This window comes from Erythrolamprus reginae, chromosome 9, assembly GCF_031021105.1.
Source record: "Erythrolamprus reginae isolate rEryReg1 chromosome 9, rEryReg1.hap1, whole genome shotgun sequence".
Lineage (NCBI taxonomy): Eukaryota > Metazoa > Chordata > Lepidosauria > Squamata > Dipsadidae > Erythrolamprus > Erythrolamprus reginae.
In genome coordinates this window covers 31,330,313-31,907,028 of record NC_091958.1, presented here as the reverse complement: position 1 = coordinate 31,907,028, position 576,716 = coordinate 31,330,313, and the positions used below count along the sequence as shown (strand labels likewise).

At 42.8% G+C, this 576,716-nt stretch overlaps 3 protein-coding genes across 25 annotated transcripts; 2 read left to right on the top strand and 1 right to left on the bottom strand.

Moving 5' to 3' along the window:
* Positions 1-38,052: 38,052 nt before the first annotated feature.
* Positions 38,053-111,894, bottom strand: MSS51 (MSS51 mitochondrial translational activator). The gene is made up of 7 exons (XM_070761695.1): positions 111,760-111,894; positions 72,957-73,180; positions 71,231-71,386; positions 63,620-63,744; positions 57,005-57,568; positions 40,901-40,994; positions 38,053-38,290 (listed from the first exon to the last, which is right to left on the bottom strand). The coding sequence occupies exons 2-7, from the start codon at positions 73,139-73,141 to the stop codon at positions 38,053-38,055; spliced, it is 1,362 nt and encodes a 453-aa protein (XP_070617796.1). The 5' UTR covers positions 73,142-73,180; positions 111,760-111,894.
* Positions 111,895-121,653: 9,759 nt separating this feature from the next.
* On the top strand, positions 121,654-367,863 carry CFAP70 (cilia and flagella associated protein 70). Of its 10 annotated transcripts, XM_070760784.1 has the most exons (29): positions 121,832-121,919; positions 124,481-124,537; positions 168,115-168,235; positions 169,046-169,232; positions 175,149-175,247; positions 176,367-176,446; positions 198,721-198,897; positions 200,072-200,254; positions 201,876-201,970; positions 206,426-206,525; positions 210,860-211,012; positions 225,560-225,709; positions 226,538-226,618; positions 228,846-228,937; positions 232,205-232,265; positions 237,388-237,579; positions 239,570-239,701; positions 242,340-242,465; positions 243,478-243,611; positions 251,461-251,576; positions 292,117-292,308; positions 293,843-293,989; positions 296,457-296,575; positions 323,321-323,473; positions 324,130-324,291; positions 363,455-363,544; positions 364,640-364,741; positions 365,469-365,516; positions 367,074-367,863. In XM_070760784.1, the coding sequence occupies exons 3-29, from the start codon at positions 168,155-168,157 to the stop codon at positions 367,152-367,154; spliced, it is 3,333 nt and encodes a 1,110-aa protein (XP_070616885.1). In that variant the 5' UTR covers positions 121,832-121,919; positions 124,481-124,537; positions 168,115-168,154; the 3' UTR covers positions 367,155-367,863. The 10 variants fall into 10 exon arrangements, with proteins under 10 accessions (XP_070616883.1, XP_070616886.1, XP_070616887.1 ...); XM_070760782.1 differs by lacking the exon at positions 124,481-124,537 and having other exon boundaries at positions 121,654-121,919; XM_070760785.1 differs by lacking the exons at positions 124,481-124,537; positions 363,455-363,544 and having other exon boundaries at positions 121,654-121,919.
* A 10,795-nt stretch (positions 367,864-378,658) lies between these two features.
* RHOT2 (ras homolog family member T2) lies at positions 378,659-573,385 on the top strand. 14 transcript variants are annotated; one of them, XM_070760769.1, is made up of 20 exons: positions 378,667-378,774; positions 416,547-416,605; positions 421,192-421,273; positions 428,994-429,037; positions 433,010-433,063; positions 433,732-433,784; positions 433,999-434,107; positions 435,440-435,541; positions 435,727-435,825; positions 459,219-459,350; positions 461,661-461,769; positions 462,696-462,816; positions 464,664-464,748; positions 467,188-467,333; positions 467,445-467,545; positions 476,455-476,585; positions 500,044-500,124; positions 500,235-500,357; positions 505,072-505,274; positions 563,730-563,936. In XM_070760769.1, the coding sequence occupies exons 1-20, from the start codon at positions 378,738-378,740 to the stop codon at positions 563,845-563,847; spliced, it is 1,989 nt and encodes a 662-aa protein (XP_070616870.1). In that variant the 5' UTR covers positions 378,667-378,737; the 3' UTR covers positions 563,848-563,936. The 14 variants fall into 14 exon arrangements, with proteins under 14 accessions (XP_070616880.1, XP_070616879.1, XP_070616876.1 ...); XM_070760771.1 differs by lacking the exon at positions 378,667-378,774 and adding an exon at positions 412,990-413,008 and having other exon boundaries at positions 416,552-416,605; XM_070760770.1 differs by lacking the exons at positions 378,667-378,774; positions 563,730-563,936 and adding exons at positions 416,281-416,423; positions 530,791-530,874 and having other exon boundaries at positions 416,552-416,605.
* The last annotated feature ends 3,331 nt before the right edge of the window (positions 573,386-576,716 follow it).

Here is a 576,716-nt window from a genome sequence, read left to right as displayed (position 1 = left end):
AAAATGCACAGGTACATTGCTTAACAGTAGTAACCATAGTAGAACTCACCAGCCGAGTTAAAGGAAGACAAGCTTCATTACAACAATACAAGACAAGCAACATTACAACAATACAAGTAAGAAGAAGCATGGAACCAACCACGATGACATTCTATATGGAGCTACTCTGAATGAGGCAGCCAATCATATTCAGTCCTAGGTATGGCTAACGAATGGGAGCCAAGATTGCCTAATTGTTCACACACTGGGACATTACAATAACTGTGAGAGGGATCTTGGAGTCCCAGTGAACAACCACTTAAATTCAGTTCCTGTGGATTTACCAACCACGTCTGCTGTTCCAAACATCTACTACTCGTTCAGTAAAATAATATTTTCTCACATTGCTTCTGATCTTTCCCCCAACTAACCTCAGATTGTGCCCTCTTGTTCTTGTGTTCACTTTCCTATTAAAAACACTTCCCTACTGAACCTTATTTAACCCTTTAACGTATTTAAATGTTTCAATCATGTCCCCACTTTCTCTTCTGCCCTTGAGACTATACAGATTGAGTTCATTAAGTCTTTCCTGATAAGTTTTATGCTTAAGACCTTCCACCATTTTTGTAGCCCGTCTTTGGACCCATTCAATTTTATCAATATCTTTTTGTAGGTGAGGTCTCCAGAATTGAACACAGTATTCCAAATGTGGTCCCACCAGTGCTCTATACAGCGGGATCACAATCTCCCTCTTCCTGCTTGTTATACCTCTAGCTATGCAGCCTTCTACTCGCTTTCCCTACCACCTGATCACACTGTTCACCCATTTTGAGAATGTCAGAAATCACTACCCTTAAATCCTTCTCCTCTGAAGTTTTTGCTAACACAGAACTGCCAATACAATACTCAGATTGAGGATTCTTTTTCCCCAAGTGCATTATTTTACATTTGGAAACATTAAACTGTAGTTTCCATTGCTTTGACCACTTATCTAGTAAAACTAAATCATTTCCCATATTACAAACACTTCCAGGAACATCAACCCTATTGCACACTTGAGAGTCATCGGCAAATAGGCAAACCTTCCCTACCAAACCTTCCCCTAATCATCAGCATCATCATCATCAGTCTTCAGAGAGGGGCGGCATACAAATCTAATAAATAAATAATAAATAAATAATCATCATTATCATTGTGTTCCCAGAAAAAGATGGGCAGGGGTCCAGTGACTGAGAATATCTAGTATGTCGATTCACACAGCCACCCATTAAGCAGATGGCTTTGAGTAGGAATAATGAAATGAACCATTTTCAGATGTGCTTTTTAAATTTTTATTTAATTTTTACATTGGCCAGGTGTCAGGCCCAAAGTAATTATGTGAACTCAAAGGTTGGCCTGACACAGTTTGCTAGTGATAGAGGAATGGGGGGAGTGAGAGAGAGAGAGAGATGCCACCACACATTCCTTTTTTGCAGATGCAGAGTAACGAACACAGGAAGGAATCAGGAATCCTGCATGGTCCTCATGACTGCACTTGTGGGTGTGGGGATGTGATATGGGGTTTTGACCCAGATGTAATCTAAGGGACTCAGTTGGAATGATCCAAGTCGAATCCAGACTTTGCTGTTAATAAATCGTACGCTGAGAGAAGCACAGGTGTGGAAATGATTTATTTCTCAGAATGCTATTTGATTCGCTAACATCAATTCCAACTCTCCCCGATCCAAAGAATGGAACAACCAAGAATCTGGAGGTGGAAGGGCTTGGAATTTTCTACCCCCCTCTGCAGTAGGAGCCAGATCAGCGTTAAACATTACGAAGGTAAAGAGGGGAGGTAAAGGCTTGGGGCTGAGATGAACAAGCCAGAAACAACCTATCTTCCTGAGTGGGGGTGGCTGAGATGCCCATGGGTTTCTGAAGATCCCCATCCACATGGACCCCTGAAGTTACCTCTCTACACAGCAACAATGAATAATGTAGCCTTCCCTTCCACCCCAGTCACTGACTCCCTAAGTGAATTTATTTATTTATTTATTTGATTTTTATGCAAGATAGAGGCAAGCCGCTGTTATATCAAAGGGATTCCTTTGTGGGGGGATTTCAAAACCTGCTCGGCCCCCTTCTCCTGCTCCTCTGATTGCAAATGGTAGACTGCTTACTAAATTGCATAAAGAGAGGGCTCCTGAGCCAAATAGTGTAGCAAAACAGTTAGAAGCTGAGACTCTGATTTTCCAATTGAAACAGGCAGGCAAGCCTGTGAAGAATTTTATGGAAGAATTTCAAGATTGCCTATAACCTGAAGGGGTGGCCAGAAAACTGTTTGGTCCATATTTTCAAAAGTGCCCTTGATCCAAAGTTGAGAGAGGCATATGAACTGCAGGTGGGAGGCAGCTGGGCCATTCAAGACTGGTATGCCATGGCAGTTGCTTTGGGTGATGTAATTCCTGCTGACAAGGGACCTCCCCTGCCCCATGCAACAAAGGATCTTTTAAGAAGCCGCCTTTTCCCTTTTTAGCTGGGCTCCCTATGCTCAGGGGTTATGAGGGGAACAAATTGCTACAGATGTGGCCAGACTGGCCATAAGGGGACAGACTCCTTGATGCCCCTCTCTCCCCCAAACCCCGAGCCATGCCCGGTAGCAGAAAGAGGATCTGTAAAAGCCCCTCTACAGGGTCTCTGGGCCTTCCAGAGCTGTGCCCTCCTGAGGATTTTGCTAAAGGTGAAAACCCTATTCCTTCAGGAACCGGCCCCAGCTGGAATGAGGAGCCCGGTAAAGAGGACGACCCAATGGTGAGTGAGCCCATCCATCTGTTCATCATTAAAGCAAGGATTAAAGTAATGACCACAGGAGAGGAGGAAGAAATACAGGCTCTGATAGATACAGGGTGCTTGAGATGCCTTATTAGCAAAACCATAGTGGAGAAGTTAAACATCCAGACCAGGCCTGTAGCGAAACCCATCCGGTTCCAGCAGGTGAACGGCTCTCTAGTGAGTGAAGTTCCCGCTATGCTCCTGAGTTAGTGGAGCTGCGGATAGGCTGGCACCATGAACTCTTGAGATTCATAGTTGCCCCCAAGATGTCAGAAACAGTTATATTGGGTCTGGCCTAGGATGGACAAATGGACTCCCACCTTTCGTTGGGAGGGTGGGCATCGTAAGCTTTTCATCCCCTTGGGCTCTAACCCTTTTCTGGAGACTGACAGGGGAAAGCCTCCTCCCCAGGAGAAGCCAGATGGGTCCTTAGCAGCAGTTGCAATGAAAGAAGGAACACTTCCAGATCTCCTGAAGGTGCCCTTGGAATACAGAGACTTGGCAAAAGTTTTCAGTGAGGAAGATTGCAATGAACTACCCCCTCACAGACCTACAGACTGTGTGATAGAATTTGAACCAGGGGGAACTTTCCCAAAACCTAGGATGTACGCAATGTCACCGAAAGAATTGGGAGAGCTGAGAAATTACATAGACACCAATTTAACGCCTGAAAACACCGAGGCACTTGGGGTGGTGGCCAGTGGGAGTGGTTGCTGTCTTATTTATTATTTATTTATTTATTTATTATTTGGATTTGTATGCCGCCCCTCTCCGAAGACTCGGGGCGGCTTGGGGGGGTGCCCAGCAGAAGCTTTAAGAACATGCTGGAGGGAGCCTGCTGGTGTCAGCTGCAAAGCCAAAGGACGCCCGAAACACCCAAAAACACCGAGGCACTTGAGGCGGTGGCCAGTGGGAGTGGTTGCTGTCTTGGGGGGGCACCCGGCAGAAGCTTTAAGAACATGCTGGAGGGAGCCTGCTGGTGTCAGCTGCAAAGCCAAAGGACGCCCGAAACACCCAAAAACACCGAGGCACTTGGGGTGGTGGCCAGTGGGAGTGGCTGCTGTCTTGGGGGGGGGGCGCCCAGCAGAAGCTTTAAGAACATGCTGGAGGGAGCCTGCTGGTGTCAGCTGCAAAGCCAAAGGACGCCCAAAATGCCTGAAAACACCGAGGCACTTGGGGCGGTGGCCAGTGGGAGTGACTGCTGTCTTGGGGGGGGGGGGCGCCCAGCAGAAGCTTTAAGAACGTGGAGCTTGGAACTTGTTTTAGTATTTTTACTTCTTTTCCTTTATGTTGTAGTTTTCCAGTTCTTGCCCAGTGTAGTATGTCATCTCTCAGAGTTTTTCTCACAAATTTGATTGAATTTCTCTCGGAAGATTGTGGCGACGTATGTAGCTATTTGAAATTCTGAAAACTTCATTGATTTCTTTCTTTATTTCTATGGGATCCGCCTGAAGGATTCCTCCAATAGTTTCAGCCATAGCTGTCTGTAAATCTTCATCTTTTTCTTCTATGATGTTTTGAAATCTTAGCCCATACGAAGCATGTTGCATTTCGAGATGTGTGATTGATTCATCATATCTTCTGTATTGTGAGTCAGATCTACCTTCAAAGTAATCCATTCTCTTCTCCATTTTGTCAGTCTTTTCCTCTACTGCTTTCACTCTGTCTTCACTTTCTTTCAAAGTTTGCTGGATTTCCTTCATCTGATCCTTCATCTCTCCTGTGTCTACCTTTAATTCAGCCACTTCAGATTTTATAGCTTCTCTTTGTTGATTTGAATCTTCTTGTGATTTAAGCATAAAGTCTTTCATTGCACTTAAAGTCTCTTGTATTATTACAAGGGTAGGCTGCTGTGGTTTCTCTTTCTCCTTCTCCTTAGTGAACATAGTTACAGTGAGAGTTTGTTGTGCAGGAGAGGGATGAGGTGACCCTTGGGGCGATGGAACAGGAGTTGCCATTTGTTTTTTGAGCGTTTTAGTGTGGGTTGATGTGCTCGACATTCTTGGCTCTCTGATTATTTATTTTATTTATTTACGTTTTGTGTTAGTGAAAAGAAAAGAATAACTATAAATTCCAAACCTGTTCAATTGATTTTAACCAATTTTTCACTAGAATATCTCATAAAAAGGAAAAAAGAAAAAATCACTGTTAATATGGCAAGAATGTCAATAAATTTAGAACCAAATATCACGATATAATTTGTCTTAATACTCTAAATTCAATATATAATATACTGTTTCAATATTATTTAAGCAAAATTTCTATTGCAACTATTTTTCAGAGTGAGAGAAAAAAAGAAATAAGAAAGGGGAAAAGAAAAAAAGAATGCAGAAGTAACAATATAAAAGAAAAGGAGAAGGGAAGGAGGAAGAAAGTATAGAAAGCAATCTCAAACGGAAAAGAGGGAGTGTCACTAGAGGAGAGCAGGGAACCAAGGATTATTAGCAATGCATTTGTTATAAACTATTTTTCTTTTACAAAAAAGATTTAATACAGTGGAAATTAGAGAACAAAATACAAATGTAATATACTTATATTGGTCTTTCAAGAAAAACAGTCCTTGTTGATTGAAGGTCTAATCGGTTTTCAAAGTAATTTTGTTAAGGGTTTGACAAAGTCTCGTTAATCCAACAGTACCAGTAAAATTTAAGTCTTGTTATAATTTGTACCATCACAGTTTATTCCATCAAAGTCCAGTCTAAATTGTAGTTTTAAAATGGAGTAGATCTTATTTCACAGCCCAAGACGATGCAAACTGTCTCTCCACTGCAAATCCGACAAAACAGCAAGTAATCCAAATATAACGATCCAAACACAAACAGTCCAGAAAAAAAGGGTTCTTCTTTGCTTTGATCTGTCAGTTCAATTCACTTTTCATTTGTTTTAAAATTGCTGATTTATTTCATTTCGTTCTTAAAAATTAAGAATTAGGGCAGAAACATTCTTAATCCCTCCGCTGTTAAAAGTAGAGCCCGGGATTCGATGTTTGAAGTTTGCCAAGGGTTCAGGAATTCCAAAATTTATTAGGTTTTATTTCACTTTGCAAGTTAGATCATTCATAATCTCATATCGAATGTTTTATGGTTGATTTTCTCTGATTTTAAACGTTCAAAAGTTCAAGTTCAAATTTAATACGGGAAGTGAAAGTGAAAAAAAATTAGATCCGGCTGCCAATTCGCGGTTGGATACAAGTTTTCAAATGACTTTCTCCTTCGCCTTGTTAGAAATACTTTTACTTTCAACTTTCTTTTTACTCCGATCTTCTATTTTAGCATGGAACAAATAGGAAAAGTTTTTTACCTTGATTTTTTCTTTTTCTTTGTATTCTTCTTTCACACTGTAACGATTTGAAAATCTTTACTTTCGCTGCTCTTTTCTTGCTTCCCGTTGGTTTGGGGGGATCGCAATGGCCGTATCCTCTTAGAAGCAGAGGATCGGTTCTCCCTGATCCAGAGCTGTAGGGCAGACCGCTGTCTCCGAAGGTTCGGCGAGAGCTCCTCGGACAGAGGGAAGCCCCCTGTTCTAGGATCGCGCCATCCGGACTCGATCCAATTGCAATCAGCAACCTCTGGAGGGGTGAAAGGAGTCTCGGGGCAGAGCCCTGCCTGAGAGACTCTGCTGCGGTCCCGAGTCAGACCGGAAGCCAGAAGTGTCAGAGAAACTAGAAGAGACTATCATTTCCTGACTAGAATCTTGATTAAAGAAAACATAACTTTCCGTTGGCTAATTCCACAAGGACTATCATTAACTTGGCAATCTCAAAGATACAAATTAGAAAACTTGGATCAAGCAAGAGACTTTTTTGAAAATAGTGGAATACGCCAACCAGAACAACCAACAAAGGAACTGACAGAAACACAGGAAGAAGCCATGGGAGCTGTCGCCCAAGGAGCAAAGCAGGACCAAGGTGCTAAAAGAAAACAACCCCAGCGCGAAACTAAAGAGACCAAAAAATACTACAAATGACAACGTGGAAAGATCTGAAAATCTTTTCAGTAAACGTAAATGGTTTAAATGAACCGAAAAAAGGAAAACAAATGTTCTCTAAAATCAAAAACCAAAAGGCTCAAATTGTAATATTACAAGAAGTACATATAAAAAAGAATAATCGGAAATTATTATCAAATTCTAAAATTGGAAATATGTATGCTGCATTGGCAGACCAAAAAAAAAGAGGAGTAGTGTTGCATGTTGAGAATTCTATAAATTCCAAACAATTATTTGCAGATGATGAAGGTAGAATCTTGATAGTACAAGTTAATATTGATTTGAAACCTCTTGTTATTGTTTCTATTTATGCCCCAAATGACATCAAAAAATAATGGAATTAAATATTGAAAATATGTTGATAATTGGAGATTTTAACGCCATTGCAAATGGACAATTAGATCATTCCGGGGGAAAGAAGAATAGTAAAAAGAAAAAGAATAATTTATTACCTACTACCTTTCAAAAAATGAAAACAGAATTATTATTAAATGACATTTGGAGGGAAAGATATCCTCAAAAGAGACAGTATACCTTTTATTCTAACCCCCATAAAATCTGGACAAGAATAGACATGGTATGGGCTCCAAAAATAACTTCAGAACAAATAAAAGAAGTAGAAATCGATGTAAACACATGGGCAGATCATAACCCTGTAGTAGTTTATATGAGAAATAACCAAAAAAATTTAAATTGGCAGATGAATAGAAATATTTTGAAAGAAAAAAAAATACAAGGATTGGATCGAGAAAGAATTAAAGATATTTTTTGAAATTAATAAAAATTCAGACACTACCCCACAAAATTTGTGGGTTACAACAAAAGCATACATAAGAGAACTAACGATTTCTTACACTGCAAAACAAAATAAGGAGAAAAAAATTAAATACGAACAATTAATAAATGAATTAAAACAATTAGAAATCTTATCACAACAAAATACAAAGAATAGAGAATTAAAAAGGAAAACTGATGTAGTTAAACATAAAATCAGATTAATAGAACAGAATCAAATAGTGGAGAAAATAAAAAGAGCCAAACAAAATTATTTTGAACATGCTAATAAGCCAGGAAGATGGCTCTCATATAAACTTAGGAAACAGCGACAATCAAAAATAATTTAAAAACTAGAAGATAAAGATGGAAAAATAAAACATGATATAGAAGGAAAAGCAGATATAGTACAAAATTTCTTTAAAGAATTATATAAAAAAGAAAATATTAGTGAGGACGAAGTCTTTAAATATTTAGAACATACTGAATTACCACAACTAACGGAAGAGCAACAGGCAAGTATGGAAGGACCAATAACAGCTGAGGAACTCCTTACAACTATTAAAAAGCAAAAAAATAATAAAGCAACTGGACCAGATGCCATACCGGCAGAATGGTACAAAATAGAAAGTGAAACAATAATAAACAACATGTTAGAAATTTTTAATAAATGTAGGCTAGATGGTAGAATTTCTAAATCATGGTTAGAATCTTTAATAACGTTAATTCATAAACCAGGAACACCAAAAGAAAAAATTAAAAATTACAGACCTATATCATTATTGAATGTTGATTATAAAATATTTACTGCAATATATGCAGATAGATTAAAAAGGATTTTAAATGGGATAATCCATCAAGACCAAAATGGCTTTCTACCAGGCAGACAGATTAAAAATAATCTTAGAATGATTATTAATACATTAGAATATTATGAACAACATCCTGAAAAAACATTATCATTAATGTTCTTAGATGCACAAAAAGCCTTCGACAACGTTAATTGGATATTCATAAAAATGCAATTGAATAAAATGAGATTTGGTCCTAAATTTGTAAATTTAATAGACGCTATTTATGCAAAACAAACAACTAAAATTATATTAAACAATGAAAAATTGGAACCATTTGAAATAAACAAAGGAGTTCGACAAGGTTGTCCTATTTCCCCTTTACTATTTATTTTATCTTTAGAAACCCTACTGATAAAAATAAGAACAGATCCAAAAATAAAAGGTTTGACTGTAGGAAAGGAGGCATATAAAGTCCAAGCTTTTGCAGATGATCTGACATTTATAACTGAAGATCCGATAACAACAGTTCCAGTATTAATTCAGACAATAGAACAATATGGAAAAGTAGCAGGTTTACAAATAAATAAGAGTAAAACACTATTTATAACAAAAATATGAGTAAAATACAAGAAAGAAAATTGGAATACATTTCCGGAATACAAATAGTTAAAAAGGCTAAATACCTAGGAATATGGATAACATCTAAAACTATAACACTACAAAATGACAACTACACAAAATTAATGATGGAAATTAAAAAAGATTTAGAAATTTGGAATAGTTTAAAAATATCCTTTTTGGGAAGAGTTGCCACAATCAAGATGAATATTTTACCTAAAATTTTATTTTTGTTTCAGGTGATCCCAATAAATCCAGGGGGAAATTTTTTAAAAAAATGTAACTACGACAGTTAAAAAATTCTTATGGCAGGGAAAAAAGGCAAGAATAAAGATAAATATTTTGGAAGATATTAAAGAAAGGGGAGGATTTGCACTCCCTAATTGGAAATTGCATTATCAGGCAGCCGCCCTAATATGGATTAGAGATTGGATAACGTTAGAGAATAAAAGAATATTGAAATTAAAAGGACATGATCTTATGCTTGGTTGGCATGCCTTTATATGGTATGATAAGGATAAAAATCATTCATATTTTAAAAAACACACACTAAGAAAATATTTATTAGAAATCTGGAAGGATATAAGGAAAAATCATTTTTTGACTGTCCCCAAATGGCTTGCCCCCTTAGAAGCAATAGTACACCCAAATTCTACAAAGGAAAAAAGAATAATAAGATATAAGGACTTACTAAATGATCAAATGAAACTAAAATCTAGGGCTGAATTACAAGAAGTAGGGATAACAATTGATTGGTGGCACTACGCACAGATTCGATCTAGATACCAGAAAGATAGTATGCTGTATATTTTTAGCAAGAACAAAAATTTATTAAGTAATTGAATAACTATCAATCAAACCAAAACAATAGGGAAAATTTATAAATATTTGATCGCCCATAAGAATATAGATTTGACTTTAAAGGACAACATGATAAGTTGGTGCAAAATTATTGGAAAAGAAATAGATATAGATGTTGGATCAGAAAATCTTACCAAGCAGAGTACTCAGTTCTCTAGAACTGAAGTAAGGCTTTCCGGAGGTAGATGGATATTAAAGCACAAGCATACATGTTAAAATGAACCAAACTTTTATTATAAAAAGTAGAAAAATAAAGTTAGCCTGGAGAGGCTGAAAATACGTCTACATCTATAAAAGACAAAGACCAGATTAATATGGCGTGAGTTTCTCTTCCTGCAAGAAGGAGGAAGTGATCAAAGCACTGTTACATCATAGAGAGGGAGGAGCTACATTAATAAACAGAGTTAACTATCTAACTACTGGATGTTTCTTAATGTCTTTGGAGGCTGTCAATCCTCAGCGTGACACCCCTTCTTTGGCAGTCATCAGAGACATAAGGGACATCAAGACATCAAGGCATCAATTCACTTAAGGCACATTTTGGTGGAGAGGTATTCATGTTGATCAACTGGCAACGGCTTATTCAGCGTCAGCGATCTGCTCAGTAGTAGGCACATACTGGATTTTCACGAATCCTGCTTTCACACACTCTCTGGTATTTCTATACCGGATGTCAATGTGCCGTGAACGAGCTCCAGCACATTCAGCTTCAGCAATATATGTGACTGAAATATTATCTTCCATGGTAACAATTGGTTTCTTTGGACATTCCCAAATACTATCAATGAGAGCAGAAACACAGGTTAATGCATTACAACAATCAGAAATACATGCATATTCAGCCTCAGTTGAAGAGCAAGAAATAAACTTCTGTTTCCTAACTTTCCAAAGGATAGGATAACCATTTAAGAACAGTATGTAACCAGAAGTACTTTTTCGTGTTTCTACATCACCTGCCCAGTCAGCATCTGCATAACAAATCACTTCAGGGTATTTATCATGTTTCGGATCAAGGAACAACTTCATGTCCTTAGTAAGCTTCATGTATCTCAACAGTCTCTTTATGCAAGACCAATGGAACGTAGTTGCTTTTCCAACGTATCTGGACAGTAGATTCACACTCAGTGAAATGTCAGGTCTTGTCCAACTGCTGATGTACAATAGCGATTCAATCACTGACCGATACAGCGTTTGGTTGTCAAACTCAGGATGTTCTTCTCGGGTTAACCTGTAAAAATCAGTCTGCATAGGGGAACGACAAGTGTTCGCATCAGACATGTTACAATTCTGCAAAAGCTGGTCAACCTTACTTTCTTTTGAAAGAGTGAACCCCTTCTCAGTTTTTTCAAACTGAACACCTAGATAATCATTAATATGCCCTAGGCTTTTTAAGGTGAAATGTTTCTCAAGACCCTTAGCAAAAGTTTCACTCATGCGTTCATTGGGACCAATGTAAACAATATCATCAACATAAACAAGAACAATTTCATAAGTCTTACCTTGCCCTTTTGTGAACACGCATTCATCTGAGACGGACTTAATAAAGCCCATTGAATTTAGCTTTTGGGTTAAGAGACCGTACCACATAAGGGCACTCTGTTTCAGGCCGTATAAAGACTTGCTCAGAGACCAGACCTCACCTTCTCGGTCCTGGAACCCGGGAGCACCCTTGACGTAGATCTCTTCATTCAGATCAGCATTCAAATACGCAGTCTCTACATCGAACTGAAAAACCTCTAAGTTCAAAGCAGTAGCAGTGATCAGAGCAATCTTGACACTCTCATTTCTGACTGTGGGTGAAAATGTGTCAGTGTAGTCATCTGGATAAATTTGAGAGAATCCTTGAGCTACAAGTCTAGCTTTGTACAGCTTTTCTTCATTAGGTTTTTGTTTGACCTTATACACCCTGCGTGTGCCAATGACTTTCTTGTTTTTAGGAGGCTCCACCTGTTGGAACACTTTCAGTTTCTTTAAACAGTCCAGCTCACATTCCATAGCCTCATACCATTTTTCTTGTTCAGATTCAGGTAAAAGTTTGATCTGATGAAAATGATCAGGTGGAAGTGTAAGATTGTTACACAAGAAAGGAAAAGGAGATTGAGATACTTGCTGTGCAAATCTCTTTGGAGGAGTTCCTTTGGTGGTTCTCTTTGAATGCCTTGGAACGCTGGTCCATTGTTCATCATCATCTCTGCCTTCAAGTTCATCGTCAGGGATTTCCTCTGCGACTGTCGAAGACTGTTCATCATCTGGAACATCAGGATCATCTGGAACAGCTGCCTGAGAATCAAGTTCCGCCATACCATCCTTAGGAAAATAAACTGAAGTATCATTAATATGTATACTGGACCAATTTGTGTCTTCCTCAAATTTGGCTGAATTGGAAATATATGCTCTATGGTGAGAGTCAGCAAATTTGTAGTACTTAGAGCTTTCATCAAACCCAATGAATCTCAATCTTTCTGACACAGGACCTCCTTTTCTTCTTTGATCAAGTGGAATGTTAACAGTGGCATAACAACCAAAAATGTAGATGTTTTGAACATCAGGCTTCTTAGCATGAAGCAAGTAATAAGGAGTCTCTTGTATTGCGCTACTCCATGTTCTGTTAACAATGTAATTAGCAAACCTTAATGCTTCGCCCCAGTATGAAAAGTCCAATCCTGCATCCTCAAGGAGACAACGAAACATTGTCTGCAGGACCCCGTTACGTCGTTCACAAATCCCGTTATGCGAAGGCGTTGAGGGTGCTGAGGTCTGCTGACGGATTCCATTCCTGGCCATCCATCCTTGGAACTGTTGCGACATGAATTCGCCTCCACGGTCACTTTGAATTCACTTGATCCAGACATCGTATTGGGTAAGTACCTCTGCAGCAAAGTCTTTAAAGACCTGAAACGCCTCAGATTTCTGCTTCATTAGAAAAACAAAGCCAAAACGTGAGTAACTGTCAACTACAGTTAAGAAATACTTACGGTTACCTTTAGTAGGCCAAAATGGACCGACAACGTCGGTGTGGACCAATTCAAAAATGCGTGTCGACAATCTAAGAGCAAACTTATGTATGGAAGCTGCCCTAGATTTTGCTGTGTTACAAACTTTACAGTCAAGATGAACTTTGCAAGCCCCATCAATTTTGAAACCATCAACAAACTCAGGCATCTTTGCTAAAACGGGGTAAGAAGCATGCCCCAAGCGACGGTGCCATCTGTGAATACACCTGGAATGAAAAGATTTGTTTGTTAATACATGTTTAACATTTGTAACAGCATTAGGAACCTCGGAGATTTCATTGGCTTTAGGAGCCTCTGAACCTATGGTTGCACCAGGTTGTCTCTCTGGACCTGTGCTTTCGCCCACTGGAACTTTTATACTTACATCACCCTTGGTTGGAGGTTTAGGTTTTAAATAAAAAACACCTCTAATGGGAATGGCAGTAGCAAGAATTTTGCCATTCTTGGTAATGTAAGTCTCTGAAAGGTCATGGGTTACTACAGTCCCTAATTCTTCTCTCAGGCGATACACGCTAAGAATGTTGTTCTTGGCAGTTGGAACGTAGAAAACACTTGAGATATGGCAGTCCAGTCCAATGGAGGGTTTTCCACCTCTTGAAAGGGTGGAAACATGGGGACACATGGAGAGCAAACTGGGAAGAGGAGAGGTGGAAAACCCTCCGTGAAAGGTTGGGGACACATGGAGAGCAAACTGGGAAGAGGAGAGGTGGAAAACCCTCCGTGAAAGATTGGGGACACATGGAGAGCAAACTGGGAAGAGGAGAGGTGGAAAACCCTCTGTGAAAGGTTGGGGACACATGGAGAGCAAACTGGTAAGAGGAGAGATGGAAAACCCTCCGTGAAAGTTTGAGGACACATGGAGAGCAAACTGGGAAGAGGAGAGGTGGAAAACCCTCCGTGAAAGTTTGAGGACACATGGAGAGCAAACTGGGAAGAGGAGAGGTGGAAAACCCTCCGTGAAAGGTTGGGGACACATGGAGAGCAAACTGGGAAGAGGAGAGGTGGAAAACCCTCCGTGAAAGGTTGAGGACACATGGAGAGGAAACTGGGAAGAGGAGAGGTGGAAAACCCTGTGAAAGGTTGAGGACACATGGAGAGCAAACTGGGAAGAGGAGAGGTGGAAAACCCTCCGTGAAAGGTTGAGGACACATGGAGAGCAAACTGGGAAGAGGAGAGGTGGAAAACCCTCCGTGAAAGGTTGGGGACACATGGAGAGCAAACTGGGAAGAGGAGAGGTGGAAAACCCTCCGTGAAAGGTTGGGGACACATGGAGAGCAAACTGGGAAGAGGAGAGGTGGAAAACCCTCCGTGAAAGGTTGAGGACACATGGAGAGCAAACTGGGAAGAGGAGAGGTGGAAAACCCTCCTTGAAAGGTTGGGGACACATGGAGAGCAAACTGGGAAGAGGAGAGGTGGAAAACCCTCCGTGAAAGGTTGGGGACACATGGAGAGCAAACTGGGAAGAGGAGAGGTGGAAAACCCTCAGTGAAAGGTTGGGGACACATGGAGAGCAAACTGGGAAGAGGAGAGGTGGAAAACCCTCCGTGAAAGGTTGGGGACACATGGAGAGCAAACTGGGAAGAGGAGAGGTGGAAAACCCTCCGTGAAAGGTTGGGGACACATGGAGAGCAAACTGGGAAGAGGAGAGGTGGAAAACCCTCCGTGAAAGGTTGGGGACACATGGAGAGCAAACTGGGAAGAGGAGAGGTGGAAAACCCTCCGTGAAAGGTTGGGGACACATGGAGAGCAAACTGGGAAGAGGAGAGGTGGAAAACCCTCCGTGAAAGGTTGAGGACACATGGAGAGGAAACTGGGAAGAGGAGAGGTGGAAAACCCTGTGAAAGGTTGAGGACACATGGAGAGCAAACTGGGAAGAGGAGAGGTGGAAAACCCTCCGTGAAAGGTTGAGGACACATGGAGAGCAAACTGGGAAGAGGAGAGGTGGAAAACCCTCCGTGAAAGGTTGGGGACACATGGAGAGCAAACTGGGAAGAGGAGAGGTGGAAAACCCTCCGTGAAAGGTTGGGGACACATGGAGAGCAAACTGGGAAGAGGAGAGGTGGAAAACCCTCAGTGAAAGGTTGGGGACACATGGAGAGCAAACTGGGAAGAGGAGAGGTGGAAAACCCTCCGTGAAAGGTTGGGGACACATGGAGAGCAAACTGGGAAGAGGAGAGGTGGAAAACCCTCCGTGAAAGGTTGGGGACACATGGAGAGCAAACTGGGAAGAGGAGAGGTGGAAAACCCTCCGTGAAAGGTTGGGGACACATGGAGAGCAAACTGGGAAGAGGAGAGGTGGAAAACCCTCCGTGAAAGGTTGGGGACACATGGAGAGCAAACTGGGAAGAGGAGAGGTGGAAAACCCTCCGTGAAAGGTTGGGGACACATGGAGAGGAAACTGGGAAGAGGAGAGATGGAAAACCCTCCGTGAAAGTTTGAGGACACATGGAGAGCAAACTGGGAAGAGGAGAGGTGGAAAACCCTCCGTGAAAGGTTGGGGACACATGGAGAGCAAACTGGGAAGAGGAGAGGTGGAAAACCCTCCGTGAAAGGTTGGGGACACGTGGAGAGCAAACTGGGAAGAGGAGAGGTTCAGGGGGGGTGCTGGGAAGCCCCCCAGGCCGGCTGTCACCTTTTAAAACACCCGCGGGGCCCGCCGAAAGCCGTTTTTTTTGCGGGGGGGTTTTTTGGTTGCACGGATTAATTGACTTTACATTGTTTCCTATGGGAAACAATGTTTCGTCTTATGAACCTTTCGTCTTACGAACCTCCTCCTTGCACCAATTAAGTTCGTATCATGAGGTATTACTGTACTATGAAATTTGGATAGCAGAATGAAGTTGCCTTCTTCTGAAATTGGCCTGAACATACCATCTAGTGTCTCTAACAGCTCAGCAGAAGTAAAACCTGGTGAAAACCTGGTGATATCAGGTGAAAACCTGGTTGATAATTGTGAGTCTACACTCATAAGAATGAGAAGTGTTGCTTTAATGTCAGCTTCTCTTTCTTCTTCAGTCCAGCGCCTTACTGGAGGATTCAGAGCAATTTGATCGATCTGATGAGCCAGTAGGAACAATCTTATCCTGTGAAGCCAAATCTTATAGTTCTGCCCGTTCGCTTTCAACATGAACTCACCTTTCAGTACTGATGAGGTGATAGCTTGCCTTATAGATGCAGCTGCCAGAGCTGCTTGCGGCTGTTGTGGTTGAGCCACAACACCCACTGGCAAAGCTGAAGGTTGATGAAGCTGGGGAAGCTGTGTTGGCATCTGTGGAGTCAGGACTGGAGGTCTCTGTTGTGAAGCAGAGGTTCCTGGAATTTGAGAAGGTAGGTCCCTTTGCATTTGTGCAGCCTGAAAAGCTTGTGAGAAACTTGGTTTAGCATCAAAAGGATGAAAAAACTCACTTGTTCTAGTTTCAGGAAATGCCTTTGCTTTGTGGGCATACCATCCACTAGTGGCCGCTGTTGCGTAACTTGCTGCGGTGGGTAAAATGCCCCCCTTTGTCTTGCAACTGCTATGGGGGGATCCTCCCTCCTTTCTCTTGCAACTTCTGTGGGGAATCCAACCCCCCTTTCTCTTTTAGCTTGTAAAGGAAAGGTTTCTATTTGTGACGCGGCAGCAGGGTAGAAATGGGAGATTATTGAGGCGTGCCCAGTGTTAAGTGGGTCATCCATTGAAATTGAGTGGGTGGTTTGACTCTGTTGCGCATTACTGCCATCGGCTGGATAGGACAAAGACATTCCATCGCTATCAGCTTGTTTGGATTGGGCATGCGTAGGATTTGCCAAAGAAACACACTCCATCTTGTCAGTTATTAATTTTAAGTGCAATTTCTTTAATTCCCTTAACTCTTTTCTTGACTCAGTTACTTGTTGCAGGTAACAGAAATAAGAGTCTTGCTGCTCAATATTTTTGCCACAAGGTAGATTATCAAGGTGAATACAGAATAACTCTAAACTCCGAATTTCATTCTCAAGCTTTCCAATTATTTCCTCAATTCTTTCTAGATTCAAGGCGATTCCCTTAATTCGAGTAGAAGTCAGAGAAACCTGATCATCAATGTGCTTTGTCTTAGCAGAAGCCTTAAAAGGCAAAGTTGATGACTGGAGGCTTTGAGTTTGGGAGGGAGTTAGGGTTTCCTCCTCCAACTCTTCATCACTCGGCTGAGTAGAAGTAGTGTCTATGGGGACCCCAAGGACAGTTTTAACTTCATCTCCGTTTCCCTTCTCAATCATGTAAGAGTGACTTACGGTTTGTTGAGGATTGTCAGCATCAGAGGGTTCCAGCATACGCTGCTGAGACATGATGAAATTCCTTTTCTCTTCCGTAGTACGAATGAGGTCTTTGAGGTCAGCTAATTGCCCCTCGGAAATTCCATCGAGTTAAAGGATTTCTCTTCCTTTTAGCTGGTATCGGGAAAACAGCCAGTGTGCTTACGGTATGTAAGTGCTTGTTGCTTTAATAAGGAACCATCCTCTCAGTACCATGTTGGATCAGAAAATCTTACCAAGCAGAGTACTCAGTTCGCTAGAACTGAAGTAAGGCTTTCCGGAGGTAGATGGATATTAAAGCACAAGCATACATGTTAAAATGAACCAAACTTTTATTATAAAAAGTAGAAAAATAAAGTTAGCCTGGAGAGGCTGAAAATACGTCTACATCTCTAAAAGACAAAGACCAGATTAATATGGCGTGAGCTTCTCTTCCTGCAAGAAGGAGGAAGTGAGCAAAGCACTGTTACATCATAGAGAGGGAGGAGCTACATTAATAAACAGAGTTAACTAACTACTGGATGTTTCTTAATGTCTTTGGAGGCTGTCAATCCTCAGCGTGACAATAGATACATGGGAGAAAGTCTGGATCGGGAATTGGAAAATGACAAAATCGGTGTCCCTAAAAGAGAACCAAATTAAAATGTTTTATAGATGGCACCTCCCACCAAATAGGATAGCAAAAATGTTTCCTAAAACTTCACCGTTGTGTTGGAAATGTAAAAAGGAAATAGGGACTTACTACCATCAATGGTGGATGTGTAGCAAAGCTTGACTCTATTGGAAAATGATAGAAAAAATGATAAAAGAAATAGTGAAGCAGGATATATAAGCAACCCCGGAACTCTATTTATTAGGAATCACAAATCAAATTTACAAGAAAGAAATTTTATATTTAGTTATACATATCTTAACTGTGGCTAGGATTATATATGCGCAAAACTGGAAAGGGGAGGATATCCCCAAAGAAGAAGAAATTATTATAAAAATATTAGACTGCGCCGAAATGGATATGATGACAAGACGCTTAAATGATCAAGAAGATACGGAATTTTATGAAACATGGAACAAAGTTTATATATGGATAAATAAGAAGAAACAGTAATATGATAAATAAATAATTGAATGTGTAAATTATTTTGGTAAAAGCATGATTTATGAGTTATAATAGTATTAGATAGAATAAGTTTGTTTTTAGAAATATATCAGTATTAGTTTATATATGAAGAATTATTATGAGAAGAATTTTGAATTTATATTAGTATTAGTCTAAGTGTGAAAAATTTTAATGTGAAATTTAACAAATTATTTTTTTAACATCTATAACAATGAATTGTATTTGAATATGTATTCTTTTTTCTATATTCAAATTTATACTTTTTGAGATAAGCGGGGAAATTATGACCCCATTTTTTTAATGTTAAATGTTGGTATGTCTGTTTGTCTATTTTATGAAAACTAATAAAATTTATTTAAAAAAAAAAGAACGTGGAGCTACGAAGGGGCGATGGAGATAGAGATGTTATCGAGTGGGACTGAGGACTACTGGAAATTGCCCAGGGCACCTGATGGAAATTGGAGCCCCCAGAGAGGAAGAACTTGGGACATTCTCAATCAAGGCAAAGAGACAGAATTTTTACAGTACTGGTCACTGATCTTGACCAGTCCTAGAAAAACCAAACTGTATTTAGACCCTGAGACCCAGATACTGATCCGAGGCTTTCAGAACTTTTACAACTTTGAGAACTAATCAGTCAAATCAACTTGGCGTCTGGCGTCCTCTTGCTGCTGCCTTTTGCCCTTTATTTTTGCTATTTCCCCTTTTTAAGAACTATTAGCAAATTACTTCTATACTATTCCTGTCTATGTGTTATATGTTTTTATATTTACTGTTTTTTAATTAACTGATTTTAAGGGATGAATTATTGATGCTATTAGTGTTTTTAAGTAATCTATTTTTTTAAATTAATTATTAGGATTTTTAGCAATGGATTTTTATGGGAATGAAATTAATGGGGGTGGGTGGGAGGGGGATAGTGAATGGAATGGGTTTGGTGGGTGGGATTACAGTATGTATGAATTGAATGGTTATGATTTAAATGATACCCTTGGCACACCTGACGCTGGAGAGGCAGGAGGGGAGGGGGCACCTATCTCTGGGGTGGCGGAGGGTCAAAATATTCCAGTCTTGCTGGGGAGAGGCAGATATGGTGGGAGCCTTGGAGCTAGCCGTTCCAGGGGAAGGAGAGATCACTGCTTAGTAGCGATCCCTTCTTCCGGCTCCTTGAGCTCAACCCAAGATACTGGTGATGAGTGTAATTCTGGCCCTGGGTTGAAGTTGCTGCTGCTCAATGCCAGGTCGGTGGTAAATAAAGCTCTCCTCATCCGGGATTTGATCCTGGATGAGGAGGCCGACCTGGCTTGTGTGACCGAAACCTGGCTGGGCCCGGAGGGAGAAGTTCCTCTCTCGGAAATCTGTTCAGCTGGGTTTCGGGTATGGCACCAACCTCGACCCCAGGGAAGGGGAGGAGGAGTGGCTATTATAGCCAGGGAGAGTCTTTGCCTGCGTAGGCTCATTGCTCCAGAGGTTGCGGGTTGCGAGTCCCTTCTGGTGAAGTTGGACTTAGGGGTTCAGGTGGGCTTGTTACTCACGTACCTGCCTCCCAGCTGCGTGTCAACAGCCCTGCCTGTGCTGCTCGAGGAGGTGGCCGGGTTGGTGGTGGAGTTCCCCGGACTTATTGTCCTGGGGGACTTCAATCTGCCATCACTCGGCGGTTCCTCTGGACTGGCACAGGAGTTCATGACCACCATGACAGCCATGGACCTGACTCAAGTAGTTCAAGGTCCGACTCACGAGGGTGGGCACGCGCCCAATATGATATTCCTCTCTGAGCAATTGAGTAATGGTCTGAGAATAAGGGGCTTAGAAGTGTTGCCTTTGTCATGGTCAGATCATTTCCTACTGCGGCTTAACTTCCTGGCTCCAATCCTTCCCCGTAGGGAGTCGGAACCGATTAAGTTGTTCCGCCCCAGACGCCTGATGGATCCAGAACGTTTTCAGAGGGCACTTGGGGTTATTCCAGATACACTCGTTCACAGTTCGGCAGAGTCTCTTGCTGAGGTCTGGAACAAGGCTGCAGTAGGGGCTCTTGACCGAATTGCGCCGTTGTGACTTCTCTGCGGCACTAGACCCCGTAGAGCTCCGTGGTACAACGAGGAGCTCCGGGAGTTGAAGCGCCAGAAGAGATGTCTAGAGAAGCGATGGAGGAAGAGTAAGTCTGAATCCAATCGAACACTTGTAAGAGCTCATATTAAGACTTACAAAGTGGCGCTCAAGGCGGCAAGATGTGCGCATCATGCCGCTTTGATTGCATCAGCGGAATCCCACCTGGCCACTCTCTTTAGGGTAACCCGCTCCCTTCTTAATCAGGGGGGAGTTGGGGAGCCCTTGCAGAGCAGTGCTGAGGATTTTAACATGTCTTTCGCTGATAAAATCGCTCGGATCCGGGCGGACCTCGACTACAATTGTAAAACAGAGTCGACTGACAACGAGTCAGTCGAGGTGACTGGGGCTAAAAGTCTTTGTCCATCTGTCTGGGCGGAGTTTGACTTTGTGTCACCTGATGAAGTGGACAAGGCCATTGGAGCTGTGAGTTCCGCCACCTGTTTACTGGATCTGTGTCCCTCTTGGCTGGTTTCGGCCAGTCGGGAGGTGACACGGAGCTGGGTCCAGGAGATTGTCAATGCCTCCTTGGGGAGGGGGTCCTTTCCGGCCCTTATAAGGAGGCACATGTGCGCCCCCTCCTCAAGAAGCCTTCCCTGGACCCAGCCGTACTTAATAACTAACGCCCAGTCTCCAACCTTCCCTTTATGGGGAAGGTTGTTGAGAAGGTGGTGGCTCTTCAACTCCAGTGGTCCTTGGAAGAAGCCGATTATCTAGGTCCTCAACAGTCTGGATTCAGGCCCGGCTACAGCACGGAAACATCTTTGGTCGCGTTGATGGATGATCTCTGGTGTGCCCGGGACAGGGGCTTGTCCTCTGTCCTGGTGCTCCTTGACCTCTCAGCGGCTTTCAATACCATTGACCATGGTATCCTTCTGCACCGGCTGGAGGGGTTGGGAGTGGGAGGCACTGTTCTCCAGTGGTTCTCCTCCTACCTCTCCGGTCGGTCGCAGTTGGTGTTAGTGGGGGGTCAGAGGTCGACCTCGATGTCTCTCCCTTGTGGTGTGCCTCAGTGGTCAGTCCTCTCCCCCCTGCTATTTAATATCTACATGAAACCGCTGGGCGAGATCATCCAAGGACATTGGGTGAAGTATCATCAATACGCCGATGATACCCAGTTATACATCTCCACCCCATGTCCAGTCAACGAAGCAGTGGAAGTGATGTGCCAGTGCCTGGAGGCTGTTGGGGCCTGGATGGGTGTCAACAAACTCAAACTCAATCCAGACAAGACGGAGTGGCTGTGGGTCTTGCCTCCCAAGGACAATTCTATCTGTCTATCCATTACCCTGGGGGGGAAATTATTGACCCCCTCAGAGAGGGTCCGCAACTTGGGCATCCTCCTCGACCCACAGCTCACATTAGAGAAACATCTTTCAGCTATGGCGAGGGGGGCGTTTGCCCAGGTTCGCCTGGTGCGCCAGTTGCGGCTCTATTTGGACCGGGAGTCATTGCTCACAGTCACTCATGCCCTCATCACCTCGAGGATCGACTACTGTAACACTCTCTACATGGGGCTACCTTTGAAAAGTGTTCGGAAACTTCAGATCGTGCAAAATGCAGCTGCGAGAGCAATCATGGGTTTCCCCAGGTATGGCCATATCACTCCAACACTCCGCAGTCTGCATTGGTTGCCGATCAGTTTCCGGTCACAATTCAAAGTGTTGGTTATGACCTATAAAGCCCTTCATGGCACCGGACCAGAATATCTCCGGGACCGCCTTCTGCCGCACAAATCCCAGCGATCGGTTCGGTCCCACAGAGTTGGCCTTCTCCCGGTCCCGTCGACTAAACAATACCGTCTGGCGGGACCCAGGGGAAGAGTCTTCTCTGTGGCAGCTCCGACCCTCTGGAACCAGCTCCCCCCTGAGATTAGGATTGCCCCCACCCTCCTTGCCTTTCGCAAACTCCTTAAAACCCACCTCTGCCGTCAGGCATGGGGGAACTGAAACATCTCCCCCTTGCCCATATTGTTTTGGTGTTATATTGATTGTGTGCTTGTTTTTTAATATTCTGGGGTTGTTTTTTTATGAATTTTTTAGCTTAAATTGTAATTGGATTGGTGGGTATTGGATTTGTTATTATGTATTGTTTTTACCTTGTTGTGAGCTGCCCTGAGTTTGCGGAGAGGGGCGGCATATAAATCCAATAAATCAAATCAAATCAAATCAAAGAGGAGATTCATCCAGCCTGTAAGTTCCAGGACAGCAGCTCCCATTCTCTTTAAGGAGAAGGACGGAGGTGTTCGCTTAGTTGTAGACTACCGGAACCTAAAGGCAGTGTGTGCGCAGAACACTTATCCCCTCCCCCTCATGAAGGACGTAGTAAATCATCTAGCCAAAGGGAAATACTCAGCGTTCCCCGTAAGCTGCATGCGTGCGCACACGCGCGCCCCAAAATAGCCCCCCGTGCACCCTTTTCCACAGCCGCGCGCTCCCTATCCCCCTGCCAGCCCGTGGGGGGGGGGAGAGGTGCCGGCAGTAGAAGGGAAGGGAGCCGCAGCCGCCCCTGCCTCCCCACGGTGCCTCTGGCCCCCTCGCTCCCCTGGCCTCTTGGCCCTGCCCCCTGCCCGCCCTATCCGCCCTCTGCTCCTCTGCCGCCTCCTGCCTTGGGGGCGTGACTTCTCCCACAGTGGGGGCTGCGGCTTCTCCTTCTCCACTTCTGCGCTCCCAGCCAGGGAGCTGCGAGAGAGGGTTTTCTCTGTGCACTTCAGGAATGCCCGCCTCTCCCCTCTTGCAGTCCCTTCACTGGGAGCGCTTTCATCCAGAGCTTTCAGCAAGGGGGCTGCAGTAGAGGCAGGGCAGGCGTTCCCGAAGCACTCGGAGAAAGCACTCTCGCAGCCCCCTTGCTGACAGAGAGAGAGAAAGTAAGTGAGAAAGAGAGAGAGAGAGAAAGGGGGAAGAGAGATAGCAAGAGAGAGAAGAGAAAGAAAGCAAGAGATAGAAAGAGTGAAAGAGAAAGAAAAGAAGAGAGAAAGCAAGAGGGGGAGAGAGATAGAAAGAGAGGGAGAAAGTGAGAAAAAGAAAGAGAGAGCAAGAGGGGGAGAGAGAAATGACTCTTGATTTAAAGATATGGTAAAAAGCACTCAAATAATAACAGAGAAAAAAACCCCAGCCGATTGTGTGTGTGTAAACTCTTGAACCATTTCCAATAGCTCACCTGTTATTGGAAATGGTTCAAGAGTTCACACACACATACACACACACGCATGCAAGGGGGGGAGGAGACAAGGATGGAAAAAGAGAAGATAGTAATAATAGTAATAGATTTTGGTTTTGTTTTATTATTAATTTCTTTTAATAAAAAGGGTTTTTTTCTTATTTATTTATTTGTTTGTTTGTTTATTTATACTTCTATGCCGCCCAGTCCCAAAGGGACTGCTGCTCAGATACTATACTTTTCTGCCCACACCAGAAAAAAATTAGAGGGAACATTGGAAATACTTTACTAAGTTGGACTTAAGGGAGGCTTATTACCGCATCAGAATAAAGGAAGGGGATGAGTGGAAAACCGCTTTCAACTGCTCATTAGGAAGTTTCCAATTTCGAGTGATGCCATTTGGTCTGAAAGGGGCCCCTGCCATGTTCATGCAGTACATAAATGAAGTTCTACACGCCCACCTCTACAACGGAGTTCTTGTGCTTCCAGGTTCTTATGGTCAGTCCATACTTCGAAAGGAATGGCTCCGCCTTCCAGAAAATGCCTCCATGTTGCCAGAATTTCCCTGACCACATCAAGTTGGCGAGGCAAGTCTTGAAGAAGCTTTTGTCTGCTAAGCTCTATGTGAAACTTTCCAAGTGTGAATTTCACCAGATGTCAGTAGACTATTTGGGATACCGCATATCTAGTGAAGGCATAGAAATGGACCCAACCAAGGTGAAGGCAGTACTTGATTGGCAAGCTCCCCGCACACGCAAGCAATTACAGAGTTTCTTAGGATTTGCAAATTTCTATCGGCAGTTCATTCCAGCTTTCGCAGAAGTTGCCTTGCCCTTAACCGAGTTACTAAAGCTACTAAGCCCAGACCCTCTCAGCCAAGCAGGTGGATGATGGAATGACAAAAGGCTTTCTAGAGGCTCAAAAGACTTTTTGCAAAGGAGCCCATCCTGCAACATCCTGACCCCGAGCGTAAGTTTGTGATCCAGTCCGACGCCAGCGATGTGGCAATAGCTACAGTGCTATTACAAGACAATGGAAGGGGACAGTTGCTGCCTTGTGCACACCTTTCCAAGAAGCTGACCCCCACTGAGAGGAGGTGGGCTATTTGGGAGAAGGAACCATTTGCTGTACGTGTAGCACTGGCAACATGGAGGCATTTTCTGGAAGGCGGAGCCATTCCTTTCGAAGTATGGACTGACCATAAGAACCTGGAAGCATTAAAGACCCCTCGGAGGCTTTCCCCTAAGCAAGTACGATGGGCCCAATATTTCAGATGGTTCAATTTTACACTGAAACATATCCCAGTTGGGAAGAACCTCATTGCTGATGCTCTGTCACGAAAACCATAGTACCAAAGCAAGAGAGAGGAACAAGTACATCCGATCATCGCATGTCATTCCCCGCATCCTGAAAGTAAGGAGAAAGCTGCACCTGTTCTCACCCGAGACCAGACCAGAAGAGGTTCCACCAGAGAAGGGGGAATGGGAAAACAAATTGAAGTCAGCTTTGCCCACTGACCCATGGTTCAATGATCATAAGGAAATTCTAAGATTGAGGGAAGGGTTGGCTTGGAAGGGAACCAAGCTGTATGTGCCTGCAAGCCTGTGACTAGATATTCTCCAACGGAGTCATGACTCCAGACTAGGGCGCCACTTCGGGTTTCTGAAAACATTGCATCTGGTGCGGAGACAGTTCTGGTGGCCCAGAATGAGAGTGGAAGTCGAAGATTGTGTGAAAAGTTGGACCACCTGTGCCACCAGAAAGTATAGGCCCGGGGGCTTCCGGTTTGGTCCGGGATCACAGCGGAGGCTCCAGGGCAGGGCTCTGTCCCGAGACTTCTTCAACCTCTCTAGAGGTCGCGTTTGTGATCGGTTCGGGTCTGGATGGCCCGTTCCTGGAACAGGGGGCTTCCCTGAACCCGAGGAGCTGGTGCCTGAGCTCCGAAGGCAAGGGATCGCCCCGCATCTCTGGTGAAGGAGAACCAGTCCTCGTATTCCCAGAGGGCTCGGCCATTTGTGATCCGTCCAGATCAGTGGGAAGCAAGAAAGAAGGAAAAAGAAGAACACAAGAACTTTGAAAAGCACAGTGAAAGCAGAAGAATACAGAAATGAAAATAAGATTTAAGGTAAAATTCCATCATTAAATAAAAACTTGGAAGACTTGATTAAATTGAACTCTTGAGTAAATAAGGTGAAAAAAGAAAGTTTTTAAAGAAAATTCGTATCCAGGGGCCGAAAAAGAACAAACGGCCGGATCTACTTTTTCCCTCTTTGTTTGATTTGGACTGGATTAAAATTTTTAGATTTGAGACTGTTTATTAAAATATACCATATCTACAATTTGGAAGAGAAAATCATGTGTTATGAATAAATATAAACTTTATTAGCTCTAAGGAAGAATTATACTATATTGATAATCCCAGAACTTCTTTCTACCGGCGGAGGGATTATTTTTTCTTGTTGCTGATACTCAAAATAAAGTGGAATTAAACTACTAAATCTCTCAAACTTAAATGGATTATGCTGTAATATCAAGGATTTAAAATAAGAAGATAGACAAGGTTGGTGTGATTTCGATTTGATTGCTGTTTTTTGGATCTTCGGTGTTGTTGTTGGAACCGGCTGAAAAAGAGGAATATTTTTTTGGTTTTCGCTTTACTGGCCTTGAGGATATATTTTAACTTTTATATTTGGAATTGGACTGAATTATTTCTATTAAAACCTTGGATTTAAGGACTGGATTTGGACTTTGACTTTGAAATTTGGCTTTGCATCGAACCAGAATTGGATTAATTAAAGCTGTTTTGAACTATATAAAATTGGATTAATTTCACCTTTGGAACTATTTGGCACCTCGGAGCTTAGAAGATAACTACTAAAGAGGACTTCAATCAATTTTAATTTATCAAGGAATTTTGTATTTGGCTAAAAAAATATAAGTATATTAATTTTGCTTACAGTATCTTTCCATTCCTTTCTTTTTCTTTTTCCTTTTCTCTTTCTTTCTTCTTCTTTAAGATATAGGGAATATTAATATTAAAATTGTATACGATTTTTAAATTGAATTAACTGACATAATGAATTGCTGAACTGCCCCTGGTTTCCCTCTCCCTCCCCTGGCTTGGTGTGTTTATTTTTTATTTTTTATTTCTTACTGATGTTTAAAATAATAATAATACATTTTACTAGGTTATAAAGTGTTAATAAAAAGGAATATTTTTATAAAAGAATAATCATTGGATTTAGAAAATTATCTTCCTTTCTCCCGTTTCTTTTTTCTGCCTCCATTAAATAATTTCTTTTTTCTTTCCTTACCTTTACTTGAAATTTGGTGATTTCAACATTGTAAATTTTATATTAAGAAATAATTTTCTTTTTCTCTTATGAAATTAATGAATTAATATTATTATTTTAAAATAGATTGAAAGTTTTGTTACATGATTTTTTAGGATTGATAGATTATAAAAAGTATTGTGGGTAATTATTAAACATATTTTACCAGATTTAGCCTTTTTTATAATTTTGACAACTTAGATATAGTATTAAATTTGTGTTATTAAGAAATTACAGTAAAAGTTTATAGAATATAAGTAGTAATATAAGCTATAAAGTAAGAGTGTTTTGAAGTTTATTGGAGTTTTCCCCCTCTCTAAAAACAAACAAATAAATAAATAAATAAATAAAATAAAAAGGAAAAGGAAAGAATATATTTTTAGCCAACAAAAATAAAACATTAGAAGGACAAGAGAGCCCATTCAGGAGTATCTTTTAAGAATAAAGTAGGATGTCTAGTACATCCACATATACAAAGACTATTAAAAAACAAACTGTAACTGCATCCCCTCAAGTATCACCTCAACCATCTCCAGTACATCAAAGTGTTTCTGCAACCATGTCTGCGAAGGATAAAGAGAAAGAAAAAGCACAGGCGCAACCTACTCTTCAAACAATACAAGAGACACTGAATGCAATGAAAGATTTTATGTTTAAATCCCAAGATGACGCAACCCAACAACGTGAAGGTTTAAAGGCTGAAATGGTGGAATTAAGAGCTGATACGGGAGAGATGAAGGAGAAGATGAAAGAAATACAAGAGACTTTGAAAGAGAATGAACAAAGAATAAAGGCAGAAGAAAAAACCAAAAAAGTAGAACGGAGAATGGACTATTTTGAAGATAGAGCTGACTCTAGAAATAGAAGATATGATGAATCAATTACACATCTTGAAGTTCAACGTGCATCCTATGGCTTGAGATTCCAGAATATAATAGAACAAAAAGATGAAGATTTACAAACAAAAATGGCAGAAATAATTGGAGGAATTCTTCAAGTGGATCCAGCGGAACTGACAAAAGAAATTGATGAAGTCTTTCGCATCCAAACCAGCTATGTTCGCAGACATAATTTGCCAAGAGAAGTCCATATTAAATTGGCCAGGAGAAATACAAGAGATAATATTTTGAAATGGACAGGAAGCCATAAACTACAAGATAAAGGAAGAGAGATTACAATATTGAAACAAGTTCCAAGAAGAGTAAGAGAATGCAGAAGGGATTATTATTTTTTGACCAAAATTTTGATTAAGGAAAATATAACCTTCCGCTGGCTTATTCCAGAAGGACTTTCACTATACTGGAATTCACAAAGGTTTAAGATTGATAATACTGAACAGGCACGAGAGTTCTATGAAACCAGTGGAATGCGCAAGTTTGAACAACCAATGAAAGAACTGCCAGAAAGAAAGGAGGATGAGACAGGTGACACTGCCCAGGGGAGGGAAGAGGAAACAGGTGCGAGAAGAAAACAACCTCAGCGTGAATCGAAAGACCCAAAGCAATACTATAAATAATTATGTTGAAAGACTTTAAAAAATTTTCTGTCAATGTTAATGGACTGAATGAACCGAGAAAAAGGAAACAAATATTTGCTAAACTTAAAAAACAAGCACAGATAGTAATATTACAAGAGGTTCATATTAAAAAGACAAATCGGAAATTATTATTGAATCCAAAAATTGGAAATATGTACGTCGCGTTGGCAGACCAAAGAAAAAGAGGGATAGCTATGTATATTGAAAACTCCATAAACTCCAAACAATTATATGCTGATAAAGAAGGTAGAATATTAATTGTTCAGATAAATATAGAGCCGAAACCGATTGTCATCATCTCTATTTATGCTCCAAATGATAACCAAATGGTATTTTATAAGCAGTTGCACCAAAAAATAAACAAGTTAAATATTGAAAATATTATTTTAATTGGAGATTTAAATGCAATTTCGAATAGATTATTAGATCATTCAGGGGGGAAGAAAAAAAATAAAAATAAAAATATATTACCAACTACCTTTCAAAAAATGAAAACTGAACTATTGTTAAATGATATTTGGAGGGAAAGACATCCACAAATTAGACAATATACGTTTTATTCAAATCCCCACAATATTTAGACAAGAATAGATATGGCTTGGGCTTCAAAGGATACTTTAGAACAAATTAAAGAGATAGAGATAGACACAAATATTTGGGCAGATCACAATCCGATAGTGATATATTTGAAAAGTAATAAGAAATACTTAAATTGGCAAATGAACAGGAATGTCATAAGAGACCAACAATATAAGGAGTGGATAGAAAAAGAATTAAAGATTTTTTTTGAGATAAATAGAAATTCAGAAACTTTCCCTCAAAACTTATGAGATACAGCGAAGGCGTACATCAAAGGATTAATAATTTCTTATACAGCGAAGGTAAATTTAAAAAAAAGCTACAATATGAACAATTAATGACAGAGTTAAAACAATTAGAGGTGCTCTTGCAACAAAATGGTAAAAATAAAGAAATTAAGGGAAAGATAGAATTGCAAAGGCATAAAATTAAACTTATAGAACAAAAACAGTTAGCAGAAAAGATTAAAAAGGCCAAACAACATTACTTTGAACATGCGAATAAACCAGGAAGATGGCTTGCATATAAGTTAAGGAAATATAGACAATCAAAAATAATCAAAGAGTTAGTAGATGAAAATGGAATGGTTAAACATAATATAGAGGATAAGGCAAAAATAGTACAAGAATTTTATAAAGAATTATATAAAAAAGAGGATACCAATGAAGATGAGACTTTTAATTGCTTAGAATCCCTAGAATTACCACAATTAACCAAAGAACAACAAGAAAATCTAGATAGTCCAATAACAATTGAAGAATTGCAATTAATTATCAAAAAGCAAAAAAACAATAAAGCAACTGGGCCTGATGCAATACCGACAGAATGGTATAAAATAGATACGTAATAATAAATAATATGTTGGAAACTTTCAATGAAAGCAGAATGAGTGGTAAAATTCCTAAATCATGGCTAGAATCTTTAATGACTTTAATTCACAAATCAGGAACAGATAAAGAAAATATAAAAAATTATAGGCCTATATCACTATTAAATGTAGATTATAAAATATTTACCTCTATTTATGCAGATAGACTTAAAAAGATTTTAAATGGTAAGATCCACCAAGATCAAAACGGTTTCCTTCCAGGTAGACAAATTAAAAATAATCTTAGAACGATTATTAATATGTTAGAATATTATGGACAACATCTTGGAAAGCCAGTATCATTAATGTTTCTTGATGCTAAAAAAGCCTTTGACAACGTGAACTGGACTTTTATAAAAATGCAATTAAATAAAATGAGATTTGGCACAGAATTTGTTTATTTGATTGATGCAATATATTCAAAACAAACGACAAAAATTATATTAAACAATGAGCAACAAGAAGAACTTGAAATATTTAAAGGTGTTCGACAAGGTTGCCCGATTTCACCCTTATTGTTTATTTTATCATTGGAAGTTTTATTGATAAAAATTAGAGCTGATTCAAAAATAAAAGGGTTGACTATTGGGAAAGAAATATATAAAGTGCAAGCTTTTGCAGATGATTTGACATTTATAATGGAAGATCCGATTACAGCAGTTCCAACATTAATACAGACAATAGAACAGTATGGTAAATTTGCAGGGTTAAAGATAAATAAGAGTAAAATGCAATTTATAGTTAAAAACATGACGGAATTACAAGAAAGAAAACTTGAGAATATAACAGGTATGAAAATTATTAAGAAAGTTAAGTATCTAGGAATATGGTTAACATCTAAAACTATATCTTTAAAAAATGATAATTATATGAAATTAATTGAAGAAATTAAAAGAGATTTAGAAATATGGAACAATTTAAAAATATCTTTTATGGGAATAATTGCCACAATAAAGATGAATATTTTACCTAAGATACTATTCCTGTTCCAGGTGATACCAATAAATCCAGGAGGGAAATTTTTCAAAAATTTAACGACAATAGTCAGAAAGTTTTTATGGCAAGGGAAAAAAGCAAGAATAAAGATAAACATTCTAGAGGATATTAACGAAAGAGGAGGGTTTGCTTTACCAAATTGGAAATTATATTATCAGGCAGCTGCCCTAACATGGATGAGAGATTGGATAGTGTTGGAGAATAAAAGAATATTAACCTTGGAGGGTCACGATTTAATGCTCGGGTGGCATGCCTTTATATGGTATGATAAAGATAAAATACATACATATTTTAAAAGACATACAATAAGAAAGTATTTATTAGAAGTTTGAAAAGATGTAAAAAAAAATCATTTTTTAACTATCCCAGACTGGGTTTCACCACTAGAAGCAATAACTCACCTTAAATCGATACAGGAAATGAATATATTAAGGTATAAAGACTTATTAGACGATCAAATGAAATTAAAATCAAGGAATAAACTACAGGAAGAAGGGATTAAAATGGATTGGTGGCAATTTATTCAAATTCAGACTAAATTTCAGAAGGACAGTAAGGTTTATGTCTTCAATAAGAGTAAAAACTATTTAAGTAATTTATTAATTACAAACCAGACTAAACTAATTGGGAAAGCATATAAATATATGATTGGTCATAAAAATATAGACTTAACCTTAAAGGACAATATGATAAGTTGGTGTAGAAATATTGGCAGAGAAATTGATCTAGACACATGGGAAAGAGTCTGGACTTTTAATTGGAAAATGACAAAGTCGGTATCGCTAAAGGAAAATCAAATGAAGATGTTTTATAGGTGGCATCTTCCACCAAGTAGAATTGCAAAAATGTTCCCTAATATGTCCCCATTGTGCTGGAAGTGTAAAAAAGAAATAGGTTCATATTATCATCAATGGTGGAGCTGTAGCAAAGTTAAGACATATTGGAAAATGATAAAAAGAATAATAAAAGAAATAATAAAGCAAGAGATAGAAAAAACTCTGGTATTTTACTTACTAGGTATAAACAAACAGAAATATAAGAAAGATATTTTACATCTAGTTATTCATATAACGACAGCGGCCAGGATAGTATATGCGCAAAATTGGAAGGGGGAAGATATTCCCAAAGAGGAGGAGGTTGTTAAGAAAATATTAGACTGCGCTGAAATGGATATGATGACAAAACGGTTAAATAACCAAGAAGAATCTGAATTTTATGTGATTTGGAATAAAGTGTATACATGGATAGACAAAAAGAAGAATTAAAAATGCACAATAGTAGTATGGTTAGGATTTAATTTTTGTGTTTGTACTTTGCTTAGATATGAAGTTTATGGGGGTTTTTTCATAATAAGGTAACATAAAATCTCTTCTTTTCACTTAAAGTAATAGGTTGATTTAACATATTAATAATGTATTCTTTTTTCTGTAATGCAATTTGACTTCTTGAACAAGCTGGGTATCTGCAACCCCAATTTTATGTTAAATGTGTGTTTGTATGTTTGTCAATTTTAAGAAAATCAATAAAGTTTTAAAAAAAAAAGTATAGGCCCGGAAAAAACCCCAGATTGCTGCAGCAAGTAGCCAACCATACTAGGCCTTGGAAGAAATAGCAATGGATTTCATAGTGGAGCTCCCTGAGAGCAAGGGTAACACTGTTATTTGGACTGTCATCAATTTGTTCTCTAAACAAGCCCATTTCACCCTAACCACAGCCAGACACTTGGCTATGTTATTCTTAAAACACATTTACAGATTGCATGGAGTCCCCCGCAGAATCATATCAGATTGGGGGGGGGGGATCCAATTCACAGCCAGATTCTGGAGAGAATTTGTCCACACCATTGGTTCCACCCAAGGACTCAGTTCTGCATTCCATCCTTCCACAAATGGAGCAGCAGAAAGAGCTAACACCCTAGTGGAATGGGCTAAGGGCTAGCACCCTTAGATGTTATGTGAGTTACCAGCAGAATGATTGGTCTGAATTGCTGCCTTTTGCAGAAGTAGTGTACAATAATTCTATACACAGCAGCACGGGACTAACCCCTTTCCAGGTTACCAGTGGTCAAGATTTTGTTCCCATGCTGGAACTACCTACAGAACCTCCCTCGTCTATCACGTTGGTGGAGTGGATGGAGAAGCTGAAGAGAGGATGGGAGGATACCAAGGAGGCACTGACGGAGGCAGCGCAAGCCTACAAAAAACAAGCAGAGAAGCACCGATCTCCCCAACCCCCTTTTCGAGTGGGAGATAAAGTTTTCCTGTCTACCAAATACATTTGGTTAAGGCTGCCTTGCAAAAAGCTAGGCCCAAAATTCCTGGGCCCTTTCCCAATAGTGAAAGTAATCAACCCGGTCACAGTGCAGCTTGCGCTGCCTAGAATCCTAGGGAAGATCCACTCTGTATTTCACTACAGCCTGCTTAAGCTGGTGATCGGGTCCAACATTAGGCCACATGCACAGCCACGCCCTTCACCTGTAGTAATTCAGGGGGAACCCTACTAAAAAGTGAAAAAAAAAATTGGATTCCCGCATTTTCCAGGGAAATTTGCAGTACCTAATTCATTGGAAGGGGTACCCTCTGTCGGAGACTACCTGGGTAAAGAGTTGGGATGTCAGTGCTGATAGGATAGTCAAGCAATTCCATGAGAATTATCCGAACAAGCCAAAGGGTCCCGGAGGGGGAAGGTAGGATGGTCTGGAATGGTACTAACCCCTATACCTATTCTATTGTTCTAGGAGACGGGTTTTGCGGAAAGGGAGGCCACCTGTCAAATGCAAACTCATTATGTGAAGTCAAAGGTTGGCCTGACATATTTTGCTAATTAGAGGAACGGGTGGGTGGGTGTGAGATATAGTAACGAACACAGGAAGGAATCAGGAATCCTGTATATTGCACTTGTGGGTGTGGGGTGTGTGATATGAGGTTTTGACCGGATGTAATCTAAGGGACTCAGAGTTGGAATGATCCAAGTCGAATCCAGACATGGCTGTTAATAAATTGTACCCTGAGAGAATCACAGGCATGGAAATGATTTATTTCTCAGAATGCTATTTGGTTCGCTAACACCAGGTTTGCCATTCAATCCAATCTAGGAGTTGGATCAAAATGTTGACTCGGAAGGGTTGCCACAAAGAAGCAGGATGTCAACCTATTCTCCCATACATCTGAGGGCAGGATGAGAAGCAATGGGTGGAAACTAATCAAGGAGAGAAGCAATTTAGAACTAAGGACAAATTTTCTGACAGTGAGAACAATAAACCAGTGGAACAACTTGCCTCCAGACATTGTGGGTGCTCCCATCACTAAGGGCTGTTAACCCCTGCTGTTCTGTTCGGGTCGTATGTGACCCGAAGCCAAGTTTGAGTCCCTGTAAAAAATTTTCCCTGCATATCTGAAACTTGAAATTTCATGTAGTTTCATCATTTCAGGGGTTCTCTCTATGAGAATTTTTTTGGGGGGGTGGGGGGCTTAGTTTTTGCTGGGCAAAAAAAGTTACAAATCTTATGTTCCTGGGTCACCCTGACCCGGACCGAAAACTCTTCATTTGCAGTGCTTATGTTTGGTCTTTTTGAAAGCTTTTTTCACTTGGAAAGTAGTCTGAACATTTCTGCACACAATGATATGAAAATTGAAATGAAAAAAGTAAATCTTATTGGTTTATTTTGCGGATATAATGCACGCCCCCCCCCCGTTTTTGTGAATTTTTTTTCAATTTATGGATAGTTTTGCTTGCAAAATGCATTCTATTTTACTAAAGTTGGTGTGGGATTGGTAGCTTGAACATTTCTGAATATAAGAAAAATATAAAGGAACTGAAAAAAATGATTCTTATTGGTTTTTTAACATCAGAAATAAGGCCTCCCCCCCCCCCCCCTTGGCTGCTTGCAACCATTTTCACTTTTTATTTTTTTATGCTCCAAATCCGAAATATTCTTTAAAATCTTAGGCATTCATTTACTCAATTTAACAATGCTGATCATCAAAAAATATTTTTGGGGTGGTGGCTAATTGTTTTCTGGGCAAAAAAAAATCATAACTTTGAATCTGTTTCTGTTCGTATGTGACCGGACCAAAAATAATTTTTTTAGGTACTTGAATTTAATCTTTTTGAAAACTTTTTCAACTGGAAAACTAGTTTGAACATTTATGAACATAATGATATGAAAATTGAACTGGAAAAATTGAGACTTATATTTTTATTTTGATCAAAAAGCCCCTCCCCCCATCCTTTTTTAATTTCGTGTCAATTTCTATTTTTTAAGGCTACAAATCCCTAAGGAATTTTCCCCCAAAAGGTTTGATATACTAAATTGAACATTTCTGAATATAAGAAAAATATAAATGAACTGAAAAAAATGGTTCTTATTGGTTTATTTTTGCCACAAAAGGGCCACCCCCCCTCGGCCTTGCTGTGTGCCATTATTGTCACTGTTTATACATATTTGTCTAGAAATATTTGGAATATCCTTTTGAAAATCAACCACATTGTAGCCAGAGAACTAATTTTATGAAACAAATCCATTTTACTAAAAAAAAGTATGTAAGTTTGAAATTAACAGCATAATTTTTATATAAATTGAAATAATTGAGGCATACTTTATGTGCAAAATAAACCAATATGCATCAATTTTTCCAGTTCAATTTTCATATCATTATGTTCAGAAATGGTCAAGCTACCAATCCCACACCAACTTTAGTAAAATAGAATGTATTTTGCTAGCAAAACTATCCATAAAGTGAAGACTATTTAAAAAAAACGGGGGGGCGTGCATTTCATCAACAAAATAAACCAATATGCATCAATTTTTCCAGTTCAATTTTCATATCATTATGTTCAGAAATGTTCAAGCTACCAATCCCATACCAACTTTAGTAAAATAGAATGCATTTTGCAAGCAAAACTATCCATAAATTGAAAAAAATTTCACAAAAACAGGGGGGGCGTGCATTATATCCGCAAAATAAACCAATAAGATTTACTTTTTTCATTTCAATTTTCATATCATTGTGTGCAGAAATGTTCAGACTACTTTCCAAGTGAAAAAAGCTTTCAAAAAGACCAAACATAAGCACTGCAAATGAAGAGTTTTCGGTCCGGGTCAGGGTGACCCGGGAACAGATTTGTTACTTTTCTTAAACAGAACAGCAGGGTTAAGAAGAGACCAGACAAACATTGTCTAATGGTATAGGATCTGATGTTTGAGCAGGGGATTGGACTAGTAGACATTTAATAATTCCATCAACACTGTCAGACTTTTTATTAAATCTGCACTTCTATTTCTACTAGTTTTTCTTAAAGAATAGAATAGAATTCTATTGGCCAAGTGTGATTGGACACACAAGGAATTTGTTTTGGTGCATATGCTCTCAGCGTACATAAAATAAAATATACATTTGTCAAGAATCATGTGGTACGACACTTAATGATTGTCAAAGGGGTCAAATAAGCAATGAAGAAGCAATATTAATAAAAATCTTAGGATATAAGCAACACGTTACAGTCATACAGTCAACATGGGAGGAAATGGGTGATAGGAATGATGAGAAAAACTAGTAGAAGTGCAGATTTAGTAGAAAGTCTGACAGTGTTGAGTGAATTATTTGTTTAGTAGAGTGATGGCGTTAGGAAAAAAACTGTTCTTGTGTCTAGTTGTCTTGGTGTGCAGTGCTCTGTAGCGATGTTTTGAGGGTAGGAGTTGAAACAGTTTGTGTCCAGGATGTGAGGGGTCAGTAAATATTTTCCCCGCCCTCTTTTTGACTCATGCAGTATACAGGTCCTCAATGGAAGGCAGGTTGGCAGCAATTGCTTTTTCTGCAGTTCTGGTTGTCCTCTGAAGTCTGTGTCGGTCCTGTTGGGTTGCAGCACCAAACCAGACAGTTATAGAGGTGCAGATGACAGACTCAATGATTCCTCTGTAGAACTGTATCAGCAGCTCCTTGGGCAGTTTGAGCTTCCTGAGCTGGCGCAGAAAGAACATTCTTTGTTGTGCTTTTTTGATGATGTTTTTGAGGTTAGGTGACCATTTTAGGTCTTGAGATATGATAGAACCTAGAAATTTGAAGGTCTCTACTGTTGATACTGTGTTGTCTAGTATTGTGAGAGGTGGAAGGGTGGAAGGGTTTCTCCTAAAGTCTACCACCATTTCTATGGTTTTGAGTGTGTTCAGTTATAGATTGATCTGGTCACACCACAAGGATAATTGTTCAACTTCCCGTCTGTATGCGGATTCATCATTGTCTCGAATGAGTCCAATCACTGATGTATCATCTGCAAACTTCAGTACTTTAACAGATGGATCGTTTGAGATGCAGTCATTAGTGCATAGAGAGAAGTGGTGAGAGTACACAGCCTTGGTGGGCACCTGTGGTAATTGTACATGTATCTGATGTGATTTTTCCTAGCTTCACCTGCTGCTTCCTTTCTGTTAGGAAGCTTGTGATCCACTTACAAGTGTGTTCAGGTACCACTAGCTGATTTAGTTTGGTTAAGAGAATGTCCGGTACGATGGTATTGAATGCTCATTATTCCTATCATCCTTTTCCTCCCACCTAGAACTGTATGACTGTAACTTGTTGCTTGTATCCTAAGATTTTTATTAATATTAATTGTTTCTTCATTGCTTAGTTGACCCCTATGACAATCATTAAGTGTTGTACCACATGATTCTTTACAAATGTATCTTTTTCTTTTATGTACTCTGATTTCATATGCACCAAGACAAATTCCTTGTGTGTCCAATCACACTTGGCCAATAAAATTCTATTCTTCTATTCTATTCTAAGGACTCCTCCAACTCTCTTATTCTAACTTTCATGCCTAAAATAGGACTAAAATTCAGTCCCCTGGCTTCCAATCCCTGCCTTTAACCATCACACCAAAGTGGCCCTCATCTCCAATCCTCCAACCATGTTGGAGATAGCAGCTCCCAGAACTCTAAGCTGGCATTGCCTGTGGCTGGGAATGTTGGAAATCCTAGTATCAACATATCCGGAAGGTCGCAAGTTAGCTGATTTACGTATTCTAAATTGGGAGACATTTCCACAGAAGATAAAGGTGAGTCAATGTGCTTTGTCTACAAACTGATAGGACCTAGTCTAGACAGCTGCTAATAATAGCCTGGGATCTTTAGCTGCAAGCAGAAAGGACAACCTTTGCTATCGTCTGGATTCTTGCATTCCTGAGCTCTTAGCTTGTTGTGTGACAAACCAGATGTGAAGGTACCACTGCCAGCTAGGTCGTTCAATTCTAAGCTTGCTGAGATCTGTCTTCCTCTTCCCCCTCCAGTTCTCCTATGTCATGTTCTTCTGGAGGACCACCAAGATCATGGAAGGTGAGGTAGTGGGAGTTGGCATAGACAGGTGGCTTGTTGGGGTTTGAATGGGCTTGCTCTGGTTTGAGGGAGGCAAAGGGGTTGGCTCCATAGCTTATGATCTGAGTCTCCAGCTCCATCAAGATTCTGAGGGAATGTTTCAGCTCCTGTTCACTAAAAGAAAGAAACAAGGGAAGTGTTAGTTATTGGTCTAGCAAACAAAAATTGCTCCAGTTCTACTTGAAATTATGGCCTGATACTGTTATGTAAGTGTTAGTTATTGGTCTAGCAAACAAAAATTGTTCCAGTTCTACTTGAAATTATGGCCTGATACTGTTATGTTATGTATCCCGTTCCAGGACCCCTCGCAATGATCGGTTTTTCGCGAAGTAGCGCTGCGGAAGTAAAAACACCATCTGCGCATGCGCAGATGGTGTTTTTACTTCCGCCGCAGCAGCGAGGAGCCGAAGATTGGGGTTTCCTCGCCGCCCACGCAAACTCCTCACTGCTGCCGCGCTCGCCGCTTGTCTTGTCCACCCGCCGCTTGTCCGCCGCCTGCCTGCCCGCGCGCCCGCCGCGCGCCCACCCTTCGCCCGCCCACGCCGTTCGCTCGCGCCGCTTCCCAGCTGAGTCCTGAAGCCAGAAGGCAAAGGCGAACTTCCGCGTTTGGCTTCGGGACTCAGCTGAGAAGCGGCGCTGGGGTTTCCCCACCACCCACGCAAACTCCTCGCTGCCGCTCGCCCGCCCTTTGCCCGCCCACGGCGTTCGCTCGCGCCGCTTCCCAGCTGAGTCCTGAAGCGAACTTCCGCGTTTGGCTTCAGGACTCAGCTGGGAAGCGGCGCTGGGGTTTCCCCACCGCCCACGCAAACTCCTCGCTGCCGCTCGCCCGCCCTTCGCCCGCCCACGCCGTTCGCTCGCGCCGCTTCCCAGCTGAGTCCTGAAGCGAACGTCCGCGTTTGGCTTCAGGACTCAGCTGGGAAGCGGCGCTGGGGTTTCCCTGCCGCCCACGCAAACTCCTCGCTGATGCCCGCCGCTCGCCCTCCCGCCAGCAAGAGGGGGAAGACCCAGGGAAGCCGCCCAGCAGCTGATCTGCCCGGCGCCATCTACGCATGCGTGCCCATAGAAAAAAGGGCACGCATGCGCAGATGGTGTTTTTACTTCCGGGTTGAAAAATTGCCATATAGCCGTTTCGCAATGATCGGGATCGCAATACCCGGGGGATCACTGTATATATAGTTGTGTTAAGCCCAGCTAAAGTGAAACTGACCTTTAGATGACCCCATTAACTCCCAACTGTTTTGAAGGGAAATTTGAAACATTCATATTTGGGCGGGCTTTTTCAAGCATTATGGTTTAGGCCAGGGGTGGGTTCCAACTTAGCTTGCTACTGGTGTGCTCCCTCCCACACCAAATGGGCAGGCCTCGTGGGTGCATGCATGGATGTGCAGTAATGAAAAATCCCCCAAAGGCCCAAAGCCCGAAAAAAGGAAAGAAAAAAATAAATTAAAATTATTTTTAAAAAAAAAAAAATTAAAAGATGGCGGCATCCATGGACCAGCACCAACAGATCTGGTTCAGTGAAATCATCTGGATGTAACCAGTAGGTCACTACCAGTTTGGGTGAACTGGTTCAAACTGGGAGGAATTCAACTCTGGTTTAGGCCCTCAGAATTCCTGCCTCAGCAGGGCCTCCAAAGATGCCCCCAACACATGTGACATTGAGCTTGCCACCCCCATCCCAGCCCCCTGAGATCAAACACAATGCTGATACGGCCCTCAATGAAGTTGAGTTTGACACCCCTGCTCTGCAGTCCTTGTTGTTCTTCTGCCTGCCATCCTGTAACCCAAAACATCGTTATCATGCAGGGTAGACCTCTGGTGGGACAAAAGAACCACAACCAGGGAGCAGATAAAGGCAAAGACTCTATGCCCCATGGATTCCATGGCAGTCTGGGAAGTCATCTCTTTAGATCGCGAATGTCCAGCCTCTGGACTTCGATACTCAGAATTCCCACTGGGTTGGGGCTTTCTGAGAGCTGAAATCCACAAGTCTTAAAGTTGCCAAGACTGGACATGCTTTTCTTAGATCCGTGATTCTCAAACTGGAGGTCAGGACCCCTTTGGGGGTCGAAGGACCATTTCACAAGGGTTGCCTAAGACCACTCTTCTCTCCTTCATCGAAAGGATAAACTTCCATGCCCAAAGGCAAGAACACTGGCAATTTAACAGCAGCCCCATTAGCCTAATTACTCCCAGCCACAGGTGATTTCCCTTATTTCCTGTAGTATTTCCGCAGTTGCTCTTTTCTTGACATTGCCCTGCATCTGTGCACATCAATGAATGTCTCCCCTTCTGAATCCACTGATGATAATGATGATGAATCACTCACGGGACAACTCTCTAATGGGCTGCCTGTAATTACCTCTTCTGGGGATCCCATTTCACTTTCACTATCTTCTACAGAAGCTTCGCTGTCGGAAGCTGTCGGCAACAAAACTGGCCTCTGACATTGGGAGGATTCACCCACATCCACCCCCATAGTCCTTGGAGCAGAAGCTGGCCCAGAGCCAACCACAACAGTTATGGTTGGGGGTCACTGTATTAAGGCTGAGAACCACTGTCTTAGATGAACCCTATACTCTGACTGCTGGCTTCAGAAGCTCATGGATTCTGCAGCTGCAGCTTAGGCAAAGAAGGAAGCTGTCCCCACATTTCTCCAATAGTGGATCAAGGTCTGAGTTTCTTCTGGTCACCACCGATCCCGACCAGAAAAGAGAGCTTTACCTGTACATAGTGAATAAAGAAGGGATCTTGTAATCTCGCAGAAGTAGCAACGTGGGAAGCCAACTTGCCATCAGATCAGGACAAGCATGAAACCCTGTAAAATAAGAGGAGACAAAGCATGGGCTTCTTCCGTTAAACCCCCTAGATGGATGAGCTCAGAATTATGGGCATTGAGGTCCTACACACCTAAAGGTTACCAGGTCAGGAAAGTTTTTTGTTTCTGGATTTGTGTACTTACTCTCTGTTCACCATGATAATGGTTATCTCTTATCTCCGCCAAAGTTGTCCTCATCATTTACTTACTGTATTTTTTTTGAATATAAGATGCACTTTAGTGTTTGGAGACAAAAATGGGTGGGGCTACATTCAGTGTATAAGATGCACCCAAATTCTCACCCTTTTAGGTGGTAAAAAGGTGCATCTTATACAATGAAAATCTGATATTTATTTTTATTTACATTTTCTCATATCTTATTTTTTTAAGGCCCCCTATTCCTTTCTTACTATTTTTCTTGCTTTTTTGCCCTTACTTTATTTTGACCCTTTCTCTTTTAGATACCTACTAACTCCTTACTCTTCTACATATATTCAGGATTTCTCTTCAATCCTTCCAAATGTCCTCCCAGTGCAGCTTAATTCTCTTTTCCTTGTCCAATGAAGGCATGACAAGCTCTCCTTCTCTACTTTCATAGAACAGGGTGGGAAGCAGGTTATCCCAGTGGTGAAATCAATTGTTTTTTACTACTGGTTCTGAGAGTGTGGCTTGGTAGGCGTGGCAGGGGAAGGATACTGCAAAATCCCCATTCCTTCCCCCCTCCAGGGGGAGGATATTGAAAATCTCCATTCCTACCCCACTCCAGGGGAAGGATATTGAAAATCTCCATTCCCTCCCCACTCCAGGGGAAGGATACTGCAAAATCTCCATTCCCTCCCCACTCCAGGGGAAGGATAGTGCAAACTCCCCATTCCCTCCCCACTCCAGGGGAAGGATACTGCAAACTCCCCATTCCTACCCCACTCCAGGGGAAGGATATTGAAAATCTCCATTCCCTCCCCACTCCAGGGGAAGGATACTGCAAAATCTCCATTCCCTCCCCACTCCAGGGGAAGGATAGTGCAAAATCCCCATTCCCTCCCCACTCCAGGGGAAGGATACTGCAAAATCCCCATTCCCTCCCCACTCCAAAGGAAGGATACTGCAAAATCCCCATTCCCTTCCCACTCCAGGGGAAGGATACTGCAAAATCCCTATTCCCTTCCCACTCCAGGGGAAGGAAACTGCAAAATCCCCATTCCTTCCCCACTCCAGGGCAAAGATACTGCAAAATCCCCATTCCCTCCCCACTCCAGGGGAAGGATACTGCAAAATCTCCATTCCCTCCCCACTCCAGGAGAAGGATACTGCAAAATCTCCATTCCCTCCACACTCCAGGGGAATGATACTGCAAAATCCCCATTCCCTCCCCATTCCAGGGGAAGGATACTGCAAAATCCCCATTCCCTCCCCACTCCAGGAGAAGGATTCTGCAAAATCCCCATTCCCTCCCCACACCAAGGGAAGGATACTGCAAAATCCCCATCCCCTCCCACTCCAGGGGAAGGATACTGCAAAATCCCCATTCCCTCCCCACTCCAGGGGAAGGATACTGCAAAATCCCCATTCCCTTCCCACTCCAGGGGAAGGATACTGCAAAATCCCCATTCCCTCCCCACTCCAGGGAAAGGATACTGCAAAATCCCCATTCCCTTCCCACTCCAGGGGAGGGATACTGCAAAATCCCCATTCCTTCCCCACTCCAGGGCAAAGATACTGCAAAATCCCCATTCCCTCCCCACTCCAGGGGAAGGATACCGCAAAATCCCCATTCCCTCCACACTCTAGGGGAATGATACTGCAAAATCCCCATTCCCTCCCCACTCCAGGGGAAGGATACTGCAAAATCCCCATTCCCTCCCCACTCCAGGGGAAGGATACTGCAAAATCCCCATTTCCCCCCCCCCACTCCAGGGGAAGGATACTGCAAAATCCCCATTCCCTCCCCACTCCAGGGGAAGGATACTGCAAAATCCCCATTCCCTTCCCACTCCAGGGGAAGGATACTGCAAAATCCCCATTCCTTCCCCACTCCAGGGCAAAGATACTGCAAAATCCCCATTCCCTTCCCACTCCAGGGGAAGGATACTGCAAAATCTCCATTCCCTCCACACTCCAGGGAAGGATACTTCGCCCCGAGTCTGCGGAGAGGGGCGGCATACAAATCTAAATAAATAAATAAATAAATAAATAAAATCCCCATTCCCTCCCCACTCCAGGGGAATGATACTGCAAAATCCCCATTCCCTCCCCACTCCAGGGGAAGGATACTGCAAAATTCCCATCCCCTCCCCACTCCAGGGGAGGGATACTGCAAAATCCCCATTCCCCCCCCCCACTCCAGGGGAAGGATACTGCAAAATCCCCATTCCCTCCCCACTCCAGGGGAAGGATACTGCAAAATCTCCATTCCCTTCCCACTCCAGGGGAAGGATACTGCAAAATCCCCATTCCCTCCCCACTCCAGGGGAAGGATACTGCAAAATCCCCATTCCCTCCCCACACCAGGGGAAGGATACTGCAAAATCCCCATCCCCCCCACTCCAGGGGAAGGATACTGCAAAATCCCCATTCCCTGCCCACTCCAGGGGAAAGATACTGCAAAATCCCCATTCCCTCCCCACTCCAGGGGAAGGATACTGCAAAATCCCCATTCCCTCCCCACTCCAGGGGAAGGATACTGCAAAATCCCCATCCCCCCCTTCAGGGGAAGGATATTGCAAAATCTCCATTCCCTCCTCACTCTGGGGCCAGCCAAAGATGGTATTTGCCGGTTCTCCAAAATACTCCAAATTTCCACTACCGGTTCTCCAGAACCTGTTAGAACCTGCTGGATTTCACTCCTCCGTTATCCTTTCTATCAGCTCAGCTTTGCCTTCGCATCCCTCTTCAACCACATTTTGTGGCATGGCAAGCACAAACTGTTAAGGTCTTGACTCAATTATAAAGGCAACATATTTTCTCAAAGCTGAACTACTCAAGACTGGCTTGATCAGAAAAGAAGTATATCCAGTTAATTAACCCCTTATATCAATGTGGAAAATTTATTTATTTACTTATTTATTCATTCATTCATTCATTCATTCATTCATTCATTCATTCATTCCAATACACAATAATACACAATGAAGGTTATAGAGGATATAGTAGAGAAGAAATACAAGATATAGGCAAGACTATAGGATAAGGGACGGAAGGCACTCTAGTGCGCTTATGTCTGCCTTCACCTAAAAGACTAAAACATCAAGAGAAATGTTTCTTCATAAGATACTCATTGTCTGGGTGGGATTGATCTGTCAGAAAATGTTCAAACAGACCAGTGTTTTCCAAACTTGGCAATTATACAATGGGTGGAGTTCAACTCTCACAATTCTCCAACCAATCTGGACCTTCAGCTCCCAGAATTGTCTTAAAGTTGCCTTAACTGCGGAATATTGTGTGACATGAAAGGTTTTATCATCTTATTGAATGATTGAGTGAGTGAGTGAGTTGGAAGAGACCTTTGAGGTCTTCTAGTCCAGTCTCTTCTTAAAAACCTCTAGTGATGGAGCACCCATGATTTCTGGAGGCAAGCTGTTCCACTGGCTAATTGTCCTCACTGTTAAAATGTTTCTGTTTCATTCCAAGTTGCTTCTCTCCTTGATTAGTTTCCATCCATTGTTACTTGTCCTGCCCTTCAGGTGCTTTGGAGAATAATTTGAGCCCGTCTTCTTTGCGGCAGCCCTCAGATACTGGGATGCTGCTATCATGTCTCTCCTAATTCTTCTTTTCTTTAGACTTTTCTTTTCTTGTTGGCTGCAAAGTCAGGTCTGACCCATTGCAACCCCAGGGACAACGTTCCTCCAGGCCTTCCTGTCCTCTTCCATCCCCCAGAGTCCATTTAAGCTCATGCCGACTGCTTCAGGGGACTCCATCCAGCCACCTCGTTCTCTGTTGTCCCCTCCTTCTTTTGCCCTCAATCTTTCCCAGCATCAGGCTCTTCTCCAGTGAGTCCGTCCTTCTCATTAGGTGGCCAAAGTCTTTGAGATTCCTCTGCAGGATCTGGCCTTCTAAAGAGCAGTCAGGGTGAATCTCCTCAAGGACTAGCTGGTTGGATCGCCTTGCAGTCCAAGGGACTCGCAGGAGTCTTCTCCAGCACCAGAGTTCATCGTTTTTTAGGCTAGCCAGGCCCAAATCTTGCAGCTGTCCTTCATGTGTGAAGTCTCCTGCTTTTGATCATCTTAGTTGCTCTTCTATGAACTTTTGGTTCTTTGACAGTCTGAACTTGAGACAAGGGCACAGGTGAACATTGTACTGGGTTCTCCGTATATGTTCTCCCCTGACATTCAGCCTGGGGACATGATAGGAAAAGATTTCTCCCTTTTGCCAGAGGAAAAGGCCAGCCTCGTAAGATAGGAGGGGAACATGAGGCTGGAATCCCTTCCTTGCTAACTGGGAAAGGTGGCAGGAGTTTCTATCCTTTGCACATTCAAATAGGAGCTTGGCTCTTGAGGCGACAATGTCTGGAACACACCCAGGAGAATCACAAGAATCTAGATTTCTGCAGCTGTCAGAAACACCCTTGCACATTAGAACTGCGGGACATGCCCAGGGGTGGGTTCTGGACTCAGCTTAGGAGAGTCCTTCTCAAATAGTGGGGCAGGGCCCGCCAGGGGGTGCAGACCAATGTTGGGGGGCAGGTGTGACCCCGGGGAATATGCATGGTCCCTCTCGATCAATTCCCCTGACAGGGAATGTTTTCCCAGTTGTACGGTGCTCCGAACCCAGAAGAGAAGGCAGCCAGAAGGGGTAAGGAGGGGCTGCATGGGTTCTCGTTGTTCTTGGCAGGCACTAGGGTAGCCATGAATGGTGTGGCAAACCTGCTGCTGGAAGAGGAGAAGCATGCTCTGCAACTGGGCAAAAGCTTCGAACGGCACCCTAAAGCCTCCTTCCACACCATTCGCTGGGAGTGCCTAGCAGAAGTGGCGCTTATGGGGCAGGCCAGTAACTCCAAAACACCGGCTTGATTATGCTGGCCTGGCCCTGTGTCAAAAGAGGGCCCTAATCATGGGAGCCTATGCCTGCCTAACTGAAAACAGGCTCCACTGAGTTGAGAGGTAAGTGGGCAGAGCAGCCTTCCCCAGCCAATAGTTTGCTTGCAGCCTATAATAAGTAATATACCGTAATAAATATTAACACTAAAATTCCATTGGGGCCCAGATTGGAGAGTTGGTGTGTGTGTGTGTGAAATGTTTACTTCTTCCTAAAGGTGGCGTAACAAAATAATTGAGAAGCACTGATTCAGAGACATCGCTAGGCTAGCCAGGTAGGAAAGTTTTAGCAGTTTGCTAAAACTTCTCTGGCATTCTAGACGTTTGAGGGATGCAACACAGCAGTTGTATATTTAGAAAAGCCTTCTGTGGCCCAGAGGGCTTCATGGCAGTGGAATGTTACAGAAAGAGACGATCAAAAGTACACCTTGTTCCTGCAAAGAAACCACTTCGCTATGCCAGAGAATTCAAGAAAGATAGAGACGCTCTGCAGAATGACTAAAGAACTGAGGTTGTACAGGTTGTCTTTCAGAGCTCGGGAAAAGAATCTTAGTGATTATTTATGGTGTGGCTCATGGGCCGATTGAGCAAGGGAGACTCAAAGAATGCGTCACCATCACCCCTGAGAAATCAAGGCTCCAAAGGAGAATATCTTGAAAGAAGAGTCATCCCTGATCAGTTTTCCTAGCTTTATATAGCCTGATTTGGATCTCGGGGTTCAACATTTGTGTTTTGAACCACTGAAGTATGGAAGCTGAACTTTCCTTCACACTCATTGTGAACCCAACCAGAGATTTATTTATTTATTTATTTATTTATTATTTAGATTTGTATGCCGCCCCTCTCCGCAGACTCGATGCCTGTCTGTGGCGCCCAGCCGCAGCACAACTCTACAAGGCATGAAGTGAAGGTGCCCAGGTCTCAGTATCAGTTAAATGCATATAATCTCCCCCTGCTTCTGTTCTGCAGAGGTACGATGTTCCCATAAAGCCATCTTTGTCACACCATCTAATTTTCCAATACAGTGGTACCTCTGCCTAAGAACGGCTACTTAAGAACTTTTCTAGATAAGAACCGGGTGTTCAAGATTTTTTTGCCTCTACTTAAGAACCATTTTCTACTTAAGAACCCGCAAAGGCCCCCCCTCGCTACAGCCGAAAGATGATGGCCCAAAGTTAGCTGTGGATCGAGGAGGATGCCCAAGTTGCGTACCCTCTCTGAGGGGGTCAGAATCCCCCCCAAGTAATGGACGGACAGATGGAAGTGTCCTTGGGAGGCAGAATCCACAACTCCATCTTGTCAGGGTTGTGTCTGAGTCTGTTAACACTCATACAGACTCTAACAGCCTCCAGACACCAGCACATCATTTCCACTGCTTCACTGAATGGACACAGTGTGGAAATGTATAGCTTAATATCATTACTCATGTTACATCATGTTAGTCTATTCTATCATCCTTTTCCAAGAGGTTTAAGTGAGAGGCCAATCTTATAGTCAGCCGGCTGTTGCTTTTCTTTGCTCCTAATGGGTGGACCAGGATTAGAGCCAAGGTGGAGCAGCAGGTAGAGTGCATTACTGCAGGCCACTAAACCTGACTGCTAGATCAGCAGGTCAGTGGTTCAAATCTCATCACCAGCTCAAGGTTGACTCACACTTCCATCTTTCTGAGGTGGGTAAAATGAGGAACCGGATTGTGGGGGCAATAGGCTGGCTCTGTTAAAAAGTGCTATTGCTAACATGTCGTAAGCCACCCTGAGCCTAAGGAGAAGGGCGGCATAAAAACCAAATAAATGAATGAATGAATGAATGAATGAATGAATAAATGAATAAATAAATAAATAATAAATAAATTAGAATAAGAATCCTCTCTCTCTAGGTGCCCACTTACTTTCCACCAGGCCATTGATTCCTATAGTTGCCTATTTCAAATACATGATTCTGGGCAATACTAATTATCCTCATTTAGCATAGCCATTGTACCAAATGTCATGGATTGTAACTCAACACATTGGTGATGCAAGCTGGGTCCAGCTGTCTGGACACCTGTAAGGAGAAGTGATGTCATGCGCATTATGATATCATCATCTAAGCAGTGGTTGCACTTGGCATCATAATGGTTTCTCTCAAGACATCCATGAGCAATTCTATCTGATGCCTACCATAGTTGGAATATCCCTATTTTAAAGAGCACTAAGGTTAAAAAAGCAACTCTACAACTAACATTTGTAACAGCATCCTCACAACCAAACACCCTTCATGGACTGGAGTTTGGCTGAAGAACGAGGAAGCAACCAGGAACAAAATTAGGTCAAAAAACAATGGATCAGTGGTGAAATCCATTTTTTTTACTACTGGTTCTGTGGGTGTGGCTTTTTTGGGTGTGGCAGGGGAAGGAAACTGCAAAATCCCCATTCCCCCCCCCCCACTCTTCACCCCTGCAATGGAAAGAAACTAAAAAAGGAGGCAAGCAACCTGGAACTAAGGAACAGTGGGGACAATCGCTGGGAGAATACCTTGCCATCACAAGTTGTGAGTGCTCCATCACTGGAGGTTTTTAAGAAGAGAGACTGGGCAGTCGTTTGTCTGGACAAATGTCACAGGGCAGGGATGGTGAACCTTTTTTGGTTCATGTGCCCAAATGGGTGTGGGTGTGCTAGCATGTGCACACACACACACCCCACACACACACATGCACAGGCCTTATTAAATATTAAAAAATGACCCAACTGACAAACTGGAAATTTGGGACACAACAGTAAAGTGGAAGTGCATTTCCCCAAACTTCCAGTTTGTCTGTTGGGTCATTTTTTTTGCCTCTGGGGCTTCAGGGAAGCTTTCCTGAAGCATCGATTTGTTACGATTTGTTTAGGCCTTGTTGTGAGCCGCCCCGAGTCCGCGGAGAGGGGCGGCATACAAATCTAAATAATAAATAAATAAATAAATCTGGAGGGAGAAACGGCCCTTCCCAAGGCCCCAAATCAGCTGGCCAGTGCATGCATGCACACTGGAGCTGACGCAGGGCAAAGTCTCACATGCCCTCCAGTATGGCTCCATGTGCCACCTGTGGCATGCGTGCCATAGGTTCGCCACCACTGGTATAGGGTCTGCTTAAGCAGGGGATTGGACCAGAAGATCTCCAAGATGCCTTCCAGCTCTATTCTCTATTCTGGTTGAAATACACTGCTCACAATATAACTCAAAGTAAATCAAACTTCTATGAAGTCACACTGTCCACTTAGGAAGCAACACTGATTGACAATCAAATTCACATGCTGTCAGCACATTCAACTATGTAAAGAACAAAGTATTCAAGGAGAATATTTCATTCATTCAGATCTAGGATGTGTTCTTTGAGGGTTCCCTTTATTTTTCTGAGCAGTGTATATTTGAACATTTGTAAGACTCCTGTTACTTGAGACACCAAGAACCACCTGAGCTTCAAGGGCTTTGTATCATCTTGCAGCTGCCTCTGGCTTCAGTAGTTAGTGAAAGCTGATTAGCCTCATTGTATGTAAAAAGATTTGTAGCATAGCTCTTAATCCTGTGACCCTTTGGGTCTTAATCCTACCATGCTGATGGATGGCCAACAGCTGTCTGGCAACAGCTCGGCCTCCAATAAGGCAGGAGAGGAGAGCAAATTTCACCCTTCAGGTTGAGTTGAGGTCCACTAAATATTCTGCTGAAATATTCCATATGACAGCTGTGGTGGCACAGTGGTTAGAGTGCAGCATGGCAGATTAATTCTGTCCAAAGTCTACCAATTGAGCTGGAAGGGACCTTTCAAGCAGAGGTGGGCTCCTGCCGGTTCTAACCAGTTATTTACAACTGTTAGTAATTTGGCGATGATATCACAGAGCCCGTTCTGTCGGTGTCTCCATGGGCAACACCATCTTGGATTTTGCTTCTGCGCATGCGTGCCCGGCACAACCCTGAGCGAGCCGGTAACAAAAGGATCTGCAACCCACCCCTGCTTTTAAGCCATCTAGTCCAGGGGTTTCCAACCTTAGCAACTTTTAAGACTTGTGATCTTCAAGTCCCAGAACTCCTCAGCCAATGCTGAGGGCCCAAGGAAGTCTTAAAGTTTTCAAGGCTGGAGACCCCTGCACTAGCCCAACCCACCCACCCCCCGCTCAAGCAGGAGACCCTACACCAGAGATGGTGCACCTATGACACACGGGGCATGCGGAGCCATAGCTGCGAGCATGTGAGCCGTTGCCCTCGCTCAGCTCCACCGTGCATGTGCTCACCGGCCAGCTGATGTTTAGCTCATGTAGAGGCTCTGGGAGGACATTTTTTGCTTCCAAAGGACCTCCAGGGGGATGGGAGAAGGCATTTTAGCCTCTAGAGCCTGAGGTGGGTGAAAAATGGGCCTACTAGGCCACCAGAAGTTGGGAAATGGGCTGTTTCTGGCTTCCATAGGGCCTTCGGGGGGGGGGGGGGCAGTGGAGGCAATTTTCACCCTCCCCAGGCATTTAATTATGGGTGTGGGCACTCCCGCAGGCGCAATACTGTGTGCACACCCACTTTTGGCACCCGAGGGAAAAAAGGTTTCCCATCACTGCCCTACACCATTTCCGACCAATGGCAGTCCAATCTCTTCTCGAAAGCCTCCAGGGATGAAACTCCTACCACTTGGAGATTCCCTGTCCTCCAGATCATGGTTGTCCCAAGGGTGCTTTTTCTTTGAAGAGGTTTTGCTTCTCATCCAAGAAACTTCTTCAATTCTAACTGGATGGTGGGGAACTCCTTAGTCTGGAGTTCGATCCTGACCAGCTCATGTTGGACTCAACCTTCCATCCTTCCGAGATGGGTAAAATGAGGACTCAGATTATTTGGGGGCAATAGACTGTAAAACTACTTAGAGAGGGCTGTAAAGCACTGTGAAGGGGTATAAGTCTCAATGCTATTGCTACTGCTCTTCCTTGTATCCTTCCTTTCTTCCTCCTCCCTCCCTCCCTCCCTCCTTCCTTCCTTCCTTCCTTCCTTCTTTCATAGTGGTTAGAACACTATATTGCAGGCCAACTCTGCCAATTGTTCAATCCTGACTGGCCCAAGTTTGACTCAGCTGTCCAAGGTGGGTAAAATGAGGACCCAAATTTTGGGTGGCAAATAGGCTGACTCTAAACCACTGGGAGAGGGCTGTAAAGCATGATGGGGCAGCATACTGCTATTCTGGAATCGGGAGTTCCTCTTGGTGAGAGTAGCGGTGGCATTTCACGTTATTGGCTGGGACTATATAACAATAACGTGAAATGCCACCGCTACATGTTTTTGCAAAAAGGCTCAGAGGCCGCCTGGTGGGAAATGTTGCTGACAAGCCGCATCTCCTTTTAGGTGTCTGTCAGTGCAGAAATCAGTGGTATCACAAGAACCTGATGAGAAATTCCAGACTGCTAAATATGCTGGCTAAATATATCTGCAAGCCGAGCTACTTTGGCAAGAGAATCGGACCAATTAACAGATGGTATCGCTGCAAAGGACCACAAATCCCAGTAAGCATGTTGTCTAGGTTTGCGCCTTCTGTTAAGTCCTAGCTTGCTTCATCCTGAATAGCTAAGCTGTGACTGGCTTGGCTCATCTACTGCACTGAGTCCAAATCAAACCCAGCTCATAAATATGGCTTTGGGAGATGGGTTCAATGTAGCCAATATATCTGCCGGTAGCTGGCTTCCGAGGCTCTGCAAGGGCTCATTTGATTCCCAGGGCTGGGTGAGTGAGGCTTCGCAGATGAAGGCTGCAGCCTGAATGCATCCTGTCCTTTAAGAGCTGGTCTTCCCTCAAAAGACACGGTCCACTTCTGAGCAAAATGTCTGGCCTTCAATGCGATGGGTTCTCTGCCCAGTTGCTGGGTGGGTGTGGCCATGGTAGGTGTGTCCTAATCACTGAAGGGCTGCAAAAAATTTTTACTACCACACTGTGGCGGTAGCTTATTTTGTGGGTGTGGCTTTCTGGCCACGTGACCAAGTGGAAGCAGCTTGATGATCATGTGACTGGAGGGGTGGCTTAAAGGTCATGTGACTGGCTTTAAGGTGGCCAACTTGACATCACTCATATTAAGGATTAGGATGCCTGGCCTCTCCTCGCCTCAAAGAGATACAATTTCCCTCTCTATTTACTATTACTGCACATCCAAAATATACTCTTTAATTCTATGTATATATGCCATATGTGTACATACATATTACACGCAGGCACGCAAAAGTATACATTATCCACTCTATAAACGGTATGTGTATGTTAAAGTGACCAGACGTCCCGCTTTCAGTGGGACAGTCATGCCTTTTCATCATTTGTCCTGCGTCTTTTGAAATATGTCCTGCTTTTTTTCCTCCTAACCAGCCCCTGGACTTTCTGCTGCTGCCTTGCCCTCCTCACTCCTAACCCAGCTTGGCCGGAGGTCTCTGTGCTTACTTCCAGCCAGATGTGCAGGGTCTTTGCTCACCCGTTTCTCCCATCCCGCCCCCAGCCTGGCCCAGTCGTGTTCCAGCGCTGCAGCCCTGCGACCCAGGGGGAGCTTAAGGGCCGTCCAGGTCCCTGCTGGCTGCTTTTCCTTCGCAGCCACCCTGCTCCAAAGAGGAAGGCCAGCTCCATGGGTGAGTAATGGGGCAGTGAAACTGGGGGTGGGGTCATCCTTCCATTTCACACCCACACCCACAGCTGACCTATGTTGGTCTTGAGCCAGGCAGTGTGTGTGAAAGAGCAGCGGAGGAACTTGGAGGGTGGGTCAGGGGGCTGTTGGGGTCTGCTGGGCAGAGACTCTGTGGAAGAAGGGAAACATCTATTGAGCCTTCGGACTCGCTTCACCCCTCCGCCTCCTCTCCCACCTTCGCCTCCACTCTGGAACCATTGGGCAGGGAAGAGAGATAAAGAGAGAGGAAAAAGAGAGGAAGAGAGAGAACAAAAGGGAGTGACAGAGAAAGAGAAATAGAATGGGAGGAAGAGAGAGAGAAAAAGAAAGGGAGGGAAGGAGGGGGAGAGAAAGACAGATGGAGGAAGGAAGAGGGAGAAAAAGAGAGCAAAAGAAAGAGGAAGGAAGGGGGAGAGAAAGAAAGAGGAATGAAGGAAGGAAGAGAAATAGAGAAAGGGGGATGGAGGAAGAGAGAGCGAGAGATTTTTTTTTTTTGCTAATTTTTTTTGGCTAAACTTTTTTTAGGTTCTCTCCCTCCTGCTCAATGGTGTTCCTCTTTTCCAATCTTAAAATCTGGTCACTTTAGTGTATGTACATACACAAACACAAAAGCACAGCTCTTCTAAAATTATACACATTCAACCTCATTTACTGCGATAGGAAAAATATACCCAGAGCCCAGAAGGGAAAAAAAGAAAAAAAATTCAAAATTTTTCTACTGGTTCTGCATACCTGACCGGACCCGTAGGAGCCCATCACTGGGCCTAGGTGACCTTCTGCACCACATTTTTGCCCTCCCTGGGCTCTGGAGGATTTTTTTGAGCCTCTGGGAAGGCAAAAATGGCCTTCCCATACTCCAGAGGCCCTCTGAGGGCCAGAAACACCTGTTTCTGGTCTTCACGAACTTCCAGTAGACCCATTTTTTGCCCTCCCTGAGCTTTTGAGCACACCCTCCCTGAACTCACCTGCATCCAAAACAAGCCATGTGGGGACTCCCTGGGAGGGGAGCAGAGGGGGCCGCTGCCGATGTAAGCCATGCTACCAAGTGGTAGTAAATTTGAGGATATGCGCACAACTGTGCATGACCGGCGCACACATGTGCACCCTGGGCGAGATTTTACTTCTATGCATGCGCAGGAAGCCAAATCTCATGCAAGGCTGCTCACCCGTGTGAGATTGTGATGATTTTTGCCCTTTTTTTTTGCTTCCGTGCATTCCCAGGAGCGAAGAAATTGGAGAAAATCACCCAAAGCGTGTGAGCATCCTCATGCGAGATTTCGCTTCTGCTCCTGCACGGGGAGCCGAATCTCTCACCCAGATGAGCACACTCCAGCGCTGGACACAGCGTGCCCACGCCCACCACCAGGAGCGCACCAGCAGCAGGCCTTCTCCACTGGAGGGGAGGGGAGGGGAGGAGTGGTTGGGCCAGCCAGTAGTGGGATTTGGGAGGTTCTCTGAACTGCACAGAATCTTACCAGAAGTTCTCCCGAGCCCCTGCGAGCCCCCAGCAGCCCACCCCTGCTTTTGAGCAGCTTTCGGTTTTTCCATCGAGATTTAGGAAAAAGAGAAACCTTTGGGGTAGACTCTGGTGAGGCCGTTTCACAAAAGGTCTCTTTCCTTATTATTACTCACACATTCAGTCAGGCATTAAGATTGGATCTGACTTTCCCCCCCACCTGTTGAGTCCTTCCCAAGGGCCTGGGGTAGGCAGAGTTCCCAACAGAAAGAACAATTAATCAGTGGAACAACATTATGAATGTGCCAATACATTTCCTGTTTTTCCCACGACAACAATGCTGGTAGATCGTTTGGACGGAGAGAAAGTGATTGGCTCACCCAGCCAACATTTGAGGGTAGAACTAGAATTCCCAGTCATTGGCCTAAAGTCACTCTGCTGGTTTTTGTGGCTAAGGTGGGACTAGAGCTCACAGACCCCTGGTGCCTTTCATGCCTAAAGCAGGACCAGAATGCACAGTCTCCTGGTGATTGGCCCCAAGTCACCCAACTGTCTAAAGTGGGACTAGAACGCACAATCTCCTGGTAATTGGTTCCAAGTCACTCAGCTGGCTTTCATGGCTAAAGTGGGACTAGAGCTCACAATCTCCTGGTGATTAACCCATGAGCCGATGTGAAGCGTCCTGCAGTACTGCACTCTAATGCAGTACTGCAGGACACTCCACCTGACTGCTAGCTGCAGTTCGGTGATTCAAATCTCACCATGCTCAAGGTTGACCCAGCCTTCCATCCTTCCGAGGTGGGTAAAATGAGGCGCCAGATTGTTGGGGGAAAGAGGCTGACTCTGTAAACTGCATGGCTCTTGAACTCACAAGTCTTAACTACTAGTGCAAACTGACTCTCATTAGAAAATTAGGTGGGGCTGGTTCCAACTTCAAACAACTTTCCTGTTGCCGGATCAAAATAACAACTGCTGACATGTTGACCCATAGATGCCCCATCTGAGGAATGTGGCAGACCTGGTGCCTGGTGCATTAAGTTTCCTCCCTTTTCTCTCCATCTCTCTCACGTGTCATCTTTGCCTTTGTTCTGAGTTCTTTAAGGAAGCTTTCCAGGCAGGGAGCAAAAATGCAGGAGGCATCTGGTGGCAATGGTCACTTAGCAACCATTTGGAATTAAAACAGACCATCGGAACTCAATTTGAAGCTCCAATGGTCAGGATGCCCCCTGCTTCCCACCCCCTGAACTGGGAAATCTTTGGAGTTGAAATCCGCCAGGCTTCAAGTTGCCAAGGTGGGAGACCCCCGATTAAAAGCATTCTGTAGTCAACATATATTTTTTTTTGCCAAAAACTGGCATCTATTTATGGTTTCCAGCAAAACCGCAGCTTCTTTTAATGACCCCTTTGTTTGTTTGTTGGCTTGTTTGATTGATTTCTATGCCGCCCCTCTCCAAAGACTCGGGGTGGCTTACAACATATAAAAATAACAGGTTACAATAAGATTAGATCCAAGTAAATTAAAATTACATAACTATCTAAAATCCCTAGTTATATTAAAATGAATCACCCCCATTTGTACAGCAACCATATAATTGTTTGTTGACCAGGGTCTAAGTTCTAATCAACCCAATCCTAGCGACATAAATGAATCTTAAGACTCTTGCGGAAGGCAAGGAGAGTGGGGCAGTACGAATCTCTGGGGGAGCTGATTCCAGAGGGCCGGGCCCCCACAGAGAAGACCCTGCAAAATTATTTATTTATTTATTTATTGTTAGCGTTGAAAGGGACCATGAAGGCCATCGAATTCAACCCCTTGCCTAAGCAGGTTGACCGGATATTGTCTATTTGACCGGACCTAGAGAAGGCCGACTCTGTGGGACCTGACTGGCCACTGGGATTTATGCAGCAGGAGGCAGTCCCACGAGTAATCTGGTCCGATCCCATGTAGGGCTTTCTAGGTCATAACCAACACTTTGAATTGAGTCTGGAAACCGATCGGCAGCCAGTGCAGACCGCGGAGTGTTGGGGAGACACGGGCATGTCTGGGCAGGCCCATGTCCGTTCACGTGGCTGCATTCTGCACAATTTGCAGTTTCCACACACTCTTCAGATGGGCCCCCCATGTAGAGAGCGTTGCAGCGGTCGAACCTCTAGGCGATCAGGCCGTGAGTGACCGTGAGCAGAGACCTCCTCGTGGGGTGGAGTCTTGGCAACTGAATGGAGCTCAATCAGCGAAGGACTGGTGCACCTTTTGAGGCCGTTGCAGGTGCGCATCCAATGGGTGCACCTGCAACAGTTGGCAGAAGATTTGGCTTCTGCGCATGTGCAGCAAGCAAAATCTCATGTGAGGACGCACAAGTGAGCGAGATTTTGGCATTTTCCGCCAATATTTTTGCTTGCACGGAAGCAAAAAATCAGCAAAAATCACTGAAATATCTCTCACACGTGTGTCTTCACAGGATGTCACTTGCTGCGCATGCGCAGAAGCCAAATCTTGCACCGGAGCAATCTGGCAAGTAGCCTGCAGTACTGCACTCTAGCCACTGTGCCACTATGGCTCTTTATCGTGATATTTACACTGAGTAAATATCAGCTGCGAACTCTGCATTGGCGACAGGAAAGTCACCTGGCCAGCAAACACTCAGCCCCATTCAGTTGCACCAAGTCCACCCCAGTGACAAGGGGTTACAGGGTCACTAGAAGGCCCATACAAAGTTGCATTTATGAACTCCAACCTTATGCTTCCCGATGGTGCAGAGCTCTACGGATCTGAGGCTTCACCTAAATCAGCTTCTCCCATCATACTGAGCTCTGGGTCCTCCCTGGTTTCACTGCATTGAATCTCATGGGGCTAGGCAATCCAGGAACACAAGAAGAACACCACAAACCTTCATACCTGCATGGAAAGCAACCACAAGATCTGGTTGCGCTGCTTGATGAGTTTCCACCTGTGATTCCCAGAAGTTATGGTAAAGGTCCTTGTAGCTGCTGAGGTAGACCCTTTGCCGAGGCCCAAAAGCCACCAGTGGAGGTCTCATGATGGGTCCATCTACCACATCCACCCCCACCATGACCACCTCGATTCCTTGATGCTTCGGGAACATCTGGGAGAGCTCATTGTAATCCGTCACCCGAGTGTTGAGAGTCTCAACGTGGGAAGCTCCAACCACATGCACCGTGATGGGCTTGACATAAGGATCCAGATGGAACATGCTCAGTCCAAGGCCAATGGTGACCGGCCGGGAGACAAAATCTGTGGTCACCCTCTTGATGGATTCCGTCAGCGCCACCTCGTTGGGTTTTGGTTTGCCTGCATTGGCCCAGAGAATGTTCATATAATGTCCGGCTTTGATAGCGCTAAGCTTTTCATCCAGATGTTCCTGCATGAAGAACCAGTCTTCCCAGCCTTGCAGATCCTGGATACTTTTTGTCCACGCACTTGTGGGAAAAGGGATGTCACCTACAGGGAGACAACAAGGATTCAGAAAAATCTTAAGACTCCCAAAATGGTCATGATGACCATTATATCTAATCTCTAGATCAGTGCATGAAGCATCTATAGCAGTGGTTCTCAACTTGAGGGTCGGGACCCCTTTGGGGGTTGAAGGACCGTTTCACAGGGGTCGCCTAAGACCATGAAAAAAGACAAATTTCCCATGGTGTTAGGAACTAAAGCTTCTATTCTGGCACCTCAGAACATATTTTTACAATCTGAACAATCAGGTGTTGACAGTGGGGTTGTCCCTCTGACCTTCCTGCCAATCAGCTTAAAGCTCTGTTGGGAGAATTGGCGCTAGACGTATGGTTGGGGGTCACCACAACACGAGGAACTGTATTAAGGGGTTGTGGCATTAGAAAGGTTGGGAACCACTGATCTATAGGGAGGCTAAAAAAGGGATTGCAAGCATATGATGTGAAGGCCTGACTAGAACTTCAACTACAAATTAATTTGGATTTGGATTTGGATTTGGATTTGGATTTGGATGTCACTCAACTCCCTAGAGGCTCTGGGTGGTTCACAACCAGAAAGTAAAACATTATATAAATTATAGAAAACCCCTAAAAATAAATTTAAAACTATTTAAAACCAACAATTAAAAACAATTAAAACAGTTTAAAAAACCATGCCTGTCACTAATGGCTGAATCTAAACATGTACCATCAGATCAATGGCCCTAGGCCTGCTGGAAAAACAGGTTTTTACTGCTTTACGGATGGCCAGTAGAGATGGGGTAGTCCAGATCTCAGGGGGTAGCTGGTTCCAGGGAGCTGTGGCAGCCACAGAGATGGCCCTCCCCCATGGGTCTGCCAGCCAACATTGTTTAGCTGACGAGACCCAGAGAAGACCACTCTGTGGGCCCTTATCAGTCACTGGAAGCTGTGTGGAAGAAGGTGGTCTTGAAGATAGTCTGGCACTATCCATGTAGGGCTTTAAAGCTGATGGCCACCACCTTCACTTCCCCCATCTCCAAGGATTCTGCTGGTGACCCTTTCTAAAGGAGAAGTCCTCCAAACAGAACAGTCTTCAGAGAGGGGGCGGCATACAAATCTAATAAATTGAATTGATTTGAATAAAACATTCCACCAATTAATGGCTCTCACTGCCAAGAAGTTTCTCCTAAGTTCTAGGTTGGATCTCTTCTTATAATGATCTTCCGTCTACCTGTTACTTCTTGTCCTGCCCTCTGCTTTTGAGAATGGGTCGAGGAAGTGGGAGGAAGGGAGAAAAGAAAAGGGAGGAGAGTTACAAGAACAGGAGTAGGATTAATATGGGATAATAACTTGCAATAATTATGTTAGGCATCATAAGGAAAGACAGATGAAACAACAAAGAGTTAAAATCAATAGACTAGGGAAGATTATCACTGAGTTTGATAGTGGAAGATATTTAGAATTAGGGATAATATATAGATTAGGGAAATAGATAAATTAGGGAAGATTATGGCACTGCACCTAGTAGTGAAATTAATTAGAATAGGGAAGATTATTGCACTGATATGACAGTGACACACAGATTAGGAAAGATCATTACGCTGGGATTGGCAGCAGGATTTATAGATTAGGGAAGATTATCATACTAAGAACGGCAGAGGAAAATATTTAGATTAGGGAAGAATATTAATACTTTGGGGGGGGTTACTGGAAGATACTTTTCGCACAAAATAATGGAATAATAATGATTTATATTTATTTTGATCTGTTAAAGTAGAAATGATATATTGATATAATGAAAGAAGTGAAATAAATGAGTTGAGTAGGAAATATATTTTAAAATTTCTAACAACAACCCTTCCTCCTATGTATAGATTAAGATATGATATGAATAGTGCTTTTTCTTTTCCGCTTTTCTTTTTTCTTTCCTTTTTTCTTCTATTCTTTTCTTTTCTTTCCTTCCTGGGCTTTTAAGGAGATATAAATTTGGATATTTTCTATTGTTAAGGGCAATTAATGAGGGTTTTTCCAAATGAAAGTAGGAATGTGTTTTCTAAGAACACTAGAAAGGGACTGAAGCACAATTGCACAGTTAGGAAAAACAGCAAAAAGCCAATTTAGATAGCTATAGCACTTTAAATATAAATGAAAGCGAAAAACATTATCTAAAATCCAGATGATAGCATTTGGAAAGGAGGTAGCACAGGATGAATGACATATACCAGAAATAGATAAATAATTAGAAAATTTTGAATAATTTGACTAAGAATTTGGTATTTGATATTGTATTGTATTATATTTTAATTTGAGGTATGTAAATTGGAATCTCTGTAAGGTGTGAAAAATAAAATAAAAAATTATACCCAGAGAATATGTCGACCCTCACTTCTTTGTGGTAGCTCCTTAGTTATTGGAAGACTGCTATCCCAAGGCTTAAAATTAAAAGGTATGAAAAATAATAACTATTTTGGAAAATTAAGGCACACCAGTTAACTTGGAATCAAAATTGAAATTAATTGGTGGTAGATCCAGGAGATAAAAGTAGGTTAAATTGTTAACACATACTTAGACCAAAGAGCTATTTATATAGAAATGATATAAATATTATAATTTTAGAAAAGCACCGTTCGTCTCAGAGTTTGGAATATATTATCCATCTGGTAACATGAGATGACTTAGGATAAGAACCCAGGGGAAGGTGAAGAGGACGTTTATTTATTTATTTATATGTTTAGTTAGTTAGTTAGTTAGTTAGTTAGTTAGTTAGTTAGTTAGTTAGTTAGTTAGTTAATTTGTTTTGTCAAGTACTTATTGGTGGTATGCAAAGATGTAATAATATTTATATACATGATCCTAATAAGATAGAAACATTAGAACAGGGGATGGAAGGCACTGGTGTACTTATGCACGCCCCTCACTGACCTCTAAGGAATCGGGAGAGGTCAACAGTGGATAGTCTAAGGCTGAAGTTTTGGGCATTAGGTGATGATACTACAGAGTCAGGTAATGAGTTCCATGCATCAACTACTTGGTTACTAAAGTCATATTTCCCACAGTCAAATTTAGAGCAGTTTACTTTAAGTTGGTATCTGTTGTGTGCTTTTATGTTGCTGTGGTTGAAAATGAAGTAGTAATTGACAGGAAGGGCGTTGCAGCAGATGATTTTACGGGCTGTGCTTAGGTCATGTTTAAGGTGATGCAGTTCTAAGCTTTCTAAACCCAGGATTGTTTAGGAAGGTGTAGGGAGAGGAGAAGGAGCAGAAAGGAGTGGCCAACACCCCAGAGGATAGACACAGAATTCAAAAAGATCTAGACAGACTTGTACAGTGGGCTGAAACGAACAAAATGAAGTTCAATGTAGAGAAGAGTAAAATCCTGCACCTAGGCAAAAAACCCCCAAAACATTCATACAAATTAGGCAAAACCACACTCAACATGAGTGACTGTGAAAGGGATCTTGGAGTCTTAGTGGATAACCAGCTAAACATGGGCCAGCAATGTGCAGCAGCGGCTAAAAAAGCCAACACAATCCTAAGCTGCATGAACAGGGGGATACGCTCCAAGACCAGAGAGGTAATAATACCACTCTATAAGGCCCTGGTCAGACCGCACCTGGAGTATTGCATCCAGTTCTGGTCACCACACTTCAAAAAAGAAAAGAGCAACTAAAATGACCAGGTCATACGAGGAAAGGTTGCTGGAACTGGGCGTGGATAGTCGAGTAAAAAGAAGGGCTAGGGGGGACATGATAGCTGTATACAGGTACTTGAGGGGTTGCCACAGAGAGGAGGGGGACACACTGTTTTCCAGGGCACCAGAGGGCCGGACGAGGAACAACGGTTGGAAACTGACCAAGGAAAGATTCAACCTGGAGATAAGAAAGAATTTCCTGACAGTGAGAGCGATCAACCAGTGGAACGGCCTGCCAGCGGAGGTTGTGGACTCCCCAACTTTGGACACTTTCAAGAGGAGATTGGACTGCCATTTGGCTGGGGTGATGTAGGATTTCCTGCTCAGGCAGGGGGTTGAACTCGATGACCTGTAAGGTCCCTTTCAACTCTAATAATAAATAAAGGAGAAGTGGGAGAGACGGAGTAGGAAGGTAGAAGAGATGGAGATGGAGGGTGGGGAGTGTAAAGGAAAAAAGAAAAACAGACTGATGAACAAGAGTTGAAAATAGGTGCAAAATAAGATATTGACTTTTGACTGAATCGAAATATATAAATATGTATGCTATCAATATATTTTAACATATATGTGTACAGTATTGATATACAAATGGAATTGGGGAGAAATAATAAAAAATAAAAAAGAAGACTGCTATCCCTCGTCCTTTGTTAGATCAGACATACCTAGTTCCCTCCATCATTCATCTTATGATCATTTCATTTCTCTTGCGCTCTTTCTAGGGTTTCAACATCTTTTCAGCATTGTGGTGACCAGAACTAGATGCAGTTATTCCAAGTGTGGAAGTTGGAATACCAGGTCCTTCAGTACTGGAAGTTTTTAATAGCAATAGCAATAGCATTTAGACTTATATACCACTTCACAGCTTCACAGTGCTTTTACAGCCCTCTATAAGCAGTTTACAGAATCAGCCTCTTGCCCCCAACAATCTGGGTCCCCATTTTACCCTCCTCGGTGTTGTACATACTCCTGGTCAGTTGGAGGATGATGATGAACTTGAGGACTCTGATACAGATAGTGTTTATGAATTAGTGGTAGGCCCGGGGTTACAGGTAGTAGAACAGGTGGGAGGCCAGCCACAGGATGTTGCTATGAGTCCAGAATCTAGCGAGGAAGAAACAGATGTTTGCTGAGTCAATCCTAAATTCAGAAGGGTCCAAAAATGTAAGGAACAGATATTAAGAAGATATTAAGGGGAGGAATGAGTTAAATACTGGAGTGATGTATTTGGTAGTCAGGGGGCCAGTGAGGAAGAAGGGTGGAGTTTCAATGTTGTAGTGCTAAAATGAAAGGTGTTCCCATTCAGCTCCCAAGCGAACGAATTCATTCTGTGTTATTTTACAGTCATTTCTGCTGTTTTTGAATCATGCTGTGAGTACATAAATCTTGGTAAACGGAGGAGGCTGGGAGGAATGTATGAGGAATGTAATTAAGAGAGATAACAGGAGAAAAAGGAATGTGCTAGTATGAACTGCATTTTAAATACAAAAGAGAAGAAAATAAAGATGGAGTTTCTTTGTTTATGAAATACTGTACTGCATTTAGTAAGAGTTATTTGTAATAGCTAAAGTTCTACCAGAAATCAGAACACTCGGAAGGATGGAAGCCTGAGTCAACTTTGAGTTGGTGGTGAGATTCGAACTGCTGAACTATAGCTAGCAATCAGCTGAAGTAACCAGCAGTGCTGCACTCTACCCACTGCGCCACCCAGCTCTTAATAGAAGAGACTGGACAGCCATTTGTCTGCAATGCTAGAGGGCAGCGATAGGGAACCTTTTTTCCCTCGGGTGCCGAAATCATGCGTGCATGTGCCAATACCCATAATGCAATGCTCCCCATGTGCCACGCCCCCTGCACATGCGTGTGTGATCCCCCTGAGCTGCCCTGCTCCCGCAAACGATCCCCATTTCTCAACTTTCAGTGGGCCCAGCAGGCCCATTTTTCACCCTCCCCAGACTCCAGAGGCTTTCCTGGAGCCCGGGGAGGATGAAAGCGCTCTCACCTGCCACTCAGGAGGCCGAAAATGCCCTCCGAGGGCCTAAAATCAGCGGGCTGGTGCACCCATGCATGCAGGAGCTGAGCTAGGGCAAGAGCTCACCTGCTGGTAGATATGGCCACATCTGCCACAGGTTCGCCATCACGGGTATAGGATGATCTGCTTGAGCATGGGATTGGGCTAGAAGACCTCCAGGGTCCCTTCCAGCCTTATTCTTCTACGTTCTTTGAAATATTCCTGATTAACACACTAACCCCTGGTATGTCTAACCACCATTTTTTTAACTAAACCTCAATTGGTTGGATTGACACAATCCACTACAATGGGATCTATCCCTATTGTTCTATGTTCTAAACCTCCTCAGGTGGGCAACGGCCAGTTGAATTTCAGAACTACCTGTGAACACAAGCCATTCTGCAAGTCGGTCAAGGGCTGTCAGCTTCAGTTTCTTGCAGAATTTTTTGTGGCTGGGCCAGTTCAACCGTTGACAATCAGAACCGCAATAATAGACATTCTGGCATCTAGAAACAAAAAGGACAACAATTTATCAATCCTAGATTTGTGAGTTAGGTGCATTAATTTCACTTTTAATGACTGAAGTAGTGATGAGCATGGACTATTGTGATTTCCCAATCTTCCAAGAACATCTTGCCAATCTCTTTAATTGCACCCATCTCCTTTATCTGTTGCCTTTCTATTTTTTATGGGTGTGCCCAGATACACCCATATAACTCCATCACTCCGCAAGCTGCACTGGCTTCCGATCGTTTTCTGAACATAATTTCAGGTGTCGGTTATCACCTTTAAAACCTTATATGGCTTAGGACCAGATTATTTATGGGACTGTCTTCTGCCTCACATGTCTCAGTGACCAATTAGATTGCACAGTTTATTTATTATTTATTTATTTATTGGATTTGTATGCTGCCCCTCTCCGAGGACTCGGGGCGCCTCACAACATATCAAAACAATATACAATATACATATCTAAAAAAAAATCCAATTAATATACCGTATATACTCGAGTATAAGCCGAGTTTTTCAGCCCCAAAAATGGGCTGAAAAACCCGACCTCGGCTTATTTATTTATTTATTTATTTATTTATTTATTTATTTATTTATTTATTTAGATTTGTATGCCGCCCCTCTCCGCAGACTCGGGGCGACTCACAGCATAACATAACAGTTTGTAACAAATCCAAATATAATTTAAAACATTTAAAAGAACCCCATTTTGTTAACAAGCATACACTCAAACATCCCATACATAAAATGTGCATGCCCGGGGGAGGTGTTTCAGTTCCCCCATGCCTGACGACAGAGGTGGGTTTTAAGAAGTTTACGGAAGGCAGGGAGAGTAGGGGCAGTTCTAATCTCTGGGGGAAGTTGGTTCCAGAGGGTCGGGGCCGCCACAGAGAAGGCTCTTTCCCTGGGGCCCGCCAACCGACATTGTTTAGTTGACGGGACCCGGAGAAGGCCCACTCTGTGGGACCTAATTGGTCGCTGGGATTCGTGCGGTAGAAGGCGGTCTCGGAGATATTCTGGTCCAGTGCCATGAAGGGCTTTAAAGGTCATGACCAACACTTTGAATTGTGACCGGAAATTGATCGGCAGCCAATGCAAGCTGCGGAGTGATGTTGAAACATGGGCATACCTAGGTAGGCCCATGACTGCTCTCGCAGCTGCATTCTGCACGATCTGAAGTTTCCGAACACTTTTCAAAGGTAGCCCCATGTAGAGAGCATTACAGTAGTCGAACCTCGAGGTGATGAGGGCATGAGTGACTGTGAGCAATGAGTCCCGGTCCAGATTGGGCCGCAACTGGTGCACCAGGTGAACCTGGGCAAACGCCCCCCTCGCCACAGCTGAAAGATGGTTCTCTAATGTGAGCTGTGGATCGAGGAGGACGCCCAAGTTGCGGACCCTCTCCGAGGGGGTCAATGATTCCCCCCCCAGGGTAATGGACGGACAGATGGAATTGTCCTTGGGAGGCAAAACCCACAGCCACTCCGTCTTATCCGGGTTGAGTTTGAGTCTGTTGACACCCATCCAGGCCCCAACAGCCTCCAGACACCGGCACATCACTTCCACTGCTTCATTGACTGGACATGGGGTGGAGATGTAAAGCTGGGTATCATCAGCGTACTGATGATACCTCACCCCATGCCCTTGGATGATCTCACCCAGCGGTTTCATGTAGATATTAAATAGCAGGGGGGAGAGGACCGACCCCTGAGGCACCCCACAAGGGAGAAACCTCAGAGTCGACCTCTGACCTCCCACTAACACCGACTGCGACCGACCGGAGAGGTAGGAGGAGAACCACTGGAGAACAGTGCCTCCCACCCCCAACCCCTCCAGCCGGTGCAGAAGGATACCATGGTCGATGGTATCGAAAGCCGCTGAGAGGTCAAGAAGCACCAGGACAGAGGATAAACCCCTGTCCCGGGCCCGCCAGAGATCATCCATCAACGCGACCAAAGCAGTTTCCGTGCTGTAACCGGGCCTGAAACCTGACTGCTGGGGACCTAGATAATCAGCTTCTTCCAAGGACCGTTGGAGCTGGAGTGCCACCACCTTCTCGACAACCTTCCCCATGAAGGGAAGGTTGGAGACTGGACGATAGTTGTTAAGTACGGCTGGGTCCAGGGAAGGCTTCTTGAGGAGGGGGCGCACGAGCGCTTCTTTATAGAGTGATGGAAAAACTCCCCTCCCCAAGGAAGCGTTGGTAATCTCCTGGACCCAGCTCCGTGTCACCTCCCTGCTGGCCGAGATCAGCCAGGAGGGACACGGATCCAGTAAGCAGGTGGCGGAACTCACAGCTCCAATGGCCTTGTCCACTTCATCAGGTGTCACCAGATCAAACTCTTCCCAGACAGGTGGACAAGTACGTGCCCCAGTCACCTCGACTGACTCGTTGTCAGTCAACTCTGTTTTCCAATTGGAGTCGAGGTCAGCCCGGATCTGGGCGATTTTATCAGCGAAAAACGTGTTAAAATCCTCGGCACTGCTCTGCAAGGGCTCCCCAACTCCCCCCTGGTTAAGAAGGGAGCGGGTCACCCTAAACAGAGCGGCCGGGCGGGATTCCGCTGATGCAATCAAGGCGGCATGGTACGCGCATCTTGCCGCCTTGAGCGCCACTTTGTAAGTCTTAATAAAAGCTCTTACAAGTGTTCGATCAGATTCAGACCTACTCTTCCTCCATCGCTTCTCTAGACGTCTCTTCTGGCGTTTCAACTCCCGGAGCTCCTCGTTGAACCATGGAGCTCTACGGGGTCTAGCGCCACGGAGAGGTCGCAAAGGCGCAATCCGGTCAAGAGCCTCCGCTGCAGCCTTGTTCCAGGCCTCCGCAAGAGACTCCGCCGAACTGTGGACGAGTGCCTCTGGAATAACCCCAAGCGCCGTCTGAAAGCCCTCTGGGTCCATCAGGCGTCTGGGGCGGAACATCTTAATTGGTTCCGCCTCCCTGCGGGGAAGGATTGGAGCCAGGAAGTCAAGCCGTAGTAGGAAATGGTCTGACCATGACAAAGGCAACACTTCTAAGCCCCTTAGTCTCAGACCATTACTCAATTGCTCGGAAAGGAATACCATGTCAGGTGCGTGCCCTCCCTCGTGAGTCGGACCCTGTACTACTTGAGTCAGGTCCATGGCTGTCATGGTGGCCATGAACTCCTGTGCCAACCCAGAGGTTTCGCCGAGCGACGGCAGGTTGAAGTCCCCCAGAACAATAAGTCTGGGGAACTCCACCGCCAGCCCGGCTACTTCCTCGAGCAGTACAGGCAGGGCTTTTGACACGCAGCTGGGAGGCAGGTACGTGAGAAACAAGCCCACCTGAACCCCTAAGTCCAACTACTCGGGTCACCACAAGAGGGCGCCGGATCACCACAAGAGGGCGCACCGCGGGAGCCTGTCAGACATTGCTGGCTTGGACGGGTGTGGGAAAGGGCAAAGGGCGGCGGCAAAGGGCGCTCCAACCGAAGCGGCTGTGGCAAGAGTGGGGCAGTTGCCTCCTCCCCAGCTCTAGCAAAGATGCCAGCCCTTTGCCTTTGCTCTTAGAGCTGGAGCTTCTGTCTTCTTGCAGGTGCCTTCCCTTCCCTGGCTCCAGCAAAGGCGCCAGCCAACTGCTCCGATGGCGTGTGAGAGGGGGAAAAGGCGATGGTGAGGTCGGGGGGTGGATTCCTGCTTCACGAGTCCCCCCCCACCTTGCCGGCTTCCCCTCGCCTTTTTCCCCTCGCACGCCATCGGGGCAGTCGTGGGGAAGAAGAGAGAGAGGGTGCCTGCATGCGCCCTTTCTCTCTCCCCCCCTCCACCTTGCCGGCTTCCCCTCGCCTTTTTCCCCTCGCACGCCATCGGGGCAGTCGCGGGGAAGAAGAGAGAGAGGGTGCCTGCATGCGCCCTTTCTCTCTCCCCCCCCTCCACCTTGCCGGCTTCCCCTCGCCTTTTCCCCCTTGCATGCCATCGGGGCAGTCGCGGGGAAGAAAAGAGAGAGGCTGCCTGCATGCGCCCTTTCTCTCTCTCCCCCCCCCTCCACCTTGCCGGCTTCCCCTCGCCTTTTCCCCCTTGCACGCCATCGGGGCAGTCGCGGGGAAGAAGAGAGAGAGGCTGCCTGCATGCGCCCTTTCTCTCTCTCTCCCCCCTCCTGTCGGCATCTTGCAGCTGCCTTCCCTTCTCCGGGTCCAGCAAAGTTGCCAGCCAACTGCTCCGACGGCGTGCGAGAGGGGAAAAGACGATGCGAAGCTGGTGAGGTCAGGGGGGGGGGACTCATGAAGCAGGAATCCCCCCCCCGACTTCCCATCGTCTTTTCCCCTCTCGCACGCCGTCGGAGCAGTTGGCTGGCAACTTTGCTGGACCCGGAGAAGGGAAGGCAGCTGCAAGATGCCGACAGGAGCTCCAAGAGGGATTTAAAAGGGGGCTCCGAGTGACGCGGCTGTGGGAAGGGTAGGGCAGCTGCCTTCCCCGGGTCCAGCAAAGTTGCCAGGCGTGCGAGAGGGGAAAAGACAATGGGAAGTCGGGGGGGGGGGGATTCCTGCTTCATGAGTCCCCCCCCCCCTGACCTCACCAGCTTCGCATCGTCTGTTCCTCTCTCGCACGCCGTCGGAGCAGTTGGCTGGCAACTTTGCCCTACCCTTCCCACAGCCGCGTCACTCGGAGCCCCCTTTTACTTCCCTCTTGGAGCTCCTGTCGGCATCTTGCAGCTGCCTTCCCTTCCCCGGGTCCAGCAAAGTTGCCAGCTTGTACAATTACTGCACCAATTCCCTGATTAGATTTTGAGGTAAGTTCTCTCTCTGCTTTTTTTCAAAGTCTCCTTTCTATAGAACTTTGATAAAGTTCTCCCCTCCCTCCCCCCTCTCTCTCAAGAGACACAGAGAGCGAGACAGAGAGAGAGAGAGAGAGAGAAGGAAGAAGGGTAGAAGAAAAAGAAAAAGGAATTGAGTACTTTTTAAGGGCTTTGTTGGATTCATTCTGTAGATTTGTTATGGTACAAGCAATATACAATCGTACTAATTTTAGCCTGCCAGTAGATTGTAAAAATAAGATACATTATGCTGCTTTCTTCTACCCCATAGAGATTCATGAATACTTAAGATGTTTAGCATTTCTGTACTCACTTAGCATTAAGTTTTAGTGTTAAAATAATATTAATATTTACCTCTTGGATTTAAATCTATTGTTATTTCTGTGTGGATTTACCTCAGAATAAGTCTCAGTTTTTTGGGAACTTGCTGATAGATATGCTTAAAACTGAAGTCCATCTGTGCAGTTGCCTGTAAGTAAGTCCTATTGAAATCTGTAAGGCTTAACTCAGAATAAAGAGTTGATTTAATATGCAATCCTGTACATAAATTTACTCAGTAATTAACTTGGCTGCATGGCTTGGGGTAGTTTGGTAGAATGTTATGCAATTTTTATGTCTCTGAAAATCTTTTATTCTTAGATGGGAAAAAGAATTTTGTGAAATTATTGTGCAATTTGAATTTGAAAAAATATTGTTTTGTTCTTCTTTCTACTTTATCATTGGATTATAGAGAGAAAAATTAAGTCTCTAAAATCCTGTTTTGAGGGATTTTGACTCATAGGTTTTAGCTTGGTTGCTGATTGAACTACTTTTTTTACTTTTTAATTTATTTAATTTTATTTAATTTATTGTAAATATCAGATTGCTTTTATTTACCCACTTTGAAATAAATATTGTTTACCCTCTTTAAAATAAATATTCTAAAACATTTAATCTACTGATGTCTCATTTAATGTAATTTTATTGGTTTCCATTTTTATAAGTTACCAGTAACCACTGCATTTTCTAACCTCGGCTTATACTCGGGTCAATAAGTTTTCCCAGTTTTTGTGCCAAAAATTGGTGCCTCGGCTTATACTCGGGTCGGCTTATACTCGAGTATATACGGTAGCTAAAAAGGTTTAAAAACTCTAATAACATTTAAAATCATTCATCATTCCCATTCACAGCAAGACATACTACACTCGTCGGCCAGGGGGTGAGGGTCTAATGGCCCCAAGTCTGGCGGCACAGATAGGTCTTTAAACTTTTATGGAAGGCAAGGAGGGTGGGGGCAGTGCAAATATCTGGGGGGAACTAATTCCAGAGGGCTGGGCCCCCCGCAGAAAAGGCTCTTCCCTTAGGTCCTACAAAATGGCAATGTCTAGTTGACAGGACCTGGAGAAGGCCGACTCTCTGGGACTCATGTGGCAGAAGGCGGTCCCAGAGGTAATCTGGTCCAATGCCATGTAGGGCTTTATAGGTCATAACCAACACTTTGAATTGCGTCCAGAAACCAATCGGCAGCCAATGCAGTTCGTGGAGTGCTGGAGAAATATAGGTATGCCTTGGAAGGCCCATAACCACTTGTGCGGCTGCATTCTGGATGATTTGAATTTTCCGAGCACCCTTCAAAGGTAGCCCCATGTAGAGAGCATTGCAGTAATCAAACCTTGAATTGATAAGGGCATGAGTGATTGTCAGTAGAGACTCCCTGTCCAGATAGGGCCGCAACTGGTGCACCAGGTGAACCTGGGCAAAGTTGGTCTTCTCTGGGTCCTGTCAGCCAAGCAATGCCAACTTGCGGGACCATGGGGAAGGGCCTTCTATGTAGTGGCTCTGGTACTCTGGAATCAACTCCCCCCGAATATTTACACCACCCCCACCCTCCTGGCCTTCTGAAAGCTTTAAAAACATGAATGTGCTGGCAGGCATGTTGAGCGACGACATTCTGCCCCGGCCAGTAGTATGAATGATGGAATGTTTTTTTTTAATATTGGGGTTTTATATTGTATTTGATTTTACAGTGTTCCCTCGATTTTCGCGGGGGATGCGTTCTGAGACCGCCCGCGAAAGTCGAATTTCCACGAATTAGAGATGCGGAAGTAAATATACCATTTTTGGCTATGGACAATTCACAAGTCATCCCTTAACACTGTAAACCCCTAAATTACCATTTCCCATTCCCTTAACAACCATTTACTCATCATTATTACTGGTACTCCCCGTTGAATAAGACACTTAGTGATCCTGATATTTATAAACATAATTATTTATTAACAATTATTTTTATTTATTTATTTGCAAAAATTATTAGTTTGGCGATGACATATGATGTCATCAGGCAGGAAAAACCATGGTATAGAAAAAAACCCGCAAAGTATTTTTTAATTAATATTTTTTGAAAAACCATGGTATAGGCCAGTGTTTCCCAAACTTGGCAACTTGAAGCTATCTGGACTTCAACTCCCAGAATTCCCCAGCCAGCATTCGCTGGCTGGGGAATTCTGGGAGTTGAAGTCCAAATAACTTCAAGTTGCCAAGGTTGGGAAATACTGGTATAGGCTATTCATGAAGTTCGAACCCGCGAAAATCGAGGGAACACTGTATTGTTGTACGCCACCCTTAGTTTTTTTTAAGCTCTTGCTGCAATTTTGCATGAATTAATTTAATTGTTGATTCTGGTGGAGGTATTTCTTAAGTATTGAAGGAGGGGGAGGTTTAATTTTTACCTTTTGCAACGTCGTAAGCTTCTTGGGTCAGGTAGCAAATCAGGAAGTTTCTTGCATTCGACACAAAATTTGAACGTGTCTTCCATTTTCTGAAACATCTCAAAATAGGATCGGATGCCAAAATCTGTGCAGGGGGTTTTGCCCTCCAGCGCAGATCTAGAAGGAAGAAGGCCATGCCAAAGAAAGGTTGAGAAAGAAATTGTTCTTGTCTAGACCACCCACCGATCAGAATAAAAAGTCCACAAACTCACGGGATAATACTTAAAAGGTATATTGATTACAAAACATTCAGTTAAAAAACTGCTTAAATAGTTCCAACTCTAATTTAGTCCATTCCGGCAGTATTCCCAGCTTAATTGTCTTTAAGATAAAAACAGATCCAGGGCCGGAAGCCAAAGCTCAATTAGGGGAATTCCTTTGAAGTTATTCTATCAACCAAACAGATTTATAGTTTTCCATGGTTTTTTTCAGAGGATGAGATTACAGGACAATGAGCTTACATGAGTTAAAGCGATCTGCAAGCAAAGTGTTTCTTGAACTCCGAAGCTCCCACACGGCCATGATTTTTACAAACGTTTTTCGCCATGCCCACTTATCCCCAGACTGTCCCTTATATAGTGACCAGGCATAGTCAAGAATTCCTTAGAGCTGCTAACACCAAGGCCTCCTTTTCAGATACTCTTATCTGGACATTGTTCTCCTCACTCTGGGGTCTAACATGGGCTCATCCTCTAAATCATTTTCCTGCTCTGACTCAGTCCACACCCTAACTGGGGGTACTACAGTTTCTAGTTGATCCTCAGACTCTGACTCCACATACTCTCAGACTCAGGTGACAAGAACACTGGCCTAGGATACCAATACGCATCCGCCTCCTGGTCCTCAAAATCCATGACCAGCTGAGCCAGATGTGGACCAGTCACAACAGAAACTATCCTATGCTAAGCCAGAGAGCCATTCCCAAGCTTAACATCTGGAAGCGAATCAGGTAAACACCTCCCTGATTCACTGAAGTATAAGGAGGAGAAGGATCTGCACAATCAGATTTGGAAGATTATCTTATAACCAATCACAATAAAGGTAATTTTAGCCTTGCTGCAGAGTTGCTCACCTGGCCTGGTCTACCTTATGAAGCTGATGGTTTAGTAGCAGGTCAAATATTGGTCATTTTAGACCTCCTGTGTCTAAGCACACCTCCCCATGTAGGTTTATTATCAATATCTGCCAAATAATGTGGAATGCCTGTCTCTGGCTAATATGACTAAGCAAACCTACTTATTTAATCTGTTTAGGGAAATGATTATTTACTCTGCTTCTGTTTATCTAAGTTAATTAAAACTCTGTCTAAAGTTAAAAGAAAGTTAATTAGACACTTCTGTTTAGTTAGCAATCATACCTTGATGTGATTTGTCTGCATACTAATTATATTAACCATTTAGTATTGTAATTAAATCAGTAAAATTTAATCTTTTATACTTGCATACACAAGAATGTTGTTATAAAAATAAATAGCAAGTCTTGAGCAAGACAGATCTCTGAACACACCCAGAGAGAAAGATCTCTGAATTTACCTAGAGAGAATAGGTCTCTGAATAACAGACGCTTCATGCCGAGAGAGAAGAGCTTCCTAGCTCAGAATTGCTTTGCTTGGAAAACCATGTCTCTGTGTCTGATTCCTACACCACACCCCAATATTTCCCTCATTCTGTTTGCTAATCCAGCTCACCTATATTCATCGTAATTCTTCATGTTGAGTTTCTGAAGGATAACTTGGGACAGACCAGGAACGTTACTCTCCATTGCTTGGAAACCCAACGAATCCATTTTTGTCCCGGTGAGAACTGGGCCCTCTGTTGAGTTCTTCTTAGAAACTCCACTTTTGGAACTCTTCTTTTTGCTCCGCTGAGACATGTTTTTAACTGACGTGGGAAGATCTGGATTGCAATCCACCTATCAAAAGAGAAAGCAGCCTATATTATTTTCAACCTCCTTCACCTTGAGACATGATAGGCATTAATGAACGGAATAAATTTATTAGATAAACATAAACATTATATTATATTTAATGTTATATAATTGATATTCCTCGACTCCCAATGGAGCCCAAAATTTCTGTTGCTAAGGGAGACCACTGTTAAGTGAGTTTTGTCCCATTTTACAACTTTTCTTGCCACAGTTGTTCAGTGAATCATTGCAGAAAGAGTAGAGAAGAGCAACAAAGATGATTAGGGGATTAAAGCATAAGAAGAACGGTTGCAGGAATTGGGCATGGCTAGTTTAATGAAAAGAAGGACCAGGGGAGACATGATAGTAGTCTTCCAATATCTCAGGGGTTGCCACAAAGAAGAGGGAGTCAATCTATCCTCCGAAGCACCTGAGCATAGAACAAGAAGCAACAGATGGAAACTAATCAAGGAGAGAAGCAACATTAGAACTAAGGAGAAATTTCCTGACAGTTAGAACAATTAATCTGTGGAACAGGTTGTCTCCAGAAGCTGTGAATGCAGCGACACTGGAAGTTTTTAAGATGTTGGATAACCATTTCTCTGAAGTTGTGTAGGGTTTCCTGCCTAAGCAAGGAGTTGGTCTAGAAGACCTCCCAGATCCCTTCCAACTCTTTTATTCCAAGTTGTTAACTTAATAACACAATTGTTTTTATTTATTTATTTTGTCCAATACAGAATACTACACAATGAAGGCTATAGAGGATATAGTAGAGAAGAAATATGAGATATAGGAGAGACTATAGGACAGGGGACGGAAGGCACTCTAGTGCACTTATGTACGCCCCTTACTGACCTCTTAGGAATCTGGAGAGGTCAACCATGGATAGTCTAAGGGTAAAATGTTGGGGGTTAGGGGATGATACTATAGAGTTCCACGCTTCAACAACCCGATTACTAAAGTCATATATTTTACAGTCAAGTTTGGAGCGGTGAATATTAAGCTTGAATCTGTTGTGTGCTCTTGTGTTGTTGTGGTTGAAGCTGAAGTAGTCTTTGGCAGGCAGAACATTGAAGCATATGATCTTGTGGGCAATACTTAGATCACGTTCAAGGCGTCGTAGTTCTAATCTTTCAAGACCCAGGATTGTAAGTCTAGTTTCGTAGGGTATTCTGTTTCAAGTGGAGGAATGAAGGGCTCTTCTTGTGAAGTATCTTTGAACATTTTCAAGGGTGTTAATGTCTGAGATGCAATATGGGTTCCAAACAGATGAGCTGTATTTGAGGATGGGTCTGGCGAAAGTTTTGTAAGCTCTGGTAAGTAGTGTGAGATTTCCAGAGCAGAAGCTACGTAGGATTTGATTAACAACTCTTGAGGCCTTCTTAGCAATGTTGTTGCAGTGGGCTTTGGCACTTAGATCTTTAGTTATTAGTATCCCGAGGTCCTTGACCGAGTGGGGATTATCTGTGATAATTTGTTTATTAAGTTTGTATTTGAAGTTCTGATTCTTTTTGCCAATGTGTAGGACAGAGCATTTGCTGGTTGAGATTTGGAGTTGCCATGTGTTGGACCAGTCAGTAACTGAGTCTAGTCCTTTTGTAGAGTAGTGGTGTTGAAGAGTTTTACATCATCTGCAAAAAGAACACAGTTGCTTGTGATGAGATCGCAAAGGTCGTTGATGTAGAGAATGAAGAGTGTAAGTCCCAGTACGCTACCTTGAGGGACACTGCTATTAACAGCTTGTTGCCTGTTAGACAGAAATGCAGTAATCCAGCTGTGGAGGGATCCTGAGATGCCATAGGATTTGAATTTTTGAAGTAGTTTGTCATGGACCACTGAATCAAAGGCTTTGGAGAAGTCAATATAAATTGCATCTATAGATTTTCCTTCATCAAGATTTGTCCATATGTTTTTGCAGTGAAGGAGCTGTAGATTACAGGATAGTTTTTTCTGAATCCAAATTGTTTGTTAGAGAGCAGATTATTAGTTTCTAGGTGGAGAGTAATTGATTGGTTTATAATTGATTCCATAATTTTACATGGGACACAGCATAGTGATATTGGTCTGTAGTTATCGACAAGAGGGGGGTCTCCTTTTTTGAAGACGAGGATGACCATTGCTTTTGACCATATCTTAGGAAGTGTGCTGGTACTGAAGGATTTTTCAAAAAGTATGCTTAGTGGTCTAGCTATAGCAGAAGAGAGCTTTTTTAGGAAGTATGCACATAGACCATCTGGTCCAACTGATAGGGAAGGTTTAAGGTCACGTAATGCTTTTTCGACTTGGTCTTCAGTGAAGTCTATTTGGGTTAGGTCATTGAGAGAGTTTGAGGTGCGAGTGATGAATTTGGAGGTTGAGCCGCTGCTGTTGACAAAGACAGAGCCAAAGAATTAATTGAGAAGGTTAGCTTTGGATGAATCATTGTGGTATTCTTTGTTGTTGGGTCCTTTGGGAGGTGGGATAGGTCTAAAGTCCTTGAGTTTGTTGTTGACAAAGTTGTAGAAGGGACGATTGGATTTGGTGCGTAGAAGGTTTTCCTCTTGTATGCTGTGGTAGTTGAGACATTCTGCTTTTATTTGTTTGCATATGCTTTTATAATGGCTTTTGAAGTTTACTACTTGTCCTTTTTTGTTTTTATGCCAGAGAGATTTTTTTTTAAATTGTAATTTTCTTATTGAGATGGGGAAGTTATGTTTCTTGGTTGAGGCAGATGCAAATGGTACATAAAGTCTGATTATTATTTTCATCTCAAACAAGAATGTGTTGTAGAGGTCATCCATAGAGTTGCAGTTAGAGAATAAAGTTTGCCAGGTTAATGTTAAAAGATGGGCATCAATGAGTTCATAGTTCGCTTTTTTGAAGTTGAATTTCGGAGTTGCATTATTTGGGTGGATTTTAGTGTGGCTTAGGTTGAGACTGAAGTTTATCATGCTGTGGTCACTGTCAGAAAAAGGTTCTTTTATTTGTAAGCCATATATTGTACAGTTGCTGTTGCAGAAGATGAGATCCAGACAGTTATCTAATCTAGTATTGCCACTTACTAGTTGGTCAAGTCCCAGACTGGTGACTGTGTTATATATAGTAGAGTGGATAGATTCCGTGCTACATTCATTTAATGTCCAGTTAATATGTGGTAGGTTGAGGTCACCAAGGAAGATGATGGGGTATGGGCAGTGGGTAGCCCATGTTGGTAGTGCTGATAATTTGTTTGCATGTGCGATGTCATAGTCAGGAGCTCTGTAGCAGAGTAAGAAGTGAATTGTGGCATTTAGGGATAGATCACAGACAATAGTTTCAGGGAGTAATAGATCCTGCGCAACTTTGGTGTTTTTAACGTTTAGAGATTTTTTGTAAAATATAGCTACCCTGCCTCCTCTGCGGGATTCACGGTCATAACGAGAGACAAGATAGTTCCTTGTTGTAATAATGGAGTCTGGGTAGGATTCATGTTTCACAGACAAAGATAGTATCAAAGACTGAGGAGTCAAGAAGGAGGAGGAATTCTGACATCTTATTGACTATACTTCTAGCATTTAATAATTTGCATTTGAGATTGGTTTTGTGTCGGGAGTAGGTTTTGGGTTGCTTAGAGGTAGTAAGAGGCGCGCTTTCCTAGTCTTTGTTTATTAAGTTGTTATCTTAGTTGCTCTTCTCTGCACTCTTTCTAGCGTCTCCATATGTTTTTTACATTGTGGCAACCAAAACTGAATGCAGTATTCCAAGTGTGGCTTTACCAAGGCATAATCAGTGGAACGGCTTGCCTCCAATAGTTATGGATGCTCCATCACTGAAATATTTTAATATTTGAGCGGCTGCCATGAGGAAGAGGAATAGAATAAAATAACAGAGTTGGAAGGTACCGTGGAGCAGTGATGGGCTCCGAGAGGTACAATCAGGTATGCAAAACCAGTAGAAAAATGTTGATCAAGTATGCAACAACGGTATAAAAATTTTGAATTTTTTTTCTTTTTCCCCCCCTTCTGGGCTTTGGGTATGTTTTTCCTATTGCAGTAAATGAGGTTGAATGTGCATAATTTTAGAAGAGCTCTGTATGTGTGTGTGTGTGTGTGTGTGTGTACATACACATACAGTTTATATAGTAGATAATGTATATTTTGGTGTGCCTGCGTGTAATATGTATGTCCATATATGGCATATATACCTAGAATTAAATAGTATATTTTGGATGTGCAGTAATAGTAAATACAGAAGGAAGTTGTATCTCTCTGAGGCGAGGAGAGGCCAGGCGCCCTAACCTTAACCCAAACCCTTGATGTGAGTGATGTCAAGTTGGCCACCTTTAAGTCAGTCACATGACCTTTAAGGCACCCCCTGGTCACAGAGTGGTAGTAAATTTTTTTGCAGCCGTTCATCTGCCTTGGAGGTCTTCTAGTCCAGCTCTCTTCTTAGTCTGGAAACCCTTCATCACTTCAGACAAATGGTTATCCAACATCTTCTTAAAAGCTTCCAGGGTTGGATCATTCACAACTTCATGATTCATTTAATAACTGCAGCATTCTACTAACGAACCCGACACAAAAGTTTATAAAATTGATCTGAGTTATGTAACAATCACCTTGCTTAGCAGCAGAGATTCTGGTTTCAATGTTGGTCATAAGTCGAGGACTACCTACACCACCCTTCACAAAAACCCTTCCCATGCCAGTCAGATTGCTCTTGTCACAGCCAATCTATTTTCAGCTCCAGGATCCTCACCCAATTGTTCTCCCAGCTAACAGCCTTCCTCATCTCTCTTGCCTTGCACCTGCTCCCTTAAATCAATCCTTCCTAGGAGAGACGATGGGTCTACAATAAGGCCTGTGGTCGGCTGCCAGCCGAAGATGCAGTGCAGCCAATCTTCATTTGACAGCGTGCCTGTCCAAGCAACTATGGTGCCAAAGATCTATCAGCTTGTTTTGCAAGTCGCTCTCGGCTGAACAGCTCCAGCCTGCGTCGGAATCAAGCCCAGCCATAGAATTCATGCTGGGTCCTGTGTTCACTTTTGGAATATGCTACCCAAGTACGGTAAATCCAGGAAGTCCTTGACTTACAGAGGGTGAGGCCAGAGGTGGGCAGCTAAGGTGGAACGGTGATACGTGCTCACCCCCGTGGGTCTGAGTGCTAGCGGAATCTAGCGCAATTACACTGCTGCACCTGGGCAGGTAGCAAAATTGTGCATGGACACGCAAGGCTGCCCACGATTTTGCTACCTGCCCAGGTGCAGCAGCATAATTGCGCTGGACTCCGCAAGCACTCAGACCCACAGGGGCGAGCACATGTCACTCTTCCACCTTAGCAGCCCACCTCTTGGTGAGGCCATTAGAAGATGGAAGGGTGATTCAGAATTGGGATCCAAATTTGCAACGTGGTTGATTGGAGTGTCAGACCTGCTCTGATTTGATCCCTTAGAAAAGAAAGATCCTCAATTCCATTTGGTTGAAGCGAAAGGTTCTTTTACAAAGAGATGTTGACCGTAGTAACGTCAGGAGAATTTACTGGGTTCCCCACACTCAAAAGATACACAAAGGTTTCCCCTCTTCCCAGTTTTGTCTCTGTGACCCACCCATCTTCAGCCAATCGGAATTTGCCAAAGTATTTCGCCAATGCTGAGATATGTATTTATTTATTTGTTTGTCTGTCTGTCTGTTTGTTTATTTATTTAACTCGACTTCTATTCCGCCCAATCCCGAAGGACTCAGGGCAGTTTACAATATAAAATACAAAAACAATAAAAAGATGTCAAAGATACAATCTAAACTATAAAACCCTAATTAAAACCCACAATAAAGTAACTAGTCAGCATGCATACATACCATTCATATAATTTGGCATGATGGTTGTTAGTTTATGGCCGACAGGCCTGCCAGCAAAGCCAGGTCTTTATGGTCTTACAGAAAGCCAATAGGGTGGGAGCAGTACGGACATCAGGGGGGAGTTGATTCCATAGAGCTGAGGCGGCAACAGAGAAGGCTCTCCCCTGTGGTCCCGCCAACCTGCATTGCTTCATCGATGGGACCTGGTGGAAGCCAATTCTGTGTGCTCTTATTGGTCTCTGGGAGGTATGCGGCAAGAGATGGTCCTGCAAATAGTCTGGCCCTGAGCCATGTAGGGCTTTATAGGTAATAACCAACACCTTGAATTGTGCCTGGAGACTAATAGGAAGCTAGTGCAGCTCACGGAAGTGTAGGTGTTATATGGGTGTACTGAGGTACACCCATGACAGCTCACGTGGCTACATTCTAGACAATTTGAAGTCTCCGAACACTCTTCACAGATAGCCCCATGTAGAGTTTGTATTGCAATAATCAAGACAGGAGGTGATGTGGGCCTGAGTGACTGTGGGTACAGCCTCCTGGTCCAGATAGGGGCGCAAGCTGCTGCTACTCAATGCCAGGTCGGCGGTAAATAAAGAGAGGTCGACCTCGAGGTTACTCCCTTGTGGGGTGCCTCAGGGGGCGGTCCTCTCCCCCCTGCTATTTAATATCTACATGAAACCGCTGGGTGAGATCATCCAGGGGCATGGGGTGAGGTATCATCAGTATGCGGATGATACCCAGTTAAACATCTCCACCCCATGTCCAGTCAACGAAGCAGTGGAAGTGATGTGCCGGTGCCTGGAGGCTGTTGGGATCTGGATGGGTGTCAACAGACTCAACCGCAACCCGGATAAGACGGAGTGGATGTGGGTTCTGCCTTCCAAGGACAATTCCATCTGTCCATCCATAACCTGGAGGGGGAATTACTGATCCCCTCAGAGATAGTCCGCACCTTGGGCGTCCTCCTCGACCCACAGCTCACATTAGAGAAACATCTTTCAGCTGTGGCGACGGGGGCATTTGCCCAGGTTCGCCTGGTACACCAGTTGCGGCCCTATCTGGACCGGGACTCACTGCTCACAGTCACTCATGCCCTCATCACCTCGAGGTTCGACTACTGTAATGCTCTCTACATGGGGCTACCTTTGAAAAGTGTTCGGAAACTTCAGATCGTGCAAAATGCAGCTGCGAGAGCAATCATGGGCTTCCCAAGGTATGCCCATGTTACACCAACACTCCGCAGTCTGCATTGATTGCTGATCAATTTCCGGTCACAATTCAAAGTGTTGGTTATGACCTATAAAGCCCTTCATGGCATCGGATCAGAATATCTCCGGGACCGCCTTCTGCCGCACGAATCCCAGCGACCGGTTAGGTCCCACAGAGTTGGCCTTCTCCGGGTCCCGTCGACTAAACAATGTTATTTGGCGGTACCCAGGAGAAGAGCCTTCTCTGGAACCAGCTCCCCCCAGATATCAGAGTTGCCCCCACCCTCCTTGCCTTTCGCAAGCTCCTTAAAACCCACCTCTGTCGTCAGGCATGGGGGAATTGAAATTTTTTCCCTTCCCCCTAAGCTTATAGAATTTATACATGGTATGCTTGTTTGTATTGGTCTTTTAAATTGGGGGTCTTTTAGATTATTTTTTAATATTAGATTTGTTACATTGTTTACTTTGTTGTTGTTAGCCGCCCCGAGTCTTCGGAGAGGGGCGGCATACAAATCTAATAAATAAAATAAATAAAAATAAAACTGGTAAATCAAGTGAACCTGGGCAAAATGTGGATTTGGGGGTAATCCACATACTTACTCAGGGTGCCTGGCCTTGAATGCTGCTACAAACTGGTTCTGAGCCTATCATCCGGGGTGTTGGCCACTCCTGTCAGCTTGGTGACATCTGCGAATTTAATTAATTCCCCCTCTATTTCCTCGTCTAGGTTGTTGATAAATATGTTAGAGTACTGGGTCTAGGACTGATACCTGTGGTACTCCACTGCCTACCTCTTTCCATGTGGACTTAGTCCCATTCAGGACTACTCATTGGGTGCAATTGGTCAGCCAGTTTTCTATCCATCTTGTTCTGTTACTGTCGATCCCAATCTTCTTTACTTTGGAGAGTAGTAGGTTGTGGTCCACCTTGTTGAATGCTTTGCTAAAATCTAGATATATTAAGTCCACTGCGTTTCTCTGGTCAATTGATTTGGTCACAGTGTCGAAGAATGAAATGAGGTTGGTTTGGCATTACAGTGATACCTTGTCTTATGAACCCCTCATCATACAAACTTTTCGAGATACGAACCCAGGGTTTAAGATTTCTTTGCCTCATCTTCTTTTTTTTATAAATCTTTTTATTAATTTTCATAAAAGGACACACAAACTTACAAACATTAAACATATAGTTTGGGGAGGTATCCTCCCCACTTATCTCAAAAGTGTAAATGCAGATATAGAAAAAAGAATACAAAATTGAATACATAGTTGAATACTAATACATAAAAAATAGCTAATATATATATATAAAAAAACTAATAACAAGTAATTTAAACTAGGATAAAATCAAGCATTGTTCTCATCTTATTACTATTGTATATGTAAACTAATTCTAGTACCATTCTTTAAAAAAGGTAAATCTCAACCATTACATATATATTTGCTTCTTTACATATTTTGACTTTAATTTTATTTTATTTTTTTCTTGTCTATCCATATATAGACTTTGTTCCATGTTTCATAAAATTTTGTTTCTTCTTGGTCATTTAAGCGTCTTGTCATCATATCCATTTCGGTGCAGTCTAATATTTTTATAATGACTTCTTCCTCTTTGGGGATACTTTCCCCTTTCCAATTTTGCGCGTATATAATTCTTGCCGCGGTTAAAATATGTATAATTAAATATAAAATTTCTTGCTTATAAACCTGGTTAGTAATTCCTAACAAACAAAACTCCGGGGTAATTTCTATATTTTGCATAACTATTTCTTTTATCATTTTCTCTATCATTTTCCAATACGTTTTAGCTTTACCACATGTCCACCATTGGTGGTAGTAGGTCCCTATTTCTTTCTTGCACTTCCAACATAACGGGGAGGTCTTGGGAAACATTTTTGCTATTCTATATGGTGGGAGATGCCATCTATAAAACATTTTAATTTGGTTTTCTTTCAAAGACACTGATTTTGTCATTTTCCAATTATGTATCCAAACTTTCTCCCATGTATCTATATCTATATCTTTACCTATATTTTTGCACCAAGCTATCATGTTATCTTTTAAAGTTAATTCAATGTTCTTATGGGCAATCAAATATTTATATATTTTCCCAATTGTTCTATTTTGATTGATAGTAATTAAATTACTCAATAAATTTTTATTTTTATTAAAAATATAAAGCGTGGTATCCTTCTGGTATCTAGATCTAATCTGTGCGTAGTGCCACCAATCAATTATTGTTCCTTGTTCTTGAAATTTAATTCTAGATTTTAACTTCATTTGATCATCTAACAAATCTTTATATCTTATTATTTTTGTATCCTTAATAGAATTTGGATGTATAATTGCTTCTAGAGGGGCCACCCAATCAGGGATGGTTAAAAAATGGGTTTTCCTTATATGTTTCCATACCTCCAATAGGTATTTTCTTAATGTGTGTCTTTTGAAATATGAATGATTTTTATCTTTATCATACCAAACAAAGGCATGCCAGCCAAGCATAAGATCATGACCTTCTAATTTTAATGTTCTTTTATCTTCCAGAGTTATCCAGTCTTTAATCCATGTTAAGGCGGCTGCCTGATAATATAATTTCCAGTTTGGGAGGGCAAAGCCTCCTCTCTCTTTTATTTCCTCTAGCATATTTATTTTTAATCTTGCCTTTTTACCTTGCCATAAGAATTTTTTAACCATATTTGTTAAATTTTTGAAAAAAATTCCCCCTGGATTTATTGGGATTACCTGAAACAAGAACAAGATTTTGGATAGAATGTTCATCTTGATTCTGGCAATTCTTCCCAGAAAAGATATTTTTAAATTGTTCCATATTTCTAAATCTTTTTTAATTTCCTTAATTAATTTTATATAATTATCATTTTTTAATGTTATTGTTTTGGAAGTTAGCGAGATTCCCAGGTATTTAACTTTTTTAACTATCTTAATTCCAGAAATGCATTCCAAATTACTTTCTTGAGTTTTATTCATATTTTTTGTTATAAATTGTGTTTTATTTTTATTTATTTTTAGACCTGCTACCTTGCCATATTGTTCTATTATCCAGATTAATCTTGGAGCTGTTACAATCGGATCTTTAATAATAAAAGTCAAGTCATCTGCAAAGGCTTGAACTTTATATGTCTCTTTTCCAACAGTTAAGCCTTTTATCCTTGAATCTGCTCTAATCTTTATTAGTAGGGTTTCTAAAGACAAAATAAACAGTAAAGGTGAAATGGGACATCCTTGTCGAACTCCTTTATTTATTTTAAAAGCTTCTAATTGATCATTATTTAATATAATTTTAGTTGTTTGCTCTAAGTAGATGGCATCTATTAAGTTAACAAATTTGGGACCAAATCTCATTTTGTTTAGTTGCATTTTTATAAATATCCAATTAACGTTGTCAAAAGCTTTTTGAGCATCTAAGAACATTAATGCTAATGTTTTTTCTGGATGTTGTTCATAATATTCTAATACATTAATAATTGTTCTAAGATTATTTCTAATCTGTCTACCTGGCAAAAAACCATTTTGGTCTTGATGAATTTTACTGTTTATAATTGTTTTTAACCTATCTGCATATATTGCAGTAAATATTTTATAATCGACATTTAATAACGATATTGGTCTATAGTTTTTAATTTTTTCCATTGCTGTACCTGGTTTATGGATTAGGGTTATCAAAGATTCAGACCATGTTTTAGGGATTTTACAGTCTTGCCTGCATTCATTAAAAATTTGTAACATATTCTTTCTTATTGTCTCATTTTCTATTTTATACCACTCTGCTGGAATGGCATCTGGTCCAGTAGCCTTATTATTTTTCTGCCTTTTAATAATTGTAAGGAGTTCTTCCATTGTTATAGGACTTTCCATCCTCTCCTGTTGTTCTTCTGTTAGTTGAGGTAACTCCGAGCTTTCTAAATATTTAAATACTTCATCTTCCTCAATATTATCATTTTTATATAATTCTTTAAAAAAGTTTTGTACTATATTTGCTTTCCCGTCTGTATCGTATTTTATTGTTCCATCTTTATCTTCTAATTTTTTAATTAGTTTAGATTGCCTCTGTTTCCTTAATTTGTATGCTAGCCACCTACCTGGTTTATTAGCATGTTCAAAATAGTATTGTTTAGTTCTTTTTATTTTTTCTACCATTTGATTCTGATCTTCCAATCTAATTTTATGTTTAATATTTATTTTTTTCCTAAGTCTTTGTCTTTTATATTTTGTTGTGATATTAATTCTAGCTGTTTTAATTCTTTTATTAATTGTTCATATTTACTTTTCTTTCCCTTATTATATTTTGCTGTATAAGATATTGTTAATCCTCTTATGTATGCTTTAGTTGCATCCCATAAATTTTGGGGAGTAGTGTCTGTGGTTTTATTGATTTCAAAAAATATTTTTAATTCTTTCTCAATCCAATCTTTATACTCTTTCTCTTTCAGAATATTTCTATTCATTTGCCAATTATAACGCTTTTTGCTGTTTCTCATATAAACTATTACTGGATTATGATCCGCCCATGTATTGACGTCTATCTCAACCTCTTTTATATATTCTGCTGTTATTTTCGAAGCCCATACCATGTCTATTCTCGTCCATATTTTATGGGGATTTGAATAAAAAGTATACTGCCTTTTTGGGGGATATCTTTCCCTCCAAATATCATTCAATAATAATTCTGTTTTCATTTTTTGGAAAGTAGAGGGTAATAGGTTCTTTTTTTTCTTTTTATTGTTTTTTTCCCCTCCCGAGTGGTCCAATTGTCTATTTGAAATAGCATTAAAATCTCCAATAATTAGCATATTTTCCACATTTAATTCAATAATTTTTTGGTGCAATTTTTTGTAAAATGTCATTTGGTCTTCATTTGGAGCATATATAGAAACAATAGTAAGAGGTCTAGGTTCAATACTAACTTGGACAATCAGAATTCTGCCTTCATCATCACTAAATAATTGTTTAGAATTTATAGAGTTCTCCACATACATCGCTACTCCTCTTTTTCTTTGGTCTGCTAATGCAGCATACATGTTTCCAATTTTAGTATTTAATAATAAGTTCCGATTGCTTTTTTTTATATGTACTTCTTGTAGTATCACAATTTGAGCCTTTTGGTTCTCGATTTTAGAAAACATTTCCTTTCCTTTTTTTGGTTCATTTAGTCCATTAACATTTACAGAGAAGATTTTTAAATCACTCAATGTAGTCATTTATTGTATTTTTTGGTTTCGCGCTGCGGTTGCTTTCTTCTCGCGCTTTGGTCTTGTTCTTGCTCTTGTGATACAGCCCCCATAGCTTCCGCCTGCAGTGCTGTCAGTTCTTTTGTTATCTGCTCCATTTGGCTTATTCCACTATTTTCATAAAAGTCTCTTGCTTGATCTAGATTTTCCAATATGTATCTTGTAGATTTCCATGTCAATGACAGTCCTTGTGGAATAAGCCAACGAAAAGTTATATTCTCTTTAATCAAAATTTTGGTCAAGAAGTGGTAGTCTCTTCTGTTCTGACACTTCTTGGAACCTGTTTCAATATTTTTATATCTTTGCCCTTAAATTGCGGTTGTCCAGATCTTGACCAATGTAGAATGTCATCTCTCAGCGTTCTTCTTACAAATTTGATATGAATCTCTCTTGGAAGATTATGGCGACGAATGTAGCTATTAGAAACTCTGTAAACTTCATTGATTTCTTTTATTATTTCTGCAGAATCCATTTGTAGAATTCCTCCAATAATTTCGGCCATAGTAGCCTTTAAGTCTTCATCCTTCTCTTCTATAATATTTTGAAACCGTAGCCCATATGAAGTACGTTGCATTTCCAAGTGTGTAATCGATTCATCATATCTTCTATAACGCAGGTTCGCTCTGTCATCAAGATGATCCATTCTTTTCTCAATTTTCTCTGTTTTTTCTTCAACTGCTTTCATTCGATCTTCACTCTCCTTCAAAGTTTGTTTAATCTCCTTCATCTGGTCCTTCATCTCTGCTGTATCTGCCTTCATCTCAACCATTTCTGCTTTTATGGCTTCTCTCTGCTGGGATGCATCGTTTTGTGATTGGAGCATGAAGTCTTTCAAAGCATTCAATGTATCTTGTATTGCAGTAAGTGTGGATTGTTGTGGCTTTTCTTTCTCCTTCTCCTTGGTAGACATAGTTACAGACAAGACCTGGTGTGCCAGGGAAGAATGGGGTGATCCTTGGGGCGTTTGTTTCTTAATTGTTTTAGTAAAAGTAGAATTACTCGACATTCTTAAATTTACCGTTGGTGTTATTTTATGTTAGCAATATGTAGAAAATCACTACAAATTTTAAACGTATTCAGTCAATTTCTAAAACAAATTCCCTTAAAAAAAACAACACTTAAATTGCAAGTATAGTCAGTACAGTGATCCCTCGATTAGCGCGGGGGTTACGTTCCAAGACCTCCCGCACTAATCGATTTCTGCGTTATACTGGTGTGGAAGTAAAAACACCATCTGCGCATGCGTGCCATTTTTTTCATGGCCGCACATGCACAGATGGTGGAGTTTGCGTGTGGGCGGCGGGGAAGACCAAGGGAAGGTTCCTTCGGCCGCCCAACAGCTGATCTGCTCCGCAGCGCAGAAGCAGCGAGGAGCCGAAGATGGGGTTTCCCCGTTGCCCAGGCAAAGGGGAAACCCCATCTTCGGCTCCTCGCTGCTGCCGCGCTGCGGAGCAGATCAGGTGTTGGGCGGCTGAAGGAACCTTCCCTTGGTCTTCCCGCCGCCCAGGCAAAGGGGAAACCCCAAGATCGCTTGCCGCTTGCCGTATTGCAGCTTGGAGCCTTGCTTCGCCTCCTTCGCTGCAATACGGCAAGTGGCAAGCGATCTTGGGGTTTCCCCTTTGCCTGGGCAGCGCTGGGGCCATGCGGAGCCGCTCATCTAGGGGGGCGTGGACCGGCAAGGTGCCCTCCGCTCTCTCTCTTTCTCTCCCTGTTACCAGTGTGGTATAAGAGAGAGAAAGAGAGAGAAAGGAGGGCGACTTGCCAGTCCACGCCCCCCTGGATGAGCGGCCCCGCATGGCCCCAGCGCCGGACTCCGCCACCGGCAACAGGGAGAGAAAGAGAGAGAGAAATGATAGAAAAAAGGGGAGAAAAAAAGAGAAATGAGAAAATGATTGAAGCAGAGAATGACAGGAAAGAAAGAGAAAGAGACAGAGAAGTGACTCTTGGTGATGACGTATGACGTCATCGGGTGGGAAAAACCGTGGTATAGCAAAAAAAACCATGGAGTATTTTTTAATTAATATTTTTTGAAAAACCGTGTTGTAGCATTTCGCACTAATCGAGACCATGCTAATCGAGGGATCACTGTATTATAATTTTAAACAAATATCACCTTATATTGTCTTATCACTCTAAATTGAATTCTTATGAAGAAAAAAGTAAAATAATAAAATAAAATAACCTTCAGTACAATTTAACGTAAACCAAGAAATATAGAAAAAGAAAAAAAATAGGATTTGGCACAACAGAAAAAGGAGAATAAAAGTATAGGAGACAGGAAGGGAATAAGAAAAATATATATAAGATTTATATAGGATAAGAATAAGAAAGAAAGAAAGAAAGAAATAGAGAAAAGAATGAAGAAAAAATAAAGGGAGGAAAACAATCTAAAAGGGGGGGGAGGTTTTAATTTAGTTAAAATAGAACAAAGGACCAAGGATTATTAGCAGTGCATATATTAATCTAAATGTAGGTATAGAAAAGAAAAGGAAATTTTAAAAAAAATTAAAAAAATTTAGGATATAAAAAAGAAACAAGGAGCGAAATTCAACTATTTAATATTCTAAGTGATTATGTTGATTGAAGATCTCTTCTGTTTATAAAAAAGAGTTAATTTGAAGAAGTTCCAATTATTTCAGCAGTGATGGGAATAAAGTTTAGCCTTTTCAAAGTTTATAAAGTCTCGATTTTCAAAATAGTTTTAGTATATTTACCTGGTGTTAAAATGTAGTCAATCCGTCTCTCGCAGCTCAGAACAGAATAAACAGCCTCTCTGCTACGAATCCGACGAAACAGCCAGTAATCCAAACGAAGTAATCCAGATGTGAACGATCAAGTAATCCCCAAAAAAACCTTATAATCCAAAGAGGAAAAGAGAAGAAAATCCTTCTTGTGTATTTATCTCAATTTATTTAATCTTCTTTTATTAAAAGTTTATTAAAAATTTGCAATAAGTTTTGTGCAGTTAAATCCTTCCGCTGCGTAAATCAGAGCCCAGGATTCCTTTTCTGGTATTTTAGTAACAAGTTATCTCACGGAGAAAAGAGGAAACACATTTAGCCAAATAATTTCAGTTTGTTGCTATTCAATCTTTTAAAGTCTCATTTTAATTCTTTTGCAAGTTTTCTCTGTTTTTTCAAACGTTTAACAGTCGAAGTTCAAAGTCAAAACAATAAGTGAAAGTAATGAAAATAAGATCCGGCTGTTGATTCGCGCCTGGATACAATGTTTTAGACAACTTTCACTTTCGCCTTGCTTCAGAAAATTCTTTAACTTTTCACTTTCTTTTACTCCAGTCTTGTTACTTGAACATGAAACATAGAAGATTTTTTTTTACCTTAGTTGTATTCCTTTTTCAATTAAAAAAACGCTGTAAACTGCTTTCACTTTTCCAGTTCTTTCTTGCTTCCCCGGTGGTTAGGTGGGATCGCAATGGCCGTGTCCTCTGTGCTGGAGGGCCGTTTCTCCCTGCACCCGAGCTGCGGGACAGACCGCTGCCTCCGGAGCTTCGGCGAGAGCTCCTCGGACAGGGGGAAGTCCCCTGTTCTAGGATCGAGCCATCCGGACTCGATCCGATCGCAATTGAGCGACCTCGGGAGGGGTGAAAGGAGTCTCCAGGCAGAGACCTGCCAAGAGACTCCGCTGCGGTCCTCAGCCAGACCGTAAGGCTCAGCCAGACCGGAAGTCAGATTTCTTTGCCTCATCTTAAAAACCCTTTCCGTCTTACGAACCTCAGCCCAGGTCCATGGGATCTCTTACTGTGCCTTCGCTCTTTGACTGCCGAAGGGATTCCCCTGCCTTGTGACTGTCACCGCATTTGAATTTGCTTGCATGGGAATTCCCTGCTGGAATTCCCTGCCCCCTTTAGCTTGCACCTGAGGCGGGGAATGCCGGAGCTGCTCCATTTCCCTGCCACTTTCCCCTGTAGCCCTCTGCTTCCTCTGCTCCCCGCAGCTGCCCCATCCTGCTGCAAAAATCCCCCCTAGCCTGCCGCTTCCATCTCGCTGCCATCTCTCACCCCTCCAAAAACTTCCTACACTGCTCCAAATTGCCAAATCGCTCCCCCAAAAGCTTCCTATCTTACCCCAAATTCCCCCAAAAATCGCCCCTCCAGCCGCTTCCTATCTTGCCCCAAATTCCCCTAAAAATTGCCCCTCCAAAATCGTCCTAACTTGCCCCATATTCCCCCAGAAATCGCCCCTCCAAAAGCTTCCTAACTTGCCCCAAATTCCCCCAGAAATCGCCACTCCAAAAGTTTCCTATCTTGCCCCAAATTCCTCCAAATATCACCATTCCAAAAGCTTCCTATCTTGCACCATGTGCAGGATGCAAAATATGATGCATGGACGCTCACGCCCGCAAGATTTTGCCGATTTTCAGCGTTCTTTGCTTCTGCCTGTGCACAGAAATTGGCAAAATCTCACACAAGCGAGCGTCCATGCACCATATTTTGCATCCTGCACATGCACAGAAGCCGAATCTTGCGCCGCTGCCGCACTCATGTGCACATGGCAGATACCCGTGCACCCACGCTGGTCACCAGGAGCGCCGGCAAAAGGCAGCCTTTCAATGCGTGGGGCATACAATAAAGCAGCTGAAATGACCAGAGAATGAATGTGGGGAGGGGAAAACGCTTTGCTTCATGAAAGAAAGCGGCAGGATTTCTGAAGATGCCTAACCAGACAATTCCCAGGCTTCATCCCGGCTTTCAGGCCCTCCGCTACTCTGCAGACATCCTCAGAATGCAAAAGGACTGCTTTCCTGTCAACAGAGAAACCGGGACTGTCAAATTAAGGATGCCAGCCCTTGTTAGCAGTGCCTAATGGCACAGAGTGCCTGGGATGTCTCTTGTTTATCCCAGGCATAGAGAGAAATTCTTTCAATTAATATCCAATTAGCCACGGCGGAGTGATGGACAGGGATGTTCCTGGGTGCAGCTTCAGATGCAAGAATTTTTCTAAACCCTCTTTAACAAGTGATATCCCATCTGGCTTGTGACACTTCCAAGACTGGCTCTAATTTTAGATGTCTTTAGATTAGAGCTAAAGCCCATCAGGAAAAGATATTCCCCTGCTCTGGTTTCACATGTTCTACTGTGCCAGGGGTTGGTGCAGCGGTGAAATTTATTTATTTATTTATTTACTTGACTTCTGTGCCGCCCAATCCCAAAGGACTCAGGGTGGCTTACAACAGTATAAAAATTACAAAGGCAATAAAAAGAAGTCAAATATAACAACTAAACTATAAAATCTTAATTAAAAACCATAGTCCCATTAACATGCATACGTAACATTCATACAAATGGCCATGAAAGTTGTTAAATTCATAGGCCCCAGGCCTGCCGGCAAAGCCAGGTCTTCATGGCCTTATGAAAAAGCAACAGGGTGGAAGCAGTTTAGACCTCGGGGGGGAGTTGGTTCCATAGAGCTGGGGCAACAACAGAGATGGCCCTCCCTCATGGCCCCCCAGCCTGCATTGCTTGGTCGACGGGACCTGGAGGAGGCCAACTCTGTATGCTCTTATAGGTTTCTGGGAGGTATGTGGCAGGAGATGGTCCCGTAAAGAGTAAATCAGTAATGGACTGCTGGTTATGCGGTCTGGTGCGCCATCCCGATAGACTGACTATCTATCTATCTATCTATCTATCTATCTATCTATCTATCTATCTATCTATCTATCTACCCACCCACCCACCCATCCATCCATCCATTTGTTGGATTGGGCTAGCTGTTCCAGGGGAACGAGAGGTCGCTGCTTAATAACGATCCCCCATTCTGGCCCCCTGAGCTCAACCCTGGACACTGGTGATGAGTGTAAGTCTGGCCCTGGGCTCAGGCTGCTGCTACTCAATGCCAGCTTGGTGGTAAATAAAGCTCTCCTCATCCGGGATTTGATCCTGGATGAGGAGGCCGACCTGGCATGTGTGACTGAAACCTGGCTGGGCCCGAAGGGAGGAGTTCCTCTCTGAAATTTGCCCAGCCGGGTTTCAGATTTGGCATCAGCCTCGACCCCAGGGAAGTGGGGGAGAAGTGGCTATTATAGCCAGGGAGAGCCTTTGCCTACGTAGACTCGTTGCTCCAGTTATTGTGGGTTGTGAGTCCCTCCTAGTGAAGTTGGACTTAGGGGTTCAGGTGGGCTTGTTACTCATGTACCTGCCTTCCATCTGCATGTCAACAGCCCTGCCTGTGCTGCTCAAGGAGGTAGCCGGGCTGGCGGTGGCGTTCCCCAGACTCATTGTCTTGGGGGACTTTAACCTACCATCGCTCAGCAAAACCTCTAGGCTAGCACAGGAGTTCATGGCCACCATGACAGCCATGGACCTGACTCAAGTAGTGCAGGGTCCGACTCAAGGGAGGGGGGCACGCACCCGACATGGTATTCCTCTCTGAGCAATTGAGTAATGGTCTGAGACTAAGGGGCTTAGAAGTGTTGCCTTTGTCATGGTCAGACCATTTTCTATTGTGGCTTGACATCCTGGCTCCAATCTTTCCCCACAGGGAGGCGGAATCGACTAGGTGGTTCCGCCCCAGATGCCTGATGGACCCAGTGGGCTTTCAGAGGGCGTTTGGGGTTATTCCAGATGCACTCGTCCACAGTTCGGCAGACTCTCTTGCTGAGGCCTGGAACAAGATTGCGCCGTTGCGACCAGATTGCGCCGTTGCGACCTCTCCACGGCACTAGATCCCGTCGAGCTCCATGGTTCAACGAGGAGCTCCGGGAGTTGAAACACCAGAAGAGACGTCTAGAGAAGCGATGGAGGAAGAGTAAATCTGAATACGATTGAACACTTGTAAGAGCTCATATTAAAACTTACAAAGTGGTGCTCAAGGCGGCAAGATGTGCATATCATGCTGCCTTGATTGCATCAGCGGAATGCCGCCCGGCCACTCTGTTTAGGGTGAACCGCTCCATTCTTAACCAGGGGGGAGTTGGGGAGCCCTTACAGAGTAGTGCCGAGGATTTTAATACGTTTTTCGCTGATAAAATCGCTCGGATCCGGACGGACGTCGACTCCTCAGGGACCGCCTTCTGCTGCACGAATCCCAGTGACCAGTTAGGTCCCACAGAGTGGATCTTCTCCGGGTCTCATCAACTAAGCAGTGTCGCCTGGCGGGACCCAGGGAAGAGCCTTCTCTGTGGCGGCCCCGGCCCTCTGGAACCAACTCCCCCCAGAGTTTAGAACTGCCCCCACCCTCCTTGCCTTTCGTAAACAACTTAAAACCCACCTCTGCCGTCAAGCATGGGGGAATTGAGATTCTCTTCCCCCCTAGGCCTTTACAATTCTATGCATGGTATGTAGGTATATATGTTTGGTTTTTATATTAATGGATTTTTAATGATTTCTAATACCAAATTACTATTGTACACTGTTTTATTGTCGCTGTTAGCCGCCCCGAGTCTCCGGAGAGGGGAGGCATACAAATTCAATAAATAAATAATTAAATAACAGAGTCGACAGACAATGAGTCAGTCGAGGTGACTGAGGCCCGTACTTGTCCATCTGTCTGGGAAGAATTTTATCTGGTGACATATGATGAAGTGGACAAAGCCATTGGAGCTGTGAGTTCCGCCACCTGCTTACTGGATCCGTGTCCTTCCTGGCTGGTCTTGGCCAGCAGGGAGGTGACACGGAGCTGGGTCCAGGAGATTGTCAATGCTTCTTTGTGCGCCCCTTCCTCAAGAAGCCTTCCCTAGACCCAGTCATTCTTAACCACTACTGTCCAGTCTCCAACCTTCCCTTTGTGGGGAAGGTTGTTGAGAAGGTGGTGGGACTCCAGCGGTTCTTGGAAGAAGCCGATTATCTAGGCTTTGGTCGCGTTGATGGATGATCTCTGGCGGGCCCAGGACCGGGGTTTATTCTCTGTCCTGGTGCTTCTTGACCTCTCAGCGGCTTTCGATACCATCGACCATGGTATCCTTCTGCGCCAACTGGAGGGGTTGGTGGTTCTTCTCCTACCTCTCCGGTCGGCCGCAGTCGGTGTTAGTGGGGGGTCAGAGGTCGACCTGTAGGCTTCTCCCTTGTGGGGTGCCTCAGGGGTCGGTCCTCTCCCCCCTGCTATTTAATATCTACATGAAACCGCTGGGCGAGATCATCCAAGGGCATGGGGTGAGGTATCATCAGTATGCAGATGATACCCAGTTGTACATCTCCACCCCATGTCCAGTCAACGAAGCAGTGGAAGTGATGTGCCGGTGCCTGAGGCTCTTGGGGTCTGGATGGGTGTCAACAGACTCAAACTCAACCCTGATAAGACGGAGTGGCTGTGGGTTTTGCTTCCCAGGGACAATTCTATCTGTCCGTCCATCACCCTGTGGGGGGGGGGAGTCATTGAACCCCTCAGCGAGAGTCCGCAACTTTGGCGTCCTCCTCGATCCACAGCTCACATTAGAGAAACATCTTTCAGCTGTGGTGAGAGGGGCGTTTGCCCACGTTCGCTTGGTGCACCAGTTGCGGCCTTATCTGGACCGGGAGTCGCTGCTCACAGTCACTCATGCCCTCATCACCTCGAGGCTCAACTACTGTAATGCTCTGTACATGGGGCTACCTTTGAAAAGGGTTCACAAACTTCAGATCGTGCAGAATGCAGCTGCGAGAGCAATCATGGGCTTCCCCAAATATGCCCATGTTACATCAACACTCCGCAGTCTGCATTAGTTGCCGATCAGTTTCCGGTCACAATTCAAAGTTTTGGTTATGACCTATAAAGCCCTTCATGGTACCGGACCGGATTATCTCGGGGACCGCCTTCTGCCGCACGAATCCCAGTGACCAGTTAGATCTCATGGGAGGATGCTTGCATGAGCAATATTTTGGTGATTTTCTCCAATTTTTTTGTTTCTGCACATGCGTGGAAGCAAAAATATTGGCGAAAATAACCAAAATCTCACTTTTGTGTGCATCCTTGCATAAGATTTTCCTTGCTGCGCATGTGCAGAAGTCAAATTTTGTGCCGATGGGTAATGTTCCCTCTAATTTTTTTTGGGTGTGGGCGGATAAGTATAGTGTCTGAGCAACAGTCCCTTTGGGACTGGGCGGCATAGAAAAATAAATAAATAAACAAATAAATAAATAAGAAAAAATTCCTTTTTTATTAAAAGAAATTAATAATAAAACAAAACCAAAATCTATTACTGTTATTATCTTCTCTTTTTCCATCCCTGTCTCCTCCCCCCTTGTGTGTGTGTGGGTGGGTGTGAACTCTTGAACCATTTCCAATTAGAGGTGAGCTATTGGAAATGATTCAAGAGTTCACACACACACACAGACACAAACGGCTGGGGTTTTTTTTCTCTTATTTTTTGGGTGCTTTTTACCATATGCTTTAAATCAAGAGTCATTTCTCTCTCTTTCTCTCTCCCCCTCTTGCTCTCTCTCTCTCTCTCTCTTGCTTTCTTTCTCTCTCACTCTTTCTATCTCTCTCTCTTGCTCTCTTTCTCTTCTCTCTCTTGCTATCTCTCTCTCCCCCCTTTCTCTCTCTCTCTTAGCAGCGGCATTGGGCAGTAGCCGTGGGGCGGCGGCAGGGTGATCAGCTGTGAGGCGGAGCTCCGGAACTGAGGCACCGACGGCGAGGGGGCTGCGAGAGCGCTTTCTCCCAGCCCCCTCGCCGTCGGTGCCTCAGTTCCGGAGCTCCGCCTCACAGCTGATCACCCTGCCCTTCGGGAATGCCTGCCCTGTCTCTACTGCAGCCCCCTTGCTGGAAGTCTGGGATGAAAGCGCTCCCAGCGAAGGGGCTGCGAGAGGGGTGGGGCGGGCATTCCCGAAGCCCGCGGAGAAAGCCCTCTCTCGCAGAAGAAGTTGCGCGCCAGGAGAAGTCGCGCGCCAAGGCGGGAGGCGGCGGAGGAGAGGGGGGCGGATCGGGCAGGCGGGGGGCAGGGCCGAGAAGCCAAGGGCGCGTTTGGTGGGGAGGCAGGGGCACGCGCGGGGGTATTTGGGGGTGTGCGCCTGCTCACGGGCACAGCTTATGGGGAACGGTGCCGATGGGCACATGTGCGCCTTCCAGGCACTGTATATCCTCTAAGGTGCACGGCCGCGCAGCCATGTACCCAAAAACACCTCCCGCGCAACCTTTTCCAAGCCCACACAAGGAGCTGCACCCCCCACTCCCCCAGCGCCTCCAGCCCCCTCATGCCCCCGGCTTCTCGCCGCTATCCCCCGCCTGCTCACCCATCTGCCTCTCTTTCTCCTCCTCCGCTTCCTGCCTTGGGGCGCAACTCCTCCCGCAGCGGTGGTGGCGGCTGCGGCTTCTCGTTTTCATCCAGCTGCTAGCCACTCCGAGCGATTTGGGAACACCTGCCTCGCCCCTCCCTTCACTGAGAGCGCTTTCGTCCTGGGCTATCAGCGAGTGGGCTGCAGGAGAGGCAGGGCAGGCATTCTTCTCACAGCGGAGGCCGGCGAAGGTGATTTGGAATGTCGGGCGCGTCAGCGCGCGCTTCCCATCCCTCTGCTAGCCTGCCCGGCACATTCAAAATAAGAAAAACCTTCGCTGGCCTCCGCAGAGAAGAAAGGAACAGAGAGAAAGAGAGAACAAGAGAGAGAGAGCAACAGACAGAGCGAGATAGAGAGCAACAGACAGAGAGAGAGAGAGAGAAAGAGGCGGAGAGAGAAAGAGAGAGATATCAAGAGAGAGAGAACAAGAGAGAAAGTGTGTGTGAGAGAAAGAAAGCAAGAGAGAGAGGGAGAAAGAAAACAAGAGAGAGAGAAAGAAAACAAGAGAGAAAGAGTGAGACATAGCAAGGGGGAGAGAAAGAAAACGAGAGAGAAAGAGAACAAGAGAGAAAGAAAGAGAGAGCAACAGACAGAGTAAGATAGAAAGGAGAGAGGGAGAGAGAATGTGAGAAAAAGAGAGAGAGAGCAAGGGGGGAGAGAGAAATTGAAAGAAAGAAAGAGAAAGAAAGAGAGAGATAGAGGAGAGAGGAAGGAAGAGAGTGAGAGAGTGGGAGAGGAAGAAAGCAAGAGAGAGAGAGAAAGCAAGAGAGAGGGAGAAGTGTGGAAGGAAGAGAGAGAGAGAAATGATAGAAAAAAGGGGAGAAAAAAGAGAAATGAGAAAATGATTGAGGCAGAGAATGACAGGAAAGAGAGGGCAACAGAGAAAGAAGTGACTCTTGATTTAAAGCATATGGTAAAAGCACTTAAATAATAACAGGTGTTGTTTAATATTAGGATGTATTAATTTAAAAAAATTGGATTAGAATTTTAGAACTATATAGAATTACATAGGTAAAATTAATGGAAGATACATATGATAAATAAGGGGCTTATGATATGTATTGTATGATTTTATGAGTTTGCATTATGAATTTAAAATATACTTGGAAATGTAGAAGATTAAGTTAATAATAGTAAATGCCAAGTGCCTGAAAATTAATTGAGCTTAGAAATATTGAATGAAATTACAGAAAACTATAATTTATGGAAATATATTAATTGATGCATTGGTGTTCAAGTAGATTTTCATAGTATTACTAGATTACTATAATACTGTACTATGATAAATATTTAAGAAATGAAGATTTTAAAGCATGGATTTATTAATAGTTATGTTTTTGGTTTTGCTCGTTGTTTTGGTTTTAATAGTAATAGATTTTGGCTTTGTTTTATTATTAATTTCTTTTAATAAAATAGATTCTTTTCTTGTTTATTTGTTTATTTGTTTTGTTTATTTGTTTTGTTTATTTATTTATACTTCTATGCCGCCCAGTCCCAAGGGGACTGCCACTCAGACACTATACTTTTCCGCCCATCCTGAAAAAAAATTAGAGGGAACATTGCTGCCAGACACACATGTGCGACGACCTTGGAGGGAATACCGGTAGTGCTGAAAACGAGTGGCCCTTCAGTGGGTGAAATATACTTATCTTCCCTACTGGTTCAGAAGTATGCATGCCACTGTCGCCCACATTTTTTCATTCTCTGCACATGCGCAGGCGGCTTTGTGCATGCAATTTTTTTTGTAATGGCGATGTCCAGGAAGGTGGGTGGAGCCTCATGTTGCTGACACTACCAGTACACCCAAACCATCCTCTGAACCACCAACAGACGTCTGGAGAAGCGATGGAGGAAGAGTAAGTCCGAATCCGATCGAACACTTGTAAGAGCTCATATTAAGACTTACAAAGTGGCGCTCAAGGCGGCAAGATGCGCGTATCATGCCGCCTTGATTGCATCAGCGGAATCCCGCCCGGCCGCTCTGTTTAGGGTAACCCGCTCCCTTCTTAATCAGAGGGGAGTTGGGGAGCCCTTGCAGAGTAGTGCCGAGGATTTTAACACGTTTTTCGCTGATAAAATCGCCCGGATCCGAGCGGACCTCGACTCCAATTGTGAAACAGAGTCGACTGACAATGAGTCAGTCGAGGTGACTGGGGCTAAACGTCTTTGTCCATCTGTCTGGGAGGAGTTTGACTTGGTGACACCTGATGAAGTGGACAAGGCCATTGGAGCTGTGAGTTCCGCCACCTGTTTACTGGATCCGTGTCCCTCTTGGCTGGTTTCGCCCAGTCAAGGGGTGACACGGAGCTGGGTCCAGGAGATTGTCAACGCCTCCTTGGGGAGGGGGTCCTTTCCGCCCCTTTATAAGGAGGCGGTTGTGCGCCCCCTCCTCAAGAAGCCTTCCCTGGACCCAGCCGTGCTTAATAACTACCGTCCAGTCTCCAACCTTCCCTTCATGGGGAAGGTTGTCGAGAAGGTGGTGGCACTTCAACTCCAGCGGTCCTTGGATGAAGCCGATTATCTAGGTCCTCAGCAGTCTGGATTCAGGCCCGGCTACAGCACGGAAACTGCTTTGGTCGCGTTGATGGATGATCTCTGGCGGGCCCGGGACAGGGGCTTGTCCTCTGTCCTGGTGCTCCTTGACCTCTCAGCGGCTTTCGATACCATCGACCATGGTATCCTTCTGCGCCGGCTGGAGGGGTTGGGAGTGGGAGGCACTGTTCTTCAGTGGTTCTCCTCCTTTTTTTTTTTTTTTTTTTTTCCAATTTTTTTATTATTTTTCATAAAACAGACATACAGACATACAAACATTAAACATAAAATGGGGATGTATTTCCCCGCTTCTTTTGAAAGTATACATTCAAATAGAAAAAAGAATACATAATCAAACATTTGTTAAATGTTAAAAAGTCTAGTAAAAAATTTTCAAATCTTAAATGCAATATTAGTACGGTATAAGTAAAAATGCTTAATATGTTATTTATGTGTAATATATTCATCTAATCAAACATTCAAACAAATCTCAATTACTAAACATACATAAAACAAAATTTTTAATATATCGCTTGTGAGTAAACTACTATATCAAAATCATCAACAGATACATCTAATATTGTTATTACCTAAATAAAAACAGATCTATCTCTTATTTTTTCTTATCTAACCATTTATATATGTTGTTCCATGTTTCATAAAATTTTGTATCTTCTTGATCGTTTAATCGTCTTGTCATCATATCCATTTCGGCGCAATCTAATATTTTAGCTATAACTTCTTCTTTCTTGGGGATTTCCTCCCCCTTCCAGTTTTGCGCATATATTATTCTAGCCGCAGTTAATATGTGTATGATTAAGTAAAGAGTTTCCTTCTTATAAGTCTGATTAGTAATTCCTAATAAGTAAAATTCCGGGGTGTTATCTATGTCATATTTTAATTTTAATATTTCTTTTAATATCTTCTCAATCATCTTCCAATAAGTTTTAGCTTTGCTACATGTCCACCATTGATGGTAATAAGTTCCTATATCTTTCTTGCATTTCCAACACAGTGGGGATGTTTTAGGAAACATTTTAGCTATCCTGTTTGGTGGAAGGTGCCATCTATAAAACATTTTAATTTGGTTTTCTTTTAATGAAACTGACTTGGTCATTTTCCAATTATTAATCCAGACTTTTTCCCAAGTATCTATATCTATTTCCTTACCTATATTTCTGCACCATCTTATCATGGTATCTTTTAGAGTCAACTCTATATTTTTGTGAGCGATAAGAAATTTATATATTTTCCCTATCATTTTTACTGAATTATTAATAATTAAATGACTTAGCAAATTCTTACTTTTATTAAAAGTGTAAAGAGTTATATCCTTCTGGTATCTGGATCGAATCTGGGCATAATGCCACCAATCTATTATTATCCCTTCTTCTTGTAGTTTATTCCTAGGCTTTAGCTTCATCTGATCATTTAATAATTCTTTATATCTATAAAATATTTTCGTGTCTTTTATAGATTTTGGATGTGTTATTGCTTCTAGGGGGGCTATCCATTCTGGAACATTTAAGAAGTGATTTTTCTTTATGTCCTTCCAAACCTCTAGTAAATACTTCCTTAATGTGTGTCTTTTAAAATATGAGTGATTTTTTTCCTTGTCATACCATATAAATGCATGCCAACCCAGCATAAGATCATGTCCTTCTAAATTTAATATTCTTTTATTCTCTAAGGTTATCCAATCTTTAATCCATGTTAAGGCGGCGGCCTGATAATATAATTTCCAGTTTGGAAGGCCAAATCCTCCTCTTTCTTTAATGTCTTCCAAACAGTTTATTTTTATCCTTGCTTTTTTCCCTTGCCATATAAATTTTTTAACTAAGTTTGTCAAAGTTTTAAAAAAAGTTCCCCCTGGGTTTATTGGAATTACCTGAAAGAGAAATAAAACCTTAGGCAGAATATTCATCTTGATTGTGGCAATTCTTCCTAAAAATGATATTTTCAGGTTATTCCATGTTTCTAAATCTTTTTTAATTTCTGATAATAATTTTATGTAATTATCATTTTTTAAAGTTATTGTTTTCGCTGTTAAATTTATTCCTAAATATTTTACTTTCTTTACGGTTTTTATTCCAGAAATATTTTCTAATTTAGTTTCTTGTATTTTATTCATATTTTTAGTTAAGAAAGAAGTTTTGCTTTTATTTATCTTTAAACCTGCTACCTTTCCGTATTGTTCAATAGTTTGCAATAAAGAAGGAACAGTTGTTATCGGTTCTTCAATTATAAACGTTAAGTCATCTGCAAAAGCTTGGAGTTTGTAAGTTTCGTCTCCTATAGTTAAACCTTTTATTTCGGAATCCGCTCTTATTTTAATTAATAAAGTTTCAAGTGTCATAATAAATAACAATGGTGATATAGGACATCCTTGACGAACTCCCTTGTTTATATCAAGTGCTTGTAATTGGTTATTATTTAATATTATCTTAGTCGTTTGTTTTGAGTATATAGTATCTATTAAATTAACAAATTTTGAGCCAAATCTCATTTTGTTTAATTGCATTTTTGTAAATGTCCAGTTAACGTTGTCAAAGGCCTTTTGAGCATCTAAGAACATTAAGGATGCTGTCTTATCTGGGTGTTGTTCATAGTATTCTAATGTGTTTATTACTGTTCTAAGGTTATTTTTAATTTGTCGCCCTGGTAGAAATCCATTTTGGTCTTGATGTATTATTCCATTTATAATTCTTTTAAGTCTATCTGCATAAATGGCAATAAATATTTTATAATCTACATTTAATAAAGATATGGGTCTATAATTTTTGATTTTTACTGGGTCAGTGCCGGATTTGTGTATTAAAGTTGTCAGCGATTCTGACCAAGATTTCGGAATTTTACCCTCAAGTCTACATAAATTAAAAATTTCTAACATATAGTTTCTTACTATTTCATTGTCTATCTTATACCATTCTGCCGGTATAGCATCCGGACCAGTGGCCTTATTGTTTTTCTGTTTTTTAATTATAGTTAGGAGTTCTTCCATTGTTATTGGACCATCCAGCATAGTCTGTTGATCTTCTGTTATTTGTGGTAATTTTGAAGCCTGTAAGTAATTAAAAACCTCATCTTCACTAACATTGTCTTTGGCATAAAGATCTTTATAAAAATTATAAACAATGTCCGCCTTTCCTTCTGTATCATATTTTATTGTACCATCTTTGTCTTCTAATTTTTTTATCAATTTGGATTGACTCTGCTTTCTAAGTTTATATGCTAACCATCTGCCTGGTTTATTTGCATGTTCAAAATAATGTTGTTTTGCTCTTTTAATTTTTTCAGTTATTTGATTTTGTTCTACAATTCTAATTTTATGTTTAATTACATTTATTTCTGTTTTAAAGTCTCTGTTCTTGGTGTGTTGCTGCGATGCAAATTCCAATTGTTTTAATTCATTTATTAATTGTACGTACTTTAATTTATTTTCCTTATTGTATTTTGCTGTATAAGATATTGTTAACCCTCTTATATAAGCTTTGAGTGTATCCCATATATTCTGTGGAGTGGTGTCTGGGGTTTTATTAATTTCAAGAAATATTTTTAATTCCTTTTCGATCCAATCTTTATATTTCTTATCATTTAGTATATTTCTATTCATCCGCCAAATATTCTGTTTGTTGTTCTTTCTTATATAAACCACTATTGGGTTGTGGTCAGCCCATGTATTAACATCTATCTCTACTTCCCTTATTTCTTCTGCAACCATTTTTGATGTCCATACCATGTCTATTCTTGTCCAGATTTTGTGGGGATTAGAATAAAACGTAAATTGTCTTTTATGGGGGTGTCTTTCCCTCCATATATCATTTAGCAATAATTCTGTTTTCATTTTTTGGAAAGTACTGGGTAGTAGATTTCTTTTTGTTTTTTTCCTTTTATTATGACTCCCTCCCCCTGAATGGTCTAATTGCCTATTCACAATAGCATTAAAATCACCTATTATTAATACATTCTCAATAGCTAAATCTATTATTATTTGATGTAAATTTTTATAAAATGTCATTTGGTCTTCATTAGGAGCATAAATAGAAACAACCACTATAGGTCTAGGTTCAATATCAACTTGTACAATCAGTATTCTACCATCATTATCCTTATATATCTGTTTGGAATTTATAGAATTCTCTACATACATCACCACACCTCTTTTTTTTTGATCTGCTAATGCAGCATACATTTTTCCAATTTTGGGATTCAACAATAATTTTTGGTTATCTTTTTTGATATGTACTTCTTGTAATATTGCAATTTGAGCATTTTGATTTCTGATTTTAGAGAAAATTTGTTTCCTTTTCCTTGGTTCATTAAGTCCGTTAACATTTACCGAAAAGATCTTTAGATCTTTAGTTGTTGTCATTTAGTGGGTTTTTTGGTTTCTCGCTGAGGCTGAACTCTTCTTATAGCACCTTGGTCCTGCTCTATTACTTGAGCAGTGGCCCCCAATAGTTCTTCTTGTTGGATTGCTAGTATCTCCCCTGGTTGCTGTTGTGCTGGTTGTTGTTGAGCCTCTTGTTGTTTATCTGAAAAGTCCATGTGGCTAATGCCACTATTTTCAAAGAAATACCTAGCTTGTTCTACATTTTCCAGCTTGTATCTTGTAGAACGCCATGTCAGAGAAAGACCTTGTGGGATTAACCAACGATAGGTTATATTTTCTTTGATCAAAATTCTGGTAAGAAACTGGTAATCTCTTCTGCTCTCTCTGACACTTCTTGGAACTTGTTTTAATATTTTTATTTCCACTCCTTGATGTTGAAGTTTGGAGTTTCTTGCCCAATGGAGTATGTCATCTCGCAAAGTTTTCCTGGTGAATTTGATATGAATCTCTCTTGGAAGATTGTGGCGACGGATGTAACTATTCGAAGTCCTGTAAACTTCATCGATTTCTTTCACTAGCGCAGCAGGATCCTCCTGGAGTATTCCTCCAATCGTTTCCGCCATAGTCATTTTTAAATCTTCATCTTTTTCCTCTTTCATGTTCTGAAATCGTAGTCCATACGAAGCACGTTGCATCTCCAGCTGAATAATTGATTCATCATGTCTTCTGTGTCTTACATCAGCTCTCCCTTCAAGATAATCAATTCTTTTTGCGTTTTTGTCGGATTTCTCTTCAACCTTTTTCACTCGATCATCACTTTCTTGTAGTGTTTGTTGGATCACCTTTATCTGGTCTTTCACCTCGCCCATATCAGCTTTCAGTTGGGCCATCTCCTTTTTAAATTCTGCCAAGTCTGCTTTTATAGCTTCCCTTTGTTGTGTTGCATCCTCTTTTATAACCTCTCTTTGTTGGGTGGCATTCTCTAGAGATTTAAAGATAAAGTCCTGCATATTGTTTAAAGTTTCTTGTAATGTTGCAAAGTTGGGCTGCGTTGTTTTGTCTTTTTCTTTATCCTTGGAAGACATAGCTGAGGCCTGGTGCGTCGGGGAAGGACGGGGGGACACTTGTGGAGAAGAGATTGTTGCTGTGGTTTGTTTTTTAACCGTTTTAACAACCGTTGAAGAAGTTGACATTGTCAAATTTGAATCCACTGTTTAAAATTCGAATTAATTTAAATCAATCTAAATTTGTATGTGGTGAAAGGGAGAAAATTTCTGTAAATTCCAAATCTATTCAATCTGTTTTATTAACAATTACCCTTAAATTATAACTATTCAGTTGTCAAAAGAAAAATAAAAAAATCAAAATTCAAAATCCAATATATGTTGTTATTACTATTGCTGTTATTATTATAGAGACTAAAAAAAAATTTAAAAATATAATAACACAGAGAACAAAAGTAAAACCTTTAAAAATAAGAGACAAGTAAAAATTAAAAATAAGTGGTCTAATAAGAAAACAAATTAGATAACAGCGAAGAAAGAATAATAACTATTTTAAAAAGGGAGATTCTAGGAAGGTAAAGAAAAAGGAGGAGAGGAGAAAAGACTTAATAAAGCAGTAAAAGGAGAGAGAAAAAAGGAAAAAAAAGGGGGGGGAATATTTCAATTCAAATAATTAGAATAGAGCAGGGAACCAAGGTTTGCTAACAATGCATAGTCTTCAGTTCAAACTTCTTTTACAGATAGAAATAAAAAAAAGAAAAAATCAGAAGGGGATCAAAAAAGGATTAATTAATCAAAGAAAAAACACAATATATATAGTTATAGTCTTCTTATAAATCAAGAAATTATAAATGAAGAATATGAATCCAGATGTCAGAAAATACAATTATATTTAATCCCGATTGCAGGTCTCAAGAAGAAAGTCAAATTAATAGTTTTCTTGTGGTTAAAATGGAGTCTGTGTTCTTTTCCAAATCCAAGACAAAGGCAAAAAAAAATAGATCTCAAAATGGAGTCAGGTTAGAAGTCAGAAATTCATATGTCCAGACAGATGTGAAAAAGTTTTCAAAAAAATAATCCCAAGAAAAAGGCAATCAGCAAGTAATCCAAAGTAATCCAAAAGCAATCAGCAAGTAATCCAGTTAGGTTAAACCAAGGGTGAATATTCCAAAGGAAAGGTATCAGATCCTTCTATTTCACTTTTATTTTCAAGTTGTTATATGTTATATGATGTTATTATGTTGCAGAGACAACAGGGTGAAAAAAAGAAAAGGCAACAAAGTTATATTCCTCCGCTGTTGAGATGTCAGCCCGGAACACAATGTTTTTAACAGACTATAGTAAAGAAATTTTTCTCTTCATTACTAATTTCTTTTAAGCATTGAAGTCTTCTAAATAGTCATTTCCAATTTAAGCTCTTTTATTGAAGCATAAGGTAGAAAAAATGTTTTATAGATTTCAAAGTCCAAATACAAAATGGAAATTAGTCTCGGCTGTTATTTGCGGATGAAACTCAAAGAAAAAAAAACTTTCACTTTCGCCTCGTTAAAGAAAGCTTTCCCTTGAGGCTTTCGAACGATCAAATCTTCAAATTTTAATCTTGAAACAAAGAGGAAATTTTTTACCTTAAGTCCTTTATCGAATGTATTCTTTTTCAGTAGGTTAAATGTAGAACTTTCACTTCAAAAATTTTTCTCGGCTTCCCGCTGGGCGAGGGAAGAAAGCGCTGGCCGGTCCTCTTAAACAAAGAGGATCGGTTCTCCCGTCTTCGAAGCTGCGGGGCGAACCGCTGCCTCCGGAGTCTCAGCGATGGCTCCTCGGGCAGAGGAGAGCCCCCTGTTCTGGGATCGGGCCATCCGAGCCCGATCCGATCGCAAATGCGACCTTCGGAGGGGGTAGAAGGGATCGCCTGGCAGAGCCCTGCCAAAGATGTCCCGCCGCGATCTCCACCAAACCGGAAGCCCAGTGGTTCTCCTCCTACCTCTCTGGTCGGTCGCAGTCGGTGTTAGTGGGGGGTCAAAGGTCGACCCCGAGGTTTCTCCCTTGTGGGGTGCCTCAGGGGTCGGTCCTCTCCCCCCTGCTACTTAATATCTACATGAAACCGCTGGGTGAGATCATCCAAGGGCATGGGGTGAGGTATCATCAATATGCCGATGATACCCAGTTGTACATCTCCACCCCATGTCCAGTCAACGAAGCAGTGGAAGTGATGTGCCGGTGCCTGGAGGCTGTTGGGGCCTGGATGGGTGTCAACAAACTCAAACTCAACCCAGACAAGACGGAGTGGCTGTGGGTTTTGCCTCCCAAGGACAATTCTATCTGTCCGTCCATTACCCTGGGGGGGGAAATTGTTGACTCCCTCAGAGAGGGTCCGCAACTTGGGCGTCCTCCTCGATCCACAGCTCACGTTAGAAAAACACCTTTCAGCTGTGGCGAGGGGGGCGTTTGCCCAGGTTCGCCTGGTGCGCCAGTTGCGGCCCTATTTGGACTGGGAGTCATTGCTCACAGTCACTCATGCCCTCATCACCTCGAGGCTCGACTTCTGTAACGCTCTCTACATGGGGCTACCTTTGAAAAGTGTTCGGAAACTTCAGATCGTGCAGAATGCAGCTGCGAGAGCAATCATGGGCTTCTCCAAGTATGCCCATATCACTCCAACACTCCGCAGTCTGCATTGGCTGCCGATCAGTTTCCGGTCACAATTCAAAGTGTTGGTTATGACCTATAAAGCCCTTCAGGGCACCGGACCAGAATATCTTCGGGACCGCCTCCTGCCGCACGAATCCCAGCGACCGGTTAGGTCCCACAGAGTTGGCCTTCTCTGGGTCCCGTCGACTAAACAATGTCGTCTGGCGGGACCCAGGGGAAGAGCCTTCTCTGTGGGGGCCCCGACCCTCTGGAACCAGCTCCCCCCTGAGATTAGGATTGCCCCCACCCTCCCTGCCTTTTGTAAACTCCTTAAGACCCACCTTTTCCGTCAGACATGGGGGAACTAAAACACCTCCCCCTTGCCCATGTTGTTTTGTTGATTGATTGACTGTGTGCCTGTTTTTTATATATACTGTTTTTATGAGATTATTAATTTTAAATTGTAACTAGATGGGTGGGCATTGGATTTGGTATTATGTACTGTACTGTTTTTTATTATTGTTGTGAGCCGCCCCGAGTTTGCGGAGAGGGGCGGCATATAAATCCAATAAACCTAAACCTAAACATCCACTAGTACCGGTAATTTTTACTGCCACACTGTGGGTGTGGCTTATTTTGTGGGTTGGGCTTAATGGTCATGTGACTGGGTAGGAGTGGCTTGCTGGCCATGTGACCAGGTGGGAGTGACTTACAACCTTATCAGTGTCACTCACTGGAGTGACAATTTGCTTCGCGTTTCCCGCATTCTTCTTCCTGGGTCACCCCCCCCGACTCAGGCTGGGTAGTTAGGCAAAAGGGTACTGCCAGAAGCATAAATGCTGCCAGTGCCGCTTCTACCCACACCTTCTGTTTGCACCTCAGGTGGGAGGTGGCCACGTGAGGCTGGAGGAGAGCTGGGCAAGAGAGAGGAAAGCTCGTCCGAGGCCAGGAAGGAGGAAAGAGGAAAAAAGCAAGGAGTACAGACGCAGCAGCAGCAAGGAAAAAAGGGAGAGCCAAACTGAGATCAGTAATCCAGGAAATTACAGCTGCTGATCAGCTGGAGCTGTCAATGCATCTTCATTTATTATTATTATTATTATGGCCGCACATGCACAGATGGTGGAGTTTGCGTGTGGGCGGCGGGGAAGACCAAGGGAAGGTTCCTTCGGCCGCCCAACAGCTGATCTGCTCCGCAGCGCGGAAGCAGTGAGGAGCCGAAGATGGGGTTTCCCCGTTGCCCAGGCAAAGGGGAAACCCCATCTTCGGCTCCTCGCTGCTGCCGCGCTGCGGAGCGGATCAGGTGTTGGACGGCTGAAGGAACCTTCCCTTGGTCTTCCCGCCGCCCAGGCAAAGGGGAAACCCCAAGATCGCTTGCCGCTTGCCGTATTGCAGCTTGGAGCCTTGCTTCGCCTCCTTTGCTGCAATACGGCAAGCGGCAAGCGATCTTGGGGTTTCCCCTTTGCCTGGGCAGCGCTGGGGCCATGCGGAGCCGCTCATCTAGGGGGGCGTGGACCGGCAAGGTGCCCTCCGCTCTCTCTCTTTCTCTCCCTGTTACCGGTGTGGTATAAGAGAGAGAAAGGAGGGCGACTTGCCAGTCCACGCCCCCCTGGATGAGCGGCCCCGCATGGCCCCAGCGCCGGACTCCGCCACCGGCAACAGGGAGAGAAAGAGAAAGAGAAATGATAGAAAAAAGGGGAGAAAAAAAGAGAAATGAGAAAATGATTGAAGCAGAGAATGACAGGAAAGAAAGAGAAAGAGACAGAGAAGTGACTCTTGGTGATGACGTATGACGTCATCGGGTGGGAAAAACCGTGGTATAGCAAAAAAAACCGTGGAGTATTTTTTAATTAATATTTTTTGAAAAACCGTGTTGTAGCGTTTCGCACTAATCGAGACCGTGCTAATCGAGGGATCACTGTATTGGAAAATCTGGCATTCCCTCCCCATTCCGGGGCTAGGTATTTGCTGGTTCTCCAAATTACTCAGGTTCTCTGAACTATTGAAAATTTCTGCTACTGGTTCTCCAGAACCTTAGCAGAACCTGCTGGATTTTATTCATGGTTGTCTTTCCAGCCGTTACTTGTAGTCCTGCCTTCAGGTGCTTTGGAGAAAGGAGGATCCATTTGATTGTTTTCTTAGCTGTTCATACTTTATTTTATTTTATTGTTAGTTGAAAGGGACCATGCAGGTCATCAAGTCCAACCCCCTGCCTGAGCAGGAATCCTAAAGCACCCCAGCCAAGTGGCAGTCCAATCTCCTCTTGATAGTGTCCAGAGCTGGGGAGTTCACAACCTTGGTCAGTTTCCAACCATTGTTCCTCATCTGTCCCTCTGGTGCTCTGGAGAATAGAGTGGCCCCCTCCTCTCTGTGGCAACCCCTCATATACCTGTATACAGCTATCATGTCCCCTCTGGCCCTCCTTTTCTGTAGGCTATCCATGCCCAGTTCCCGCAATCTCTCCTCGTAAGTCTTGGTTTCAAGTCCCCTAATCATTTTGGTTGCTCTTTTCTGCACCTTCTCCAGAGTTTCAATGTCTCTTTTGAAGTGTGGTGACTAGAACTGGATGCAATACACCAGATGTGGTCTGACCAGGGCATAGTAGAGTGGTAGTAATACTTCCCTGGTCTTGGAGTGTAGCCCCATTGATGTAACTTACTCCTGTCAAGGGTTTTCTCCAACACCAAAATTCAGTTGTATCAGTTTGTTTCTACTTTGCTTCTTCCAAACGTCTTCTGTTTAACTTGGGCAAAACCCAAAAAGGTTGCAGAAGGATGGGAAACCATGTTCAACTGCCAGGAAACTTTACAGTTAAAAAAAGAAAAAAGCCAAACTCAGCCAACATGGATGAGACAGATGCTATTCCAGTCTGGTACCACCCGCAAATCAACCAATCAGCTTAAATGAACCGATTGGAGCTGAGGAACAGAGCCAGGGAAAAAGAAAGAGACTCCCATGAAACTTCTGGAGAACTTCAAAGCTTCCAAGCTCCTCAGAATGTCCCTCTGGCTCTTGCTATACAACAGGTAGTCCTTGACTCACCATCTTTTTTTTGTTAGTTGCGAAGATGTGTCTAACCCATCACAAACCCATGGACAACGTGCTTACAGGCCTTCCTGTCCTCTACCATCCCCCCGCATCCATTTAAGCTCATGCTGACTGCTTCAGTAACCACTCATTCACCTCGTTCTCTGCCGGCCTCTTTTTCTTCTTTTGCCCTCAATCATCCCCAGCACTAGGCTCTTCTCCAGTGAGTCCTTCCTTCTCATTAGGTGAACTTTCTTCATTTCAACGAAACACCACCACCCCCATTTTTGAATCTACCCTCCCCACATTGCTGAAGGATCACAGAAGATCACACTAGGATTACAGATTGCCGAGGTTCAGTCTGCTCTCAGGAGAAATAGGGAAATGGAGCTACCAGAGAACCAGACTGATTGTGCAAAGGTTGCCCTAGCTATTAATTTTCTGATAAAGTTGTTGTTAGTTGCAAAATCATATCCAACCCATCATGATCCCATGGACGTTCCTCCAGGCCTGCCTGTCCTCTTCCATCCTCCAATTAAGCTCATCCCGACTGCTTCAGTGACTCCATCCAGCCACCTCTTTCTCAATTATCCCCTTCTTCTTTTGCCCTCCATCGTTCCCAGCATTGAGCTCTTCTCTAGTGAGCCCTTCATTCTCATTAGGTGGCCAAAGCATTTGAGTTTCATCTTCGGGATCTGGCCTTCTAAAGATCAATCAGGATCTCCTCTAGGATTATAATAAGGTTTTTTTAAAATATGGTTTATATTGGATTTGTATTTTATTGTATCTACTGTTGTGAGCCGCTCTGAGTCCTCGGAGAGGGGCAGCATACAAATCTAATAAATAATAATAAAAAATAATAATTCACCAGTTGGATTGCCTTGCAGTCCAAGGGACTCGCAGCAGTCTTCTCCAGCACCAGAGTTCAAAGATCTCCATTCTTTGGTGGTCAGCCTTCCTTATGGTCCAACTTTCACAGCCACACATTGCAACTGGGAAAACCATCGTCTTGACTATACAAACTTTTGTTGGACAGGGTGATGTCTCTGCTTTTCAGTATGCTGTCTAGATTTGCCTTCTTTTGTCTAGCAACAGTCCAAGCATTGAAAAAAGTGACTTACAACTGGTAACTCACACTTAAAAACATATCACGCATCCCCAAAATTCAAGTGTTTTGCCAATTGGCGTGTATTTATGATGGTTGTAATGGCATCCTGGCACCCATTGTGACATCCACAATCATGGCATCGTGACCTTTTGCGACCTTTCCATTTGGCTTCCAACAAGTGTACGCAATGTGGAAATCCAGATTCGTTTAAGGAATGTGCAGTTCACTTAACAGCCGTGGCAAAAAGGTTGAAGAATCAGGCACAATTCATTGAACTCAGTATTGGGCTGCCCCTGGAACACCTGGGATCATCGATCCAGTAGTGGAAATGGCAATGCATGCACATCTGCATGTCCCTGTCACACCCCTGCATGCCCCCGCACACCAAAATCTCGCTCGAGAACACTCGCGTGTGTGAGATTTCATGAGAGTAGATGCTTGGGACAAACTTCCAGCAGACGTGGTTGGTAAATCCACAGGAACTGAATTGAAACATGCCTGGGATGAACATATATCCATCCTAAGATAAAATACAGGAAATAGCAGACTAGATGGACCAGGTGGTCTTTTTCTGCCATCAATCTTCTATGTTTCTATGATTTTCAGCCTTTATTTGCCTCCACGCATGCCCAGAAGCAAAGAAATCTGCGCATGCGCAGAAGCAAATTCTCATGTGAGGCTGCATCCACCCACTTCCGCCCACACTGGCCTCCGGGGCTGACTGGGTAGGAAAAGATAAGTGCGGTCCTTCAGTGACTGAACTGCTTTGCTGAACAATGGGAATTTGGCTGCTGTTTGGAGTGGTAAGTCGAGGACTATCTATCCAGTCAAAATATAACAGTTTTGAGATGAAATCAGCTGTATTCACGACATGCACCGATCCAGGGTTAAGGAAGCATGGTTGACAGGATGCAGGATAAACCCCAGGGGTTCAGCTCAAACAACCCAGCAGAGAAGCCAACTCCATCACGCGCTTGTCTGCCTCCCACATCCAGGCATGTTAGCTCGTGTTTACAAAACTATGCGAGCTTTGCAAAACCTCTACAAAATGTGGGGCACATGCATAAATAGCACATAAATGCATTGAGGAATATTGTTCTTTCTTGTTTTGAAAGCGGGCAGCGTTTCTCGAAAGGGAGACAGAGTATCCTGCCTGTTTCTCAGAACAAAATTAATTTTACTGAAAATTAAACAGGCCTATTTTTAAGGCAACTCAAAACCCACTAGTTACTTTTCCTAGCAAACTCAAGTAGTGGTGGGGAAAATTGACCCGTGCAGACAGCAGGCAAATTTTTGTTGCTTTTGCTGTTATTAGAAGAATTTTTGCTACAGTGACTTGAAATAAAGTACTGTGTGAGCTAGTAAATCCATAAATAAAAGATAAATAAAATTATCTTTGTCTAACTGGATTTATGAAAATGCTAGTGAAACAAGGCACAACCTTAAAAGTTAGATTTAAAGCTCAGTAGAGAAAACTTACCAACTTTCCTTGGATTGTCCCACAGAGGGCAAGAAAGTATCCTGTTGTCCCCACCTTCCCAATGCAGAAATGCCACAGGAGTTCTCTCGTTTGTGAGGATCCAGCCAGCCCCCAATCTGACAGAGGAAGATTTAGATTATTTGGGCAAAGGAACTGTTGAATGCAGAATTTATCTCCCCTGCCAATACTCTCAACTTCCTCTTTGGGCTGCATCTGCCCCCTACAGGAAGAAAGGGCACATTACAAGAGCCTCTAAACCAGTGTGTGCTATACAGGTCGTCCTCGACTACTACCGAGCAGTAGTACGAACTACCCTGTTGTATACCAGTGAGACTTGGACTGTGTACCGGAAACATGCTGGTGACTGAACCACTTCCACACAACCTGCCTCTGTAGAATCCTGAGGATCTGGTGGCAGGATAAGGTGCCTGACACTGAGATCCTCTCCCATCCATGCCCACCACCCTGCTGGTGAAAGCCCAGACACGCTGGGAAGGCCATGTGGCAAGGATTTGATTTGATTTAATTTAACTTGATTTAATTGACTTCTGTGCCACCCAATCCCAATGGGACTCGAGATGGCTTAAAACAATAAACAGTACATACAATAAACAAGTCAAATAATTAGCAATAAGAACATTAAAGCCCATAATAACCATAATGAATTATCCAATCGAATCCTCCTATATACAGAACAGTTGGAGTCAGACGGATGTTACATTCACACACACACACCCCAGGCCTGGCTGCAAAGCCGGTCTTCACAGCCTTTCACAAGGGTAGTCAGATGGGAACAGTGCAGACATCAGGGGGTAGTTGGTTCCATAATGTCGGGGCAGCCACAGAGAAGGCTCTTCCTTGTTGGCCCATCAACCTACATTGTTTGCCGATGGGACCTGGAGAGGCCAACTCCCTGTGATCTGATTGGTCTCTAGGAGGTATATGGCAGGAGATAGTGTCATAAATAGGCTGGTCCTAAGCCATATAGGCTTTATAGGTAATAACTAATACCTTGAATTGTGACGAGAGACAATTGGTACCCAGTGCAGCGCGTGGAGTGTTGGTGTAATATGGGTGTATCAAGGAAGACCCATGACAGCTCGTGCGGCTACATTCTGGGCTATCTATAGTCTCTGAACACTCTTTAAGAGTAGCTCCATGGAGAGTGCGTTGCAATAATCTAGACGGGAGATAATGAGGGCCTGAGTCAGCAGTCCCCAAACTATGGCCCGCAGGGTGAGAAAGTGGCGGTGGCAGCGGCAACCGCAGAAGACGCCAAGGCACCGCCAGCAGCCGTTGTCCAGAAGCAGCCCGAAAGCGACGAAAAGGCAGCGGAGCCCCAGGAGGATGGGGCAGTGAAACATGACTCGGGGATCTCCGCAGTGGGCGGCCTCGGAGGCTGCAGCAACGCAGCGCCAAGAAGGACCGACTGTTGGTCCCTTGAAGCCGCTGCCACAGCCTCCTCCGTTCGAGCAAGGGGGTCTCTGCGGGGTTTCCGAAGCCGCCAACCACCACGGAGATCCCCTTGCCTGAACGGAGGCGACGGCTGCGGCGGCTTCAAGGCACCAACAGCCAGTCCTTCTCGGCGCTGCGTTGCTGCAGCCTCCACCGCCGCCTACTCCGTTCGGGCAAGGGGATCTCCACGGGGTTTCCGAAGCCACCGCAGCCGCCCACTGCGGAGATCCCCTCACCCAAATGGAGGAGGCAGAGGTGGTGGCTTTAAGGGACCAACAGCCAGTCCTTCTTGACGCTGCGTTGCTGCAGCCTCCAAGGTCGCTGCCACCGCCGCCGCCTCTGTTCGGGCGAGGGGATCTCCGTGGTGGGCAGCATTGGAGGCTGCAGCAATGCAGCGCCGAGAAGGACCGACTGTTGGTCCCTTGAAGCCGCCTCTGCCTCTTTTTCGGGCGAGGGGATCTCCGCAGTGGGCGGCCTCGGAGCCTTTCCCACCCCCACCCTCCAAGGTGCATGGTGGGGCATAGAAGTTTTTGTGAGAGAGAGGGAAAAGAGAGAAAAAAAGGGAAAGAGGGGGAGGGAAAGAGAAGTAGAGAGGAATGAAGGAGGGAAGGAAGGAAAGAAGGAAGGAAGGAGAAATTGAGGGAACAAGGAAGAATGAAATGAATGGAGGGATAGAGGAAGAAAGGAATGTTATGGGGGGGGGTAATTTTTTTAAAAAAATTCTCTTAACATACATTCAAACAACACAGTGTACCATCTCATTTTCCATGAATAAAATGCGGTATTTTGTTAGTAACTAATATCAATCATCAAAAAAGTTGCAAAAGTTTTTTTTTCTAATGTTGTCACCAGTTACATTCATTTTCTTTTAATTAAATTCTCTCCTTAATGTTCCTTCAAAAGGTACAACACCAATTATATTTCTAACGTATTAACCATTATGCCAAAGTGCTTCCTTCTTTCTTTATACATTTTTCTATAAGCCAAGAAAACCTTGTATAGCCAATCAGATGTTAACAAAATAAAATTAAAAACAAAACATAAACATATATGAATTTTATACTTCTACCCTCCCCCCTCTAAATAGTACATTCCCATTTTTTTACTTTAAAATATGATATGTGCAGTGTGCATAGGGATTTGTTCATAGGTTTTTTTTATAGTCCGGCCCTCCAGCAGTCCGAGGGACTACTCACCCCCTGTGTAAAACATTTGGGGACCCCTGGCCTGAGTGATCGTGCGCAGAGCCTCCTAGTCCAGATAGGGCCTCAACTGGTATACCAGACCATCACATCCCTAAACAGCTCCTCTAGGGTGACTTGTCTAAAGGAAAGCAATCACACGGGGGGACAAAGGAAGCATTACAAAGACACATTGAAAGCCACCAAGTCCCTCAATATTGACACCACCTCCTGGGAAACCCTGGCACAATATCGACCAACATGGCGCATGCTGATCCACCAAGGCTGTCAGACATCTGAGGGCAGAAGAATATTCATAGCAGAAGAGCCAGGGCTGCGAATGCTGCAACAATGGTGCCCACACGTCTGCCCAACATGTGGCAGAACATTTGACAGAACATTTCGTGCCCCTATAGGCCTTACCAGCCACCTGGGAATATGTCACATACATCCCACAACCCATCAGATGTCAAGGTCCTCTTTGAACACAATAGATGAACATCAGACATCAGTTCTTGACATACAGAAGTTGGTTTAGTTGCCGTCTGAATTTTTTTAAACTTATGACTGTTTTCCGCACTTACGACTGTTGCAACATTCCCCATGGCCCTGTGGTCAAAATACAGGTGCTTGATAACTGGTTTGTATTTATGACAGTTGCAGCGTCCCAGGGAACATGTTGTTGGAAGGAAAGTCCATCTGGTTCAGTTCCAAGTTGGGAGAAAGTTGCTGGAAATAAAATGAAGGCTGAAAATCCAAGGAACATATTACCACATCTGGTGGACCTGTCCAATAGCAAAATAATATTGGAATAAAATCAAAATGCATTTAGAAGAGATCACTAAAGAAAAAATAGAGATAAGACCAGGAATATTTTTATTAGGAATATTACCTGACACCTATAATAAAGAAATACAATATTTAATAATACATGTGATAACATCTGTAAGAAAAATATTCGCTCAAAATTGGAAAAATAAGCATATACCATCAGAAAAAAATTGGATTAGAAAAGTCTTAGAGTGTGCCAGAATGGACAAACTTACAAAGAAAAAGAAGAAACAGAATACTATAAAGTGTGGGAAAAGTGGTTAGAAAAGAGAGACAGAAAATAAAGAGACTAAAGTAAGAAAAACAACAAAGGAGTTACTAATGATACCAAATACAAATAATCATAAGGGAAACAGAAAATAAGGTAGAAATAGAGTACAATACAATATGATGTATATAAATAGAGTAGTGAATTATATGTATATAATAAAAAAGTAAAGAATTAGAAATAGAATATGTATATAATAGAAATGTATAGAAATAGAAATTGAAGAGGATAAATTGTGAAACCTGAAATGTCTTATTGATGCAAAAATGTTGCAAAAAAGGAAATTGTATAAATTTCCATGTGTTTTTAACTCAAAAATGTTCAATAAAAATTATTTTAAAATAAATAGATAAATAAAATGGAGGCTGAAAGCTGATTGGAAAGAAAAGTCTGTGGTTCTTCTGCAGCTGATCTACTGGTACACTGATTTTTTATAAGTTTGAGAGATGCTGCTAGGGACGGTGGTGCAATATCTGAAATGCCCTTGGAAGATTTGTGCAATGTAGTGAGCTCTATGATCATGTCCTGTTTTTCTTAATCCCATCATCCTGGAGCTGAAGGTCTTTTGTTTTGTAGATAAAATGACCCAGGCTTTCTTATTGGGTGGTTGGGGGGCTATTAAGAAAGACTGCAATTATCAGTAGTAGGAAGAACCCCTACAATGGAAATGAATATTTTCCAAGGCTGTGTACTCCCACCACTTCTCTCTATACACCAATGACTGCATCTCAAGTGATCCATCTGTTAAACTACTGAAGTTTGCAGATGATACAACAGTAATTGGTCTCATTCGACACAATGATGAAACTGCATACAGACGGGAAGTTGAACAACTAGCCTCGTGGTGTGAGCAGAACAATCTAGAACTGAACAGACTCAGAACCGTAGAAATGGTGATACACTTTAGGACAAAAGTCTGCGGAGAGGGGCGGCATACAAATCTAATTAATAATAATAATAATAATAATAATAATAATAATAATAATAATAATATATCAAACTGCATATCAAAGACGGATGTACCAATTATGGAAACAAGAATATGCAGACTCAAAAATAACAGAACTTCGACTGCCGATCAGCGACGACTCATAATCAGGAACCAAATGTTCAATGAAGTCGAATTAGAAGAAATACAGAAAATTTGCAAAATAGAAACACCAAAATCTGATCTGGCACCAGTAGAAGCTCCAATAAGATCTGAAGTCACTGTACAACTGGAATCTGATGAAAATTTGGAAAGACAGCAAGAAGCTGCAGATGATACACTTGACACTATGACTCAAAGGCAGCAAGAACTTAAGGACCAAATACTTGCTCATGCGGGGTCCAGTGCAGAGCGAAAGAGACTGCCAGCCTTAAAAAACATAAGCAAGAAACGACTTGTCCCACTGATGGAAGACATTAACTCTGCACTTGCAACTGTCAATATAACGTCAATTGAAGAATTGAATCAGCTTGCCTACAGTACAGCTGCGATAGTAACTGAAGAACTAGGGTTACTGCAACAGAAACCAATTGGAAAACCAACTGGAAAACCAAAATGGAAAATCCGACTAGAACTGAAAATAAAAAGCTTGAGATCAGATGCAAGTAACTTGAAGAACATTAAGGAGCAGAAACTTAACAATGAGAAGATCAAAGACTATTTGACAAAAAAGTACTGGCTTAGTACAAGAAAAATTGAGGAAGCTCTGGAAATTGTAAAGCAGCAGATAACAGCGACAGCCAGGAAAATTGAGCGATATGAAGCTAGGATCACCTAGTACAGGAAGAATCAAACATTTCAATCCAACCAGAGGCAGTTCTACCAGAACCTGCATCAGCAAACAGATAAGAAAATTGAAAAGCCAGAGGTGAAAATAACAACAAAGTTCTGGAACGATTTCTGGGAGGTCGAAAAGGACTATAACAGGACTGCTAGGTGGATAAAGGAGTTTGAAAAGGAATTCTCAGGGAGCAATATGCAGCAGCTGGTGATAACACCTGAAATGATTGCAGAAAGAGTGAAGAGGGTAAAGAACTGGACATCCCCTGGCACTGATCAGGTGCATGGTTTTTGGCTGAAATACCTGACCAGCCTGCATGCAAAAATGTCCGAATTGTTCAACAAAATGCTGCAGACAGGAAATATTAGTGAATGGCTTACAACTGGCAGAACATATTTAATACAGAAAGATGCAGCAAAAGGAACCATGCCAGGAAACTACAGGCCAATAACATGTTTGCCGACCATGCTCAAACTGCTGACAGGTATCATAGCTGACAGAATTCAGGACTACCTAGAAGAAAATGACATTATGCCAGTGGAGCAAAAGGGTAATAAAAGACAAAGTAGAGGTACGAAAGACCAGCTCCTAATTGATAAAATGATTTTGGAGAACTGTAAGAACAGGAAAACAAACCTATATATGACCTAGATTGACTACAAGAAAGCCTTTGACTCATTGCCACACAGCTGGATCATAAAATGCCTGGAAGTCATTGGAGTCAATCAAAACATCAGGAAATTCATAGAAAAGGCGATGAAATATTGGAAGACTGAGCTTTTTGTCGGGAATGAAACCTATGGACTGATCAACATCAGAAGGGGCATCTTCCAGGGGGACTCTTTGTCCCCATTGCTATTCATCATTGCTATAATCCTGCTGTCACTCATCCTACAGAAAACAAACCTAGGCTACCAAACTGCTAGGAATTCACCAAAAATTTCACACCTGCTGTATATGGATGACCTGAAGTTGTACGGAAAATCAGAAACTGAGATACAGTCACTAACCAACACTGTGTGAATCTTCAGCAATGACATCAGCATGGAGTTTGGCCTGGAGAAATGTGCCATAGTGGCACTGAAAAGGGGAAAATCACTGAAAGTGAGGGCATTGAAATGCCAAATGGTCAAACCATCGTGCCACCAGCCAGAAGCCTACAGATACTTGGGCATCTTGCAACTGGATAATATCAAGCATGGCCATGTGAAAACTGTGACCAGCAGAGTACATCCAGAGGACCAGCAAAATTTTGAAGAGCAAACTGAATGGTGGCAACACTATCAAGGCTATAAATACGTGGGCCATACCTGTCATTAGATACACAGCTGGCATAGTGAACTGGACTCAAGGCGAGCTGGACAACCTGGACAGGAAAACCAGAAAATTAATGACGATCCATCATGCACTACACCCCCGCAGTGATGTTGACAGGCTGTATTTACCAAGGAAAATAGGCGGCAGAGGACTTTTGCAAGTGAAGCAGACAGTAGAAGAGAAGCATGGATTAGCTGACTATATGAAGGGGAGCAAAGAGTCAGCGTTGATGGAGGTCAACAATAGGAAGATTCTCAAGGTGAAGCAAACTAAGGACCAGTACAGAAAAAATGTAACTCAATGTCGTATGGACAGTTGGCGGAACAAAGCATTGCATGGACAGTTTTTGGAGAAGATTGAAGGCAAAGTGGATAAAGAAAAGACCTGGTCATGGCTTACAAGTGGAACACTCAAAAAGGAGACAGAAGGACTAATACTGGCGGCACGAGAACAGGTCATTAGAACAAATGCTGTCAAAGCCAGAATTGAAAAATCAACAGACGATCCAAAGTGCAGACTCTGTAAAGAAACAGATGAAACAATCGATCACATACTCAGCTGCTGCAAAAAGATCGCACAGACTGACTACAAGCATAGACATGATGCTGTGGCACAGGTGATCTACTGGAACTTGTGCCAGAACTACCATTTACCAGTGGCAAAGAACTGGTGGGATCATAAGCCCGAAAAAGTGGTTGAAAATGAGCAAGCAAAACTACTGTGGGACTTCCAACTTCAGACTGACCGAATTCTGAAGCATAACACACCAGACATTGTGATCTTGGAGAAAAAGAAAGTATGGATCATCGACATCGCTATCCCAGGAGACAGCGGAATTGAGGAGAAGCAGCTAGAGAAATTAGTGAAATACGAAGATCTAAAAATCGAGCTGCAACGACTCTGGCATAAACCAGTGAAAGTGGTCCCAGTGGTACTTGGCACGCTGGGTGCAGTACCAAAGGATCTCAGCGGACATTTGAAAACCATCGGAATTGGCAAAATCTCCATCTGTCAATTGCAAAAGGCCGCTTTACTGGGATCGGCAAACATAATTCGCCGCTACATCACACAGTCCTAGGTGCTTGGGAAGCGCCCGACTGGTGATGAAATACGAAATCCAGCATAGTGATCTCGTTTGCCATGTTTGTACTGATATAATAATAATAATTATTATTATTATTATTATAACCCTCCCATCCTACCACCTCTCACATTACTAGACAACACAGTATCAATAGTAGAGACCTTCAGATTTCTAGGTTCTATCAGATCTCAAGACCTAAAATGGTCACCTAACTTCAAAAACGTCATCAAAAAAGCACAACAAAGAATGCTCTTTCTGTGCTAACTCAGGAAGCTCAAACTGCCCACGGAGCTGCTGATCCAGTTCTACAGAGGAATCATTGAGTCTGTCATCTGCACTTCTATAACTGTCTGGTTTGGTTCTGCAACCCAATAGGACTGACACAGACTTCAGAGGAGAATCAGAACTGCGAAAACAAAAAACAAAAACAATTGCTGCCAACCTGCTTTCCATTGAGGACCTGTATACTGCACAAGTAAAAAAGACGGCAGTGAAAGTATCTACTGACCCCTCACCCTCAAAACATCGCTACAGAGCCCTGCACACCAAAACAACTAGACACAAGGACAGTTTTTTCCTGAACACCATCACTCTGCTAAACAAATAATCCCCTCAACACTGTCAAACTATTTACTAAGTCTGCACAACTATTACTATTAGTTTTTCTCATCATTCCAGCTGATTGGTGGCAATCACTTCCGGATTACCGTTCTTGGCTGGGCTCTCCTTTTTTTCCTTGCTGCTAATGCTGTGTCTGCGCTCCTTGCTTTTTTCCTTTCCTCCTTCCTGTCGAGCTTCCCTCTCTCCTGCCCGGCTCCCCTCCAGCCTCACGCAGCCACCTCCCAAGGGCAGGAAGGAGGAAAGAGGAAAAAAGCAAGGAGCATGCAGCAGCAGCAGCAGGGGAAAAGAAGGTGAGACAAGCTGAGTTGCACCAAAGCGGCCTGGGCTGCGGTCTTTTTCCCCTCGCGAAGCCCTCACTCCGCCCACAGTCCTCCGTTCTCCTCGGAAAGCGACAGGGAGAACAACACCAGCAGAAGGTGCAGGGGGCCCTTTTCATCCCCCATCTTTCCTGAAGATCCTGATCGGCACCGCTTGCCCGGCTACCCAGCCTAAGGTGGAGGGGGGCACCCAGGAAGGAGAGCCCAGGAAACGCCAAGCACATTGTCCCCCCCAGCACGACTCTGGGGAGGTTGTAAGTCAAGGACTTAACAGTTCACTTGAAGCCAGTCCCACCTGGTCACATGGCTGGCAAGCCTCACCCACAGTGCGGCAGTAAAAACTGGCTGCCCATTACTGGTTGTCCCTCTTGATTCTGGACCAATGTCTCTTTTTCTTTTATGTACCCTGAGACCATCTGCACCAAAGACAAATCCCTTGTGCTTGGCCAAGAAAGATTTCTATTCTATTTTTCATTCCAATGTTCTATTTTATTCTAATCCATTCCTCTGTAAGAGGCCAAGCTTGAAAGGCCCTGTCGAGTTTAGGGGGAAAAACCGTGCTAAACTAGGGTTAAATAAATTGCGGAATAGCTTAACGCCACTTGCATTTGAATAGCTTTACAAAACCAGATCAACACCTCCCCTCATAGAGACAGGGAAGACAAACGAATGGCTTGTGTTATATTCATCTCCTGATCCGATGTGACAGACGGAACGTGAATTGGAAGCCCCAGCCGAGCTGCCCCTAAAGCACTAAAGGGGATTGTTGCTTGGGGCTCTGCTTTAGGCAGAAGAGGTCACACAAACCCCTACAGAATTTCATACAATGCGTGCCTTAGGAATCTTTCCCCCATACCCCGCAAGGTCCATTGGGAATCGCTAGTGTTTCTCTCCCTGCAGACCTACGAACAAACCACTTTGGAATCGGAGCAGCCCGCTAGGCAGAAGGCGGTGGGAAAGCCGCGGGCCACGCCCTCCCTTTGCCGGTCATGAAAATGGCGCCGGGCCACGAAAATGGCGTCATGAGACGCGACTGTGAGGAGGCGCTGTTGCTATGACAACGGGAAAAGGACGCCGGTGGTGAGTTGGGCAGCGGGTAGATCGCAGGTTGCGGGTGCCGGTAACCGCCACGGACCGCTCCTCTTTCTCCAGCAAGTCGAGTTTCTGTTCTTGTGACCCTTTCTGGAGTCGATGGAGTAAAGCTGTAGTAGAGGCGGAGTAGACGGTTCCCTTATCTGGGTCGACAGGACCACCAAACAAAGCAACCTGGGGACCAGTTGGGCTTCCTTGAAGAGAGCCAACCATAACTCCCCCATTGTAAGTTCTACATCACAGCTTGAAGGAGGCTTTCAGGCGTTTAAAACCGGGGCTCCTCCTTCCAGCCTCCTAGGGCATTTTGAGAGCAGAGGAGCCTGGCTTATATTTAGGCTGAGAATGGGATGGGACCGATTGGCCAGGTTAACCTAGAGTTTAACTGTGGTTTGTTGCATCAACTGCAGTTGGTTGGATGCCCAGCGTTCCAAAGCCATACCTGAGTTGCCCTAAAGTCTCTTCTCTTATGTTAAGAGGTTTTTTAAAATCTCTTTTTAATTATTTCTCTTAATAGTGAGGTCACTCTTTAAATTGAGCAGCCATTGTATAAATAAATAAATACAATGAATAAATTGATAGCTTTAATTACTTCCATTCTTAGAATATTCCAGTGCTTTTCAAATAGTGGGATCTGCCCCCAAAGGGGGGGGGGGCAAAAAGCAATGTCAGGGGGGGCCTGGGTGACCAAGGGGAACGTGCTTTTTTTTTTTTGCCGCAGGAAGTGGGACCCATGTCCTACCTGACACTTGTACCAGTACCTCCATCGCATTCCTTGGCTTCGTGTCCAGGGCAGCCTGTTTTAAAAGAAAATGTCTCCTGAGTTCAAGAAGTTTGACTGAAGTCACGAGACGTTTTTCTTTTAGAGTGGGTTGCCCTAGACACAACACCAGGAATGGGACGGAGGTACTGGCACAAGTGTCAGGTAGGATAAGCATCTCGCAGTGGGGCACAATTTGGGGGGTGGCAGGTCGGGCGGAGAGTTTGGAGGGGGGGGGCGAAATGTTTACTTCTTCCTGGGGGGGGAATAACAGAAAATAATTGAGAAGCACTTACTATAAAGAGCTGAGGTGGCGCAGCAGGTAGAGTGCAGTATTACAGGCCACTAAAGCTGACTGCTAGATCTGCAGGTCAGCGGTTCAAATCTCATCACCGGCTCAGGGTTGACTCAGCCTTCCATCCTTCCGAGGTGGATAAAATGAGGACCCGGATGGTGGGGGCAATATGCTGGCTCTATTAAAAAGTGCTATTGCTAACATGTTGTAAGCCGCCCTGAGTCTAAGGAGAAGGGCGGCATAAAAAATCAAATAAATAAATAAATATTCTAAGCTGCAGCCAGGCAAATCATAGTATAGGATAGAGTAGGAATTCAGCAGTCTTGGTTGACAAACTCTGGTTTGAAAGTTATATTGATAACAGGGAATTAATATTACAGAGATTAAATAATGTACTGTAGTGTAGTCCCTCTTTAAGTTAGGTGGGTAATCATCTAGAAATGGATGGCTGGACAGATGGTTAGATAGAGAAACAGAGATAAAGAGATATAGAGATAGAAATAGAGAGATGATTGGATGGATGATTTATTTGTTATTTATTTTGTAAGATTGTGAATATATAATGGTTATGAATAGATGAGATAGTTACGAATACGTGGGAGCATTAGGACAGGGACGCTAGGCATGTTGGTGTGCTTATGCATGCCCCTTACAGACCTCTTACGAATAGGGTATGGTCAACGGTAGACAGTCTAAGGTTAAAGTTTTGGGACTTTGGGGATGAAACCACAGAGTCAAGTTGTGCGTTCCAGGCATTGACCACTCCGTTACTGAATTTTCATATTTTCTGCAATCGAGTTTGGAGTGGTTTACACTAAGTTTGTATCTATTGTGTGCTCGTGTATTGTTGGGGTTGAAGCTGAATTACCGTATTTTTCGCTCCATAAGACGCAGTTTTTTTCCTCCCAAAGTAGGAGGAAAAATCAGCCCCGTCTTATGGAGCGAAGATGCAGGCAGGGAGGGGGGGGGAGGCGCTGGAGCAGAGGGGGCGCAGGGACGGGGACGGGGGGGGAATCGTCTGAACGCGGTTCCGAGTTGGGGGTTTGGGGGGGTGCTGGAAAGCCCCCCAGGCCGGCTGCGATCTTTTAAAACAGCCGCGCCGCTTCCCAGCTGACTCCTGAAGTCAAAAGCCAAAGGCGAACTTCCGCGCTTCAGAAGTCAGCTGAGAAGCGGCGCGGCTGTTTTAAAAGATCGCAGCCGGCCTGGGGGGCTTTCCAGCACCCCCCCGAACCCCCAACCCGGGTTCGGGGGGGTGCTGGGAAGCCCCCCAGGCTGGCTGCGATCTTTTAAAACAGCCGCGCCGCTTCTCAGCTGACTCCTGAAGCCAAAAGCCAAAGGCGAACTTCCGCGCTTCAGGAGTCAGCTGAGAAGCGGCGCGGCTGTTTTAAAAGATCGCAGCCGTCCTGGGGGGCTTCCCAGCACCCCCCCGAACCCGGGTTGGGGGTTTGAGGGGGTGCTGGAAAGCCCCCCAGGCCGGCTGCGATCTTTTAAAACAGCCGCGCCGCTTCTCAGTTGACTCCTGAAGCGCGGAAGTTCGCCTTTGGCTTTTGGCTTCAGGAGTCAGCTGGGAAGCGGCGTGGCTGTTTTAAAAGATCGCAGCCGGCCTGGGGGGCTTCCCAGCACCCCCCCGAACCCGCTTCCCAGCTGTTAAGTTATTCTGTTATTGTAATAAATATTTTAGCCCACTTTTTGGCTCAAAATATTTTTTTTCTATTTTCCTCCTCTAAAATCTAGGTGCGTCTTATCAGCAGGTGCGTCTTATAGAGCGAAAAATACAGTAGTCATTGACAGGTAGGACATTGTAGCACATAATTTTATGTGCTACACTTAGTCGGACTGAAGGCGGCGTAGTTCTAAATGGTCTAAGCCCAAAATTTCAAGTTTGGTGTCATAAGGTATTCTGCTGCTAACAGTGGAGTGGAGGACTCCTCGTCAAATATCTCTGGACATTAACACCCTAAAGTTGTGTTCCTGGGTCTATTTGACTTGGACTGCAAATTATTCATTTTAGGTACTTATATTTGGTCTTTTTTAAAGCTTTTTTCACTTGGAAACAAGTTTGAACATTTCTGCACACAATGAAATGAAAATTGAAATGAAAACATTAATGCTTATTGGTTTATTTTTCTCATAAAATGCACCCCCCTAATTTTGTGAAATTTTTTTCAATTTATAGATAGTTTTGCCTACAAAATGCATTCTATTTTACTAAAGTTGGTGTGGGATTGGTAGCTTGAACATTTCTGAACATGATATGAAAATTGAACTGAAAAAATTGATGCTTATTGGTTTATTTTGCTCATAAAAGGGCCCCCATGCTTATAGTCAATTAGGCTTATACTCGAGTAGGCTTATACTCGAGTATAAGACCATATGGTCTTATATTCGAAAATAAACTGATAAGCATCAATTTTTTCAGTTCATTTATATTTTTCTTATGATCAGGAATGCTCAATTTTGTATATCAAACATTTTGGGGGGAAATCCCTTGGATATTTGTAGCCTAAAAAAATATAATGCTCAAAAATTGGGGAGGGGCTTTTTGATTAAACTAAACCAATAAGCATCAATTTTTTCAGTTCAATTTTCATATCATTTTGTTCAGAAATGTTCAAACTAGTTTCCCAGCAAAAAATACTTTCAAAAAGACAAAATTTAAGTACCTAAAATATATTTTTTTGTTTTGGGTCAAATAGACCTGGGAACAGTACAAGTACAGTATAGGTAAAATTTTGCCCAGAAAAAAGTTAGGCCCCAACCCCAAAAAAATATTTTTATGATGATTAGCAATGTTAAATTTAGTAAATCAAATGCCTGAGATATTAAAAATATTTCTGATTTGGAACCTAAAATTTTTTAAAGTGAAAATGGTTGCAAGCATTTTATGGGGGGGTGAGGCCTTATTTCTGATTACAAAAACCCCAATAAGCATCATTTTTTCCAGTTCATTTATATTTTTCTTATGTTCAGAAATGTTCAAACTACCAATCCCACACCAACTTTAGTAAAATTGAACGCATTTTGCAGGCTAAACTATACATTGAAAAAAGTTTATAAAAAAGGGGGGCTGCTTTTTATGAGCAAAATAAACCAATAAGTATTATGTCAGGCCAAAGTTTTCATGTGGAGTTAGAGAGTTCAGCCTGACACAACACAAGGGGGGGATGGGAGGGGTAGTTACTAGACACAACCAAAGATTCCTTTCTCCAAGCCAATGCCACCGTTTGTTCTGCCTCTACTGAAGAGAAGAGGAAGTTGATAAGCCCCTGCACACAGACTGGCTCTCGTGATGAACTTGTGGGTGTGGGGGGATGTAAGATGAACCTTAACCTAGGTGGGACTCTGGGGAGGATCAGAATCAGAATGACAATGGCATAGCTAACATGGTTCTGTTAATAAATCAAGCTCTGATTGAGAGAATTGGACTTAGTTTATTTCTCAGATGCTATTTAGAATGCTGACATTTAAATACCAGTGGAGGCGTAAACTCACAAGAAATGCAAAGGAAGGGGTTAACTGAAGTCCCTAAGGAAGGGAGGCTCAGAATTTCCAGAACCTCCAGATGGAGCAAAAAGAGATGAAAGCACGGGAGGGGCATGGCAGAAGAGAGCTGCTGATGAAACAACCCCCTCCCTCAGGATTTGTCTCTTCTTGAAGCTGTGGGAGGCCAGGACCCTCTGACCAAGAGAACCGAGACACAATTCAGTGCTGGCTGGTCGCCCCCCACAGATTGGAGATCGCTGAGAAGCCAAGTTGTTGACCAGCCTGAATTTGGGAGCCTGCAATCGGTGTCCAGGAGCCAGTCCTTGGCAGATCTCCCTAACTATTTTGGACGTCTGACTGTATGTGGAACAACCCCTAAACAGAGCCCCCAGACCCGCGGATGGGTCTTGAAAGTCCCAGGGGATTTTAATGCTGGGTTAGGGAAAGAGACCCGGCGAAGTGAAGAAACCCTTTCTTTCCACACGGCTGCAAGTGAAACCCCTAAAGGTTCTGCAGCAGAATTGAAAACTACCTGGGTGACCCTTCCTTCTGAGCCCAGGCTGGCACCCAGATCCGATGGGGTAGGCCCCAAGCAGGGGAGACAAGAGCCTGGGTAACGCCCTGAGATGAAGACGTCTGGGACTGTGTATATTCCAGGGATAGGATGGGCCCAGTGCCAGTGGGGCCCTTACCTCCCCCCTGCTCAGGAATTCCAGCAGCCAAGCCTTTTGAGTGAAACTGTGAGAACAACTGCTGTTTCTTTTCCTGCCCAGCCTCCTCCCCTGTGCATCCCCCTAACAGCGGAATGAGACAGAGACAGGAGCCCCCTTTTCAGCGGGGGGGGGGGGGTTATACCAGTGAGGAGAATGCATCCATTGGTTAACACCCCTTTGCCTGCTGCAGCCCCCCCTTGTTTGGCCGGCCCACCTTCCTTCCAGGCAAAATATGATGGAGATCCGAAGAAACTTAATTACTTTCTCTACAGAGTTGGAGCATTTGTAAGGCAACATGGCCATTTGTTTCCAACAGATTGCGAGCTGATTGAGGCCATTTCTGAGGCTTTAAATGAAGGGCAAGCAGCTGAGTTTATAGCTGAACTATTTGATGAAGCCGCTCCTGAGCTAAATGATGTGGCAGGGTTTGTTGAGTTAATGAGATTGAGATTTCAAGACGTTGCAAGCCAGGTAGATGCAGAAAAACAGATTGGTTTGCTAAAACAAGCAGGCCGACCAGTGAAGGAACTGGTGTGGGAATTCAGAAGAGCTGCTGGTAAATTAAGGGACTGGCCCGAAAGTCCATGCTTTTAAAAATGCTCTTGACCCAGAATTAAGAAGGGCATATGAAATCTGGGGAATCCCTTGGGCCATTCAGAATTGGTACGCCACAGGGATTACTTTGGATGAGGTGGTTCGCACTGAAAAGAACCCCCCCCCCCCCCAGGGCCTCTAACAAACCTCCAGGACACCGCCCTTTCCTTCGCCAGCTGGACCCTTCTCGTTCAGAGTCCATGAGGGGAGTAAACTGCTACCGGTGTGCTAAACAAGGGCACAGAGCGTCTGAGTGCCTAGCACCAGCCCCCCTCTCTCTCCCAAGAGCCAAACCTCACGCAACGGCAAGGAGAAGACCTGCAAGACCCTCTAAACCAGGGCTTTGGGCTTTTCATTTTTTGAAAAAATATTTTTATTAATATTCAAAGTAAAGACATAATAAGACATACAACATTTAACATAAAAAGGAGCTACAATTGCTCCGCTCAGCATAGAAGTCTTCTTGATACAGAAAAAGAAAACTAATTTTGTTTGTTTGTTTGTTTGTTTGTTTGTTTGTTTATTAGATGTGTATGCTGCCCCTCTCCGTAGACTTGGGGCGGGTAACAACAATATAGTTTAGATCAGTACAGAAAAGTAAACATATCAATTTCAACTTTTCAATATTTTCCATCGATTATATAATTGTAATTTCTACTGATTCAAAAAAGTAAACTTATCTATCAAATATCTCTATATGGTATATTTCATCTAGTACATTTAACTATTTAACACTTTAATATTTTTTTTAAAAGAAGGGAAAAAAACTTTAGAAATCTTTTTTCATGTTCCACCAATTGTATACCTTCTGCCAAGTTTTATAAAATTCTGTTTCAACTTGATTATTCAACCGCCTCGTCATCATATCTAATTCTGCACATTCCATAATCTTCCTAAAAACCTCTTCGTCTTTTGGGATTTCCTTTTCTTTCCATTTTTGTGCAAAGGCAATCCTTGCAGCTACTAAAATATGGATTATTAAATAATATGTTTCTTTTTTATATCTGGTGCCTGTGATACCTAATTAAAAAAAATTCTGGGGTCTTCCTAATTTCTTTATTTGTAATTTCTCTTAACCATTTTTCCACCCCAGAGTTCTTAAAGAACTCAGATTTGTCATTGCTACCCCCCTGACTGATTTCTTTAACCAATCCCTGTTAACAGGAGATGTTCCTGAGGATTGGAGAATGACCAGTGTTGTGCCTATCCACAAGAAGGGCAGTAGAGAAGAAGCTGGTAACTACAGGACAGTTAGCTTGACATCAGTTATAGTTAAAATTATGGAGACTCTACTCAAAAAGAGGATAAATCAGCACCTAAAAAACAATAACTTATTGGACCCAAATCAGCATGACTTTACTGAAGGCAAATCATGTCAGACTAATCTCACTGATTTATTTGACTATGTCACAAAGGTGTTGGATCAAGGTGGTGCCGTGGATATTGCCTATCTGGACTTCAGCAAAGCCTTTGATACGGTTCCACATAAAAAGCTGATAGATAAATTAGTGAAGATTGGACTTAATCCCTGAATAGTTCAGTTGATTTGCAGCTGGCTGAAGCGTTGACATCAGAGAGTTATTGTTAATGGCGAGTATTCTGAGCAGAGACAGGTTACAAGCAGTGTGCCACAAGGGTCTGTTCTGGGTCCTATTCTTTTTAATATGTTTGTGAGTGACATAGGGGAAGATTTGGTAGGGAAGGTTTGCCTATTTGCCGATGACTCTAAAGTGTGCAATAGGGTTGATATTCCTGAAAGCGTCTGTAATATGGTAAATGATTTAGCTTTACTAGATAAATGGTCAAAGCAATGGAAACTGCAGTTTAATATTTCCAAATGTAAAATAATGCACTTGGGGAAAAGGAATCCTCAGTCTGAGTATTGTATTGGCAGTTCTGTGTTATCAAAAACTTCAGAAGAGAAGGATTTAGGGGTAATGATTTCTGACAGTCTAAAAATGGGTGAACAGTGTGGTCAGGCAGTAGGAAAAGCAAGTAGAATGCTTGACTGCATAGCTAGAGGTATAACAAGCAGGAAGAGGGAGATTGTGATCCCGCTATATAGAGCACTGGTGAGACCACATTTGGAATACTGTGTTCAGTTCTGGAGACCTCACTTACAAAAAGATATTGACAAAATTGAACGGGTCCAAAGATGGGCTACAAGAATGGTGGAAGGTCTTAAGCATAAAACATATCAGGAAAGACTTAATGAACTCAATCTGTATAGTCTGGAGGACAGAAGGAAAAGGGGGGACATGATCGAAACATTTAAATATGTCAGAGGGTTAAATAAGGTTCAGGAGGGGTGTTTTTAATAGGAAAGTGAACACAAGAACAAGGGGACACAATCTGAAGTTAGTTGGGGGAAAGATTAAAAGCAACATGAAAAAATATTATTTTACTGAAAGAGTAGTAGATCCTTGTAACAAACTTCCAGCAGACGTGGTTGGTAAATCCACAGTAACTGAATTTAAACATGCCTGGGATAAACATAGATCCATCCTAAGATAAAATACAAAAAATAGTATAAGGGCAGACTAGATGGATCATGAGGTCTTTTTCTGCCGTCAGTCTTCTATGTTTCTATGTTTCTATTTTTTGTTAATAATTGCTTCTTTTTCTTATTAATTTTCAATCCTGCCATTTTCCCATATTCTTCTATTAAATCTATTAATTTTAATATTGATGTCATGGGATCTTCTATTATGAAGACCACATCATCAGCAAATGCCTGGACTTTATATGATTCTTTTTTTATCTGTACAGTGATCCCCCGATCATTGCGAGGGTTCCGTTCCAGGACCCCCCGCAATGATCGGTTTTTCGCGAAGTAGCGCTGCGGAAGTAAAAACACCATCTGCGCATGCACAGATGGTGTTTTTACTTCCGCAGCGCTAGCGAGGAGCCGAAGATTGGGGTTCCTGGGAAGGGGACTCAGCTGGGAAGCAGCGAGAATGAATGGCGTGGGCGGGCGAAGGGCGAAGGGCGCGCGGGCAGGCAGGCGGCGGACAAGCCGTTCGCTCGTGCCGCTCGCTCGTGCTTCCCAGCTGAGTCCTGAAGCCAATTTGCTTCAGGACTCAGCTGGGAAGCGGCGAGAATGAACGGCGTGGGCGGGCGAAGGGCAGGCGGGTGCACGGGCAGGCAGGCGGCGGACAAGCCGTTCGCGCCGCTCGCTCGCGCTTCCCAGCTGAGTCCTGAAGCCAATTCGCTTCAGGACTCAGCTGGGAAGCGGCGAGAATGAACGGCGTGGGCGGGCGGGCGCGCGGGCAGGCAGGCGGCGGACAAGCCGTTCGCTCGCGCCGCTCGCTCGCGCTTCCCAGCTGAGTCCTGAAGCCAATTTGCTTCAGGACTCAGCTGGGAAGCGGCGAGAATGAACGGCGTGGGCGGGCGAAGGGCGGGGCGAGCGGCAGCGAGGAGTTTGCGTGGGCGGTGGGGAAACTCCTCGCTGATGCCCACCGCTCGCCCTCCCGCCAGCAAGAGGGGGAAGACCTAGGGAAGCCGCCCAGCAGCTGATCTGCCCGGCGCCATCTACGCATGCGTGCCCATAGAAAAAAGGGTGCGCATGCGCAGATGGTGTTTTTACTTCCGGGTTGCAAAATCGCCATATAGCCATTTCGCAATGATCGGGATCGCAATACCCGGGGATCACTGTAATCCTTTAATATCATTTTTTGTTCTTATCTTTATTAATAATGTTTCCAGTGTTAGAATAAACAACAATGCTGATATGGGACAACCTTGTCTAACTCCTCTGTATTTCTAATCTTTCTGTTTGTTTGTTATTTAATATAATTTTAGCTGATTGATTTGAATAAATAGCGCAGTGATGGCGAACCTATGACACGCGTAGCCATTTTCGGTGACACGCGGCCGCCGAGAAAGGGGGAGCTTTAGGGAGTGGCCAAGATGTAAATCTCCCCGCTTTCCAATTTCCCACCAACTGCAAGCAGGTACAGCAGGGCCGCCGATAGGCCGGTACTACCGGGACTGGCGTCAGGGGCCCGGCCAAACTGAAAATTGGGGGGGGGGCCGCCTGCCCCGGTTTTGGCCCGCCACCATGTGCCGGCCCCCTGGCGCCCGCAGCAGTCATTGTGCCGCACCGTTCGCTGTAGCCTGCGTACGCCTGCGCCAGCGCACCCCAAAATGCCACCCGCCCCGCGCACCCTTTTCCAAGGGCATGCACGAACCAACCCCGCCTCCCGCGCCTCTAGCCCCCTCGCGCCCCGGCTACTTGCCGCTGCCCCCTGCCCGCCCGCCTTCCCGCTTCGCCTCTCTTTCTCCTCCGCTGCAAGAGAGGCGCAGCAGGCATTCTCACAGCGGGGGCCGGCGAAGGCGATTTTCAGTGTCGGGCACGCGGCCCGGCGTGCGCTCTCCCCATTGCCCTGCCAGCCCGCCAGGAACATTCAAAGTAAGAAAAACCTTTGCTCTTACTTTGAATGTTCTGGGCGGGCTGGCAGGGCGATGGGGAGAGCGCGCGCCGGCCCACGCGCCCGACACTGAAAATCAATTTCGCCAGCCTCCGGAGAACGAAAGAGAGTGAGAGCGACAGAGCAAGATAGAGAGAAAGTGGAAAGAGAGAGGGGGGAGAGAAAGAGATAGCAAGAGAGAGAGAACGAGAGAAAGAAAGAGTGAGCAAGAAAACGAGAGAAAGAGTGTGAGAGAGAAAGCAAGAGAGAGAGAGAAAGAAAACAAGAGACGGAAAGTGAGAAAAAGAGAGGGAGAGCAAGAGGGGTTATTAATTTGTACTAAAAAAAATCATGCCGGGCTCGCAAAAAAGAGAGTCCGAAAAAAGAACTGTGTGGACGTCGCGCTGTTTGCTTCCTCCTTTGGCGGCTCGTAACTAGATTTTTACAACCCCCTGCCCCCCTTGATAAGCTTTTTCTTGAATCTGACCAGTTTGGGGGGTCGCCCCCCCCCCCCAGGAAAGAGTTGCAGCAGGAAAGCAGCGCATATGAAAAGCGCGCTGCTTTCCCGGAAAGCCGGCTTTCCTGGCCGGCACAAGGCTTTCCCGGGCAGCTGGCTTGAGCCTTGTGCCGGTCAGCAAAGCCGGCTGCCCACCGGAGACGTGGAGAGAAAGAAGGGAAAGCGAGGGAGGGAAAGAGGAGAGGAAAGAAGGAGGGAGGGAGGGAAGGAAGGGAGAGAAAAGTGAACGAGAGGGAGAGAGAAAGGGAGGAAGAGAGGAAGGAAGGAAGAGATAAATATAAAGGGAGAGAGGGAGAAAGAGAGGGAGAGGGAGGGGAAGGAAGGAAAAGAGAGAGAGAAAGAGAAAAAAGTGGAAGGAAGAGAGAAGGAAAGAAAGGAAGGGAGAGAGAGAGAGAAGATAGGAAGGAAGAGAGAGAGTGAGAGAGAGCAAGAAAGAAAGAGTGAGAGAGGAGAGAGGAAGGAAGAGAGTGAGAGAGAGGAAGAGTGTTTTTTTCTCAAGGTGACACACCACCCGAATTATGCTCGGTTTTTTGGCAAATTTTGACACACCAAGCTCAAAAGGTTGCCCATCACTGAAATAGCGTCTATTATGTTAAAAAAATTGGTTCCCACGTTCATCTTATTTAATTGCATTTTCATAAAAGTCCAATTTACATTGTCAAATGTTTTTTGGCATCTAGGAATACTAGTGCCATTTGTTTTTCTGGGTGTTGTTCGTAATATTCCATTGTGTTTACAATTGTCCTTAAATTATTTTAAATTTGTCTACCTGGCAGAAATCCATTCTGGTCTTCATATATTATTTCATTCATAATGATTTTAAGTCTATACGCATATATTGATACAAAAACTTTATAATCCACATTTAATAACGAAATCGGTCTGTAATTTTCATTTTTTTCCGTTTCTGTTCTCGTATTATGTATTAATGTTATTAAAGTTTCTGACCAGGATCTAGGTAATTTACCATCCGCAATTATCTTATTAAATATCTCCAGCATATTTGAAAAGAGTACATTGCTACCGTGTTTCTTTTTATCCCCCAAAGCCCCACTATGTCTTACTTTCGGGGTATGTCTTATATTGGAAAAAAATTGTCGAATTTTTTGTTTTAACCATAAAATTAACATTTAGACGCGGTGACGTATGGAGGGGGGCGGCGCGGAAGTGGGCAGGAGGCGGCGCTCATTAAGATCAGAGGGAGGTGGCAGACGCGGCGACATATGGAGAGGGGGACGGCGCAGGTGTGGGCAGGAGGCAGCGCTCATTTGGATCAGACGGAGGCGGCAGACGCAGTGACGTATGGAGGGGGCCGACGCGGAAGTGGGCAGGAGGCGGCGCTCATTAAGATCAGAGGGAGGTGGCAGACGCGGCGACGTATGGAGAGGGGGACGGTGCGGACGTGGGCAGGAGGCGGCGCACAGCTAGATGAGAGGGAGGCGGCAATACCCCCGTGTTTCCCCGAAAGTAAGACATATGTCTTACTTTCGGGGTACGGTTTATATTAGCCGACCCCCCTGAAACCCCCGATACGTCTTACAATCGGGGGTGTCTTACTATCGGGGAAACAGGGTATCTAATTTATAAAATTCCGCAGGTATTGCATCTGGGCCTGTGGCTTTGTTATTTTTCTGATTTTTAAGGGATTGCTGTAATTCGGGCATTGTAAAGGGTTTATTAAGCTTTTGTTGCTGTTCTTCAGTTAATGAAGGTAAGTCTATTGAGCTTAAATAATCAAAAATCTTCCCTTCTTTTATTTCTTCTTTTTTATATAAAGTTTTATAAAATTCTAACACTATTTCCTTCTTTTCATCTATTCTATGTCTTATTGTACCTTTACCATCTACTAATTTTTTAATAGTTTTAGATTCTCTGTTTTTCCTTAGTTTATACGCCAGCCACCTTCCCGGTTTATTTGCATGCTCAAAATATTCTTGCTCTGCTCTTTTTATTTTTTCAGCTATTTGTTCTTGTTCTATCAAATTTATTTTATGTTTTAATAGATGTGGTTTTTACCTTTATTATCATATTCATTACATTGTAGTTCTAATTCTAATTTCTTTAACTCCTCCACTAATTTTTGATATTGTTTCTTTTTCCCTATATTTTTTATTTTTGCCATGAAAGAAATTGTCAAACCCCAAATATATGCCTTTGTTGTATCCCATAAATTTTGTGGGGTTGTTTCATTATTTTTATTTGTGTTGAAAAAAAATTATAATTCTTTTTCAATCCATTCTTTATATAAGGGATCTCGCAAAATGTTTCTATTCATATGCCAATTATTGAGTTTTTGCTTACCTTTCCAATATATAACTTTTTTTTAAATAAATTTTTATTGATTTTTAAAAGTTTACATAAAACAAACATATAACAGTGCACAGTGCATGTGCCCATCACCTAACAACAACACACACCCCATCACCCCCACCACCCATACAAGAGGATTCAAACAAATGTAATTGTTTATCTATTATTCCTTGGCTCTATCTTGATCAAGTATTAAAAGAGTGATTGCAATTTATTTTTCATATTTACATCACAGATTCTACTTAACATATAATCTTTTACCTTGTTCCATCGCACCATCAGCTTCTCCAATTTATTCTTATCAAAATTATTTAATCTTATTTCCATAATTTCAAAATATATGTGATCCACCATATACCAGTACCAATTTTGTAGTGTCCATTTTGTAGAATCTTTCCATCCTAATACCATCACCGCTTGAGCACTTTCCAATGCTGCGGTTTTAATTTCCTTAAATTCTCCTAGTTCTCTATATTTGATTAAAATTGCTGTTTCTTTTGTAATAATCCAATTAATGTTTAACATTTTATTAATTTCATTCTGGACTACATTCCAGAATTTCTGAATTTCTGCACACTCCCAAATCATATGCATAAAAATCCCTTTTTTCTGGCATCCGTGCCAACATATGCCCTTCTCTTTCCCCTGGAAGTGTGCAATTTGTACAGGTGTATAGTACCATTTATGTAAGATTTTTCTTCTCATCTCTCTAACTCTCATATTTTTAATCTTGTATATATTTTCTATTATTTCTTTCATTTCTCTTTCATCTATTTGTAAATCATCCTGCCAACATCTTGTTAAACTTTTTGTTACTTCTTCTTCCATTTGCAATAGCATTCTATATATACTACCGGCTTGTGCTTTACTTTCATTTGTCTTTTCACTTATTATTTTTTCTACACTATTTTCTTCCCGTAAGAAGGCTTCTTTATTCTCACTTTTGTTTAAGTATGTACATATTGCATTAATCTGCAACCATTTCTGTTTACCAATCCACCATTTCAATCTAGTTCTACTAACTCTTCCATCTTTCTCATATAATTGCTCAATTCTCATTATTCCTTTACTATTTAATATTTTAATAATTCTACTTAGATTAACGTCATCCCCTATATTCAATACATGTAACATTGATAGCCTAGATACCTTTATTCCACTTGTCCTCTGCCATTTAAGCCATATTTCTAAACATGCTTTAAAAGGATCACTTAAGGTACTGGTTTCAATTCTACTCCAATTTTTAAATAATAGTTCTTTATTATTTATATTATTAATTTCTTTTTCTATTCGTACCCATTTCTTTCCCCCCCCATAACTGTAGCTCCATTAACCTTTCCATTTGAAATGCATTTCTATATAATACTAGACATGGGCTGCCCCCCCCCCCCTCTTTCTCTTGTGCATTCTGCCAATGTTTCCTTATTCTGGGTTTTTTATCTCCTTCAATCCAAAAATTTAGTCTGTTATCCCATTATCTTAATTTTGCCTCAGGAAAACTACCAGGTAGAACCTGAAACAAATACATTATTTTTGGTATTATCATCATCTTAAGAGCCCTAATCTTAGCCATTCTTCCTAACTTTTTACCCTTCCAATTTTTAATCTGCTTCTGGATTTTTTTCCATATTAGGTTATAATTGGCCGTTGCTATTTTTATTGGATTCTTGAATAACCAAATTCCCAAATATTTCATTTTTTTACAACCTAGTTTCAGTCCTGAAGTTTTTTGAATCTCGATTTGCTCTTTAGGGCCTGTATTTAAACATATTATCTCTGATTTGTCTATATTAACCTTCAGTCCGGATTGATCTTTAAATTCCTGAAGTAGTATTATTCTTTTCATCATTTCAATTGGGGTTTCAGACATCACTATAGCATCATCTGCAAATAAGTTTAATTTCAATTCCAATTCCCCTATTTGATAGCCTCTCCATTCCTTATCATTTCTAATTTTGTTTGCTAGGGTCTCAATTGCTAATGCAAATAACATTGGGGATAGTGGGCAACCCTGCTTAGTTCCATTTTGAATTTTAACTATTTCTGTTCTATTGCCATTTACTCTAATTTGAGCCACATTATCCTTATATATTGTTTCTATAACTCTACAAAATATGTTTCCCATATTTAAATCTTTACATAATTGAAATAGGTAGTCATGGTTAACTTTGTCAAAAGCCTTATAGACATCTAATTTTAAAATGCATAATTTTCTTTTGGTACTGGTAGCATGGTGTAAAACATTGACCACGTTTCTTATTGGTTCATAAATTTTCCTTCCTTTCACAAATCCATATTGATCTTCTCCAATTATTTTTGGTAATATATTCTCCACCCTATTTGCCAATATTTTCATAAATATCTTATAATCTTGATTTAATAGGCTGATGGGGCGATAAGAACTCGGATCCATTAAATCACGATCTGGTTTTGGGACCGTTATAATTTCTGACATTTTCCACGTCTTTGGAGTTTCAAAAGTCTCCAATACATTATTGAACAATTTCTCCATATGCGGTAATAATTCATTCATATACACTTTATAATATTCAGCAGTAAAACCATCTGGACCAGGAGCTTTGGCCGGTTTCAATCCCTTAATAACTCTAGATATCTCCTCACTTGTAATTTTTGCATTTAACATTTGGGCATCTTCTTCCTCTAATTTCTTTTTAACCTCTGAGGTTTGCGAAACAACATACTCTTTTTTATATAATTCCCCATAGAAATCTCTCATTATTTTTTCCATTTCTACATTACTACGTTTTATTACACCATCCTTATCTTTTAAAGCAGAGATGTAAGATTTCTCTTTTCTTTTTTTCAAATAATGTACCATTTGCTTCATTGATTTGTGACTCCAACCTCTAATTCTATGTTTCATAATCATATTCATTTTATTCCATCTTTCTTCATCAAGTAATTGCAATTTCTTTTTCTTAAATGATAATAATAAATTCCATTCTCTATTTCTTGTAATTTTTAAAGTTTCTTGGATTAAATCTATTTCTTTTAATAAATTATTCCTCTTAACATCCCAGGATTTCCTAATAAAAGCTTCAGTACTAATGCAGTTGCCCCTCATTACTGCTTTATGTGTATCCCAAACTATTGTTTGTTTAACCTCACCTGTTGCATTAATACAAAAGAATCCATTAAGTTCCCTTTGTAATTTAATTCTACTCTCCTCGTTTGCTGAGACAATGGGGTTATACCTCCAAATTCTTTGTTTACTACAAACCTCTATCTCTATCACAGCTAACAGAGGAGCATGGTCTGATAGCCAAATAGTTTTTACTTCCACTTTCTTAAACTTTACCTTATCTGTTTTATTAATTAACATATAGTCTATACAGCTAAATTTATTATGTCTTGCAGAAAAGAAAGTATCTCTATTAACTACGTTTTCATGAAGATCCATCATATTGAGTTTATTTAGATGTAATTTTTTCTTTTCCCCCTTCCCTGCTGTTAATTCCAGATTAAAGTCTCCTGCTAAAATCACAATACCTTCCGCAAATTCATCTAGTTTCCGTTTTACATTTATTATAAATTGTTTTGCATTTACATTGGGAGCATAAATTACCGCTAAGGTTACTAGCTTGTTACTTATTTTCCCCTTAATAAATAGCATTCTGCCATCTTTGTCCCTTTTAATATTACTTAACTGAAAATGCACTCTTCGGTGCAACAAGATGGCAACTCCTTTTGCCTTATTCGTTGCTCTCGACTCATAAACTTCCTGCCATTCTGCATTTGTGACTAATCTGTCTGTTTTTTCCCTTCCCTTATGAGTTTCAGATAAAAATAAAACATCTGCCTTACTGTCCTTTGCCAGCTTCATGATTCTATAACGTTTTTTCTGTGATGAGAGACCATTTACATTCAGCGATAATAATCCTATATCACCCATTTACATAATTTAAATACATTTCCCCTTCCAACAAAACAGAGCCTACCGGAAAAATATTTTTTCATTACAATGAATCCCCACCCTGGTGCCCCTATCCTGGCCTCTCCCCCCAGGGGGAGGCAACGAAAAAAACTTCCGTTACTAAGAGGCACTCCTAGATCTGCGTTCCCTCAGAAAGCCCCCCCTTCTTCCCCATTTTACAACATAATAAAAGATTCCCCCCTCCTTCCCTCCTCTCCCCCTGTTAACTAACGAGAACAACCAAACAAGAAATACAGAAAAAAGAATAATTGGTTGAAAAACTTGATACCATATTAGCAAGTCAACTCAGTTCAGTTTATTATTTTTTCTTCTGTCGAGTGACCCTTGGCTCGTCTTTCTTCTCTGCCTGGAGTGAGGCCAGTTCTCTTTGAAGTGCTGCAATCTTTTCTCCCATACTTTGCCCTGCATCACGGAACGGTTGGAGAAACAATTCTTCTTCTGCTGCATCTGGTCGATCCACCGATGATTGACTCTGGGTTGCTCCCTCCGGATTTAACCCCAATTGAAAAAGCAGCTTTCTTCCCTCTTCTAACGATCTCGCCTGGAAAACCTTGGAATCTTTAAACACAATTATTGTAGCAGGATAGCGCCACGAAAATCTGATCCCATTTTCATAAAGTTGGGAGGATACTTCTCTCATCTGGCTTCTCATCTTGAGGGTTTCAGGAGACAAATCTTTTAAAACATGTATTGGAGAAGCTTTGTAACGTAAGTTTAAAATCTGTTTCAACTCTTTAAATATTTCTGCAGCTCTCCTCTCTGAAACAAATCTTACAACAATGTCCTTTGAGTCCCCACGCTTGCGGGATCCAAAAGCCCAATGCGCTCTTTCGAATTCTTGCAACTCACATTTAACTTTGTTCTCGATGAGCCACTGAAGGATTTCTTGAACAAGTTGTTTGCTCTCCGCAAAATCTTTGGGGAAACCTCTCAAACGAAGATTAGATCGGCACTGTCTGTCTTCCAGATTTATGATGCGAAGTTCCTGGCGAGATTTTCCCACCTCCAGTTTCCCAATTCTTTGATCTTGTGCTTTGGATTGTTCTTTCAATTCTGTCATTCCAGTTCTCAATGCAGATAAATCTTTTTTCATTTCTTGGAGCAGTTTCCCCATGTCAGCAAAGCCTTTAAGTAACAAATCCATCTTTCCCTCCAACTCCTCGGTAGATGCCATCTTCTCTTTGTTCTCGCTTCTTCACACAGGCACGTTAAAAACAGTCACTTGCTTCAATTTTTAACTCCTTCTAATAAAGTTTTTCCACAGCTTGTTCAGTTCGCTCTCCTCTCAATCCACTTTCACCAAGCTAGAGAGGTTGTTAAGGGTTAACTTTTACTTTTACTTTTCCACATCTGGGAGCCTTCTTTTGGAGCGTTCAGCTATACCAACTAATGGGTTGTGGTCTGCCCAGCTGTTTGTTTCTATTTCAATATCTGTAATCCATTCCATCGTATGGGCTGGTTCCCAAGCCATGTCTATCCTAGTCCAAATTTTGTGAGGATTTGAGAAAAAAGTATATTGTTTATTTTGTGGATTATATTCTCTCCAAAAATCTTTTAAGAGTAACTCAGTGCTCATTTTCCAGAAAGTTGTTGGTAAAATTGTCTTTTTTTTCCTTTTTTTCTTTTTACCTGAATAGTCCATTTGACTGTTAGAAATTGCGTTAAAGTCGCCTACTATTATCATATTTTCTATTGATAATTAAATTATTTTATCCTGTAATTCCTTATAAAATTGATTTTGATTATCGTTTGGTGCGTATATAGATATAATAATGAGAGGTTTTGATTCTAATTTTAATTGTACAATTAAGATTCTACCTTCTTGATCACTATATAGTTGTTTTGAATCTGTTGCATCATCAATATACATTGCCACACCTTTTTAATCAGCTAAGCTTGTATAGATATTTCCTAATTTTGGATTACTTAGTAATTTTCTATTTGACTTTTTAAATATGTACTTCTTGCAAGATGCTTATTTGTGCTCTTTGTTTTTTGAGTTTAGTAAATATTTGATTTCTTTTTCTAGGATTATTTAATCCATTTACATCAACCATTTTTTTTTAAATCTGATAACATCTTTATTTATAGTACTTCTTGGTTTCTTTAGGCTCTCGTAGTCTGCTGCCTAATACCAATTTTTGTTGTATTTGTGGTTGTTTCCTTCTGATATCTTGTATTTCCTCCCTCTCTTTACCGGCGGCCCCCTGTTCCTCTTCTTTGTCTTTGGATTCTATACGTGGTTGTTTGGTTCTATTCAAACCACTTTGAGCAAAAAATACTCTAGCTTCTTCTACATTCTCTATCTTGATCCTAGATCCTTGCCAATATAAAGAGAGTCCTTCTGGGACCAACCATCGAAAGGTTATATTTTCTTTTATTAATATTATAGTGAGAAAATAATATTCCCTCCTACTTTCTCTTACTCTTTTTGGAACTTGTTTTAGGATTACAGTATAATGTCTTTTCCTCCATATTTCAAATTTTGGTTTCTTGTCCATTTTAAGATGTCGTCTCTGATTGTTTTCCTAGAAAACTTAATATGGACCTCTCTTGATAGGTTGTGTTTCCTGGCATAGCTAGTCTGCACTCTGTAAATTTCATCTATTTCTTTTAAGAGTTCTTGTGGGTCCATCTGCAGAATTTCTCCTATTATCTCCGCCATCTTTACACTCAAATCTTCATCCTTTTCTTCATTCACATTTTGAAATCTTAACCTGTGTGAAGTAGATTGTAATTCCAAATGTGCTATAGCTTCATCGAAGCCTCTGTGGATTATGTAACTATGTTCTTCAAATTCTTCCATCTTCTGTCCAGCGTTCTCCACTTTGTCTTCCATTTTTTAAAAATTCTTTGTTCATTATCATTCAAATTTTGTTGCATAACTTCTATTTTTCCATCCATTACTTTCATACTTTCTTTCACTTCTCCCATTTCAACTATAAAACGTTTGTGGGTATACCAGATTAAGAGGGGGGAAATTAAAAGTTTAGCACATCATTCTATATCTTAACTATCTATAATAAAAAAAGAAACCGTAAAATATAAAATATAAGAAAATAAGAAAATCAGTAAATATATTTAAATTATATTTTCAAACTGAGCAATTCCAAAAAAGAGGTTTTTAATTTAGTCTTTCTTAAATCCTTCTTAGGTTCTTCTTCTTTGTTTCCCTTGTCTTTTAATCTATGTTGTTTAGGCTGTAATGTTTATTCAGTCTTCAACCTCGCAATTGTTTTAATCCGTAAAAAAAAGTCCAAAAAGGTTAACATCAAAAATAAGAAATAAGGATTTGTCTTCTATTTATAATTCAATGTCCGTGTATGTGTGAGTCCGTTAGGCAATGTCCATACGCTGCAATCTCTTGTAAATTAGTCCCTCTTATAAATTTATCCAAACTTCAAAGATCCATTTTTTAGAGTTAAAATTCGTTTATTTCGTCAGGATTCATCAGGATTCAATCAAATTTCCAGTGTCCAATATCTAGTCTTCTACTATTTTAATCCAATTTGTATATATTTTCTTTTAAGGAAAAAAAATCAATCTTCAAAAACCGGAAGCCATAGAGTAAACAATATTTTCCATTAATTTATTTTTGCCTTTTATTTTAATTTCATCCCCTATTTATGTACAGTTCAAATAATGTTATTCTTTTCCAGGGATGCAATATACTCAAGGATATATCTTATCTATTACAGTTCGTTTACAGGAAAAAGGTGGATAGTTGAGAGGAAAAAAAGTACGGTAGATCTGGTTGTAGCTTAACTTTGCGCCCAAGGATTTAATTCTTAAGGGGAAAAAAACTTTTCTTTGTTCGCCTTATTTATTTCAAGTTCTTTCACTTTTTCAAAGATTATAAATTCGAAAAATGTATCTTATTCTGTGTTTCTTTTCTTTTCTGTTGATCTTTATTTCTGTTGACTTCTGTTTTAATGTTTTCGCTTCCTCCTTCGTGTACGAGCCGCTATGGCCACGTCCCAGTGGAGACTGAGGCGCGGAGTATTCCTTCCCCTCCGGGACAGTGGCGTTCTGCCCCTCGGGATCCAGGAGACCCCCTGTTCTGGGTTGAGCCCTCCGAGCTCGACCAAATCGCAATCTGCGTCCTACAGCGTGAAAAAAGAAGATACGGGGATGGAGCACTATCCCTGACCCGGAAGCTCGGGCTTTTCAAACAACGGATCTGTTCCCTCCTGAGGATACCCCTGGGACCGAAGAAGCCAACCCTTCAGGACCCAGCCCCAACTGGAACGAGGAACCGGCTGGAGGAGACGACCCAATGGTGAGTGAACCCATTCCCCCATTCCTCCTTAAGGCGAAGATTAAAGTAGGAACTACTTCTGGCGGCGAGGCGAGGCAGGGGACAGAGCTCCGTCCCCAAACCTCCGATTTTCTTTCAGGGGGCCGCGATTTGTGGTGTGATCGGACCTGGAGGGTCGGATCCCAGAACAGGGGGTTTCCTGGATTCTGAGAGGCTGATCGCCACAGCCCAATGGGAAGGGATTGCCCTGCAGCTCCTGTAAAGAAAAAAACCAGGTCTCAGTCATGGCAGACGCCCAGCCATAGCAGCGCACTCCCATAGAAGGAAGATCAAACATTGAAAGAACTCAAATGAAGAAGATCAACAGAGAACAGATAAGGTAAAAGAATAAAGGAATAAAGCAAAGATTTTACATACCACAAGATTAATTCTTTAAGGAAAAACATCGAAAATAAGGCCAAAGTAGAGTAGTTTCTTGGCATTAGATCCTGCACGAGTGGAAAAATACTAACCGGAACTTGGTTCCTCGTGATCTCATCCTGAGAACAAAAGAGCTATATAAACTGTATTAATTTTTCCTTTAATCTATCTTCGAAGAACTACACAAGGGATTATGATGATTATGATTTGAATTCGAATTGGTTTCTTTTTTTAATGGACTAACAACAAAGTAAATTAAAACAAGTAAACTAGATCGGCTGTTTTGCTTTGTTCTGATTTCCGGGATACACGTAGTTAAAAACTTGTGATCTTAAAGAGACAGTGAAATAAAATAGACACCACAACTGGGTTTTTGATCCTAATTTTTGACTTGGTATAATCATGATTGTTTGAGTATTTGCCTGAGAGTGATTGTTTTTTATTCTTTTGCTTTTTCTTTCCTTTTTGAACTTTTTTACAAACGTCTTTGGATTTTACCTGGGTTTTTTTTTTCTATATTGGACTATCGGACTTATCTGGCTTTCTATATTGGACTACTATTCAGATTATTTTGACATCAATTAACTGGCTTAAAATGTGATTTTTTCTCTCCCTCTTTTTTCCTTTGTAATTGGATAATTAGGACCTCTTTAACATTAGAAATTGGACTTCAAATATTATATGAAATTTGACCACTGATAGATTTTTAACTTGGATTTTGGATTTTGGACTATTTTTTTCTCCTCTTAATTGGACAATAAAGATACTTTAATTATCCTGATATTGATATTGACACTGACTTTGAAATAATATATGGAATTTGGACATTGAGCTATTCTTAATTTGAATTTTGACTTATCTCCATAACAACAACCCTGATCTGCTTTACTACAACTGTGAGAAGAAGAAGAATTCAAGAGCATTTCGGATATTTTGGATATTATTATTAAAAACTGGACTTAAGTATTTTAAATATCTCTTTATTTCTATTTTCTAGTTTTATTTGTTGATTTTACTTAATGAATTACTAAACTTTTTCTCTCCTCCCTCTTCTTGGTAAACCCCTATATCTCTTTATACTCAGTACATATATTCCTCACTTCAGTCTGACTCTAGCTTTCTTTTTATATTATTTAATACTATATAGAAAATCTTTTTAAATCTTTTTAATATTTTTATTTTTATTCTTTTTCATCTTTTTCTCTTTGGCTCGCAACTCCTCTCTTTGATTATTTTTTGAGTGAATAGATTGATCATTACTTCTGTGAATAGATTGATTAGTTATATTCTATTATAATAATTGCATTAATTGAATTTTTAAAGATTTAGATTTATTTTATTTTTTACCATATTAGATTAATAAAAATAATAATAAATTGAATAACTATTCAGATTTTATAGCTTTAGATTGCTATTCTGATTACTAATTTGCTTATATTTTAGAAAATATTGTTTTTAGGGTTTTTTTCCTACTCTCCTTTGTTTTTGAATTATATCTCTTAGTAATATACTATTTTAATGTATTTTCTCTTAGTAGATACGTATATATACATATATGTTTGTGCATATTCTGTATATATATATATATATATGTTTGTGTGTGTATGTATGTATGTATGTATGTATGTATGTATGTATGTATGTATGTATCAAATGTTTTTAGTTATATATACCAGGGTGATCCGACATAAAAAAACATATATATATACCAAGACCGTCATATGTGTGTGTGTGTGTGTGTGTGTGTGTGTGTGTGTGTGTGTGTGTATATATATATATATATATATATATATATATATATATATATATATATTTTGTTTTCGTAAATTTTCACGGGTATATGTATGTAGATTGTTCTGAGTTCGGGTTTTGCCCTGTGTAATATTTTGCATGTTTATGCGACGTTTCAGTGAAATCACATTCACCATCATCAGGCTGAAGTTTCCAAGCTTCGTGCTGTTGTAAAATGGAATGTTTGCAACTGTCATTTCTTCCTAGTATATAGTGTGGGGGTGGAGATTTGGTTTGAATGTAGCAAATAGATTGGGTGATTATGTTTTAGTGATCTGATTGGTTGGTGTAATCATAATTATTAGAAGGATTGACATGGTGATTTTTATGAAGTGTTTTTTGTTTAAGGCTGGTTTCCAAATTTCAAAATTCCAAAATCATAATTATTAGAAGGATTGACATGGTGATTTTTATGAAGTGTTTTTTTTGTTTAAGGCTGGTTTCCAAATTTCTGGTAGGCGGGACGTGTCATCTCTTTTATTTATGCAAAGGGGGCTCCTCTCAAATTCTATGGCTTCTAGAGCAATGGTAAGGAAAAACTAGACAATTTCCTCACACATCTTAACAGCCTACACCCCAAAATACAGTTTACTATGGAAACAGAAATCAATGATCAACTTCCCTTTCTAGATGTACTGGTCTATAAAAAACCCAATGGCAGCCTAGGACACACTATCTACCAAAAGAAAACCCATACCAACCGTTATCTAAATGCACACTCACACCACCACCCCGCACAAATCACCTCAGTGGCCAAAACTCTCATCACCAGAACCAAACGCTTAGCTGACCATGAGCACTTAAAAACTGAATTGAACAAACTCAAAGATGTATTAATTTCTAATGGATTTGAAGGGAAAACAATCACAAACCTAATCAAAAAAGAGACACCCCCCAAAAAACAAGATCAAGAACAGGACAATGGTACCACCATCCTCCCTTACATCAAGGGCACCACAGACAAAATTAGTAAAATTCTGCACAAAGATAACATCAAAACTTCATTTTGCACTAACCAAAAAATATCTAATATCCTAAGGAGCCCCAAAGATAAAATCCAATTGGAATACCAAGGAATCTATGAAATCCCTTGCAAAACATGTGCAGCCACATACATTGGACAAACCAACCGAAGAGTGAGCCAACGCATTGCAGAACATGTGAATGCAGTTAAAAAAGAAGAAAAGACTTCCTCCCTTGTCCAGCACATTAAAAAAACAGGGCACGAAATTGACTTTGAAAAAACTAAATTACTTCACAAAACAGAGAATTTATATAGAAGAATTGCTCTAGAAGCCATAGAAATTGAGAGGAGCCCCCTTTGCTTTAATAAAAGAGATGACACGTCCCGCCTACCAGAAATTTGGAAACCAGCCTTAAACAAAAAAAACACTTCATAAAAATCACCATGTCAATCCTTCTAATAATTATGATTTTGGAATTTTGAAATTTGGAAACCAGCCTTAAACAAAAAACACTTCATAAAAATCACCATGTCAATCCTTCTAATAATTATGATTACACCAACCAATCAGATCACTAAAACATAATCACCCAATCTATTTGCTACATTCAAACCAAATCTCCACCCCCACTAGTGTGGGGGTGGAGATTTGCTTTGAATGTAGCACACTACATACTAGAAAGAAATGTCAGTTTGCTAATATTCCATTTACAACAACACAAAGATTGGAACTCCAGCCTGAAGATGGTGAATGTGATTTCACCGAAACGTCGCATAGACATGCAAAACATTACACAGGGCAAAACCCGAACTCAGAACAATCTACATACATATACCCGTGAAAATTTACGAAAACATATATATATATATATATATATATATATATATATATATATATATATGTAGATTGTTCTGAGTTCCAATATATATATATATATATATATATATTTTATGTCGGATCACCCTGGTATATTTTAAGGAACGTCACAGCTCCTTTTTTTGCCTCTAGGCCCAACCCAGGACCACTACAAGGCAGTTAATATATTTTATAGCCGACAACTATATTCTGTATGTGTTAAATGTTTTTAGCTGGAATTTTTTTTTAAATTAAGGGAGACTAGGATGGTCCCATTTCGGCCTTGTTTTGGCCTCATTTAACACATACAGAATATAGTTGTCGGCTATAAAATATATTAACTGCCTTGTAATGGTCCTGGGTTGGGCCTAGAGGCAAAAAGAGGAGCTGTGACGTTCCTTAAAATATACCAGGGTGATCCGACATAAAAAAAAACATATACCCCCTCCCTGGTACAGAGCTGGAAGGGTTCTGATCTGATAGCTCTAATTGCTAGTTCTCTGCTTTACAAGACAGAGTTCACCAGATCGAATCCCAGTAAAGGAAAGGGTGTGGCTAGCTGATGAGGCCAGAACAAGGAACTTCAGCCTGATGATGGTGAATGTGATTTCGCCGAAACGTCGCATAGACATGCAAAATATTACACAGGGCAAAACCCGAACTCAGAACAATCTACATATATATAATTTTAAAATTCCAGCTAAAAAACATTTAACATATATATATATATATATATATATATATATATATATATATATATATATTGTGTATGTATATGTATATGTATTGTGTATGTATATATATTGTGTATATATATATGCAAAGGAATGTAGTACCCTCAAGACCTCTAACTGGACTCTTGCAAACTCCAAGTGAACACTTTCATTACTGCAACTTCACCTGAACACCCAACACCAAAGATATCTTCTCAACACTGTAACCCCTAGGGGACATTAGAATACTCCAACACCAAAGAGAATTCTGACAACTGCAATTCCTTGTGGACATTTGACTACTCCAACACCAAAGAGAATTCTGACAACTGCAATTCCCTGTGGACATTTGACTACTCCAACACCAAGAGACTTTGAAATCTCCAATACTAAGCAGACATTGAACACCCCAACACTCTTTTTCACTGACACACACACAAATAATAACAAGCACAACAAAAGCACACATACACAACTTGAACCAGACCAACTGCACACATGGAAGAACAAGCAACAGAAGTCATCATGGTCTGCCAATCATGCTCAATGTACACTCTTCTACCCACTGACCTTCAAAACTTCAAATGCACTCAATGTAAACTGATCTACCTTCTGGAAGAAAAAATGGAAAAACTAGAACAGGAACTGAACACCACTAAACCTAACAACAGCAACAACAAACCTCAAAGCACACAAAAAGAACAATCACAACCACCATTCCCCATAAGCTGCGCGCGTGAGCACGTGCGCGCCCCAAAATATCCCCCCGCGCACCTTTTTCCACGGGCGTGCACTCCCCATCCCCCTGCCAACCCGCGGGGGGCGGGGGCGGGGAGGCACCGGCAGTAGGAGGCGCCCCCCGCCCGCCCGATCTGCCCCCTCTCCTCCTCTTCCGCCGAAAGAAAAGCACGGAGACTGCCTGCTTGAGCCTCCCGTAGCTCCACCCCGCTTCGCTTTGCCTGTCATCCTCTGTTGTGTTTTCGGGGGGGAGCGGCAGGAAAGCCCTCTGCCGGCCAGGAAAGCCAGCTTTCCGGGAAAGCAGCGCGCCTTTTAAACACGCTGCTTTCCTGCACCTCTTTCCTGGGGTGCAGGAATGGAGGTCCAGGATGACAGGCAAAGCGGGGTGGAGCAACAGGAGGCTCAAGCTAGTGGCGGCAGACCTCCGCTGTGTTTTTGGCTGGGGGGGCAGGAGGACCTTCCTGGCTTTCCTGGGCAGCTGGCTTGAGCCTTGTGCCGGTCAGCAAAGCCAGCTGCCCGCCGGAGACGTGGAGAGAAAGAAGGGAAAGAGGGGGAGGGAAAGAGGAGAGGAAATAAGGAGGGAGGGAGGGGAGGAAGGGAGAGAAAAGTGAACGAGAGGGAGAGAGAAAGGGAGGAAGAGAGGAAGGAAGATAGAGATAAATATAAAGGGAGAGAGGGAGAAAGAGAGGGAGGGGAAGAGGGGAAGGAGTGAAAAGAGAGAGACAAAGAGAAAAAAGTGGAAGGAAGAGAGAAGGAAAGAAAGGAAGGAAGGGAGAGAGAGAGAAAGAGAGAGAGAGAGAAGATAGGAAGGAAGAGAGAGTGAGAGAGAGCAAGAAAGAAAGAGGGAAAGAGGGAGAAAGGCAGGGAGAAACGCAGCGTGTGTGAGGTATGTGTGTGTGTGCTGCCGATGGTCCAGGAGCTGCAGTGTGTGCGTGGAGAGATGAAGGGAAAGAGGGAGAAAGGCAGGGAGAAATGCAGCGTGTGTGGTGTGTGTGTGTGTGTATGTGCCGCCGATGGTCCGGGAGCTGCAGCGTGTGTGGGGGGGCGCCGATGCTAAGGCAGTGCATCCGTGGTGGGGCTGCAGGGCAGGCACAGCAGCCCAGGGAGAAAGAGGGAATTGAAATAAAGAGAGAGGGAGAGATGAAGGGAAAGAGGGAGAAAGGAAAGAGGGAGAGAAAGATAGAAAGGAAAGAGGAAGAGAAAGGGAGAAAGGAAAGAGGAAGGATGAGATAGACAGGAGGGAGAAGGGGAAGTAGGATAGAGAGAGGGAAAAGGAAGGGAGAGAAAGAGTGAGAAAGGCAGGGATAGAAAGATAGAAAGGGAAAAGGGAGGGAGAGATAGAAAGGAAAGGGGGAGAAAGGAAAGAGGGAGGATGAGATAGACAGGAGGGAGAGGGGGAAGTAGGATAGAGAGAGGGAAAAGGAAGGAAGAGAAAGAGTGAGAAAGGCAGGGATAGAAAGATAGAAATGAAAGAGGGAGAAAGGAAAGGGAGAGAAAGAAAGGGAAGAGGGAGGGAGAGATAGAAAGGAAAGAGGGAGAAAGGAAAGAGGGAGGATGAGATAGAAAGGAGAGAGAGGGGGAAGTAGGATAGAGAGAGGGAAAAGGAAGGGAGAGAAAGGGAGAAAGGCAGGGATAGAAAGATAGAAAGGAAAGAGGGAGAGAAAGATAGGAAGGGAAGAGGGAGGGAGAGATAGAAAGGAAAGAGGGAGGATGGGATAGAAAGGAGGGAGAGGGGGGAAATATGATAGAGAGAGGGAAAAGGAAGGGGGAGAAAGGCAGGGAGATAAAGATAGAAATTCTGGATGTACCAATAGGTATGGTTAATTTATTATATTTGATTTGTTCTAGCACCTACTTAAGCACTGCAAACTACCTAAGATTAGCCTTTTACAACAACTACAGTGTTCCCTCGATTTTCGCGGGGGATGCGTTCCGAAACCGCCCGCAAAAGTCGAATTTCCGCGAAGTAGAGATGCGGAAGTAAATACACTATTTTTGGCTATGAACAGTATCACAAGCCTTCCCTTAACAGTTTAAACCCCTAAATTGCAATTTCCCATTACCTTAGCAACCATTTAGATTATTACTCACCATGTTTCTTTATTAAAGTTTATTTTAAAAAATGTTTATTAAAGTTTGATGATGACATATGACGTCATCGGGCAGGAAAAACTGTGGTATAGGGGAAAAAACCGCAAAGTATTTTTTAATTAATATTTTTGAAAAACCGTAGTATAGACTTTTCGCGAAGTTCGAACCCGCGAAAATCGAGGGAACACTGTATTGCAAATTATAAATCTTTCCCTCTAGAAATACAAGATGTATTTGAGAATGGACAAAGACAAAGATGGAATGGTCATCATCAATGTGAGAGACAGACGTGAGAAACTGTAAGGCGAGCCAGACTTTTTTGACTTATTAAATACATTTATGAATATATTGGATATTGATAATGTTTTTAATCTGAGACTGACAGATTAAACCTAAAGTTCTCAAGTACATCTTGGTATTTCTAGAGGGAAAGATTTATAATTTGCAATGGCTGCTGTGAGAGGCTAATCTTAGTTTGGAGTATTGAATGATTACTGTGTATTTGAAAATAAACTATTGAAAATATAGAATTATGGCTGCAAGAACTCGCTCATGTGTGATAGCGCACGCCCACACTTACTTTATTTGTTTGTTTGTTTATTTATTTATACTTTTATGCCGCCAAGTCCCGAAGGGACTGCCGCTCAGACACTATACTTTTTCGCCCACCCCGAAAAAAATTAGAGGGAACACTGACCACAACCACAACCAGCACACAGAAATGATCATGCTACCTCCACACAAAACACTCCCCCAGAAGACAAAAATAGCTGGACAGATGTCACCCACAGAAAAAAGTATAAAACAAACACAAAACCTATGACAAAAGCAACTCAACTACAATCAATTCCACTAACTATAAGCAATCAATACCATGGACTCCCAATAGAAGTAAACAAACAGGCAGCTGATGAAGAAGTATCAGCTAGAACCCCCAACAAAACACCACCACCAATTACCACCATGATAAAAAAGAACACCCCAAACACCCCCAACCAATACAAAAAAAGGAGAGTGCTCGTAATTGGGGACTCAATTCTTAGGGGAACTGAACCTGCCATCTGCAGGCCGGACAATCAATCCAGGGAGGTATGCTGCCTCCCTGGAGCCAAATTTCTGACATAACAGAAAAAATAACCAAGATAATAAAGCCCACAGACTACTACCCCCTAATAACATTCCATGTGGGAACAAACAACACAGCAAAACACCTAGAAACAACAATGATGGACTACGACCAACTGGGCAAGAAAGTCAAAGATATGGGTGCACAGGTAGTTTTTTCGTCCATACTACCTACAAGAGGACGGAACCCAACAAGAGAACGAAAAATTCTACAGTTGAACCACTGCCCTTGGAAACCGTCTAGCCCAACTCATCAGAAGGGCTTTAAACTAACACTGTGTGGGGTGGGCATTCATATTCCAAAACCTAACGCCCATCAGGGCCCCTCAGCAAGCAGGGTCAACAACAAACCAAAAAGGGAAGGGAAGGGAGACACTCACAAACACCAACCAGAAATCACCCAGGGCCCTCCCAAAACCAGACACAAAAAACTCAAATGCCTCTATACAAATGCACAAAGCCTAGGGAACAAACAGGGTAAACTAGAAATTCTAATCCACGAAGGCAAATATGAAATAGTTGGAATCACCGAAACTTGGTGGGACAATACACACAACTGGAATATACAGATCAAGGTGGACCACAACCTTCTACTCTCCAAAGTAAAGAAGAGTGGAATCGACAGTAACAGATGGATTGAAAACTGTCTGACCAATCGCACCCAACGAGTAGCCCTCAATGGGACTAAATCCACATGGAAAGAGGTAGGCAGCGGGGTACCACATGGATCAGTCCTTGGCCCAGTACTCTTCAACATATTTATCAACGACCTAGACGAGGGAATAGAGAGGGAATTAATTAAATTCGCAGATGACATCAAGCTGGCAGGAGTGGCCAACACCCCAGAGGATAGACACAGAATTCAAAAAGATCTAGACAGACTTGTACAGTGGGCTGAAACAAACAAAATGAAGTTCAATGTAGAGAAGAGTAAAATCCTGCACCTAGGCAAAAAAACCCCAAAACATGCATACAAATTAGGCGAAACCACACTCAACATGAGTGACTGTGAAAGGGATCTTGGAGTCTTAGTGGATAACCAGCTAAACATGGGCCAGCAATGTGCAGCAGTGGCTAAAAAAGCCAACACAATCCTAAGCTGCATGAACAGGGGGATACACTCCAAGACCAGAGAGGTAATAATACCACTTTATAAGGCCCTGGTCAGACCGCACCTGGAGTATTGCATTCAGTTCTGGTCACCACACTTCAAAAAAGATATAGAGACTCTAGAGAGGGTGCAGAAAAGAGCAACTAAAGTGATAAAGGGACTAGAGACCAGGTCATACGAGGAAAGGTTGCTGGAACTGGGCGTGGATAGTCTAGTAAAAAGAAGGGCTAGGGGGGACATGATAGCTGTATACAGGTACTTGAGAGGTTGCCACAGAGAGGAGGGGACACACTGTTTTCCAGGGCACCAGAGGGCCGGACGAGGAACAACGGTTGGAAACTGACCAAGGAAAGATTCAACCTGGAGATAAGAAAGAATTTCCTGACAGTGAGAGCGATCAACCAGTGGAACGGCCTGCCAGCGGAGGTTGTGGGCTCCCCAACTTTGGACACTTTCAAGAAGAGATTGGACTGCCATTTGGCTGGGGTGATGTAGGATTTCCTGCTCAGGCAGGTGGTTGAACTTGATGACCTGTAAGGTCCCTTTCAACTCTAATAATAAATAAATAAATAATCACCACGGGGGAGGATGGGGAAGTAAAGGCCCTGCTAGACACAGAATGCTCCAGATGTCTAATCAGCAAAGCAGTAATGCAAAGATTAAAAATCCAAACCAAACTTTAAATAGCTAAACCCATCCGATTCCAACAAGTGGATGGTTCCCTTGTAGGTGGAGCACCGGCCATGCTCCTGACAGAACTAATTGAGTTACAAATAGTTCGACACCGTGAGTTCCTGCGATTCATAGTCGCCCCCTAAATGTCAGAAGCCATCATCCTGGGTTTGGTTTGGTTGGATAAATGGACCCCCACTATAAAGTGGGAGGATGGATATTGCAAGCTTTTCCTCCGCATAGGGCCTACTCTTCCCACCGAAAATTATAGGAAAAGTCCTTTCCCCCAAGAGAGAGCAGATGGGCCCTCAGTGTTGTACATACTCCTGATCAGTGGGAGGATGATGAAGATATTGAGGACTCTGATTCAGATAGTGTTTATGAATTAGGGGGAGGTCCAGGGTTACAGGTAGTAGAACAGGTGGGAGGCCAGCCACAGGATGGGGCTATGAGTTCAGGATCTAGCAAGGTACAATCAGACGCTCGCTGGGTCAACCCTAAATTCAGAAGGGTCCAAAAACGTAGAGAACAGAGGTCTGGAAGAAGATATTAAGGAGAGGAATGGGTTAAATACTGTAGTGATGTATTTAGCACGTCAGGGGGTCAGTGGAGAAGAAGGGTAGAGTTTCAACATTGCCGAAGGGAAAATGGATGTGTTTTTACCACGTTAAAGTAAGCAAAAGGATTCTGTGTTGTTAACCGTCAGTTCTGTTGTTTTTTAAAGTCATGCTATTAGAAAAATAAATCTTGTTAAGTGGAGCAGAAGAAGGAATGTGAGAAATGCAGCTAAGAGAGATAAGGACCGAGTGCCTGTATGGAATGTGTTGAATTACAGGAGAGCAGAGAAATAAATGCAGTTTCTTTATTCATGAAATGAGGCATTTAATAAGAGTTATTTGTAATTGCTAAATTTCTACCAGAAACCAGAACACTCAATAGCAGCAATGATGAAGGAAAGGACACTGCCAGGTCTCCAAAAGGTACCCCTTGAATACAGAGACTTGGAGAGAGTTTTCAGTGAGGAAGATTGCAATGAATTGCCACCTCACAGACCCACAGACTGTGCAATAGAACTTGAGCCAGGGGCAGCTCTCCCAAGACCTAGAATGTATGCAATGTCACCAAGGGAGATGGAAGAGCTGAGAAAGTACATAGACACCAACCTGAGAAGAGGATTCATTCAGCCTGCAAATTCCAAGATAGCAGCCCCAGTACTCTTTAAGGAGAAAAAAGATAGCGGAATTCGTCTGGTAGCAGATTTTCGCAATCTAAATGCAGTGTGCGTACAGAACACTTATCCCCTCCCCCTTATGAAGGATCTACTCAATCATCTAGCAAAGGGGAAAATATTCAAGCTGGATTTAAGAGAGGCTTATTATCGCATCAGAATAAAGGAAGGGGACGAGTGGAAGACAGCTTTTTTTTTTTGAATAAACTTTATTGATTTTCTTAAAATTGACATAAATATAAACACACACTTAACATAACATTGCGGTTGCAAATACCCCTCTTATTCTAGAAGTCAAATTGCGATGCAGAAAAATAATACATTAATATCTTAAATCAACATATTAATTTAAATGAAAAGAAGAAATTTTGTATAACCTTATAAAGAGAAAAAAAAAAACTTCGTATATAAGCAAAATACAAACTCAAAGTTTAAATCCTAACAGTACAGTGATCCCCCGTTTATTGCGTCCCCAACCATTGCGAACAGGGTACTTCGCGATTTTTCAACCCGGAAGTCAAAATACCATCTACGCATGCGTGCGTTTTTTTCTATGGGCACGCATGCGTAGATGGCAACCGGGAGATCAGCTGCTGGGCGGCTTTCCTGGGTCTTCCCCCTCTTGCTGGCGTCAGCGAGGAGTTTCCCCACCGCCCACGCAAACTCCTCGCTGCCGCCCGCCCTTCGCCCGCCCACGCCGTTCATTCTCGCCGCTTTCGAGCTGAGTCCTGAAGCAAATTCGCTCCCGGACTCAGCTCGAAAGCGCCGAGAGCCAGCGTGGACAAGCCGTTCCTTGGCGCTGGCTCTCGGCGCTTTCGAGCTGAGTCCGGGAGCGAATTCGCTCCCGGACTCAGCTCGAAAGCGCCGAGAGGCAGCGTGGACAAGCCGTTCCTTGGCGCTGGCTCTCGGCGCTTTCGAGCTGAGTCCGGGAGCGAATTCGCTCCCGGACTCAGCTCGAAAGCGCCGAGAGCCAGCGCCCCCCGGACCCCCAACCCGGGTTTGGGGGGCTGCTAGGAAGCCCCCCATGCCGGCGGCAAACAGCCGCGCCGCCCCCAATCTTCGGCTCCTCGCTAGCGCTGTGGGAGTAAAAACACCATCTGCACATGCGCAGATGGTGTTTTTACTTCCGCAGCGCTACTTCGCGAAAACCCGCTCGTTGCGGGGGGTCCTGGAACGGAACCCTCGCAACGAGCGGGGGATCACTGTACTTCTATTGTTCACACCTAGTATTCATTTTTACTTCTTCTTTTTCTCTATCCATATATATACTTTATTCCAAATCAAATAAAATTCCGATTCTTCTTGGTTATTTAACCGTCTTGTCATCATATACATTTCAGCGCAGTCTAATATTTTCTTGATAACCTCTTCTTCTTTGGGAATACCTTCCCCTTTCCAATTTTGCGCATATACTATCCTGGCCGCTGTCGTTATATGAATGACTAGATGTAAAATATCTTTCTTATATTTCTGTTTTGCTATACCCAATAAGTAAAATTCCGGAGTTTTTTCTATCTCTTGCATTACTATTTTATTATTCTTTCTATCATTTTCCAGTATATCTTAACTTTGCTACAACTCCACCATTGATGACAATATGAACCTATTTCTTTTTTACACTTTCAACACAATGGGGACATATTAGGGAACATTTTTGCAATTCTACTTGGTGGAAGATGCCACCTATAAAACATCTTAATTTGATTTTCCTTTAACGATACCGACTTTGTCATTTTCCAATTAGAATCCCATGTATCTATATCAATTTCTCTGCCTATATTTCTACACCAACTTATCATATTATCCTTTAAAGTTAAGTCTATATTTTTATGACCAATCATATATTTATATGCTTTCCCAATTAATTTAGTCTGGTTTGTAATCAATAAATTACTTAATTTTTTTTTACTCTTATTAAAAACATATACCTTACTATCCCTTTGAAATCTAGACTGGATTTGAATAAATTGCCACCAATCCATTTTAATCCCTTCTTCCTGTAGTTTATTCCTTGATTTTAATTTCATTTGATTGTCTAGCAAATCTTTATACCTTATTATTTTCATTTCCTGTATCGATTTGGGGTGAGTTATTGCTTCTAGTGGTGAAACCCAATCTGGAATAGTTAAAAAGTGGGGGGGGGGGTTTTTACATCTTTCCAAAGTTCTAATAAATACTTTCTTATTGTGTGTCTTTTGAAATATGTATGTATTTTGTCTTTGTCATACCATATAAGGGCATGCCAGCCAAGCATTAAATCATAACCCTCCAAAGTTAATGTTCTTTTATCCTCCAACAGTATCCAATCTCTAATCCATGTTAAGGCGGCTGCCTGATAATATAATTTCCAATTTGGTAAGGCGAACCCTCCTCTTTCCTTAATATCCTTTAGAATATTTATCTTTATTCTTGCTTTTTTCCCTTGCCATAAAAACTTTCTAACTATTGTCGTTAAATTTTTTTAAAATTTCCCCCCTGGATTTATTGGTATAACCTGGAACAGGAACAGGAATAATATCTTAGGTAAAATGTTCATCTTTATTGTGGCAATTCTTCCCATAAAATATATTTTTAAGTTGTTCCATATTTCTAAATCTCTTTTAATTTCTTCAATTAATTTCATATAATTATCATTTCATAGATACTTAACTTTCTTAACAATTTTCATACCTGTTATATTTTCAAGTTTTCTTTCTTGTAATTCCGTCATATTTTTAATTATAAATTGCATTTTACTCTTATTTATTTTTAACCCTGCAACTTTACCATACTGTTCTATTGTCTGTATCAACATTGGAACTGCTGTAATCGGATCCTCTGTAATGAAAGTCAAATCATCTGCAAAAGCTTGCACTTTATATATTTCTTTCCGATGGTCAGACCTTTTATTTTTGAATCTGCTCTTATTTTTATCAATAAAGCTTCCAGTGATAAAATAAACAATAAGGGTGAGATCGGGCAACCTTGGCGAACTCCTTTAAATATTTCAAATTTTTCTTGTTGCTCATTGTTTAATATAATTTTTGTCGTTTGTTTTGAATATATTGCATCAATCAAATTGACAAATTTTGTGCCAAATCTCATTTTATTTAATTGCATTTCAATAAAGGTCCAATTCACATTGACAAAGGCTTTTTTAGCGTCAAGAAACATTAGTGATACTGGCTTTCCAATATGTTGTTCATAATATTCTAATGTATTAATGATCGTTCTAAGATTATTTTTAATTTGTCTACCTGGCAAAAACCCATTTTGATCTTGATGTATTTTCCCATTTAGAATCTTTTTAAGTCTAGCTGCATAAATAGAAGTAAATATTTTATAATCTACATTTAATAATGATATGGGCCTATAATTTTTTTATCTTTTCTTTGTCTGTTCCTGATTTATGAATTAGAGTCATTAAAGATTCTAACCAAGACTTAGGAATTTTACCACTCATTCTACTTTCATTAAAAATTTCCAACATATTATTTATTATTACGTCACTATCTACTTTGTACCATTCTGCCGGTATAGCATGAGGCCCGGTTGCTTTGTTGTTTTTTTGCTTTTTAATAGTTAATTGCAATTCTTCAATTGTTATGGGCTATCAAGATTTTCCTGTTCTTCAGTTAATTGTGGTAATTCTAGCGATTCTAGGTACCGTATTTTCCGGCGTATAAGACGACTGGGCGTATAAGACGACCCCCTAACTTTTCCAGTTAAAATATAGAATTTGAGATATACTCGCCGTATAAGACTACCCCTCTTCTGTACATCATAGACCTGACTGAGTCTAGGTCTATGATGTACTTGCATTGAGAAAAAAATCATTTCTGAACATGATAACACAATATTTTAATTACTAATGATGAAGATCTTATTGTTAAAATTATGAATGAATTATTTAGAGAGAGAGAGCCAAGTGGGAGCACTCTTCTGTCTATCTCTCCATATGTCTCTGTCTATCTGTCTTGTCTGCCTCTCATATTTCTCCTCACCACAATTAAGTTTATTATTATAACTCATCATAATTTGTCAACACAAAAAGGTGAACCTGGCTATTTTTCTTTCTCCTACCATCTATTCTGCAGGTATCTTTCAGTCTAACATGCAGCATGCTGACACCTATGTGAGAATCTATTATGGAATGAGAATCTGTATGTGATATCATGATATGGCAATCCAAACAGCCCATCCATTTTTTCCTCTTTCCGCACTTTCTGTCTTTATCCTCTTGCAATGTCACTTAAACAGATTTTAACTTGTCGGGTTTAATTAGTGACCCTGCCAATTTTCAGTACTGTGCAGTGTGCTATGATACAGAGCAGGGTGAATAATATGACCTCAGCTTTTAAAGTTATTTTAAAATGTTGCCTAAGAAATATGGAAAGAGGATTCTTTTTGGAGGAAAAGTACATTTTCAATGGTTAAACATAAGAACAAATACAAACAGGCAGAAATAAATGCATCCAGTTTAACATTCAATTTTGCAACCACTAATAATGTTGGTCAAGTAGGTACAAAAATACCTGGGGAAATGATCAAAGTCTGGGAAATGGGTCCCTTGTCAGTTAAAAGGAGTGCTGATTTACCACCTGCTAGAGCAGTGATTTTCAACCTTTTTTGAGCCGCAGCACATTTTTTACATTTACAAAATCCTGGGGCACACCACCAACCAAAATTACACAAATCTAATAAATAAATAAATACATACATACACACACACACACACACACACACACACACACACACACAAATAACCCCCTCATATATACAATCCCATGTAACATCCGCTTATAAATACAGTCAATCATCAATCATCCCTCCTCAAATTTATACCACTGTCTCATTTCTGGGTTATTCTCCTGTCTTTCCCCCTTTTCTCTCTCATGTTTCTCATTTCTCTCTCTTCCTCCCTTTTTCCCTCATTCCTTCTCCCTCTCACTTCTCCTCTTTTTCCATCCCTGTCTCTCTCCCCCCCTTACGTGTGTGTGTATACACACTCGAACCATTTCCAAAACCAGTTGAGGGCTGGGTTTTTTTTCTCTTTTATTCTTTTCAAACACAGGTGTGGGCTGGGGGGGGGTGTTTCTTATTATTTGGGTGCTTTTTACCATATGCTTCAAGAATCACCTCTCTTCCTCTCTCTTGTTCTCTCTCTCTCTTGTTCTCTCTTATTTTCTTTCTGAGGCTCCTCCCACAACGGTGGCTACAGCGGCGCTGGCGATCCGGCCGCTAGCCGCTCCGAGCGCTGTGGGAACGCCCACCCCTCTCATAGTCCGGTCCCGGGATGACAGTAAAGGGGCTGCTTCCCATCCTCCTTCTCAGAAGGTTTCCTTCTGAGCAAGCTGGCAGGAGGATGGGAAGCAGCCCCTTTACTGTCAGCCCGGGACCGGACTGTGAGAGGGGTGGGCGTTCCCACACCGCTCGGAGCGGCTAGCGGCCGCATCGCCAGTGCCGTTGCAGCCACCGCTAATGTAAAGGGGCTGCTTCCCGGCGGCAGGAACTGCGGGGGGTAGCCGGCGTAATGAGCCCTTGCCACAGCTATCCGCCGCTTCTTTCTTCTCCGCCTCGCCTCCGCTATTCCCGCCGCCGCCTTTGCTCTCCCCGCCGGGCAAGAGGCAAAGGCGGCGGCGGGAGTAGCGGAGGCAAGGCGGAGAACAAAGAAGCGGCGGATAGCTGTGGCAAGGGCTCGTTACGCCGGCTACCCCCCGCAGTTCCTGCCGCCGGGAGTGGCGCTCCACCCCAGCAAAGCCGGCGGCGGGAGTGGCGTCGTCCAGCAATAGCAGCGCTTCGATGAAGCCGGCGAGGGAGCTCCGGAATCGGTTGGCGCTCGCCCGACGCCTTGTTTTTTTATTTCCCCCTTTGGTTTCTCTTCACAGGCGGGAGTTCGGGAGGCAAGGGAGCGCTCGAGGAGACAGCGTCTTGCGGCATCGCCTCCCGTTGGGTTTATGACGAAGGGACGCTCAGCAACTTCTTTTTCCTTTCGGCGCCATAGCCACCCGCAGTCCCCGGAGCCGGCGGGTTGAGGCAAAGGGCTGCGTTTCCCTTCCCTCCCTCCCTCCTGCCCCCGTCCTGAATGGAAGCCCCGCTCGGCCAAGCAGCCCGGGATCTCCGCCGCTTGCAAACCGGGCGGGCGGAGCGGACCCGCGCTCACTTTCGGCTCCGGGGACTGCGGATGGCTATGGCGCCGAAAGGAAAAAGAAGTTGCTGAGCGATGCCGCAAGACGCTGTCTCCTCGAGCGCTCCCTTGCCTCCCGAACTCCCGCCTGTGAAGAGAAACCAAAGGGGGAAATAAAAAAACAACGCGCTGCTGTTGCTGCTGTCGCTGCCGCCTGAGGCGGCGGCACTCGAATCTGGCGTGGTGGAAAATCTTTGCCTGCCTCCAGATTTTCCACCACGCCAGATTCGAGTGCCGCCGCCTCAGGCGGCAGCGACAGCAGCAACAGCAGCGCTTTTTCCTTTCGGCGCCATAGCCACCCGCAGTCCCCGGAGCCGAAAGTGAGCGCGGGTCCGCTCCCCCCCCCTCCTCCCGCCCGCGGCTGTGGAATGGGCGCAGTATCCGGCCTATAAGACGACCCCCCACTTTGGAAAAGATTTTCAGGGGTTAAAAAGTCGTCTTATACGCCGGAAAATACGGTAGTTAAAAATCTCATCTTCATTAGTATCCTCCTTTTTATATAATTCTTTATAAAAATTTTGTACTATTTTTGCTTTCTCATCTATATTATGTTTAACCATTCCGTTTTCATCTACTAACTCTTTGATTATTTTTGATTGTCTATATTTCCTTAATTTATATGCAAGCCATCTTCCTGGTTTATTCGCATGTTCAAAGTAATGTTGTTTAGCTCTTTTAATCTTTTCTGCTATTTGTCTTTGTTCTATAAGTTTGATTTTGTGCCTTAGCAATTCTATCTTTCCCTTAATTTCCGTATTTTTAACATTTTGTTGTGATAGCACCTCTAGTTGTTTTAATTCTGTCATTAATTGTTCATATTGTATCTTTTTTTCTTTATTTACCTTCGCTGTATAAGAAATTGTTAATCCTCTGATGTACGCCTTTGCTGTATCCCATAAATTTTGAGGGGAGGTTTCTGAGTTTTTGTTTATTTCAAAAAAAATCTTTAATTCTTTTTCTATCCATTCCTTATATCCTATTCATTTGCCAATTTGGGTATTTCTTATTACTTCTCAAGTATACCACTAACGGGTTATGATCAGCCCATATATTTATTTCTCTCTCAATCTCTTTTATTTGTTCTGAAGTTACTTTTGAAGCTCAAGCCATGTCTATTCTTGTCCATATTTTATGGGGGTTTGAATAAAACGTATATTGCCTAGTTTGTGGGTGTCTTTCCCTCCAAATATCATTTAACAATAGTTCAGATTTCATTTTTTGAAAAGTAGTTGGTAATATATTTTCCTTTTTCTTGTTTTTCCCCCCCTGAATGATCTAATGATCTATTCGAAATTGCATTAAAATCGCCAATTAAGATCATATTTTCAATATTTAACTCGTTTATTTTTTGGTGTAATTGCTTATAAAATACCATTTGGTTTTCATTTGGAGCATAAATAGAGACAATGACAAGTGGTTTCGGCTCTATGTTTATCTGGACAATTAATATTCTACCTTCTTTATCAGCATATAATTGTTTGGAGTTTATGGAGTTTTCAATATACATAGCTATCCCTCTTTTTCTTTGGTCTGCCAACGTGGCGTACATATTTCCAATTTTTGGATTCAGTAATAATTTCCGATTTGCCTTTTTAATATGAACCTCTTGTAATATTACTATCTGTGCTTCTTGTTTTTTAAGTTTGGCAAATATTTGTTTCCTTTTTCTCGGTTCATTCAGTCCATTAACATTCACAGAAAAGATTTTAAAGTCTTTCGACAATTATTTATAATATTTCTTGGGATCTTTCGATTCGCGCTGAGGTTGTTTTCTCGCACCTGATTCCTCCTCTCTCTCCTGGGCAGTGTCACCTGTCTCATCTTCCTTTCTTTCTGGCAATTCTTTCATTGGTTATTCAAATTTACGTATTCAACTAGTTTCATGAAACTCTCGTGCCTCTTCAATATTATCAATCTTAACTCTTTGTGATTGCCAGTATAATGAAAGTCCTTCTGGAATAAGCCAGCAAAAGGTTATATTTTCTTTGATCAGGATTTTGGTCAAAAAGTAGTAATCCCTTCTGCTTTCTCTTACTCTTCTTTGAACTTGTTTCAATATTGTGATCTCTCTTCCTCTATCTTGTAGTTTTTCACTTCTTGTCCATTTCAAAATATTGTCTCTTGTGGTTCTCCTGACAAATTTAATAAGGACTTCTCTTGGTAAATTATGTCTGCGTACCTAGCTAGTTTGTACACGAAAGACTTCATCGATTTCTTTTATCAGTTCCGTTGGATCCGCTTGAAGGATTCCTCCAATTATTTCTGCCATTTTTGTTTGTAAATCTTCATCTTTTTCTTCTATTATGTTCTGGAATCTCAAACCATAGGATGCACGTTGAACTTCAAGATGTGTAATTGATTCGTCATATCTTCTATTTCGAGAGTCAGATCTATCTTCAAAGTAATCCATTCTCTGTTCGACTTTTTCAGTTTTTTCTTCTACTGCCTTTATTCTTTGTTCACTTTCTTGCAGAGTCTCTTGTATTTCTTTTATCTTCTCCTTCATCTCTCCCGTGTCAGCTTTTAATTCCCCCATTTCAGCCTTTAGACCTTCACGTTGTTGGTTTGCATCGTCTTGGGATTTTAACATAAAATCTTTCATTGCATTCAATGTCTCCTGTATTGTTTGAAGAGTGGGTTGCGCTTGTGCTTTTTCTTTCTCTTTTTCTTTCGCTGACATGGTTGCAGAAAGACTTTGATGTACACTTGAGGTGATGCAGTTAAAGTTTGTTTTTTAATAGTCTTTGTATATGTAGATGTACTGGACATCCTAATTTATTCTTAAAAAGTACTCCTGTGTAGACTTCCCTTGTCCTTCTAATATTTTATTTTTTATTGACTGTGATTATACTCTTTTCTTTTTTAAAAAAAGAAGAAAACTCCAATAAACCTCAATACACTCCTACTTTGTGACTTATATTTACTCCTTATATTCTATAAAAATTTTACTATAATTTCTCAATAACACAAATAGAATACTATATCAGAATTGTCAGAACTATGATAGAAAAAAGATCTGCAGAAATATATTTGACAATAATCCACTTAATACTCTTTATGTTTTATCAATACTAAAAAATTATATAACAAAACTGATTTTAAAAACTTTCAATCTGTTTCAGGGTAACAATATTAACTCATTAATTTCATAAAAGGAAAAAAACCGTATTTCTTAATATAAAATTTGCCGAGAGGTTGAAGGAGTCTCGGGGACAGAGCCCTGTCCTGGAGCCTCTGCTGTGATCCCGGACCAAACCGGAAGACCTGAATACAGAGACTTGGAGAGAGTTTTCAGTGAGGAAGATTGCAATGAATTGTCACCTCACAGACCCACAGAACTTGAGCCAAGGGCAGCTCTCCCAAGACCTAGAATGTATGCAATGTCACCAAGGGAGATGGAAGAGCAGAGAAAGTACATAGACACCAACCTGAGAAGGGGATTTATTCAGCCTGCAAATTCCAAGATAGCAGTCCCAGTGCTCTTTAAGGAGAAAAAAGATGGCGGAATTTGTCTGGTAGCAGATTTTCGCAATCTAAATGCAGTGTGTGTACAGAACACCCTCCCCCTTATGAAGGATCTACTCAATCATCTAGCAAAGGGGAAAATATTCACCAAGCTGGATTTAAGAGAGGCTTATTATCGCATCAGAATAAAGAAAGGGGACGAGTGGAAGATAGCTTTTAACTGCCCATTGGGGAGCTTCCAATTCTGTGTAATGCCATTTGGCCTAAAAGGAGCCCCCGCAGTATTCATGCAGTATATCAATGAGGTATTACATGCCCACCTTCACGAGGGCATCCTTGTGTATCTAGATGATATTCTTATCTATAGTCAGAACCTGCCTGACCACGTCAAATTGGTGAGGCAAGTCTTGAAAAAACTTTTGGTTGCTAAGCTCTATGTGAAACTTTCCAAATGCGAATTTCACAAAACTTCAGTAGACTATGTGGGATATTGCATCTCAACCAAAGGCATAGAGATGGACCCAGCCAAGGTGAAGGCTGTGCTTGACTGGCAAGCTCCCCGCACACGCAAACAACTGCAGAGTTTCTTAGGATTTGCAAACTTCTATTGACATTTCATTCCAGCTTTCGCTGAAGTTGCTTTGCCTTTAACTGAACTCCTAAAAACCGGATCCACTTCTACTAAGCCCAAACCTTCTCAGCCAATTAAGTGGACAATGGAATGCTAAAAGGCGTTTGAAGGCCTAAAAAGACTTTTTGCAAAGGAACCAATCCTGAAACATCCGGACCCAACACGAAAGTTTGTGATTCAATCAGATGCCAGTGATGTAGCAGTAGCGGCTGTGTTGCTACAAGACAGCTGTTGCCATGTGCCTACCTTTCCAAAGGGCTGAACCCCACCAAAAGGAGATGGGCCATATGGGAGAAGGAAGCTTTTGCTATTTGAGTGGCATTGGAGGCATAGAGACATTTCTTAGAGGCTGGACCAATTCTTTTCGAGGTGTGGACTGATCATAAGAACCTTGAGGTATTAAAAAAAAACCCTGAAAGCTTTCTCCTAGGCAAGTACGATGGGCTCAATACTTCAACCGATTCGACTTCACACTGAAGCACATCTCAGACGGGAAGAATCTTCTTGTGGATGATGCCTTGTCACGTAAACCCCAGTATAACAGCTGAAGAGAAGAAGAAATCCACCCAATCATCCCATGTCCCCTTTCATCTTCAGAATCTAAGGAGAAATCTGTTCCTGTCCACACTCGAGGCCAGATGAGGAGACAATCATCACCCAAAGACAAGGAGTGGGAAACCAGATTGAAGTCTTCCTTAACAACTGACCAGTGGTTCAACAACCACAAGTAAATCCTGACTCTAAGGGAAGGTTTGGCTTGGAAGGGAGCCAAATTATATGTGCCTGTCAGCTTGCGAATAGAAGTTCTCCAACGGAACCATGACTCCAGACTTGGGGGTCACTTCAGGTTTCTGAAAACATTGCACCTAGTGTGGAGACAATTCTGGTGGCCTAGGATGCGAGCAGAAGTCGAAGATTATGTGAAAAGTTGTGCCACCTGCGCCACCAGGAAACATAGGCCTGGTAAACCCTCAGGGTTTTAACAGCAGGTCGCCAACCCTAGTAGGCCCTGGGAAGAGATAGCAATGGATTTTATTGTGGAACTCCCTGAGAGCAAGAAAAACACCGTTATTTTGACTGTTATCGATTTGTTCTCCAAACAAGCTCATTTCATCGCTTGTTCAGGACTGCTCACAGCCAGACATCTGGCTAAGTTATTCTTAAAACACATTAACAGATTGCATGGAGTTCCCTGTAGGATTATAACAGATCGTCCAATTCACCACCAAGTTCTGGAGAGAATTCGTCCGTACCATTGGTTCCACCCATGGACTCAGTTCTGCATTCCACCCTTCCACAAATGGAGCAGCAGAAAGAGCTAACGCCCTACTGGAACGGTACCTTAGATGTTATGTGAGTTACCAACAAACCAATTGGGCTGAACTACTGCCTTTTGCGGAAGTAGCGTACAACAACTCTGTACACAGCAGTATGGGACTAACTCCTTTCCAGGTCAAGATTTTGTTCCCATGCTGGAACTATCTATTGAACCTCCTTCGTCCATCACGTTGGCGGAGTGGATGGAGAAACTGAAGAGAGGATGGGAGGACACCAAGAAGGCTCTAACAGAGGCCACAAAAGCTTACAAGAATAAAGCAGACAAACACCGATCTCCTCAACCCCCTTTTAAAGTGGGGGATAAAGTTTTTCTGTCAACAAAATACATCCGGCTAAGGCTGCCTAGCAAAAAACTAGGTCCAAAATTTTTAGGCCCTTTCCCAATTGTGAAAGTAATCAACCCGGTCACAGTGCAGCTTACATTGCCTAGAATCCTAGGGAGGATTCAGCCCGTATTTCACTGCAGCCTGCTAAAGCCTGTGATTGGGTCCAACATTAGGTCAAGTGATTCAGGGGGAGTCAAAAAAATATTAGATTCCCGCATTTTCCGAGGCAAACTGCAGTACCTGATTCATTGGAAAGGGTACCCCCAGTCAGAAATAACCTGGGTTAAGAACCGGGATGTCAAAGCTGATACATTAATTAAGCGGTTTCATGAAACCTACCCAACTAAACTGAAATGTCTTAACTGATTTAACTGATGCTAACCCCTATGTGTTTATTCTAATTTTCCAGGAGATGGTTCTTTGCGAAGTGGGGCCACCTGTCAGGACAAAGTCTTCATGTGGAGTTAGAGAGTTCAGCCTGACACACCACAAGGGGGGATGGGAGCGGTAGTGAGTAGTCAGAGGGGAAAGTTACTAGACACAACCAAATATTCCTTTCTCCAAGCCAAGGCCGCTGTTTGTTCTGCCTCTACTGAAGAGAAGAGGAAGTTGATAAGCCCCTTCGCACAGACTGACTCTCGTGATGAACTTGTGGGTGTGGCGGATGTATGATGAACGTTAACCTAGGTGGGATTCTGGGAAGGATCAGAATCGGAATGACAATGGTGTAGCTAACATGCTTCTGTTAATAAATCAAGCTCTGATTGAGAGAATTGGACTGGGACTTGGTTTATTTCTCAGATGCTATTTAGAACACTGACACATTAATTTTTTCAGTTCAATTTTCATATCATTGTGTGCAGAAATGTTCAGACTCCAATTTAAAAAAGTTTTCAAATTGACCAAACATAAGCACCTCAAATGAAAAATATTCGGTCCGGGTCAGGGTGACCTGGGAACAGAACTTTAGGGACTTTTTTTTTCAGCAAGAAGCCCCCCACCCCCCCACCCCAAAAAGTATCATAGAGAGAACCCCTGAAATGATGCAAAGTCATGAAATTTCAAATTTCAGATATGCAGGGAACATTTTTACAGGGTCTCAAAGACCCGAAAAGAACAGCAGGGTTAAGGTCCAATATGTAGTGTGGGTTCCAGACAGATGAGCTGTATTCAAGAATTGGTCTAGCAAATGTTTTATATGCTCTAGGTAAAACAGAAGAAGAAGATGGATGGATGGATGGATGGATGGATGGATGGATGGGGTGTTCTCCATGTGTCAGACCACATCTCCCCCAAACCTTTGCCAGCATGGAGATCTTGCTTGGGACCCCAGAAGATCACTTATAGGATTTTTGAGCCAGTTGTTTCTTCCTCAGCCTCATTTACTTGGCAGGATTTGGAGGAATATAAGGAAGCACGGGAATAAAGTCAAGTGATCAATAAACAAGCCGTCTTTATTATTATTATTTACTCCTTGTCTTCTCTTCTCCTTAGGCTGAAGCTACCTTTCTATACCAAGAGATTCTTCCTTTTTATGGCGGGTTCACCTTCCTTTCCTGTTGAGGGGCCACCAGGCAAAACAGTCAGCCTCACTGTGCTGGATGGCTATGACTTGGTAATTGTCCTCTTTTAGCTCATGCTGGAATTTCTGGGTTGAGGATCAGCAGAGTGGATCTTCTGCCCATACAACTATCATCCCAGAATGCTCAGAGATTTTTTTAATCAGAATGATTTAAAGGGCATAATATTTTAATAATTGAACTACATATTAATAAGTTAGCTAGTGGCTTTTGGATTTATTTGCTTTGAGATTACTGATCCGTCCATAGATTTGTTTGAGATGCTGATCCTCTTATAGGAACATTAAATTATTGGAAACTGTTGTTGCTGTTGTTGTTGTTGTTGTTGTTATTATTATTATTATTATTATTATTATTATTATTATTATTATTCATTTTGCAGATTTTATTTAATAGCTCTGAGATTTTACCCAAGCTGGTTATACTATCCAAGATCAAGAAAAGTAAAAAGAGAGCAGGAGGAAGGAGAGACAGAAAGAAGGAGTTAAGGAGAGAGAAAGAGGGAGGGAGAGAGAGAACGGAGTAAGAGAGGAGGGAGAGAAAGGGAAGGAGGGAGGAAGAGAAAAAGAGAGGCAGAGGGAAGGGAGAAAGAGAGAGGAAGAGGGAGGCAGGGAGGCAGGGAGAGAAAGAGAGAGAGGAGGGGAGGGAAGGAGAAAGAAAGAGAGAGGGAAAGGGAGGGAAGGAAGGAGGGAGAGAGAGAAAGGGAAGGAGGGAAGGAAGGAGAGAAAAAGGGAGAGGGAGGGAGGGAGAGAAAGAGGAAAAATTAGTTTTGCTCTGCCAGGTCCTTTGTCCTGTCCTTAATATTTATTTTATTCTATTTTATTTATTTAATTTGTCAAACGTAGAGAGGCCTCAAAGGAGACAGCCCAGTTACATTTGTGCGTATTGAGTACAATGGCCTTGTTCTTGCTGACTCCCCCAAAATGGACGCCTCCGCAGAAGGAAGCGTGAAGTATAATTTCACCGCCTCTTTTGACAGCCATCCTGAAGGGTTACACACTTTGGATGATATTGCCCAGAAACCTATGATATGTGAGTAAAACTAAGTCCGCTTCTGTTTTTTAAGCTTTAGCTGCTGGGAAAGTACACAGATACAGGTAGTCCTTGATTTACAACAGTTTGTTTAATGACTGTTCAAAGTTACAACGGCACTGAAAAAAGTGACTTATGATCATTTTTCACACGTAGGATTATTGTAGCACCCTCCTGGTCACACAATCAAAATTCAGCCTCTTGGGAACTGACTCACATTTATGATGGTCACAGTATCCAGGGGTCACGTGATCCCCTTGTGTGACCTTTTGAAAAAGAATCAATGGGGAAGCCAGATTTACTTCACAATCGTGTTACTAAATTACTTAGACATTCACTTAGAAACTGCTGTTACAAAGGTCTTAAAATGGAGCAAAATTTTCTTAACCAGCTGCCTTTCTTAGCCACAAAAATTTGGGGTTGAATTGTTTGTCATACGTTGAGGACTCCCTGTAGTCTTTGACTTGCAACCATTCGTTCAGTGACTATTTGAAATTATGACAGTGACATACTACCAGTTTCCACACTTATGACCATTTCAGTATCTCCATGATCACGTGACTAAAATTCACAGCTGGCAACTGGCATATACTTCTGACAGTTGTACTGTGCTGTGTTCATGTGATTTTCCCCTTCGTAACCTTTGCACAAGCAGCTGGCGAATGCAGTTCCGGTTTACAGCTGTGTGACCCACTTAACAGCTGCCATGATTCACTTAACAACTGTGGAGGGGAAGGATTGTAAATGGGGCAAATCTCACTTAACAACTGTCTTGCTTAGCAATGGATGTTTGGCTCAATTCTGGTCATACGTGGAGGTCTACTTGTAGGTCCTTTCAGTTTTGCTGAGTAACTTGGTGGAGGTCAAAAAAATATCTTTTGCGGGCGATGGGTTCATTGTCAGGGATCCTCCTGTATGAATTTGTGCCCTTGCATGTCCCTCTTGAATGCTATGATTTTAACTCCAGAGGTGGGTTTCATCAGGTTCTGACCAGTTCTGGAGAACCAGTAGCGGAAATTTTGAGTAGTTGGGAGAACTACTCAAACTGGCCCTGCCTCCATCTATTCTCTGCCTCTCGAGTCCCCGCTGATCAGGAGGAAATTGAGATTTTACAGTATCCTTCCCCTGCCATGCCCACCAAGCCACGCCCACAGAACCGGCAATTTTAAAAAATTGAAACCCACCACTGATCAATAAAATTAAGAGAATAAAGGCAGTTCTCAATTGGTTCGAAGTGAGGACAGATGCAAAAAGGGAGGATATGACCCACATTTGAAATTCTAATAGTTGGATCCCTTCTGTAATCACGAGACTAAATTTCAGGTACTCATCAACATTGCTGCTTTTATAGCCATTTGTAGTGTTCTGTGAATGCATTTTACAATGGTTTTGATGGAAACTACCACTTCTGTTTTCTGGCAAGACTGGGCCCATAGCAGGCCATTGTTCTGCTTTATGACCACCTCAAAAAACATTGTAAAATTGGGTTAGTCATATGACTGGCATGTTTTTTACAACTACAATACAATACAATACAAGTACAATAATCAGGCTCCCTTAGGGTCTATGTAGAGCAGTGGTTCTCAACCTTTCTAATGCTGCAACCCCTTAATACAATTCCTCATGTTGTGGTGACCCCCAACCATAAGGCAAGCACCAATTCTCCCAACAGAGCTTTAAGCTGATTGGCAGGAAGGTCAGAGGGGCCTGTAAATGCCTGATTGGTCGGATTGTAAAAATATGTTCTGAGGCACCGGAATAGAAGTTTTAATTCCTAGTACCATAGGAATTTTGTCTTTTCCCAAAGTCTTAGGCAACCCCTGTGAAACGGGTCCCCAAAGGGGTCCCAACCCCTACGTTGAGAACCACTGATGTAGAAGGTAACTTATATGTGTTTTGCATTCAATAGCATTTTATATGCCGCTTCACAGTACTTTTACAGCCCTCTCTAAGTGGTTTACAGAATCAGCATCTTGCCCCCAACAATCTGGGTCCTCATTTTATCCACCTCAGAAGGATGGGAGGCTGAGTCAACCTTGAACCCAGTGAGATTTTTTTGGGGGGGTGGAGTATACATTTTTTATTGTTTTTCACACCTTACAGAGATTCCAATTTACATACCTCAAATTAAAATATAATATCAAATGCCAAATCCAATTATTTCTGGTATATATCATTCATCCTGTGCTACCTCCTTTCCAAGTGCTATCACCCGGATTTTAGATAATGTTCTTCGCTTTCCTTTATATTTAAAGTGCTATAGCTATCTAAATTTCTACTGGCTATCCGCTATTTTTTCTAACTGTGCCATCATGCTTCAGTCCCTTTCTAGCATTCTTAGAAAACATATTCCTACTTTCATTTGAAAAAACCCTCATTTTATCATAGCTGCCCTTAACAATGGAAAATATCCAAATTTACATCTCTTTAAAAGCCAAGGAAGCAAAGAAAAAAAGAAAAAATAAATAAAAAAAAGGAAAAGGAAAAGAAAAAATAAATACTATTCATATCATAGGAAGAAGGGTTGTTGTTAGAAATTTTAAAATACATTTCCTACTCAATTCATTTATTTCACTTCTTTCATTATATCAGTATATCGTTTCTACTTTAACAGGTCAAAATAAATATAAATCATTATTATTCCATTATTTTGTGCTAAAAGTATCTTCCATTAAAGAAGACCAAAATATTAATATTCTTCCCTAATCCAGACATTTTCCACTGCTGTTCTTAGTGTGATAATCTTCCCTAATCTATAAAATCCACTGCCAATCCCAATGTAATTATCTTCCCTAATCTGTGTGTCACTGTCATATCAGTGCAATAATCTTCCCTATTCTAATTATTTTCACTGCTAAATGCAGTAACATAATCTTCCCTAATCTACATATTTCCCTAATCTATATATTATCCCTAATTCTAAATATCTTCCATTATCAAACTCAGTGTGATAATCTTCCCTAATCTATTCATTCTAACTTCATTTTTTCATCTGTCTTTCGTTATGAGGCCTAACATAATTAGTGCTAGTTATATCCCATATTAATCCTGCTCCGGATATTATAGCTCTCCTCGCTTTTCTTTCCCCCCTTCCTCCTACTTTATTTATCACCATAAATGAGATAGGCAGTTTATAATTCAGTCAATCAGAATAATTAAAAAAAGAGAAGAGAGCAAAAAAAAGAAAAGAGAAAAAAAAGTCATCCAAAAATAATCATAATCATTATCAAATATCTCATCTGTATTATGCGCAATGGTCAAAGCTATTTTCAATTTTCTCATTTATAAGCCATTCAATTTTCTCCTCTTGTATAATTCTTCCATTTTACACTTTATATCACTTGCTTATATATTTGTGTGTACATATATATACATATATATATGAAGGTCTTGGCATATTCGGGTTTCTTCCCATATAGGATTCAGTTAAAGAGGGTTGGTTTCCAGATGTCTGGTAGGAGGGAAGTATCATTACACTTGTTTGTATTGTGGGGGTGTTTTTTCTATCTTAATAGCTTCCATGATTATTGTTTTGTTGTAGTGTTCTGTTTTGTAAATTAATTTAGTTCTGTCAAAATCAATTTCAATCTACGAAAACAAATATATATGTAATGTATGTATGTATGTATGTTTAAATATATATATGTGTATGTATCATGTTTTTTGCTGAAATTTTTAAAATTAAGGGAGACTTACTAATGAATATATATATATATATTCCATATTTACAGCAGCATGAAGCTTATAACTTCAGCCTGATGATGGTGAATGTGATTTCACCGAAATGTCGCATAGACACTCAAAATATTACACGGGGCAAAACCCGAACTCAGACAAATCTACATACATATACCCGTGAAAATCTACGAAAACAAATATATATATATATATATATATACATACATACATACATACATACATACATACATACATACATACTGGAGCAACACGGAGGTAGAGGGGGAGGGGCACAATGCAGGTTTAACGCAGGGGACAAGGGGGGATTAGAACAGTGCAGACCTAGGACGAGGGCATGGGCAAAAAAATTGCAAGAGCAGACATGTACCACCATAGAAAGTAACAACGGTAATGGGTGGAAGGAAGTAATATCAAATACCTCTAAAGCATTGCCTCGTAACTCCACCTCCTCCCTTGGGGAGGGAAATAGGCAACAGACACGAGTAAAAGCGGTAGTTCCCCCTTTAACCAGCATGATTAAGCCTACAATTAGGCTTGCTGCAGAGGGGAGGGAAGGGTGTGGCCCAGTGACGCGGGCTATGAGCAGACTGAGTAATGCTTTATAAATGTGTTTGTCTCCCACGGCATTTTAAAACTCTGACGAAGTTAGCAGCACGCTAACGAAAGCTAAGTTGTTTTATTAAAGTTTTTATGTTCCGGTGATCGAGATGGCTGCTGCCTCATCATTCACACACACATATATATATATATATATATATATTCATTCATTAGTAAGCTCCCATAAGATTAAAATATTAATAAATCAAATTCATTATGTATACTCAATTCTTTTTAAAATTTATAACTTTGTGAGAGAAGAGAAAAGAGAAAAAAAGTGCTAATATATTTTAGTAACTTCTATATATTCTTACAAGTATTTTAATTTTAATTTTCTTAAAAGTATTTAATTCTTGAGTATTTAATTTCAATTTATATTATTATTATATTATATTATATTTATTATATTATATTATATTATATTATTCAATGTAATTTCAGTCAGATCAGGCAGTCCAAATGTAATTTCAGTCAAGTAAATCAGTCCAATTAGATCAAATAAGTTCAAATCAGTTCAATTCAGTTCAGATAATTTCATCTTGAACGTTTTATTCCTTCCGTGTATTAGCTGATCCATCTTCTCCTAACAGGAATATCAAAGTCTTTAAGCACTAAAGGTTGTCGCTAGGTGATCAATTTCCCAAGTCTTCTCTGAATAGTTCTTTTATAGTTCCTTCTGGTTTTAGTGACTTGTTCTTCTGGTCTTACAATCCTCCTTGTTTATAGAAGAAGAGAAAGATAAAGATTCCACAACAAAAGTTTAGAATTCCAAATTCCAAAAGGTGAATTTCAAAGAAAACCAATTAGGTAATTAGAAAAAATCGAATGATGAGCAATTTGCTACTTTTCGAAGCTTCCTCTGAAATGCCACACCGCACAGATAGCTGCTTTCTTCAATCTCAGGCCATTTTAGATCTGTCCAGAAAACCAAGCGCAGAAAGTCTAAAATCCCATTCAGGCACTCTCCGCTTACCACCATAGACAGGAAATCCCTTCTTCCCCTCTGAAGTTAACTCCTCCAATTCTCTTTGCAGATGAAATCGTTTGGCTACCATCCCGGCATTGCGTAGTCCCTGCAGCTGTGATGGCACAGGCATGGCTGCCTGTCCGGCTTTACCACAGCCAGTGCGAGACAAGCCAGTTCGCCCGGCAGGGCATGCCGGGCCGCGTCCCATGCATCACTCTTCCTGCAGGATAGGTCCGGTCTGGTCCGAAAGGACCAGAACCCCCGGGCAATGGGACTCAGGGACATTCCCAGGAGAGAGGGAATAATCCTTGGTGCTGCGGCCATGAGACACCCCCCCCCCATTCGAGCCTGATGAGATTTGAACTGCCAAATTGCAGTCAGTCAGCTGAAGTAGCCTGCAGTACTTTACTGTGCCACTGTGTCTCTTCAAACATTACAGCCTTAATGCACTCCAGTAAAGCAAATGCAAGATTTTGTGGCAGGATGCATGTAGCAATGGTATCTTATTCAACAAAGGCTTGTTAAAACAAATTGTAGCATACCACAGTGGTTGAATGACAGGAGTGAATCAGTAGTGAAGAGGTTATAACTGCTTCTGAAAAGCAACCTGGCTATAAAGTGATATAGATATATTTTATGCTTGGTTTTCCCAGTTACTGTGATTGAAGTCCTACCAAAGGAGAAGAAGCAAAAAGATGAAAAGGTGGTGTCCCTTGGACAAGCTGTGTTGGACCTTCTTCCTCTCTTGCAAGGTAGGTGGAAGAATAAACCTGTGGTGGAGTGTATCCTGGGATTGCAGAGAGCAAAAAAGTGATGGAGGATGGATTGCAGGTAGGCATGGAAGAGGCCAAAGACGGACCCTCCCTAGCAGTTCACAGAGTGCAGCTATAGTTGCATTCTGTGAATACAGCAGATAATTGCTTTAGTCCAGCAAGATTCTGTCTCTTGGCAAACACCAATAAAGAAGCTACTCAGAAATAGCCTCATGTGTTGTTCTGGGTTCTTTGGCCCTGGCAGAGTCAGTGTGTCAACAGGTCAACACATTTGGCTATTGAACAAATAAAAAATGTACTGTGCAGAAATGGACCTCTTCCAAGTAACCCTCATGCCCTTGCTGTAATGACACATATTCTCTCACATTCATCTCTTTTATAAGTATTTCACCAGTGTTTAAAGAAATTTGGCTAATCCTTTTTCTCTCTTCGAAAGCAAAAGGTTTCTTTGTCAATGGACTCAAATTGCCACATTTCCAATGTCAGGCTTGTCTATCCTGGATGTTTAGGATAGAAAGATCCTCAACTCCATTCTTTGAAGTGAAAGGTTCTTGGATGAGCCGTTGTGACACAGTAGTTAGAATGCAGTATTGAAGGCTACTTCTGCTGCCTTCCGGCTGCCTGCAATTTGGCAGTTCAAATCTCACCAGGTTCAATGCTGACTCAGCCTTCCATTCTTCCCAGGTGGGTAAAATGAAGATCCAGATTGTTGGGGCCAATAGGCTGACTCTGTAAACCACTTAGAGAGGGCTGTAAAAAAAACCTGTGAAACAGTGTATAAGTGTTATTGCTAAGCTGGATCTGAATATTCTCGCACACAGCTTTCCCATCTCTCTGGCCCGTTCCCCTTGACCAGTCCATCAATGTCTAATGGTATTCATCCTCAAAGTTTTGGGAACAGCTTTGAGGTTTCGTGCCTTGATCAACTGGTTCATTCTGGATTGACTTCCTCTTATTCTTCTCACCCTGTCATCGCACTTCCTTCCATCTATGCTTCCCCATCTTCCTTCCCTCTCCCTGGTGTTTTACGGTGGAATGCCAGAAAGGCAAGATATTCTGAAGATGGCAGACCTGATACCCTCCCTCTCTTCTCTGCAGGATTGTCTACGTTCCATGCAAAGCTTCCTGTGCATCCATTGCCTGGTTCTCCTCTGGAGGCCCACCGTCCAGAAACCAAGGTACTTAATTAAGACAAAACAACAACTAAAACAAAAGCTTTGTTTCTTGCCCCAAATCTCTCCAAAAATTGCTCCCCCAAAAGCTTTGTATCTTGACCCAAATCTCTCCAAAAATCACTCCCCCAAAAGCTTCCTATGCCAGCTAAATCAAGGTCCTAACGAAGGCAAATGGAATGAAGAAAGGCAGCAAGAAGAAATGAGGCATTTTGAAAGAAGAGGTGAGTTTGGAAGACTTTGGAAGTGATTTGGGGCAAGAAATGAAGCTTTTGGGAGAGTGATTTTTGGAGAGATTTGGGGCAAGATAAACAGCTTTTGGGGGAGCAATTTTTGGAGAGATTTGAGGCAAGAAATGAAGCTTTTGGGGGAGTGATTTTTGGAGAGATTTGGGGCAAGATACGAAGCTTTTGGGGGAGCGATCTTTGGAGAGGTTTGGGGCAAGATACGAAGCTTTTGGGGGAGTGATATTTGGAGAGATTTGGGGCAAGAAATGAAGCTTTTGGGAAAGCGATTTTTGGAGAGATTTGGGGCAAGATACAAAGCTTTTGAGGGAGCGAAATTTGGAGAGATTTGGGGCAAGATACGAAGCTTTTGGGGGAGCGATATTTGGAGAGATTTGGGGCAAGAAATGAAGCTTTTGGAAGAGCAATTTTTGGAGAGGTTTGGGGCAAGATACGAAGCTTTTGGACTGGCGATTTTAGCAGCAAGATGGGGTGAAGGAAGCGGCAGGTTAGGGGGGGATTTTGGCAGCAGGATGAGGGCGACTGCGGGGAGCAGAGGAAGTGGAGGGCTAGAGGGGAAAGTGGCAAGGAAATGGGGCAGCTCCGGCGTTCCCTGCCTCAGGTGCAAGCAAAAGGAAGTGGGGAATTCTGGTGGGGAATTCCCATGCAAGCAAATGGGAAATCCCGGTGGTGACAGTCACAAGGCCGGGGAATCCCTTCAGCAGTCAGATAGCTCATGCACAGTAGGAGAGTCCACGGACCTGGGCTCAGGTTCGTAAGACAGAAAGGGTTTTTAAGACGAGGCAAATCTTAAATCCCATATCTTGAAAAGTTCGTATGACGAGGGGTTCGTAAGACAAGGTATCACTGTATAAGAAACACCAAAGAAATATCTTAGTTTTTGGGGAGGAAAATAAGAAAATAAAATCTGCCTTTGCCTACCAGTATACCTCAGTATTCATCTGGCTAGCGTCCTCAGTGTGTGAGAGAATTGAGGGCTGTTTGGAAACTGAAACAGGATTTGCTGTGTGAGCAACAAGGAGACAGCAAGGAGCCTGGGCGTGGCTTAGCTCTGCAGCTCTGAGTCTGTGTTGAGCTGTAAACTAGTCTACTACTCAAACTGAAACGGAAACTGTTCTTTCCTCTGCCTGTGTCTGACTGTATTTGCTACCATGTTGGAAAACATTGGAAAACATGCTTTTGGCATTATATATTTACTTCACGCATTGTATTACAAAGATAATAATAATAATAATAATAATAATAATAATAATAATAATAATAATAATAATAATAATAGTTCTGTCGAGCTCTCTGGTAGAATCCTCCCAAAAAATGCACAGATACAATTTCAGACACACACACGTTTGAAAATTCAAAGCAATGTTCTTTATACCGAAAATGCAAATAAACAAAGCACTATTTTTGTACAGCAAAGAGCACTTGTCTCCAAACAAATTGGTAATTTGTACAAGTCCCTTATCAGTTCTGTGTTACTTAGCTTGCAGCTGTGAGGCAATTCACAGTCCTCCTTCTTTCACAAAGTGAAACACACTTTACTCTGGTTTAGTTTAAAAGCTGGGAAAAATCAGCACACAAAGGTCAAAGTCAGCAAAGCAGTCACGAAACACAACGATCAGATAATCCTCCACAATGGCCAAACCCACCGGCTGCTATTTATAGCAGCCTCACTAATTACCACAGCCCCACCCAACCACAGGTGGCCTCGTTTTCTTTGATAATAATCTCTCATTGCTGCCTATGCATCTCTCTCCGCATGCGTGGCTGTATCATTAACTCTAGTTCCGAATTCAAGGAGGAGCTAGATAATTGGTCTCCTTCTGAGCTGTCTGCCACACTCTCCTCCTCTCTGTCACTCATGTCTTCTTGGTCAGAGGAGCCTTCATCAGCATACTCCACCGGGGGCAAAACAGGCCTGCAGCATGTGGATGTCTCCCCCATATCCACAGTCCTTGGGGCAGGAGCTGGGCCAGAGCTAACCACAACAAATAATAATAATAATAATAATAATAATAATAATAATAATAACAACAACAACAATAGTAATAGTAATAGTAGTAGTAGTAGTAGTAGTTGTTATTATTATTATTACTATTATTATTATGTCAATACAACACAGCAAACGAGATCACTATACTGGATTTCGTATTTCATCACCAGTTGGCACTTCCCAAGCACCTAGGACTGCATGATGTAGCGGCGAATTATCTTTGCCGATCCCAGTAAAGCGGCCTTTTGCAATTGACAGATGGAGATTTTGTCAATTCTGATGGTTTTCAAATGTCCGCTGAGATCCTTTGGCACTGCAACCCAGCGTGCCAAGTACCACTGGGATCACTTTCACTGGCTTATTCCAGAGTCGTTGCAGCTCAATTTTTAGATCTTCGTATTTCACTAATTTCTCTAGCTGCTTCTCCTCAATTCTGCTGTCCCTTGGGATTGCGATGTTGATGATCCATACTTTCTTTTTCTCCACAATCAGGATGTCTGATGTGTTATGCTTAAAAATTCGGTCAGTCTGAAGTCGGAAGTCCCACAGTAGTTTTGCTTGCTCATTTTCAACCACTTTTTTCAGGCTTATGATCCCACCAGTTCTTTGCCACTGGTAAATGGTAGTTCCGGCACAAGTTCCAGTGGATCATCTGTGCCACAGCATCATGTCTATGCTTGTAGTCAGTCTGTGCGATCTTTTTGCAGCAGCTGAGTATGTGATCAATTGTTTCATCTGTTTCTTTACAGAGTCTGCACTTTGGATCGTCTGTTGATTTTTCAATTCTGGCTTTGACAGCATTTGTTCTAATGGCCTGTTCTTGTGCCGCCAGTATTAGTCCTTCTGTCTCCTTTTTGAGTGTTCCACTTGTAAGCCATGACCAGGTCTTTTCTTTATCCACTTTGCCTTCAATCTTCTCCCAGAACTGTCCATGCAATGCTTTGTTCCACCAACTGTCCATACAACAGTTTTTCTGTACTGGTCCTTAGTTTGCTTCACCTTGAGAATCTTCCTATTGTTGACCTCCATCAACGCTGACTCTTTGCTCCCCTTCACATAGTCAGTTAATGCATGTTTCTCTTCTTCTACTGTCTGCTTCACTTGCAAAAGTCCTCTGCCACCTATTTTCCTTGGTAAATACAGCCTGTCAACATCACTGCGGGGGTGTAGTGCATGATGGATCGTCATTAATTTTCTGGTTTTCCTGTCCAGGTTGTCCACCTCTCCTTGAGTCCAGTTCACTATGCCAGCTGTGTATCTAATGACAGGTATGGCCCACGTATTTATAGCCTTGATAGTGTTGCCACCATTCAGTTTGCTCTTCAAAATTTTTCTGGTCCTCTGGATGTACTCTTTGCTGATCACAGTTTTTACATGGCCATGCTTGATATTATCCAGTTGCAAGATGCCCAAGTATCTGTAGGCTTCTGGCTGGTAGCACTTGATGGTTTGACCATTTGGCATTTCAAAGCCCTCACTTTCAGTGATTTTCCCCTTTTTTTTTTTTTTTTTTTCAAATCTTTTTATTAATTTTCTTTAAAATGACAAACAAACTTACAAACATTTAACATACATTGTAGGGATGTATCATCCCTGCTCTTCTCAAAAGTATAATTGCAGATACAGAAAAAGGAATACACAATTGAATATCTAATTCAATGCTACTAATACAAAAAATATCTAGTAAAAAAATTAACTGTCATATAAAAGTTTCTAATTAATTTCAAGTCAAAAAAATCTTTAGAAAAAACAAATTTCTATTCTATCTATGTAAACTAAATCTAAGATAAATCTTAATAAGAAAAGATCATCTAAAATATCTATACTTGTTACTACTCTTCTTTCTTTATTTTTTTATTCTTATCTATCCATTCATAAACATTGTTCCATGTTGCGTAAAATTTGGTTTCTTCCTGTTCATTCAAGCGTCTTGTCATCATGTCCATTTCCGCGCAGTCTAATATTTTTGCAATAACTCCCTCTTCTTTGGGGATATCTTCCCCTTTCCAATTTTGCGCGTATATAATCCTTGCCGCTGTAAAAATATGTATAATCAAGTACAAAATTTCTTTTTTATAATTTTGGTTAGTAATTCCTAGCAAACAAAACTCCGGGGTGAAATCTATTTTCTGCTTTGTAATTTCTTTTGTCATTTTTTCTATCATTTTCCAATACATTTTAGCTTTATTACATGTCCACCATTGATGGTAATAGGATCCTATTTCTTTCTTACATTTCCAGCACAAAGGTGATGTCTTTGGGAACATTTTTGCTAATCTACTTGGTGGGAGATGCCATCTATAAAACATTTTAATTTGGTTCTCTTTCAAAGAAACTGATTTAGTCATTCTCCAATTGCACATCCAAACTTTCTCCCATGTATCTAAATCAATTTCTTTACCTATGTTTCTACACCAATGTATCATACTATCTTTTAATGTTAATTCAATATTCTTGTGGGTAATCAAATATTTATATATTTTTCCAATTACTCTGTTGTGGTTTTTAGTGATTAACTCACTTAACAGGTTTTTACTTTTGTTAGATATATAGAGTGTACTATCTTTCTGGTATCTGGATCTAATCTGTGCGTAATGCCACCAATCAATTTGTATCCCTTCATCTTGTAGTTTAATTCTAGATTTTAATTTCATTTGATTGTCTAACAAGTCTTTATATCTTATATTTCTTGAGTCATTAATGGAATTTGGATGTATTATTGCGTCCAAGGGGGTAACCCAATCTGGAATTGTTAAAAAGTGGTTTTTCTTTATGTCTTTCCAGACATCAAATAAATATTTTCTCAGCGTGTGTCTTTTAAAGTAAGAATGGTTTTTATCTTTATCGTACCACACAAAAGCATGCCAACCAAGCATGAGGTCATGTCCTTCTAATATTGATGTTCTCATGTCCTCTAAAGTTATCCAGTTTTTAATCCATGTTAAGGCGGCTGCCTGATAATATAGTTTCCAATTTGGGAGCGCAAAACCCCCCCTCTCTTTTATGTCTTCTAACATATTTATCTTAATTCTTGCCTTTTTCCCTTGCCATAGAAATTTTTTAACCACATTTGTTAAGTTTTTAAAAAAGTTAGCCCCTGGATTGATTGGGATCACTTGAAATAAAAATAATACCTTAGGTAAGATATTCATCTTAATCGTAGCAATTCTTCCCAAAAATGATATTTTTAGATTGTTCCATATTTCTAGATCCTTTTTAATTTCATTAATTAATTTTATATAATTATCATTTTTTAATGTTATTGTTTTCGCTGTTAGCCATATTCCCAAATATTTTACTTTTTTAACTATTTGCATTCCAGTAATACATTCTAAATTGCTTTCTTGTATTTTACTCATGTTTTTAGTTATAATTTTTGTTTTATTTTTATTTATTTTCAAACCTGCCACCTTGCCATATTGTTCTATTGTTTGGATTAATCTTGGTGCTGTGACTAACGGATCTTCCATTATAAAAGTCAAATCATCTGCAAAGGCCTGGACTTTGTATATCTCTTTTCTAACTGTTAAACCTTTTATCTTTGGATCTGATCTTATTTTTATTAAGAGTGCTTCTAAAGTCATAATGAAAAGAAGAGGTGATATGGGACATCCTTGCCGCACTCCTTTATTTATTTTAAACGCTTCTAATTGTTCATTGTTTAATATAATTTTTGTCGTTTGTTCTGAATAAATAGCGTCTATTAAATTAACAAATTTGGGGCCGAATCTCATTTTATTTAATTGCATCTTTATAAATGTCCAATTCACATTATCAAAAGCTTTTTGCGCGTCTAAGAACATTAAAGATAATGTTTTATCTGAATGTTGCTCATAATACTCTAATACATTAATAATTGTTCTAAGATTATTTTTAATTTGTCTACCTGGAAGGAAACCATTTTGGTCTGAGTGAATTTTGCTGTTTATCACATTTTTCAATCTATCTGCGTATATTGCTATAAAAATTTTATAATCTACATTCAATAAAGATATTGGTCTATAGTTTTTAATTTTTTCTTTTGGTGTATCTGGTTTATGGATTAAAGTTATCAAAGATTCCGACCATGATTTAGGAATTTTACCATCTACTCTACATTCATTAAAAATTTGGAGCATATTATTTCTTAATACTTCATTTTCTATTTTATACCACTCTGCCGGGATAGCGTCCGGTCCCGTGGCTTTGTTGTTTTTCTGCTTTTTAATAACTATAAGGAGTTCTTCCATCGTTATTGGACTCTCCATCTTTTCTTGTTGCTCTTCTGTTATTTGTGGTAACTCTGCACTCTCTAGGTATTTAAATACGGCTTCTTCTTCAATATTATCATCTTTATACAATTCTTTAAAAAAGTTTTGAACTATATTTGCTTTTCCCTCTGGGTCATATTTTATTATTCCATCTTTATCTTCTAATTTTCTAATTAATTTAGATTGTCTCTGTTTTCTCAGTTTGTATGCTAACCATCTACCTGATTTATTGGCATGCTCAAAATATTGTTGCTTAGCTTTCTTTATTTTTTCCAATAGCTGATTTTGTTCTTGTAATCTAATTTTGTGTTTAATTAAATTTATTTTTTTCCCCAAATCTTTATTTTTCACATTTTGTTGTGATAGAAACTCTAGTTGTTTTAATTCATTTATTAATTGTTCATATTTTCTTTTTCTTTCTTTATTATATTTTGCAGTATAGGATATTGTTAATCCTCTTATGTATGCTTTGGTTGCATCCCACAAGTTCTGAGGGGTGGTGTCTGTATTTTTATTAATTTCGAAAAATATTTTTAATTCCTTTTCCATCCATTCTTTATATTCTTTCTCTTTCAAAATATTTCTATTCATTTGCCAATTGCGATGTTTTTTAATATTTCTCATATAGACTATAACTGGATTATGATCTGCCCAAGTATTAACATCTATTTCTACGTCTTGTATGTACTCTGCTGTTGTTTTGGGAGCCCACACCATATCTATTCTAGTCCAAATTTTGTGGGGGTTTGAGTAAAAAGTATATTGCCTGCTATGAGGATGCCTTTCCCTCCATATATCATTCAATAGCAATTCTGCTTTCATTTTTTGGAAAGTTGAGGGCAGTAAATTCTTTTTTTTCTTTTTACAACTTTTCTTCACCCCCGAATGGTCTAATTGTCTATTTGTTATGGCATTAAAATCTCCAATAATTAACATATTTTCCAAATTTAATTCTAAAATTTTTTGATGTAATTTTTCATAAAATGCAATTTGGTCATCATTTGGGGCATATATAGAAACAATAGCAAGCGATTTGGGTTCAATATCAATCTGGACAATCAAAATTCTACCTTCATCATCACTATATAGTTGTTTGGAATTTATAGAACTCTCAACATACATTGCCACTCCTCTTTTCTTTTGGTCTGCTAACGCAGCATACATCTTTCCAATTTTATTATTTAACAATAAATTCCGATTACTTTTTTTTATATGCACTTCTTGGAGTATCACAATTTGAGCTTTTTGATTCTTAATTTTGGAAAACATTTGTTTTCTTTTTTTTGGTTCATTAAGTCCATTGACATTTACTGAAAAGATTTTTAAATCTCTCAATGTAGTCATTTGTTGTATTTCTTGGTTTCGCGTTGAGGTTGCTTTCTTCTGGCCCCATGGTCCTGGTCCTCCACTTGTGCAAGTGCCCCCATGGCTTCGGCCTGCATTGCTTCCAGTTCTTTTGTTATCTGTTCCATTTCGCATATTCCACTGTTTTCATAAAAGTCTCTTGCTTGGTCTAGATTCTCCAATTTATATCTCGTTGATTTCCATGTCAATGATAGACCTTGTGGAATAAGCCAGCGAAAAGTTATGTTTTCTTTGATCAGAAGTTTGGTCAAGAAATGATAGTCTCTTCTAGTCTCTCGAACACGTCTTGGGATTTGTTTTAATATTTTTATTTCTTTGCCTTGGTGTTGCAGTTGTCCCGCTCTTGACCAATGCAATATATCATCTCTCATGCTTTTTCTTACAAATTTGATGTGAATCTCGCGTGGAAGATTAAAACGGCGAATATAGCTGTTAGAAATTCTGAAGACTTCATCGATTTCTCTTTTTATGTCATCTGGGTCCATCTGGAGGATTTTCCCAATAATGTCAGCCATAATGGCCTTTAAATCTTCATCTTTTTCTTCTATTACGTTTTGAAATCGAAGTCCATATGACGCACGTTGCATTTCCAGATGTGTAATTGATTCATCATACCCTCTGTAACGTGAAGCAGCTTTGTCCTCCAAGTGACCAATTCTTTTCTCCACCTTTTCCGCCTTTTCTTCCACTGCCTTCATTCGTACTTCATTATCTTGCAAGGCTTGCTTAATCTCCTTCATCTGGTCTTTCATTTCACCTGTGTCAACTTTCATTTCCGCCATCTCTGCTTTAATTTCATCTCTCTGTTGTGTTGCGTCTTGTTGAGATTTTAGCATAAAGTCATTTAATGTTGTTAATGTCTCTTGGATTGAAGCCAGAGATGGTTGTTTCTCCCTATCCTTCTCCTTGGTGAACATAGTTGCAGATAAAGTCTGCTGTGCGGGAGATGGATGTGGTGAACTTTGCGGGGAAGAAATAACAGTTGTTTGCTTCTTGATTGTTTTAGTATGGGTGGAAGAACTTGACATTTTCAAATTTAAATTTAGTGTTATTTTATGTTAGCAGAATGTAAAGAGATTCTATAAATTCCAAACCCACAGTAACAGTTATACTAAATCAATAGCAATTAATTAATGGCAATAAAAGTTCTAATTCAAATAAAAGGCTAAATTTCAAATACACTTAAAATTTAAAATATATCTAATTAATGCTCAACTTATTTATTCTTATTACTCTAGTCAAAGTTTATATCAAGAAGATGTGAAGAAGAAGAGGGGGAAAAGGGGAAAAGGTTAGTTTAGCACAGCTGCAAAGATAAGGAGGAAAAGTCAGCAAAGTGAGAAGGAGGGTAAAAGCATGTGAAGAAAGGGGACAATCGGAGTTAAAGACTATTATTCAATTAGGAGGAACAGGGGACCAAAGACCAAAAGAAAATTTAGCAATGCATAAACAGAACCAATTGTAATATAATGTAATATAGAATTAAAATTCAAAAATTGAAATTATCAAAGGGAAAATGCAAGAAAGAAACAATTGATTGAAGATCTAATTTGTTGTCAGAAACACCTTAATGAGTACTGCAAAGGTATTCCGTTTTTTGAAGAAGGGTATAGTCTTTAGAAAATTTATAAAGCTTTTTCCAAGCAAATGCAGTTTAATCTCACGAAGTTAAAATGAAGTCGGTCCGTCTCTCACAGCCCAGGAAGAAATCTCTCCGCAGTAAATCCAACGAAAATGCTGTTAATCCACAAACCGCTATTAATCCAAACGAAATCCAATGGAAATAGTCCAACAGAATAATCCAAAGAAAACGTCGATTAAATAATCCAAATTTTAAAGTTCTCAAATGTAGGAAAAGAGTTTTTTTTCCCTTTATAAATGTTTATTCAGAATTTGTAGGTAAATAGTGAGCAGTCTGGTCCTTCCGCTAGAAAAATCCCAGCCCGGACTTCATTTTTCAACTTTCGGTAACCAAATGTTTCAAAAATGTTTCAAAAGAGGAAAAAAATTTTTTTCAACCAAATAATGTCATTTTGTGAATAATAAATCCTTTAATGTCTCATTCTAAAATCTTCTAGATCTCCTTGTTTGCAAAAATTTAACAGTTCAAAATAAGTGAAAGTGGTTAGAATAAGTTCCGGCTGTTAATTCGCGCCTGTATACAATGTTGTTTTAACAACTTTCTCTTTCGCCTTCGTTTAGACTCCGATTCAATTTTCTTGTTTTTTAAACTTCTTGTTTAGCATGGAACATAGAAAAAACTTTTACCTTAATTGTAGCTTCTTTGGCAATATTCCTTTTTCGATTAGGGTTGTTCAGTTTCTCTGCTTTTTACTCTCTTGATGTTTCTTGCTTCCCACTGGTTAGGTGGGATCGCAATGGCCGTGTCCTCTTGGAAGAGGACCGGTGCTCCCTGCACCAGAGCTGCAGGATGAACCCTCTGTCCTGGAGCCTCGGCGATGGCTCCCCGGGCAGAGGGGAATCCCCTTTTCTAGGATCGAGCCATCCGGACTCGATCCGATCGCGCTGGGGCGACCTCTGGGAGGGTTGGGGGGGTCTCGAGGCAGAGCCCTGCCAAGAGACTCCGCTGCGATCCTCAGCGAAACCGGAAGTCTGATTTTCCCCTTTTTCAGTGCCACTGTGGCACATTTATCCAGGCCAAACTCCATGCTGATGTCATTGCTGAAGATTCGCAGTGTTGGTTAGTGACTGTATCTCAGTTTCTGATTTTCCGTACAACTTCAGGTCATCCATATACAGCAGGTGTGAAATTTTTGGTGAATTCCTAGCAGTTTGGTAGCCTAGGTTTGTTTTCTGTAGGATGAGTGACAGCGGGATTATAGCGATGATGAATAGCAATGGGGACAAAGAGTCCTCCTGGAAGATGCTCCTTCTGATGTTGATCAGTCCATAGTTTTCATTCCCAACAAAAAGCTCAGTCTTCCAATATTTCATCGCCTTTTCTATGAATTTCCTGATGTTTTCATTGACTCCAATGACTTCCAGGCATTTTATGATCCAGCTGTGTGGCAATGAGTCAAAGGCTTTCTTGTAGTCAATCCAGGTCATGTATAGGTTTGTTTTCCTGTTCTTACAGTTCTCCAAAATCATTTTATCAATTAGGAGCTGGTCTTTCGTACCTCTACTTCATCTTTTATTGCCCTTTTGCTCCACTGGCATGATGTCATTTTCTTCTAGGTAGTCCTGAATTCTGTCAGCTATGATATCTGTCAGCACTTTGAGCAAGGTCGGCAAACATGTTATTGGTCTGTAGTTTCCAGGTATGGCTCCTTTCTGTCACGCTGGATATTGCCAGCCATAGAGACATTCAATAATTAAAGAGTTAACATGTGTGCCTTGTCATTAATCACTCCCATATTCCACGTCATATCCTCCTATATTACTTCCGCCTTATTCGTCTTGTCGTTCTGCTTACTCCCTTCTTCTCCAGACGCCATTATGTGAGCTGTTTATATTCTTTTGTTTCTCAAGACATTGTTTTTTACTTTTATAATAAAGAAATGCTTGTTTTGATTAACACTGCTTGGATCTCTTAAATCCATCGACCTCCACGGGTGTAAAGGTTCAAACGGACTTTTACTATCCGTGACATGGAAGCAGACGGATGGCTCTGCTTTAATTAATTAAGTCTGATATGCCTGCAAAGAAACAGAGATATTATCCTTTGCATCCTTCGGCAGCAGGCATGCCAACTCCACAAGAAGCTCCTACCCCCCTGATGGGGGAAATTCCTGCTGAAAGAATTTCACCTCTTGCCGAGATCACAGAAGAAATTCCAAGTGAGTCAAACCCCCTCATAGGAAATTTAATTACTTTAACAGAAAATGTTACGTTATCAGAACAGGCTTCCCAATTCTGTGTTCATGGTCAGACACAGCAATATTCAGAGCTGCAGCTGCAGGCTGAAGAAATAAATTCTCCTGAAACAGATAAGCGTTCCGCTGAGCTGGGAGCCCAGCAAAAAATGAAAGTTCTTAATGAGAAACAGATGTTCTCAAAAGGCTCTGAATCAAGTTTACAGGAAAGCCAACTTTTGCTAGCAGATATTGATTTACCTACTGCGAAAGCCTTTGCAAAAGATTTACAAAGAGATATCCAAATAGCTCAGGATTACCTCGCAAACTTTTATGTAAACAGAAAATCAACTGTCCTTACAAAGAGTGAAAATGAACTAATTGATTTCTATTGCAGTCAGATAACTAAGAAAGAAGAAAGATTAAGTGAATTGAGAAATATGCAAATGATGTTTTGTCAAGGGGAAATGCAGAAGTTATTAGAAGCTAAAAAATGGAGTCTGTGTGGGGGGCAAGTTCCCTGTTTTAAAAGCATTGGCGTCACGCATACCTTGGCATCCAAAGAACATGGTGCAGTGCCACCCAGTGGCCAAACTGAGAATTTACCAAAACCATTTTTTTCATTTCCACCAACTTTTTCATTTCCAAGCCAAATGATGAAAAATGATCCTGCACCCAAATGTCTTTTTACTCCAAAATGACCATACAGTGTTATCCAGTGACCGTTTTCAGCAATTTAGGTCACCAGAAAATTTATATGGCCAGAAAAATGTTAATCTGTGTCAGAAAGATTTCTTTTTAGAAAATCAGATAAATCAAGGAGCTTCAGCAGGACAATTCTACACTGCAGACAAAGGAAGGTTTGTACCTCAACTGACATTTTTGCAGCAAATACCGCAACGAAGCCAAGGAACACAATTTTCGCAGGTACAACCGCCACAAGTTTCTATTTCGCCCACACAATTGCCACAACCAGTTCAACCCGTGCAATTGCCACAGATTCCAGTTCAGCTGGCACAACCACTATTGGCACCACGTCCTCAACTGCCACAACCGATACCGGCTGCAATTCAAAGAAAATTCTCTACCTTGGCACCATTGCAAGGTGAATCCCAATTAAAGAATAGTGGGCGGAATTATAAGACATGGTTACATCAAATTAGACTGATATTAGCTGCAGAAGGGGTTGACCACATGACTTTCAACCCACCAAATAGACAGTGGACTAAAGAAGAAAGAGCTTTAGATACAAGGGCGACTATTTTGATTCTTATGTCTCTCGATACCGATTTATCAGTTAGATTTTCACTTGATAATACCGCAAATGCCGTGATCACTGCCCTAGACAAACTTTACCGACCCATTTCAGCTGAGGGAACATGTCTATTGTTCACTGACTTTTTCAATGCAAAACTAAAACCTGGAGAGAAAATTGCCCCACACTTGTCAAAACTCTTGGCAATGCAAAAGGAATTGGCAGAAAGAGGATATAATATTGATCACCTACAAATGACCACGGCAATCATCTCGTCGCTAAATGAGGACTGGAAAGAGGCTATTACAAAGTGCCATAGCATACCTCTACCTCAACGTACCACATCCAGAGTTTGCCAAATCTTAACGGAAGAAGAAGTCATTATGGAACGCAGGCTCAAATCCAGAACAACTACTTCTAGAGCTCCGGCGAGTTGCAGTTACCAACAAAGAGGTAACCAATCCTGAAGAACAGATTGTCAACGCACTCAATCTACTGATTCTCAATGCTCCCAATATCCTGCCCAGTCCAGAGGAACAGATCCCAGAGGCGGCAGACGCAGGGGTTCCAGTAACTACAGATCAACTCAACGAGGTTCCAGAAGTGAATCCCGTCCTTCAATCAATACTTTAACTCTAAACAACGTTCCTGATTCAAATTATGAGTACAACACAAGATATTTATGGACTTTAGATAGCGGAGCTGCTTTTCACATTACTTACCAAAGAGAACTTTTCACAGAATTACACAAGACTGATATAAAGGAGTTGTACTCAGTCTCAAATCACTTATGCAAAGTTGAAGGAGAAGGAACTGCCTACATAAAAGAATTGGATCAGATGATTCCACGTGTTCTCTACATTCCAAACGCTACAAGCAACTTACTCAGTCTTTATCATCTGAACAAAGACTTGGGCTATAAGGTTATGCTCCTACATAATGAAATCCACATTATTAAAAATGGAACTGTTGTCGCACATGCTATTCCGTGGTGGTGTTTATTACCTGAAGCTGAAACCTCGTGCACAGGTAGATGTAAGTATAAGCGTTCCAAACCATGAAAGCACAGGCCCAGAGAGAAAACCTGTTGCTACTATAGAAACAGAGGCTCATAAAGCCAATGAATTCCAAGAGGTTCCGCATAATGTTGCAAATGTTAACCCTGTACTAACCAATAAATCTTTTCATTCCAGGTGCATTCACCGTTGGCACCGTCGTTTGGGCCATGCTTTATACCAGCGTTTCCCAACCGGTGTGCCGCGGCACACTAGTGTGCCATGAGACACAGCCAGGTGTGCCGCGAAGTCTAGGGAAGCTCCAGCTGGGCGGGGCGCTGCCGGTGCCGGACCGCCGGTGCCTCAGACCTGGAGCTCCCACTCGCAGCTGTCCCCCGGCTACTGCCCAATGCAGCTGTTTCCGGTGCTCTCCTGCTGGGCCCCAAAGAAGGAAGGCGGGAAAAAGGAGAGCTTCATTATTCGCGCCTCCTTTTTCCCACTTTCCTTCTTTGGGGTCCAGCAGGAAAGTGCTGGAAACAGCGGCATCTGGCAGTAGCCGGGGGACAGCTGCGAGCACCGTTCCCCGTAAGCTGCCCCCTCTCCTCCTCCTCCTCCTCCGCCGCCGCCGCCTCCTGTCTTGGGGCACGATCTGCCCCCTCTCCGCCGCCGCTTCCTGCCTTGGGGCGAGAAATCCGGGAGTCCGGGACTGTGTGGCTTTGCGCCATGAAGAGAAAATGGCCGACTTTTCCCTGCTGCCCGAGCCGTTTTCTCTTCATGGTGCAAATCCACACAGTCCCGGACTCCCGGATCACTCACTTCTCCGGTCAGCAAAGCCATCTGCCCAGGAAAGCGCCGCACATTGAAAAAGTGCAATGCTTTTCTGGCAGCCGGCTTGCTGGCTGGAGAAGCGAGCGATCCAGGAGTCCGGGACTGTGGCTTTGCGCCATGAAGAGAAAACTGCAGCAGGGAAAAGTCAGCCGGGCTAACGGGAGGCGGCGCGTGGCTGGGCGCTGGGGACGTCTGGGAGGGCAAGGGGGCTGATTGCTGCTGCCTCTTAGCTGCAGAGCCGGCTGGCGGAGGCGAAGACAACAGCCGCCAGCTCTCTCCCTCCACTCTCTCCGGCTCTCTCACTTTCTTTTTCTTTCTGTTGCCGGCGTGGTGAACGAGAGAGAAAGACAGAGAGAGAAAAAGGAGGGGAGAGAGAATGAGAGAGAAAGAAAGCAAGAGAGAGAAAGAGAGGGGGGAAGGAGGGAGAGGGAAAGAGAGCAAAAAAGAGAGGAAGAAAGAAAGAAAGGGATGGAGAGAGAGAAAGAAGGGAAGGAAGGGAGAGAAAGAGGGAGGGAGAAATAGAGTGAAATGGAGGAAGAGATTTTTTTTGTCCAAACTTTTCTTTAGCCCCCCCTGCCCCCCCCCCCCCTCAGTGTTCCCCAGAATTTTGAAAATATGAATAATGTGCCACGGCTCAAAAAAGGTTGGGAAACACTGCTTTATACGATGTCTTATCCAAGATGCCTGAATTCGTAAATGGTTTTAAAGTTGATATTAATTGCCCAATTTACTTAGACTGTTTTGTTTGCAACAAGTCAAAATTGAAAGCTGCTCCTATTGCTAAGCATGCCATACGTTTGTCTACACGCATTTTTGATTTGGTTCATACCAACATTGTCGGTCCATTTCGGCCTACTAGGGGTAACTGTAAGTATTTCTTAACAATTGTTGATAGCTATTCTAGATATGGTTTTGTGTATCTAATGAAACAAAAGTCAGAGATGTTTCAGATCTTTACAGACTTTGCTGCACAAGTCTTCAATCAACACGGTGTCCGCATCAGAAGAATTCAAAGTGATCGTGGTGGAGAATTCATGTCCCAACAATTCCAAGGATGGACGAGACAGAATGGGATACGCCACCAAGCTTCAGCCACTTACACGCCAACTCACAACGGTATTGTTGAACGCCGCCATGGTGTTTTACAGACTATGTATCGCTGTCTCCTAGAGGACGCTGATCTCAACTTCTACTGCGGTGAAGCACTAAGGTATGCAAACTACATTGTTAACCGTACCTGGAGCAGTGTTTTTAAGCAAACTCCTTTCTACATGCTTTATGGAAAGAAGCCTGACATTCAAAACCTCCACATTTTTGGCTCGTATGCCATGGTTAACATTCCACTGGTCCAGAGAAAGAAAGGAGGTCCAGGGGCAGAAAGACTGAGATTTATAGGTTTTGATGAAAGTTCTAAATACTAAAAATTTGCTGACTAATCACACAGCTGTCATTTCCAATTCAGCTAAATTTGAGGAAGATACAAATTGGTCCAGAATACACAGTAATGATACTTCAGTTTATTTTCCTAAAGATGATGTTCAAGGTACAGCGCAACCTGACTCTCAGATAGATGTTCCAGATGTTCCTGATGATGTACAGTCTTCACCAGTCGCAGATGATGTTCCTAGCGATGCAATTGGAGACGGAGATGACCAAGATGATGAATGGACCACAGTTCTAAGACATTCCAAGAGAACCACAAAAGGAATTCCTCCAAAGAGATATCAAGCGCAAGTATTACAAAAATCTTTTCCTGTTCTTTGCAACGTTACACTTCCTCCTGAGAATTTTTATCAAATCAGACATTTACCTGAGTCAGAACAAGAAAAATGGTATGATGCAATGCAAGCTGAACTGGACAGTTTAAAGAAACTTAAGGTGTTCAAACACGTTGAACCTTCAATGAACAAGAAGATTATTGGCACACGATGGGTCTACAGAATTAAACAAAAACCAAATGATGAGAAAATATATAAAGCAAGATTAGTAGCACAGGGCTACTCTCAAATTTTTCCAGAAGATTACACAGATACTTATTCACCTACAGTTAAAAATGAAAGTGTCAAAATTGCCTTAACAACAGCTGTTGCTCTGAATTTAGAGGTTTTCCAGTTCAATGTCGAAACTGCTTATCTGAATGCTGATCTAGATGAAGAAATCTACATGAAGGGTGCGCCCGGATTCCAGGACCAGGAAGGTACCTGCAAAAGAGTCTGTACGGATTGAAACAATCTGGTTTAATGTGGCATAGATGTCTCATTGACAAACTAAATCCAATGGGCTTTATTAAGTCCGACTCTGATGAATGCGTGTTTACAAAAGGGCAAGGTAATGTTTATGAAATTATTCTTGTTTATGTTGATGATATTGTTTACATTGGTCCGAATTAACGTATGAGTGAAATTTTTGCAAAAGGTTTAGAAAGACACTTTACACTAAAAAGCTTAGGACACATTCATGATTACTTAGGAGTTCAGATTGAAAAAACTCAGAAGGGGTTTACCCTCTCACAAGAGAACAAAATTGATCAACTTTTGCAATATTGCAACATGACTGACGCACACCCATGTCGCTCTCCAATGCAGACAGACTTTTACAAGTTGACATATCAAGATAGTCCTCAGTTTAAGGACCAAACACTTTACTGTTCAGTCATTGGATCACTGTTATACATTAGCAGTTGGACAAGACCCGACAATTCACTTAGTGTCAATCTGTTGTCACGACACATTGGCAATGCAACTACATTTCACTGGACATGCATAAAGAGACTGCTGAGATACATGAAGTACACGAAAAACATGAAATTGTTCTTAGAACCAGAACACAACAAGTATCCTGAGCTGATTTGCTATGCAGATTCTGATTGGGCAGGTGATATAGAAACACGACAAAGTACTTCTGGTTTTATAATGTTTTTGAATGGTTGTCCAATTTATTGGAAAGTTAGAAAGCAGAAATTTATTTTTTGTTCTTCCACTGAGTCAGAATATGCTTGTGTTTCTGACTGTTGTAATGCTTTAACCAATGTTTCTGCTCTCGTTAATAGTATTTGGGGTGATCCCATGAAACCAATAGTAATTATGGAGGACAATGTTTCAGTTACATTCATAGCTGAAGCTGAATATGTTGGACCTTGTTCACGGCTCATCGACATAAGATATAAGAATGCAAGACAATACGTAAAACAAGGATTCGTGAAACTACATTAGTTCTTCAGTTACTATCACAGCTGTACTGTAGGCAAGCTGATTCAATTCTTCAATGGAAGTTACATTGACAGTTGCAAGTATCTTCCATTAGTGGGACAAGTCATTTCTTGCTTATGTTTTTTAAGACTGGCAGTCTCTTTCGCTCTGCATTGGACTCTGCATGAGCAAGTATTTGGCCCTTAAGTTCTTGCTGCCTTTGAGTCATAGTGTCAAGTGTCTCACCTGCAGCTTCTTGCTGTCTTTCCAAGTTTTCATCAGGTTCCAGTTGTGCAGTGACTCCAGATCTTTTTGGAGCTTCTACTGGTGCCAGATAAGATTTTGGTGTTTCTATTTTGAAAATTTTCTGTATTTCTTCTAATTCAACTTCACTGAACATTTGGTTCCTGATTATGAGTCATTGCTGATTGGCCAGTCGAAGTTCCGTTATTTTTGAGTCTGCATATTATTGTTTCCATAATTGGTACACCCGTCTTTGATATCCACGTTTTTCAGGCTCCGAGTTATAATAACACTTCATGATTGTGCGATTCTCTGACATTGAGAATTTCTGCTGCTTTTTGATTTGTAAGCTTTGTTTGTTTTGTTCCTGTAGCTCATTTGTAGATGGCTGCCCAGGTTCCACAGCAGCCAATGCAGTCCTTTTTATCCTGGGCGACAACCGAGTCAGTATGGACTTCTTTTTGTTTTGTCTCCCCATTAGTTTAAATGGGTTAGGTACGTTTAGTCTGGCTCCTCTGCTTTGACCACTCTGGCAAGATTAGATCTACCAGTAGTTTACCTCCGGCACAGCTCTCAGCTTCATTGAAGCACACAAGCCCCACTACCACGACAAGTCGTACCCATTAGTGGGGATGATGATGATGATGATGATTATATATATATATATATATATATATATATATATACATACACTGTATATATATATATATATATATATTTAAATTTGTATGCCGCCCCTCTCCGCAGACTCGGGGCGGCTCACAACAATAGTGAACACAATGTAAATACAAATCTAATATTTAAAAAACTAAAAAAACCCCATAATTAAAAAACATACACACAACATACCATACATAAATTATATAGGCCTGGGCAATGTTCCCTCTAATTTTTTTTCGGGGTGGGCGGAAAAGTATAGTGCCTGAGCGGCAGTCCCCTTGGGACTGGGCGGCATAGAAGTACAGTACAAATAAATAAATAAATAAATAAATAAATAAATAAATAAATAAATAAATAAATAAATCAGTCCCTTCTTTTTTATTAAAAGAAATTAATAATAAAACAAAGCCAAACTCTATTACTATTAAAACTAAAACAACCAGCAAATCCAAAAGCATAACTATTAATAAAAACAGGTGAGGGCTGGGGTTTTTTTTCTCTGTTATTATTTAAGTACCATATGCTTTAAATCAAGAGCCACTTCTCTCTCTGTTTCTCTCTCTTTCCTGTCATTCTCTGCCTCAATCATATTCTCATTTCTCTTTCCCCCCCTTTTTTCTATCATTTCTCTCTCCCTCTCTCTTCCTTCCACTCCTCTCTCTCTCTTGCTTTCTTCCTCTCTCTCACTCTCTTCCTTACTCTTTTCTCTCTCACTCTTTCTTTCTTGCTCTCTCACCCTTTCTTCCTTCCTATCTTCTCTCTCTCTCCCTTCCTTTCTTTCCTTCTCTCTTCCTTCCACTTTTTTCTTTGTCTCTCTCTTTTTCTTCCTTCCCCTCTTCCCCTCCCTCTCCCTCTCTTTCTCCCTCTCTCCATTTATATTTATCTCTTCCTTCCTTCCTCTCTTCCTCCCTTTCTCCCTCTCGTTCACTTTTCTCTCCCTTCCCTCCCTCCCTCCTTCTTTCCTCTCCTCTTTCCCTCCCTCTCTTTCCCTTCTTTCTCTCCACGTCTCCGGCGGGCAGCTGGCTTTGCTGACCAGCACAAGGCTCAAGCCAGCTGCCCGGGAAAGCCAGGAAGGTCCTCCTGCCCCCCCCAGCCGAAAACACAATGGAGGTCTGCCGCCACCAGCTTGAGCCTCCCGTAGCTCCACCCCGCTTCGCCTGTCATCCTGGACCTCCATTGTGTTTTCGTGGGGGAGCGGCAGGAAAGCCCTGTGCTGGCCAGGAAAGCTGGCTTTCCGGCAAAGCAGCACGCTTTTCAAATGCGCTGCTTTCTTGCAACTCTTTCCTGGGCAGGGGGGAGGGAGGAGGCCACTCCCCCCCCCAGGAAAGAGGTGCAGGAAAGCAGCGTGTTTAAAAGGCGTGCACGGGGGGTATTTTGGGGCACGCGCGTGCTCACGCGCGCAGCTTATGGGGAACGGTGGGCCTGGGGGAAGGTGTCTCAATTCCCCCATGCCTGACGACAGAGGTGGGTCTTAAGAAGTTTACGAAAGTCAAGGAGGGTGGGGGCAATCTTATTATTATTATTATTATTATTATTATTATTATTATTATTATTATTATTTAGATTTGTATGCTGCCCCTCTCCGGAGACTCGGAGCGGAGAAGTTATTGAATTCTGCTAAATCAGTTACTTGTGTGAGCTTTCTGGATGTGATTGCTGCTGCACACGCTGACATGTCCTTGCAGCAAATAGCAAACAGCCTGGTCAGCTTCAGCACATTATTGCAGTCTGATTCAGCCGGAGCAGCTGGTTGGCCTCCCAGAATACCCCCAATCAGCTGTTCCAGGTGGCAGGGATTGCCACAGGCCATCGCTGCCTCCGTGCCTCGCATTTTTGGCTACACTCAGTGTATAAGAGGCTGTTCTTATAAAACACAAATGTACACTGCTCAAAAAAAATAAAGGGAACACTTAAACAAAACAATATAACTCCAAGTAAATCAAATCTCTGTGAAATCAAACTGTCCACTTAGGAAGTAATACTGATGGACAATCAATTTCACCTGCTGTTGTGCACATTCAACTTTGTACAGAACAAAGCATTCAATGAGAATATTTCATTCATTCAGATCTAGGATGTGTTATTTGAGTGTTCCCTTTATTTTTCTGAGCAGTATAGTTCCAAAAAAATCCTCTTTTTATTTCAATGGCTGTGAATTCTGTTCATAAGTCCCAAACAATGTTAATTAGTCTGACAGAAGTCTTTCGGGAGAAGGCTGATAAGCACCAACCTTTATCACTCTTGACACACTGCCAAAGACCTAATAGACCAGGAGCCTTGCAAGGCCAAACAGAACAGAAGAGTTAGAATGGAGCTGCTGAGACACGAATTGAACCAAGTTGCTTCCTGCAACGAGCACATCCGTTTGCTCCTCTTTTATATCCTAGGGGAGGTGCCAGTCATCTCCAAGCCTTACTCCCGAGTAGTCTTTTCCCTCTGCAACTCTTCTTGCCTTCTGGCAGCTCTGAGCATGCACGCATTGGGAAGAGGCTCCCCCTGTCCCTCTGCCTCACCTATGTCAGTCCCTGGAGACTCTGGAGTCAGCACAGAACTCCCAGATGGCCTGGGCCCAATCTCTGCCTCAGATGCAGAGCCTTCTCCAGACTCCAAGACTGGCCCAGGCTTCTTCCCAGCCTCCTCACTGTCTGACTCTGCTGTCAGCTCTGTAGGCCACTGGTGAACAACAACAGATGCACCCAAATTTTCACCCTCTTTTTGGGGGGGATACAGGGAGCAGAAGTGTGTCTTATACTCCAAAAAAGTACGGTAATTGTGTCAGTGTCAGAAAAAAGTAAGCCTTCTCCCGAAAGACTTCTGTCAGACTAATTAACATTGTTTGGGACTTTTGTTTCTATACGGGAGGTATTCAAGTCCCCCATGTAATAATAAAATAACATTGGTCAACACACACAAAAATCATCACTAAAAGTAATATGTCTGTTTTATGGACTTGATGCGCTGATTCCAAAAATAGGCTTAGTTTTGCTCTATCACAGAAAGGGTCTGATATAGAAGCATTTTTGTTATTATGTTATTTCTGATATGTAGATTACTGTTTTCTTAATGTTGCCAGTATATTTCCTATACCTTATAATAATGATGTTGCTCCATGGAAACTATACCTGCTACAGAAAAACTATATACATTTTTCAAATCAGAACAAAAATGTGATTCAGAAAAATACAAGGTCAACTGCGATGATTACCAAAAATATTTTTTGTAAACCTGTGTAATTCAATGAAAGGCTAAACTGATGAATGACTGAGGGTGCATCTAGTCTTAACGAAGAGACAGATTTGGAGAGAAATGATAGCCATCTTCCAATACTAAGCATTCAATTTCCTCTCAACTTCCTGCCATATTTGGCCTCCAAGCCACTTATCAGCTTCATTGCACTGCTCCCCTTTTTCCCAGTTTATACATTTAAGTTTGCTCTGATTTTTCAGGCTTCCATCGATGTCTTGGTATCTGTCCAGGAGAGCTTACTGACTCAACATCAGCTCTCCGAAGGCAATCTCCTGAGAGTAACCGTAGAAGCACTCTATTCCACCCCCGAGGCATTTATCACCACCGGGCCTCAATTTAATTACATGGTCGGCTTTCAGGTGCCAGCATTTGGTGATGTGAGTTGGTGAAATCCCACATTCCTTTATTCCTTGTTTTCTCCTCTGCCTCCCAGCAATTTACCTCCTTCAAGCAAACAGAACAGAACCTGTTAAGCCAAGAAACTGATTATCAGCTTCCTGATCCTCACTGTTTGAGGCTGCAGCCACATGGTAGAACTGAAGGGTGAAACTAGTGCTGCAAGGCGGAAAATTGCTGGGAGATAGAGGCAGAGGCAGAATTTTCTTTTCTTTTGCTAATTAGACTGATGAAACTGGATGCAAGGAGGTAACTCAATAACTATAAATGTCTGTAGAATGTTAAAATTATTACTTATTTTTTAAAGACTGCTTTAATATTGTTCTAGACAACTTGATGAAATGAAAAAGCTTTTTAAAATAAATGCTTGATCTGAAGAGGCCCAATGCTGTTGTATGTTCTTTTAAATAGCAGAGAATAATGTATACTTTCAGAAAGCAACATCAATTTTAAAGATTTATAAAAGTATAATTTGAAATGTAACATTGTCCTGTTTTAGTATTAAGATAAGGCATCTGAGTTAAATCCTGACTTAGTCATGTTTGGAGTAGATCTATTTAAATATTTGGGAGGAGTTAATGTGACTACATTTAAGAAAGGTTTCGGCATTAATATACTGCCAAAATGTACATTTCTCCAATTCTTTGCTATTTCCATGGGTCAGGCACACACGCACAGAAATACTGTGTACAAACTGTGTACATTATCTGTACTGTTTGTGGGGAGGCAAACTGCTGGAGGCAGAATTTTTCTCTTTGTTTTCCTTCCTCAAAACTAAGGTGTATCTTATACTCTTGTGTGTCTTACATGCTAAATTTTTCAGTACTTTGACAGAATTTATTAACTGAGATTCTACAGATCCAGGCTTCAGGCGTATATGGAAGGGATGATCTTGATTAGGAAACAACCCAGAAAGTGATTGCCTGGGCACAAAATTTTGGATACACAATTAATTTGGTGGAATGGGACAAAATTTGGGAAGTAAATTATAAATTAACTATACATCGGTGAAATATAAAGAAAATATTTATAACATGTTCTACAATACATCATGGATGAACATGTTGCACGAAAAAAGCTGCTAAGCTCTTTGTCAGTGTATCAATGACTTCTTAACTCTGTGAATTCAAGAAATGTTTCCTGGGACCTTTTCAGAAAGAATGCCCCTTCCTGTTCAAGAATGGGACCCTGAAACTTGGCGGTGAGAAAGAACCTCTGCCTCGGCCCAAGAAGTGGCCAGTTGCCAACATTTTAGCTCCTGGAGGACAGAACATCCCAGATGCTTTCATTGTTGGTGGGGCCTTTGAGGAGGAAGATGGAGAACTGAATACTCCAGAGGCAAGTACAACACAGCTGGAGAAACAAATTCCTTACAGCAGGAATTGTAGTCCTCCGGTTGTTGGTCAGCTACAATTCCTAGCTCTCTTGGCCTTTGGCAGAACGCCTGCAACCAGCAGTGTCCCAATTGCCACTATTCCATCCACCTGGGCCTGTGAGAACTACCGTCCTAGATCAACTTAGTGGCTTCTTTCTCCTTAGAGTCCCTTTTCCCTCTAGCAGCCAAGAATGAGCCTAGATTTGGGGCAACCATTATATCCGTCCTATTGTGAGTTCCATTGGGCAAAATAGGCAATGTCGGTTGATGGCAAGCTTCTTCCAAGGCCAGGTGCCCCATACCATTCTTCATGTTATTTACACTTTGAGAAGAAAAGCTGCTCCTGCTATTAGTTGGTCTTCTTTTTACTTTTTCTGTGTCATGTTAATTTTCCCCACCCAGTACAGTACATCAACCAATATTTGTTCCAGTCTGTTTTCTTGATCTCTTAAGCTCTAGATGTGAATAGACTGGTTCTTTTCTCCTCCCTCCTCCTCCTTCTTCCTTCTCCTGTGTCATGTTAATTGTTTTCCCTAGGCCAGTGATGGTGAACCTTTTTTTCCTCGGGTGCTGAAAGAGCGTGCGCACGCACTATCGCACGCACATGAGTACCCACACTCATAATTCAATGCCTAGGGAGGACAAAAACGGCTCCCCCCACCTCCTGGGGGCCCTCTGGAGGCTGGAAACAGTCTTTTCCCAACTTCTGGTGGGCCCAGTAGGCTCGTGTTTCGCTCTCCCCAAGCTCCAAAGGCTTCCCTGGAGCCAAGGGAGGGTAAAAACACCCTCCCCCATCCCCCCAGAAGCTCTCTGGAAGCCAAAAACGCCCTCCCAGAGCCTCTGTGCAAGACAAAAATCAATTGACCAGCACACACATGCATGCTGGAGCTGAGCTATGGCAATAGATCACATGCCATCAGATATGGTCCATGTGCCACCTCTGGCACCTGTGCCATAGGTTCACCATCACTGCCCTAGGCAATCAATAAATATTGGTTCCAGTCTATTTTCTTGACCTGAACAGACTGGGTCCTCCTCCTCTTCCTCCTCCTCTTCCTCTTCTACTACTACTACTTCCACTACTTTTTCTTCTCCTCCTCCTCCTCCTTCTCCTCCTTCCTTTCTTCTTCTCCTCCCTCCTCTTCTTCCCCCTCCCTCCTCCTGTCTCCTGTTAATTCCCCCCCCCCTAGCCCATCAACAATTACTGGTCCAGTACAAATAACAAGAAATATTGGTGCCAGTCTAATTTTTTGATCTCTGAAATTCTACACCTGAACAGACTGGGTTCTTTTCTCCTCCTCCTCCTCCTCCTCCTCCTCTCTTCCCCTTCTCCTTTCCCCCTCCTCCTCCTTGCCTTCAAGTCGGTATTGACTCCGGAAAGCTAGCTAGACAAACCCCTGGTGGTTATCAGGGCAAGATATTCAGAAGCAGCTTTTCTATGCAATTCTTTCCAGGATTGCAGGAGAGGAGGGATTGCTATCTACTCAGCTAAGCCAAGACTAGAATTTCTGGTCTCTCTGTTTCTAGCCTTGTGCATTATCCATTACACCTAATTGTCTCTCTATTTCTCTCTCCTTTTTTAAGGATCGGGAAAGCAGGATTCAGGCTGAAACTGTTAAGAAACGGATCGTGTGGGACTTGGACAGGCGTTGCTACTTGGATCCTATAGCTGTGCTATGGTGAGAAGATTCATGTCATTTGCCAGCAGTTGGTAACTTAATGGGATGAATTAGGGCAGGGGTCCCCAAACTTTTTACACAGGGGGCCAGTTCACTATCCCTCAGACTGTTGGAGGGCCGGACTATAAAAAAACCCTATGAACAAATCCCTATGCGCAATGCACATATCTTATTTAAAGTAAAAAACAAAATGGGAACAAATACAATATTTAAAATAAAGAAGAAGTAATTAAGTAATTGTTGTGGTTAGCTCTGGCCCAGCTCCTGCCCCAAGGACTGTGGATGTGGGGGAGACATCCACATGCTGCAGGCCTGTTTTGCTCCCGGTGGAATCTGCTGATGAAGGCTCCTCTGACCAAGAAGACATGAGTGACAGGGAGGAGGAAAGTGTGGCAGACAGCTCAGAAGGAGATCAATTATCTAGCTCCTCCTTGGATTCGGAACAAGAGTTAATGATACAACCACACATGCGGAGAGCGATGCATAGACAGCAACAACTGAGATGTTATTATCAAAGAAAACGAAGCCACTTGTGGTTGGGTGGGGTTGTGGTAATTAGTGAGGCTGCTATAAATAGCAGCCGGTGGGTTTGGCCATTGTGGAGGATTATCTGATCTGATTGTGTTTTGTGCCTGCCTTGTTGACTTTGACCTTTGTGTGCTGATTTTTATCTGCTTTGAAACTAAACCAGAGCAAAGTGTGTTTCACTTTGTGAAAGGATTGTGAATTGCCTCACAGCTGCAAGCTAAGTATCTCAGAACTGATAAGGGACTTTTACAAATTACCAGTTTGTTTGGAGACGAGTGCTCTTTGCTATACAAAAAGAGTGCTTAGTTTATTTGAATTTTCGGTATAATGAACATTGTTTTGAATTTTCTAATGTGCGTGTGTCTGAAATTTGTATCTGTGAATTTTTGGGAGAATTCTACCAGAGAGCTCGACAGAACAGTAATAAAGTAATTTATACTTCTTTATTAACAAGTAAATTTAAACTTAAATCAACAAACTCCCTCCATTTCTCCTTCCTTCCCTCCCTCCCTCCTTCCTCTCCACTTCTCTCTTCCCTCTCTCTTTTTTCTTTTCTCTCTCATTTGTTTCATTTTCCTCTCCCTCGTTTTCTCTCCATCAGTTTCTCATTTTTCTCTTTCTCTTTCTCTTTCACTCTTTCCATCTATCCCCCTTTCTCTCTTCCTCTATCTCTCCCTCTTTCTTTCTCTCTTTCTCTCTGTCCCTCTCTCTCTCTTCTCTTTCTCTCTTTCTTTCTCTCTTCCTCTCACTCACTCTCTTTCTATCTCTCCCCCTTTGTATCTCTCCCTCTTTCTCTCTCTCCCTCTCTCTCTATCTCTGTCTTTCTTTCTCTCCCTTTCTATCTCTCCCTCTTCCTTTCTCTCTCCCTCTTTCTCTCTCCCTCTCTTTCTCTCTCTCTTGCTTTCTTTTCTCACTCTATTTCTATCTCTCCCTCTCTGTCTCTCCATCTCTCTCCCTCTCTTTCTCTCTCCCTTGCTTTCTTTCTCTCACTCTATTTCTATCTCTCCCTCTCTCTTTCTCTCCCTCTATCTCTCTCTTGCTTGCTTTCTCTCTCACTTTCTCTCTCTCTTGCTTTCTTTCTCTCTCCCCTCCTTTTTCTCTCTCTTTCTCAGACACCATGCTGGCAACAGAAAGAGAAAGAGAGACAGCACGGAGGGTGGCTTGCCGGTCCACGGTCCCATGGATGAGCAGCCCCGCATGGCCCCAGCACCGGACTTCGCCGTCGCCTCCACCCCCATCCGGCTCTCTAGCTAACCCCCTGAATTCACCCGAACGGAGGCGGTGGCTTCAAGGGATCAAAAGCTGGTCCTTCTCGGCGCTGCGTTGCTGCAGCCTCCGAGCTCCGCTGCTGTCCCCGGGCACTTTTACCTCTAAGCTGTGCTGAGAGAGAAAGAGAGAGAGCACGGAGAGCACTGGACTTCGTCGTCGCCTCTGCCCCCGTCCGGCTCTCCAGCTAAGAGGCAGCAGCCACGTCCACCCTTCGCCCTCCATGGTGCCCAGCGCCCGGCCCCATGCCGCCTCCGCCTCCCGGTTACGCACCCGACCTCTTCCTGCAGGAACGGGTGGTGGGGCGCTGCGAAGGGCTGTGCTTGAAGGGCGCCATTGTTGTTGCGGCGCAAAGCCACACAGTCCCAGATCGCTCACTTCTCCGGCCAACAAAGCCGGCTGCCTGGGAAAGTACATTTGAAAAGTGCGCTGCTTTCCCGTGCACCTGGCTTTGTTGGCCGGAGAAGCAAGCAATTCAGGACTGTGTAGCTTTGCACCGTGACAATGACAACGGCGCCCTGGCGGCCTTCAAGCGCGCCCTTCGTGGCACCCCACCACCCGTTCCTGCAGGAAAAGGTCGGGCGTGTTACCAGGAGGCGGAGGTGGCGTGGGGCTGGGTGCTGGGCACTGTGGAGGGTGAAGGGTTGGATGTGGCTGCTGCCTCTTAGCTGGAGAGCTGGACGGGGCGGAGGCGACGGGTGCTGTGTGCCGTGGAGAGCGAAGGGGTGGATGGGGCTACTGCCTCTTAGCTGGAGAGCCGGACGGGGGCAGAGGCAACGGGCACTGGGTGCCATGGAGGGTGAAGGGGTGGACGTGGCTGCTGCCTCTTAGCTGGAGAGCTGGACAGGGCGGAGGCGACGGGTGCTGGGTGCCGTGGAGAGTGAAGGGGTGGACGGGGCTACTGCCTCTTAGCTGGAGAGCTGGACGGGGTGGAGGTGACGGCGAAGTCCAGTTCTCTCCCCTCTCTCTTTCTCTCTCAGCACAGCTTAGAGGTAACAGTGCCCGGGGACAGCAACGGAGCTCGGAGGCTGCAGCAATGCAGCGCCGAGAAGGACCGGCTGTTGGTCCCTTGAAGCCGCTGCCTCCTCCGTTCGGGCGAATTCAGGAGGGTTCCTGAATCTCCTGTCCATTCACCACGGAGGAGGAGGTGGCGAGGAGGCAGTGCAGAGGCAAGGGACGGAGAGGAAAGCGGGCCTGCAATTGGCCCCTTTCTTTCTCGCCTTTAGGGAGAGGAATTGTTGCTGCTCTGCCATAGGGCAGCAACAGTTTCTCTCTCTAAAGGCGGAAAAGAAAGGGGCCAATTGCAGGCCCGCTTTCCTCCCCGCCCCTTGCCTCTGCACTGCCTCCTCGCTCAGCAGCAGACCGCGGTGAGTGGACAGGAGATTTGGGATCTTATTATATCTATTGATAAAATCTCGTGCGCTGCTGTGGGCCAGATAAGTTGCCTCAGCGGGCCGCATCCGTCCCGCGGGCCGTAGTTTGGGGACCGCCGATTTAGGGGAATCAAGCAATTAAGGGCAGAGACTTGGAGATTTTACCCTCAATTCATACCTCTGATTGGCACAGTGGTTAGAGTGCAGTATCGCAGGCTACTTCTGCTGACTGTCTGCAGTTTGGCATTTCAAATCTCACCAGGCTCAAGGTTGACTCAGCCTTCCATCCTTCCAAGGTCAGTAAAATGACGTCTCAGATTATTGGGGGCAATAGGCTGACTCTATAAACTGCTTAGAGAGGGCTGTAAATGCTCTGTAAAGTGGTATATAAGTCTTAACTGCTATGGCTAGTCCTTTCTCCCTCCCTCCTTTCCTTCCTTCCTTCCCATGGTGGCACAATTGTTAGAATGCAGCATTGCAGACTAACTCAGCTCACTGGCAGCAGTTCGATTCTGACCAGCTTGAGGTTGACTCAGCCTTCCATCCTTCTGAGGTGGGTCAAATGAGAACCCACATTTTGGGAGGCTGACTCTGTAAACTGCTTAGAGAGGGCTGTAAAAGCACTATAAAACGGTATATAAGTCTAAGTGCTAAATGCTATTGCTGCTATTGGCTAGCCTTCTCCAAGTTCTCTAACTGAGGATGGTCTTGATTTTCTTTATGTTTATTAATGAGTTCCTTGAGCTAAAGCGCTGCATAAATGTTAATAACCTTCAGTACAACAGACTTGCTTGTACTGGTATTTGTCATGCATTTCACATATTTGTCCATCAAGAAACTTAACCGATTTATTTATTTATATCCCATGTCTGTTATTTTTACAAACAACATAAACTGGTGAACATCTATAAACCCTCCTTCCTTCTTCTTCCCACAACCACCCTTTCAGGTGGGTTCAGCTGAGGCTAAAGTCATCCAGCCAATTTTTCAGGTCTAAAGCAGGACTAGAACTCCCAGTCTCCTGGTGATATCCTTATCCTTAATCCTTATCTTTTATCCTTCATCCTTTATCTTTGTCTAATTCACCTCACCTTAAACATCATCTTATCTTTATCTTACATTGTTGACTTTGAACATCCAACTGGAAGCATCTCAGTGTTGACTATTTCTCTCCACACTGCAGGTTTCCACCTTTGCCATCCATGTGGCATGTCCGCACTGCCCTTTTGAGCATCGGACTACAAAATGGTTTTAACTGATTTGCTCTTGGTCTCTTCCCATTTGGCAGTTTCCGCAAGCGGATTGCCGATTGCCGGTGTTGGCCTGTGGAAATTACTAGGGTGCCACTGGTCACATCCACAAAAGTCAAAGCTGGCAAAGGAGACAAGGTAAGGTGCCAGTTCATCCTCTTCCTCATTACTGCTATATTTGAATCCCACCGTTTTTGTCCTTTCCTAAAAAATATTTCATTAGCTCAAGACAGCAAACATAATACTCCTCCCTTCTGTTTTTCTCACCACCACAACCGTGTGAGCTGGATTGGGCTGAAAGGGAATGACTGGCCTCAAATCACGCAGCTGGCTTTCATGGCTAAGGCGGGACTAGCACTCACAGTCTCTTGGTGACTGGCCCAAAATCACGCAGCTGGCTTTCATGGCTATAACTCACAATCTCCTTGTGATTCACCCAAAGTTGTCTTTTCATGCCTAAACAGCACTACAACTCCCCATCTCCTGATGATTGGCCCAAAGTCACCCAGACAGCTTTAATCCCAAAAAGAGAGGGTTTAAAAATTCATCACCTCTTGTTTCCTGCCCAGCACATTCACCACAACCTGGGCCTCTCTCTTTACTGTAAAAGTAGGTTTGCTAGGAGTAAAGTTAGGTGTGGTTTTAAAGTTGGGTGTGACTTTTTAAATACTGCAGAAGGGATTCTGGCTGAGGGTAGTCCTTGATTTATGGCCCAGTAGCTTGGTGTCAATCCAGATTCAAAATTCTGATGGTTGCTTTTCCTATCCTGCAGCCATGGAGCTGCGCCTTCAGTATTAAGCAGGTTTGCTGCCTTGAGCCAATGAAATGCAGCTGTTTGCAGCATCCCACAGTCATGTGACCACATCTTACTCTGGTTTAGCCAAAAAAACCACACAACAACCCTAATATTTGCTTCCACTGGTTGACTTAATCCAGGAGTCCCCAAACCCAAGGCCACGACCCACTACTGAGCTTTAGCCCTTTGGTACTGGGTCATGGAAGTGCTGGGTGAGCGCACACACATCCTCACTTGTGTGAGCAGCAGACAAGCATGGATGCATGCAGGTGGAGCTCCCACCCCACCCTCCCTCCCGCCTGCCAGTACACAAAGCCAGAAAGAAGAATTCTGGAGAATTGTAGCTTAACCACCATGTTGTTTACTTCACGAGGTCTCCAAAAAAAAAAAAGATTGAGAAATCGGTCACATGAGTGATCCGATATACTATCATTATGGGTTAAGACGGTAATGGGCAAACTCCATTAAAACCATAAGTTAACTACCTATACTTCATTTGGGCTGCTATGACTATCATTTATTTATTTATTAGATTTGTATGCCGCCCCTCTCCGTAGACTCATGACCAATGTTCCCTCTAATTTTTTTTCGGGGTGGGCGGAAAAGTATAGTGTCTGAGCGGCAATCCCCTTGGGACTGGGCAGCATAGAAGTATAAATAAGTAAGTAAGTAAGTAAATAAATAAATAAATAAATAAATAAATCCCTTCTTTTTTATTAAAAGAAATTAATAATAAAACAAAACAAAACTCTATTACTATTAAAACTAAAAACCAGCAAATCCAAAAACATAACTATTAAAACAGGTGTAGGCTGGGGGTTTTTTTCTCTGTTATTATTTAAGTGCTTTTACCATATGCTTTAAATCAAGAGTCACTTCTCTTTCCTGTCATTCTCTGCCTCAATCATTTTCTAATTTCTCTTTTTTCTCCCCTTTATTCTATCATTTCTCTCTCTCTCACTCTTTTTCCACTTCTCTCTCTCTCTCTTGCTTTCTCTGTCTCTCTCTCTCTCTTGTTTTCTTGCTCTCTCTCTCTCACTCTCTTCCTTCCTCTCTCCTCTCTCCCTTTCTTTCTTGCTCTCTCTCACTCACTCTCTCTCTTCCTTCTTATCCTCTCTCTTTCTCTCTCTCTCCCTTTCTTTCCTTCTCTCTTCCTTCCACTTTTTTCTCTTTCTCTCTCTCTCTCCCTTCCTTCCTTCCCCTCTTCCCCTCCCTTTCCCTCTCTTTCTCCCTCCCTTTCTCTCCCTCTCGTTCACCTTTCTCTCCCTTCCTTCCTTCCCTCCTTCCCTCCCTCCCTCCTTCCTTCCTCTCCACTTCTCTTTCCCTCCCTATCTTTCCCTTCTTTCTCTTCACGTCTCCAGCAGGCAGCTGGCTTTGCTGACTGGCACCAGGCTCAAGCCGGCTGCCCGGGAAAGCCCTGTGCCAGCCAGCAAAGCTGGCTTTCCAGGAAAGCAGCACGCTTTTCAAACGGCCACCTTTCCCCCCCTGCCCAGAAAAGAGGTGCAGGAAAGCAGCGCATTTGAAAAGCGCGCTGCCTTCCCGGAAAGCCGGCTTTACTGGCCGGCACAGGGCTTTCCCGCCACCCCCCCCCCCAAAACACAACGGAGGTCCACCACCAACCGCTTGAGCCAGGATGACAGGCAGGGCGAAGCGGCGTGGAGCAATGGGAGGCTCAAGCTGGTGGCGGCAGACCTCCATTGTGTTTTCGGCTGGGGGGGGCAGGAGGACCTTCCTGACTCCCTCACCCAGTGCTTCACCCAGGATGACAGGCAGGGCAAAGCGGCGTGGAGCAACGGGAGGCTCAAGCAGGCCGCACTTTTCTTTCAGCGAAGGAGCTACGCAGCCAGAGACTTTAAAACAAAGGGATTAATGCCAGCCTTCGTGTTTTTCTTTCGGCTTTGGGCTGGACCGGAAAAGCCAAGCGGCAGGAGTCATTGCCAGCCCAGCGGCGCTTTTACATTGATTCTTTTGTTTTAAGGTCTCTGGCCGCTTAGCTCCTCCGCTGAAAGAAAAGCGCGGAGGCTGCCTGTCATCCTGGGTGAAGCACTGGGCGAAGGGAGTCAGGAAGGTCCTCCTGCCCCCCCCAGCCAAAAACACAACGGAGGTCTGCCGCCACCAGCTTGAGCCTCCCATTGCTCCATGCTGCTTCGCCCTGCCTGTCATCCTGGCTCAAGTGGGCGGCGGTGGACCTCCACTGTGTTTTCGGGGGGGAGCGGCGGACCTCCATTGAGGGCGCTGGGCGAAGCGCTGGGGGGAGGGGGTCAGGAAGGTCCTCCTGCCCCCCCCCCACAACAGAGGTCTGCTGCCCCCCCCCAAAACACAACGGAGGTCCGCCACCACCCGCTTGAGCCAGGATGACAGGCAGGGCGAAGCAGCGTGGAGCAACGGGAGGCTCAAGCAGGCAGCCTCCGTGCTTTTCTTTCGGCAGAGTAGCTAAACGCCCGTAGACTTTAAAACAAAGGGATTAATGCCAGCCTTTGCACTTTTATCTCAGCTTCAGGCTGGACAGGAAAAGGTAAGCGGCCGGAGACTTTGCCAGCCCAGTAGCGCTTTTACATTGATTCCTTTGATTTAAGGTCTCCGGCCACTTAGCTCCTCCGCCGAAAGAAAAGCGCCATGGCTGGCAGATGAAGTGGAGGCGAACAGAATGGGGACAGAGGCGAGGCGAGGAAGTGGCAGTGGGGTAGGAGGCAAAGCCGGCTGCCTGGGGAAACGGCGCATTTGAAAAGCGCGCCACTTCCCTGGGCGCAGGACTTGACATCAGCTCAAGGCCCCGCAGAGCCGTCACTGCCGCCTGTCCCCTTCCGTCCCAGCGCAGGCTGAGCCCCCCACCTTGCCCTCCTCACAACTTGCCCCCCCACTCCCACCTCCCACCATCCAAGGCCCCTTTGTCTGCCCCGCCACCACTGGCTCTGCTCCCTGCGCTCGCCCAGCCCGGCCGCCAACCTCCAGCCAGGAGCCGCAATCCAGAAGCGGCAGCAACAGCAGCGCCGTGGCCAGGGGGTGGGCGTGGGGAAGGGATGGGAGCACCCGTCGTGGAGGAGGAAGTGCGAAATGCTGCTTTGCCTGGCAAAGACCTGGTGGTGGTGGTGGTGGTGGCAGGAGGCAGGGGGCCTCCGCCACCCTCCTCTCTGCGTGACCTTTGAAAAACGTGCGCCAGGATTATTTTTTTAATGCGCTCCAGCGCATGGTGCATCTTAGAGGGAACTATGCTCATGACTCATGAAGACTCCGTAGACTCATGAAACTAGAAGCCAAAACGCATATGTTGTTCTCTGCAATGGGGAATGACTTTGCTCACTCTTAAATACCCTGAGGGCATGACTCAATAATCACAGCCCTACTCCTGAATGATTCTCCTCTTAGCCAACCATTCATGCTTACTAAATGCCCTGCACACTCGAGCATCAGGCAAAGACTCCTCCTCTTCTCCTGAGTTACTCAGCACAAGAAATTCCTCACAGGAAGGGCTCATTCACTCATCCCAGGAAGTGCAGCAGATGCTGGCTGTTGTTCTGACCCTGACTCCTCATCTTCATCAATATCCATCTCAGGTGTCAAGAACACAGGATGCCTTTGTCATGCCTCCACAATCTCTGAGTCCTCAGTGTCTATGATTATTTGTGCAGGACGTGAGTGAACACAACAATGGTTGTTTCCACTGTACTTTTTCTAGGGAAGTGGAGCTATTGCTGGAGCAGAAGAAGATCCCATTTCTTTTCACGGCGTTGCTTACGTCAACTTAGTTCCTCTGCTGTATCCAGGAGTGAAGCAGATCCGGGGAGCATTCCGAGTTTTTCCTTACCATGACAGTGAAGTGTCTGAGAAGGTAACAGCTTCATTTGCCTGGCTGTTTGGACAAGATTATCTTACTTTAGATTTTCTTTGAAATGGTTATTGTCATCTTGTTTCTCCGAGGCTTAGGGTAGAAAGAAAGGGTAGAGTGCTGAAAGCCGGAAGAGCAGCATTCTGGCATACATGTGCTCACTGGTGCCCAAACATGCGTGATGGCCAGCTGTTTGTCAGGTGTGTGTCCGCACCGGAAACCAGAAGTTTGGGTGCCAGCGGTCACGTGTGTTCTCCAATGCACTTGCAAGGAGAGTCCAACATGGGTATTTCTCACGTCTCATTGGAAGGGACTGAGTTTAATTTAAATATTAGGTAGGTGCTGCCCCCTAGCCCACCAGTCATGAAAACTCAGTCGCAGTAAAGGGACCTTTTGAGTTTTCCTCCATAGCGGAGTATTACAGTAAAGTAACCTTCAGGTTGACATCATAAGATTTTCATTTAATAACTTTTGATTTTGTTTATTTGCAGGTGTTCTTCAATCAAGAAAGCCCCCCTCCCTGCAGCACAGGGTGAGACCCTCAGTGGCTCCCACCCTCTAGGCTGTCGTGTCCCCTCTCCCCCCAATGATCGGCCCCTCCTGGGGTAATTGGGGGACAGATTAACCAGGAGCACGGGGGGGATGACCGGGTCACCGACCTCTGTGGTCACACCCGGAGGTTAGGAGGAGGTTGACGTCAGGAGGGGTCCGCCCCGCTCAACGAACATACCTGGGCCGAAGACCGGCGGAGCGGACCTCCGGATTGAGAACGGCGGATCAAAAAGGCAGCACCTCAGAAGCTTCGGAGGTTGCGGAGACACGCAGTCGCATTAAACACCCACTGCCCATTCTGCCGAGAGTGCTTCAGATTGGTTGGGTGTTGATTAGGTTCCAATGGCTGTCGTGAGTGTTTTATGAAAAACAGGGAAATTTAGATATGGCAGACCCATCAGCACAATCAGGAGTGGAGCCTACAGTCTCTATTAGGCCATGTACCCCTAAGGAGAAACCCCAATCAGGCAAGGCAAGGGCCAAATCCTCTCAGGGAGCTTCCCTTAAAGAGGCAGAAAGGAGGATAAGAGCACTGGAGAGACAATTAGAAGCTGCGCAGAGACAGCACACTCCAACAGTTGCTCCAGCTCAGCCTAATGTCACCAGCCTCTTCCATGATTGGAACTGCAGAGGTAGTAGGCTCGGCAACTGAAAAGGATTGGTCTCCAGAGCGCCCTCTTCTGTCGGTGCCAGCATTAATGACTGAAACCTTCAATCCTCCTAGACAGACCCAGGTCTGGCCCAGTCTGATACCACCAGTGCAAATCACCCAGGTGCCACAATATAATCAACCATCAGCAACCTTCACACCTTCTGCTGCAGGGTTGAGAAGCTCCCAGGACACATGGCAAAACATGCCCCCGGCTCTTCAAGACTTAATAGCCAACGCCTATTCGCAGGGGTTAGCAACGGGTGCCCAACAGTACGCTCCAGTGGCCACCAATCCATCCAGATCCAGAGATCTTTGGACGGCACCACCCCCTCAATCCCTACTGGGGTCTATAGAAGACGACATTTTCCACAGAGTTGAGGCTAGTGAGGCTGGGGATGATCCATCTGGAGATGAGCAGCCTCCTGAACCCCCAATATTTGCGGGCCTATTTAAGCCTCCCCTGTTCCGAATACTGCTTAACAAGGCTAAGCTTACCATTGATGAAGCGGGGGAGGGGAAACAAACAGAGGCGACCTCAGCACCTGCTACATCTGCTGTGCTTTTCGTTGTCCCCAAGAAGGAGACCGAGCACATCCCTGCTTCGGAAATTTTTCTGGAGAACATAAAAAGACCTTGGGAGAATCCTGCTACCGCTCTGGGCCCATCTATGATTGACCGCAGATTCTATACGTTCGACCAAGAGATGGAAGCGTTATTAGTCTCCCCAACCATAGACAAGCCGGTGGCGAGCTTGGTCTCAAACGCCCTGGTACCGTCGGAAGTGTCAGATGGGTTAAAGGCTGAGGATAAGAAAGCGGAGAATGTGATGCTCAAGACACACCAAATGGCAGCCTGGGCCTTACGCGCCACCTCCGCAGCCTCATTTTTCAATCGAGCCACCATCCTGTGAATACAGGATATTCAATCCAGGGTGAACCCTGAGGACAGCAGACTTTGCCAGGATTTAAACAAACTGCTAGCGGCTATGGAATTTTCGGCGGATGCCACTTTGGATGCAGCAAAATTTGCATCCAGAGCAATGGCATCCTCCATGGCATCTCGCAGGCTGATTTGGCTTTGCAGCTGGCAGGTGGATGTAAAATCTAAGTGACGCCTGGCCTCCGCTCGCTTCCAGGGTGAGAAATTGTTTGGGGATTCCTTAGAGAATGTTATCAAAGATAAGGACAAGAAAAAAGTGCTACCATGGTCGAATAAGAGAGTGGAAAGATGTTTTAACCCTTTCTATCAATGCCAGACATTTCGTTCCGAGCCCTCCTCAACGATCTCCCAGGGATTGAGACCGTTCTTTCAGGGCTCCTACAACCAGGGAGGTTTTCACACAGATAGAACATACTTCGTGGACCATGGCAAGCCCTACCAACAGGGCCGCCGCCCCTTTAGGGGCTCCAATTTCAGAGGACCCAGGTGAGGCAAATGACTCAGCAGTGATCTACCCTCTTGGGGGCAGACTGCAACACTTCGCAGACTCCAGGAAAGCCACATCCACAGACACTTGGGCAATTGCCACAGTATCCCAAGGTTTGAGGATAGACTTTTCCCATCTGCCCCCAAACAGATTCATTCTATGCCCTCAGGTGACAGAAGAGAATGCTATTGCACAGGGAGATCCTCCATCTCTTAGAAATAGAGGCGATCGAGGAGGTACTGTTATATCTACAAGGGAAGGGCTTCTATTCGGTCATCTTCCTGGTTCCAAAGTCCTCGGGAGGGTATCGATTAATACTAAATCTAAAAAGTTTGAACCTCTATGTGCGATACGAGAGGTTCAAAATGCACTCCTTCCATTCTAGACTCTATACGCCAAAGGGACCTTCTAACCTTGATAGACCTCAAGGAAGCCTATCTGCATGTGCCGGTGTACCCTGCGCACAGACAATTTCTGTGTTTTTGCCTGAACGGGGTCCATTACCAATACGGGGTAATGCTGTTTGGCCTTTCTCAGACCGATGTCTGAGAGTGGCCGTAAGGACATTCACAAAGTTGTTGGACATCCTTACGGCCACTCTTAGACATCGGTCAGTGCACCTTATGGTATATCTCGACGATATCATAGTACTGTCAAAATCTCCGGAACTAGCGCATCGAGATTTACAACTGACTCTGATGACACTCCAAACACATGAACTTACGATAAATTGGGACAAGAGTCACTTAAACTCAACAACACGCCTGGCTCATTTGGGTACCTCTATAGACACGGAGTCATGCATAGTCTTCCTATCCCCAGAAAGACAGGCCAATTTTCAGACTCTAATACGAACCCTGAAAATTCAACAAAGGCCCTCACTAGCTTTCTTGTCAAAGATACTGGGTACACTAGTATCCTGTATAGAGATCGTGCCCTGGGCTCAGTTGCATCTGCGTCCACTCCAATGGTTTCTCCTACCTTTTCAAAGTAGAAAATCCAGTCATTCCCAAGTCAAAGTAACCCTCAGTTCAGGGATCAGAAATTCCCTGCGATGGTGGGCCTCAACAGCAATCCAGAAGGGTTTGTTATTCCGAGATCAGGACTTTGTTACCATAACAACAGACGCCAGCTTGACGGGCTGGGGAGCTCATCTCTCATCCAATATGGCTCAGGGGCTGTGGGGTCCACAGGACTTGTGGGACATAAATATCAATTTCCTGGAACTAAAGGCAGTTTCCTTGGCACTTCACAGTTTCTCTCCCTTGATACGGGGAAGACATTTTTTGATTCTGACAGACAATGTCTCAGCCCGTTCCCACATTAACCATCAGGGAGGAATGAGGTCCAGGAGACTGATGCAAGAATTGGAATCCCTGTTCAGGTGGGCAGAGGTTCATCTAGCATCCCTTTCGGCCGAACACATATCGGGACAGGAGAATGTACAGGCGGACTGGCTAAGCCGCAGGACCATAGACCTGGCAGAGTGGAGATTGGATCCCGGAATATTCCAGGAGATATCCAATCATTTCAGCACACCGGTAATAGACCCCTTTGCAACATGTCACAATAAACAACTTCCACGTTTCTTTTCCCAGTTCCCTTCCCCGGGAATGGAAGGGGTAAATGCGTTACGACAACCTTGGCCAAGGGGCCTCCTGTATGCATTTCCACCAACTCGCATTATACAGAGGGTTCTTCAGAAGATCCTGGAGGAACAAGCCGAGGTACTGCTGGTGGCGCCGTATTGGCCACGACAAGCATGGTTCGCGGACTTGATGGAACTCTCCATTTCCCCATCCTGGAGGATCCCGGACCATCTAATATCTCTCAGTCAGGGATGCATTCTACACCCGGAGCCACAGTGGTGGCAACTGACCATGTGGCACTTGAGGGGGATTGCCTGAGGCGCCAACATCTGTCTGACACAGTCATAACCACCATGCAAGCTGTGCGCAGGCCATCTACGAGGCGCATTTACCAGGCCACATGGTCGACTTTCTACGAGTTTTGCAAGACTCAGGAAGTCAACCCTCAGGTGGATTCACCAGGTACAGTCCTAATTTTTCTGCAAGCAGGACTGGATAAAGGATTAGCCCTTAACACCTTACGGTGTCATGTGGCAGCATTATCCACTATATCAATTCAGGATTATTATCGCCCCCTTTCGCGTCATCCATGGATTAGAGACTTTTTAAAAGGAGCTTCAAATATACGATCACCAATGGTTCATAGATATCCATCTTGGGACCTAACTTTAGTTCTGCGAGCTCTAACAGGTCCTCCTTTCGAACAGTGTCATTATGTTTCCTGTCAATCAAGATGGAGTTTTTGGTCACAATTATTTCAGCTAGACACGTAACGGAATTGTCGGCCTTGTCAGTGAGACCTGACCTCTGTTTCTTTCACCCAGACAGAGTTGTGCTAAGACTAGACCCTACGTTTGTTCCAAAGGGCCCAGGAAATAGTGTTACCTGACTTCTGCACGCACGGAACACACCCATTGGAACTAAGGTGGCATAAATTGGACTACAATGTGCAGTACAAATGTATGCCCATAGGACACAGACGTTCAGGACATCTGAAGCATTATTTGTGTCGTTTTCATCTCAGAGCATGGGCACAAGGGTTTCATTGCAAACTATCAGCTGCTGGATACGTGATTCATCACAGAGGCTTACAAGGCAGAAGGTCAGACTATTCCTCAGGGAATAACAGGACATTCCACACATAGTGCAGCTACTTCTGCGGCTTGGGCTATGCAAGCTTTGATTGAAGATATTTGCAGAGCAGCCACGTGGGCAGTTCTGTCTACCTTCATCAAGCATTACCGAATTGACTCATTTGCCTCCATGGAGGCAGCTTTTGGGAGGCAAGTGCTACAAAGGGTGTGCTCAACTTGAGAGCCCCTGGTCCAGCCTTATCTCTCCCTCAAATTATAGCTTGGGTACATCCCACGTTGGACTCTCCTTGCAAGTGCATTGGAGAAGAACCGTTGAACTTACCTGAACGGTCTTCTCGATGCATTGCATGGAGAGTCCAAACCCACATGGCTTATTGGACCAGGGCCTTTATTTTTCGTAATGGTTGTTTGTTCTGGGTTGAATTTGCCTTCCAGTTGTTGAATAAAGTTTATAGTTTACTGCACCTTTGTTTTCTCCTTGACTGGTGGGCTAGGGGGCGGCACCTGTCTAATATTTAAATTAAACTCAGTCCCTTCCAATGAGGTTTGAGAAATACCCATGTTGGACTCTCCTTGCAGTGCATCGAGAAGACCGTTCAGGTAAGTTCAACGGTTCTTCTAGAGCAATGTTTCCCAACCTTTTTTGAGCCACGGCACTTTACAGTGATACCTCATCTTACGAACCCCTCTTCATACGAACTTTTCATGATACGAACCCAGTGTTTAAGATTTTTTTGCCTCTTATTCTGAACTATTTTCACCTTACGAACCCGAGCAGCCGCCGGGATTTCCCTGAGGCTCCTCGATTCCCTTCATTTTTGCCAGCTGCTTTGGATCCCATTGACAAACTCCCCCCTTCCAAACTGCATGGGGAAAAGACTTATGGAGCTCAAGAGAGGAGAAAGGTGTGGGAGAAATGAGCAGAATGGGGTGGGCAAAAACGGGAGGGAAAGACTCTTGGAGCTCAAGAGAGGAGAAAGGTGTGGGGAAAATGAGCAGAACAGGGTGGGCAAAAAATGGGAGGGACTCATCGAGCTCAAGAGAGGAGAAAGGTGTGGGGAAAATGAGCAGAACGGGGTGGGTAAAAACAGGAGGGAAAGACTGCTTCGTTGGGACTGCCACCTCTTGCCACCTCTCGCTGTCCCTTCCCCCACTCCGTTTGCCTCAGCTTAGTCTGCCCCCCCCCCGCTTTTTTAAAAAAAACCCTTAATGTTTTGGATTTTTCTAAGGGCTTGCACGCATTATTGGCTTTTCTATTGATTCCTATGGGAAACATTGTTTCATCTTACGAACTTTTCACCTTACGAACCTCATCCCGGAAACAATTAAGTTCGTAAGATGAGATATTACTGTATTCATATTTTCAAAATCCTGGGGAACATTTAGCGGGGGGTGGGATAAAAAAAGTTTGGACAAAAAAAAATCTCTCTTCCTCCCTTTCGCTCTATTTTTCCCTCCCTCTTTCCCTTCCTTCCCTTCTTTCTCTCCATCCCTCTTTCTTTCCTCATTCCTCTCTTTTTTGCTCTCTTTCTCTCTCCCCCTCTCTTGCTCTCTCATTTGCTTTTTTCTCTCTTGCTCTCTCTCTTTCTCTCTCTGCTTCTCTTGCTATCTTTCTTTCTCTCTTGCTATCTCTTTCTCTTTCTCTCTCTTTATTTCTTTCTCTCTCTATCTCTATCTCTCTTGCTATCTCTCTCTCTTTTTCTCTCTCTGTCTCTCGCTATCTCTTTCTTTTTCTCTCTCTGTCTCTCTTGCTATCTCTTTCTCTCTTTCTTTCTCTCTCTCTCTGCCTCTCTTGCTATCTCTCTCTTGCTTTTCTACCTCTCTCTTTCTCTCTCTCTCTGCCTGTCTTGCTATCTCTTTCTCTCTCTCTTTCTCTGTCTCTCTTGCTATCTCTCTTTCTCTCTCTGTCTTTCTCTCTCATTACACCATGCCAACAACAGCGGCATCGGGCAGTAGCCAGGGGTGGCGGCAGAGCGGTTAACTGCGAGCGGGAGCCCTGACGGCGGCAGCTGGACGTGCTTGCTGGATGCCATATATGCTGGCGCTGCACTGGTCATGGGCGTGTGGCTGGCACCTCCGGCCCAGCCAGTGAGCCAGTGCCAGCCCCGCAGCGCCAGCATGTGCGGCGTCCAGCAACACGTCCAACCGCCACCATCGGTGCCTCCACCCTGGAGCTCCCTCTCGCCACCGCCATCTCCTGGCGACTGCTTGGGGCCGCTGCAGCCGGCATCCGCCCGCTCCCACCACCAGTGCCCTCCCGCCGGGTCCCAAAGGACACTGGTTGCCGCCCCCCCGCCAGGGAAGTTCCAGCTGGGTGGGGCGCTGCCGGTGCCTCTGCCCTGGAGCTCTTGCCCACCACCGCCATCCCTCGGCTACTACCTGGTGCCACTGCTGATGGCGCCCTCCTGCTCTTGCTGCTGGTGCCCTCCCACCGGGCCCCAAAGGACACTTGCCGCTGATGCTAGGGAAGCTCCAGCTGGGCGGGGCGCTGCCGGTGCCGGTGCTGGTGCCTCCGACCTGGAGCTCCCATTCGCAGCTGCCTCCCGGCTACTGCCCGATGCCGCTGTTGCCGGCGCTCTCCCGCTGGGCCCCAAAGAAGGAAGGCGGGAAAAAGGCGCAAAGAAGGAAGCTCTCCTTTTTCCCGCCTTCCTTCTTTGGGGCCCAGCAGGAGAGCGCCGGCAACAGCAGCATCGGGCAGTAGCCAGGGGGCAGCTGCGAGTGGGAGCTCTAGGTCGGAGGCACGAGCACTGGCACCGGCAGCACCCCACCCAGCTGGAGCTTCCCTAGGAGCTTCGCGGCACACCTGACCATGTCTCGTGGCACACTAGTGTGCTGCGGCATACTGGTTGAAAAACACTGTTCTAGAGCACTACTCTTCCAGGTTTCAGCACTCCTGTGCACACGAAGGCCAGCAAGATTCCTCGGTCCAGCTGGGATGGTTTTGGGTGCCATTTCTGGCACACAGGTCAGCATGCAGTGATGTAAAATGTTAGTCATCACTGGTATAGGGTTTCCTGCTTGAGCAGGGAGCTGGACTAGAGGACCTCTAAGGTCCCTTCCACCCCATAGAGCCGTGGTAGCATAGTGGCTAGAATGCAGTACTGCGGGGGTTTTGAGCATGCGCCAGTGAGTGATGACGCTCTGCTGAACGCTCTTCAAATGAGAAAGTAAACATTGGATTTTAAAACCCTGTCAAACCAACCTAAGTCTCAAATAAATTGAACTAAGCAATAAAGCCATAAATTTGGAACCCGGAGATACCTTGGGCTAACTGAAGGAGAGAGAAACAACCTGGAAACAGTCTGCTTTCCACTCGAAACTGTGAGTAAACAACAAAGCTAAGAGGAGAGATGGCGGAGAAAATGGTGGAGGAACTCACAGGGAGAATGGATGCCTTGGTAAAAGCTTTTCTTGTGGTCGGTCAGCAGTTAAAAGAAATGCAAGACGTGGTTACTAAGACCGCAATTGATTTAGAAACAGTGAAAACAGAGCAAAAAGCCCAAGGTGACAGGGTTTCCAAACTGGAAGAAGAAAGAGAACAAATTCGTCAACGTACAAGTATGTTAGAAGACAGATTGAGAAGGGCAAATTTACGCCTGAGAGGCTTCAAAGCTGATTTTGCTGATAGCAGAAACATGATCCCAAATATCCAGCAGTGGTTTAAGGAGAATAAAATTGAAGTGTTGGACCATGAAATAGAGAGAGCACACTGGGTTTTTGGAGCTAGAAGAGACCCAAATCAACGAGACATTGTAATTAAATTCCTCTCAGAAAGAATGGCTGAAAAAGTTTATAAAGAATTAAGAAAAATTACCAACCTCACTTCCAAGGGAGCCCCGATTCGGGTGTTAAAAGATTTGTCAGTGTCAACCCTACAATTAAGAAGTCAAATGCGCCCAATAACTGAGGCCCTGTTTAAAGGAAATATGCGTTTCAGTTGGCAGTATCCCGCCATCGTCATCGTGTTTCATGAAGGGAGGTGGCATCGAGCAAAAACATTCCAAGAAGGAAAAGAAATGCTGGTGAAACTCGGCTTGAATCCAGATTTACAGCAACAGGCAGGAAGAGCTACAGAAGTGCCGGAAGAAGGGGGAGCAGCAGGAGAAGGGGGTAGTAAAGATTTTATGGAACTTTTACAATCAACATTCCTCGGCAAACAAGCTCTTTTGGAGAAGGAGAAAGAAGCACCGGAATCTTCTAAGATGGAAGCAAGAGTCACGAGGCAAAAAAAGAAATGAAATGCTTGTAAAAATCTCTGTCTTAAACTGTTTTAATGGTTTTATATATTAAGGGGAAAAGTTGATGTCTGTTTCAATTTAATATCTGCTTTAACCTAAATCAAATTAAGGGAGACTTGGGGAGGGGAGTGTGGGGTTTTATTTCCAACTTTAAAAGAGTGTTTGGGGGGGGGCACTAGCTTCGGTGGAACCATGCCCCCTTATGGTGCCTAGCCAAAGCAGCGGATTTTCCCCCCGCTTTTCTCTCCTTGTGAGAGAGATTCGGGGGGAGGCACCTGGGTGGGGAGAACTTTCAATAAAAATGAAAAAAATAATAGAACTCTGGGTTGCAAGAGGGAGAAAGGTTAAATGGAAATATTATGGGTGATCGAACAATTATGACGTTGAATATAAATGGTTTGGCATCGCATGGGAAAAGGTATAGACTATTGAAATTAGCGAAAGAAAACCACGTGGATTTTTTATTCCTTACTGAAACTCATAAGGGAAGGAAAAAAACGGATAAACTGATTGAGAGTAAAGAATGGAAATATATTTTTGAGAGTAGAGGAAAAACAAACTGTAAAGGAGTGGCCATATTAATAAATCAAAGAAATGTTTTTCAGGTGATACAAACAAAAGGGGATAAAGAAGGAAGATTATTATTTGTAAAAGGAAAAATGAATCAAAAAATGATAACGTTAGCGGTAATATATGCTCCAAATGTAAATGCTAAACAATTTATTATGAATGCAAAACATAAACTGGATGTATTTTCAGAGGGGATGATGATATTTGCTGGGGATTTCAATGTAGAAATAACAGCTAATAACAAAGAAAAGAAGCAATTAAATTTGAATAAGTTAAATATGATAGATTTACACGCTGATAATTCAAATAGAGGGACATACTACTCAGCAAGACACAACAAGTTTAGCTGTATTGATTATATATTCATGAACAAAATGGGAAATATTCAAGTTAAAAAGGCAGAAATCAAAAGTAATTGGATATCTGATCATGCAGCTATAACGGCAGTTATAAAGATAGACCCTACTATTAGACAAAGAATTTGGAGATATAATACAATTGTCTCAGTAAGTGAAGAAAATAAGGAAAAAATACAGAAAGATATTCAGGAATTTTATGAAATAAATCAAAATGATGGGATGAGACAATCAGTTATCTGGGACATGAAGAAGGCAGTTATTAGGGGTAATCTAATTAGTATGGAGTCTCATATCAGAAAAAGTTGGGGTATGGAAAGGGAAAAAAGAATAAGGGAAATAGAATCAATAAGAGAAAATTTGAGAATAACCAGAAATAAAGAATGGAATGACTTGTTAAAACTTAAACAAAGACAATTAAAGGACATAGAGGAAGAAAACTGGAATAATATGAGAATAGCAGTGAAACAGAGAATTGAAATATGGGGGGGGAAATCAGCATTACAAATGGCGAAATACCTTAAAAAAAGAAAAGAAAAATTAATAATAAATGGTTTGAAGGATAAGGATGGAGTAATGAAATATGGTAACAGAGAATTAGAAAGCATAATAAGAGAATTCTATGCAAAACTATATGAGAAAGAACATGTTATGTTACAAGAAATAGAAGTTAAAGAAAGGCTGAATGAGGAAGAAAGACAAATGTTAAATGCAAATATAACAAGGGACGAAATAATCAAAGTGGTAAAAGGGTTAAAACCCGGTAAAGCACCAGGCCCCGATGGGTTTATAGGAGAATATTATAAAACATATATAGAAATTCTATTACCGCATTTGGAGAAACTGTATAACAATATCCTCATAACATTAGATGTTCCACAAACATGGAAGGTGTCTGAAATTGTAACAATTCCTAAACCAGGTCGAGATTTAAAAGAACCTGGTTCCTACCGCCCAATTAGTCTGCTAAATCAAGATTATAAAATTTTTATGAAAATTTTAGCAAATAGGTTGGAAAATATATTGCCAAGGATAATTAGGAAAGACCAGTATGGTTTTATAAAAGGGAGAAGAATATATGAGCCAATTAGAAATATAGTGAATGTGCTGCACCATGCTACCAAAACTAAAAGGAAAATGGGATTACTAAAGTTAGATGTTTACAAAGCTTTTGACAAAATAAATCATGAGTATTTGTTCCAATTATGCAATACTTTGAATATGGGGAAAGGGTTTTGTCAAATAATAAAAGAAATATATAAGGATAATACAGCCTACATCAGAGTGAACGGGAATAGAACGGAGAAGATAGAAATAAATAATGGGACCAAGCAGGGATGCCCCCTATCCCCAATGCTTTTCGCAATGGCAATTGAAATATTGGCAAACAAAATTAGAAAAGATACACAATGGAAGGGATATCAAATAGGAAGCATGGAATTAAAATTAAATTTATTTGCAGATGATGCTATAATAGTTACAGAAACACCAATAGATATGATTAAAAGAATGATCACAATACTTCAGGAGTTTAAAAACCAATCAGGGTTAAGAGTGAATATGGAAAAATCAGAAATCATTTGTTTAAATACAGGGCCTAAAGAACAAATTGAAATACGGAAGGTATCGGGTTTAAAATTGGGTAGCAAGAAAATGAAATATTTAGGAGTATGGTTATTAAAGAATCCGAAAAAAATGGTGGAATTTAACTATAATTTAATATGGAAAAAAATTCAGAAACAAATTAAGAACTGGAGAAATAAAAATCTGAGAAGATTGGCTAAAGTAAGAGCTTTAAAGATGATGATTATTCCAAAAATGCTATATATTTTACAGGTAATGCATGGAACCTTGCCAATAAGAAAGATAAGAGAATGGGATACTAAATTGAATGTGTGGATAGAAGGTAATAAAAGACCAAGGATTAAAAAAAATGGCTGATAGCAACGGAGGACTAGGGAGGTTGGGGAAATCCAAGCCTGGAGTATTATAGGGACACATATCATATTGATAGGCTAATGGAATTACAATTATTAGAGGAAAAACCGTGGGTAGAATTAGAGAAAGAAATTAATGATATTAAGAACCAGGAATTATTATTTAGGAAATGGAATAAGGTAGAAATAAATAGACTATTAGATCCTACTAAAGCGATAATAGAGAGTTGGATGAAATGGCAAGATAAATTGAAAATGACAAACTCTAAATTAGCAACGCTGCATGTGATAAATACAAAGAAAGAAAGTAACCTCACAAAGATAATATGGGAACTAAGGAGGAAAGGGATACAGAGATTAGAACAGTTATATGAAAGGGACGGAAGAATCAATAGAAATGAAATAGAGAGGTGCCTGGGACAACAAAACTGGTTACAAATTAATGCGATAAGTACATATTTAAGTAAAAGGGAAAACAAAGAAATATTTATGAGACAAGAAACAAATTTAGAAAAGATATTAAGGGACAAGTGTAAGAATATAAAAGCACAAACAGGTAATATATATAGAGAATTATTACAAGTGGAAGAACAAGTAGTAAATGGATTGACAAGATATTGGCAGGACGAATTAGAAATTGATGAATGGGATATGGAGGGTATAATTGAAAATATTAAAAAAATTAAAAATACAAGAATAAGAGAGATGAGAAGAAAAATATTACACGTTTTCAAATAACGAAGAAAGGAAATTGTTGGCATGGGTGCAAGGAAAAAGTATTTATGCATATGTTTTGGGAATGTAATAAAGTTCAAAAATTTTGGAAACAAATACAAGTGGAAGTGAACAAAATTACAAATGGTAATTGGAAAATAATCAAGGAAGCAGCATTATTGATTAAAAATAGTGAGGTAAAAGAATATGAAGAAATCAAAATTGCAGCGATAGAAAGTGCCCAAGCAACTATAGTGCTTGGATGGAAAGATGACAATAAATGGACGATAAAAAATTGGTGCAAATATATGGTGGATCACATTCACTATGAAATTATGGAAATTAGACTACATAATTATAATGAAGGGAAATTAGCAGCAACAATGAGGCGGTGGGAAAAGGTAAAAAATTATATATTAACATCAGTAAGCGATGCAAATGTAAGAAATAAAATTCAATCACTCTATAAAGAATGAACAATGTAACCCAGAGACAAAGCATATGAAGGACAAAAATTGATTCTTCCCTGGTGAAGGGTTTTTTCTGTATGGTGATGGTACACTTATGTTTTCTGTTTTGTTTTTTGTTAAAAAAATTTAAAAAACCAATAAAAAATTATATATATATATAAAAAAAAGAATGCAGTACTGCAGGCTACTTCTGCTGCCTGATGGCCGCCAACAGTTTGGCAGTTTCATTCTGGCCAGCTCAAGGTTGATTCAGCTTTCCATCCTTCCAAGGTGGGTAAAATGAAGAGTCAGATTGTCGGGGGCAAGAGATTGATTCCGTAAACTGCTTAGAGAGGGCTGTAAAAGCACTATGAAATGATATATGTGCTATTTTCCTTCCTTCCTTCCTTCCTTTCTTCCTTCCTTCCCAATTCCCTTTCTCATTCTCCTTCCTGGTAGCGCAGTGGTTAGAGTGCAATATTACAGGGTAATTGCTGACTGCCAGGAGTTCGATCCTGAAGGTTGACTCAGCCTTCCATCCTTCCAAGGTGGGTAAAATGAGGACCCAGATTGTCAGGGGCGAGAGGCAACTCTGTAAACCGCTTAAGAAAGGGTTGTGAAGCAGTATGTAAGTCTAAATGTTATTGCTATAGCTGATTGGATGTTACATTAGGAGCTCTGGTGGCACAGTGGTTTTAATGCGGTATTGCCTGCAGTCAAGAGTTTGATCTTGACCGGCTCAAGATCAACTCAACTTTCCATCCTTCCAAGGCCCACATTGTTGGGGTGGGGGGCAAGATGCTGACTCTGTAAATCTCTTAAAGAGGAGTGTGGAGCACTGTGAAGCGGTATATAAGCCTAGGTGCTATTGCTATTATTCTAAGTTCTATGTTCATTTCCCTCAGAGAGTGTCTCTTGGCAGTGTACAATAAAAGCGACCCTCATTCTCACTTGGTGACAATTTTTGTTTCAGACCAAGTGCCTCTTCAGTCTTTTTCGTGATGTGGGCCATCTGGCAATTCTGAACAAATTTGGGCCCATGGGAATGTACAGTCCCCACACCAGAAGCATTCTTGGGAAAAGCATGAAAGATGACAAGCAGCGGGAAATAATGCTGAGGAAGGTGAGAATGGCAACCAAGTAATGCAAGTGGCAAGGTGATGAAAGTCTTCTTGAGCAGGGGTCTCCAGTCACCCAGCCAGGCTTTGTGGCTATGGTAGGACTATGTGAAAAAAGAAAAATAATTCTGCAGGAGCCAAATGAACAGAAACAGACTTACTCATTGATCAGGGAGGGCCAACTCAGGTCAAAAATTCAAACTTGAAGAAGGCAAACTAACAACTTCAAATATCAATTTTTATACAGCACAAAAACAAATTTCTTTAAATTCTGGAACACTTCATAATGACACTATCCCTGACGTATATTCTTAATGTGTTTTTTCCTCTTACTTACGGGAAGAGATACTTACTTATGGGAATTTTTGCAAGCAGAAATATCCAAGCCCCGGTGTATCCCGTTTTTCACAAAATGTTCTTAAAATACAATGATGTTTTTGCTATGTGTTTTGCACACATGGCTATATAATGATACAGAGAATGTCATTTGAGTATAAAATATATTTTTGGTTATGAAACAAAATATGGCTGCACTCTTGTTCCTTTTAAAAAAAATAAATCATCAAACTAAATATTTTTCTCTCAACTAGAACTCACAACCTCCCAATTGGCTCAGAGTCAGCCAGACAGCCTTCATGCCTAAGGCGGGACCACCACACAGTCTTAAGAGGCACAGATGAAAATAAGGACCAGCCATTTTAGTTTCAAGCTCGTCCCTCTTACCAACATGACATTAGGCATTTCTCCCACCCACGCACCCACCCACCCAAATTAAACAAAGGCAGCTTTCTGAAATGATGTCCAGTAAAAGACTTTTTTTGCTTCTTCTTCAGCCATCTAATATTTTAAAAAAGGACGTCTCCGAGATTACAGTAGAGGTTGCTTTATCTTTATGCCAGAACCTGGAAGGACAGGTAAAGCCATTGTTTAAAAAAGAGGTCAAATGTAGATATCACCTGGACTCTCAAGCCATGTGGAAACTGAACAAGTGCTTCTTCTACAGTGATACCTCGCCTTGCGAACGCCTGTTCATACGAACTTTTTGAGATACGAACCTGGTGTTTAAGATTTGTTTCCCTCTTCTTAAGAATCATTTTCACCTTACGAACCTGAGCCCAGGTGTGTGGGCAATCTTGCTGTGCGTGCACACTCTTACTGCCGTAGGAATTGCCCTGCCTTGTGACTGCCACCACTGGGATTTCCCATTTGCTTGCCGCCCCCACGGGATTCCCCACCTCCTTTTGCTTGCACCTGCAGTCCTAAGGCGGGGAATGCTGGAGCTGCCCCATTTCCCTGCCACTTTCCCCTCTAGCCCTCTGCTTCCTCTGCTCCCCACAGCCGCCCCATCCCACTACCAAAATCCCCCCTAGCCTACCGCTTCCTTTGTCCCATCTCGCTCTCAAAATCACCCCTCCAAAACCTTCCTATGCCATCCCAAATCACTCCAAAAATCACCCCTTCAAACACTTTGTATGCCGCCTCAAATCGCTTCCAAGATCACCCCTCCAAAACCTTTCTACCCTGCCCCAAATCACTCCAAAAATTACCCCTCCAAAAGCTTCCTATGTTGCTCAAATTGCTCCCAAAATCACCCCTCCAAAAGCTTCCAATGCCCTCCCAAATCACTTCCAAAGTCTTTCAAAATCACCTCTCCTTTCAAAATGCCTCATTTCTCTTTGCTGCCTTTTGCCTTCGTTAGGACCTCCATTTTCCTTCATTAGGACCTCCATTTGGGGTGGCATAGTGTTTACCTCGTATCTCCTTGTTGCCTTTCTTCACTCCATTTGCCTTCGTTAGGACCTTGATTTGGGTGGCATAGTAAGTGTATGCCTTGTTTCTACTTGCTGCCTTTCTTCAATCCATTTTCCTTTGTTTGTACCTCAATTTTGGGTGGCATACAAAGCGTTTGAAGGGGTGATTTTAGAGGCAATTTGGGGTGTCATAGGAAGTGGATGGAGGGGTGATTTTAGGAGTGATTTGGGGCAACATAGGAAGCGGCTGGAGGGGTGATTTTGGGAGCAATTTGGGGCAACATAGGAAGCTTTTGGAGGGGTGATTTTGGGAGCAATTTGGGGCAACGTAGGAGGCTTTTGGAGGTGTGATTTTGGGAGTGATTTGGGGCAACATAGGAAGCTTTTGGAGGGGTGATTTGGGGTGGCATAGGAAGCATTTAAAGAAGCGATTTTGGGAGTGATTTGGGGCAGCGTAGGAAAGTTTTGGAGGGGTGATTTTAGGAGCAATTTGGGTAACGTAGGAAGCTTTTGCAGGGGTGATTTTAGAGGTGATTTGGGGTGGCATAGGAAGCATTTGAAGGGATGGTTTTGGGAGCAATTGGAGTAGTGTAAGAAGCTTTTGGAGGGGTTATTTTGGGAGCGATTTGGGGCGGCGTAGAAAGCATCTGCAGGGGTGATTTTAGAAGCAATTTGGGGCAGCGTTAGCCTTCATTAAGACCTCCATTCCTCGCTTCTCCTTGCTGTCCGTCTCCACTCCGTTATCCTTCACTTTGTCCGTCCGCTGCTTTTTTTCTTAAGCTTTAAAGTTTGGATTTTCCTAATGGGTTTGCACGCATTATTTGCTTTTACATTGATTCCTATGGGAAACATTGTTTCATTTTACGAACTTTTCTACTTACGAACCTCATCACGAAACGAATAAAGGTAGTAAGACAAGGTATCACTGTATTCTTAAAGTGTATTTCTCGCTCTCCCCCTCCCCCTTTATCTCTCTCTTTCTTCTTTCTTCCTTTTTTTTTGTTTGTTTCTTTCTTTCTCACTCTCTCTTCCTTCCTTCCTTTCTCTGCCTCTTCCTCCCTCCCTCTTTCTTTCTTTTTCTGCCTCTTCCTCCCTCCCTCCTGCCCTTCCTTCCTTCCTTCCTTCCTTTCTCTGCCTCTTCCTCCCTCCCTCCCTCCCTTTCTTTCATTCTCTCTTTTTTCTATATCATATCACTGAGTTACTTCTGCTATGTTTTGCAGCAATGGCTTGACAATAACCTAGTTGTTCTGTGGATGTTTAGATCTAAATTCCCATAACTGAAACCTAAAGTGTTTGGGATAAATTTGGGGGTGGGTGGGATGTGCCTGTGGAAACACTCTAGGATGTGGGCTATGCTTCTGAAGAAATATCAATCACTTTCTTTTTTCAGCAATATGTAGAAAGTGGAAGTTTTATTGTGTTAGAGTTTTCATTGGATAAACCTTTGGTGCCCAAGCGTCTGCCAGAGGAACTTGCCAGCCGGTGAGTTTTCTATCTATCTCTCTGTCTCTCTGTCTCTCTCTGTCTCTGTCTCTCTTCCTGTCTCTTTCTCTACCTGCCTGCCTGTCTGTCTGTCTGTCTGTCTGTCTGTCTGTCTGTCTGTCTGTCTATCTATCTGTCAATATGGGTGAAAGTTTGTTTTTGACACTGCCAGAGTTGTTGATACTCCATCACTGGAGGATTTCAAGGAGATTGGACAACCATTTAACAGATTAACACAGTTGGAAAGGACCTTGTTGGTCATCTAGTCCAACCCCCCAGTCAATCAGGAGATTCACTACCGGACTCTGTTGTTTCTTCCCCTAATCCCAAAATCTTCAACCTTACATTATCTACAATAGACCTCTCCCCTTTTCTAAGAGGTCTGTAAGTGGCGTGCATAAGTGCACTTTTGTGCCTAATGTCCCTCTCCTACTGTCTTATTATCCTTTCTATTACTACGTTCTACTTATGTTATGTTAATATGTACTATAATACTATACTTGTTTGACAAACAAACAAACAAACAAACAAATAAATAAATAAATAAAATAAATTTCCCACCCCCTACGCCATTTCTGACAAATGGTGGTCCAATATCTTCTTGGAAGTCTCAAGTAATGGTTGAAGGCAAGTTCTCTTCCATCGGTTGATTGTTCTCACTGTCAGGAAATTTCTCCTTATTTCTAGATTGAATCTCTCCTTGATCTATTTCCACCCATTGCTCCTTGTCAGACCTTCAGGTGCTTTGGAAAATAGCTTGACCTCCTCCCCAAATATTGGGAAAGTGCTATCATGTTTCCCTTGATCCTTCCCTTCATTCAACTAGCCGTGCCCAGTTCCTGTAACTGTTCACCATATGTTTTAGTCTCCAGTCCCCTGATCGTCTTGGTTGCTCTTCTCTGCACTTAACATGTTTTTTATATTGTGGTGACCAAAACTGGATGCAGTACTCTAACTAAGGCTATAAAGAATGGTGTTAGTAAGTCACTTGATCTTGATTGTGAGGTATCCCTCTGTTAATGCAATTTAGGATGGCATTGGCTTTTTTGGCTGCTGCAGCAGCATGCTGGTGGCTGATATTTATTTGTAAAAAGACTCCTGCCTTTGGGGTTGGATTGGAAGACCACCTAGGTCCCATTGAGCCTATAGAGGATTCTTTACATCTTTGGTATGGCTGCTCATTCTCTGTCAGTGGAAGGCATTATCCTTACTTATCCCATTCACTCTATATATTGGGCGAGATCAGTCACAACAAAGACTGCGTATCTTACTGAATTTTGATCTCATCATGAGCCCAGGAAGATAGGTTGGTCACCCAACAGTATATTGTTCCAAGGCAGGACCTCGGAGAACACCAGTTGCACCTACAAAACTTGCAACTCAGCTGAATTAGCCCTTTACAAAAATTTCTGCAGGGAGACTTTATCCTAGGTTGTCACGAAAGGTGCTTTTTCAAGAAGCAACTGGACTTCTTTTACTTTTTAAAAAAAGACATTTCATTTCACATCTAAGAAACTCCTTCAGAACTGAAGAAGCTTCTTGAATGAGAAGTGAAATGTCTTCAAGGAAAGCCCAAGGAAGTCCAGCTGCCTCTTGAAAAGGCACCTTGGGGATAAGGTGTTTGTGAGTGACATCGGGGAAGTTTTGATAGGGAAGGTTTGCCTATTTGCTGATGACTCTAAAGTGTGCAATAGGGTTGATATTCCTGGAGGCATCTGTAATATGGCAAATGATTTAGCTTTATTACATAAATGGTCAAAGCAATGGAAACTGCAGTTTAATGTTTCTAAATGTAAAATTATGCACTTGGGGAAAATGAATCCTCAATCTGAGTATTGTATTGGAAGTTCTGTGTTAGCAAAAACTTCAGAAGAGAAAGATTTAGGGGAAGTGATTTCTGACAGTCTAAAAATGGGTGAACAGTGCGGTCAGGAGTAGGAAAAGCAAGTAGAATGCTTGGCTGCATAGCTAGAGGTATAACGAGCAGGAAGAGAGAGATTGTGATCCCGCTATATCTAGCTATCTAGCTATCTATGAGACGACATTTGGAATATTGTGTTCAGTTCTGGAGACCTCATCTACAAAAAAATATTGTTAAAATTGAACGGGTCCAAAGACGGGCTACAAGAATGGTGGAAGGTCTTAAGCATAAAACTTATCAGGAAAGATTTAATGAACTCAATCTGTATATCTGGAGGACAGAAGGAAAAGGGAGGGCATGATAGAAACATTTAAATATGTTAAAGGGTTAAATAAGTTTCAGGAGGGAAGTGTTTTTAATGGGAAAATGAACACAAGAACAAGGGGACACAATCTGAGGTTAGTTGGGGGAAAGATCAGAAGGAGGAAATATCAGAAGCAACATGAGCAAATATTATTTTACTGAAAGAGTAGTAGATCGTTGGAACAAACTTCCAGCAGATGTGGTTGGTAAATCCACAGGAACTGAATTTAAACATGCCTGGGATAAACATAGATCCATCCTAAGATAAAATACAGGAAATAGTATAAGGGCAGACTAGATGGACCATGAGGTCTTTTTCTGCTGTCAATATTCTATGTTTCTATATTTCTAACCATGACCTGGATGGCTGAGAAGCTCCATAGACATGTATCCTAGGTTGAAACAACATAAACACAATCCCGTGTGTGCTAATTCTGCAACTGATTCTGTTGCTTGTGGCCTGCCAGTGGTCAGCAGAGCTGGCAGCAGGAGGTTGGGGAGGAACATGGACCAAACCTGGAGTCTGCGGAAGGCTCTGACAAGGCTCTGCATCAGAGGCAGAGAGGGGGCCAGGGCAGTCTAACAGTTATCAGCTGTTTTCAGTGTGAGCATGTGCAGAAGTACCAGATGAAGGGAACAGCTAAGGAACAAGGGTCGATTTAGGAGTAGGGCCACAGGTGGACGATGAATGGCCCCTCCCACAGGGAGTAAAAGAGGAGTGAAAGGGGATGGGAGACAATTGCAGGAGACAATTAGTTCACTTAATTGGTTCGTGACTCTCGGAGACTGCTTGCCCAGTTTTGAAGATATCGGCCTGGCAGCTCTCCAAGCCAGAGAAGGTCTGTGACTCACCCTTGAAAGACTTTGCTGGATGTGAATGAATTCACAGTCACTTAATAAAAAGTGGTTTTTGGTCTGGACAAGGAGTCTGCTTTATGGTTTGGGGAATCCTAGGTCAGAATACCTGTTAGGTTTCATAGAACTGACTTCAAAGTCAGATTATAAAAACAATCCCCTTTTATCTTTTCTTCCAACACTTTCAGGGTGAAAGAAATGATTCCTCCACACGCTCCACTCCCCCGAAGGACTGCAGGAGCCATGAAGGTACGGAGTCAAACCTACTCAGTAAAATTCCTCCTGCATTTTTCCCCCTGAAAGAAAATCTTTGCCATTCTGCACTAGTTTTTGTATCAAGAACAAACAACTGTGCAGCCTAAAGAGATTGCTCAGATGTGCGTAATTTTTCCTGTTGTGCGCAGGGCCACCATCAGGAATTTTGGGGCCCCATGCAGCCTAAGTGTCTGCCCCCCCCCGCCATTTTAAAACTACTGCCCCCCAAATCCCGTGCCATGCCACCATGGCCACACACCCTGGGCAAGCCTTCCCCCGGCCCCTCTGAGGTCAAACATAACCCTGATGTGGCCCTCAATGAAATTGAGTTTCACACCCATGGCCTAGAGGCTAAATCCCATGACCAAGGGCTAAGAGAACGAGTATGTTTAACTCAACAAATAGAAAACTGAGGGGGAATATAATAGTAGTTTTCCAGTCCTTAAAGGGCTGCCACAGAGCGGATGGCATCTATTTATTCTCCATGCCACCTAAAGGTAGTACAAGAAGCAATGGGCTGAACCTCACCAAGAAGAAATGCAATCTGGAAATAAGGAAAAACGTGGGACTGGGAGGCAAAGAAATAATAAATAAATAAATAAATAAATAAATCCCTTCTTTTTTATTAAAAGAAATTAATAAGTTAAAAAAACCAAAATCCATTACTATTAAAACTAAAACAACCAGCAAAACTATTAATAAAAACAGGTGAGGGCTGGGTTTTTTTCTCTGTTATTATTTAAGTGCTTTTACCATATGCTTTAAATCAAGAGTCACTTCTCTGTTTCTCTCTCTTTCCTGTCATTCTCTGCCTCAATCATTTTCTCATTTCTCTTTTTTCTCCCCTTTTTTCTATCATTTCTCTCTCTCCCTTCCACTCTTCTCTCTCTCTCTCTTTCTTCCTCTCTCTCTCTCTTCCTTCCTCTTATCTCTCTCTCTCTCTCTCTCTCTTTCTCTATCTTGCTTTCTTCCTCTCTCTCATTCTCTTCCTTCCTCTCTCATCTCTTTCTTTCTTTCTCTATCTTGCTTTCTTCCTCTCTCACACTCTCACACTCTCTTCCTCTCTTTCTTTCTCTCTCTCTCTTTCTCTCTCTTGCTTTCTTCCTCTCTCTCACTCTTCCTTCCTCTCTCATCTCTCTCTTTCTTTCTCTCTCTCTCTCCCCCTCTTGCTCTCTCTCTCTTTTTCTCACTTTCCCTCTCTTGTTTTCTTTCTCTCTCTTGCTTTCTCTCTTACTTTTTCTCTCTTGTTTTCTTTGTCTCACTCTTTCTCTCTCTCTTGCTATCTCTTTCTCTCCCCCCTCTTTCTCTATCTCTCTCTTTCTCACTTTCTCTCTATCTTGCTCTGTCGCTCTCACTCTCGTTCTCCGGAGGCTGGCGAAAATGATTTTCAATGTCGGGCGCACGGGCCGGCGTGCGCTCTCCTCATCCCCCTGTTAGCCCGCCCGGACCATTCAAAGTAAGAAAAACCTTCGCTCTTACTTTGAATGTTCCGGGCGGGCTGGCAGGCAGATGAGGAGAGCGCACGCCGACCCGTGCGCCCGACATTGAAAATCACCTTCGCCAGTCCCCGCTGTGAGAACGCCTGCCCCGCCTCTCTTGCAGTGGAGGAGAAAGAGAGGCGGATCAGGCGGGCGAGGGGCAGCGGCGAGTAGCCTGGGGCGTGAGGGGGATATAGGTGCGGGGGCGGCCGCAGCTTCGTGTGCGCCCTTGGAAAAGGGTGCGTGGGGGCGCAGGCATGCGCAGCCTACAGGGAACGGTGCTGGGCACAATGACTGCTGCAGGCGCCAGGGGTCCGGTACATGGTGGTGGGCCAAAACTGCCCCCTCCATTTTTCAATTTGGCCGGGCCCCTGACGCCAGTACCAGTAGTACCGGCCTATCAGCGGCCCTGGTTGTGCGTAAATTAATTGCCTTTCTTGTGGGAGAGCTAAGAATAGTGTCTCAGTCCTTAGTCTGGTTTCTGGGATTTCAATTAGACATTGCTTGTTGTGTCTGCTTCCAAGCGTGTTTTAAAACTTTCGGGCGGTGATGGCAAACCTTTTTTGGCTTGGATGCCAAAAGGGTGCACGTGTGCAATAGCACATGAATGTGTGTCCACACCCATAATGCAATGCCGTTTTCCACACACATGCGCACAACCCCGTGCTGTCCCTCTGCACATACCACTGCCCCTACGCACATGTGCACAGACCTCACTGAAGCCATCGGACTTCCGGTGGGCTTGTTGGGCCGTTTTTTGCCTGGAGATGGTGAAAAATGGCTAACAGGCCAACCAGAAGTTTAGAAACAAACTTTCTGTTGGTCCATTGGGCCGTTCTTTGCCATCCCCAGAGTTTAGGAGGCTTTCCTGAAGCCTAGGATGAGCGAAAACAGCTGAAAAGAAGGTCGAAAATAAGCTAGCCAGCGTGCAATGCCATGCGTGGCCTCAGAAATGGCTCCGCTTGCCACCTGTGGAATGCATGCCGTAGGTTCGCCACCACTGCCTCAGTGGCTAGAAACGCCTTAATTTAAAAGCAATAATAAGAACTGAGATTCTCTGGAAGGCAGCTCTAACGTCACATTAAGGAGACTCTTCATTTTCATATGAACTCACCTCCCGCCCCCCATCCATGTCCCTGACAACTTTAAGAGATGTGGACTTCAACTCCTAGAACTCCCCAACCAACTTGCCAATCCTTGGTTTTGATTAGTACTTAAACCGAGATTCATAAACCAGAGTTTAATCTCACAAGCAGGTAAATATGAAGGTGAGGCTGAAAAGGTTACCCAACAAATAAAACTGATGCTGCAATATAATATTTTGGAGAAGTTTTTCCCTCAGAATGAAAACAAAATGCATTTGATGTTCCAAGATAAGAGGCAAAAGCAAAAAAGAGAGGAGTAGCAACCTGGGATGAAGGAAAGTGGGGCCTGGTGGTCTCTGGGTCTCTCCTTTATCTGGAAAGGTTTGCCAGCCAGAATTCACCGATGACCCTAGTTCACTGCTGTATCACCATTGCTTCCCTTTCAGAAACATCTAGCCAACCATAAAATCTTACCCATAAGCTACATCCAAGATGTGCTTTTGACTTCATGCCTGGTGGTACTCTGACACTAGAAGCCTTGGGGCAATGTTCCCTCTAATTTTTTTTCGGTGTGGGCGGAAAAGTATAGTGTCTGAGCGACAGTCCCTTTGGGACTGGGCGGCATAGAAAAATAAATAAATAAACAAATAAATAAATAAATAAACAAATAAATAAACAAATAAGAAAAAAAATTCCCTTCTTTTTTTATTAAAAGAAATTAATAATAAAACAAAACCAAAATCTATTACTATTATTATCTTCTCTTTTTCCATCCCTGTCTCCTCCCCCCTTGTGTGTGTGTGTGTGTGTGAACTCTTGAACCATTTCCAATTAGAGGTGAGCTATTGGAAATGGTTCAAGAGTTCACACACACACACACACACACAAACGGCTGGGTTTTTTTCCCTGTTATTATTTGGGTGCTTTTTACCATATGCTTTAAATCAAGAGTCATTTCTCTCTCTTTCCCTCTCTTTCTCTCTCCCCCTCTTTCTCTCTCTCTCTCTCTCTCTTTCTCTCTCTCTATTGCTTTCTTTCTCTCTCACTCTTTCTATCTCTCTTGCTTTCTTTCTCTTCTCTCTCTTGCTATCTCTCTCTCCCCCCCTTTCTCTCTTTCAGCAGCAGCATTGGGCAGTAGCCGTGGGGCGGTGGCAGAGTGATCAGCTGTGAGGCGGAGCTCCGGAACAGAGGCAACGACGGCGAGGGGGCTGCGAGAGTGCTTTCTCCGAGTGCTTCGGGAACGCCTGCCCTGCCTGTACTGCAGCCCCCTTGCTGGAAGTCTGGGACGAAAGTGCTCCCAGCGAAGGGACTACGAGAGGGGCGGGGCGGGCATTCCCGAAGCCCGCGGAGAAAGCCCTCTCTCGCAACCCCCTGGCTGGCAGCGCTTTCGTCCCGCAGCTGCCACCACCGTGGGAGAAGTCGCGCCCCAAGGCAGGAGGCAGCGGAGGAGGAGAGGGGGGCAGATTGGGCGGGCAGGGGGCAGGGCTGAGAAGCCAGGGGCGCGTTTGGCCGGAGGCACTGTGGGGAGGCAGGGGTGGCCGCGGCTCCCTTTTCTCCTACTGCCGCACCTCCCCACCCCCACCCCCCACCCCGCAGGCTGGCAGGGGGATGGGGAGCGCGCGCCCATGGAAAAGGGTGCGCGGGGGGTATTTTGGGGCGTGCACACGCGCAGCTTACGGAAAACGGTGCCTTGGGGTCCTTGTTGCCGTCGGAACGTGGCTGTATTCTTCCTGATGTTTCATTACCACACTAGGTAACATCATCAGTACTAGCCTAGTTTGGCAATGAAACGTTGGCAAGAGAAGCACCACACTCAGTGAGCACCAGGGGCCCCACCCTGAGCTACAAATACTCTCTTCTGTCGGTACACTAGAAGCTCTTCGTGTCTGGATGGGCAAAGATGGCTCAGTGGCGAAAACGCTGAGCTTGCTGATCAAAAAGTTGGCAGTTCAGTGGTTCAAATCCCTAGCACAGCGTAATGGAATGAGCTCTTATTACTTGTCCCAGCTCCTGCCAACCTAGCAGTTCAAAAGCACGGAAAAAAAATACAAGTAGAAAAATAGGGACCATCTTTGGTGGGAAGATAACACTTGGCCGGCCATAGCATGTATGTGAGGAGAATCTTTACCTTTAGGCAGGGATGAACTTGTACTAGACTTGATGGTTGGGTAAGACAGTTTAAGCAGTGAAGAACAGCAACCAAGAGGATCTGCCAGGAGTGTACACCACCTTCTCACGGAGAAATTATTTCTAACAACACTTGAGTTCACTCAAAGGTTTTCTTGACTTCTTGACAAGAAGTCAAGACTGTATGACTAACTTGGTTGCTTGCATCCTTATAATTTATCTTGACTGGTTCCTAATGTGATAGTACCCAGACTATTATTACGTGTTGTACCTTATGATTCTTGATGAACGTATCTTTTTCTTTTATGTACACTGAGAGCATCTGCACCAAAGACAAATTCCTTGTGTGTCCAATCACGCTTGGCCAATAAAATTAAATTCTATTCTGTTCTGTTCTGTTCCATTCCATTCTATTTTATTCTTTAGGCCGTAGAAGATTACCACATGCAGATCACCAGCATTGCTGCATCCATCCTAGATGAGTATCATGAACTCTTTGGCAGGCAGGTGCTCCAAGGGCTGGTCATTGATTCTCAAACTCTGGAAGACCAGAAATGTCAACTCAACTATGAGCTGAACACCTCGGGGAAATATTTTGCCTTTAAGGAGCAACTCAAGGTATTTTGTCACAATGCAGATCTCTCTTTGTATAACAGATGGTGGAATGACAGGTTGAAGTGTCACATTTTCTCCTGGTGGGATTTCAGAAGCCCCTGTCAGCTGCCACCTTGGGCTTGCTTGTGATTCGACACCATCAGGGGTGGGTTCCAGATTCTTCTCCTGCTGGTTCACTCAGGGATGCCCCATGTGGGCAGCCATGTGCTGTGTGTGCATGCGCACATGGACAGCACTAAGAAACCCAAGATAGAGGCTCCTACGGCGCCACCAAGGGAACCGGCTTGGAGGCCTAGCAAGCCTGGCTCCAGCTCTGCAATACACTTGGCTTCCAATCAAGCTAGATCTTTCTCAACAAATGGAGCCAAGGATCATTTCTGTTTAGATCAGTGATAGCAAACCTATGATGTGCCACAGGCAGGCGAGGCATTGCCCTAGGTCAGCCCCAGGGTGCATGCGCAGGCTGGCCAGCTGATTCTCGGCCTCCTTTTCGGCCGTTTTCACTCTCTCCAGACTTCCGGAAAGCCTCTTGAACCCTTGGTGAGAGCGAGAAATGGCCCAACAAGCCTACTGGAAGTCCTGAGGCTTCAGTGACGCCTGTGCTCATGCACGGAGGGGATGGCATGGAGGGGTTGTGCACATGTGTGTGTGGGGGGGGAAGGCATTGCATCATGGGTGTGGTCACGCATGTGCACGCTATCATGCATGCACGCACCCTTTTGGCACCCGAGCCAAAAAAGGATTGCCATCACCGATTTCGATCATTTTTGTTTCTTCCATTGAGGACCTGTATACTATATAGGTCAAAAAGAGGGCAGGGAAAATATCAACTGACCCCTCGCATCCTGGACACAAACTGTTTCAACTCCCACCCTCAAAACGTCACTACAGAGCCCTGCACACCAAGACAACTAGACACAAGGACAGTTTTCCCCGAACGCCATTACTCTGATAAACAAATAGTCCCCTCAACACTGTCAAACTATTTACTAAGTCTGCACTACTATTACTACTAGTTTTTTCTTTATCATTCCTATCACGCATTTCCTCCCACTTATGACTGTACAACTGTAACTTGTTGCTTGTATCCTTAAGATTTGTATTAATATTTTTTCTTCATTGCTTATTTGACCCCTATGACAATCATTGTTGAACCTCATTGTTGACAAATCTATATTTACTTTTATGTACACTGAGAGCCTATGCACTAAAGACAAATTCCTTGTGTGTCCAATCCAGTGGTGGGCCCCAGCCTCAAAGGTGGGGAACGCCATTCCGGTGGCGGAATGTCCATCTACCACGTAGGTTATGACCTACGCCTGCTCTGCCCCGCCATGAGTGTTGCCTTCCCCCGCCATTCATCTCTTGCTCACCTCTCGTGCCACTTCCCCCACAGCCCATGCTCCTGCCGTTCGCCCAAAGAGCAAGAGGCAAGCGCGACAAGCGGGCAGTGGAAAAGGGACAAACGGCAATGGGAAGTGGCGAGCGGGCACTTACTTGTTTGCCCATTTCTGGGTTTCTTCGCTTCTGCGCATGCAAGGGGGGGCAAGCGGTGTGTGTGTGCTCCAGGCCCATTCCGGTAGGGCCGGGAATGGTAGCCTGCTCCTGATCTAATCAAACTTGACCAATAAAATTATTCTATTCTGTTCTGTTCTATTCTATTTAGTGATGCCAGGTCTGAGTCCCTCTTCTTTGGATCTCTAATGATCCACCAATCAGTGGTATTTAACATCTGATAAATCCGTCGCTCCCTTCCAAATGTGTGGGGTCCTTGGAATTGTGTCTTTTTCTTCCTTTTTTTAAAAAAATAATTTTTATGAAGTAATTTTAAAAAGAACTTATATGTACATCTATACAAATCAAACCTACATCAAATGCCACATAACATCCACATACATATGGATGACCTAACAAAAAACATAAACAATATGAATATCATTTTTTCAGCATTGCGATTCATCGCATCTTCTATGTTACTTTCTTTTCCTTCCAGCACGCGGTTGTGAAAATTGTGCGGGAGAAGTACTTGAAGACAACTGCCTTTGAAACTCTGGACCAACTCCAAGCTTTCCTCAGTGAGTTGTACGTCTACTTGACGGATCAGATGCACGTTGCTTTGAATCAGGTGAGTTTTGGAAGAGAAAAGCTCTCCCTCTGTTGGGGTTGTTGGGGGATCTATGTCAGGTACACCAAGGGAAGAGTCATGCCTCCCTCCAGATGTTTAATCCAGCTTTTGGCTTACAACAGAGCAATGGAAACTGCAGTTTAATGTTTCTAAATGTAAAATTATGCACTTGGGGGAAAGGAATCCTCAATCTGAATATTGTATTGGCAGTTCTATGTTAGCAAAAACTTCAGAAGAGAAGGATTTAGGGGTAGTGATTTCTGACAGTCTAAAAATGGGTGAACAGTGCGGTCAGGCGGTAGGGAAAGCAAGTAGAATGCTTGGCTGCAGAGCTAGAGGTATAACAAGCAGGCGGTAGGGAAAGCAAGTAGAATGCTTGGCTGCAGAGCTAGAGGTATAACAAGCAGGAAGAGGGAGATTGTGATCCCACTGCATAGAGTGCTGGTGAGACCCCATTTGGAATACTGTGTTCAGTTCTGGAGACCTCATCTACAAAAAGATATTGATAAAATTGAACGGGTCCAAAGATGGGCTACAAAAATGGTGGAAGGTCTTAAGCATAAAACTTTTCAGGAAAGACTTAATGAACTCAATCTGTATATCTGGCGGACAGAAGGAAAAGGGGGGGCATGATAGAAACATTTAAATATGTGAAAGGGTTAAATAAGGTTCAGGAGGGAAGTGTTTTTAATAGGAAAATGAACACAAGAACAATGGGACACAATCTGAGGTTAGTTGGGGGAAAGATCAGAAGCAGCGTGAGAAAATATTATTTTACTGAAAGAGTAGTAGATGTTTGGAAAACACTTTCAGCAGACGTGGTTGGTAAATCCACAGGAACTGAATTTAAACATTCCTGGGATAAATATATATCCATACTAAGATAAAATACAGGAAATAGTATAAGGGCAGACTAGATGGAGCATGAGGTCTTTTTCTGCCATCAATCTTCTATGTTTCTATGCATCTCTGAAAAAGGGCCTTCTTATTGGTGGCTCCTTTATGGACCATCATCACCTCAGGAATACAATTCCCCTTCACTTTGTTGCTTTTCTAAAAGGCCCTTAAGACATGTTTTTGCCAGCTCATCTGGGGACCTTGGCTAGAGATGGAACCAATCAAGTAGTTGAACTGAGTGTGTTGTTGCTTGGTGAGGCATGTTTTATGTTGTAGTTTTCAATGTTGTAATCCACCCAGAGTCTCTGGGACTTAGGCAGACATACCAGTGTGGGCCCAATCTGAGGTTAGTTGGGGGAAATATCAGAAGCAGTATAAAGCCGACGGTTGTCAAAGGCGGAGCTGCTGCCACCGCAGCCAAAAGCCAAAGCTGAATCACAGCGAAAAAGCAGCCGAGGGCTTCTCGGTGCACTTCCGAAAGCTTCCTTAGAACTACACTTCCCGGGATGCCGTGCAGGGGGGGGGGTGACATTCAGCCGCTGGCATCCATAATGAGTGGGTGGGGCTGCGACTTCCATGCGGTCTCCGAATAAGCGTTCTGGGAGGAGGCAGAGACAAAAGCGGAGTAAGGCGATGAAAGCCCACATCTGAGGCAGAGGGGGCGGTAGGGGTGGCTGCTCTGCTGCATGAGACAGTCTTGGTAGGGGTTTTTTTTAATCATTAAGTCACAAAACCCCTGGCTGGCCCTTGCAGAACCCTTGGGAACCCTGGTTGAAAAACACTGCTCTAAAATGATCCAAATGACCAATTTTGTCTACAAGGAATATATAGCCTTCCATTCCTCAACAATTCACTCAGAGCCAAAGAAGCTTCTTGGATAAGAAGTGAAACATTTTCAAAAGAAAAAAAAAAGAAAGTCTAGTTGACTGCTAAAAAAAGCGCCGCAGGGACAACCAGGACCTGGATGACGGAGAATCTCCACAGAATTTCAGTCATAAGTCACTTTTTTCAGTACTGCTATAATCTCGAACAATCATTAAATGAATGTTTGTAAGTTGAGGATTACCTCCGCTTCGAATACATATTGCCAAGCCTTCCTTTAACTGAACCAGCCTAAGTGGCATGTTCATTATTCTATAAATTATTTATTATAATTTATCATTATTCCATAAAGCCTATTCTATAAAACCATTTTATAAAGCCTTGGTAAGACCACACCTAGATTCCTGCATCCAGTTTTGGTCACGATGATGTAAAAAAGATGTTGAGACTCTGCAGAAAGAGTAGAGTGCAGAGAAGAGCAACCAGGATGATGAGGGGACCGGAGGCTAAAACCCACGATGAATGGTTGTAGGAACTGGGCCTGGCTAGTCTAGTGAAGAAGAAGGACCAGGGAAGGCAGGAGAGCACTCTTCCAATATTTGAAGGACTGCCACAGAGAGGATGGGGTCAGGCTGTTTTCCAAAGCACCTGAAGGCCAGGCAAAGAATAATGAATGGAGACATTCAACCTGGAAATAAGGAGGAACTTTCTGACAGTGAGAGCAATCAAAAAATGGAACAGAAGTTGCCTTCAGAGGAGGTTGTGGGAGTTTCATTTCTGGAGGCTTTTAAGAAGAGACTGGACTGTCAGAAATGGTTTAGAGTCTCCTGCTTGGGCGGGGGGCTGGACTACATAACCTACAAGGTCCCTTCCATCTCTGTTAATTTCTGTAACTCTGTTATTCTCCTGCCCTGCCCAGGTGTTGTCCCTCCAGACGCCAAGTCCTCCTCCTCCCGTATATACCACCATGGAGCAGCTCCAGCTGTTTGCTCGAGAGGCCCAGGTCAACGGAGACTACAGCTTGGCATCAACTTATCATCAGGAGGTAGGGTAACTCATCCTCCTTCTTTCCAAGCAGAACGACTGTAGAAACAATGAGTTTTTTCTGATAGACGAATATATGTAACTCAGGGTTAAAATGAGGGATCCTTGGCGCTCTGTGAGCTTGGTGGGGTTTCTTGCAGACGTTTCATGGCCCACTACAGGTAATGCCATCAGGACCATCGTTGGGTAATGAGGCGCCTGCAAAAAACACCACCCAGCTCAGAGAGTACCAAGGAGCCATCCAAGAGCTTTCCATTTGCTAAGAATTAGAAGTGGAAGGCTGGCTAGTGAATTCTGGAAGTTGAACATATATTAAAAGTTGCCAGGTTGGATACCCTTGATCTTCAAGGATTCCGGGAACATACATACACTAGAGAGACGTAGAGGTTCAAATAAAGTTAAACGAAAAACTCCAACACTCATATCCGGAGGTTGACATCCGTGGTTCATACTGCAGTACTATGGTATTACAAGCTACTTCTGTTGACTGCCGGCTGCCTGCAGTTTGTCAGTTCAATTTTCACCGGCTCAAGGTTGTCTCAGCCTTCTGTGACCCGTAAAATGCGAACCCCAATTATTGGGGAGCAATAGCTGACTCCGTGAACTGATTAGAGAGGGCTCTGTGAAGCAGTATATACTGTAAATACTACTGCTGATTAGCTGTAGTAGCACAGTGGTCAGAATGTAATATTGCAGGCAAACTCTGCCCATTCAATTCAATTCAGTTCAATTTATTGGATTTATATGCCGCCCCTCTCCGAAAACTCCATTACCAGGAGTTCAATCCTGACCAGCTCAAGGTTGACTCAGCCTTCCCAGTTCAGTAAAATGAAGATCCAGATTGTTGGGGGCAAGATGCTGACTCTGTAAAACACTTAGAAAGAGCTGTAAGGCACTGTCAAGCGGTACATATTTCTTAAGTGCTCGTGCTCTTGCTATTTTTGATCTTCAGATCTTTCCATTCAAACCTTTGAAACAGAATACTAACTTACACTGTAGTCTTCTGTCTCCAGAGGTTGTCTCGAAACCCCCAAGATATCCAGAGCTGGTTGGATTATGGAGCTTTTTGCCTGTTGACCGAAAACAACCTCAAGGCTCAGGAATGTTTCCGTGAAGCGGTCGGACTGGATGCCAATCGCCTGCCCAGGTACCACTTCTTCAAGGGTTCTGGACCCCTGATGAAACAATATCTAGGTAGCTAGCAGAATTCACACTTATATGTGGGGGGGAAATACTGTTCTAACCTAGGCATCCTGAGTCCCAAAAAACTCTTTTTATTTTAATGGCTGTGAAGTCTCTTCATTCCCAGCCGTAATAAGTCCCAAACAATGTTAATGATTCCAACAGAAATCTTTTGGAAGAAGGCTGATAAGCACCAACCTTTATCTCTCTATTTTTTTAAAATAATTTTTTAAATTAATTTTTAACAATTTTATATTACACACAACATAAAACAGTGCATAGTGAATTGTGCCCACCACCCAGACACACACACATTCCCCACCACCAAATCAGGGGTGTTTCTTGTATAGTCCACTTGACCCAAGAGCAATATATCTATTTACATATTATAGAGTGATTCCAATTTATTTCTTGTAGCTTGGTCTCGGATTCTACTCGTCATATATCGTCTTACCTTGTCCCACCGTCCCATCAGTTGTCCCAACTCAGTTTCATTATCCGAATTTATCCTTTTATCCATAATTTCAAATTGAATATGATCCACCATGTATCTATACCAATTTTGCATTGTCCATTTTGTCGCATCCTTCTAACCCGAAACTATTACTGCCTGAGCGCTTTATATTGCTGCTTTTTTTATTTCTCTAAATTCTCCCATCGCATTACTGCACTAGCAATTTATATATATTGGTTGCTTGCCCCTTTATACCCTCACTTTTTTCTCTTATTATTTTCTCTAACCCTGTTTCCTCCCTCAATAGTACTTCTTTATTCTCCCTTTCATTAAGATATTTACATATTGCATTTATTTGTAGCCACCTTCCCTTACCTAACCACCATTCTATACGGTTTCTACTGGGCCTGCCATCCTTCTCATATAACTGTTCTATCCTAGTTATCCCTCTTCCCTTCAACTCTCCTATAACCCTATTTAAATTCATTTCATTATCTCTATTTATTACATAAAGCAATGACAGTTTAGATTTATATAATCCTATTTTCCCCTGCCATTTTCCCCAAATTTCCATAGTCCCTTTCATTGGGCCCATTAATTTACCTAAGTCGCTCCTGTTCCACTTTGTAAAGATTAATTCTCTATTCTTCATCCCGTTTATCTGTTTTTCCAATTTTACCCATTTGTTTTCACATAATTGCAACTCCATTAACCTTTCCATTTGAAAAGCTTCCCTATACAGCTCCAAACAAGGAACTCCCCATCCCCCCTCTTTTTCATTTGCAATTAACCACTTTTTCCTTATTCTTGGTCTTTTATCTTCTTCAATACAATAATTAAGTTTTTTATCCCACTCCTTAACCTTACATGCCGATAGCCCCCCTGACAGCACCTGAAATAGGTAGATCATTTTGGGAGCTATCATCATTTTTAAAGCTCTTATTTTAGAGAGTCTCCTTAGCTTTTTCTCTTTCCAGCTCCTCATCTGTTTCAACATTTTCCTCCATATTAATCTATAATTCATCTCCTCAATTTTCACTGGGCTTTTCAATAACCAAATTCCCAAATATTTTATTTTTTTAATTCCTAATTTCAACCCTGATTCTTTCCTGATTTCTATCTGCTCTCTCGAACCTGTATTTAAACACATAATCTCTGATTTTTCCATATTAACCAACAGTCCCGATTCCTGTTTAAACTCTTGTAAAATATTTGTTATACCTTTAATCATCTCCATTGGGGTCTGGGTCAATATAATTGTGTCATCTGCAAATAAATTTATTTTCATTTCTAATTCCCCTATTCTATATCCTGCCCAGGTGTTATCTTGTCTTATCTTATTAGCTAAGATCTCTATTGCTATTACAAATAATTTTGGAGATAAAGGACATCCCTGCTTGGTGTCGTTTAATATTTTAATACTCTGCGTTCTTTGTCCATTCACTCTTATATACGCTTCATTCCCTTTATAAATCTCTTTTATAATTTCACAAAATTTCCCCCCCATATTTAGTTCATTACATAATTTATATAAATAGCTATGGTTAACTTTATCGAATGCTTTATACACATCTAATTTCAAAATTCCCAATTTCCTTTTAGTAACGGTAGCATGGTGCATCACATTTATTACATTTCTAATTGGTTCACTTATTTTCCTTCCCTTCACGAAACCATATTGATCCTCTTCAATTATTTTTGGTAAAATATTTTCTAATCTATTTGCCAGTATTTTCATAAATATTTTATAATCCTTATTTGCCAAACTGATTGGACGGTAAGACCCAGGCTCTCTTAAATCTCGACCCATCTTCGGAATAGTAACAATTTCTGAAAGCTTCCATGTCTGCGGGATATCACGATTTAACAATATATTATTGAACAGTTTCCCCAAATGCGGCAACAATACATTCACATAAGTTTTATAAAATTCCTCTGTAAACCCATCCGGGCCCAGTGCTTTGGCTTGTTTTAATCCTTTAATTACTCTAGCAATTTCATCTTGTGTAATTTCTGCGTTCAAAATTTGTTTATCTTCTTCACTTACTATTTTTCCAACCTTAAGGACTCCTATCTTCACTTGCTCCTCTTTATACAAATCTTCATAATATTTCCCCATTATCTTCTCTAACTGCTCATTACCATATCTAACCACTCCACTAGTATCTCTCAATGCTAAAATACATGATTTTTCTTTCCTCTTCTTCAGATATCTCGCCATTTGCTGCGTTGATCTTGTCCCCCAGCTCTGTATTTTTTGTCGCATCATCATTCTCATCTTGTTCCATTTGATCTCATCATACACCATCAATTGTTTCTTTTTCAATTTCAATAAACTATTCCAATCTCTACTTTTAGTTAATCTTAACTGCTCTTGTATCAAATCTATTTCCCTTATCTTCCTTTCCCTCTCTCTACCCCACCTCTTCCTAACATCTGCTTCCATACATATACATTGTCCCCTCATAAAAACCTTACATGCATCCCACACAATTGATTGTTTAATACCACCCACATCATTAATTCTAAAATATTCAGATAGCTCTGTTTGCAATTTATCTTTATCTTGTTCACTAGCAGTTACAACTGCATTATTTCTCCAAATTCTTTGATTGCGTTCCTGACCTATTTCCAATTCTGCCAATAGTGGGGCATGATCTGATAACTAAATACTTCTAATATCTACTTTTTTAACTTGTATATTCCCCCCCCCTATTCATTAATATATAGTCTATGCAGCTAAATGTATGATATTTTGCTGAATAATATGTACTTCTGTTTGAAATATCTGCATGAATATCCACCATATTAAGTCTGTTTAAATGTAACATCCTGCTGTTTGCAATCCCATTTGTTAATTGCATATTAAAATCTCCTGCCAAAAAAGTTGAGCCCTCCATAAAGTTGTCTAACTTCCTCTTAGTATTTATTAAAAATTGTTTTGTTTTCACATTTGGAGCATAAATTGCTGCTAATGTCAGCTTCTTTTGATTTATTTTCCCTTTAACAAATATCCACCTTTCTGAATTCCAACCTCTTCAAAATTAACCCTCAGATGAATAAGAATCGCTGTACCTCTACTATTTTGTGTTCCTCTAGATTCAAAAACCCATTTCCAATTTCTATCATTAATCAATTTATCCCTTCCTCCCCGTCTTTTATGAGTTTCTGTCAAAATCATAATATCCACCTTATATTGCTTAGCCATCCTTAATATCCTAAAATGTTTCAAATCCGATCCCAAACCATTCACATTTAAAACCATTATCTTACACTCCATCATAATATACCAAAATCACCCTTTTCCCCTCTTGTTTTGCCCTTGGTTTAATTCCCCCCCCTTTCTTTACCCCTATTATCCCCCCCCCAACATGCCTCCCCCGTGCTCCCCCCACCAAGTGGGGGAAAGACAAGAAAAGCCCTTGTCCATTCATGAGGCACATTCTCTTGATTGCGTTCTCACTCAACTAGCTCCTCTTTCAACCCCTTTTAATTGTAATAAAAGAGAAATCTTTTCCTCCCCCCTCCTTTCTCCTTTAAATAATTCCTTCTTTAACTTTAACTTCTTTAAACCCCCCCTCCCCCCCTTAGAGTTCCCCCACCGAATAACAAATATACAAGAATCCCAAGACATCTCCAAAAAAAGGAAAAATACAACAAGACAAGGAGACCCAAACAACATCACTTTCTAGCTCTGTTCTCACGCTGAGCTCGTGTTTTTCTCTGCTCTTTTCTAATGGCCTCCACCTGCCCGGTTAACTCCTTCAGCTGCTCTTCCCTTCGTCTTTCCTCATAGTCTGGGGTACTACGACCATCAAAAAAATCCTCTCCTTCTTGTGCTTGTGCTCCAGCTTCATCAAACTTAATCCCCAGTTGATCCAATAAAGCCTTTCCCTCCTCCAATGTACGTGTTCTGTACATTTTATTTTCTTGGAACACCAAAATAACAGCTGCAAACCCCCAAGTGAACTTCTTCCCACTTTGATATAAACAGCTTGAAACTGGTCTTAAAGCAGCTCTCGCTCTCAAAGTTTCCCAAGAGAGATCCCTCAGAACTCTTATCTCATTTCCATCTTGTTTAAGGCAAGTAGAAGTCTTCAAAGATTTGTAAACCATCTCTGCTTTTTTTTCACTGAGGAAAGCCACAAAAATATCTCTCTGCCTCTCCTTATCTCTTCGTGCTGCTGCCCAGTGGACTCGCGATAAATCTTCCAAGCTGACTTGAACGCCTGCTTGCTTATTTATCCAAGCAGAGACTGCTTCCGTTAAGTTTGAATCAGAGGCAAAGTCCATTCTGAACCCACGCAGATGCAAATTTCTTCTTCTCTGACGGTCCTCCAGATTAGCAATTCTATCATTCATTTGTTTAATTAATTCATCATGATCCTTCACTTGTTTTTCAACTTTCTATATCTTTCCAGCAGAAGATTCCTCCTTCTTTTTAATTAGCTTAACTTCTGAAGCCAAATCACCCATTGTAGTTTCTACTTTAATAAATCTCTGCTCAAATCCAGAACAAATGTCCAGCAATTTATCCAGGTTTTTTTTTCAATGTTCGCTAAGCTGGAAGCTTCTTTTTCTTTTTTCCCTCCCTCCACCATTTTAAGATTTATTGTACTCACTTATCACTTCCTTGTTATAGCGAAAGAACCTCCGTCTTCGCTTAAAACCATAATTCTTTAAATTCTCTTTGATGTCTGTAGATTCCTGTACCTCCTTTTTTTTTTCTAAGAAGGATTTATAGCATTTTTAAGGGAGAAAAATCCCTTTACATTATATATTAGTTCGGAGCCAAAGGTGAAGCCCCTAGAAATCAAGTCGGCACATGTGCAATCCCAAACTTTATCTCTCTTGACACGCTGCCAAAGACCTAATGGGCCAGGAGCCTCGCAAGGCCAAACAGAACAGAAGAGTCAGAACGGAGCTGTTGAGTTGCACCGACTAGAATTGAACCAAGTTGCTTCCTGCAAGGAGCACATCTAGTTGCTCCTCTATTATGTCCTATGGGAGGGGCCAATCTTCTCCAAGCCTTAATCTCTTCTTGCCTTCTGGCAGCTCTATGCATAAGCGCATTGGGAACGGGCTCCCCTTGTTCCTCTGCCTTTCTCATGTCAGCCTCTGGAGGCTCTGGGTGTCAAGAATTCAAGCTCTCAATGTAAAAGTTAAAAGAAACCGTTTTTAATCAGAGGCAAATCCATATAATATACATTCCCTTTCTGGTTCAACACCAAAGTAATTATGCAAATAAATTGCATAATTTCCTAACAATAAAAACATTCTAAACACGTGGGCACCTAATGTGCCATCGTGTTTATGCAGTAAGGAAGAGAAGAGAGGGGAAAGAAGTGAAGACAGCAAACTGAACTTAAATACAGTAATCACAGGCAAGAGGCATTTAGCTAGAAAAGGCAACCATTTAAACAGACATAACACCTTTTCCCAAAGTCCAGACATACAGAGGTGACAGTATTTCAACCCTGGAGTCATCGCAGACCTCCCAGATGGATCTCTGCCTCTGGCACCAAACCTTCTCTGGACTCCAGGCCTGGTCCATGTTCTTCCCCAGCCTCCTCGCTGCCTGACTCTGCTGCCAGCTTTGCAGGCTACTGGGAGACCACAACAATATTTTTTTAAATCCGTACAAATATAGGGATATGTGACAGCGTTGGCTCCATAATGTACTTATGTGGACCAGTCACACATATGTAGAGAGCAGCTAATGTGTTGAAAGCAGCAGTGTTGGAGGTAAAGCCACACTTCATGAATTATAATTACTGGGTAAATATAAAATCATGTACTGTAAAATCACCAACTACTGCAATATAAATGTATGTATGTATGTATATATGTGTATACATATGTATACATATACAGAACAAGGCCGAAATGGGACCATCCTAGTCTCCCTTAATTTTAAAATTCCAGCTAAAAAAACATTTGACATATGTATATATGTATATATATATATGTACTATGGGAATTTACCATATTTTTCGGAGTATAAGGTGCACCTTAGTTTTGGGAGAGGAAAATAGGGAAAAGAATCTGTTTACCAGGTATTCATCTGGCCAGTGTCCTTAGTCTGGCCAGCTTCAGCACATTATTTTATCCCCTGGTTAAAAAAACTTTATTTGGAGAGAGTAACAATGAAAGAACTTGTGAGAACTTGTGAGCCAGTAAGAGCTGGGAACATCACTAGCACCTGGAAAGAAACATTTGGAACAAGTAGAGCAATGAAAAAAACCCTGCAAAGACTTAGGGCTTGGAAAACATTCTTCACAGAGAGAAACAATGAAAGAGCCTGCAAGATAAGAGCTGGGAAGATCGTTAGCAGCCAGTTAGGGCTAAAAAAAAAGCAGCTACATTCAGAGTATAAGACACACCCAAATTATCAGCCTCTTTCAGGGAGGAAAAGGGTACATCTTATACACCGAAAAATATGGTAATTTGGATGCTGATCGGTCTTTTTATATTCAGTTGTGTTTGATGTGAATACTGCTCCCTTGTGATAGTAACAGGTGTGTAAAAAAACACAGAATGGTAAATTGTAGGAAACTTTAATGAACTGTATTGACTGATCTAATGCCATGCTATGGTTATATATTATTTTCATTAGCAAACCATCCCATGACAATGGATCATGTAGAGAAGAACTTTAAGAAAAGAAAATTTAGTGAAGATTTTTTTACATTATGGTTTTATCTGAATAGTTGCAGCAGGAATTGAGAAACTGCAGTGTGTTTACTGTTATATTAAGACTGTTACCCATGCTACGCCATGCTTCAAGGCAAAATTACATTTATTTGTAATTAGAAATAAATATTTCACAACGTATAATTACATATTGTTTTTGTGATTAATGACTATGCTTTAACTTTGTCCGATTTGTAACACTGAGAATACTTTCTGCATATCAGATATTTACATTATGATTCATAACAGTAGCAAAATGACAGTTATGAAGTAGCTCCGAAAATAATTGGATGGCTGGGGGTCACCACAACAAGAGGGACTGTATTAAAGGGTCACTGCATTAGGAAGGTTGAGAACCCCTGTTTTAGAGGGTCCTTGAAACACTTTTTCAGGAGGCAACTGGATTTTCATATTGGCCAAGTTTGATTAGACACACAAGGAATTTATCTCCTGTGCATAAGTTCTCAGTGTACATACAATAATAGTGATAGATTATTATCATAGTCATTGTAAATTTTGAACTGATTGGATTCTCCTTCCGAATAAATATGCTTGGGGGGCTCTCTAACCCACATATTCTGATAGGAACAACTTCATGATAGGATGTAGAGGATTGTTCTTACAGTGCAAGGGCCTTCCTTTGATTCGTTGTTTCTTGTCTGTTCAGTGTTCTGTTGTGTGGAATCATGGCTGTGATGCTGCAGAATTACGAAGAGGCTGAAGTCTTCTTTGAGGATGCCACCTGCGTGGAGCCGAACAGTGTTGTGGCCTGGACCATGTTAGGTACGAATCTGGCTTATTTAACTTGGAAGATTTGGAAATGTTGATTGCCAGAGTGTTGCACACCATCAGCAATGTTCCCTCTAATTTCTTTGCGGTGTGGGCAGAAAAGTATAGTGAGCAGCACATTAGGTGAGTCCTTTGGGACTGGGCGGCATAGAAGAATAAATAAATAAATAAATAATTTTTCATGCCTGAGCGGCGCTATGTATTTTGTCAATAGTTAATTAATATAACCATAGAGGTTCTCAAATTCTGGAACAGATTCCTAAAAAGATAAATTTATGCAATTCACTTTATGAATAAATTAATGCTTTCACTGGCATAAGAGCTAGGCAAGGAAATACTTTTAAATTTCATGTTATAATATATGTTAAATAAAACAATTACAGAATTGTATAATTTCATTTTCAAATATTTATTTTACTTAAAATATAATATTTATGACTATGTTTTGATGGGATGAATGAACTTGCTTACTTTTGTTGACATCTGAATTTTATTTCTTGTTCTGATCAATGTCTGATAATTGCAAAAAAAAAAAACCTGAGTCACAGAAGTAGAAATGCCACAACCCTTTATCAGCACTGGCATTGAATTGATTATTAGGTGTTCTGCCGGCGTGTCTCAACCGCCTGTAATTACGGGGTAATTAGTCCAGGAAGACACACATCACATGATAAAAGGAAAACCCAAAAGTTTTTATAAACAGAAAAACAGAAACAGCTCCCTTTTTAAATGTCAAAGGGATTTTCTGGTACACACAAGGCACAGGTTAAATGCAGTTCAATTGCTCACCCAATAACTGGGAAATTGAGTCCAATTCTAAAGTCCAGAGAGTCTACAAACACAATCCTGAACAGCAAAAGCCACGATTTTGATAAAACAATGAATCAGGTAAACTGCCATGAGGCTGCACTTTTATTTGCAGCAGTAATTACAGCAGCCCCACCCAACCACAGGTGGCCTCATTTTCTCTTGTAATAATCCTTCAGTTGTTGTCTCCCTTTTTTAAATAGAAAATTATATTAAATATATACATATTAAAACAAGACAACGTGTTTCATCTTACAATTACATTTTCTATTGCATTATGTTTGATATAACACATATCCCTAACCCAACACATATCCCTAACCCTCCCTCCTCCCAAACTGTAACTTAGACAGTTCATTTCTTTCGTGTTTCCACAGTCTATAGCAACAGTGTGTATTGTCAGTATAAGATTGACATTGAAACAGTAATTACTATCTTAATCACTTATAGGCTTAATTTTACTTATTTCTAACCACTTAGTATTTACATTATTTACAACTATTCTTTTTCCTATTGTCAACCCAGATGTAAAAATCTTCCCATGTGTTGTTATAACATGATTGATTATTGTTTTTGAGTTTTTGTGTTAGTTTATCAAATTCTGCACAGTCAAGAATTTTCCTAATCATGTCTCTCTCCGTTGGTGTGTCTTCTTTCTTCCAATTTTGTGCTATGCAAATCCTGACTGCAGTAATTACATGTTGTATCAAATAATAATGTTTTTTTAAAATTTTTGAATCTATTATGCCTAGAAGAAAGACCTCCAGTTTAAATTGCAGTTTAACTTTGTTTATTTCGTAAATCCACATTCGAATTTTACTACAAATTTTCTTAGTTTTGGGACTAGTCCACCACATGTGGAAAAATGTTCCATTTTTGTTCCTGCATCTCCAGCAGTCTGGTTTTAAATTGGGGTAAATTTGGGCTATATTGAGGTAAATTTGGGCTATATCATGATGGTGATATATGCCACCTATAAAACATCTTTAAATGTTTTCTTTGTACGCAGTTGATTTAGTTATTTTGTAATTTCTTTTCCAACTTGTCTCCCATTGATCAATATATATATATTATATACAATATTTTTTGCCCAACTGATCGTGTTTCCTTTGACCATTTCTACTTCCATTTTATAATTTATCAGGAAATTATATGTTTTTGTTGTATATATTTTTTTCTTCCTAATATTAATTTATCAAAATCTGTGTCTTCCTCTTGAATCCCTAAATTTTTTTAATCCTTTTGCCATTTCGAGTAGATTTGCGTATAAGGTCACCATTTCACCTTTATGTCTTGCTCTAATAAGCGTTCTCGAGTTGTTCATAATACGAGGGGTTCGTATCTTGAGGTACCACTGTACATCTAAAATAGTCCTTGTGTTCCTAATAAATCTACCTGGGAGAAAGCCATTCTGGCCTACGTGTATTCTGTTATTTAAGATTGATTTTAGTCTGTTTGCCATGATGGTCATAATAGAATAGAATAGAATAGAATTTTATTGGCCAAGTGTGATTGGACACACAAGGAATTTGTCTTGGTGCATATGCTCTCAACGTACATAAAATAAAATATACATTTGTCAAGAATCATGTGGTACAACACTTAATGATTGTCATAGGGGTCAAATAAGCAATGAAGAAGCAATATTAATAAAAATCTTAGGATATACGCAACAAGTTACAGTCATACAGTCAACATGGGAGGAAATGGGTGATAGGAATGATGAGGAAAACTAGTAGAATAGAAGTGCAGATTTAGTAGAAAGTCTGACAGTGTTGAGGGAATTATTTGTTTAGTAGAGTGATGGCGTTCGGGAAAAAACTGTTCTTGTGTCTAGTTGTCTTGGTGTGCAGTGCTCTGTAGCGACGTTTTGAGGGTAGGAGTTGAAACAATTTGTGTCCAGGATGTGAGGGGTCAGTAAATATTTTACCCGCCCTCTTTTTGACTCGTGCAGTATACATTATACATTATAAATATTTTATAATCTACATTAAGTAGGGATATGGGTCTATAATTTTGTATTTTATGTTTTTCTGAGTCATTTTTTGGAATCAGACTCATCGTTGCTTCTTTCCAGGATTTGGGAATTAGTCCTTTTTCTAATACCTCATTATATAAAATTAGTAGTATTTTCCCTAAGAAAGTTTTAAATTCTTTGTAGAATTCACTAGGAATGCCGTCAGGTCCTGGTGATTTGTTATTTTTCTGATTTGTTATTGCGTCTTCTAATTCCATCAGAGTTATTTCCTTATTTAATGTTGTTCTATCCATTTCTGCTAGTTCTCCTATATCTGCTTTATTTATATATGTTTTTAGATGTTCTTCTATTTTATCTTCTTTTTTATATAGTTCCTTGAAATATTTAGTAACGATCTGTTTTTTTGCTTCTATTGTGGATTGTTTGTTTCCTTTATCCTCTTCTTCTTTTTTTAATTTATAGGCTAACCGTCTACCTACTTTGTTTGCGTTTTCAAAATAATTTTGTTTAGCCATTCTCATTTTAAAAACTATTTCGTCTTGTGTCAGCAAATTAATTTTATGTTTAATTTTATCTCTTTCTTCTTTTAATTCTTTGTTTAATATGTCTCCTTGCATATCTAGTTCTATTTGTTTAATTTTGCTTTGGTATTCTTTTAACTGTTGATTTTTAATTTTTTAAATTTTGGCCGTATAAGATACTCTTCACAACTAGAACTTTAATGTCAATATATGTATACTAAGAAATACTACATTTGAGTTATTTCCAAATATAAATATTAAGATTAAGAAAGTAAGAGTTATTACATTTCTTCTAAGACACTCGTGTACTATAACTCACTTGTACTACAATTCTATTATAATATGTTTTGTTTTTGAATTCTCCCTCCCCCCCCACCCTATCCTACCCCCAACTTTTCATTCTGTCCCCCCTTCCCCCAATCCCCTTCCCTGTTTTTAATTATGCTTGTAAATAAATAAAGTATTTTTCAAAAAAAAAAAAAAAAGAAAGAAAAAAAAGAAAGAAAGATATTGTTAATCCCCGGACATACGCCTTCATAGTGTCCCATAAATTTTGTATTGTTGTTTTCTTATTACAATTATTCTGAAAAAAGAAGTTTAATTCATTTATTATATATTCTATATATTCTTTTTCTTTGATCAGTGCTTGATTTAAGGTCCATTTAAAACATTCTCTTTTGGGTTCCTTAATTTTCATTATTATTGGATGGTGGTGTGCCCAAATATTTGGTCCAATCTCAATTTCTTCTATAATGTTATCAATTGTATTGTCTTCCCATGCCATATCAATTCTTGACCAGGACTTTTGGGGTGGTGAAAAAAAAGTATATTCTGATTCTTTTATATGTCTCTCTCTCCATAAATCTAAAAGTTTATATTATCTCACCATCTCAAAGAACTTGTTTGGCAAAGGTTTTCTTTCTTGGGTTTTTTTCTTAGCTGTTTTATAGTCTTTCTGTATGTTGTGTACTGCGTTGAAATCTCCTATGATACATATGTTCCGTCCCCCTGTCCATATCATTTGGTCTTCTACTTTTTGGTAGAATTCTGTTTGATTTGAATTTTGGGGCATATATCACCATCAAGACTATCTCTTTATAGCCAATTTTAATTTTCATATTGAGTATTCTTCCATCAGTGTCAGGTTGTAATCTTCCTTTAATGTATACCTCTTTTTTTGAGTCTGATAAAGCAGTAAATAATTTACCCAGTTTTTTCTTTTCTAATAATTTACGGTCTTGTTTCCTAATGTGGACTTCTTGTAGGCATAATATGTCAATGTCGTCTTTCTGTAATTTGGTCATTGCTTTCTTTTGATAGTGGAATTTAAGCCATTGATGTTTACTGCGAAGATTTTAAGGGTTTTCATTTTTTTACTGTCTCTTCGCTGCCGCTCTTGTTACTGCCCTCTCCTCCCTCTTTAATTTATTCCTTTCTCTTTCGTCCCCTGATTCCTTTTCTTCTCTCCTTCTCTGGTCTGAGGTTCAACGTCAGAATTGTTTTTGCCTTCTCTTTCTAAATATTGTGAGATAAAATGATCAGCTTTCTCAAATGAATCAATTTGAATTTTTTTCCCTTTCCACGTTATCAAAAGGTATTAGCCATCTAAATGGGATTTCTCTTCTCAACAGTTTGGCAGTTAGATAATGAAAATCTCTGCGTCTTTCTCTAATTATCTTTGGGATTTGTTTTAATATGATTATTTCTTTATCTTTAAACGTTATTTGTTCATTTCTTGTGCATCTATAGATTTCATTTCTAACTGCCTTTTTTGTAAAACGGAAGTGTACTTCCCTCGGCACTCTGGTTTTTTTCGCATAGTTGGTTTGGATTCTATCCACTTCATCTATAGGGTTTCTCACCTCTTCCTCATCTATTTGTAAGTTTTCTGTTATTATCTTCACCATCTTGCTAGGTAGGTCTTCTTCTGCCTATTCTGGTACATTTTGGAAGCGGAGGGAATATGAAGACTTCTCCATTTCTAAAACAGAGATTGCACCCTCTAGCTCTTTGTTCGCGGCTTTAAGTCTTTCCTCTGCATGTTTAATCTTATCATCCATTCTAACTGTGTTAGTTTCTATGTTTTTAATCCTTTGTTCATGATTAGTGATGACCTGTTGTACGCCTTCCATTCTGGCCTCAAGTCCTTCAATTTTCCCAGCCATTCTTTCAAAGTTTTTGTTGGTCTCCTCCTGGTTTTGTTTCATTGTCTCTTGTGTCATGGCTGCTGATTCTTGGCTTCTTGCCATAAACTCTTGTATTAGCTCTAATGAGGCCTGTATCGAATGCAAGGTAGGTAGCTGACCCTGTTTATCTGCTGTTGCCATATCAGTATTTAATTTGGTGCTTGAGATGTTCAGGCTTCCAGATGGCATTGGGTTTTTTTAGGGTTCTAGTAAAGATTGTTGACATATTAAGAGTAATTAGGAAGAGATTCCACAGTTTCTTATTATCTATGTTTGTTACTGTAGTAGTGGCTAAGCAATAATCAATCAATTAATATAAATAATAATAGTAATAATATAAATAAATCAGTCTTATCTGTCCAAATTAATCTATGTTACTATGTTACTTTTACCCTATCAAAATAATTCAGTTACACTCAATATTCCTTGTATTTTTGAAAATAGAAATACAAATAGAAATAAAAATACTAATATAAATTCTAATACAAATTAAATATATGCTTAAATATGCTTATAGATATGTTTAAATATATTTAGATCTAGTTAAGTACTCAGAAACAGAAACCAACTCTTCAGTATTATCTCAGACCAATTGCGCTTTCTATTCTCACATAATAAAAATATCAGAGTATAGAAAAAACAAAGAACAAGCTACTAAACTAGAAAGAGAAGGAAAGAGAAAAATAAAAAGGGAAAGGAAAGCGGGAAAAAAAGAGAAGTAAGGAAGAAAGAAAAAAAGTGAATAAAAAGGAAGAGCAAAGGAGAAGGAACATTACAATAGTCTGATTAGGGGGAGTACACTAAAATGTCATCCAGATATATGGCCACAAAATGGTCTAACATGTCCCGGAATACATTGTTCATCAAATGCTGGAAAACAGCCGGGGCATTTGTGAGGTCGAAAGGCATCACAGTATACTCAAAATGCCCATATTGGGTGCCAAACGCTGTTTTCCATTCAACCCCTGGCCTTATACGAACCAAATTGTAAGTGCTGCATAGGTCTATCTTAGAAAAAACAGTGGCAGCTCGTAAATGTTCCATCAATTCCGGAATCAGTGGCAAGGGATAGTGATTGCGCACTGTAATGGCGTTCAGGCTCCGGTGGTCACAACACAGACGCAAGTCCCTGTTGTGATTCAGCCTGAGGCTCCTCAGGGAACGGCTGGAACTCTGCCGGCTCCATGCTCAGAGGGGGAGGACGAGGAACAGGAGGAGGAGGAGGACCAGGCAGACGGGGAAGAGGAATGTCAGGACGAGGAGGATGGAGAACAGCCTGAGATCCCCGGGGGGGAGCTCTCCCCAGCGAGTAGCCTGGAATCATTAGATGAGAACGCACAAGCCATCATAGATATGAGGCAGAGAAGGGCAGCACAACGAAGGGGACAATTAGCCAGGTATTTCCATCCCTAATAGGCAACAGCTGGGTTTGGGTGTGGTTCTCCTCCGAAAGGTTGAAAAGGCAGGCCCGCCCTTCCTGTATTGTGGAGAGTTATCTTTTGGGAGTCCTGTGACCTTGCTTTGATCCTAGGCGTCTCTGATTCTGGCTTGAGGCCTCAAAGGCTGAACACTTGGGGGAGGCGTGGGTTTTATTATCTACAGTGGTGTGTGTGCCAGCAAGAAGCCTGTTGTATTGTCTGGCCGCCGTGACTCTTCTGTGAAGCTTCATAGCATTCCAGTTTGTAAAAACAGTTTTTGTTATCTGTGTTTGTTTTCAAAGATATAAAATGACTTTGCTTTTAACCAGCGTGTCTGGATACTCTTTTTAGTTGGTGTTGACGTCTGGGGGAACCCAGACAGAACAGTATAACTCTCCACCAACCACCAGACACCTGGTTCACAGTTTGGAGGGGTGGTTTGTTTGTTTATTCTTCCTGCTCTCTGCTGCTGGTTCCTTGTTTGGCATTTTTTGCTTTTTGGCTTCCTGTTTTTGCCTGCCTCCATGGACGTTTCTGCAGCTGACATGCAGGCTGTGTTTGATGAGTTGCGAAGGGACATTGCACAGTTGACCCAGACGGTCCTGGTTTTACAATGCCAGGTGGAGGATTTGTCCCAGCCGGCCCCACCCCAGGCGCCCCCTGTGGTACCTCCTCCAGCGCCTTTGCCCAGGAGGAAATGTTTCGTGGCGATGGCGGAAAAGTTCTGGGGGGACCGGCAGCTGTTTTCTGCATTCCAGAGCCAAGTGCAGCTGTTTATAAACGCCCAGATGATGCACTTCCCGGGAGATGACCACAAGGTGGCGTTTCTTTGTAGTTTGTTGGCTGGTCCTGCAGCGTTGTGGGTGGCACCTTACCTGGCTCGGGATGACCCGCTACTTCAGAACTTTGCTGCTTTCTGTGACCAGCTGCGTCACCAATTTGCAGACCCGGTGCAGGAGCAGACAGCCACACGGGCGCTGAAGCAACTGCGCCAGGGTTCGCGCCCCCTGGCGGACTGCATGGCTGACTTTCGGTCTCTGGCCGGGCAAGTCCAGTGGAATGAGGCTGCCCTGATCGAGGCCTTTCAGGATGGACTATCGGACACTATGTTGGATGAACTGGTGCATGAGGTGCTGCCCGGCACTCTGCACGCTTTGGAGCGGCATTGCTTGGCAATAGAAGCCAGGCTGTTGGCCAGGGAAGTCCGTTGAGCGGGACGGTCCAACCCCCGTGCGTCAGGCGTCCCGCCGACACCTGTTCCGTGGCGGGGGTTGTCGAACGTAGGCACCCCTGCTCTGGCCCCTGCGCCCCGACGCTTTCAACCAGCGCTGCCTCCACGCCTGATGGATCGTGTTGCCGCCGGGGAGCCGATGGACGTGAGTTACGCACGACCCCGCCAGACCCCGGAGGAACGGGGGCGTCGACGGGCGGCCGGGTTGTGTTTTTATTGTGGGGCCCCGGGACATTTTGCTGTGGTTTGTCCCCACAAGAGGCGGAGCACAGTGGCTGCCGCCGTTCCAGTACCCTCCAGCTCTCCCGTGCTTCCCATGGCGACCCCCGTGCAGTTCCAGGAGACAACCCCTTGTGTCCCTGTCATGAACTCTCTGATGGCGGGGCCTTCGTCTGGACGTCCTCAGTCACCGGAATGGTCGGGAAACGAGGGAGGCCCGGCTTGGTGGCAACACTAGGTCGGGCAGGGATCCCACTTTCTCCTGATTCCACGACTACCGACTCCGGACCGTTTCGACACCTGACGCTCGCTGTGACTCTGCATATTGCTCAACGGACTCGGACTTATCCTGCGTTGGCCCTCGTGGATTCGGGGGCGATGACGAATTTCTTGGCCGAAGCCTTTGCTCACCGCCATTCCTTGCCCCTTTGTCCTGTCATCCTGCCATTAACCGTGGAGACCATCGATGGAGGGTGTTGCTGGCTGGCCCCATCTGTTTCCAGACCCTGCCGGTGCGGATGTGCATTGGAACTCATGAGGAGGCCCTGCAGTTTTATGTGACCAAGGGGCTTCATTTTCCTCTCGTGCTGGGGTTGTCGTGGCTGCGCACGCATGACCCGCATGTGGTGTGGTCCCAGAACCTGGTAACATTCTCCAGTTTGCAGTGTGTGGACCACCACCGACATGTGTGCGCAGCCCACAGCCCAGTGGTTCCCGCGATCCAGTTACCCCGTTGCCTCGAGGAGTTCGCCGATGTTTTTAACGAGAAGGAGGCGGATTGGCTACCACCGCATCAGACGTATGACTGTGCCATAGACCTGATCCCTGATGCCAAGCTCCTGGCTGGTCGATTGTACTCAATGTCAGAGCCGGAGCTTGTGGCCCTCAAGGAGTTTGTTGAGAAAAATTTGGCCAAGGGATTTATTCGGCCATCCAAGTCCCCTTTGTCTGCCCCTGTTTTGTTCGTGAAAAAGAAAACGGGCGATCTTCGCCTCTGCTGTGACTATCGGCGCCTTAACGCCATCACGGTGCGGAATAGGTACCCCTTGCCCTTGATCCCTGAACTCATGGACCGGTTGCGGACGGCAACGGTGTTCACCAAAATTGATTTGCGCAGTGCGTACAATTTGGTCCGGATGCGGGCCGGGGATGAGTGGAAGACAGTGTTTGGCACGCGTTTGAGCATTAGCGGCATTACCTGGAGGGGGCCCGTCACCAGATTGAGGTACGGACGGACCACCGGAGTTTTTGTTATCTGTGTTTGTTTTCAAAGATATAAAATGACTTTGCTTTTTACCAGCGTGTCTGGATACTCTTTTTAGTTGGTGTTGACGTCTGGGGGAACCCAGACAGAACAGTCCGCAGTCTTTTTTTTAACAAACAAGACGGGCGCTGATAACGGGGAGGTCGACGGCCTGATGAACCCTTTGGCCAGATTTTTATCTATGAAGTCCTTGAGGGCCACTAATTCAATTTCCGACAGAGTACAAACGACCAGCTGGCAACTTGGCATCGGGTAACAGTTCTATGGCACAATCATACGTGCGATGCGGCGGCATGCATTCCACCTCTTTTTCATTAAAGACATCTGCAAACTCAGCGAGGCCCTCTGGTAACACTGCTGCAGGGATAACAGGCCCTTGTGAGGCACAAACATGATGATGGTGGTCTACACATCCACTAGGGTAATTAGTCCAGGAAGACACACATCACATGATAAAAGGAAAACCCAAAAGTTTTTATAAACAGAAAAACAGAAATAGCTCCCTTTTTAAATGTCAAAAGGATTTTCTGGTACACACCAGGCACAGGTTAAATGCAGTCCAATTGCTCACCCAATAACTGGGAAATTGAGTCCAATTCTAAAGTCCAGAGAGTCCACACACACAATCCTGAACAGCAAAAACCACGATCTTGACGAAACAATGAATCAGATAAACTGCCATGAGGCTAAAACACCAGGCTGCACTTTTATCTGTAGCACTAATTACAGCAGCCCCACCCAACCACAGGTGGCCTCATTTTCTCTTGTAATAATCCTTCAGTTGTTGTCTCCTATGCATCACTCTACGCATGTGTGGATGTGTCATTAATTCTTGCTCAGAATCTAAGGATGATACAGATGACTGATCTCCTCCTGGGCTGTCCAAACTCCCCTCTTCCCTGTCACTCACGCTTCCTTGGTCAGAGGAGACTTCGTCGGCAGATTCTACTGGGAGCAAAGCGGGCCTGCGGCATGTGGATGTCTGCCCCACATCCATCTCCACATTCCTTGGGGCAGGAGCTGGACCAGAACTAACCACAACATTAGGATTGGGTAAGCTTTCTGAAAATACCTAAAAATGTCTCCATGCTAAAAAGCCAAAAATGTAAAAAATGATTTGGAATAGAATAAATTTCATTACTAAAAAGTCACTCAAAATGTTGTGTTTGGGCCTGGGCCAGCCGTTGCTCCCACAGATGGGAGAGACGCGGCACAAAGTGAATGTGAAAGCCTGGCTGACAGCCAGGAAGATGTGGCAGACAGCCAGGAAGATGTGGCAGACAGCCAGGAGGACGAGGCCACTGGGACGCAGGATTCAGCAGACAGCCCGGGGGATTTGGCATGCAGTCCCTCAGACAGTCTTTCGTCCCTGGGTTCTTCTGCAGATCAATATATTCTTATTCTTATACTGAGAGCTGGGTGTGGTTCCCTTAATGGGGGCTAAAGGGATAAAAGGGAACAAAGGCCAAGGCAAACTGTGGCTGTTTATCTGTGTTATTTTGTGGTTCCTGCTCTGAAGTTTCTGTTCCGTGCCGTTGGAGTTTTCAACCCAGCTTTTTCAGACAAGTGGGAGGTGAAATGTTTCTGCTCATTCCAAGTTGTCTGTTTGTTTTTTCCTGTGTTTTTGTATGCGGCTGAACTAAGCCTTGCACTCTTATTGTTTTCGCACACTAAGAACTGTTTTTGAGTAACCCTTTTTTGTTTATCCAATACAAGTTTGCTGATTAGCAGAGCACGTGTGTGTTTGATTTCTTTTCCTTGGACTGTTACGCATTGCCTGAGCCCAGTCAGGCAGAACAGAATAAACAGCCACCTATCAAACACACTGCATTCCAGTTTGGGTTGGTTTGTTTTGGCTTGTTCTTTCATCTTCTCTGCTTCTATTTTTTTGTGTGCTCTTTCTGCCTTTTGGAAGTACCATGGCTGAAGTGCTGGCAGAAATGCAGGCTGTTTTTGAAGCTTTGCGTTTGGAGATACACACTCTGACTCAAAAGGTGGGGTTATTGCAGGACCAGGTGAATGTGTTGACCCAGCAGGCAGCCCCACCCCAGGTGCACCCTGTGGCTCCTCCTCCAGTGTCTCTCCCGAGGAGGAAATGTTTTGTGGCCATGCCCGAAAAGTTTTGGGGTGATCGAAGACTGTTCCCGACTTTCCTCAGCCAGGTGCAATTGTTCATCAACGCCCAGAGGGTTCATTTTCCTGGCGATGAGTGGCATTTCTGTGCAGCCTCTTGGCTGGTCCTGCTGCTTCGTGGGTGTCTCCTTTGTTGGACCGAGATGACCCTCTCCTGCAGCGGTATGACATGTTCTGCGCACACCTGAGACGGCAGTTTTCGGATCCGGTGAGGGAACAAACGGCCACGAGAGCGCTCAAGCAGCTGAGACCAGGCTCGCGCCCCCTGGTGGAGTACCTCAGTGACTTTCATACGCTAATCCAACAGGTGTTGTGGAACGAGGCTGCTTTGCTGGAGGCGTTCCAGGATGGCCTTTCTTAGACTATGCTCGACGAATTGGTGCACGAGGCCTTGCCAGATACCTTGGATGAGTTGGAACAGCAGTGCTTGGCTATTGAGGCCAGGTTGTTGGCGCGGGAGGTTCGTCAGACAGGACGGTCCTCTCCCCATGTTTCTGGCACCACGCCGACACCTGCTCCATGGTGGGGAGGGGGGGTCGACTGTGCCTGTCTCGACTCCGGTTCCTGCGCCTCGTCGCTTCCTGCCAGCCCTGCCCCCTCGCATGACAGAATGTGTTTTCACTGGAGAGCCCATGGAGGTCAATTTCGTGAGACCCTGTCAGACTCCGGAGGAGAGGGCTTGCCGTCGTGCCGCCAGACTGTGTTTCTACTGTGGGGACTTGGGGCATTTCGCCAATGTTTGCCTGAACATCCGGCGGAGAACGGTTGCTGCTGCTGTCCCGGTTCTTCCCAGGTCTCATGCAGTCTCCCCGGGTACCATTGACCGGCGTCCGGAGATGGCTACCTGTGTTCCTGTCCCCGTTGTGGATACATCGATGGTGGATACCATTCCCTTGGTTTCGCAGCCGACAGTGCCGCCGGGAAATGAGGGCAGCCCGGCTTGGTGGCAACATTAGGTCAGGCTGGGATGCAACCCTCACAAGATTCTACGACTCATGACTCCGGACTGTTTCGTCACCTTACGATTTCGGCTCACCTGATTCTTGATCAACGCCCTGGAATAGTTCTTGCTATTGCCCTCGTGGACTCGGGGGCAACCACAAATTTCATGGATGAGATGTTCGCACGGCGACATTCTCTCCCCCTCTGTCCTGTGGACCCCCCATTGACTGTGGAAACTATTGATGGGAGGGTTTTGTTGTCTGGCCCCATTCGTTTCCGGACTCTGCCGGTGCATCGGAACACACGAAGAGACCCTCCAGTTGTATGTTACGAGGGGTCTCCATTTCCCCCTTTTTGGGGGGTTGTCCTGGCTACAGGCTCATGATCCCCATGTGGTGTGGTCCCAGAACCGTGTCACCTTTCCCGGTTTGCCGTGCGTGGAGCATCATAGACATGTGTGTGCGGCTCAAGGACCTGTAGTTCCCGCGGTCCTGCTACCCAAGTGCCTTGCTGAGTTTACAGACGTTTTCAACAAAAAAGGCAGATCGGATGCCGCCGCATAGACCCTATGACTGTGCCATAGATTTGTTTCCAGACGCCAAGCTCCCGGTTGGACGGTTGTACTGGATGTCCGAACCGGAGCTCGTGGCCCAAGAGTTCATTGAGAAAAACCTCGCCAAGGGCTTCATCCAGCCGTCGACCTCGCCTTTGTCAACCCCTGTCCTTTTTGTCAAAAAGAAAATGGTAGATCTTCGTCTTTGTTGTGATTACCGGCACCTGAATGCCATCATGGTGCGCAACCGGTATCCCTTGCTGCTGATCCCGGAACTATTGGACAGGTTGCAAATGGCCACCGTGTTTTCCAAAATAGACTTGCGCAGTGCCTATAATCTGGTGCAGATACGGCCGGGAGATGAATGGAAAACGGCGTTTGGCACCCGTTATGGACATTTTGAGTATACGGTGATGCCCTTTGGTGTAACGAATGCTCCAGTTGTTTTCCAACATCTCATGAACAATGTTTTCCAGGACATGTTGGATCAGTTTGTGGTGATCTACTTGGACGATATCCTTGTGTATTCCCCGACCCAGGCCAGTCACTTGAACCACTTGCGCCGGGTTCTGCACCGCTTGAGAGAGCAGAGCCTCTATGCCAAACTGGAGAAGTGCCAGTTCTTCCAGACAACGATAGAGTTCCTGGGACATATCCTCTCTCCAGGTGGCATCTCCATGGACCCAGGCAAAGTGACTGCACTCAAGACCTGGCAATCCCCACGAAAAGTAAAGGATGTACAGCGGTTTTTGGGGTTTGCCAACTATTACCATACATTTATACCCAGTTTTGCCATGTTGACTGAGCCCCTCACTCGCTTACTGCAAAAGCATGTCCCGTTTTGTTGGGGTGAGGAGGAGCAGCGGGCTTTTTACTTGCTCAAGGACGCATTCATGCAGGAGCCCTTGTTACAGCATCCTGATCCCGCTCGACCGTTTGTCGTCGAGACGGACGCCTCGGATGTGGCGGTTGGCACCGTGCTGTTGCAAGCCCGCCCACCAGAGAACACCTTGTTTCCATGTGCGTATTTTTCCCGAAAGCTCACGTCTTTTGAGCGCAACTATACGATATGGGAGAAGGAGTTGTTAGCAGTCAAGGCGGCTTTTGAAACATGGCGGCATCACCTTGAGGATGCCCAACATCAAGTCGAAGTCCGGACGGATCACCGCAATTTGGAATATTTACAAACAGCTCGCAAATTGAACCAGCGGCAGATACGCTGGTCTTTCTTTTTCGCTCGGTTTCATTTCCGGATTCGATACACCTCCAGTGCCCAGAACCCCCGGGTGGACACATTGTCTCGGAAACCCGAATTCACGTACCCGAAGGACCCAGCCCCGCTACAGACGATTCTGTCGTCGGCTACCTTCACTCCGACCCAAGTCCCCATGGATTTGCGCCAACATCTGCGTGAAGCGCAACGGGGGGATAGGTATGTGGCGCAGCGGGTGCGGGATGTAGGGCCAGGGTCCCCCTGGACTGTTGAGGATGGCCTCCTGCGGTATAGGGGGCAGTGCTATGTTCCAGCCGGTCCGCTCTGACAATCCATGACAGTGCCATGACAATCCGGCGGCGGGTCACTTCGGTCTGTTTAAAACGTTGGATTTGGTATCCCGGACCTTTTGGTGGCTGCGCCTCCAGGATGATGTATCAATTGTAACATTTATTTATGTTTATGTTTATGTTTATTTAGATTTGTATGCCGCCCCTCTCCGCAGACTCGGGGCGGCTCACAACAAAGTGGAAACAACAGTATATAACAAATCTAAATTTCTACTAAAACATTTTAAAAAACCCATTTTCTAAACACGCATACATACGCACATACCATTCATAAATTGTATATGCCCGGGGGAGATGTCTCAGTTCCCCCATGCCTGATGACACAGGTGGGTCTTAAGAAGTTTACGAAAGGCAAGGAGAGTAGGGGCAGTTCTAATCTCCGGGGGGAGTTGGTTCCAGAGGGCCGGGGCCGCCACAGAGAAGGCTCTTCCCCTGGGGCCCACCAACCGACATTGTTTAGTTGACGGGACCCAGAGAAGGCCCACTCTGTGGGACCTAATCGGTCGCTGGGATTCGTGCGGCAGCAGGCAGTCTCGGAGATATTCTGGTCCAGTGCCATGAAGGGCTTTACAGGTCATAACCAACACTTTGAATTGTGACCGGAAATTGATCGGCAACCAATGCAGACTGCGGAGTGTGGGTGAAACATGGGCATACCTAGGTAGGCCCATGACTGCTCTCGCAGCTGCATTCTGCACGATCTGAAGTTTCCGAACACTTTTCAAAGGTAGCCCCATGTAGAGAGCATTACAGTAGTCGAACCTCGAGGTGATGAGGGCATGAGTGACTGTGAGCAGTGAGTCCCGGTCCAGATAGGGCCGCAACTGGTGCACCAGGCGAACCTGGGCAAACGCCCCCCTCGCCACAGCTGAAAGATGGTTCTCTAATGTGAGCTGTGGATCGAGGAGGACGCCCAAGTTGCGGGCCCTCTCCGAGGGAGTCAATAATTCCCCCCCCAGGGTAATGGAAGGACAGATGGAATTGTCCTTGGGAGGCAAAACCCACAGCCACTCCGTCTTATCCGGGTTGAGTTTGAGTCTGTTGACACCCATCCAGGCCCCAAAAGCCTCCAGACACCGGCACATCACTTCCACTGCTTCGTTGACTGGACATGGGGTGGAGATGTAAAGCTGGGTATCATCAGCGTACTGATGATACCTCACCCCATGCCCTTGGATGATCTCACCCAGCGGTTTCATGTAGATATTGAATAGCAGGGGGGAGAGGACCGACCCCTGAGGCACCCCACAAGGGAGAGACCTCGGAGTCGACCTCTGACCCCCCACTAACACCGACTGCGACCGACCGGAGAGGTAGGAGGAGAACCACTGGAGAACAGTGCCTCCCACCCCCAACCCCCCCCAGCCAGTGCAGAAGGATACCATGGTCGATGGTATCGAAAGCCTCTGAGAGGTCAAGGAGCACCAGGACAGAGGATAAACCCCTGTCCCGGGCCCGCCAGAGATCATCCATCAACGCGACCAAAGCAGTTTCCGTGCTGTAACCGGGCCTGAAACCCGACTGCTGGGGACCTAGATAATCGGCTTCTTCCAAGGATCATTGGAGCTGGAGTGCCACCACCTTCTCGACAACCTTCCCCATAAAGGGAAGGTTGGAGACTGGCCGGTAGTTATTAAGTACGGCTGGGTCCAGGGAAGGCTTCTTGAGGAGGGGGCGCACGAGCGCTTCTTTATAGAGTGATGGAAAAACTCCCCTCCCCAAGGAAGCGTTGGTAATCTCCTGGACCCAGCTCCGTGTCACCTCCCTGCTGGCCGAGACCATCCAGGAGGGACACGGATCCAGTAAACAGGTGGCGGAACTCACAGCTCCAACGGCCTTGTCCACTTCATCAGGTGTCACCAGATCAAACTCTTCCCAGACAGGTGGACAAGTACGGGCCCCAGTCACCTCAACTGACTTGTTGTCAGCCGACTCTGTTTTCCAATTGGAGTCGAGGTCCGCCCGGATCTGAGCGATTTTATTAGCGAAAAACGTGTTAAAGTCCTCGGTACTACTCTGTAAGGGGTCCCCAACTCCCCTCTGATTACGAAGGGAGCGGGTCACCCTAAATAGAGCGGCCGGGCGGGATTCCGCTGATGCAATCAAGGCGGCATGATACGCGCATCTTGCCGCCTTGAGCGCCACTTTGTAAGTCTTAATAAAAGCTCTTACAAGTGTTCGATCGGATTCAGACTTACTCTTCCTCCATCGCTTCTCTAGACGTCTCTTCTGGCGTTTCAACTCCTGGAGCTCCTCGTTGAACCATGGAGCTCTACGGGGTCTAACGCCACGGAGAGGTCGCAAAGGCGCAATCCGATCAAGAGCCTCCGCTGCAGCCTTGTTCCAGGCTTCCGCAAGAGACTCCGCCGAACTGTGGACGAGTGCATCTGGAATAACCCCAAGCGCCGTCTGAAAGCCCTCTGGGTCCATCAGGCGTCTGGGGCGGAACATCTTAATTGGTTCCGCCTCCCTGTGGGAAAGGATTGGAGCCAGGAAGTCAAGCCATAGTAGAAAATGGTCTGACCATGACAAAGGCAATGCTTCTAAGCCCCTTAGTCTCAGACCATTACTCAATTGCTTGGAGAGGAATACCATGTCAGGTGCGTGTCCTCCCTCGTGAGTCGGACCCTGAACTACTTGAGTCAGGTCCATGGCTGTCATGGTGGCCATGAACTCCTGTGCCAACCCAGAGGTTTCGCCGAGTGACGGCAGGTTGAAGTCCCCCAAGACAATAAGTCTGGGGAACTCCACCGCCAGCCCGGCTACCTCCTCGAGTAGCACAGGCAGGGCTTTTGACACGCAGCTGGGAGGCAGGTACGTGAGAAATAAGCCCACCTGAACCCCTAAGTCCAACTTCATCAAGAGAGACTCGCAACCTGCAATATCTGGAGCAATGAGTCTACGTAGACAAAAATGGAGAGATATGGAACAAGCACTGTGCAAGCATATTCCCTTAGCCGCTTGACAATAAATATGTATACACATTTATCACATGAATACAAATGCAAAACTTGACTACTTCCCAATTAGATCATTTTGGTTGAAAAAATAAAACCACCAGCTTTTAAATAAAGTCTATAGGCCTCTGTCTTTTATTTTATGCAAAGATTGCCACAAATTGCAAAAAAATTGCAAATTGCAAAAAACCAGACACAAGGCAACAAAACACCCAATCAGTACTCAGAAAAACATTCTTGGAAGTATTTAAAACTGGGTCACATATGCCAGCTGGAGCGGTGGCAACTGCTGAAATGGCTCCAGCAGATTCCCTTCATCACGTGACATTCCCTGCGCTGTTGTTCCTCGAAGGGAAGCCGTTGCAGCCAACGGGAGGGAGAACGTTTTTGCAGCTGCTTACAGGTAATAAGAGGAAGCATTGAGGAAAGGAGCCCCCAGAAGCTGCCAAGATTGCAGCAGCCCCCACATTTCCTGCAGCTTGGAGCTCTTAGAGAGCTCCTCAGCCCCCTGAAGCTGCCGGGATTACATTTCGTATAATGAACAAAATTTTCTCTGGCTGTTTGGTATCTGAATTTTTGTTCAGATACCGAAGCAAATTTTTGCCAAAAATTTTGTTCGTTATCCAAAATGTACGAGAAAGGAAGCGTTCGAGTACCGAGGTACCACTCTCTCTCTGTGTGTGTGTGTGTGTGTGTGTGTGTGTGTATATATATATATATATATATATATATATATATATATATATATATATAGTATATGGTTGCATATATTGTATATATATTATGTATATGTAGATTATGTGTATATATACATATACATCTGGAACGGGCTTGGTTGATTCGGCAGCAGAAGGAAGAAGGATTTTGTATGTGAGAAAGTTGGTGGAAAGTTAAAACAACCTGAGAGAGAGTGACTTGACAAACCGGAAGAGCGCACAGAAGACAAGGGAAACCCTGCACATTCATTTCTTTTATTATTATTATTATTATTATTATTATTATTATTATTATTATTATTATTACTATATTGTTTTTTGCCTTTTTTCTTCCCCTTCCTCCATTTTTGGACAATATAATTAAGAATTACAATGATCTATGTGAGCTGATTATAGAACCAATTTTTCCTTTTCTTTTTGGACTGATTTTGGACTGATTCAGAAGTATTTAATTGTTCCCTTTTTCTTTTTGATTCCTTTTTCTTTTTGCTTTTACTTTTACCCTTTTCCTATTTTTTATTATTATTGATATTAGTATTATTATCCTATTTTTATTTTTTTTACTCTCCTTTTCTTCCTCTCCTGTTTTTCCCTCTTCTTAAATAGATTATGACATTTTTATAGATCTTGAATTTGATATAACATTGAACTTTTGAATTTATACTAGTACGCCTTATGAATTATATTTGATGGTGTTGAATTTTTATTACATTTTGATCAATATTGTACATTGCATTTGAAATCAATATACCTATATTTTGACTAATTTTGATGTTAACTATTGATATTATTTTAGTGCTTTGATAGACTGTTTTCATAGATCATTTCAGGTTGTATTTATAAAACCTCTGACAATATTTATAGATATATAGACTTACCAATAGTTTTTAAAAAAATTATTCTGATTTTATATTTGAATTTCCTTAACTAATTAAATTGTTTAGACTAACTTGAGTAATTTAAAGTACTGATCTATTGATTTACCTTGAATGAACTGATTTGAATGAATTGATTTTAGTGACAAAATTAAAACGTACTATAACTGTGATTAAAACTGTAACTGTAATAATTGTAATATCAATATCTTTGGTATGTCTTCTACAACAAAAGAGGGACCATGAGGTCTTTTTCTGCCGTCAGACTTCTATGTTTCTATTGTATTTTGAAGGCACCTAAAATGTCCTAATTCAAACCTGGGATAAAACCATCTGCACCACAACCGCAAACTCCACAGAACCAATGTATGGAAGCAGTTAGACCAATAAGGCAATTACCTCTCAGACCTCAGATGCAATCATTACATCGATGCAAGAAATGATGTCAAAGATGTTGCAGTCTATAGATCAATCAATGGATCAGAACTATGAAAAACTGTCTGGGAACATGAAGGTGATGAGAGATGATATTAAAAGAATTGAAGATAGGGTAGGTAAATTAGATGAAAGAATGGAACTCCTCCAGGAAGCTCTAATAAAAAATAATGGAAGAATGAAAGTTTTAGAAGAGAAAAATGAGAACATTGCCGGAGAAACAAGCAATATTGGCCACTAGGGACCTGAAAGAGGTGATATTGACCCTCGAATTAGAAAAATCGTCTTTCTATCTCCGCTTTCAAAATATTCAAGAAAGCAGAGACGAATATCTCCCCAGAATAATGGCGGAAATCATGGTGGACATTATGGAAACGACACCACAAAAGGCTCTAAAAGAATTGGATGAAATATATAGAGTCTACACTAGCTACACCCGACGGAACAAACTGCCAAAAGAAATTCATGTGCGATTTGCCAAGAAGGCAACCAGAGACGAGATCTATAATGCTGTCAGAGGTAATACGCTTACCTACAAGGGGAAAGAAGTGATTGTACTAAAACAAATCCCGAAACGAGTCCGCGAAAAAAGATCAAAAACAGTTGGAAAGGAACAGAAGTAGAGGGGAAAGGAAAAAGTAAATAATAATGGATGAAATAAGATTGCTTTCAATAATCATAAATGGCTTAAATGCTACAAGAAAAAGGAATAAAATGTATCATAAATTAATAAAACAAAATTGTGATATAATTTGTATTCAAGAAACTCATATTAAAAAAGGACAAAAACAATTATTAGAGAATTCAAAAGTGGGTAACCTATATGTAACAATGGCACCAGTCAAAAAAAGGGGGATTGCTGTTTATATAAAGCCATGGCTAAATTCAAAATTAATATATGCTGACGAAGATAGCAGAATTCTGATTGTCCAGATTAACAAGGGAGTCAAAACTACTACAATTGTGAATATATATGAACCAAGTATAAATCAAAAGAAATTCTATACAAAAATTTACACAAAACTGCAGGAAATAAAATGGAAAAAACTGTTAGCTATTGGTGATTTTAATGCAATAGTGGACAGGAAAAGAGATTATAAAACAAAGAATAAAAGAAAAAAGAAAATGAGAAAAACACTACCTGATACCTTTCTGCAGATGTCAGAGGAGTATCAACTAAAAGATTTATGGAGATACTTCTATCCAAATACCTCTAACTACACTTTTTTTTCAAACCCACATCAATCCTGGTCCAGGATAGTCACGGCCTGGGCAAATCAGGATTTAATAGATCAAACAACAGAATGTGAGATCCTTCCTAACACATGGGCAGACGATAATCCTCTGAGTATAAGATGGAAAGATCCTGAAAAGAATGTTACCAAAATGTGGATATTAAACCAGAAAATAATTAAAGAGAAAGCATATGTTAATATGCTGGAAAAAGAATTAAAAATCTTCTTACCGATAAATAAAAATGATGACACCACAATATTCAATCTATGGGAGACTATAAAAGCTTACATCAGAGGGTTATCAATAGCATTTCAGGTATCATATAATAAAAACAAAACAAAACAAAATAAATGAACTGACCACAAGTTTAAGAACCTTGGGAAAAGATTTGTAAAGAAATCCCACTGATATAAAATTTTTAGAAGAACTAAATACAACAAAACATAAAATTAACATAATAACACAAGAGGAATTGGCAAAGAAACTGACAAGAACAAAATAGAATTTCTTCGAACATGCAAATAAGCCAGGCAGGTGGTTGCCATATAAAATAGCTAAAGAAAAAGCGGATAGGAATATAGATACGTTAACTGACCTAAAAGGAAATTTGCAGAGTGACAATAAAAACAAAAAAGAAATAATAACAAAATTCTACACAGATCTATATAAGCAAGAGGAAGTAAATGATAATCAAATTGTGAATTACATAGAACAAACTGACCTACCAATAATTTCAGAGGAAGACAAGGAAATGTTAAATAAAAAGATTACTCTAATACAGTGTTTCCCAACCTTGGCAACCTGGAGATATCTGGACTTCAACTCCCAGAACTCCCCAGCCAGCATTCACTGGCTGGGGAATTCTGGGAGTTGAAGTCCAAATATCTTCAAGTTGCCAAGGTTGGGAAACACTGCTCTAATAGAATTAAGGGAAGTGATAAAGAACCTGAAGAAAGGGACTTCCGGTGGTGACGTGGGGCACAGCAGCTGGAAGAGCGATCTCCGCTCCCCAAGGCTGCTTTATTTTTCCGTTTCTTGGAGACCCTTCGAGGCATGGAGACCGTAAGTTGAAGTGGGGAAAGAGGAGCAACCCGAGCCACAGTGGGGGTGAAGGCATTCGCCTGTTGGAGGCACAGGGTATCCTTTCTATCCAGGACGGAACATCTGCCAGACTTGTCATGGTGGCCTGAAGCCCTACAGATCCGCATAAGAAGGAAGCTTTTATAATTCAGATGAATCGCATCAAGGAATGCCTTTAAAAACACTTCGGTCAATTGCTGAGGAGACCGATCTGCAGCAGCAAGAAAATACTCCACACTTTGAATAAAAGCGGCGATTGTAAGGAGGAGGTGAAAAGACGCAACAAGGCATTGAAAGTCCGAGGTCGGAAGGGAAAGGAAGGCAAGTGAAAGTTGTTTTAAAGAGCCCGAGATCCCAGATAGAGAAACCACTTTATAAATGATTTAAATGCTTTAAAGTGCTGCAGAAGGTATCGAAGATACAGTTTTTTGTTCAGGTTTGCTTAAATTTATAAACCAAAGACTTTAACAACATTGTATTTTGAAGAATAATTCTTATAAGAAAAGAGGAAGTGACTTGACAGAAAGAAGACATGGGAAATGAACGCTGAACAATAATAATTAATAGCTTCCCAGACGTGAGGAACTCGATCCTTGTCCTTATCTCATAAGTTCAAAATAAGACATTAAATTTTATTAATTCATTCTATTAAGAAACAGTGAAAAAAGATATCTGATACCTGTTAGATCTAAAAAAAAACTTTGCAAAAACTTTCAACTTATATGCTGAAGCAACTTATATGGTATAACAAACAATCTGCTCATACAAACAAGTAGAAAATATATTTGATACTTATTTAGATATTTAGATACTGGTTATCATTTATTGTATTTATTGTAACTTTAATCTTTAATAATAATAATAATAATATATACTGAGATATAGTATAAATAGAGCATTGGTTTTATAAAGATATAGATATTTTTCCTTTTTAATATCCATCTATCCTTTCTTTCCTCTCTTCTATCTAGTAGAAACCATATATACTTCATATATATTTTGCTCTGTTGTTCTTTTCTTTCTTACTTTTTTACTTTTCCTACCCTTTACTTAAAGATTAAGTTAATCACGTTAGTTAAGTTAGTTACATTGAGTATTTAAAACTGAAATATATAGCCTAAATAATTTAGATGGTTTAGATAATTTAAATAGATTTGGATATTTGGATATATGTATAGGTTATTAGAGATTGAATAATATCTAACAATACTAAACAAATACAATAGATTTAATAGTATTAATAAATTATTATATATATTACTTATGGGATATTGAATATTATTGTTTATATTTAGTTGATATTGATATAAGAAGAAACTATATTAGAAATAATTTTAGAAATTGTTTAGTCATATTAATATCTATAAGCTGAAAAAATAATAGAATATTGTGTAGAGGATTTGATGAATGGTGGTTTGGGATAGAATATATGATATATTAGAAAAGCAAAATAAAATATTGAAAGAAATGTCAACCACCAATACAACCACAATGGCTACAAAAGGAGGTAAAAAACAGCAAATAACGGGCCACTGGAGGTGAATCTCCAGCAAGTCAAAAATCTATTGAGGAGATATTTAAATCAGAGAAAGCAGGGAAAACAGAGAATACAACATTATTACAAACTATGAATTTAACATTAAATACGGTACAAGAAACAATGGTTAAACTACAGGAAATTATGATGCAGAACCATACCGATTTAAAATCAGATATTTTGAAGTTAAATACCAGTATGGAATTGATGAGAGGAGATATTAAGAAACATGAGGATCAAATTAAAACGGTAGAATTCAAGACAGAATGTAATGAAAAAAAATTAGAAAAAATAGAACAAGGAACAATTAAAGCTCAAAAAGATCTTGAATATCAATTAATAAATTTAGAAATGGATAATCATCATACTGCAACCAGATTTCCGGTTTTGGGTTGAGCGGTGTGGAGATGGTGGGTCCGCCGCTCCCCTGAAACTACGGTGAAAATCATCGGCAATGGACCATTCCAGCTTGGAAATGACCCGAGGTCGGTCTGCTGTCTTGTCCCCCGCTGAGGCAGCTAAAGACTAATGTTTTTGCTGCTGTTGGAGAGCGTCGGAGGCTGCAATGCTGAGAGAGCTCTTCGGGGCGATCAGCTGAGACGCGGAAGATGGCGGCCGCATCTGAGTGCAGAATGAAAAACGCCGAAGGAGAAGGAGAAGAAGGAAGCTGTGAGGGTGGCGAGCTGGACCGAGCCGAGCTTCCTGGCACGGCACTGGTGAGTGAGAGTGACCTGTGCCAGTGCCGAGGCGGTGGAGGCGAGGGGTCGACGGAAAGGAAGAGAACGGAGGAGAACGGAGCAGAGCGGAGTGGAGCAGAGATCAGCGCTGGAATTGAGGCGACCCTGCCTGCTCGAGGGACCAAAGCCGCTGACGACCCAGGCCGGTGGGAGCGACCTGCAGTCGGTGGTGGAGGACACCTGGTTGGGCGAGGAATAAACCCCCCCCCGTATGGCACCAGTGGGTGAGAGCTGCTGGTGCCAAGGGGGGGATAAAGATGTAAAGATGGAATGAAGGAGACAGACGCCCAGTATGAGTGCCCACAGAGACTAATGTATGAGTGCCCACAGAGACTAATTGTGACCTGAAGAACTAGAGGGGGTGAGAATTATGGAATTAACTGCCTAGAATCATCATGGCTAATTAGACTGGGGATATTGTTTATTGTTTAATTCCTATTTTGTCATTACTGTCATCTTCCCCCCCCCCCTTCACCACTTTTCACTTCCACCATTTTCCTATTTTCATCATCTTCTCATCCTCTCAACTATTATTAAGATCATGGAAGAACTGCGCCTCCTAGTGGCAAGACTATAGAAAAAACACAGCAGACTTTTAAGACTCTGAGACTATATGGAAGATCTATAGAGGATTTCGGACCTGGATTGGTTGATTGACCGAGGATTGATATCAATTAAGATCTGATTTTATATTTTTATATTTTTATATTTTATTTTTTATACTATTTTATTAACTTATTAACTTTTTAGCAATATTTAATCTATTTTTAATTAATTGGGGGGGTTTAACTGATGTACAATTGGAGTGGGTGTAATGACATATATGGGAGGAATGATTGGTATGAATGTGATGGCTGGAGTGGGTGGGGTTATGTCAGGGGAGGGGTGAATGGGAATAGTATGAATAGTATGAATGAGATATTTGGGCCACCTGACGCCGGAGAGGCGGGAGGGGAAGGGGCACCGATCTCTGGGGTGGCGGAGGGTCGGAATATCCCTGTGTTGCTGGGGAGAGGCAGATATGGCGGGGGCCACAGAGCTAGCCGTTCCAGGGGAACGAGGGACCGTTGCTTAATAACGGTCCCTTGTTCTGGCTCTGTGAGCCCAACCTTGGGTACTGGTGATGAGTGTAACTCTGGTCCTGGACTCAGGTTGCTGCTGCTTAATGCCAGGTCGGTGGTAAATAAAGCTCTCCTCATCCGGGACCTGATCCTGGATGAGGAGGCCGACCTGGCTTGTATTACTGAAACCTGGCTGGGCCCGGAGGGAGGTGTTCCTCTCTCTGAAATTTGCCCAGCCGGGTTTCAGATATGGCATCAACCTCGACCCCAGGGAAGGGGGGGAGGAGTGGCTATTATAGCCAGGGAGAGCCTTTGCCTGCGTAGGCTCATTGCTCCGGAAATTGTGGGTTGCGAGTCTCTCTTGCTTAAGTTGGACTTAGGGGTTCAGGTGGGCTTATTTCTCACGTACCTGCCTCCCAGCTGCGTGTCAAAAGCCCTGCCTGTGCTACTCGAGGAGGTAGCCGGGTTGGCGGTGGAGTTCCCCGGACTCATTGTCCTGGGGGACTTCAACCTGCCGTCACTCGGCGAAACCTCTGGGTTGGCACAGGAGTTCATGGCCACCATGACAGCCATGGACCTGACTCAAGTAGTACAGGGTCCGACTCATGAGGGAGGGCACGCACCTGACATGGTATTCCTTTCCGAGCAATTGAGTAATGGTCTGAGACTAAGGGGCTTAGAAGCATTGCCTTTGTCATGGTCAGACCATTTCCTACTACGGCTTGACTTCCTGGCTCCAATCCTTCCCCGCAGGGAGGCGGAACCAATGAAGATGTTCCGCCCCAGACGCCTGATGGACCCAGAGGGCTTTCAGACGGCGCTTGGGGTTATTCCAGAGGCACTCATCCACAGTTCGGCGGAGTCTCTTGCGGAGGCCTGGAATACGGCTGCTGCGGAGGCTCTTGACCGGATTGCGCCTTTGCGACCTCTCCGTGGCGCTAGACCCCGTAGAGCCACATGGTTCAACGAGGAGCTCTGGGAGTTGAAACGCCAAAAGAGACGTCTAGAGAAGCGATGGAGGAAGAGTAGGTCTGAATCTGATCGAACACTTGTAAGAGCTTTTATTAAGACTTACAAAGTGGCGCTCAAGGCGGCAAGATGCGCGTACCACGCCGCCTTGATTGCATCAGCGGAATCCCGCCCGGCCGCTCTGTTTAGGGTGACCCGCTCCCTTCTTAACCAGGGGGAAGTTGGGGAGCCCTTGCAGAGTAGTGCCGAGGAGTTTAACACGTTTTTCGCTGATAAAGTCGCTCAGATCCGGGCCGACCTCGACTCCAATTGTAAAACAGAGTCGACTGACAACGAGTCAGTCGAGGTGACTGGGGCACGTACTTGTCCACCTGTCTGGGAAGAGTTTGATCTGGTGACACCTGATGAAGTGGACAAGGCTATTGGAGCTGTGAGTTCCGCCACCTGTCTACTGGATCCGTGTCCCTCCTGGTTGGTCTCGGCCAGCAGGGAGGTGACACGGAGCTGGGCCCAGCAGATTACCAACGCTTCCTTGGGGAGGGGAGTTTTTCCATCACTCTATAAAGAAGCGCTTGTGTGCCCCCTCCTCAAGAAGCCCTCCCTGGACCCAGCCGTACTTAACAACTATCGTCCAGTCTCCAACCTTCCCTTTATGGGGAAGGTTGTCGAGAAGGTGGTGGCGCTCCAGCTCCAGCGGTCCTTGGAAGAAGCTGATTATCTAGGTCCCCAGCAGTCGGGTTTCAGGCCCGGTTACAGCACGGAAAACGCTTTGGTCGCGTTGATGGATGATCTCTGGCGGGCCCGGGACAGGGGTTTATCCTCTGTCCTGGTGCTCCTCGATCTCTCAGCGGCTTTCGATACCATCGACCATGGTATCCTTCTGCACCGGTTGGAGGGGCTGGGGGTGGGAGGCACTGTTCTTCAGTGGTTCTCCTCCTACCTATCTGGCCGGTCGCAGTTGGTGTTAGTGGGGGGTCAGAGGTCGGCTCCGAGGTCTCTCCCTTGTGGGGTGCCTCAGGGGTCGGTCCTCTCCCCCTTGCTATTTAACATTTCCATGAAACCGCTGGGTGAGATCATCCAAGGACATGGGGTGAGGTATCATCAATATGCCGATGATACCCAGCTTTACATCTCCACCCCATGCCCAGTCAACGAAGTGGTGGAAGTGATGTGCCGGTGCCTGGAGGCTGTTGGGACCTGGATGGGTGTCAACAGACTCAAGCTCAACCCGGATAAGATGGAGTGGCTGTGGGTTTTGCCTCCCAAGGACATTTCCATCTGTCCGTCCATTACCCTGGGGGGGGAATTATTGACCCCCTCAGAGAGGGTCTGCAACTTGGGCGTCCTCCTCGATCCACAGCTCACATTAGAAAACCATCTCTCAGCTGTGGCGAGGGGGGCGTTTGCCCAGGTTCGCCTGGTGCACCAGTTGCGGCCCTATCTGGACCGGGATTCATTGCTCACAGTCACTCATGCCCTCATCACCTCGAGATTCGACTACTGTAATGCTCTCTACATGGGGCTACCTTTGAAAAGTGTTCGGAAACTTCAGATCGTGCAGAATGCAGCTGCGAGAGCAGTCATGGGCTTACCTAGGTATGCCCATGTTTCACCATCACTCCGCAGTCTGCATTGGCTGCCGATCAATTTCCGGTCACAATTCAAAGTGTTGGTTATGACCTTTAAAGCCCTTCATGGCATCGGACCAGAATATCTCCGAGACCGCCTTCTGCCGCACGAATCCCAGCGACCGATTAGGTCCCACAGAGTGGGCCTTCTCCGGGTCCCGTCAACTAAACAATGTCGGTTGGCGGGCCCCAGGGGAAGAGCCTTCTCTGTGGCGGCCCCGGCCCTCTGGAACCAACTCCCCCCAGAGATTAGAACTGCCCCTACTCTCCCTGCCTTCCGTAAAGTTCTTAAAACCCACCTTTGTCGTCAGGCATGGGGGAACTGAAACACCTCCCCCGGCCACGTACAATTTATGTATGGTATGTTTGTGTGTGTGCTTGTTAATATAGTGGGGTTCTTTTTAAAACTATTTTAAATACTTAAATTTATTGAATTTATTTGGATTTGTACGATTGTTTATATTTTTTGTTGTGAGCCGCCCCGAGTTCGCGGAGAGGGGCGGCATACAAATCTAAATAATAAATAAATAAATAAATAAATAATAAAATAAATAAGGCATCGTATTTTCTGAGGTTCCAAAACATCATAGAAACAAGAGATGAAGATATAGAGGATAAAATAGCGGAATTGATAGGAGATATACTCCAAAAAGATAAAAATGAGGTTAAAAACAAAATAGACGAAGCTTTCAGGATACAGACAAACTATGCCCGACACCACCATCTGCCTAGGGAAATACATGTTAGATTTGCAAGGAAAAAGATAAGGGATAGTATTCTTATGGTTACAAGAGGGAGGACTTGGCCATACAAAGAAAGGGAGATCAACATATTAAAACAAATACCTAGAAGAGTTAGGGAGCAAAGAAATGACTACAAATTTTTGGCATCGACTCTAAACAGAAAACACTTAAACTTTAGATGGATCATCCCTGAAGGAATGATAATAACCTGGGAGGGAAAGAGGATCAAGGTAGATACATTAGAAAGAGCACAGGAAATAAATGAACAATTGCAAGGAATAGAGGAAACAATTGAGACAGAAAGTGAGGATAGATCAGAAGGAATAAGCCAAGAAGATAGACAGGAAGAGAGGAAAGAGGAAGGAAAGGAAAGACCTAAAGAAAGTAAAGACCTAATCCAAAAAGAGGAGGGAGTAAAAACTAGAAAGCAGACGGCAGTAAAAACTAACAAGTAAAAACAAAAGGAAGGAAAACAACTAAGAGAAACAACAAACTAAACAAATGAATAGAAACATAGAAACATAGAAGTCTGACGGCAGAAAAAGACCTCATGGTCCATCTAGTCTGCCCTTATACTATTTTCTGTATTTTATCTTAGGATGGATATATGTTTATCCCAGGCATGTTTAAATTCAGTTACTGTGGCTTTATCTACCACGTCTGCTGGAAATTTGTTCCAAGGATCTACTACTCTTTCAGTAAAATAATATTTTCTCATGTTGCTTTTGATCTTTCCCCCAACTAAGTTCAGATTGTGTCATCTTGTTCTTGTGTTCACTTTCCTATTAAAAACACTTCCCTCCTGGGCCTTATTTAACCCTTTAACATATTTAAATGTTTCGATCATGTCCCCCCTTTTCCTTCTGTCTTCCAGACTATACAGATTGAGTTCATTAAGTCTTTCCTGATACGTTTTATGCTTAAGACCTTCCACCATTCTTGTAGCCCATCTTTGGACCCGTTCAATTTTGTCAATATCTTTTTGTAGGTGAGGTCTCCAGAACTGAACACAGTATTCCAAATGGGGTCTCACCAGCATTCTATATAGCGGGATCATAATCTCCCTCTTCCTGCTTGTTATACCTCTAGCTATGCAGCCAAGCATCCTACTTGCTTGGCTGCATAGAAATTAAATTGATTTCGATAAATATTAAAGGATTAAATTCCCCAGAGAAAAGAAGGAAAATATATACAAAATTAATTAAAGAAAAGGCAGACATTATATGTCTTCAGGAGACACACATAAAAGAAACAGAAAAAATATTCTTAGAGAATACAAAACTGGGAGTATTATATACATCATTAGGAAATAAAAAAAGAAAGGAGTAGTAACGTATATTAAAAAAGAAATAACAGCGAAAGAAATTTATTCAGATTTGAAAAGAAGACTCTTAATTACAGAAATCAAATTAAATGAAAGGAAAATAAATTTAATAAATATATATGCCCCAAACAAAAAACAAAAAGAATTTTATAAAAAACTACATGAAAAGATATTAACACTAGAAAATAAAAACATTTGCATAATAGGAGACTATAATGGAATTATAGATAAAGATAAAGATTATAAGAAAAGTAAAAATACAAATACAAATAGGAATACACTGCCCAACACATTTAAAGATATGATAGAAGAATTAAACATGACAGACTTATGGAGGCTGACGCATCCCCCCCAAAAAAATATACATTTTATTCAGCGCCACACGGATCCTATTCAAGGATAGATATGATATGGGCAAATAGTGAAATGTTACGAGACATTGAAATGGTTGAAATAGATATAAATGTTTGGGCAGACCACAACCCACTAGTTGTGATTTGGAAAGGGACTAAAAATCATAATAAAAGATGGAAATTAAATACAAATATATTATTAGAAGAAGAATATAGTGAAAGAATTATAAAAGAGATTGAACTTTTTATAGATGAAAACCAAAAACAACCAACAACTATCCAGAACTTGTGGGATACTCTCAAGGCCTACATAAGAGGTATCACTATAGCATATAACATAGAAAGAAATAAAAAGAGGAGAAAGGAATACAATGTGATAATAGAAAATATTAAAAAATTAGAAAAGCAACATCAAGAATTACCGGAGAAAAAAGAAATATATGAATCTTTATTGGGATATAAACATGAACTAAACCTAATAGACCAACAAGCCAGACAAACATTCTTTGAAAATGCAAACAAACCAGGTAGATGGCTGGCACACAAAATTAAGAAAGAAAAGGAAAATAGGATGATACATCAATTAACGGATGTAGAAGGGAGATTACAACATAATGAACAAAAATTAAAAGAAATTATTCTACAATATTATGAGAAATTATACTCACAAGAGGAAATAGACATAACTAAAATAGATAAGTACTTGCAACAAAATAATGTGATGAAAATAAACGAAAAAGATAGGGAAATGTTAAATAGAGAGATTACCCCAATAGAGATACAAGATGCAATTAAAAGACAGAAAGGTAACAAATCGCCAGGTCCAGATGGTTATCCGGGAGAGTATTATAAACACTTTGGAAAGACTATAGAACAACTACAGTTAAAAGTTTACAATGAAGCACTATTGGAAGCTAAAATACCTGAAACATGGAAAGAGACATATATCACCATGATACCGAAAGAAGGTGCCAATACAAATCAAGTTAGTGACTACAGACCAATTGCTCTTCTAAACACCAATTACAAAATTTTCACTTCAATATTATCTGAAAGATTAAAGAAAATACTAAGTAAAACTATACATATTGATCAGAATGGTTTCCTACCATTGAGACAAATCAGAAATAATACAAGAATTGTATTAGATATAATTGAATACTATGAAGCACATCCTGATAAACAAATTGCAATGATCTTTCTGGATGCACAGAAAGCCTTCGACAATGTGAATTGGCAATATATGAAAAAGTTAATAAAGCAAATGGAATTTGGCTCTAAATTTGAATTGTTATTAGACAACATATATACTACTCAGAAGGCCAAGGTAATAGTCAATAATGGAATAACAAAAACGTTCCAAATAAATAAAGGAGTTAGACAAGGATGTCCGCTATCTCCTCTACTTTTTATACTGGTACTCGAAATTCTGTTAAATGAGATCCGCAAAGACAATAATATTAAAGGAACAAAGATGCGGATGATTTAGTTTTCTTTTTAGAAGAACCATTAGAGTCAGGGCAACATCTAATTGGAAAAATAGAAGAATATGGAGAAATAGCAGGCCTAAAAATTAACAAACAAAAAACAAAATTCATGACCAAAAATATGACAAATAAGCAAACCAAGGAATTAGAAACTGAATTGGGATTCACTAGTACGAAAAAAATTAAATATTTAGGAATAAATCTAACTAATAGATGTTCAACAGTAAAAGAAGATAACTATACAAAACTAGTAAACCAAACCAAGGTAGAATTAGAAAAATGGAGTAAGCTACAATTATCACTGATGGGAAGAATAGCATCAATTAAAATGAGTATACTTCCGAAATTTCTATACCTATTTCAAACCATACCAATAAAATTGAACTCTAAATTTTTTACGGAATTAAATAAAATAATATCGAAATTCATATGGCAAGGTAAAAAATCAAGGGATAGTAGATTTACAAGATATTAAAAAGAGAGGGGGATTCGGAATGCCAGATTGGAAAATGTATTATAAAGCAGCTTCATTGATGTGGATAAAAGAATGGCTCAATCTTGATAATAAACGAATTTTACAATTGGAAGGTCATGATTTGGATAAAGGTTGGCATGCCTACTTATGGGACATAGGAGATAAAATGCCAAAATATTTTAATAGGCATCTAATCAGACAGTCTTTACTCAAAACATGGAAAGAGATAAGACACAAACATTATATAAAAATACCAAATTGGCTATCCACAATGGAAGCTCTAATATACCCAAATACAATAGAACTGACAAAAAAAATTAAATATAAAGAAATATTAGATACAAACTGTAAACTCAAAAGTAGGGAAGAATTAATAATACAAAATATAAATATAGATTGGTGGACATACCTACAAATTCAGTCTAGATATAAAAAGGATATGGAACAATCAGGTATAGAAAGAATTACCCAACCACTAGATAAACTATTGACAGGCCCGGAAGAAAAAGCAATATCTAAAATATATAAATATCTGATGGAATATGAAAGACCAGAGGAGATAGTTAAAGGTACAATGATTGTCTGGGCGAAAAACGTTGGCCATAATATATATATATAGAGGAATGGGAACAGATTTGGAAGAGAAATATTAAATTAACAAAATCCACAATATATAAAGAAAACCAATATAAAATGCTATACCGTTGGCATCTTCCACCCAAAAGACTAGCTAAAATGCACCAAAATTACAGCCCAATGTGTTGGAAATGTAAAAACACTCAAGGCACCTTCTTTCACCTATGGTGGTTATGTCCAGAGACAAGAAAATACTGGAAAAAAATAAATAATTGGTTGTGTCAAATAACAAATACAAAAATAGAATATACGCCAGAATTTTTTCTATTGGGTATTATGAGAGGTAACTATTCTAAAAATATAAAATATTTAAGCTTGCATATTGCAACAGCTGCAAGGATTGTATTTGCACAGAACTGGAAAAATCCGCAAATACCTGAAGACAATGAGATTATCAAGAAAATATACGACTGTGCAGAGATGGACAGATTGACAATGGAACTTAATAATCGAAAAGAATCAGACTATTATGAAACCTGGACAAAATGGTACCAATGGACAAAAAAAAGAAACTTAAAAGAAGCATTGGAATAAAACATCAAGAAATCTAAAAGTAATTCGAAGACAATGTCGATAGGAATGTATATATGATGTAGATTCATCTGTAAATATGACTATGTACTTTTTTAAAAAAAGGAAAAAATTGATAAATATATATATTTTTTTAAAAAAAGAACCTGAAGAATAACAAATCACCCGGTCCGGATGGTATCCCCTGTGAATTATATAAAATAACCCAAAACTCATTAGAAACAATAATGTTAGAACTATTTAATGAAATACTGGATAAAGAGAAAATTCCTGAATCCTAGAAGGAGGCATATATCAGCTTAATACCAAAGGATGAAACAGATAAACAGAAAATTTAAAATTATAGACCTATATTGTTATTAAATACAGATTATAAAATTATGGCCGCAATAATTGCAAATAGACTTAAATTTTTTTAAAATAAATGTATCCACCCCGATCAAAATGGTTTTCTCCCACACAGACAATTTTTTAAAAATACAAGGATCATATTGAACGCATTAGAATATTATGACCTGCATATTGACAAACAAGCTGCATTCATCTTTATCGACGCAGAAAAAGCCTTCGATAAAATAAATTGGTCTTACTGTGTTAAATTAATAAACAAAATGGAATTTGGTGATAAATTTAGTAGAATGATAAAAGCAATTTACGACCAACAAACCGCACGAGTCCTGATAAATGGAGACATGACCAATAAAATAGAAATTAAAAAAGGCGTCCAACAAGGGTGCCCACTTGCTCCTTTAATTTTCATATTAGCACTAGAAAGTTTATTAAGAAACATAAGAAACAAAAAAGAAATAAAAGACCTGAAAATCAAAAAAGAGGAATACAAATTACAAGCCTATGCTGACGACATGGTCTTCATCCTTGAAGAGCCGCTAGAGAATTCTCTTTGATGAGATTGAAAGATTTGGAAAAGTTGCAGGATTAAAAATTAACAAAAGTAAAACTAAAATAATAACTAAAAATATGACACTTAAGCAAAATGAAAAATTAGAGAATTCCCTAGGTGTAAATATAGTTAAAAGGTTATGTAGTTAGGATTAACACTATCATCGGAATGCTTAACAATAAAAAGAGATAACTACAATATAGTAATACAAAAAGTAAAAACAGACTTAGAAAAATGGGCAAAACTTCAACTATCACTTCTCGGCAAAATTGCCTTAATAAAGATGAATGTACTACCAAAATTATTATATTTGTTTCAAACGACCCCTATTAAATTAAACAAAAACTTTTTTGATACCCTAGATAAAATAATTCACAGATTTGGGCCAAAAAGAAAGCTAGAATTAAATTAAGATACCTACAGGATCACAAGAGGAGAAGAGGGATGGGGTTACCAAACTGAAGATTATATCAACAGGCTGCAGCCATGACCTGGATTAAGGACTGGATAATCCTCTGAGACAGAAGATTATTGACAATAGAGGGCTTTAATTTGGAATTTGGATGGCATTCCTATCTGTTCGGTGCAAAAAATAAATCATAACTATAAATTGACAACATCTTCTATATACAAAAAGAATATCTATAAAATGTTCTACAGGTGGCATTTGCTACCTGCCCGACTCACTAAAATGTTTCCAAAAACATCACCAAAATGCTGGAAGTGCCAAAAGAAAATTGGAACTTTTTACCACACATGGTGGACTTGCCCAAAGGCTAAAAAATATTGGACTAAAATGAAAAGTCTTTTAGAGCAAATAACAAATTTACAAATTCCATTAAAACCAGAGTTATATATGCTCGGAATTATCAGGCAAAAAATAGTAAAGGAGGACAGATATCTAATAATACACATAATTACCGCTGCTAGAATCACATTTGTGCAAAATTAGAAATTAAGTAATATTCCATGAACCTTAAATATAATAAATAAAATCTATGAAATTGCTGAAATGGATAAATTGACAATGGAAATTTGACAAAAAGACAATACAGAATTCTACCAGACGTGGAAAAGATGGTATAACTGGGTTGACCAAAAAAACTACTTAAAACTTTAAATAATCATATTACAGTCAAATATGTTATTTACTAGCAATCTTGTTACTCTTTATTATTCCTTTACTATAAAATACTGGATATAAGTGTGAACTATACACAGCCAAGATTCATGTAAATACTGTATATGAATATAGAAAACAATAGTGAAAGCTGTAACAACAAGGCCAACTTGCAGGTTGGCAAATATATGTTAGTTTGTCTGTTTTGCTTTGTTTTGTTTTTTGTTTTTTCCTTTCTCCCTCTTTTTTTTTCTTTCTTTCTTTTTTCTATATTGTATTTGTCTTGTCTTCTTTTTAGTGTAAATAATTAATAAAGACTATTTTTTTAAAAAAGAAAATCAGTTGAGTGACTTTGGGCCAATAACCATGAAGAGCAACTGGGTGATTTGGAGCTAATTCTTCTCTCTTAGCCCAACCTATCACATCAGGTTGTCATCAGAAAAACAAAAGGCAAGTACCGTATATACTCGAGTATAAGCCGACCCGAGTATAAGCCGAGGCACCATTTTTTGGCACAAAAACTGGGAAAACTTATTGACCCGAGTATAAGCCGAGGTTAGAAAATGCAGTGGTTACTGGTAACTTATAAAAATGGAAACCAATAAAATTACATTAAATGAGACATCGGTAGATTAAATGTTTTAGAATATTTATTTTAAAGAGGGTAAACAATATTTATTTCAAAGTGGGTAAATAAAAGCAATCTGATATTTACAATAAATTAAATAAAATTAAATAAATTAAAAAGTAAAAAAAGTAGTTCAATAAGCAACCAAGCTAAAACCTATGAGTCAAAATCCCTCAAAACAGTATTTTAGAGACTTAATTTTTCTCTCTATAATCCAATGATAAAGTAGAGAGAAGAACAAAACAATATTTTTTCAAATTCAAATTGCGCAATAATTTCACAAAATTCTTTTTCCCATCTAAGAATAAAAGATTTTCAGAGACATAAAAATTGCATAACATTCTACCAAACTACCCCAAGCCATGCAGCCAAGTTAATTACTGAGTAAATTTATGTACAGGATTGCATATTAAATCAACTCTTTATTCTGAGTTAAGCCTTACAGATTTCAATAGGACTTACTTACAGGCAACTGCACAGATGGACTGCAGTTTTAAGCATATCTATCAGCAAGTTCCCAAAAAACTGAGACTTATTCTGAGGTAAATCCACACAGAAATAACAATAGATTTAAATCCAAGAGGTAAATATTAATATTATTTTAACACTAAAACTTAATGCTAAGTGAGTACAGAAATGCTAAACATCTTAAGTATTCATGAATCTCTATGGGGTAGAAGAAAGCAGCATAATGTATCTTATTTTTACAATCTACTGGCAGGCTAAAATTAGTACGATTGTATATTGCTTGTACCATAACAAATCTACAGAATGAATCCAACAAAGCCCTTAAAAAGTACTCAATTCCTTTTTCTTTTTCTTCTACCCTTCTTCCTTCTCTCTCTCTCTCTCTGTCTCGCTCTCTGTGTCTCTTGAGAGAGAGGGGGGAGGGAGGGGGGAACTTTATCAAAGTTCTATAGAAAGGAGACTTTGAAAAAAAGCAGAGAGAGAACTTACCTCAAAATCTAATCAGGGAATTAGTGCAGTAATTGTACAAGCTGGAAACTTTGCTGGACCCGGGGAAGGGAAGGCAGCTGCAAGATGCCGACAGGAGCTCCAAAAGGGAAGTAAAAGGGGGCTCCGAGTGACGCAGCAAAGTTGCCAGCCAACTGCTCCGACGGCGTGCGAGAGAGGAACAGACGATGGGAAGTCAGGGGGGAGGGGATTCCTGCTTCATGAGTCCCCCCCCCCCACCTTCGCATCGTCTGTTCCTCTCTCGCACGCCGTCGGAGCAGTTGGCTGGCAACTTTGCTGCGTCACTCGGAGCCCCGTTTTACTTCTCTCTTGGAGCTCCTGTCGGCGCCTTGCAGCTACCTTCCCTTCTCCGGTCGCTCTCTCTCCCTCCCTCCCAGCAGGCGCTCCTTTTCTCTCTCTCTCAGTCATCAGTCACTCCGCGCCTGAGCCGAGCCAGCGGCGCCTGGGAAGTCTCCCTCCCTCCCGCCCGCCCTTCTTTCTCTGCCTCGCAGACGGAGTCGCCGGCTTGACTTACCCCAGTGACTCCCGGCCATGTCTTCTCACAGCGGGCGGAGAGGCCGGGAGCGGCCGGATCCCGCGGCGGCGGGGGAGGAAGATCTGCCCGTCTACCTGGCGCGCCTGGGCACCGCCGACCAAGTGCCCCGCCAGAAGTATGGTGGGATGTTCTGCAACGTGGAGGGCGCCTTCGAGAGCAAGACGTTGGACTTCGCGGCGCTCAGTGTGGGGCAGCGCGGAGCCCGCCGCGCCCCATCTCGGGACCACCAGGAGCCCCAGCAACAGCACTCTCCGGCGGAGGCAACCCCGAAGGAGCCCCCGGCCGGCGGCGTGGAAATCCAGCCCCCCTCAGGCAAACAGCGCCTTCAAAACCTCGGCCCACGAGGATTACAAGATCAGAGAAGGGGCGGAGGAGGGGAGTCTCCCCCCGGCGAGGGATGGAGGAGGAGGAGGATGGGTGGCTTTGCGAGCATGGCTGAAGGGGGGGGGTGTTAAAAGACGCCACCTTACTCCAGATGCACGGGTGTGGAGGGGGATGCTCGGACCGTTTGCCGGAGAGTCAATCCCGCCCTCCCTGGGGGTGATGTGCACTAGACGGGAGCGCGGAGAGAGACTGGCGTGCTCCCCCCAAAAAGCATCTTTCCGTCCTCCTGAACACTACAGAGTTTGGATATTGGGTGGGGGTGGGTGGGGTGGAGAGAAGATGTGGCCCCGCACTTCTATCCGGACTGCATCAAAGGTGTGGCGGCTGGCGAAGTGTGGGTGGGTGGAGGTTGTGTGCTTTAGTGGCGGTTACAAGCAGGGCGCTCTATTTCCCGAGGTTTTTAATTCTTTCCTCTTGACGCATGAAAAAACCCCCAGTCACTTAATTATACGCGCGGGGCGTTTACTCTGAGGCGGGCGGCATTTTTTAAAAAATAAAAGTTCGAGGAAGGGAAGGCAGCTGCAAGGCGCCGACAGGAGCTCCAAGCAAGAAGTAAAAGGGGGCTCCGAGTGACGCGGCTGTGGGAAGGGTAGGGCAGCTGCCGGGCTCCCGCGGTGCGCCCTCTTGTGGTCACCCGGCGCCCTCTTGTGGTGACCCGAGTATAAGCCGAGGTCGGTTTTTTCAGCCCATTTTTGGGGCTGAAAAACTCGGCTTATACTCGAGTATATACGGTACATTGTTTTGAGTTGCACAAAATATAGGGGACCCATCAATCCATTAAATACCATATAAGATGCACTGGTGTACAAGAAGCACCAAGATTTCAAAGAGGTGGTAGTACTCTGTACAAAACAGTTCAATTCAATTCAATTCAATTTATTAGACTTATATGCCGCCCCTCTCCGAGGACCCAGAGTGGCTCACAACATGCAATACAAACAATATGTATACAAATCTAATAGTTAAAAACAGTCAACTAAAATCCCATTATATAAAAAACAATCAGTCTACTCAATCACATCCATACATAACATTTGACGGTCAGAGAAGAAGGGGGCATGATCTAGCTGTCCCATGCTTGGCGACATAAGTAGGTCTTAAGTGTCTTGCGGAAGGCGAGGAGGTTGGGGGCATTACGAATCTCCGGAAGGAGCTGATTCCAGAGGGCTGGAGCCACCACAGAGAAGGCTCTTCCCCTTGATCCCGCCAGACATTGTTTGGTCGACGGGACCTGGAGAAGGCCAACTCTGTGGGACCTTATCGGCCACTGGGATTTATGCGGCGGAAGGCTATCCTGTAAGTAATCTGGCTTTATAGGTCATCACCAACACTTTGAATTGTGTCCAGAGACCAATCGGCAGCCAATGTAGGCCGCGGAGTGTTGGGAAAACATGGGTGTATCTGGAGAGACCCATGATGGGTTGCAATATATAAACAAGCTAACAATGAATGTTTGTTTGTATTGAAGTTCTATAGCTTTAAGAGATAGTATTGCAAATTGCCATAAGAGGGAGCCAGAAAGCATGATTCTCTCTCTCTTATGTCTCTGTTCTTTCTGCTGATTCACTGTGACTGATGTAGTAAGCTCTGTGTGTTTGATGATAGTTTGATGTATTTGTAAGCTGTAATATATGTCTGATATGTAAGACAAAGGCAGGCTTGTAATAATATTACTCTATTAAGATTTATTGACTGATTTGACTGTGAATGGCCAGACTGTTTAAAGTAAACACTATTTTATACACTTTAATGTATTGTCTTGTATGACAATAATTACTCATAACTCCTGGATATCTGCTGGAATTCCACGTTTTCCTCTGTGCGTGTCCTTGATAACTCAACACACTCCTTAACAAGAGGTAAGTAAGGAAAAAATGTTTTTGTCCTCCCCGAACCCTAGAAGTACTCTGCAAACCTCCCAAGCCCTCTGCACACTCCATTTTTTGCAAAAACATGTGATTTTGCCTTCCCCAGCCCCTTGGAGCACTCTGTAGGCCTTCCAAACCCTCTGTGCACCCTATTTTTCACAAAAACATACCCATTTTCCACCTGTTTTTGCAAAAATGAAGCATCCAGAGTGTCTGGGAAGTCTTCAAAGTGTTCTGGGGGCTAAAGAAAGGCATAAATACCCCCGTTTTTGCAAAAAATTACCCATATTTTTGCAAAAATAAGATGCAGAGGCGGGGCTTCAGGAGGCCATAAATGGATGTATTCATCTATAAGATGCGCCAACATTTCTACTGTCAAAATATGGCAAATAAATAAAGAGAATGTTCTCCGTTTTAGGTGAATACCAAAGAACCTGCTAACCCCGATGCGTCTATGTCTCCAGTCAACATCACTGTAATTGTTTCTTGAGGGAAATCTTCCTTTTTCTTTCCCTACTTTTCCTTCAGGACTTTTCTATGATATCCAGGAAAACTACATTCGGGTTGAGATGGCCTTCCGCGAGGCCGCCAAGCTCCAGAAGGCCCACCAGCCCAAAGAGAAAGCAAGTCCTCCAAGCATAGAAGACACACCAGTAACAAAGAAAAGAATGTCATACATGGGTTCACGGGTGCAGTCGCTGCTTGGCCCACAGGAGTCTGGTAAGCTGACAATGCCCGTGAAGGGCAACACGGCACAAACTCTGCCATATTCTTCAAAATTGGGGAAAGCATTACACTGGTCAATACAAAAAAAATCATCAGCAAAAGTAATATGTCTGTTTTATGCTTAGTTTTGCTCTATCATAGAAAGTGTCTGATATAGAAGCATTTTTGTTATTATGTTATTTCGGGTATGTAGATTACTGTTTTCTTAATGTCCTATACCTTGTAATAATAATGCTGCTCTGCGGAACCTATACCTGTTACAGAAAAACTATATATTTCAAATCAGAACAAAAAAATGATTGCAATATATAAACAAGATAACAATGAATGATCACTTGTATTGAAGTACTATAGCTTTAAGAGGTAGTGTTGCAAATCGCCATAAGACGGAGCCAGAAAGCATGATTCTCTCTCCCTGTTCTCTCTCTTCTTTCTGCTGATTCACTGTGACTGATGTAGTATATTTCCTATACTTTATAATAATGATGCTGCTCCGTGCAAAGTATACCTGCTACAGAAAAACCAGGGGCGGGCTAGCATTCCCGGCCCTACTGGAACGGGCCGGGAGTGTGCCCCCACTTCCCCGCTTGTGCTCATGCGCATGCACGCGAGCACGATTTCCGGGATTTTTTCATTTCTGTGCATGTGCAGAAGCAAAAAGAACCCGGAAATCATGCTTGCGCGAGATTAAGGTTTTGGGCATGTTCAGAAGCTGAATCTTGTGAGAACATACGCAGAATCAAAAAGAACCCGGAAATGGTCAAATAGGTAAGTGCCCGCCCTCCGCTGCCTGCCGCCATTTGTCCCACCATCACCTGCTTGCCTCAGTTCGCCTCGCTCACCTCTCACTCTCAGGGTGAACGGTGGCAGCGCGGGCAGTGGGGGGAGCCGGTGCAAAAGGTAAGCAAGAGGCTTGCAGCGGGGAAGGCAACGCTCACAGCGGGGGAAGGAAGGGCTCGCGGCAGGAGAAGGAAGGGCTCGCAGTGGGGGAAGGCAGCGCTCGCAGTGGGGCGGGACAGGGCAGGTGTAAGTCCGGGGAAATGCCGGCCCGGTGACGCCACCGTATCTAGGCTACACACTAGAGCTGCATATGACTCTTTCACCCCTCTGCTGTGGCTCCCAGACACTCAAAATATGTGTCACAACCGCCAGTGTGCAACACCCACCGGAATGTGATCTGTTGAGCTTTTCAACCCATTTTTTATTTGGAGTTGAAAATGTTTTTTGTTGCATGCAGAAATAAAAATGTGCTTTCTCTGGAACAGGTCATTGATTACATAAATGCAACACACTATAGTTTTTTTTAATACATATCATAGAAGTAAAATAACGATATATGCAGTGTTAGCTTCATTTTAGAAGTCGAAAGGGTTTTGTGGCTCCTGGTGTTCTCTTTTCTGTGGGACACAGGTCCAAGTGGCTCTCTGTGTGTTTAAGGCTGCTAGCCCCTGTGCTATCCAGTTAAAGAGGCTGATGAATCAGGCCTACTTTTATGTCCCATATGGGTTGGTTTCATTTTTATCTCCAGATGAATCTCCAGAATCCGCAGTGAAAGTCCAAGCAGATTCTCTGGAAGCAACCATTGCCCTTCGTCCAACCGAAGAGGATACTGTACATAAACAGTTCAAGAAATTGTCCATTACACCCAGTAAACTTAGGATGAGCACTCAGAGAGGTAGGTGGTCTTTAGGTGATATCCCGGAGAGAGCTCCTTATCTTTGTGAGGGCCTATCTGTTCGTGCTTTTCCAAAAAGGCAAGTAGATTTCCTTGGGTTTCTTCTGCTTCATAGAATGGAATGGAACAGGATAGAATAGAACAGAACAGAACGGAACAGAACATATGGTGCATATGTTCTCAATGTACATAAGGGGTACATTCATCATGAATCATGAGGTACAACACTTAATGATTATCATAGGGGTCAAATAAGCAATCAGGACACAATCAATACTAATAAAATTCTTAAGGATACAAGCAACAAGTTACAGTCATACAGTGATAAGTGGGAGGAGATGAGTGATAGGAATGATGAGAAAAAACTAATAGTAGTGCAGACTTAGTAAATAATTTGACAGTATTGAGGGAATTATTTGTTTAGCAGAGTGATGGTGTTCAGGAAAAAAACTGTCCTTGTGTCTAGTTGTCTTGGTATAGAGAAGTGAAACATTTTCAAGGGGGAAAAAAAGACAAGAAAGTCCAAATGCCTTTTGGAAAAACGTATTTGGGACAACCGTGGCCTGGATAGAGGAGAATCTCGTAGACACCCCTGCTTTCATCTTTTGTTCAGGTTCCACCCCTGTCCATATCCCTCACCTCGGTGTCATGTTGCCATGCAAGGAATTGTGTTGCATGTTGAAATTCAAGGTGGGGCCATTTAACCAAAGCTGCTTCAATGCCTTACAGCCCCAGCTGATGCGGACACCAGTGACACCAGTCCAGTTTCGCCCGGTTTGACAAACTGGTAGTGGCAGGAGGTTCTGCCTTCCCGCCTGGGAGGCTCCATCCACTCGCCCGGGACGCTTCCGGCCATGTGCAGAAGCTGATGCGCAGAAGCATCGCATGCATGCATGAGCCAGTAGCGACAGGATTTAGAACCCACTACTGTTGGGCACAAATTGGCCATAGCAGCATTGTGGTGTTGCAACTGGAAGTCCTGCTTCTTTTGCTCTTTCCTTGCCACATCACACACACCACACACAGGCACATACGCTCACACACACAAGGCCCAGAACTGGCAACTCAATGCCGCAAAAGTGGCAAGTGCATTGCTAACACTGCTGCACAACCTGAGGTCCAGCTGGAAGCTCAACACAAGCGTCCAAAATAAGGTTCCAGAACTGAAATTCTATTAACCAAGCACTAGGGAACAAAGAAAAAGTGCTGATTCTCTGTTTCTCTGCTCTCCTCATCACTCCCTGAACATCCAAAACAGAATACTTCCAAATCATACAGTGCGACAAGATGCTTTCAACCAGAAAGAATTCTCCCAGAATTCTGGAAGTTTATTGATTGATTGATTGATTGATTGATTGATTGGACTTTTATGCCACCCCTCTCTGAGGACTCGGGGCAGCTCACAACATATCATAAAACAATGCATAACATCCTAAATCCAATTAATTAAATATAAAATCTAAAAAATCAAAAAAAAAAACCCAAAACCATAAAAAATAGTCATTCCCATTTGATCAGCTTTCATTCACACTTTCATCAGCCGGGGTCAAGGATCTAATGGGCCCAAGCCTGGTGGCATAAATAAGTCTTAAGACTCTTACGAAAGGCAAGGAGAGTGAGGGAAGTACGGATCTCGAAGGAGCTGATTCCAGAGGGCCGGGGCCCCCACAGAGAAGGCTCTTCCCCTGGGTCCCACCAAACAACATTGTTCAGTTGACAGGACCTGGAGAAGGCCAACTCTGTGGGACCTAACCGGTCTCTGGGACTCATGCGGCAGAAGGCGGTCCCGGAGGTAATCTGCTCTGATGCCATGTAGGGCTGTATAGGTCATAACCAACACCTTGAATTGCGCCCGGAAACGAATCGGCAGCCAATGCAGTCCGCGGAAGGCCCATAACCGCTCGCACAGCTGCATTATGGACAATTTGAAGTTTCCGAACACTCTTCAAACGTAGCCCCATATAGAGAGCATTGCAGCAATCGAACCTGATGATTAGGGCATGAGTGACTGTGAGTAGAGACTGTGGATGGTCCAGATAGGGCTACAGCTGGAGTACCAGGCGAATCGGGGCGAACGCCCCCCTCACCACAGTCAAAAGATGATGGTCCAATGTCAGCTGTGGATTGAGGACGATGCCCAAGTTGTGGACTCTCTCTGAGGGGGTCAAAAGTCCCCCACTCCCAGAGTAATGGACAGACAGATGGAAGAGTCCTTGGGAGGCAGAAATTACAACCACTCCGTCTTGTCGGAGTTGATGTCCACAAGTCTTAAAGTTGCCAAGTTTGGGGAACTCTGCTCTAGAGAAAGTGGTAAGGACAGAGGAAGGAAGATGTGCTCTTCTCATTTAACACAGAAAATACAGGTGCTTTTGTGTCGACTTGATCGGTGTCTCACCGTTGAGCAACCAATCTGACTTGCTGTTTTGGTGTTTCCCTCAAATTCCTTCCTCTCTTGGTTTCATTTCAGAAATGCCCAGACCTGCACCAGTTACACTGGAACCAGAGCTGAGCCTGGCCATTGTCCCTCAGCAAACATCTATTTTCATGGAAACAATAAAATTCCTCTTGGATGTTAATGCCCTTCAGGTGAGTCAATTCCCTTCAGAGGTCAAAAGAGGCTGGAGGAAGCCAGGAAAACATTTGGAGGCATCGGTTTAGGTATTACCAGGAGCATCTCCATCCATTGGGTAACCGCCAGCCCATCATATGCCCCAGAAGCAAGGAGAGCAGCAATAAGGTCACACAAATTTGTTTTGTGATATCTTTGGGGTGGTGGGGTGTGATTGAGAGAAACTGACATAGTAAGCAGGAATGTTTTTATTACTCCTTTATTTAATTCATTGATTTATTATTAAAATTATTGAGTAGTTTATTATATTATTATTCGAGACAGTCCTGGACGTATGGCCACAGTTGGTCCCAACATGTCTGTTGCTGAGGAAAACATTTGTTAAGTGAGTTATGGCCCCAATTTTACAACTTTTCTTCAACCTTAAATTGAAGACTTCCTGTAGTTCTATGAAAATCAGATTTATTTTTTTCCACTTACTTATGTGTACTTCAATGTACTAAAGGGGTGTGGAGATGATAGGTAGGTAGGTAGGTAGGGAGAGAGAGAGAGAGAGAGAGAGAGAGATGATTGATATCTATATATACAGATAGCTAGATGGATATATACAGATAGCTAGATGGATAGATGATGGATGGATGGATGGATATAGAGATAGATAGATACATGACAGATAGATAGATAGATAGATAGATAGATAGATAGATAGATAGATAGATGATTGATATCTATATACAGTGATACCTCATCTTACAAACGCCTCATCATACAAAGTTTTCGAGATACAAACCCGGGGTTTAAGATTTTTTTGCCTCTTCTTACAAACTATTTTCACCTTACAAACCCACCGCCGCCACTGGGATGCCCCGCCTCCGGATTTCTGTTGCCAGCGAAGCACCCATTTTTGCACTGCTGGGATTCCCCTGATGCTCCCTTCCATGGGAAACCCCACCTTCGGACTTCTGTGTTTTTGCGATGGTGCAGGGAAATCCCAGCAGGGGAATCCCAGCAGCACAAAAACGGGCACTTCGCTGGCAACGGAAGTCCGGAGATGGGGTTTCCCAGCAAGGAGAGCCTCAGCGAAATCGCAGCATCGCAAAAACACAGAGGTCCGGAGGTGGGGTTTCGAGGACTTTGGTGTTTTTGCGATGCTGCAATTTCACTGATGCTCCCTTTACTGGGAAACCCCACCTCCGGACTTCCGTTGCCAGCAAAGCGCTCGTTTTTGCGATGCTGGGATTCCCCTGCAGCATCCCAAAACCACAGAAGTCTGGAGGTGGGGTTTCCGATGAAAGGGAGCCTCAGGGGAATCCCAGCAGCGCAAAAACGGGCACTTCAGCTGGCAAAAAGGGGTGAATTTTGGGCTTGCACGCATTAATCGCTTTTCCATTGATTCCTATGGGAAACATTGTTTCGTCTTACAAACTTTTCACCTTAAGAACCTCGTCCTGGAACCAATTCAGTTTTTAAGACAAGGTATCACTGCATATAGATAGCTAGATGGATATATACAGATAGTTAGATGGATATATACACATATAGAGATAGATATAGATATAGAGATACAGATGATAGGCAGGCAGGCAGGCAGGCAGGCACATAGAAACATAGAAGATTGACAGCAGAAAAAGACTTCATGGTCCATCTAGTCTGCCCCTATACTATTTCCTGTATTTTATCTTAGGATGGATATATGTTTATCCCAGGCATGTTTAAATTCAGTTCCTGTGGATTTACCAACCATGTCTGCTGGAAGTTTGTTCCAAGCATCTACTACTCATTCAGTAAAATAATATTTTCTCACGTTGCTTTTTATCTTTCCCCAACTAACTTCAGATTGTGCCCCTTTGTTCTTGTGTTCACTTTTCTATTAAAAACACTTCTCTCCTGAACCTTATTTAACTCTTTAACATATTTAAATGTTTCAATCATGCCCCCCCTTTCCCTTCTGATTGAGCTCATTAACTCTTTCCTGATAAGTTTTATGCTTAAGACCTTCCACCATTTTTGTACCCCGTCATTGGACCCATTCAATCTTATCCATATCTTTTTGTAGGTGACTGAACCCAGTATTCCAAATGTGATCTCACCAGCGCTCTATACAGTGGGATCACAATCTCCCTCTTCCTGTTTGTTATACCTCTAGCTATGCAGCCAAGCATTCTACTTGCTTTGCTTACTGCCTGACTGCACTGTTCACCCATTTTGAGGCTGTCAGAAATCACTACCCCTAAATCCTTCTCTTCTGAAGTTTTTGCTAACACAAAACAGCCAATACAACACTCAAATTGAGGATTCCTTTTGCCCAAGTGCATTATTTTACATTTGGAAACATTAAACTGCAGTTTCCATTGCTTTGTCCACCTATCTAGTAAAGCTACATTATTTGCCATATTACAGATGCCTCCAGGAATATCAACCCTTTCTCTATGTCACTCACAAACATACTAAAAAGAATAGGACCCAGAACAGACCCTTGTGGCACACCTCTTGTAACCAATCTCTGCTCAGAATACTTGCCATTAACAACAACCCTCTGATATCTACGCTTCAGCCAACTGCAAATCCACTGAACTATCCAGGGACTAAGTCCAATCTTCACTAATTTATCTATCAGCTCTTTATGTGGAACTGTATCAAAGTCTTTGCTGAAGTCCAGATAGGCAATATCAACGACACCATCTTCATTCAACAGCTTTGTGACATAGTCAAAGAAATCAATGAGATCAGTCTGACATGATTTGCCCTCAGTAAAGCCATGCTGGTTTGGGTCCAATGTTATTGGTTATTAGGTGCTGAGTTATCCTCTTTTTGAGTAGAGTCTCCATCATTTTAACTATAACTGATGTCAAGCTAACTGGCCTGTAGTTACCAGCTTCTTCTCTACTGGTAACCTCTACTTCTGTTCAGTTTTCTCAGAAGGCAGCTTACAATATAATACTATGGGTGGATATAGCATTGCTTCCAGCTGTAGGGATTCAACTCCAGTGATCTCAGAGGCCGATGTCTTAGAAGAACCTGAACGAACTCAGATCTGTGATTGCTACTGTTATGCCTGGCTATTGGCAATTAGCCCCCTTTGAGTTCAGAATAAGTTTCAAACACACAGCCAGTAAGAATAAATCAAGTTTATACACAGTCTTGCAAAAACAATTCCAAGAGGAGTCAAATTACTCTCACCCAAAAGTCCTTTCATGCTGGAGCATGCCAAAACAAAGGAGTAAATGATGCAGCTATAAAACCACACTGCACAAAAATGTTCCCTCTAATTTTTTTTTGGTGTGGGCGGAAAAGTATAGTGTCTGAGCAACAGTCCCTTTGGAACTGGGTGGCATAGAAGTATAAATAAACAAACAAACAAACAAACAAATAAATAAATAAATAAATAAATAAGGAAAAAAATTCCCTTCTTTTTTATTAAAAGAAATTAATAATAAAACAAAACCAAAATCTATTACTATTATGACTATCTTCTCCTCTTTTTCCATCCCTGTCTCCTCCCCCCTTGTGTGTGTGTGTGTGTTCAAGAGTTCACACACACACACACACACACACAAATGGCTGGGGGGGTTTCTTTGTTATTATTTGGGTGGTTTTTTTACCATATGCTTTAAATCAAGAGTCATTTCTCTCTCTTTCTCATTCTCTCTCCCCCTCTTGCTCTCTCTCTCTCTTTCTCACTTTCTCTGTCCCTCTCTTTCTATCTATGCTATTGGTGCGCCCCAGAGTTCTATTCCGATAGCGGCCAGCAGATTGCGCAATTTGTGCGTGACTGCTCCAGTGCCATCTTTGCCGGTCCATTGGGTGGTGCCACTGGCTCTTTCTTTGCTTCCTGCACAGGCACAGAAGCAAAATCTCATGAGGGGATGCTCACATGTGTGAGATTTCAGTGATTTTTTTGCTTCTGCACATGTGCAGAAATGAAAAAAATCCACCAAAATCGTGCACACGCAGGCATCCCCTTGCAAGATTTTGGCATGTTTTTGTTTCCTGTGCATGCGCAGAAAAAAAAGTGTGATGGGATGGGCGTGCGAGCGCCCGAATCATTAGGATGCGCGCGCAGCGCACCAGTATGCCGACAAGTGGATATGATTTTTCAACATGTCAGGCCAGCAGCAATCTTTCTAAATTACATCGCTGTTTGTCATTACTTCTCGAATATCGCCCGTTTCCTTTCCCTCGGCTTAATCATAGTTCTTTCCCCTTTTAGGTCTAAAAGCCTTTTCCTAGCAATGAAACTTGGTAGAACCGAGATCTTGCTATGTAGCCAGAAAAAGCTGCCACCACACTGATATATTGCTCCAAATCGCTCCACTTTCTGCTCTGCTCTGTCTGCTAACCCAGCAAATCACTGTGTGGAGTTTAGACCAAGCGAAGGCATCATGGAGACAGGCAGCAGATTCCTCAAGCTGTTTTATAACACTAATGAAAACAGAATACTGACGTCTAGTTTTGGTCGTCGGCACATTATAAAAATGATTTTAAGACCTTTGGAAAAAGTGCAGAAAAGAGCAACTAAGACGATTAAAGGCCCAGAGACTAAAACGTACAAAGAATGTTGCAAGACTTGGTGATGGCTAGTGTAGAGAAAGGAAAGACTAGTCCCATGATGGGTAACCTATGGCATACACGTCACAGTGGCATGCAGAGCCATATCAGAGGACATGCAAGGTGTTATGTCAGCTGCAGCATGCCTGTGCGCGCTGGCCAACTGATTTTTGGCATTGGGGAAAGCCGTTTTGCTTTCCGGACACTTCAGAGAAGCTTCCCTGAAGGTCCAGAATGCAAAAAAGAAAAAATCACCCCAACGGGCAAACCAGGAGTTCAGAAGACGCACTTCTGGTTTGCCTGTTGTGCTGTTTTTTGCACTCTGAAGGTTTCAGGGAAGCTTCTTGAAGCCCTGGTGTACAAAAAACAGCCTAATGGACAAACCGGGAGTTCAGAAGACGCACTTATGGTTTGCCTGTTATGCTGTTTTTTGCACTCCGAAGGTTTCAGGGAAGCTTCTTGAAGCCCTGGTGTGCAAAAAACAGCCCAATGGACAAACCACATAGGGATGGGAGGATTGTGCGCATGTGCAGGGGCAGCATAGGTATGGATGTGTGTGCATGTGGGGGGGCGACAGGAATGGGTGGGGGCTTGTGCACACATGCTACCACATCCACACAGCCCCTTTCGGCACCTAAACCAAAAAATGTTTGTCCTCACTGGACTAAATTGAACATGATCGTAGCATTCCAATATTTGAGGGGCTGCCACAAAGAAGAGGGAGGGGTCAACTTCCACCACCCCCAGCCTCCCACAAAGAATGTGTAGCGTCCTTCCATTCCACACTCATCCAGTCAGAGCTAAAGAAGTTTCTTGGATGTCTTCAAAGAAAAACAAGAAAGTCCTTTTGCCTCCTGAAAAAAAAACGCCTTTGGGACAACCCTGCCCAAAGTCTGATGGAGAGTCTCCATGGACATTTCTTTTCCAAAGCCCCAGAAGGGAGGCAGGGCGGGAAGCAGTCAAAGAGGGAAGCAACCTGGAATTCAGGAGAAACTTTCTAACAGTGAGGACAATAGTGAAAAGACTTGCCTTCAGAAGTTGTGGGTGCTTCAACACTGGAACCACACGCACCACACTTTAATTAAAGAAAGCTTTATTGATTTTTAAATATTTTCTTTAAAAGAATAACACAATTATACTTTTAGTTATTCTGCATTGTTACATTTTTAAAAATCACATATCTACATATCATCACAGTACTCTAATTCAAACCTTACTTCTTTAACCTAATAATTGACATGATTATACATTTCTATTTGTATATACGTATAATTATATCTTTCTATTTACATATTTACATCTTTCATTTTTTTCTCATTTTACGAGTTATCCATGTTGTTTTCCTTAATTCAATCCATTTGTGTCACTGTTCCCACGTCTCATAATATTCGGATTCTTTTTGGCCCCTAAGTTCCAATGTAAGTTTGTCCATTTCTGAACTTTCATAAATTTTGTTTATTATTATCTTTTGGGGGGGGGGGTATCTCTCAGCATTTTCCCAAAATTGAACGAAAGTAATCCTAACTGCAGTTGTTGTAGGCAATATCACTGGAGGCTTTGAAGAGACTGGGCAGCCACTTGTCCAGAATGATCTAGTGCAGGAATAGGCAAAGTAGCTCTTCTGGGACTTGTGGACTTCAACTCTCAGAATTCCTGAGCCAATCATGCCAGCTCAGGAATTCTGGGAGTTGAACTACGCATGTCATAGAAGAGCCCGCTTTGCCTACCCCTGGCATAGGGCTGTGATGGCAAATCTTTTTTTTTTTTTTTGCTCGGGTGCCACAGGAGCACGCGCAGCCACAACCGTAATGTCATGCCCTCCCCCCTTGCATGCACAACACACACACACACATGTGCATGTGTGCAGGCCTCACTGAAGCCTCTGGACCTCCGGTAGGCTCATTGAGCCATTTTTTGCCCTCCCCAAGCTTCAGGAAAGCCTCCGGAGCCTGTGGATGATGAAAAATGGGCCCCACAGGCCTACCGGAATTTTGTTTCCAAACTTCTGGTTGGCACGTGAGGCCATTTTTCACCTTCCCCAGGCTCCAGGCAGCTTTCCTGAAAATGGCCCAATAGGCCAACTAGAAGTTCATTTCCGAACTTCTGGTTGGTCTGTTTGGCCACTTTGTGCCATGCCCATGCTTGTGCGCGTCCATAGGGGACAGCGGTGATGTGCGTGCATGCACGAGGGCATGGGTGGGGCCACACACACACGCACGTCCACACCCTTGTGGCATGCAAAACCCAAAGCTACGCCATCTCTGCCTTAGAGAATTGCTAGCACTCCGAGGTCAGCCACATGAAGGGAGACAATTTAGGTAGCCTAAGCGGCACCATGATGTTAAAGCTGAGTTGGCCAGTCCTTTCGCCTCCCTTAAACTCCTCCGTGCCCTTTCTCCTGGGAAAGACAAGATAACAGCACAAAGGCTACTGAATTGATGGCTGGCCTGGCGTGCTTCACTTCAGGCTATGCTAAACAGTGACAAAGATTACGCATGCGTCACAGACTTTTCTAGACGCACCCACCGTGAGCTCTGACATGGTAAATTGAACAAAGGGGAAAATCTCCCTCAAAACATCATAATTTTTTCTTGAAGATAAGCAGAGGCGTAGAGCATTTACAGAAGTTCAAAGAGAATCTAAGATTTGCGGTTTTAAGGGAAACCTTTAAGCTATCACGGTGAGTACAATAAATCTTAATAAAATGGCTGAAGGGGCTGACCCTAGCCTCGGGAAAATTGAAACGAAACTGGATCAATTGCTTCAGATTGTTACTGGTTTTGAACAAAGATTTCTGTTAGTGGAAACTGTGCTGGAAAATCTTTCCTTAGATATTAAAACAGTTAAAAAAGGAGCAGATGAGTCAGCTGAAAAAAATCGGAATTTAGAGCAACAAGTTAAAAGTCAGGATGAGATTTGTAAGCAATTGAATTATAGACTTGCCAATTTGGAAGACTGTCAAAGGAGAAGAAATTTACATCTGCGTGGTTTTAGACCAGATTTTGCTCCAGGGTTGAAATTAGCTGAAGCAATTCTTGGTTGGATGAAAGCGCAGGGCGCCCAAGTTGTTTTTGATGACATAGTGCGTGTTCATTGGGGCGTTCCACATAGAAACTGGGAGAGGCAAAGAGACCTTGTTATGGCCTTGGCCAGTGAGAAGAAAGCTGACATTATCTATAAGTACAGTGATACCTCGTCTTACAAACGCCTCGTCATACAAACTTTTCGAGATACAAACCCGGGGTTTAAGATTTTTTTGCCTCTTCTTACAAACTATTTTCACCTTACAAACCCACCGCCGCTGCTGTGATGCCCCACCTCCGGACTTCCTTGCCAGCAAAGCACCCGTTTTTGCGCTGCAAAACTTTTCACCTTAAGAACCTCGTCCCGGAACCAATTAAGTTTGTAGGACAAAGTATCACTGTATTTCAAAAGTTGTGTCAGCCTTAATCAAGATGGAAACAAGATAAGAGTTCTTAGAGAGCTCTCCTGGGAAACTTTGAGAGCGAGAGCTGCTTTACACCCAATTTCAAGCAGTCTATATCAAAGTGGAAAAAACTTTACCTGGGGTTTTCCAGCTGCCATTTTGGTGTTCCAGGAAAATAAGATGTTTAGAGCACAATCATTAGATGAGGCAAAGGCACTATTGAACCAACTGGGTATTGAGTTTGGAGAAAGCGGAGAACAAGGAGCAGAAGGAAGGGAGAGCGGAGCAGTTGGAGAGCCACAAGGAGCAGAAGGAGAAGAAGATTATTTCAGCGGTCGCAGTAACCCAGACGAGGAGGAAAGGCAAAGGGAAGAGCAGCTGAAGGAGTTGACGGGGCAGGTGGAGGCCATTAGAAGGGAGCAGAGAAGAACAAGAGCCCAGTATGAGAAGAAAGTGAAGAGTTGAAACTGATTCTGCTGTCCCCCCTTAGAGATGTTTCTGGAAATTAGTGTTAATTTTTATTCTTGTTGGGGGGAAAGGTAAAAGAAATTAAAAAAATAAAAGAAGATATTATTCAAATGGATAAGGGGAGGGTGGGATGGGAATTTTTTCTCTAATTATATTAAAAAGTGGTTGCAAGTGGAGCTCAACAGCATGGAAATGTAATCAGTAGACTGTTGAGGACCTAGATAATCGGCTTCTTCCAAGGACCGCTGGAGTTGAAGTGCCACCACCTTCTCAACAACCTTCCCCATAAAGGGAAGGTTGGAGACTGGACGGTAGTTATTAAGCACGGCTGGGTCCAGGGAAGGCTTCTTGAGGAGGGGGTGCACGTGCCTCCTTATAAAGGGCCAGAAAGGACCCCCTCCCCAAGGAGGCGTTGACAATCTCCTGGACCCAGCTCCGTGTCACCTCTCGACTGGCCGAAACCAACCAAGAGGGACACGGATCCAGTAAACAGGTGGCGGAACTCACAGTTCCAATGGCCTTGTCCACTTCATCAGGTGTCACCAAGTCAAACTCCTCCCAGACAGATGGACAAAGACGTTTAGCCCCAGTCACCTCGACTGACTCGTTGTCAGTCGACTCTGTTTTACAATTGGAGTCGAGGTCCACTCGGATCAGAGCGATTTTATCAGCGAAAAACGTTTTAAAATCCTCAGCAGTACTCTGCAAGGGCTCCCCAACTCCCCCTGATTAAGAAGGGAGCAGGTTACCCTAAACAGAGCGGCCGGGTGGGATTCCACTGATGCAATCAAAGCGGCATGATATGCGCATCTTGCCGCCTTGAGCGCCACTTTGTAAGTCTTAATATAAGCTCTTACAAGTGTTCGATCGAATTCGGACTTACTCTTCCTCCATCGCTTCTCTAGACCAGTGATTTTCAACCTTTTTTGAGCTGCGGCACATTTTTTACATTTACAAAATCCTGGGGCACACCACCAACCAAAATGACACAAATCTAATACATACATACATACATACATACATACATACATACATACATACATAACCCCCTCATATATACAATCCCATGTAACATCCCCTTATAAATACAGTCAATCATCAATCATCCCTCCTCAAATTTATACCACTGTCTCATTTCTGGGTACTTCTCCTGTCTTTCCCCCTTTTCTCTCTCATGTTTCTCATTTCTCTCTCTTCTTCCCTTTTCCCCTCATTCCTTCTCCCTCTCACTTCTCCTCTTTTTCCATCCCTGTCTCTCTCCCCCCTTTATGCGTGTGTGTGTATACGCACTCAAACCATTTCCAAAACCAGTTGAGGGCTGGGTTTTTTTCTCTTTTATTCTTTTCAAAAACAGGTGTGGACTGGGGCGGGGTTTCTTATTATTTGGGTGCTTTTTACAATATGCTTCAAGAATCACCTCTCTCTCTCTCTTTTGTTTCTCTCTCCTCTCATTTTCTGCCTCAATCATTTTATAATTTCTCCTTTTTTCTCCCCTTTTTGTTCTCATTTCTCTCTCTCTCCTTTCCTCTCCCTATCTGTCTCTCTTGCTTTCTCTCTCTCTTGCTATCTCTCTTTTTCTCTCTTGCTTTCCTTCTCTCTCTCTCTTTCTCTCTCTTATTTTCTTTCTCTCTCTCTCTCTCTTTTTCTCTCATTTTCTTTCTCTCTCTCTTGTTCTTTCTCTCTCTCTCATGCTTTCTCTCTCTTGTTCTCTCTCTCTCTGTTGCTCTCTCTCTCTCGTTCTTTCTCTTCCTTTCTTCTCTGTGGAGGCTGGCGAAGGTTTTCCTTAGTTTGAATGTTCTGAGCAAGCTGGCAGGGGGATGGGAAGCAGCCCCTTTACTGACAGCCCGGGACGGGACTGTGAGAGGGGTGGGCGTTCCCACAGCGCTCAGAGCGGCTAGCCGACAGATCGCCAGCGTCGCTGCAGCCACCAGGAGGAAATGGGGGAGCTGCCTTTCTGGCGGCAGTCCAAACTGGCGGGATTAGTCATCTGTTGTCCTCCTGATGCTGCTGACCTGGTACCAGGGACAAAACGCCCACCCACTCCTGAGGGAAAAGACGGACTGATTGGCATGGGAATTAGCATCTCTCCCGCCGCGTTAAGTAGGCAAGGCAAGGCAGAAACTCGCCAGACGCGGAGCCCCAAAAAAGCGCCTCAGGGAGGCAGAAGCGAAGCGCCCCCACCGCCCGCTCGCTTTCCAACGCTGCGCCCATTGCGCCGGGCTCTTTGCCTGAATCCGCCTCCTTTCTGAGGCTTGAGCGAGCCTTCTTCGCCGGCAGCCGGGGGGTCGGCTTCGCCCCCTGCCCAGCGTGTGAGGGGGGAGAGGTTGCTTCTGCAATGGCATGGCCAGAGAGAAGCGGGATAGCAAGGCGGCAGCATTCTTCTGCCTGGCCTGGGCGCTCTGCTTGGTTTTCCCGGGCTTCCCGCAGCATGTAGGTGGCCGAGAAGACCAAGCGGGACTGTGAGAGGGGTGGGCGTTCCCACAGCGCTGGGAGTGGCTAGCGGCCGGATCGCCAGCGCCGCTGCAGCCACCGCTGTGGGAGGAGCCGCGCCCCAAGAAAGCCGGAGAGAAGGAGGATCGGGCGGGCGGGGACAGCCACAAGTGGAAGCCTCAGCCCTGGAGCTCCCACTTGCAGAAGCCGCCCCTCCCCCGGCTATTGCCCGCCGCTATTAGCAAGGAGAAGCCATGCGCGCGAGGGGGCCGACTTTCAAAACAACCTTTGCTGGCCTCCCGCGGGAGGGTGCCAATAGCAGCGGCGGCGGGCAATAGCCGGGGGGATGGCTTCTGCAAGTGGGAGTTCCAGGGCTGAAGCCTCAGCCCTGGAGCTCCCACTTGCAGGAGCCGCCTCGCGGCACACCTGACCATGTCTTGCGGCACACTAGTGTGCCGCGGCACACCAGTTGGGAAACATTGCTCTAGACGTCTCTTCTGGCGTTTCAACTCCCAGAGCTCCTCATTAAACCATGGAGCTCTACGGGATCTAGTGCTGCGGAGAGGTCACAGCGGCACAATTCGGTCAAGGGCCTCCGCTGCTGCCTTGTTCCAGGCCTCAGCCAGAGACTCTGCCGAATTGTGAATGAGTGTATCTGGAATAACCCCAAGTGCCTTCTGAAAGCCCTCTGGGTCCATCAGGCATCTGGGGCGGAACAACTTAGTCAGTTCCGCCTCCCTGCGGGGGAGGATTGCAGCCAGGAAGTCAAGCCGCAGTAGAAAATGGGTCTGACCATGACAAAGGCAACACTTCTAAGCCCCTTAGTCTCAGACCATTAGTCAGTTGCTCAGAGAGGAATACCATGTTGGGCGCGTGCCCCCCTTCATGGGTCAGACCCTGTACTACTTGGGTCAGGTCCAGAGGATTCGCCAAGCGACAGCAGGTTGAGGTCCCCCAAGACAATAAGTCTGGGGAACCCCACCACCAGCCCGGCTACCTCCTCGAGTAGCACAGGCAGGGCTTGTGCCACGCAGCTGGGAGGCAGGTACATGAGAAACAAGCCCACCTGAACCCCTAAGTCTAACTTCACCAAGAGGGACTCGCAACTAATAAAGGTAATAGATACAAGTAAAAATAAAGAGTATAAAACATAAATAGTAGTGCAGTAATTCAGTTGATTAAAATGAATTCAGTCCAATCAGTAGCATATAAAGTATATATATATAGAATATAGGAATATAGGAAATTGGTCAGCAGCAAAGTCATATCAGTTCTCAGTTACTAAGTTCTGGATTAATAGTATGTTCTATGTCCCAAAAAAGGGCAAAGGAGGGAGGTGGGGTGGGGGAATGTCCCAGTCCTGGATAAGGCGTCTCCTCTTGATGTTACCTGATTCTGCCTCCGGCTCCTTGGCTCCCCCCAGGACCTCCGGCTCTCGTCGGTCGCTGGTCTGCACCTTCCGTTGGGGTTGCTGAACTCCAAGTGACATTTCCACATCTCCCTGTGCCAAACAGCACTGCAGGACCTCCAAACGCTCACAACACAGCCTCGGCGCTGCCCCAACATCCTCCCCAACTCCTCTCCTCTCATGGGCATCGCTCCAACATCCTCCTCAGCTCCCATCCCCTAAAAGGAATTTGGGAATTTTGAAATTAGACATTTATAAAGCTTTTGATAAAGTTAACTGTAAGGAATTAAATATGGGGGACAAATTTTGTGGAATTATAAAAGAGATTTATAAAGGGAATGAAGCATATATAAGGGTGAATGGACAAGGAACACAGAGAATTAAAATACAAAATGGCACCAATCAGGGATGTCCTTTATCTCCAATGTTATTTGTAATAGCAATAGAGACATTAGCTAATAAGATAAGACAAGACAATACTTGGGTAGGATAAAAATAGGGGAATTAGAAATGAAACTAAACCTATTTGCAGATGATGCAATTATATTGACCCAGTCCCTGATGGAGATGATTAAAGGCATAAGAAATACTTTGCAAGAGTTTAAACAGGAATCGGGATTGTTGGTCAATATGGAAAAATCAGAGATTATGTGTTTAAATACAGGTCCGAGACAGCAGATAGAAATTAAGAAAGAATCAGAGTTGAAGTTAGGATTAAAGAAAATTAAATATTTGGGAATTTAGTTATTGAGAAACCCAGTGAAAATCGAGGAGGTGAATTATAGACAAATATGGAGGAAAATGTTGAAACAGATGAGGAGCTGGAAAGAGAAAAAGCTAAAGAGAATGGCTAAAATAAGAGCATTAAAAATGATGATAGTTCCCAAAATGATGTACCTGTTTCAGGTATTGCCAGGGGGTTTATTAGCATCCAAGTTTAGAGAGTGGGATAAAAAACTTAATTATTGGGTTGAAGAAGATAAGAGACCGAGAATAAGGAAAAAGTGGTTAATAGCAAATGAAAAAGAAGGTGGGTGAGGAATTCCTTTTGGAGTTGTATAGAGAAGCATTTCAAATTGAAAGATTAATGGAGCTGCAATTATTCTAAAATAAATGGGTGAAATTGGAAAAACAGATAAATGGGATGAAGAATAGAGAATTATTTTTTATAAGGTGGAATAGGAGTGACTTAGATAAATTAATAGATCCCATGAAAGGGACTATGGAAATTTGGAAAAAATGGCAGGGGAAAATAGGATTATATAAATCAAAACTGTCATCGCAATATGTAATAAATAGAGATAATGAAACAAATCTAAATAGGATTATAGGAGAGTTGAAGGGAAGAGGGATAATTAAGATAGAACAGTTATATGAGAAGGATGGGAGGCCAAGTAGAAATCATATAGAATGGTGGTTGGGTAAGGGAAGATGGCTACAAACAAATGCAATATGTAAATATCTGAATGAAAGGAAGAATAAAGAAGCACTATTTAGGGAGGAGATAGAGGTAGAGAAAATAATAAGAGAAAAAAGTCAGGATACCAAGGCGCAAGCAAGTAATATATATAAGATGTTAGTGCAGTCAGATGGGGATGTGATCCAAGCATTGACTAAATGGTGGCAAAATGAGATACAAGTAGAGACACAAGAGATGAAAAATATAGTAGAGAATATAAGGAAAACTAAGAATACAAGAGTTAGGGAAATGAGAAGGAAAATATTACATAAGTGGTATTACACACCCGTTCAACTTGCATACTTTCAGCAGAATGTTAAGGGTATTTGTTGGCATGGGTGCCAAGATAAAGGAGTGTTTACGCATATGTTTTGGGAATGCTCAGTAGTGCAGAATTTTTGGCAAAAAGTGCAAGAGGATATTAATAGGATGTTAAATATACGATGGATAATTACTAAGGAAATGGCAGTATTAGTCAAAAGTAATGAGATGGGAGAATTTAGAGAAATAAAACAAGCAGCGATAGAAACCGCTCAGGCGGTAATAGTCTTGGGTTGGAAGGATGCGACAAAATGGACAATGCAAAATTGGTACCGGTACATGGTGGACCACATTCAATTTGAGATTATGGATAAAAGGATGAATTTGGTTAATGAAACTGACTTGCGACAATTGATGGGACGATGAGACAAGGTAAGACGATATATGGCGAGTAGAATCTGAGACCAAGCTACAAGAAACAAATTGGAATCACTTTATAATATGTAAATAGATACTTTGGTCTTGGGTTAAAATGGTTTATACAAGAAACACCCCTGATTGGGTGATGGGGTATGAATGTCTGGTGGTGGGCACAATTCACAAAACACTTGTTTTATGTTGTGTAATATTGTAAAAAGTCAATAAATAATAATAATAATAATAATAATAATAATAATAATAATAATAAAAACAGTGACAAAGGCTTAGCAGGCGCTTCTCCAGTGGGTGGAATGGACTGATTCCAAAGACTGGTAGATAAAGGCACTGCATTTTGGAAGCGGATTCAGTACTGAAATGCAGAACTGAACTCTGGAAAGTTCCAGGTGGTGTTAGCCATAAACATCAACAAGACTCAAAAGCCAGTGTGTCTCGTTCTTTTAACAAGTGTTGGAAGGGACCTTGTAGGTCATCTAGTCCCATCCCACCCCGCCCAAGCAGGAGACCCTACACCATTTCTGACAGCTGTCAGCTCAGTCTCTTGAAAGCTTCCAGGGATGAAGCTCACACAATTTCTGAAGGCAACTTCCGTTCCATTGGTTGATTGTGCTCACCGTCAGAACACTTCTCCTTACTTCCAGGTTGAATCTCTCCTTCATCAGTTTCCTTCCATTATTCCTTGTCTGGCCTTCAAGTGCTTTGGAAAATAGCTTGGCCTTCTCTTCTTTGTGACAACCCCTTAAATATTGGAACACTGCTCTCATGTCTCCCCGATCCTTGTTTTCACTAGACTAGTCTTGTCCGGTTCCTGCAACCCTTCATCTTTGGTTTTAACCTCCAGTCCCCTAAGCAGCTTGGTTGCTCTTCTCTGCACTCTTTCTTGAGTTACATAGAATCCAAGCCAGAAAGTTAGATTAATATCTCTTTATTTATGCATAAGTAAAGTGAAATCACTTAGAAAGGCAGAGAATTACATTATATACAGTTCAAACACCTTTGAACTTTTTGGAATGTGTTTTCCCCCCCATTGGTTAGCATCATTTGGTTCATACGACAATAGCATTTAGGCTTATATGCCACCCCATAGCACTTTATAGCACTTGCTGGGAGGGTTACGATATCCACATTATTTTCATAGAACCCCCAATAATCTGAGCGTTCATTTTACTGACTTCGGAAGGATGGAAGGCTCAGTTAACCTTGAGCCCATCAGGATTGAACTGCAAGATTGCGGGCAGAGTTTGCCTGCAATACTGTATTTTAACTGCAGTACCATTGGAGTTCCTTTTTTTTTTTTTTAATTCATTTTCTTAAAATAAACAAACACACATACAAACATTAAACATAGAGTGGGGGTGCATTTCCCCCGCTTCTCTTGAAAGTATAAATTCAAATACAGAAAAAGAATACATAGTTAAATATATATTAAATATTAAAAAGTCTAGTAGATTTAGGTTAAAATTTTCCAAATTTTAAGTACTATGCGTATATAAACCAAAATTCTTAATATGTTGCTTATACAAAAACTAATATATCATAATCATCAAACGATACATTTAAACTAATTTTAACTATTATGCGTATATAAACCAAAATTCTTAATATGTTGCTTATACATAAACTAATATACCATAATCATCGAACGATTCATTTAAACTAATATTAACATTGTTGTTACCCAGGCAAAAACAAATACAAAAGATTGACTAAAAGTAAATTTGTGTATCTTATTTTTTCTTATCTATCCATTTATAAACATTGTTCCATGTTTCATAGAATTTAGTATCTTCTTGATCATTTAAACGTCTTGTCATCATATCCATTTCAGCGCAATCTAATATTTTAACTATAACTTCTTCTTCCTCGGGGATTTCTTCCCCCTTCCAATTTTGCGCATATATTATTCTAGCCGCAGTTAGTATGTGTATAATTAAATAAAGAATTTCTTTCTTATAAGGCTGATTGGTAATTCCTAATAAATAAAATTCCGGGGTGTTTTCTATATCCTGCTTTACTATGTCTTTTATTATTTTTCTATCATCTTCCAGTATATTTTAGCTTTACCACATGTCCACCATTGATGGTAGTAGGTTCCTATTTCTTTCTTGCATTTCCAACACAGTGGGGATGTTTTGGGAAACATTTTTGCTATCCTATTTGGTGGGAGATGCCACCTGTAAAACATTTTAATTTGATTTTCTTTTAATGAGACTGATTTAGTCATTTTCCAGTTGTTAGTCCAAACTTTCTCCCATGTATCTATATCTATTTCCTTGCCGATATTTCTGCACCATCTTATCATAGTGTCTTTTAAAGTCAACTCTATATTTTTGTGAGCAATGAGGAATTTATATATTTTACCTATCATTTTTGTTGGGTTGGTAGTGATTAGATTACTTAGCAAATTTTTACTTTTATTAAAAATATAAAGGGTTTTATCCTTCTGATATCTAGATCGAATCTGGGCATAATGCCACCAATCTATTGTTATCCCTTCTTCTTGTAATTTGATCCTAGATTTTAATTTCATCTGGTCGTTTAGTAATTCTTTGTATCTAAAAAATATTTTCTTGTCTTTTATAGACTTCGGATGTGTTATTGCTTCTAGGGGGGCAATCCATTCTGGAATATTTAGAAAGTGGTTTTTCCTTATATCTTTCCAGACCTCTAATAGATACTTCCTTAATGTGTGTCTTTTAAAGTATGAGTGGGTTTTTTCCCTGTCATACCATATAAATGCGTCCCATCCAAGCATGAGATCATGTCCTTCTAGGTTTAATATTCTTTTATTCTCTAGAGTTATCCAATCTCTAATCCATGTTAAGGCGGCAGCCTGATAGTATAATTTCCAATTTGGAAGGCCAAATCCTCCTCTTTCTTTAATATCTTCTAAACAATTTATTTTTATCCTTGCTTTTTTCCCTTGCCATATAAATTTTTTAACTATATTTGTCAAAGTTTTAAAAAAGATTCCCCCTGGATTTATTGGGATTACCTGGAAGAGAAATAATACCTTAGGTAAAATATTCATCTTAATTGTTGCAACTCTTCCTAGAAATGATATTTTCAGGTTATTCCACATTGCTAAATCTTTTTTAATTTCTGTTAGTAGTTTTGTATAATTATCATTTTTTAATGTTATTGTTTTCGCTGTTAGACATATTCCTAAGTATTTCACTTTTTTAACAATCTTTATTCCGGAAATGCTTTCTAATTTGGTTTCTTGTGTTTTGCTCATATTTTTCGTTAGAAAATGTGTTTTACTTTTGTTTATCTTTAAACCTGCTACCTTTCCATATTGTTCTATAGCTTGCAGTAATGTGGGGACTGTTGTTATCGGTTCTTCAATTATAAACGTTAAGTCATCTGCAAAGGCTTGAACTTTATAAGTTTCATCTCCTACAGTTAAACCTTTTATTTTAGGATCTGTTCTTATTTTAATTAATAGAGTTTCCAGAATCATAATGAATAACAATGGTGATATAGGGCAACCTTGACGAACTCCCCTATTTATCTCGAGTATTGGTAGTTGGTTATTGTTCAATATTATATTAGTTGTTTGTTTTGAATAGATAGTATCTATTAAATTAACAAATTTTGGGCCAAATCTCATTTTATTTAATTGCATTTTTATAAATATCCAATTGACGTTATCAAAGGCCTTTTGGGCATCTAAGAACATTAAGGATGCTGTCTTACCTGGATATTGTTCATAGTACTCTAGTGTATTTATAACTGTTCTGTTTTTAATTTGTCTCCCTGGTAGAAACCCATTTTGATCTTGGTGTATTATTCCATTTATGACTCTTTTAAGTCTGTCTGCATAAATAGCAATAAATATCTTGTAATCTACATTTAATAATGATATAGGCCAGTGATGGCGAACCTATGACACGCGTGTCAGCACTGACACGCGTAGCCATTTTTGGTGACATGCGGCGCCGATATTTGCGATAGCTGGGAGGGGCGAGAACACCGCCTCCCAGCTGGGCGCGCCTGCGCAGAGCACAGGCACACCCACAGCCGGCCGGGGAAGAATCGCCCCAGCCGGACGTCAGTTTCAGCTGGGGGGGGGGCGAGAACACCGTCTCCTAGCTGGGCGCGCCTGCACAGAGCGCAGGCTCGCCCACACGCTGCCTTTGGCAGCACAAGCATGCCTGTCCGGCCGGGGAAGAATCGCCCCAGCCGGACGTCAGTTTCAGCTGCGGGGGCACGAGAACACCGCCTCCTAGCTGGGCACAACATGTCTAGCCGCCGCCGTCGGTACCTTGATTCCGAAGCTCCGCCTCACAGCTGATCATCCTGCTGCCGCTGCTGAGAGAAAAAGAGAGGGAGAGAGGGGGGAGAGAAAGAGATAGCAAGAGAGGGAGAGAGAGGGGGGGTTAGCAAGAGAGGGACAGAGAGAGAGAGAGAGGGAGAGGGGGGAGAAAGAGAAAGAAAGAGATAGCAAGAGAGGGAGAGAGAAAGAGAGGGAGAGGGGGGGAGAGAAAGAGATAGCAAGAGAGGGAGAGAGGGGGTTAGCAAGAGAGGGACAGAGAGAAAGAGAGAGGGAGATAGCAACAAAGGGAGAGAGAGAAAGAGAGAGGGAGAGGGGGAAAAGAAAGAGAAAGAGATAGCAAGAGAGGGAGAGAGAGAAAGAGAGGGGGGATAGCAACAGAGGGAGAGAGAGAAAGAGAGAGGGAGAGAGGGGGGAAAGAAAGAGAGAAAGAGATAGCAAGAGAGGGAGAGAGAGAAAGGGAGAGGGAGAGGGGGGAGAAAGAGAAAGAAAGAGATAGCAAGAGAGGGAGAGAGAAAGAGAGGGAGAGGGGGGAGAGAAAGAGATAGCAAGAGAGGGAGAGAGGGGGTTAGCAAGAGAGGGACAGAGAGAAAGAGAGAGGGAGATAGCAACAAAGGGAGAGAGAGAAAGAGAGAGGGAGAGGGGGAAAAGAAAGAGAAAGAGATAGCAAGAGAGGGAGAGAGAGAAAGAGAGGGGGGATAGCAACAGAGGGAGAGAGAGAAAGAGAGAGGGAGAGAGGGGGGAAAGAAAGAGAGAAAGAGATAGCAAGAGAGGGAGAGAGAGAAAGGGAGAGGGAGAGGGGGGAGAAAGAGAAAGAAAGAGATAGCAAGAGAGGGAGAGAGAAAGAGAGGGAGAGGGGGGAGAGAAAGAGATAGCAAGAGAGGGAGAGAGGGGGTTAGCAAGAGAGGGACAGAGAGAAAGAGAGAGGGGGATAGCAACAGAGGGAGAGAGAGAAAGAGAGAGGGAGAGAGGGGGGAAAGAAAGAGAGAAAGAGGGAGAGAGAGAAAGGGAGAGGGGGGAGAGAAAGAGAGAAAGAGATAGCAAGAGAGGGAGGGAGAGAGGGAGAGAGGGGGAGAGAAAGAGATAGCAAGAGAGGGAGAGAGGGAGAGAGAAAGAGAGGGAGAGGGGGGAGAGAAAGAGAGGGAGAGAGGGGGTTAGCAAGAGAGGGACAGAGAGAAAGAGAGAGGGGGATAGCAACAGAGGGAGAGAGAAAGAGAGAGGGAGAGGGGGAAAGAAAGAGAGAAAGAGATAGCAAGAGAGGGAGAGAGAGAAAGAGAGAGGAGGGATAGCAACAGAGGGAGAGAGAGAGAGAGGGAGAGAGGGGGAAAGAAAGAGAGAAAGAGATAGCAAGAGAGGGAGGGAGAGAAAGGGAGAGGGGGGAGAGAAAGAGAGAAAGAGATAGCAAGAGAGGGAGGGAGAGAGGGAGAGAGGGGGAGAGAAAGAGATAGCAAGAGAGGGAGAGAGAAAGAGAGGGAGGGGGGGGAGAGAAAGATAGCAAGAGAGGGAGAAAGGGGGATAGCAAGAGAGGGACAGAGAGAAAGAGAGAGGGGGATAGCAACAGAGGGAGAGAGAGAAAGAGAGAAGGGAGAGGGGGGAAAGAAAGAGAGAAAGAGATAGCAAGAGAGGGAGAGAGAGAAAGAGAGGGGGGATAGCAACAGAGGGAGAGAGAGAGGGAGAGAGGGGGAAAGAAAGAGAGAAAGAGATAGCAAGAGAGGGAGAGAGAGAAAGGGAGAGGGGGGAGAGAAAGAGAGAGAAAGAGATAGCAAGAGAGGGAGAGAGAGAGGGAGAGAGGGGAGACAGAAAGAGAGAGAAAGAGATAGTAAGAGAAGGAGAGAGGGGGAGAGAAAGAGAGAAAAAAAAGAGAAAGAGAGATAGCAAGAGAGGGAGAGAGAGGGGGAGAGAGAAAGACAGCAAGAGAGAGAGAGAAAGCAAGAGAGAGAGAGAGAAAGAGGGGGGAAGGAGGGTGAGGGAAAGACATTGAGGGAGGGAAGGAGGGAGAGAGAAGGAGGGCAAAAAAGAGAGGAAAGAAGGGAGAAACAAAGAGAGATGGAGAGAGAGGGGGAAAGAAAGAGGAAGGAAGGGAGAGAGAGAAAGAGGGAGAGAGAAATAGAGATAAAGGGAGGAAGAGAGATATTTTTTGTCCAAACTTTTTTTTGCCCCCCCCACCGCTCAATGTTCCCCAGGATTTTGTAAATGTGAATAATGTGCCGCGGCTCAAAAAAGGTTGGGAAACACTGATTTAAACTATAAATATCACAAAATTATGTTTTTTTCTCAAGGTGACACACCACCCGAGTTATGCTTGGTTTTTTGGCGAATTTTGACACACCAAGCTCAAAAGGTTGCCCATCACTGATATAGGCCTATAATTTTTGATTTTTTCTGGCTCTGTACCCGGTTTGTGTATTAAAGTTGTTAATGATTCTGACCAAGATTTAGGAATTTTACCCTCGAGTCTGCATTGGTTGAAAATTTCTAACATATTATTTCTTATTGTTTCATTTTCTATTTTATACCATTCTGCCGGTATGGCGTCTGGGCCCGTGGCCTTATTATTTTTCTGTTTTTTGATTGTTATTAGGAGTTCTTCCATTGTTATTGGTCCGTCCATAGTGACCTGTTGGTCTTCTGTTATTTGTGGTAATTTTGAGGATTGTAAATAGTTAAAAACTTCATCTTCACTAATATTATCTTTTGCATATAGATCTTTATAAAAATTATACACAATGGCTGCCTTTCCTTCTGTATCATATTTTATTATACCATCTTTGTCTTCTAATTTTTTAATTAATTTTGATTGCCTCTGTTTTCTAAGTTTATATGCTAACCATCTGCCTGGTTTATTTGCATGTTCAAAATAGTGTTGCTTTGCTCTTTTAATTTTTTCAGTTATCTGGTTTTGTTCTATGATTCTAATTTTATGTTTAATTACATTTATTTCTGTTTTTAAATCTCTATTCTTAATATGCTGCTGCGATAAAAATTCTAGTTGTTTTAATTCATTTATTAATTGTACATATTTTAGTTTGTTTTCCTTATTATATTTTGCTGTGTAGGATATTGTTAATCCTCTTATATAGGCTTTAACTGTATCCCATAAATTTTGTGGAGTAGTGTCGGAGTTCTTATTAATTTCAAAAAATATTTTTAATTCTTTTTCAATCCAATCCTTATATTTCTTATCATTTAAAATATTTCTATTCATCCGCCAGTTGTTCTGTTTATTATTAATTCTCATAGAAACTACTATTGGGTTGTGATCGGCCCATGTATTGACATCTATCCCGACCTCTTTTATTTGTTCTGCAACCATTTTTGGTGCCCATACCATGTCTATTCTTGTCCAGATTTTGTGGGGGTTGGAGTAGAAGGTATATTGTCTCTTGTGGGGGTATCTTTCCCTCCAGATATCATTTAATAATAGTTCCGCTTTCATTTTTTGAAAAGTACTAGGTAGTAGGTTCCTTCTTGTTTTTTTACTTTTTTTCCTTTTATTGTTACCTCCCCCCCCCAGAATGGTCTAGTTGTCTATTCGCGATAGCATTAAAATCACCAATTATTAATACATTTTCAATAGCTAATTCTATTATTGTTTGATGTAGTTTTTTGTAAAATGTCATTTGATCTTCATTAGGGGCATAGATAGAAACAATAACTAGAGGTCTGGGTTCAATATCAACTTGTACAATCAATATTCTACCCTCATTATCCTTAAATATTTGTTTGGAATTTATAGAGTTCTCAACATACATCACTACTCCTCTTTTTTTTTGATCTGCTAATGCAGCATACATTTTTCCAATTTTGGGATTCAACAGTAATTTTTGGTTACTTTTTTTAATATGCACTTCTTGTAGTATTGCAATTTGAGCATTTTGATTTCTGATTTTGGAAAAGATTTGTTTCCTTTTCCTTGGTTCATTAAGTCCATTGACATTTAAAGAAAAGATTTTTAAGTCTTTACTTGTTGTCATTTAGTAGGTTTTTTGGTTTCTCGCTGAGGTTGAACTCTTCTGGCACCTTGGTCCTGCTCGATTATCTGCGCAGTGGCCCCCAAGACTTCTTCTTGTTGGATTGCTGGTTTGTCCCCTGATTGCTGTTGTACTGGTTGTTGTTGGACCACTTGTTGCTTAGCTGTCTGGTCCAGGTGGCTGATACCGCTATTTTCAAAAAAGTACATGGCTTGATCTACATTTTCCAATTTGTATCTTGTAGAACGCCAAGTCAGAGATAGACCTTGTGGGATGAGCCAACGGAAAGTTATATTTTCTTTAATCAAAATTCTGGTTAGGAAGTGATAATCTCTTCTGCTTTCTCTGACACTTCTTGGAACTTGTTTTAGTATTTTTATTTCCATTCCTTGATGTTGGAGTTTGGAATTTCTTGACCAGTGGAGTATGTCATCTCGCAAAGCTTTTCTTGTGAACTTGATGTGTATCTCTCTCGGAAGGTTGTGGCGACGGATGTAGCTATTCGAAGTTCTGAAAACTTCATCGATTTCTTTCAGTAGTGCTGTGGGATCCTCTTGGAGTATTCCTCCAATAGTTTCAGCCATAGTCATTTTTAAATCTTCATCTTTTTCCTCTTTTATATTCTGAAATCGTAGCCCATACGAAGCATGTTGCATCTCCAACTGAGTGATTGATTCATCATATCTTCTATATCGTGCATCAGCTCTACCTTCAAGGTAGTCCATTCTTTTTTCGGTTTTGTCAGACTTCTCTTCAACTTTTTTAACTCGGTCATCGCTTTCTTGTAGTGTTTGTTGCATCTCCTTTATCTGGTCTTTCATCTCTCCCATGTCAGCTTTCAATTCAGCCATCTCCGTTTTAAATTCTGCCAACTCTGATTTTATAGCTTCTCATTGTTGTGTTGCATCCTCTTTTATAGCCTCTCGTTGTTGGGTTGCATCTTCTTGAGATTTAAACATAAAGTCTTTCAATGTATTTAAAGTTTCTTGTATTGTTGCAAAGTTGGACTGCATTGTTTTGTCTTTGTCTTTGTCTTTGTCCTTGGTAGACATGGTTAACACCTGGTGCGACGGTGAAGGATGTGGTGATCCTTGTGGGGAGGGAATTGTTGCTGTAGTTTTAATGAAGGTTGAAGTGCTTGACATTATCAAGTTTGAATCCTCTATTTAAAATTTAAAATTACTTTCAATTTATATGTAGTAAAAGGAAAAGAATTCCTATAAATTCCAAACCTGTTCAATTTACCTTATTGACAATTTCCCTTCAAATATAGCAATATATCAATCCAATTACTAACAGAATTCAAAATATATTGTTATTTTTAAAACTTTAGATAGGCAATACCAAAAGACCCAGGTGTAAAACTTTAAAAATAAGAAAGAAGTAAGAACTAAAAAGAAGTGATCTAAAAAGAGGACAAAATAAATGAGAAAAAATAACTATTCATAGAAGGCAAAAGAGAACATAGAAAGAAAAAATTATGGGAGAGGAGAAGGAGGGGGGAGAGGGGAGAAGAGAAAAATAGGAAAAAGAATAGAGGAAATTATTCTAGGGGAGAGAAAAAGGAAGGAGGTGGTATTTTAATTCCACTGAAAAAGAGCAGGAAACCAAGGTTTATTAACAACGCATATGTTTCAAATCAATTTTCTTTTAAGAATAACACTGCACAAAAGAAGAAAAGAAAAAAAATCAAAAAGAGACCAGGGAAGAAAATAGTTATTCTAAAAGACAAAATATCAGTATTATATACTTATGTTCTTCTTATAGGTCGAATAGTTATGCTGGCAAATAGGGGTTGTAGATCCAAGTGTCAAAGGGTAGAATTGTATTTAGTTCCAATTTCAAATTCAGAGGCAAAGTCAAGTTAAAAGTTTTCGTTTGTTTAGAATAGAGTAAGTTTATTTTCCAGATCCAAGACAAGGATAGAGAGGCAAATCTTAAAATGGAGTCAGGTTAAGTTTCGTGCAGCAAGGCAGATGTTGGGAAATTCTCAGCAAATAATCCAGAAACGATCAGCAAGTAATCCAAATACAGAAGTAAATAATCCAAAGGAAAGGCTGGATAAACTCTTTGTGATTTAATGTTTCAGTTCCTTTTATTTTCCATTTATTTTCAAGTTATGCGTTATTTCGTTATTGTATAAAAAAACCCAACAAGGTGAGAAGAAAGGCAGCAAGACCGTGTTCCTCCGCTGTCAGAGTTAAAGCCCGGAACACTATGTTTTTAACGATCTAAAAAATACGAATTCCAATCATCGTTGCAGATTTCCTTTAGCAATTTAAATTTTCTATATAGTCATATCAAATTTAAATTATTTTATTAATCCATAGAGTAAAAAAAATATTTTTTAAGTTTCAAAGTTCAAGATGGAAAAAACGAAAGTGAAAAAATTAGATTCGGCTGTTATTTGCGGATGGATACAAATTGTCCAAAAGAAAAGCCTTCACCTTCGCCTTATTGAAGAAAAACTTTCACTAGAAACTTTTACTGTGATCAAGTCTTCTGTTTTTGAACATGAAACGAAAAAAGAGTTTTTTACCTTAGGTCTTTTTGTCTGTTGTATTCCTTTTCAGTCAGATAGGTTGCAATAATTTCACTTTCTACAGCTTTCTCTTGCTTCCTGCTGGGTATGGAGAGAATGCACTGGCCGAATCTTCCTACAAAAGGAAGATCGGTTCTCCCTTCTCCGAAGCTGCGGGGCGAACCGCTGCCTCCGGAGCTTCAGCGACAGCTCCTCGGACAGAGGGGAGCCCCCTGTTCTGGGATCGGGCCATCCGAGCCCGATCCGATCGCAATTGGCGACCTTCGGAGGGGTAGAAGGAATCTCGAGGCAGAGCGCTGCCGAAGAGATCCCGCTGCGGTCTCCTCCAGACCGGAAGTCGACCCATTGGAGTTCCTATCATGTGACAGGCATGCCTATCAGCTTTATATGTTCCATGTAACATTTTATAGCATCCCATAATGTTATTAGCATAATCTTGTTAATGCTCCTCATATTCAGTAGGTTGTGGGGTTTTTTATTACAATGAAGCATAATATGTTTGAGTGGTGGTGGTGGCCTAGAAGTGGCACTTTTGTCTCACAATCAGGAGGCTGTGAGTTTGATCCTAGGTGGAGGCAGTTATTTTTCTCTCTGGGTACAATGAAATTATATCTGCTGGTGTGGGGGGGCACTCTGTATTGGCGAGAGAAAGGGCACCCGGCCAGTAAATACTCAGCTCCATTCAGTTGCCCAGACTCCACCCTGCAAGGGATTATGGGGTCATTAAAAGAGGATGAATGAAGCACAATAAGTTTGCAGATGACTCAATATTTGCACAGTTTGTGTTTTTTAGCAGATTTGAACCAGTTCTTATCAGACGCTGCATTCGTGATGGAGAACTTGAAAAGTTAATCAAAGAAACTCCTACCCTGTTTTGCCAAAAATAAGACCTCCTCTGGTAATAAGCCCAATCGGGCTTTTGAGTGCATGGCAATAAGGCCAAGCGCTTATTTCGGGGTTCAAAAAAATATAAGACAGGGTCTTATTTTCAGGGAAACACGATATCTACCTACCTACCTACCTACCTACCTACCTATCTATCTATCTATCTATCTCTTCTATCATCTATCTATCTATCCATCTACCTACCTACCTACCTACCTACCTATCTATCTATCTATCTATCTATCTATCTATCTACCTGTTTCCCCAAAAATAAAACATCTTATTTTTGAGTCTTTGAGTTGTCGAAGAGGGGCGACATACAAATCTAATAAATTATTATTATTATTATTTATCCCCTGATAATAATTCCAATGGGGCTTTTAAGTGCATGGCTATAAGGCCAAGCGCTTATTTCAGGGTTCAAAAAAATATAAGACAGGGTTTTTTGGGGGGGAAAACATGGTAGCTATTGAAAACATTACTCAGAGAGGCCTCCCTCTCCTGTTTCCATTAATAGGGCAAAGAGGCATTCACAAAGAGACACCCAAGAGTAGGAAAACAAAGACTAGGAGTAGCAAAGCAGGACACACAGGGGATTTCAGTGGTCCTGAAGCCACAATGCAGCCAAAGGTTGGCTCTCTCCTTCCAGTTTGTTCACAGGGCGCTGGCGCATGAGTTGATCTCCCCTCAAGGTGGTCCCAGCTGTGATTATTACTTGGTGCTGGCCCAGACCTACATGCTCAAGAAGGAATATGACCAATCAGAAGAGAGCTTGGAAATGGCTTTGCAGATTGATTACCTGGTGCGTACCTGCTTATTTAGTACTTTCGCGTTCTCTTAATTATCCAAGTAGAGTAACTTGATTGATTGTATCAGCTGGATCTCCAGCATGGGGTTTCTCTTGTTATTGGCTGCCATAACAATGGGGTGGGGGCATGGCTTTGGGGTTTGGGACGTGTGCTGGTGTGCTGAAGGGCCATGTTCAGCTCAGTCCATAAGTTTACTTATAACCATATTGTCTGTTGGGTGACTATTGTCCTTCCACATTTGTGCGTAAGCTAGTCTCGCTGCAGTTATAATGTGGATGATAAGATAGCATCCTGAGCAGAATGTAGTCCACTCGTTGGGAAGATGCTTTAGAATAAAACTGATCAATCTGCCTTTTGAAATTGGAACATATCTAGAGAGACCCAAACTTGGCAATGAATTGTAAGATGATATAGCTGGAATGGACCTTGGAGATCTTCTAGTCCAACCCTATAGTGAAATATACCATCCTGGTCAAATCAATGCTTTTCCCCTTAAAACCTAGATAGGCAATGGAGATGGTGAGTGGAAAGTTCTAAAATAATTAAAGCATTTGGGGATGTTGACAAGCTTAAGAAATACTATTCTGGGTGCTGATGTTTATTGGTAGAGTCATGCTTAACTGCTCCCTTTTCTCTGCTACCTCTCTAGAATCCAGAGGTTTGGGCTCAAAAAGGTCATCTCTACTACTTGACCAGGAATTTCAGTGAAGCGAAGTCCTGCTACGAACGTACAATCAGCTTTGTCATGGACGCAAAGGATATGCATACTGTGTACCTGCGGTTGGGGTCCATCTATCTGGAAGGCAAGGAGGTGAGAAGGTAGAAATGGGAGCAACAAGAAGATCCTAGTGCAGTGATGTCAAGCCTTTTTTCCCTCAGGTGCCAAAAGAGCATGTGTGCACGCTATCTTGCATGTGCAAGTGCCCACACCCATATTTCAATGCCGGGGGGCGAAAACAGCTTCCCGCACCACCCAGAGACCCTCTGGAGGCAGGAAACAGCCTGTTTCCCAACTTCTGGTGGGCCCAGTAGGCTCGTGTTTCTCCCTCCCCTGGCTCCAAAGGCTTCCCTGGAGGGTAAAAACACCCTCTCACATCCCCCTGGAGGCTCTCTGGAAGCCAAAAATGCCCTCTCTGAGCCCCTGGGTGAGCCAAAAATCAGCTAGCCATGCACACCTGCATGTCAGAGCTGAGCTAGGGCCACAGCTTGCGTGCCAGCAAATAAGGCTCCGCGTGCCACCTGTGGCACCCCTGCCATAGGTTCGCCATCACTATCCTAGTGAATTCATTGACATGAGATGAGTGCACCATAGAACTTTGAGGGGCAGAAACATTGTCTCAGTTTCCCACAAGTCCAGATGGGCCCCATTCTGCTGTTATTGAGAAGAGCCTCCGGACTAGGTTCCAACAGTTGACAACATTTGTAGCTCAGGGTTGAGCTGTTAGGCTCCTTGGGAAGTTGTTTTCTTGCCGCAGACATTTCATGACCCAACTAGATAACAGCATCCGTGCTGAAAGGGAGTGAGATTTGTTGTCTGATTATATGTAGATGCCAATAGAAGAGACTATTTGTACCTTGGAGTTGAACGAGGGAGTCCTTGGTGCTCTCTGAACTTATTTTCTTATGGACATTTCATGACCCAACTAGGTAACACCATCAATGCTAGAAGAGAATGGGATTTGCTCTCTGTTTATAAACAGGTGGCTTTCTCTGTCAGTGCTGGCTGGAGTGTTCTTGGTGGTTGTCTGATTCGGCTTTTTATATTGAGTTGGTAGTTCCTTCTTCATCACACTTTCCATTTTTGATTAATTGGATTGTCCTCATTTGATAGAAACATAGAAACATAGAAGATTGACAGCAGAGAAAGACCTCATAGTCCATCTAGTTTGCCCTTATACTACTTATACTGACAACGAGTCAGTCGAGGTGACTGGAGCCCATACTTGTCCATCTGTCTGGGAAGAGTTTGATCTGGTGACACCTGACGAAGTGGACAAGGCCATTGGAGCTGTGAGTTCCGCCACCTGCTTACTGGATCCGTGTCCCTCCTGGCTGGTTTCAGCCAGCAGGGAGGTGACACAGAGCTGGGTCCAGGAGATTGTCAATGCTTCTTTGGGGAGGGGTCCTTTCCGTCTCCCTACAAGGAGGCACCCGTGCACCCTCTCCTCAAGAAGTCTTCCCTGGACCCAGCCATTCTCAACAACTATCGTCCAGTCTCCAACCTTCCCTTTATGGGGAGGGTTGTTGAGAAGCTGGTGGCGCTCTAGCTCCAGCGGTACTTGGAAGAAGCCGATTATCTAGGCCCTCAGCAGTCAGGATTCAGGCCCGGCTACAGCACAGAAACTGCTTTGGTCACATTGATGGATGATCTCTGGCAGGCCTGGGACAGGGGTTTATCCTCTGTCCTGATGCTTCTTGACCTCTCAGCGGCTTTCGATACCATCGACCATGGTATCCTTCTGCACCGGCTGGAGGGAATGGGAGTGGCACTGTCCTTCAGTGGTTCTCCGGTCAGTTGCAGTCGGTGTTAGTGGGTCTCTCCCTTGTGGGGTGCCTCAGGGGTCGATCCTCTCCCCACTGCTATTTAATATCTCTGTGAAACCGCTGGGTGAGATCATCCAAGGGCATGGGGTGAGGTATCATCAGTACGCTGATGATACCCAGCTGTACATCTCCACCCCATGTCCAGTCAGTGAAGCAGTGGAAGTGATGTGCTGGTGCCTGGAGGCTGTTAGGATCTGGATGGGTGTCAACAGACTCAGACTCAACTCTGGTAAGATGGAGTGGCTGTGAGTTTTGCCTTCCAAGGACAATTCCATCTGTCCGTCCATCACCTTAGGGGGGGGAATTATTGACCCCCTCAGAGACGGTCCGCAACTTGGGCATCCTCGTCGATCCACAGCTAACATTAGAGAACCATCTTTCAGCTGTGGCGAGGGGTTTTTTTGCCCAGGTTTGCCTGGTGCACCGGTGGCGGCCCTATCTGGACTGGGAGTCATTGCTCACAGTCACTCATGCCCTCATCACCTCGAGGTTCAACTATTGTAACGCTCTCTAAATGGGGCTACCTTTGAAGAGTGTTCGGAAAATTCAGATCGTGCAAAATGCAGCTGCGAGAGCAATCATGGGCTTCCCTAGGTATGCCCATGTTACACCAATACTACGCAATCTGCATTGGTGCTGATCAGTTTCCGGTCACAATTCAAAGTGTTGGTTATGACCTATAAAGTCCTTCATGGCATCGAGCGAGAATATCTCCGAGACCGCCTTCTGCCGCATGAATCCCAGCGACTGGTTAGGTCCCACAGAGTTGGCCTTCTCCGGGTCCCATCGACTAAACAATGTTGTCTGGCAGGACCCAGAGGAAGAGCCTTCTCAGTGGCAGCCCTGACCCTCTGGAACCACCTTCCCCTGGAGATTAGGATCGCCCCCATCCTCCTTGTCTTTCGCAAACTCCTAAAAACCCACCTCTGCCGTCTGGCATGGGGAAATTGAGACATCTCCCCCAGGCCTACATAGGCTTTTGTATGGTATGCTTGTGTTGTATGTTCTTTTAAATAATGGGTTTTTAATTTTTTTAATAAATCTTTTTATTAATTTTCATAAAAGGACGCACAAACTTACAAACATTAAACATACAGTTTGGGGAGGTATCCTCCCCACTTATCTCAAAAGTGTAAATGCAGATATAGAAAAAAGAATACAAAATTGAATACATAGTTGAATACTAATACAGAAAAAAATAGCTAATAACAGGAAAAAAAACTAGTAACAAGTAATTTAAGCTAAGATAAAATCAAACATTCTTCTCATCTTATTACTATTGTATATATAAACTAATTCTAGTACCATTAAAAAAAAAAAAGCAAATCTAAACCATTATATATATATTTACTTCTTACATATTTTGACTTTAATTTTTTTTAATTTTTTTCTTGTCTATCCATATATAGACTTTGTTCCATGTTTCATAAAATTTTGATTCTTCTTGGTCGTTTAATCACCTTGTCATCATATCCATTTCCACGCAGTCTAATATTTTTGTAATGACTTTGTTTTCTTTGGGGATATTTTCCCCTTTCCAATTTTGCACATATATAATTCTGGCCGCGGTTAAAATATGTACAATTAAATATAAAATTTCTTGCTTATAAACCTGGTTAGTAATTCCTAACAAACAAAACTCCGGGGTGATTTCTATATTTTGTATAACTATTTCTTTTATCATTCTCTCTATCATTTTCCAATACATTTTAGCTTTACCACATGTCCACCATTGGTGGTAGTAGGTCCCTATTTCTTTCTTGCACTTCCAACATAACAGGGAGGTCTTGGGAAACATTTTTGCTATTCTGTATGGTGGGAGGTGCCATCTATAAAACATTTTAATTTGGTTTTCTTTCATAGACAGATTTTGTCATTTTCCAATTATTTATCCAAACTTTCTCCCATGTGTCTATATCTATATCTTTCCCTATATTCTTACACCAAGCTATCATGTTATCTTTTAAAGTTAATTCAATGTTCTTATGGGCAATCAAATATTTATATATTTTCCCAATTGTTCTATTTTGGTTGATGGTAATTAAATTACTCAATAAATTTTTATTTTTATTAAAAATATAAAGCGTGATATCCTTCTGGTATCTAGATCTAATCTGTGCGTAATGCCACCAATCAATTATTGTTCCTTGTTCTTGTAATTTAATTCTAGATTTTAACTTCATTTGATCATCTAACAAATCTTTATATCTTATTATTTTTATATCCTTAATAGAATTTGGGGGTATAATTGCTTCTAGAGGGGCCACCCAATCAGGGATAGTTAAAAAATGGTTTTTCCTTATATGTTTCCATACCTCCAGTAGGTATTTTCTTAATGTATGTCTTTTGAAATATGAATGATTTTTATCTTTATCATACCAAACAAAGGCATGCCAGCCAAGCATAAGGTCATGACCTTCTAATTTTAATGTTCTTTTATCTTCCAGAGTTATCCAGTCTTTAATCCATGTTAGGGCGGCTGCCTGATAATATAGTTTCCAATTTGGGAGGGCAAAGCCTCCTCTCTCTTTTATATCCTCTAGCATATTTATTTTTATTCTTGCCTTTTTACCTTGCCATAAGAATTTTTTAACCATATTTGTTAAATCTTTGAAAAAATTCCCCCCTGGATTTATTGGGATTACCTGAAACAAGAACAAGATTTTGGGTAGAATGTTCATCTTGATTGTGGCAATTCTACCCAGAAAAGATATTTTTAAATTGTTCCATATTTCTAAATCTTTTTTAATTTCCTTAATTAATTTTATATAATTATCGTTTTTTAATGTTATTGTTTTGGAAGTTAGCCAGATTCCCAAGTACTTAACTTTTTTAACTATCTTAATTTCAGAAATGCATTCCAAGTTACTTTCTTGAGTTTTATTCATATTTTTTGTTATAAATTGTGTTTTATTTTTATTTATTTTTAGACCTGCTACCTTACCATATTGTTCTATTGTCCAGATTAATCTTGGAGCTGTTGCAATCGGATCTTCAATAATAAAAGTCAAGTCATCTGCAAAGGCTTGAACTTTGTATGTCTCTTTTCCAACAGTTAAGCCTTTTATCCTTGAATCTGCTCTAATCTTTATTAGTAGGGTTTCTAAAGACATAATAAAGAGTAAGGGTGAAATGGGACATCCTTGTCGAACTCCTTTGTTTATTGTAAAAGCTTCTACTGTAATTGGTTATTATTTAATATAATTTTAGTTGTTTGCTCTGAGTAAATAGCATCTATTAAATTAACAAATTTGGGACCAAATCTCATTTTATTTAATTGCATTTTTATAAATATCCAATTGACGTTGTCAAAGGCTTTTTGGGCATCTAAAAACATTAATGCTAAAGTTTTTTCTGGGTGTTGTTCATAATATTGTAATACATTAATAATTGTTCTAAGGTTATTTCTAATCTGTCTACCTGGCAAGAAACCATTTTGGTCTTGATGGATTTTACTATTTATAATTGTTTTTAACCTATCTGCATATATTGCAGTAAATATTTTATAATCGACATTTAATAATGATATTGGTCTATAGTTTTTAATTTTTTCCGGTGCTGTACCTGGTTTGTGAATTAGGGTTGTCAAAGATTCAGACCATGTTTTAGGAATTTTACCGTCTTGCCTGCATTCATTAAAAATTTGTAACATATTCTTTCTTATTGTCTCATTTTCTATTTTATACCACTCTGCTGGAATGGCATCTGGCCCAGTAGCCTTATTATTTTTCTGCCTTTTAATAATTGTAAGGAGTTCTTCCATTGTTATAGGACTTTCCATCCTCTCCTGTTGTTCTTCTGTTAGTTGAGGTAACTCCGAGCTTTCTAAATATTTAAATACTTCATCTTCCTCAATATTATCATTTTTATATAATTCTTTTAAAAAGTTTTGTACTATATTTGCTTTCCCTTCTGTATCGTATTTTATTGTTCCATCTTCGTCTTTTTCGTTTTTTAATTAATTTAGATTGTCTCTGTTTTCTTAATTTATATGCTAGCCACCTACCTGGTTTATTGGCCTGTTCAAAATAGTATTGTTTGGTTCTTTTTATTTTTTCTACCATTTGATTCTGGTCCTCCAATCTAATTTTATGTTTAATAATATTAATTTTTTTTCCTAAATCTTTGTCTTTTATATTTTGTTGTGATATTAATTCTAGCTGTTTTAATTCTTTTATTAATTGTTCGTATTTACTTTTCTTTCCCTTATTATATTTTGCTGTATAGGATATTGTTAATTCTCTTATGTATGCTTTAGTTGCATCCCATAAATTTTGGGGAGTAGTGTCTGTAGTTTTATTAATTTCAAAAAATATTTTTAATTCTTTCTCAATCCAATCTTTATACTCTTTCTCTTTCGGAATATTTCTATTCATTTGCCAATTATAACGCTTTTTGCTATTTCTCATATAAACTATTACTGGATTATGATCCGCCCATGTATTAACATCTATCTCAACCTCTTTTATATATTCTGCTGTTATTTTCGGGGCCCATACCATATCTATTCTCGTCCAGATTTTATGGGGATTTGAATAAAAAGTATACTGCCTTTTTTGGGGAAATCTTTCCCTCCAAATATCATTCAATAATAATTCTGTTTTCATTTTTTGGAAAGTGAAGGGTAGTAAATTCTTTTTTTTTCTTTTTATTGTTTTTTCCCCCTCCCGAGTGGTCCAATTGTCTATTTGAAATAGCATTAAAATCTCCAATAATTAGCATATTTTCCACATTTAATTCAATAATTTTTTGATGCAGTTTTTTGTAAAATGTCATTTGATCTTCATTTGGGGCATATATAGAAACAATAGTAAGAGGTCTAGGTTCAATACTAACTTGGACGATCAAAATTCTGCCTTCATCATCACTAAATAATTGTTTGGAATTTATAGAGTTCTCCACATACATTGCTACTCCTCTTTTTCTTTGGTCTGCTAATGCAGCATACATGTTTCCAATTTTGGTATTTAATAATAAATTCCGATTACTTTTTTTTATATGTACTTCTTGTAATATCACAATTTGAGCCTTTTGGTTCTTAATTTTAGAAAACATTTGCTTCCTTTTTTTTGGTTCATTTAGTCCATTAACATTTACAGAGAAGATTTTTAAGTCACTCAATGTAGTCATTTATTGTATTTTTTGGTTTCGCGCTGCGGTTGCTTTCTTCTCGTGACTTGGTCCTGTTCTTGCTCTTGTGATAGAGCCCCCATTGCTTCCGCCTGGAGTGCTGTCAGTTCTTTTGTTATTTGCTCCATTTGGCTTATTCCACTGTTTTCGTAAAAGTCTCTTGCTTGATCTAAATTTTCCAGTTTGTATCTTGTAGATTTCCATGTCAATGACAGTCCTTGTGGAATAAGCCAACAAAAAGTTATGTTCTCTTTAATCAAAATTTTGGTCAAGAAGTGGTAGTATCTTCTGTTCTCTCTGACGCTTCTTGGAACCTGTTTCAATATTTTTATATCTTTACCCTTGAATTGCGGTTGTCCAGATCTTGCCCAATGTAGAATGTCATCTCTCAGCGTTCTTCTTACAAATTTGATATGAATCTCTCTTGGAAGATTATGGCGACGAATGTAGCTATTAGAAATTCTGTAAACTTCATCGATTTCTTTTATTATTTCTGCGGGATCCATTTGTAGGATTCCTCCAATAATTTCGGCCATAGTGGCCTTTAAATCTTCATCCTTCTCTTCTATAATATTTTGAAACCGTAGCCCATATGAAGCACGTTGCATTTCCAAGTGTGTGATCGATTCATCATATCTTCTATAACACAGGTGCGCGCTGTCATCAAGATGATCCATTCTTTTCTCAATTTTCTCTGTTTTTTCTTCAACTGCTTTCATTCGGTCTTCACTCTCCTTCAAAGTTTGTTTAATTTCCTTCATCTGGTCCTTCATCTCTGCTATATCTGCCTTCATCTCAGCCATTTCTGCTTTTATGGCTTCTCTCTGCTGGGATGCATCATTTTGTGATTGGAGCATGAAGTCTTTCAATGCATTCAATGTTTCTTGTATTGTAGTAAGTGAGGATTGTTGTGGCTTTTCTTTCTCCTTCTCCTTGGTAGACATAGTTACGAACAAAACCTGGTGTGCCGGGGAGGAATGGGGTGATCCTTGGGGCGATGATGCCGCAGACGTTTGTTTCTTGATTGTTTTAGTAAAAATAGAAGTACAGTGAACCCTCGAGTTTCGCGTCCTCAAGGATCGCGAAAGGGCTATTTCGCTAGTTTTCAACCCGGAAGTAAACTCCACCATCTGCGCATGCGTGCCCTTCCACGCATGCGTAGATGGTGGAGTTTCCCCGCCGGGCAGAGGCTTCCCTGGGTCTTCCCCCTCTTTCTCTATGTTGCTTCTTCCTCTCTCACACTCTCTTCCTCCCTCTCTCATCTCTTTCTTTCCTTCTCTCTCTTTCTCTATCTCTCCCCCTCTTGCTCTCGAGCGGCCGCCTAGCAGCTGATCTGCTCGGCAGCGCAGCAGCAGCGAGGAGCCGAAGATCTTTGGCTCCTCGCTGGTGCTGCGCTGCCGAGCAGATCAGCTGCTAGGCGGACGAAGGAACCTTCCCTGGGTCTTCCCCGCCTGGATCTTCGGCTCCTCGCTGCAGCCACGCGCCCCTCGCCTTCGCCTCACCTGGCGGGCGAAGGAGGGCGCAGCTCCGGCCGCTCGCCTCGGAGCCGGTCTGCCTCACTGCCTCCAGTCCGCGGCAATTCCCCTCAGCACGCTGCCGGATCCAGCGGGGGAGGGGGGGAAGCGAAGGCGCGGCGATGGGCAAGGGCTGCCAGTGAGCCTTCTCCGTCCCTTTCCTGCTGCACCGGTCTGGGGCCAAGTGGGCGGGGGGCGGCCGGGACCTCGCCTGTCTCCGCCGCCCGCATCGCCCCTCCGGCGGGCCGGCCTCCCCCGCCCGCCTCTGCTGCAGCCGCCACCGCCTCCCCGACTGGCACAAAAGGGCCCCGCCCGCCCCGCCCCAAAGCTTACCTTGCGGCGGGGTTCCCTCCCCCCGCAGCCAAAACTAAAAGCCTGTCTCTTTTTTTTCTTGCGGCGAGCCCAAGCCGTTTCTCTCTCGACCGCAGCCGAGCTTCCCTCGGCCCCCTTTGGCCCCGTCGCCTCCTCCCCGCCTGCCTTTCCTCGCCAAGCGCACGAAAAAAAAGAGAGAAGGCTTCTACCAGAAGCGGGTGATGGCGGAGGAGCTCCGAAAGCTGGCTAGCGGCTTTTCCCCCGCAAGAGATCCTTCATGCCCCTGCCCGCCGTCCCCGGCTTCTGGTAGAAGCCTTCTCTCTTTTTTTTCGTGCGCTTGGCGAGGAAAGGCAGGCGGGGAGGAGGCGACGGGGCCAAAGGGGGCCGAGGGAAGCTCGGCTGCGGTCGAGAGGGGAACGGCTTGGGCTCGCCGCAAGAAAAAAAAGAGACAGGCTTTGAGTTTTGGCTGCGGGGGGAGGGAGTTAGGAAAGTCCTACTTCTCTCCCCGCAGCTAAAAACTCAAAGCCTGTCTCCTGCCGCCCGGTTTAGCCAGGACACGAGCGGCGAAGTGACACCCCCCACCCCAGCACTTTGAATCCCGCCGCAAGGTAAACTTTGGGGCGGGGCGGGCGGGGCCCTTTTGTGCCAGTCGGGGAGGCGGCGGTGGCTGCAGCAGAGGCGGGCGGGGGAGGCCGGCCCGTCGGAGGGGCGATGCGGGCGGCGGAGACAGGCGAGGTCCCGGCCGCCCCCCGCCCGCTTGACCCCGGGGGGCTGAAGGGAGCCGGGCGGGGGCTACTCCCCCAGCCGGTTAACTTGAAGCGCTCGATTAACCGGCTGGGGGAAGGCAGGGCATTTGCCTCCTCTTTCCAGCTGAAGGAAAAGCAGACAACTGCCTTTCCCTCGGTCGCTTCCCGGAGACCGCTTTGGAACATCGCTTTGGGAGAGGGGGCAACTGCTCCCAGTTAAGAAGCAAGAATCCACCCCCTAGCCAAACGGCTTTTTTCGTGTTTAGCGCTCGAACGCCGTGCTAAACAGGAAAAAAGCCATTTGGCTAGGGGGTGGATTCTTGCTTCTTAACCGGGAGCAGTTGCCCCCTCTCCCAAAGCGATGTTCCAAAGCGGTCTCCGGGAAGCGACCAAGGGAAAGGCAGTCGCCTGCTTTTCCTTCAGCTCTAAAGAAGCGGCAACTGCCCTGCCTCCCCCCAGCCGGTTAACCGAGCGCTTCAAGTTAACCGGCTGGGGGGAGGCAGGGCAGTTGCCGCTTCTTTAGAGCTGAAGGAAAAGCAGGCGACTGCCTTTCCCTTGGTCGCTTCCCGGAGACCGCTTTGGAACATTGCTTTGGTTGTTCCTGCCTCTCCTGCAGCAGAGAGAAGCGGCAAATGGCCCAGCCCTTCCCCCAGCGGCTTCACCGAGCGCTTCGGGAAGGTGCCGCCTGTCTTCGCTGTAAGAAAGGCAGGTGCATCCAAAGCATGTGGGGAAGCGGTTGGGGGAAGGGCTGGCCATTTGCCGCTTCTCTCCGCTGCAGGAGAGGCAGGAACAACCAAAGCAATGTTCCAAAGCGGTCTCCGGGAAGCGACCAAGGGAAAGGCAGTCGCCTGCTTTTCCTTCAGCTCTAAAGAAGCGGCAACTGCCCTGCCTCCCCCCAGCCGGTTAACCGAGCGCTTCAAGTTAACCGGCTGGGGGGAGGCAGGGCAGTTGCCGCTTCTTTAGAGCTGAAGGAAAGGCAGGCGACTGCCTTTCCCTTGGTCGCTTCCCGGAGACCGCTTTGGAACATCGCTTTGGGAGAGGGGGCAACTGTTCCCGGTTAAGAAGCAAGAATCCACCCCCTAGCCAAACGGCTTTTTTCCTGTTTAGCACGGCGTTCGAGCGCTAAACATGAAAAAAGCCGTTTGGCTAGGGGGTGGAAGTGAAAGTGAAATGCCGGCGGCTCTAGCAGCTGCTACAAGCAGCATTTCACTTTCCCTCCCAGGCAAAAAGATGCCGGCATTATGGGCTGATGGGGCCGGACTTCCCAGGCGGAAGGCGTGCCCCTCTCCCCGGCATCTTTTTGCCTGGGAGGGAAAGTGAAATGCCGCTCGTAGCAGCTGCTAGAGCCGCCGGCATTTCACTTTCCCTCCCAGGCAAAAAGATGCCGGCATTCTGGGATGATGGGGCCGGACTTCCCAGGCGGAAGGCGTGCCCCTCTCCCCGGCATCTTTTTGCCTGGGAGGGAAAGTGAAATGCCGGCGGCTCTAGCAGCTGCTACGAGCGGCATTTCACTTTCCCTCCCAGGCAAAAAGATGCGGGGAGAGGGGCACGCCTTCCGCCTGGGAAGTCCGACCCCATCAGCCCAGAATGCCGGCATCTTTTTGCCTGGGAGGGAAGGTGAAATGCCGCTCGTAGCGTGGGCGGGGCGCGCGCGCGGGGACCCCAGCTTCGCTTCCCAGCTGGGAAGCGGCCCCAGCAATGGCGTGGGCGGGCGGCGCGCGCGCGGGGAAACCCCAGGCGCGAGCAACGGGGTGGGCGGGCGAAGGGCGGTGGAAGTAAAAACACCATCTGCGCAAGTGCAGATGGTGTTTTTACTTCCGCACCGCTACTTCGCGAAAAATCGATCATCGCTTCGGGTCCTGGAACGGAACCCTCGCGATGATCGAGGGTTCACTGTACTCGACATTCTTAAATTTACCGTTGATGTTATTTTATGTTAGTGAAATGTAGAGAAACACTACAAATTCCAAACGTATTCAGTCAATTTCTAAAACAAATTCCCTTTAAAAAAAAACACTTGAATTGAGAATATAATCAATAATATAATTTTAAACAAATATCACCTTATATTGTCTTATTACTCTAAATTAAATGCTATGAAAGAAAAAAGTAAAATAATAAAACAAAATAACCTTCAATACAATTTAACGTAAACCAGGAAATATAAGAAAAGAAAATTACGATTTGGCACAACAGAGAAAGAAAAATAAAAGTACAGGAGAGAGGAAGGGAATAAGAAGAATATATATAAGATTTATATAAGGTAAAAATAGAAGAGAAAGAAAGAAATAGAGAAAAGAATGAAGAGAGAGTAAAAGGAGGAAAACGATCTAAAAAAGGGGGGAGGGATTTACTTTAGTTAAAATAGAACAAAGGACCAAGGATTATTTAGCAGTGCATATATTAATCTAAATATAGGTATAGAAAAAAAAGGAAATTCAAAAGGATTTAAAAAAATTTAGGATATAAAAAAGAGACAAGAAGCGAAATTCAGCCCTTCCCCCAGCGGCTTCACCGAGCGCTTCGGGAAGGTGCCGCCTGTCTTCGCTGTAAGAAAGGCAGGTGCATCCAAAGCATGTGGGGAAGCGGTTGGGGGAAGGGCTGGCCATTTGCCGCTTCTCTCCGCTGCAGGAGAGGCAGGAACAACCAAAGCAATGTTCCAAAGCGGTCTCCGGGAAGCGACCAAGGGAAAGGCAGTCGCCTGCTTTTCCTTCAGCTCTAAAGAAGCGGCAACTGCCCTGCCTCCCCCCAGCCGGTTAACCGAGCGCTTCAAGTTAACCGGCTGGGGGGAGGCAGGGCAGTTGCCGCTTCTTTAGAGCTGAAGGAAAGGCAGGCGACTGCCTTTCCCTTGGTCGCTTCCCGGAGACCGCTTTGGAACATCGCTTTGGGAGAGGGGGCAACTGTTCCCGGTTAAGAAGCAAGAATCCACCCCCTAGCCAAACGGCTTTTTTCCTGTTTAGCACGGCGTTCGAGCGCTAAACATGAAAAAAGCCGTTTGGCTAGGGGGTGGAAGTGAAAGTGAAATGCCGGCGGCTCTAGCAGCTGCTACAAGCAGCATTTCACTTTCCCTCCCAGGCAAAAAGATGCCGGCATTATGGGCTGATGGGGCCGGACTTCCCAGGCGGAAGGCGTGTCCCTCTCCCCGGCATCTTTTTGCCTGGGAGGGAAAGTGAAATGCCGCTCGTAGCAGCTGCTAGAGCCGCCGGCATTTCACTTTCCCTCCCAGGCAAAAAGATGCCGGCATTCTGGGATGATGGGGCCGGACTTCCCAGGCGGAAGGCGTGCCCCTCTCCCCGGCATCTTTTTGCCTGGGAGGGAAAGTGAAATGCCGGCGGCTCTAGCAGCTGCTACGAGCGGCATTTCACTTTCCCTCCCAGGCAAAAAGATGCGGGGAGAGGGGCACGCCTTCCGCCTGGGAAGTCCGACCCCATCAGCCCAGAATGCCGGCATCTTTTTGCCTGGGAGGGAAGGTGAAATGCCGCTCGTAGCGTGGGCGGGCGCGCGCGCGGGGGACCCCAGCTTCGCTTCCCAGCTGGGAAGCGGCCCCAGCAATGGCGTGGGCGGGCGGCGCGCGCGCGGGGAAACCCCAGGCGCGAGCAACGGGGTGGGCGGGCGAAGGGCGGTGGAAGTAAAAACACCATCTGCGCAAGTGCAGATGGTGTTTTTACTTCCGCACCGCTACTTCGCGAAAAATCGATCATCGCTTCGGGTCCTGGAACGGAACCCTCGCGATGATCGAGGGTTCACTGTACTCGACATTCTTAAATTTACCGTTGATGTTATTTTATGTTAGTGAAATGTAGAGAAACACTACAAATTCCAAACGTATTCAGTCAATTTCTAAAACAAATTCCCTTTAAAAAAAAACACTTGAATTGAGAATATAATCAATAATATAATTTTAAACAAATATCACCTTATATTGTCTTATTACTCTAAATTAAATGCTATGAAAGAAAAAAGTAAAATAATAAAACAAAATAACCTTCAATACAATTTAACGTAAACCAGGAAATATAAGAAAAGAAAATTACGATTTGGCACAACAGAGAAAGAAAAATAAAAGTACAGGAGAGAGGAAGGGAATAAGAAGAATATATATAAGATTTATATAAGGTAAAAATAGAAGAGAAAGAAAGAAATAGAGAAAAGAATGAAGAGAGAGTAAAAGGAGGAAAACGATCTAAAAAAGGGGGGAGGGATTTACTTTAGTTAAAATAGAACAAAGGACCAAGGATTATTTAGCAGTGCATATATTAATCTAAATATAGGTATAGAAAAAAAAGGAAATTCAAAAGGATTTAAAAAAATTTAGGATATAAAAAAGAGACAAGAAGCGAAATTCAGCTATTTAATATTCTAAAGTGATTTTGTTGATTGAAGATCTTTTCTGTTTATAGAAAAAAAGTTAATTTGAAGAAGTTCCAATTATTTCAGCTGTGATAGGAATAAAGTTTAACCTTTTCAAAGTTTATAAAGTCTCAGTTTTCAAAGTAGTTTTAATATATTTGTCTGATGTTAAAATGGAGTCAATCCGTCTCTCGCAGCTCAGAACAGAATAAACAGCCTCTCTGCTACGAATCCGACGAAACAGCCAGTAATCCAAATGAAGTAATCCAGATGTGAACGATCAAGTAATCCAAAAACTTATAATCCAAAGAGGAAAACAGAAGATAATCTTTCTTGTATATTTATCTCAATTTATTTCATCTTCTTTTATTTAAAAGTTTATTAAAAATTTGCAATAGGTTTTGTGCAGTTAAATCCTTCCGCTGCGTAAATCAGAGCCCAGGATTCATTTTCTGGTATTTTAGTAACAGGTTATCTCACGGAGAAAAGAGGAAACACATTTAGTGTTTCAATTTGTTGCTATTCAATCTTTTAAAGTCCCATTTTAATTCTTTTGCAAGTTTTCTCTGTTTTTTCAAACGTTTAACAGTCCAAGTTCAAAGTCAAAACAATAGGTGAAAGTGATGAAAATAAGATCCGGCTGTTGATTTGCGCCTGGATACAATGTTTTAGACAACTTTCACTTTCGCCTTGCTTCAAAAAATTCTTTAACTTTTCACTTTCTTTTACTCCAGTCTTGTTATTTGAACATGAAACGTAGAAAAAAGATTTTTTACCTTGGTTGTATTCCTTTTTCAATAAAAAACGCTGCAAACTGCTTTCACTTTTTTTCCTTCTTTCTTGCTTCCCCGGTGGTTAGGTGGGATCGCAATGGCCGTGTCCTCCGTGCTGGAGGGCCGGTTCTCCCTGCACCCGAGCTGCGGGACAGACCGCTGCCTCTGGAGCTTCGGCGGGAGCTCCTCGGACAGGGGGAAGTCCCCTGTTCTAGGATCGAGCCATCCGGACTCGATCCGATCGCAATGGAGCGACCTCGGGAGGGGTGAAAGGAGTCTCTAGGCAGAGCCCTGCCAAGAGACTCCGCTGCGGTCCTCAGCTAGACCGGAAGTAAAAATAAATAAAAAAATAAAAAAATAAATAATGGGTTTTTAGATTTTTAAATATTAGATTTGTTCTCTATACATTATTTTGTTATTGTTGTGAGCTGCCCCGAGTCTGCAGAGAGGGGCGGCATACAAATCTAATAAATAATAATAATATTTCCTGTATTTTACCTTAGGGTGGATCTATGTTTATTCCAGGCATGTTTAAAATCAGTTCCTGTGGATTTACCAATTACGTCTGCTGGAACTTTGTTCCAAGCATCTACTACTTTTTCAGTCAAATAATATTTTCTCACGTAGCTTCTGATCTTTCCCCCAACTAACCTCAGATTGTGCCCCCTTGTTTCACTTTCCTATTAAAAACACTTCCCTCCTGAACCTGATTTAACCCCTTAACATCCCCGCTTTTCCTTCTTTCCTCCAGACTATAAGATTGAGTTCATGAAGTCTTTCCTGATAAGTTTTATGCTTAAGGCCTTTTTTGTAGCCCGTCTTTGGACCCATTCAATGATCCATATCTTTTTGTAGGTGAGGTCATTGATCATTGTGAGCTTCCATATTTGTTGAGAGTAGAGCATCAACCAACCAATCAACCCACTAACCAACCAAAGAAGGCTATAACAGGAGACCTATCCTTGATTTCCCAGAGCAACAAAATAGATTATAAAATTTGAAAAGGTGCAGCTGGACCTCTGGAGTGTTGTGCACTTTGTTCCTGTGACACTCCTCGTGATACCTCAGGGGTACAGCAGAGTTGTGCAAAGCTTTCTGCCCTCCAATAATTGTGAGCTGCAAGTGAACCTTTCAAATGCTTTTAGCTCAGACAAACAACCCATTTGTATCTTTGAGGAGTGTTGTTTTCACTTCAGGCCGTTGGAGAGTTCTGATCAGTTCTGGGTTCTGGGTTTAGTGCATTTGCATTTTGGGAGTTGTGGTTCAGTAACTATTTTTATTTTATAACGTTCAGTCTAGCCCAGCGATGGCAAATCTTTTTTGGTTGACGTGCCAAAAGGGTGTGTGCGAGGGTCAGCCTACGTGAATGTGCCCACACTCATTCCCCCCTACACACACACACGCATGTGCACCTCTGTGCCTCACTTGTACACAATCCCCCCCATCCCCATGTGTGAGCACAGACCTCACGGAAGCTTGGGAAAGGGACACTGGACATTAGGAAAACAGACTTCCCGTTTCTGGAGCCTCCACAGAAGCCCCAGGGTGTGGCTGTTTTTGGCACTCCGGGGCTTCAGGAAGCCTCCAGGGTGTGAAAAAGTGCACAGGTCTGGTTTTCTGAACTTCCAGTTTGCCCGTTGAGTGTTTTTTGGCACTCCGGGTCTTCAACGAAGCTCCCCTAAAGCCTCCATAAGGTGAAATGGCCTTCCCCAAGGCTGAAAATTAGCTGGCTACCATGTGCATATGCGCACTGGAGCTGACATAGGGGAACACCTTGCATGCCTGCCAATGTGGCTCCGCGTGCCATCCACGACACGTGTGCCTTGGGTTGGCTGTCAGTGTTTATCCTGCACCATGGGAGGGAGTGTCCCTGCCTATACTGCTGCTAGCCTGGGCCCTATGGAGCTGGGAGGGCCAACCTATGGCACATGGAGCCCTCTCTGAGGGCACACCAGTCGTTGCCCTGGGCCAGCTTCAGCCTGCTGGAGGATGGAGGGGAGGCCATTTTCACCGTCCCCAGGCTTCAAGAAAGTCTCTGTGGACAGGCCCAATGTTTTTCACCATCTGCAGGCTCCGGAGCCTTTCCTGAAGCCTGGGAAGGGTGGAAAACAGCCCAAAAGGCCTACTGGAAGTCCGGAGGCTTCAGTGAGGCCTGCGCACATGTACAGAGGGACAGCACAGGGGGGCGGGGACAGTATGCACATGAATGGGGGAAGAGCATTGCATTATGAGTGTGGGCACGCGTACCCTTTTGGCATCCAAACAGAAAAAGGATGATAGAGGAATGTGATGCAGTAGTGGATCTCTCTCTCTCTCTCCCCCTGCCTATCTACCTACCTACCTACCTACCTACATCTATCTATCTATCTATCTATCTTTCTTTCTTTCTTTCTCTATCTATCTATCTATCTCTATCTATCTATCTATCTATCTATCTTTTTAAAAAAAATAAATTTTATTGATTTTTTAAAATTTTAACAAAAAATAAACATAAATGTGTGTGCCATCACCAAACAAACAAAATCATATATCCCTCCACCAGGGAAGATTCAATTCTATATCTTTCATTTACCTCAGCTCCGGGTTACATTGCTCATTCTTTATAGAGTGATTGAATTTTATTTTTTACATTTGCATCGCTTACTAATATTAATATATGGTTCTTAACCTTTTCCCACCACCTCAATGTTGCTACTAATTTCTCTTCATTATAATTATGAAATCTAATTTCCATAATTTCGTAGTGAATGTGATCCACCATGTACCTGCACCAATTTTTTATCGTCCAGTTGCTTGGGCACTTTCTATTGCTGCAGTTTTAATTTCTTCATATTCTTTTACCTCACTATTTTTTATCAATAGTGCTGCTTCCTTGGTTATTTTCCAGTCACTATTTGTAATTTTATTCACTTCAGTTTGTATTTGCTTCCAAAATTTTTGGACTTTACTGCATTCCCAAAACATATGCATAAATACTTCTTTTTCCTTACATCCATGCAAACAATTCCCTTTCATCATCGTTTGAAAGCATGCTAATTGTACTGGTGTATAATACCATTTGTGTAAATTTTTTCTTCTCATCTCTCTTATCCTTGTATTTTTAATTCTTTTGATATTTTCAATTATGCCTTCCATATCCCATTCATCAATTTCTAATTCATCCTGCCAATATTTCGGTCCTTTTATTAGTTGTTCCTCTGCTTGTAATAATTCCCTATATATATTACCTGCTTGCGCTTTTATATTCTTACTCTTTTCTCTTAATATCTTCTCTAAATTTGTTTCTTGTTTGAGGAATATTTCTATATTTTCCTTTTTACTTAAATACGTATTTATTGCATTAACTTGTAACCAATTTTGTTGTCCAAGGCATCTCTCTATTTCATTTCTATTGATCCTTCCATCCTTTTCATATAACTGTTCTATTCTCTGTATACCTTTTCCCCTTAATTTCCATATTATCTTTGTGAGGTTACTTTCTTTATATTTATCACATGCAACGTTGCTAATTTAGAATTTGTCATTTTTAGTTTATCTTGCCATTTCATCCAACTTTCTATAATCGCTTTAGTTGGGTCCATTAATCTATTTATTTATTTCTTATTCCATTTCCTAAATAATAATTCTTGATTCTTAATATCATTAATTTCTTTCTCTAATTCTACCCATGGTGTCTCTTCTAATAATTGTAATTCCATTAATCTATCTATTTGATATGCGTCCCTATAGTACTCCAGACTTGGATTTCCCAAACCTCCCTCGCCTTCCGTGGCTATCAACCATTTTTTTTTAATTCTTGATCTTTTATTACCTTCTATCCAAGCATTTAATTTAGTATCCCATTCTTTTAGTTTCCTTATTGGGAAGGCTCCATGCATTACCGTAATATATATAACATTTTTGGGATAATCATCATTTTTAATGCTCTTACTCTAGCCAATCTTCTCAAATTTCTATGTCCCCAATTCTTAATTTGTTTCTGCATTTTTTTCCATGTTAGATTATAATTAAATTCCACCATTTTTCCCGGTTCTTTAATAACCATACTCCTAAATATTTCATTTTCTTATTCCCCAGTTTTAAACCTGATACTTTCCGTATTTCAATTTGTTCTTTAGGCCCGGTATTTAAAGAAATAATTTCTGATTTTTCCATATTTACTCTTAATCCTGATTGGTCTTTGAACTCCTGAAGTATTATAATCATTCTCTTAATCATATCAACTGGTGTTTCTGTAATTATTATAGCATCATCTGCAAATAGGTTTAATTTTAATTCCATATTCCCTATTTGATATCCCTTCCATTGTTTGTCTTTTCTAATTTTATTAGCTAATGTTTCAATTGCCATTGCGAAAAGCATCGGGGATAGGGGGCATCCTTGTTTGGTTCCATTATTTATTTCTATCTTCTCCGTTCTATTTCCATTCACTCTGACATAGGCTATATTTTCCTTATATATTTCTTTTATTACTTGACAAAACCTTTTCCCCATATTCAAACTATTGCATAGTTGGAATAAATAATCATGATTTATTTTATCAAAAGCTTTATAAACATCTAGCTTTAGTAGTCCCATTTTCCTTTTAGTTCCAGTAGCATGGTGCAGCACATTCACTATATTTCTAATGGGTTCATATAAATATTCTTCTTCCTTTTATAAATCCATACTGGTCCTTTCCAATTATTCTTGGTAATATATTTTCCAATCTGTTTGCTAAAATTTTCAGAAAGATTTTATAATCTTGATTTAGTAGACTAATTGGGCGGTAGGAACCGGGTTCTTTTAAATCTCAATCTGGTTTAGGAATTGTTACAATTTCAGAATTCTTCCATGTTTGTGGAACATCTAATGTTGTGAGGACATTATTATACAATTTCTCCAAATGAGGTAGCAAAATTTCTATATACGTTTTGTAGTATTCTCCTGTAAATCCATCAGGGCCTGGTGCTTTACCAGGTTTTAACCCCTTTACCACTTTAATTATTTCATCCCTTGTTATATTTGCATTTAACATTTGTCTTTCTTCTTCATTCAACCTTTCTTTAACCTCTATATCTTGTAACATAACATGTTCTTTTTCATACAATTTTGCATAAAATTCTCTCATTATACTTTCTCTTTTTAAGATAATTTGCCACTTGTTTTGCTGATTTCCCCCCCCCCATATTTCTATTCTCTGTTTTACCATTGTTCTCATATTATTCCATTTTTCTTCCTTTATATCCTTTAATTGTCTTTGTTTAAGTTTTAACAAATCATTCTGTTCTGTCTGGGTCACTCCGGAAGCCAAAACCAACTCAAAAAGCCAGACACACCGGTAAAAGGCAAAGGCAGTTTATCAAATTCAAGAAAAACACAGGTAACAGAAAATGTCCTTACAAACAGGAAAACGCTGTATCTTCAAATATATCCACGAAGGCAAAAGTCCATGCAGCAATACAGGATTCTTGCTGCCAAGACGAGGCTGTAGATAGCAGACCTACACCTCCCACGGGTCTTCCAAACTGCTGGGCCACAAGCCAGGAACAGAGACGTCAAGAACAAAGCAGGTCACCGTAACTCAAACTGATAACACTCCACATGGCTTCAAGGGCTTGCCTGCCTTTTAAACCCTGCTAAGGAGGACCACACCCAAGTCCAGCTGTTCCTAATTCAGTGCTAATAATACTTCTTTAATTGCTCCTTTCTTTGATCTGAACGTCTCTGTTGCATGTCAATGATGGCTTGTGCTTCATCACCTAATGACTCCAAGCTACTGGCTGGGGAGAGGGGCCCCCCCGGAGCTCTCCTGCTGTTCTCCTTCGTCCCATTCCTGACTTTCCCCCCCCCCCCCGTCCGACTGCTCAGCCCCCTTCTCTTTGCTGTCATCCTCCTCCGGGCATGGAGCCAGCAGAGACACAGCCGGTCCCTGAGCAGCCTCAGGCTGAACCGCAACACATTCCATTCTTTATTTCTTGTTATTCTTAAATCTTCTCTTATTAATTCTATTTCCCTTATTCTTTTTTCCCTTTCCATTCCCCAACTTTTTTAAATATAAGACTCCATACTGATTAAATTACCCCTAATAACTGCTTTCTTCGTGTCCCAAATAATTGATTGCCTCATTTCACCATTTTCATTTATGTTATAAAATTCCTGAATCTTTTCCTTATTTTTTTCGCTTACTGAAACAATTGTATTATATCTCCAAATTCTTTGTCTACTAATGAAGTCTATTTTTATGACTGCTGTTATGGGTGCATGATCAGATATCCAATTACAGTGTTCCCTCGCTTTTCGCGGGGGATGTGTTCCGAGACCGCCCGCGAAAGTTGAATTTCCGCGAAGTAGAGATGCGGCAGTAAATACACTATTTTTTGGCTATGAACAGTATCACAAGCCTTCCCTTAACACTTTAAACCCCTAAATTGCAATTTTCCATTCCCTTAGCAACCATTCACCATGTTTATTTATTAAAGTTTATTAAAAAAAATATTTATTAAAGGCAGACGAATGTTTGGCGATGAATATGACATCATCGGGTGGGAAAAACTGTGGTATAGGGAAAAAACCCACAAAGTATTTTTTAATTAATATTTTTGAAAAACCGTGGTATAGACTTTCCGCGAATTTCGAACCCGCGAAAATCGAGGGAACACTGTACTCTTAATTTCTGCTTTTCTAATTTGAATATTTCCTGTTTTATTCATAAATATATAGTCAATACAACTAAACTTATTATGTCTTACAGAATAATATGTTCCTCTATTTGAATTATCAGCATGTAGGTCTATCATATTTAATCTATTTAAATTTAATTGTTTCTTTTCTTTGTTATTAGCCATTATTTCTACATTGAAATCCCCAGCAAATATCACCATCCATTCTGAAAATAAATCCAATTTACGTTTTGCATTCATGATAAATTGTTTAGCATTTACATTTGGAGCATATATTACCGCTAGTGTTATTATCATTTGATTTATTTTTCCTTTTACAAATAATAATCTTCCTTCTTTGTCCGCTTTTGTTTGTATCACCTGAAATGGGTTCCTTTGATTTATTAATATGGCTACTCCCCTACTATTTGTTTTCCCTCTAGATTCAAAAATACCTTCCCATTCATTGCTGTCTATCAGTTTATCTGTTCTTTTCCGTCCCTTATGGGTTTCAGTAAGAAATAAAAAATCCACATGATTTTCTTTCGCTAATTTCAATAGTCTGTGCCTTTTTAAAGGTGATGCAAGACCGTTTATATTTAATGTCATAATTGTTCAATCACTCATAATATTTCCATTTAACGTTTCTCCCTCCTGTAACCCAGAGTTCTGTTAAGTTCTTCATTTTTATAAAAGAATCGTCCCACCCAGGTGCCTCCCCCCGAGTTTCTCTCACACTGAGAGAAAAGCGGGAAAAAAATCCGCTGTTTTGGTCAGGCACCATTGAAGGCACAGTTCCACCGAAACTGTTGTTCCCCCCTAACACCCTTTCTTAAAAAAAAGGAAATAAAACCCCACACTCCCCCCCAAGTCTCCCTTAATTTGATTAAAGTTAAAACAGATATTAAATTGAATCAGGACCAAACCTTAGCCTTTTTCTTACTATATAAAACAAACAGAACAAAAACATTTTACAGACGTTTCATTTCTTTTTTTGCCTCGTGACTCTCATCTCCATTTTGGAAGAATCTGGTGGTTCTTTCTCTTTCTCCAAGAGGGCTTGTCTTTTCAATTCAAATTCCTTGATGGGGAATGTTGATTGCAGGAGTTCAAAAAGATTTTTAACCCCCTCTCCTCCTGTTGCACCTCCCTCTACAATCGCCTCTGTTGCTTTTTCTGCCTGTTGCTTTAAATCTGGATTCAAACCAAGTTTTAGCAGCATCTCCTTCCCTTCTTCCAAAGACTTTGCTTGGTACATTTTCCCCTCTTGAAAAACTATTATAATGGCTGGATATTGCCAGATGAAACGAATATTTCCCTTGAACAAAGCTTCTGCAATCAGATGCATCTGGCTCCTTGCTTGCAAAGTTTGCACCGACAAATCTTTCAAAACCCGGATCGAGGCTCCTTTAAAACTGAGGTTAGTAATTTTCCTTAGCTCTTTATAGACTGTTTCGGCTGTTCTCTCTGAGAGGAATTTAATTACAATGTCTCGTTGATTCCCGTCTCTTCGTGCTCTAAAAATTCAGTGTGCACGTTCTATTTGATGATCCTGAATTTCAATCTTGTACTCCTTAAACCATTGCTGAATATTTTGGATCATATTTCTGCCATCGGCAAAATCTGCTTTAAACCCTCTCAGACGCAAGTTTGCTCTTCTTAATCTATCTTCCAGCATATTTATGCGTTGGCGGTCCTGTTCCCTTCCTTCTTCTATCTTTAAAAACCTAATACCCTGGGCTTGCTGTTCTTTTTTCACTTCTTGCTGTTCTATTTTTACTTTTTTGCAACTCAGTCTCAGTCTTAACCACCACCTCTTGCATTTCTTTCAACTGCTGACCGACCATGACAAAAGTTTTCATCAAAGCGTCCATTTTGTCTGTGAGCTCTACTCCAACTGCTTCCGCCATTTCCCCCCTCCTCTTAACTTATTGTTTACTCACAGTTCCGAATGTAGGCTATTTTCACGTTGTTTCTGCTCTCCTTTGATAAGCCCAAGGTATTTTCAAGTTCCAGAGTTTTAACTTTTTTGCTTAGTCCAATTTATTTGAGACTCCAAGAGGTTCAATGGGTTTTAAAATCCAATGTTTATTTTCTCATTTGAGGAGCGTTCAGCGGAGCGTCTACTCTCCTCGACGCATGCGTAAAACCGCCCTATCTATCTATCTATCTATCTGCGAACGAAATAACAATCTGAGAAATAAATCATTTCCATGCCTGTGCTTCTCTCAGCATACGATTTATTAACAGCCAAGTCTGGATTCAACTTGGATCATTCCAACTCTGAGTCCCTTAGATTACATCCAGGTCAAGACCCCATATCACATCCCCACACCCCCAAGTGCAGTCATGAGGACCAATCCTATGCAGGATTCCTGATTCCTTCCTGTGTTCATTTACTAAGCATCTGCAGAAAGGAATGTATGGTGGCATATCTCTCTTTCTCTCTCACTCCCCCCCACCTGTTTCTCTATCACTAGCAAAGTGTGTCAGACCAACCTTTGACTTCCCATAATTACTTTGGGCCTGACCCTGTCTGTCTGTCTGTCTGTCATCTATCTATCTATCTATCTATCTATCTATCTATCTATCTATCTATCTATCTATCTATATCTACCTATCTTTTGGTGACATTGCGTACATCCTAGATTTTGGGAGAGTTGCCCCTGGTTCAAATTCTATTGTACAGTCTGTAGGTCTGTGAGGGGGCAGTTCATTGCAATCTTCCTCACTGAAAACATTTCCCAAATCTCTGTATTCCGTCCACCTACTGGAACCGGATGGGTTTCGCTAAAGGCCTGCTCTGGATTTTTAACTTCTCCACTACAGTTTTGCTAATAAGGCATCTCGAGCACCCTGTATTTCTTCCTCCTCCCCTGTGATCATTACTTTAATCCTTGCTTTAATGATGAACGGATGGATGGGCTCACTCACCATTGGGTCGTCCTCTATACCGGGCTCCTCATTCCAACCGGGACCGGTTCCTGAAGGAATAGAGTTTTCACTTTTAGCAAAATCCTCAGGAGGGCACAGCTCTGTAGTTTGAAAGGCCCAGAGACCTTGCAGAGGGGCTTCTTCAGATCCTCTTTCTGCTACCGGGCATGGCTCAGGTTTTGGGGGAGAGAGGGGCATCAAGCAGTCTAACCCCTTATGGGCAGTCTGGTCACATCTGTAGCAATTTGTTCCCCTCTTAACCCCTGAGCATAGGGAGCCCAGTTGACAAGGGAAAAGGCGGCCTCTTAAAAGATCCTTTGTTGCAGAAAAAAAGAAACAGGAGAGAAAGGAAGAGAGTTTTCTAAATCCAATGATTATTCTTTTACAAAAATATTCCTTTTTATTAACACTTTATAACCTAGTAAAATTTATTATTATTATTTTAAACTTCAGTAAGAAATAAAAAATAAAAAATAAACACACCAAGCCAGGGGAGGGAGAGGGAAACCAGGGGTAGTTCAGCAATTCATTATGTCAATTAATTCTATTTAAAAATCCTATACAATTTTAATATTAATATTCCCTATATCTTAAAGAAGAAGAAAGAAAGAAAAGGAAAAAGAAAAAGAAAGAAATAGAAAGAGAAAAAAGGAAAGACCTCAAAGAAAAAAGAAACAAAGAATAAGAAAAATACTGTAAGCAAAATTAATATACTTATATTTTTTAGCCAGATATAAAATTCCTTGATAAATTAAAATTGATTGAAGTCCTCTTTAGTAGTTATCTTCTAAGCTCCGAGGTGCCAAATAGTTCCAAAGGTGAAATTAATCCAATTTTATATAGTTCAAAATAGATTGAAAGTTTTGTTACATGCTTTTTTAGGATTGATAGATTATAAAAAGTATTGTGGGTAATTATTAAACATATTTTACCAGATTTAGCCTTTTTTATAATTTTGACAACTTAGATATAGTATTAAATTTGTGTTATTAAGAAATTACAGTAATAAGCTATAAGGTAAGAGTGGTTTGAAGTTTATTGGAGTTTTCTCCCTCTCTAAAAATAAATAAATAAATAAATAAATAAAATAAAAGGGAAAAGGAAAGAACATATTTTTAGCCAACAAAAATAAAACATTAGAAGGACAAGAGGAGCCCATTCAGGAGTATCTTTTAAGAATAAACTAGGATGTCTAGTACATCCACATATACAAAGACTATTAAAAAACAAACTTTAACTGCATCCCCTCAAGTATCACCTCAACCATCTCCAGTACATCAAAGTGTTTCTGCAACCATGTCTGCGAAAGAGAAAGAGAAAGAAAAAGCACAGGCGCAACCTACTCTTCAAACAATACAAGAGACACTGAAGGCAATGAAAGACTTTGTGTTTGAATCTCAAGATGACGCAACCCAACAACGTGAAGGTTTAAAGGCTGAAATGGTGGAATTAAGAGCTGATACGGGAGAGATGAAGGAGAAGATGAAAGAAATACAAGAGACTTTGAAAGAGAATGAACAAAGAATAAAGGCAGTAGAAGAAAAAACCGAAAAAGTCGAACGGAGAATGGACTATTTTGAAGATAGAGCTGACTCTAGAAATAGAAGATATGATGAATCAATTACACATCTTGAAGTTCAATGTGCATCCTATGGCTTGAGATTCCAGAATATAATAGAACAAAAAGATGAAGATTTACAAACAAAAATGGCAGAAATAATTGGAGGAATTCTTCAAGTGGATCCAGCGGAACTGACAAAAGAAATTGATGAAGTCTTTCGCATCCAAACCATCTATGTTCGCAGACATAATTTGCCAAGAGAAGTCCATATTAAATTGGTCAGGAGAACTACAAGAGATAATATTTTGAAATGGACAAGAAGCCAAAAACTACAAGATGAAGGAAGAGAGATTACAATATTGAAATAAGTTCCAAGAAGAGTAAGAGAAAGCAGAAGGGATTATTATTTTTTGACCAAAATTTTGATTAAGGAAAATATAACCTTCCGCTGGCTTATTCCAGAAGGACTTTCACTATACTGGAATTCACAAAGGTTTAAGTTCGATAATATTGAACAGGCACGAGAGTTCTATGAAACCAGTGGAATACGCAAGTTTGAACAACCAATGAAAGAACTGCCAGAAAGAAAGGAGGACGAGACAGGTGACACTGCCCAGGGGAGGGAAGAGGAAACAGGTGCGAGAAGAAAACAACCTCAGCGCGAATCGAAAGACCTCAGGCAATACTATAAATAATTATGTCGAAAGACTTTAAAAAATTTTATGTTAATGGACTGAATGAACCGAGAAAAAGGAAACAAATATTTGCTAAACTTAAAAAATAAGAAGCACAGATAGTAATATTACAAGAGGTTCATATTAAAAAGACAAATCGGAAATTATTATTAAATCCAAAAATTGGAAATATGTACGCTGCGTTGGCAGACCAAAGAAAAAGAGGGATAGCTATGTATATTGAAAACTCCATAAACTCCAAACAATTATATGCTGATAAAGAAGGTAGAATATTAATTGTTCAGATAAATATAGAGCCGAAACCGATTGTCATTATCTCTATTTATGCTCCAAATGATAACCAAATGGTATTTTATAAGCAGTTGCACCAAAAAATAAACGAGTTAAATATTGAAAATATTATTTTAATTGGAGATTTTAATGCAATTTCGAATAGATTATTAGATCATTCAGGGGGGAAGAAAAATAAGAAAAAGAGAAATACATTACCAACTACTTTTCAATAAATGAAAACTGAACTATTGTTAAATGATATTTGGAGGGAAAGACACCCACAAACTAGACAATATACGTTTTATTCAAACCCCCACAATATTTGGACAAGAATAGATACTTCAGAACAAATTAAAGAGATAGAGATAGACATAAATATTTGGGCAGATCACAATCCGATAGCGATATATTTGAAAAGTACCGTATTTTTCGCTCTATAAGACGCACCTGCTGATAAGACGCACCTAGTTTTTAGAGGAGGAAAATAGAAAAAAAATATTTTGAGCCAAAAAGTAGGCTAAAATATTTATTACAATAACACTGCCCTAGGGGAATTGGGAAAATATACAAAAAAGCCCCCCTCTCTCTTTCTTTCTTTCTATCTCTCCCTCTTTCTCTCTACCTTTCTTTCTCTTTCTCTCTCTCCCTTTCTCTGTCCCTCTCTTTCTTTCTCACTGTCCCTCTCTTTCTTTCTCTCTGTCCCTCTTTCTTTCTCTCTGTCCCTCTCTTTCTTTCTCTCTGTTCCTCTCTTTCTTTCTCTGTCCCTCTCTTTCTTTCTCTCTGTCCCTCTTTCTTTCTCTCTGTCCCTCTTTCTTTCTCTCTGTCCCTCTCTTTCTTTCTCTCTGTCCCTTTCTTTCTCTCTGTCCCTCTTTCTTTCTCTTTCTTATCTCTCCTTCTCTCACTCACTCTCTTTGTATCTCTCTCTTTCTCTCTCTCCTTCTCTATCTCTCCCTCTTTCTCCCCCTTTCTATCTCTCCTCTCCCTTTCTCTGACCCTCTCTTTCTTTCTTTCTATCTCTCCCTCTTTCTCTCTCCCCCTTTCTATCTCTCCTCTCCCTTTCTCTGTCCCTCTATTTCTTTCTCTCTGTTCTTCTCTTTCTTTCTCTCTGTCCCTCTTTCTTTCTCTCTCTTCTCTTTCCTTCTCTCACTCACTCTCTTTGTATCTCTCTCTTTCTCTCTCTCCTTCTCTATCTCTCCCTCTTTCTCCCCCTTTCTATCTCTCCTCTCCCTTTCTCTGACCCTCTCTTTCTTTCTCTCTGTTCTTCTCTTTCTTTCTCTCTGTCCCTCTTTCTTTCTCTCTGTCCCTCTCTTTCTTTCTCTCTGTCCCTCTCTTTCTTTCTCTCTGTCCCTCTTTCTTTCTCTCTGTCCCTCTCTTTCTTTCTCTCTGTCCCTCTCTTTCTTTCTCTCTGTCCCTCTCTTTCTTTCTCTCTGTCCCTCTTTCTTTCTCTCTGTCCCTCTCTTTCTTTCTCTCTGTCCCTCTCTTTCTTTCTCTCTGTCCCTCTCTTTCTTTCTCACTGTCCCTCTTTCTTTCTCTCTCTTATCTCTCCTTCTCTCACTCACTCTCTTTGTATCTCTCTCTTTCTCTCTCTCCTTCTCTATCTCTCCCTCTTTCTCTCTCCCCCTTTCTATCTCTCCTCTTCCTTTCTCTCTCTCTCTTTCTCCCTTATTTTTTCTGTTTTTCTGCTGTGGGTGGTTTAGGGCCCCTCAAACCCTGACGACCTCGCCCCCGGATCCTGGCCGGGACAGGGCAGCTTCCTCTGACAGGCGCCGCCTGTGCAAAGTTTGGCTGCGAACTCGGCTGGCTAGCTGCTGCCTGGCCCCCTCCCTCCCGGAGGAGGGTCTCCCTTCGCACCACCAGCGGCGCTCCCCCCGCCAGCCAGCCAAGCCCCGCGCCCGCCGGAGCCGGCTCTTCGCTCTTCCCCCGCTGCCCGCTGAGTTTGCAGGAGGTGGGGAGGGTCGCCAAGGCCAGGAGGGGGGCAGCGGCGTCCCTCCTGGCCTTGGCGACCCTCCCCACCTCCTGCAAACGCAGCGGGCAGCGGGGGAAGAGCGAAGAGCCGGCTCCGGCGGGCGCGGGGCTTGGCTGGCTGGCGGGGGGAGCGCCACTGGTGGTGCGAAGGGAGACCCTCCTCCGGGAGGGAGGGGGCCAGGCAGCAGCTAGCCAGCCGAGTTCGCAGCCAAACTTTGCACAGGCGGCGGCCGGCTGCGAGCGACTGGCTGGGTTTTGGGTCTTCGAGACCTCCCCGCCTCCTGAAGCGATTCCCGTAGCCTTCCCAAAGGCTCGGAACCGCCAACGCTCCTCCGGTGCCGCTTCGCCTCCTAAACCTGCGGGGTGGAGGCGTCCCCCGGCCCAGCACTTCCAGAGGCCGAAAGGCGCGGCTCTCTTCGGGGTTGGGAAGAGGAGAGGCGGCGACAGAGGCGGCGGTCTCCAGATGAGTATATCGCCGCCGCCCCCCTCTGCTCCAGCGCCTCCCCCCCCTCCCTGCCTGCATCTTCGCTCCATAAGACGTGGCTGATTTTTCATCCTACTTTGGGAGGAAAAAAACTGCGTCTTATGGAGCGAAAAATACGGTAATAAGAAATACTTAAATTGGCAAATGAACAGGAATGTCATAAGAGACCCACAATATAAGGAATGGATAGAAAAAGAATTAAAGATTTTTTTTTAGATAAATAGAAATTCAGAAACTTCCCCTCAAAACTTATGGGATACAGCGAAGGCATACATCAGAGGTTTAACAATTTCCTATACAGTGAAGGTAAATAAAGAAAAAAAGCTACAATATGAACAATTAACAACAGAGTTAAAACAATTAGAGGTGCTCTCGCAACAAAATGGTAAAAATAAAGAAATTAAGGGAAAGATAGAATTGCAAAAGCATAAAATTAAACTTATAGAACAAAAACAGTTAGCAGAAAAGATTAAAAAGGCCAAACAACATTACTTTGAACATGCAAATAAACCAGGAAGGTGGCTTGCATATAGGTTAAGGAAATATAGACAATCAAAAATAATCAAAGAGTTAGTAGATGAAAATGGAATGGTTAAACATAATATAGAGGAGAAGGCAAAAATAGTACAAGAATTTTATAAAGAATTATATAAAAAAGAGGATACCAATGAAGATGAGACTTTTAATTACTTAGAATCCCTAGAATTACCACAATTAACTGAAGAACAACAAGAAAATTGCAATTAATTATTAAAAAACAAAAAAACAATAAAGCAACTGGGCCTGATGCTATACCGGCAGAATGGTATAAAATAGATAGTGACGTAATAATAAATAATATGTTGGAAACTTTCAATGAAAGCAGAATGAGTGGTAAAATTCCTAAATCATGGCTAGAATCTTTAATGACTTTAATTCACAAATCAGGAACAGATAAAGAAAATATAAAAAATTATAGGCCTATATCACTATTAAATGTAGATTATAAAATATTTACTTCTATTTACGCAGATAGACTTAAAAAGATTTTAAATGGTAAAATCCACCAAGATCAAAACGGTTTCCTTCCAGGTAGACATATTAAAAATAATCTTAGAACGATTATTGATACGTTAGAATATTATGAACAACATATTGGAAAGCCAGTATCATTAATGTTTCTCGACGCTAAAAAAGCCTTTGACAATGTGAACTGGACTTTTATAAAAATGCAATTAAATAAAATGAGATTTGGCACAAAATTTGTTAATTTGATTGATGCAATATATTCAAAACACACAACAAAAATTATATTAAACAATGAACAACAAGAAGAACTTGAAATATTTAAAGGTGTTCGACAAGGTTGCCCAATTTCACCCTTATTGTTTATTTTATCATTGGAAGTTTTATTGATAAAAATAAGAGCTGAGTCAAAAATAAAAGGGCTGACTATTGGGAAAGAAATATATAAAGTGGAAGCTTTTGCAGATGATTTGACATTTATAATGGAGGATCCGATTACAGCAGTTCCAATATTAATACAGACAATAGAACAGTATGGTAAATTTGCAGGGTTAAAAATAAATAAGAGTAAAACGCAATACATAGTTAAAAACATGACGGAATTACAAGAAAGAAAACTTGAGAATACAACAGGTATGAAAATTGTTAAGAAAGTTAAGTATCTAGGAATATGGTTAACATCTAAAACTATATCTTTAAAAAATGATAATTATATGAAATTAATTGAAGAAATTAAAAGAAATTTAGAAATATGGAACTATTTAAAAATATCTTTTATGGGAAGAATTGCCACAATAAAGATGAATATTTTACCTAAGGTACTATTCCTGTTCCAGGTGATACCAATAAATCCAGGAGGGAAATTTTTCAAAAATTTAACGACAATAGTCAGAAAGTTTTTATGGCAAGGGAAAAAAGCAAGAATAAAGATAAACATTCTAGAGGATATCAAGGAAAGAGGAGGGTTTGCCTTACCAAATTGGAAATTATATTATCAGGCAGCCGCCCTAACATGGATTAGAGATTGGATAGTGTTGGAGGATAAAAGAATATTAACCTTGGAGGGTCACGATTTAATGCTCAGGTGGCATGCCTTTATTATGATAAAGATAAAATACATACATATTTTAAAAGACATACAATAAGAAGGTACATATTAGAAGTTTGGAAAGATGTTAAAAAAATCATTTTTTAACTATCCCAGACAGTGTTCCCTCTAATTTTTTTTTGGGGTGGGCAGAAAAGTATAGTGTCTGAGCGGCAGTCTCTTTGGGACTGGGCGGCACAGAAATAATAAATAAATAAATAAATAAATAAACAAACAAATAAACAAATAAATAAATAAATACTGTGTGTCTATAACAGTGAGCTCATAATAGGGCAACTCTATCAATATCAAAATGCCACTTAAATAGTTGAGCTAGTTTCAAACTAGATTTTGATTTTCTTTCTCTCTTCCTTTCTCCCATTCTTTTTCTTTCTCTTTTCCTTCCTCTCTTTTTTCTATCTGTTTCGCTCTCTTCCTCTCTTCCTCTCTCTCTCCTTCCCTCTCACTCTTTCCCTCTCGGCTTCTGGGCAGGTTTGGAAAACTCTGAGTTGATGATGATTTTTAAGTGAGCGATTGCTCACTGCTCAGCTTAGAGGGAACTATGATCCCAGACTGGGTTTCACCACTAGAAGCAATAACTCACCCTAAATCGATACGGGAAATGAAAATATTAAGGTATAAAGACTTATTAGATGATCAAATTAAATTAAAATCAAGGAATAAACTACAGGAAGAAGGGATTAAAATGGATTGGTGGCAATTTATTCAAATTCAGATTAAATTTCAGAAGGACAGTAAGGTTTATGTCTTCAATAAGAGTAAAAATTATTTAAGTAATTTATTAATTACAAACCAGACTAAACTAATTGGGAAAGCATATAAATATATGATCGGTCATAAAAATATAGACTTAACCTTAAAGGACAATATGATAAGTTGGTGTAGAAATATTGGCAGAGAAATTGATCTAGACACATGGGAAAGAGTCTGGACTTTTAATTGGAAAATGACAAAGTCGGTATCGCTAAAGGAAAATCAAATTAAGATGTTTTATAGGTGGCATCTTCCACCAAGTAGAATTGCAAAAATGTTCCCTAATATGTCCCCATTGTGCTGGAAGTGTAAAAAAGAAATAGGTTCATATTATCATCAATGGTGGAGCTGTAGCAAAGTCAGGACATATTGGAAAATGATAGAAAAATAATAAAAGAAATAATAAAGCAAGAGATAGAAAAAACTCCAGAATTTTACCTACTAGGTATAAACAAACAGAAATATAAGATACATATTTTATATTTAGTTATTCATATAATGACAGCGGCCAGGATAGTATATGCGCAAAATTGGAAGGTGGAAGATATTCCCAAACAGGAGGAGATTATTAAGAAAATATTAGACTACGCTGAAATGGATATGATGATAAGACGGTTAAATAACCAAGAAGAATCTGAATTTTATGTGATTTGGAATAAAGTGTATACATGGATAGACAAAAGGAAGAATTAAAAATGCCCATTAGTAGTATGGTTAGGATTTAATTTTTATGTTTGTACTTTGCTTAGATATGAAGTTCATGTTTTGTTTTTTGTTTTTTTCATAATAAGGTAATATAAAATTTCTTCTTTTCATTTAAAGTAATTGGTTGACTTAACATATTAATAATGTATTCTTTTTTCTGTAATACAATTTGACTTCTTGAACAAGCGGGGTATCCGCAACCCCAATTTTATGTTAAATGTGTGTTTGTATGTTTGTCAATTTTAAGAAAATCAATAAAGTTTATTTTTTTTAAAAAGATCCTTTGTTGCATGGGGCAGGGGAGGTCCCTTCACAGCAAGAATTACATCACCCAAAGCGACTGCCATGGCATACCAGTCTTGAATGGCCCAGCTGCCTCCCTCCTGCAGTTCACACCCCTCTCTCAACTTTGGATCAAGGGCACTTTTGAAAATATGCACCAAACAGTTCTCTGGCCATCCCTTCAGGTTATAGGCAATCATTTGAAATTCTTCCATAAAATTCCTCACAGGCTTTCCTGCCTGTTTCAATTGGAAAAATCAGCGTCTCAGCTTCTAACTGTTGTGCTACACTATATGGCTCAGAAGCCCTCTTATTATGCAATTTAGGAAGCAGTCTGCCATTTGCAATCAGAGGAGCAGGAGAAGGGGGGCTGAGCAGGTTTTGAAATTCCCCCACAAAGGAATCCCTTTGATATAACAGCGGTTCACGTCTATTTTGCGATTCACTTAAGGAGTCAGTGACTGGGGTGGAAAGGAAGGCTACGTTATTCATTGTTGCCGTGTGGAGAGGTAACTTCAGAGGGCCATGGGGAAGGGGATCTTCAGAAACCCATGGGCATCTCAGCCACCCCCACTCAGGAAGATAGATTGTTTCTGGCTTCTGTTCATCTTACCCCCAAGCCTGTTCATCCCCTATTTCCCTTCGTAATGTTGAACATTGATCTGGCTCCTACTGGAAAGGGGGGCAGGAAATTCCAAGCCCTTCCACCTCCAGATTCTTGGTTAACTCCCTCTGTTCCATTCCTCGGATTGTGGAGAGTTGAAATTGATGTTAGCGAACCAAATAGCAATCTGAGAAATAAATCATTTCCACGCCTGTGCTTCTCTCAGCATATGATTTATTAAAAGCCAAGTCTGGATTCAACTTGGGTCATTCCAACTCTGAGTCCCTTAGATTACATCTGGGTCAAAACCCCGTATCACATCTCCACACCCACAAGTGCAATCATGAGGACCAATCCTATGCAGGATTCCTGATTTCTGATTCCTTCCTGTGTTCGTTTACTATGCATCTACAGAAAGGAATGTGCGGTGGCATATCTCTCTCTCACCCCCCCCCCCCCAGTTCTCTCTCACTAGCAAACTGTGTCAGGCCAATCTTTGACTTCACATAATTACTTTGGGCCTGACCCTGTCTGTCTGTCTGTCTGTCATATCTCTCTCTCTCTCTCTCTCTCTCTCTCTCTCTCTCTCTCTCTCTCTCTCTCTCCTCTCTCTCTCTCTCTCTCCCCCCCCTCTCTCTCTCTCTCTCTCCCTCTCTCTCTCTCCCCCCCCTCTCTCTCTCTCTCAAATTCTACAGTTGAACCACTGGCTAAAAGGTTGGTGCCGCCAAAGAAACTTTGGATTTCTAGATCATGGACTACTCTTTCTCCAGGATGGGCTTCTAGCTAGGGACGGGTTACACCTCACTAAGACCGGGAAGAATGTCCTTGGAAACCGTCTAGCCCAACTCATCAGAAGGGCTTTAAACTAACACCGTGTGGGGTGGGCATTCATATTCCAGAACCTAACGCCAATCAGGGCCCCTCAGCAAGCAGGGTCAACAACAAACCAAAAAGGGAAGGGAAGGGAGACACTCACAAACAGCAACCAGAAATCACCCAGGGCCCTCCCAAAACCAGACACAAAGAACTCAAATGCCTCTATACCAATGCACAAAGCCTAGGGAACAAACAGGGTGAACTAGAAATTCTAATCCACGAAGGCAAATATGAAATAGTTGGAATCACCGAAACTTGGTGGGACGATACACACAACTGGAATATACAGATCAAAGGATACAAACTATTCAAAAAAAACAGATCACACAAAAAAGGAGGTGGAGTTGCACTGTACATAAAAGACCACTACAATGTCACTGAGATACAAACTACAAAAGAAGAAAACCTTCTAGAAAGCTTATGGGTCAACATCAAAGAAGAAACAAAGTGCAACACAACAATTGGTGTGTACTATAGACCACCAAACCAAACAGAAACAATGGACAGCCTTTTCAACAACCAACTGACACACATATGTAAGAAAAACAACACAGTAATAATGGGAGACTTTAACTACCCGGACATAAATTGGAAAAATAATTCCGCACCAAGTGAAAAATCAAATAAATTTCTGACACGCCTAGCAGACAACTTCATAGTCCAAAAAGTAGAGGAAGGAACTAGAGGGGCAGCCACACTGGACCTAATTCTCACAAACAGAGAAGTGATCGCTGGAGTCGAAACAGATGGAGTGCTGGGTGAAAGTGACCACAACATTCTCAAATTCAATATAATATCAACACAATCAACTAGACCCAACAACACCAAAATCCCAGATTTTAAAAAAGCAGACTTCAATAAACTTGAGACTTCAAGAAAACTTGAGAGTGATCCCTTGGACAAAAGTCCTAAAAGGCAAAACCACGCAAGAAGCTTGGGAAATCTTAAAAACCACGATCACAAAAGCCCAAAACAATGCTATCCCGATGAAAAAGAAACACCCAAAATCCAAAAGGAAACCAGCTTGGCTACACAAGGACCTAACAAACAAACTGAATGAAAAAAAAGACAAATACAAAAAATGGAAAGAAGGGCACATAACCAAGGCAGAATACCAACAAACAGCCAGAATCTGCAAAGAAAAAATCAGGACAGCAAAAGCCCAGTATGAACTAAGCCTAGCAACAAAGGTCCAAGACAATAAAGAAAGCTTCTTCCAACACATAAACACCCCCCCAAAAATCAAGGAAGCAGTCGGTCTGTTAGAAAGAGGAGACGGCACAGAAGTAACGGACAATAAAGAGAAAGCAGAACTGCTCAACACCTTTTTTGCATCTGTTTTCATGCACAAAGATACAACAAAACAACGAGCTTGTATCACAGCTGCAGAAATCAAAATTGGAACAAAACACTACTTTAATAGAAATACAGTAAGAGACCACCTATTGGAACTGAATGAGTACAAATCACCAGGACCAGATGGCCTGAACCCCAGAGTCCTAAAGGAGCTAGCCGATGTCATCACTGAACCTCTGTACCACATTTTTCAAAAATCCTGGACCACAGGAGACCTACCAGATGATTGGAAACGAGCCGACGTGGTCCCTATTTACAAAAAAGGCAAAAAAACCAGACCCAGGAAACTATAGACCGATCAGCCTAATGTCTATTCCCGGGAAAATATTGGAAAAGATAATCAAGAAACAGATCTGCCAACACCTTGAATCGAACAACGTAATAACCACCAGCCAACACGGATTCATCAGAAACAAATCATGCCAAACCAACCTCATTTCATTTTTCGACACTGTGACCAAATCATTTGACCAGAGAAATGCAGTGGACATAATATACTTAGACTTTAGCAAAGCATTCGACAAGGTGGACCACAACCTTCTACTCTGCAAAGTAAAGAAGAGTGGAATCGACAGTAACACAACAAGATGGATTGAAAACTGGCTGACCAATCGCACCCAATGAGAAGCCCTCAACAGGACTAAATCCACATGGAAAGAGGTAGGCAGCGGGGTACCACATGGATCAGTCCTTGGCCCAGTACTCTTCAACATATTTATCAACGACCTAGAGGGAATAGAGGGGGAATTAATTAAATTCGCAGATGACACTAAGCTGGCAGGAGTGGCCAACACCCCAGAGGATAGACACAGAATTCAAAAAGATCTAGACAGACTTGTACAGTGGGCTGAAACGAACAAAATGAAGTTCAATGTAGAGAAGAGTAATATCCTGCATCTAGGCAAAAAAACCCCCAAAACATGCATACAAATTAGGCGAAAGCACACTCACCATGAGTGACTGTGAAAGGGATCTTGGAGTCTTAGTGGATAACCAGCTAAACATAGGCCAGCAATGTGCAGCAGCGGCTAAAAAAGCCAACACAATCCTAAGCTGCATGAACAGGGGGATACACTCCAAGACCAGAGAGTTAATAATACCACTCTATAAGGCCCTGGTCAGACCGCACCTGGAGTATTGCATCCAGTTCTGGTCACCACACTTCAAAAAAGATATAGAGACTCTAGAGAGGGTGCAGAAAAGAGCAACTAAAATGATAAAGGGACTAGAGACCAGGTCATATGAGGAAAGGTTGCTGGAACTGGACGTGGATAGTCCAGTAAAAAGAAGGGCTAGGGGGGACATGATAGCTGTATACAGGTACTTGAGGAGTTGCCACAGAGAGGAGGGGGGGACACTGTTTTCCAGGGCACCAGAGGGCCGGACGAGGAACAATGGTTGGAAACTGACCAAGGAAAGATTCAACCTGGAGATAAGAAAGAATTTCCTGACAGTGAGAGTGATCAAACAAACAGTGGAACGGCCTGCCAGCGGAGGTTGTGGACTCCCCAACTTTGGACACTTTCAAGAGGAGATTGGACTGCCATTTGGCTGGGGTGATGTAGAATTCCCTGCTCAGGCAGGGGGTTGAACTTGATGACCTGTAAGGTCCCTTTCAACTCAAATAATAAATCTCTCTCTCTCTCTCTCTCTCTCTCTCTCTCTCTCTCTCTCTCACCCCCCCCCCCCCCAGTTCTCTCTCACTAGCAAACTGTGTCAGGCCAATCTTTGACTTCACATAATTACTTTGGGCCTGACCCTGTCTGTCTGTCTGTCTGTCATATCTCTCTCTCTCTCTCTCTCTCTCTCTCTCTCTCTCTCTCTCTCTCTCCTCTCTCTCTCTCTCTCTCTCCCCCTCCATCCATCCATCTATCTATCTATCTAATTTATGTGCCATTCCTCTCTGGAGACTCAGGGCAGCTTACAGCATATAAAAGAATACTAAAAATATCCTAAATCCAAATTTAAATTTAACTAATCTAAAACCCCAATTCATTAAAAACCAATCACTCTCATTCAAATAGTCAAACATTCATTTCATTCATCAACCAGGGGCTAATGTCTAATGGCCCAAAGCCTGTTGGCACAAATGGGTTGCCACCAGTTCACCCCAGTTCAGGAGATCTGGTAGTGGCGTCAGCATCGGGAGGCCCTGCCCACCCTTCTGGACATCATCATAGACGTCATCACAGACAGAAGCACCACACATAAGTGTTCACCTTTCTGAGCCAATAGCAAACTAAGTGAAACTGACTACTGATGTGATGGTTATGTATCTGGCCAAAATAGCAGATGATTCAGTGCTGGCTATCTATTCTGAACACTACACTATTGCTAGTGGGAAAGGAAGAAATTGTTGCAACCATTCCTTCCTTCCTTCCTTCCTTCCTTCCTTCCTTCCTTCCTTCCTTCCTTCCTTCCTTCCCTTCCTTCCTTCCTTCCTTCCTTCCATCCATCTCCTGACGGATTAAGGACGGCTTACAGCAGTAGAACAATATAAAAAAATTTAAAACCCCATATTTAAAAAACAGTCCTCCATGTATTATTCAAGATTTATTTTCTCTTCAATTCTTCTTTAACACAGATTTTTTTCAGAGTTTTAACAAGCCTTTTTGTAGATCCAGTAAGAAAATATTTTCCAGTTCATTTTCTCTGCTTACCTTTTTTCTTTTAATTTTTAAAACCTCACCAAGTTTGTTACTTAAGTAATTGCTGGTGCTATTAGTACCAATGTACACCTGTAAAAGTAATGACCACTATTAATACTATATTGAGAAGTTGGGGTGGATTTGTGGAGTTTGTGCTTTGCTCTGAGGCCTGCTAGTGTTCAGTTTCAGGTCTTGCTGCTTTGCGCAATCAGGACAGTAGACTGAGAAGCCATTATTTCCCATGAAAAGAATTTTTATGATCATTTTAATAAGCATAACAATTTGCTTAAACCAGTTTCTTCCCTCCCCGTAAAAAAACTAGAAGAAAACAGAAACAGAAGAAAAAAGAAAAAAAAATGTATATTTTTCCGATTTGGGAGAGAATACATTCCAGCCCTTGGTCAAAACTAATTTTGTACTTAATCCTCCCATAAGGTTTCTCTTCGCCTCTTGAGTTTTGGATCTTGCTTCCCTCCCCCCCTCATAGCCAAGATGGTTTCTATCTCACCATCCTGTATTCTGTGATGAGTTGTATGAGTTTTATACACCTTCTCTAACCGTCTGCCTGGAGCAAGTTGTGTTCAAACAGCTGCTAATAACCTCTTTCCATTTGGAAAACTGCAAGTCGCTTTTGTCAAGAACCAAAGTTATCCTAAATTGCCACAGACGGGAGAGTAATTCTCTCTCTCTATTTCTCTCTCTTTTCTTTTGGCAGTATGACAAAGCCAAGCAGATTTACCTTCTGGCGAGTAAGAAATCACCTTCTTGTCTCACCTGGCTGGGAGTAGGAATCGCTTGTTACAGGGTAAGAGATGGAGCCCTTTCCACCTTCAGATTTGGAGAACATAGAAGACTAGGTTGGAAGGTCGTTGTGGTTGGCTTGCAGCCGGATCCTCTGGCAACAGACTTCATGCCATATGAACCGGGTCCATCTGGGCATGGTCGGCCTGTGTGGCTATCAGAGAAGTTGGACAGTGAGGAGGAGGGAGAGATAGAATGTGAAAGTCCTGCAGAGGCTATAGAACCTCCAACTGGGGCTTTGCCTGGGTCTGATGAGGAAGAGGAGGTGAGAGACTCTATCCTGGACGCAAGAGTGAGGAGGATGGGGGGGAGGCAAGAGCAGTTACGCAGACTCAGAAGGAGGAAGTGAGCACAGCTGTGCACAGTCTGTAATCCCACGGGGGTATATAAAGGGGAGGAGTTGGGAGGTTCCCTTTGCAGAAAGTCAACATTTGAACCTTTGAAGGAGAAGAGCATGTTCAGAGTTTTTGTCTGTTGTTCAAATCTACCTTGCTACAATTCTGGACAATTCTTGGGTTAAAGTCTGCTGTGAGTAATTTCTGCTTTTGGTGTTTTGGAAGTCGCACTTATCAACTCTGCCATCAGTCGAAGGACATTTCCCTATTATAATTTGTGTGTTGCCCCAAACCTTGTAAATAGACCCTTTCATTTGGAAACCTGGTGTTGTAGCTTTAATTGGAGGTTAATTACTGGCTGAGTGCCGTGCGAGACAGAACAGAAGGGACCTTGGAGATCTTCTAGTCCAACCCCGTGCTCAAGCAGGAGACTCTATATCCATCATGTGGAACCTATGGCCATGTGTGCCACATATGACATGTCAAGCCCTCTCTGCGAGCACGCCAGCCCTCGGCCCAGCCCAGCTCTGCCATGCATGCACCTGTGCCTCTCGCCAGCCAGCTAGTCTTCAGATCTTTGCTGCACATGCACAGAGGGTGGAGCACATGTATATGGATGGTGTGCATTGCATTTGGGGGGGTTGTGTGCCGGGGTGTCCCCCTCCCCCCCCGTGCCCCACTTTGGGCCTGGAAGGCCTCGTGTCCCAACCTGGAAGCCCAAATGGAGCGTGTTAGGTTTTCATGGGTCGATCTCTTTCCGGCAGCTCAAAGAAATGGCCGAGGCAGAAGATGCTCTCTCTGAGGCCAATGCCCTCAACAACAGCAATGCGGAAGTCTGGGCCTACCTCGCTCTGGTCTGCATGAAGGTGAGCCTCGCTCTCCTCTGTAGCCCTGTGGCTGGAACTGGGGTCATCAGGGTAGAAAGGGCTTCACAGTGGATGAATTCAATGCGCCCTTGAGTGAAATGGCTCCTAAGCCCAAGTCCGATGTGTGGGTACAGGTGGGAGTTGCTACTTGCTGCTGCTACCGGGGCACTGTACGCACAGCTTCAGGTTGCTGGCATGCACATGTGCGTGTCCCTGTGGGGTTTTTCTTCTGTGCATGCGCAGGAAACAAAATCCTGTGAGGGGACCAGTGCACAAGAGAGATTTTGGCAAATTTTTTAACTTCTGTGGGAAAAAACACTGAAATCTCGCACATGAGTCCCCTTGCAAGATTTTGCTTCCTGCGCATGCACAGAAGAAAAATCCCACAGAGACGTGTGCATGCATGCCGTTGACCTGAAGCTGTGCGCGCATTTCCCATTTTCCTGCTGGTGCACAGTATGGCCTGTAGCGGGTAGGAGCCCGATGCTAGATGGGTGGGAAAAGGTGCATTTCCACCCCAGGTGCTTCCCTTTCCCTGGGTTACCATTGATTGTTTTCCTTGCTGTCCTCAATTTGATGAGAAGGCTTCCCCTGGGGAATCTCGTCTTCCCATTCCCTCTTTTCTTTTAAAAGCACCACTCGGCCTTTCAGGGCCCCTCTCGCCTTGTCAGAACCTGTTTAGCACAGATTGCTGTTTTTCTCCCACGCCCCCCCCCCCTTCTCTTAGGGCGGAAGACAACTGGAGGCCGAGCAATCCTATAAGTACGCTGTCAAGGTTGGTCACATTTCCTCCTCGTTCAAACTTATCCGGTCTCTGGAAAGGTGCAGATCTCTGAGGCTTTTCCCAGTGCATGCAGTCCTCACTTACAACAGTTCTCTTAGTGACCGTTCGAAGTTATAACGGTGAAAAAAAGTGACTTACGACCGTTTTTCTCTCTTGCTGCCGCATCCCCGGGCGCTTGGTATTTATGGTGGTTGCAGTCTCCCAGGGTCATGTGACCAATATTTTTGTTGTATAAGTGCAACATTTATTAAGTGAGCTTGGCCCCATTTCTTACCACAGGCTTTTTTAGCGAATCGCTGAATTTGATAAGTTGATAACCCGGTTGTTAAGTGAATCAGGCTTCCCCGGCTACAACCATCGTAAGAGTGAAAAAGAGTCCTAAGTCACTTTTTTCAGTACCGCTTTGAATGGTCACTTTTGCATAGTTTTTTTGTTGTTGGCTTTGTTATTGTTGGATACATTGTTTTTCTGTTTTCTTTGTTTTGCTTTATCTTGTTGATAACACATCATGTACAGCAGAAGTGTCAAACTCTGGCCTGTGATGTCTTTGGATCTGGCCCGTGGGGCTATCCTGGAAAATGCAAGGGATTGGCCCACATCGCTTCAGTCCAGTCTACCCTATGCGGCTTCGGCCCAGTCTACCCAGTTTGAAGAGGAAACATTGGACCAGTAGTTTAAGGGCTGGGGTCAAGCTGGCCACGCCCACCAGTGAGTGGACACACCTACCAAGTTGCCCCTCCCATCCATGGTCAAGCTGGCCATGCATCACGCTGGCCACCCAGTTGGCCACATCTACCCAGTTGCGCCCCCTCCCTCTCCCTGGGGTCAATCCCAGCCCTGATGTGGCCCTCAGTGAAATTGAGTTTGACACCCCTGATATACAGTAAACTGTACTATATATCTGCGATGGGGAACCACACATGGCATTGGAGCCCTATTGGCCAGTTTTCAGCCTTGTGGAAAGTGGTTTCGCCCTCCAGAGGCTTCTGGGAAGCCCCAGAATGCAAAAAACCACCCAACGGCCAAACCGGAAGTTTGGAAAAATGCACTTCCGATTTGCCCATTGTGCTGTTTTCTTGCACTCCGCAGGCGTCAGGAAGCTTCCCTGGAGTCCCGGACTACAAACAATGGCACAACAGGCAAAGCAGAAGTGCGTTTTTCCGAACTTCCGGTTTGCCCATTCGGCCATTTTTCCACCGTCCCAGGTTTCAGCGAGGCCAGTGCACATGTGTGAGGGTGGGGAGGATTGTGCGCAAGTGCAGGGGCAATGGAGGGGGTGCGCATGTGCGAGGGGAGATAATGGATGTGGGCACATGCGTGCATGCTAGCACACACACGCACCGCCTTTTGGCACATGAACCAAAAAATGTTCACCATCAGTACTGTATATATATGCACACATACATTCAACCATAGATACATTTTTCATGCTGGATTGAAGTAGGATTACTGTGCTTTCCTTCTTTGCGTATATTTGACAGGTAAACTGAAATATATGTTGAGAATATGTTTTCAGTTGCCCCTTCCTCATTTTCCCTTCTGTTGCAGCTGGAGTTAGACAACCCCGATCTCCTGCAGGAAGTCAAGCAAGTCCAGCTAGAAGTTGGCTTTGGTGACCCATCGTTCTGATCCCCTCTTCTGCTGCTGCCGCCTCCTATGCAGGGGCCGACATCTACCCCTTTACACTCCCTTGAGGTCAGGCCAGGCTGACAAGTGCTCGCCAACCTTCGGCACAGAGGCAGACTGCCACATTTTGAAACAACAGATTGGTTGTTTCCAAAGCTTCAGTGGAAAGTTTTACAGCGCGACTTGAATTCAGAAGCACATTGCAGAGATTCTGTTTGTTTTGTGGAATATCTTACTTGGAAATGTTTGGAGAAGAAGAACAGGAAAAGGAATTGGGGAGGGAAGGTTTGGTGAACTGCCTCATTGCTAGACATTTCTAGGTCTCTTTTAGTGCAAGTGGATATTACAACCCAGAGCAGGTGCAGGAATAATTAATAGATTCGGTTTTATACAGAATTTTGTTACCTGGGCTTCCCAAAAATTATATCCATGAATGTGAATTCTTACAAAGGTTTTGATTCAGTTAGTTCATCTGGAGATGATTCCCTCAGTTTTGACCTAGTGATCCCTTTTTTAATCTAATGGCTATGTGCATTATGGATGCATGTTTATTTTATTCACAGCTTGGTTTTGTTTTGGTTTTGGGTTGTTGTTGTTTTTTGTCTGTTTCCTGTAATTGCTTTGGCAGCACAGAATTTTGAAAGAGAATTCTAAACTACCACCTACAGCAGTTTGGGGCAGGTGATTTAATAAAATAGTTTGGATCCATTTATTCATGGTGTCTTTTGGTGCCTTTCTTTGGGAGTACAAATTATTAATTCTAGTACCTTCTGCCAGAGAAATACCCGTCTCGGGCTATAATTGTTTTTTTCTGTTAAAAGTCCGGCATGCACAAGTTTTTAATATGCAAAATGAATTTCACTAATTGCTATACAAATTACACATGAATGAGAATTTCTGGACCACGTGTGTCTGTTGGAATTGTCAAGCAATTTCCATTTATTCTTGAGCCGCTTTGTACAGTTACGTCAGCTATGTATTTCCCTTTAAAATTAACCGTTGCACGACAGATAAAGTACTATACCATTTTTCATGTCCTACTTCATCTTTCATCTCCAAACAAAGTAAGTTTAATTTTTTTTAAATTGCAAATACAAGAATTGCGAAGAGCTGGAAGCATTCCTCTCCCAAGTAAAAAGCCGGCCGCTCTTGGCTGGCTTGCATTTGCGGCGGGGGCGGATGTACTAGGCACCACTGGCAGAAACTTGTAATGGGCAGTCACACCATAACTGAGTGCAAGGCATGCTAGGGGTCGGGCGGAGAGCCCCTTGCTTAAAAGCTGCTCTCCGCCCTTTCCATTTTGGACTTGTTGGCCCCCCTTGCAGGCACCCGCCCACCCACCTCAAGGTATCAGTGTGATTACTGGTCGTCTTTGGGGGCCGAGTAGGAATTTTTGGCGGCCATACCGCTGTTTAGGTTATGGCCATTTTTCGCCTACTCCACACTGGGTCTGGGAGAGATTAGGGGGTGCTTAGCATTAGTTCCTTGCAAGAAAGGGTTAATTGGCTTGAATTCTCTTGGTCACTGGGATGGCGGTATGCGGTGGGAAAAGGGGCTAGCTGCAGCAACTGTGTGATCTCCTTTAGGGCACCTTTTGGAAGGTCATGGGCTCCCCCCACCAGAAGCTTCCTGACACCTGCGGAGTGCAAAAAAACTGCCTGAGTCTTGGGGAGGGGATACCCTTGGGACTCACTCGCCGCAAGCCCACAAACGCGGCTGAGCCTTCCACATGCTTTGGGCGTGGCAGAGGGCAAGGGAAAGTCAAGGCCAAGGCCAAGGTCAAGAGCGACCTTCCCTTGTTCAGCAAGGAGCTTTCGCCCTTAAGTTGCCCAATTATGTTTGGAATGGAAGCTCCACCCCATTGGCTTCCTCTGCAGGTCCAGATTTAAATAAATAAAGTGACCCATAAAACCCATCTCTGTAGTCCGTGGGCTTATTCCGCATCCAACACAAAGGCTGAAAACACATCATTTAATTTCATGAACCCAAGAGAAACAACATCTCTGGCTTATTTGGAAAGCAACTGGTGTAGCTAAATGATGATATCTTTAAATATTAGTTGTGAATGGATAAGGATTGGGGCGAGTGTAAGTTTTGTGTTCTGATTCAAGATTTCCCCAAGCAGATTGGATTTAGCTGTTTTTACAAATGTCCATTAGTCTCTACAGGAGAAAAGGAGCATTTTGGGATGGAAAATAAGTAGTAGTTGACTTATGACACAGTTGGGACCAGAATTCATGTTGCTAAGCAAGGCAGTTGTTAAATGAGTCAGGCTTGATTTTATCACCTTTTTTGCATCAGCTGTTAAGCAGTTGTTAATCTTAGACAGGATCTTAGCTGCATCATGAGGTGTTCACACCCCCCCCCAAACACTTCAGAAGGAAATATTACAGAGTCTGCACTTTGGATCGTCTGTTGATTTTTCACTAAGCAATTTTGTTCTAGAATACTTACTTGAAATTTTGTTGGGGCATAGAATAGAATAGCAGAATTGGAAGGAACCTTGGAGGTCTTCTAGTCCAACCCCCTGCCTTAGGCAGGAAACCCTACACCACTTCAGACAAAGGATTATGTCCATCAGTGAAGCAATGGAAGTGCTGTGCCGGTGCCTGGATGCTGTTGGGGTCTGGATGGGTGTCAATAAGCTCAAACTCAACCCGGACAAGACGGAGTGGTTGTGGGTTTTGCCTCCCAAGGACAATTCTATCTGTCCATCCATTACCCTGGGGGGAATTACTGCCCCCCTCGGAGAGGGTCCGCAACTTGGGCGTCCTCCTCGATCCACAGCTGACATTGGAATATCATATTTTGGCTGTGGCGAGGAGGGCATTTGCATAGCTTCGCCTGGTGCACCAGTTGAAGCTCTATTTGGACAGGGAGTCATTGGTCACAGTCACTCATGCCCTCATCACCTTGAGGTTTGACTACTGCAACACTCTCTACATTTGAAAAGTGTTTGGAAACTTCAGATCGTGGAGAATGTGGCCGCGAGACCTATTGTGGGGTTACCTAGGTTCGCCCACGTTTCTCAAACACTCCGTGGCTTGCATTGGCTGCCGATCAGTTTCTAGTCACTATTCAAAGTGTTGGTTATGACATATAAAGCCCTTCATGACATTGGACCAGAATATCTCCAGGACTGTCTTCTGCCGCACGAATCCCAGCGGCAGATAAGGTCCCACAGAGTTGGCCTTCTCCGGGTCCCGTCGACTAAACAATGTCATCTGGCGGGCCCCAGGGGAAGAGCCTTCTCTGTGGCAGCCCTGGCCCTTTGGAATCAACTCCCCCCAGAGATAAGAATTGCCCCCACCTCCTTGCCTTTCGTAAATTGCTTAAGACCCACCTATATCGCCAGGCATGGGGGAATTGAGACATCTCCCCCAGGCTTATAGAGTTTATGTATGGTATGCTTGTGTTGTATGTTTTTAAATGACGGGTTTTTAGGTACTTTCTTTTAATATTAGATTTGTTACACTGTATATTGTTTTTATTACTGTTGTGAGCCGCCCCGAGTCTGCGGAGAGGAGCGGCATACAAATCTAATAAATTATTATTATTATTATTATTATTATTATTATTATTATTATTATTATTATTACTATTATGTCAATACAACACAGCAAACAAGGTCACTATGTTGGATTTCGTATTTCATCACCAGTCGGGCGAATTATGTTTGCCGATCCCAGTAAAGCGGCCTTTTGCAATTGACAGATGGAGATTTTGTCAATTCCGATGGTTTTCAAATGTCCGCTGAGATCCTTTGGCACTGCGCCCAGCGTGCCAAGTACCACTGGGATCACTTTCACTAGCTTATGCCAGATTTGTTGCAGCTCGATATCTTCGTATTTTACTAATTTCTCTGTGCCACAGCACGATGTCTATGCTTGTAGTCAGTCTGTGCAATCTTTTTGCAGCAGCTGAGTATGTGATCGATTGTTTCATCTGTTTCTTTACAGAGTTGTGCACTTTGGATCGTCTGTTGATTTTTCAATTCTGGCTTTGACAGCATTTGTTCTAATGGCCTGTTCTTGTGCCACCAGTATTAGTCCTTCTGTCTCCTTTTTCAGTGTTCCACTTTTAAGCCATGACCAGGTCTTTTCTTTATCCACTTTGCCTTCAATCTTCTCCAAGAACTGGTAATGCAATGCTTTGTTCCGCCAACTGTCCATACGACATTGAGTTACAGTTTTTCTGTACTGGTCCTTAGTTTGCTTCACTTTGAGAAACTTCCTATTGTTGACCTCCATCAACGCTGACTCTTTGCTCTCCTTCATATAGTCAGCTAATGCATGCTTCTCTTCTTCCACTGTCTGCTCCACTTGCAAAAGTCCTCTGACGCCTATTTTCCTTGGTAAATACAGCCTGTCAACATCACTGCGGGGGTGTAGTGTGTGATGGATCATCATTAATTTTCTGGTTTTCCTGTCCAGGTTGTCCAGCTCTGCTTGAGTCCAATTCACTATGCCAGCTGTGTATCTAATGACAGGTATGGCCCACGTATTTATAGCCTTGATAGTGTTGCCACCATTCAGTTTGCTCTTCAAAATTTTTCTGGTCCTCTGGATGTACTCTTTGCTGATCACAAGTTTCACGTGGCCATGCTTGATATTATCCAGTTGCAAGATGCCCAAGTATCTGTAGGCTTCTGGCTGGTGGCACGATGGTTTGACCATTTGGCATTTCAATGCCCTCACTTTCAGTGATTTTCCCCTTTTTCAGTGCCACTGTGGCACATTTATCCAGGCCAAACTCCATGCTGATGTCATTGCTGAAGATTCGCACAGTGTTGGTTAGTGACTGTATCTCAGCTTCTGATTTTCCATACAACTTCAGGTCATCCATATATAGCAGGTGTGAAATTTTTGGTGAATTCCCAGCAGTTTGATTGCCTAGGTTTTTTTTCTGTAGGATGAGTGACAGCAGGATTATAGCAATGATGAATAGCAATGGGGACAAAGAGTCCCCCTGGAAGATGCCCCTTTTGATGTTGATCAGTCCATAGCTTTCATTCCCAACAAAAAGCTCAGTCTTCCAATATATCATCCATCGCCTTTTCTATGAATTTCCTGATGTTTTCATTGACTCCAATGACTTTCAGGCATTTTATGACCCAGCTGTGTGGCAATGAGTCAACGCTTTCTTGTAGTCAATCCAGGTCATGTATAGGTTTGTTTTCCTGTTCTTACAGTTCTCCGAAATCATTTTATCAATTAGGAGCTGGTCTTTCGTACCTCTACTTTGTCTTTTATTGCCCTTTTGCTCCACTGGCATGATGTCATTTTCTTGTAGGTAGTCCTGAATTCTGTCAGCTATGATACCTGTCAGCAGTTTGAGCATGGTCGGCAAACATATTATTGGCCTGTAGTTTCCTGGTATGGCTCCTTTCACTGCGTCTTTCTGTATTAAATATGTTCTGCCAGTTGTAAGCCATTCACTAATATTTCCTGCCTGCAGCATTTTGTTGAACAATTTGGCCATTTTTGCATGCAAGGCTGGTCAGTTATTTCAGCCAAAAACCATGCACCTGATCAGTGCCGGCGGATGTCCAGTTCTTTACTCTTTTCATTCTTTCTGCAATCATTTCAGGTGTTATCTCTAGCTGCTGAATATTGCTCCCTGAGAATTCCTTCTCAAACTCCTTTATCCACCAGCAGTCCTGTTATAGTCCTTTTCGACCTCCCAGAGAACTTTCCAGAACTTTGTTGTTATTTTCACCTCTGGCTTTTCAATTTTCTTATCTGTTTGCTGATGCAGGTTCTGGTAGAACTGCCTCTGGTTGGATTGAAATGTTTGATTCTGCCTGTACTGGGTGATTCTAGCTTCATATCGCTCAATTTTCCTGGCTGTCGCTGTTATCTGCTGCTTTACAATTTCCAGAGCTTCCTCAATCTTTCTTGTACCAAGCCAGTACTTTTTTGTCAAATAGTCTTTGATCTTCTGATTGTTCAGTTTCTGCTCCTTACTGTTCTTCAGGTTACTTGCATCTGATCTCAAGCTTTTGATTTTCAGTTCTAGTCGGATTTTTCAGTTGGTTTTCCGATTGGTTTCTGTTGCAGTAACCCTAGTTCTTCAATTACTATCATAGCTGTACTGTACAGCAAGCTGATTCAATTCTTCAATTGAAGTTACGTTGACAGTTGCAAGTGCAGAGTTAATATCTTCCATCGGTGGGACAAGTCGTTTCTTGCTTATGTTTTTTAAGGCTGGCAGTCTCTTTCGCTCTGCATTGGATCCTGCATGAGCAAGTATTTGGTCCTTAAGTTTTTGCTGCCTTTGAGTCATAGTGTCAAGTGTCTCACCTGCAGCTTCTTGCTGTCTTTCCAAGTTTTCATCAGGTTCCAGTTGTGCAGTGACTCCAGATCTTATTGGAGCTTCTACTGGTGCCAGATCAGATTTTGGTGTTTCTATTTTGCAAATTTTCTGTATTTGTTCTAATTCAACTTCACTGAACATTTGGTTCCTGATTATGAGTCATTGCTGATCGGCCAGTCGAAGTTCCATTATTTTTGAGTCTGCATATTCTTGTTTCCATAATTGGTACATCCGTCTTTGATATCCATGTTTTTTAGGCTCCAAGTTGTAATAACACTGTTGTGCGATTCTCTGACATTGAGAATTTCTGCCGCTTTTTGATTTGTAAGCTTTGTTTGTTTTGTTCCTGTAGTTCATTTGTCAATGGCTGCCCAGGTTCCACAACAGCCACCGCGGTCCTTTTTATCCTGGGCAACGACTGGGGCAGTATGGACTTCTTTTTGTTTTGTCTCTCCATTAGTTTAAATGGTTAGGTACGTTTAGTCTGGCTCCTTTGCTTTGACCACTCCGGCAAGATTAGACCTACCAGTAGTTTACACTACCACCGGCACAGCTCTCAGCTTCATTGAAGCACACAAGCCCCAGTACCATTATTATTATTATTATTATTATTATTATTATTATTATTATTATTAATCCAACATCTTAAACACTTCCACTGTTGGAGCATTCACAACCTCTGGAGGCAAGCTGTTCCACCAATTAATTGTTCTATGAATTGGCTCCCATCTTCACCCCGATCTTCAACAAATCACTAGAGATGTGCCAGGGATTTCTTGCTTGAAAAGCTTCACTATCATCCCAGTGCCAAAGAAGTTCTCCATCAAGGAATTGAATGACCACAGGCTAAACAGGAGGCAGCAGGTGAAGCTAGACAAATTCACATCAGATACCTGTACAATTAGCATGACACCCCGTCCAATGTTCCCTGTAAGGCTTTTCCAAGGCTGCGCACAATGGAGCCGGGCGTTGGAGTTGGGGACGGAGGCCAGCAAAGTTTCCCCTTGGTTTGAATGTTGCGCGCGGGTGTGCACGCTCCTCATCCCCGTGCCAACCCGCCAGCATGATGACCCTCTGGGGAGGTGCGCAGATCTGCGCCCCGCGTGCTGTCGCTGCCGGCACGATGATTGTCAGTGGGGAAGCGCGGATCTGCGCCCTGTGTTCTGCCAGCGCCGGCACGATGATCATCGGGGGGAGGGGCAAGAGAAAGAGAGAGAAAGAAAGAAAGAAAGAAAGAAAGGGGGAGAGATAGAGAGAGTGAAAGAAAGAGAGAGGGGAGAAAGAGGGGTGTGGGTGGAAAAGTATGTCTGAGCGGCACATTTTCATGCCTGGGCGTGGATCGGTTAGAAACAAAAGGGGGTCACGTGACCTCAGGACACACAGCAATGGTCATAAATATGAAACGGCAGCAAAGTTTTGATCCTGCGATCATCAGGCTGCTGCAAAGGTCCTAAGTGTGAAAAGGGTGCATGTCACTTTTTTCAGGGCCATTGCAACTTTGAACGGTCAGTAAATGAACCATTATAAGTTGAGGGCAACCTGACTTCCCCCCCTAGATAGCAACAGACAGCAACAGACAGCAAGAGGGAGAGAGCAAGAGAGAAAAAGAGAGTGTGAAAGGGGGGGAGAAAGAGAGGGAAAGAAAGCAAGAGAGAGAGAGAAAGAGAAAAGGAGAGGGAGGAGGGAGGGAGGGAAGGAGAAATGGAGGGAAACGGAAGTAAGGAAAGAAAAAGAAATGGAGGAATTAATGACTTCTCCCCCCCTCTAAATAGTACATATACCTAATCCAATATTTAAAAATCATTTCAGCCCATCTAACATTTAGCCAATTAATACTTATCTACATTTCTTACTTAATTATTTATCTTAAATTTCAATTTGAGAAAAGGAAAAAAATTCTAAATATTCTCTATTTTCAATGAAGTAAAAATCATTAATATCATTAATCAATTCTAAATTCAATTCCATTTATGCATTAATCCAAATCAGTATCACCTACTACATATCTTATTATAATCAATACTAAATTTATTAAAACAGATAAGTAATTCCTAAATTCATGTATCTAAATAGAAAAAATAATTTACAAAGAACAAACAAAACAATACTCCAAGCTTAATCAACTCTTCTCAAAGTCCAATTTGTTTAATCTGAGCAGAACTTTGAACTGAACCCTTTTCTTTTTTATTTTTTTGTATCTCCTTTTCTGTTTTATTCTTTCTATTCTTCCTTCTCGGAAGGAAGGACTTTGTTAGAAAAATAAAAGGGTTATTGGATCAAACTTTGGACACTTGACAACGTAGTTATGATGGTGGTGAAGGAAAAATCCATTGTGTATAAAATAATTTAAGTTTTATTTTAAGAATACAGTATCAGTATTTGCTGTCTGTAGTTTCTGTCTGTAACAAGATTAGGATTTCCTGTTTTTTCTTATCTTGTGACTGTCATTTTGGGATCTGTTTTTAACAAGACAAATGTTTGCTAATTAACAAGATAAATGTTTGCTGTTTACCAAGATAAATGTTTGCTGTTTACCCAATAAACTATTCATCTCCGGGAGAGGGAGGCAGGATGTGGACCATATTTGGGCAATGAATTCTGTGTGATAAGTTGAGGAATTCTATGTACCTTTGTGAACCTATATAACCTGCTCTTTAGCTTCTGTACAAGTGTCTCTTCCCTTGGGAAGAGTACCCACTTTGCAAACCGTTTTTGGTATACCCAGAGAGAATAAACATTTCTGTTCTCTTTGTCCAAACGTCTCATGTGAACTTTTTCATAAAATTTCAGCGCACAGTGGCAATGTCCCAGGGTTATGTGAACATCTTTTGGGATCTTCTGACAAGCAACTGCAGGGATTCACTTAACGACTGTGGCAAGAAAGGTGGTAAAGTGAGGCAGAACTCACTTAACCGTCTTACTCAGGAGATAGAAACGTTGGCCTCCAATGGGGTCAGAACAGAAGTCAAGGATTATCTGTCTGACTCAGTGCAGATCAGCAGATCTGGAGTCCATTTTGAAGCTCCACAGAAAATATCTAGGGGGGGAAGTCAGGTTGCCCTCGACTTATAATGGTTCATTTACTGACCGTTCAAAGTTGCAATGGCCCTGAAAAAAGTGACATGCACCCTTTTCACACTTAGGACCTTTGCAGCAGCCTGATGATCGCAAGATCAAAACTTTGCTGCCGTTTCATATTTATGACCATTGCTGTGTGTCCTGAGGTCACGTGACCCCCTTTTGTTTCTAACCGATCCACGCCCAGGCATGAAAATGTGCCGCTCAGACATACTTTTCCGCCCACACCGGGAAAAAAAATTAGAGGGAACATTGACCCCATCCCCCAAGGCTGTGTACTCTCACCATTTCTCTCCATATGCCATCTGTTAAACTACTGAAGTTTGACGATGATACAGCAGTGATTGGTCTCATTTGAGACAATGATGAAACTGTATACAGATGGGAGGTTGTACAACTAACTTTGTGGTGCCACCAGAACAATCTGGAACTGAACACACTCAAAACCGTAGAAATGGTAGTAGACTTTAGGAGAAATCTACCATCCCATCCTACCACCTCATACAATATTAGACAACTCAATATCAACAGTAGAGACCTTCAAATTTTTAGGTTCTATCATCTCAAGACCCAAAATAGTCATCTAATATCAAAAACGTCATCAAAAAAGCACAACAAAGAATGTTTTTTCTTCACCAACAGAGGAAGCTCAAACTGTCCAACGAGCTGCTGATACAGTTCTAAAAAGGAATTACTGAGTCTGTCATCTGCACCTCTATAACTGTCTGGTTTGGTGCTGCAACCCAACAAGACAGACACAGACTGCAGAGGATAATCAGAATTGCAGAAAAAAAAGTTACTGCCAACCTGCCTTCCATTGAGGATCTGAATACTGCACGAGTCAAAAAGCGGGCGGTGAAAATATTGACTGACCCCTCACATCCTGTTTCAACTCCTCCCCTCAAAACGTCGCTACAGAGCACTGCACACCAAGACAACTAGACACGAGGACAGTTTTTCCCCAAATGCCACCACTCTGCTAAACAAATAATTCCCCCCACTCAGTCAGATTATCTACTCAGTCTGCACTACAATTAATCTTCTCATTGTTCCCATCAGCCATCTCCTCCCATTTATGACTGTATGACTGTAACTTGTTGCTTGTATCCTTACTATTTATATTAGAAGGGCGGCATACTAATCCAATCAATAAAATAAAATAAAATAAAATAAGATGGGATGCGATGCGATGCGATGGGATAGGATAGAATAGAATAAAATAATAAAATAAATAAAATAATAAAATAAAATATAAAATTAAATTAAATTAAAAAATTTAAATAAAATAATAAAATAAAATAAACAAATAAACAAATAAATAAAATAAATAATTTTCCCAATTTCTTATTTGTACCCTATGACAATCATTAAGTGTTGTACCTCATGATTCTTGACAAATATACCTTTTATGTACACTGACAGCATAAGCACCAAAGACAAATTCCTTGCCCCATTTTACAATCTTTGTTGCCACAGTTAAGTGAAACCCTGCAGTTGTTAAAGTGGGTAATGTGGTCATGAAGTGAATCTGGCTTCTTCCTTCACTCAAAAGGTCCCAAAAGGGGACCCCAAACCCCAGGACACAGCAATGGCGATAAGTATGAGTCAGCTGCCAAGCGGCTGAGGGCTGTTTATAAAATCTCCTGCTTGAGCAGGGGGTTGGACTAGGAGACCTCTAAGCTTCCAGCTCTATTCTGATTGATGGATTTGAGTGGTCAGTGGAATGGGTCACATCCAGAAATTGTAGATGCTCCATCGCTAGAGGATTTATTTCAAAAGAGATTATTGATTGATTGATAGATTCGAATTTTATGCCGCCCTTCTCCTTAGACTCAGGGCTTTACAACATATTAGCAATAGCACTTTTTTAGATTAGATAGCCAGTTGTCTGGAATGGAATGGAATCTGCTGCTTGAGCAGAGGGGCTGGATTAGAAGTCATCTACGATCCCTTCCAACTCTATTCTGAATCAGATTGAGATTCAACCCAGAAACCCATTTCGTTTTGCTAAACCAAAAAAACCAAGCATGCCGTTTGAACATCCTGCCGCAGAGGGCGCTCCAAGCAAATACGTAGGAGGGGCGGTTCGAGAAGCCGGAAGCGGAAGCGAGACGGCGGCCCGCAGCAGCGCGGAGCAGGGTGGGAAGCGCCTGGCCGAGCGGCAACCGCTGCAACCTCTCCGAAGCCGCGGGGATGAGGCGGGACGTGCGCATCCTCCTCCTGGGGGAAGGTAAGAGCTGGGAAGAGAGCAGGCAGGCCTGCCCGGATCGGGGCGTCCCGGGGGGGGGGGGAGAAGGGGGGGAGCCTTGTAGCAGCTTGGTGAAAACGGAGCGGGGCCCGGAGGTCTGGGCGGAACTAGGGCGTTGTGGGTGGAGTCAGGAGGCCTGGGAATGACCTTGGAAGAGTTGCAGAGCAGAGTGGGGGAGTTGCATTCCAAGGAGGAGGAGGATGGTGGTGGTGGCGGCCCTGACTGGCCCTTGCTTGCTTTGGTTAGCCTCCAACTTGGCTTGACTACTGCAATGCTCTGCACCTGGGGCCAGCCCTTGGAGACTACCTGAAACCACCTCTGCTTATCCTGCTGCACTGGTTGGGCATACCTGAGTGTGCCTACATCCTGTCTCATCCCCGCAGTTTCAGGGGATGGCGGGTGGGCCGGTTTGCCTCCAGGTGCAAATTCAGGTACCTGCCAGGTAGAACCATCTCGTCTCCCTTTAGCATCTGCCCTCCTGAGGTGCTTTGGGTTAAATAATGCCATGCATTGGGGTTCTGGGTGGCTGAGGGTGTTTCAGTATAGCAAAGTCCTGCCACAAACATAGGATTGGCTTAGTGGGCTCCTCATCACAGGAGGTTTTTAAATAAGAGATTAAGTCAGTTGTCTGAAATAGTATAGGTTCTCCTGCTTGAGCAGGGGGCTGGGCTGGAAGACCTCAAAGATCCCAGCCAGATTCTATTTCCATTTTCATTCCGTATTCTATTCTATTTTCTGTTCTATTTTGTATTCTATTTTACTCTAACTATTCTGTTCTATTCCAGTTCTATTCTTTTCTATTCTGTCCTATTTTATTTTCTATTCTTATTCTTTTATAATACAGGCAGTCCCTGATTTACAACGGTTTCTTTAGAGACTACTCAACAGCACTAAAAAAAGTGACTCATGACCATTTTTTTATATCCACATTCCCCATAGTCACGTGATTTACATTTGGATGCTTGACAACTGGCTCACGTTTATGAGGACTGTAGTGTCCCCTTTTGTGACCTTCTGACAAACAGAGTCAATGGGGAAACCAGATTTCTTTTAACAACACTGTTAATAACAACTGCAGTGATTTATTTAACAAAAGTGGCAAGGCATGTTGTAAAATGGGGCAAAACTCACTTAGCAACCTAATGTTGGGCTCAGTTATGGTCAGATGTTAAGGACAACCTCTAGAAAGGATAGGTATTCTCTATCTGTGTTTTGGGTACATCTATCTGGAAGGCAAGGTAGGGAAGTAGAAATGGGACAAATAAGAGCTTGGTAGTTTAATAGTCTTGAGATGATTGCCTCATAGAACTTGATAGGCAGAGATGCCCCCTCCCATCAGTGGTAAATAATAATAATAATAATAATAATAATAATAATAATAATAATTTATTAGATTTGTATGCCGCCCCTCTCCGAAGACTCGGGGCGGCTCACAACAACATAAACTGTACAAATCCAATTTTTAAAAATACAATTTAAACCCCTTATAATAAAATAATCACACAATCCAATCAAACCATACACCAACTTTGACAGTTGGGGTGTGTGTTAATTTCCCCATGCCTGGCGGCAGAGATGAGTTTTTAATGACTTACAAAAAGTGAGGAGGGTGGGGGCAATCCTAATCTCTGGGGGGAGTTGGTTCCAGAGGGCCAGGGCCGCCACAGAGAAGGCTCTTCCCCTGGGTTTCGCCAGACGACATTGCTTAGTCGACGGGACCCGGAGAAGGCCAACTCTGTGGGACCTAGTCGGCCGCTGGGATTTGTGCAGCAGAAGGCGGTCTCGGAGGTATTCTGGTCTGATGCCATGACCAAAACCAAAATCCTCTTCTTCTTTTTTTTACTATTAGTTCTGTGGGCATGGCTTGGTGGGCATGGCAGGGAAAGGATACTGCCAAATCCCCATACCCTCCCCACTCCAGGGGAAAGATATTACAATATCTCCATTTCCACCCCATTCTGAGGTGGTATTTGCTGGTTTTCCGAACTACTCAAAATTCCCACTACCAGCTCTCCAGAACCTGTCAGAACCATCCCTCAAGATGCAGATGGCTTCCCCATTTTTGCTGCTCAAAAGAGACATAAAGTCCTTGTCAAGCCGTTGCAGATGTTGGTGATAAATTAACGGCTTGCCACATTATTTATTGAAGACCTGATGTTTATGGAAACTTGGGAGAGGGGATTTCAGAAGGGAACAGATGCAGTCAGAAAGCATTCTTTCGAGTGATTCAAGAACACCTGATGCTCACCCACTGGGACCAGAAGAGAAGGAAGCGCTGGCCAGATTATGGGTGGGGGACAAGTGATGTGAACTTTCCACTGAGTAGGAAACTCAGATTCAGGTTTCCCTATGTAGGTGCCAGGATTGCTCCAGGAATAAATTGGAGATTTGGGGAATATTTTATTTATTTATTTATTTTTATTTTATTTATTTATTTATTCATTTGTCCAATACACAAATACATAGGAAGAAAAATAGACATGTGGTAATATATACAAGGGTAAAAGTGAACTTAGAGGAGGATATATGAAAGGAAGACAATATATATGATAGGTGAAAGAAAGGAAAGACAATTGGACAAGGGACAAAAGGCACACCAGTGCACTTATGTACGCCCCTTTATTCAATTTTTTTTTAATGCCACCCTTCTTAGATTCAGGGCAGTTTACAACATGTTAGCAATAGCACTTTTTAACAGAGGCAGCGTTTTGACTCAGAGTCTGATATAGTTCGGATGTTATCTGGAACCTTGACAGTCCTGCTTCTTCACCCAGGCCTTTGGTGAGGGAGACCACCCCTTGCTCTATCACACTTGCCACCTCACGTCTTATCTTTTAAGTTATGTTCCTAGTTATATATGAGAGTTGCCCAGAATGTAATGCACCACATTTTCCCCCCTCAGCCTACAGCAGTGTTGGCAAACCTATTTCACGGGTGCCCTCAGCTCCAATGTGCATGTGTGTGCCAGCCAGCTGATTTTTGGCTGACACAGAGGCTTGGGCGGGGGGGCATTTTTGGCTGACACAGAGCCTCCAGGGGGATGGGGGAGGGCGTTTTTACCCTCCCCCGGCTCCAGGGAAGCCTTTGGAGGCTGGGGAGGGTGAAACACGAGCTTACTGGGCCCACTAGAAGTTGGGGAACAGGTCATTTCCGGCCTCCAGGGAGCCTCCGGGGGTGGTGGTGAGTGATGCTGTTTTCACCCTCCCCAGACATTGAATTACAGGTGTGGGCACTCACGCAGGTATGATAGCCCATGTGCACGCTTTTTCAGCATCCGAGGGTAAAAAGGTTTGCCATCACTGGCCTACAGTAATGGTACAAATATGAAACTTTAGGTATATATTATTTGAATTGTCAGGAGTGCGTGTGTAAATTTTATGCTTCTTCAGACAGATAGCATAGCTTCAGTCATGTTTTGAAATGGTGTCTGTAAGTGATGTACGTTACAAGCAGCGTTTTGTCATTGAATTTCTCACTGTGGAAACTGTTGGGAACATTCACAAACATTTGTGTACAGTTTATGGAGAATCTGCAGTCGACAGAAGTACGGTTAGTCTCTGGGCACAGAGGGGGAGGCCATTAGAAAAACAGAACAGAAGAACAGAGGGTGAGGCCATTAGAACAAGGAGGGGTACCAACAGGGCATACACACCCTTGTGTCTCGCTGGAGGAGGGCCATAGAACAGAACGGAGATTACGTGAAAAAATAGGGAGTGTAGACAAAACGTCATTCTTTCTTACGCGTAAGTTTCATTGTGTTCTATAAATAATTGTTGAAAAAATGTGGTGCATTATTTTCTGGGCTTCCCTTGTGTATTTTTGTAATGATTGTGAGCTGTCCAGTGTTGTTGGAAGTCAGGCAGCATATTTATTGATTTGATTTGATTTGAATTGATTTGAATGCTGCCCCTCTCCGTAGACTCTGTAGACAAATATACATTTGATAACAGGATTGTATAGTCATCCAGATGTTCAGAATGGAGTTGACATTTTTATTCTCCCCTCCTCCCCTGGTTGAGTCCTTTCCAAGGGCCTGGTTTAAGACAGATGCTGTTTTAAGGCATTAAAAGTATTGTCCTGGGATGTAAGCTGTTGCAAGTCAAGCCCACCTTCTGTAGTTGACTAATTGGGATTTTGTCAGTGTTGGTGGTATTCAGTTGGTGCTCCAGATGGGTTGGGATTGCACCCAAGGTGCCTAACCACTATTGGTAGTTCCTTTCTTTTACCAAGGTCATTCTACTTCTATGTGAAGATCTTTGTATTTTGTGCTTCACTTCTTTCTTATTCTGTCTGTCTGTCTAACTATCTGATTAATATATTTTGCCTTTTGCAGAATTACATTCAGTAACATTCTAGAAACATAGAAACATAGAAGTCTGACGGCAGAAAAAGACCTCATGGTCCATCTAGTCTGCCCTTATACTATTTTCTGTATTTTATCTTAGGATGGATATATGTTTATCCCAGGCATGTTTAAATTCAGTTACTGTGGATTTATCTACCACATCTGCTGGAAGTTTGTTCCAAGGATCTACTACTCTTTCAGTAAAATAATATTTTCTCATGTTGCTTTTGATCTTTCCCCCAACTAACTTCAGATTGTGTCCCCTTGTTCTTGTGTTCACTTTCCTATTAAAAACACTTCCCTCCTGGACCTTATTTAACCCTTTAATATATTTAAATGTTTCGATCATGTCCCCCCTTTTCCTTCTGTCCTCCAGACTATACAGATTGAGTTCATTAAGTCTTTCCTGATACGTTTTATGCTTAAGACCTTCCACCATTCTTGTAGCCCGTCTTTGGACCCGTTCAATTTTGTCAATATCTTTTTGTAGGTGAGGTCTCCAGAACTGAACACAGTATTCCAAATGTGGTCTCACCAGCATTCTATATAGTGGGATCATAATCTCCCTCTTCCTGCTTGTTATACCTCTAGCTATGCAGCCAAGCATCCTACTTGCTTTCCCTACCGCCTGACTGCACTGTTCACCCATTTTGAGACTGTCAGAAATCACTACCCCTAAATCCTTTTCTTTTGAAGTATTTGCCAACACTGAACTGCCAATACAATACTCAGATTGAGGATTCCTTTTCCCCAAGTGCATTATTTTACATTTGGAAACATTAAACTGCAGTTTCCATTGCTTAGACCATTTATCTAGTAAAGCTAAATCATTTACCATATTACAGACGCCTCCAGGAATATCAACCCTATTGCACACTTTAGAGTCATCGGCAAATAGGCAAACCTTCCCCTATGTCACTCACAAATATATTAAAAAGAATAGGACCCAGAACAGATCCTTGTGGCACACCGTTTGTAACCTGACTCTGCTAAGAATACTCGCCATTAACAATAACTCTCTGATGTCTATGCTTCAGCCAGCTGCAAATCCATTGAACTATCCAGGGATTAAGTCCAATCTTCACTAATTTATCTATCAGCTCTTTATGTGGAACCGTATCAAAGGCTTTGCTGAAGTCCAGGTAGGCAATATCCACGGCACCACCTTCATCCAACACCTTTGTGACATAGTCAAAGAAATCAATGAGATTAGTCTGACATGATTTGCCTTCAGTAAAGCCATGTTGATTTGGGTCTAATAAGTTATTGTTTTTTAGGTGCTGATTTATTCTCTTTTTGAGTAGAGTCTCCATCATTTTAACTACAACTGATGTCAAGCTAACTGGCCTGTAGTTACCAGCTTCTTCTCTACTGCCCTTCTTGTGAATAGGCACAACACTGGCCATTCTCCAATCCTCAGGAACTTCTCCTGTTAACAAGGATTGGTTAAACAAATCAGTCAGGGGGGTAGCAATGACAGATCTGAGTTCTTTAAGAACTCTGGGGTGGATGCCATCTGGACCCATTGCCTTATTTATCTTTAATCGTTCAAGTTCTTCTAAGACATCGGCTTCTAAGATCACTGGAGCTGAATCCGTACAGCTGGAAGCAATGCTATATCCCTCTATAGTATTATTTTGTAAGGTGTCTTTTGAGAAAGCCAGCATTCTATGTTAACTATTTTCCATATGTTCTTCTACCTTTTCTTCAGGATTCTCTTTATTATTATTTTTAAATTTATTTTGGGGGGTGGGGTAATTTTTTTTATTTTTCTCCATACAAGCTTCTTCAATACATTTTAGAATATTTTAATATTATAATAAAAACAGTATCGAGTTAGTACACTGTTTATAATTAATCTCCTAAAAATTTATTGGTTCCCAATTAATTACTTCCAGTGTCAATCCAACCCCCCCAACCTTGACCTCTAATTTGTCATCTAGATACCTAATTTTCATCTAATTGAATACAAACTTAATTTCCTTTAAACCTTATTAAATTAATATCCTTCTCCTTTAGTATTTCACATATGCCATGGTGCCTAGTCCTCCTTCTTTATTCTCCAAAACCCTTACAAAAAAAAGACTTTATCAACTACAAACAATAAAAAAGAGAAATAGTTATTCAAAAAAAGAAGGGAAAAAGAGAAAAATAAAAAAATAAAAATAAACAAAACCAAAAACCAAACTCTGTTATTATAACAATATTATAACAATATAAAAATTAACCAAATTTTATTTATTTATTTGTGGGTTTTTTTTATGCAGCCCTTCTCCTTAGATTCAGGGCGGCTTACAACATGTTAGCAATAGCACTTTTTAACAGAGCCAGCATATTGCCCCTACAATCCGGGTCCTCATTTTACCCACCTCGGAAGGATGGAAGGCTGACTCAACATTGAGACGGTGATGTGATTTGAACTGCTGACCTACAGGTCTACAGTCATTTCCGGGGTGTCTGGTCATATCTATTCTTCATTTTCTTAGTGCTTAACGTAGTGCTTAAGTCATCAAAAATATGACCATCAACCCCTTCTTCAATCAAACCATTTTCTAATTTATTTCTAAAAACAACTGTTTCATTAATGTTGTGTCCTTTAATCACTTTCCTTTGAGAATGCCCCTCTGATGATCCTTTTCTATTTCCATTTCTCTATTGCTCATTCAATTCCAGCAGTTGAAGACTCCTCTTCTTCTCTTTCAATTTTGCTACAATCTTGATGGAAACTTTCAATGTAAAAAAAGGTGTTGTCATTTCTATTTTCTTCTTTCCATTCTTGGATATGTTTAAGTATATCTTTGAACAAATATCTTATATCTTCCATCTTTTGCAAAATTAATATATCAAAAATTAACCTTTATATCAGTGGTCCCCAACGTTTTTTCCACCAGGGACCAGTTTCAGCAAGACAATTTTTCTATGGCCCGGTGGGGGCGGAAAGGGGTGTGGTTGGGGGCGGGATTAAGCATGGGGCTGCTGGTCCTCCCCGCCCCTCTTTCCCGCCATCGCCCTGTGGCCGGCAGAACCTGCCTCCCAAGCCCTCTTGCCCAGCGGGGGCTAAACGCTGGAGACAGGGGGTCAGGCTGGCCCTCCTGCCTCCCCCCCAGCCAAAAACGCAAAAGCGCCCCGCGGCAGAAGCCAAAAGAGGCTTGAGCCTCTCGGTCCTTCCCGCCCCTCTGTCCCGTCCATCGTCCTGTGGCCGGCAGAACCTGCCTCCCGAGGCCTCTTGCCCGGCGGGAGGCGAAGCGCTGGAGGGAGGGGGTGGCGGCATGAGGGCCGGCAGCTGCTGACTCCACGGACCGGTGCAACATGCCCCGCGGCCCGGTACTGGTCCGCGGCCCGGTGGTTGGGGACCCCTGCTTTATATCATCCAGAAGCCAAAATTTTTCAAAACAGATTATATCTTTCTCACCCTTTTCAAGTTCAGATAAAGTTCAAGTCCAAGATGTCTCTTTCTGTTTATTTTTCAGTTCCTCTTTGTTCTGCTGGGCTCTATGGCATGAGTCTCCCGAAAATTCAAGGGTACAAATTTCAGACACACACACACTTGAAAGTTCAAAAACAATGTTCTTTATCACAAAAATTCAAAAGAAACAAAACACCCTTTTTGTATTGCAAAGAGCACTCGTCCCAAAACAACCTGTTAGTCTGTACAATCCCCTTAATCAGTCCTTAAGTACTTAGCTAGCTTCTGTGAAGAAATGTCACAGCCCTCCTTCTTCCACGAAGTGAAACACACACACTTTGCTCTGCTTTGGTTTCAAACTCGTGAAAAATAAAAAAAATCTGGAAACAGCAAGGCACAGTCTTGAAGAACAACGATCAGATAATCTTCCACAACAGCCCAAGCCAGCATGCTGCTATTTATATCAGCAGCTCTAATTACTGGAGTCCCACCCAAACACAGGTGGCCTCTCTTATCTCCTGTAATATTTCCTCAGTTGGTCTCTTCTATGCATAAGTCTGTGCCTGCATGGGTCTAACACTTCCTCATCCGAATCAACCAAAGATAATGGAGATTGGCTTCCTGGGCTGTGTGCCAAGCCCCCCTCTTCCAAGTCACCCCCACCTTCTTCGTCCGAGGAAACTGCACTACCTTGGGCAGAGGATATCTTACAAAATTATTCTAAAAGGCTCTTCGCAAAATAATATGGATAGCAGGATCCTTCATGTGGCATTATGGCTTACACTGCTGATATATATCCATCATATATGTATCACATGTTTTTTGTATCACATGTTTTTTGCTGAAATTTTAAAATTAAGGGAGACTGGGATGGCACCATTTCGGCCTTGTTCTGGCCTCATCAGCTAGCCACACCCTTACTGGGATTTGATCCGGCAGCTTCTGCCTTGTATATATATATATTTGTTTTCGTAGATTTTCACGGGTACAGGTATGACAGTCTTGGTATATTCAGGTTATAAATCCTACACGGGAAGAAACCCGAATATACCAAGACCGTCATATATATATACATATATATGTATATATATATGTATGTATGTATGTATGTATGTATATATATGTGTTTTTGTAGATTTTCACGGGTATAGGTATGACGGTCTTGGTATATTCGGGTTTCTTCCCGTGTAGGATTTGGAAATTTCTGGTGACGTTTCGACGAGGTCCCACTCATCATCTTCAGGCTGGTGTTTCTGTCCTTGTTCTCAGGCGAAGTGATAGCCCATACGAGTGGAAAATTACTAACCGGAACTTGCTTTTCTTTTACAATCACACTGCAAGAACAAAGGAACTGTTTAAATTGCTTCATTTTTTTTTCAGTAATCCTATCCCCGGAGAGAACAGAACAGAGAATATTTTTTTCATACAAGATCTAGGGGAGTAGGATTTGAATTTTGATAAATTAAACTAAATAAAAATCTGGATTGGCTGTTGTTGTTTTTTCCGGACATACGTTGTTGAAGTTACTTTGGCCTTAAAGAGACAGTGCGAAAGAAGTTTGTAATGTGAAGTAAAATGACAAGGAAGGGCTACAATAAATACAGTGGAACAGAAGATTTGATTTGGAGAACTGATCTTTGGTGATTCTAATTGGATATCGTAATTGGATTTATGTTGCTGGAGTAAAGACCGGACTGTAGAGGATTAATTTGTGTGAAATTAAACCGTATTTGAATTATATTGGACAATATGAAAATATGATTATTGGATTACCGTATTTTTCGCTCTATAAGACGCACCTGCTGATAAGACGCACCTAGATTTTAGAGGAGGAAAATAGAAAAAAAATATTTTGAGCCAAAAAGTGGGCTAAAATATTTATTACAATAACAGAATAACTTAACATGGACAATAGCCAACAGCAGCATTAAGAACCATCATTACTGTAAAAGATAAGGTCTCTAGTCATTGGGAAATCCCAAAAATTCCTCACAACTGTCCGAACTTGTCACGCTCAGTGGCTCACTATCACTGGTGTCAGGGTCTTCATAAAGGACATCATCCTCTGAACCATCCAAGGCATTACTGATGCCACATTTCCTGAAGGAACTTACAACTGTTTCATCCTTCACGGCTTGCCATGACGTTTTCACCCACTCACAAACTTGAGTGATGGTGGGCCTTTTCATTCTTCCAGTGGGTGTCAGGTCATGATTCCCAGCAGCCATCCACTTGTTCCACTCCTCTCGCATGAACACTTTAAATGGCTTGTTAAGTGAAACATCCAGAGGTTGCAACTGGCTAGTAAGCCCCCCAGGAATGACAGCTAGATGGGTCTTTGCTAATTTAAAGATTTTTTTTGTGTTGTCACTGATATGTGCCCTAAACTGGTCAAGTACTAGTAGGGCAGGTTTCTTCAGAAGCCCTCCAGGGCGTTTGGACCACACTTTTTCTATCCATATTTTCATTCCACCTTCATCCATCCATCCTTTCTCATGAACATGGACAATAACTCCACGTGGGATCACCTCTTTCGGCATGGTTTTTCTTTTGAAAATTATCATTGGAGGCAACTTGGTGCCATCCGCGCAGCAGGACAACACAACAGTATAATGGGTTTTCTCATGTCCTGAGGTCTTCACAGTTACAGTTTTTGCACCTTTCACATCAACAGTCCTGTTTGATGGAACATCAAAGGTTAATGGGACTTCATCCATATTTCCAATCTGCCCTATTTCAAAGCCATTTTTCTTTCTTGCATCAATAACAAATTTATGGAAAGACAGAATCTTGGATTCATATTCTTTAGGCATTTTTTGCGCAATTCTAGTTTTGGTGCGCATAGCAAGGCCAGATCTTCTCATGAACCTGTAGCACCATGATGCTGATCCAGTAAAGTCATCAATGCCTTTCTCTGCAGCAAGACGCTTGGCTTCATATCTTATCATTTTCGTGGAGACTGATAATCCATTGTTCCTGTGATGTATGATCCACTCTTTCATTTCCACATCTATCTGTGGCCATTTTGCAGTATGCCCACGAAAAGTGTGTTTGCTTTTATCTGCTTTTTGCAGTGCTTCCTCCTGTTTCTCCATTCCCGTATCATTTTTTCAGTTGGAGGTGGCCCAAACTGTCTTTCAGCTGCCCTGTTTCCATGTTCTTTGGCGTATTTTACTACCTCCAGTTTAAATGGGATTTTATAGCTTAGCCTTTTCTGCTTTGACATCTTTGTAAAATTGGATGCAGCAGGAGACTACGGTAGTGTTCTACAACAAAAATGTAATGAAACAACTGTCATCAAGAGCTGCCATCTGCCCAAGGCACTATTGTGGGGGCTGGGTACTGTATGGGACACTAATATGGGGGCTGGGTACTATATGAGACACTTGTGGGGGGCTGGCTACTGTATGAGACACTTGTGGGGGGCTGGCTACTGTATGAGACACTAATATGGGGGCTGGCTACTGTATAGGACACTATTGTGGGGGCTGGGTACTGTATGGGTTCGAATATGGGGGGGCTGGTTGCTGTATGGGACACTACATGTACGGTACATGTATGTGGGGTTGCCCTAAAGTTGCACAGCCCCACATACATGTACATGAATGTGTTAAACTGTCACTGAGTGATTCTGTGTAGTGACAGTTCAGACAATTCATGTTGTGTTTTATGTTGTCATGTTTGTGAGCTGGAAAGGACAAGGGGAGAGAAAAAACAGGGTACCAGCAGTCGGGCGGGTGTCTTGAGGGGGCACTCCCATCTGGAAGGAACGGAAGAAAGGCGAGGGCGAGCTATGAAGGAAGGAGGGAGGGTGGAAGGAAGGGTAAAAGGGGCGATCAAGAGAGGAATGGGTAAATGAATGGACGGAGGGTGGGAAGGAAGGGAGGAAAGAGGGAAGGGACAGGAACAGAGGAAGGGTGCAAAGAAGCAAGGAAAGGTGTGAAAGGGGAGAGTAAGAGAGGAAGGAGTGAAAGAAGGGAGTGAGGGAGGAAAGAAGGTAGGAAGGAGAAGGAAAGCAAGAAATGGAGGGAGAGAAAGAAAAAAAGAAAGAAAGAAAGGGGAAGGGACAGAACAGAGGAAGGAAGCAAGGAAACTTATGAAAGGGGAGAGTAAGAGAGGAAGGAGTGAAAGAAGGGAGTGAGGGAGGAAAGAAGGTAGGAAGGAGAAGGAAAGCAAGAAATGGAGGGAGAGAAAGAAAAAAGAAAGAAAGAAAGGGGAAGGGACAGAACAGAGGAAGGAAGCAAGGAAACTTATGAAAGGGGAGAGTAAGAGAGGAAGGAGTGAAAGAAGGGAGTGAGGGAGGAAAGAAGGTAGGAAGGAGAAGGAAAGCAAGAAATGGGAGAGAAAGAAAGAAAGGGGAAGGGACAGAACAGAGGAAGGAAGCAAGGAAACTTATGAAAGGGGAGAGTAAGAGAGGAAGGAGTGAAAGAAGGGAGGGAGGGAGGAAAGCAAGAAATGGAGGGAGAGAAAGAAAAAAAGAAAGAAAGAAAGAAAGGGGAAGGGACAGAACAGAGGAAGGAAGCAAGGAAACTTATGAAAGGGGAGAGTAAGAGAGGAAGGAGTGAAAGAAGGGAGTGAGGGAGGAAAGAAGGTAGGAAGGAGAAGGAAAGCAAGAAATGGAGGGAGAGAAAGAAAAAAAGAAAGAAAGAAAGAAAGGGGAAGGGACAGAACAGAGGAAGGAAGCAAGGAAACTTATGAAAGGGGAGAGTAAGAGAGGAAGGAGTGAAAGAAGGGAGTGAGGGAGGAAAGAAGGTAGGAAGGAGAAGGAAAGCAAGAAATGGAGGGAGAGAAAGAAAAAAAGAAAGAAACAAAGGGGAAGGGACAGAACAGAGGAAGGAAGCAAGGAAACTTATGAAAGGGGAGAGTAAGAGAGGAGGGACTGAAGGAAGGGAGGGAGGGAAGAAGGTAGGAAGGAGAAAGAAAAGAAGAAATAGAGGAAGGGAAGGTAAAAGAGAGAAAGAAAAAGAGCAAGAAAGAAAGAAAAAGAGAAAGAGAATGAAAGAGAAATAAAAATAGAGAGGGGGAATGAAAGAAATGGAAGGAAGGAAGGAGAGAAAGAAAGAGAAAGAAAGAAAGAAAGAGAAAGAAAAAAGAATGAAAGAGCAAGAGAGAAAGAGGGAAAGCAGAAATGAGAAGCTGAGAGCTGGCAGGCCAGGAGCCTCGCATGTGCTGTTGGAAGGGGGCTTGGTGGTCCTGGGAGATGGTGAACATTGTTCCTTCTTCCCTCTCAGCACAGAGGGGTGGCTTCCTCCTGCAAGGAGAGCTCTGCTCACCAACCTCTCCCAACTTCTTCCACAAGTTTCAGATGAGAAGCCTCACCTGGGTTCCCGGAGCTCCTTAGAAATAGAACTTCCCAGCAGCGGGGGGGGGGGGGGGAAGGCAGAGTCAAGAAGGGCTCCGCCCTGGTTCCCCGCTGCTCCTCCCCAGTGCAAAGCGCAGGACTGCCGCCTCCCCCCAGGATCTCGTGCTTGCGGCTTCGGGCAGGGGGCTTGCGGGGAGCGGCAAATGATTGCTTGGAAGCGGAACCGCCGGAGAAACAACAAAGCGAGAGCTGGCAAGCGGGGGGGGGGGGAACGGGGACTGCCTTCCGCGAGAGTTCGGGGGGGGTTGGGGCGCGCAGGGGCCGGCAGGCAGGGAGGGAGAGAGGCGCCAGCATCGGACGGAGGTGTCGAACAGGCAGCGCTTTCGCCTTGGCAGCTGGGCCGTCGAGAGGGGCGTCCAGAGCGCTCCAGGAAAGGCTCTGAGCCGCTAACGCTCCTCCGGCGACAGAGGCGGCGGTCTCCAGATGAAGACCTCCCCTGGACGGCGATGGGAGACAGAGGCTGTCCGGGACACTTTTGTTGAGTATAACGCCCCCCCCCTCTGCTCCAGCGCCTCCCCCCCCCTCCCTGCCTGCATCTTCGCTCCATAAGACGCCGCTGATTTTTCATCCTACTTTGGGAGGAAAAAAACTGCGTCTTATGGAGCGAAAAATACGGTACTTTTATAAAAATAAGACTGAACTCTTATATTGGACTACAGATCCTGAAGATTCCTTTTGGTTAATGGAAGATTGTTTGACTCTGTCTGTCTATTTGAAATAAGCTTGAGACCTAAGGACTAAAAAAAGGAAGGAAAAAAAAAGGACTGAACCAAATTTTTTGGAATTAAAAAGGACTGGACAGAAAACATAGCTTAAGTATATTGAGTTGTTTTTCTTCCCTCTTTTCTTATTATTGTACTCTCTTTTTTTCTTAGCTTACTGTTACCGTGTTTCCCCGAAAGTAAGACAGTGTCTTACTTTCTTTTTACCCCCAAAAGCCCCACTACGTCTTACTTTCGGGGTATGTCTTACATTGGAAAAAAATTGAAAGGGTCGCGTTCCCGAAGGCATCTCCCCAGAGTCCAGAAGGGCAGCCGCGGGACAGTTGGGCAGCCCCACCTGCCTGCCGGAAAGGAGGCGGGCGAAGGAGGGCGCAGCTCCGGCCGCTCGCCTCGGAGCTGGTCGGCCTCGCTGGTCGCTTGCAGCCGAGCCTCGGCAGGACTCGGTTGCTGGGACGAGCGCCTTCGCTGCAAGCCGCCGCCCGCTCGGCTCGCTTCGGACCAGCGCCGTCCTTCGCTTTGCCAAGCCGGGGAAGAGGTGGCGGCGAGGCGAGGGGAAGGCGAGGGGCGCGCGGGGAGCTTGGAAGCGACGTCATCGGGCTCCCCCCCCGCGGCAATACCCCCGTGTTTCCCCGAAAGTAAGACATATGTCTTACTTTCTGGGTACGGCTTATATTAGCCGACCCCCCTGAAGCCCCCGATACGTCTTACAATCGGGGGTGTCTTACTATCGGGGAAACAAGGTAAGAATAGAATGAATTGCTAATTTTCCTTTCGTCCCTTCATGTCTGGTATACACCCAATTCCTAACATATTTTTCTCTTACTGCTGTTATTGCATTATATATTATATTTTATATATATTTTCTTCTTTTCTTCCTTCTCTTTTTTACTATATATATCTGATTTGATTAAGTTGATTAAGCTGATTAAGCCTGAGTAATTAATTGTTAAATACTTATATTTACTTATATTTAAAAGTTTTGTGGTATTTTGATAATTGACTAATCTTTTTTGTTTTTTTTCTTCATAATCATTCAAACAACTGAGTACAGTGATACCTCATCTTACAAACTCCTTGTCATACAAACTTTTTGAGATACAAACCCGGGGTTTAAGATTTTTTTTGCCTCTTCTTAAACTATTTTCACCTTACAAACCCACCGCCGCTGCTGGGATGCCCCGCCTCCGGACTTCCGTTGCCAGCGAAGCACCCATTTTTGCGCTGCTGGGATTCCCCTGAGGCTCCCCTCCATGGAAAACCCCGCCTCCAGACTTGCGTGTTTTTGTGATGCTGCACGGGAATCCCAGCAGGAGAATCCAGCAGCGCAAAAACAGGCGCTTCGCTGGCAATGGAAGTCCAGAGGTGGGGTTGAAATCGCAGCATTGCAAAAACACAGAGGTCCGGAGGTGGGGTTTCGAGGACTTCGGTGGTTTTGCAATGCTGTGATTTCACTGATGCTTCCTTCGCTGGGAAACCCCACCTCCGGACTTCCGTTGCCAGCGAAGCACTTGTTTTTACGATGCTGGGATTACCCTGTAGCATCGCAAAAACACAGAAGTCTGGAGGAGGGGTTTCCCATGGAGGAGAGCCTCATGGGAATCCAAGCAGCTCAAAAACGGGCGCTTCAGCTGGCAAAAGGGGTGTATTTTGGGCTTGCACGCATTAATCGCTTTTCCATTGATTCCTATGGGAAACATTGTTTCGTCTTACAAAATTTCACCATAAGTTCAACGAGAAGCTTCGGGAGTTGAAATGCCAGAAGAGACGTCTAGAGAAGCGATGGAGAAAGAGTAAGTCCGAATCCGATCGAACACTTGTAAGATCTTTTATTAAGATCTACAAAGTGGCGCTCAAGGCGGCATGATGCGCATACCATGCTGCCTTGATTGCATCAGCAGAATCCCACCTGGCCGCTCTGTTTAGGGTGACCCGCTCCCTTCTAAATTGGGGGAGTTGGGGAGCCCTTGAAGGGCAGTGCCGAGGAATTTAACTCTTTTTTCACTGATAAAGTTGCTCGGATCCGGGTGGACCTCGACTCCAATTGTATAACAGTATCGGCTGACAATGAGTCAGTCGAGGTGACTGGGGCTAAATGTCTTTGTCCATCCGTCTGGGAGGAGTTTGACTTGGTGACACCTGATGAATTGGACAAGGCCATTGGAGCTGTGAGTTCCACCACCTGTTTACTGGATCTGTGTCCCTCTTGGTTGGTTTTGGCCAGCCAAGAGGTGACATGGAGCTGGGTCCAGGAGATTGTCAATGCCTCCTTGGGGAGGGGGTGCTTTCCGGCTCCTTATAAGGAGGCACTTGTGCGCCCCCTCCTCGAGAAGCCTTCCCTGGACCCAGCTGTGCTTAATAACTACCGTCCAGTCTTCAACCTTCCCTTTATGGGGAAGGTTGTCGAGAAGGTGGTGGCGCTCCAACTCCAGCGGTCCTTGGAAGAAGCCGATTATCTAGGCCCTCAGCAGTCTGGTTTCAGGCCCGGCTACAGCACGGAAACTGCTTTGATTGCATTGATGGATGATCTCTGGCGGGCCCGGCACAGGGGCTTGTCCTCTGTCCTGGTGCTTCTTGACATCTCAGTGGCTTTTGATACCATTGACCATGGTATCCTTCTGCGCCGGCTGGAGGGGTTAGGAGTGGGAGGCACTGTTCTTCAGTGGTTGTCCTCCTACCTCTCCGGTCGGTCGCAGTCAGTATTAGTGGGCGGTCACAGGTCGACCTCTAGGTCTCTCCCTTGTGGGGTGCCTCAGGGGTCTGTCCTCTCCCCCCTGCTATATAATATCTACATGAAACCGCTGGGCGAGATCTTCCAAGGGCATGGGGTGATGATACCCAGTTATACATCTCCACCCCATGTCCAGTCAACGAAGCAGTGGAAGTGGTGTGCCGGTGCCTGGAGGCTGTTGGGGTCTGGATGGGTGTCAACAAGCTCAAACTCAACCCGGACAAGATGGAGTGGCTTTGGGTTTTGCCTCCCAAGGAGAATTCCATCTGTCTGTCCCATTACCCTGGGGGGGGGAGAATTATTGACCCCCTCAGAGAGGGTTCGCAACTTGGACGTCCTCCTCGATCCACAGCTAACATTGGAGCACCATCTTTCGGCTGTGGCGAGGAGGGCGTTTGCCCAGGTTCGCCTGGTGCACCAGTTGCGGCCCTACCTGGACAGGGAGTCATTGCTCACAGTCGCTCATGCCCTTATCACCTCGAGGTTCGATTACTGCAACACACTCTACATGGGGCTACCTTTGAAAAGTGTTCGGAAACTTCAGATTGTGCAGAATGAGGCAGCCAGAGCTATTGTGGGGCTTTCCAGATTTGCCCATGTTTCTACAACACTCCGTGGCCTGCACTGGCTGCCGATCAGTTTCCGGTCACAATTCAAAGTGTTGGTTATGACCTTTAAAGCCTTAAATGGCATTGGACCAGAATACCTCCAGAACCGCCTTCTACCGCACGAATCCCAGCGGCCGATAAGGTCTCACAGAGTTGGCCTTCTCCGGGTCCTGTCGACCAAACAATGTCATGTCGAGCCCCAGGGGAAGAGCCTTCTCTGTGGCAGCCCCGGCCCTCTGGAATGAACTCCCCCTGGAGATTAGAACGGCCCCCACCCTCCTTGTCTTTTGCAAATTACTCAAATTACCTTTATCGCCAGGCATGGGGGAACTAAGACATCTCCCCCAGGCTTTTATATTTTATGTTTGATATGTATGTGCTGTATGGTTTTTAATTGTTGGGGTTTTATATATCTTTTTATTATTAGATTTGTTCTATTGTTTATTGCCTTTTTATTACTGTTGTGAGCCGCCCCTGGTTTTCGGAGAGGGGCGGCATACAAATCTAATTAATAATAATAATAATTATTATTATTATTATATATTAATAAATATTTAATTGTTAATTAGGTGTCAAATAGTAATAAAGTGATCATTTATAAGTTAGGTAATAAGTTAATTTTATAAGTTTTGATATATAAAGTGAATGTCATTTTGGAAAAGCTTTAATTATCTTACAGGCCTAAGGAAGTCCAGAAATTCATTCAAGATGTCAAATATGACTACTATTATAAAAACTTCTAAAAAACAGACTTCGACTTCATCTCTGGCCTCACAAGAATCTCCAGCTCCATTCCAACAAAAGACAATAACAAATATGTTAGCAAAAGAGAAAGAGAACGAGAAGGAAAAAGCATTACCCCAACCTATTCTCCAAACTATTCAAGATTCATTGTCTGTCATACAAGATTTTATGCAGAAAACCCAGATCTCTATTAATACCAATAGAGGGATGGATTTGCGCATGCGTCGAGAGAGATAGACGCCTCTACAGAGAACTCCCTAATGTGAATTAGGAAAAGTGAAAGTTAACCCCTGACAACCCTCTCTGGCTTGGTGGAAAGCGGATTGAGAGAAAGAGAACTAAACGGAGTTTTTGAAAACGTTACAAAAAAGAAGCAAGCTGTTGTTTTAAACGTGAGTAGGGGGAAAATAGAGAATAAAGGAAAAATGGCGACTACTCCGGATTTGGGGGGGGAAATGACTCACTGTTAACGGCATTTGCAAATATGGGGCAGCAACTCAAAGAGATGCAAAAGGCGATAGCTGCCGTCAGTGCTGGTGTAACAGATTTAAAAGAGCAGTCGAAAGCACAAGATCTGAGAATTGTGAAACTGGAGGAGGGGAAAGTTTGCCAGGAGTCACGCATAAATAACTTAGAAGACAGACAAAGGAGATCTAATCTGCGTTTGAGGGGCTTCAAGCAAGATTTTGTTGAGGGTAAACGTCTCATCCAAGCGATCCATCAATGGTTTGGTGAAAATAACATTAAATGTGACCTAGGTGAATATGAGAGAGCACACTGGGTATTTGGCCCTCGGAGTCAAGGAAATCAAAAGGATATTATCGTAAGATTCATTTCGGAAAGGAGGGCAGCAGAAATTTACAGAGAATTAAAGCAAATTCCAAATTTACATTATAAAGCCACTCCAATACGCATTTTAAAAGACTTGTCTGCAGAGACGCTCCAGGCGAGAAATCAAATGAGACTTATCACAAGTCAATTATTTCAAAACGGAGTCCGTTTTACCTGGAAATTTCCTGCTATAATAATTGTTTTTAAAGATTCCAAAGTTCTCCAGGCAAGATCCTTGGATGAGGGGAAGAAACTGCTCCAACAGCTGGGGATTGATTCGGATGTAAATCTCCAGGCATCAGCAGGGAAGGAGAAACCAGCAGCAGAAGAAGGAAGAGGAAAAGATGATCTGTTTACAGCTCAGCCAACTCGCACAGCAGATCAAGAAAAAGATGAAAAAATTGCAGCCTTACAAAAGGAGCTTGCATTACTCCAGGAAAGAGAAAAAAAAGAAGAATCTAGAATTACGCGTCAAAAGAAGAAATAATGAACTGAACTGATCTGTTAACATGGTATTATTGTTCTCAACTAACTAGCTTCTTTGTGTATCTTATGCTAACTAACAAGGGATAAAGAGGGAAGGAGGGGGGATTTCCTTTATTGCCTTTAAAGGGGAAAGGTGGGGGAGTTCTCCAGTGGAACGCAAATCCAGGAGTGCCTCTTGGATAACGGAAATTCTTTTCATTGCCTCCCCTTTGGGGGGGGGCAAGGGAAGGGGCACTAGGGTGGGGGTTCAAGACAATGAACAAATACTTTTCCAACAGGCTCTGTTTTGCAGGAGGGGGAAACACACTTAAAAGTATGTAAAATGGGTGAAAGAGTTCTACTGTCATTAAATGTGAACGGAATGTCATCGCAGAAAAAACGTTATAGAATCATGAAGTTGGCCAGGGATAGTAGAGCTGATTTTTTATTTCTATCAGAAACTCAGACAAATTAGTTACCAATAGTGATTGGCAACGGGTCTATGAGTCCAGAGGGACCGCAAAAAGCAGGGGCGTGGCAATTCTGATAAATCAGAGTACCATTTCAATTAATTAATATTAAAAGAGATAAAGACGGCAGAATGTTATTCATTAAGGGGAAAATAAATAATAAGGTAGCAACTTTAGCAGTAATCTATGTTCCCAATGCAAATACAAAGCAATTTATAATAAATGTAAAGCGTAAGTTAGATAATTTTGCAGAAGGCATAGTGATCCTAGCAGGTGATTTTAATTTGGAATTAACAGCAGGGAGGGGAGAAAAGAAAAAGTTACACTTAAATAAAATTAATATGTTGGACCTCCACGCAAACGCAGCAAACAGGGATACATTTTATTCAGCAAGACATAATAAATTTAGCTGCATTGACTATATATTAATGAATAAAACGGGGGAGGTACACCTCAAGAGAGCAGAAGTTAAAAGTATTTGGTTATCAGATCATGCTCCATTGTTAGCAGTGACTGAAATGGATGCTAGTAGACAACAAAGGATCTGGAGATACAACCCTGTGGTTTCGGCCAGTGAAAAAAATAGACTCAAATTACAAAAGGAATTGTGTGAATTCTTTAGTATTAACAAAACAGGAGAAATTAAGCAAACAATAGTTTGGGATACACACAAGGCTGTTATGAGAGGTAATTGTATTAGCACTGAAGCTTTTATTAAGAAATCTTGGAAAGTTGAAAGAGAAAGATTATTAAAAGAGATAGACCTAATCCAAGAGAGTCTGAAAATTAAAAGAAATAGAGCTTGGAATACATTATTATTATTTAAGAAAAAGAAACTACAATCTCTTGAGGAAGAGAGATGGAATAAAATGAAGATGATTGTAAAACAGAGAATTATGGGATGGGGGAACAAATCAATGAAACAAATGGTACGCTATCTGAAAAAAAGAAAGGAGAAATCCCATATCCCTGCTTTAAAGGATAAGGAAGGTGCAATAAAACGTAGGAATATTGAAATGGAAAAAATAATGAGAGACTTTTATGGGAACTTATATAAAAAAGAACAACTCACAATGCAGACTATAGAAGTTAATGAGAAATTAACGGAAGAAGATAGACAAATCTTAAATGCAAAAATAACAAATGATGAGATATCTAGAGTTATTAAAGGGTTGAAACCTGCTAAAGCCCCAGGCCCAGATGGTTTTACTGGTGAATATTATAAGACTTATAAGAATGAATTATTACCGCATTTGGAAAAATTGTTTAATAATGTTTTTCAGACCTTCGAAATTCCACAGTCATGGAAAATTTCAGAGATTATAACTATCCCAAAGCTGGATCGTGATTTAATGGACCCAGGTTCCTATCGCCCTATCAGCTTACTTAACCAGGATTACAAAATATTTATGAAAATATTGGCAAACAGGATAGAGAATATTTTACCAAAGATAATTGGAGAAGACCAATATGGATTTGTTAAAGGAAGAAAGATTTATGAACCAATTAGAAATGTTGTTAATGTGATACACCATGCTACCACTACCAAAAGAAAACTAGGTATTTTAAAGTTAGATGTGTACAAAGCTTTCGATAAAGTTAACCATGATTACTTGTTTCAATTGTGTAAAGATTTAAATATGGGAGATAGCTTCTGTAAAATTATAAAAGCAATTTATAAGGATAATATAGCTTATATTAGGGTAAATGGTAATAGAACAGAGAAGGTTAAAATTCAGAATGGAACTAAGCAGGGTTGCCCACTATCCCCAATGTTATTTGCATTGGCAATTGAGATCTTAGCAAATAAAATTAGAAATGACAAGGAGTGGAGAGGTTACCAAATAGGAAAACTTGAATTAAAATTAAATCTTTTTGCAGATGATGCTATAGTATTGACTGAAACCCCAATTGAAATGATGAAAAGAATAAAGATCTTACTCCAGGAATTTAAAGACCAGTCGGGTCTTACAGTTAATATAGAGAAATCAGAGATAATTTGTTTAAATACAGGCCCTAAAGAGCAAATTGAGATACAAAAAGTGTCAGGATTGAAACTAGGATGTAAAAAAATGAAATACTTAGGAGTTTGGTTGTTAAAGAATCCTAACAAAATTGCGACGGTTAATTATAATTCAATATGGAAGAGACTTCAAAAGCAGATAAAAAACTGGAGGAAAAAAAGGTTGAGAAGAATTGCTAAGATTAGAGCCCTTAAAATGATGATTATACCAAAAATGATGTATTTATTTCAGGTTTTACCAGGTACCTTTCCTGGTGCAAAATTGAGAGAATGGGATAGTAAACTAAATTTTTGGATTGAAGGAAACAAAAGGCCTAGAATAAGGAAAAAATGGCTGTTTGCCCACGAGAAAGAGGGGGGGGGGGGGCCGAGCTTAGAATTATATAGAGAAGCATTTCAAATAGAAAGATTAATGGAACTACAGTTATGGGGGGAAAAGAAGTGGGTGAAATTGGAAAAGGAAATTAATAATATAAATAATAAGGAGTTATTATTTAAAAAATGGAGTAAAATAGAAATTAATAACTTAACCGACTCTCTGAAAGCAGGTTTAGAAATATGGTTTAAATGGCAGGGGAAATGGGGAATTAGAAACTCAAAATTATCAACGTTACATGTATTGAATACAGGTAATGACGTTAACTTAAGCAGAATTATAAAAGAGTTAAATAGTAAAGGGATAATGAGAATTGAACAGTTATATGAGAAGGACGGGAGAGTTAGTAGAACTCGGCTGGAATGGTGGCTGGGTCAACAGAAATGGCTGCAGATTAATGCATTAAGCACATATTTAAATAAAAGTGAGAATAAAGAAGCTTTCTTGAGAGAAGAAAATTGTTTAGAGAAAATAATAAAAGAAAAGATTAATAATACAAAAGCTCAAGCTAGCAATCTATATAGAATGTTATTGCAAGCAGAAGAGGAAGTAATAAAAGGTTTGACAAGATGCTGGCAAAATGATTTACAAATAGATGAAAGTGAAATGAAAGAAATAGTAGAAAATATACATAAGATTAAAAACACAAGAGTTAAACAGATGAGAAGAAAAATCTTACATAAATGGTATTATACACCAGCACAACTTGCACACTTCCAGGGGAAAGAGAAAGGTAATTGTTGGCATGGTTGCCAAAAGAAAGGAATTTTCAGGCATATGTTCTGGGAGTGTGTAGAAATTCAGAAAATTTGGAAGGAAGTGCAGAATGAAATAAATAAAATGTTAAATATTAATTGGACAATTACAAAAGAAATAACGATTTTAATTAAACAAAGAGAACTAAGAGATTTTAAAGAAATAAAAACTGCAGCATTGGAAAGTGCTCAAGCGGTAGTGGTATTGGGTTGGAAAGAGTCTATAAAATGGACATTACAGAACTGGTACTGGTACATGGTGGATCACATACATTTTGAAATCATGGAAATAAGATTAAACAACTTTGATGAAAACAAACTGGAGAAGCTGATGGCACGATGGAATAAGGTGAAAGGTTATATGCTGAGTAGAATCTGTGATGCAAATGTGAAAAATAAACTCCAATCACTCTTTCAGTAATAACAAATGCAAAGTAGAGCCAAGGAAATATATATATATAAACTAGTAAATATTTGAACCCCCCGCAATGGGTGGTGGTGGTGGTGATGGGGTTTTTTTTGTTGGTCTTATGTTTGTTTTATGTAACCATATTTACAAAATCAATAAAAATATATTTAAAAAAAATATTAATACCAATAGAGATGAAGCAAGACAGCAACATGAAGATCTGAAAGCTGAAATGGGAGATCTAAAAGTTGAAATGGGAGAAATGAAGGAAAGAATGAAAGAAATGGATGTAAAAATCGAAGACATACAACAAACCTTAACCCTGCTGTTCTGTTCGGGTCGTATGTGACCCGAAAGCCATGTTTGAGTCCCTGTAAAAAATTTTCCCTGCATATCTGAAACTTGAAATTTCATGACTTTTCATCATTTCAGGGGTTCTCTCTATGAGAAATTTTTTTGGGGGGTGGGGGGCTTAGTTTTTGCTGGGCAAAAAAAGTCACACTTCTTCTGTTCCCGGGTCACCCTGACCCGGACCGAAAACTCTTCATTTGCAGTGCTTATGTTTGGTCTTTTTGAAAGCTTTTTTCACTTGGAAAGTAGTCTGAACATTTCTGCACACAATGATATGAAAATTGAAATGAAAAAAGTAAATCTTATTGGTTTATTTTGCTGATATAATGCATGCCCCCCCCCCGTTTTTGTGAATTCTTTTTCAATTTATGGATAGTTTTGCTTGCAAAATGCATTCTATTTTACTGAAGTTGGTATGGGATTGGTAGCTTGAACATTTCTGAATATAGGAAAAATATAAAGGAACTGAAAGAAATGATTCTTACTGGTTTTTTAACATCAGAAATAAGGCCTCCCCCCCCCCCCCCCTCGGCTGCTTGCAACCATTTTCACTTTATATTTACGCAGGCTTCAAATCCAAAATATATATATATATTTTTAAATAAAATTTTATTACAAATATATACACATTTACATACAATATATGTTTTATATTAATAAAAGGCTAAATCAACGCGTAACAAATAAACGAACAAACAAACATGACAAACAAACAAACAAAAAGAAAATATTCTTAAAAAAAAGATCTAATTGCTTATTTAAGTACATTAATAACAATAACTATTCACTTAGCATATTTTATAATATTTGTACTTGTATTCTCTTCAGGAGGTAAGTTTTGAATGATTTTTTATTTTAAATTATTTTCTGGTGAAGTATGTTGTGTCCTCAGTGTATACCATTTTCTCTTGTAGGTTGTCACTGTTCTTTAAATCATTTAATTCTTTCTTATCCTCCTTCTTTTATTCATATTTAATTTCTTTAATATCATACAGATCTTTCTTTATAAAAAGGTTTTTTGTATATATGTCTTTTGTATTTTTTTTCTATGTAATAAAAAGGATATAAAGTATTGTTAATTTGATTTTTTCTTTTGAATTTTATTTCTTTTCTTAAACCAGTTATAAAGATGTATCCAGGTTTTATCGTGTTCGGAATCCTCTTTATTTTTTAATTTAATTGTTAATGCGTCAAATTCAGCACAGTCTAATTTTTTTTGATTATCAAATCGTCTTCAGGTGGTTCGGGTTGCTTCCAATTTTGAGCTATCGTTATTCTAATTGCTGTCAATATATGAATTAATAAGTAATGTTTGTTTTTTTCAATTTTTTGATCTATAATTCCCAGGAGAAAGGCTTCAGGTTTTTTATTTATCTTCATTTGTAAAATCTCTTCTATCCAATTCTGCATTTTGTTCCAGAATTTTTTCATTTTTGAGCAGGTCCACCAAATGTGGTAGTAGGTCCCCATTTTTTTACACCTCCAACATTTTGGGTTTGTTCCTTTATACATTTTGGCTAATGTTGCCGGTGGAAGGTGCCACCTATAATACATTTTGTATATGTTTTCCTTATAAGCTGTAGATTTTGTTAATTTATAGTTTTTAGTCCAAATTGATTCCCACTTATCTAAATTTATGCTATAACCAAAATTTTTGCCCCAACTATGTATACTATTTTTAACGATGTGTTCCTCCATTTTGTAGTGTAGCATATATCTATATATTTTGGAAATCATTTTCTTTTCTTGGCCTAAAATTATCTTATCTAATTCTATCTCTTTTATTTGTATTTCCTTCCTTTTCCCTTCTTGATATTTTGATTTAATTACGTTATACGCCCACCAATCGATTTTGATTCCAATTTCTTCTAATTGTTCCCTAGTTTTTAATTCCCCATTTTTTTCTAACGTTTGATAATAATTTAACATTTTGTTTAGTTCTCTTGAGTTTGGGTATACCGTCGCCTCTAAGCTCGAGTACCATTTGGGAATTTGGTGGTAGTACATTTTTTTGATTTTTTTCCAAGTTGTGTATAACGAGTTTCTTATTATATGTTGTTTGAAATAACTATGTGTTTGTTCTTTATTTTCCCACAGGATAGCATGCCACCCTGTTCTCATATCATGTCCTTCCAGTATTAATAGTCTTTTATTTTCCAATTTAAACCAATCTTTCAACCAATCCATAATTGCTGCATTATAATATAATTCGAAATCTGGTAGTGCAAATCCTCCTTGTTTGATATTATCTTGTAGATATTGTATTCTAATTCTAGGTTCTTTTCCGGCCCAGATGAATTTTGTAATCATTCTATTTAATTTTTGAAAAAAGTCTTTTCTTAATATAATTGGAATCGTCCTAAATAGATATAGAATCTTGGGTAAGATGGACATTTTTATTGTTGAGATTCTACCTATGAGCGAGATAGGCAATTTGTTCCATTTTTCTAATTTCTTTTTTATTTCTTTTATTAAAACCGTATACCGTATATACTCGAGTATAAGCCGACCCGAGTATAAGCCGAGGCACCAATTTTTGCCACAAAAACTGGGAAAACGTATTGACCCGAGTATAAGCCGAGGTTAGAAAATGCAGTGGCTACTGGTAACTTATAAAAATGGAAAACAATAAAATTACATTAATTGAGACATGTTTTAGAATATTTATTTTAAAGAAAACCAGTAAACTAGCTCTGTAAATTTAAAAGAGGGTAAACAAATTAACAATATTAACAATAAATTAAAAAGTAAAAAAAGTAGCTCGATCAGCAACAAAGCTAAAACCTAAGAGTTAAAATCCTTCAAAACTGGATTCCTTCTCATCATTAATTGGATTTACATTATTGTTCTGTTTTTATATATGCTGTGAGCCACCCTGAGTCCTTGGAGAGGGATGGCATACAAATCCAATTAAATAAATAAACAAACAAACAAACAAACAAACAAATAAATAAGTGTATCCAAAGAAGAGCTTCAGCATTAGCTGCTGTGAGGTTATCAGCATAGAAAACCAAATAGATAGATAGATAGATAGATAGATAGATAGATAGATAGATAGATAGATAGATATAGATAGAAAGATAGACAGACAGACAGATAGAAAAATAGATAGATAGATAGATAGATAGATAGAAATAGATACAGATAGATAGATAGATAGATAGATAGAAATAGATACAGATAGATAGATAGATAGAAAAATAGATAGATAGAAAGATAGAAAAATAGATAGATAGATAGATAGATAGATAGAAATAGATACAGATAGATAGATAGAAAAATAGATAGATAGAAAAATAGATAGATAGAAAGATAGACAGATAGAAAAAGAATTCCTGTCTAGCTCTGCCTCATAACACATTATTAGATCCTATCCAAGCAAGGACAGCAACTACCACAAAATACCATTTTTTAAACAGTTTAAATCCTTTCAAAGGAGGGGGAGGAGAATCTGACAGCAGGGGGCCTTTTTAATCCAACTAAGGGCAATGCAGAGAGAGCAAGGAATAGTTACTGTAAACCTGTTGACAAATACACAAAGGGAGTAAAAAAAAGAAGCCTCTGGGTTTCAGCAAGAGGTAGCTGGCTTTTTTCACGGTGGTGGGGAGAGGGGGCATGCACGCGCACACACACACACACACACACACACACGACCTCACCGGCTTCCCATTGCTTTTTTCCCCTCTGGGTTGGAGCAAATGGCTGCCTCCTTTGCTTGAGCCAGGGAGAGGAACTACGGTGTGCGAGAGGGGACAAAAGCTGGTGCCTCCTCGCTCTGGCTCAAGCAATGGTGCCCTCGTGTGGTGACTTTGTCAATGACCCGAGTATAAGCCGAGGTTGTGTTTTTCAGCCCATTTTTTGGGCTGAAAAACTCGGCTTATACTTGAGTATATACAGTAATTATCTTCCTTTATTGTGATTGCTTTTGCTGTTAATTTTACAGTATTCCCAAATACTTAACTGTTTTTACTATTTGTAGGCCTAATCTGTCTTCTAATATTTTCTTCTCTGTATTTGTTAAATTTTTTGTCAGTATTTTGGTTTTTTGTTTATTAATTTTAAGTCCTGCTACTTTTCCGAATTCAGTGATCTCCTTTAATAAAACTTCCCCTGATTCAATTGGATCTTCTATATTGAATACTAGATCATCGGCAAATGCCTGAATTTTGTATTCTTGTCCTTTCAAATTTAATCCTTTAACATTTTTATTTAACCTTATCTGATTTAATAAGATTTCTATGGCCAAAATAAATATTAATGGGGAAAGGGGGCATCCTTGCCGTACTCCCTTTTCTATTTTTATATTTTGCGTTAATTGGTCGTTTATTATAACTTTTGCCGATTGTGCAGAGTATATCGTCTTGATTGCTTTTATAAATTTTTCTTTAAATTTCATTTTGGTCAGTTGTTTAATAAAGAAGTTCCAATTCAAATTATCGAATGCTTTTTCCGCATCTAAAAATATTAATGCCAAATTCTTTCCTGGGTTTGCCTCATAGTATTCTAAAATATTTATAATGTTTCTCAGATTATTTTTTATATTTCTGTTTGGTAAAAAGCCGTTCTGGTCCGGATGTATGATTTCGTTAATTATCCCTTTAAACCTTTCTGCTAATATTGTTGTAAAGATTTTGTAATCTGAGTTTAGTAATGCAATTGGTCTGTATTGTTTTATTAAATATCTTTGTTCGAAATCTTTTGGTATTAGTGTTATTAACCCTTCCTTCCAGGATTCAGGCATTGCTCCTTTATCTAACACCTCATTCAGCATCTGTAGTAATAATTTTTTGACTGGTTCGTATATTTCTTTGTAATATTCGGCTGGTATTCCATCTACTCCTGGGGTTTTGTTATTGTTTTGTTTTTTAATTGCTAGCTCTAATTCTGTCATAGTTATGGTTTTATCCATTCTATCTATGTTAGTCTCCGATATTTGGGGTAGTTCGATCTCGTTCAAATATTGATCTATTTCTTCCTCTTTTATATCATCTTTCCTATATAGCTGTTGAAAATAGTTTTGTATTATCTTTTTTTTTCCTTCTATGTCAATTTGTTTTTTTCCCTTTTCATCTTCCAGTTGTTGGATATATTTCTTCTCTTTCTGTTTTTTAATTTTATAGGCAAGCCACCTTCCCGGTTTGTTTGCATGTTCGAAGTAGTTTTGTTTTACACTTTTGATTTTTTGGGCTATTTCTTCCTGTGCTATCAAGTTTATCTTGTGTTTAATTACATCTCTTTTTTCTTTTAGTTCGATTTTTTTTGGATCTTTTATCCATTCGGCTTCTATTTGTTCTAATTCTTTTTGATTTTCTCTCATCTCCCTATTTTTATCCTTATTTTTTTTACTAGTGTATGCAATGGTTATCCCCCTTATATATGCTTTGGTTGTGTCCCATATATTTTGTATGGTTGTGTCTTCATTCCAATTTTTTTCTAGAAAGATATCTAATTCTTTTTTTGAAAATTCTTTGTATTTGTTTTCTTGTATAATTTTTGTATTCATTGTCCATCTATTTTTTTTGGTTTGGTGTCCTCTAATTATAATACTTACTGAGTTGTGGTCTGCCCAAAAGTTGGGTTCTATTTCTGCTGATATTATCTCTTGTTGTAATTCTATGTTTGTCCATATCATGTCCAATCTAGACCATGAGTCATGTGGATGTGAATAATAAGTATATTTACATTCATCCCTGTGTCTTTCCCTCCATGTATCCTTTAATTTAAATTCCTCTATAATATCTTTGAGTTTTTCTGGTATTGTTTTTTTTTTACTCTTTTCTTTACCTTTATAGTCTTTGTCGTAATCTATTATTATATTAAAATCCCCAATCACACAGATGTTTCCTTTTTCAATTTTTATTATTTTTTGGTACTTTTTATTAAAAAAAATTTGGTCTTTATTGGGAGCATAAATCACAATTAAATTTGTTTTTTTTAAAATTAATTTCGATTTCTATTATAAGTATTCTACCCTCTTCATCACTGTCAATTACTTTTGGATTTAACCATTTAATATATAGTGCAATTCCTCTTTTTTTTTCATTTGCAAGTGATGTGAATAGTTTCCCCAGTTTCGGGTATTCCAATACTTTCTTATCCTTTTTCTTTACATGGACTTCCTGAAGGCATATTACATCTAAATTTTGTTTTATTAGTTTTGTAAATGTTTATCCTCTTTTTTGAGGAGAGTTCATTCCATTTATATTCACCAAAAATAATTTAATTTCTTTATTCATTCTTCGTCAACTATCTTGCCCTTTTGCTGCTTCTAAAGCTCTCTGTAGTTTTCTGTTTTCTCCCCTTTCCCCTTGCTTATCTTGTCTGTTCTCTCTTCCTCTATCTCTCCCTCCTCTTGGCTTGTTGTCTCCAGTTCCGTGCTACTTTCCCCTTCTTTCTTCAGATGTTCTCGAATAAATTTGTCTGCTTGTTCTAGTGTTTCTATATTTATTTTCTTCCCCTTCCACGTTACCATTACCCCCTCTGGCACTAACCATCTAAATTGTATCTCGTTTTTTATTAATTTGTTTGTAAAGTAATGGTAATCCCTCCTTCGTTCCCTAATTCTTTTGGGTATTTGTTTCAATACAATGATGTCTTTTCCTTTATACGATAAGACCCCTCTGGTATTCCTATATATCTCATCTCTCAGGGGTTTTTTGGTGAATCTAAGGTGGATCTCTCTGGGGAGTTGATGGCGACGTGCGTAATTAGTTTGCACTCGATATACCTCGTCTACGTGGTTAATTAGTTCGTTTTCATTTATTTTTAACTCTTCAGCGAAGAGTTCAACTACGGTCGCAAACAAGTTCTCCCCTTTTTCTTCTGGTATATTTTGTAGCCTAAGATAAAATGAGGCTTTTTCAAATTCTAATTGGGCAATGGCCCCTTCTAAATCTTTGTTTACCCTCCTGAGGTCTTCTTCGTTTTTAGTTAATCTTAACTTATTCGCTTCGGTTGTCTCTTCCACTTGCTGTATTTTAATTTCCTGTTGGTCTACTGCTTCTTTAACACTTTCTATTATATTATTAAATTTGGCAAAATTTTCATTTACTTCCTCGAATTTTTTTTGTGTCTCCTGATGGTTTTTAATTATAGTTTCTTGGGTTTGGTTAGAGGACTCCTGTTGTTTTATCATAAATTCTTGAATTTTGTCTAGGGAATTTTGTAAACTTTGAAGCGAGGGTGTCTGATCTTTAATCTCTCCTGTAACAATATCGGAAGTCGATGAGGATTTCTGCACAGCTGGTGATAGTAAGGTTAAATTACCCCTTCTCAACGACTTAGTTAATGTTTGTTGAGTTGCCATTTGTGATAAGTTTTAGCTTTCTAATGCTTAATTCAATATCTAATCAATCTATTCAATATCTAATCAATCAATCAAATTACTCTTTAAGAGTTAGTTCAATATGTAACAGTCGATCCAATCAATTTATACAACTTATTTTTCAAAAGAGAAAAGAGGTAAGGTTAATGCTTTCAATTGTTATCGGTGTTTCAATACTTAAACTATATTTAATCTATCTTAGCTTATCCTTTTCTAATTTATATTTGATATTCTAACTTATTTATTTAATCCTTAATATCTAATATCTTAATATCTAATACTTAATGCTGTAACATTTAATACTTAATACTTAATCAATACTTAATACTTAATACTTAATCAATATTCAATATACAATGCACAATATATAGTATACAATTAATTAGTTAATGGTTAGGAAATCAATAGTTATATAGTTGAATAATAGTTAAGTCAATTCTTGTAGGTATTCTAGATAAACAATTTCTAAGAGTAGAGTAGAGGTAGAGTAGAGGTAGAGATTTAAATAATAATGATAATGATATAATATATTATAACTTTAGCAAATTCTTACATCCATCAATCACTTAATTAATTCGTTAGTTGATTGCATTTAATTACAGTTTACATTTAATTACAGTTGATCGGAGATATTATTAGTTAATAACAGCAATTACTTTGATTTCATCTAATTGTTTTCCAGTCCAGTGTCTGTCTTTTGTTTCCTTTAATCTTATATATTAACCAATAGATGTTCCTTGATTCTAATATTTATTTTAGTCCAGATTTAGTCCAGATTGTTCCAAAAATGAGTAGGTCTAATTTCCTATGTTTCCTTTCCTATGGGAAGGTCTGCTATAGTGATATTGAAAACCAGTCCAGTCAAGTTGATATCTGTTAAGTCAGGTTCTTGTCTCTTTAAAATTATACCTTCTGTGTTTATGGGATTTTAAGTCCTTAAAAGGTCCAAAGGCAAACGCAAACCAGATAAATCAAATAGATCAAAAGTACTGGCTAAGCAAAATGGAGGGGGTGTAGATCTCCAGGACGTTATCTTGCTGTTTCTGCTTTCTACTTTCGTAGCTCTATGTTTTCAGAAGTGGGGGAGGTTTAATCACGTTGGTGTGACGTCCGTAGTGAAAGCTCACGCCGGAGGTTTTTTAAATCCCCGCTTTCGCTACTCCTATTCCATCTGGTATTCCAAGTATTCGTAAAAATTTAGGCTTCAAACTTTAAGATCGTATCACCCGGTTATATCCGTCTCCGTTCCGTTCCGTCTCCGTCCCTCCGACCCAGCTCTCCTGTCACACACCCGAATCTCCTGTCACCGCACGCTGTCTCTTGCTTCTCCTGTCGCTCAACCCTTTTAATCGCCGCTTGTTTCGACTTTGAGCTCTTCTATCCTTTTACCGTCTTTCCCACGATTGTTCAATTACACCAGAAGTTTCCAAATTAAGTTTGTTATTTTAGGGTAATTGCTGATCTCTTCTCACTTCCTCCTCGATGTTTACGGGGCGGCCATGTCTTAGGGCCAGCAAATGCTGGCTTCTTTTTTGCCCGGTCCTGGCGGTTTAAAAAAGCTTGTGCCGGTGTGAGCTAGCGACTCTCACATCGGGCACAGCATAACCACCTCTTACGACACCCTTCCCTCCAAGTTGGGTATCTGATTTTATATTTAAAGGCAATAAAAGTTGTGCTGGGAGAGCAGCGGTTCACTCACCAGCTCCGCATCGACCAAGCCCCGCCCCGGAAGTCCCCAAAATATTTTTAATATCTTATGCATTCATTTACTCATTTTAACATGGCTGATCATCATAAAAATATTTGTGGGGGTGGGGGAAAAAAATTTTCTGGGCAAAAAAAAAATCACGTTGACTGTTTCCGGTCATATAGACCCGGACCAAAATGATTTTTTTTTTAGGTACTTGAATTTGATCTTTTTGAAAACTTTTTCCACTGGAAAACTAGTTTGAACATTTATGAACATAATGATATGAAAATTGAACTGAAAAAATTGAGGCTTATATTTTTATTTTGATCAAAAAACCCCCCCCCCCATGCTTTCTGAATTTTTTTGTCAATTTATATTTATATTTATATTTTTTTAGGCTACAAATCTCTAAGGAATATTCCCCCAAAATTTTTGATATACTAAATTGAACAATCCTAAACATAAGAAAAATAGAAATGAACTGGAAAAAATGATTCTTATTGGTTTATTTTTGAATATAAGACCATATCGTTTTATACTCGAGTATAAGCCTACTCGAGTATAAGCCTATTTGAATATAAGCATGGGGGCCCATTTATGAGCAAAATAAACCAATAAGGATCAATTTTTTCAGTTCAATTTTCATATCATTATGTTCAGAAAGGTTCAAGCTACCAATCCCACACCAACTTTAGTAAAATAGAATGCATTTTGCAGGCAAAATTATCAATAAACCCAAAAGTTTTGATATACTAAATTGAACTGTCCTAAACATAAGAAAAATAGAAATGAACTGAAAAAAATGATACTTATTGGTTTATTTTTGAATATAAGACCATATCGTTTTATACTCAAGTATAAGCCTACTCGAGTATAAGCCTATTTGAGTATAAGCATGGGGGCCCATTTATGAGCAAAATAAACCAATAAGGGTCATTTTTTTCAGTTCAATTTTCATATCATTATGTTCAGAAAGGTTCAAGCTACCAATCCCACACCATCTTTAGTAAAATAGAATGCATTTTGCAGGCAAAATTATCAATAAACCTAAAAAAAAATCACAAAAACGGGGTGGGTGTAGGCACATTTATGTGCAAAATAAACCAATAAGGATTAATTTTTTCAGTTCAATTTTCATTCCATTGTGTGCAGAAATGTTCAAACTTGTTTCCAGGTGAAAAACACTTTCAAAAAGACCAAATATAAGTACCTAAAATGATCAATTTGCAGTCCGGGTCAAATAGACCCGGGAACATAAGATTAGGGAGTTTTTTCAAACAGAACAGCAGGGTTAAAAGAGAATGATCAAAGGATCAAAACAGTAGAACGCAAAATGGAGAAAGGAGAGCAAAAAATGGAAGAATTCGAAGAGCACAGCAGTACAACCAACAGAGGATTTGACGAGGCAATAACTCACTTGGAATTACAATGCACTTCGTATGGACTGAGATTTCGAAATATGATAGAAGAAAAGGATGAAGATGTAGGTTCAAAAATGGCAGAGATAATAAGAGAGATCCTACAGGTCAATCCCCAGGATTAAAAAAAATGATGGACTTTATAGAGTACAGACAAGTTTCACCAGAAAACACAATTTACCGAGGGAGGTATATATCAAATTCATAAGAAAAGCTATAAGAGATGATATTTTAAAATGGACAAGAAATCAAAGTCTGGAATACAAAGGAAAAGAAGTTATAATCTTAAAACAGGTTCCAAAAAGAGAAAGTAGGAGGGAGTATCATTTCTTGACTAGAATTTTAATCAAAGAAAATATATCCTTCCGCTGGCTTATCCCAGAAGGTCTCTCACTGTACTGGCAAGGAACAAGAATAAAGATCGAGAATGTTGATGATGCCAGAGAATTTTTTGAATAAAGAGGCCTGAACAGAACTGAACAACCACGCAAGGAAGTTATCAAAGGAAGGGGAGAGGAGTTGGGGGCTACCAGCCAGGAGAAGGAGGAATCTTTAGGTGCTAGAAGAAAACAACCTCAAATACAACAAATTGATTTTAAGCAGTAGATTTTTTCCTTTTTAATTAATAGGACCTTTTTGGAATCAAACCTAAAGAGCCCAAGTTGACCATTTACCAGCCTGAATCTGCAAAATAATAATAATAATAATAATAATAATAATAATAATAATAATAATAATATTATTTTAGCTTGCATTCTTCGTGTCAAAGCCAATCAAAGATATTTGTTCAAATTACAAAGTAAGAGCTGGGGTGGCGCAGCAGGTAGAGTGCTGTACTGCAGGCCACTGAAGCTGATGGTAGATTTGTAGGTCAGCGGTTCAAATCTCATCACTGGCTCAAGGTTGACTCAGCCTTCCATCTTTCTGAGGTGGGTCAAATGAGGACCCAGATTGTGGGGGCAATATGCTGGGTCTGTTAAAAAGTGCTGTTGCTAACTTGTAAGCCGCCCTGAGTCTAGGGAGAAGGGCGGCATAAAATTTGAATGAATGAATGAATAATGTCTCAGATACAAAACTGGGCTACGAGTCTCTTTTGGGGGGAGGGCAGTGTTCTGAAACCTCTCCACAAATAAAAGAAGAAATCTTTCCCCCAAGGCTTGGCTAATGCTCCAATGTTGTCACTTTGTTTTTAAATGGGTGATTTTATTATCAAGCTTCTCTTGAAAACTAGACAGCTCTAACCACGGAGATGCCTTCCCTGACACACACTTTGCTTCAGGCCCTTCTAGAGCCAACTTCAGAAAAAAAATATCCTTTCTTTGAACAAACATTGTTTTAGAACAATGTGGGTCCCCCCTTGAACAGTGATGGCAAACTTTCCCCCCACGGGCTGAAAGCACATGTGCTATTGTGCATGTGCGCATGCCCACAGCCATAATTCAGTGTACTGTATGGGGAGGGTGAAAATGACTCACCCCCCAGAGGCCTCCTAGAAGCCGGAAATGGCACCTTCCCTGACTTCTGGTAGGCCCAGCAGGGCTGTTTTTTGCCTTGCTCAGGCTCCAGGGGCTTTCCTAGAGCTGGGGGGGGAAGCGAAAATACTCTCCCCCTTCCCCCCCCCCGAAGCCAAAACCACCCTCCCAGAGCCTCCATGTGAGGTGAAAATCAGCTGGCTGGGAGCTGAGCGAGGGCAACGCCTCGTGTGCCAGCAGACATGGCTCCGTGTGCCACCTGTTGTTGTTGTTGTTATTATTATTATTATTTATTAGATTTGTATGCCACCCCTCTCCGGAGACTCTGTGCCGTAGAACAGTGATGGTGAACCTTGTTTTGCTCTGGTGCCAAAAGGGAGTGTGTGCAGGCAATAGCATGCACAGGTGTGCCCACACCTATCATGCAATGCCCTCCCTTATGCATGTGCACACAACACCCATACACACACACATATTCTGGCAGGTCCCTTGGTTGGAGGGGGGGGGTTGTTTTGGGAAATTAACTTCAGTTGGGTCCATTTTCCGCCATCCACAGGCTCCAGAGGCTTTCCTGAAGCCTCCCCCAATCCTCCAAAATGCCGAAAATCAGCTGGACAGTGCCATGGAGCGGACATAGGGCAATGTCTTGAGTGCCCTCAGATATGGCTCAGTGTGCTCTAGGTTTGCCATCACGGTTTTAGAAGATTCTAGCTTTGATCATTATTGGCAATTCATTAATTGCCTTTTGGCTGGAACATGATGAATTGTGAAGTTTGAAATATCTGGAGAAGATCAGGCTGCCTATTTTTATCTTAAGAAAGTTAGTGGTATTTTGCTGGATAGAAGGGTTCCCCCAAAATAATCCAGCAAACAAGTGTGAGATGTGGGTTTTATCTGGCTAATTCAGGACATGTTGTCCAGTGGCTAAATCATGTCCAACTCTTCATGAACCACAGCAGGCCAGGCTCCATCCATATCCTCCACTCCAGAGCACATGTTCATCGCAGCAGGGACCCCATTTGACCATCTCATCCTCTACCGTCCCTTTTTCCTTTTCATCTTTGCCAACATCAGGCTCCTTTCCAGGGAATCTCATCTTCTCTTTTGGTGATCAAAGTATTGGAGCGCAAAGTTAAATTAAACAGTGCAAATTTCTGACTTGGAACCATTCTATTCTTCATTCCAATATTCTATTCTACTCTACTCTCCTCTACATGCTATTCTATACTATTCTCTTTTCTATTCTATTCTTCATTCCAATATTCTATTCTACTCTCCTCTCCTCTACACTACACTCTATTCTATTCTTATTCTATTCTACTCAACTCAACTCTACATTCTATTCTAATCTACTCTTCATTCCAATATTCTACTCTCCTCTACACTACACTCTATTCTGTTCTTATTCTATACTACTCTACTCTGCTCTACATTCTATTCTATTCTTCATTCCAATGTTCTGCTCTACACTACACTCTATTCTATTCTATTCTATTCTATTCTTTGTTCCAATATTCTATTCTACTCTACACTACACTCTATTCTATTCTTATTCTATTCTACACTGCACTCTATTCTATTCTACATTCTATTCTATTTTCCCCAACGCCATAACTCTGCTAAAAAAATAATTTCCTCAACACTGTCAAACTATTCACTAAGGCTGCATTACTATTAGTCTTCTCATCATTCCCATCACACATCTCCCACTTATGACTGTATGACTAATTTTTTGTGTGTATCCTTACGATTTATATTAATATTGATTGTTTCCTGATTTATTTATTTATTAGATTTCTATGCCGCCTTTCTCAGGGTGGTGATTGCTTATTTGACCCTATGACAATGATTGTCATAGTGTTGTACCTCATGATTCTTGACCAATGTATCTTCTCTTTTATGTACACTGGGATCATCTCACCAAAGACAAATTCCTTGTGTGTCCAATCACACTTGGCCAATAAAGATTTCTATTCTATTCTATTAAGTGAACCTGGCTTCCCCATTGACTTTGCTTGTCAGAAGGTCACCAGAGGGGATCACATGACCCTGGATACTGCAACCATCATAATTACATGCCAGTTGCTAAACGTCTGAATTTTGATGACCTGACCATGGGGATGCTTACAACAGTTAAGTGTGAAAAATGGTCATCTCCCCCCCCCCCCTGGTGTTTGTTGTAATTTCAAACGGTCGCTAAACGAATGGTTCTAAGTCGAAGACTCCCGTAACTCTATCGCTTCTCTCTCTTCTAGCCCAGGTGGGGAAGACGTCCCTGATCATGGCTCTGGTAGGGGAGGAGTTCCCTGAAGAGGTGAGTACAGGTTGCTGCTATTCCTATTCTGCCTTATTCCTATTATCTTATTCGTACAATGTTAGAACTTTCCCATAGAAATTTATTTGTAGGACAAAGAGTGCAAATAAAAAATATGCCATGACATACAATGTTGTGAGTGGTCCACGTCCAGCTCAGCTGTTCACGGATTTTGGAGACCAGGAGACAGATGAGTCCTGGCATCACAGGACAGTGTTCTTGCCATCTGAGTCTGAGAGTGAGGAACAGTTAGGGACTGAAGGTCCAGGACCAGGAAAGGGCTACCAAAATTTTTACTAAAACACTGTGGGTGTGGCTTATTTTGTGGGTGTGGCTTGATTGATTGATTGATTGATTGATTGATTGGATTTGTATGCTGCCCCTCTCCGGAGACTCGGGGCGGCTAACAGCAACAATAAAGCAGTGTACAATAGTAGTCTGATGTTAGAAACAATTAAAAACCCATTAATATAAAAACCCAAACATACATACATACATACCATGCATAGAATTGTAAAGGCCTAGGGGGAAGAGGGTCTCAATTCCCCCATGCCTGATGGCAGAGGTGGGTTTTAAGCAGCTTACGAAAGGCAAGGAGGGTGGGGGCAATTCTAATCTTTAGGGGGAGTTGGTTCCAGAGGGCCGGGGCCGCCACAGAGAAGGCTCTTCCCCTGGGTCCCGCCAAGCGACATTCTTTAGTTGATGGGACCTGGAGAAGATCCACTCTGTGGGACCTAACTGGTCGCTGGGATTCGTGCAGCAGAAGGCAGTCCCTGAGATAATCTGGTCCAGTGCCATGAAGGGCTTTATAGGTCATAACCAACACTTTGAATTGTGATCGGAAACTGATCGGCAACCAATGCAGACTGTAGAGTGTTGGTGTAACATGGGCATATTTGGGAAAGCCCATGATTGCTCTCGCAGATGCATTCTGCACGATCTGAAGTTTCCGAACATTTTTCAAAGGTAGCTCCATGTAGAGAGCGTTACAGTAGTCGAGTTTCGAAGTGATGAGGGCATGAGTGACTGTGAGCAGTGACTCCCGGTCCAAGTAGGGTCGCAACTGGTGCACAAGGCGAACCTGGGCAAACGCCCCCCTCGCCACAGCTGAAAGATGTTTCTCTAATGTGAGCTGTGGGTCGAGGTCATGTGGCCGGGTAGCAGTGGCTTGCCAGCCATGTGACTAGGTGGGAGTGGTTTGGCGATCATGTGACTTGACCAAGGATTTTCCAAGAACCTCAAAACAATACCCATATCAATGGACTCAAAACATGCAGGTCATCAAATTCACCCACATCGTAGAAGTGAGCAGCTATAAACAGTGAAATGACAGAAACATCTCACTTAGAATTTTGAAAGCACATTTTGAGCTTTGTCATAAAGGTGCCTTCATGATTAAAATGGCCTCTCACAAAATAATCATTTACTCAAAGGCAACAATCTAAAACAGTGATGGTGAACCTATGGCACGGGTGCCACAGGTGGCATGCAGAGCCGTATCTGCTGGCATGGGAGCCATTGCCCTAGCTCAATTCCAACATACATGTGTGTGCTGGCCAGCTGATTTTTGGCTCGCACAGGGGCTCTGGGAGGGCATTTTTGGCTTCCAGAGAGCCTCCGGAGGGAATGGGGGAGGGCATTTTTACCCTCCCCCAGCTCCAGGGAAACCTTTGGAACTTGGGGAGGGTGAAACATGAGCCTGCTGGGCCCACCGGAATTTGGGAAACAGGCAGTTTCTGGTCACCAGAGGACCTCCCAGGGGTGGGGGGGAGCAGTTTTCGTCTTCCCCAAGCATTGAATTATGGGTATGGACACACACATACTCTTTTGGCACCTGAGGAAAAAAAGGTTCGCCATCACTGATCCAAAATGTTCCTTGCTACTTTCACAGCCTAAGTAGACATCCCAAAATGCTCCATTCCACATAACAGTCTTAACCCACCTTCCTGCAGATTGCCAAACAAAATCAAGGTTTCTGGCCAAGCATTAAGTTGCAAGCATTATTTGTTTTATTTTCTAGAGCAGGGATCCCCAAACTTGGCAACTTTAAGAAAAAAGGGAAAGCAGGGGGAGGCAGAAACTCAGGTCAGATAGAATTAATTCCAGATCTTATCTCCTTATACCTCTTCTTATGAACTTAATTCATTCTGTGACCAGGTTCGTAAGTAGAAAAGTTCGTAAGAAGAGGCAATTTCCCCCATAGGAATTAATGTAAAAGCAAATAATGCGTGCAACCCCATCCCAAAAGTCACCCCTTTTGTCTTGCGCCGCTGGGAAATCCCTGCCTCCGGACTTCCATTGCCAGCCGAAGTGCCCGTTCTTGCATATCTGGGATTCCCCTGTGCCTCCCCTCACTGGGAAACCCCACCTCCGTTGCCAGCCGAAGCGCCCTTTTTTACATTGCTACGATTTCCCTGAGCCTCCCCTTTCTGGGATTCAAAGCAGCACCGGCAAAAATGAAGGGAATCCTAGTGAGGGGAGGCTCAGGGGACTCCCAGCAATGCAAGAACGGGCACTTTGGTTGGCAATGGAGCCGCCCCGAGTCTACAGAGAGGGGCGGCATACAAATCTAATAAATAAATAAATAAATAATAATAATAATAATAATAATAATAATAATAATAATGGAAGTCCGGAGGCGAGGATTCCCAGCGAGGGGAGGCTCAGGGGAATCCCAGTGCTTTGGCTGGTAACGGAAGTCCAGAGGCGGGGCATCCCAGCCGCGGCGACTCGGGTTCGTAAGGTGAAAATAGTTCGGAAGAAGAGGCAAAAATTTTTTAAAACACCAGGCTCGTATCTCGAAAAGTTCGTTAGTAGACGCGTTCGTAAGAAGAGATATCACTGTACTTTTCCTAGACACTTGTTTGTAGCAGAATCGCCGGCTTTGGGGTTTTTAAATGCTTTCTGGAAGAACGCAGATGCTGCTCAAAGAGGATGCCCTGCATTTTCTTTCAACATCTTTTGGTGCAAATTGGGTGCTCTGGGGTGGAGCTCCATTTTTGCTACCCCACTGATCAGAACCCCGTTAGATGCAAGGGTAAGGACGATGAGATCGAGGCATGAATATCTCTCTAGAAGGAGTTCTTGGCATTAAATAGATCTATGGGACACATGGCCACACCTTGGTTGAATATAAGGACAGGCTGATGGGAACGGGGGTGTGGCAGATAATGTTCTCCATCATGGATGAAGGTGGCTTGGAGCTGAGAGATTTCTTCTGCTTTCATGGATTTCAATTCCTGCATTTTGCATGAGCTGTTTAAACTCTCTGGACTTTTAGTGTAGTTAAAAACCAAAGACACATCATTAGTGGAGATTTATGACTCTAGCTGGCTGGCATCCCGGACTAATTGGAGAAACGCCCGACCAGCATGAAATTCCTTGCATTAATCCTTGTATTACAGAAATTGTGTTACTAATAGAATTTGCCATGGGTACTTTTGAACCAACATGTGTGTGGGTCTTTATTTCTGATAATTGATCCGGCCAGACAGAACACAAGCAAAGGAGACTTTTTTTATTACTAACAGAACTATGGCAAAAGGGGCTGATCTTAGGCATCGGCAGAATGATAATGGTGACAATAAGCCTTTTCTTGGCATGTTTGATGGCCTTTTCTAATGCTCATAAAGACAATATTTTATCAGTGGGGAAGAATAAATCTTAATTTTGAGAATGAGAGACCTAATGGAACATTTTCTACTTTTTCGGTTTATAATAATTCATTGATAGTCAATTTTACTATATGGATAATATCATAATTACAAAAATGCTATATGTGTACTCACACACATACTTAATTTATAATATTATTTAAATGTCAAAATCTTTCATTAGATAAGATTGTACTCAAAATATACTGTTTTTAGCATTTTAGACTTATATACTGCTTCATAGTGCTTTTACAGCCCTCTCTATACAGTTTACAGAATCAGCCTCTTGCCCCCAACAATTTGGGTACTCATTTGACCCACCTCGGAAGGACAGAAGGCTGAGTCAACCTAGAGCCGGTGGTGAGATTTGAACTGCTGAACTACAGCTAGCAGTTAGCTGATGTAGCCTGCAGTGTTGCACTCTTAACTACTGTGCCACCCTGGCTCCTTTGAGTTTTAAATGTTACAGCTTTATTCTGGAAAATAATATTATCTTTTGCCAAATATATCTCTTAAATAAATATCTTTGTGAACTAAAAAAATACACGATGACATACAATTACTGTTCTTGCAGGACAGTAATGGTGGTTTTTATTTTGGATGGTGGTTTTTATTTTGTCAACTACACTGCTCAAAAAAATAAAGGGAACACTTAACCAACACAATATAACTCCAAGTAAATCAAACTTCTGTGAAATTGAACTGTCCACTTAGGAAGCAACACTGATTGACAATCAATTTTACATGCTGTTGTGCAAATGGAATAGTTGTGCAAATGAAATATTCAATGAGAATATTTCATTCATTTAGATCTAGGATATATTATTTGAGTTGTTCCCTTTATTTTTTGAGCAGTATATTTTTAAATGTAGAGTCTTTAAACATAAGTATTTATGCCAGAGTTATGCCAAAACTGTGGGGGTTTTGCCCCAGGTTCCTCCTCGGGCTGAAGAGATCATCATTCCTGCAGACGTCACTCCTGAGAAAGTCCCCACCCACATCGTAGACTATTCAGGTAGGTCCTGGGCATAAATGACAGGTGAATTTGTGGCTAAGACACCAGGAATGTGCGCCAAGCCGTGCCACATGGCAGTAGACAACGTTATGGTATACTGCGATGCCTGTGAGTTCAAGGGTTGGAATGCAGACCAGATGCTTTTTTCTTCCCCTCTGTATTCACACCATTTTATTTTTCTGTATTCACACCATTTTATTTTTCTTTATTTATTTGTATCCTGCCCTTATTAGGATCTAGGACATTTTGCCTCTGCCACGTGGGTGGAGCTCTTCCTTCCGCAGCCTTTGATCTGTGACGATTGCAGCTGCCTTTTCTCCCTCGCCAAAAGACCCCAGCTCTTCGTCCCAGCCCTTCCGTCACAAAAAATCCACGTTCAGCCTCAACCTTTTGGCCGCATGGGACACTTCGCTGCCAGCCAATCAGAACGGTCCTAACAAAATGCTAAGAACCTAAGAAGAGCCCTGCTGAATCAGGCCAAAGCCCATTGAGTCCAGCCTTCTGTGTCCCACAGTGGCCCACCAATTGTCCATGGGGAACTTGAGCAGAGAGAGAAGGCAGGATCCTCCCTTTCCCTTGACCCCAACAAATGGGACTCAAGGGAATCCTGCCTGCCTGAAACAACATAGAGGCGGCACATGGACATCCGTTTCAATAACCACTGATACACTTGGCATCCCTGAATCTGTCTAATCCTGCCTTGAAGCTATCAAGGCTGACAGCTGTCACGATCTCTTCTGGAAGGGAATTCCATCAACCAAGGACCCTCTGGGTGAAGAAATATTTCCCTTGATTTGTTCTCACTTTCTTACCTATGAGCTTTAGGGAGGGCCCCCTTGTCCTAGTATTGTGTGATAGAGAAAAGAATTTTTCTCTATTCACCTTTTCTATCCCATGCATGATTTTATACTATTATGTTACTTTGGGAAGGAAAGAATGGGACAGTTCGCCTCCTTGATGCTAAATTCTTAAAAAGCAAATTAGGGAATGGAGAAGGTCCAATTCCAAGAGAGGTCCAGAGATCCTTGGGGGCATTTAGATGAGCATCTTTCACTCCCCCCACCAGTTCGTCTTGAGGGTCCCCAGAAGTGGGGTGGGGAGGGGGCTTTGGGGTAGAAAGAGGAGGAGGTCTAATGATCCTGCCCCATTTCCACAGAGAGAGGTCCAGACATGCTCCCGGCATCTAGACAATTCCATGCCTCTTTTCACCCACTCCTTCATTCATCTTGAGGGTCCCCAGAAGTGGGATGGGGAGGGGGCTTTGGGAGCTCTTTCTCACACACCCCCACACCCACACACACCAGTTCTGCTCAGAACCTCTCCTCAAGCAGGAAACTGATACAGAATCATAGAGTTGGAAGGGGCCTCTACAGACTCCCATACAAATTAACAAGTGTTGGAAGGGACCTCAGAAGTCATCTATTCTCACCCTCCTGCCCTCTACCTATAACAAGAGATGGAAGGGACCCTGAAGAGAGAGAGAGAGAAATGCGAAGGGAGTTTGAGAGAGACCATGTGGCTGAGAGTTCCAACGGCCAATTTAGCAGCTCAGAAATTTGTCAAATGTGTATGAGTTGAAGGCAGGGTGGGGCCAGATGACCTCCAAGATCCCTTCCAACTCTTGTTAAATGTGTATGGGTGGAGGGCGGGGATGGGCCACAATCCCCACTTCTGGGGGCCTCAAAGTTTTTGCCTCTCTTCAAACAAAGCAAACACTTTGCTTTGTCATAACTGCTTGTTTCTTTTGCATCAGCCTCGAGGCGTCGTAAAAATTCCACAGATCACCATGACGACCAGGTCATAAAGGGGCCCCAGACAGTAACTAGCCTTCACTTCTGTTCTTTGCTAAGAGGATGCTACCTAGCTCTCCCTCTCACCCTTCTTTTGTGAGGACATCTATGACTGGATTCCCAAATCAGCTTTTTAATGATGAGCTTGTGAGGCAGGGAGTTCCACCAGTCAATTTAGCAGCCCAGAAATTTGACCAGGAGACCAATTATCCTGCTTGAGCAGGGGGTTGGACTAGATAGTCTCTGAGCTCCCTTCCATCTCTATCATTCTGTATCAGTCTCCTGCTTGAGAAGAGGGTTGGACTAGATGGCTCTGAGGTCCCTCCCAACTCTACTATTCTGTAACAGTCTCCTACTTGAGCAGGGGATCAGACTAGATGGCCTCTGAGAACCCTTCCAACTCTATCATTCTGTATCAGTCTCCTGCTTGAGAATGGGGTTGGACTGGATGGTTTCTGAGGTTCCATCCATCTCTATAATTGTGTATCAGTCTTCTGTTGAGCAGGGGTTCAGACTAGATGGCCTCTGAGGTCCCCTCCAACTCTATGATTCTTTAACAGTCTCCTGCTTGTGGAAAGTTTCAGTTAGAACTGATGTATGTTTGTGTGTGTGTGAAAAAGCTCCCAAAGCCCCCTCCCCCCCACTTCTGGGGATCCTCAAGATGAATTGGTGTATTTGTGTGTATCTGTGTGTTTGTGTGTGAGAGAGAGCTCCCAAAGCCTCCTAGGTGCCCCGGAGGGTCTCTGGATCTCTCTTGGAATCAGACTTCCTCCGTTCCAAATTAGCTTTTTCAGGATTTAGCATCACTCAAGAGGAGGCGAACGGTCCCGTTCTTCTCTTCCCAAACTTGCATTTTGTTAGGACCGTTCTGATTGGCTGGCAGCAACGTGTCCCATGTGACCAAAAGGCTGAAGCTGAATGGGTTTTTTTGTGACGGAAGGGCTGGGACGAACCGCTGGGGGCCTTTTGGCCAAAGAGAAAAGGCAGCAGCCAGCCGTCAGAGATCAAAGATTAGATTAGATTAGATTTATTGGATTTATATGCCGCCCCCCTCCGTAGACTCGGGGCGGCTCACAACAATGGTAAACAATACATAGTAACAAATCTAATATTTAGCAATCTAAATTACAGTTTTAAGTTAAAAAATCCAAAAGAACCCCAATATATAAAAAACAAGCACACAGTCAAATCATACACAGAAACTACATGGGCACGGGGGAGGTGTGTTTTAAGGAGTTTAAGGTGGGTTTTAAGGAGTTTCCGAAAGGCAAGGAGGGTGGGGGTAATCCTAATCTCTGGGGGGAGCTGGTTCCAGAGGGTTGGAGCCACCACAGAGAAGGCTCTTCCCCTGGGTCCCGCCAAAGGCTGCAGAGGAAAGAGCTCTGCCCACGTGGTGGAGGCAAAATGTCCCATCTCCCCACTTATTATGTTTGCAACTACCTCAAAGCAGCGAACATATCCAACATACCTTCTTCCTCCTATTTTCCCCACACCAGCCAACATGTGAGGTGGGTTGAGCTGACAAAGTGTGAGTGGCCCTCAGTCCCCCAGCCAGGTTTCTTGGCTAAGGTGGGACTAGAACTCAGTCTCCTGGTGGTTGGCCTAAATTTATTTAATTTAATTTATTAGACTTCTATGCCACCCAATCCCATGGGACACAAGCCTTCAATTAAAGGTAAAAGTAGCCAAAACAGACACATACACGGGAAAATGCAACAATAGTTTCTTTATCCAAAGAAAAATAGAAGCAAAACTTCCTTTTTAAATTCAAACTCACTATGATTTATGGTCAAAGTCCTGAAATCCAGAGTCCTGAGAACAATCCTGAATGGCAAGTCAAGGTCCACAAGTACGATCAGATCTTCCACAAGTACGATCAGATCTTCCACACTGCAAGGCTGGCACGCTGCCCATTTAACAGCAGCCCTAATTACTTGAACCCCACCCAACCACAGGTGGACTCTCTTATCGCCTGTAATACTTTTGAAGCTGTTCTCTCCTATGCATAGCTACGCATGCGTGGGTCTATCATTGTTTCCTCATCAGAGTCTATCGAAGATAATGAGGACTGGCTTCTTCCTGAGCTGTCTGCCAGGCCCCCCCTCTTCCATTTCACAGACATTTCCTTCTTCACTGGCCGACTCTGTTGGCAGCAAAACAGGCCTGTGACATTTGGATGTTTCCCCCACATCCACCTCCACAGTCTTTGGGGCAGGAACTGGGCCAGAGCTAACCACAACAGGACTCAGGGCGGTTTACATAGAAACCTAGAAGATTGACGGCAGAAAAAGACCTCCTGGTCCATCTCGTCTATGTTCATCCCAGGCATGTTTAAATTCAATTCCAGTGGATTTATACCAGGGGTCCCCAAACTTTTTACACAGGGGGCAGTTCACTGTCCCTCAGACTGTTGGAGGGCCAGACTATAAAAAAAACCTATGAACAAATCCTTATGCACACTGCACATACCTTATTTAAAGTAAAAAACAAAATGGGAACACAATACAGTGGTACCTCAAGATACGAACCCCTCGTCTTACGAACAACTCGTGATACGAACCCGGGGTTCAGAAAAAAATTGCCTCTTCCTACGAACTTTTTTCAAGTTACGAACACGTTCGGAGGCTCCTGGGAAGTAGGAAGGAGTGGGGCCAATTGAAATTCTCCCATCTGCAGCGTCATCGGTCTCCGGGCAGACTCTCAATTTCGGCCGAGGGAGAGTCTGCCCGGAGACCGATGACGCTGCAGATGGGAGAATTTCAATTGGCCCCACTCCTTCCTGGAGGTTGCTAATTCCTAACTTCTAGGAAACCCCATTCTGGGCTCAGCAGCCTTTCCATGATCCCGTCCCTTGGCGCAGAGAAGGAACCGGCGGGGAATCCCACTGCCTGATCCAAAGGGATTCACAGGATCTTCCTTGGAGGGGGGCGGGAAGGACCTCAGGAGGGGAGGGGTGAGGCAGGGCGGGGCCAGGCAAGGGAGGCCAGAAGGAGGGCTACCGGCTGTTTTAAAAGGTGACAGCCGGGCTGGGGGGCTTCCCAGCAACCCCCCCAGCCCGGCTGTGACCTTTTAAAACGGCCGCGCGGCTTCCCAGCCATCTCCCGAAGCCAAACGCCAAACCCAAACTTCCGGGTTCGCCGTTCGGAGGCTCCTGGGAAGCAAGGAGTGGGGCCAATTGAAATTCTCCCATCTGCAGCGTCATCGGTCTCCGGGCAGACTCTCAATTTCGGCCGAGGGAGAGTCTGCCCGGAGACCGATGACGCTGCAGATGGGAGAATTTCAATTGGCCCCACTCCTTGCTTCCCAAGAGCCTCCGAACGGCGAACCCGTAAGTTTGGGTTTGGCATTTGGCTTCGGGAGATGGCTGGGAAGCCGCGCGGCCGTTTTAAAAGGTCACAGCCGGGCGGCAGCGTTTTTTTTTGCGTTTTTTTTTTGGTTGCACGGATTAATTGACTTTACATTGTTTCCTATGGGAAACAATGTTTCGTCTTATGAACCTTTCGTGTTACGAACCTCCCCCTGGAACCAATTCGGTTCGCATCTTGAGGTTCCACTGTATTTAAAATAAAGAAGAAGTAATTAAGTAATTAATTAATACTTCTTTATTAACAAGTAAATTTAAACTTAAATCAACAAACTCCCTACATTTCTCCTTCCTTCCTTCCCTCCCCCTTTCTCTCCACTTCTCTCTTCCCTCTCCCTTTTTTCCTTCTCATTTGTTTCACTTTCCTCTCCCTCGTTCTTTCCCTCCATTTTCTCATTTTTCTTTCTCTTTTTCTCTCTCTCTCTCACTGTCCATCTCTCCCTCTCTCTTTCTCTTGCTTTCTTTCTTTCTCTCCCTCCCTCACTCTCTTTCTATCTCTCCCTCTTTCTCTCCCTTTTTATCTCTCCTCTTCCTTTCTCTCTCCCTCTATATCTCCCTCTTTCTCTCTCTCCCTTTCTATCTCTCTCCCTCTCCCTCTCTCTTTATTTCTCTCTCTTGCTTTATTTCTCTCACTCATTTTCTATCTCCCTCTTCCTTTCTCTCCTCTCCCTTTCTCTCTCTCCCTCTCTCTATTTCTCTCTCTCTTACTTTATTTCTCTCTCTCTCACTCTCTATCTCTCCAACTTTGTATCTCTCCCTCTTTCTCTTTTCTATCTCCCTTTCTATCTCTCCCTCTCTCTCTCCCTTGCTTTATTTCTCTCTCTCTCACTCATTCTCTTTCTATCTCTCCCTCTTCCTTTCCTCTCCCTCTCCCTCTTTCTCTCGCTCTCTCCCGCTCTCTCTCTATTTCTCTCTCTCTTACTTTATTTCTCTCTCTCTCACTCTCTATCTCCCCCTCTTCCCTTCTCTCTCACTCTCTCTTACTTTCTCTCCCTCTCTATCACTCCCTCTCTTTCTCTCTCTCTCTCTCTTGCTTTCTCTCTCCCTCTCTATCTCTTCCGGCGGCAAGGAGAGGTGGAAAGCAAAGCGGCAGGGAGGAAAGCGGGCCTGCAATTGGCCCCTTTCTTTGTCGCCTTTAGGGAGAGGAACTTTTGCTGCCCTATGGCAGAGCAGCAACAGTTTCTCTCCCTAAAGGCGGGAAAGAAAGGGGCCAATTGCAGGCCCGCTTTCCTCCCTGCCGCTTTGCTCTCCACCTCTCGCCGCCGCCAGACCCTCAGCAGCAAGACCGCACGCACTGAATGGACGAGAGATTCGTTTGGAAAAATCTTGTGCACTGCCGCGGGCCGGATAAATGGCCTCAGCGGGCCTCATCCGTCCCGTGGGCCGTAGTTTGGGGACTGCTGATTTATACCAACCACGTCTGTTGGAAGTTTGTTCCAAGCATCTACTACTCTTTCAGTAAAATACTATTTTCTCACGTGGCTTCTGATCTTTCCCCCAACTAACCTCAGATTGTGCCCCCTTGTTCTTGTGTTCACTTTCCTATTAAAAACACTTCCTTCCTGGACCTTATTTAACCCTTTCATGTATTTAAATGTTTCAATCATGTCCCCTCTTTCCCTTCTGTCCTCCAGACCTGTGATTTTCAATCTTTTTTGAGCCGCGGCAGGTTTTACATTTACAAAATCCTGGGGCACACCACCAACCAACTGGTTGAAAAACACTGCTCCAGACTACACAGATTGAGTTCATGAAGTCTTTCCTGATACGTTTTATGCTTAAGACCTTCCACCGTTCTTGTAGCCCGTCTTTGGACCCGTTCAATTTTGTCAATATCTTTTTGTAGGTGAGGTCTTCAGAACTGATCACAGGATTTCAAATGTGGTCTCACCAGCGCTCTATACAGCGGGAACACAATCTCCCTCTTCCTGCTTGTTATACCTCTAGCTATGCAGCAAGCATTCTACTCGCTTTCCCTACCGCCTGACCGCACTGTTCACCCATTTTGAGACTGTTAGAAATCACTATCCCTAAATCCTCCTCTTCTGAAGTTTTTGCAGAACAAAATAAGAACAAAAATAAATAAATAATACAATACAAAGATGCAGAAATCAAATATAGATAATAAAAATAGTAAAAACCCCATTATAAAAACCCTGACACCTTATCCAATCAAACACACATACATACTAGTCAATAACCATTTGGCCGTGCCTAGGTGTTACCATTCACGGCCCCCAGGCCTCCCAGCAAAGCCAGGGCTTCATGACCTTTCAGGAGCCTATAGGGTGGGAGCACTACAGACATCAGGGGGTAGTTGATTGCAAAGTCACCCATCCTTTCATGGCTAAGGTGAGACTAGAACTCACAGTCTCCTGGTACCAGGCCATCCTGTGAGTGTCCTGTAAGTGTTCATTCCCTCTCTGAGCAAAAGATGGAGCCCGCCTACTGGTAGTTCCACTGTGGCCTTAACATCCTATCTATGCTGGATCGGCTGATTCTCGCTTTGCCTGTGGCTGAAAGATATGCAGGGCCAACTCATGCCCCTTGTTGTTTCTCCTTTCAGAAGCCGAACAGACGGAAGAAGACCTCAAAGAAGAAATTGCCAAGGTGATGCTTAGGTCTGGAGGGGTGGAGTGGGGTGGGCCTAAAGGAGCTCCTCTCCCCTTCCTCTCTTTGCCTTCCTGAACTTGGGAGACCAAAACTCTTCCCAAATCCCACCCAAAGCCTGGTGGGAATTAACCTGCTCCATTTTATCTTTGTTTCATTCATGCTTGTCAGCAATAGCACTGTGGGGTTTTGGTTTTTAAAAATATAAATTTTATTAATTTTTAATAATAACAGATACACACTACATAAATGAGATACATGCTCCCACCACCCAACATCAATTCATTCAGACCCCTCCATCAAAATGACATTACAATATTTACAAATTATAGAGTGATTCCAGTTTATTCTTTATACCTTGGTCTTGAATTCTACTAACCATATCACCTCTAACCCTGTCCCATCTTCCCATCAGTTCTTTCATTTTATTCTCATTAATCACATTCATCTTTGTATCCATAATTTCAAACTGAATAGGTTCCACCATGTACTGGTACCAATTTTGTATTGTCCATTTGGTTGCATCCTTCCAACCTAAAATTATTACCACTTGGGCACTTTCTATAGCTGCTTCTTTAATTTTTCTGAATTAACCCTCATTACTAATATTGCCATCTCCTTAGTAATCACCCATTTTATGTTTATAGCACTATTGGGGTTTAACCTACCAGCTTAAGAGAGACACCAGGCAGGAGAAGACTCAGGGGAGGAGCAGCCCCAAAGTCCTTGCAAAGAGCATGGACTGCTTAGCTTCAGTAAGGTTACCATATATACAGCAGTGTTGCCACGGGAAGCCCCAAGCAATGTCATAAAGCACAATGAACATTTGATTGCAAAGAGGAACATAGCTCTCCTGCATGTGGAGAAAAAGCAAGGAGAGGGACTCAGCTTATATTCCAAAAACAGGACAAGAAGTGATGGATGGAAACTAATCCAGAAGAGAAGCAATTAAGGACTAAGGAGAAATTTCCTGACAGTTAGAACAATTAATCAGTGGAACAGCTTGCCTCCAGAAGTTGTGAATGCTCCAACACTGGAAGTTTTAAAGGAGATATTGGATAATTCTTTGTCTGAAGTGGTGTAGGTTTCCTGACTAAGTAGGGGGGTGGACTAGAAGACCTCCAATGTCACTTCCAACTCTTATTATTCTGAGAAGCAGCATATTAGAGAGTTAAGATCTCAGGTTTAGCCCCACTTGATGGACCAGGCCAAGAATTCAACTTCACACGAAGGCTAAAATTACTTTTACTGAGATTAGCAACAGTTAACAGGATCTTGCAAGTTTGATTGCTCTGTGTCCCCTCTTCCTTCTTGTGTTCCATTTTTATTTATTTATTGGACTTATATGCCCCTCTCCGTGGACTCGGGGCGGCTTACAACATTTTAGTAAAAAATACAATAAATAAATCATTCTAGACCAATTAATAGGATAATAACTTTAAAAAATTTCTTAAAACTAAACATTTTTTTAAAAAAAAATCACACATATTATCACGCCAAATACATTCATGGGGCAGAGACTGGGGCCTGGGAATATAAATGTGTTTTCAAATTCTAACGAAAGGTAAGGAGGGTGGGGGGCAGTGTGAATCTCTGGGGGGAGTTGATTCCAGAGGGCAGGAGCCCGCACAGACAAGGCTCTTCCCCTGGGCCCTGCCAGCCGACATTGTCTGGTTGACGGGACCCTGAGGAGACCATCTCTGTGAGACCTAACCGGACGTTGGGATTCGTAAGGCAGAAGGTGGTCTCGGACATAATCTGGTCCTATGCCATGTAATAATAATAATAATAATAATAATAATAATAATAGTAGTAGTAGTAGTAGTAGTAGTAGTAATTTATTAGATGTGTATGCCGTCCCTCTCCGTAGACTCGGAACATAGGGCTTTATGGGTCATAACCAACACTTTGAATTGTGTCCGGAAACCAATCGGCAGCCAATGCAGTCCGCGGAGTGATTGAGAGATGTGGGCATATTTTGGAAGGCCCAAAACTGCTCGTGCGACTGCATTTGGGACGATTTGAAGTTTTCAAACACTCTTCAAAGGTAGCCCCATGTAGAGAGCATTACAGTAGTCGAACCTCGAGGTGATAAGGGCATGAGTGACCCTGAGCAAAGACTCCCTGTCCAAATAAGGCTGCATCTGGTGCACCAGGTGAATCTGGGCAAACGCCTCCCTCGCCACAGCTGAAAGATGGTTTTATTCATTCATTCATTCATTCATTCATTCATTCATTCATTCAATCAATTTTTATGCCACCCTTCTCCTTAGGCTCGGGGCGGCTTACAACATGTTAGCAATAGCAGACATGGATGGCTGACATGGTAAAAAGAGTCCCAAAGGCTCTCAGTCTGAAATAAGTGAGGGGGTAATTTTTTCTATACCACCCTTCTCCATGTTGGCTGCTCTCTCTAATCAACAAACCCATGTGAGTCTGTTTTCGAAGTGAGCAGTTTCCAGTGACATAGGAAGCTGTTCCTCTGGCCATTATTCCATCCTCCCTTCCACTGCTCACACAGCTGTCAGGCCACCTGACATAATAACAGTGATAGGGATATGGGAGGAGTGTGAGAGAGAGAGAGATTGGCACCACAGCACATTCTTTGTGCAGAGCCCTAGATCGACTGAACAAGTAAAGAAGCCAGCATTCCCTCCCCCCCCTCCCCTTGGTACATGTGATGCACTTGCGGGTGTGGGGTTGTGAACTTTAACCTAAATAAATTACGGAAGTGAATTTCAGTGCTGGTATTTCATGGCAAGAATCCAGACATGGCTGTGATAATAAATGGAACTTTCTGTGTTCACACAGCAGTAGATTGGGATTTATTTCTCAGATGTTAGGTGGTTCGCTGACAACAGTTTTACCTTGGCGTCCGTCACTCTCACTGGCCAGCGCCCTCAGTAATTGTAGTTATGGCATCTTTAGTTTTCCCCCCTCTCCTCTCGAATTGATCTCTCTCGATAGAGGCTTTGGGGACTTTGAGTCTTTGGTGGTCCTCTCTTAGCACAGTTCTGTATCAGCTCGCCTCCCTCGTTTAATGTCCATGTTTTCTCGTTCGCCTCAGTGTCGACCTCTTTACTCGGTGGGGGTGGAGCACAGATCTCCTTGCTCACTCTACAGTCCCAGCGCTTTACTTGCATTTGTCCCACTCATTTGCTATCCCTGCCATATGAATCAGGCAGGAAAGCACTTAAGCATCTTCTAGGTGTTACCTCGCAGTTCTGAATTTTTTTAAAAAATGGCCCCTTAATCTGGGTACCAGTTCCTGCATATTTCTGTCAAGGTCATCTTTCTACACTCCAGAAATGTCTCTGCTGTGCTAGTAGTAAAAAGCAAAGAGCATTGTTGAAATGTGCAAACTCACTAGAGCAGTGCATCAGCCTTGTAGTTGGCTCTTGTTGATGGTGCTAAACCCAGCATTGGGATGCGAGTTCTCTGCAGCAAAAATAATCTGGAGATTGGGATGGAGATGTCCAGGTGTGTCAACTATGGCTGCTTTTGCTGCGTCAGAGTTGCTACACTTTGGGGGAGGAAAGGGAGAGGAAGTAAATAGACTGGCTTGCAGACGTACCAAAGATCTCTACTCTGGGAACCAAGGTCATCCCAACAGGTGGCAGTTGAAGAAGGAATGTTGAAGGAGGAAAGGAGTGGCCAAGGAACCCGCCCGACATTTTTAGTTGGACAATGTGACTTGTGACACTTGGGGAGGAAAACGTTACTCTCTCAATTCTGCTATAATTGCAGAAACTTTCAGAGTTGGTTTTCACTAACTGTGCCAATATGATATATCCAATAAATATGTTCTTTGAGGAATCTTCCTGCCTCAGAGTTTTGATTTCTTCGGATGTGTTACTCGGAACCCTGACATTAAACTAATTTTGAAAGTTTCCCGCAATTATAGCCTAATGTGTTTGTTAGAGCTGACGATGTATATGTTAGAGCCCTCTCTCCCACTCTTTTCCCTTGCAGGCCAACGTGGTGTGCATGGTCTATGATGTCACAGAAGAGGCCACCATTGAGAAGGTAACCCCAGCGGGCCTCTTAGCTGCCCACCTCCAAGTTCACCATTGCACTGCTTCTCCCTGCTTTGACTTTCCTAGACAAGGCCCTATGAATATCCATGAATTCTTCTCAGTATCTCATGACCGTTTCTTGAAGGGCATCTGCTGCATTGGATGGGGGTGGATTTCGGCTGGAACTGGTGGGAAAAGACTTGATGGCATGGTTAGACTTGGGTGCCTTATCAAGGGCTTACCATATTTTTCAGAGTATAAGACACACCCTTTTCCTCCCTAAATAGAGGCTGAAAATTTGAGTGCATCTTATACTCTGAATGTAGCTTTTTCAAAGCCGTTTTTTTTAGCCCTATCAAGGTGCTAATCATCTTCCCAACTCTTACCAGCCTGCAGGCTTTTTTTCACTGCTACTCCCTCCAAATAAGGTTTTTTTAAAAGCCCTTACCAGGGGATAAAATAATGTGCTGAAGCTGACCAAACTAAGGATGCTAGCCAGATGAATACCTGGTACACAAATATTTCCCCCCCTGTTTTCCTCCCCCAAAACTAAGGTGTGTCTTATACTCCAGTATGTATTATACTCTGAAAAATACACTATTTCTTAAAACTTGGGGAATGAGTTAGGGGTGCAGAGATTCTCTGGCCCACTTGCTTTTCCCTTCCTTGCTTTTCTAGATTCAGACAAAATGGATTCCAATGGTGAACGGTGGCATTGAGAGGTGTTCCAGGTATCTATTGTCCTACAGAGTGGGTTGGGGTGCTTTGGATCTCATTGGTCTTTGTTAATTAATCCCTTTGGGGTGGCTGCTCAGCGGTGCAGTGGTTTATGGTTACTGGATCTGTCGGCCAGTGATCCCTTCTCCCCATGTCAACCCAACCCACCCTTCTTTAACCTCTCTTGGTTCCTTGATAAGTCTCTCCCAAATGTTTCTTCTTTTCAAGGATCCCCATCATACTTGTGGGAAATAAGTCCGACCTGCACACTGGGAGCTCCATGGAAACCATCCTGCCCATCATGAACCAGTTCTCTGAGATCGAGACCTGCGTGGAGGTCAGGAACTGTCTGGATATTGGCAGGGAAATAGTACATACTTCGATTGGGGTGATGGAAAACTTTGTGACAGATGTCCACAAGAGATGGCGAATCTATGGCCCGTGTGCCACAGGTGTTACACAGAGCCATATCGGAGGGCATGTGAGGCCTTGCCCTATCTCAGCTCCAGTATGCATGCGCCTGTTAGCCAGCTGATTTTTGGCCTTGGGGAAGGCTGCTTCGACTTTCGGAGGCTCCAGAGTGCAAAAAAACCCACCCAATGGGCAAACCGGAAGTTCAGAAATATGGACCTCCAGTTTGCCCATTACTGTGAGTGCTCCTTGTCAACCTCAGGTCATGTCATATTCTGTGGAGGATGAGAAAGGGCCCTCTGGGTACCCTGGGCCACAGGGGTTGCCAGAGGAAGAAGAGACTGAGAGTGAAGCAGAAAGTGACTTGAGTGAGCCTAAGGAACACTAAAGGGGGCTGATGTGACATTGGGGAGTGGTTGCAGTTTGACAGTGAGGAAGACAAGAGAGTGGAAAGCCATTGGATTGACTCTCGCTATAGAAGATTGCTTCGAAGGCGAGAGGAGTTACAGAGTAAAAGGTATTAGCTTACAGCCTTAGCCTCTTTGATGTGTGATGTCACTTCCAGGCAGTATAAAAGAATGAGATTGTGGGAAATGGGACATGATTTCTGCTTCAAAAAGACAATCTTTGTTGGACGCTGTGCTAGGGAAAGTTTTCGCTGAGCTAATGCATATGTTTTAAGTAAATGAATGGGCTTTATCTCAGGAATGCAGATAAGACTGAGTTTCTGTGCTGTTTTAAACCATGTGTTTCTTCATGTATGCCTGATTTCAAATAAAGAGTGGGTTTTTATCAAAATAATGATTTCTGAGTTGGGTTCACTCCGAAGGTCCATGCCTAGGACACCCATTATGATGTTTTTTGCACTCCAGAAACTTCGGGGAAGCTTCCTGAAGTCCCGGAGTGCAAACAATAGCCCAATGGGCAAATTGGAAGTTCAGAAAAACTGAGTTCTGGTTTGTCCGTTGTTCCCTGATTTAGTGGTAGCACATAACTTGCATTCTGAAGACTCCCCCCCACCCCCATATTTTGGCCACCAACTTCTCACCTTTTTCTCCTTTCTGATGATACCACATCAACATTTTTTTTCTTTCAGGGAGAATTGGAAGAAAAGAGGCTTCACTTTTAGTCCTTTAATTTGTGCCTTTTTTCATAACCATCCTCAGATTGAGAACTTTTGAGTGTCGTTTCAAGTATGTCTTGTTTTATTTATCAGTGAGCGATGAATCAGTTTCTCTTTCCTTCTTTTCTACACCAGTGTTCAGCAAAGAACCTGAAAAACATTTCTGAGCTCTTCTACTATGCCCAGAAAGCTGTTCTTCATCCAACTGCTCCTCTCTACGATCCAGAGGAGAAACAGGTAAACATCTGCCTGAATTGTGTTGCAATTACTGTATAGTATAGCAGGCAGGCCTAGACAAGCTTGTGTGAACTTCTGGCAAGTACATTTCATGAAAGGAAAAGCGAAAATGAACATATCAGAATCTACTTTAGACTCCCTTTTTTTAAAAAAAATCATACCTCTTTGTTTTTGGTCCTTTTCAGTTACAGCCAGCATGCGCCCAAGCACTCACTCGGATTTTCACTTTGTCTGATCAGGACAACAACCAGATCCTAAGCGATGAAGAACTGAACTATTTCCAGGTACCATATTGTATTCCATGGGGGTTAATGGTGGGGGAAGAAGCTGGGGGGTGAAGACAGAGCTTCAGATCCTTATGCCTTATAGGCATAGGTAGGGAAGATAGTCCTCGACTTACGACCACAATTGAACCCAAAATTTCTGTTGCTAAGTAGAGCATTTCCTTAAGTGAGTTTTGTCCCATGTTTGTTGTCACAGTTGTTAAGTGAATCACTGCAAGGACTGTAATGTTTAAATTACCAAAAGGGACTACCATATTTTTCAGACTATAAGACACATTAAGATTTTGAAGAGGTAAGGGGGGAAAAAGGTTTTATCTTCCCAGGCCCCCAGGAGCATTCTGCAGGCCTCCCAAATCCTCTGTGCGCCCCATTTTTCACAAAAATTGGGGTGTTTTTCCTCCCCCCCAGCCCCCAGAAGCTGTAGGCCTCTTGAACCCTCTGCACACCCCATTTTTGCATTTTCTCTGCAGTTTCTCTGTATTGTAGTCATGTATTATGGCTAAAATGTGTTTAGGCTTGATATCTTTGGTGATTATGACAAAGACAACTGGTAAGTAGTGTAGGGCGAACCCAATGAAGTTCGGGTTCGGCGAGTTTGGCCAAACTTCGTTGTGAAGTTCAGGTGAGTTCCCCGAACCTGAACACTTCTGGAAATAAAGCCACGCACCAGGAAGGAGTCTCTGTGAGGTCGAAGCCCTGCCCCCAGAATCCCATCGTGGGATTCCCCACCTCCTTTTGCTTGCCGCGCTGCTGTGGCGTCCTTTTCCGTAAAAATAAAAAAACACATTTTTTTCCATCAAAATACACCTGCATATCTCAACTTTTCAAAAGGTGGCACACTTTGGAGGGAACATGCATTTAGGCTCCATGGAACCATCTATGCCAAAAATAATTTCTTTTCCTGGCCAGGTGCACAGTACAAAACAGCCATTGACTGGATTCGAACTCAGGACACACACAATTTTTTTCCATGAAAATACATCTGCATATCTCAGCTTTTCAAAAGGTGGCACACCTTGGAGGGAACATGCATTTAGGCTTCATGGAACCATCTTTGGAGAGATTTGGGGCTAGATAGGAAGCTTTTGGGGCAGCGATTTTTGGAGAGATTTGGGGCTAGAAAGGAAGCTTTTGGGGAAGCGATTTTTACAGAGATTTGGGGCTAGATAACAAGCTTTTGGGGCAGCGCTTTTTGGAGATATTTTGGGCTAGATAGGAAACTTTTGGGGGAGTGATTTTTGGAGAGATTTGGGGCAAGATTTTTGGAGCCCTCCTTGGGCCCCCGGCAGCACACCTGGCACTCTACCGACACCGGAGCCTCTCCAGAGCCCCCGACGACAGCGGAGGACTCTAACTCAGCCCGGAGTCCTCCTCGAGCCCCCGGCATCAAACCCGGCGCCCAGCTGACACGGGAGCTTCCACGGAATCCCCGACAACAGCGGAAGACGCACGGAGCCCTCCTTGAGTCCTGGCATCACACCCGGCACCCAGCTGACGCGGGAGCTTCCCCAGAGCCTTACGCTTAATCAAAGCATAATCAACTAATAAATCAACAAAAACAAGACCAACCACAACACAACTAAATACAAAAACAGCACTCATCAGCAGCACTCATCAACTACTCCACTACCAGCCTCCTACCATGAAGAACGAATCACGCATAGAGAGAAGACACTCCTACTACCCACATGGAAGACAAACCCACCACACACAAGATGAAAGAGCTGACTTCCTAGTGAGTTGCACACTGTGCTCCATGTATACACTCCTACCCTCAAACTTCCAAAACTTCACTTGCAATAAATGTAAAGTAATCCAATTACTTCAGGAAAAAATAGAAAATCTAGAGAGAAACCTCAAAACCCTGCAGCACCAACATCAAAACAAGAAAGACTAATATACTCCCAACACATCCAACACCACAGAAGAGCACATCAGAACCAACCCCCTCGAGGTTGAAAATGACTGGACACATATCACCCAAAGAAGAAAAAAACAAACCATCCCCAAACTCCCACCAACTACAAACCCAGTGTCTACAAGTAACAAATATGCAGTACTCCTGGCACAAGAAGATCAACAAACACTTGACAAGGAGCCACCAAGAACCAACACCATCAAACACCGTCATCACGAAGGCTAGCCCCCCTCTCCCCAACCAAACCAAAAAGAAAAGGAGAGTGGGGGTAATTGGTGACTCAATTCTCAGGTGAACTGAATCTGCAAACCGGACAATCAGTCCAGAGAGGTGAGCTGCCTCCCTGGAGCCAAAATCTCAGACATAGCGCTAAACCTCACTAGAATCCTAAAACCCACTGACTACTACCCTCTATTAGTGATCCATGCAGGAACAAACGACTCAAGGAAAGACATGAACCAAATCACGAAAGACTACGACCACTTGGGCAATACAGTCAAAAAGAGGTGTTGGATCAAGGTGGTGCCGTGGATATTGCCTATCTGGACTTCAGCAAAGCCTTTGATACGGTTCCACATAAAGAGCTGATAGATAAATTAGTGAAGATTGGAATTAATCCCTGGATAGTTCAGTGGATTTCAAGCTGGCTGAAGCATAGACATCAGAGAGTTATTGTTAATGGCGAGTATTCTGAGCAGAGACAGGTTACAAGCGGTGTGCCACAAGGGTCTGTTCTGGGTCCTATTCTTTTTAATATGTTTGTGAGTGACATAGGAGAAGGTTTGGTAGGGAAGGTTTGCCTATTTGCCGATGACTCTAAAGTGTGCAATAGGGTTGATATTCCTGGAGGGGTCTGTAATATGGTAAATGATTTAGCGTTACTAGATAAATGGTCAAAGCAATGGAAACTGCAGTTTAATGTTTCCAAATGTAAAATAATGCACTTGGGGAAAAGGAATCCTAAATCTGAGTATTGCATTGGCAGTTCTGTGATAGCAAAAACTTCAGAAGAGAAGGATTTAGGGGTAGTGATTTCTGACAGTCTCAAAATGGGTGAGCAGTGTGGTCGGGCGGTAGGAAAGGCAAGCAGGATGCTTGGCTGCATAGCTAGAGGTATAACAAGCAGGAAGAGGGAGATTGTGATCCCCTTATATAGAGCGCTGGTGAGACCACATTTGAAGTACTGTGTTCAGTTCTGGAGACCTCACCTACAAAAAGATATTGACAAAATTGAACGGGTCCAAAGACGGGCTACAAGAATGGTGGAAGGTCTTAAGTATAAAATGTATCAGGAAAGACTTAATGAACTCAATCTGTATAGTCTGGAAGACAGAAGGAAAAGGGGGGACATGATCGAAACATTTAAATATGTTAAAGGGTTAAATAGGGTTCAGGAGGGAAGTGTTTTTAACAGGAAAGTGAACACAAGAACAAGGGGACACAATCTGAAGTTAGTTGGGGGAAAGATCAAAGGCAACATGAGAAAATATTATTTTACTGAAAGAGTAGTAGATCCTTGGAACAAACTTCCAGCAGACGTGGTTGGTAAATCCACAGTAACTGATTTTAAACATGCCTGGGATAAACATATATCCATTGTAAGATAAAATACAGGAAATAGTAAAAGGGCAGACTAGATGGACCATGGGGTCTTTTTCTGCCGTCAGTCTTCTATGTTTCTATGTTTCTAAGATAGGGGCACAGGTAATCTTCTCCTATTCTACCCACAAGAGGACAACATCCTGACAGAACGCAAAATCCCACAAATAAACCCCTGGCTAAAGAGATGGTATCGCCAAAACAACTTTGGGTTCCTCGACCATGGTCTACAATACCTTCAAGAAGGGCTCCTAGCAACAGATGGATTACACCTTACCAGAGCTGGAAAGAACCTCCTTAGAAACCGACTAGCCCAATTTATCAGGAGGGCTTTAAACTAGATCTGAGAGGGGCGGGTGACCAAAGTAAGAGACTGAACAACGAACCAAATAAGAAAGGGGTGCAAATTAAGCCCACTAACATTTCAGAGGATAAAAAATGCCTACCCAGAATCAGACACAAACACCTAAAATGCCTGTACACTAATGCACAAAGCCTGGGGAACAAACAAGACGAACTAGAAGTACTAATGCACGAGGGCCAATACAATCTAATTGGTATTACAGAAACATGGTGGGACGAATCACACAACTGGAACACACAAGGGCTACAATCTCTTCAAGAATAACAGGTCAAACAAGAAAGGAGGTGGAGTTGCACTATACATAAAAGACCACTACACCGCCACTGAGCTATATCAATCCAAAGAAGATAACCCCCTTGAAACCATATGGGTTAACATAAAAGAAAAAAAGGACAACATTACAATTGGAGTTTACTACAGGCCCCCAAACCAAACAGATACAATGGACAACCTCTTTACAACCCAACTATCAGCAATATGCAACAAGCACAGCACAATAATAATGGGGGACTTTAACTACCCCGACATTAACTGGAAAACAAACTCAGCACCAAGTGGAAAGTCTGACAGATTTCTCACCAGCCTCGCTGATAACTTTCTAACTCAAAAAGTGGAAACAGCAACCAGAGGGACTGCAATACTAGACCTAATTTTAACAAACAGGGAAGAAATGATTGAGGGAATAGAAGGAGAAGGGAAGCTAGGTGAGAGTGACCATACCATCCTAAAATTCCACATTGTGCAATCACTAACTACAACACCCAACTCGACTACAGTCCCAGACTTCAGAAAAGCGGACTTTAACAAGCTCAGAGCAAACCTGAAGAATAAACCCTGGAAGGAACTTCTTAAGAGTAAATCCACACATGATGCCTGGGAAGCCCTAAAAAACACTATCATTGAGGCCCAAAACAATTCAATCCCCATGAAAAAGAAAAGCAGAAAAACTAAAATGAAACCAGCATGGCTAAACAAGGACCTCGCAGACAACGTAAAAGAAAGAAAAAGCCAAATACAGTGGTACCTCAAGATACAAACCCCTCATCTTACGAACAACTCGTGATACAAACCCGGGGTTCAGAAAAAAATTGCCTCTTCTTACGAACTTTTTTCGAGTTACGAACCGGCGTTCGGCGACAGCTGGGAAGCTGCGCGGCTGTTTTAAAAGGTGACAGCCAGGCGGCGGGGCTTCCCAGCAGCCTCCCGAACACCGGTTCATAACTCGAAAAAAGTTCGTAAGAAGAGACAAAATTTTTCTGAACCTCGGGTTCGGTTCGGGAGGTTGCTGGGAAGCCCCCCAGCCCGGCTGTGACCTTTTAAAACAGCCGCACGGCTTCCCAGCTGTCTCCGAACGCCGAACGTGGAAGTTCGGCTTTGGCGTTCGGCTTCGGGAGACAGCTGGGAAGCCGCGCGGCTGTTTTAAAAGGTCACAGCCGCGCTGGGGGGCTTCCCAGCACCCCCCGAACCCCGAACTTTTACCGAACTTCCGAGTTCGGGGTTGGGGGGATGCTGGGAAGCCCCCTAGGCCGGCTGTGACCTTTTAAAACAGCCGCACGGCTTCCCAGCTGTCGCCGAACGCGGAAGTTCGGCTTTGGCGTTCGGCGCCAAAGCCGAACTTCCGCGTTCGGTGTTCGGAGACAGCTGGGAAGCCGCGCGGCTGTTTTAAAAGGTCACAGCTGCGCTGGGGGGCTTCCCAGCTGTCTCCCGAAGCTGAACGCCAAAGCCGAACTTCCGTGTTCGGTGTTCGGAGACAGCTGGGAAGCCACGCGGCTGTTTTAAAAGGTCACAGCCACGCTGGGGGGCTTCCCAGCACCCCCCCAAACCCCGAACCTTTGCTGAACTTCCGGGTTCGGGGTTGGGGGGGTGCTGGGAAGCCCCCCAGCCCGGCCGTGACCTTTTAAAACAGCCGCGCGGCTTCCCAGCACCCCCCAACCCCGAACCCGGAAGTTCGGCAAAAGTTCGGGGTTGGGGGGGGTGCTGGGAAGCCCCGCCGCCCGGCTGTCACCTTTTAAAACAAGGTGACAGCCAGGCGGCAGCAGTTTTTTTGCGGGGGTTTTTTTTGGTTGCACGGATTAATTGACTTTACATTGTTTCCTATGGGAAACAATGTTTCGTCTTACGAACCTTTCGTCTTACGAACCTCCCCCTGGAACCAATTAGGTTCGTAAGACGAGGTTTGACTGTACAACAAATGGAAAGAAGGACTCATAACCAAGATGGAATATCAGCAAACAGCCAGAACCTGCAAGTAAAACATAAGAACAGCAAAAGCTCAACACGAACAGCACCTCGCAACGAAAATTAATGACAACAAAAAAAGCTTCTTCCACCACATAAACAGCAAGAAAAAAATCAAGGAAACAGTCACCATACTAAAAAACAAAGATGGTAATGAAATCACCAACAACAGAGACAAAGCACAGCTGCTCAATACCTACTTTACATCAGTCTTCACACATAAAGGAACTACCAACCAACCAACCTACAACCTAACTGCAAATAACAGCCCCGGAACCGAACTCAACACAGACAAAGCTACCATTAGGGACTACTTGAGGGAGCTTAATGAGTACAAATCACCAGAACCTGATGGACTCCACCCCAGAGTCCTAAAAGAACTGGCAGACACCATAGCAGAACCTCTTCTCCTCATCTACCAAAAATCTTGGGCCTCTGGAGGAAAACGATGGATCCAAGCAACTACAGACCTATTAGCCTGACTTAAATACCTGGAAAAATACTGGAGAAAATAATAAAAAACCAGCTTTGCCACTACCTGGAAACAAACAAGATAATATCCAACAGCCAACACGGGTTTGTCAGAAACAAATCATGCCAAACCAATCTCATATCCTTTTTCAACACCATAACCAAATCAGTAGACCAGCGCAACACGGTGGACCTTATATACTTAGACTTCAGCAAAGCTTTCGACAAAGTCGACCACCATCTCCTAATCAACAAATTAGAAAAAAGCGGAGTAGACTACAACACATGCAGATAGATCAATAGCTGGCTGACCAACCGCACCCAACGAGTTGTCCTCAGCGGTTCCAAATCCACATGGAAGAACATAGGCAGTGGGGTACGACAGAGTTCAGTCCTGGGCCCTGTGCTCTTCAACATTTTCATCAACGACTTGGACGAGGGAATAGAAGGGCAACTGATCAAATTCGCAGACGACACCAAGCTGGTGGGGGTAGCCAATACCCTAGAAGACAGGCTCAAATTACAGAAAGATCTAGACAGACTAACACAGTGGGCCCACACCAACAAAATGATGTTTAACATCAACAAGAGCAAAGTCCTTCACCTAGGCAGAAAAAACCCTGGACACACATACAACCTGGGAGAAACCCCTCTTAGCAGTAGCGACTGCGAAAGAGACCTTGGAGTCTTGGTGGACAATCAACTAAACATGAGCCAACAATGTGCAGCAGCAGCTTAAAAAGCCAACACTATCCTAAGCTACATCAACAGGGGAATACACTCCAAGACCAGGGAAGTCTTAATACCACTCTACTACGCCCTGGTCCGACCACACCTGTAGTACTGTATTCAGTTCTGGTCACCACACTTCAAAAGAGACATTGAAACTCTGGAGAAGGTGCAAAAAAGAGCATCCAAGATGATTAAGGGATTGGAAACCAAGACTTACGAAGAGAGACTGAGGGAACTGGGCATGGATAGCCTAGAGAAAAGGAGGGCCAGAGCGGACATGATAGCAGTCTACAAGTATACCAGGGGATGTCACAGAGAGGAGGGGATTCACTTTATTCAGGGCACCAGAGGGCCGGATGAGGAACAACGGCTGGAAGCTGACCAAGGAGAGATTCAACATGAAGATAAGGAGGAACTTCCTGACGGTCAGAGCGATCAACCAATGGAACAACCTACCAGCAGACGTTGTGAACTTGAACACTCTGGACATTTTTAAGAGAAGATTGAACTGCCACTTGACTGGTGTACTATAGGGTTCCTGCTTGGGCAGGGGGTTGAACTCGATGGCCTTCATTGTGCCTTTCAACTCTAACAATAAACAAACAAATAAATAAATAAATAAATCTGTGCCAAAATTAATTTCTTTTCCTGGCCAGGTGCACAGTACAGTACAGCCATTGAGTGGATTCGCACTCAGGACACACAATTTTTTCCATGAAAATACACCTGCATATCTCAGCTTTTCAAAAGGTGGCACATCTTTGAGGGAACATGCATTTAGGCTCTCAGAAAACATCTGTGCAAAAAATAATTTTATTGATGGGCACCTCCAATTGACAGGATTCGAACACAAACTATACACAACATTTTTCCATAAAAATATACCTGATTATATACATACATAAGATGAATTTTACAGATGTCGGGGTGGAGGGGGTGGTGGTGATAGCAAATGCTCTAACCACTCACTCAGGTGGTGGCACAGCCAAGTCCCATGGGATCCACGCTTGGTTCATTTTAAGGAATGTAAGTATATCCACGTTGTCTGTGGATAGGCAGATCCTTTTGTTGGTGATGTCCCCTCCTGCGATGCTGAACACACGCTCGGACAGGACAGTTGCCACAGGGCAGGCCAGCACTTCCAGGGCATAGTGGGCAAGCTCTGGCCATATGTCGAATGTACCTACCCCAAAATTGAAGGGGGTGAAGGCATCGCTAAGTACCAAGAGACGCATGGACAGGTAGTCTTCCACCATGCGTGTCATGTTCTGCCTTCTGGTATGGGCCATCACATCCGATGGTGGTGGATGTGTGGGACGATGGAATAGGTTTTCCCACATTGTGGCCATGTTTTTATTAGTGTTTTAATCACTGCTAATTTAATCCATTTTTAAGTAAAATTATTGGTGGGGCTTTTTAACTAATGGATAACTGGGGCGGGTGTAATGTGTATGGGATGAATGATTGGTATGAGTGGGATGGTTGGGGTGGGTGGGGTTATGGTATGGATGAGGTGAATGGAAATGGTATGAATGATATATTTGGCCCACCTGACGCTAGAGAGGCAGGAGGGGAGGGGGCACCTATCTCTGGGGGTGGCAGAGGGTCAGAATATTCCGGTGCAGCTCGGGAGAGGCAGATATGGCAGGAGCCACAGAGCTAGCCGTTCCAGGGGAAGGAGAGATTGCTGCTTAATAGCAATCCCTTCTTCCAGCTCCGTGAGCTCAACCCAGGGTACTGGTGACGACTGTAATTCTGGCCCTGGACTCAGACTGCTGCTACTCAATGCCAGATCGGTGGTAAATAAAGGTCTCCTCATCCGGGATTTGATCCTGGATGAGGAGGCCGACCTGGCATGTGTGACTGAAACCTGGCTGGGCCCAGAGGGAGGAGTTCCTCTCTCTGAAATCTGCCCAGCCGGATTTCAGATATGGCATCAGCCTCGACCCCAGGGAAGGGGGGGAGGAGTGGCTATTATAGCCAGGGAGAGCCTTTGCCTGTGTAGACTTGTTGCTCCAGAGATTGCGGGTTGTGAGTCCCTCCTGGTGAAGTTGAACTTAGGGGTTCAGGTGAGCTTGTTGCTCAGGTACCTGCCTCCCAGCTGCGTGTCAACAGCCCTGCCTGTGCTGCTCGAGGAGGTAGCCGGGCTGGCAGTAGGATTCCCCAGACTTATTGTCTTGGGGGACTTTAACTTACCGTCGCTTGGTGAAACCTCTGGGCTATCGCAGGAGTTCATGGCCACCATGACAGCCATGGACCTGACTCAAGTAGTGCAGGGTCCGACTCACGAGGGGGGGGCACGCACCCGACATTGTATTCCTCTATGAGCAATTGAGTAATGGCCTGAGACTAAAGGGTTTAGAAGTGTTGCCTTTGTCATGGTCAGACCATTTTCTATCGTGGCTTGACTTCCTGGCTCCAATCTTTCCCTGCAGGGAGGCGGAACCGACTAGGTGGTTCCGCCCCAGAGGCCTGATGGACCCAGAGGGCTTTCAGAGGGCGCTTGGGGTTATTCCAGATGCACTCGTCCACAGCAGAGTCTCTTGCTGAGGCCTGGAACAAGACTGCAGCGGAGACTCTTGACCGGATTGCGCCATTGCGACCACTCTGCGGCAGTAGACCCCATAGAGCTCCATGGTTCAACGAGGTTGAAATGCCAGAAGAGACATCTAGAGAAACGATGGAGGAAGAGTAAGCCCGAATCCGATCGAACACTTGTAAGAGCTCATATTAAGACTTACAAAGTAGCGCTCAAGGCAGCAAGATGTGTGTATCATGCTACCTTGATTGCATCAGTGGAATCCCGCCTGGCCACTCTGTTTAGGGTGATCCGTTCTTCTTAACCAGGGGGGAGTTGGGGAGCCCTTATAGAGTAGTGCCGAGGATTTTAACACGTTTTTCGCTGATAAAATTGCTCGGATCCGGGCAGACCTCGACTCCAATTGGATAACAGAGTTGACTGACAACGAGTCACTCAAGGTGACTGGGGCACATACTTGTCCACCTGTCTGGGAAGAGTTTGATCTGGAGACTTGTGCGCCCTCTCCTCAAGAAGCCTTCCCTGGACCCAGCCATTCTTAACAACTATCGGCCAGTCTCCAACCTTCCCTTTATGGGGAAGGTTGTTGAGAAGGTGGTGGCGCTCCAGCGGTCCTTGGAAGAAGCCGATTATCTAGGCCCTCAACAGTCAGGATTCAGGCCCAGCTACAGCACGGAAACTGCTTTGGTCGTGTTGATGGATGATCTCTGGCGGGCCCGGGACAGGGGTTTATCCTCTTTCCTGGGGCTTCTCGACCTCTCAGCGGCTTTCGATACCATCGACCATGGTATCCTTCTGCGCCGGCTGGAGGGGTTGGGAGTGGGAGGCACTGTTCTACAGTGGTTCTCCTCCTACCTCTCTGGTCGGTCGCAGTCGGTGTTAGTGGGGGGGTCAGAGATTGACCTCTAGGCTTCTCCCTTGGGTGCCTCACGGGTCGGTCCTCTCAGAGAGGGTCCGCAACTTGGGTGTCCTTCTCGATCCACAGCTCACATTAGAGAAACATCTTTCAGCTGTGGCGAGGGGGGCGTTTGCCCAGGTTCGCCTGGTGCACCAGTTGCGGCCCTATTTAGAAACATAGAAACATAGAAGACTGACGCCAGAAAAAGACCTCATGATCCATCTAGTCTGCCCTTATACTATTTTTTGTATTTTATCTTAGGATGGATATATGTTTATCCCAGGCATGTTTAAATTCAGTTACTGTGGATATACCAACCCTGTCTGCTGGAAGTTTGTTCCAAGGATCTACTACTCTTTCAGTAAAATAATATTTTCTCATGTTGCTTTTGATCTTTCCCCCAACTAACTTCAGATTGTGTCCCCTTATTCTTGTGTTCACTTTCCTATTAAAAACAGTTCCCTCCTGAACCTTATTTAACCCTTTGACATATTTAAATGTTTCGATCATGTCCCCCCTTTTCCTTTGGATCGGGAGTCACTGTTCATGGTCACTCATGCCCTCATCACCTTGAGGCTCGACTACTGTAACTCTCTCTACATGGGGCTACCTTTGAAGAGTGTTCGGAAACTTCAGATCATGCAGAATGCAGCTGCGAGAGTAATCATGGGCTTCCCTAATTATGTCCATGTTACACCAACACTCTGCAATCTGCATTGGTTGCCGATCAGTTTTCGGTCACAATTCAAAGTGTTGGTTATGACCTATAAAGCCCTTCATGGCATTGGACCAGAATATCTCCGGGACCGCCTTCTGCCACATGAATCCCAGCGACCGATTAGGTCCCACACATTTGGCCTTCTCCTGGTCCCGTTGACTAAACAATGTCGTTTGGCGGGACCCAGGGGAAGAGCCTTCTCTGTGGCGGCCCCAACCCTCTGGAACCAGCTCCCCCCACAGATCAGAATTGCCCCCACCCTCCTTGCCTTTTGTAAGCTCCTTAAAATCCACCTCTGTCGTCAGGCATGGGGCAATTGAGGCCTATACAATTTATGCATGATATGTTTGTGTGTCTGTTTGGTTTTTTAATAAGGGATTTTAGTTATTTTAAATATTAGATTTGTCATATGCTGTTTTATTATTGTTGTTAGCCGCCCCAAGTCTATGGAGAGGGGCTGCATACAAATCTAATAAATACCTTAATAAAATAAATGTTCACCCTCCCCTGTGAGGTGCTGCCAGTACCCCTTCTGCGTTGGCGACTGCGTCCTCCTAATCCACGTGCCACGTGGGAACTCTGCCACTAGTGCGTCCACGAGCGCACGCTTGTACTCTCTCACTTTGCACTCCTGCTCGAATGCTGGGATCAAGGAGGTGATGTTGTCCTTATAAAGGGGATCCAGCAGGGTGGCCACCCAGTAACTGGCAGAGGTGATGATGCGGGCACTGGAGCATGTAGTGGCTCATGTGAGCCAGGCTGCCCTGAGTCAAGGAGATGTTGTCAGTAACAGGTCTCTCCTCCTCCTCTTCCTCCTGCTCCTCCCTCCAGCCACGCTTGGATGTCCATTGATGTCCGTGAGCTGCACTGGGGGCCACCCTGCTGCAAGTCTTCCTCCTCTTCCTCCTCCTCCCCCAAAACTCTACACTGGCTGGACAGCGGAGTACTTTGCTGCTGTTGGCCCAGCCACCCCACCCTGCGAGCCACGGATGCGCCCCCCTGCTGGCTGGGAAAATGGGCCTTCCTCCTCCACCTCCTCTTCCCCTTCCTCCTCTTCTTCCTCTTGTGCCACATCCTCCGTCATGGCCTGAAGGGTTTTTTCCAGTAGGCAAAGTATGGAGATGGTAGCACTGACCAGCATTATCAGCGCTGACCATATCAGTGGCATATTGGAAGCACTGCAGCATGGCACAAATGTCCTTCATGGAGGCCCACTCAGTGGTGGTAAAGTGCTGTTGGTCTGCACTTCTACTCACCCGGGCGTTTTGAAGCTGGAATTCCACTATTGCCTGCTGCTGCTCACACTCCCTTTCAAGCATATGCAGCGTGGAATTCCACCTGGTTGGCAAATCGCAAATGAGGCGGTGGGTGGGAAGGCCAAAGTTCCTCTGCAGGGAAGATAGGCGAGCAGCAGCAGGGTGGGAACGGCGAAAGTGCGTGCACACCGCACACACTTTATTCAGCAGCACCGACATGTCTACATAATGGGCCAGAAACCTCTGCACCACCAGGTTGAGCACATGTGCCAGACAAGGGATATGCGTCAATCCCGCTCGGCCCAAGGCTGCTACAAGGTTCTGCCCGTTGTTGCACACCACCTTCCCTGGCTTCAGGTTCAGTGGCAGCAACCACTCGTCTGTCTGCCCCTGGATGCCGGTCCATAGCTCCTGGGCGGTGTGTGGTCTCTCACCCAAGCAGATGAGGTTTAGCACCTCCTGCTGCCGTTTCCCCATGGCCGTTCTGAAGTCGGAGGTTGCTGCCCTGCACTTACTGGATGTGGAGGGGGAAGAGGGGGAAGCAGAGTAGGAGAAGGAGGCAACAGCAGACACCGACTGATGTCCAGCAATTCTGGGTGGTGGAAGGATATGCGCTAAATTGCTTCCCGCCTCATTCCCAGCCGCCACTACATTCACCCAGTGGGAGAGATGTACCGGCCCTGGCCATGTTTACTGGTCCACGTGTTGGTGGTGATGTGGACGCAGTGACTGGCAGCATTTCGCAGTGCACACCAAACATTCTCCACTACATTTTGGTGCAGGGCAGGGATGGCCTGGCGTGAAAAGTAGTAGCGACTGGGAACGGCGTATTGTGGGACAGCCACTTCCATAAAATTCTTGAAACTTCCTGTCTGATAAGTTGTGTCTTCGGATGTATCCAATTTGCACTCTATAAAATTCATCGATTTCTTTTATTAGTTCCAGTGGATCCACCTGAAGAATTCCTCCTATAATTTCTGCCATTTTTGCTTGAAGATCTTCGTCTTTTTCTTCCGTTATATTCTGGAATCTCAATCCATAAGATGCACGCTGTAACTCTAAGTGTGATTGATTCGTCAGATGCTTTATTTGGGAAATCAGTTTTTCTTCAAAATCATCTATTCTTTGTTCAACTTTGTCTATTTTCCCTTCTACTGTCTTAATTCTTTGTTCATTTTCTTTCAGAATCTGTTGTATTTCCGCCACTTTGTCATTAACTTCTTTCATCTTTACTTTCATTTCTCCTGTATCTGCTTTCAATTCCCCTATTTCTGCTTTTAGTTCTTCACGTTGTTGTTTGGCTTCAGTTTGAGATTTCTGCATGAAATCTTGCATAGCGGTTAGTGTTTCCTGAATTGTCAGTAGTGTAGGTTGTGGTTGTGATTTTTTCTTTTCCTTTTCTTTTTCTTTATCCTTAGCTAACATACTTGTAATTGTCTTTTGATGAACAGGTGAAGGTAGTGGAGATACTTGTGGAGAAATAGAGGTGGTTAAAGTTGTTTTTTTAATTGTCTTTGTAGTGGTGGAAGTACTTGTCATCCTGTGTATGTCTTGTGACTATATTTTATTTGGAGTAAATCTAATTTTCTTCACTTTTTAAAAAAACAATATTTAATATTTTCAATATAAATTGTATGTTATTTTTCAAAAGGATAAAAATCCTTCCCTAAATCTGCTCTGCCCACTTTCTAGCAAAAAATATATTTTTAATTAATTCAAATAAACTCCAAACAAGATTTTAAAATTACCACAGTGAATCTAAATTAAAAGACAAAGCAGTATCTAAATTCAATTTGTGTATCGCTTCTTTCCCTAAATCTTATATATTTGTATATCAATCTTCAAAAATACAAATAAATACAATAAAATGTGTTATATAATCTATGCTTGTGAAGATTAGAAAGTAGAAGGGTAAAGATAGGAAACGAATTTAAAATCTATCTTATTCAAAAACGTATCATTAAATTCGTGCTTAAAATACTTAAAAATACTTAAAATACTTTATAAAATACTTTGTATATTGTAATATCACTTAATAATAGTCAATTTTCTATAAAAAAGTTAAAATCCAAAACAGCCTTATATCAAATATAATTGCACTAAAACTGTATAAAACCTTACAAATATAGCTTAAAAAATATCATTTAAAACCAATGTTCCCTCTAATTTTTTTTCGGTGTGGGTGGAAAAGTATAGTGTCTGAGTGGCAGTCCCTTCGGGACTGAGCGGCATAGACGTATAAATGAATGAATGAATGAATGAATGAATAAATAAATAAATAAATTTCATGCCTGAGAGCCTCATTTTTTTTCACAGATGTCACCCAAGACACCTTATTGCGTAATTATTTGGGGCTCAGTCCTGGGGCACAATAAGGTCCCTTCCCACTATGTTATTCTGTTATTTCAATTAATATCATTATCCTCTTATAAATCCAGATAGGCCATCATGCCTACTCCTCCTTTTTATACATTCTTCTTAAAAGAAACAAAAAACCCTTATACAACTTTTTCCTAATTAGGAAAAAAAATTCCCTTCTTTTTTATTAAAAGAAATTAATAATAAAACAAAACCAAAATCTATTACTATTAAAACTAAAACAACCAGAAAAACCAAAAACACAACTATTAATAAATCCATGCTTTAAAATCTTCATTTATTAAATATTTATCATAGTATTATAGTAATCTAATAATACTATGAAAATCTATCTGAACACCAATGCATCAATTAATATATTTCCATATTTACTTTTCTATAATTTTATTCAATATTTCCAAGCTCAATTACTTTTCAGGCACTTAGCATTTAATATTATTAACTTTCATCAATCTTCTACATTTCCAAGTATATTTTAAATTCATAATGCAAACTCATAAAACCATACAGTACATATAATAAACCCCTTATTTATCCTATGTATCTTCCATTAATTTTACCTATGTAATTCTATATAGTTCTAAAATTCGAATCTAATTTTACAAATTAATACATCCTAATATTAAACAACAAAATTAAATTAAAAACAAAACATAAACATACAGTGATCCCTCGATTTTCGCGATCTCGATTTTCGCGAAACGCTATATCGCGATTTTTCAAAAAATAATAATTAAAAAATACTCCCCGGTTTTTTTGCTATACTGTACCACGGTTTTTCTCACCCGATGACGTCATACGTCATCACCAAGAGTAACTTCTCTGTCTCTTTTTTTCTATCATTTCTCTCTCTCTTCCTTAAACTCTTCTCTCTCTCTTTCTTCCTCTCTCACACTCTCTTCCTCCCTCTCTCATCTCTTTCGGGGGGGCGGCGGGCGGGCGGGTGCCTACGGGGGACGGTGGCCGCCAGCGCTGGATTCGGCGGTGAGAGGGGCGGGCGCGGCGAGCGGGCGGGCGGGCGAGTGGCGGGCGGGCGGGTGCTTACGGGGAACGGTGGCCGCCAGCGCTGCTGCAGGAGGACTCGGCGGTGAGAGGGGCGGTAGCGGCGGGCGGGGCGAGCGGCGAGGAGGCTGGAGGCGCTGCCATTGGCCGGGAACATGGCGCTGAACAGGAACCACTTGCCCGGTGGCGGGGTTGTCCCACCCCACGGGGAAAGTAACCGGAGCCGAAGAGGCGCTCGGCTGGCAAGGGGCGGCAGAAGGGAGAGTTTGGCCGTGCGGGGTGTGTGTTTGTGTGGTGGGGGAGAGCTTGCGTATTTTCAGGGATGGTGATACGCAGGCGGAGCGTTTCCATCTGCTCCGCTGGGACGGGCGCCTCTAAGCCCAGTGTCTGCTTTCTGTCTCCGGGAACCGCATGCTTTCCTCCACTTCGAGCGGGGTGCCTGGGCTCCCGAGTACCCACGTCTTTTCCATCACCCGGAGGAGGAGTGCGACTTCTGCCCAAGTGTTAAAGAGGCCGTGGAGGGCTTAACCCGCGTCGCTCCCTCCCTCCTTGCCATCCCCGGCCTTCGACTCTGGGTGGGGAAGGCGGTGATAGCGGCAAACGGCGGACAGGCGAGCGACAAACGGCGGGTGCTGGGGGGGCGGGGGCAGCCGGCATTCAAAGCAATCTGTCGGCTTCCGCACTCTCGTCGCTCCCCGCCTCCACCATCTGCGCATGCGCGGCCATGGGGAAAAGGCGCGCATGCGCAGATGGTGTTTTTACTTCCGCAACCCTACATCGCGAAAAATCGATTATCGCGAGGGGTCTTGGAACGGAACCCTCGCGATAATCGAGAGATCACTGTATATTAATTTCAGACTTCTCCCCCCCTCTAAATAGTACATTCCCATTTTGTTTTTTACTTTAAAATAAGGTATGTGCAGTGTGCATAGGGATTTGTTCAGGGTTTTTTTATAGTCCGGCCCTCCAGCAGTCTGAGGCCCCTGTGTAAAAAGTTTGGGGACCCCTGCCTAAATATATCTTTTACCATCAAGAAACCATGTTAACCATGATAAAACCTTGTTTTTATCTTCTTTGTTAATCAAACTAATTTATGAGTGGAAATACAATGGTATATTTGCTCCCAACTAGTATATTATGTTCACAGAAGGCTTCATTTTAACAGAAGGCTATAATTGTTTGCATGTTTCTTTGGCTATAAATGCCAACCAGCAGTGGAATTTATTAAATATCTTGCTAAATATCTGTCCAGTCACTAAAGTATCATACATTTGGTGATTCCTCTAGTTCAAAGTTTCGAAATGTATATTAGGATATTACTTAATGTTCAATTTTATAAGAGGTCTGTTTTAAGAGAACTGTCTGAGACAGCTTATTCACAATGTAAATAAGAGGCTGCCACAAAGAAGGGGGAGTCAAGTTATTCTCCAGAGCACCTGTAGGACAAGAAGCAGTGGGTGGAAACTAATCAAGGAGAGAAGCAACTTAGAAACAAGGAGTGAATGTGAGAACAATTAATCCATGGAACTAATTGCCTCTAGAAGTTGTGAATGCTCAAACACTGGAAGTTTTAAAGAAAATGTTGGATACCCACTTGTCTGTAGGGTTTTCTGCCTAAGCAGGGGGTTGGACTAGAAGACCTCCAAGGTCCCTTCCATCTTGGTTGTTAGAAAATGTTTCACATTTTAAAATATCTGTTCAAGCCACAAGAAACATCTCTTTGGAGGAACATCTTCCCACCTTGTAGACAATACTTCCAGAAACTGAGAATAACCATAAACAACTTCTACATCTAGTATCCAATATCCAGGATCTAGTTCGGAAAACACAGATCAGTCTGAAATGTCTTGATTGTTAATGAATTATGTACCTTCAGTCTCTCTAGGACTTTCAGCTGACTTGCACCTAAGGAAGTTGTTTTGATTTTTTTTTTTTTTGCAAAAGCAAAACCAACATCATTTAGAAGCAATTACAAATGCCTTCAATGAGAATTTTAAAAATACAATATCCAATTAGAAAAAGCCATACTTTTCTCTCCTTACTTCGCCGCTCCTTCCCCACGGTGGAAATCCAATCCAGTCATTTTTAAAATCACGCTGCATTTTGGAGTCGGGGGGGGATGGGGAATTAGCTGGCTGGGCTTTTCTCTTTCTCTCAAGGGTGGAAATCCAATCCAGTCAGTTTTTAAAGTCACGCCGCATTTTGAAGTCGGGACAAATGATCAAGGTCTGGTCACCTTATTCTAATTGCCAATTCCAGCACAGAGGTCAGACTTCCGCGCTGGAATTGGAGACTCGTGGGCAGACATCTCAAATTTCCTGCACTATAGCGCACAACTCACGTTAGAGGGAAAACTGTTTAAAACCAAGTATAATTAATTCCAGTTAGATTAAGATGGTAGAAAAGTAAATATAAATTCTAATTAAAGACAGTTGAACAGGTAAATAGGTTTTTGTCTTAACAATGGCAGCCCTATTCTTTCAAACTGAGGCATGCCAGGTCAGGGAAGAGGAAGTTTAAAATTAACAATTCATTATACAGTGGAACCCCGACATACGAGCTGCTCTACTTACGAGCTACTCGAGATAAGAGCTGGGAGAGGAGAGACATTTTTGTTCGTCTCCCGAGCTCAAATCCGCGATACGAGCCGAGAAGAGCCGGGCTGGCTTACTTTCCTTCCTTCCCGCGCTGATGCAGAGCCACTCGAACAAAGCGTCGCGCCCCTCTGACGCTTTCGGCGGCTTCCGAAGCGACGCTGGGCTCTTTTGCCGCCAAAAGCGTCAGGGGGGCGTGACGCTTTGTTCGAGTGGCTCTGCATCAGCGCGGGAAGGAAGAAAAGTAAGCCAGCCCGGCTCTTCTCGGCTCGTATCCCTGCACTTGGTGAGTGGAGAGGCGGTCGCCTCCCCTGCTGCCCCACTCTGGGGGTCCTTGGTTTCTGCTGGGGGTGGGGGGATCCGAACGCTGTTTTGAATTTCACATTCCGAGTGGCCCAAACGCCAAAGGCGAACTTCCGCGCCTCAGGAGTTAGCTTGCAAACGGCGCGGCTGTTTTAAAACGTCGCTGCCGGCCTGGGGGGCTTTCCAGAACCCCCCCAACCCCCAACCCGGGTTCAGTGGGGGGCTAGGAAGCCCCCCAGGCCGGCAGCGACGTTTTAAAACAGCCGCGCCGTTTGCAAGCTAACTCCTGAAGCCAAACGCCAAAGGCAAACTTCCCGCCTCAGGAGTTAGCTCGCAAACGGCGCGGCTGTTTTAAAACGTCGCTGCCAGCCTGGGGGGCTTTCCAGAACCCCCCCAACCCCCAACCCGGGTTCGGTGGGGGGCTAGGAAGCCCCCCAGGCCGGCAGCGACATTTTAAAACAGCCGCACCATTTGCAAGCTAACTCCTGAAGCCAAACGCCAAAGGCGAACTTCCCGCCTCAGGAGTTAGCTCGCAAACGGTGCGGCTGTTTTAAAACGTCGCTGCCGGCCTGGGGGGCTTTCCAGAACCCCCCCCAACCCCCAACCCGGGTTCGGTGGGGGGCTAGGAAGCCCCCCAGGCCGGCAGCGATGTTTTAAAACAGCCGCGCCGTTTGCGAGCTAACTCCTGAAGCCAAACGCCAAAGGCGAACTTCCCGCCTCAGGAGTTAGCTCGCAAACGGCGCGGCTGTTTTAAAACGTCGCTGCCGGCCTGGGGGGCTTTCCAGAACCCCCCCAACCCCCAACCCGGGTTCGGTGGGGGGCTAGGAAGCCCCCCAGGCCGGCAGCGACGTTTTAAAACAGCTGCGCCGTTTGCGAGCTAACTCCTGAAGCCAAACGCCAAAGGCGAACTTCCCACCTCAGGAGTTAGCTCGCAAACGGCGCGGCTGTTTTAAAACGTCGCTGCCGGCCTGGGGGGAGAGATGGAAAGGGGGGAGAGGGGGGAGAGAAAGAGAGAGGGAGAGAGAGAAAGAGAGAGGGAAAGGGGGGGAGAGGGGGGAGAGAAAGAGAGAGGGATAGAAAGAGAGAGAGAGTGAGAGATGCTCAGTGAGCCTTTCTTTGAAGTTGCCTTTCTTTCTTTCTCTCTTTCTTTTTCTCTCTTGCTCTCTTGCTCTTTCATTCTTTTTTCTTTTTCTTTCTTTCTCTTTCTTTCTTTCTTTCTCTTGCTTTCTCTCCTTCCTTCCCTCCTTCCATTTCTTTCATTCCCCCTCTCTATTTTTATTTCTCTTTCATTTTCTTTCTTTCTCTCTTGCTTGCTTTCTTTCTTGCTCTTTTTCTTTCTCTCTTTTACCTTCCCTTCCTCTATTTCTTGCTTTCCTTTTCCTTCCTCCCTTCTTTCCTCCCTCTACAGGATTGGGTGGCAGTGAAGTTACTCTCCCTTTTCATAAGTTTCCTTGCTTCCTTCCTCTGTTCCTGTCCCTTCACCCTTTCTTTCTTCCTTTCTTTCTTCCTTCCTTCCTTTCTTTCTTTCCTTCCTTTCCTCCCTCCATTTCTTGCTTTCCTTTTCCTTCCTCCCTTCTTTCCTCCCTCTACAAGATTGGGTGGCAGTGAAGTTGAATAAATAACTGCCCACAGTTTAATGAATAAAAATAAAAGTTTGCCATGTTGATTGTTTTGGGTAAAAAGAGGAAGGGAAGGAAAGCTCTCAGCTTATCATCTTATTAATAAGTAAAGTTACATTTATTCTTGCAATGTCTATTTCCTGACTTGGCCTAGCAAGGTCAGAAGAAACATCAGCTTTAATGATTATTCATTCTGCACTCCATTTCTGAGACCATTGAATAAATAGGATTTCTACATCCACTTTCTCTAATTCTAGTCCTATCAAAGGATGGTCAGAGGCTTCTAATAGGCTTGTGGGCCAAAGTGCTGACCAATAGTACAGATCTGGTTGACCTTCTAAGTGTTGGCATTAAAACTTTCTTACTTGGCTGATTTTAATTTTTCTGCTTGTAGGCAAGTTTGCTTCCGGTTTTCTCGGTGGGAAAAAAGAGGTCTCGGTGGTGTCGGTGTTTAGAGCGAGCATGGCTCCAAAAAAGGTGTCCGGTACTGCAAAGGCCGCTGAGAAGAAGAAGATGATGATATCCATAGAAATGAAGCAGGAGATAATTAATTTGCACGAAAAAGGGACTCGTGTTATTGAACTTGCGAGGAAGTTCAAACACAGTACGTCCACCATCTGTACAATCCTGAAGCAGAAGGACATCCTGAAAGGTGTTAAAGCAGCAAAAGGTGCGACGATAATTTCCCAACTTCGGACGTCTGTCCATGAAGAGATCGAGAGGTTATTGTTAATTTGGATAAAAGAAAAGGAGCTGGCCGGAGATACAATAACAGAGGCGGTCATCAGCGAGAAGGCTCGTGCGATATTCTCCGATCTAAAGAGCAATGAACCATCCTCGTCGGGAGATCCAGATGAGTTCAAGGCAAGTCATGGGTGGTTTGACAGGTTCAGAAAAAGAAGTGGCATTCACTCAGTGGTTAGGCATGGGGAGGCAGCGAGTGCAGATATCAAGGCAGCGGAGGAGTTTGTTATGCGTTTTGCTAGCCTGGTTGAAAAAGAAGGCTATGTCTCTCAACAGATATTTAACTGTGATGAGACTGGGCTGTTTTGGAAGAAAATGCCCCGTAGGACTTTCATTACTGCCGAGGAAAAGAGCCTGCCAGGACATAAGCCCATGAAGGACCGTCTAACCCTTGCATTGTGTGCAAACACGTCGGGTGACTTTAAAGTAAAGCCACTTCTCGTGTACCATTCAGAGAATCCTCGCGCGTTCAAGATGCACAAAATCCTAAAGGAAAGACTCCATGTCATGTGGCGCTCCAATGCAAGGGCATGGGTAACGAGGCAGTTCTTTGTGGACTGGGTAAATCTTGTTTTTGGTCCTACGGTGAAGGAATATCTTTTGACCAATGGACTCCCCCTACAAGCCTTACTGCTGCTCGACAATGCTCCAGGCCACCCACCTGCTCTTCAAGAGGACATCCTTCAAGAATTCCAGTTTGTAAAGGTTGTCTTTCTCCCACCCAACACGACTTCAATCCTGCAACCAATGGATCAGCAGGTCATAGCTAACTTCAAGAAGCTGTACACGAAGCATCTGTTCCGCCGATGTTTTGATGTAACAGACAACACCAACTTGACACTGCGTGAGTTTTGGAAGGATCATTTCAACATCGTTTCTTGCCTTAACATCATTGACCTTGCCTGGCAAGAAGTGTCAAGGCGAAACTTGAACTCGGCGTGGAAGAAGTTGTGGCCTGCTGCTGTTGCACCAAGGGACTCTGCTGAGCCCGAGGGTGAGACCGAGGACATCACCGAGACTGACACCCCGTTGGAGGAGATTGTGTCACTCGGTAAGTGTATGGGTCTGGAGGTAGACGAGGGTGACATCAATGAGCTTGTCAAAGAGCATGAAGAACCGCTCTCTACAGAGGACCTGAAGGCGCTCCATGAGATGCAACAGATGGAGATGACCCAAGAGATGAGCAGCAGTGAGGAAGAGGTACAGGAACCACAGAAAGCCATTCCTACCAGTGAGATAAAAGCGATGCTAGCGCAGTGGGAGAACGTTGTCAGTTTTGTGGAAAAAAATCACCCAGAGAAAGTAGCCACGAGTCGTTCAGCAGCACTTTTCAATGACACCTCATTGACTCACTTTCGCAACATTTTGAAAAGCAGGCAAAAGCAGATGTCATTGGACAAATTTCTTACAAAAAGAGCTGCTCCAAGTGAAAGTGCAGCCAAAAAGGCAAAAACAGATGATTAGGCTACTGTGTACATATGTAAATTTAAAAGTTTAAGAAAGTTTACAAGTTAAGTGAAAGAAACTTCATTATTCATTTATATGTACATGTACATTTCTTCATTAAAAACATGTCTTTTTGCATAATTTTGACTAACTTTGTGATTTTTTTGAGGGCTGGAACCAATTAAAATTATTTATATTAATTCCTATGGGGAAAAGTCATTCGAGATAAGAGCTGCTCGACTTAAGAGCCCAGGTCCGGAACGAATTAAACTCGTATCTCGAGGTACCACTGTAGTATTTAAATTTTAATCTAGAAAAAACACCTTACAATAGAACTTAAATGCAAAAAGAATAATAATAGAAAAAAGAAACACCAATATTTATGTCTAATATATTCTAATATAATTATAACAATAAAATCTAAGTATTTAATATAATTTCTTTAAGACAACTAAAGAAAAACCTCTTAATAATGACAATTATATTCAAATACAGTTGATTGTACTTATTTTAAATATGCTTAATTATATTTAATTATACTTAATTTCTGCTGTTCTTGTTTGTTGATTGTAGGTCTCAAACTTTAAAGTCTTCTCCAAAGATTATTTTAGCCTTTTGTTGTTGTCCAATATATGTCCAATTATAATCCAAAATAAAGGGAGTCCAGTCATGTTCTCAGTCCAAAGTCCAGATCAAATCCAAAAGGTAATTTAATTATGATCCCAATAAAGTCCCAAAGTCCAAAGTTTAGTTATAATCCAAAAGTGTTTAAGTCCAAATGTAGTACAAAATTGAGATGAAGATCCAAGCTATTATTTTGATTTAACTCAAATTCATTATAGTTCAATTTTCAATGCAAATTCATTTATAACAAAATCTTAATTATATTCCACGGTAAAGCATTAATTCCTTGTATCTGTTGCAATCCAAAAAGTTTCTTTGCGATGGTTCTTTCCAGGCTGTGTAGTTAATTCATGTAATCAAGCTTTATGTAAGGTAGATTTTTCTTATTCTTTTGCAAAGAGAGTATATAGCAATTAAAAAGCGAAATTAATTCTTTCCAAGTCTCTCATTTCTTTTCTATATTCTCTTTATTTCACCAATTTATTCTTTCTTTTTGGTTATTTATTCAAAATAAGATTCCAAGGGCTATCCTTCCGCAGCTCATGTTAACAAAAAGTTCCAACAGCTGCTGCCGGTTTGAAACTTGTTTTTCTTTTTCGTTTTTGAATCTGACTTTTTAGTTAGTTCCCATCTCCTAGAGTCCTCTCCAGAGATGGGAATTTAAATGCGAATAAAAATATTTGCCAAATTTAGTTTTGTTCTTTGTTGTATTTAGTGCCGAAGAAGTAAAGAAAAAGTTCCGGCTGCACTTTTGCCCAAGGATTTTAGTTTTCCCTTATTACTTTTTTTTGATCGCCTTTTATTTTAAGAGATTAATGGCTCAAAGAGTTTTTAAACTGTCACGATAAACTTGTACCTTAATTCTTCTTCTTTTCTTTTTTTCTTCTTCTTTCCTTTTTTTTCTTCTGCTACGATGTTTTGACTTCTTCGTCTTGTCTTTTCTTCTGCCCGTGTGGTCAAGCTGCAATGGCCGAGCCTTCATGTGACGAGACTCAGTTTTTCCTGCTCCAAAGCTGCGGGGCAAACCCTCCCCTTCAGAGCTTCGGCGTTAGCTCCTTGGGGTCTGGGGAGCCCCCTGTTCTTCAATCGGACCATCTGGGTCCGATCTAATCGCTCGAAGCGACTCTTGGAGTGGAAAAAGGAAGCATCGGGGACAGAGCCCTGTCCCGAAGCTCCCACCGCAGCTCTGGTCCAGGCCGGAAGTCTGTTCACCTCTTTCAATCTGTCTTCTGTTGTTCCTTGTCTCTTCTCAATCTTCTCAGTTTTTCCTTCTATTTCTTTAATTTTATTTTCATGCACATTTACTGTTTCTTGGGTATTGTCTATTTTCGTTTCTAATCTTTTAATCTCTCCTTTTAGTTCCTCGAATTTTCCTTTCATTTCTTCATGATGCTTTTCCATTATTTCTTGGGTTTTAGCTGATGCTTCTTGTGATTTAAACATAAACTCTGTTATTTTATCTAAAGATGCTTGCATTGATTGTAGGTATGGAGTGCTCTGTCCTTTTTCAATTGCTGTCATTTCTGTGGTTTGTTTTTGCTCACCTGGTAGTGCAGAGGCTGCCCCTGATGCCAATTTTCTTATTGACTTTGTAACTGTGTTTGAGGACATCTGTGGTTTGATAAAAAAGTTGCTCCAAGCTCTTCTATACTCTTTCATACATACCCCCTCTCTTTTCTTAACTAATCTGTTGTTCACTTTCGCTTTGAATTTACAATCAAATTTCACAGATCAATTCACTTGTGGTTAATAATAATTATTCAATACCCAATAGCTTATTATTGTGTGTTATCAATTATCTAATATCAGGTACCAATCTCTATTCAATTGAAAAAAATCTTTAATCCTCTATATACTCTATATGTACTAAATCAATTGGTCAATCACTTATCAATAAATCAATTTATATCAATATCAAATCAATTCATCAAGTCAATAGATTCCTCAGTTATCAAATATTAAATATGAGTTCGTATATCATAGGAGGCTATATTTTTATAAAGATTAATTAATTTAAAAAATGATTTCTGTATTGAGTAGGATAATAGGGTAAAGAACTAAAGGAGTGTGAAAAGGAAATAGAAGGGTGGTAAAGAAGAAGAAGATAGGTGTAAATACTCAAAGAGTTTACCGGCAGTTCAATCAATTCAATCAAGTCACTTGATTGCAGGAGACCGGCTAGGCCTCGTTCGCCACGGCCACACCCATCCAGCAATCTGGCAGAGAACTTCTTGCTGAATATACTGAGCTGAATATGGAACATCCCAGCTTCCCAACAGCAACTGAGCTATTAACATTCTCTCTGAGTCAATCTGATGCTTCTATCTGTTCTTTCTGGATAGGCCTGTTCCTTTCTTGTGACTAATCTCCTTGCTTTTCTCGGGGAAGTAGAACTCCTGCTTTGGAAACCCGTTGGCTCCTCAGGCTCTGGAAGATGTAAAAATGGTGGTGTGGAAGAACACAACCGATGGTGTCCAGGACAACGGCCTTACACTCAACGGTAAGTACAACAACCCATTTTTCTTTAAGTAGCCCTGGAAATGATAATTTTAAAAGAAGATGTTGAGACTTTAGAAATGAGAGTGCAAGGAAAAACAACCAAGATGATTAGGGGACTGGAGACTACAACACATGAGGAACAATTGCCAGAATTGGGTATGTCTAATGAAAAGAAAAAGGGTGATATGATTGTATTCCAATATTTCAGGGGCTGCCACAAAGAACAATAGAAATGGAATTGAATTAATTGAATTGAATACTTTATTGGCCAAGTGTGATTGGACACACAAAGAATTTTTCTTTGCTCTCAGTGTACATAAAAGAAAAGATACATTTATCAAGAATCATGGGGTACAACACTTATTGATTGTCATAGGGGTCAAATAAGCAATCAGGAAACTATCTTAAGGATACAAGCAACAAGCTACAGTCATATAGTCATAAGTGGGAGGAGATGGGTGATAGGAACAATGAGAAAAAACTAGTAGATAGTAGTGCAGACTTAGTAAATAGTTTCATAGTGTTTGTTTAGCAGAGTGATGGCGTTGGGGAGAGAAGAGGGGATCAACCTATTCTCCAAAGCACCAGAAGGCAAGGCAAGAAGCAATGGGTGGAAACTAATCAAGGAGGGAACCAACCTAGAACTGAGGAGGAATTTCCTGGCAGTTGAAATTTTATCAGTGGAAAAACTTGCCTCCAGAAGTTGTGGGTGCTCCAATACTGGATGTTTGAAGAAGAGATTGGACAGCCATTTGTCTGAAATGGTGTAGGGTTTCCTGCTTGAGCAGGGGATTGGATTAGAAGACCTCCAAGGTCCCTTCCATCTCTGTTATTCTGTTGAGGTTAAGGTTAAGAAAACTCAAATCTGTCCAATGGGGTTGCTATGCTGTAATTGCTTTTGCTGAACTTGCCCCCTTGTCTCTCCAGGCTTCCTTTTCCTCAACACCCTCTTCATCCAGAGAGGGCGTCATGAGACCACATGGACCATTCTTCGCCGCTTTGGCTACGATGATGCCCTGGAGCTGACTGATGACTATCTCTGCCCAGTGTGAGTCAGCCTGAACTCCCCTTAGTTCTTAGGTTCCTGTAAGAGAGGCAGTACAGGAAGAGCCATGGTGGCACAGTGGTTAGTGTGCGGTACTGCACTTTTTTTCTCCTAGAATAGGGTATGATGATTTTATGGGATTAAAAGTGTTATAATGAGAGTAGGGAAGATGATTCCACTGGTCTTACAGTGATGTTTTTCTTTTTTCTCCTAGAATAGTGTATGATGATTTTATGGGATTGAAAGTGTTATAATTAGAGTAGGGAAGATGATTCACTGGGTTCACAGTGACCTTTTTTTTTCTAGAATAGAGATTGATCGTTCTATTGGATTGAAAGTGTTATGGATCGAAAGTGTTATAACTAGAGTAGGATATGATGGATTTTTTTTGTTTCCTTCCTTCTTTTTTATTTTTTATTTTTTCTTCTTTTCTTTTTTTTCATTTTCTTGTTAATTTTCTAATTTTCATTTATTCTTACTTTTTAATTTTTTCCTTATCTTTACCTATTTAAGGGAATTATTTTCTATTTGGTTTACTAATTTGGCGATATTTGGGGTATACTATTTGTTGGGCTTTTTTTTACCCCCCCCCCAATATATTTTTAACTATCTTTTAGCAAGGGTTGAATTTGATTTAAATACAGTTGGAGGTAATTAGAAATTTGTGCTCCCTTTTTAAAATTTTTCAATGGTTTTTTTCTTTTATTTTAAAGGGCATTTATTATGGAAAATGGTTTAAAATATACATGAAAATTGACATGGAGAAGATTTTGAGAAAACTGAAATATTATGACCCAATTAATTAGATTTGAGTAAGAGTAGGAACAGCCTAAAATATATACTGAATTGACTAACAGTCTTTTTGTTATTATATAAGAAATTGGAGTAATTATTATTGTTCAGATGTCAAATGTTAAGGAGGTAGCATAGATTAAACTATGTATACTGAAATTGTAAAATTGTAATATAATTTGAAATTAATTGTATTTTCTTTTTCTGTACAAGTGATTGGAAAGAAAAAAAAATTACCCCCCCCCCAAAAAAAAGAGTGCGGTACTGCAGTCTACTTCCGCTGTCTGCAGGCTGCCTGCTGTTGGGCAGTTCAAATCTCACCAGGCTCAAGGTTGGACTCAGCCTTCCATCCTTCCGAGGTTGGGGGCAAAAGGCTGGCTCTAAACCATTTAGAAAGGGTTGTAGAAGAACTGTAAAATGGTATACAAGTCTAAGTGCTATTGCTGTAGTTGATTAGATGTTGCATTAGGAGCCCTGGTGGCGCAGTGGTTACAATGTGGTATTGCAGGCTGATTATCCCCACAACTCTGGAGTTCAATCCTGACTGACTCAAGGTTGACTCAGCCCTCCCTCCTTCCAAGGTTGGTAAAATGAAGCCTGAGATTGTTGGGGCCAATAGGCTGACTCTGTAAACTGCTTAGAGAAGACTATCATGCATACTTGGCAACTGCTTCATATTTATGACCGTTGCAGTGTCCCAGTGTCATGTGATCCTCTTTTGCGACCTTTGGACAAACAAAATGAATGGGGAAGCCCGATTCGCTGAACAACCAACTTACTATTTTAAAAACTGCAGCAATACACTTAGCAACGGTGGTGAGAAAGGTTGTAAAATAGGGCAAAGCTCACTTAACAAAGGTCTCACTCAAGCACAGAAATGCTGGGTTCAATTTTGTGCCCGATCATGGGACTGCTGCAACGGTCCTAAATGTGAAAAACGGCCCTAAGTGAAATTTTTCAGTGCTGTTGTAACTTTGAACGGTTGCTAAATGAACTATGATAAGACAAGGACTACCGGTATTGCATTTGATGTCTCGGGGTGGTCTCAAATTCTCCAGGATCCGGGTACCGCAGGACTGTTCCACGGAACTCAACCACTTTGGATACCAATTCCTGCAACGGATGTTTGAGAAACATGACAAGGTAAGCAGCAGAAACAAAATATCGTAATTGTGGGCCATTCCAGCAGTAAAATCTACTTATCTTCCCTACCGTCGTCTGTGCTTTTTCACCCTCTGCGCATGCACAAAAGACTTTGCGTATGCGCAGAAGGTTAAAAATAAGAAAATGGCCACATCCAAGCAGGTGAGTGGAGCCTCCTGCTGCCGCCGCTACCGGTTCTGTGAATCATCCACAGCCGGTACACCCGAACTGGTAGCATTTCACCCCTGGGCCCAGGGGTGAAATGCTCCTGCTTCGCTCGAGCCTGTTGGTCATTGGAGATCCGGTTGTGAAGGGTGCATGAGTCTCCGCCCGCCCGCCTGGACACCACCATTTGGGTCCTTTTACTCTCTGTGCACGCACAAAAGCGTTCTATGCATGCTCAGAGGATAAAAGAACCCAAATGGCAGCATCCGGGCGGGTGGGCGGAGCCTTGTGCTCCCTTGGTGGCCAGCTCTCCAACAACTGACAGGCCCGAGTGAACCGGGAGCATTTCACCCCTACCCAGGCCACGCGCTTTCCCCCCATAGTGGCTGCATAATGGCTGATCCCCATAGCCTGTCACAGCCACTGGATCGGCAAAGCGGTGATAGAGATGCCAGGAAACGTCTTTGAAATTCAAATTACAAAAGATCTGGGAATATGGATTTTGGAAGAATGGGAAGAAAAGAGAGGCAGTAGAAGAAATGTATGTGGCAATCTGAAAGTTCCCTTTGTTGGGAGAGGAAACAGAAGAGGTGCCATCGGGGTGACCAGGAAAAAAGGAAGCAAATCAGTCATGTTCCTTTGGCTACAGAATAGAATAGAGTAGAATATTGGAATGAAATGGAATGGAAAATAGAATAGAGTAAAATATTGGAGTAGAGTAGAATATTAGAATAGAACAGAATAGAAAATAATAGAATAGAAAATAATAGAGTAGAATACAGTGATCCCCCGCTCGTTGCGAGGGTTCCGCTCCAGGACCCCCCGCAACGAGCGGGTTTTCGCGAAGTAGCGCCGCGGAAGTAAAAACACCATCTGCGCATGTGCAGATGGTGTTTTTAACTTCCGCAGCGCTAGCGAGGAGCCGAAGATTGGGGGCGGCGCGGCTGTTTTAAAACGCCGACGACGACATGGGGGGCTCGCTAGCACCCCCCCGAACCCCCAACCCGGGTTTGGGGGGGTGCTAGCAAGCCCCCCATGTCGGCGGCGACGTTTTAAAACACCCGCGCGGCTTTCCAATGAGTCCTGAAGACAAACGTGGAAGTTTGACGTTTGTCTTCGGGAGTCATTGGAAAGCTCCGATCGTTTTAAAGCAGGCGCGCCGTTCTCCGCTGACTCCTAAAGTGGGGAAGTTCGCCAGGAGTCAGCGGAGAACGGCGCGCCTGCTTTAAAACGATCGGAGCCAGCCGGCTCCGATCGTTTTAAAGCAGGCGTGCCGTTCTCCGCTGACTCCTAAAGCGGGGAAGTTCGCCAGGAGTCAGCGGAGAACGGTGCGCCTGCTTTAAAACGATCGGAGCCGGCCGGCTCCGATCGTTTTAAAACAGGCGCGCCGTTCTCCGCTGACTCCTGGCGAACTTCCCGGGCGAAGGGCAAAGGGCGGGCGAGCGGGTGCTGGGGGGGGCTTCGCCCTCCCACCAGCAAGAGGGGGAAGACCCAGGGAAGCCGCCCAGCAGCTGATCTGCCCGGCGCCATCTACGCATGCGTGCCCATAGAAAAAAGGCCACACATGCGCAGATGGTGTTTTGACTTCCGGGTTCAAAAATCGCAAATTACCCTGTTCGCAATGGTCGGGGACGCAATAACTGGGGTATTACTGTATTAGAATAGAATATAGAATAGAGTAGAATATTAGAATAGAATAGAGAATAGAATAGAATGGAATAATAGAATAAAGAATAGAATAGAAAATGAGAATAGAATAGAATAGATTAGTCCTTCTTTTGAGGTCATCTTGTCCAGAAAGAAAGAAGTAAGAACGATTTAATTCTCTTTTGGGGATAGCAAGCAGCACTGACCCATAGGACAATTGGCAGGAGAGACAGCAGACAAAGGCCAATTGGTGGTCATTTTGGCCACCACTCTCCCTCCAACTTTTGACTCGAGGCAGGAGAAGCCCCTTTTCAGCTTTTGATCTTACCACCCTGGCCAAAACTTTGCTAGATGCTAAGGGCAGGGGCACAGCACCACCCTGATCACTTTGGTAGCTGAAGTTACTAAAGAAGCAGAAGCCTTCTTGAGCTGCTGTAGGTATGGGGGGGCTTGTTGTCTGTAGTAAAGGAAAAGCTAAGGGCAAGGTCACATCACCCTGTAGGCTTTATAACTGAACTTATCCAAGAAGCAGAGGGCTTCTCGGGCTGCTGTAGGCATGGTGGCCTTGTCCGTCTGTAGCAAGAAGGATCTGCCGCTCAGGGCCCGTTTCTTTGCTCTGGCTTGCAGGATGATGATGGCGCCCTCTCGCCTGTCGAGCTGCAGGACTTCTTTGGTGTGTTCCCCTCCATCCCCTGGGGACCTGAGCTCTACCACACGGTATGCACCACAGATAAAGGCCTGCTTTCCCTGCATGGATTCCTCTGCCAGTGGACGTAAGCGCAGCCTCTCTCTGCCTCCCGACAGACCACCTCTCCTCCCTTCCCCCGGGTGGCTTGGTCCTATAACAAATGTGCTTCTTTTTCTGTGCTTGGATTTCCCCCCAGGCTGGTGGCCTACCTGGACGTCCATCGGTGCTTAAAAGACTTGGGCTACCTGGGGTACCCCATTTTCTCTCAGCAGGACTCGCAGATTTACGCCATCACAGGTAAATCACCCGCTGAACCTCTCTCCTCTTTCTGAACTCGTGTGTTGTGAGTGCTCCTTGTCCACCTCTGGTCATGTCTGATTCTGAGGAGGGTGAGCTAGGCCCTCTGGGTGCCCTGGGCCAGGGGGTGGCCAGAGGAAGAAGAGAGCGAGAGTGAGCCTGAGGGAGCTGATGTGACATTGGGGGAGTGGTCCCAGTCAGACAGCAAGGAAGACATGTTAGTGGAAAACAACTGGATAAGTCCTTGCTATAGAAGAACGATTCAAAGGCAAGAGGAGATCCAGAGTTAGCTTTTTGAGGTGTGATGCCACTTCCAGGCATTATAAAGGAATGGGGTTGTGGGAAATGGGGTATGGCGTCTCAGCGTTGTTCCTTGGAAAAGAGATGGAACTGAGAGTGTGCTGGAACGAAGCTTTAAGATCATGATTTCTGTTGCAAAACTGTCATCCCTGCTGCACGCTGTGTTAGCCGTGCCTTCGGTGAGCAGAACTGTGTTTCAGCAATTGACTTTGGGGCTTTATCTCAGCAATGTAGATAAAGAATGAATTCTGGCGCTCTTCCTGGACCTTGATCAAAACTGGCTCTAAATGAGATAGCTTCTGTGCTATTTTTAACCACTGCATTTCATTCATGTATGCCTGATTTTGAATAAAGAGTGAGTTTTTATTAATAAAGAAGTGATTTTTGGAGACTGGAATTTGCCAACAGCCCGCGAAACAGAACAGTGTGTGGTAAGTTCTCAACCTAACAAGTAGTCCTCAACTTGCAATGGTTTGTTTATTGACTGTTCAAAGTTGCAGCGACACTGAAAAACATGACTTATGACTGTTTTTCTCACTTAGGACCATTGCAGCAACCCCAGGCTTACATGATCAAAATTCAGATGCTTGGAATTGATTCATATTTATGACGGTTGTCTTGTTCTGGGGTTAAATCCGTATTACGGATTTAACGTACAGTGATTTACGTTAGCAACAATGGGAATGAAGATTACAAATCGGGACAAAACTCACTTAACTAAGCCACTTAGCCACAGAAATGGCTTAGCAATTGCAGTGATTCACTTAACAACAGTGGCAAGAAAGGTTGTAAAATGGGGCAACATTCACTCATGATTGCCGTGCTTAGTAGCATCTATTCTGAGGTCAGTTGTGGTCTTAAGTTGAACTCTTTACACAACCATCGTTTAGCAGCTGTTCAAAGTTACAACAGGACCGGAAAAGGTGACTTAAGACCAGTCCTTGCAGTTACGACCATCCTGCAGCATCTCCACAGTCACATGATCAAAAATTGGAGACTGGCTTGTGTTTACAATGATTGCAGCTTCCTGGAGTCACATGATCCCAATTTGCAACCTCCCCAGCCAGCTTCCAACAGAGCCAACTCAATGGAGGAACCTGGATTCACTTAACGACCATTTGGTTCGCTTAATGACCACAGTGATTTCGCTTCACAACCATTGCAGAAAGGTCATAAAATCAGACACAACTTTTTTAATCACCATGCCTTGGTGTAGAAATTTATTTATTCGATTTTATTTATTCAATTTTTTATGCCACCCTTCTCCGGACTCGGGGCGGCTTACAACATGTTAGCAATAGCACTTTTTTAACAGAACCAGCGTATTGTCCCCATAATCTGGGTCCTTATTTTACCCACCTCAGAAGGATGGAAGGCTGAGTCAACCTTGAGCCGGTGGTGAGCTTTGAACCGCTGACCTACAAATCTACAGTCAGCTTCAGTGGCCTGCAGTACTACACTTTACCCACTGCGACACCTCGGCTCATGGCGCAGTGAGTATTCTGTCCCCCATTGTGGTCATAAATTGAGGACCACCTACAGCAGCGATGGCTAACCTTTTTGTCATTGTGTGCTGAAAGCACGCACACATCCATAGTGCAATGCATGTGCACGACCTCTGCATGCGCCTCGCCCCCCGCATGCACACGATTCCCCCATCACCTGCACATGCGTGCATGACCCCCTGCATGCGTGTGCGATTTCCCCATACATATGCAGACATCTCACGCAACCCGCACACATGCACGGCACAGACCCAAAACCACGTGAGCTGGGATAATGCCCCCCATGCCTGCTGAGAAGGCTCTGCATGCCATCTATGAACATGAACCTATGGCAGTGAACCTTGTTTTGCTTGGGTGCCAAAAGGGTGCATACGTGCACAATAGCACACTTGTGCATGCCCACAACCATAATGCAATACCCTCCCCCACACATGTGAGCACACACACCCTGCACGCCCCCCCCCCCACATCTGCACACAAACCTCACTGAAGCCCCCTGATTTTTGGTAGATCTGTTGGGCCGGTTTTCGCACTCCACAGCCTGTGAATGGCAAAAAACAGCCCAACGGGCCTCTTTGATCTGTTTTTCCCCATCCACCAGCTCTGGAGGCTTTCCTGAAGCCCAGGGAGGGCAGAAATGGTCTCCCCCATCCTCCACAAGGCCTAAAATCAGCTGGCCAGCGCACACATGTGTGCTGGAGCTGACAGAGGGCAGCACCTCGCATGTCCTCAGACATAATAATAATAATTTAATAATTTATTAGATTTGTATGCCGCCCCTCTCCAAGGACTCGGGGCGGCTCACAACATAGCAGTAATACAGTACAAATACAAATACAATATTAAAAAGTAAAAAAACCTAATTTAAACATACATCGTCATAGCAATCATCAACTACACAGTCATACCCGTTCCCCCTCTGGGGGAAACCAGAGTCTCAGCCGCCCCTCCACAAAATCTGGCCAAAACCTCCAGAATAAATCGGCTGGCTGGAATTCAGCACACCTTGTCAATGCCCCAAATAGCATCTGAGAAAGCATCTGAGAAATAAATCAGAATCCACTCCTCAAGCAAAAGGTTTGATTTATTAGCAGAGCCATGTTGGTTATGTTTCAGCCATTCCAGTACTAAATTCTCTCCAGTTCTCCACCCAGGTTAAGGTTCATCTCACTTCCCCACACCCACAAGTGCAATCACGTGGACCACTGCGGTACAGGGATTCACCTACTTCCTCTTCCGTACAGTTGACACAGAACACACGCACACCCCTCGGCCGCTGACCAAGTAGGAGCAGTTCGCACGCCTCAAGGGCAGCGCTGGGGTTGAGGCTGCGCTGGGGTTACCGCCGAGCCGGCAGCGATCCCTCCCACGACTGGCTCTTGAGTGCCCGACTCGACCGACCCTATTTATTTATTTATTTATTGGTTTGGTTTGGTTTGGTTTGGTTTGATTTGTATGCGGCCCCTCTCCGTAGACTCGGGGCGGCTAACAACAGTGGTAAAAACAACATGCGACAATCCAATACTAAAACAACTAAAAACCCTTATTTTAAAAACCAATCATACATACAAACATACCATACATAAATTGTAGAAGCCTAGGGGGAAAGAATATCTCAGTTCCCCCATGCCTGACGACAGAGGTGGGTTTTAAGGAGCCCAACTTGAGGACGAGAAGGCACTTGAGGGACGGGCAAATTATTTCTCCCCCATCGTCACTTCAACCTTCTCCTCAGAAGCTGCCTCCCATACGTGCCTCACGCAGTTTCGCAGCCTCGTGTTTCCCTGGAGGGGTGTGTGTGTGGAGGGGGGCGGCTTTCCCATCTTTCCTGGAGCTGTTGCCTCTCTCCCCCCTCCGACTGAGCGTGTTTTCGTGGTGTGCTGGGCTGGCAATGCGCTGGCCCTCACGAAACCCGGGTGGGGCCTATCTATCTATCTATCCATCCATCCATCCATCCATAAATCCATCCATTCATCATCTACCTATGTACCTACCTACTTATCTATCCATCTATCCATCACGGAGATTCCTTTCCTAACCCGTGGCTTTATTTCCGGAAGACGGGAGGGCGGGACCAGAAGGGTTCGGGTTCGGCGAACTTACCCGAACTCCACCACCAAGTTCGTCCGAACCCGGCGAACCCGAACTTCATTGGGTTCGCCCAACACTTATTATATTATGTATTATATAATATATTTATTATATATAATTAGGTATTATATATTATATATTGAAAACCCGGTTCTTATCTAGAAAAATTATACTGTATATTATATTATATATTATAATTATATTATAATTATAAATTAATTGCCCACCCCTGGTATACATATGCTGGTAAAAGATGCTAAATGAAAAAACCTGAAGCATTTGGTCATTATCACTTCCCTATAATTCCAAATTATGAAACATTATGATCCTGGAAAGTTCCTTTATCCAATTTTAAGTTAATAATTCATTCCATTCATATAATGCTACCTGATTATTTCATTTTTTTTTAAAAAAATCCTAAAATTGTCTAGTTTCTTTCTACTTCTATTTTTATCTATCACGGAACTTGTATGCTTTCCATAAAAGGAGAGATTCATATTTAATAGTTTTATATTTCCAGAGTAATACCATTTCTCCTTCCTTCCTTCCTCCATTTCTCCTCCCACCCTCCCTTCCCTCCCTCCCTCCCTCAGTCTTCCAATTCTCTCCCTGCTCCCCAACCTGATTTCCCCCCATTGGGGGGTGAAAGAGCCTCCGCCGCGAATTCCCTGTTGCTTTTTTGCTTTTTGCTTCTGCATGCAGGTGGCAAGACCATCTGACTCCACTGTGCGGCTTTTGGTTTTTGCCTGCGCACGCTTGTGCACGCGCCCATATTTATTTATTTATTTATTTATTATTTAGATTTGTATGCCACCCCTCTCCGCGAACTCGGGGCGGCTCACAACAAGATTGGACTGACCTCCACAGGCCAGCCACAGACAGCGGGCAGGCTGCATCCAGACCCCAGGCCGCATCCAGCCCCCAGGCCGCACCTTGCCCAGGTCTGCTCTAATATCTTTTTAAACTACTGCGGCTTGACTTCCTGGCTCCAATCCTTTCCCGCAGGGAGGAAGAACCAATTAGGTTGTTCCACCCCAGACGCCTGATGGATCCAGAAGGTTTTCAGAAGGTGCTTGGGGTTATTCCAGATACACTCGTCCACAGCTCGGCAGAGTCTCTGGCTGAGGCCTGGAACAAGGCTGTAGCAGAGGCTCTGGACCAAATTGCGCCGTTGCGACCTCTCCGTGGCACTAGACCCCATAGAGCTCCATGGTTCAACGAAGAGCTGCGGGAGTTGAAACGCCAGAAGAGACGTCTAGAGAAGCGATGGAGGAAGAGTAAGTCCGAATCCGATCGAACACTTGTAAGAGCTTTTATTAAGACTTACAAAGTGGCGCTCAAGGCGGCAAGATGCGCATATCATGCCGCCTTGATTGCATCAGCGGTATCCCGCCCGGCCACTCTGTTTAGGGTGACCCGTTCCCTTCTTAACCAGGGGGGAGTTGGGGAGCCCTTGCAGAGTAGTGCCGAGGATTTTAACATGTTTTTCACTGATAAAATCGCTCGGACCTGGGTGGACCTCGACTTCAATTGGATAACAGAGTCGACTGACAACGAGTCAGTCGAGGTGACTGGGGCCCGTACTTGTCCACCTGTCTGGGAAGAGTTTGATCTGGTGACACCTGATGAAGTGGACAAGGCCATTGGAGCTGTGAGTTCCGCCACCTGCTTACTGGATCCTTGTCCCTCCTGGCTGGTTTTGGCCAGCAGGGAGGTGACATGGAGCTGGGTCCAGGAGATTGTCAACGCCTCCTTGGGGAGGGGGTCCTTTCTGGCTCCTTATAAGGAGGCACTTTTGCGCCCCCTCCTCAAGAAGCCTTCCCTGGACCCAGCCGTGCTTAATAACTACTGTCCAGTCTCCAACCTTCCCTTTATGGGGAAGGTTATCAAGAAGGTGGTGGCGCTCCAACTCCAGCGGTCCTTGGAAGAAGCCGATTATCTAGGTCCCTAGCAGTCTGGATTCAGGCCCGGCTACAGCACGGAAACTGTTTTGGTTGCGTTGATGGATGATCTCTGGCAGGCCCGGGATAGGGGCTTGTCCTCTGTCCTGGTGCTTCTTGACCTCTCAGCGGCTTTCGATAGCATCGACCATGGTTTCCTTCTGCGCCGGCTGGAGGGGTTGGGAGTGGGAGGCACTGTTCTCCAGTGGTTCTCCTCCTACCTATCCGGTCGATAGCAGTCGGTGTTTGTGGGGGGTCAGAAGTCGACCTCGAGGTTACTCCCTTGTGGGGTGCCTCCGGGGTTGGTCCTCTCCCCCCTGCTGTTCAATATCTACATGAAACCGCTGAGTGAGATCATCCAGGGGCATGGGGTGAGGTATCATCAGTATGCGGATGATACCTAGTTATACATCTCCACCCCATGTCCAGTCAACGAAGCAGTGGAAGTGATGTGCCGGTGCCTGGAGGCTGTTGGGGTCTGGATGGGTGTCAACAGACTCAAACTCAACCCGGATAAGACGGAGTGGATGTGGGTTCTGCCTCCCAAGGACAATTCCATCTGTCCGTCCATAACCCTGGGGGGGCATTATTGACCCCCTCAGAGAGGGTCTGCAACTTTGGCGTCCTCCTCGATCCACAGCTCACATTAGAGAAACATCTTTCAGCTGTGGTGAGCGTTTGCTCACAGTCACTCATGCCTAGGACTCACTGCTCACAGTCACTCATGCCCTCATCACCTTGAGGTTCGACTATTGTAATGCTCTCTACATGGGGCTACCTTTGAAAAGAGTTCGGAAACTTCAGATTGTGCAGAATGCAGCTGCGAAAGCAATCATGGGCTTCCCAAGATATGCCCATGTTACACCAACATTCCGCAGTCTGCATTGGTTGCCGATCAATTTCAGGTCACAATTCAAAGTGTTGGTTATGACCTATAAAGCTCTTCATGGCATCGGACCAGAATATATCCGGGACCACCTTCTGCCGCACGAATTCCAGTGACCGGTTAGGTCTCACAGAGTTGGCCTTCTCCGGGTCCCATCGACTAAGCAATGTCGTTTAGTGGGATCCAGGAGAAGAGCCTTCTCTGTGGTGGTCCCAGCCCTCTGGAACCAGCTCCCCCAGATATCAGAGTTGCCCCCACCCTCCTTGCCTTTCACAAGCTCCTTAAAACTCACCTCTGTCGTCAGGCATGGGGGAATTGAAATTTCACTTCCCCCTAGGCTTATAGAATTTATACATGGTATGCTTGTATGTATGAGTGGTTCTTTAAATTGGGGTTTTTTAGATTATTTTTAATATTAGATTTGTTTTCATTGTCTTTTCATTGTTGTTAGCCGCCCTGAGTCTTCGGAGAGGGGCGACATACAAATCAAATAAATAAACAAACAAACAAACAAACACACCCTCACGAACCATCAGGTTTTCCTCCGTCAACTGCATCTCTGCGCAATGAACTTAAAAGGATAACAGCTGCTTGCCAGCAAAACATTTCTGGAACTCCGGATCTAGGACCTCTACCATTACAAATGTTAAAACTACACACTTTTTTATCCATAAATCCTCACTTATATACGGTCTGGGTATGGTCAACTGTTTCCTAGAGATATTCAATGTCTAGACTTTCTTCCATAGAGATATTCCTGTCTGCTTTGTGACCTTCTGACTCTCTCATCTAATAGGGGCTCCTGGTCCCCAATGTCCCCCTCCTCCTCTGAATCAAACATTACCATCCTTGGGGTTTCTACAGTTTCTGGTGATTCCTCAGGTTCCCCAGATTTTCAATTCTCCCTCACTCTCACTCTCTGACTCAGCTGTCAAGAACACTGGCCTAGGGCAGCGTTTCCCAACCGGTGTGCTGCGGCACACTAGTGTGCCGCGAGACACGGCCAGGTGTGCCGCGTAGCTCCAGCTGGGCGGGGCGCTGCCGGTGCCGACCTGGAGCTCCCGCTCGCAGCTGTCCCCCGGCTCCTGCTCGATGCCGCGGTTTTCGGTGCTCTCCTGCTGGGCCCCAAAGAAGGAAGGCAGGAAGAAGGAGAGCTCCATTCTTCGCGCCTTTTTCCCGCCTTCCTTCTTTGGGGCCCAGCAGGAGAGCGCCGAAAATCGCGGCATCGAGCAGGAGCCGGGGGACAGCTGCGAGCAGGAGCCCCAGGACGGAAGTACCGGCAGCGCCCCGCCCAGCTGGAGCTTCCCTGGCGTCGGCGGCAAGTGTGGGGGGGTGGCTGCAGCGGCCGCAGGCAGTCGCGGGGAGATGGCGGTGGCGAGAGGGAGCTCCAGGCGGCGGCGAGAGGGAGCGCTCTCTCTCTCTCTCTCAGCTGACTGCAAGCGGGAGCCCTGACAGTGGAGGTTGGACGTGCTGCTGGACGTCGTACATGCTGGCGCTGCGGGCCTGGCATATACGGTGTCCAGCAGCACGTCCAGCTGCCGCCGTCAGGGCTCCCGCTTGCAGTCAGCTGAGAGAGAGAGAGAAAGAAAGAGAGACATATAAGAGAGGTAGAGAGAGAGAGAAAGAGAGACAGAGCAAGAGAGGCAGAGAAAGAGAGACAGAGCAAGAAAGAGAGAGAGAAAGAGAGAGAGAAAGAGACATAGCAAGAGAGGCAGAGAGAGAGAAAAAGAAAGAGACATAGCAAGAGAAAAAGAGAGACTTAGCAAGAGGGGCAGAGAGAAAGAAAGAGACATAGCAAGAGAGACAGAGAGAGAGAGCAAGGGAGAGAGAAAGACATAGAGGAAGGGAAGGAGGGAGAGAGAAAGAGCAAAAAAGAGAGAAAGAAAGAGGGATGGAGAGAGAGAAAGAAGGGAAGGAAGGAAAAGAGAGAAAGAGGGAGAAATAGAGCGAAAGAGAGGAAGAGAGAGGTTTTTTTTGTCCAAACTTTTCTTTAGCCCGCCCCCCCGCCCCCCTTTTCAATGTTCCCCAGGATTTTGAAAATATGAATAATGTGCCGCGGCTCAAAAAAGGTTGGGAAACACTGGCCTAGGGTATCAAGACGGACCCGGTTCATCCTCCTCAGAATCTGTGAGTAACTGACCCGGTCGTAGACCACTCACAACATCAACCTCTCCGTTTTGTTTCTAGTCACCCGGGAAAAAAAGATTGACTTGGAGAAAGGCCAGACGCACCGAACAGTCTTCCTGTGCAAAGTGATTGGGTCTCAGGGATCCGGCAAGTCCGCTTTCCTGCAGGCCTTCCTAGGGAAGAATGTGGGGGTAAGTCTTGGCGAAGTCTTCCATTTAGATTAAAACACATCCTCCATTTCAGTTCAGAGTAGTACAAAACCAGGGTGAGCTTTGATGGTTGACCTCAAGAGGTCCCAAGCAGTGAAGGGCTGCAAAAAATTTTTTTACTACCACACTGTGGGCGTGGCTTATTTTGTGGTTGTGGCTTTCCTGCCATGTGACCAGGTGGGAGTGGCTTGATGATCATGTGACCGGGGAGTGACTTAAAGGTCATGTGACTGGCTTAAAGGTGGCCAAGTTGACATCACTCACGTCAAGTATTTAGGTTAGGGTTAGGGTGTGTTCTGCCAGGCTCTCTGGTAGGAGCCTCCCGAAAATTCAAGGGTACAAATTTCACACACACACACATTTGAAAATTCAAAACAATGTTCTTTATCACAAAATTCAAAATAAACTAAGCACTCTTTTTGTATTGCAAAAAGCACTCGTCCCAAAACAACTGGGTAGTCTGTACAATTTCCCAAAACAACTGGGTAGTCTGTACAAGTGAGACACACACACACGTTGCTCTGCTTTGTTTTCAAAGGCGTGAAAAATCAACAAAGTCCAGAAACCAGCAACACAGGATTCCTGACGAACTGCAATCAGATACTCTTCCACAACAGCCAAACCCACATGCTGCTATTTATAGCAGCAGCCCTAATTACTGGAGCCTCACCCCAAACACAGGTGGTCGCTCTTATCTCCTGTAATATGTCCTTACTTGGTCTCTTCTCCAATGCACTTGCAAGGAGAGTCCAGGATGGGTAATTCTTCAGTCTGATTGGTCGGGACTGAGTTTAATTTAAATAATAGGCAGGCACTGCCCCCCTTAGCCCTCCAGTCTAAAAACTCAGTCGCAGTATAGGGACTTTGAGTTTGTTTCTCTTCAATAAATTTATGTTTATTGGAATTTATATGTACTAATCTATTTTTCTCTCTCCTTTTCTTGCAGGTGCAGTTGGGGGAAGGTGTTTTTCCTCAGGCAGCCCTGGATTCAAACCTCCAGAGGGTTTTATCCAGGGGTCTGCAGCTCCTCCTTTCCAAAGCCCCACAGGCTGGGTTGGCTGACAGTTTTTGGAGAGAGCGCCCGGGGAAACTACCTCCGAGGTAGACCCCGGAGGAGAGGAAGGGGTTGACGCCTCGGGAGGGTCCGCCCCACCCGTGGCGAATAGACCCGAGGACCAGGAGAGGGGTCCTCAATGAAGAGGGGAGCGCGTCCCGCCCCCCCCTCCTTACCATCGACAGTAAACAGGAAGGCGCTGAAGGGCTTGGAATGCCTTTTTATACTGGCAGGGACTGGCGGCGAGGAAAAGCCTCGGCCGAGGCCGTTTATCCCTGGCGCTTTAAGGAGGGGGCGGGGGAGCCAAGGAAGGCTTCCCACCCGTTTCCTTGGTAACAGCCGGCGGCCATTTTGAGGAGCCCGAAATCGAGCGGGCAGGCCAGTCAACGTTTGAGGGCGTCATTGGTTGCTAGGGCAACGGCCCGGCAGCCATGTTTGTTTGTTTTTGACGCTGACGCACAGGAGCGTCTCCCTCAGCAATGCTGTTCGCGCCAAGTGTCTCCTCTGCCTGGAGACACGCAGGCGCAGTGCACCAACAGTCAGTTACTGCCTTGGGTGCCATTATTGCTAGCGGTTACAGAGCAAACGATTCTGTTGTAGACTCGATCTTTGCGTAGTATACAAGCAGACAGCTGCAGCCTTTGAGTGCCGTTTTTGCTAGCGTGTGCAGGAGCAGACGATTCCTTGCTGACTCAACCTTTGTGAGTTACCTTTCTCGATTATGGCTGATCAATCCATTCAGGCTGGGGAGGAAGCCAGTGCCACCAGGCCCACCACTCCTAAGGAAAGGCCTCAGAAGCAGAAGCCTTCACGGGGCTGCGCTCAGGGAGGCTGAGAAGAGGATTAAAGCGCTGGAGAAGCAGTTAGAATCCTCTCAGAGGTCTGGAGGTCCACCTGTGTCTGTTCAGCCCCCCATTTCCATCCCTCCGCCAGTCTCCCCCTTATTTGCACCAGGGGTTGTAGGCTCGGCCTCAGAGAGGGATTGGTCACCGGAGAGGCCCTTCCAATCCTCAACTTCTTCCAGACCTGATGTCTTTGCATTTGGAAGGCAAGCAGCGTGGCCTACCATCTCCACAGCTCCACAGCCAATACTTCCACAATGTGGTCAGACTCAAGCAGCCACATTCACCCCTACGGCTGCCGGGTTGCGCACGGCGCAGGATGCCTGGCAAACTATGCCCCAGGCCCTGCAGGACCTAATTGTCAGCGCCTACACACAGGGACAGGCTAGTGTGGCTCAGCAGCAGCAGGTACCTGCCGGCCCTGCTCCTTTGAGATTCAGGGACCCCTGGATGGCCCCAGCCGCTCAATCCATGCTGGAGTCAGGGGAGGAGGATGACCTTTCCAGAGAGGACTTCAGCGAGGCCGAGGATGAGTTATCCGGCGATGAACAGCCACCTGAGCAACCCGCGTTACCCGGTCTGTTCAAGGCCTCACTCTTCCGGGTTCTCCTGAACAAAGCCAGGATGACTATTGACCAGGCTGGTGAAGGAGGTCAGGGGGCTCCTTCGGCTCTGGGTCAGCCTACGGGGGGTCTCTTCGTGTTTCCAAAGCAAGAGACCGTTAATGTCCCGTCATCCCATCTATTTCTGGAGACTGTACAACGCCAATGGGAGAGTCCAGCGACAGGTCAGGGCCCATCTAACCTGGACAGACGCTTTTACACCTTTGACCAGGCCATGGAGGACCTCCTGGAGCTGCCGATAGTAGACAAGCCAGTGACCAGCCTAGTCTCGAATGCCCTTGTTCCTTCGGAGTCTCAGGAGGGATTAAGGGCTGAGGACAAAAGGGCGGACAATGTCGTTCGCAGGGCTCACCAGATGTCAGCTTGGGCCGTAAGGGCTGCCTCTGCGGCCTCTTTCTTTAATCGGGCTACGCTCCTCTGGATAAAAGACATCCAGTCCAGAGTCGATCCGCAAGATGCAAGGCTGCGCCAGGACCTGAACAAACTGTTGGCGGCCACTGAATTTTCTGCGGACGCAACAGTCAATGCCGCCAAGTTTGCATCCAGAGCAATGTCCGCGTCGGTCGCCTCCCGCAGACTCATCTGGTTGCGGAATTGGCAGGCCGACGTGAAATCTAAATGGGCCCTTGCTTCTTCACCGTTCAAGGGCAAGAAGCTCTTCGGAGAGATCTTGGACGATGTGTTGGTGGAGGACAGGGATAAGAAAAAGGTTATGCCCAGCTCCAGTAAGAAGCAAGGAAGGCGTTTTACCCCCTACCAACGGAGGCAGTCCTTTCGGAATGATTCCGCCTCGGCCAACAACCAAGGGTCGAGGTCCTACTTTCCAGGATCCTTTGGTCGGGGTTCCTTTCGTTCGGAAAGGAACCCACAATTTGATCGCTCCAGGTCCTTCCAGGGCCGCCGCCCCTTTAGAGGTTCCGGCAGGGGGTTCAGAAAGACCAAGTGACTTTCTTATGGATACTCCTTTGGGCGGCAGGCTAATCCATTTCTCCGGCGTCTGGGCCAACACCTCATCAGATCCATGGGCGACTTCCACGGTTTCACAAGGTCTACAGATCGAGTTTCTTTGCCCTCCACCTCGTCGCTACCTGCCTTGTCGTGCCCCCTTGGAGGTGTCCAGGAAAAGGCTCCTGTACCAGGAGGTATCTCACCTGCTGGAGATAGGTGCCATCGAGGAGGTCCCTCTACCTCAGCGGGGTATGGGGTTCTACTCAGCAATTTTCTTGGTCCCGAAATCGTCAGGAGGGGCACGTCTCATACTGAACCTCCGGAGGCTGAACCTCTATGTAAAGTACAGGAGGTTCAGAATGCATTCTCTGCGTTCCATTCTGGCAGCCATCAGGCAGGGGGACTACGTGACGTCCATAGACCTAAAGGAAGCCTACCTCCATGTCCCCATTTTTCCGCCTCACCGACAATATCTGCGCTTCAGCCTGGATGGGGCCCATTTTCAATACAGGGCCATGCCTTTCGGGCTTTCATCGGCCCCAAGATCATTCACGAAGCTGCTGGACGTTCTGACGGCAGGCCTCAGGCAGCAATCGGTGCGCCTGATGGCCTATCTGGACGACATCGTGATTCTGTCCAGGACAAGAGACCTTGCGCTTCAGGACTTACATCTCACGATCCAGACACTTCAGGACCATGGCTTTTCGGTCAACTTCGAAAAAAGCCACTTGACTCCCACGACTCGGCTGGCTCACCTGGGAACCAGTATAGACTCCAGGAGGGGCCTTGTCTTCCTGTCCCAGGAGAGGCAGTCTACCATCAGAGAGCTCGTCCGGGGCTTGGCGTCACAGCAATGCCCCAGACTCTCTTCCCTGTCCAAGCTTCTCGGTACACTGGTGTCCTTTATCGACATCATTCCATGGGCCAGGTACCACCTACGTCCTCTCCAGTGGTTCCTCTTGCCATTCCAGAGAAGGAAGATCAGCCATTCCCACCTACAGGTGCACCTCGACTCGGGGGTTCGACGGTCCTTACGGTGGTGGATATCCCCAGCTCTAACAAGGGGTTCCCTCTTTCTAGACAGATATCTTCTGACGGTGACAACAGACGCCAGCTTGACTGGATGGGGAGCCCATCTTTCCTCAAATTTAGCCCAGGGCCTTTGGGATCCATCGGACCTGAGGGAGGTCAACATCAACTTCCTGGAGTTGAAGGCAGTTTCCCTGGCTCTCCTCAGTTTCGCAGACCTGGTAAGGGGTCAACATGTCCTGGTTCGGACCGACAACGTCTCCACCCGGTCTCACATCAACAGGCAGGGGGGGACACGGTCTCGACGACTGATGAGGGAGTCGGAGTCCCTGCTCAGGTGGGCGGAGGCCAATCTGGCTTCCCTGTCAGCGGAGCACATCTCAGGGGTGGAGAATGTGTGCGCGGACTGGCTGAGCCAGGAGACATTGGATCCAGGGGAGTGGCAGCTGGATCCCGCAATTTTTCTGGACATCATTCGAAAGTTTGGGAGGCCAATCTTGGACCTGTTTGCTACCCGAAGCAACTCTCAGCTCCCACGTTTCTTCTCCCGCTTCCCGACCCCGGGTGCGGAAGGGTGCGGAAGGGGTGGACGCTCTTCGAATGCAGTGGCCGCCAGGACTTCTGTACGCATTTCCACCGATCTCCATCATTCCCAGGGTAATGCGGAAGATTCTGGAGCAACGAGCGGAGGTGCTGTTGCTGGCTCCCTACTGGCCGCGCCGCATTTGGTTTGCGGACTTGATGCAACTGTCAGTGTCACCCCCCTGGCGGATTCCGGATCAACGGATCTCCCTCTCCCAGGGCTCGATCTCCCATCCAGAGCCTCAGTGGTGGCAGCTGACCGTGTGGAGATTGAGCGGCAACATCTAAGACAACAACTTTTGCCAGATGCAGTTATTGATACAATTCAGGCTGCTCGCAGACCTTCGACAAGAAGAATTTACCAGGCAACCTGGGCTTCTTTTTCCAGGTTCTGTGAGGAGCGGGAGGTAGATCCACAAAAGGCCTCCCCTCTCATGGTCTTAAGTTTTCTTCAGGCAGGCCTAGAAAAAGGTCTCGCGCCAAACACCTTGCGCCGTCATGTGGCCGCTTTATCCACCATCATAGGAGGTGACAGTTCCCGCCCCCTCACTAGACATCCTTGGATCAGGGACTTCTTGAAAGGGGTCGCCAACATCAGGCCACCACCGATCCATCGGTTCCCTTCCTGGGATTTGTCTTTAGTGCTACACGCCTTAACTGGACCTCCATTCGAACCATTTCGCCATATACCACTCAGAATGTTAACCCTCAAGACTGCCTTTTTGGTCGCGATCACATCTGCCAGGAGGGTTTCTGAGATTGCAGCGTTCTCCATCAGGGAGGACCTCTGTAGGTTTCACATGGACAGAGTGGTCTTAAGACTTGACCCAGCCTTTCTGCCAAAGATCAACTCTACCTTCCACAGGGCACAGGAGATAGTACTACGAGACTTCTGTACCCATGGGACTCACCCTTCGGAGCTTCGGTGGCATAAGCTCGATGTGAGGCGAGCTCTGAAAATTTATATCCGCAGGACTCAAGAATTCAGAGTTTCGGAGGCTTTATTCGTGTCCTTTGGGCACTAAAGTCTCTTCTAGGACGATAAGCCGCTGGTTGTGTGACTGCATCAGGGAGGCTTACCGAACTAAGGGATCCCCTGTACCTCAGGGACTCACGGGACATTCCACACGCAGTACGGCTACTTCAGCAGCCTGGAGGACCCAGGCTTCACTAGAGGACATTTGTAGGGCGGCCACTTGGGCGGCGCCGTCCTTATTTATCAGACACTATCGAATTGACTCCTTTGCTTCCGCGGAAGCAGCCTTTGGGAGGAGGGTATTGCAGCGGGTGTGTTCCTTTTCAGAGCCCCCGGTCCGACCTTCTCCCTCCCTTGGTTAATATCTTGGGTATATCCCATCCTGGACTCTCCTTGCAAGTGCATTGGAGAAGGACCGTTGAAACTTACCTGAACGGTCTTCTCGATGCACTGCAAGGAGAGTCCAGACCCGCCCGAATTCGGGACCGGGGTCACTTTCTGAAAGTGGTGTGTTTTGTTTTTTTCTAGTTACCTTGAATGTTTGAATAAAATTTGTTAGCTTTACTGCTCCTTCGTTTCTTTTAGACTGGAGGGCTAAGGGGGGCGGTGCCTGCCTATTATTTAAATTAAACTCAGTCCCGACCAATCAGACTGAAGAATTACCCATCCTGGACTCTCCTTGCAGTGCATCGAGAAGACCGTTCAGGTAAGTTTCAACGGTCCTTCTATGCATAATTCTGCGCTTATGTGGGTCCAAAACGTCTTCATCCGAATCAATGGAAGATAAGGGAGATTGACTGCCAGGGCTGTGTGCCAAGCCCCCTTCTGCCGTGTCACTCCCACCTTCTTTGTCCGAGGAAACTAAACTCTGAACTGACTCTGTCGGCAATAACACAGGCTGTGACATGTTGAAGTTTCCCCTGCATCCACCTCCACATTCCCTGGGGCAGGAGCTGGGCCAGAGCCAACCACAACAGGGTGCCTGGCCTTTCTCGCCTCAAAGAGATACAATTTCCCTCTATTTACTATTACTGAACATCCAAAATATACTCTTTAATTCTATACATACATGTTACACACAGGCTCACAGAAATATACATTATCTACTATATAAACTGTATATATATGTACACACATGCACGCATGCACAGCTCTTCTAAAATTATACACATTCAACCTCATTTACTGTGATAGGAAAAACATACCCAGAGCCCAGAAGGGGGGAAAAAGAAAAAAATTCAAAATTTTGTTACTGTTTCTGCGTATTTGACTGTACCCGTAGGAGCCCATCACTGGTCCCTAGTCATGGTTTCTCGGCCTCTGCAAACCTTCAGCATTGCTGGCTGGAGAATTCTGGGAGTTGAAGTCTGTACAGTTTAAAGTTGACCAGGTTGAGGAATACCTGACCTAGACTCTTAGCAAGCTGTTTCAAATGGATGATATAGCAATAGCACTTAGATATATAAACTGCTTCACAGTGCTTTGCATGCCTCTCTAAGAGCCTTGTTGGTTAGAGGGCAGTACTGCAAGCTACTTCTGCTGATCACCAGCTGCCAGGAGTTGGCAGATCATATCTCGGTAGGTTCAAGGTTGACTCAGCCTTCCATCCTTCCAGGGTGGGTCAAATGAGGACCCAGATTGTTGGGGGCAATATGTTTACTCTCTGTAAACCGCTTAGAGAGGGCTGTAAAGCTCTGTGAAGCGATATATACAGTGGGGGGGAGGGAAGTATTTAGTCAGACACCAATTGTGCAAGTTCTCCCACTTAAAAAGATGAAAGAGGCCTGTAATTGACATCATAGGTAGACCTCAACCATGAGAAACAACATATTTTCCACCATAATTTGGAAATAAATCGTTAAAAATCAGACAATGTGATTTTCTGGATGTGTTTTCTCATGTTGTCTGTTGAGGTCTACCTGTGATGTCAATTACAGGCCTCTCTCATCTTTTTAAGTGGGAGAACTTGCACAATAGGTGTCTGACTAAATAATTTTTTCCCCTCTGCAAGTGCTATTGCTAAGCGGTTTATTGCCCCCAATGATTTGGGTTGTCATTTTACCAGCCTTGGAAGGATGGAAGGCAGAGTCAAACTTGAGCCAGTCAGGATTGAACTCCAGACTGTGGGCAGAGTCAGACTGCAATACCACATTCTAACCACCATACCATCAGGACTCCTAATGCAACATCCAATCAACTACAGCAATAGCACTTCGACTTATACACCGCTTCACGCATGTTACTGGCCTCAGAAGGATGAAAGGATGAATCGACCTTGAGCCTGGTGAGATTCGAACTACCAAATTACAGGCAGTCGGCAGTCAAGTCATCTCCAACCAAGACCAACTCCCAATCAACCAAGACTAGGGATGCACGCCCCCTAATTCCTCATCATCAACCAATTCTAACATTAAATGTAAACTAATAAACTCAAGAAGCATTGCTAACAAAATACCTGAGCTCCTGATCTTACTAAAAACTGCCAAATACGACATCATATTTATATGCGAAACATTGTTAAACGCATCTCTCCCCAACTCCATTATTACAATTAATGATTACCACATTTTCCAATCTATTCACAAAACCCTGTAGAGGAGGTGGAGTTGCAATCTTCTAATAAAAATCACTCAACCTAAAGGAAATCCAAGCTAAACAAGATCTTTACCTTCCAGAAATTATCATATGTGAACTAACTTCAGTCACTACACTCCGCTTCCTCCTATGTTACAGAGCCCCTGATTACGACATCTCACATGCGAACAAGCTAACCACTACTAATGTGGGCAACCTCCTATCAACATCTTATATTTCTTGGCGATTTAACATATTAACTGGTCCCTAAATGAATGCACAACTGAACCCATCCATTCAACCTTCTACAGTGCTATCACTAGTCTAGGACTAGTGCAACTAGTAACAGAAAACACCAGTAACAGAAAACAACAACAACTGCCTAGATCTCATCTTCAACAGTTTACACTCAATTTATGGACTCAAAGTAAGAGAACTCTTTTCCAACAGTAACCACAGCACAATCGACTTTTGCCTCAATGTACTTTCTCAAATAAACAACCCCAAGAACAAGACAACCAATTTCAACTTTAAAAAGGCCAACTATGAAAACATAGAATCTTATCTATCATCTCTTGACTGGACCACAATATTCTCCGGCTATATCACCGTAGATGACTATTACAATATATTTTTGCTCGAAATCCAAAGAGTCATAAAATTATATGTATCTCTAATATTCACCAAAACCAAGAAAAATAAATTACTCATAAAAATAAGAAAGCTACAATCCAAAAAAATATTACTCTGGTGTAAAAATAAAACAGACCATGTTGCAAACTTTAAAAACTGCTATAAAAATGCATGTCATCAAATAAAGACTGAATGTACCAACTATCACATTAATCAAGAAGAAAACCTCCTACATATAAAATCCACTCGTACCTTCTATAACTTTGTAAACAATAAACTCAAAGACTAGATCCATCCCACCCCTTAAAGGACCTAATGATAAAGAGCATAACGATAAAACAAAGCCAACCTCTTTAACATCTTCTTCAGCTCCGTCTTTGTTAACAGCAATAGCTCATGCCCAGCATTTCCTAGTCGCAACTCAACTAACTTCAATGATCTAACACAAATTGAATTTATAGAGATTTGTTAAAATGTTACAAAATGTTGTTAAAACATTACAAAATGTTAAGAAATCATTACACAACCTTCCCTTTCTATCGGACCAGATGGACTATGCACATACTTCTTAAAAAAGCTCTCCTCAACCCTGGCTGAACCCCTAAGCATAGTTTTTAAAATATCTTCTACAACTAGCTCCCTACCTAAACTGGTCACTAGCCACAATCATCCCTGTCTTCAAAAAAGATGATCCAAGCAACGTTGAAAACTACAGATCAATCTCCCTGACTTGTGTCACTTGCAAAGTCATGGAATCCATCATAAACCAATCCATTACACTTCATCTTGAAACCAATAACCTACTTTCCAACAAACAATTCGGCTTCAGGAAAAAATTATCCTGCAATCTACAACTCTTACACTGTAAAAACATATGGACTACCCAACTCGATCAGGGTAGATCAATAGATGCAATCTATATAGACTTTTGCAAAGCCTTTGACTCAGTAGTTCATGACAAACTTCTAAAACTAAAATCCTATGGCATCTCTGGACCTCTGCATGATTGGATTTCAGCGTTCCTGTCCAACAGACAACAAGTGGTCAAAATAGGTAATGCCATATCTAATCCTGCTCCAGTTAACAGTAGCATCCCACAAGGCAGTGTTTTAAGACCTACTCTCTTTATACTCTACATCAGTGTTTCCCAACCTTTTTTGAGCCGTGGCACATTATTCACATTTACAAAATCCTGGGGAACATTGAGGGGGGGAGCCTAAAAAAAGTTTTGACAAAAAAAATCTCTCTTCCTCCCTTTCGCTCTATTTCTCTCTCATCCACTTTCTCTCCCTTCCTTCCTTTCTTTCCCTCTCTCTCCATCCCTTTGTTTCTCCCTTTCTTCCTCTCTTTTTTGCTCTCTTTCTCTCCCTCCTTCCCTCCCTCTATGTCTTTCCATCACCCTCCTTCCCCCCCTTTCTCTCTCGCTTTCTCTCTCTCTCTCTTGCTGTCTTTCTCTTTCTCTCCCCCCCTCTCTCCCTCTCTCTCCCTCTCTTGCTATCTCTTTCTCTCTCTTGCTATGTCTCTCTTTCTTTCTCTTTCTCGTATACCACGCAGCAGCGGCATTGGGCAGTAGCTGTGGGGCGGCAGCAGAGTGGTCAGTTGTGAGGCGGAGCTCCGGAACGGAGGCACCGATGGCGGTGGCTGGACGTGTTGCTGGCCTAGCCAGTAGGCAAGTGCCAGCCACACAATGCCAGCATGTACGGCGTACAGCAACATGTCCAGCCGCCGCCGCTGTCGGTGCCTCTGTCCTGGAGTTCTGGCTCGCAGCCGACCACCCTGCCACTGTCCAGCGGCTACTGCCCAGTGCCGCTGCTGCCACCGCCCTCCCGCTGCCGCCGCCCTCCCACCGGGCCCCAAAGCTCACCTGCTGCCGCCGCCAGGGAAGCTCCAGCCAGGCGGGGCGCTGCAGCTGCCGGAAAACTTGGAAGGCGCAAAGAAGGAAGCTCAGCTTCTGGTCTCACAACTTTTTGCTCTTCACACTCTCAGCAAAAAGTTGCGAGACCAGAAGCTGAGCTTCCTTCTTCGCGGCACACCTGACCATGTCTCGCAGCATACTAGTGTGCTACGGCACACTGGTTGGGAAACACTGCTCTACATAAACGATCTCTGTGACAATATCACAAGCAATTGTGTTCTCTGCTGATGATGTTAAACTATTTAATACCTCTGACAATACTTCTACCCTTCAAAAGGACTTTGACCATGTAGCTGAATGGTCTAACAACTGGCAACTTCAAATCTCTATCAACAAATGCTCCATCCTACACATTGGTAAAAAGAATCTGAATACTGTTCTGCCGGGCTCTCTGGTAGGAGCCTCCCGAAAATTCAAGGGTACAAATTTCAGACACACACACATTTGAAAATTCAAAACAATGTTCTTTATCCCAAAATTCAAAATAAACTAAGCACTCTTTTTGTATTGCAAAGAGCACTCGTCCCAAAACAACCAGGTAGTCTACAATTAACATTAAGCAGTCATTAAGTACTTAGCTAGCAACTGTGAAGAAACTTCACACCCCTTCTTCTTCCAATGAAGTAAGACACACACACACGTTGCTCTGCTTTGTTTTCTTTCTTTCTTTAAAATATATTTTTTATTATTTTTCAAAAAAGACAAAGACAAACAACGTTAAACATTTAAGAAGCTACCATTGCTCCGCTTGTCGTAGAAGTCTAACTAATACAAAAATATAAAACCCTAATTGTTGTAAGATCAATACAGAAATGTCACACATGTACATTACATTTTTATTAAATTTAACTATATTTTTATATCAATCATGTTAATTAATCTTTATAAAATATCATATACTTATTCAAAAAGATAAAATATAAAAAATGCAGGAAAAGATAATACTTCTAACTTTATCATACTATAAACTGTTTCACTATATGTTATAAATCTTCAAATAATTATGCATTCTTATTTAATTTTTAATACTATTTTTAAAATTTCACCAATCATATACTTTATCCCATATTTTATAAAATTCTGTTTCAGTTTGATTATTCAAACGTTTTGTCATCATATCTAATTCTGCACATTCTATAATTTTTTAAAATACTTCTACATCTTTTGGTATCGTCTTTTCTTTCCATTTCTGCGCAAATGTGATTCGCGCCGCAACCAATATATGTATTATTAAATAATAAATTTCTTTTTTATACTTTGTATTTGAAATGCCCAATAGGAAGAATTCAGGAGATTTTTTAATCTTCTCCTTTGTTATTTCATTTATCCATTTCTCTACTTTGTTCCAAAAATTTTTAGCCTCAGGACATGTCCACCATGTATGGTAATATGTGCCAGTTTCTTTTTTACATTGCCAACAAACAGGTGACATTGACGGAAACATTTTGGAAATTCTATATGGCAGAAGGTGCCATCTATAAAACATCTTAATTTTATTTTCTTTAAAAGAAATTGATTTTGTTACTTTCCAGTTATACATCCATATCTTTTCCCATGTTTCTAAATTTATCTCTTTGCCAAAATTTTTGCACCAACTGATCATATTGTCTTTCAATATCCAACCTATCGTTCTATGATTTATTAAATATTTGTATACATTTCCAATTAACTTTACTTGATTTTGGAGTAATAATTTACTTAATACATTATTTTCTTTTCTAAAAATGTAAGTTTTTACATCCATTTGTGTTCTGTCGAGCTCTCTGGTAGAATCCTCCCAAAAATGCACAGATACAATTTCAGACACACACACACGTTTGAAAATTCAAAACAATGTTCTTTATAATGAAAATTCACTTAAACCAAGCCCTCTTTTGGGATAGCAAAGAGCACTTGTCTCCAAACAAACTGGTAATTTGTACAAGTCCCTTATCAGTTCTGTGATACTTAGTTTGAATCTGTGAGGCAATTCACAGTCCTTCTTTTTTCACAAAGTGAAATACACTTTGCCCTGGTTTAGTTTCAAAGCGGGGAAAAATCAGCACACAAAAGGTCAAAGTCAGTAAAGCAGTCACGAAACACAACGATCAGATAATCCTCCACAATGGCCAAACCCACAGGCTGCTCTTTATAGCAGCCTCACTAATGACCACAGCCCCACCCAACCCCAGGTGGCCTCATTTTCTTTGATAATAATCTCTCAGTTATTGTTGCCTATGCATCGCTCTCCACATCTGTGGCTGTATCATTAACTCTTGTTCTGAATCCAAGGAGGAGCTAGATAATTGATCTCCTTCTGAGCTGTCTGCCACACTCTCCTCCTCCCGGTCACTCATGTCTTCTTGGTCAGAGGAGCCTTCATCAGCAGATTCCACCGGGGGCAAAACAGGCCTGCAGCATGTGGATGTCTCCCCCACATCCACAGTCCTTGGGGCAGGAGCTGGGCCAGAACTAACCACAACAATTTGATATCTAAAACTAATCTGTGTATATAGCCACCAATCTAGGTTGATACCTAATTCTTGTAACTCTTGTTTTGTTCTTAGTTTTAATTGATTATCCAATAAGTCACTATATTTCCAAATCTTACCTTTTTTTATAAGATTCAGATGTATGATAGCTTCAATAGGCATCATTCTGGCATTACTAAGAAATGATTTTTCTTTATTTCATTCCATACGTCAATCAATGCTTTTCTAATGATATTATTTTTGAAATATGAATGTGTTTTTAACTTTTTATACCATATAAAAGCATGCCAACCCACCATCAACTCATGACCTTCTAGGTTAAGTAACCTTTGATTTTCTAAGGTCAACCACTCTTTTATCCATGTTAGGGCGGTGGTGTGATAATATAGTTTCCAGTTTGGGAGGCCGAGGCCTCCTCTTTCTTTACAATCTTCTAATGAATTTTGTTTTATTCTTGGTTTTTTACCTTGCCATATAAACTTTTTTATTATCTTATTTAATTCTGCAAAAAATTTCAATACTGGGTTTATTGGAATAACTTGGAAAAGGAACAAAATTTTGGGGAGAATATTCATTTTAATTGTAGAAATTCTTCCTACCAATGATAATTGCAAATTGCTCCATAGTTCTAAATCTTTTTTAATCTGCCCTAATAATTTTAAATAATTATCATTTTTTAAGGATATGGCTTTGGAAGTCATCCATATCCCTAAATATTTCACCTTTTTTGTAATTTTCATATTTGATAAATCTTCTAAATATTTTCTCTGTGTCTCTGTCATGTTTTTTGTTAATATCTGTGTCTTTTATTTATTTATTTTCAATCCTGCGACGTTCCCATATTCTTCAATTAAATCTATTAGCTTTAAGATAGATTCTGTTGGGTCTTCTAAAATAAAGACCACGTCGTCGGTGTGGTATTTTGTAAATTTCTTTTTTAATCTTCAGTCCTTTTATTTCCTTATCTGCTCTTATTTTTTATCAGCAATGCTTCCATTGTTAAAATAAATAATAATGGTGATATTGGACAACCTTGTCTTACTCCTTGCTGTATTGCTACTTTTTCGATCTGTTCACTGTTTATTATGATTTTGGCTGATTGTTCAGAATATATAGCATCTATTATATTAAAAAACTTTGTTCCGACCTCCATCTTATTTAGTAGTATTTTCATAAAATTCCAATCTACATTATCAAATGCTTTTTTCGCATCTAAGAATATAAGTGACATTTGTTTTTCTGGATGTTGTTCATAATATTCTAATGTATTTACTATTATTCTTAAATTGTTTTTAATTTGTCTTCCTGGCAGGAATCCATTTTGGTCACTATGTATCATATCATTTTTTTTTTAATAAAATTTTATTAATTTTATAAAATAGTTACATAAAACAAACATATAACAGTGCACAGTGCATGTGCCCATCACCTAACAACAAGACACCCCCCACCACCCCCACCACCCATACAAGACGATTCAAAGGATTTAATTTGTTTATCTATAATTCCTTGGCTCTATCTTGCATCGAATATTACTAAAAGAGTGATTGCAGTTTATTTTTCACATTTACATCACAGATTCTACTCAGCATATAATCTTTTACCTTGTTCCATCGTACCATCAGCTTCTCCAATTTGTTCTCGTCAAAATTATTTAATCTTATTTCCATAATTTCAAAGTGTATGTGGTCCACCATGTACCAGTACCAATTTTTTAATGTCCATTTTGTGGAATCTTTCCAACCTAATACCACCACCGCTTGAGCACTTTCCAATGCTGCAGCTTTAATTTCCTTGAATTCTCCTAGTTTCCTGTGTTTAATTAAAATTGCTATTTCTTTTGTAATTGTCCAGTTAATGTTTAACATTTTATTAATTTCATTCTGTACTTCATTCCAGAATTTCTGAATTTCTGCACACTCCCAGAACATATGCATAAAGATTCCCTTTTCTTGGCATCCATGCCAACAATTACCCTTCTCTTTCCCCTGGAAGTGTGCAATTTGTACTGGTGTATAGTACCATTAATGTAAAATTTTCCTTCTCATCTCTCTAACTCTCGTATTTTTAATCTTATATATATTTTCTATTATTTCTTTCATTTCACTTTCATCTATTTGTAAGTCATTTTGCCAGCATCTTGTCAAACTTTTTATTACTTCCTCTTCCATCTGCAATAGCATTCTATATATATTAACGGCTTGTGCTTTACTCTCATTTATCTTTTCTCTTATTATTTTTTCTAAACAATTTTCTTCTCGTAAAAAAGCTTATTTATTCTCACTTTTATTTAAATATGTGCTTAATGCATTAATCTGCAGCCATTTCTGTTTACCAATCCACCATTCCAATCGAGTTCTGCTAACTCTTCCATCTTTCTCATATAATTATTCAATTCTCGTTATCCCTTTGCTATTTAATACTTTAATAATTCTGCTTAAGTTAGCATCATCCCCTATATTCAATACATGTAATGTTGATAACTTGGAAATTCTAGTTCCACATTTCCTCTGCCATTTAGACCATATTTCTAAACATGCTTTGAGAGGGTCAATTAAATTGCTAATTTCTGTTCTACCCCAATTTTTAAATAATAACTCTTTATTGTTTAAATTATAAATTTCCTTTTCTAAATTTACCCATTTCTTTTCCCCCCATAACTGTAATTCCATTAATCTTTCTATTTGAAATGCTTCTCTATATAGTACTAAGCACGGGCTGCCCCACCCCCCCTCTTTCTCTTGTGCAAACTGCCAATGTTTTCTTATTCTAGGCTTTTTATTTCCTTCAATCCAAAAATTTAATTTGCTATCCCATTCTCTTAGTTTTGCCCCAGGGAAGATACCCGGTAGAACCTGAAATAAATACATCATTTTTGGTATTATCATCATTTTAAGGGCCCTAATCTTGGCCATTCTTCCCAGCTTTTTTCCCTTCCAGTTTTTTATCTGCTTCTGAATTTTTTTCCATATTAAATTATAGTTGGCCATTACTATTTTTATTGGATTCTTAAACAACCAAATTCCTAGGTATTTCATTTTTTTACAACCTAATTTCAATCCTGATATTTTTTGTATCTCAATTTGCTCTTTAGGGCCAGTATTTAAACATATTATCTCAGATTTCTCTATATTAACCATAAGTCCCGATTGATCTTTAAATTCCTGGAGCAATATCATTATTCTTTTCATCATTTCGATTGGGGTTTCAGACATCACTATAGCATCTGCAAACAAATTTAATTTCAATTCGAATTTTCCTATTTGGTAACCTCTCCATTCCTTATCATTTCTAATTTTATTTGCTAAAGTCTCAATTGCCAATACAAATAACATTGGGGATAGTGGGCAACCCTGCTTAGTTCCGTTCTGAATTTTAATCATTTCTGTTCTGTTACCATTTACTCTGATTTGAGCTATATTATCCTTATAAATTGTTTCTATAATTCTGCAGAATGAATCTCCCATATTTAAATCTTTACATAGTTGAAATAGGTAATCATGATTAACTTTATCAAAGGCTTTGTACACATCTAACTTTAGAATACTTAATTTTCTTTTGGTATTGGTAGCATGGTGTATAACATTGACCACGTTTCTAATTAGTTCATAAATCTTTCTTCCTTTAACAAATCCATATTGGTCTTCTCAAATTACTTTTGGTAAAATATTCTCCACCCTGTTTGCCAATATTTTCATAAATATTTTATAATCCTGATTTAATAAGCTGATAGGGCGATAAGAACTAGGATCAGTTAAATCACGATCCGGCTTAGGGATAGTTATAATTTCTGATGTTTTCCACGTCTGTGGAGTTTCAAAAGTCTTAATTACATTATTAAACAATTTTTCCATATGCGGTAACAATTCATTCATATACATCTTATAATATTCAGCAGTAAAACCATCTGGACCTGGGGCTTTAGCAGGTTTCAACCCTTTAATGACTCTAGATATCTCATCCTTTGTAATTTTTGCATTTAGCATTTGTCTATCTTCTTCCGTTAATTTCTCTTTAACCTCTGGTTTGCAGTGTAATGTGTTCTTTTTTATATAAATTCCCATAAAAGTCTCTCATTATTTTTTCCATTTCTGCATTACTACGTTTAATTACACCTTCCTTATCCTTTAAGGCAAAGATATGGGATTTCTCTTTTTTTTTTCAAATAATGTACCATTTGCTTCATTGATTTGTTCCCCCATCCCCTAATTCTTTGTTTTATAATCATCTTCATTTTATTCCATCTTTCTTCATCAAGTCATTGTAATTTCTTTTTCTTAAATAATAATAGTGAATTCCAATCTCTATTTCTTGTAATTTTTAAAGTTTCTTGGATTAAATCTATTTCTCTTAATAGATTTTTTCTTTCAACTTCCCAGGATTTTCTAATAAAAGCTTCAGTACTAATACAATTACCCCTCATAACAGCCTTATGTGTATCCCAAACTATTGTTTGCTTAGTTTCACCTGTTGCGTTAATACAAAAGAATCCATTCAGTTCCTTTTGTAATTTAATTCTATTTTCCTCATTAGCTGAAACCACAGGGTTATATCTCCAAATTCTTTGTTTCCTGACAGCCTCTAACTCGATCACTGCTAGTAATGGAGCGTGGTCTGATAACCAAATGCTTTTCACTTCCACTATCTTGAGCTTTGCCTCAGCTGTCTTATTAATTAACATATAATCAATACAACTAAATTTATTATGTCTTGCTGAATAAAAAGTGTCCCTATTTGCTATATTTTCATGTAAATCCGTCATATTAATTTTATTTAAATGTAATTTTTTCTTTTCCCCCCTCCCTGCTGTTAATTCCAAGTTGAAATCGCCTGCTAAAATCACTGTACCTTCCGCAAAATTATCTAGTTTCCGTTTTACATTCATTATAAATTGTTTGCATTTACATTGGGGGCATAAATTACCGCTAAGGTTACTAGCTTATTATTTATTTTCCCCTTAATAAATAGCATTCTACCATCTTTGTCTCTTTTAATATTAATTAATTGGAATATCACTCTTCGGTTTATCAAGATGGCAACTCCTCTGTATTTAGACGTCCTTCTCGACTCATAAGCTTGTTGCCACTCGCTATTTGTAACTAATTTATCTGTTTTTCCCCTTCCTTTATGAGTTTCTGATAAGAATAAAATATCAGTTTTACTATCCCTAGCTAGCTTCATGATTCTATAACGTTTTTTCTGTGATGAAAGACCATTTACATTCAACGACAATAACCCTATATCACCCATTTACATAATTTTAAATACATTTCCCCCTCCTGCAAAACAGAGCCTACCGGAAAAATGCTTTTTAATTACAATGAATCCCCACCCTAGTGCCTCTTCCCAAGCACCCCCCCAAGGGGAGGCAACGAAAAAACCTTTCGTTATCGAGAGGCACCCCTGGATTTGCATTCCACTAGAAAGCTCCCCCGTCTTTCCCCATTTAATACCATATCAAAAGATTCCCCCCTCCTTCCCTCTTCTCCCCATATTAGTTAGCGAAAAAAACAAGAAAATACACAAAAAAGAGATTAATTAGTTGAAAACCATGGTACCATATTAGCAAATCAGCTCAGTTCAGTTCATTATTTCTTCTTTTGGCGCGTAACTCTTGGCTTGTCTCTCTTCTCTTTCTCTTTCTCCTGAAGAAAATCCAGTTCCTTCTGGAGAGCTGCAATTTTTTCCTCCTTGCTTTGTTCTGCTGCACGGATCGGTTGAAGCATAAACAAGTCATCCTCCCTTCTTCCATGTCCCGCCTCACCGTTTCCCGCTTCTGGCTGGCTTTTCGATAACAATGCCTGGGAACTTCTCTCCGGATCTATTCCCAGCTGTTGAAGCAAATTTCTTCCCTCCTTCAAAGATCTCGCCTGGAAAACTTTGGAGTCTTTAAAAACAATTACTGTAGCTGGATAACGCCACGAAAACCTGATTCCATTTTCGTAAAGTTGGGAGGTCACTTCTCTCATCTGATTTCTCATCTTGAGGGTTTCAGCAGACAAATCTTAAAACGCGTATTGGAACAGCCTTGTAACGTAAGTTTGAAATCTGCTTCAACTCTCTGAATATTTCTGCCGCTCTCCTTTCCGAAATAAACCTTACAATAATGTCTTTTTGATCAGCTCGATTCCGAGATCCAAAAGCCCAGTGCGCTCTTTCAAATTCTTCTAGGTCACATTTAACATTATTTTCACTGAACCATCGGTAAATTGCTTGAATGAGATGTTTATTCTCCGCAAAATCTTTAGGGAATCCCTTCAGGCGAAGATTAGGCCTCCTTTGTCTGTCCTCCAAGTTAATTATGCGGAGTTCCTGGCGAGACTTTCCCTCCTCCAGTTTCCCAATTCTTTGATCTTGTGTTTTGGACTGTTCTTTCAAGTCCGCCACCCCAGCACCGACAGCCGATATTTCCTTTTTCATATCTTGGAGTAACTGTCCCATGCTGACAAATGCCGTTAGCAACGAATCCATCTTCCCTTCCAGCTCCAAAGTAGACGCCATCTTTTCCTTTGTTCTCACTTTTCTCCCTACTCACATTTAAAACTGTTAATTGCTTCTTCTTTTAACTCTTTTTAATAAAGTTTTCAACAGCTCCGTTCAATTCGCTTCCTCTCAATCCACTATTCACCAAGCTAGAGAGGGTTGTCGAGGGTTAACTTTCACTTTCCCTCCTTCACATGAGGGAGCTTTCTTTCGGTGCGTCTATCTGGATCAACGCATGTGCAAAATCCTATGTATCATATCATTTATAATACTTTTGAGCCTATTAGCAAATATTGATATAAAAATTTTATAATCTACATTTAACAGTGAAATTGGTCTATAATTCTCAATTTTTCTTTTTCCGTGTCCGCCTTATGTATTAAAGTTATTAAGGTAATTTACCTTCTATCATTATTTGGTTATATATCTCGAACATATTTGTAAAATGTATTTCTATTTCCAACTTGTAGAATTCTATTGGTATCGCCTCTGGGCCCGTCGCTTTGTTGTTTTTCTGGTTCTTTATAGATTGCTTTAATTCCATTTCTGTAACAGGTTTGTTTAATCTTTGCTGTTGTGTTTCAGTTAATACTGGTAAATCTATTTTTCCCAAATATTCAAAAATTAAACCCTCACTTATTTCTTATTTCTTATATAATTGTCTATAAAATTTTAATATTATTTCCTTTTTGTCTTCTGTTCTATGTTTTATTATACCATTTGAATCTATCAAGTTTTTTATAATTTTATTTTCTCTCTCTTTTCTTAGTTTATATGACAACCATCTTCCTGGTTTATTCGCATGTTCGAAGTATTCTTGTTTTGCTCTCTTTATCTTTTCTACGATTGGTTCTTGTTCTATTAATCTCAATCTGTGTCTTATTAATTCTCTCTGATTTTTAACTTTATCATCATTATCCTCTTTTTGCATTAACATTTCTAATTTTTTAAGTTCTTCTACTAATTTTTCATAGCGTTTTTTCTTTTCTTTGTTTTTTTTTTGCTATAAAAGATATTGTTATCCCACGTATATATGCCTTTGTTGTGTCCCATAAATTTTGGGGAGTAGTATCACTATTTTTGTTTATTTTTAAAAAAATCTCTAATTCTTTCTCTATCCATTTTTTATACTCTGGATCTTTTATTATGTTTCTATTCATTGACCAATTATTTATTTTCCTTTTGCCTTTCCAATATATACATAAAGGATTATGATCTGCCCAGGTATTTGTCTCTATTTCTATCTTACTGATTTGTTCCATTATATGGGCTGGAGCCCAGCCCATGTCAATTCTGGACCAGGTCTTATGTGAGTTAGAATAAAAATTATATTGTTTATCTTTTAAATGGTATTCTCGCCATATATCTTTTAATGATAATTCTGTACTCATTTTCCAAAATGTCAAAGGGAAGATTACCTTTTTTTTCTTTTCTTTTCTCTTCCCGGTATAATCCATTTGATCATCTGAAATTGCATTAAAATCTCCTATTATTATCATATTTTCAATTGATAGTTTGTTTATTTTTTCGTGTAAATCTTTATAAAATTGTTTTTGGTTGTCATTTGGCGCATAAATTGAGACAATTACAAGAGGTTTTGTTTCTAAATCTAGTTGTACTATCAAAATCCTTCCATCACTATCATTATATATTTCTTTAGATTCAATTAATTCATCTATGTACATTGCCACTCTTCTTTTGATTTGCCAAACTAGTATATAATTTCCCCAGTTTTGAATTGTTAAGAAGACTTCGCTTTGATTTTTGATATGAACTTCTTGTAAAATGTTTATCTGTGCTTTTTGTTTCGTGAGTTTGGTTAATATTTGATTTCTTTTCCTTGGGTTATTCAATTCGTTTACATTGACTGAAAAGATTTTCAAGTCATGTGTCATCTTTATTTGTAGTACCTCTTAGCTTCTTTTGGTTCTCGAAGTCTCGTTTCCAAAATTAGTTCTTGTGAAGCCTGTGGTTGTTTCTGCTTCACTTCCTGTATTTCTTCCCCTCCTCCACCTGTGGCCCCCATCATGTCTTCACTACTCTTTGGTTCAATCCGGGTTTGGTCAGTCCTTTCCAATCCGCTACGTACTAGGAAAGATCTTGCTTGTCCCACGTTTTCTACTTTCACTTTCGTTGATTGCCAAGTTAGAGTCAGGCCTTCTGGTACCAACCATCTAAAAACAATGATCTTTTTGATTAAAATACTTGTGAGAAAATAATATTCTCTTCTACTTTCTCTCACTCTTTTAGGAACTTGTTTCAAAATCGTGATTTCTTTTCCATTATGTTGGAAAGTCTCGTTTCTTGTCAATCTCAGTATCTCATCTTTGATTATTCTTCTTGAAAACTTAATATGAACTTCTCTTGGTAGGTTATAGCGTCTTACATATCCAGTCTGGACTCTGTAAACTTCGTCAATTTCTCTTATCTTATCTTATGCTTTGTTTTCAAAGGCGTGAAAAATCAACAAAGTCCAGAAACCAGCAACACAGGATTCCTGACGAACTGCGATCAGATACTCTTCCACAACGGCCAAACCCACATGCTGCTATTTATAGCAGCAGCCCTAATTACTGGAGCCCCACCCCAAACACAGGTGGTCGCTCTTATCTCCTGTAATTTGTCCTTACTTGGTCTCTTCTATGCATAATTCTGCGCTTATGTGGGTCCAAAATGTCTTCATCTGAATCAATGGAAGATAAGGGAGATTGACTGCCTGGGCTGTGTGCCAAGCCCCCCTCTTCCAAGTCACTCCCACCTTCTTCATCCGAGGAAACTAAACTCTGAACTGACTCTGTCGGCAATAACACAGGCCTGTGACTTGTTGAAGTTTCCCCTGCATCCACCTCCACATACCCTGGGGCAGAAGCTGGGCCAGTCTAGGAATTCTTGAAATGATATTCCCAAGTATCTAGATAATATCAGGTTGAAAGCAATATTCAATCATCAATTTCCTTCCTTCTTTCCTTCCTTCCATTCATTCTTCCCTCCCTCCCTTCCATTCCTCCCTTCCTTCTCTCCTTCCCTCCATTCCTTCCTCCCTTTTACATCCAAATCAATATTCCTTTTTTCTTTTACATCAAAATCAACACTGTTTTTTTCTTATACATCAAAATCAACACACTTTTTTCTTTTACATCAAAATCAATACCCTTTTTTTCTTTCACATCCAAATCAACCTTCTTTCCTCATCCAAATCAACTTTCCTCCTCCCTTTTACCTTAAAATCAATTTTTGTTCTTGCTTTTATCTCAAAATCAATCTTTCTTCCTCATCAAAACCATCCTCCCTCCCTCTCTCACTTTTTCAGATCCAAAGTGAATCTGAAGAAAACAGATCATCCTATTCAATTAATACCGTGCTGGTCAATGGACAGGAAAAGCATTTAATTGTAAGTGTGATCTATTAATGCACTTTTTTAAAAAAAATCCCTGATGCATTGGATGGGTAAAACAGTGTTTAGGTGAGAAAGAATATGAATCTCCCCTCATTTTTCTGCAGCTGCATGAAATTGAGGCCGATGTGGAATTTGCAAAGCACTCTGACACAACTTGTGATGTTGCCTGCTTCTTGTATGATGTGACAGATCTCAAGTCTTTTAATTACTGTGCTAATATTTATAAGGTGAGTTTTTCTATTTGGCTGATTTCAGAAGCGGTAGATCTCCAAAGCCTGATGCTAAAATTTATTAAATTTAAAGTTTTCGTGCCTCTTTTAAATTTTCTGTAGTTCTGTAGTGATTCTATGGGTTTTTTGGTTGTATACTATTAAAGAGTCCTTTCCTGAGGATAATTGGCAGTTCTTATGTGTGATACGGATGGATGGATGGACAGATAGATGGATAGACAGATAAATATAGATAGATATTAGAGATAATAGATATTAGATTATAGGTTATAGATATAAGAGCTTGTGTGTATGTAGATAGATTGAATGGATGGGTATAGATAGATATGGATGGATGGAGAGAGAGAGAGAGAGATGGATGGATGGATGGATAGACAGATATAGATAGCTATTAGATAATAGATTGTAGATATAAGAGCTTGTGTGTGTCTTGGTATATTTGGGTTTCTTCCTGTGTAGGATTTGGAAATTTCTGGCAACGTTTCGACGAGGTCTCACTCATCATCTTCAGGCTGGTGTTTCTGTCCTTGTTCTAAGGCGAGCACTGCGAGACCTGAAGGAAGGAAGGAAGGAAGGAAGGAAGGAAGGCAGCTCAAGTCTCGCAGTGTTCGCCTTAGAACAAGGACAGAAACACCAGCCTGAAGATGATGAGTGAGACCTTGTCGAAACGTCGCCAGAAATTTCCAAATCCTACACAGGAAGAAACCCGAATATACCAAGACCGTCATATAGCAAGCGAACGAGCAAGATAATAGAAAGAGAGAAAATAGAGAGATAGATAGAAATAGCTCTTTGATATTATCCTTTTTGTTTTTCCTCCTTTCTCCCCTCCACCCCATCCATGGAGCTTTTTTTGCTTCTACCTGCAACTTTAATTTGGAAAAGAAACATTAACCAAAAGTTTCTGTATAAAAGAGATGCTGTAAAGCAAAAAGAAATGTTTTAGGGAAGTTGGTCATTGTCTGACCAACTAGGTGAAGAAGCCACAGCCTGAATCTTCTTTAGCTACTTCACTGCTGTGTTTCTACTCTTAACTTTTTAATTTGGCTTTCGAAAGTAATCTTTATATTATCCTGATTCTTCTGTCTTAACAATTTCTAGAGTCTAGCAGATAGAACTAGGAATAATGTAAGAATACAGGATTATAGAATAGGAAATGAAGAACTAAAAATAAATTTGTGTGCAGACGATATCTTATTGGTTACAGAAAACCCGTAGGATACAATATATGAACTTAAATTTATTTTGAAAGATTTTGAGGAAGTTTCAGGAATGAAAATAAATTTGAATAAATCAGAGATAATGTTAATGAACATGAGTTTGACAGAGCAAAAAAGAATAGCAGAGGAAGGATACAAGAGGAGAATAAAATATTTAGGTATTCAAATAACTAAGAAGGGTGGCTTAAAAATGGAATTATGATATGGAAGAGAATAAGAAGTCAAATTAAGGAATGGAAATAACTAAACAAACACAAGCAGCTAAGATGTTGATCCTACCAAAATTAATGTACTTAATACAAGCGCTGCCAGTGGATATCCACATAGAACAATTAAAGGGATGGGATAGAGAATTGAGAGAATGGATCTTTGGAGGGAAAAAAGTAAGAGTGACATTGAAGACAATTTATATAAATAAGAGCCAATTGGGATGGGGACTACCAAATATACAAGCCTTTCAAATAAAACAATTACTAGAATTGGACCAAAGAGAGGAGAAATGGGTGAAATTAGAAAATGAGATGAACAAGGGAATAGGGAAAGAAGGTATACAAGAGAGTTAGAAATAAATGGGTATAATCAAATAAAAGATCTATATAAAGAAGTGGGTGAATTAATGAAAATTAACAAGATAATACAAATAGGTGGACCCCAAAATTGGTTAAGATGGAGAGAGCTAAAAGATAAGATAAAAACGGGTCTGACAGAAAATAAAATAGATATAATTTTGAAAATTATATTGAATTATATTTGAACAAGTACAAATGGAAATAACTCATATTATCTCACTGAACTGTTCATGGGATGAAAAAGCTGAAAGGATAAGAAAAAAACGGAAACTTTACTTTGCATGGGTGGAAATGGATAAGGCCAATGAAGACATAAAGAAGAAATTGTCTAGAACTCTGACCTGGCTGGGACTATGAATAAGAAAGAACTGAGAGAAGGGAGGGGGGGGGTTAAGGTGGAAAAGTATGAAAATTATAAAAATAAATATTAAAAAAAAACAATTTCTAGTCCAGTTACTCTTTTTTAGTTAACATTCCTTGGATGCTTCCTTTTAATTTCTTTTCATCCTCCCCGTCTAGCCTCCCCATCTATAGTTAAACTTAGTTTTGTGATTTGCTTTGTGGTGATTGATGACTGCAATAAGAATGGGGTGTGATATTTAAAGGGGTTGCTTAATAAATTAACATCAAAACTGGAAATTCGACTTTAATGGCTCTTCTCGGAGGGATCCTTCAAAAAGTCTTTGCTCAAAGATTGACCCCTCATCCTGCAATTAGCCTAACTAACAATGGACAAACCTGGATAGGATTTGAACCTCACACAGTGTTCACTGTATAATTGGGACACAGTAGCCTCCCCTTGGTGTGACTGTTGGCGTCCCAAGTCAAACTATAGACCAAATTATGACCGGTTGTAATCTGAGGACATATATAGCATATTTATTTGGACCCACCTCAGTTTTGGGAGAGAAAAATAGGGGGAAAATAATCTGACTAGCAGGTATTCATCTGGCTAGTCTTTAGTCTGGTGAGCTTCAGCACTTCAGTTTGCTGGCTTTGAGGCCATGTGCTTTCTTTTTATCTCATGGTTGAGGATAAAAAACAGTTTCTAAAACACCGCTCTCTCTTCAGAGAGAGAAGCAATGAAAAAATCAGGTAAAAGGATGATCTTCACTTAGCAAAGCACAGAAGATCACTTCACTCATTAGCACCTCTTCAAAAGCAGAGGATCGCTTTCTAGCAAAGCATGGAAGATCGCTTCACTGTTAGCACCTGGTTGTTGTACATACTCCTGGTCAGTTGGAGGATGATGAAGAGCTTAATGTCTCTGATACAGATAGTGTTTATGAATTAGTGGTAGACCCTGGGTTAAAGGTATTAGAATAGGTGGAAGGCCAGCCACAGGATGTTGCTATGAGTCCAGAATCTAGTGAAGAAGAGACTGACAATCGCTGGATAAATCCTCACTTCAGAAGGGTTCAAAAACGCAGGGAGCAAGTGTTAGGAAAAAAGATATTAAGAGGAGGAATGGGTTAATTACTGCAGTGATGTATTCGTTACATCGGGGCCAGTGGGGAAGAAGGGCGGAGTTTCAATGTTGTAGATCCATAATGAAACGTGTGTCATTTTGGCTCCGGAGTGAGTAATCTTATCCTTTGCTATTTCGCAGTCACTCCTGCTGCTTTTGAACTATGCGGCAAAGACATAAATCTTAAGAGGCGTGAAGGAATGTGTGTGCTAGAGATAACAAGAGAGAGAAATGTGACAGTCTGTATTGTATTTTGAATACAGAAGAGAAGAGAATAAAATGGAGTCTTTGTTTATGAAATCCTGCATTCAGTAAGCGTTATTTCCAATATAAAGTTCTACCACAAACCAGAACACTGGTTAGGGCTGAAAAAAGGCTCAGCTGATAGTCGGAGGGAGCAGCAAGGAAAGAAGCGGGCAAAGAGAAGATTGCTTAGCTAGCAAAGCACAGAAGATTGTGTTAGCAACTCATCAGGGCTGAAAAAAGCTTAGTAAAAGCTACATTTGGAGTATAAGATGCACCCAAATTTTCAGCCTCTTTTAGGGAGGAAAAAGCTGTGTCTTACACTCTGAAAAATACAGTATATAGTCCTTGACTTACAACAGTTGATTTGGTTCAAAGTTACGATGACACTGAGAAAAAAAAGGGACTTATGGCCATTTTTCATACTTAACGACCATTTCAGCATCCTGATGGTTCTCCGGAGACTCAAGGCAGCTTACAACAATAAATAATTGGCTTAACAAACATCTCGCTTAGAAACATAAATTTTGAGCTCAAATTGTGGTCGTAAGTCGAGGATTCCTATATTCCAATCCAGTATCTTGATCTTTTTTCCCAACCTAATTTTCATGATTGGCTGGTGTTGACATTTGTATTTTTAATACTCATTTTGTACTCATAACACTCAAAAAAGGACTTATATGTGTTTTTAATCTATATAAAACTATATAAAACTAATAATCTATTAATCTTTCAAAAAAAAACCAAATGTGTTTTTAATCTATATAATTATATATTGCAAGTAAATGAACAGGTAGCCCTCTGCTTACAACAGTTTGTTTAGTAACCATTGAAAGAAACAACATCACTTTAAAAAAATGACATACAACTGTTTTTCACCTCTCCTTTGGTCACATGATCAAAATTCGGACACTTGACAAACTGACTGACATTCATGATGGTTGCAGTGTCCAAGAGTTCCGTGGTTCCCCCTTTTACAGCCTTCTAACAAACTCAATGGGGAAGCTGGATTTGTTACTTAACAAACTGATGCAATTTGCTTAATCGCAGTGGCAAAAAAAGTTGTAAAATGGGGTGCAAAACACACTTCACAAACATTTCACTTAGCGCCAGAAATGCTGGGCTCCACTTTGGTTATAACTTGAGGACTACCTGCATGACAGGCCGTGTGCAATCCATAGCTACCCCCTGTTCTTCCTTGCCTTCTGCAGCGACACTACATGGACAGACAGATCCCCTGCCTCTTCGTGGCTTCCAAAACTGACCTGCCGGAATCATCCTTGCTTCACGGATTCTCCCCAGCCGAGTTCTGCTACAAACACCGCCTGCAGCCCCCCTTTTACTTCTCCTGCATCAGCCAGGAACTCCTCAGCACCACGGTCTACACCAAACTAGCCACAGCTGCCACGTTTCCGTGAGTGTTTCTTCCTCGGTTCCAAGCAAAGATAAAACAGACACTTTTATATATTGGAGAATTCTTGTAAATGGTGATAGCACTTAGACTTGTATTAACAGAAGAACCGAGTTGGAAGGGACCTTGTAGGCCACCTCATCCAACCTCCCTGCTCAACAAGGAAACCTTATAGCAGCGATGGCCAACCTTTCTCGGTTCACGTGCCAAAAAGGGGGGGTGCGACCATGCATGCACGTATCCCATAGCCCTTCCCTCACATCCCTTGCATGCGTGTCTCCCCCCACGCTGCCCCTCTGCGCATGCTCACAGGCCTTTCTGAAGCCTGTAGGCCAGGGATGGCAAACCTATGGCACAGGTGGCACACGGAGCCATATCTGCAGTCACGCGAGCCATTGCCCTAGCTCAGCTCCAACATCCATGTGTGTGCCAGCCAGCTGATTTTTGGCTCGCACAGAGGCTCTGAGAGGGCGTTTTGGGGTTCCAGAGCCTCTGGGAGGATGGGGGAGGGCATTTTTACCCCCCCTCCCCCCTGGCTACAGGGAAGTCTTTGGAGCCTGGGGAAGGCGAAACACGAGTCTACTGGGCGAACCTTTTTTTCCTTGGGTGCCAAAAGAGTGTGCATGTGCCCACACCCATAATTCAATGCCTGGGGAGGGTGAAAACATCACCCCCGGAGGCCCTCTAGAGGCTGAAAACGGCCTGTTTCCCAAGTTCTTTTTTTTTATTTATTTAAAAGTTTTTATTTACAAATATACAAAACATAAAAGACAATCATAACAGTTGACATTGGAATCTATTACATTACAACAGCGGTCCCCAAACTACGGCCCACGGGCCGGATGCGGCCCGCCGAGGCGATTTATCCGGCCCGCAGGGAGCACACGAGATTTTATCAATAGATATAATAAGCTCCCGAATCTCCTGTCCATTCACCGCGGGCTGCTGCTGAGCAAGGAGGCGGTGCAGAGGCAAGGGGTGGGGAGGAAAGCGGGCCTGCAATTGGCCCCTTGCAGGCCCGCTTTTCTCCCCGCCCCTTGCCTCTGCACCGTCTCCTCCTCACCTCATCCTCCGCGATGAATGGACGGGAGATTCAGGAACCCCCCTGAATTTGCCCGAACGGAGGCGGCGGCGGCTTCAAGGGACCAACAGCTGGTCCTTCTCGGCGCTGCGTTGCTGCAGCCTCCGAGCTCCGCCGGGCACTGTTACCTCAGCTGTGCTGAGAGAGAAAGAGAGAGCGGAGGGCGGCTTGCCGGTCCACGCCCCCCTGGATGAGCGGCCCCGCATGGCCCCAGCACCGGACTTCGCCGTCGCCTCTGCCCCCGTCCGGCTCTCCAGCAAAGAGTCCACCCCTTTGCCCACCACGGCGCCCAGCGCCTGGCCCCAGGCCACTGCCACCTCCTCCTCCTGGTAGCGCGCCCAACCTCTTCGTGCAGGAACGGGTGGTGGAGTGGAAGTGGTTGGACTTATCTACACGCGCGCCTGCTGATTTGGAAGAGGGGAAAGAAAAAAAATCTGCGCCTCCAAAGAGAGGAGGGCGGGGGGAGAAAGAAAAAAAAGAGCTCCAACTTGGCGGAAGGCAGGAGGGGAGAACCGAGCGTGCTGCAGCAAGTTTGCTTAGCTTTCTGGGGCTTTTTTTTCTCCCGCTCCACCACCCCTTTCCGAATGTTGTTTGCCGCTTAGGAGTGACCCTCTCTCGGGCTTGTTGTGGATGTGGCACGGATGAGGGGAAAAGCCGTAAGCGCGAATTAGCAAAACCAGTTCAACCTCTTCTTCGCCTCCTTACGGACTACTGAAGAAAAAAGAAGCTTCGATGGGATTTTGGCTCTCCACAGAGACTTTCCAAATGTGCTTTTCCGGGCAGCCGGGCTTTCCCCCTCATCTGCGCCGCATCCAAAACAAGCCCGAGAGAGGGTCACTCCTAAGCGGCAAACGACATTCAGACGGGGGTGGTGGAGGGGGAGAAAAAAAAAGCCCCAGAAAGCCAAGCAAACTTGCCGCAGCACGCTCGATTCTCCTGTCCTGCCTTCCGCCAAGTTGGAGCTCTTTTTTTCTTTCTTTTCCCCCCCTCCCCTCTTTGGAGGCGCAGATTTTTTCCCCCTCTTCCCAATCAGCAGGCGCGCATGTAGATAAGTCCAGCCACTTCCACCCCACCACCCGTTCCTGCAGGAAGAGGTCGGGCGCGCTACCAGGAGGCGGAGGCAGCATGGGGCTGGGCGCTGGGCACCGTAGAGGGTGAAGGGGTGGACGTGACTGCTGCCTCTTAGCTGGAGAGCAGCCCCGCATGGCCCCAGCACCGGACTTTGCCGTCGCCTCTGCCCCGGTCCGGCTCTCCAGCAAAGAATCCAAAGGGGCGGAGGCGACAGTGAAGTCCGGTACTCTCCGCTCTCGCTCTCTCTCTCTCTCTCTCTCTCTCTCTCTCTCTCTCTCTCTCTCTCTCTCTCTCTCTCTCTCTGTTGCCAGCGTGGTGTATGAGAGAGAGAGAAAAAAAGGAGGGAAGAGAGAAAGAAAGATAGAAAGTGAGAGAGAAAGAGAAAGAGGGAGAGATAGAAATAGTGAGAAAGAAAGAGGGAGAGATAGAAATAGAGTGAGAGAGAAAGAAAGAGGGAGAGGGAGGGTGAAAGAGGGAGAGAAAGGAAGAGGGAGAGATACAAAGAGGGGGAGAGAGAGGGAGAGGGAGAGCTAGAAATAGAGGGAGAAAGAAAGAGGGAGAGAGAAAGAGGGAGAGATAGAAATAGAGTGAGAGAGAAAGAAAGAGGGAGAGGGAGGGAGAGAGGGAAAGGGAGAGATAGAAATAGAGTGAGAGAGAAAGCAAGAGAAAGAGGGTGAAAGAGGGAGAGAGAAAGGAAGATACAAAGAGGGAGAGAGAAAGAGTGAGTGAAAGAGACAGAAAGAAAGAGAAGAGAGAGAGAGGGAGAGATAGAGAGGAAGAGAGAAAGGGGGATAGATGGAAAGAGAGAGAGAGAGAGAGAAAGAGAAAAATGAGAAAATTATGGAGAGAAAACGAGGGAGAGGAAAATGAAACAAATGAGAGAGAAAAGAGAGGGAAGAGAGAAGTAGAGAGGAAGGAGGGAGGGAGGGAAGGAAGGAAGGAGAAATGGAGGGAGTTTCTTGATTTAAGTTTAAATTTACTTGTTCATAAAAATGTATAAATTACTTTATTACTTAATTACTTCTTATTTTAAATATTGTATTTGTTCCCATTTTGTTTTTTACTTTAAATAAGATATGTGCAGTGTGCATAGGGATTTGTTCATAGGGGTTTTTTTATAGTCCGGCCCTCCAGCAGTCTGAGGGACAGTAAACTGGCCCCCTGTGTAAAAAGTTTGGGGACCCCTGCATTACAATATGTCTGAATATATAAATTATAGCATTCAATAAACATAGACTTACAAAAAAGAAAGAGAAAGAAAATAAAAAAGGATATAGAGAAAGTAGAGAGAAAAAGAAGAAAAGAAAAAAAAAGAGGTGAAGCAATGAAGAGGAGAGAAAAAGAAAAAGAGAAGGGTGGGCGAGTGTACAGTGGAGTTGGGTTGAGAATGTGAACTAATTTTAAATTTGTTAGCTCATTACCTTAGATCAAGATTAGTCATATAGATAGGGAGAAGCCAGCGTTGAATTAATCACGGTATAGAGATTTGGAACTAAAGGTAAAATTTTATCTTTATACATCCAATATCTCTTGCAGCAATTGGAAAAGAAAAGAAGGGGTTTTATACTAGATTTGTGTCTAATCTAATATATACAGATCATTCAATTGTTTCAGCAAATTGTTCTCTTTTTTTTAACCACCTATAAAAGGGATCCCAACAATTGTTGAATGAAGACTCGGTTTCATTTCTAACTGCCATGGTTAACCTAGTCATCTCTGCACAGTATTGAATTTTTCTTACTATAGCATCTTCTGGGGGTATACCTTCATTTTTCCACCACTGCGCGAATGTTAGTCTGGCTGCAGTGGTTAGATGAATAATTAGGTGTATTTGGGTTTTTGGAAGATTTTGTCTAAGAATACCCAAAAGGAAATATTCCAGAGTTTTATCTATTTTCAAATTTAGTATTTCCTCTATCCAGAGTCCAATTATATTCCAATAAATCTGTGATTTTTGGCATTGCCACCAAAGATGGAAGTAAGTACCTGGTTCTTGATGGCATTTCCAGCAGTAGGGCGATAGTTGGTTATTTAATTTAGCTAATTTTATCGGGGTGATGTGCCACCTATAGAACATTTTAATTAAATTTTCTTTATAAGATGTAGCTATAGTTAATTTATAGTTTCTATTCCATAATAGTTGCCATTCTTCATCTTTAATTTCTGTTTTAAGGTCAAGATTCCATTGTTTAATATTTATTTTTATGTTGGTGTTATCAAATTCATTAGAAGTTAAATAGCAGTAAAAAAATTTAATCAATTGATCCTGGGGTCCTATACATATTTTATCTAGGAGAGCATTTTTGGCAATTCCTGATGTAATTTTATCTTTATTAAATTTTGACTGTATTTGTAAATACTCCCACCATTTTGTTTTTTGGCCCAGAGTTTCTAATTCTGCTCTGGTTCTAATTTCTCCATTGGTATTTATTATATCCTTATACCTTATTATATATATATATATATTTTGTGGAAGTTGGGGTGTACATAAGCCTCCAACGGGGCATACCAAAATGGAATCCCTTTATATAACTTTTTCCTAATTTTTTTCCAAGTGTACACCAAGGATTTTCTAACTAGGTGATTGGTGAAATACTTATGTGTTTTGGATTTTTCCTCCCATAGATAGTAATGCCATCCTGAGTGAAGGTCATGTCGTTCTAAACTTAATAGCCTAATATTAGTTAGAAGCATCCATTCTCTTATCCATGTTAGAGATGCTGCATTGTAGTAATCCTTCCATATTGGTAAGGCGAGGCCTCCTTCTTCTTTTCTGTCTTGCATATACTTTAGACAGATTCTGGGGCGTTTATTCTGCCAAATAAAACTGCTAGTAATTCTATTCAATTTTATTTATTTATTTATTTATTTATTTGATTTGATTTGATTTGTATGCCGCCCCTCTCCGTAGACTCGGGGCGGCTCACAACAATAACAATAACAATGTAAGAACAAATCTAATAATTTAAAAAACACTAAAAAAACCCATTATTAAAAGCAAACAAACACACAAACATTCCATGTATAAACTGTATAGGCCTGGGGGAGATGTGTCAGTTCCCCCATGCCTGACGGCAGAGATGGGTCTTAAGAACTTTACGAAAGGCAAGGAAAAAATCTTGCTTTAGACAGATTGGGATTGTTTGAAATAGAAATAATATTTTTGGTAATATGTTGAGTTTAATAGCCACTATTCTTCCTAATAATGAAAGTTGTAATTTCTTCCATTTCTCAAGATCTTTTTGTATTTTTTCAATTAATTTGTCATAATTATTTTCTTTCAGACTAGAAACTTTAGCTGTCATATTGATACCTAGGTATTTGATTTTTTTGGTTATTTGAATATCTAATTTGGTTACTAAGATAGCTTTTTGTGGATCTTTCATATTTTTAGTTAAAATTTGAGTTTTTGATTTATTAATTTTTAGCCCTGCCACTGTGCCATATTTCTCTAAGATAGCCAATAGTTTTGGTCCTGAATCTAGCGGATCCTCTAAGATGAATACTAAGTCATTCACGAATGCTTGCAGTTTATATGTTTCATTTTTACATTTTAGACCTTTTATTTCTTCATTCTGTCTAATAATTCTAGTTAAGACTTCTAATGTCAGAATGAAGAGTAAAGGAGAAAGTGGGCAGCCTTGTCTTGTGCCTTTTGTATAGGTATTTTTGATGTTACATCTCCGTTAAGAATAATATATGCAGATTGGTGAGTATATATGGCTTTAATGGCATTTATAAATTTTTGGCCAAATTCCATATACTCTAGTTGTTTAAACATGAAGTTCCACGATATGTTATCAAAGGCCTTCTGGGCATCTAAGAATATTAGTGCCACTTGTTTTTCGTTATGAAGTTCATAATATTCAAGGGTATCCATTATCATTCTTATGTTATTCCTTAGTTGTCTCCCTGGGAGAAAACCATTTTGGTCAGAGTGAATAAATTGGTTTAGGAAACCTTTGATTCTGTTTGCTAAAATGGAACTAAAAATTTTATAATCTGCATTAAGTAAGGAGATGGGTTGATAATTTGCAATTTCTGTGGGATCAGAGTCTTTTTTGGCTATTAAGGCTAAGTTTGCTTCAGTCCAGGACATTGGAATTTTACCCTTTTTTAAGGCCTCATTTAAAATTTCTAATAAAGTCTTTTCCATTGCTGGTGGAAGGTCTTTGTATAGTTCACTTGGAAGGCCATCTGGGCCAGGGGCTTTATTAATTTTTTGTCTTTTAATTGCCTCCTTTAGTTCAGTAATAGTAATTTCCTTGTTTAATAGATCTTTAGTTTCATTTAGGATCTTAGGGAGATCGGCCTGTTCTAAAATTTCTTGTGTTTTTTTATCTTGTATTTCCTTAGATATATTTTCTTGATTGTCGTAAAGGTTATTGTAAAATTCTCTAGCAATCTGTTTTTTCTTTTCTAAATCATGACATAGTTCCCCATCATTTGTTTTAAGACAGTTAATTAATTTCTTTTCTCTTTGTTTTTTAAGTTTATTGGCTAGCCATTTACTAGGATTATTTGCATTTTCAAAATTGTATTGATTGCTACTTTTAATTTGTTCTGTTTCCGATCTGCGCATGCGTTACTCTAGCTAAACGCTCCGAAAGAAAGCTCCCAGATGTGGAGAAGGAAAAGTAAAAGTTAACCCTCAACAACCCTCTCTAGCTTGGTGAAAGCGGATTGAGAGGAGAGCGAACTGAACAAGCTGTGGGAAAACTTTATTAGAAGGAGTTAAAAGTTGTAGCAAGTAACTGTTTTTAACGTGTTTGTGTGGAGAAGCGAGAACAAAGGGAAGACGGCCTCTACCGAGGAGTTGGAGGGAAAGATGGATTTGCTGCTTAAAGCCTTTGCTGACATGGGGAAGCTGCTCCAAGATATGAAAAAGGATTTATCTGCAGTCGGAGCTGGAATGGCAGAATTGAAAGAACAATCCAAAGCACAAGATCAAAGAATTGGGAAACTGGAGGTGGGAAAATCTCGCCAGGAACTTCGCATCATTAATTTAGAAGACAGACAGCGCAGACCCAATCTTCGCTTGAGAGGCTTCCCCAAAGATTTTGCGGAGAGCAAACAACTTATTCAAGAAATCCTTCAGTGGTTCATTGAGAACAAAGTTAAATGTGAGTTGCAAGAATTTGAAAGAGCGCATTGGGCTTTTGGATCCCGCAATCGTGGGGATTCAAAGGACATTGTTGTAAGGTTTGTTTCAGAAAGGAGAGCTGCAGAAATATTTAAAGAGTTGAAACAGATCTTAAACTTACGTTACAATGACTGGTCACCAGACAAATTGGGGGGGCCTTCCCACATATCAGACCTACCAGGCCCTGAACGCCACAGGCCTTCTTCATCCTCATGGCACATGGCTTCACAACCACAGCCAACAGCCACGTTTACTCCTACCGCAGCGGGGCTCCGCTCCTCCCCAGAGACCTGGCAACGCTTGCCACCTGCCTTGCAGGATATGATTGCCTCCGCTTATTCCCATGGCATTGTAGCCGGGGCCCAACAATATTCTAATATAGCCCCACCTCCACCTTCACCACGTCCTCCTCCTCCACAGAGGAATATATGGGCAGCTTCAGTCCCCTCCTCTCCTGAGCATGACTCTTTCCAGGAGGACTTCAGAGGCCAAGGCTCAGATCCAGATGATGGCCTGTCTGAGGATGAGGGAGCACCACCAGAACCTCCCACCTACGCTGGACTTTTCAGACCCTCCATATTTCATGTCTTACTTAACAAGGTGAAATTGGCAGTGACACCGGGCACAGAAAAACCCACAGAACCAGCAGCTGCCCCTCAACCTGCCAACAGGGTGCTCTCAGAACCCCAAAAGGAGGCAGATCTTATCCCTGCTCCACAGCTCTTCTTGGACAATGTTAAGCGACCATGGCAATACCCAGCGGGAGCACTGGGTCCAACGGCCTCAGAGCGTAAATTCTATGCCTTCGAACCAGAGCTGGAGAACCTTCTTGAATTTCCTTCTATAGATGCTCCAATTGCAGCTCTGGTGTCCAATGCGCTCGTTCCATCCGAGCTAGCAGATGGCTTGAAACCAGAGGAGCGCAGGGCAGAGAATCTGAACAAAAAAGCTCACCAGATGACGGCCTGGGCCCTTAAAGCAGCTTCAGCAGCATCATTTTTTAACAGGGCCTCAGTCCTGTGGCTCCAAGAAATGATTACGAAACTGGGACCAGAGGATGCTCGCTTGAGGCAAGATTTAAACAAATTATTGGCAGCAGCGGAATTCTCAGCGGACGCCACTCTTTCCGCCTCAAGTTTTTCCTCAAGGGCCCTAGCAGCAAATCAATCATCTCGCCATCTGCTTTGGCTCCGCACGTGGCAGGCAGATGCCAAGTCCAAATGGCGCCTGGCCTCAGCCCCCTTCGACGGGGCAAAACTGTTTGGAAAGTCTCTTGACAAAGTCCTCATAGAGGATAAAGATAAGAAGAAGGTTCTGCCACGAACCTACAGGAGACAGAACAGACGCACCACCCCTTACTACAAGCGTCAACCCTTTCGGACCGACGCTTCCTCCACCAATCCCCAGGGAGGAAGGTCGTACACCCAGGGGTCCTACTCACAACCCTCCTTCAGATCAGACAGGGGCAACTTTGGAGATAGGAATAGACAATTCTAACAGTCAAGGAAAGCCTTCAGAGGCTCCAACAGGGGCGGCTTTCGTAGAAACAAATGACTCCACAACTCCCTTTCCAATAGGAGGACGGTTGCAACACTTCACCGCCTCCTGGGAGTCTATCTCCTCAGACACCTGGGCTCTCAGTACAATAGCGCAAGGCCTCACCATAGAATTCATCCAAAGGCCCCCGAGCAGGTTCCTACAGTCACTTTCAACAGTCACAAACGCAACCTCCTCCTCCAAGAAGTTCACCACCTCTTGGAAATCGGCGCCATAGAGAGGGTCCCTACACATCAGGAGGGGCAGGGGTACTACTCTATAGTATTCGTAGTACTCAAGGCCTCGGGAGGCTGTCGCCTCATTCTCAACCTCAAACAATTAAACACATATGTAAAATACCGCAGGTTCAAAATGCACTCCTTGAGGACAATTCTGACAGCAATACATCAGGGAGACTGGCTGACGTCAATAGACCTCAAGGAGGCATACCTGCATGTCCCAGTTCATCCCAAATACAGAAGATACCTGCGCTTTTGTTTCGAGAACCAACATCTACAATACAGAGCCATGCCATTCGGACTATCGTCCGCCCCTCGGACTTTCACAAAAATCATGGACATTCTCACAGCAGATCTACGAACCTGTCCACTACGCCTCATGGCGTATTTGGACGATGTCATCATACTCTCCAGCAGCCAATCGCGGGCTCAACAGGACTTATCAGAAGCCATGCAGACATTGGAATCTCTCGGCTTCTCAATCAACTACCAAAAAAGCCACCTAACTCCAACCAGGTTCCTATCACACCTGCGCACCAGCATAGATACCTTGTCCGGCAAAGTGTTCCTCTCACTCAATCGCCAGAACAAAATCCGGACCGTGATATCAGAGTTACAACACGCCCGAACAGTGCCACTGGCCTTTCTATCCCAGATACTGGGAATGCTCATATCTTGTATAGACATTGTGCCCTGGGCCAGGCTCCATGCCAGACCCCTACAGTGGCTCCTTATTCCCTTCCAAAAGAACCGGACCAGTCATTCATCAAGACAGATACCAATTCCTCCGGACGTCCGTCGCTCCCTGCCATGGTGGAGGTCCCCAGCTCTCCTGCAAGGGTCCTCCTTCCTAACTCATCAGGAGATAATCATAACGACGGACGCAAGCCTTTGGGGCTGGAGCGCTCACTCCGAAGTGGGAGTAGTCCAAGGACAATGGAGTCCCGAGGAACTCAGGTGCCCCAACATCAACTATCTGGAACTCAGAGGGGTGCACCTGGCACTCAGGCACTTCGCAGGACAACTGGAGAATCAGCATGTGCTAATCCGCACAGACAATGTGGCAACAAGAGCCCACATCAACCACCAAGGGGGCACAAGATCAGGCCGCCTCATGTCAGAGTCTCAGGCTCTATTCAAATGGGCGGAACGACATCTGTCATCCCTGAGAGCAGAGCACATATCAGGCATCTCAAATATCCAGGCGGACTGGCTCAGCCGGACAGCCATCGACCCGGCAGAATGGAGCCTGAAGGCAAAACTATTCAGGGAGATCACCCGCAGATTCGGGACTCCGGAGGTAGACCTTTTCGCTACCCATCTGAACAACCAGTTACCCAGGTTCTTCTCCCGCTTCCCAACACCAGGAGCGGAACAAATCAACGCCCTGACCTGTCCCTGGCCGGAGGGCTTACTTTACGCCTTCCCTCCAGTGTGCTTGATCCCACGAGTGATACACAAACTACTACAAGAACAATCAGAAATACTCCTAGTAGCCCCTCATTGGCCCAGACGACCATGGTTTGCGGACTTGATAGATCTGTCCATTTCTCCCCCTTGGCGAATACCACATCGCAAAGTAGTTCTGATACAGGGAGCAGTGCACCACCAGGATCCACAATGGTGGAATCTTGCCGTGTGGCACTTGAGGGGGAGAGACTAAGAAAGGAACGGGTACCTGAAAAGATAATCAATACCATCCAGGCATCTCGCCGCCCATCCACGACCAGGATATACCAGGCGACCTGGAAAGCTTACTGCACCTTCTGCAGAATCCACAACCAGGACCCACAGTCCCCCTCAGTAATCCAGATTTTGGAATTCTTACAGGCGGGCCTGGACAAAGGGCTGGCACCCAACACACTTCGCAGACAGGTGGCAGCTATTGCCACCATCCTTAAAATGGACTTTTCCCGACCAATTTCACAACATCCATGGATTCGGGATTTCATTAAAGGAGCAGCGAACATCAGCCCTCCTCCAATACACCGTTTCCCTACATGGGACTTGCCATTAGTGCTACACGCCTTAACAGAACCTCCATTTGAACCTCTGCGTGAGATACCACTTCGCCTGCTATCACTCAAGACCGCCTTTCTAACAGCTATCACATCAGCTAGGCGATTCTCCGAACTGGCTGCCCTCTCAGTCAGACCGGACTTATGTATCTTCCACACAAACAGGGTAGTTTTGCGGTTAGACCCCACTTTCCTCCCTAAAATAAACACAGCGTTCCATAGATCTCAGGACATTATCCTACCTGACTTCTGCACCCATGGATCACATCCACTAGAATTGAGATGGCACAAGCTTGATGTGCGACGCGCCATAAAAATTTACATAAGACGCACAAGTACCTTCCGAAAAACGGAATCCCTCTTTGTATCCTACTTTCCAGCTTCCATGGGAACTAAGGTATCGTCAAAGACCATTAGCTGTTGGATCCGTTCCTGTATCTGCACGGCATATAAAGCAGGCTCTACGCCTATACCAAAGGGCATCACAGCACACTCAACAAGGAGTGCGGCCACGTCAGCGGCTTGGGCGACCCAAGCCCCGATTGATGACATCTGCCGGGCAACGACCTGGGCTGCCCCCACTACATTTATAAAACACTACCGTTTGGACTCTTATGCTTCTACGGAAGCAGCATTTGGACGCAGAGTGCTGCAAAGGGTATGCCAAGATTCTGCGCCCCTGGTCGAGCCTTCTCCCTCCCTAATTGGTTGACCTTGGGTATATCCCATGATTGGACTCTCCGTAGCAGTGCAAGTGGAGAAGAACCGTTGCACTTACCTGAACGGTCTTCTCGCTGCACTGCAAGGAGAGTCCAAACCCACCCGGCATTTCGACCCAGGGTCACAGTTTCCTTGATAAGTGTTGGTCTTTCTTCTGTTCAATTGGTTAATAAAAGTTACTGGTTTACTGTCACTATGACTTCGTTTTATTATAAGACTGACACAGGAAGGGTAACAAAGGGGGTGGACCAGTTATTTATGCTAATTTTTAACTCAGTCCCTTCCAGCAAGGCTGAAGAATAACCCATGATTGGACTCTCCTTGCAGTGCAGCGAGAAGACCGTTCAGGTAAGTGCAACGGTTCTTTTTCCTTCTTTGAGTGACATGTGTCTAGCTGTTTTCATCCGCTAGGGGATTGATTCTGTTTTGCTCCTCTGAGGTGTTGGAACTGCTAGGAGTTTGTTGGTCTTTCTCGTTTTGATATTTGTGTTTCAGAGTTTTTAGGTTTTTCTCTAGGTTTTCTATTTTTTCCTCAAGTAGTTGGATTAATTTACATTTGTTTCATGTAAGGTTTAGGTCTGAGGGCAGAAGTGTGTACACGGAACACAATCTGCAAATCACCATGGAGTCAGTTCCTTCCTCATCCTTGTGTGTGGTGGGTTTGTCTTCCATGTGTGTGGTTGGTACGTCTTCCAGGTGTGTGGTTGATGTGTCTTTCAGGCGTGTGGTTGGTTGCAAGGTGGGTGTGGGAGAATAGAATGAGGGAAGTTGTGCTCGTAGTTTGTAGGTTCTTTTATAGGATGTTTGTAGGTATTTTGCAAGGTGGGTGTTGGAGTGTGGTGGGAGAGCTGTATCCTGGTTGGGTGGGGTTGAGTGTTCAGTTATATGATTTGTGCACCATTAGATGCACATGCTGCTATCTTTCTCCTCTTTTTCTTACTCAAACTCACAGTTCTCAGGCAGTTGCTCTTTCCCCAGCCTCTGTAAATTCAAACTGATTGGAGGATGGAAATTTCCCTCCTTTCTCCTCCTTTTCTTACTCAAACTTCTGTCTGTCTATCTGTCTGTCTCTCCTCCCCCCCTCTGTCTCTCTGTTTCTATCTGTCTGTATATCTCTGTCTATCTATCTATCTATCTATCTATCTATCTATCTATCTATCTATCTATCTATCTCCTCTCTGTCTCCCTTTCTCTCTCTCTGACTCCCTCCCTCTCTGTTTGTCTGTCTATCTCTGTCTCTCTTTCGATCTCTCTCTGACTCTGTCTGTCTCTCTCCCTCCTTCTCTCTGCCCACCTCTGTCTTTCCTTCCTTCCTATCTTCCTTCCTTCCTTCCTTCCATCCATCCACCCGCCCACCCACCTATCTCTCTCTCTCTCTTTCTCTCTATCTTTCTATCTACCTACTGTATTTTTCAGTATAAGACACACCTTAGTTTTTGGGGAGGAAAATAGGGAAAAGAATCTGCTTAGCAGGTATTCATCTGGCCAGCGTCCTTAGTCTGGTCAGCTTCAGCTGAAAAACATTCTTCTTCACAGAGAGTAACAATGAAAGAACTTGCAAGCTGGTAAGAGCTGGGAACATTGTTAGCACCTGGTTAGGACTGGAGCATGTAAAGCAATGGGGAAAAAACCCCCACCAAGAGAGAGTTTGGAAAACATTCCTCACAGAAAGTAACAATGAAAGAACTTGTAAGTGGGCAAGAGCTACGAACATTATTAGCACCTGGTTAAGGCTGGAAATATTTGGAGCAAGTTAGACCAATGGGAAAAAAATCTGCAAAGACTTAAGGCTTGGAAAACATTATTCACCAACAGTAACAATGAAAGAGCTTGGGAACATTAACAGCACCTGGTTAGGTCTTGAAAGAAACATCTGGAGCAAGTAAAGCAATGGAAAAAACAACCCTACAAAGACAGGGAAAACCTTCTTCTCAGAGGGTAACAATGAAAGAGCTTGCAAGCCAGTAAAAGCTGGGAACATTGTTAGCACCTAGTTAGGGCTGGAAAGAAACTTACTTAAAGCAAGTTAGACTAATGAAAAAAAACCCTGCAAACCCTTGGGCTTGGAAAACATTCTTCACAGAGAGAAACAATGAAAGTATCTGCAAGGTAAGACCTGGGAAGATCGTTAGCAGCTAGTTAGGGCTGGGGGGAAAGCTACATTCAGAGTATAAGACATATCCAAATTATCAGCCTCTTTTAGGGAGGAAAAAGATGTGTCTTATACACCGAAAAATGTGGTATCTAACTATCTCCCCCCCTTTCTTTCTGTCTCCCCCTCTCTCTCTGACTCTCTCCCTCTCTCTGTCTGTCTATCTCTGTCTCTCTTTCTTTTCTTTCTTTTTTTTAAATCTCTTTATTAATTTTTCTTATATCATTCCCATCACATATTATTTTGAATTACAGATTATACATATTCTCAGTTAACATTCTGACAGTAAGTTTTGACCGGTTTCATTTCATTTATATACATTGTATTTTATATTTTTAAATTCTAAAATCTATTACGTTCATTAATTATACACGGTAACTGTAGGTCGTTTCAATTGTACTGTTGTTTCATATTATGTTGCTTTTATGTTCTCTTTTGAACCCATTCATGCCATTTTTGCCATGTTCTTTTTGATTCTATTAATTTATTTCCCTTAATTGAGTTCGTGAATTCATCCATCTCTACACATGCATATATCTTATCTATAATTAAATCTTCCGTTGGTATCTGATCACTTTTCCAGAGTTGTGCTATCGCAATTCTCGTGGCGGTGTTTATACGTGTTGTGAGGAGCATTGTTTGTTTTGAATAATGTTTTCTCCAAACTCCTAAAAGCATAGCTTCCGGTGTGAGTTCTATTTCCTCTTTCGTAATCTCTGTGAGCCAAGTATGAGTTATTGTCCAAATTTTTTGTATCAAGGGGCAGGACCACCACATATGGAAAAACGTACCTCTTTCCTTTTTACACTTCCAACACGAGTCTGATAAGGTTGGGTGGATCTTTGCTAATCTCGCCGGTGGGAGGTACCATCTGTAGAATAATTTGTAATAGTTTTCCTTATATGCTGCCGAAAGGGTTATTTTGGATATTGTAGTCCATGTTCTTTCCCAGTCGGCAATATGGATGGCGTGTTGCAGTTTTTTTCCCCACGCTATCATTGGTGTTTTGGTCATATCTTTTATTCTTTCCTGTTCTAAAAGTATTTGGTATATTCTGCTTATTTGTTTGTTTTCATTTCCTATCAGAATCTTATCTAATGGGTTCATAGATTTTTGAATACCGGGTGTTTGATTGTCTTTTTTAAATCTGGATTCTATTTGGGCGTATGTCCACCAATCCATTTTATGATTTAATCTTTCCAGTTCTTGTCTAGATTTGAGTTCCCCGTTTGGGTGTAATATGTCTCTGTACTGGATGGTTTTGGCTATGTCGATCAAATTTGGGTAGATGATGGCTTCCATAGTGGAAAGCCATCTTGGAATTTTGTCGTAGTGTTTATTTTTAATTTCGTACCAGGTTTTTAGTACTGATTTACGGATCAAGTGCCTGTCAAATATAGTTTGTTTTTGCAATTTATCTTTCCATAAATGCGCATGCCAGCCTGTTTGTAAGTCATGACCTTCTAATACAAGTATTCTCTTATTTTTTAAGTTAATCCACTCTTTTATCCAAATTAGGCTTGCCGCTTTGTAGTATAATTTTAGATCCGGGAGCCCCAGGCCTCCTCTAATTCTAAGTCTCTCTTTCTATCTCCCCCTCATTCCCCCTCTCTTTGACTCCCTCTCTCTCTCTGACTCTCTGTCTCTCCCTTCCTCTCTCTCTCCCTCCCTCTCTCAGTTTCTGTCTCTGTCTTCCCTCCCTCCCTCCCTTCCTTCCTCCCTTCCCTTCATTCATTCATTCATTCCCTTCCTTCTTCTATCTCCCTCTCTCTGTCTCCCCCTCTTTTCCTCCCGCTCTCTCTGACTGTCTCCCTCTCTCTCTGTTTCTATTTGTCTGTCTGTCTCTTTCTTTCTCTCTCCCCCTCTCTCTTTGTCTACCTCCCTTTCTTTCTCTTTGTCTCTCTTTCTCCCCCCCCCCCCCCCGTGTGTCTCTCTTTCTCCCTCCCCCCAGGGGCAGAGAATCCATTATTTATATTCCATTAAAATCAATAAAGGCACTAAGAACTGTTTGGTCTGAGCTCTTGTATTCAGAGCTTGCTCTCCCTCTCTTCCAGTTTTTAATCATTCTAATACATCCTGGAGAGAGAGAGAGGAGGGAAAGAGGAATTTATAGTGAAGGAGAAAAGGGAAGTGGGTGATTGATAACAGCCATTCCTTTATCTTCCTTCTTTTAATGCTGAGCCTGTCCTATTGTGGAAATATCACATCTCAGGCAATACGTCTGCCAAATGCCGAAAGAAAGCACAGTTGCCCATAAAGATTATAACAGGCAGTTCTTGATAGGAGCACCATTGATCCCAGCTTTTCTGCTGCTAATGGAGACATCGGTTAAGTTAACATTGTCCCCGTTTATGACCTTTCTTGCCACCATTGTTAAGCGAACCACTGTCATTGTTACATTAGCGACACGGTCATTAAGTGAACCTGGTTGCCCAGTCGAATTTGTTTGTCCAAAGTCACAAAAAGGGTGTGTGTCACATGATCTCAAGACACTACGACCGTCATAAACACCCCTGCGTGTCCGTGATTTCACTACCGCCCGGGTGCAGTAGCAGAATTGCACTGGACTCCGCTAGCACTCGGGGCCGAGCACACGTCACCCTTCCACTGGAGGAGCCCACCTCTGGTTGCAAGTCGTTTTTTTCAGTGCCGTTGTAACTTCAGACGGCCACTAAACAAATTATTGTAAATCAAGGACTACCTGAAAGTCTGTAGAGATTCTCCATCATCCTGATCCTGGTTGTCCCCAAAGAGCTTTTTCTGGAGGCAACTTGAAGAAGAAAGGAAATAGGAATATAAATCCTTCCGTTCTCCACCTTCCTGTCAGAACTGAAGAAGCTTCTTGGATGAGAAGCAAAACTTCTTCAAAAGGAAAAAAAAAAGTTCAGTTGCCTCCTGAAAATACACCTTTGGGACAACTGTGATTTGGATGACTGAGAATCTCTATAGACTTTTAGCTATGCAATTTGGAATTAACCCCCTTGGAGTGATGTTGTCAAGCCAAAGCCATATTTTATTGAAGCCTCTGGTCTGCCACATTTAAATGCTTTAAATGCTTTAGAATGTTTCTTGCTGTGGGAACTTGGTGTGTGTGTGTCTGTGTGGCTGCATGCTATGACACATTCCTTTTAGGTTTTCAAGGTCAGCCTTTGTTTAGCATCTGGCCGGAAGCTGCTGGGAGTTGCAGGATACGCTGGCAGGAGATGTACGGTTCATGTGATGGACTTGTGGGAGGAGATGCAAGGAAATGAACTCTAACCCGGGTGGAGATACCCTCGTAGCCTTAGATTCGATTTTCTCCAGTTGGCCCTGTTAATACATTAGAACGTTGAAGGAGGCCAAGCCTTGGACTCTGATTTACTTCTTGGATGCTATTTGGAACGCCAACAGATGTGGGAATAGGAATGGATTTCCAGAGGGAAAATTGCAGACTACAGGAACTAGGAACACTATTCAGGTGACACTGAGGATACAGATAAACCTAAAAGTGGCCTCAATGACCAACTAAAAGGAAGCAAATGACCAACTTTGTCTGCAAGGGATATAAATCCTTCCATTCTCCACTGTCCAGTCAGAGCTGAAGAAGCTTCTTGGATGAGAAGCAAAATGTCTTCAAACAGAAAAACCAAAAAATCCAGTTGCCTTCTGACCCCCCCCCCCCCAATATTTTGCGACAAGGACTACCTGTACTGAATTTGAAGACTCCCCTACCCTCTCTTATTTTCATTCCTCTTCTTCACCTTCTCCTTCCCCAACCCACTTTTCGTTCCTCCAAGCCCTGGCTCGGTGGATTTTCTTTCCTGACTTTCCTTCCCATCCCTTTGATTGAGAACCACTGCTGCTTCCTGGGGCAATATTCATTCTTCACCCTTTGCAGTTAAAGCTTCAGCAGAATGCAGCATTGGCTGCGGAGTGTGGAGCCCATTCTGGGATTGGCATCAACAGCAGCTGGCATCGCAACCAGAGGGCATTTGTCTGCAATCAAAGCTAGGCTAAGACACCGGGACCCTTCTCCGAAAGAGAAGGAGGTGGTTTTCACCCCTGGTATAAGGTGCCAGTTGAAATTTTAAAGGGAAGTGAAAGTTAGGAAGTAGATCAAGACCAGAAGACGGTGAATTCTAGCCATTCCTGTGTGTGAAAACTGGCTGAGTGTATTTGCACCAATCACCAGGGAATCATGAATTCTAGTCCCACCTCAGCCTTAAAAGCCAGCTGGGTGACTCTCGACCAATCATCAGTTCTAGTCCCACCTTATCCTTGAAAACCAGCCAGTGATTTTGGATCATCAAGAGACGGGGAGCATGAAAGCTGGTGAACATAAAAGCTGGCTGGGTGATTTTGGACCAATCACCAGGAGACTGGGAATTCTAGTCCCGCCTTAAGCATGAAAGCTGGCTGGATAATTTTGGGTATAAATTTTTTCTTTATTTTTCTTCCAACATACAATAAAACAACGTAAGCAATAAAAAAACACAGAATCAGTGCTTAAAATAATAATTAATGATATTTCTTTGATATGTTAAACATTCAGAGAAAAAGAAAATGCTAATAATACTTTCAATATGTACTTTTTATCCTCTTCTTTGCTAAATTAATTAAAATTAACTACACATGAGATATATTTCATCTACAGATAAAAATATTATGAAATTTAGTCCCTTATATTCCCTTTTTCTATTTATAATAAAACATAAACATCTTAACATCTTAACCCAATATCTAATTTAATCTTTTCATCTCTGTGTTAACTCCTTATCCAATGCTGCCACCAATCCTTATTTTGTCATCTGGGTCTTTAATAGATTAAAATTAAATGTATGTATTTCTTCAAAAGTAATTAAAAGAAAATATTTCTCAATTATTTTTAGTTTCCAACCATTCATAAAACTTTCCCCAGATCTTATAATAATCACACTCCTCTTTATCTTTAAGTTCTAAATTAAGCCTATTCATTTCAGCACAATCTAAAATCTTACGAAATATTTCTCTTTCGTCTGGAATTTTATTCAGCTTCCAATTTTGTGCATATGCTATTCTAGCTGCTGTTAAAATGTATAATCATGTATAATGTATAATCATGTATAATTCTAGCTGCTGTTAAAATGTATAATCAAATATATTCTTTATTAAATTTTTCTGGTAAAATACCTAATAATAATATTTCTGGTTTAAATTCAATAGTCCTTTTCAAAATCTTCTGTATTCAATGCTGAATCTCTTTCCAGAATTTCTTAGCTTCTGTGCATGTCCACCACATTTGATAAAAAGAGCCTGGTAGCTGATTACATTTCCATCATTTCATTGATCTATTCTTAAACATTTTTGCTAATCTTTCTGGTGTCATATACCATCTATAAAACATCTTATATATATTCTCTTTATACGCTGTTGACATTGACATTTAACAATTTCTTTGAGAGTGTTATAATTAGTATAGGGAAGATGATTACACTGACTATACAGTGACTTTTTTTTCTTTATAGAATAGGGCAGTGTTTTTCAACCAGTGTGCCGTGGCACACTAGTGTGCCGTGAGACATGGTCAGGTGTGCCGCAAAGCTCAGAGAGAGGAAAAAAAACAAGAGAGAGAGAAAGAAAGCAAGAGAGAGAGAGAGAAAGAGCAAGAGAGAAAGAAAGAGCAAGAGAGAGAGAAAGCAAGCAAGCAAGAGAGATAGAAAAAAACAAGAGAGAGAAAGAAAGCAAAAGAGGGAGAGAAAGAAAGCAAGAGAGAGAGAGAAAGAAAGAAAGGGAGAGAAAAAGAAAGAACGAGAGAAAGAGAGGGAGGGAAGGTGGGAGAGAGAAAGACAGAGGGAGGTAGGGAGGGAGAGAGAAAGAGAGCAAAAAAGAGGAAGGAAGAAAGAGAAAGAAAGGAATGGAGAGAGAAAAAAGAGGAAGGGAGAGAAAGATGGAGGGAGAGAGAAATAGAGCGAAAGCGAGGAAAAGAGAGAAATTTTTTTGTCCAAACTTTTTAGCCGCCCCCCCTCTCCACTCAATGTGCCCCATGGTTTTGTAAATGTAAAAAATGTGCCGCGGCTCAAAAAAGGTTGAAAATCAATGGAATAGGGCATGACGATGGATTGAAAGTGTTATAATTAGTACAGGGAAGATGATTACACTGGCCATACAGTGACCTTTTTTTTCCTTTTTGTAGAATAGGGTAGGATGATGTTATTGGATTGAAAGTGTTATGGATTGAAAACTTTATAACCAGAACAGGGGATGATGAATGTATGAAGTATTTAGTTTTTATCCTTCCTTTTTCTTATCTTTTCTTTTTTTTTCCTCTTCTCTTATTTTCTCCCTGTTTTTAATCTAATTTTCTTTAATCTTTATTATTATTCTGTATTTCTATTCATGAAAGGGAATTATTTTTAATTAGATTCTTTTTTAATTTGGCAATATTTGGGATATACTATATGGTATGACTTTTTTTTTACCCCTCTATATATATTTTAGCTATTTTTTTCCATAGTAATTTAAATAGTGTATTGGAGATATTTGCTCCTTTTCTTTCCCTGTAAGGTTCTTTTATTTTCTCTTTTATTTTAAAGGGCATTTATTATGAAAGAGGGTTTAAAGTATATATGAAAATTGATATGGAGGAGATTTTTGAGAAAATTGAAACATTTTGATCTAATTAATTTGATGTGATTAAGAATAGTAACAGCCTAAAATGTATGCACTCTTTTTTATAACTTTTTTTACCAAATGAGGAATTGGAATATTTTTTGGTCCAGATGTTAAATCGTAAGGAGGTGGCATTGGTTAATCTGTGTATACCGAAATTGCAAAAATGATATATTGTAAATTAATTTGAAATTAATGGTATCTTTTTCTGTACACGTGATTGGAGAAGAAAAATTAAAAAAAAAATCACCCCCCAACAATAATAATTTCTTTTCCAAATTTGTTGCCATTTATCTATATCTATTGAATATCCTATATTCTTCATTCACTTTATCATTGTATCTTTAACTTGTTCAAATTCTAAATCCATAGACAAAAAATAACCATAAAACTTTTTTATCATATGCTTATCTGAGCCAAATAAAATTTAATCTAGTTTAAATTTTTCAAGATTTATACCTTCTTCTTTATTATCTTTGTTATATCTTGCCTGTAATTGTATATACATATACCAATCAAGGTTTATACTTTGTTTTTCTAATTCTGTCATTGTTTCAACCTTTTTGACCACCCTATTAAGTTTTTATATCTTGAAATTTTATTCCACTGTACTCCAACGTCCCCCGTAACCTGCGCTGTGCACTATAGCGCAGGAGACTTCACACCTCAGCGCACGAGTTTCCAATTCCAGCGCAGAGGTGCAACCATAGGGCAGCAACAGTTCCTCTCCAGTAAAGGAGGGAAAGGAAGGGGCCAATTGCAGGCCCGCTTTCCTTCCCACTCCTCTAACCCCAGATTTTCTCCTCCCCCCACCAGCCGCCAGCCGGGTAAGATAAGTTAACCATCCATGGGGAGGGGGTTATCGCTGAACAGGGATCCTGGGCTTGACGGCATAGCCCGCCGCTGATCCACTAACCATCCATGGGGGAGGGGCGCTGAACGTGGTCTGTGGGGAGTTGCAGGCAGCCCCAGGAGTGAAAGAAAGGAGAGAAAGAGAGAGGGAGAGATACAAAGGAAAGAGGGAGGGAGAGAAAGAGAGGGAGAGAGAAAGGAAAGGGAGAAAGGGAGGGAGAGAAAGAGAGAAAGACGGGGAGAGATAGAAAAGATAAAGAGAAAGAGGGAGGGAGAGAAAGAAAGAGGGAGAGAGAAAGGAAAGACGGAGGGATAGATAGAAAGGAAAGAGGGAGGGAGAGAAAGACAGGGGGAGAGATAGAAAGGATGGAAAGAGGGAGGGAGAGAAAGAGAAGAGAGAAAGAGAGGGAGAGATAGAAAGGAAAGAGGGAGAAAGAGCGAGGTAGGGAGAGAAAGAGAGAGAAAGAGGGAGAGATAGGAAAGAGGGAGGGAGAGAAAGAGAAGAGAGAAAGAAGGAGGAAGGGATAGAAAGGAAAGAGGGAGGGACAGATAGAAAGGAAAGAGGGAGAGAGGGAGGGAGAGAAGAGAGAGAGAAAGGGAAAGATAGAAAGGAAAGGGAGAAAGGGAAGGAGAAAAAGACAGGGAGAGGTAGAAAGGAAAGAGAAAGGGAGGGAGAAAAAGAGAGAGGGAGAGATAGAAAGGATAGAGAGAAAGAGAGGGAGGGAGAGATAGAAAGGAAAGAGGGAGAAAGGGAGGGAGAGTGTAGAAATGTGGAAATCACAGAGACATGGTTTCTAAAATGCTTTGTCCATGTTGGAAATTTCTCTCTGGACTGAGGAGAGCTGTCTCATGTTGAGAAGCAAACTCTCTCTCTGGGATCATGCTGTGTGACATGATTCTGGTCTCGCAAGTTTATTCTTTTATAACCAGTTTCTTGTGTGTACAAATATAAAACATTAATTCTTAACTTAACCTAGTTACAATGTAAATAGTTAATATTTGACATATAGCATACAGACAAATCCTGTCAGGGTACAAAGATAGCTAAATAAACAGGAGAGCATCTTAATTAACCAGACAAACAGAAGGACTTCAATTACCTACAGTCAACATAAACTTAGACAATTATTTCCTTAAACTTAATCAAGAGAAGTGAGTTGTCTCTGTCCAGCACATATTCTTTAATCCAATCATGGTTGGTTTGACCTTTGTTGGTAGCCAGACAAGCATGTAACATTTTCCTTAGACATATAGAGAGTATAATTTTTATGCTTTAAATAACTCAGAATAATGAAATGCTTTCTTCGCAATTTATGTGTGCATATTATTGCAACAATTGATAATAAACTACAGGAGAGAAAGAGAAAAAGAGGGAGGGGGAGAAAGAAAGAGAGAGAGGGAGAGATAGAAAGGAAAGAGGGAGAAAGGGAGGGAGAGAAAGAGAGGGGGAGAGATAGAAAGGAAAGAGAGAAAGAGGGAGGGAGGGAGAGATAGATGTTGGGGATGGATTTTAAAGCAGGACTTCAGCAGGCAGGAACCATAGTGAAAACAAACTTTATTTTATAAACAGAAAAAGTTCATTGAGCCAGCTGCGCTTTATCAAGCAGCTTCTAACAAAAACATGGCTACAAGCACACAAGGTTAGATTAGAATGTGCTCGCTCACATAAGCAAGCGGATATATATATAGGAAACAGAGAAAGATAAGGATTGTGGGAGTGATGTAAGAGGGGGTGTGATCAGAGCAAATAAAGAAACACAGCAACACTTTAACTAAGGAAAGTCTCTGTTGGCTGGCAATTCTCAGCGTGACACCCCTTCTTTGGCAGTCATCAGGGACTTTGATTCACTTCAGGCACAGTTTCTCAGAAAGGTATTCATGTTGGTCAGCTGGCAGTGGCTTATTCAGCACATCAGCGATCTGTTCATTTGAAGGCACATATTGTAGTGTCACGAATCCTTGTTGCACATATTTTCTCGCATTTTTATATCGTAAATCGATGTGCCGTGAACGTGCTCCCACATATTCAGCATCAGCAATGAATTTCACTGAAATATTATCTTCCATAATGACAATAGGTTTCATTGGCTCTGCCCAGATACTAGTAATGAGAGCAGAAACATTGGTTAAATCATTGCAACAGTCAGAAACACAAGCATATTCGGACTCAGTGGAGGAACAAGAAATAAATCTCTGCTTTCTGACTTTCCAATAAATTGGACACCCATTCAAAAACATTATGAACCCAGAAGTACTTTGACGAGTTTCAATGTCACTCGCCCAATCAGAATCTGCATAGCAAATCAGTTTAGGATACTTGTTTTGTTCTGGTTCCAGGAACAACTTTATGTCCATCGTGTGCTTCATATATCTGAGCAATCTCTTTATACATGACCAATGAAATACAGTCGCGTTGCCTACGTGTCGTGACAACAAATTCACACTAAGTGAAATGTCGGGTCTTGTCCAACTACTAATACAGTGATCCCTCGAGTTTCGCGATCTCGATGTTCGCTAAACGCTATATCGCGAGTTTTCAACCCGGAAGTAAACAACACCATCTGCGCATGCGTGGCCTTTTTTTTTCTATGGCCACGCATGCGTAGATGGTGGAGTTTCCCCACCGGGCTGAGCGGCTTCCCCTGGGTCTTCCCCCTCTTGCCCCGGTAAGTGGCGCGAGCAAAGGCGTGGGCGCGCGCGCGGGGCCCGCTTCCCAGCTGGGAAGCAACAACACCAACCGGGTGGGTGGGGGAAGCCCCGGCGGCGCGCGCGCAAGGCCCGCTTCCCAGCTGGGAAGCAACAACACTAACCGGGTGGGTGGGGGAAGCCCCGGCGGCGCGCGCGCGAGGCCCGCTTCCCAGCTGGGAAGCAACAACACCAACCGGGTGGGTGGGGGAAGCCCCTGCGGCGCGCGCGCGAGGCCCGCTTCCCAGCTGGGAAGCAACAACACCAACCGGGTGGGTGGGGGAAGCCCCGGCGGCGCGCGCGCGAGGCCCGCTTCCCAGCTGGGAAGCAACAACACCAACCGGGTGGGTGGGGGAAGCCCCTGCGGCGCGCGCGCGAGGCCCGCTTCCCAGCTGGGAAGCAACAACACCAACCGGGTGGGTGGGGGAAGCCCCTGCGGCGCGCGCGCGAGGCCCGCTTCCCAGCTGGGAAGCAACAACACCAACCGGGTGGGTGGGGGAAGCCCCGGCGGCGCGCGCGCGAGGCCCGCTTCCCAGCTGGGAAGCAACAACACCAACCGGGTGGGTGGGGGAAGCCCCTGCGGCGCGCGCGCGAGGCCCGCTTCCCAGCTGGGAAGCAACAACACCAACCGGGTGGGTGGGGGAACCCCCGGCGGCGCGCGCGCGAGGCCCGCTTCCCAGCTGGGAAGCAACAACACTAACCGGGTGGGTGGGGGAAGCCCCGGCGGCGCGCGCGCGGATAAGCGGCAGCAGCGAGGCGGCGGGGAAACCCCAATCTTCGGCTCCTCGCTGCTGCGGTGGAAGTAAAAACACCATCTGCGCATGCGCAGATGGTGTTTTTACTTCCGCACCGCTACTTCGCGAAAAATCGATCATCGCGAGGGGTCCTGGAACGGAACCCTCGCGATGATCGAGGGACCACTGTATATAACAATGACCCAATTACTGAGCGATAAAGTGTTTGGTCCTTAAACAAAGGACTATTTTGGTATGTCAACCTATAAAAATCTGTCTGCATTGGAGACCGACATGGGTGTGCATCAGCCATGTTGCATTGTTGTAACAATTGATCAATCTTGTTTGATTGTGAGAGACTAAACCCCTTCTTAGTTTTCTGAATTTGAACCCCTAAGTAATCATGAATGTGTCCTAAGCTTTTTAGTGTGAAATGTTTTTCTAAACCCTTTGCAAAATTCTCACTCATATGTTGATTTGGACCAATATACACAATATCATCAACATACACAAGAACAATTTCATAAACATTACCTTGCCCTTTTGTAAACACGCATTGATCAGAGTCGGACTTAATAAAGCCCATTGAATTTAGTTTGTCAATTAGACATCTATGCCACATTAAACCAGATTGTTTCAATCCGTATAAACTCTTTTGCAGTCGCCAGACACATCCTTCCTGGTCCTGGAATCCGGGTGCACCTTTCACGTAGATTTCTTCATCTAGATCGGCATTCAGATATGCAGTTTCAACATCAAACTGGAAAACTTCTAAATTCAGGGCAGCGGCAGTTGTTAAGGCAATTTTGACACTTTCATTTCTGACAGTAGGTGAATAAGTATCGGTGTAATCATCAGGAAAAGTCTGAGAGTAGCCTTGTGCTACTAATCTAGCTTTGTATAGTTCCTCACCGTTTGGCTTTCGCTTAATTCTATAGACCCATCGTGTGCCAATAACTTTCTTATGTTCTGGAGGGTCAACATGTTTGTACACCTTCAATTTCTTTAAACTGTCAAGTTCAGCTTGCATGGCATTATACCATTTTTCCTGTTCAGGTTCAGGTAAATGTTTTATTTGATAAAAATTATCGGGAGGAAGTAAAACATTGTTACAAATAACAGGAAACAATTTTTGAGCTACTTGCGCTTGATATCTCTGAGGAGGAACTCCTTTTGTGGTTCTCTTGGAACGTCGTAGAACTGTGGTCCATTCATTTTGGTCATCTCCATCTTCATTTACATCGCTAATAACATCATCTGCGACTGATGAAGACTGTACATCAGGAACATCTGTCTGAGAGTCAGGTTGCGCTGTACCTTGAACATCTTTAGGAAAATAAACTGATGTGTCGTTACTGTGTATCCTGGACCAATTTGTATCTTCCTCAAATTTTGCTGAATTGGAAACAATAGTTCTGTAATTAGAGTCAGTAAATTTATAATACTTGGAACTTTCATCAAAACCTATAAATCTCAATTTTTGTGCCACTGGACCACCCTTCTTTCTTTGAGCCAGTGGAATGTTAACCATGGCATACGAGCCAAATATGTGAAGGTTTTGAATGTCAGGCTTCTTCCCATAAAACATATAGTACGGAGTTTGTTTTAACACACTGCTCCAAGTACGATTAATAAGGTAGTTTGCATACCTTAATGCTTCGCCCCAATAAGCATTATCGAGATCAGCGTCTTCTAAGAGACAGCGATACATAGTCTGTAGAACACCTTGCCTTCGTTCAGCTATCCCATTGTGGGCCGGAGTGTAAGGTGCTGAAGCTTGGTGCCGTATTCCTTTGCGTCTCATCCAGTTCTGGAATCGCTGAGACATAAACTCACCACCACGATCACTTTGGATTCTTCTAATACGGACACCGAATTGATTGAAGACCTTTGCAGCAAAGTCTGTAAAGATCTGAAATGTCTCTGATTTCTGTTTCATTAGATACACAAAGCCATATCTAGAAAAACTATCAACAATTGTTAAAAAATACTTATTGCTACCCCTAGTAGGCCGAAATGGACCGACAATGTCGGTATGAACCAAATCGAAAATGCGTGAAGACAAACGAAGGGCATGTTTAGCAATGGGGGCAGCCTTTGATTTAGATTTATTACAAACAAAACAATCAAGATAAATAGGACAATTACTATCAACTTTGAAACCGTTCACGCACTCAGGCATCTTAGATAATACATCATAGGAAGCATGGCCCAAACGTCGATGCCAACGGTGGATGCACCTAGAATGAAAAGGTTTATTTTTTAGTAAAGGTTTAGCATTTGCAACATTATGCGGAACATCTTGTGATTCATTGGCTTTATGAGCCTCTGATTTTATAATAGCAGCAGGTTTTCTCTCTGGGCCTGCGCTTTCATGTTTTGGAACGCTCATACTTACATCTACCAATGAATGAAAGTTCGGCTTGAGGTAGAAAACACCACCAATCGGAATGGCATGTGCGACAACAGTGCCATTTCTAATCATGTGGATATCAGAGTTCAATAGCATTGCTTTGTAGCCTAAGTCTTTGTTTAGGCGATGAAGGCCGAGTATGTTGCTTTCAGAATTTGGAATGTAGAGAACGCGTGGAATCGTCTGGTCCAGTTCATCTATGTAGATTGTTCCTTCTCCTTCGACTCGGGATAAGTTTTTTGAGAATCCATACACCTCCTTAATGTCGGATTCACGTAATTCCGTAAAAAGTTCTTTTTGGTGAGTAATATGAAAAGCAGCTCCACTATCTATAGTCCATAAACGTTTTGTGTTGTACTCACAATTTAAGTCAGGAACGTTTTTCTGAAGCACAGTATTGATTTTTGATTGTGATTCGCTTCCGGAACCTCGTTGAGCTGACCTATAGGTACTGGAACCTCTGCGTCTACTGCCTGTGGAACGTCTTCCTCTATTCTGGGCAGGATATTGAGAGCGTTGTGGATCAGCAGATTGAGAGCGTTGAAAATCTGATCTTCTAGACTGGTTACTCCTTTGTTGGTAACCACGACTCACTGGAGATCTAATAGTAGTGAATCTGGGTTTCCGCATTCGTTCCATAATGATTTCTTCTTCGGTCAACATTTGGCAAACTCTGGTTGTAGTGCGTTGAGGTATGGGTATACTAAGACACTTCGTGATAGCTTCTTTCCAGTCCTCATTTAACGACGTGAGGATTGCAGTAGTCATTTGTATATGGTCAATATTGTATCCTCTTTCGATCAATTCCTTCTGCATCGCCAAGAGCTTCGACAAGTGTGGAGCAATTTTCTCTCCAGGTTGTAATTTCGCATTAAAAAAATCAGTGAACAACAGGCATGTGCCCTCAGGAGAGATAGGACGGTACAGTTCATCGAGCGCGGTAATTACGGCGTTTGCAGTATTGGCAAGAGAGAATCTGATAGATAAATCTGTAACTAAAGACATGAGAATCAAAATGGTCGCTCTTCTATCTAAGGCTCTTTCTTCTTGTGTCCAGAGTCTGTTTGGTGGGTTGAATACAATGGTGTCAACCCCTTCTGCAGCTAATATCAGCGTGATCTGGTGTAACCACGTCTTATAATTTCGCCCATTATTTTGAAGTTGAGACTCACCTTGCAATGGTGACAAGGTAGAGAATTGTCTTGGAAATGCAGCCGGCATCTGTTGTTGCAGTTGAGGGCGTGGTGCCAATAATGGCTGAGCTGGTTGAAGTGGAATTTGCGCCGAGTGCACGGGCATAACAGGAGCTTGGGGCGGTTGTACCTGTGAATATTGCACCCCTTGATCTGGTTGGGGTACCTGCTGAAAAAAGTTCTGTTGAGGTACAAACCTTCCCTTGCTTGCAGAATAAAATTGTTCTGCTGAAGCTTCTTTATTCATTTGAAAATCTAAAAAAGAATCTTTTTGGCGCGAATCAACATTTCTCCGATCATCTGGTAACTTATATTGCTTCAAACGGTCACTAGATGGCGGTCTTGAATTCTCTGGCGATAAAACAACATTTTGATGCAGTTGCTTAAGTTGTCCACCAGGTGGCGCATTTTGGATCTGGCTTGGAATTGAGCCAAATCCCAGAGGAAAAGTTAAACTGGGTGTTTTCTCAATTTGGCCACTGGGTGGTGCTGCATCTAGTTCCTTGAATGCTGGTAAATGCGTGGCCTCAACAGACTGTCTTGGAACAGAGACCATATTTTTCAATTTTAATGAGTCATGTATTTTCCTTTCACAGTATTCTACTTCTGCACTTCTTATCTGGCTCAGTTTCCTTTCATTGACAATAAGTTGAGAGCTGTAGAAATGGGCAAGATCCTGTTCAGACTGGCTAAGATCTTTTGACTCTTTATCCAGTTTCAAATCTAATAAACATTTTTGTATTGCAGCAATATCATGCTTTAAATCATCTGCCAAGGACTTAGTAATTTGAATATTTATGTCATCGTCTAAAAGGTTGCTCTCATATAAAGTTGGCTTAGACATGAAACTTTGTTGAAATTTAACTTTTGGCTTCGCTCCTAGCTGTTCCGGTAAACTAGGATTTACAGCTATCTCTGCCTGAAAATGTGGGCTAATTGCCCTTGCTTCACCTATTTGATTTACAGGCTCAGTTAAACTAAGCAAATTAGTAACTTCACTTATCTGTTCGATGGATGTCTGCTGAGTTGAAAAATTACTTTGAGCGAGGCCCGGCAGATGTTCAGACGGAGTCGGCATGATGCTTTGAAGTTCAGAAGAAGAAAAATCAAAAGCTTGCTGCCGCCGTTTCTTAGCAGGCATATCAGCCTGATTAAATTAAAAATAAAAATAAACGAACCATCTCTCGGCGTACCATGTTGGGGATGGATTTTAAAGCAGGACTTCAGCAGGCAGGAACCATAGTGAAAACAAACTTTATTTTATAAACAGAAAAAGTTCATTGAGCCAGCTGCGCTTTATCAAGCAGCTTCTAACAAAAACATGGCTACAAGCACACAAGAAGGTTAGATTAGAATGTGCTCGCTCACATAAGCAAGCGGATATATATATAGGAAACAGAGAAAGATAAGGATTGTGGGAGTGATGTAAGAGGGGGTGTGATCAGAGCAAATAAAGAAACACAGCAACACTTTAACTAAGGAAAGTCTCTGTTGGCTGGCAATTCTCAGCGTGACAATAGAAAGGATAGAGAGAGGGGGGTGAGAAAGGGAGAGAGGAGAGAAAGAAAGAGGGAAGAGATAGAAAGGAAAGAGAGGGAGAGATAGAAAGGATAGAGAGAAAGAGGGAGGGAGAGAAAGAGAAGAAAGAAAGAAAAAGAAAGGGGGAGAGATAGAAAGGAAAGAGAGAAAGGGAGGGAGCGAGAGAAAGAGAGGGGGAGAGATAGAAAGGAAAGAGAAAGAGGAAGGGAAAGAGAAGAGAGAAAGAAAGAGGGAGAGAGAAAGGAAAGAGGGAGGGAGGGATAGATAGAAAGGAAAGAGGGAGGGAGAGAAAGAGAGGGGGGAGATAGAAATGATACAGAGAAAATGGGAGGGAGAGAAAGAGAAAGAAAGAGAGGGAAAGATAGAAAGAAAAGAGGGAGAAAGGGAGGGAGAGAAAGAGAGGTGGGAGACAGAAAGGAAAGAGAGAAAGGGTGGGAGAGAAGAGGCAAAGACAACGATGGAGTGGATAAAGAAGGATGGAGTGGACAAAGACAACGATGGAGTGGACAAAGACAACGATGGAATGGTCATCATCAATGTGAGAGACAGACATGAAAAACTCTAAGGCAAGCCAGACTTTTTTGACTTATACTTAAATACATTTATAAATACAGTCATACCTCGTCTTACGAACCTAATTGGTTCCAGGGGGAGGTTCGTAAGACAAAAGGTTCGTAAGACAAAACATTGTTTCCCATAGGAAACAATAGGAAACAATGTAAAGTCAATTAATCGGTGCAACAAACCCCCCCCCCCGCAAAAAAAACGCTGCCGCCCGGCTGTCACCTTTTAAAACAGCTGGGCGGCTTCCCTCTCTCTCTCTCTCCTTCCTCCCTCCTCCTCTTCCTCCTCCTCCCGTATTCCGCCTCCCTCCCAGCCCGCTAGGCAGGCCGGTGGTCCCCGTCACGGAGCACAGCCATGTGGGCTCCGCTCTGTTCCCTGCCGGCCCGATTGAGGGGCCGGCGGTCTCCGCCAGGGAGAGCTTCCTGGCTTTCGTTCTTGTTGGATTCGCGAGCTTTCATGCCCAGGAAGCTCTCCGAGCTCGGGAAGGAGCCCACGGTCAGTCGGCTGCGGGCGGGAGGAAAGCGAATGCCTCTCTTTGTTGCGCTACCGCCAGCATGGCCTGGCTGGCAGCGGAAGATGTAACCAAGCCCACAGGACTGGGCTCCGCTCCCCCTCTTACCAGCCCAGCAGGCAGCCGCCGCGGAAGGCTCCGTTCTGTTCCCTGCCGGCCCGATTGGGAAGGAGCCATGCTGGCGGCAGTGCAACAAAGAGAGGCATTCGCTTTCCTCCTGCCCGCAGCCGACTGACCATGGGCTCCTTCCCGAGCTCGGAGAGCTTCCTGGTTTTCGTCCTTGTTGGATTCGCGAGCTTTCATGCCCAGGAAGCTCTCCGACAGGCGCTTAGCTCCTCCCATCCATCCAGAAGCCGAAAGTTCTGCCCTTTGTTCACCAGCCTCCACGTTTTTCTTTCGGCTTCAGGCTGGACAGGAGAAGCTAAGCAGCCGGAGACGTTGCCAGCCCAGAAGCAGGAGGCGCAGGATCGGGCGGGTGGCAGGCGCAGGGCGAGGCAGCAGGTCTGCATCCTGGGCAGGCGGGCGGCAGGCGAGGAGGCGCGGCCGAGCGGGCCCAGCTCAGGCTCCGGCTAGACCTCCAGTGAGGACGGGGCGGGCACCAGCTGGGCACTGCGGGGATGGTGCGTCCGACTCGGGGCTGGCGGCGCCCGACACAGCGGGGAACATCAGCGCGGGAGGCAGGTGAGGACCGGGTGAAGTGAGCAGAACCTCCGCTGTCACCGCCACGCCTGGCTTGGCTTCCCTGGCCGCCGCAGGCACCACGCGCCGCAATCTTCCGGGCCGGCGAGGCTCAGCGGCTGGAGCCCCGGCCCCTTTCGGCTAAGCCTCCCAGGCCAGGCGACCGCCTTCCGTCGCTGAGCCTCGCCGGCCCGGAAGATCGCAGCGCGCGTTGCTTGCGGTGGCCAGGGAAGTCAAGCCGGGCATGGCGGCGACAGCGGCGGTTCTCCTCACTTCGCCCTGTCCTCTCCTGCCTCCTGCGCTGATGTTCCCCGCTGCGTCGGGCGCCGCCAGCCCCAAGTTGGATGCACCTCGCCGCTGCGCCCAGCCGCTGCCCGCCCTGTCCTCACTGGAGGTCTAGCCGGAGCCTGAGCCGGGCCCACTCGGCCGCGCCTCCTCGCCCGCCGCCCGCCCGCCCAGGATGCAGACCTGCTGCCTCGCCCCACGCCCGCCGCCGGCCCGATCCTGCGCCTCCTGCTTCCCCCCCAGCCAAAAATACAAAGGCGGTCTGTCGCCGCCCGCAGAGCAATGGGAAGCTGAAGCCGGCGGCGGTTTCAGACTCCCTTTGCTCCAGGCTGCTCCGCCCTGCCTGTCATGCGGTGGCAGACCGCCTTTGTGTTTTTCGCTGGGGGGGAGAGCAGGAGGACCTTCCTGACTCCCTCCCCCAGCGCCGGACCTCCTGCCCTCCCTCCCAGACAAAACCCCAAAGTGGTCTCCCGAACCCGAACGTTTTCCGTCTTACGAACCTGCCGCCGCCGCCGAGAAGCCCCGCCACCGGCTGTCACCTTTTAAAACAGCCGGGGGGCTTCCCAGCAGCCTCCCAAAGCCGAACGCCAAACCCGAACATCCGGTTTCGGCTTCGGGAGGCTGCTAGGAAGCCCCCCCGGCTGTTTTAAAAGGTGACAGCCGGGCTGCGGGGCTTCCCGGCAGCCTCCCGAACGCCGAACCCGGAAGTTCGGGTTTGGCGTTCGTAACACGAAAAAAGTTCGTAAGAAGAGGCAAAAATTTTAAGAACCCCGGGTTCGTATCTCAGGTTGTTCGTAAGACGAGGGGTTCGTATCTTGAGGTACCACTGTACAGTGATACCTCATCTTACGAACCACTCTTCATATGAACTTTTCATCATACCAACCAAGTGTTTAAGATTTTTTTGCCTCTTCTTCCGAACTATTTTCACCTTACGAATCCGAGCCGCCACCGCTGGGATGCCCCGAAGCGCTGGGATTTCCCTGGGGCTCCCCTCGCTGGGATTTCCTTCATTTTTTTGCCAGCGCTGCTTTGAATCCCAGCGACAAACTCCCCCTTTCCAAACTGCATGGGGGAAATGAGAAGAGTGGGGTGAACAAAAACGGGAGGCAGGGATTCATAGAGCTCAAGAGAGGAGAAAATTGTGGGGGAGATGAGCAAAGTGGGGTGGACAAAAACGGGAGACAGGGACTCATGGAGCTCAAGAGAGGCTCTTTTCACCTTGCTTCGTTGGGACTGCCACCTCTTGCCACCTCTCACTGTCCCTCCCCCCCACTCCGTTCGTCTCAGCTTCGTCTGCCCACCGCTTTTTTTAAAAAAGCCTTAATGTTTTATTTATTTATTTATTTATTTATTATTTAGATTTGTATGCCGCCCCTCTCCGTGAACTCGGGGTGGCTCACAACAGGCATAAACAAATCGTACAAATCCAAATAGATTCAAATAAATTTAAATATTTTAAAAAAACATTTAAAAAAGAACCCCGATATACTAACAAGCACACACACAGACATACCATACATAAATTGTACGTGCCCGGGGGAGATGTTTCAGTTCCCCCATGCCTGACGACAAAGGTGGGTTTTAAGAACTTTACGGAAGGCAGGGAGGATAGGGGCAGTTCTAATCTCCGGGGGGAGTTGATTCCAGAGAGTCGGGGCCGCCACAGAGAAGTTGACGGGACCCGGAGAAGGCCCACTCTGTGGGACCTAATCGGTCGCTGGGATTCGTGCGGCAGGAGGCAGTCTCGAAGGTATTCTGGTCCAATGCCATGAAGGGCTTTAAAGGTCATAACCAACACTTTGAATTGTGACCGGAAATTGATCGGCAACCAATGCAGACTGCGGAGTGATGGCGAAACATGGGCATACCTAGGTAAGCCCATGACTGCTCTCGCAGCTGCATTCTGCACGATCCGAAGTTTCCGAACACTTTTCAAAGGTAGCCCCATGTAGAGAGCGTTACAGTAGTCGAACCTCGAGGTGATGAGGGCATGAGTGACTGTGAGCAATGATTCCCTTTCCAGATAGGGCCGCAACTGGTGCACCAGGCGAACCTGGGCAAACGCCCCCCTCGCCACAGCTGAAAGATGGTTTTCTAATGTGAGCTGTGGATCGAGGAGGACGCCCAAGTTGCGGACCCTCTCCGAGGGGGTCAATAATTTCCCCCCCCAGGGTAATGGAAGGACAGATGGAATTGTCCTTGGGAGGCAAAACCCACAGCCACTCCGTCTTATCCGGGTTGAGTTTGAGTCTGTTGACACCCATCCAGGCCCCAACAGCCTCCAGACACCGGCACATCACTTCCACTGCTTCGTTGACTGGACATGGGGTGGAGATGTAAAGCTTGGTATCATCAGCGTACTGATGGTACCTCACCCCATGCCCTCGGATGATCTCACCCAGCGGTTTCATGTAGATATTAAATAGCAGGGGGGAGAGGACCGACCCCTGAGGCACCCCACAAGGGAGAGACCTCGGAGTCGACCTCTGACCCCCCACTAACACCGACTGCGACCGGCCGGTGAGGTAGGAGGAGAACCACTGAAGGACAGTGCCCCCCACTCCCAACCCCTCCAGCCGGTGCAGAAGGATACCATGGTCGATGGTATCGAAAGTCGCTGAGAGGTCAAGGAACACCAGGACAGAGGATAAACCCCTGTCCCGGGCCTGCCAGAGATCATCCATCAACGCGACCAAAGCAGTTTCCGTGCTGTAACCGGCTTCTGAAGCCCGACTGCTGGGGACCTAGATAATTGGCTTCTTCCAAGGACCGTTGGAGCTGGAGCGCCACCACCTTCTCAACAACCTTCCCCATAAAGGGAAGGTTGGAGACTGGACCATAGTTATTAAGTACAGCTGGGTCCAGGGAGGGCTTCTTGAGGAGGGGGCGCACGAGTGCCTCTTTATAGAGAGTTGGAAAAACTCCCCTCCCCAAGGAAGCGTTGGTAATCTCCTGGACCCAGCTCCGTGTCACCTCCCTGCTGGCCGAGACCAACCAGGAGGGACACGGATCCAGTAAACAGGTGGCGGAACTCACAGATCCAATGGCCTTGTCCACTTCATTAGGTGTCACCAGATCAAACTCTTCCCAGACAGGTGGACAAGTACGTGCCCCAGTCACCTCGACTGACTCGTTGTCAGTTGACTGTTTCCCAATTGGAGTCGAGTTCGGCCCGGATCTGAGCGATTTTATCAGCAAAAAACGTGTTAAAATCCTCGGCACTGCTCTGCAAGGGCTCCCCAACTCCCCCCTGATTAAGAAGGAAGCGGGTCACCCTAAACAGAGCGGCCGGGCGGGATTCCGCTGATGCAATCAAGGTGGCATGGTACGCGCATCTTGCCGCCTTGAGCGCCACTTTGTAAGTCTTAATAAAAGCTCTTACAAGTGTTCGATCAGATTCAGACCTACTCTTCCTCCATCGCTTCTCTAGACGTCTCTTCTGGCGTTTCAACTCCCGGAGCTCCTCGTTGAACCATGGAGCTCTACGGGGTCTAGCACCACGGAGAGGTCGCAAAGGCGCAATCCGGTCAAGAGCCTCCGCTGCGGCCTTGTTCCAGGCCTCCGCAAGAGACTCCGCTGAACTGTGGACGAGTGCCTCTGGAATAACCCCAAGCGCCGTCTGAAAGCCCTCTGGGTCCATCTGGCGTCTGGGGCGGAACATCTTAATTGGTTCCGCCTCCCTGCAGGGAAGGATTGGAGCCAGGAAGTCAAGCCGTAGTAGGAAATGGTCTGACCATGACAAAGGCAAAGCTTCTAAGCCCCTTAGTCTCAGACCAACTAACAGACATATGCAACAAACACAGCACGACAATAATGGGGGACTTCAACTACCCAGACATCAACTGGAAAACTAACTCAGCACCAAGCGGAAAGTCTGCCAAATTTCTTTCCAGTCTAGCTGACAACTTTCTAACCCAAAAAGTTGAAACAGGAACCAGAGGGAATGCTATATTAGACCTAATACTAACAAACAGGGAAGAAACAATAGAGGGAACAGAAGAAGAAGGGAAACTGGGAGAGAGCGACCACGTCATCCTCAAATTCAACATAGTGCAATCATTAGCTACTATACCCAACACCACTACAGTCCCAGACTTCAGAAAAGCGGACTTTAACAAGCTCAGAGCGAACCTTGAACAATGCCCCTGGAACGAACTCTTAAAAGGAAAAACCACTCAGGAAGCCTGGGCGATCCTAAAAAACAGCATCATAGACGCCCAAAACAACGCAATCCCCATGAAAAGGAAAAACAGGAAAATCAAAACTAAACCTGCATGGCTAAACAAAGCCCTCGCAGATGACATAAAAGGAAAAAAAGCTAAGTACAAACAATGGAAAGAAGGACTCATAACCAAAGCGGAATATCAGCAAACAGCCAGTTCCTGCAAACAAAAAATAAAAACAGCAAAGGCACAATATGAACAACACCTTGCAGCGGAAGTCAAAGACAACAAAAAAAGATTCTTCCAACACATCAACAATAAGAAGAAAATCCAAGAAACAATCATCACACTAAAAAACGAAGAGGGTAGAGAAATCACAGACAGCAATGACCAAGCACAGCTACTCAACGCCTACTTTGCATCAGTCTTCACACAAAAGGGAACCTCCCTCCAACCAATCTGCAATTTAACTGCAACAAACTGCCCCAGAACCGAACTCAACATAGACAAAAGCACAGTGAGGGACTACCTGAGGGAACTCAACGAACACAAATCACCAGGGCCAGACGGACTTCACCCCAAAGTCCTAAAAGAATTGGCAGACACCATAGCGGAACCACTCCTCCTCATCTACCAAATATCCTGGATCACTGGAGACCTACCGGAAGACTGGAAGCGAGCTGACGTAGTCCCCATCCACAAAAAAGGCAAAAAGACCGACCCAGGTAACTACAGACCAATCAGTCTGACCTCTATACCTGGAAAAATACTGGAGAAAATAATCAATAAACAACTTACCCACTTCCTAGAAACAAACAAGATCATATCCAATAGCCAGCACGGATTCATCAGAAACAAATCATGCCACACCAATCTCATATCATTTTTCAACACCATAACCAAGTCAGTTGACCAACGCAACTCAGTGGACTTAATATACTTGGACTTCAGTAAGGCTTTTGATAAAGTTGACCACAATCTCCTAATCCACAAACTAGAAAAAAATTGAGTAGATTACTAGACATGTAGATGGATAAACAGTTGGCTGACCAACCGCACCCAACGAGTTGTCCTCAACGGCACCAAATCCACATGGAAAAAAGTAGACTGGAGTACCACAGGGCTCTGTCCTGGGTCCTGTACTCTTTAACATCTTCATCAACGACCTGGACGAGGGAATAAAAGGGGAACTAATAAAATTTGCAGATGACACCAAGCTGGCGGGGATATCCAACACCCTTGAGGACAGGCTCAGAGTACAAGAAGACCTAGACAGACTATCACAGTGGGCCCATACCAACAAAATGAGGTTCAACACCGACAAATGCAGAGTCCTCCACCTCGGCAAAAAGAACCCTAGACATACATACAGCCTGGGAGATACCCCACTCAGCAGTAGTGACTGCGAAAGAGATCTTGGAGTCTTGGTGGACAATCAACTAAACATGAGTCAGCAATGTGCAGCAGCAGCCAAAAAAGCCAACTCAATCCTAAGCTGCATCAACAGAGGAATACGCTCCAAGACCAGGGAAGTACTAATACCACTCTACTATGCCCTGATCAGACCCCACCTGGAGTACTGCATCCAATTTTGGTCACCTCACTACAAAAAAGACATCGAAACTCTGGAGAAGGTGCAAAAAAGAGCAACCAAAATGATTAGGGGACTCGAAACCAAGTCTTACGAAGAGAGATTGAGAGAACTGAGCATGGACAGCCTAGAAAAAAGAAGGTCTAGAGGGGACATGATAGCAGTTTACAGATACTTGAGGGGTTGCCATGGTGAGGAGGGGGTCTCTTTATTCCCCAGGGCACCAGAGGGCCGGACGAGGAACAATGGTTGGAAGCTGACCAAGGAGAGATTCAACCTGGAAATAAGGAAGAATTTCCTGACGGTCAGAGCGATCAACCAATGGAACTGCCTGCCAGGGGAGGTGGTAAACTCCCCAACTCTGGACACCTTCAAGAGGAGATTGGACTTCCATTTGGCTGGGGTGCTGTAGGGTTTCCTGCTCAGGCAGGGGGTTGAACTCGATGACCTAACGGTCCCTTTCAACTCTATTAATAAATAAATAAATAAAACCATTACTCAATTGCTCGGAAAGGAATACCATGTCAGGTGCGTGCCCTCCCTCGTGAGTCGGACCCTGTACTACTTGAGTCAGGTCCATGGCTGTCATGGTGGCCATGAACTCCTGTGCCAACCCAGAGGTTTTGCCGAGTGACGGCAGGTTGAAGTCCCCCAGGACAATGAGTCCGGGGAACTCCACCGCCAACCCGGCTACCTCCTTGAGTAGCACAGGCAGGGCTTGTGCCACGCAGCTGGGAGGCAGGTACGTGAGAAGCAAGCCCACCTGAACCCCTAAGTCCAACTTCACAAGGAGGGACTCGCAACCTGCAATCTCCAGAGCAACGAGCCTACGTAGGCAAAGGCGCTCCCTGGCTATAATAGCCACTCCTCCCCCCCTTCCCTGGGGTCAAGGTTGATGCCATATCTGAAACCCAGCTGGGCAAATTTCCGAGAGAGGAACTCCTCCCTCCGGGCCCAGCCAGGTTTCAGTTACACATGCCAGGTCGGCCTCCTCATCCAGGATTAAATCCCGGATGAGGAGAGCTTTATTTACCACCGACCTGGCATTGAGCAGCAGCAACCTGAGCCCAGGGCCAGAGTCACACTCATCACCAGTGCCCTGGGTTGAGCTCACGGAGCCAGAACAAGGAATAGTTATTAGACAGCGATCCCTTGTTCCCCTGGAACGGCTAGCTCCGTGGCTCCCGCCATATCTGCCTCTCCCCAGCAACACCGGGATATTCCGACCCTCTGCCACCCCAGAGATCAGTGCTCCTTCCCCTCCCGCCTCTCCGGCGTCAGGTGGGCCAAATATCTCATTCATACTATTTCCATTCATCCCATTCATCCCATCCCTGGCATAACCCCACCCACTCCAACCATCGCATTCATACCAATCATTCATCCCATACACGTCATTGCACCCACTCCAATTATACATCAGTTAAAACCCCCCAATTGATTAAAAATAGATTAAATTAGCGATAGATTAGTGTACTAATAAAATATTACAAATATATCGGATATAAAATTATAAATCTAAATAAGTTAATAAGATAAAAAGTTAAAAAGTTAATAAGATAGTATAAAAATATAAAATATAAAATCAGATCTTAATTAATATCAATCATCAGTCAATCAACCAATCCAGGTCCGAAATCCTCTATAGATCTTCCATATAGTCTTAGAGTCTTAAGGTTTGCTGCTTTTTCTATAGTCTATAGTCTTGCCACTAGGGGCGCAGTTCTTCTATGGTCTTAGTAGTAGTTGAGGAGATGGGAAAATAGTGAAAATGGTGGGGGGGGAGAGATGACAAATGATGACAAAAAACAGGAATTAAACGATAAACAATATCCCCAGTCTAATTGGCCATGATGATTCTGGCAGTTAATTCCATAGTTCTCAACCCCCTCTAGTTCTTCAGGTCTCTGTAAGCACTCATACTGGGCGTCTGTCTCTTTCATTTCATTTTATCCCCCCTTGGCACCAGCAGCTCTCACCCATTGGTGCCATACAGGAGGGGGGGGGGTGTTGTTTCTGGATATTCCTCGCCCACCATATCTCCGCAGATGTCCTCCACCACCGACTGCAGGTCGCTCCCACTGGCCTGAATCGTCAGCGGCTTTGGTCTCATGAGCAGGCAGGGTCGGCTCAGTTCCAGCGCTGGTCTCTGCTCCACTCCGCTCCGTTCTCTCCGCTCCCCTCCTTTGCGTCGACCCTCGAACCTCGCCTCCACTGCCTCGGCACTGGCACTGGTCACTCTCACTCACCAGTGCCGCGCCAGGAAGCTCAGCTCGGTCCGGTCTCCACTTTCACAGCTTCCCTCTTCTCCTTCGGCGTTTTGCACTCTGCATTCAGACGTGGCCGCCATCTTCCGCGCCTCAGCTGATCGCCCCGAAGAGCTCTCTCGGCATTGCAGCCTCCGACGCTCCCCAGCGTCCCCAACAGCAGCAAAAACACTCAGTCTCTAGCTGCCTCAACGGGGGACAAGACAGCAGACCGACTTCGGGTCATTTCGAAGCTGGATTGGTCCATTCCTGACGATTTTCACCGTAGTCTCAGGAGACCAGCGGACCCACCATCTCCACACCACTCAACCCGGAACCGGAAGCCTTTGATTTTCCTAATGGGCTTGCACACATTATTCGCTTTTACATTGATTCCTATGGGAAACATTGTTTCATCTTACAAACTTTTCTTCTTATGAACCTTGTCATGGAACGAATTAAATTCATAAGACGAGGTACCACTGTATATTGGATGTTGATAATTATTGTTTTTGATCTGAGACTGCCAGACTAAACTTAAAGTTCTCAAATACATCTTGTTATTTCTAGAGGGAAAGATAATTTGCAATGGCTGTTGTAGGAGGCTAATCTTAGGAAGTTTGGGATATTGAATGATTACTGTCTATTTGAAAATATACTATTGAAAATATAGAATTATGGATGTCAGAATTCACGCATGCATGATAGCACGTGCCCACACTTTATTTATTTGTTTGTTTGTTTATTTATTTATTTTGACTTCTATGCCTCCCAGTCCCGAAGGGACTGCCGCTCAGACACTATACTTTTCCGCCCACACCGGGAAAAAATTAGAGTTAACATTGCTGTACTCTGCTGGGATGTATCTGAGCTTCCAAAGGTGCAGTCCGATAAGATGCTCTAGAATAATGTTTGTTTTTAATTTTTTCCCAAGTTTCAATTAAAGAATTTCTAATGCTATGTCTTTGAAAGTACCTAGGTATAGTCCATTTTCCATACCATACAAATGAGTGCCATCCTATCTGTAAATCATGCCCTTCTAAAGTCCAAAGTCTTTTGTTTCTGAGCATTATCCATTCTTTAATCCACATTGCTGCTGCCAGTTTGGAAGTCCAAATTCTCCTCTTTTTCGTACATCTTGTAGACATTTTAAACTAATCCTTGGTCTTCTTCCTTGCCAAATAAATTCAGTTGTTATCTTATTCATATCATTTAAAAAGGTTTTATTAACTTTAATTGGTATGTTTGAAAATAAGAAAAGCAATAGTCGTAAAATATTCATCTTAATTAGTGCAATCCTGCCCATCAATGACAACTGCAAGTTTTTCCACTTTTGCAAAAATCTATTTCAATTTTTTTTTTCAATTTAATATACCGTGTTTCCCCGATAGTAAGACCCCCCCGATTGTAAGACATATGGGGGGTTTCAGGGGGGTCGGCTTATATAAGCCATACCCCGAAAGTAAGACATATGTCTTACTTTCGGGGAAACACGGTAGTATAAAAGGAATTAAAGGGGGAAAAAACTAGACAAATACTATTGCCGGGGGGGCGATGACATTGCTTCCAAGCTCCCCGCGCGCCCCTCGCCTTCGCTCGCCGCGGCGCCACCACCTCTTCCCCTGCCGAGGCTCAGCTGCAAGCGGCCAGCGAGGCTGATCGGCTCCGAGGCGAGCGGCCGGAGCTGCGCCCTCCTTCACCAGCCTCCTTTCCGGCAGCTCCCTGCGCGCCCCTCGCCTTCGCTCGCCGCGGCGCCACCGCCTCTTCCCCTGCCGAGGCTCAGCTGCAAGCGGCCAGCGAGGCCGATCGGCTCCAAGGCGAGCGGAAAGGTGAGTGGCGCGGTCAGGCGCCCTCCTTCGCCCGCCTCCTTTCCGGCAGCTCCCCGCGCCCGAAGACGAGCCGGCCCCGGTGCCCGGGACAATGTAAGACATACCCCCAAAGTAAGACACAGTGGGGCTTTTGGGGGTAAAAAGATAGTAAGACACTGCCTTACTATCGGGGAAACACGGTAGTTTTCTCCCATTAATGTTGAACATCTTGCTGTTAACTGAATTCCCAAGTATTTTACCCTCTACACTACCTGTATGTTTAAGTGTCTTTAAATCAATTTTTTTGGTTTTCTGACATATTTTTTACAATCATATTTGACTTCTCTTTATTGCTACTTCTCCATAATTCTCAATTTGAGTTAAGGGTTTTGGGCCTGAAGTAATTGGTTCTTCCAAAATGAAAACTAAATCATCCGCAAATGCTTGCAATTTATATTGTTCATCTCAAATTTTGAAGCTCAAAATCTCTTTGTCTGCGCTTATAGCTCTAGTCAGTACTTCTAATGTCAAAATAAATAATATTGGTGATGATGGACAGCCTTGTCTTGTACCTTTGGTGATTTTAATTTTATCGGTCATATCTCCATTCACAATTATTCTCGCCAACTGTTTATTATAAATTGCTTCTATGATATTGTTGTTGTTGTTGTTGTTGTTATTAATTAGATTTGAATGCTGCCCCTCTCCAAGGACTCGGAGCGGCTAACAATATGTAAGAACCTCGCTCCAAAATTCATATATTGTAATTGCCTATTTAGAGATTGCCAGTTTAAATTGTCAAAAGCCTTTTGTGCATCCAAAAACATCAGTGTCATCTGTTTTTCAGGGTGCTGTTCAGAGTATTCTAAAGTATTTAAAATTATACGCATATTATCCTTAATTTGTCTTTTAGGTAAAAATCCATTCTGATCTGAATGTATAAATTCATGTATCTTTTAAGTCTATTTGCAATAATTGATGCAAAAATCTTATAGTCAACATTTAACAAAGATATTGGCCTATAGTTCTTTACTTTTTGTGTATCAATCCCTTCTTTCGGTATCAGAAATATATAAGTTTCTGTCGCAGTATCCGGAATTTTAGCTTGTATAAATATTTCATTTATTAAATCCAAAAAGATAGGTCCAAATACCTCTTCAAATACCTTATAAACCTCTGCTGGTAATCCATCAGGTCCTGGGGCTTTACCATTCTTTTGTTTCTTAATAGCTTCCAACAATGGCTGGATGATTTTGGACCAATCACCAGGAGACTGGGAGTTCTGCCTTAGCTTTAAAAGCCAGCTGGGTGATTTTGGACCAATCACCAGGACACGGAGTGTTCTAGTCCTGCCTTAAGCATGAAAGGGTGACTTTGGACCAATCACTAGGTGATGGTGAGTTCTACTCCTGTCTTAACCTTGAAAACTGGCTGCGTGACTTTGGGACAAAGTTTGAGCTTAGAGAGAACATCTCCTAAACGTCTGCAGAAAGCCAGGCTACACATTAATTTCCCCAGCTAAACAACTCGAACTTCATCTGATATATATTTATATATATTTAGATTTATTAGATTTGTAAGCCGCCCCTCTCCATAGACTCGGGGCGGCTCACAACAATAATAATAACAATATACAATGTAACAAATCTAATATTAAAAGAAGTATATAAAAACTCGTCATTTAAAAAAGCATACAACACGGTGATGTTGCCCTGGTGCCTTGCTTCTCTCGACGGCTCTGAGAAAACTGGGCTTTTGAAAGTTTTTTGGGGCTGCCAAACGGGCGATCGCGGACCCAAGGGGCTGCGACCAAATAGGGGAAACTCCAGTGCAGCTGGGGGTGCGATCGGCACCCCCCCTAGACATTGGGGAAACCCCTTTGCCGACTTTCAAAGAGATCGGCCTTCCCAGACCGATCCAGAAGCGGACATCTTTGACTCACCAGCGGAAGCCGCAAGGACGACTTAGTACCAAGATCGAGTGACAGAAGGAAGCAAAGAAGGAAACGTGAGTGTTTAAACTGTGGATGGTCAAGAGAGCAACTCTTTCAGAATTCGGAGCGTTGGGTTTTTTTAAAAGATATCGTTGGAAATGTTCCCCTCTGCTCTGCTGTAGCTTTAAGATTGAAACCTCTCTCAGATGAGGCGACGGTGACGCAGCAGAAAATACATAATAGTTGCATCAGAAAAGGCACTGCAGAGCCCGAACCAAAAGGAATAAAACCGCGACGAGGAGTGTTAAGATCTTGCTGACCTAGCTGAAAGAGTGGAAGGACTTTTGAAAGTGAAGAAGGATAGAGAAAAGTGTTGGATCAAATCTGCTAAGCTGCTACGAAAGAAAAGTGAATTGAAAGTGATCTGAGTCAGAGGTACTGAAGACAAACAATCGGAATATACTTTATTAAAATCCTCTCCTTTTTTGTCTCCACATTCTTTTGACTCTCTCCCTATTGATTTCCCCACTGACTTTTCTCTTTTCTACCCCCCACACCTCAACCCAAACTTTGCTTCTAACTATTTTGTCTCCAAAAGAACAGCTATCAAGATATTTGGATTCCCTATTATAACTGGATATAACTACTATAACTGGATATTTACTCTCTTCCTTTACTTCGAGCCTATTTGGATTACATTAACTATGAGCCTATTTGGACTGCATTAACTATAACTATTAATTATAACAACTAGAGACTAGAGACTAACTGATTAATTGATGGACTGATAGACTAATCAACCGATGGACTGATGGACTAATTAATTGACTGAGGGACACCAGACAGATCGATAAATTGGAATAAACTGAATTAATACATTATTTCATCTTCAAACTACCCCCCAATTTCAAATTTACTTGAATACCTGTGGAACATTTTTGTGGAATACCCATGGAACATTTTATACTTCATATGTAAACATACTGAAGGGACTTCATTGAAAAAGATAAGAAAAAGACTTCACTAACTGTTTATTAAATTAATTATAAAATCAATTATAATAATAGTTTACTCATATTCAAAATAACAATCGTATTTACTTAGCATCTTTTTTGTAATTAAATAATTTAGATTAATATAGTAATGGACTTAGAAACATACAAACTTGTACTAATATATATATATATATTCTCTTTGCATATTTTATATACTTAACTAACTGAAAAAATCTTGTTACATATAATACTTCTGATATAATCAATTGCCAATTAGACTGTTATTTCTCTCTTTATATAATACCTTATATACTCCTCTCTCTTTCTTTTCTTTCTAAATCTCTTTTCTTATACTTATTTCCCACTCCTACCTTATATATACAACATTAACTAATGAATTGTAAGGATTTCTACGGTATAAACTTATTTTATTAATATTAACATTAATTGGGGATTAAAATAATTGTATTGCAGTATTCATAGTAGATCATTAATAGAGTAAAACTAATTAATAAATTATAAGTATCTCTTTATCACTGTGCTGACTTTATAACATAACTTACTGTGTTTCTTTAAATACATTATAGATAAAATTGTGCTGATTTTATAATACAACTTACTGTGTTTCTTTTTTATATATTTTATATTATAGATAAAATTCTATTGACTTTATAACATAATTTACTGTGTTTTCTTATATATATTATAGATAAAATTGATTGATAAGATTGAATACTTTACCCCTCTATTCTATATATACCTTATTTTCATTCTATACATTAAAAACTTATTTTTCTACTAACTCATTAATACATTTAAATCCTTAAACAAAATTAATTAACTAACATATTAATACACGCTCAAAGATACTAATATTATCTTACCCTTTACATTTATCCAAATAATCTTACTAACCCAAAAATTGAATTCTATTTCAAAAAACCAATGTGAAGTATCGAATAAAAAACCTGAAGATGTCTTCAACAAACCAAACAACAATAACAAAAACATGGAAAAAAAACACTACACAGTCGGCCACACCATCTGCCCAACGTCCACCAGAAACACCTCCTACAGACAAAACAACGTTACCTCAAGCCTCACAACCACCCCAGAACATTACAATTGCCTCACTTTTTGAAATGATGACCAGGATGCAAGAATCCATCGATCGCAACCATGAATCAATGTATGGAAGTATAGGGATAATGCGAGAGGATATCAAAAAAGAGTCTGCGGAGAGGGGCGGCATACAAATCTAAATAATAAATAAATAAATAAAAATAAAAAAATGCAAGACCACGTTGGCAACTTAGACCAGTGTTTCCCAACCTTTTTTCAGCCGCGGCACATTATTCATATTTTCAAAATCCTGGGGAACATTGAACGGGGGGGGGCAGCTAAAGAAAAGTTTGGACAAAAAAATTCTCTCTTCCTCCCTTTCGCTCTATTTCTCCCTCCCTCATTCTCTTCCTTCCCTTTCTCTCCATCCCTCTTTCTTTCTTCCTCTCTTTTTTGCTCTCTCTCTCCCTCCTTCCCCCCCTCTATGTCTTTCTCTCTCCCTTGCTCTCTCGCTCTGTGTCTCTCTTGCTATCTCTCTCTTGCTTTTCTCTCTCTCACTCTCTTCCTCACTCATCTTTCTTTCTCTTTCTCTCTTTCTTTCTTCCTCTCTCTCACTCTCTTCCTTCCTCTCTTATCTCTCTTTCTCTCTCTTTATCTCTCCCCCTCTTTTCTATCTCTCTCCCTCTTGCTCTCTCTCTCTTTTTCTCACTTTCCCTCTCTTGTTTTCTTTCTCTCTCTCTCTTGCTTTCTCTCTCACACTCTTTCTTGTTTTCTTTCTCTCTCTCTTGCTTTCTCTTTCTCTCTTGTTTTCTTTTTCTTGTTCTCTCTCTTGCTATCTCCCCTTTCTCTCACTTTCTCTTGTTTTCTCTCTCACACTCTTTCTCTCATTCTCTCTCTCTTGCTATCTCTTTCTCTACCCCCTCTTTGTCTCTCTCTCTCTTTCTCACTTTCTATCTTGCTCTGTCGCTCTCACTCTCTCGTTCTCTGGAGGCTGGCAAAAGTGATTTTCAATGTTGGGCGTGCGGGCCGGCGCGCGCTTTCTCCCCATCCCCCTGCCAGCCCGCCCGGAACATTCAAAGTAAGAAAAACCTTCACCAGCTTACTTTGAATGTGGCAGGGGGAGGGGGAGAGTGCACGCCGGCCCACGCACCTGACATTGAAAATCACTTTCGCCAGCCTCCGGAGAACGAGAGAGATCGCCTTCGCCGCCTCTCCTGCAACCCCCTCGCTGAGAGCCCGGGACAAAAGCGCTTTCGGCGAAGGCAGCGGCGAGTAGCCAGGGGCGCGGGGGGCTAGAGGCGCGGGGGGCGGCCGCGGCTTCGGGTGCGCCCTTGGAAAAGGGTGCGCGGGGGGCGTTTTGGGGGGCGCTGGCGCAGGCATGCGCAGCCCGGCACCCTTCTGCTCCCACCGCCAGTGCCCTCCCTCCGGGCCCCAAAGGACATTGGTTGCCGCCCCCGCCAGGGAAGCTCCAGCTGGGCGGGGCGCTGCTGGTGCCTCCGCCCTGGAGCTCTTGCCACCGCCATCCCTCGGCTACTACCTGGTGCCACTGCTGATGGCGCCCTCCTCTTGCTGCCGGTGCGAAGAATGAAGCTCTCCTTTTTTCCCGCCTTCCTTCTTTGGGGCCCAGCAGGCGAGCGCCGGCAACAGCGGCATCGGGCAGTAGCCGGGGGGCAGCTGCGAGTGGGAGTTCCAGGTTGGAGGCACCGGCAGCGCCCCGCCCAGCTGGAGCTTCCCTAGGAGTTTCGCGGCATACCTGACCATGTCCCACTGGTTGGGAAACGCTGACTTAGACAAACGCATGGGAAAATTAGACACAGGAAATAGTAACTACTAATGGTCAAAAAATCCAAACAATAGAAGAGAAAAATGAACAAACAGAAATGCGCCTTCAATTCACAGAGGCCAGAGTAGAATATATAAACAAAAACCTAGAAGAGGCGGTGATGAATCTAGAAATGGAAAAATCTGCCTTTTTTCTTCGATTTCAAAATGTAAAGGAAGCAGATGACCAAGACCTTCCACAAACTATGTCCAAAATTCTTTCAAAAATGACTGGGAAAACAAAACAAGAAATGTTAGAACAAATTGACAAAATATACCGAGTCTCTACCTCATTTGCACATAGACATAGACTACCGCGGGAAATACATATTTACAAAGAGAAGCACACGCGACGAAATATATAGAACATCAAAAGAAAACGTAATTTCACATAGAGGAAAAGAGATAACAGTATTAACACAGATTCCCAGATGAGTACGAGAAAGACGTAAACCCTATCTATTCCTAACCAAACTAAACAAAAATAAAATCATGTTTAAATGGCTGATACCAGAAGGAATACTCGTAACTCTACTTGACAAGAAATACAAAATAAGTACACCGGAAGTTGCAAAGGAATTTACGAAGAGTTACTAAAACCTCTGGAAGACAGATTCCTAAAAGAAATAGACACTAAAGATACAATGAATACAGAAGAGTCAAGTCTCGAAGACATCATCCAAGAAAAAGAAACGGAAACAACACAGATCGAGGAAAATGACCCACAGCAACTACAAAACAAACATGAAAGACAAGGGCCGATTACAAGGGCAAAAGCCGAAGCCAGAAAATAAAAATGACAAAAAACCAGATATTACAACACAAAGAGACGACATCACCATATTCTCAACGAACATCAATGGATTGAACTCAGAAAAAGAGGGGGGGAAATTCACAAACTTCTAAGTCACAACTTTCACATAACATGTTTACAAGAAACACATATTGTAAAAAAAAAGACACCACTATTACTCCCAGGTCTTGGCGAACTTTTCACTTCCTCAGCATCAGTTAAAAGGAGAGGGATAGCAATTTACATTAAAAGCCAATATAAACCAAAACTTATATATGAAGAACCCGATGGTCAAATTCTAATGGTACAAATAACGATAAAAAATGAACAATTAACAATAATAGGAATATATGCACCCACTATCAATCAATCAGCATTCTACACACAATTACACAAAAAAATTCTTGAATTGAGCTTAACAAATTTTATTACAATGGGTGACTTCAACGCGATACACAATAAAAACAAAGACCATAAGAGTAGCAAACAACACTGTTTACGAAAAACCCTCCCAGCCACATTTGACTATCTAACATATGAATTTGCGCTTAAGGATATATGGAGAACACATCACCCGCAAAATACACAATACACTTTCTTCTCATACCCACACAAATCTTGGTCGTGCATAGATATGGCTTGGTCCAATTCTTATATTATAAACCAAACAAGAGAAATAAGGATCTTACCTGCCACTTGGGCTGATCACAATCCCATACACTTAACTCTCAACAACCAGGATTCCATAACGCACAAAAGATGGACTATGAACTATTCCACCATAAATGAAAAACATTTCAAAACTAAAATAGAAAACGAACTACCACCCTTTATAACGATTAATTGTGAAGGAGATAGGACATTACAGATAGTTTGGGATACAATGAAAGCCTATATACGTGGAATATATATATCTTACTCAGCCTACACCAATAAACAAAAAAAAGAGAAACTTAACTATCTCAACACTAAATTACAGGAAGCAGAGACAACAACACCCGGATGACACAGCAACTCTAATTAAAATAAAAACTATAAAACATGAAATAAACCTAGAAACTCAACAACAACTTACTGCCAAATACAAAACTTTAAAACAACTAAATTTTGAATCTGCTAATAAACCCAGCCGATGGTTGGCTTTTAAATTGGCGCAACAAAAAGCCGACAAAGTCATAGAATCTCTTTATGATAATTTGGGCCTATTGAAAACAAACACAGAAGAAAAGAAAAACATAATACAACAATTTTACCAGGACCTATATAACTCAGACAAACAAGATAACCCTGCAATTAAGAAATACTTAGCTTTAAACGAAACACTACAGATAACAGAGGAAGAAAGAACAAAACTAAATAGGAATATCACTCCTACAGAAATTAAACTGGCCATTGCAAAACAACATAACAATAAAACCCCAGGACCTGACGGTATCCCCTTGGAATTTTATAAACACCACCAGGACATACTAGAACCAATAATGTTAAAACTATATAACCAGGCACTACAAGAAGGCAAACTTCCGAAAACATGGTCTGAAGCTTACATTACCATCATACCAAAAGAAAATAAAGATAAAAAACACTTAGAAAATTACCGACCAATTTCACTACTAAACACGGATTATAAATTTTTTTCATCAATAATTGCAGAACGCTTCAAAAATATATTAAACAACATTATACATCCGGATCAAAACGGATTTCTACCAAAAAGAAATATAAGTAATAATACCCAAACCATAACTCAACACCTTAGAATACTATAACGAAAATCTTGATAAACCAGTGGCGCTCGTGTTTATAGACCTGAAAAAAGCTTTTGATTCTCTCTATTGGGAATATTTCATAACACAAATAGAACATATGAAATTTGGAGACAACTTTATCAACCTAATAAAATCTATTTACTCCCAACAAACAGCAAAAATACTCTAACAAAACTATCACAGAAGAAATAACAGTAATGAGAGGAGTACGTCAGGGATGTCCCTTAGCACCTTTAATTTTTATATTAGCTTTAGAAACATTTCTAAAAAATATAAGAAATAATGAGCAAATAAATGGACTTAAAATAAAAAAGGAACACTTCAAGCTTTTGCAGATGACATAGTATTCACAATTCAAGATCCTCTTAAATCATATTTTAATGAGTGAACTTCATAGATTTGGGGAAATAACCGGTCTCAAAATTAATTTAGACAAAACCCAAATTATAACTAAAAACATGACACCAGAATTCCATATTAGAGCAAGCTCTTAATGTAAAAATAGTGAAAAAAACTAAATATCTGGGCATTACGATCTCAGCAAACAATAGTACTTTGAAAAAAGATAATTACGACAAACTCACACAGGACATACAAAAAGATTTAACTAGATGGACAAATTTAAAATTATCACTGATGGGTAAGATTGCCGCAATAATATCAAACATTCTCCCCAGATACCTATATCTATTTCAGGTAGCTCCGATCAAATTAAACAAATCATTCTTTGAACAATTACATAAACTAATTCGGAAATTCATTTGGACAAAAAAAAAGGCAAGAATAAAGTTAAAAAACCTGCAAGATCATAGATCAAGAGGAGGCTTTGGCCTCCCCAACTTTTATCTTTACTATCAAACCACTATTTTAACTAAAATCAAAGATTGGATAACGTTACAAAACACAAGATTACTTTCCTTAGAAGGATTTAACTTATAGTCAGGATGGCACACATTCCTAATGGCAGAACCAAACAAAATACCAAAATACTTTAAAAACCATTATATCAGAAACACATTAATATCGACATGGCAACAGATTAAAAAAAATCATTATCTAGCAATTCCAATATGGCTATCCCCAAATGAATCCTTTACCTACCAAACCCCTCTTTCAGTACCAAAAATAATAACCTACTCCAAATTACTAGACTCTAATGATAATATTCTCACTAGACAACAATTAGAAGATAATGGAATACCTATAGACTGGTTCACATACATACAAATAAACACAAAATACAAACAACACAAAAGTACACTTGGCTTTCAAAACACCAATCCTCTCAACTTAATAATATTTGGATCTAAATTATACAGCTATCTATTAAAACAGGATACTATAGAAGAGCAAGTTAAAGGATCCATGAGAGCATTGCAGTACTCGAACCTCGAGGTGATGAGGGCATGAGCGACTGTGAGCAATGACTCCCTGTCCAAATACGTCCGCAACTGGTGCACCAGGTGAACCTGTGCAAACGCCCTCCTCGCCACAGCCGAAAGATGATGTTCCAATGTCAGCTGTGGATCGAGGAGGACGCCCGAGTTGCAAACCCTCTCCGAGGGGGGCAGTAATTCCCCCCCCCCAGGGTAATGGACAGAAAGATGGGATTGTCCTTGGGAGGCAAAACCCACAGCCACTCCGTCTTGTCTGGGTTGAGTTTGAGCTTGTTGACACCCATCCAGACCCCAACAGCCTCCAGGTGGTGGCACATCACTTCCACTGCTTCGCTGACTGGACATGGGGTGGAGATGTATAACTGGGTATCATCAGCATACTGATGATACCTCACCCCATGCCCTAGGATGATCTCAGTGGTTTCACCAGAGATCATCCATCAGTGCGACCAAAGCAGTTTCTGTGCTGTAGCTAGGTCTGAATCCTGACTGTTGAGGGCCTAGATAATCGGCTTCTTCCAAGGACCACTGGAGTTGGAGCGCCACCACCTTCTCAACAACCTTCCTCATAAAGTGGAGGTTGGAGACTGGACAGTAGTTATTAAGCACGGCTGGGTCCAGGGAAGTGCCTCCTTGTAAGGAGCCGGGAAGGACCCCCTCCCCAAAGAAATGTTGACAATGTCCTGGACCTAGCTCCATGTCACCTCTCAGCTGACCAAACTAACCAAGATGGACACGGATCCAGTAAGCAGGTAGCGGAACTCACAGCTCCAATGGCCTTGTCCACTTCATCAGGTGTCACCAAGTCAAACTCCTCCCAGACCGGTGGACAAGGCAGGCCCCAGTCACCTCGACTGACTCGTCAGCTGGCACTGCTTTCCAATCAGAGTCGGGGTCTGCCCGGATCCGAGCGACTTTAACAGTGAAAAACGAGTTAAACTCCTCAGCACTGCCCTGCAAGGGCTACCCAACTCCTCCCTGGTTCAGAAAGGAGCGGGTCACCCTAAACAGAGCGGCCAGGTGGGATTCCGCTGATGCAATCAAGGCAGCATGATACACGCATCTTGCCCCCTTGAGCGCCACTTTGTAAGTCTTAATGTGAGCTCTTACAAGTGTTCAATCGGATTCGGATTTAGTCTTCCTCCATCGCTTCTCTAGACGTCTCTTCTGGCGTTTCAACTCCCGGAGCTCCTCGGTAAACCAAGGAGCACTCCAGGGTCTAGTTCCACAGAGAACAGCTGATGACCCTGAACAGCTTTTTCCACCCCACACCTATTGCTTTTTGATGCAGAATTTCAGGGATCACGGTCTTATCTCTTTGGGCTGGTGCTTGAGATGGAGTGCACTGATCTCCTCCACACCCTGTTCTGACCCAGCCTGAGCACAAACAAGAAACGGACTCCTTGTCCTGGGAAAACCCATCTTTTATTTATCTCCTGTGAATTAATGGCTTTCACACGAAGTCCAGGCAATAATCCTTCCAAGAATTAATTGCAGTAACAGGCCTTATTCGTCAGGCTCTAAGCTCCCAGGTTCAAATTAAGTTCTGGCAAACAGTCTCCATGGCACGAAACAATACAGTGGTACCTCGTCTTACGAACTTAATTCGTTCCGTGACAAGGTTCGTACGTTGAAATGTTTGTAAGATGAAACAATGTTTCCCTTAGGAATCAATGTAAAAGCAAATAATGCGTGCAAGCCCAAAACTCACCCCTTTTGCCTTGCATCGCTGGGAATCACCTGAGCCTCCTTTTGCTGGGAATCCCCGCCTCCGGACTTCCGTTGCCAGCGGAAGCGCCCGTTCTTGTGTTGCTGGGATTACCCTGAGGCTCCCCTCATTGGGAAACCCCACCTCTGGACTTACGTTGCCAGCGGAAGCGCCTGTTCTTGCGCTGCCGGGATCCTCCTGAGCCTCCTTTTGCTGGGAATCCCCGCCTCCGGACTTACGTTGCCAGCAGAAGCGCCCATTCTTGTGCTGCTGGGATTTCCCTGAGGCTCCCCTTGTTGGGAAACCCCACCTCTGGACTTACGTTCCCAGTGGAAGCACCTGTTCTTGAGCTGCTGGGATTCCCCTGAGGCTCCCCTTGTTGGGAAACCCCACCTCTGGACTTAACGTTCCCAGTGGAAGCACCCGTTCTTGTGCTGCTGGGATTCCCCCGAGGCTCCCCTCGCTGGGAAACCCCACCTCCAGACTTCTGTTGCCAGTCGAAGCGCCCGTTCTTGCGCTGCTGGGATTTCCCTGAAGCTCCCCTTGCTGTGATTCAAAGCAGCACTGACAAAAACGAAGGGGATCCCAGCGAGGGGAGCCTCAGGAAAATCCCAGCAGTGCAAGAATGGGAGCTTCGGCTGGCAATGGAAGTCCGGAGGCGGGAATTCCCAGCAAAAGGAGGCTCAGGGAAATCCCAGCACTTTGGCTGGCAACGGAAGTCCAGAGGTGGGGTTTCCCAGTGAGGGGATCCTCAGGGGAATGCCAGCAGCACAAGAACGGGCGCTTCCGCTGGCAACGGAAGTCAGGAGGTGGGGATTCCTTGCAAAAGGAGGCTCAGGGGATTCCCAGCGCTTCAGCTGGCAACGGAACTCCGGAGGCGGAGTATCCCAGCGGTGGCAGCTTGGGTTCATAAGGTGAAAATAGTTCGGAAGAAGAGGCAAAAAAATCTTAAACACCGGGTTCGTATCTCGAAAAGGTCTTTAGAAGAGGTGTTCATAAAACGAGGTACCACTGTATAAGCAAATCTTCAGAAATACGAAGTGTTGTCTCCTACAACCACCATTCCCTTTTCCTTCTATTTATTCTCCAGTCAGGGAGTGGCCATTCTGAGTTTTACTTCCTTGTTCTCTCCTACCTGCTCCACTATCTGGCACAGGCCCCAACTGTTCTTTCTCCTCACTCCTGACTGCCTCTGAAGGCAGCTGCCTCTCCAGTGGCTCTTTTTTTGCTCCCGACGCAGAGCATCTACCAGAGCCTTCCCCAGACTCCAGAACTGGCCCAAGTTCCTCCCCAAACTCGTCCGAGTGTGGCGGGCCACAACAGACCCTGAAGAGAGGAAGAGCATTGCTGGGCAGACCAAATGGCAGCATCATCCAGCGAAGAGAAGTAACAGCCAGCAAGACAAAAGAAGCCATCCTTTCCCATTTCACCTGAAGAAAATGTCCTTATTGAAAGAATATGCTGCCTCCAATACGAATGCTCTTATTTAGCTCTCATTTCCCATTTCCATCCAATGACCCAGTTCTTGCTCGTTGTTTTGTCTGTTCTTCTTTTAATGCCATGCGAGGCAAGGGCCATTAAGCCTCCTATAACGGGGCACTGACCTGAATAGTTGTAAAGCTTGGAAGGGAACAAAATTCTGGAAGCCATTGGAGACAAAGATCTGCAGGAACGCCACTTTTCCATTGCCCTTCTTATGCCAAGGGCAGTGGGTCACCTCTTTACTGGTGTTGGTCACCTCTAAGCATCTTCTAGGCATCTTCTTCCTTTTATTCTTCTTCCCCTTCCTCCTCCTTCTTCTTCCAACTGACCTTTTTTTCCTTGAGGAAGGAAATCTTTCACTTCTCATCCCAGAAGCTTTGTCAGTTCTGATAGTTGGGGAATCGTAGGATAGGTTCTGCTAGGAAGGACTGTGGTTGTTTTTGAAGTCATTTGGTTGCTAGCACTATCTCTGAGATCTACCAAGGCCACTTCTGGGATTATCTTACGCCCTCCAGGTCACCTGAATCAGGATGTAAATGGTGAATCTTGGAAGTGCTGTAGATATCGTATATACTCGAGTATAAGCACGAGAATTCGGAACCAACTCCTCTTCCTCCGCACGGCTGAAGAAGGCTCATTTGTCTCTCTTGCTCACTCTCCTGCCCGCTACAAGGACACTGTGGCGAGAAAGTCCTGATGCGTGCCTCCCTGTCTTTGCAGCTGACAGGAGAGCAAGTGAGTGAACAGGAGAGAGAGAGAGAGAAACGAGCCTTCTCCAGCCGCGTGAAAGAAGAAGAGTTGGTCCCGAATTCTCATGCGCGCTGCAGTGGGGTAGCTCTGCTCGGCCAAGCTACAGCTCCTCGCACTGGAGCTCCCAACAACTGCCGGAGAAGGCCCGTTTCTTCTCTCTCGCTCGCTCACCTGCCCGCTACAAGGATTTTAAATTTATTTTAAAAATATTTAAATAAATAAATATGCTGTCGGCTGCTTCCCTTTCTTCTCTTTTCTCCTGTCAGTTGCGGTCATGGAGGAAGAGGAGGAGGAAAGGAAAGAGGCGAGGGTTCTTCTTTCTTTCCTCTTCCTCCTTTTCCTCCGCGGCTGCAGGCTACTCTGGCTCTCCTCCTCCTCCTCCTTTCCCTGCTGCCATCCCAAGTGGATCTCTTTAGCAAATCTGCTTCTCCACACAACACATGGGGCAATAAAGGGAGATGGAGGAGGAGGGAGGATCAGGGGTGGGAAGGAGATCCAGTCAGCGAGCCAGCCAGCAAGCTAAAGGGGGGGGGGGGGGAAATGGCATGAACTCTCTCCAGGCTTTAGAAGCCCCCAGCTGGAGAGAGAAGCAGATTTGCTAAAGATATCCACTTGGGACGGCAGCAGGGAAAGGAGGAGGAGGAGGAGAGCTAGAGTAGCCCACAGCCGCGGAGAAAGAGGAGGAAGAGGAAAGGAAAGAGGAGTCTTCGCTCCCCTCTTTTGCTGTTGGCTGCTTTCCCTTCTCCTTTCTGTCAGCTGTGGTTGTGGAGGAAGAGGAGGAAAGAAAAGAGGCGAGGGTTGTCTTTCTTTCCTTTTCCTCCGTGGCTGCAGGCTACTCTGACTCTCCTCCTCCTCCTTTCCCTGCTGCCGTCCCAAGTGGATCTCTTAAAAGCAGCGCCTCAGCGCTGGCATCGTCCCTACGCGCCATCCTTCTTTCCTAATTGGAAGTTGAAACCGCAGAGGGTGGAAAAGTGCAACCTCCACAGCCGGTCCCCGTGTGCAGGAATTCTGGGAGTTGAAGTCCACTAGTCTTAAAACTGTCAAGTTTAAAGACCCCTGGTTTAGGGTTAGAAGTGCAAGGGTCTTCAACCTGGCAAGATTAAGGCTTGTGGACTTCAACTCCCACTCCTGAGGTAGCATGGTTGGTGCAGTAATTCTGGGAGTTGAAGTCCTAGTATTAAAACTGTCAAGTTTAAAGACCCCTGGTTTAGGGTTTATTTCTATAGGTTTTAGCTTGGTTGATGATTAAGCTACTTTTTTTACTTTTTAATTTATTGTTATTACCAGATTGCTTTTGTTTACCCTCTTTTAAATTTACAGCACTAGTTTACTGGTTTTCTTTAAAATAAATATTCTAAAACATTTAATCTACTGATTTTATTGATTTCCATTTTTATAAGTTACCAGTAGCCACTGCATTTTCTAACCTCGGCTTATACTCGGGTCAATAAGTTTTCCCCGTTTTTGTGGCAAAAACTGGTGCCTCGGCTTATACTCGGGTCGGCTTATACTCGAATATATATGGTAGGTTGTGTCTTATTCTCCCCCCAATATCAGGGTTCCAATTAATACCCACCCAAACAAAAGAAGACCTCCAAGGCTTGAAGTTCCTCCAACTTCCGTTTTATTAGAGATGTCATATTAGCACATCTGGGGAAACCTGAATTTGAGAGTTTTGGATTTTCCCCACCCAGAAGAATGTCAAAGGTCCATCCCCTGCACCCACAAGTCCATCACACGGTCCAATCAATTCACTGTTGCAACTGGAGAGGGGCCCTCAGTCACTCCCATCCAGGTACTGGGCAGAGTGTCCTTGACTCCCAGAGAAAGGAATGTTGTTATGGCTAATCCTCCCTCACTACTTGCAATCCTTCCTCCCGTTTTCCCAGGCACTAAATGTGGCAGCCCAGAAGAATATGGCTTTCGGGGCTGACACCCTCTCTGTTGAAAGAGAGCTGTTCGATTCTAATAGCTGGTCCTCTATATCCAAAATGTGGACATTTCGGTCTTCAAAAGCTGTCCTCAAAAGTTGGTTGCGCTTAAAAGTGGGATAAGATAAGATAAATTCAGGTTTGTCAAGGACTGTCAAGGGTTTTGGAGCCTTAATGCTATCTCTGGGTTATGGAAGCAGTTGCCCCCAAATAAGAGCTTGTAGGGAACCTGTAGTAAAAGAGGAGGAGGAGGTCTGCATCTTCTCCTGGGGTCCCCAGAGGCCTGTGGTTGGTCATGGTGGGAAAAAAAATGCTGGACCAAGATAGGGCCCTTGGCCTGATCGAGCAGAGAGGTTCTAATGCATTGAGGACGTGAAGGCCACTAATCTAAGAGAATGTCAACCTTTCAAGGTTCAGGAAATAGGGTCTACTAAATCTACTAAAACTATTGTAAGGCATAATACGGAACACTGAAAGCCTACCACAGTTTCTTCCTCCCTGTCTTATGCTAAAGAGAATCAAGAGATGGTTCTCTTGTGTCTTTCTCAGATTTTCCACTCAGATAATCCTTATAGGTAGTATGAGCAGGAGAGCTAATTTCATTACAGCAGAGTTCAGAGTGGAAGAATGCAGAGTGCTGAGTGGAGACTGGAGCCACACCCAGCCTTAAATTTCTCTAGCCTTCTCTAAGTGGTTTACAGAATCAGCATATTTCCCCCCAAAATCTGGATCCTCATTGGGTCAACCTTGAGCCGGTGGTGAGATTAGAACTGCTGAACGACAGCTAATAGTTAGCTGAAGTGGCTGCAGTGCTGCACTCTAACCACTGCACCGCCCTGCCTCTGCACATGATGGATCTTGAACAGATTCTTAATTGTGACCATGGATGTCAAAACGCCCAGGATGAGGAAAAGCTCATTCTCTCCTATGCACTCAAGCCACACCTGCCACCTTTCTCTTTGCAGGCATCTCAACGACATCGAGTTGGGTGTGTCGTCCTTCTGGATCCGGATTGCCCTGGGAGCTGCAGTGGTCACCCTGGTGGGAATCAGCCTCTACAAGGCCATGACGAAGAACAAGTAGAGGCCAGCAAGGACATGGGAATCTCCATCGTCTTTTCCTCCCTCCTCTAGGTTGTTTATTCTTTCCCACCCGTGTCCAGGAGACACAACTTCATTTGCTCTCCCCTCCCCTCCCCTCCAAGCACTTTGCAAAACCCAAAAGAAGCGTGCAAGGGATAAAGACCGAAGGTCACCCGAAAAGGACATTCCACTCCCTTGGGCTTCTCCCGGAGGGAAGGGAGGGTAGGTGGGCTGTTGTAGATGGGAGTGAATGACCACCACCATCACAGCACCAGCATCATCATCTGAAATCATCACAGTCACCCTAATTGGTACAGGCAAGATTTGCATTTTTCTCACTCAGGGAATGTACCCCCCCCCCCCTCCCCAGAATCCTGCAAGCCATCGCATCAGATATCTTTCTGGGCTGCTCAGCTCTAACAAATATCTCAAGCGTCCCCTTTTGGCTGCTGCTCAGAAGCCGAAACTCTTGCAGTCTGGGAAATGTTTTGGGTTTTTTAAAAATAGACGTGATTTGCGGAAAGCTAGAACTGTTGGCCTTCTGCGGTACCTCTGTTTGGACCGTCGACTTTGATCTTGTGATTGGAAGGACATCTTGAGTGCCTTCCAGGGGAGGAAACTACAAAGGTTTCTGGGATTTTCTGAATCCTAAAAGAAGGGATTTCACCCAGGCCCTCCTTCTTGGGCTTGATTCAAGTACAGGACAAAGGAGCCTCCATGGTTGTGGAAGGATGGAGAACTGAGATGGAACCTCTCACTCTCGATGCAGACATGAATCTCATATGCCGCCCCAAGTTTGAGGAGAGGGGTGGCATATAAATCCAATAAATCTAATCTAATCTAATAATTGCCCACCCACGGTAAGGTTACCGCTGTGGTTTCAAGGGCGGTTTGGAAACTTCTGTCTGTCACTCGCACTCACTAGTTTCAAGATTTTGGAGGTTGTCTGCTCCAGCAGCGGCAAAGCCAGTTGAGGAAGTAACCAGGACCTGCCTCCCTCCGCTAGTATTCTTGGATGCATTGTAGGAGCACGCACACATCCTTCTTCATTCAGCAATCCAGCACATGGAAAAGTCATAGGTGATGTCTGTGTGTTTTTTATCCCTTGCCACTTCATTTTCCCCATGCTCCAGGAAACTGAACATCATATGACATACTTCCTATATTTTAGGTTGGAATGAGACAGGAGGGGAGGGGGTATCAAACAGGCGCCCCCCTCTGCTGATGGATCTTTGCCATGGTGGTCTAGCAGGCTAGGGCTTCCACTCAGAGCCATCTTCCAAACTTTTTAAACTCTTTTCCAAAACTGAGCCGGATAAATAACATTCACAATTCGAGAGGGGAAGGAAGGGGGGGGGGAAATAAACCCCAGATTTTATGCCGTCCTAGAAACATCTCAGAAAGGAATTACTTTTTTTTTTTTAAAGGAATGTTTGAACTTTTTTTTTTAACTTTGCGGGTTTCGCACACTTTATGACCCTTTTTTTGCGTGTGACACAGGCTTTAGGTTTTTTCCTTCGGAGTTCCTTCTCTGCGCTTGCAACCCGAGGCTCTCAGTCCTTAACCAGACCGTTGTCGGCAACCCTATTTTGTTGGGGTTGTGTTAAGTCCAGGTTTCCCCACATTATATTCCTTCTGCAGGCCAGAAATGCAGGGGGCCATTAAATTAAAATGAGTTTTTTCCAGTCTTTCCAGCTTTTACAGGGTGAGGAATTGTGAGTGTAGGGAAAGCGCTCATATGCCACTTCTGTGGCCCAGTTCCAAACAGTTCAAGGCCCGGTAGTGGGTGCAGCCACAGGGTTGGGAACTCACATATTAAATGACAGTGGGACCACATGTTGGGGGAGGAAGCAGAAGGCACCCATCTTCATAGTTGTGACCTCTGCCACCAAGTCTACGAACTGAAATAAATCAAAAACTTTGCAACTTAATTGCATCTCTTATACCATGGGTCTCCAACCTTGGCAACTTTAAGACTTCAACTGCCAGAATTCTCCAGCCAGCTAGAGACTCCCAAATTCTGGAAGTTGAAGTCCACAAGTCCCAAATTCAACTGCCAAATCCTGGAAGTTGGAGTCCACAAGTTTAAAAGTTGCCAAGGTTGGAGACCCCGTCACATTTCCTTATAGCAGAGATCTTCAAACTTGGCAACTTTAAGACTTTGTAGACTTCAACTCCCAGAATTTGGAAGTTTAACTCTGAGAATTGAAGTCCTCAAGTCTTAAACTTGCCAAGTTTGAGGACCCCTGCATTATAGGATTATTTTTAAAGTAACTTAAACTACTTAAGAGCTCTGCTAGTGCTCACAATCAGTGCCAAGAAAATAACTCCCATCAGTATTCATCTCCCATTCTTGACCTTGTGTTACTGTTTTTTTAACATAACTTTAAATAAGTACTGTATATCCCTACCACTTTTTTTTTAAAAGATTCTCTCATTCCCCCTCTCTAGAGGAATCATTAATTCAGGCAGTAGCATCAAAGGCTTGGGATAGGATGCAGTTCAAAATATGCTTTGGGAATTCTGGTTTGCTTTTTTTTTTTTTAAAAAACTTTTTTCATATAACCAGCAGCTGCAAGGTCTGAAGCATGAGTGTCCAACTTTGGCCTGTTGTAAGACTTGTGAATTTCAACTCCTAGAATTTTCCAGCCAGCACCACTAGATGGGGAATTCTGGAAGTTAAAAGTCCACAAGTCAATTCTGGGAGTTAGTAGTCCAAACTTGGCCAGTTGAAAACTTGTGGATTTCAACTCCCAGAATTGACTTGTGGACTTTAAACTCCCAGAAGTCTGCAGCCAGCACTGCAAGTCCACAAGTCTTCAACCAGCCAAAGTTGAACACCTCTAGTTAAAAACCAGTACGTCATGTAATCAATGGAGAAAAAAATTGCAGGAACAACGCAAAACTGGAGACCTCCGTAGGCTGGTTACTTGCTTTTGAAAAAGACCTAACCTTAATGCTTTTGAAAAAAAAGAGCTAATCTAATTACCAGAAGTAGAAGTGGCTAGGGATCATGAAACAAGGCATTAAATATTCATCGTAAATACCAACCAGAAGGAATTCGCCACACGTGGAAAACTAGCATATTAGGGGAGACCTGGAACTTTCTTTTGTAGAGCATTAAAAAAAAATAGAGGTTTCCTCAAACGTTTACCCCTTGCACTAGGAAGTGGTCTGAACTTGGCCCAGCTTTATGAGCTTCATCCTTGGAACCTCAATGGTTTCAAAAGAAATAGTTGTCAACCCCTCGCTGGTTGGAGTGGTATAGCCCAGTCACACTGCATGTGGAATATTTTGGATTCCTTTGGCATTCCCTGGACATTTTAGGTATCCCCATCATGTTACACCCAGAGATGAGCTCCAGGTAAATTTTAATATCTCCATCTGTTCCTCCACCACCACCATCACCGTATTTATGCATTCACTACTTGGAGCAAATTCTCAGAAGCTTTGTAGGGGTAACCTCTTTTTCACCGAGCGATGGTGCTCGTTCTCCCCTGGGTGGGGGTGGGTCGTCTTCTCCATTCAGTTGTACCAAGTTTCAACTCAACTGCTGTGAACCTGAATAAATTTATACCAGATGGTTGCAGACAAAAGACAACATCTCGGTGTCTGCTTTCTTGGGGGCTTCTTTGGGTTTGTGCAGTGGGGGTGGGGAAAGATGAAGAAAAGGCTGTTGCTGCTTTCATAAACAAACCGAGCACATCTGCACAGGCCAGCCTGCTGGTGCATGTCTAAAATGGAGCGTGGATTCTGTAATTCAAATCCAAATCCTGTTAACGACTAAAAATAGAAAACACCAAAAACAAAAAAAACCAAGTAGCTGTACTGTACTGTACTTTTCCTCATCCCTTCTCTCTTCATTATCTTCTTCCCCTTTTCCCTCTTTTTTCCTTCTATCTTTTCTATCGTTTCCTTCCTTTCACGCTTTCCCTTTTCCTTTTTTCCCCTTTTTTCTTTTCTTTCCCTTTTTCTTTATTGTCAATAACAGTAATACAACTATATATTTTATGTTTTATATATTCTATGCTTTTCAATAATACTAATATGACCATAACTTTACTTGTTATGAATATCAACCCATATGCATTATTGACCTCCCTTTATTTTGTTCGTTATTTCTTTCTGTCATATTTGTAATAAAACTTAAGATTATTTTTTTAAAAAAGATGGATAGATAGATAGACTGACTGACATATTTTTAAAAAAATAATCTTAAGTTTTATTACAAATATGACAGAAAGAAATAATGAACAAAATAAAGGGAGGTCAATAATGCATATGGGTTGATATTCATAACAAGTAAAGTTATGGTCATATTAGTATTATTCTCAACAACTATCCAGTCTCCAACCTTCCCTTTATGGGGAAGGTTGTTGAGAAGGTGGTGGCGCACCAGCTCCAGCAATCCTTGGAAGAAGCCGATTATCTAGGCCCTCAGCAGTCAGGATTCAGGCCCCCCAGCTACAGCACGGAAACTAGTTTGGTCACGTTCACGGATGATGTCTGGTGGGCCTGGGACAGGTTTATCCTCTGTCCTGGGGCTTCTCGACCTCTCAGCGGCTTTCGGTACCATCGACCATGGTATCCTGCACCGGCTGGAGGGGTTGGGAGTGGGAGGCACTGTCCTACAGAGGTTCTCATACCTCTCCGGTCGGTCGCAGTCGGTGTTACTGAGGGATCAGAGTTCGACCTCTAGGCTTCTCTGTTGTGGGGTGCCTCTGGGGTCAGTCCTCTCCCCATGCTATTTAATATCTACATGAAACCACTGGGTGAGATCATCCAAGGGCATGGGGTGAGGTATCAGTATGCTGATGATACCCAGTTATACATCTCCACCCCATGTCCAGTCAGTGAAGCAGTGGAAGTGATGTGCCGGTACATGGAGGCTGTTGGGGTCTGGATGGGTGTCAACAAGCTCAAACTCAACCCTGACAAGATGGAGTGGCTGTGGATTTTGCCTCCCAAGGACAATTCCATCTTTCCGTCCATTACCCGGGGGGGAATTACTGCCCCACTCGGAGAGGATCCGCAACTTGGGCATCCTCCTCGATCCACAGCTGACATTGAAACATCATCTTTCGGCTGTGGCGAGGAGGGCATTTGCACAGGTTCACCTGGTGCACCAGTTGCGGCCCTATTTGGACAGGGAGTCATTGCTCACAGTCGTTCATGCCCTCATCAACTCGAGGTTCGACTACTGAAATGCTCTCTACATGGGGCTACCTTTGAAAAGTGTTCAGAAACTTCAGATCATGCAGAATGCGGCCGCGAGAGCTATTGTGGGGTTACCTAGGTTTGCCCACGTTTCTCCAACACTCTGTGGCTTGCATTGACTGCCGATCAGTTTCCCGTCACAATTCAAAATGTTGGTAATGATATCTGGCATCAGACCAGAATATCTCCGGCACCGTCTGACACCCAGGAACAAAGCAATTTAAGGTTCCTGGTCCTGACCAAGACTGCAGTTCCTGTCTACCTCAGTTCCAGTATTTTCCAGTGCCTGCCTTCTCCTGGGTGCCCAGTCTGACACCTAAGAACAAAGAAATGTAAGGTTCCTGATCCTGACCAAGACTGCAGTTCATGTCTACCTCAGTTCCAGTGTTTTCCAGAGCCTGCCTTCTCCTGGGTGCCCAGTCTGACACCAAGGAACAAAGACATTTAAGGTTCCTGATCCTGACCAAGACTGCAGCTCCTGTCTACCTCAGTTCCAGGGCATTTATTTTTCAAATTCTAGGTCCACCTGAATGCTGCACCTTCTTTTGTTCCTTGGGCCACTGTCACTGCAGGGCTTCAACCATGAAGAAAGCCATGAAAAAAGGCCGTGGCCGTGCTGGTGGTAGTGGTGATGATGATGGAGCTGGTGCTGCAGGAGCAGGTAGAGGGCATGTAACATCTGCACCTCATACCCCTTCCTCTGGCACAAGCAGGCACCTGGGTTTGATGCAAGAAGTTGGAGATAATATGGCATGCAGCGCTACCTTTTCCTTGGTATTGCCTTCTACACACTCCACCTCATCTGCGTGTTCAGTGCCCTCGTCATCACCCCCCACCAAAGCAGCAATGCCGTCTCACCCAGAAGCAGCGTAGTCTTTAATGCTGTTTGATGACACTTGTAACTGGAATGCCATGGACCGTCCACCTTCCCCATCCACAGTTGCAGAACTTGAGCTTCAGGGAAGACCATGATGGATGATGATGAGACCCAGATCCCTGCTCCTGCAGCTTACTGCAATGTTGAGGCTGAGAGGGAGGTTAGTGGGGAGGAGTTGGTGGAAGAAGATGCCAGGGATGATGAGGTGCTAGATCACACGTGGTCTGAAGGCCGGCAAAGTTCAGAGGAGGAAGAGGCTGTGATGGTCCCACAGTCCCAGGCAGCCAGTAGAAGAGAGAGAAGGGTGCAAACCAACAGCGTTCAGTCTGCTGGTACTACTGCCCACCGTGGCCAGGGACCAAGCACGCCACATGTGCCACAAAGAATGTCACCAGCGTTGCATTTTTTCAAGCAGGTTACAGATGACAAGACAAAGGTCATTTGCATGCTCTGCCGCCAGTCCATCAAGTGGGGGAGAGATGTTAATAATCTCAGCATCACCTGCATGACCAGGCATCTGAATACAAAACATGAGCTTTGTTGGCAACAATACCTTAAAAGTATTCAAATGGCTGGGTCCTCTTCTGCTATGGCTGCCTCAGCCCCTGCCACCGCCTCCCAAAAAACAAGGCCACCTGTCTCTCCACAAAAGGACAATGTAGGATCACCACCAGCACTGGCACCAACACCATCACCGCTGGCAAGCCTGTCTATACCATCCCAGGGAAGCTTTCAGCTGTCCATCCCTCAAACTTTGGAGAGAAAGCGGAGGTTCGACCCATTCTCACCCATGAGCCCAGGTCCTGAATGCCAGCATTTCAAAGATGCTGGCATTTGAAATGCTCCCCTACCACCTGGTGGAGGCAGAAAGTTTCAAGAAAGTTATGAAACTGGCTATCCCACAATATTCCGTTCCCAGCCACTACTACTTTTCACGCCAGGCCATCCTTGCCCTGCACCAACATGTAGTGGAGAGTGTTCAGTGTTCATTGCGCAATGCTGTAAGTTTCCGCATCCACATCACCACTGACACGTGGACCAGTAAACATGGCCAGGGCTGATACATCTCTCTCACTGCCCACTGGGTGAATGTAGCGGTGGCTGGGAATGAGGCGGGAAGCAATTTAGCGCATATCCTTCCACCACCTGTTGTGGTTAGCTCTGGCCCAGCTCCTGCCCCAAGGACTGTGGATGTGGGTGAGACATCCACATACTGCAGGCCTGTTTTGCCCCCAGTGGAATCTGTTGATGAAGGCTCCTCTGACCAAGAAGACATGAGTGACAGGGAGGAGGAGAGTGTGACAGACAGCTCAGAAGGAGATCAATTATCTAGCTCCTCTTGGATTCAGAACAAGAGTTAATGATACAGCCACGCATGCGGAGAGCGATGCATAGGCAACAACAACTGAGAGATTATTATCAAACAAAATGAGGCCACCTGTGGCAGCAGGTGGTGCTGAAACTCATCTGCTTGGGCGAGAGACCACACACTGCCCATGAGCTATGGACCGGCATCCAGGGGCAGACACACGAGTGGTTGCTGCCACTGAACCTGAAGCCAGGAAAGGTGGTGTGCGACAACAGGCGGAACCTTGTGGCAGCCTTGGGCCGAGTGAGGTTGACGCACATCCCTTGTCTGGCGCATATGCTCAACATGGTGGTGCAGCAGTTCCTGGCCAATTATCCAGACATGTTGCCGCTGCTGAATAAAGTGCATGCGGTGTGCACGCACTTTTGCCGTTCCCAACCTCCTGCTGCTCGCCTATCTTCCCTGCAGAGGAACTTTGGCCTTCCCACCCACCGCCTCATCTGCGATTTGCCAACCAGGTGGAATTCCACGCTGCATATGCTTGAAAGGGTGTGTGAGCAGCAGAGGGCAATAGTGGAGTTCCAGCTTCAAAACTCCCGGACAAGTAGAAGTGCAGACCAACAGCACTTTACCACCAATGAGTGGGCCTCCATGAGTGACATTTGTGCTGTGCTGCAGTGCTTCCAGTATGCCACTGATATGGTCAGCGCTGATAATGCCATCGTCAGTGCTACCATCCCCATCCTTTGCCTACTGGATAAAACCCTTCAGGACATGCCAGAGGATGTGGCACAGGAGGAAGCAGAGGAGCAGGAGGACGAGAAGGAGGAGAAGAAAGGCACATTTCCCCAGGCACCAGGGGGGCACAGCCGTGGGTCGCTGAGCCGACAGCAGCCAGGTACTCCGCTGTCCAGCCAGCATAGAATTTTGGTGTGGAGGCGGAGGAGGAGGACTTGCAGCAGGGCGGCCCCCAGTGCAGCTCACGGACAGCAATGGAGCGTGGCTGGAGGGAGTAGAAAGAGGAGGAGGAGAGACCTGTTGCTGAAAACATTGCCTTGACTCAGGGCAACCTGGCTCACATGAGCTACTACATGCTCCAGTGCCTGCGCAATGACCCCAGGGTAGCCCGCATCATGACCTCTGCCAGTTACTGCTGGATCCCCATTATAAGGCCAACATCACCTCCTTGATCCCAGCACTCGAGCGGGAGCACAGATTGCGAGAGTACAAGCGTGCGCTCATGGACGCACTAGTGGCAGAGTTCCCACAGCAATTGGAGTGCCCAGTGGTGGCACGCAGAGTAAGAGGAGGATGCAGTCGCCAACGCAGCAGTGGCACTGACAACACCTCACGGGGAAGAGGAGCATGGACAACATGTGGGAAAACCTATTCCATCATCCCACACATCCACCACCATCAGATGTGATGGCCCATACCAGAAGGTGACACACATGGTGGATGACTACCTGTCCACGCGCCTGATGGTTATTAGCGATGCCTCTACCCCATTCAATTTTTGGGTAGGTAAATTGAATATGTGGCTACAGCTTGCCCTCTATGCCCTGGAAGTGCTGGCCTGCCCTGCGGCAAGTGTCCTGTCCGAGCGTGTGTTCAGCACTGCAGGAGGGGTCAGCACTGACAGAAAGATCTGCCCAGGCATGGGGGATTTGAGACACCTTTCCCCCAGGCTTATTATAATTTATGTTTGGTATGTATGTACTGTTTGGTTTTTAATTATGATAGGGTTTTTAGTTTTTTTTAATATTAGATTTGTGCCAGTATAATATTGTTTTTATCGTTGTTGTGAGCCGCCCCGAGTCTTCGGAGAGGGGCGGCATACAAATCTAATAAATTATTATTATATTAATTATTATTATTATCCACAGATAACGTGGACATATTGACTTTCCTTAAAATGAACCAGGCATGGACCCCACAGGACTTGGCTGTGCCACCACCACCTGAGTGAGTGGTTAGAGCGTTTGCTACCACCACCACCACCACTCCCCCCCCCCCCAAGACAGCTGTAAAATTCATCTTATGTATGTAGATAATCAGGTATATTTTTATGGTAAAAGTTTGGGAATAGTTTGTGTTCGAATAAAGTTTGTGTTCAATAAAATTATTTTTTGCACAGATGTTTTCTGAGAGCCTAAATGCATGTTCCTTCCAAGGTATATCACCTTTTGAAAATCTGAGATATCCAGGTGTATTTTCATTGGAAAATTTGAGTGTGTCCTGAGTTCGAATCCAGTCAATGGCTGTACTGTGCACCTGGCCAGGAAAAAAATTTATCTTTTCGAAAAATGGTTCCAGGGGGCCTAAATGCATGTTCCCTCCCAAAACTGTCACCTGTTGAAAATCTGAGATATCCAGAAAATTCATGGGAGAAATTTTTTTTTACATAAAAGGACGCCACAGCGACACTTGTAACTGGAATGCCATGGGCTGTCCACCTGCCCCATCCCCAGTTGCAGACCTTGGGCTTCCGGATAGCCCAGTGCTTCCAGAGGAGGTGTCCAGGGCATCATTGGGGAAGGATGATGAGACCCAGATCCACGCTCCTGCAGCTTACTGAAATGTTGAGGCTGAGAGGGAGGATAGCGGGGAGGAATGGGTGGAAGAAGATTCTGATGGTGATGACGAGGTGCTAGATCCCACGGGGACCAAAGGCCGGCAGGTGCCTTCTGCATACAGGATTGCTGGAAAAAAGCTAGTGCCTGCTGCACACAGGATTTATTTATTTATTCGGTGTTTATGCCACCCTTCTCCTTAGATTCGGCAGCTTACGACATGTTAGCAATAGCATTTTTTAACAGAGCCAGCATATTGCCCCCACAATCTGGGTCCTCATTTTACCCACCTCATTAGGATGGAAGGCTGAGTCAACGTTGAGCCGGTGATGAGATTTGAACCACTGACCTACAGATCTACAGTCAGCTTCAGTGGCCTGCAGTAAAGCACTCTACCTGCTGCGCCACCCCAGCTCATTGCTGGAAAATGGCAGGTGCCTGCTGCATATAGGATTGTTTGAAAAAAGCTGGTGGTTGCTGTTCACTCCTGCTACTCTGTGTCACCCTCTTCACCCACAGGGCCACTTTCTTTCTCTGCATTTCCTTTTTCTGTCTAATCTAAAGCCTAAAGCTGTTACTACTGGCCACAGTGGCCAGAGACCGATCGCGCCACAAAGTGCATGGATTGCTGGAAAATAGCAGGTGCCTGCTGCATACAGGATTGCTGGAAAATAGCAGGCGCCTGCTGCACACAGGATTGCTGGAAAAAAGTTGGTGGCTGCTGTTCCCTCTTCCTGCTACTCTACGTCCCCATCTTCACCCTCTTGCAAATTTAATTTGGGGTCAACCACAGCGCCACTTTCTTTCTCTGCATTTCCTTTTTCTATCTAAGAAAAAGCCACTAGAGCTCTCTCAATTTAATTTTAATAAATCTTGGCTTCATTTCCAGAAGAGTTTGGGGTTCGGGTTCAGCGAACTCACCTGAACTTCACGGCACAGTTCGGCCGAACTCGCCGAACCCAAACTTCATTGCCCATCACTAGTCACCGGTTTTTGTTTATGAGCCCTCCATCCAGAGTCAGCTGTCGCCGTTCGTTGGATTGCTGAGTTAGCTTTTCCTATTTCTTTGAGTCCCAGAGGCAAACTCTCCTATATGGCTTAGGCTAACTCCTCGGGGAGAGCGCGGATCGCAAAGGCTGGTCTGATTCCATCTGCCCCCACCCTGAGGAACCCAAAGGAGTTACCGCTTTTTGTTTCGGAGCTCTCTGTCCAGAGTTAGCTGTCACCATTCATTTGATTACAGCTTTTTGTTTCTGAGCCCTCTGTCCAGAGTTAGCTGTTGCCGTTCGCTTGATTGTTGAGTTAACTTTTGCTGTTACGTTGAGTCCCAGAGGCAAACTCTCTTATACGGCTTAGGCTAACTCCTCAGGGAGAGGTCGGATTGCAATGTGTGGTCCGATTACCCCCACCCCTGTGGAACCCAAAAGGGTTACCCTTTTTCGTTTCTGAGCCCTCCATCCAGAGTTAGCTGTCGCCATTTGTTTGTTGAGTTAGCTTTCCTGTTTCGTTGAATCCCACAGGCAAACTCTCTTATGGGGCTTGGGTTAACTCCTCAGGGAGTGCTCGGATCGCAAAGGGCGGTCTGATTCCAACTGGCTCCACCCCTGCGGAACCCAAAGAGGTCACCACTTTTCATTTCTGAGCCCTCCATCCAGAGTCAGCTGTCACTGTTCATTTGATTCGTTCATTAGCTCTTCCTGTTACGTTGAATCACAGAGGCAAACTCTCTTATACGACTTGGATTAACTCCTCGGGTAGCAATCAGATCACAAAGGGCATTCCGATTCTAACTGGCCCCACCCCTGTGGAACCCAAAGGGGACACCGCTTTTCATTTCTGAACCCTCCATCCAAAGTTAGCTTTCACCGTTCATTTGATTGCTACGTTAGCTTTTCCTGTTACATTGAATCACAGAGGCAAACTCTCTTATACGACTTGGGTTAACTCCTCGGGGAGCAATCAGATCACAAAGGGCATTCCGATTCTGCTTGGCCCCACCCCTGTGGAACCCAAAGAGGTCACCGCTTTTCATTTCTGAACCCTCCATCCAGTTAGCTTTCACCGTTTGTTTGATTGCTGTGTTAGCTTTTCCTGTTACATTGAATCCCAGAGGCAAACTCTTTTATATGTCTTGGGTTAACTCCTCGGGGTGTGCTCGGATGGCAAAGGGCAGTCCAATTCCAACTGGTCCCAGCCCTGTGGAACCCAAAGGGATCACCGCTTTTCGTTTTGGAGCTCTTTGTGCAGAGTTAGCTGTTGCCATTTGTTTGATTTCTGAGTTAGCTTTTCCTGTTATGTTAAATCCCAGAGGCAAACTCTCTTATTCAGCTTGGGTTAATTCCTATGGGAGCACTCGTATCGCTAAGGGCGGTCCGATTCTGACTGGCCATACTCCTGTGGAACCCAAAGGGGTCACCACTTTTCGTTTCTGAGCCCTCCGTCCAGAGTTATCTGTCGTTAACCCTCTTATATGTCTTGGGTTAACTCCTCGGGGTGCGCTAGGAGCGCAAAGGGTGGTCCAATTCCGACTGGCCATACTCCTGTGGAACCCAAAGGAGTCACCACTTTTCGTTTCTGAGCCCTCCGTCCAGAGTTAGCTGTCGCTAACTCTCTTATATGTCTTGGGTTAACTCCTCGGGGTGCTCTAGGATCGCAAAGGGCGGTCCGATTCCAACTGGCCTCACCCCTGTGGAATCCAAAAGGGGCACCGCTTTTCATTTCTGAGCCCTCTGTCCAGTTAGCTGTCACCATTCGTTTCATTGCTATGGTAGCTTTTCCTGTTACGTTGAATACAAGAGGCAAAATCTCTTATTCGGCTTGGGTTAACTCCTAGAGTAGCGCTCAGATGGCAAAGGGCAGTCCCATTCCGATTGGCCCCAGCCCTGTGGAACCCA

Excerpts from the sequence above, each read along its gene's own strand:
- MSS51 (XM_070761695.1), bottom strand. The coding sequence starts at position 73,141 with ATGTCTCAGCGGAGCAAAAAGAAGAGTTCCAAAAGTGGAGTTTCTAAG. Across the intron at positions 63,745-71,230 it reads AGCTTACGACGTTGCAAAAG|ATGCCAGAATGTCTATTATT; the intron begins GTAAAAATTAAA and ends TTTTGTTTCTAG. Across the intron at positions 40,995-57,004 it reads TGTGGTTGCTTTCCATGCAG|GGTTTCATGCTTGTCCTGAT; the intron begins GTATGAAGGTTT and ends CTTATTTTACAG.
- CFAP70 (XM_070760782.1), top strand. The coding sequence starts at position 168,155 with ATGGCGGGTTCACCTTCCTTTCCTGTTGAGGGGCCACCAGGCAAAACA. Across the intron at positions 251,577-292,116 it reads TGTGGCCTGGACCATGTTAG|GACTTTTCTATGATATCCAG; the intron begins GTACGAATCTGG and ends CTTTTCCTTCAG. Across the intron at positions 365,517-367,073 it reads CCTATAAGTACGCTGTCAAG|CTGGAGTTAGACAACCCCGA; the intron begins GTTGGTCACATT and ends CTTCTGTTGCAG.
- RHOT2 (XM_070760767.1), top strand. The coding sequence starts at position 416,367 with ATGCCAGTTGCTAAACGTCTGAATTTTGATGACCTGACCATGGGGATG. Across the intron at positions 416,606-421,191 it reads GGGAGGAGTTCCCTGAAGAG|GTTCCTCCTCGGGCTGAAGA; the intron begins GTGAGTACAGGT and ends GTTTTGCCCCAG. Across the intron at positions 462,817-464,663 it reads GATGACTATCTCTGCCCAGT|GATCCGGGTACCGCAGGACT; the intron begins GTGAGTCAGCCT and ends CAAATTCTCCAG.